Source organism: Mobula hypostoma, chromosome 3 (genome assembly GCF_963921235.1).
Source record: "Mobula hypostoma chromosome 3, sMobHyp1.1, whole genome shotgun sequence".
Taxonomy (NCBI): domain Eukaryota; kingdom Metazoa; phylum Chordata; class Chondrichthyes; order Myliobatiformes; family Myliobatidae; genus Mobula; species Mobula hypostoma.
Window position 1 is genome coordinate 65,830,714 of NC_086099.1, and position 576,716 is coordinate 66,407,429.

Sequence of the window (576,716 nt, forward strand, 5' to 3'; positions counted from 1 at the left end):
CAGACTCTGTGCTCACAATATTTCACTTGCCAAGCATCCCTTTGCCAAAATACGACCTATCCACTATCCAAATCCTTTCTGATGCCGTATTGAGCCTTTCTCAATTAAGAATGTCAACGCAAGGACCAGAATTATCTTTCTCCATAATTATCTTGAAAGTAATAAAATTATGAACACTAGATCCAAAACGTTCCCCTACAAACATATGTCACCTGCCGTGCCTCATTCCGTAACAGAAGATCCAGTATCACACTCTCTCTAGTTAAGAATGTCTATATATTGATTAACAAAACTTACCTAACCACATTTGACAAACTCTATTGCATCTGGTCCTTTTACAGTATGGGAGTCCCAGTCAATATATGGAAAGTTAAAATCACCTACTATCACAAACTTTCTTGCAGCTGTCTGCTATATTTCTACAAATTTGCACCTCAAAATCCTGCTGATTATTGTGTGACTCATAATATAACCCCATTAATGTGGTCATCCCTTTCTTATTCCTCAGTCCCACCCGTATATGTAGCTTCAGTGGACCAGCCTCCCAGTCTGTCTTGTCTGAGCACTGCTATAACACTTTTCCTCATTATTAATGCCACCCCTTCCTCTTTAACACCTCCTGCTCTGTCACTTCTAAAACAATGAAACCCCGGAATAATAAGCAGTCCTATCCCTCATGCAGCCAAGTCTCACTACTGGCTACAATAAACAGTAGCTATAAACTGAGTTGTGCAGGTACAATCCAACCACAATTCTTTGAGAACATATTTTGAATACCTAATATCTTCAACATGAAATTCCATTTGTAATGATGCTATGCATTATAGTCCAAGGAAAGATCAAGACCTAGAGATTTATTTAAGTCAATCTGCAAGTACTATAGTTAACAAGTAAATGGCCTTCAGGTCTTCTATGTACTAATCCTGAGACGCTGGCCCTTGTTCTCACTATGCAGGAAGCTCACCTGACTGAAGAATTGGGTTCTGGTCAACATGCCTTGCCAGGAGTGACACTAATTGAAGTGCAGGTGGGAGGGTAAAATGGAAAAGGAGGAAGGGAGTCAGGCATGGTCAATTTGAGGTCTGGAGAACTTTGAGAACCAATTGTTTGGACTCTGAATCCAGACGAATTTAAGGATAAAATGCCTTTTCGATGGGTAGTGAGAGCTGAGCAGCATCTCAGGGAGACTGAATTTCCAGAAAGGTACCTAAAACAGACTCCTCATTGGAATATGCAAAAAGTTTTACTCACCTGTCGTGGTTATTTCTTACGAATTGTGTGACCCAGATTTTTGCTGTGTCCTTGGATTGTAGAATATAGGTCCCATATGGACCCCCATTTTAATCCCCAGAAATATTGCTTTAATTTTTATTGACTAAAGAGATTTATTCTTCACAAATTCCCCTGGAATTGTACTAAAATAATAAGCATACTGTATAAAGTTCATATGAAACTTGTTTCTAACTACATCAGAGCATCAGATGCAGAACGCGTATTTTCAAAGGGAACTATCGCCATCTAGTGGTACAGCAGAAACTTGTAATTACATAGTGCCTTCAGCACAGAAATCATCACAAAACATTTGGTAGAAATTTATTTTCTTACTCACTTGTAACGGGTTTCTTCTTTTATGTTACTGCTAAGGCTAATAAAATGGCTTCTCTGTGCTGTTAACTGCTGAGACAGTGGTTCTCTATAGCAGCTTGTGTGGGTTATAATTACTGATAATGAGAACTGTATTCATTTGCTGACCAATTGGGGTCGATGTTTTTCTTTCTTGTGTGTCTGTAAGCTATTGTTTTTGTGGGCTTTGGAGAGAAGGTGCGATGGGGACAGAGAAAGGAGACGCGATGCTGTAAGCTGGGCTAGGATCAGACCCATGAGGGAGTCCGAGCCCAGGGCTTTTTGGGAGGAGAACCGAAAAGGAAGGACGTGCTGGACGCGCTCTGGTCGACCACCGTGGTTGGCCCCAGGCAGCGGGTCGAGGAGGTCGGCGGGGATCGAATGATGGAAATAAGACTCCGTTAATTGAACTCCAATAGTTGTGCACGAAGTGGTTGAACTTTGATAAGTCTGGCACCTTTTAATTTCCTTTTTAATTGTATCTCTATTAATTACATAGTTCCAGTAAAATACTTATAAAGTGTAATCATTTAATCATATATGAGGTACGCTCTGTTATTTGGCGTGGTGGGGTACATCACACAGCCTCCACACAAACTCGATTACCCAGTTTGGTGGGGTTGAAGGCTGCTCCCCCTAGACGAAAGCCAGCTGAACGAGCCTGAGGCTTACCAGGGGGCTACGCATTCATTTTGGAAGCTGCAGAAATGGCCAACAAGACCAGAGAAGGTGTGGTGAAGCCTCTGCAGTCTTTCTGGTGAGGCCACCCCTTTATGCTGTTCAGTGAGGAATTCCAGGATTCACAGCAAGTGAGGATGAAAGAGTAGTCTACCCTATTCAAGTGTTCTCAAACCAATAGCAGATCTCATCAGAATGGTGTGCAACTTGCTGAGATAGATGCAAAATCACTGGTATTTGTAAAAAATTGGATAGCAACTTTTGGAGTTTTACTATATTTACAGTATATTAATATATATTTACATTACTGTTCAACAGTAAGTTCCAGAAAATGGACAGTACATATTTTAATAATGGTAGTGCCATTAAATTACAGAACTCTCTTTTTATCAGATATGATAACTTCTTGGCAGCTTTCGTAAGGTAAATGTTTAGTCCATTTCTGAATGTTTATGAGGAATTGTGAATGGAATTGAACAAATGTAATCATCAGCAAACATCTTCTATTCTGACCTTATGATGGAACAAAGCCAAAAGAAGAAGCTGAAGTTAATTAGTCTCCTTGAGGAACTTCAAGTTATATCCTAGGACTGGGATGACTGGCCTGCAATAACAGTCCTCCTTGATCACATTGTCAAGTTCGCCAACGACATGACAGTGGTAAGGCTCATCTCCAACAGCAATAAGACAACCTACAGAGAGTAGGTAAATGAGCTCAAGGTCTGGTGTCAGGAAAATAGTCTCTTCCTTCATGTCAACAAGACAAAAGAAATACTTGTCAACTTCAGAGGAACTCGCACCACTCAGATTGGCAGCACAGCAGTTCAAACTGCACACAGTTTCAATCTCCTGGGAGTACACATCATACACAACCACTTCTGGTCCCACAACACATTCTACGCAGTTAAGAAAACTCACCAACACCTCTGCTTTCTGAGGAGTCTGAACGTAGCTAGACTTTGCATATCCATTTGTCATTCTACAGATATGAAGTAGAGGGCATCCTGACGATCTGCATCTCTGCTTGCTACGGAAACTGGCTCGGAAGGCTTTAAAATGGGTAGTCAAAACTGCCCAACACATCACCCGCACCAGCCTACCTGCCAACAAGGACAAATGTACAGAAAGGTGTCGGAAAAGGGCCAGTAACATCATGAAGGATCCCATTCACCCAGTTCATGGACTGTGTGCCCCACTCCCATCAGGGAGGAGGCTATGTAGCATCCATGCCAACCAGCACACTGAAAAACACTTATCCTAAGCCGTAAGGCTGATCAACACCTCTACCCACTAACTCCACTACTATTTTATTACTTCCTGTACATCACAGCGTCACTTTACGGATAAACAGTCAATCTAACAATATAAGGCCATAAGACCATAAGATATAGGAGCAGAATTAGACTATTTGTCCCATCGAGTCTGCTCTGCCATTTCATCATGGCTGATCCAATTTTCCCCTCAACCCCAATCTCCTGCCTTCTCCCCATATCCTTCAAGCCCTGAACAGACAAGAATCTATCAACCTCTGCCTCAAGTATACATGAAGACTTGGCCTCCGCAGCTGCCTGTGGCAACGAATTCCATAGATTCACCACTCTCTGGCTAAAGGAATTCCTCCTCAGCTTCGTTCCAAAAGGATGCCTCCCTATTCTGAGGCTGTGTCCTCTGGTCTGGCTTTCCCACCAGAGGAAGCATCCTCTCCACATCCACTCTATAAAGGCCTTTCACCATTCGATAGGTTTCAATGAGGTCACCACTCATTCTTCTGAATTCTAGTGGGTACAGGCCCAGAGCCATCAAACATTCTTCATATGACAATCCATTCGATCTTAGAAACATTTTCATGAATCTTCTTTGCACCCTCTCCAGTTTCAGCACATCCATTCTCAGATAAGGGGCTCAAACCTGCTCACAATACTCCATGTGAGGCCTCATCAGCGCTTTATAAAATTTCAACATTACATCCTTGCTTTTATATTCTATTTTATATTCTAACATTGCATTTGCCTTCCTTACCACAGACTCAACCTGTAAATTAACCTTTCGAGAATCCTGCAGAAGCACTCCCAAGTCCATTTTTTTTGTATTTTCTCTCCACTTAGTCAACTCTTTAATTTCTTCTCCCAAAGTGTATGACACTTCCCAACACTCTATTCCATTTGATATTTCTTTGCCCATTCTCCTAATCTAAGTCCATCTGTAGCCTACTTCCTCAAAACTACCTGCCCCTCCACCTATTTCCGTATTGTCTGCAAACTTTGCAACAAAGCCATCAATTCCATCATCCAAATCATTGATATACAGGGTAAAAGAATTGGTCCCAAAACAGACCCCTGTGGGACACCACTAGTCATCAGCGGCAAGCCAGAAAAGGCTCCCTGTATTCCCACTCTTTGGCTCCTGCCATCAGCCACTGCTTTGACTAAGAGAGAATCTTTCCTTTAAACCATGGGTTCATTACTTGTTGTGTGGCTCATGTCTGGCTCCTTGTCAAAGGCCTTCTGAAAATCCAAGTAAATGTAAAAGGCACAATACCACCTCTTTCACCTCAGACGGTTGAGGAAGTTTGCTGTGGGCCCCCAAATCCTAAGAACTTTCTACAGGGGCACAATTGAGAGCATCCTGACTGGCTGCATCACCATCTATGGGAACTGTACCTCCCTAAATCGCAGGACCCTGCAGAGAATGGTGCAGACAGCCCAGTGCATCTGTAGTTGTGAACTTCCCATGATTCAGGACATTTACAAAGACAGGTGTGTAAAAAGGGCCCATAGGATTGTTGGGGACCACGGTCACCCCAACCACAATCTGTTGCAGCTGCTACTATCTGGGAAGCGGTACCACAGCATAAAAGCCAGGACCAATAGGCTCCGGGACAGCTTCTTCCACCAGGCCATCAGACTGATGATCTCCTGCTGATTTGAGTGTATTCTATATTACACTGACTGCTCTATTTATTATAAATTATTATAAATGACTGAACGCATATTTAGATGGAGATATAACTCGTAAATACTTTTACTCCTCACGTAGGTGAAGGATGTGAGAAATAAAGTCAATTCAATTCAATCAACCAATTCTCCTTTGTCTATCCTGCTGTTATTTCTTCAAAGAATTCCAACCAATCTGTCAGGCATGATTTTTCCTTGAGGAAACCACACTGACTGTAGCCTATTTTATCATGTGCCTCCAAGTACGCTGAGACCTCATCCCTAACAATCAATTCTAACATCTTCCCAACCATTAAGGTCAGATTAACTGGCCTATGGTTTCCTTTCTTCTGCCCACACCCTTCTCAAAGAGTGGAGAGACATTTGCAAATTTCCAGTCTTCCAGAACCATTCCAGAATCTAGTGATTCTTGAAAGATCATTACTAATACCTCCATGATGTCTTCAGCCACTTCTTTCTTAACTCTGGGTATACACCATCTGGTCCAGGTGACTTACCTACCTTCAGACCTTTTAGTTTACCAAGAATTTTCTCTCTAGTAATGGCAACTCCACACATTTCATGTCCGCTGACACCTGGAACTTTCACTGTACTATTAGTGCCTTCCACAGTGAAGACTTATGTGAAATACAACTTCATTGTTCCCCATTACTACCTCTCCAGTATCATTCTCCAGTAGTCCAATATCCACTCTCGCCTCTCTTCTGCGCTTGAAGAAACATTTGGTACCCTCTTTAATATTATTGGCTATCTCATGTGATTTGTCAAAAGCCAGTATATTGATGAAGAAGAAGGCTTCTTACAAGGCAAATCCATCTTCAAAATCCAAGCAACTCGGTTCTATTTTTATCTTTATTTTTGATTTGCTGATTTCTCCTGTTTGTGTACAGTCGCCTTGGAGATCTGAAAAGAGCTATTTTTAGTAATGTTGCATATTCACAGATGAAGCCTAAATTAGAATTCCGTGATGTGTTAATGTCACAAATTAGTCATGTAAGGCCCACTATGGAAAAAAAGATTTCATCTGTGTATTCACTGAATACTAACTAACAGTTCAAAGACAATGGTCTAATTCTCAGAATGGCTAAGATTTACCGTTGGATTTCCCACATTTCTACTCGGCTGACCTGTGATTTCTAAACAATGCATGAAGACACAGCAAACATATATCTAAAGAGGCAGAGGTTTATTTTAAAGTCAGCACATTTATTATTTATATGTTGAGTGATAAGTTGTTGATGTAAATGGAATAATTCAGATTCTCTGAAAGAGTTGTATAGTTTAAGAAGATACATCACATGAATCAGTTACACAATATAATGGCAATAGATACGGAGAAAACAGCTGAAAGGTGCATCACACTTTGGTCCGCTTTATATAGCAGCAATGAAACACATTAATATGTACATTTTTATAGCGGGAGATTTACTAGGAGGCAGCCTGGACTCGGGGGCATGCTTTATGAAGGTAGGTTGAGCGTACTAGGGCCTTTCTCTTTGGAATAAAGGAGGATGAGAGTTGGCTTGAAAGAGGTGTACAAACTGATAGAAACACAGAAACAGAGAAAACCTACAGCAGAATACAGGCTCTTCGGCCCACAAAGCTGTGCCGAACATGTCCTAACCTTAGAAATTACGTGGGGTTACCATAGCCCTCTATTTTTCTAAGCTCCATGTACCTATCCAGGAGTCTCTTAAAAGACCCTATAATATCCACACTCCACCACCATCATAGGAAGCCCATCACCACTCTCTGCATAAAAAACTTACCCCTGACATCTCCTCTGTATCTACTTCCAAGCACCTTAAAACTGTCTTCTCGTGTTTGCCATTTCAGCCCTGTGAATAAACCTCTGACTATCCACACGATAATGCCTCTCATTATCTTGTACACCTCTATCAGGTCACCTCTCATCCTCTATTGCTCCAAGGAGAAAAGGCCGAGTTCATTCAACCTATTCTCTTAACACATGCTCCACAATCCAGGCAACATCCTTGTAAATCTCCTCTGCACCCTTTCTATAGTTTCCACATCCCTCCTGTAGTGAGGTGACCAGAAATGAGCACAGTACTCCAAGTGGGGTCTGACCAGTGTCCTATATAGCTGCAACATTACCTCTCGGCTCTTAAATTCAATCCCTTGATTGATGAAGGCCAATGCACCATATGCCTTCTTAACCACAGAGTCAACTTGCATAGCAGCTTTGAGTGTCCTATGGATTCGGACCCCAAGATCCCACTGATCCTCCACACTGCCAAGAGTCTTACCATTAATACTATATTCTGCCGCCATATTTGACCTACCAAAATGAACCACTTCACACTTATCTGGGTTGAAATCCATCTGCCACTTCTCAGCCCAGTTTTGCATCCTATCAATGTCCCACTGTAACTTCTGACAGCCCTCAATACCATCCACAACACCCCGAACCTTTCTGTCATCAGCAAATTTACTAACCTACCCTTCCACTTCCTCATCCAGGTCATTTATAACAACTCATGAAGAGTAAGGGTCCCAAAACAAATCCCTGAGGCACTCCACTGGTGACCGACCTCCATGCAGAATATGACCTGTCTACAGCCACTCTTTGCCTTCTGTGGGCAAGCCAGTTCTGAATCCACCAAGCAATGTCCCTTTGGATCCCATGCCTCATTACATTCTCAATAAGCCGTGCATGCATTACCTTGTCAAATGCCCTGCTGAAATCCATATACACTACATCTACTACTCTATTTTCATCGATGTATTTAATCACATCCTCAAAAAATTCAATCAGGCTCGTAAGGCACGACCTACCTTTGACAAAGCCATGCTGACTATTCCTAATCATATTATGCCTCTCCAAATGTTCATAAATCCTACCTCTCAGGATCTTCTCTATCAATTTACCAACCACTGAAGTATAACTCAGTGGTATATAATTTCCTGGGCTATTTCTGCTCCCTTTCTTGAATAAAGGAGCAACATCCACAACCCTCCAATCCTCCACAACCTCTCCCATCCCCACTGATGATGCAAAGATCATCACCAGAAGCTCAGCAATCTCCTCCCTCGTCTCCCACAGTAGCCTGGGGTACATCTCATCCAGTCTCGGTAACTTATCCAACTTGATGTTTTCCAAAAGCTCCAGCACATCCTCCTCCTTAATATCTACATGCTCAAGCTTTTCAGTCCACTGTAATTCATCCCTACAATCACCAAAATCCTTTTCCACAGTGAATACTGAAGCAAAGTATTCATTAAGTACCTCTGCTATCTCCTCCGGTTCCATACACACTGTTCCACTGTCACACTTGATTGGTCCTATTTTCTCACGTCTTATGCTCTTTCTCTTCACATACTTGTAGTGTAAACTTAAATTCGCCGGACCAATAACCACATCACACAGTTCTTTACTTTATCCTTTCACCAATATTCGTTTGAGCTCAGCCGGCGAGAAGCTCGGAACTGAACATCAAAGAGACAGAAATTCTCTCTCTCTGGCGGCTCGTGACGAGCTTCTGTGTAACACTCAAAAACATGACAATTTATAGAACTGGAGAAACAAAGAACACTCAGTTGAACAGATATTCCTGCCAAGTTAGTTACAGCAAAACTTAATTACTTAGATAAGAGAATCCACTAAATCAAGGTTTTAATTAGACAGATTCTTGCCTTATCAGTGAGTTCTCCCTCAACAAACCAGGGAACTTAGATTAGAGACGTGAAATTGTAAGGCATGATGTATGCAACCTGTGTGAACTCAGCCCCCATGTCATTCTCAAGGGAAGTCGTCAAGCTGTGAGTCGTTAATCTAAACAAGCTACAAGCAGTACTGCAGTGAAGGACACTATCCAGAACAGAGCACACTTAAGTTTGCACAAGTTTAACCCATTATTTACATGAGTGCAAGAATCCTTTCTTAAATCCCCCAATATCCTTAAAACTTCATCATTCCCTCCTTTTTATCATTACATGATAAACTTACACAATAGGTGGTCACTTCTACAACAAGATACAAAACATGGCCAAAGGCATCTTAAAATGCAGACAAGAATCAAAATTAATATAATCAGACTTCCGAAATGCAAATCATCACTATCAACCAATACATTTTCCTTCAGACCAAGAGAGTCCTCCTACTCAGTTCCTTCAATAACACGTTTGCAGTCTGTTCGATTGCCCCTCCACAAATGCACTGCGTGGCTTATGGTACACAGGGGCTGGAGTTCCAATATGGCAGATTAATTCGTCAAGGAGCACTGCTCAATAAGATCAGTTTCTTCTGAAATCAGAGGTTTTTTTACAAATACAACTTCCTTCACTGCCACTGAATCTGTAGAAAGTAGACACCAGCATATATAGCCACGGTCCTTCAAGTTAGGGTTGTCGGAATCCTGTGTCGCCAAGCTTAGAACTTACTGCACCAGCTCCTGTCTCAGTCGTTTTTTTTAAAGAATAGTTTCACAATAGCAGTCAAAAGTTGTAGTTGAACCCATGTGCTCTCATCATGGAATTCTTCCAGGAAGCTCTCTAATAGCTCACCAGCATTGTCAATTCTTTCTGCATACTCTCCAACTATCCATATCATTGCTGCTCTTGCTTCTGGTTCATCCAATGAGTCCAGATTTTCACAAAGTGTTGCAATAACCCTTTCATACTTGTTTGGGTATTTACGGAAAATGTCCTTTATTACTACAATAGCTTCTTGGACGACATGAATTTACTTTTGTCTGAATGATGTCAAGTAGCGTACTCACGCAGCGTTCTGCTGATTGCTCAACTTTAATTGCACATCGTCCAATTGCACGCACAGCTTTTTGCACAAAGTCAACGTCTACTTCAGTGGCATACTCCTTCAATTCTGCCAAAACCTGTGCAATGTTGGCTTGAGAAGCCAATCGAATCATAATATTTTTTCAGTTTCACTTATATTGGATCACTGTATTTTACAAAGAAAACCTTTGTTTCATGCTTAAGAATCTCAGATCTTTTCTGTATAATGAGGTTGATATTTTGGATGGCAACATATTGGAATTCTGGTTCTGCAGACAACAGCGTTACCAGTGGGGGAGCCAGTTTCTTCAATAAAGTGCCATAGTAATCCAAGCCCTTTGAAAACATTTCCATGAATTTCATCAGAACCTTTACAGCCGACAGGACAACAGCTGAGTTGGTGTGAGATAAACGTGGCGTCACACACTCACAGATGCTTTGAGCTTCTCGGTCATCCTTTGGGCTATAATTGGCCAAACAATCAAGAATAAATATCTGGCCCCATAAAGTACATTCATTTAAGGCTGTTAAAAGCTTGTTGATTGTCTGAAAATTGAGGTCTAACAAGTTGCTGTTTGGATGAGATTTTGTAACGACCATTGGATTAGGTTCAGATACCAGATCCTTTAGAGTGTCCAGAGATCCCTGCTCTTCTACCAGCTGTGTATTGATATCATGTAGCTTGGCTACACAGACAGCAGCAGTTTTTCATACACAAAGGTCTTCATCCTTTAGACATTTTCACAGGGGCTCACTCAAATACTCAGTAATTTTATCTACACGGATGCAGCCTATTGTGCTCATGGCCAGCACTCTGATGAGTGGATTGGGATCTTCACAGTCCTTAACAAAAGTGTTGACAGCCATAATTGCCATATCTGGTTGGCTCTTTGCATAATTCATTAGGTAGAGGTACACCAGCTTCTTCAACTCCAAATTGTCTGTCTGCATAGTTTACGACATCAGCAAAGAGGGCACTGACATCTTTGCCAATGGTCATTGACGCAATCACTTTCTTCACTGCTTCTTTCTTTATCTCCTTCTTGTCACTGTTGAGTTCTGCTTTGAGTTCAAAGATTTCTCCTTTCTTGGTTGTTCTGAAATATTTAGAATCAGTCATGGTGAGTGTATTCCTCTCCATCGAGATCAGAGTTTCCCTCAATCCCAGTTCTTGATCAGGCAAAATCTCTAGGTTCAATCGTGGGGTAGTCACCTTTAGGCTGGGTTTTGTCCTCTCGATAGGCCTGTCGTATCTATGAATGCAAGCTTTGGAGAGTTTTAGTTAATTTGTATAAGTATTTTCCCATCTCCTTCCCCAAGGTATGCATATCTAATTATGCAGGTAAGCTCTCAGGGAGGAGCAGCAAACAAGGTCGGGTTCCCCATGGGGTTCTCAAAGGATTCCCGTAGATAATTTCTGCAGGTGATAACCCCGTCTTACTTGATGGCACGATTCTCATGTGGAATAGGGCTAAGGGTAAAATCTTCAACCAGGTCAATCCAGTTTCTTGTGTAAGTTTGGCCAGCTTATCTTTCAAGGTACCATTGGTTCGTTCCACTATGCCAGCTGCTCTCGGATGATGGGTGCAGTGGAACTACTGTTTTATAGCAAGTTCTTTACAGACTTTCTCATTTATTTTGGTCACAAAACATGGCCCATTGTCCGAATTTAGCATTTCTGGAAGTCCATAGCGAGGAAATTTCTTTTAGTAATATCTTTACCACGTCGTAGCAGTATTGTCAGTCATGGAGATAGCTTCAATCCATCTAAAAAATACATTTACTATTACTAAACAATGCTTACAACAATGTACTCTAGGTAATTCTATAAAATCAAGTTGCAGACAAGCAAAAGGCCCACCGGGCAAGGGAGTGGTTCCAGAATCACAGGGCATCTCTTTTCCAGCATTTGTCTTTTTACAAATTAAGCATGCTTTAGCTCATTTTTCAGCTGCTTTCTGGAAATCAGAGAGCCACCAAGTTTGTAATAAAGTATTAACCATTCCCTCCTTGCCCAAGTGTGTACAATTACGTACATAATCTACAAACATATCAAGATAGGTAAGAACACAGAGGGAACACAGACCTGTCCCACAGGGGTCACCCATAAATTGGTCTGAAGTTCAAGGTGGCAACCCATTTGGGACTATAGCTTGCGCTCTCCTTCAGGGGCGTCCCCCTGGAAGTTACGTATTTCCCCCATATCTGGCATACCCATCCTTAGATTTCGTCTAATAGGAGCTTGCTGGGTTCCCAAGGGGACTAAACGCGTGGGGTCCAAGGCTGTCTGTTTTGCTGCTGCACCAGCCCAAGCATTACCCTTAAATATCTCATCAGATTCCCCCGTAGAGTATGGGCTGCACATCTAATAATAGCCAAAACTCGAGGTAGCTGTAGAGCGGTGAGTAAGTTGTTTACAAAGGTAGCATTACTAATGGGGTGGCCAGAGGAAGTCAGGAATCCCCAAAGTTCCGTAGTCAGTGCATAACGGGAGTCTGTGTAAAAGTTCGCACTTTAGTCTGTTGCTAGGATACAGGCATGAGTCAGAGCAAGCAGCTCAGTCTTCTGGGCAGAGACAGCTATTTGAAAAGAGGCTTCCTCAATTACTTCACTGTCCGTCATTATCGTATAGCCAGAATATCATTTCCCTGTTGGATCCACAAAAGAGCTTCCATCTTCATAAAACGTTGCCTCGGGCCTGAGGGGGTATTGCGGAAGGGATGGTAGAGTCTCTCCTTCTTTCACGGTGATCCGGACAGGGGTGGGGCAGTTGGTGCGGCCGTCATCATGGCCTGAAATTGCTCAGGGATGCGGTACAATGTCTTGGGTTCCGTCAATTATTAAGAGTGTCTTACCAGGTGTCTCATCTTCACCTCCGACTCCTTCCAGTATCGGAGTTGGCCCGCGGACAAGTCTTGCCAGTCTCCCTCGGTGCTGGAGGCTTGTTTCGTCAGGCTGTAGGCAAGGAACCCTAGGCTCTTTGGCTTGAACCCAGGGCCAACTCTAACGGTAATATGGGGAACCACCAGTCCTGTCTGTCTGTTCATTCTCATTATGGATTCCCACCTGTAACTCCTGATAGGTTTGGTATCTTAATTCTGCCTTCCATTTCTGCCCCTCATCAGCTGAGAGAATCATGCAGCAGAGACTGAATAAATCTTGTGGGGTCGCATTAAACTGTGCTGGTTTTTCTTTTCTATCTGGGGCCTGATTCATGATCATTATCATTTCTTGAGGCTTCCAGGGTGCATGGTTTTATTGGATTCTTCCCCCCACGCCCCAGCCCCCGTCTCGGAATAATCCTCAGTATTCCCTTCCTGGATCTCAGGGTATACAGAGCCTCCCCTTCCCTGCCGCCGCTGTTTTACCTGAGCGGCCACTGTATCTGAGCACTGGGAGGATTGGGGTTCGGGCGCACTGGGTGCACTCGGCCCCTGATAAGGTGGGGGATACAGTGGATGCTCAATCCTCATCGCGGTCACTGTCCTCAAACAGGGTCGGTATGCCAGATCTAGGTTCACAATCCCATATTGGCTCTGGATCTCACGCGCGGCACTACCAATTTAAAACGTCCTGTCTGTCCATATCTGCCCTTGCCTGTTTTTTTTGCTTTTCTCATTCTCTTTTTCCTTCTCCCATCTACCCATTCACATTCTGCCTTTAATGTTTCCCAACTCTTGGGATTTCCTTCTGACGTACATACCTCTACACCCCTTCCTCCAACTGGCCAGTAAAGTACAATTCCATCTGATATCAGCTTTATCTTTCCATTCTTTATTCAATAATTTCCACTTTTTTACCACAATTCTTTTTCCAAATTAAATTTATTGCTTGTTCACAAGAGGTTATATCACAAGTTCCCCCTGGTGGCCACATACCATTTCCCAGTTTCTTTGTTAGCGCTGCACTTACCATCCAGAGAAACTGCAGGGGAGTTCCTTTACCCTGTTTGGCCAAACGCCTGTCCCATCCTGTGCTGGTCAATTTACCGGGTCAACCGCGTGACACCCAATTAGTTACTTCAATTTACCAGCCCACTGCCACTGGCCCACCGGGTCAATTAGAATAGACCAGGTCAGTTACCCCCTTATCCTGAGCTTGCCCCATTTTGTTGCCGAGGTGAGAAATTTACCGGGCTGCCAGTCTCATATCCTTATCATCAAATTTCACCCGGCCATATCCTGAGGCATGCGCAACCCTTTACCTGATCTGTTCAGCAGCGGCGACCACTTCTCCCGACTGGGGCTCCTAATCCCTTTCCGAGCGTAATACAGAATAGTCAATGTCACCCGCAGCAACCTCACAAAAACAACTGCTAGCCTTATCCTGCGTAAATACTCACAAAAACAACTGCTTACCTTATTCTCCTGGTCCAGGTGGTTCGTTGGATCCCATCAAGGTACAGGTTCCTTGGGGCGTGACCGGACACAAGGAGTGACCAGAGGTAAAAAACCTCGGGGCGCCCTACCACTCAGTTGTGTCTGATTCAAACCCTCGGTCGCTTACTCAGCCCAGAGAAACATTCCCTATGTTGGGATCCAAGTCACGGCACCAAATATAAACTTAAATTTGCCGGACCAATAATCATATCACACAGTTCTTTAATTTATCCTTTCACCAATATTCATTTGAGCTCAGCCGGTGAGAAGCTTGGAACTGAACATCAAAGAGACAGAAATTCTCTCTCTCTGGCGGCTCGTGACGAGCTTCTGTGTAACACTCAAAAACATGACAATTTATAGAACTGGAGAAACAAAGAACACTCAGTTGAACAGATATTCCTGCCAAGTCAGTTACAGCAAAACTTAATTAAGAGAGTCCACCAAATCAAGGCTTTAATTACAGACAGATTCTTGCCTTATCAGTGAGTTCTCCCTAAACAAACGAGGGAACTTAGATCAGTGATGTGAAATCATAAGGCATGATATATGCAACCTGTGTGAATTCAGCCCCCATGTCGTTCTCAAGGGACAGCTGTGAGTCGTTAATCTAAATAAGCTACAAGCAGTGCTGCAGTGAAGGACACCATCCAGAACAGAGCACACCTAAGTTCGCACTTAATTTTAACCTGTTATTTACAAGAGTCCAAGAATCCTTTCTTACATGCCCCAATATCCTTAAAACTTCATCAGTAGAATGTCTTGGGGCTTTCTTTTATCCTGCTCACCAAGGCCTTCTCATGGCCCCTTCTGGCTCTCCTAATTTCATTCTTAAGCTCCTTCCTACTAGCCTTATAATCTTCTGGATCTCTATCATTACCTATTTTTGAACCTTTTGTAAGCTTTTCTTTTCTTCTTGACCAGATTTACAACAGCTTTTGTACACCATGGTTCCTGTACCAGACCATCCTTTCCCTGTCTCATTGGAACTCACCTGTGCAGAACTCCATGCAGATATCCCCTGAACATTTGCCACATTTCTTCCGTACATTTCCCTGAGAACATCTGTACCCAATTTTTATGCTTCCAAGTTCCTGCCTGATAGCCTCATATTTCCCCTTACTCCAATTAAACACTTTCCTAACTTGTCTGTTCCTACCCCTCTCCAATGCTATGGTATAGAAGACAGAATTATGATCATTATCTCCAAAATGCTCTCCCACTGAGAGATCTGACACCTGACCAGGTTCATTTCCCAATACCAGATCAAGTACAGCCTCTCCTCTTGTAGGCTTATCTACATATTGTGTCAAGAAACCTTCCTGAACACACCTAACAAACTCCACCCCATCTAAACCCTTCGTTCTAGGGAGATGCCAATCGATATTTGGGAAATTAAAACATCCCACCACGACAACCCTGTTATTATTACATCTTTCCAGAATCTGTCTCCCTGTCTGCTCCTCAATGTCCCTGTTACTATTGGGCAGCCTATAAAAAACACCCGGTAAAGATATTTGACCTCTTCCTGTTCCTAACCTCCACCCAAAGAGACTCCGTAGATAACCCCTCCATGACATCCACCTTTTCTGCAGCTGTGACACTATCTCTGATCAACAGTGTCACGCTCCCAATGATAAGAGACGTTGATTGAGTCGATAGAGGGAGACTATTTCCCAGGGTGAAAACAGTCAGTATTGGGGGCATAATTTTAAGGTAATTCGAGGGGAGTTTGGGGGGGATGTCAGAGATATGTTCTTTACACAGAAAGTGGTGGGTGTGGGGAATGCCCTGCCGGCTTAGTGGTACATTAAGGGACATTTAAGAAACTCCTAGATAAGTAGATGGATGACAGAAAACTGGAGGGCTATGTAGGGGAGGGGGGAGATTAGATTGATCTTAGAATAGGTTAAAAGGGTGGCATAACATCATGAGCCAATGTGCCTGTACTGTACAGTATTGTTCTATATTCCGTATCTCTCTCTCTCTCACACACACACAGACAGTACTTCACCATCAAAATCCTGGAACTCTCCACCTAACAGGATAGTGGGAATAGCCACAGCTCAAGGACTGCAGCAATTTATGAATGCAGTTCTCCACCATGGACCTACCTGCCTTTTCCCATAACCCTTAATTCCCTGAAGTCTATCTAACCTTGTCTTAAATATACTTACTGAGGTAGCCTCCACTGCTTCATCAGACAGAGAATTCCACAGATTCACCACTCTTTGGAAAAAGCAATTCCTCCTCATTTCCATCCTAAATTTACTCCTTCGAATCTTGAGACTATGAAGAGAAATTATAGGGACATACCTTAAATTAATAAAAACATGACCAACTATAAATTTAGGATTGTAACTGTTTTGGTTTGGAGTCCTCCTGATATCCATAAGGTTTAGGTATCATATCAACTTTTGAACTGTTGCTTCTGAATTTGACCCAAAGGTATTGTTTCTTTGCTTTTATATACTGGATTTCATTCTTCACCTCCTAAAGACAACTCAGATACAACTTTATAATTGTACAGCTCTCCACTAGTCATCTCAGCTTTTGCAGATCTATGAGAACATTTCAGAGCCAGTAAAAAACTCAACCAAGTTTTTCTTGGTTCTACAAATCTTCATAATGGCCCCTCCCTTCTACTTGAGTATGCTCAACTTGCTAAATAGGCTAAAGCACTAACTATATCATATCAAGCTCTTCTCCTTCCATTGAAACCCATCCTACTCCTTTGGCAAGGAATTCTTATATCCCACTGATGATCCCATCTCACATCTTCAATACTCCTCTTCCTCAAACTTTTCATTTCCAGATGCCAATGTGACATCATCTATCCTGATTCTTCCACTCCCCTCACCCACTCGAACCTTACCCCATCTGAACACAAAGACCTGTGCTTACTTAACACCAATCGCAACCTCATTATCCAATCTGTATATAAGTTGTGATTTGGTAGGCTGACCTCTACATTTGCAGAAGCCAAATGGCAACTCTTTCACACTTTTTCATACCTGTCCCTGGAACATCCATCAATGAACACCAGGCCACTGCCTTCCAGACCCTCGTAGCTCTCATCACATCAGATCAACACTCCACAGCTTCCAACATAACACTCCACCAACCTCACACTGCATCCTTCTATCTCTTACCCAAGATGCACAAAAGGACTGTCCTGGTAGGCCCATTGTTTCTGCCTGTTCTTGTCCCACTGAACTGATCTCATTGTCATCTCCATCCTGTCTCTGCTTATCCAGTCCCTTCCCACCTTTGTCTGATACCTCGTATGCTCACCATCATTATGACAACTTTCAATCCCCTGGCCCCCACTGCCTTATCCTCACCACAGACATTCAGTATACCTCTAACCCCAGTTAGAAAAGTCTGCGGACCCTCTGCTCCTTTCTGAAAGAGATGCAAACACCACCTGTCTACTAACACTCTCGTCTGCCTGGCAGACCTTGTTCTTACCCTGAATAACTTCCCTTTTCATTCCTGTCACTCTCTACAAATTAAAGATGCTGCCATGGGCACACACACTGTTCATCTTTTCCTTGACTTAGTCAACAGTCCTCGTTCCAAATCTACTCTGACATCACTCTCCAGTTCTTTCCCTGCCACATTAATGACTGCATTGGTGCTAACCCCTGCACTTGTGTGGAACTCATTAATTTTATCACATTTTCTAAGAACTTCCATACCACCCTCAAGAAAAAGAATCTCAAGGGTTGTATGTGGTGACACATGTACTCTGATAATAAATTTTACTTGGAACTTTTTTGAACTTTGAAGTTCACTTGGATCATTTCTAACAGCTTTCTCCCATTTCTGAATTTCTCTGTCTGCATCTCAGGAGACAAACTATCCACTGCTGTTTTCTGTAAACTCACTGACTCCCAGTTACCTTGACTACACCTTCTCCCACCTATTTTCCTCTAAGAATTTCATTCCTTTCAGTTTCCCCATCTCCGCAGAATCTACTCTCAAGATGAGGCCTTCCATTCCAGTCCTTTTACTCCGAACGTGGCTTCCTTTCTACTGTGGTTGATAGAGTCCTCAATCACATTTCCTCCATTTCATATCTAATCTATTCCTTGGCACCTTTCCCTGCAACCGTAAGAAGTTCAGCACTTGCTCTTTGTTCACTACCATCCAGAAACACAAGCAGCCCTTCCAGGTCAGATTCACATTCTCCTCCTCTAACCTGCATACTGTATTTGCATATCATTGTTTCCAGTCCAAAAGCATAATTCAGATCGGAGTGCTGATGAAAGGTCTCAGCCTAAATCTATGACTGTTAAAAATTCAAAGTTTAAAGTCACTTTATTATAAAAAAATGTATACTATATACAACCTTGAGATTCATCTCCTTATAGGTAGCCACAAAACCCAATAGAACCCATTAAAAAACCTGTCAAACACTCAATGTGCAAAAAAAGAACAAATCGTTAAAACAATAAAATGTTTACAAATAACATTCAGAACAGAAGTGAATTCACAGCCACAAAGCCAGCTACAGCTGATTGATCCAGGAGCCTGTTAGCTGCAGGCAGGCCACAGTCTCAGTTCAGCGCAGAGAAGGGTAAACCTTGCCAAGCAGCGAGATGAATACCAGCCCGTCCCTCGCCTCTGGCCCCAACACCCTGACCTTTTCAATCTGGCCCTGCATTTAAATCGTCTATACCTCAGCTTATTCCTCGCTCTCAGACCCAGCTCCTTCAATGTGCTCTCAAGCCTGGGCCCCACCACCTCAATTTGCCCCATACCCCATCTTTCTAATTAGTCCCAATGCTTAAATCGGTCAAACATCAGTTCATTCCCCGCTCTCGGCCACAGGCCCCGTAGCATCAAATCTGCCTCCCTATGCCTTGGATCCACCGCTTCAAATCGGCTCTAAGTCCGCTTCAGCGTTGGCCATATGTTAGTTTGTTCCTTCCTCTTGGGCCCAGGCCTCACTGGCTCGATTTGGTCTGTACTATGCCACAACTGTCCTGCCCCTTCAAGACTTCAGTCTACACCACAAAAATATCAGGTCCTATAGGTAATTCAAAAGCTCACCCGCAAAAGGGAAGTTATAAGTCAATGTAGGGCGTCAGCAGCGGACCTTGAAGCAAATAGTTCCAAGTTCAGATCTGGCTGGCTCCTTGCAAGTTTTCCTTCCGTGCTGGGTTGTGCTTCGAGGTAGTAATTTGACCTCGTAAAAAACAATCAAATGCTAAGGAAACCACAAAAATGCTGCCTGATGCACCACAAGGCGCGAACAAGAAAAGGGAAGTTATAGGCTATTGATTGCAGTGATCATTTTCCAGAAAAAGTGTGATCAATAAAGAAGTTAGTTTTGTTTGCTGCAAGTCATCGCTGTGATTCACCAGAAATTTCCCTCCATTGATGCTGCCTGACTTGTTGATGGAATTCACATTTTGCATTGCACTTTGCACTCAGTTTGTCTTCATGCCTCTAGAATTTCAGCTAGGTAATCAATTCCTAGAATTGCTCAACATCGAGTAAGGACCTTGAGTCATTGTGAAAGTCTCAGCAGTATTAATTTGTACATCAGTCCATTAGTTCTTACACAATAGCTTGTCTCAGCAGTGTGTCTATTTTCTTCTGTTGCTTAAGCCATTAGCATTGTGATTCTTTCTCATCACGGCCTGAATAAAATGACAAAGTTGTACTTTATATTTCCTTTTTGCATTGCCTTTGATTTTTTCTCTTTTTTTTACTTATTTTACTCTGGATGTGATTGATAATTACTGCAATTGTGAAATTGTATAACACAAAAGGCCTTGATAGAGTGGATGTGAAGAAGGTGTTTCCTACAGTAGGAAAGTCTGGAACTAGCGCTTAGAAAAGAAGGACATCCCTTCAGAATAGAGTCAAGGAGGAATTTCTTTAGCCAGAACGTGGTGAACCTGTGGAATTTATTGAATGGTTCTACACCAGTATACTTCAGATTCAGTTTTATAGCCCAAGTCTATGCTACAGTCTCTGACAGTATGGAGGTTGAATTTCTTCATATACCAGCCCACATAAGACTTATCATACAAGGACTGGCAAAATTAAAGGAGAAATTATGTCCATAAGCCAACTACAGATAACATATCTACCCATAAATGAGACAAAAACAAGCCACCAAATTAATTGTAAAAAATGAGTTTTCAGCACTTGGTAGGGTCACCCATGCCAAACAGGTCAAAGGGTAGAGGCCAGACTGTGTGGTTCACCAGTCCTCGAAGTTTGGGGGTTCAGTTTAGGATTAATTCCAACTGATCAAAAAAAAAACAATTGTTACAGAAACAGCAATGAAGAATCCTTCTATACAAGCTGAGGTGGGGGAACCTTCATTGTTGCCCTAAACACCAGCAGTGTAACAGGCAGTAAGTAATAAGTACTCTTTTCACAGAGGCTGGTCAACAGAGCTTTTTTTAAAGATATTGTAAGCTGTTGCAGCACTTGGAGTCATAGCAAGGCAGGATAGTCCCTACCCTGTGGCAGTAAAATTAATGCTGGTAATCCCTTGCAACTGCCCAAGCAAACACAAAATAGCCCCAGGACCAAATTTGTTCAACTATTTACCCACATAATATACAACTAGGAGCATAGTCAGAGAATAAAGGTTCCAGTATCCAGATTCAGCTTTAAATTTTATTCACAGGGTTAGAGATTCCCAAAAAGAGCAAGAATATAGTCACTTGTTACGTACAGTAGATTAAAATCTCTGACACCAAGAGAAGTCAGTCCAGAAAGTCAATGCTCAGCCATAACCTTCTTCAACATAAGAAGCTGCAATTCGGAGTGCAAATCGGTAACACAGCATGGAAATAGATCTTTCAGGCCAACGTATCCATACCAACCAAGGTGCCCACTAACTAATCATATATACCTCCTCCTATCCGGTACTTACCCCAGTATCTTTTCAATTTTGTTATTATACCTGCCTCGACCACTTTCCCTAGCAGCGTATTCCATACAAGGGCCAAGCTTTGAGTTTAATTCTCCCTCAGGTCCTTTTTATACCTTTTACTAATGAAGTCCAGTTTTTAGTTAAAATTTCCAAGACAGTACTATGCACATTCACCCTATCTAAGCCCCGTATTACAAGTATGCAACCTGAAAAGTCTCTAATTCTTACTTCTCAAGTAGTTATATCAGCGGGGAGAAAAAGCAAAGCTTTGTTCAAAGTGGGGAAAATATATTTCCTTTCCCTTCTGCAAAAACCCACGCACCGCTCAAATCCCGTTCGCGCCAGTTCTAGCCAGGGAATACGCATGCTCACACGGCTCGGCTCCAGTCAGGTGCCGGGTTAGCCCCGCCCCTTTTGCGCCGCCATGCTGAGCCCGTTCGGCCGGCTGCCGGTTCCAGCTGTTGCTCGCCGTATTCTGCACATTAGCTGGAAGCGGCGGCAGTGCGGACTGAGGGCGGCCTCACGGGACAGTGGAGGTGTCGAAGGTCAGACTCCAGAAAGAAATAATCTACAGCGGGAAAAGGTGACTTTGGGACGGCCTGCGGTTTAGAAGCAGCCCGGAACGATGATCGTTGTCCTGCTGCACCCCTAGAGACAGCGCGCGCTCCGGAGCCCCACCATCATCACAGTAACGTCATCCTTTATTGTGACGTCGTCATTCCCGGGGCCCCGTGCTTGTTGGTTCCTCTGCAAGTTTGTTCTCCCGGTTGCAGTTTTCATGAGTAAAATGCCATTCATGACCGTGCATCACTCCGTATTTGAAAATTCATATTTCCTGGGGATTGTTACTATAAGAGCAGATAGTATGGAAAAGTATTTTGGGTGGAGGACGACTTATGATTCTATTAGGCAGAAATTTGGGAGTGTAAACTGGGAACAAATTATCTCAGAGAAGATAAGGAGGAAGAGTGAGTGGACAACAGAGACTTTTTCCCAGGGTGGAAATGGCTAATATGAGGGGGCATAATTTTAAGGTGAGTGTGAGATGTCATAAAGTGCTAGTTGTATGGAATATACTGCAGGGGTGGTTGTAGATGTGATATATTAGGAACATCTAAGAGACTATTAGGGAGGCACATGGATGAAAGAAAAATGGAGGGCTATGGGGCAAGGAAGGGTTAGATCAATCTTGAAGTAAGTTAAAAGATTGGCATAATATTGTGAGCCAAAGAGCCTGTACTTTGCTCTACTGTTCTGTGTGCACAAATTGTTGATTACAATGACAGCTCTCCTCCATTGCAGTTATATTTACAGAATGCAAAAAGAGTGAGATAACAGGAGGGAAACTATGATGCATTACAAAGGGCTCAAGGATGAATATGCAGAGAAAGTAAAAATCCATCACACAAGATGCATTTTGAAAGTTTATGCATATTTTGTGAAATGGAGTACATTTTTGCACCTAGGCCTTACAACTTTAAAGCTGCAGCTTCAAGATCTGGTGCTGAACGTTGTGTTAACAGAATCTCCAAACCTATTTATACAGTTTAAGGTATAGATTAGCTGAAGTTGTTAATAATAAAAGATCAAATGATGCTTTTTAAAAAAATCAATGTACAACAGTTATCCGGATGCAACATTACTCAATGTCTGCTTAAAATTGTGCAGCTTGCATTTACTTTTTCCGTATTGATAGAAAGGCAATGTACATCCATAGTAGTTACACTTCGGCAGCCTGGGCTACAATATAGGCGCTGGAGTAATAAAATTATTTCCTTCAGTTTCCGATCCTCCTTTAAGATTTTCTTTAGACCGAATTAATTATTACCCAAGCGTAAAGAAAGACAACTAAAAGAAATACTGAAAGGTATTGGTCAGGTCACATTTAGAGTATTGTAAGTTGTATTAGGACGCTTCTCTAAGAAAGGATGTGCTGGCATTCCAGAGGAGGTTCATGAGAATGATCCCAGAAATGAAAGGGCTACTGTATGAGGAGTGTTTGATGGCTCAACTTGAGTTTAGCATAATGAAGGGGGAATCTCATTGAAACCCCCCAAACATTGAATAGCCTGGATAGAATGGATGTGGGGAGGATGTTTTCAATAGTGGGAGAGTCTGGGACCAGAGAGCACTGCCTCAGAAGAGCAGAACATTCCTTTAGAACAGATATGAGGAGGAATTTCTTAAGCCAAAGTGTGGTTGATTTGTGGAGTTCATTGCCACTGACTGCTGTGAAAGCCAAATTATCAGGTATATGTAAAGCAGAGGTTGCTGGGTTCTTGGTTAGTTAAAGTGTCAAAGGTTGTGGAGAGAAGGCAGCAGAATAGGACTTAGAGGGATAATAAATCAGCCTTGATTGAATGCTGGAGCAGGCTCGATGGGCCAAATGGTCTAATTGTGTTCTTGCCTTACAGTCTATATCACAAGACTTCACTTTTTACCTTTTGGTTGCATAGTAAATTTGTTATCTTTTTCAGCATGTATTCGTTTTGCTTCACATAGTATTTATTGGATATGTTTTCAAAATTTATTCTTGCAACAGGTTGCTGATTCCTCTCTTGGTTCAGTAAGAGGAGTAACAGTGAGTTTGGGCTGTAGTGTATTTGAACAGCTCAATACAAAATTTTCCATTCCAGCATTATTTTAGTTGAATTTAAATAATCTGAGCCCGTGTAAATAAACGTACTTGTTTTATTAACAATAGAAAACAAGGAACCAACTAATTTTGTATTTTAGGAAGAATGGTTCCCTTTTTAGCTCATACACATAGTCATAATTGCCATAATCTTTTCCAGGAAAACTACGACCTGTCTAAATTTCCAGTAGAAAATATTAGAAATTTCAGCATCATTGCTCATGTAGACCATGGAAAAAGTACACTCGCAGATAGACTCCTGGAAATAACAGGTACTTCTTTTTTAGTAATACATACAGCAGTGAAATCCACTTCATAACCTTTTTTGAAAGCACATGGAATCATGGTGTACATTTCATTTTCCTTTGTTGTTCTCTGATCTTTTATAATTATTTTAACCAATTGTTCCCTGCATTGTGGGCAACAGGTTGCTTTTGCACCTTGTATTTATTGAAAAGTGGCCCTTGCTGTCTGTATGATCTCTAATGATTTCAAGGAGGGGATATGTCCTGTGTAAAGGAGTCCACTACTCCTGTAAGTGAACAAAATAATATAAAAGTAGGTTTAATACTGGAATAAATGCATAGAAAGCAAACATCTTTAAAAGTAAGCATTTTGCGTGTGTTGCTTCTATTTCCAGCACCTGCAAATTTTCTCGTGTTTATCTTTAAAAATAAAATTGACAAAAATAAACTTCAGTATGAGGGCTGGTCACTTTATTGAAATGTTTGAAGCTTTAACCTGAAGTTGAGTCATAGAGCACTTCAGCACAGAAGCAGACCCTGTGACCCTTCTAGTCCATGCAAACTATTAATGTGCCTAGTCAGATTGACCTGTACCTGGACCGTAGCCCTCCGTATCCCTCCCATCCATGTAGCTATGCACTTTTTTTTAATGTGGAAGTCGAACCTGAATCCTCCACTTCCACTGTAGTTCGTTCCACGTTCCCACCACCTTCTGAGTTAAGAAGTTATCCCTCGTTCCTGTTAAATAATTCACCTTTCACCCTTAACTTATGACCTCTAGCTCTTGTCTCACCCAACCTTAGTGGAAAATGTCTGTTTGCATTTACTCTACCTATACCCCTCATAATTTTGTATACCTCTGTCAAATCTCCCTTCATTCTTCTATGCTGTAGGGAATGAAGTCCTAATTTGTTCAACCTTTTCCTTTAACTCAGGTTCTCAAGTCCCAGCAACATCCTTGTAAATTTTCTCTGCACTCTTTCAATCTTATTGGTATCTTTCCTGTAGGTGGGTGACTAAGACTGCACGCAATACTCCAAATTAGGGCTCACCAATATCCTATACAACTTCAACATAACTTCCCAACTCCTGTACTCTTATCAACACACATCAAAGTTGCTGGTGAACGCAGCAGACCAGGCAGCATCTCTAGGAAGAGGTACAGTCGACGTTTCAGGCCGAGACCCTTCGTCAGGTCCTGACAAAGGGTCTCGGCCTGAAACGTCAACTGTACGTCTTCCTAGAGATGCTGTCTGGCCTGCTGCGTTCACTAGCAACTTTGATGTGTGTTGCTTGAATTTCCAGCAGCTGCAGAATTCCTGTTATTTGGTCCTGTACTCGTATGTTCTGTTTTATGAAGGCCAATGTGCCAAAAGCTCTCCTTATGACCCTGTCTACCTGTGATGCCACTTCCAAGGAATTTTGGATCTGCATCCTTCTGTTCCACTGTACGCCTCATTACCCTACTGCTTAGCACTCAAGTCCTACCCTAGTTTGTCCTCCCAAAGTGCAACACCTCACACTTGTCTGAGTTAAATTCTATCTGCCATTTTTTCCCAGCTGGTCTAGATCCCACTTCAAGCTTTGATGGTCTTCCTTGCTGTCCACTATACCTCCAATCTTGGTGTATTCTGCAAATTTGTTGATCCAATAATAAGCACATTTTAGTTGAATAAGTACATTTTGACTCATTTAAGGTATGTTGGCAAAGTTATATATTGAATTGCATTTACTGTGTCTTGAAATGTACTCTATGCTTTTTGTTCGTAAAGATTTTTTCCTTCTCTCTAAAGTAGGCCAAATTGAAAACAGTAGCATTTTTATCTCTTCATTTTCTATAGTATGGTATTTGAAATATGTCTGATTGGGGAAGAACATGTCTTAATATTTTAACTGATATGTTTTCAGGGGCAATTATCAAATCTGGACACAACAAACAAGTACTAGATAAACTGCAGGTGGAGCGTGAACGAGGTATTACAGTGAAAGCGCAGACAGCAACTCTGTTTTATAGTCATGCAGGAAGGACCTACCTCTTAAACCTGATTGACACACCAGTAAGTTCAGAACAATTCCCTTTGTTATTACCTTCTTCTTGAGGCCTGGAAGTTAACTGACCTTAAGCTGATAATATATGAGCACTTTTGATGAAAACTGTCCTGTTGTTTAAAAGTGTTCAGAAAGTTACCCATAATCCTGATTTTCCATTGCTCTGTTATTGTTGGAATCTCAGATGCTTCAAATCAGTTGAAGTCTTTTGCTATATTCCCAGTTCAGGGAAAGATACTGTGAGCTTTGGTAGATTTTTATTTTTCAAGTGGGACATATTGGCAATAATGTACATTGACTTGGGTTTACCATATCTTGAAATTGTGCTTTATGTTACTCTTTGTTCGTAAATATAAACTATACTGTATATTTACACTCTAAAGTGAGTCTGGTGTTGGCGCGTGGCCAAGTGGTTAAGGCGTTCGTCTAGTGATTTGAAGGCTGCTAGTTCGAGCCTTGGCTGAGGCAGCGCGTGTGTCCTTGAGCAAGGCACTTAACCACACATTGCTCTGCAGCGACACCGGTGCCAAGCTGTATAAGTCCTAATGCCCTTCCCTTCGCCAACATCGATGGTGTGGAGGGGGGAGACTTGCAGCATGGGCAACTGCTGGTTTTCCATACAACCTTGCCCAGGCCTGCGCCCTGGAAACCTTCCAAGGAGCAAATCCATGGTCTCATGAGACTAACGGATACCTATTTTTAAAAAAATTTTTAAATGTTTTGAAAGTGAGTCTTTACTCAAAAAGAAGTTTTTCATCTCTGCATTTTTCACAGGGTCATGTGGATTTCAGCTATGAAGTTTCTCGTTCATTGTCTGCTTGTCAGGGTGTGCTGTTGATTGTCGATGCCAATGAGGTAAATTAACCTGGTGGACCTTTGATATTTATTACTCTCTTATTGGTGCAGAATAATTTTAAAAAATCTAATATGCAAATATTGTACAATGGGAATGAAGTGACCTGGCCTCCACAACCTTCTAGGGTAGGGAACTTGAGAGCGGATAGTGAGGTCAGCTGAGAAGATCATCAGGGTCTCTCTTCCTGCCATTACAGACATTTACACCACACGCTGCATCTGTAAAGCAAACAGCATTATGAAGGACCCCACGCACCCCTCATACAAACTCTTCTCTCTCCTGCCATCTGGCAAAAGACACCGAAGCATTCGAGCTGTCACGACCAGACTATGTAACAATTTCTTCCCCCAAGCCATCAGACTCCTCAATACCCAGAGCCTGGACTGACAACAACCTACTGCCCTCTACTTGCATATTGTCTTGTTTATATTTATTGTAATGCCTGCACTGTTTTGCGTACTTCATGCAGTCCTGGCTAGGTCTGTAGTCTAGTGTAGTTTTGTATTGTTTTATGTAGTTCAGTGTAGTTTTTGTATTGTTTCATGTAGCACCATGGTCCTAAAAAACATCTCGTTTTTACTGTGTACTGTACCAGCAGTTATGGTCAAAATGACAATAAAAAATGACTTGACTTGACTTGAAATTCATCAGCCTGTGTGAGAACAACTTTGTGTGCACCTCGGTTCAGTGACTACCCCACAATCTTATGGCCATTAATCCTGGTTCGAGATTCAAGTGCTACTGGAAATATCTCAATATGAACTCTGTCATCCTCTTGTATATTTGTTTTAAATGTATTTTTATCCCCCTTAGGGCATTCAAGCGCAGACTGTGGCAAACTTCTTCCTTGCCTTTGAAGCTCAGCTCATGATAATTCCAGTGATAAACAAGGAAAGTGTTTATTTTTCTCTTTGTGTTTGTTTTGTTGTATTGTCCCTTAATAATTTCAAATGCAGCTTGCTTTTGTTCTCAACACAGTGCCAATTAAAATCATTGCAAAATATTCGTCTGATTACCTCTATAGATTGATCTCAAGCATGCAGAACCTGACAGGGTTGAAAAACAGATTGAAAAGATCTTTGATATTCCCAAAGAAGAATGTATCAGGGTACGAATCTTGCTTATATTCTTTTGTGTAGTTGTTCAATTACCCTACTTGGTGAGAAACTGCAGTTTACCTACATTAATCTCATCACAACATGTCTATTAATGTTTCTCCCCAAGGTGTCTGAGTGTTTCAATACATATTATAACTGTTTAGTAGCTGTTCCATTAATCAATTGTTCATATTTTACAGACCAAGGATGTTTATATAAAAACAGATGCATTCAAAATTTATAGTAAAGTAACATTTATTTGTTCCTCATGTTACCGAAGTAAACTTCTAAGGTATGCTGATATTGATCATAATAAACATTTTCACATTTAAAATGTTATTTTATTTAAGTGTTCCAAAATAGAATTCAATTTATGCTACAACCCTGTGACAATATAATAATTGTTGATATTGAAAGTCAACACCATTGCTCACATAAGCTAAAATAGAGATCAGAATTTGTCTTGATCTATGAACTGTACCGTAATCTACGTTACACAAAAAGTAGCTATACACTCCAGTTGATTGCATTTAAAACTAAGAGTTTGATTCGACTGTGAGAAGCACAGAGTTCAGGAACTCTGAAAGTGGTTTGTAATATCTTTAGTAAATATTGCAACTTTTTTTTTACAGATTTCAGCCAAACTTGGAACAAATGTTGATCAGATTTTGAAAGCAGTTGTTGAAAAAATTCCGCCGTAAGTATGGCTTAAGCCATTTCATTTATAATAGTTCACTTTCCGTGTCCTTATTGCTGAAGTGAAAATGGGACTCTCATCATGATAATAAACCCGATGTGGATTCTCAGCAACAGGATTGCTTTCAGAATGTCTCCACATTGAAATCTCGAATCTGAATCTGCTGTGACCATATTTTAATAGCATTGTACTATTTGATACTGATTTGATATTTCAGCAGACTGTGTTCCTTGTAATCAGTATGACTACACCAATTTTCATAAATGTAGCAAAACTATCAGTGAGAGCAGCAATGTGCTCCTCCCAGAAGCTATAATGATGTATTGTAAACTTCATGTACTCGCAACACTATTCTTGCATGAAATAGCTTAGTTCAATTAAGAAAAGGTTCAGCTGTTACTGTCATAATTATCATTGGACAATCTCATTGGAAAACTACTTAGAGCAGGGTTTCCCAACCTGGGGTCCATGGATCCCTCGGCTAATGGTAGGGGCCCATGGCATAACAGAGATTGGGAACCTTTCAGCCTTAAAGTCTCATACCCACAATAGGAAAAAAAATTAAATGGTAGAACTTTAATAAAACTAAAAAAATTCTTATTCTGATATTTTTGCTTTTAACTTTAGGATTTAAAAGATCTGTATTCCCTTCTCTGTATGCTTTGCCTCAGTAATATTTTTTTAATTTGATTGGCTGATTAGCATGTCTTTCTTGTTACTGAATGTCACAGGTTATTTCTAGAAAGCTGCACTTGAAAACATTGGAAAAGATCTATGCACCCAGCACCCAACAATATTTTGTGTATACCTTCGATCAAGGTTTGCAGCAAGCCTCATTCCTATACTGCTGATAATAAAACTTAGATTTTTCTTTGTCAAGTGATCTGATGCATTGTGTGGTTTAACAACAGGAAAACCTCATTCAACAGCTCTGAGTCTGTGGCTATCCTAGTTTTGTATATCTATGATTGTTATAAATATGTTTCTTATTTTAGCATTTGAATCAAAATTGTCTGAATAAAATAACTAAAAAGTTTGTTCTTTTTTGCATTTCAGGCCACGTGCAAACGTTTCAGATCCAATGAGGGCGTTGGTGTTCGACTCTACCTATGACCATTACAGAGGAGTCATAGCCAACATTGCACTCTTTGATGGATGGGTGCAAAAGGGAGACAAAATTATGTCGTCTTACACAAAGAAAGTGTATGAAGTCAATGAAGTTGGAATTCTGAGGCCTGATCAATACCCAGTAGAAAAGCTGTAAGTAATTTACTGTATCAGTTTCATGTTTATAAATATTGGTAATTTTATAATTAGGACTAGATGGGGTGGATGTGGAGAGGGTGTTTCCTATGGTGGGGGTATCAAGAACTAGGGGACATTGCCTCACAGTTGAAGGGTGACCTTTCAGGATAGAGGTAAGGAGAAATTTTTTTAGTCAGTGAGTAGTGAATCTGTGGAATGCTTTCCCACAGACTGCAGTGGAGGCCAAGTCCATGGGTATATTTAAGGCAGAAGTTGATCGTTTTCTGATCGATCAGGGCATCAAAGGATACGACAAGAAGGTCAGTGTTCAGTGTTGAGTAGGATCACTGTACACTGCGTAGGAGCAGGTACACTTCTCCTATGTCTTATGATCGTATAAAAAGATTAGCTTTATGTTGTGCCTGTTACAACCTTGAGGTGTTGTAATGTAGGGGTTGAAGTCCCTTCAATGGTAGTAAAGTGATCATTGTCAGCTGATGACTTGTAATGAAGTTAACTACGGTATTAATGTTGGCTGGGGCATGGAGGGTATCCCTTGCCCTTTTTTGTAATGCTGCCACTGGATCAGATTTGCCTGAAGGAGCAAAAATCTTTAAAGTCACATCTAAAAGTCTTTCTGAAATAAAGGTTCACCTGAGTAACTATACTGGAATGTGACTTTGATAAACTTTGCAACTCAGTTGCCAGAATGCTACCAACAGATCCACGGTTCTGTAATCATGCTTTATTGTAACTTGAAGGTGTGCTGGACAAGTGGGCTATTTGGTAGCTGGAATGAAAGAGGTAAAGGAGGCAGAGATCGGAGATACCCTTCACTTACAGAAACAACCTGTGGAGCCACTAGCAGGGTTCAAACCTGCCAAACCAATGGTCTTTGCAGGTATGAAAAGTGATATTTCTGCATCATAGCCAAGAAAGTTTAAATGCAACAAATGCATAAACTTCCATTGTAGAATCTCTTATTAGAATCAATAGCTCTTCTTGCTCATTAAAAGAGTCAGTTGTACTATGCATTTAATTATATTTTTTTAAAACATTAAAACAAAAAACATGAAGTTGTGGTGGTAGGGGATTTTAATTTTCCATACATTGATTGGGACTCCCATACTGTTAGGGGTCTAGATGGGTTAGAGTTTGTAAAATGTGTTCAGGATAGTTTTCTAAATCAGTATATAGAGCGACCAACTAGAGGGGATGCAATATTGGATCTCCTGTTAGGAAACGAATTAGGGCAAGTGACAGAAGTCTGTGCAGGGGAGCACTTTGGTTCCTGTGATCATAACGCCATTAGTTTCAATTTGATCATGGACAAGGATAGATCTGGTCCTAGGGTTGAGGTTCTGAACTGGAAGAAGGCCAAATTTGAAGAAATGAGAAAGGATCTAAAAAGCGTGGATTGGGACAGGTTGTTTTCTGGCAAAGATGTGATTGGTAGGTGGGAAGCCTTCAAAGGGGAAATTTTGAGAGTGCAGAGTTTGTATGTTCCTGTCAGGATTAAAGGCAAATTTAATAGGAATAAGGAACCTTGGTTCTCAAGGGATATTGCAACTCTGATAAAGAAGAAGAGGGAGTTGTATGAGATGTATAGGAAACGGGGTAAATCAGGTGCTTGAGGAGTATAAGAAGTGCAAGAAAATACTTAAGAAAGAAATCAGGAGGGCAAAAAGAAGACATGAGGTTGCCTTGGCAGTCAAAGTGAAGGATAATCCAAAGAGCTTTTACAAGTATATTAAGAGCAAAAGGATTGTAAGGGATAAAATTGGTCCTCTTGAAGATCAGAGTGGTCGGCTTTGTGCGGAACCAAAGGAAGTGGGGGAGATCTTAAATAGGTTTTTTGCGTCTGTGTTTACTAAGGAAGCTGGCATGAAATCTATGGAATTGAGGAAATCAAGTAGTGAGACCATGGAAACTGTACAGATTGAAAAGGAGGAGGTGCTTGCTGTCTTGAGGAAAATTAAAGTGGATAAATCCCCGGGACCTGACAGAGTGTTCCCTCGGACCTTGAAGGAGACTAGTGTTGAAATTGCGGGGGCCCTGGCAGAAATATTTAAAATGTCGCTGTCTACGGGTGAAGTGCCGGAGGATTGGAGAGTGGCTCATGTTGTTCCGTTGTTTAAAAAAGGATCGAAAAGTAATCCGGGAAATTATAGGCCAGTGAGTTTAACGTCAGTAGTAGGTAAGTTATTGGAGGGAGTACTAAGAGACAGAATCTACAAGCATTTGGATAGATAGGGGCTTATTAGGGAGAGTCAACATGGCTTTGTGCGTGGTAGGTCATGTTTGACCAATCTGTTGGAGTTTTTCGAGGAGGTTACCAGGAAAGTGGATGAAGGGAAGGCAGTAGATATTGTCTACATGGACTTCAGTAAGGCCTTTGACAAGGTCCTGCATGGGAGGTTAATTAGGAAAATTCATTCGCTAGGTATACATGGAGAGGTGGTAAATTGGATTAGACATTGGCTCGATGGAAGAAGCCGGAGAGTGGTGGTAGCGAATTGCTTCTCTGAGTGGAGGCCTGTGACTAGTGGTGTGCCACAGGGATCAGTGCTGGGTCCATTGTTATTTGTCATCTATATCAATGATCTGGATGATAATGTGGTAAATTGGATCAGCAAGTTTGCTGATGATACAAAGATTGGAGGTGTAGTAGACAGTGAGGAAGGTTTTCAGAGCCTGCAGAGGGACTTGGACCAGCTGGAAAAATGGGCTGAAAAATGGCAGATGGAGTTTAATACTGACAAGTGTGAGGTATTGCACGTTGGAAGGACAAACCAACGTAGAACATACAGGGTTAATGGTAAGGCACTGAGGAGTGCAGTGGAACAGAGGGATCTGGGAATACAGATACAAAATTCCCTAAAAGTGTTGTCACAGGTAGATAGGGTTGTAAAGAGAGCTTTTGGTACATTGGCCTTTATTAATCGAAGTATTGAGTATAAGAGCTGGAATGTTATGATGAGGTTGTATAAGGCATTGGTGAGGCCGAATCTGGAGTATTGTGTTCAGTTTTGGTCACCAAATTACAGGAAGGATATAAATAAGGTTGAAAGAGTGCAGAGAAGGTTTACAAGGATGTTGCCGGGACTTGAGAAACTCAGTTACAGAGAAAGGTTGAATAGGTTAGGACTTTATTCCCTGGAGCGTAGAAGAATGAGGGGAGATTTGATAGAGGTATATAAAATTATGATGGGTATAGATAGAGTGGATGCAAGCAGGCTTTTTCCACTGAGGCAAGGGGAGAAAAAAACCAGAGGACATGGGTTAAGGGTGAGGGGGGAAAAGTTTAAAGGGAACATTAGGGGGGGCTTCTTCACTCAGAGAGTGGTGGGAGTATGGAATGAGCTGCCAGATGAGGTGGTAAATGCGGGTTTTTTAACATTTAAGAATAAATTGGACAGATACATGGATGGGAGGTGTATGGAGGGATATGGTCCGTGTGCAGGTCAGTGGGACTAGGCAGAAAATGGTTCAGCACAGCCAAGAAGGGCCAAAGGGCCTGTTTCTGTGCTGTGGTTTCTGTGGTTCTATGGTTAATATTTTCAAACTACTTTAACTAGTCACTGAGTGTAAATGTTAAGCACAATAACTGATATCTTGAAAGCCAGTGAACCTTGGGTAATGGACTTCTCCAGCATTCAAACAATTCTGAGAATGCATCAGACTGGCCATGTTGTTCTGGGTAACTGAAGTACTAGAGCCATGCTGAAACAACAACACAGCAATTGACCAACTGTTGTAAACTAATGGAAGTTCTGCTGCAGTATATTTCACCCAGGATTTTGCTTTGATATATGATGGTCAGAAATAATGTTCAGGTACTTTGTTCAGCTGGATCTCCCAATTAACAGACACTAAGATCATTTTAAAGAAACAAAATAGTATACGACACTTGTGTTTGGACTTCTGAATGTATTAATTAAAAGTTACCAAATGCTATATGTTGGTCAGCAACTGATTCTCTAAAGCACAACAAAACCTACATTTTTGTACCAAACATTGGTTGGGCCACATTTAGAGTATTATGTATAGTTCTGGTTGCCATACTACAGGAATGATCTGGTAGTAACAGAGAGGATACAAAAGGGATCCACCGGAATAATACCTGGAATAGAGAGCTCTCATTGTAAGGAAAGACTGATTAGGCTGGGATTATTCTCACTGGTATGTAGGAGGTCGAAGAATGACCTTATAGAGATTTATAAAATTATGAGAGGCATGGATAGGATCAGTACTCCTGATGAAGTGTCTCAGCCTCAAACATAGTCTCTTTATTCCTCTCTGTAGATGCCTAACCTACTGAGTTCCTCCTGCATCTGTAGAATCTTTTGTATGTATCAATAGTCACATTTTTTTGTTTGCAGTGTAGGGGGATTTAGAACTGGAACATACCAGTTTAAAGAGAGGTGAAAATTTAAAGGAGAACTACACCTAAGTCAAAGTTCATTTTATTGTTATATGCACAATAAAGGTCAAGTTCAATTTTCATTCAACTATATATATATATGTTTTCACTTATACATAAATGAAACAGTGTTTCTCCAGGACCAAGGTGCAAACATATTACCAGTAGCACACAGCACACTGCACACTGGACTTGCAGTATTCTATGTTACCAATGTCCAACAAGGTCTTGTGATCACAATAAAAATGTCCAAGACAATCACTCACACTGCTTACCACCCAATGTGACAGGGTAAGTCCAGGCAACAACACAACAATGCTTTGCAGTATGTCCAGCTCCATCGCTATCAGCAGCTCACTGATGGGACAGTCCTGCAGTACTTGATGTTGTTAGTATCCAGTAGTGACTTGCAACATAATAAAGGCAAACAGGACGAGCAAATACACCTTTGTTTGGACCCGGAGTGCTCTGTCATTTTACTGTGTAAGCACAGGTGCAATGAAAAACATACCTGCAGCAGCTCACAGGCATACTGTATCATATAAGCAACATTCACAAGAGACAGTCAGAGCTAGTGGGGACTGATACAATCACAAAATTGTAAAATCACTTGGATAGGAAAAGCGTAGACTGTGGAGAGATATAGGTCTATTGTGGGCAAATGGAATTACCATAGATAGGCATCACAGTCGGCAGGGTGAAGCTGGACTTACAGGGCCTGTTACTGTGCTGTATGTTTCAGTAATTATATTGAGAAACATTAGTATGTGATTCAGCTTTATGCATTTGTTCTTTTTTCCTTTACCTGTAGATGGAAGTGGTATTCTGTTCCAAGAGAATGATGCAAATCTTTATCAAGTGTCTATGCTTTAGTATCTGATTTTTGCTGCTGTAGAGAGAAGTTATGGGATTTAATAGCACTTTTTTTTCCGAATTACTGTGTTGACTGTTGAGGTGACATTTATTACAAAAAATGTGTACCTACTGTACCTCTTAAATAAATTCAAGTCATTTGAGTGCAGAATTGAGTTAAGTATTTTTACCCTGTAACGGTTTAATTTCCAAGGCATGTACCCTACTGACCAATCTGAGTATACCAACTTAAGGAAAGCTGTAGAGAAATTGACACTGAATGATTCCAGTGTGACAGTTCACCGGGACAGCAGTCCAGCCCTGGGTGCTGGCTGGAGGTAAGTGACAAGACTATATGCCAATCATTAGTTTTCATAATTTTCAGTTCAGTGGTGTTCTCTTCATTTTTTTGTGTATGAGTTCCAGTATTTACTTAGGCAGAAAGTGCTTATCAATACTAAGAAATGAAGAACTCATTTTGGGTAAATTGAAAATGAACAGATTTTGCACTAAAGCATTTAGGATTTTTAGGATTTTTGTTTTCAAAACATCCTCTTAATATTCCATTGATTGGACAGTCTCTTTCTCATTCATTAAGAACAGTAATTATGATTTGAAGAAAAAATGACTTAGTATTGTGGTTCTTATTCAAATTTTATAGAATGAGCAGTTTCTCCCAGGCCCAAATCATTATTTTATTTCAATTGAATTGCGGGACCGGATGGCATCCCAGGGCAAGTACTCAGGATGCACACGGCACAACTGGCAGGTGTGTTTACATTTTTAATCTCTCCCCCACCCAGTATAGAGTGCCCTCCTGCTTCAAAGCATCCACTATTGTCCCTGTACTTAAAAAGAAAAAGGTAAAATCTCTGAACAACTGGCGTCCTGTTGCACTCACTTCAATAATAAGCAAATGCTTTGAGAGGCTGGTTAAGGACTACACCTGCAACATGCTGCCATCCACACTGGACCCCCTATAATTCCCCTACCGACACAACCGAACGACAGAAGACACAATAGCTACAGCTCTACACACCGTCCTTACACACCTGGAGAAGAGGGATGCTTATGTGAGAATGCTGTTCTTGGACTACAGTTCAGCATTCAACACCATAATCCCGTCCAGGCTCGACAAGAAGCTCAGAGACCTCAGCCATCACCCTACCTTGTGTAGCTGGATCCTGGACTTCCTGTCAGATCGCCGGCAGGTGGTAAGAGTGGGCACCCTCACCTCTGCCCCTTTGACCCTCAAAACAGGTGCCCATCAGGGCTGTGTCCTAACCTCCTCCTTGACTCTCTGTACACCTATGACTGTGTCGCCACCCACAGCTCCATCTACTAATTTGCTGTTGACACTACACTGATTGGCCCAATCTCTAATAATAATGAGGCAGCCTACAGAGAGGGAGTCATCACCCTGACACTGTGGTGTCAAGAAAACAACCTCTCCCTCAACGTCGCAAAAACAAAGGAGCTGGTTGTGGAGTACAGGAGGAATGGAGACAGGTTAAACCCTATAGACATAAATGGATCTGGGATTGAGAGGGTGAACAGCTTTAAGTTCCTTGGCATAAACATCACGGAGGATCTCATATGGTCTCTGCATACCGGCTATGTGGTGAAAAGGGCACAACAGTGCCTCTTTCACCTTAGACGGTTGAAGCAGTTTGGTGTGGCCCCCCAAATTCTAAGAACATTCTATAGGGGCACAATTGAGAGCATCCTGACTGGCTGCATCACTGCCTGGTATGGGAACTGTACTTCTCCCAATCGCAGGACTCTGCAGAGAGTGGTGCAGACAGCCCAGCGCATCTATAGATGTGAACTTCCCACTATTCAGGACATTTCCAGAGACAGGTGTGTAAAACAGGCCCGAAGGATCATTGGAGGCCCAAGTCACCCCAACCACAAACCGTCCCAGCTGCTACCATCCGGGAAACGGTTCTGCAGCATAAAAGCCAGGACCAGCAGGCTCCTGGACAGCTTCTTCCACCAAGCCATCAGACTGCTTAATTCATGCTGACACAACTGTATTTCTGTTACATTGACTAGCCTGTTGTACATAATATTTATAAATTACTATAATTGCACATTGCACATTTGAATGGAGACATAACGTGACAATTTCTACTCCTCATGTATATGAAGGATGTAAGTAATAAAGTCAATTCAATTCAGTTCTACAAATAGCAAAACTAGTTTCCACTCGCTATTTAGTACCTGTTCTTTCTGATGAGTTATTTTTTTTTAGTTGTCATTAATTATAATACTGTGGAGATATGGTTGCCATATTGATCTATTTTTGTTTGTTTTCTGGCTCATGTACAAAGTCAACTTAAGGATGTTTGTAAAAAGAGCAGGGAAAGGCCTGTATTACCGAAGCAGTGAGACATTGTAAATTATTGTTGCTCAGAGGGATCTGAGTGTTCTTGCATACATAAATCACTAAAAACCAACACATAGGTACAGCATGCATATAGAATGGTGGCCTTTATTACAAATTGATTTCAGTACAAAAGTAAAGATTTGTTACTATAATTACCTAGTATGTTTTTTTACAGTTTTGTCTCCATACCTAAAATACTATATACTTGTTATAAAGAAGAATAGCAAAGATTCAACAGACTGGTTCTGGGGTTTTTGGGGTGGTACATAGAGCAGAGACAGAGTAGGCTCAGCTTCTTTAGAGTTTAGAATAGGGAGAGATGATCATATTGAAATGTGTTTGTTACAGATAGGACTGGAATGATGTTACCCTGGCTGAGAAGTATAGAACTTGGGCCTTTGTCTCAAAATTAGTATTTAGGACAGAAATGAGAACATTCTTTCGGTGGTGAATCCTAGCAATTTTCTAGCACACGGAAATTTGCTGATTATATTCATAACTGAGATCAATAGATTTTGAAATATTAGGTGAATCATGAGATACAGAGATAGAACAAGATTGCTTTTTCCTTCATTATGGAAAAGGTACAATTTCTTCACAGTCATTAAATGTCAGAAATGTTAAATGTCTTATGGCAAGCATGGAACAGAAGGATTACCTCTTTTCTAGTGTCTATGACCATTGAAGTAACTTGCTGGTGCAAAACTACCATCAAATTTATATTTCCACACTGCTCAAAAAACTTAATGAGAATTATTATATATTTTCCTGTATTTTGGAGAATAAAAATGTTTTGTTTCCCTTTATAACTTCTAAGTAAGCTACAACATACTGATCTGATCTTGTTGTTACTTAGGTCAACATTAAACCAGTTATAGTTATTGTGGAATTCATTTAGCATCAATAGCACTGCATGTATGAAGCTGGATAGCCACATATTAGTAATATGTGGCAGGATAAGGCAGGAACTGGATACTGATTGTGGATGATCAGCCATGATCACAGTGAATGGCGGTGCTGGCTCTAAGGGCCGAATGGCCTACTCCTGCACCTATTGTCTATTGTCTATTGTTATATGTGACCATTCATTTGCTTAAGTGTTTTTTCATGGAAACATTGCTGGGAAAAAACCATGGATTAAAGCACAGAGTTCATACCCATAGGATCCTACCAGTTCAATGGTTTATTTAGTTAAAAACTAAATGTAAAGTGCCTTGATTCATGGCTATCTTTTTTTTCTAGATAATTAGCTAAAGGTCATACAAATCCTAATATTTATATTTTGCAAATATGGTTATATCAATAGATATTACACTAAAGTTAAAGGTAAATTAATGTTCTAATTGCCAGGTTAGGTTTTCTGGGACTTCTGCACATGGAGGTATTCAATCAACGTTTGGAACAAGAATATAATGCATCAGTCATTCTCACTGCCCCTACTGTTCCATATAAGGCGATTCTATTATCCAGCAAATTAATTAAGGTAGTGTGTCTATAAATCATTTTTCACATTGAATACTTTGAAGTTTGAGACCACTGTGAAATTATCTATGACTGGTTTGCTTTTATTAATAACATTTCTGAAAAGCAAAAGCAATTGATGCAATATTGTTTCCATTTTAGCAACATGGAAAAGAAGAAATTACAATTTTAAATCCATGCCAATTTCCTGATAAGCACCAAGTTAAAGAATATTTGGAACCAATAGTCATCGGCACTATCCTCAGTCCTGATGATTACATTGGGGAAATAATGTCCCTTTGTCAGGTACAATCAATCTTTTGGAAAACAATAATCTTTTTTTTATTTAATATAACATAATATATTTGTAATCAACACATTGTTCAGAACTGTTATCAGTTGTTTATGTCATCATAATAGGCCCAAAAAAGAAAATACTGGCTTTGAGAAATTGCAAATGGTAGTAATGTTGAAACGTAGAATAAACTTAAATTTGTATGCTCATTGTGAGGTCCTTTCTACTGAGTTACATAGAAACATAGAAAATAGGTGCAGGAGTAGGCCATTCGGCCCTTCGAGCCTGCACCGCCATTTATTATGATCATGGCTGATCATCCAACTCAGAACCCAGCCTTCCCTCCATACCCCCTGACCCCTGTAGCCACAAGGGCCATATCTAACTTCCTTTTAAACATAGCTAATGAACTGGCCTCAACAGTTTGCTGTGGCAGAGAATTCCACAGATTCACCACTCTCTGTGTGAAGAAGTTTTTCCTAACCTCGGTCCTAAAAGGCTTCCCCTCTATCCTCAAACTGTGACCCCTCGTTCTAGACCTCCCCAACATCGGGAATAATCTTCCTGCATCTAGCCTGTCCAATCCCTTTAGGATCTTATACGTTTCAATCAGATCCCCCCTCAATCTTCTAAATTCCAACGAGTACAAGCCCAGTTCATCCAGTCTTTCTTCATATGAAAGACCTGCCATCCCAGGAATCAATCTGGTGAACCTTCTTTGTACTCCCTCTATGGCAAAGATGTCTTTCCTCAGATTAGGGGACCAAAACTGCACACAATACTCCAGGTGTGGTCTCACCAAGGCCTTGTACAACTGCAGTAGTACCTCCCTGCTCCTGTACTCGAATCCTCTCGCTATAAATGCCAGCATACCATTCGCCTTTTTCACCGCCTGCTGTACCTGCATGCCCACTTTCAATGACTGGTGTATAATGACACCCAGGTCTCGTTGCACCTCCCCTTTTCCTAATCGGCCACCATTCAGATAATAATCTGTTTTCCTATTTTTGCCACCAAAGTGGATAACTTCACATTTATCCACATTAAATTGCATCTGCCATGAGTTTGCCCACTCACCCAACCTATCCAAGTCACCCTGCATCCTCTTAGCATCCTCCTCACTGCTAACACTGCCACCCAGCTTTGTGTCATCCGCAAACTTGGAGATGCTGCATTTAATTCCCTCATCCAAGTCATTAATATATATTGTAAACAACTGGGGTCCCAGCACTGAGCCTTGCGGTACCCCACTAGTCACCGCCTGCCATTCTGAAAAGGTCCCGTTTATTCCCACTCTTTGCTTCCTGTCTGCTAACCAATTCTCCACCCACACCAATACCTTACCCCCAATACCGTGTGCTTTAAGTTTGCACACTAATCTCCTATGTGGGACCTTGTCAAAAGCCTTTTGAAAATCCAAATATACCACATCCACTGGTTCTCCCCTATCCACTCTACTAGTTACATCCTCAAAAAATTCTATGAGATTCGTCAGACATGATTTTCCTTTCACAAATCCATGCTGACTTTGTCCGATCATTTCACCGCTTTCCAAATGTGCTGTTATCACATCCTTGATAACTGACTCCAGCAGTTTCCCCACCACCGACGTTAGGCTAACCGGCCTATAATTCCCCGGTTTCTCTCTCCCTCCTTTTTTAAAAAGTGGGGTTACATTAGCCACCCTCCAATCCTCAGGAACTAGTCCAGAATCTAACGAGTTTTGAAAAATTATCACTAATGCATCCACTATTTCTTGGGCCACTTCCTTAAGCACTCTGGGATGCAGACCATCTGGCCCTGGGGATTTATCTGCCTTCAATCCCTTCAATTTACCTAACACCACTTCCCTACTAACATGTATTTCGCTCAGTTCCTCCATCTCACTGTTCTAATTATTCTGTGGTGAACTGGTGAATGCCAGTGGAATTCACAGCTGAAATTTTTGTACTCTGATAGCAGCTTGCTCTTGTAATTTTCCACATCTAAGGTCATCTGTAGTTTTTTTCCACTTCTTCCACAGAAGTATCTCAAGCACTGTTTTGTGCCCTCCTTTGGATCTGTGCCTTCAGATCAGCTCAGTTTATTGGTATAAATGAAGTCTCAAGATGTCTACAGAGTCCACTGCAGGCACAAGTAGAATGAGATTAAAGAGGTTAAACTTAGTGCAGTTAGAAAATCAATCAACAGGAATCTGGTGAAATAGCAGCAATAGGCATAGAAAGAAGCTTGGAATGTAGAAAAATAAGGATGTTATGGGAAAAATTATGAATCCTAATAGGGAGAAAAATGATAAGTTAATTGTAAAAATGTTGGACAGGAAATTTGTGAGACACAATCGCTGATATGTGAATGATTTGCAGAAGAAGGATGGAAGGCTACAGTTTGCTACAAAAATGAAAAGTTTGTTGCTAGGGCAGACCTGAGAATTTTTCATATCACTGGGTAAACAGGATTAAGAGACAATGCCTCATCCAGATACATGTTCATTTTCGATATCAGCAACTGGTTTCACTACTCTTCATTAGCAAGGGGCCCAGAGGTTAGACAGTAATATCCCTCCAAAAAATCCTGGAACAACTACAATTGTTCCCTTCCTTCTGCATGTGAATATAAGACCATAAGATATAGGAGCAGAAGTAGGCCATTTGGCCCATCGAGTCTGCTCTGCCATTCAATCATGGGCTGATCCAATTCTTCCAGTCATCCCAGCTCCCCTGTCTTCTCCCCATATCATTTGATGCCCTGGCTAATCAAGAACCTATCTATCTCTGCCTTAAATGCACCCAATGACTTGGCCTCCACAACTGTTCGTGGCAACAAATTTCACAGATCCAACACCCTCTGACTAAAGTAATTTCTCTGCATCTCTGTTCTAAACGGACATTCTTCAATCCTGAAATCATGCGCTCTTATCCTAAATTCCCCTACCATGGGAAATAACTTTGCCATATCTAATCTGTTCAGGCCTTTTAACATTCAGAATGTTTCTATCAGATCCCCCCTCATTCTTCTGAACTCCAGGGAATACAGCCCAAGAGCTGCCAGACGTTCCTCATACCGTAACCCTTTCATTCCTGGAATCATTCTCATGAATCTTCTCTGAACCCTCTCCAATGTAAGTATATCCTTTCTAAAATAAGGAGCCCAAAACTGCACACAATACACCAAGTGTGGTCTCATGAGTGCCTTATAGAGCCTCAACATTGCATTCACCTTCTTCACCACCATCTCAACCTGGAGGTTAACCTTTAGGTTATCCTGCACAAGGACTCTCAAGTCCCTTTGCATCTCTGCATTTTGAATTCTCTCCCCATCTAAATAATAGTCTGCCTGTTTATTTCTTCTACCGAAGTGCATGACCATACACTTTCCAACATTGTATTTCATTTGCCACTTCTTTGCCCACTCCTCTAAACTATCTAAGTCTGCAGGCTCTCTGTTTCCTCAACACTACCCGCTCCTCCCCCTATCTTTGTATCATTGGCAAATTTAGCCACAAATCCATTACTTCCATAGTCCAAATCATTGACATACATCGTAAAAAGCAGCAGTCCCAACACCGCCCCTGTGGAACTCCACTGGTAACCATGGCCAGACAGAATAGGATCCCTTTATTCCCACTCTCTTGTTTTCAGCTGATCAGCCAATGCTCCACCAAGGCTATTAACTCCCCTGTAATTCCATGGGCTCTTATCTTGCCAAGCAGCCTCATGTGCAGCACCTTGTCAAAGGCTTTATGAAAATCCAAGTACACCACATCTATTTCATCTCCTTTGTCTACCCTGCTTGTAATTTTCTCGGAGAATTGCAGTAGGTTTGTCAGGCAGGATCTTCCTTTCAGGAAACCGTGCTGGCTTTGGCCCATCTTGTCATGTGCCTCCAGGTGCTCCATAATCACATCCCTAACAATCAATTCCAACAACTTTCCAACCACTGATGTCAAGCTAACAGGTCTATAGTTTCGTCTCTGCTGCCTCCCACCCTTCTTAAATAGTGGAGTAACATTTGCAATTTTCCAGTCATCCGATACAATGCCGGAATCTATCAATTCTTGAAAGATCATTGTTAATGCCTCCGCAATCTCTCCAGCTACAGGTACTTCCTTCAGAACCTGATGGTGTATTCCTTCAGGTCCAGATGATTTATCCACCCTCGGACCATTAAGCTTCCTGAGCACCTTCTCAGTCGTTATTTTCACTGCAGACGTCTTCCACTGTGAAGACTGATGCAAAATACGCATTCAGTTTCTCTACCATCCCTGCATCTCTCATTACAATATCTCCAGCATCATTTTCTATTGGTCCTATATCTACCCTCAACTCTCTGTTACCCTTTATATACTTAAAAAAGCTTTTAGTATCTTTGATATTAGTTGCTAGCTTCCTTTCATAATTCATCTTTCCCTTCCTAATGACCTTCTTAGTTTCCTTCTGCAAGTTTTTGAAAGCTTCCCAATCCTCTATCTTCCCACTAGCTTTGGCTTCCTTGTGTGTCCTCTCTGTTGCTTTTACTTTAGCTCTGACTTCACTGGTCAGCCACGGTAGTGTTCTTCTTCCATTCGAAAATTTCTTCTTATTTGGAATATATCTGTCTTGCACCTTCCTCATTTTTCACAGAAACTACAGCCATTGCTGCTCTGCTGTCCTTCCTGCTAGTGTCCCTTTCCAGTCAACCTTGGCCAGTTCCCCTCTCATGCCATTGTAATTTCCTTTATTCCACTGAAGTAACAACATTGGATTTAATTTTTTCCCTCTCAAATTTCAATGTGAACTCAATCATATTGTGATCACTGTTTCCTAAGGGTTCCTTAACTTTAAGCTCTCTTATCACCTCCGGATCATTTCACAATACCCAATCCAGCACAGCCGATCCCCAAGTGGGCTCAACAACAAGCTGTTCTAAAAAGCCATCCCTTAGACATTCAACAAATTCTTTCTCTTGAGGTCCATTACTGGCCTGGTTTTGCCAATCCACTTTCATGTTAAAATCCCCAACGATCATCATGACATTGCCTTCTGAGACGTCTTTTCTATCTCCTGCTGTAAATTGTAATCCACATCCCGGCTGCTGTTTGGAGGCCTGTATACAACTGTATACGACTATATAACAGTCCCCTGACCTAAACATCATGGAGAAGCTGTGGATAGACCTCAAAGGAGCAGTGCATGCAAGGCAGCCCAAGAATCTCACAGAGTTAGAAGCCCTTTGCAAGGAAGAATGGGCGAAGATCCCCCAAACAAGAATTGAAAGACTCTTAGCTGGCTACAAATAGCGTTTACAAGCTGTAATACTTGCCGAATGGGGTGTTACTAAGTACTGCCATGCAGGGTTCCCAAACTTTTGCTTTGGGCCTTTTTCCTTTTTTGCTATTTTGAAACTGTAAAAGATGGAAATAAAGAAGTTTTCTTGCTTAAAATATTAAAGAAATGTGTCACCTTTAACTTTATGCCTTTTGGAAATCAGTTCATCTTTTACTCGCTTAACTATTCACAGTAACAGAAATTTTGACCAGGGGTGCCCAAACTTTTGCATGCCATTGTATAAAACCATAAAAACATTAAATGTTTATTGGATTTTACCTATACATGGCAAAAGTTGAATTATGTGGCATATAAATTAAGTTTGTGATTTCCAAATAATGGTGACCCCGCACTCCATCACAAAGGCACTTCTGATTTAGTATTGTTACTCACACAGGAAATGTTCCTTTAGGATTCATTGAGTGAAATTTGGTTTTCCAGGCGTCTTTTGTATTTAGTACATGAGTATTTTAAAACTCCAATTTAAATGTATTGCAATATGGCAGATGGTAGCATCAAGCAATGTATTCTAGATTTTTCAAATTTATTGCACTGCAACAATTCTTCTATGTGATAATGTGGTTCCATAAATATTATTTTTAAAATGTGAATTATTCTTTATAATTAGTAAAAATGAATGCCGACATTTTAAACTAAACTTTCTTTGAGGGTATTTCAGATCCAATTCATGAGCTTTGAAATGTAATGCTTGCTTACTGATCACTGATTTGTTTTAGGGTCGAAGAGGTGTTCAGAAGAATATGACTTACATTGATGATCAGAGAGTTATGATGCAATACCAATTTCCATTAAATGAAATTGTGGTAGACTTTTACGACACTCTAAAATCTCTTTCTTCAGGATATGCCAGGTAAGACTATATAATACTCATTTTCTCTCTACGAAGTAGAAACAAAAATCTAAGGAGGAATTATTAGTTAAGTGGAAAGGACGTGTGCGTATCAGTTGAAGGCAATGCTGGGAGAATGAGGAATAGAATGCAGATATGACTGATTTCTCAGCAAATTGAAGACATTGCTGAGCAATCATGAGTAAAACAGATGTAGTAAAAGTTTAAACTGAGCTAAAAAGTGAATTAATTATGAAATTCCATTCATCTCTTCATATACATGCCCACTAGATTTTAATGAGTATTGGATTAAAGTCCAAAATTGTTGTTCTCATCCACATCCCATAACCTCTTGCAGTTCAGAAAATAATCTTAAGTTTTTTTTATTAGTTCACCAATACACAGTCTCACAGTTTCCTATATTCCACTGCCAGATTTTCCTGTTCACTTATTTTTTGCTGCTTTCTGTTCCCAACTTCATTTACTGCAGCGGTAAATTTGGTACTTAAAGAACAGTGCAATATGTCGAGCTTTGTTGAATGCCTCTTGGAAATAGATACAATATCGATTGGCATTCCTTTATTTATAAAATCTATCAGCTTCTCAAGTATCCAATTGTTCCCGCTGCTGCCTGTAAGGAGATTATACGTTCTTCCCACGAACGCATGGGTATCCTCTGGGTGCTCTGGTTTCCTCCCACAGTTCAAAGCCATACTGGTTAGTAGGTCATTGTAAATTCTGCCATGGTTAGGCTCAGATTAAATCATGGGATTGCTGGGTGGCACAGCTCGAAGAGCTGGAAGGGCCTATTCTGCACTGTATCTCAATAAATAAATGTCTGTTCAACGTGCCCTTTAGAAATCCATGCCAGCTCTTTCTGATTGGATTATTTGGAGCAATACGTAAATTAAGTTTGTTCTCCGTGAATATCATTTGATCACAGTTTTAAAATTAGAAAGTACCTAGTTAATGTAAACCACTGGAAACTACTTTTGAAAAAATGAGAACCAGAGTACACTGCTTGAAAATAGCAAATTAAAAATGTATCTATAGAAGTAATATTTCACTCTGTGAAGTGGGGCAGGTGGAGTTGCTCTGATAGGAGGTGGCCTGGACCCATTAGGCTGAATGACTTGCTTTTGTACTGTAATAAATAAACAAATACTTAGAGGATCTCCCCATGGAGATCCTGGGAAGAAATTGCGTTGAATTATTTGAATGGAATTATAAACACAAGAGATTCTGCAGATGCTGGAAATCCAAAGCAACACACACAAAATGCTGGAGGGACTCAGCAGATCAGCAGGTCAGGCAACGTCTACGGAAATGAATAAACAGTCGACATTTTGGACCAGCAACCTTGATGTGTGTTGCTTGAATTCCCAGCATCTGCAGAACCAGCAACTTTGATGTGTGTTGCTTGAATTTCCAGCATCTGCAGAATTCCTGTTGTTTGCATTTTTAAATTCACTACTGCGAAGCCTCTTCCGGTGATGCTTACACCGAAGAAGTTTGGATCCTCTCTTCGACGGGAGTTTAGTGAAACCATCTCTCACTGCTCCCCATCTGAATTTCTTCGGCTCTTCAACTTTTCGACCACATTTTGACTCAGACTCGCTATCACAGCCATATATCCTTTCTTGGAACGTGCCTCCGTCGCCAACTTACTCCAGTCGGCTTTAGGATTCGTTTCCAAGCCTCTCAATTTGGACCTTCTGAGGATCCCAGGTACTCACGTTTTATTGACTCTGCCTCTCGCCGCTTCTCCCGTCAAGCTCTGAAGGCGACTCTCTCCGCCATGAGGAGGTACTTGGTGTCCCTATCCCAGACCCTTCCACACCTTCGGGACACTTTCTTTGCCGTCTGTAATGGTCCTACCCGTTATTTCATCCTCCGTCGGATTCACGCCTGCAATCGCCGTTTTTTTGGCTTTGTCATGTTAGGTAAAGATCGCAAGATCCTACATCTACGGACTCCAGAGCCTGCTGGCCATGAAACTAGCAGGCATGAACTTCAGATTGCAGCCTCTGCCATTGATCTCGCCGGCTCCAACACCTCAGGGCATATTCAAAACCCGGACTCCAGCAACGACCATGGACACATTCAAAGTGATTACGCAACCACCAACTGCAACTCCAGCCTTGAACTCCAGGCCGGGTCTTTATGTGCTGCTATTGTGACTCCCGTCTCCCCTTCCCCCACCAATACTCTGCAATCCCGTCTCCCTCAGATCCCATAGTCAGCTCCTGGGTACTCAGAGGCTCCATCTTCCTCTCACCCCAAACATCCCCTCTCCACTGACACCCCCAGCCTCCCCCCTCCCCCCTCTGATCCCAGCTCTTATCCGTGCCGGGTCTTTACCATCCCCTCCGACCTTCAACTGTCGGAGGCAGAACGCTCTGTCCTCAGTAAGGGCCTCACCTTTGTCCCCCTTCGCCCACACCTCAGCGAGTTCCGCATTCGCCATGATGCAGAACTCTTCTTCTGCTGTCTCCGAGCCTACTTCTTCGGCAAGGACTCTTCCACCCCCACCGATGACCCCTTCTCCCGTCTTCAACCCCCCTCCTCTTCATGGACACCCCGCTCTGGTCTTCTGCCTGCTCTGGATCTCTTTATTGCTAACTGCCAACGGGACATCAACCGTCTCGACTTCACCGCACCTTGTCCCCATTCCAACCTCACTACTTCTGAACGCTCTGCTCTCCACTCCCTCCGCACTAACCCTAACCTTATTATTAAACCCGCCGATAAGGGGGGTGCTGTTATAGTCTGGCGTACTGACCTCTACCTTGCCAAGGCACAGCGACAACTCACGGATACCTCCTCTTATTTACCCCTTGATCGTGACCCCACTAAGGAGCACCAGGCCATTGTCTCCCACATCATCACCGACCTTATCCGCTCAGGGGATCTCCCATCCACTGCTACCAACCTTATAGTTCCTACACCTCGCACTTCCTGTTTCTACCTCCTACCCAAGATCCACAAACCTGCCTGTCCTGGCCGACCTATTGTCTCAGCTTGCTCCTGCCCCACTGAACTCGTTTCTGCATACCTCGACACGGTTTTATCCCCGGCTTTCCGCAGGGATCGCTCCCTACGCGACTCCCTTGTCCATTCGTCCCCCCCATCCCTCCCCACTGATCTCCCTCCTGGCACTTATCCTTGTAAGTGGAACAAGTGCTACACATGCCCTTACACTTCCTCCCTTACCACCATTCACGGCCCCAAACAGTCCTTCCAGGTGAGACGACACTTGACCTGTGAGTCGACTGGGGTGATATACTGCGTCCGGTGCTCCCGATGTGGCCTTTTATATATTGGCGAGACCCGACGCAGACTGGGAGACCGCTTTGCTGAACACCTACGCTCCGTCCGCCAGAGAAAGCAGGATCTCCCAGTGGCCACACATTTTAACTCCACATCCCATTCCCATTCTGACATGTCTGTCCACGGCCTCCTCTACTGTAAAGATGAAGCCACACTCAGATTGGAGGAACAACACCTTATATTCCGTCTGGGTAGCCTCCAACCTGATGGCATGAACATTGACTTCTCTAACTTCCGCTAATGCCCCACCTCCCCCTCGTACCCCATCTGTTACTTATTTTTATGCACACATTCTTTCTCTCACTCTCCTTTTTCTCCCTCTGTCCCTCTGAATATACCCCTTGCCCATCCTCTGGGTTCCCCCCCCTTGTCTTTTTTCCCCAGACCTCCTGTCCCATGATCCTCTCGTATCCCTTTTGCCAATCACCTGTCCAGCTCTTGGCTCTATCCCTCCCCCTCCTGTCTTCTCCTATCATTTTGGATCTCCCCCTCCCCCTCCAACTTTCAAATCTCTTACTCACTCTTCCTTCAGTTAGTCCTGACGAAGGGTCTCAGCCTGAAACGTCGACTGCACCTCTTCCTAGAGATGCTGCCTGGCCTGCTGCGTTCACCGGCAACTTTGATGTGTGTTGCTTGAATTTCCAGCATCTGCAGAATTCCTGTTGTTGACATTTTGGACCTAGAGCCTTCATCAGGACTGGAAAGTAAGGGTGAAGATGGCAGGATAAAATGTGTTGGGAGGGAAAGGAGAACAAGCTGGAGGTGATGGGTGAAGCCAGGTTGATGGGGGAGAGGGGGATGAAGTAAGAAGCTGGGAGATGGTAGGTAGAGAAGGCAAAATACTGGTGAAGAAATCTTATAGGAGAGGAGTGTGAACCATGGGAGGGAGGGAGGAGAAAGAGAAGCAGGGGATAACCCCTTGAGGTAAAACACATGCATTTGTGATAAGATGCAGCATGCATGCTGGGGCGTGTAAATCCCTGTATACACATGCTGTGTTTTATCATCATGTTTTCCTCTAAATTATTAATCTCTGTTGTTTCCCCTTTCATAGTATACAAGCCTTTTGTATGCTAATTGATCTGGATTTGATAGCTCTTTCACTGTGTTATACCAGTTCCACAAAGTAGGCATTGTTTTACACATTTAAACAGACCAGTTTAGGGGAAGTTAAACTATTTTTTCCTTACAACCCTTCTATTCTTACACCTATCTATGATTTCCTCTCATTCCTGCTGATGGTTGGGACATTTATAAGTATTCACCTTTTTTTTTGTTTCTAAATTCCACACATATGGCCTGAGATTACAACTCAAAGGGCCCACACTTAGCTATCTGCTTTAATACCTACTGTATGTTCACTTTGCAGGAGCTCATCTTTCATCCTGCTTAAGGATAATGATCTCTGGCTGCACCCACACCATCTTGGAGCCTCGTTCATACCCACAGAAACTGTTTCCCTGGCTACCGAGTTTCCTATTGCTACCGGCCATCAAGACTTTTTCCCTCCCTGTTCGTGCCACTGATCTGGCTGTTGCTGGTGCTTTCTTCTGCAGCGAACTCCTGTAGTATCTGCCTGCCTTCAGCCCTCCCCCATAGTCATGTATAATTTTGCTGAATTTGCACTTTTAACTCCTGCTGAGCTTCCTATCTAATCATCTAATGCCTCCCTTGACATTGAGTCCAGCTGCCACAATACGGTGCATTGGACTTCATCAGTCATAGGATTGAGTTTAGGAACCGAGAGGTAATGTTGCAGCTATATAAGACCCCGGACAGACCCCACGTACTGTGCTCAGTTCTGGTCGCCTCACTACAGGAAGGATGTGGAAACCATAGAAAGGGTGCAGAGGAGATTTACAAGGATGTTGCCTGGATTGGGGAGCATGCCTTATGAGAATAGGTTGAGTGAACTTAGCCTTTTCTCCTTGGAGCAACGGAGGATGAGAGGTGACCTGATAGAGGTGTATAAGCTGACGAAATGTATTGATCATGTGGATAGTCAGAGGTTTTTCCCAGGGCTGGAATGGCTTAGCACCATTAGAGTATAGTTTTAAGGTGCTTGGAAGTAGTTACAGAGGAGATGTCAGGGGTAAGTTTTCTATGCAGAGAGTGGTGAGTGCGTGGAATGGGCTGCTGGCGACGGTGGTGGAGGCAGATAACGATAAGGTGTCTTAAGAGACTCCTGGATAGGTACACAGAGCTTAGAAAAATAGAGGGCTATTGGTAACCTTAGGTAATTAGGTAAGGACATGTTCAGCACAGCTTTGTGGGCCGAAGGGCCTGTATTGTGCTGTAGGTTTTCTATGTTTCTATGTTTCACTTCAATTGATCTTTGTGATCTGGGTGAAGCTATGGCTGGACTCAGTTCACCAGAGATAACTGACTTCTCAATGAACATTTCATATCATGAATAAAATATTTGGTTTTCAGCTGTGAATAAAAGTACTGTTTTGCAAGACGGGTTTATTTAAACCACCTCTTTAAATTTTGTTTTATGCTGTAGCTTTGACTATGAAGATGCAGGATACCAGGCTGCTGACCTAACTAAGTTGGATATTTATTTAAATGGAAAATGTGTGGAGGAGCTCACAACAGTTGTGCACAGGTTTGTCATTGTTTGTAGATGTTGTAATGCATGCATTTTTCTCTGTAAAATGAGATTTCTAGATCTATAAATTTATAGATAGGAATAACAGAAAATAAGTTGAATAGCTTTTCACTTTTTCAGATCATAGGCCTAAAGTGTGGTGGATGGACCATTATTTTTAAGTTGCAAAGCATCAGGGTACAAAGTCAGCAGAAAATAAGAGGCTTCATACATGGAAATATCAATAAACCATCACATTTTACAATTGCAATGCAAATCAAAGCAGCAATTCAATTAAGATTTCATAACACCTCTCGAGATTTGTGAAAGGAAAATCATGTCTGACGAATCTCATAGAATTTTTTGGGGATGTAACTAGTAGTGTGGATAGGGGAGAATCAGTGGATGTGGTATACTTGGATTTTCAAAAGGCTTTTGACAAGGTCCCACACAGGAGATTAGTGTGCAAACTTAAAGCACACGGTATTGGGGGTAAGGTATTGGTGTGGGTGGAGAATTGGTTAGCAGACAGGAAGCAAAGAGTGGGAATAAACGGGACCTTTTCAGAATGGCAGGCGGTGACTAGTGGGGTACCGCAAGGCTCAGTGCTGGGACCCCAGTTGTTTACAATATATATTAATGACTTGGATGAGGGAATTAAATGCAGCATCTCCAAGTTTGCGGATGACACGAAGCTGGGTGGCAGTGTTAGCAGTGAGGAGGATGCAGGGTGACTTGGATAGGTTGGGTGAGTGGGCAAATTCATGGCAGATGCAATTTAATGTAGATAAATGTGAAGTTATCCACTTTGGTGGCAAAAATAGGAAAACAGATTATTATCTGAATGGTGGCCGATTAGGAAAAGGGGAGGTGCAACGAGACCTGGGTGTCATTATACACCAGTCATTGAAAGTGGGCATGCAGGTACAGCAGGCGGTGAAAAAGGCGAATGGTATGCTGGCATTTATAGCGAGAGGATTCGAGTACAGGAGCAGGGAGGTACGACTGCAGTTGTACAAGGCCTTGGTGAGACCACACCTGGAGTATTGTGTGCAGTTTTGGTCCCCTAATCTGAGGAAAGACATCTTTGCCATAGAGGGAGTACAAAGAAGGTTCACCAGATTGATTCCTGGGATGGCAGGACTTTCATATGAAGAAAGACTGGATGAACTGGGCTTGTACTCGTTGGAATTTAGAAGATTGAGGGGGGATCTGATTGAAACGTATAAGATCCTAAAGGGATTGGACAGGCTAGATGCAGGAAGATTGTTCCCGATGTTGGGGAAGTCCAGAACGAGGGGCCACAGTTTGAGGATAGAGGGGAAGCCTTTTAGGACCGAGATTAGGAAAAACTTCTTCACACAGAGAGTGGTGAATCTGTGGAATTCTCTGCCACAGGAAACTGTTGAGGCCAGTTCATTGGCTATATTTAAGAGGGAGTTAGATATGGCCCTTGTGGCTACAGGGGTCAGGGGGTATGGAGGGAAGGCTGGGGCGGGGTTCTGAGTTGGATGATCAGCCATGATCATAATAAATGGTGGTGCAGGCTCGAAGGGCCGAATGGCCTACTCCTGCACCTATTTTCTATGTTTCTATATTTCTATGAGATAGAAAATTATCCAGAATCACAGATTAGTAAACTAATAAACTGCATTTCCTAAAGCTAAAAAAAGTTCAAAAGTAAAATTCATTATCAGTGTACATACATGTCACCACGTACTACTCTGAGATTCCTTTTCCTGTGGGCATAGTTAGCAAATCTATAGAACAGTAACTAAACAGGATCAATGAACAACAAACTTTGTAAATGCAAATATAAATAAATATCAATAAATAATGAATATGAAATAACATGAAATGAAAGAGCTTGAGATAACAAGAGTCCTTAAAGAGAAACCATCGGTTGTGGGAACACCAGAAATAGAATGAGTGTAGTTATTCCCCTTTTTTCACAAGCCTGATGGTTGAGGGGTAGTAACTGTTCTTAAACCTGGTAGTACGAGTCCTGAGGCACTTGTACCTTCTACCTGATGGCAGCAGTGAGAAAAGAGCACGGCCTGGGGGGTGAGGATCTTTTGGTGATGGATACTGCTTTTTTTAAAGCAGCATTTCACGTAGATGTGCTCAATGGTTTGGAGGTTTTAACCCATGATGTATGGGACTGAATCCACTACCTTTTGTAGGATTTTTCGCTCAAAGACATTGGTGATCCCGTAACAGGCCATAATGCAGACAGTCGGCACACTTTCCACCACACATCTATAGAAGTTTGTCAAGGTTGTTGATGACATGCCAAATCTTTGCAGACTCCTGAGGAAGTAGATGCGCTGTTGTGCTTTCTTTGCAATAATATTTATGTGAAGATATCAGTGAATGCACCAGCGATTTGGTCGGCACAGGTCTTCAGTACTCGGTCATGTTCGCCATCCAGACTGGATGCTTTCCTTGGATTGACTCTTGAAGGCAGCTCGCAATCATCATCAGATACTGAGACCAAAGGATAATGGGGAAACATGGGAGTGCGTGATGGTTCCTCCCTGTTCTGATGGTCAAAGTGAGCATAGAAGACGCTGAGCTCATCTGGAAGTGAAGCTCTGCTGTCCCCTATGTCACAAGGTTTAACTTCATAGGAGATTATGGCATTCAAACCCTGCCTCAGCTGTCAAGCATCCTTCATTGATTCCACTCTAGTCTACTTCACCCTTGAGATGGCTTTCCGGAGATCATACCTGCAGTTCTTGTAGCATTCTTGATCTCCAGACTTGAATTCCTGAAATTGGGCTTTCAGCAAATTCCAGATTTCATGATTCACGCAGGGCTTCTGATTGGAGTAAACCATGAATGATTTTGTGGGGACACACTCATCCACGGGTGTTTTAATAAAGTCTGTTATGGCCCTGGTGTAGTCATTCAGGTCCTTCAACTCGGTCCAGTTCACTAACTCTAGGTAATCTTGTAACCGTTCCTCTGCCTCCCACAGAGTTGTCTTGATCTCTGCAGCCTTGCTTTTCAAGCTGTGTATGCAGATAGTAGGAGTACAGCCAGATGGTCCAATTTGCCAACATGTGGTCTCGAAAAGGAAAGATAGGCATTCCTTATCATAGTGTAGCAGTGATCTAGTATGTTAGGACCTCTGGTGCAAGAGGTTATGGGGTGGTGAGATTGGGCAGGGTTTGCTTCAAACCAGCCTGGTTAAAGTCACCGACTATAATTTAAAATGCGTCAGGATGGGCTGTTTCTTGCCTGCAGATGACATCGTGCAGTTTCACAAGTATTTGCTTATAATCGCCTGCTGGTGGTACATAAACTGTGGTCAGAATCATGTATGAGAACTCCCGAGGCAAACAAAATGGTCTACATTTAATTGTTAGGTGTTTTAGGTCAGGGGAGTATGTAAATGGTTGACATAACCCCAATTCCATATACCAGTGAGAATTCGCTAAAAATTGCATGTGACCGCCTTTTTCCTTACCAGAGCTCGCAGTTCAATCCATTCTGAAAATCATAAAACCTTCCAGTCGGATGACTCCATATGGCATATTCACTTTTAACTAAGTTTCAGTGCAACAAACTATTGAGATCTGCCTCTGCTACAGCAGCCTTGCCCTGAGATCATCAGTCTTATTTTCCAGCAACTGCACATTTACCAACAAGATGTTGGGTAGAGGAGGCCTCGTCCCTCTCTGCTTCAGCCTGATTTGAATACCGCCTCTCCTGACACATTTTTGACCGTGGCATTGACTCTTAAAGGAGTCGTGCTTAACTACTCTACTGGAGCTCATGGCTTCTGTACCACATTCAATCGATCATGAGATTTGAAAATCACTGATGTAATTTTGTAATCTGTTTTTAAGTGGAAGTTTACGTGCTACAAGTTGTAGCGAAAGTAATTCAAAGGAAATATATTTAAGAGGAAAACTGGTACAATTTTCTGCAGCCCACAGTGAGGCACTGATGTACACTGGTGCTATCTTAAGAACTGGTTGATCTGTAATGTGTTAAACATTAAGTAGCTTTCCTATGTAAGTTCAAAGTAAAGTTGATTACCGGAGTACATACATGTCACCTTATAGAACCGCAAGTCTTATTAGCCATGCAAGCAAAGTGATGTTGAAAGTCATCTGGAACAGAATGAAACCACAGGCAGAAAAAATAATCGCCAAAGAGCAGGCTGGATTCAGAAATGGAAGAAGTACAACAGAACAGGTATTCAACCTCTTGAATACTGTGCGAGAAATACAGCCAACATCAAGAGTACATCTTCATGTTCATAGACTTCAAGAAGGCATTCAATGGCGTGAGCCACAATGAAGAGTCGCAACCTGGGCCAGCAGCTGAAACAAGCCATCAAGCAGCTCTACACCAAATCTAGCAGTGTGGTACTTGTTGAAGGCACAGATGGAGGATGGTTCCACACATCAGTTGGAGTCCGACAAGGCTGCCTCCTTTCACCCACACTGTTCAACATTTTCCTGGAGCAAATAATGACAGATGCCCTGGAAGACAACATCGCCGCAGTCAGTGTCGGAGGGCAGATCATAACCAACCTCAGGTTCACCGATGACATTGGCAGGAAGTGAGGTGAACTGGCCTGCCTTGTGAACCATCTGGACAGTACATCTACCAGATATAGCAAGGAGATCAGCACAGAGAAAACTAAGCTGATGAGAAGCAGTGAGGAGCCAATCACAACAAAAAATCACAGTCAGTGGATAAGAAAAAGAGACTGTCTTTTTGCTGTTTTAGCACTGGACTGGATTCATCTTTGTATCCCTGTGGGTCTTTACTTAATATAACAGGCAAAAGAAGATCATTTCTAGAAACATTACAAGATGCTCCTTTCTAAACTCTGAAAAGTAAATAGCCGAACGCAAGTGAAAATGTTGAAATCTCCAAAACACATTGTCCAGTTTTGTCTCAGTCTGGTACAATGAAAGAAAATAACAGTAGAGAAGGTTTTTCATCCGACTGAAATGACTAAGTTCCTCTATGGCCTTAACCAAATTCCTGAGGCTTTATTTTAATAGTTAAACATTGGACCCAATTTTGCTGAGCAGTCATAACATGTGAATGGCACCTGCCATTCTTATTGGTACAAATTGCTCAGCCACTTTCATTGAGGAAGTAGCAACCTATTTTATTGCAATTCACTGCAGGTTGCTGGTCAAATTCTAGCAGTTCACTGTGCAAAATCAGCACCTTGTGATGTTCACAAAGCTACTGCATTTACCACTTTACTGCCCTTTAAAATAATACTAGCAAAAGAAGTTTAATTGTCAGCATAACTGTACTTAAGTAATATTTGTAATTGTCTGGTGGTTAGCTTCTCTTCGAAAGGATACCACTATAGTTATAGCGATACAGCCCTTCAAGTTATGTATTCTTTTAGGATATTGTTTCAGCCAGTGAATTGGACCCAGGATGGAAGTGACTGACTGCACAACTGTACAGTAACCTAAACCAACTTACTCAGAAAACAATGTTTATTTAAAGAGCTTAGGAAACAGAATATATGGTAGCAAATTTTCCTACTGAAAGTAGAGAGATGTCCCCAGTAAAATGTAATGAGTGTCATATCATTGCATATAGATTATGCACATAAAATCATTTCACTAGTTTGATGGATAAAGGAATTGTCCAATCATCTTACTGACATCTGGGAATAGTATTATCACAATGTGTCCTTTATAAATGCAGAGTTATTAATATTTACACATTTTCTTACTTTACCTTTGTTTCCTCATTTTTGCACTTGGTTTGACATTCAATTCATTCGCTCTAATCCAAGGATCCCCAACCTTTTTTGCATCACGGACCGGTTTAATATTGACAATATTCTTGCAGACCGTCCGAGGGGGTGGGGGGGGTGGGGGGTGTTAAACACAACCAGAATATAGGTGATAAGTCAGCTATAAGTCACTTATTGAGTGGCTAATACACTCAATTTCGTTTCTAAAGGGGTTTATGTAACGAATTTAATATTAAACACACAGTGCATATTTTCCTCGCGTGAATATGGTGATAAATCAATTATAACAGTGGTCCTAAATCTCTGGGCTGCGGACCGATACGTTGCCACAAAGAATGCAGCGGTACAGCGGTAGCTGGAACGCACCCAGCACATATTTAAGAAAAAAGCCAAAATAAACAAGCTAATTGATTAGGTGCTGCCCGGCACGTAAATGTGGGCCCAGATAAGAGGCGACACAATTGGCAATCACCTCTGATCTGGGCCGACATTTACGTGCCGGGTGGCACGTAATCAATTAGCTTGTTTATTTTGGCTTTTCTCTTAAAGATGTGCTGGGTGCGTTCCGGGTACTGCTGCATTCTTCGCGGCCCGGAGGTTGGGGACCACTGAATTATAAGTAATTTATAAGTCAATAGCATCATAACATTTTAAGTAACGTTTGGATATTAAACACACAGCGCATATTTTCCTCGTATGAACATATAAAATCATTGCAACACACCAATATCGCTGGATCAGTGGGAGCCCTGGGCTTGTTTCCCTGCAACAAGACAGTCCCATCAAGGGGTCATGGGAGACAGCAATACTCAGAGGGAGTTTCTTATGTCCTGTCTATTCCGCAATTTAGTTTTCATTGCATTCATTGCAGAAAAATCCGCTTCGCAGCAATATGATGTTGGAAATGGAAGCAACGTTTTCAGTGCTTTCGTAGCTATCTCAGGATATTCAGCCTTGACTTCGATGCAGAATGCCGGCAGAGATGTTATGTCAAACATACTTTTCAGTCCGCCGTCATTTGGAAGCTCGAGGAGTTGATCTTCTTCCCACACTGACATGGGAGATTCACTGGAAACACTCACAACTGGGTCACAGACCCATTCCTTTGCCCGTCTTGGGTCACTGATGACCTCGCGTGCATTAAAGTTGAACAGTGGGCGTGGCAGGGAATGAGGAAAGGTGCAGCTGACTTATATCATTTCATATCGCCAAATCATATCGTTTCTTCGTGGCCCGGTAGCACATGCTTTGCGGCCCGGTACCAATCCACAGCCCAGTGGTTGGGGACCGCTGCTCTAATCCATCCTCCTCAGTCCATTGTTTATTTCTCAGACTACTGATTCAGGTGATAGATATTCCCATAGTTCACCAATATGATGCTTTGTCAATCGCATTGTTATCAGGTACCACTTCCAGCAAATTTTTCTGTAAAAAATTTTATGGTATGAATGTACTCAAAACTCTAATGCCTCAAAACAAGGCATTGCTTCAGATATAATCATTCTAAAAAAAATCCTGGCCTAGTTTTCTCATTTTATTCTTTAATTAGTCATTGCAAAGCTTAAAACTTTGAATTGGATGCATGAAATATGCACCTGATTTAATATCTTTTGTACATTAATTGTAAGACTACTGGTGGTGCAATTAACAATGTGAACCCTACAGATTAGACCAAAGAAAATTTAGTTTGAATCCAAATTTGACTCATTCTGACAGTTGTTTCTTTAATAAAAGCACCCTATGTCTTCGTTGAAAGTTCATTAATCTGACCTCTCTGCCTATCCCTCCACCCAGATGCCTTCTGACCTTCTGAGTATTTCCAGTATTTTCTATTTTTATTCTCAATATTATTTAAATTTTGCATTTTATGAATTACTTAATTGTTTATTTCAGGGAGAAAGCTTATTCTTCTGGAAAAGCAATAGCTGAACGTTTAAAAGAAACAATACCACAGCAACTTTTTGAAATCGCCATTCAGGCAGCTGTAGGTAGTAAAGTTATAGCAAGAGAAACGTGAGTATCAAAATCATTTGCTGCGGTGGTCCTTTTTGTCAAATGATGATAAATTAGAGGATCATTCATTATGTTATTCTTTCATGAAGTAAAGAATGAGAAGTTTCACTCTTTAAAAAAAAATCCTTTAACCTGTTAACTAGTCACAATATGCTTTACGGTAATTCTTCAGCACTTTATATTGTTCACTAATACCAATACAAAGTAAAACCAGTTATTTTGGAATTGGCTTTCCAAAGTAGTGAGTTTCTTTAGATTTATTATAATTTTAAAGAACCGATATTTGTTTTAAATTGGCTTTTCTTGGAATCCCTGTAGCTAAAGTAAAGAAAGAAATAAAAAAAATATAAAATGAAAAAAACACTCACCAGGGCAGACAGCATTTGTTTAAAGAGAAACGGAGTGAAATGTTTTGGGTCAGAACATTCAAATGACAAAGGGTCATTCATGTGAAACATCAAATTTGTTTCTCTTTACACCAACATTGCATAACCTGCTGAGTTTGTATATCATTTTCTGTTTTTGATTCAGACTTTCAACATCGGTAGTTTATTGATTTCCATTTACTAAAGCAACAAAAGATCTTTTATAAGTTGCATTTATATTTTACTTTTGTGCAATGTAAATTTTAGTCATTAAGCATTCTGGAGTAGGTAATTTTCATAAGTTTTACGTGATGAATTCTAGATAGCAATAAATCAGCAAGCTGCTGTGAGTGAAACAATTATAACTGTTCATAAAAAGCTCTTTTTTCAGATGCAAATTCATAGTCTTACTACTTTCAAACACATCATTGGCTCAGATTCCCAATGTATATCTAGGATGTCTTTGCCAGACATTTGTTAATTGATAATGTAACTACTTGAAGTTGATCTGTAGTTTTTAATCCATTTTTTGTATTCTGTTATCGTTCACGTTGACTGAATTAACACAGATTCTCAAGTATTTCTGTTACTTTACATCATATATTTATGCAAAAACATTTTTCCTCTTACAGAATTAAAGCAGTGAGAAAAAATGTATTGGCAAAGTGTGTAAGTAATTACAATTTTCGTATTTAAGAAAATCATTTTTATGCAATTGAACTCTTCTTGTCTATCCTATTTCTCTGAAATATTTGTTGATACGTACATTTCAGAATTGTGTAATACACTGTGGTGATGATGTGAGAGAAGCTGCGTTCTTGGCACATGGTAATTCCTTCAGCAGAATCAAAATGGCTATGATGGGAATGATCAAATAATCCCATTCAGATCTACTACAGCTGAAATTCACAGTCACAGCCATGGGTATATCAGTAATCCACATTGTTTAAAGACATTTTAAAAACTCTATTGATTAAAAAGGATGACATTTGACTGCTAGATGTTCTAGGTCGGGTGAGCAAGACTAAGACATCATGGCAGTCAAATGTCGTCCTTTTTATCTGCCGAGGGAATTTTCCATCATCATCCTGGTAGCTAAGCTCTGTAATCAGCAGGTACAAAATAGCGCACTCTGATGCCTTTCCCTATTATTGGTGGGGAGGATGGGGATTTCAACCAGGCCAGCTTGAAGAAGTCTCTGAACAACTACCACCAACATATCTATGGAACCAGAGGAACCAACACATTTGACCACTGTTATACCACCATCAAGAATGCTTACTGTGCTATCCCACGCCCAGAAGTCCAGTCACCTGTCCCAGCATACAGGCAGAAACAAAAGACCTTAGCACGAGTAGTGAGGACCAAGAAGGTATGGGCAAGGGAGGCCGAGAAGTGCTTTGAGTCAGTGGATTGGACAATACGTAGGGATTCATCTTTGAATCTGAATGAAAATGTCACAGTTGGCATCAATTTTATCATGACTGTGTGGATGAGTGTGTACCTTTGAGAACATACCGGACAACCCCAAACCAGAACCCTGGATGAACCACGAGATTCATAGTCTGCTGAGTACTACATCTGTGGCATTCAGAACTGGTTATACAAGAAATTAAGATACTATTTTAACAGCAAAAAAGAATAATTCCAATTGAGGTTAGAGATGGAGTGGGTGCATGTCAGCTCTAGCAGGGTCTGCAGGTCATTACTTCCTACAAAGCAAAACCTAACGTCATGAATGGTTGTGATATTTCACTCCCAGATGAGCTCAATGCCTTTTATGCATGCTTTGAAAGGAAGAACAAAACTACACCTGTGCAAATCCCTGTAGCATCTGGTGACCCTGTGATGTCTGTCTTGGATGCCAATGTCAGAACACCTTTCAGAAGGGTGAATCCTCACAAGGTGTCAGGCCCTGATGGTGTACAGGTAGGGTTCTGAAAACCTGTGGCAACCAACTGGCGGGAATGTTCAATGACATCTTCAATTTCTCACTGCTGCATTCGGAGGTTCCCACCCTCTTCAAAAGGATGACAATCATACCATTGCCCAAGAAGAGCAGGGTGAGTTGCTTCAATAACTATCACCCAATGGCACTCATATCTACTATGATGAAGTACTTTGAGAGGTTGGTCATGGCTAGAATCCACTCCTACCTAAGCAGGGATCTGGACCCACTGCAATTTGCCCACGTTACAACTGGTCCACAGCAGATGCCATCTCACTGGCTCTTCACTCAGCCTTGGATTGCCTGGAGAATAGCAATACTTATGTCAAGCTGCTGTATGTTGATTACAGCTCTGTTGTAATCAACAAGCTCCAAAACCTGGGTCTCTCTACCTCCCTCTGCAACAGGATCTTTGACTTCCTCACCGGGAAACCACAGTCAGTGCAGATCGGAAATAACATCTCCTCACTGGCGCACTTCAAGGATTCATGCTTTGCCCACTGCTCTACTCTCTTTACACCCGCAGCTATGTGGCTAGGCACAGCAGAAACATCAGCTATAAATTTACTGATGATAACTATTGTTGGCCGAATTTCAGATGAGATGGTGTACAGGAGTGAGTTTGATCTTGAACAGTCTTGCACTCAACATCAGTAAGACCAATGAATTGATAGTGAACTTCAGAAAGGGGAAGTCGAGGGAACAATCACCAGTCCTCATCAAGGGATCAGTAGTGGAAAGGCTGAGCAGTTTCGGGTTCCTGGAAGTCAGCACCTCTGAAGATGTATCCTGATCCCAACATATTGATGCTATATTTCATTAGGAGTTTAAGGAGACTTGGTACATCAACAATGACACTTGCAAATTTCTACAAATGTACCATGGAGAGCCTTCTAACTGGTTGCAACACTGGTATGGAGGGGCCAGTGCAGAGTATCTGAAAAAGCTGCAGAAATTTGTAAACGCAGCCTGCTTCATCGTGGGCACTAGTCTCCTCCAGTACTGAGGACCTTCAAAAGGCGATACCTCAAAAAGGCGGCATCCATCATTAAAGACCTCATCACCCAGGATGTGCCCTCTTCTCATTGCTACCATAACAAAGGAAATAGAGGAGCCTGAAGGCACACACTGAGCATGTCAGGAACAGCTTCTTCCCCTCCGCCATCTCACTATTTTTTTCTCTATTTTTGTACTATATATTTAATTAAATTTTTATCTATATATACAATGGATTTTGGTTAATTGGGACACATCAGGACCACATAGGGCACATTTTGGACCAATTATCCGAAGTTTTTTGGAAATAGTTAAAAGGTATAAAAGAGACAAGCTACCATTTAACTGAGTCACAAATAATGTATTAAATGAAATACAGAACAAATTAGAATACTACCAATATTAGCACTACAGTGCTGTAAAACTATGTATTAGTTTATAATGGTTACCGATGAAGAAATTCGTTGAGTGTACGCTAGCATGTTCTTTTCATTGACTGTAAACGAACAAAATCAGGGCAGACACCTTGAGCAGATAATGGACTGCCTTCGTTGCCTTACTGCATGAAGTAATATCGTAATCCAACAATACATTCCCTGATTCCATATCCATTGGCTGCACCACGGATGTTGTACTGGCAGACAGGAATTCCAGCTGGATATTTCTCATCAACATTAGGGTGTGCTGCACAAATGTCAGCAAGCTGAAGAGTTTTGTCTGATTTCTGCTGTAGCTCCATATCCCAGTTCATCAGCCATTTCTTAAAAATTTCAGAAGTCGTCCACATATTCTTATTAGCATATTGCTCGATTGGTAAACTATCCATTCTTAGCCCCTTCATGTATCGAGGTTTAATGCTTTTCTTAATAACCAACAATTTCTTTTTATCAGTTCCTGATGTACTTGGACAACATAACAGTTACGCTATTCATTGCTGTCTTTGAACCCGATAGTGTTTAGTGTTTGTCGCAAAGGAAATCATCTGACATGTCATGATTTTTTTAAAAAGCGCTGTTTCATTGGCATTGTCCTTGTAGATGTTATCTGCACAAAATTTTGTAGCAAGTCCAAACTGTGTTGATTTACATGTTTCTGCACTTACAGCATCAGCATTACCTTTCATGCCATGTGCTTTCTTGAATTTAATGTGCTACCCACATTTCCACTGAGCAACCATCTGTTGCTTTCTTTGTGACCCAACTTCTCAGTTAGCTCCTCTGACTTGTCTTAATCAATTTTCCACTGGCACGCACATTTCATCCAGTTACAATGGAAAACCATTGATTGAGGGCCTCTTCAACAGCTGGATCCTTACCTTAACGCTTTTGTTTATTGAATGTTTCCTGTTGACCCTTACATAATGCCCACTCTTATCACAGTTAATCTTGCTGATCTATTAAGCATGCAATTGTAGATTTCAGCACTCCAGTCATCTCTACCAGTTGACAATGTGTGGTGTTAGGTGGATGACTTTTGATTTGGTCCATTAGGATAATTTTTTGTGGCTAGCATCAAAGCTTCCCATGACATCTTGGCAAGGGTCTCAAAAAAAATTTAAGCCAAAATAAAAAAAGAAAACTATCAAAAATCACTGCCTTTTGAATTGGCATCTGTCAGCCGAAAAAAATATAGCACAAGCACACACGACTGATACAACTGTTCACTCTATGCATGGGGTAGTGTCTAACAGCCACACAAGTGCACATGTTGACCAACTGTCTCCTGTCCCAATTAAGCAGTATTGTGTACTAAATAAACAAAGGGAATCCCAGGTATTTTCTCGGTTTTTGTTCTTCAAGAGTTGTCCCAAATAATTTATTGTAATTTATAGTTTTTTAATTATGTATTGTAATATACTGCTGCAAAAATAAAGGTTTATGACATATGGCAATGATATTAAACCTGATTTTAATACTGTTTCTGCTCCGCATCTCTACATTGTGGCACAGAAACCATTGCTTAATATGGCACAATTAGTTTAACATACTGCAAAAGTTTAGATGAAAGTTTCAAATATATCATTTGAAAAATAGAATTAGAGCAGTAAATTTATAGGGTTATGCATTCAAAAATACTTTGGTTTAACTCCTGCAAATGTATTTTGAAGATTGCAATTCATAAAAATTCCACAAGGAGACACCTGTGCTATTTAAATAATTTTTAATCAAACTGGCTCACTTCCACAGAGGGACTGTGAATAAATACTAGTGAAATACCAACCTCAGTTATCAGTGCATGCATGCAGTTCTATATGGAAATGTAAGCATTCACCCTTGTAAGTTGCAGTTAGTATAACGTTCCCATGAGAATGAGGAGTTTAGAGTTTATTAGCTGATCTCCACCAGTAATTTCTTGGCCATGCTTTGCCAGTAAATTCATAAAGAGTTTAGCTTTGGAGAAGAAACTTGCTGGAACACCCCAAAATTTCCCCTGGGAAACCTGTACACAAGTTCTATACTGATTTCGAATAAGCAAGTTCATTCAGGTCATTGGAGATTTTATGTCTGCCAAAAAAATTAACTTTTTTTCCTATATTTTGCAGTAAGATTTTTATATATGTAAGTACGTCTCAAGGTTATTATTTTTATTTTAAAGTTGTAATGTTTTAAAAATTATTTTTTAAAATTCTGCTTATGTCAATTCAGAGAATTTGAAAGATATTGGAAGTTTTAAAGGAATTTCCAAACGTTAACATAGCTAGAAATTCTTTCATGTGTTTTTTTTCCTTGAATTTTCATTGTTATGAAAACAATGAATATTCTGTCCAAAGTATTGCTTTTGAATGTGTTAAAATATTTTGGGTTTTTTTATTTGCATTTAGCATTTCTTACAAACTATACTGAAACAATAAGGATCATTCCGCAAACAAACAAATGAGTCCTGACGAAGGGTCTTGGCCTGAAACGTCGACTGCACCTCTTCCTAGAGATGCTGCCTGGCCTGCTGCGTTCACCAGCAACTTTTATGTGTGTTGCGAGGATCATTCCGCATTCTTTTTTGCTGAAAGGGAAATTATTATGTTGAATTTGTGTATAGACATCATAGTTACATGTACAAATGCTGTTATTTCTCCATCTTGCCTTGTTTTTTTTTGTGTTTGGAGACTGTTGACTGGCATACAAGCAAAAAACAGGTTCTTCGGTTTATCTCTGCAGATATAAATGGAAAGAATGCACTGTTCATTCCATTACACTTAGGAAAGCACATTTTCCTATTATGGGAAGTTTACAGCCCAAGGAGCACAACTTATCTGTGCCAATTGAAAAGAGATCCCCAGCTTAATCACACATTTCATTGCTATATCTGTAGCCCTAGTAATCATGGCTCATCAAAAGCACATCTATGTGCTGATTGGGTACACTGGAGGTGTTTGCCTCCAACTTCCTTTCTGGCAGAAAGCTAATTCTTCTACCAGTTAATTTAAATCTGCTTCTTCCACCCTTCTTTTCAGTGGAATAGGTGCTTCTTATTTTTTCTATCTGAAGTTTCATATTATTATGTATTATTGCTTTTTATGCATCAAAATTAACACTCAGCTCAGACTACTGAAACAAAAAAAACTAAGGAAAACAATTCCGATAAATGTAGTGTCTCCTCAGCACCCTGTCAGTGCAGTAACATGTTTGCCGTAAAATGGTGACCAGAATTATATGCATTACTCTCACTAGTGTTGTATAGAGTTCTAACATAACCTACCTGCAGTTATACTTTCTCTTGGCCACTGAAGGAGAACTGCTACATGTCCCTAGAATTATTTAGTTGATTGGTCCTATGTCCTTTAAGGATCTGTGGATTTGCATTTCAATGTACTACCTCTCCTTTGCACCTCTCAGCATCCTCCCCTCAACTTTCATTTGCCCCTGATCAGTCCATTGATGTCTTGCAGCCTAAAACTTGTCTCCTATTGTCAGCCATATTTCTTTGCTTCATGTATGCTCAAAATCCTTCTTGTTTTCAGTATGGTGGAGACATTACCCGTAAAATGAAGCTTCTGAAGAGACAAGCTGAAGGTAAGAGAAGAATGAGAAAGATCGGCAACGTGGAAGTACCAAAGGATGCATTCATAAATGTACTAAAAAGACAAAAGGACAAATAAAGTAGTTAAGATGTTTTTCGGCACATGCAGCGAAAAGTTAAAAAGCCAAGCTTGTCAAGTGAGGTGGATTCTCTACGTATTTCTTACCAGTCTCTGTGCTTCAAAATCAACATAATTTTGATACATAGGTATAATGGTATGCATAATCACTGATGTTGTAATTTGAAATATACTTAGTTAAAAGCAGTAAAAGCATTATTTATTTGGAATTTTCCTATTGTTAATATCTTCTGGGACTCACTGAAGTATTTGAAATCATTGTCAATAATTAACACCATTCAGAAAAAATATTATGATGTATAACTCTCAATGTCAATTCTGTAATAAGGATGAATTTTTCAAAAATATTTATTTATTGTAAATACATTTGTTACATGGAATTAAATATGCTTTGTTACATAAATCGAGTTTTAATGATTTGATTGGGGATGACTTGCTTCCACTCCAGTTCTAAGCTGCCTGATGAAGCCAGTGTCGGACCTAAGTGTTTTGTTACAACTGGGATAGGAGGTGCTGAATGAGATGGGCAGTAATTTGGGAGGTAGGCTGCTGCTTCTGCAGATAAGGCTGGTCTACTTGTGTTCCTAGCGCGTGGACATAAGGTTCTCAATGCCATCCTAAAATGTTTTCTCCACATTGAATGGTTATGGGCCAGGGATTTTCAAGAGTCAGTGGGGACCTGGTATTTTTAATGGAAGCTTTGAAAGCATCCTTCAAGCTTGCGGTTCTATATGAAGTACATGATTGATGTGGCCTGCTCAAAAGAGCTTACTGAGTCCACTTAAGACCTCAGTCGTGCAGATGTTGCTCCATTTGTCCTGCCAATGGATTTTAAGATTTTCCAGGAGATGGATCAGTGTTATCTCTCCTATGAGAGCTCTGCTGGAGGCAGTCCAGGTCTTAGAAACGTAGGAGAGCAGGATTCAGTGCCAAGTAGATCATGATTTCCATGCTAAGGTTGATGATGATTTTTGAACAGCCTTTTTCAAGGCTACTTACATGATGAAGATGATGGTGAATTTCATTGATGACACCTGCCTTCTCTGAGAAATGAATAGTGGTCCACGGTTTTCTAAGTCCGTCGAAGCCCTTTGGAGGAAAGTGTATACTGGGGTAGAATACTTCTGATCTATGAATGTTAAATTTAAAACCACCAAGACCATGTAAGGTGATTGGTGCCATTCCCTCAATTTCTCTTAGAGATGTTGCACAGTGATCAAGTCCAAATTGATCCCAATAGACAGAATCCAAACTTTGTTTCAGTTACTGGAGGAAGGCAATGAGGACTGCTCTGGTGATGATTTTGTCTGTAGGAACAGTAGGGAGACTCCTCCATAAACACTGCAGTTGGATTTGCCTTTTTTATGAGCTCTGCTGCTGCATTCTTCCTCAGCCCAGAAGTGGGGTGGTGTGGATTGTGGCTCAATTTTATCATCATGAAGTTTTGAAGCTTATCCCTGGATACCACCTGCATTTGCAGTCTTGTTTCCTTTCAGTTGGAATGACTATTTTGACTTGTAAAGACACTCCACCTCTGATGGTCCAGATAGGCTGCTATGGGATGAACTTAATGTCAGAGAGAGAGTCACGGTTGAGTGTTCCTGCCACTGAGTATTGATTGCTGTCTGTCTTCAGTATCGTGTTAGCACAGGAGTGGCAGAAGAAAAGTTATGAAAACTCTAGAAATTAGTAAAATATCCTGCTGAATGAAAAAGGGTACACAGGGGCTCAAAGATTGAGAGAACAGGGAGTAGTTAGGCCAATTAGGCTTTTTAATTTGTATTTGTTATATTTTTAAAGCCATCATGAACATTTGAACAAATATAACTCAATATAAGCAGAGGACAGGGAAATAGCTCTTAATATATTGCTGTTTTTAAGGGAAATAGTAAAAATGTAATCATATGATTCTGTTGCATGGCAATGTATCAGTTATGCAAACATACTTGCCATATTTTGCATGACTCTGAAAATAATTTGCAATAGACATAAGGCTTTCAACTGAGGAGGTTGAAAACAAATTCAAAAAATAGCTGATCTTTTGGAGATTTACATCCACTGCTATAACTGAATTTCAAAAAAATGTTCAAACAAATAACTTTTCGTTTGAATTCTTCAGACTAAAACTATCCTGGTCTTGCTGCACACCATTTCTTCCATTGATGGAATATTTAATAAGCAACTTTTGTTAATTAAATCCCAGAATCAACACTTAAAATTGCAAAGAAATTTTGGCTTGTAACTCAAAAGTTTTAATTTCAGATAAGTTAGGGTACAGCTGATGTGTTGGCAAATCAGCCATGATGGTATCCATGCCCAACTCACTTTGAGACTCGAAGGATGGTATTTTAAAAATAATTCATCTTATGTAGTTAAATTAATTGAATCATATACTTCAAAACCCAAGATACAGTAATTGTCCCATTCTTTGCAGTTGGGAATGAAAGCACACTCCTTTCCACAAACAAAGATACACATGAAAATTTACAATCCCATTGAGAGACTGCTAACGTATGCCAGTAAAGTGCAGTGATGGTCGGTTATTAACCTAAGATTAATTTCTTTATATGCATTGGGTATAAATAGCAGTCCTGGAGGAGATCACTCGACAAAAAATTTTGTCTGAGAATATTTAAACAAATAGTTAAGAAACTGAACAGCCTTGCAGTTGAGGGGATTATGAACAGAAGCTTCGCACTTCTTTAACGATTCAATATTCTTTCTTGAAATAAATTCTTATGAGTCCTCCCCAATGTCTAGATCATCCCTCTTCTTACTGCTGCCGTCAAGAAGGTAGTAAAGGAGCCTCAGGAATCACACCAGGTTCAAGAACAGTTATTAACCACCCCCCCCCCACTCAAGTCACTCAACTTTTCTTACCCCATCACTAAACTGTTCTATGGACTCACTTTCAAGGACTCTTCGTCTCATGTTCTCAATATTTATTGCTTATTTATTTATTTACATTTTTTTTTTGCATAGTTTGTTGTCTTTTACACATTGGTTGTCTGTTGGTCTTGCATTAATTCCATTATGGTTATTCAGTTTACTGAGTATGATCGCAAGGAAACGAATCTCAAGGCTGTATGTGGTGTGACATGCACTTTGAACTTGAATTTTGATTTGTTCCATTTTTGTAATTTTTCAAAGAATATTTTTAAAAATAGCAAATGCAACCAAGTTAAAACAAGGTAATATACCTTAATGACTACTGCTTGGTGGCTCTGACATCCACCGTCATGAAGTGCTTTGAGAGGTTGGTCATAACACACATTTCCTTCAGCCTCCCATATAACCACTGCAATTCACTTAATGCAGTAATAGGTGGCTGCCATTTCCTTGGTCCTGCAATCATTTCTGGAGCATTTGGACTATAAAGACAGATACATTAGGCCATTGACTACAGCGCCACACCTTCAGAACTAGAATTCCAAGCAAATTCATCTCCAAACTCTTAGACCTGGTATCCAACACCTCCCTTTGCAACTGGATCCTAGACTTGCTGACTAACAGACAAATCAGTAAGGATAGGCAGCAACATGTCTGACATTATTCTTAACACTGCTGCCCCACACAGCTGTATCTTCAGCTCCTCACTCTTATTTGTATACACTCACAACAATGTGGCCAGATTCTGTTCTAATTGTATCCACATGTTTACAGATGATTCCACCACAGTGGGCCATATCTCAAATAACAGTAAGTCAGAGTACAGGAAGGTGATAGCCTAGTGACAAAGTGTCATGAAAACAATTCCCTCATTTTCAGCAAAACAGAAGAGCTGGTCATTGACTCCAGGAAGGAGGATGGTACCTATGTTCCTATTTACATCAATGATGCCGAGTTGAGAGGGTTTAGAGCTTCAAGATCCTGAGAGTGAACATTACCAATAGCCTCTCCTGCTCTGACTATGCAGTTGCCACAGCCAAGAAAGTTCACCAGTGCCCCTACTACCTCAGGAGGCTGAAGAAATTTGCCATGTACGCTTTGACCCTCTCCCTTTTTTATGGATGCACCATAGAAAGTACTCTATCCATTATATAATGGCTTGGTATGGCAATTGTTCTACCTATGACTCCAAGAAGCTGCAGAGAGCTGTAGACACAGCACATGATGAAAACCATCCTTCTCTCTGTGAGCTCGCTACACTTCTTAGTGCCTCAGTAGAGCAGCCTGCATAATCAAAAAACCCATTCACGCCAGATATTTTTCCAAACCCAAGGTGCAGAAGATAAAAAAGGTCTGAAAACACATACCATCAGGCCCAAGGACAGCCTCTATCCCACTGTTATAGGACTATTGAGTAAGTCCCTAGTATGATAAGATGGACTCGTCTTCACACTCTACCTCACTGTGGCATTGTATTGCTCTTACTCTGCAATTAACCCCTCATTCTGCATTTTGATATTGTTTTACTTTGTACTACCTCAAAGCACTGTTGTTATGAAATTATCTGTAGAGAAAATATGCAGGATGTGTTCTTCACTGCATCTAAGTACATGTGACAATATTAAACCAATTTTTCTATTTAGCCTTTGATTAACCAAGTTAGCTAAGGTGATTCATGGTAGTGGTTTAAAGTTTTTTCAAGTTCATACAATTCACTACACACATAATAAGCTGGTAATGGGTTATATTCAGATTGTGGTGCCTGAATAGGTTTCTCAATAATGCACTGTATTTGAAAATGATCTACTTAAGCATAAAGCCAAGTATATGAAAAATAGTGCTGGTATTAAAAAAATGTAGATAAAAGCATAATATTATAAACATTGACATGTTAAATGACTGGGCAGAAGAATTGCAGCATGTAAAACTTAGGCCACTGCCTCTTCAGATGGATAATTAGCTTGGAAGGAATTCAGTACCTTTTAGCAAGATCAATTTTGCTGTCTTTTGAATATGTAAGGTTCAGAGAAATGACTTCACTTAAAGAACTGCAGTGGTTCAAGGTGTACCTGTGCCATCTTCATCAATTAGGAAAGGACAATGAATGTTAGGCGTGTCTGTAATTCCCAAATTGTGAAAATTAATTTAAAAGGTTTAGAGTTTTAACTGTAAGGCATCCATATGTTTGTTGGAAATGTTTCTGTTACAGGTACTACCAGAATGTGGTTATAGAAAAGTTTCTGCAAGAGAAGACGTAAAACCAAAGGCATAACATTCACAATGTTCAGAAGCACGAAGGATAATGTTCTGATTGTATTTTCTCCTACAAAGCAATAGATCATGTGTAAAATAAAAATATGAGAGGAATAGACTTTTACTATATAAGGGCATTGGGAGATATGGGTCTAGGCTTGCTGATAAAGCTAGAACTATCAGCCAATTCCTCCAAATTTGCTGAGCCCCCAAACTAACCTGTTTGGAACATTAATACAGCAGTTGGCTTTTAAGTCCTTTTCAGTAGAATAGACACAAGCAATTATATCCTATCCCAGTGTCTTTCCAATGTAAATTTATTAGAGGTGTTTTAAGAAGAAATTGACAAATCTTTATCCAATAAAAACCAGTCTTGGATTGCTACTGTGTCTATAATTATGTGGAGTTGGCAGATTGCAGCTTCATTTTAACTAGAATGACTTCTGATAATACATAATTCCACTGCATTGCCCACTAGTTACTTAGAATTAAATTAATATCACAACATGAAGTAGTCATCTGGCCAAATCACTGCACTAACATGTGCTGTTGTCTTGTCCGAGCAGACGGATGGCTCCATGACGTGCCATCTTCCATCAATTTACAGCCAATGAAACTAGGGACTTAGGCCACTTTTTTGTGATTTTTTTTCCAGCTCTCACAATTATGTGTTCCGTGCATTGTGTGTGACTATTAATACTGTGTTTTGCACCTTGGACCCAGAGGAATTCTGTTTCATTGTGCTGTATTCATACGTATGGTCGAATGACAACTGAACTTGGAATTGATATTCATACAGGAGTCCCTAACCCTTATTTTGGATTGCAACTCATGTCCAACTCGTTCTTTTCTGTTCAGAGCCCTAAGTGATTTTTGTCCCACTATCATGAGTTAGACTTTGTTTAATAAAACAGTTCCTGATGACCTTTCACATCCCTGCAGAAAACAGAAATTTAATTACCTTTAATAAAAACATAGAATTTTATAGGATCACTGTGGGGTAAGAGACAAATCTAATGAAAAACCTAAATAAATCAGATTGCGTGATGGTGATAATGTCTTTATTTTGATTTTGTATCCTGGGTAAAAATCACACGCAGGACAACAAATACTTTTCTGTCTTAACTTATTTTATCTGTTTTAGATGTTCTATTGCAGAAAAGGGGTATATTGCTTCTTATATCATAAGTCTTTCATTCCAGGAATCATTCATGTGAACATCCTTTGAACCCTCCCCAATGTTAGTACAACCCTTCTTAAATAAGGGACCCTAAACTGCTCACAATACTCCAAGTGAGGCCTTATAAATCCCTATATCCTTGTTCTTTTTTTTAATATTCTAGGTCTCTTGAAATGAAAGCTAACATTGCATTTGCCTTCCTCACCATTAACTCAATCTGCAAGTTAACCTTTAGGGAAACTGCTTGAGGACTGCCAAGTCATTTTTACCTCACATTTATGATTTTTTACCCCTTTTAGAAACTAGTCTGTTTTTATTCCTTCTATCAAAGTGCATGAGTGTGCACTTGCTGTCACTGTATTCCATCTGCCACTTCTTTGCCCAATCTAAGTCCTTCTGTAGCCTCCCTGCTTTCTCAAAACTACTTGCCCCTCCACCTATAGAACCATAGAACCATAGAAATTACAGCACAGAAACAGGCCCTTTGGCCCTTCTTGGCTGTGCCGAACCATTTTCTGCCTAGTCCCACTGACCTGCACACGGACCATATCCTTCCATACACCTCCCATCCATGTATCTGTCCAATTTATTCTTAAATGTTACAAAAGAACCTGCATTTACCACCTCGTATGGCAGCTCATTCCATACTCCCACCACTCTCTGTGTGAAGAAGCCCCCGCTAATGTTCCCTTTAAACTTTTCCCCCCTCACCCTTAACCCATGTCCTCTGGTTTTCTTCTCCCCTTGCCTCAGTGGAAAAAGCCTGCTTGCATTCACTCTATCTATACCCATCATAATTTTATATACCTCTATCAAATCTCCCCTCATCCTTCTACGCTCCAGGGAATAAAGTCCTAACCTAGTCAACCTTTCTCTGTAACTGAGTTTCTCAAGTCCCGGCAACATCCTTGTAAACCTTCTCTGCACTCTTTCAACCTTATTTATATCCTTCCTGTAATTTGGTGACCAAAACTGAACACAATACTCCAGATTCGGCCTCAGCAATGCCTTATACAACCTCATCATAACATTCCAGCTGAATGTACCAAAAGCTCTCTTTACGACCCTATCTACCTGTGACAACACTTTTAGGGAATTTTGTATCTGTATTCCCAGATCCCTCTGTTCCACTGCACTCCTCAGTGCCTTACCATTAACCCTGTATATTCTACGTTGGTTTGTCCTTCCAACGTGCAATACCTCACACTTGTCTGCATTAAACTCCATCTGTCATTTTTCAGCCCATTTTTCCAGATGGTCCAAGTCCCTCTGCAGGCTCTGAAAACCTTCCTCACTGTCTACTACACCTCCAATCTTTGTATCATCAGCAAACTTGCTGATCCAATTTACCACATTATCATCCAGATCATTGATATAGATGACAAATAACAATGGACCCAGCACTGATCCCTGTGGCACACCACTAGTCACAGGCCTCCACTCAGAGAAACAATTCTCTACCACCACTCTCTGGCTTCTTCCATCGAGCCAATGTCTAATCCAATTTACCACCTCTCCATGTATACCTAGCGACTGAATTTTCCTAACTAACCTCCCATGCGGGACCTTGTCAAAGGCCTTACTGAAGTCCATGTAGACAATATCTACTGCCTTCCCTTCATCCACTTTCCTGGTAACCTCCTCGAAAAACTCCAACAGATTGGTCAAACATGACCTACCACGCACAAAGCCATGTTGACTCTCCCTAATAAGCCCCTGTCTATCCAAATGCTTGTAGATTCTGTCTCTTTGTACTCCCTCCAATAACTTACCTACTACTGACGTTAAACTCACTGGCCTATAATTTCCCGGATTACTTTTCGATCCTTTTTTAAACAACAGAACAACATGAACCACTCTCCAATCCTCCGGCACTTCACCCGTAGACAGCGACATTTTAAATATTTCTGCCAGGGCCCCCGCAATTTCAACACTAGTCTCCTTCAAGGTCCGAGGGAACACTCTGTCAGGTCCCAGGGATTTATCCACTTTAATTTTCCTCAAGACAGTAAGCACCTCCTCCTTTTCAATCTGTACAGTTTCCATGGTCTCACTACTTGATTCCCTCAATTCCATAGATTTCATGCCAGCTTCCTTAGTAAATACAGACGCAAAAAACCTATTTAAGATCTCCCCCATTTCCTTTGGTTCCGCACAAAGCCGACCACTCTGATCTTCAAGAGGACCAATTTTATCCCTTAATCCTTTTGCTCTTAATATACTTGTAAAAGCTCTTTGGATTATCCTTCACTTTGACTGCCAAGGCCTCATGTCTTCTTTTCGCCCTCCTGATTTCTTTCTTAAGTATTTTCTTGCACTTCTTATACTCCTCAAGCACCTGATTTACCCCTTTTCCTATACATTTCATACAACTCACTCTTCTTTATCAGAGTTGCAATATCCCTTGAGAACCAAGGTTCCTTATTCCTATTCAATTTGCCTTTAATCCTGACAGGAACATACAAACTCTGCACTCTCAAAATTTCCCCTTTGAAGGCCATCTTCATATCGTCTACAAACCTGGCCAGAAAGCCATCAATTCTATCATCTAAATCATTGACATACATCGTAAAAAGAACCAAACCCTGCAGAACACCACTACTACTCACTGGCAGTCAATCAGAAAAGGCTGCCTTTCCGCGCCCCCCCCCCACCCCGCCCTTTGCCTCCTGTCAATCAGTCAATGTTCTATCCATGCTAGTATCTTTCTTGTAATGCCACAGGCTCTTACCCTTCTAAGCAGCCTCATGTGCAGCACCTTGTCAAAGGCCTCCTGACAATCCAAGTACACAACATCCACCAATTCTTCTTTGTCTATTCTGTCTGTTACTACCTCAAAGAATTCCAGCAAATTTGTCAGCCAAGATTTTCCCTTGAGGAAACCTGCCTTTGGACTATTTTATCAAGTGCCTCCAAACTCATCCTTTATAATGGATTCCAACATCTTCCCAACCACTGAGGTCAGGGTAACTGGTCTATAATTTGCTTACTGCTTCCCTCCCTTCTTCAAGAGTGGAATGGCATTCACAGTTTTCCAGTCCTTCAGAACCATGCCAGAACCTATTGATTATTGAAAGATCATTACTAATGCCTCCACAATCTCCTCAGCTACCTCTTTAAGAACTCTGGGGTGTAGTCCATCTGGTCTAGTTGACTTATCTATCTCTAGACCTTTCAGATTCCCAAGTACCTTCTTGCTAGTAATAGCAACAACACTCACTTTCTGCCCCCTGATACTCTCAAACTTCCAGCATACAGCTAGTGTCTTCCACAGTGAAGACTAATGCAAAATACTTTATCCATTTGCCCACCATTTCCAAGTCCCCCATTATCAGCTAGTTTGATATCTACTGTCACTGGTCTTTTACCCTTTGGTATCCTAGTAGTATAGTCATAGTCATACTTTATTGATCCTGGGGGAAATTGGTTTTCATTACAGTTGCACCATTTGATATTATTGGTTAGTTTACCTTCATATTTTATTTTTTCCCTCCTTATGGCTTTTTTAGTTGCCATCTGTTGATTTCCAACTTCCCACTAATTTTTGCTCTATCATTTGCCCTCTCTTCTGCTTTTATATTGGCTTTGACTTCCTTAATCAGCTACGGTTGTGTAATCCTGCCTTTAGAATACTTACTTGGGATGCACCTGCACTGTGCCTTCCAAATTTCTCCCAGAAACCTCAGCCATTGCTGCTCTGCTATCATCCCTGCTAATGTCCCCTTCCAAACAACTTTGGCCAATTCCTGTCTCATACCTCTGTAATTCCCTTTGCTCCACTGTAATACTTTATTGGAGATTTGTCTTTGGATTCTCCCTCTCAAATTGCAGCTTGAATTCTGTCATATTATAATCACTGCCTCCTAAGGATTCCTTTACCTTAAGCTTCCTAATCAAATGTGGTTCATTAAACAACACCCAATCTGGAATGTATGATCCCCTAGATGGCTCAACTGCAAGCTACTCTAAAAAGCCATCTCATAGGTATTCTACAAGTTACCTCTCTTGAGATACAGCACCAACTTGATTTTGCCAATCTATCTGCATATTGAAATCCCCCATGACTATCATAACATTGCCCTTTTGATATGTCTTTTCTATCTCCCATTGTAATTTGTAGCCCACATCCTGGCTACTGTTTAGATCACAAGACCATAAGACATAGGAGCAGAATTAGGCTATTTGACCCATCGAATCTGCTCCACCACTCAATCACAGCTGATCCTTTTTTTCCCCTCCTCAACCCCATTCCTCAGCCTTCTCTCCATAACCTTTGATACCATATCTAATCAAGAACCTATCAATCTCTGCCTTAAATACGACTAATGGCCTGGCCCCCACAGCTGCCTGTGGTAACAAATTCCACAAATTCACTACCCTCTGGCTAAAGAAAGTACTCCTTATTTCTGTTTTAAATGGACACCCTATATCCTGAGGCCGTGCTCCCTTGTCCTAGACTCCCCCACCTTGGGAAACATCCTTTCCACATCTAGGCCTTTCAACATTCAAAAGCTTTCAATGAGATCCCCCTTCATCCTTCTAAATTCCAGCAAGTACAGATCCAGAGCAATCGAATATTCCACGTATGATAACCCTTTCATTCCTGGAACCGTCCTTGTGAATCACCTCTGGACGCTCTCCAATGCCAGCACATCTTTTCTCAGATGAGGAGCCCATAACTGTTCACAATACTCAAGGAGAGGTCTCACCAGTGCCTTATAAAGCCTCAGCATTACATCCCTGCTCTTGAATTCAAGACCTCTTGAAATGAATGCCAACACTGTATTTGCCTTCCTCACTGCTGATTCAATCTGAAAGTTAACCTTTAGGGTGTTCTGCCAAGTCCTTTGCACCTCAGATTTTTAGATTTTCTCCCCGTTTAGAAAATTGTTAGCACATTCATTTCTACTACCACAGTGCATAACCATGTTTAATGCTCTGTAAGGATTCAGTGCTAATATAATGGTTTCTCTGTAAGATTTCACTGCTAATGTAATGTTTTCTCTGCAGCAGCAGTGTTTGGGTTAAGATAACGAGGGCTTTGGAATGTGTGCCATCCAATGAAGGAGGAGTTGTTTCTTTCTTGTGTGTCTGAGAGGAGGTATTAGCGATCTTTTGCTGGCGAGAGATGAAGAGAGAAGACACAAGAGAAGCGAGCTGGTAAACTACAGGGTGGAGTGGACTTGGAGTGAGGGTCCGGGAGTTGACGACGCTTGGAGGAGGTCAATGGGGAACTAATGGACGGATAACTGTGAGGTCCAACATGCACAATAGACTGTTTCATTAAACTGGGCCCCTTTTCTTTTTGTTTTCTTTATTAACCCTATAGTCAAATTAAGAATTATAAAGCTCAATCTTTTAATTGCATATGGTGTACTATCTGATATTTCATGGTACTGAGTTGTAAGAGGGGAACACATCACACAGCATCCACACAAATGAGATTTCACCAGTTTGGCGGGGTGGAGACTGTCTTCCACTAGACTAACACTGCAGGCTGAACCTGAGGGTTACACTTGTGGGGGCTCAACTGGGATTGATTTCGTTGGATGCTGTGTGATTGCCCTGAGCATTGAACCAGTGGGTTGTGTGGTTAAACCTATGCTGGTATGGATTCTGCTGGGGTGGAGCAGTGGTGTGCCTCCATGGGGTTACTGGTAACTAATTGCATGCATGTTGAGTGGGGTAGATATTCGTACTCTGGATGAATTGTTAATTCAACTTAAGTACTGTTAAAGTTGTTGACAAAGTTACAATTGCGGGTTGGATGTTGATAAAATGGCGGGCACAGACCTCGTTTTACTGCAGACTAGTGCTGATGTAATGGCAGTGGAGATGCCGGTACTATCGGTGCCCCAGGTGAGGCGGGACCTTGGACTGGCCATACTGTCAGGGAGGTGGAGAGTGTAGCAGAGTCACAAGTCGGGTTTCCCATAGCTGGGGGCAGAGACTTCAAAGAGAGGGTTCTGTCGTTTCTGAGGAGTGAGAGGAAGGAGTGGTCGGATTTGGAATGTCTAATTAGTCCCCATCCCCCAGTGAAGAGTGAGAGTTCTGAGTTGGCATGAGCCTTTACCTCTCTGGAAAACAAGAGGCCCAATGCACAGGCAAAGGGTCCCCACCAGAAGCTAAGAAAATTCTCTGGAATAACGCCCACCCCCGAGGTGAATCTTGTCCATTCTCCTAATCTAAGACCTTCTGCAGCTTACCCATTTCTTCAACTCTACCTGCCCCTCCACCAATCTCCATATCATCTGAAAACTTGGCAACAAAGCCATCTATTCCATCATCTAAATAATTTATATGCAGCATGAAATGAAATGGTTCCAACACCAACCCCTACGGAACACCACTAGTCACTGGCAGCCAATCAGACAAGGAGCCTTTTATTTCCACTTGCTGCCTCCTACCAATTAGCGAATGCTCTAACCATGCCAGTAACTTTCCTGAAATACCATGGGCTCTTAACTTGTCAAAGGCCTGCTGGAAGTCCACATATATAACATCCACTGCATCCTTTTTATCGATCTTTCTTGTAATCTCAAGGAATTCCAACAGTTTTGTCTGGCAAGATTTTCCCTTAAGGAAACCATGTTGACTTTGTCCTATCTTGCCCTGTATCATCATGTACTTCATAACCTCATCCTTAACAATTGACTCCAATATCTTCCCAACCACTGAGGTCAGGCTAACTGGTCTACAATTTCCTTTCTGTTGCCTTCCTCCTATCTTAAAGATACAATTTTCCAATACTCTAGCATCATACCAGAGTCCAATGATTTTTGAAAATTACCTCCACAACCTCTAACGCTAGCTCTTTCAAAATCCTAAGGCGCAGTTCATGTGGACCGGGTGACTTATGTACCTTCAGGTCTTCAGATTTTTAAGCACTTTCTCCCTTGTTATAGCAATTATACTCAATTCTTTTCCTTCACACATTACAACATCTGGCACACTGCTGGTGTCTCTCACAGTGAAGACTGATGCAAAATACTCACTTAGTTCATCTGCTATCTCCTTGTCCCCATTATTATTTCTTCAGCCTCATTTTCTAGCGGTCCTATACTTACTGTCATCTCTTTTATTCTTTTTATATAGTTGAAAAAGTTTTTACTATCCCCTTTGATATTGTTTGCTAGCTTGCTTTCATATTTCATCTTTTCCCTTCTAATGATTCTTTTGGTTGCTCTCTGTACATTTTTAAAAGCTTCCCAATCCTCTGTATACCCACTAATTTTTGCTTTGTTGTATTCCCTTTCTTTTGTTTTTACATTAGTTTTGACTTCCCTTGTCAGCCATGGTTGTACTATTTTGCTATTTGAGTATTTCTTTATTTTTGGAATACATCTGCCCTGCAACTTCATCACTTTTCCTAGAAACTCGCACCATTGCTGCTCTTCTGATATCCCTGCCAGCAGCTCCTTCCAATTTACTTTAGTCAACTCCTCTCATACCACTGTAATTATTTCCTTTACTCTGCTGAAATACTGCTATGTCAGACTTTACTTTCTCCCTATCAAATTTCAAGTTGATCTCAATCATATTGTGCTCACTGGCTCCTAAGAGCTCTTTTACTTTAAGGTCTCTAAGCGTCTCCAGTTCATTACTTAACACCCAATCCAGTAGAGCTGATCCCCTGGTAGGCTCATTGACAAACTGCTCAAAAAATCTATCTCCTAGGCATTCAACAAACTCAATCTCTTGAAATCTAATTTGCTGAATCTAATTTTCCCAATCGACCAGCATGTTAAAATCTCCCATGACTACCATAACATTGCCCTTTTCTCTTTCTGGTTATAATCTGTGGTCCACATATCAGCTACTGTTGGGAGGCCTGCATATAATTACCATCAAAGTCCTGTTACCCCTGCAGTTCCTTAACTCAAGGATTCAACACCTTCCAATCCTGTCACATCTTTCCATGGATTTGATGCCATTCTTTACCAACTGAGACATGCCACCCCCTCTGCCTACCTTCCTATCCCTCCGATACAACGTGTAATCTTGGACATTTAGCTCCCAACTACAATCATCCTTCAGCCATGACTCAGTGATGGCCACATCATACCTGGCCATCTGTAATAGTACAATCTTATTTCTTATACACCATGCACTGAGATAGAAACATAGAAAACCTAGAGCACAATACAGCCCCTTTGGCCCACAAAGTTGTGCTGAACATGTCCCTTTACTAGACTTCCCCATAGCCCTCTATTTTTCTAAGCTCCATGTACCTATCTAAATGTCTCTTAACAGACCCTATCATATCCGCCTCCACCACCATTGCCGGCAGCCCATTCCATGTACACACCACTCTCTGAGTAAAAAACTTACCCCTGACATCTCTTCTGTATCTACTCCTCAGAACCTTAAACCTATGTCGTCTTGTGGCAACCATTTCAGCCCTGGGAAAAAGCCTCTGACTATCCACACAATCAATACCTCTCACCATTTTATACACCTCTATCAGGTCACCTCTCATCCTCCATCGCTCCAAGGAGAAAAGGCCAAGTTCACTCAACCTGTTTCCATAGGGTATGCTCCCCAATCCAGGCAACATCCTTGTAAACATACATCAAAGTTGCTGGTGAACGCAGCAGGCCAGGCAGCATCTCTAGGAAGAGGTATAGTCGACGTTTCAGGCCGAGAACGAAGGGTCTCGGCCTGAAACATCGACTATACCTCTTCCTAGAGATGCTGCCTGGCCTGCTGCGTTCACCAGCAACTTTGATGTATGTTGCTTGAATTTCCAGCATCTGCAGAATTCCTGTTGTTAACATCCTTGTAAATCTCCTCTGCACCCTTTCTATGCCTTCCACATCCTTCCTGTAGTGAAGTGACCAGAACTGAGTACAGTACTCCAAGTGGGGTCTGACCAGGGTCCTATATAGCTGCAACATTACCTCTCAGCTAATAAATTCAATTCCACAATTAATGAAGGCCAATACACTGTATGCCTTCTTAACCACAGCATCAACATGCACACCTGCTTTGAGCGTCCAATGGACTCGGACCCCAAAGTCCCTCTGATCCTCCATGCAGCCAAGAGTCTTACCATTAATACTGTAATCTGCTATCATATTTGACCTACCAAAATTTTAGATTAGATTCAACTTTATTGTCATTGTGCCAAGTACAGATACAAAGCCGATGAAATGCAGTTAGCATCTGATCAGAAATGCAAAGAATAGTGTTATTTACAAAATAACTGTGAATAAAAATTAGGTGCTACAGCACACAAATATAAAAGTACAGTACTGAGACAGTTCAATATGAGTGCAATACTGCTTAGCGCTGTGATGTGAGGTTCAGCAGGGTCACAGCCTCAGGAAAGAAGCTCTTCCTGTGCCTGCTGGTGTGGGAGCGGAGGCTCCTGTAGCACCTACCAGATGGGAGGAGAGTAAAAAGTCTATGGTTAGTGTAAGATGCATCCTTGATAATGCTTTTTGCCCTGCCCAGGCAGCATTTATGGTAGATGTTCTCAATGGTGAACAATTGGGTGCCGATAATCTGCTGGGCAGTTTTCACCACACGTTGTTTGCGGTCCGATACAGGACAATTGCCATACCACATTTCACATTTATCTGGGTTGAACTCCATCTGCCACTTCTCAGCCCAGTTTTGCATCCTATCAATGTCCCGCTGTAACCTCTGACAGCCCTCCACACTATCAACAACACCTCCAACCTTTGTGTCATCAGCAAACTTACTAACCCATCCCTCCACTTCCTCATCCAGGTCATTTATAAAAATCATGAAGAGTAAGGGTCCCAGAACAGATCCCTGAGGCACACCACTGGTCACCAACCTCCATGCAGAATATGACCCATCTACAACCACTCTTTACCTCCCGTGGCCAAGCCAGTTCTGGATCCACAAAGCAATGTCCCCTTGGATCCCACGCCTCCTTACTTTCTCAATAAACCTTGCATGGGGTACCTTATCAAATACCTTGCTGAAATTCATATACACTACATCTACTGCTCTTCCTTCATCAATGCGTTTAGTCACATCCTCAGAAAATTCAATCAAGCTCGTAAGGCACGACCTGCCCTTGAGAAAACCATGCTGACTATTCCCAATCATATTATACCTCTCCAAACGTTCATAACTCCTGCCTCTCAGGATCTTCTCCATCAACTTACCAACCTCTGAAGTAAGACTCACTGGTCTATAATTTCCTGGGCTATCTCCACTCCCTTTCTTGAACAAAGGAACAACATCCACAACCTTCCAATCCTCTGGACCCACTCCAGTCCCCACTGATGATTCAAAGTTCATTGCCAGAGGCTCAGCAATCTGGCAATGTAACACTTTGAGTGTTGTAATTGCTACCCTTTTTGATTCTGCATCCCTAATACACTGATACTCACCCTGCTGGCTGCAATTTTGTCCTATCATTTGCCTGCCCTTCCTGACAGTCTGACTGCAAACTATCTTTGCTTTTTTTTTACCATCCATCCTATCCTAAGTCGGTTCATTATGGTTCCCAACCCCCTGCCAAATTAGTTTAAGTCCTCCCCAACAGCTCTAACAAACCTACCCACAAGAATATAAGTTACCCTTCAGTTCAGGTGCAACCCGTTCTTTTTGTACAGGTCCTATCTCCCCCAGAAGAGATCCCAATTATCCAAGAACCAGAAGCCCTGCTCTCTGCACCAACTTCTCAGCCATGCATTTATCTGCCGAATCATCCTATTTCTACCTCCACTAGCACGACAGAGGTAGCAATCCAGAAATTACTATCCTGGAGGTCTTGCTTCTCAGCTTTCTGCCCAGCTCTCTAAAGAGAGGCCGATATACAATTCCCATCAGGGTCTTTTTACCCTTGCAGTTCCTTAACTGTATCCACAAGATTCTACATCTTCCGATGCCGTCACCTCTTTCTCAAGATTTGTTGCTACCCCCTCTGCCCACCTGTCTGTCCTTTTGATACAATATGTATCCTAGCCTAATCACAGGACAAATTACAATGACCACTTAACCTATTAACCGGTATGGGGGAAGAAACTGGAGAACCCAGAGGTAACCCACAGGGAATAATATACAAACTCCTCAGATGACATCAGAATTTAACTCCAAACTCCAACACCCCAAGCTGTAATAATGTCACACTAACTATAAATGCTATCACTGCACCCTTACCTTTCTCAGGGAGTTACCGACAGGCTACACATAGAATTAAGGAAAGAGGTTAAGGTAGGTAATAGTGAAGGGTGAAAATAGGCATTAGGGGTGGAGAAAGCTGACTGTGGAAGGGATGGGGTTTGTGTGAGGGAAAGTAGCCAAGAATGTGGTCAGAATATATCCAAATGTACTTGGAAGAGAGCCAAGCTGTATTTTTTTAATGTATGAGCAGTTATGGGTGCAGCTTCGTATGCTGTATTTGTGTGTGCAGCAGACTCTGGTCTCCAATCATCTTGCCCCATGATGGCTGGTGTGCAGCAGCCACTCCACTTTTAAAGTAAAATTCGGTACCTGCAGTCTCCTCAGGAGGACAGGAATTAACATGAAGACAAAAATAAAACAGACTTGTTATCATTTGCTGAATGGAAAACATTAAAAGAGTTTACTAGTGTGCATAGTTTTGATTTTTCAGATAAAATTTTATTAATGTTTTGGTTGGAAGAGAAAAGTGCTCGAAAAATCAAATTAATCAAGTGGTACAGTATGTAGTTTTGTTTATATTTTTAAATCATGATCTTTGGATCCGTAACAAACATTGTTATTAACTCAAACTCATAACCAGGTCTTGACACTGTCCAAATAAAAATGGCAAAGACAAGGAAAACTCTGCTATGGACGCTCCTAAGCCCAGATGCAAAAGGAGGAGGGTTGGGCATGGGGATAGCAGCTCCATCTCATAAAAACCCAGTGCTATAGAAACGCCAACAAAAGCTCCAAAGACATCTCTGGGAGAAGAAGGACCTTAGCCTAGAAAACTTATGATGTCATATGGTGAAAGCGGAAGCCATAGGATTGATCAACCTTCGGCCCAGGACAGATGACTCCGGAGAGCTATTGGCAGCCTATGCCCCAATGTGGTGTGAAGGGCTTAAGAAGAAGAAAGACAAAGAATGGTTAGTGAATAATAAAAACTTGAAGAGTAACGTGGAACAGAAAAAAGAAGTAATTTCAGAGAGGAACAGTTCACATATATAAAGTGGAATATTATAGTTATTTATAGTGATAATTATGTTGTCACTGAAGCTCATTAAATTGTCATTATAAAATAATGCATGGGAGTTATCCAAAACCTCCCATATCAAAAGAACAGTGCATTGTATTAAGTGTCCATTGACTTTAAAGCTCATGGTCTCAGCAATCTTAGACTGATTTTTTTTTTCTGGTGATTAATTTTAGTACTCGGTACAATGAACCACTTCCTTGAAATGCAGGCAATATTTGTCAGATTGCTTCATTAATGAAGAATGTCACTTGATTTTTAAGTTTTGAGAAGGCTCATTATTAATCATGAATGAATGTACAAAGTACTTTATGGACAAAATATAAGACTGCCATTAGCCTATGAAATCATTCAGTTACTTGCATTGAATAACTGATATCACTGTATAAAGCGTCAACAAGAGCATTTACTAATGGACTTAGCTATGTGAGCACAATTAGAATCAAAATTGCAATTTTGAACTAGTCTAATTGCCACTGAATACACCTTAGATTTGAAATAACATTGTAATTTGAGTGCAATATACATATTTAAAAAAATAAGTTACAATGATTGCAGAAACTTAGTGCTTGAACTAATCATTGCCTCAATACAACTGCAAGTATGACAACCCCCAGAAATGGAAAATTCGAATGCTGCATCCTCAAAAAGTAGATTAAGTCCAATTCACTCAACTTCATCTTTACATCATTGGACTTTTTCAGTCTATCATAAACATCAGGGAAATGATAGAAAATGCCAATGATGCTCAAGCTGGTTTCCTTTCAGAACCTATTAGTTCTAAACCTTATCAGAACCTGCATACAAGCATTCAAAGAACTGAATTCCAGAAGGAAAGCAAGATGATTGTTTTTGATATCAAGGTAGTACTTAATGTAAGACAAGTGTAACTCATTCCACTGGTCGAAATGAGGAAGCTGATTCTGTTTATTACCCATTTCTAATTGCTCAACTGAATGGTTTACTGGGCCATTATGAGTCAACCACATTACTACACATGGGGTCAAAGGCCAGATCTTATAAAGATGGCAGATTTCCTCCCTGAAGAATGCTAGTGAACTAAAGAGGTGTTTGGTAACAACCCAGTAGTCTTCTGATCCACAGACTAGATGTTTGGATTACTCGTCCAGCCACTTAACAGTTGCACCATCATATCAATATTTCCTTTCAAACTGATGTGTCCATTTTGTAGTTAAACAATTCTGAAAGGCTAACTTTTTTCTGTTACTACATTTTTCTTCAATTACTTTTTCTCCCATGTCTGTCCTGGATCCCCTTTTACATCAGTGAAGTTATACCATTTACAGGAGGGCAATTCTACTTTTCATAGTGGAGATAATTCAACTTGATGTCTGGTTCTTGTCAAGGTAACTGTTCGGTACAACTTCTGTTGTAAAACCATTTGCTGTACTTTATTTCCCAGAACCAGATCCATAACTACCTTCTTTGTGAGATTAGAAATATATTGGTTAGGTAATTTCCCTGCAGCCAGATAAAAGTCATCTCATATTTTTCCTGCCCACATTAAAATCACCAGAGTCTAACATTATAAATATAATATTGTTACACATCCTGTTTAGTATTAGAAAGAATCAAAATCCATATGAATAGGTCAGAAAAATAATCTTCCATACAAAAACAAGTTGGCAAATGAATCTTTAGCAGCTACTAATATCCAAATGGAATGAGTAAGTTATGGGGAACCCAAGAAACAAAAAACATAATGTCGCAGAGTATAATTCTACACAAACCATGAGGCAGCCACAAAATATCGGCCAATAGATCTTTCAGATAAACTATTCTTCTAACAGCAATCCAAATACAACAACAATGTTCAGGAGAAGCTAAACAAGTTCAGAATTGATAATCAGCAAAATCATTTTAATTACTTTTGCCCACACTCAAAGCCACTGTATTTGTGCTGCTCAGGCAACCATGTTATCATGACATTTGGCAGTTTTGCATACACAACTTACCACAAAGTGGTCAAAATACTCATATCGCTTAAAGATAATCTTTCCATATTTCTGCACTTTTCTATACACCACAAATAGCATGTCCCATATTTTAACCAACTGTGTAATTAATTTGTGAGATTCTTAAATTTGTCTCTCATTTATTTAAATCACTATTTGCATTGCCGTAATTGCTCATAATCTCTAGTATTTATAAAACTTCAGTTCATCCCAATCCTACGGACATCCTGCCCCACCTCCAGATGCTGCTCAACCCGAGTCCTTCCAGCAGATTATTTGATACCATAATTACTAATGGCTGCCAAAACCTGTGACCAAATAAAAACATTTCTGATAAAATTAATATTGCTACTATTAATAATGGCATTAATAATTCTGTTTGCTAATAAGCAAGCCTTCCGCTAGCAACTGAGAATTGCCAAGCAGTCACCCTATTAATGTTTCATTTCAAAGAGGGTTCAGCTAGAGGCCTCATCTTCCCTTTCAGGCAATGAAAGCGCAGCAGCAATGAAAATGTCCTAACATGAAGTGTGGCCCCCATACATGGTCTACTCCAATGTCACAAACAACACTTAGTGTTCAACTCAACATACCATTTACGCTGGTAGATCTTGGCAAAACCTTATGACTGTTGAGTTTCTAAAGTATCCAACGTTCGTCACATTTTCCCAAATTCTTTACAGCCAGAGTGCAAAGAGCAAGATCAATACAAAATTCATTCCAGCAAGAATTTAATGTAAGAGTACAGAACAAATGTTATTGAAAGGTCTTTGAAATCATACATAAATCAGTTAAGGTCATTTAGATTAAGGCATAAAGCTAATGTGTTTTAATACACAACTTTTGACATCCAGGTAAAGCTGCTAATACAAATGAAAGTTTAACATGCAGATCTACAATGTCATGAAGCAGCAATTAGTGCAGCATTTGTATTCTGTACAATTTATGCACCTTTCAGGAATCAAATAGTCATAAAATTTAATTAAATGGTTAAATGTGTGAAATGTTCTAAATTAGGATTTTTGCAATGATACTTTCACAAGTGATCACTTAAGCTAATACTTCTGATGACATTTTCGTATAAACAATAGAAATAGAAACAGGATAACTTTTTTTCCCTACAATTCCCATGATTAAAACAATGCAATGTGATCTCATTAATTGCACTTTAGAATACTACAAATACACAGAGGAAAGCAAAATACTGATTAATACCATGGCACGGAGACAAATGGAGTAGTGAAACAATAAACATTAAAAGCGCAACAGGATATTCATACCAGAAACTGCTAAGTTTAAAATCCCAGCAGTATAGTTCTCCAGTTGCTTTGCAAAATAGATATATTCTATGATCCACTTAGCTACACATGAAATTTGTGACTTTGTTATTAATTTCAATGCTTAATATTGTGCAAGCAATGTGCCACTGTTTAATAGGTGAGAGGCATAAGCAAAATTGTATTTCTTGGGTTGGTTAGATTGTGAAATAATCAGAACAATTGAAATGGCTTTGAAGTTTGATTACATTCTTTCTAAAACTCAGCAGATGAAGATGAAAACATTACTTATTTAATATTTCCACAGATGCTAATGAAGCTTACAATAACAGAAACTTTTATATTTCAGCATATTGGTCCTTTGTGTGCACATTTTAATTCCTAAGTACTGAATGGAAGCAAAAAAAATTGAGGTAATTGAAATTTGGAATCTTTTATGTAGTATTCTGTAAACATAATTATACTTTACAAGTACAGGAGTTACCCAGGTAATGGATAACATGACTTTCAGAAAACCAACTGCAAGCAAATTTTCCCAGGTATAGTTTTAACAAAAATAAACATAGGACAGTTATAAAATTGAAAACTAGTGCAATGTAAATGAATACAAAAGTAGGAAGCAGTGTCTATATATGCAGTCACATTAGTAGCACAATGCAGGCATCAGCTACACTGACTCATAATACTGAGAATAATCAACCTTAATTGCACTGTAATAATGAGATGAAAGTGATAAAGTAGTAGCAAGAGTAATGGTCCTTCACACAAGAGTAAAGTGATCAATTTAAAGCAGTTTAAGTATGAAGGAGACAAAACTTCATTTCATCTCATCTCAATACTTAAAGCTATTTAAAGATAAGGAATGTAGAAAAGGAACATGTAAAAGTTTTGGCATCTTTAAAGTCAATTGTGATAACAAAGCAACGATCAGGTGCTGTGAGATGAAGAAGTTACTTTATAGCTAGAAGATCATATTTAAGAGAGCATTCCACTTTGCCCAAAGCTGATTCAAGATAAAGCCAGAAGTTCTTCCTAAGACATTGATGATGCTGATCCCATCTGTTGACTAGACAATACTTGTGCTGATTCACATAATATGAAAATGTGTAGCAAGACTGTCAATACTGATAGAAAAGCAGAATTGTTTCCTGAAATGTCTAAAAAATACATTGGAGGCTACATGGCACAGCAAATCTTTAATCTGGGATAGAACTTCACTTTTCCAAAGAGGGAGAAAAATGCCTAGTTTTAAGGATGCAAAAGATCAGCTCATCCTTTTGCTTGGAGGTAATACAGCTTGCATATAATTTGGAATACCCACAATTATTTAACCATATCAGCAAGGTGACCTTACCAATGAACTTCCATGCAAATACAAAGGGTTGAGTCACATTAGCAATTGGGAGGCTGGTCCATAAATCGATTATTCTTGAAATAGCAAACACTGTAGAGGCTAGGACATTCCATTCAAGATTTTGCTGTGGTTAATAATGCTCCTGGACACCAGCACATTCACAAAATTATCACAGGAATGTAAAAGATACATTTCCTCCATTAAACACAACTTCACTTGTCCAAGCTATGATCTGGGTGTGGGGGAGGAGGTGGTGGGAGAGGTGTTCACTGCAAATTTTCCAAATCTTTATCTTCTTGGTAGGATCTTTGCTATGAGAAAGACTGACTGGAAAATCTTTGATATTTACAAATCATAGAACATTTATCAAGGCATCTAGAACACTGATGAGGCCTGGGAAGAGGTTACTGAATTTTTATTGAATAAGGTATGGAATAAGCTGTGCCTCCAGTTTGTACACAGCTTTAAGGGGCTTCCAGAAAGATGAAACTTACAAGATGATGATAGATTGAAGCTTGCCAAACAGCCTGAAGTGGAAATTGATGTTCAGGGTGTCATAAAGTTGAACTTTCAAAAGACGATCTGGTGGAGTGCGAAGCACGAAAGGTGGCAAAGTTGAGCCACAAGACGAAACAGATGTAAAAAATCACAATGTTCCAACAATAAGGAAATGACAATGCATTCTGTGAGATTGTGTTGGCAATGACTTGATTTGAGAAAACGGACCCCTTTTTTATGATTCTTTAAAGGCATGAACGAGACACTGGCACATTATGGAAGTGGTGGCCATATTCCATCCAGTCATCCTAAGGAAAACTGAACAACCAGCACCTTCCTCATTTCCACCATCTTCCACCTCCTCAGCTCCCTGTTCACTTCATTACTGTATCTACTGTATTATTCTGTGTCCATTGAAATGAAATTAGAGGAAATATGTGCAGACTTATATAATACAGGTAGCTAGAGTAAACAAGTTCTCAGAAATATAACCTTGGGACTGCCTGTGGATGATTCCCATCATTCCTTTTTTTTTTAAGCAGTTAATCTTGAGCAGCTAAGCATTCATAGGTAATGGCCTTCCAAGTACTAAGAACACTGTCATAAAACAAAAGAATTTTGAATACCCAAGAGCAGTTTCTAAATTAAGTCACAATCACTTTGCGTAGTTTACATTAATTCTTCAATATATAAAAAGAGGTTGCATAGAATCCAACTTAGCAATGTCCTTTTCAGGTTCCGGTCAGCTGAATTATGGGAAGTTTTCTCTCGTTTTCTTCAATCATTGTAACTTTTCATACTGTGCAATGGTTCCACAAGTTTATTATGAACATGCATTAAACCTAACAAGAAAGAACAACCTCATTAGTACGCAGGACTCCAAAACTACATTAAACCATAAACTATATGTAATATCTTCTATTAAGGCACAAGTTAAAATTAAAATCAGAGCACACTGCAATACAAAGTACTATCATTCACAGAATAAAAAGCAAATCAGAACAAATGGTCTGGAAGAACACCAAATAAGCTTCTTAAATAAATGAAAACAAGATACAGTCAAATTGAGGGAGTATTATTTCAATGAGTGGATTATTTAAATTGAGAGGATTATGTTAATGATGATGTGGTCAATGCTTACAAGAGTCAGCAAAATCACAAACAATAATAAACAAAGTAGGATTCCATGATGACTACTGTTCTTGGTCTGCATTAGGGCAGATAAAACAAATGATAATGAATATAACACTGCTCACTTCAATTAAAAGATAGTGTATAATATCTTTTATAATATGTCTGTTTACACAAGAACAGCACGATTTCCAGTTTAAAACACAATGGTCACTCAACTAGACTTAACATATTTCTGCACTTGAAGAGTTAAAGGATCAAGCTTCATAAAAACAATTGTGTTTACCTGGAATAATTATTTCATGAAATATACAGAGTTGTACTCAAGTTATTAAAAACAGAAATAGCTTAAATAAGAGGTGCACTTCATTAACATCCAACCCAAATAGAACACAGGATTTTTGTAATGTGGTTTGAGAGCATGCATCAAGCACTAAATTCTTTCAAATGAAAACTGCAGATGAATCTGGCTGAGGTGGGCATCATTTTTTTAAATTAACAATGGTATTTTGAAGAACTAGTCTGGATTAGTTTTAAATGACATACAAGGATTGAAGAAAAAAACATTTTGTGTTTTCCTCCAATTGTCCCAAGATATTTTGACTTTGTTCTTGCCTCTTGCAATGACTGCACTGTGAGATGGAGAGGGCTCAGTGAATATAGACATGTGACACACTGACCATAAACGAATGAAGGCTGTTAATAGCCTTAAAAATGGTCAATAGCCAGATAACATGTAGCACAGTAACAAAATAGAGTAATTCCTTGAAATATATATTCAAATTACAGGCATAAGAGCGCACTATTAAAGAATGACTGCCATCTACATAAAAACATGCAAAATCATTTATAACAGTTAAAAAGGCTGAGAAACTGCATTTTATACATCTTGATTTGGAAAAAAATGGCAACTGCCAATATAATTAAATTCACTCTATTACACCTAATGTATTAAACATAGGCAGCATACAAAAGGAAAAACATGCAACATGTAAAAAAAAACAAAGAATTCTGGAAACCCCAACAGGTCAGGCAATGTCTTTGAAACAGAACTGGGAAAGAGGAGACAAAAGTGTTTTCAACCAGAAACATTATCTGTACAGGTTTCCCCTGCCATCCGAAGGTAGAGCGTTCCTATGAAACAGTTCGTAAGCCAAAATGTCGTAAAGCGAAGAAGCAATTACCATTTATTTATATGGGAAAATTTTGTGAGCATTCGCAGACCCAAAAGTAACCTACCAACTCATGCCAAATAACACATAAAACCTAAAATAACAGTAACATATAGTAAAAGCAGGAATGATATGATAAATACACAGCCTATATAAAGTAGAAATACCTTTCCACAATCATTAATGAACTGTTCTCTGTAGCGAAAATCTCACGCAAGTGCCGTCGGCAGAAAATCTCACGCAAGCGCTGTTGGCAAGAACACTCTCTCCAGTAACCTTTAAGCTATGAAGCTGCCAAATCATACCAAATAACACGTAAAAATACACAGCCAATATAAAGTAGAAATAATGTATGTACAGTGTAGTATCACTTACCGGAATCGGGAAGATAGCTTGCCGAGCACACTGATGATGGTGTGTTAGACTGAGTCGATGCAGGTTGGGGTGGTGCAGTGACCCCCACCCTCCAGGCCGCCGAGCGATACATTGCCGCGAGGCACACAGAGGTCCAGCGGTAGCTGGGAGGCACACAGCACATCTTTAAGAAAAAAGCCAAAATAAATAAGCTAATTAATTAGGTGCCACCCGACACGTAATTGTCGGCCCAGATCAGAGGGGATTGCCAAGTGCGTCGCCTCTGATCTGGGCCGACATGTACGTGCCGGGCAGCACTTAATTAATTAGCATGTTTATTTCGGCTCTTTTCTTAAAGATGTGCTGTGTGCCTCCTGGCTACCACTGGACCCCTGCATGCTTCACGGATCGGATCTTCGCGGAAGAGCCTGATGGTTGAGAGGTAATAACTGTTCCTGAACCTGTTGGTGTGGGTCCTGAGGCTCCTTGATGATGGATGCTGCTTTTCTGCGGCAGTGCTCCATGGTGGTGAAGGTATTACCTGTGATGGACAGGGCTATATCCACTACTTTTTGTAGGCTTTTCCTTACCAGGCCAGATGCAATCAGAAAGTATACTCTCCACCACACATCTACAGAAGTCTGCCAAAGTTTTAGATGCTATCCGACCTGGTGAATGCTTCAGCATTGTAATTTCAGATTTCCAATTTCCACTTTTTTTTGATTTAGCAATCTAATTTAGTTTTATTTTTGAAACAATCAAAACTGCAAACCTCTCCAATCAGGAGTAGATGGACATCCAGCTCCCACAGAGAAGAACACAGATTTGTTTAGCTATTGGTAACATCAATTCATCAGCCTCAAATGCCAATACTGGAACTCGCTGTGTTGCCCTTAAGGCATTTATTTGACTTTGTTGGGTCTACGCTTCAAATGATTTGTTTGTAACTATTTTCTAGTTAAAGTTAAAGGCTGATAATTATGTTACAGTATAACAAAGGTAAATTCATTGTCTATGGTATATCACGGCATGTGATGACGTCACCTCTGGTTTCATCGCGTCTTATGTGTAACCTCCGGTTCGGAGAAGGTGTGAAGGTGGATGCCACGCGTGCAGCGTGATCGTGAAGAGCTCCGCTTCTACCCACAAAGAAACATTATAGAAGCAACGCCGTAAGTTCATAAGAATGTATTTGAAGTAAAAATATTAACGCGGTTTCTGATAAGGAAGCGGCAGTTAAGGCAGCTTTTTAATTTCAAACGTGGGGTCGGCTCGAGCCTGATGGCGATTTGACGCGACCCTCTCGCCCGCTACTCGGGGTGGCTGGAGACCCTCGCTAAAAAAAAGAGTGCACGTGGTCTCCAGAATGAAACAGACGCTGTATATGTTTGTATTTTTTTATCAACAGTTTTCACCAAACGATGTTAGTGTGGAAGAGTGAACAGTAAGTGGTTAACCTTACTACGACTCTGTCTTTATTGGTTCTGGTTTAACTTGGTGTTTAGTCAGAGTTTCAACACACTGCACGAGAACACTACAGTGCAAAGGCGAGATCATTAGATGTTTCGACAAGTGGTACGATGGCTTCGCGATCAAGCACCAAGTCGCTTGCACTCAGCGCCAAGAGCAGTAGGACGTCGACAAATGTGGCTGCCCTCGCAAGAGCTAAAGCAGAAGCCGCCAAGGTGCGAGCGACATACGCTAACCAAGAAGCAAAACTGAAATTGGAAAAACCTGCCAGAGAAGCGGAAAACCAGTTGGAAAAGGCAAGGATAGATTCAGAGTTAGAAGTGCTGACGCTACAATGAGAAGCTGATGCGGCCGCGGTGGAAGCACAAGTGTTGGAAAACGCTGAAGAAATGCACATTCTAGATGAAGCAGGAAAATCTATGTCAGAAAGGGCCGAACTGGGACACACCAGAGAATATGTCCAATCTCAAATTGACCTGCAGATTCATTCTCCCTCTCGGTACTTGCCTGTTGGCGTCACATCTCATGTGAAATCACAGGGAATCTTCGTTGCATCGCGTCCACCTGGGGAAGACAACTCACAATTCAAGTATGAAAGGGCTGACTACGAATACTTCCTGACACCAAACTTACCAGATCCGGCGAGATCAGAGACAAAGGCTGAAGTCAGAACATCAAATCACATCATGAACGTACACGCTCAGTCATATGTTCCCCAACATATTCCCTCAGCTAGCACGCCACCTGCAGCAGAACCCTTGGCACAGTATTTAGTGTGACGAGACCTCATCATTTCAGGACTGTACCAGTCTGACGATAAGCCTGAAAATTACCGTGCGTGGTACTCCTCATTCACCAATGCTACTGGCGGAGTCCAGCTCACAGCAACCCTTATGACTAAATGGCTGGGAAAGGAATCAAGTGAACAGGTGAAACGCATATGCTCAGTGTACGTCAACAACCCCAAGTTAGCCTTACACAAAGCATGGGAGAGACTTCAGGACTGCTATGCGGCTCCTGAAATTATTGAGAGGGCGCTATTTCACGGCTGCACAATTTTCCTAGGGTGTCAGCCAAGAACCACACTAAATTAGGAGAACTCGGAGATTTACTCATGGAGATTCAAGGTGCTAAAGAAGACGGCTATTTAACTGGCCTGTCGTACCTGGATACCTCACGTGGAGTTGGACGAATTGTGGCTGCAGGAAAGATGGGTGCTTATTGGCTCAGAGTACAAGGAAGAGAACGGTGGTCGATTCCCTCCCTTTGAGTATTTTAGTAGGTTTGTGTGCAAGAAGGCGAAGAGGCGAAACGACCCTAGCTTCATGAATCAAGGCAGCACCAGAACTCACACCAACCCAGTCAAACCCATTTCAAACAATTTTGTCATCAATAAACCCGTCTCAGTGCATAAAACCGAAGTCTCCGCAATCAATGATGACCCTAGCAAGAATTGTCCATTGCACAAACCCCACCCCCTCAAAAAAGCAAAACGTTTCGAAACAAACTCTTTGACGAAAGAAAGGCCCTTCTCAAGGAAAGAAGAATATGTTTTAAATGCTGTTCCTTACCTCCCACCTCGCTAAAGAGTGTACGTTCCCTGTAAAGTGCTCGGAATGTAACAGCACTAATCACGATGCAGCCATGCATCCCGGCCCGTCACCGCAAACTGCCAAGGCTCCTCCACTCCCACAAGAGGATGGCGGGGAGGGAGAGCATCACTCTGATACAACTATTGTCAGCTCGAACTGCACAGAAGTTTGCCGTCCAGGTCAGTCGAGCCGTTCATGCTCAAAGATCTGCCTCACTAAGGTATACCCTAAGGGAGCCAAAGACAAGGCCATCAAAGCTTATGTAATTCTGGACGACCAGAGCAACCGCTCACTAGTGTTCTTCGAGTTGTTCAGCGTAAAAGGTAATCCATCCCCATACTACCTCAGAACTTCCTCTGGCATCGCAGAAACCTATGGCAGGAAGGCAGAAGGTTTCCAGCTCGAGTCGCTGGATGGCAAAGTCATCATCAGTCTCCCTCCACTCTTAGAGTGCAATGAGATCTTCAATAACCGATCCGAGATTCCGACGCCAAGCGCAGTGCTACACCAGCACCATCTCCACCACATTGCCAAGCACATCCCAGAACTGGATCCAGAAGCAGAAATACTCCTGCTACTCGGAAGAGACGTTCTTAGGGTGCACAAAGTCAGGCAGCAAGTCAACGGACCACTCAACGCCCCCTTCGCCCAACATCTGGATCTGGGCTGGGTGGTGATAGGAGAGGTGTGCCCTGGGAATGTACACAAACCGATATTAACACACTCAAGACTAACGTGCTAGAAAGAGGTCGCCATTCAATTTCTCAGCCCTCCACAAGTGTGGCGTGTATCAAGGAAGCACAACAAAGGCACGAGCATAGTAAAGTAACTGAGAAGACACTGGGACAGTCAGTCTTTGCTCAAACTAAGCACAATAATAAACTTGCTCCATCGGTGAAAGACGCCACCTTCTTAAAAATAATGGACAAAGGTTTTTAGAGATGAAGCAAACAACTGGGTTGCCCCACTACCATTCAGAGTACAGGTGTCCCCCGCTTTTCGAACATTCGCCTTATGAAACCTCACTGTTACGAAAAACCTACATTAGTTCCATTTTCACTAACAGAAGGGGTTTTCACTGTTATGAAAAAAATCAGCGCGTGATAAAAGGCAGTGCGCGCCCCAAGCAGCCGCTCTCCCCGGATTCGGAACGGCATTCTCGCCAGCATTGCTTAAACACGTGCCTGTGAGCAGCCGTTTGCAAGATGAGTTCTGAGGTTTCGGAAAAGCCTAAATGAGCTTGTAAGAGTGTTACACTTAGCGTAAAACTAGAAATAATTAAGCGTTTCGATCGTGGTGAACAAAGTAAGGACAAAGTGAGTTTGGCTTGTGGAAGTTGACAACATGATGTTGAAGAGGTTTTGGCATCCCATGACCAAGAACTGACAGATGAACAGCTGATGCAATTGGAAGAGGAAAGGATAACAATCGAAACCGAATGCAGTAGCGAACTGGCCGCGGACAGATACCGATTCGCGGAGTATGCAGCGGTAGCCAGGAGGCACACAGCACAACTTTAAGAAAAAAGCTGAAATAAACAAGCTAATTAATTAGGTGCCGCCCGGCATGTAATTGTCGGCCCAGATCAGAGGCGATTGCCGAGTGTGTCGCCTCTGATCTGGGCCGACATGTACGTGCCGGGCGGCACTTAATTAATTAGCATGTTTATTTCAGCTCTTTTCTTAAAGATGTGCTGTGTGCCTCCTGGCTACCACTGGACCCCTGCATGCTCCGCGGATCGGTATCGGTTTGCTGCCCAGAGGGTGGGGGCCACTGCACCACCCAAACTCCCCGACGACCCGACTCAGTCTAACACATCATCATCAGTGTGCTCGACGTCTTCCCGATTCCCGTGATACTACACTGTACATACATTATTTCTACTTCATATAGGCTGTGTATTTTTACGTGTTATTTGGTATGATTTGGCAGCTTCATAGCTTAAAGGTTACTGGAGAGCTCTTGCACCGTGTTTCTGCCTACAGCGCTCGCGTGAGATTTTTGTTATGGAGAACAGTTCAGGCAATGATTGTGGAAAAGTATTTCTACTTTATATAGGCTGTGTATTTATCATATCATTCCTGCTTTTACTATATGTTACTGTTATTTTAGGTTTTATGTGTTATTTGGCATGATTTGGTAGGTTTTTTTGGGTCTGCGAACGCTCACAAAATTTTCCCATATAAATAAATGGGAATTGCTTCTTATGAGATTACAGCTTACGAACCATTTCATAGGAACGCTCTACCTTCAGATGGCGGGGGAAACCTGTACCGCACCAGCGCTTACCAAACAACTAAGAGCAGGCAGTCAACCGGTTCACATCTTTACAACGAACCCTGAAAAGGAAACCTGAGGTTGTTCTACTTCTACCTAAAGACTGAGCTAGAGACTAAAGTTCTATACCATGTTTATAGTGACCTTACAAAGGTCAGGCGGGGAGTGTGTTGCCCTTAAGGCATTTATTTGACTTTGTTGGGTCTACGCTTTAAATGATTTGTTTGTAACAATTTTCCAGTTAAAGTTAAAGGTTGATAATTATGTTACTGTTAACAAAGATAAGTTCATTGTTTATGGTATATCGCAGCATGTAATGATGTCACCTCCGGTTTTGCCGCATCTTATGTATAACCTCCGGTTCGGAGAAGGTGTAAAGGTGGGTGCCAGGCAGGAAAAGATAGCTGAAGCGATTGCGGAGAAATCAGTAGTGATCTTTCAAGAATCACTAGAGTCAGGAATGGTTCCAGAGAACTAGAATATCACAGCTGTCTCTTTACCCTTTAAGAAGGGGGGAAGACAAAAAAAATAGTAAATTATCAGCTAGTTAGTCTCACTTCAGTGGTATGTAAGATTTCAGAGTCCATTATAAAGGATGAGGTTTCAGGGTACTTGGAAACATGTGATGAGCAAAGTTTCCTTAAGTAGAGATCTAACCTGACAGATCTGTTGGAATTCCTTGAGAAAGTAAAGAGTAAGATAAATCCTTTACCATAGCATTAGAGAGGGATAGGAACAGACAAGTTAGGAACGCGTTTAATTGGAGTAAGGGGAAATATGAAGCTATCAGGCAGGAAGTTGGAAGCATAAATTGGAAACAGATGTTCTCAGGCAAATGTGCAGAAGAAATGTGGCAAACGTTCAGGGGTTATTTGTGAGGAGCTCTGCATAGGTACTGTGTTGCCTTTAAGACATTTGGCATTTATTTGACTTTCTTGGGTCTGCGCTTTAAATAATTGTTGATAACTATTTTCTAGTTAAAGTTAAAGGTTGATAAGTACAGTTTAACGAAGGTAAATTCATTGTTAATGGTATATTGCGGCATGTGATTACGTCACCTCCAGTTTTGCCGCATCTTATGTGTAACCTCTGGTTCGGAGAAGGTTTGAAGGTGGGTGCCATGCGTGCAGCGTGATCGTGAAAAGCTCCGTTTCTACCCACAAAGAAACATTATAGAAGCAACGCCGTAAGTTCATAAGAATGTATTTGAAGTAAAAATATTAACACGGTTTCTGTTAAGGAAGCGGCGGTTGGGGCGGCGCACGTGCCGTCTTTTCAATTTCAAATGCGGGGTCAGCTCGAGCCCGATGGTGGTTTGACGCGATCCCCTCGCCTGCTACTCGGGGCAGCTGGCGACTCTCGCTCAAAGAAGAGAGCGCGCGTGGTCTCCAGGATGAAACAGATGCTGTATATGTTTGTATTTTTTTTAATCAGCAGTTTTCACCATACGATGTTAATGTGGAACAGTGAACAGTAAATGGTTAACCTCACTACGACTGTCTTCATTGGCTCCGGTTTAACTTGGTGTTTAGTCAGAGTTTCAACACGCTGCACGAGAACCCTACACTCGCACTTAAGACTTTGATCAGTTATGACATCAAGGAATTTATTTTCAACTTGAGCAAACTCTAAATTTCCAATGTGCATTCTTGATATATAGAACTCAATGCCAAGGGCCCACAGCTGAATGTGACTTTCACCTCACTGCCCTCAGCTTCAATCACTACTAGCTGTTATTTTTTCCCAAATCAAATTGAATTTACGACTTTAAAGAAAAAAACAACTTACCTTGGAAATATTTCACAGTTTTAACCTTAAGCTCCAAAGTAGCATCCTCATCACAAACAAAGATTGTTCGTGGGTGCTGCTGGAAGGCAGAAACGGTCCACATATGATTGACACCCTCCTCTATTGCCTTGTACAATGCAAATGCTTTGTGCGCTCCTGTGATGAGAATCATTACCTATAAAAATAAATGTCAAAGCTAATTTAGTGAGTTTAATCTTATACATTTTCACCCTGAAGCAACTGATAGTAACAATATCTGATCAATAAATGCGGACTGAAAATTTTCAAATTTAAATTTAAACTAGTTTCCTCTTTCTTTTTAAATCTTTTTATTGAATAAGTATACAAAAAGGTAAGCCATATAGACACTAATACACTGTTAGAATATAATAAAATTACAGAAGATATTAATACAAAAAAAATACTACAATGTAATTTAAACATAACATACCAAGGTAACATAATAGTATACTAATTTTTATATATATATCAATAGAGAAAAGGAAACCCCCCCCCCAAAAAAACCCACCGTGCAACTAACTAAAAGCAAAGCAAAGCAATGGGCTAACTTGAAACCAAACAGAGTTAAAAAACTTAAAATCACGTCCTCAATCCCGACCTCCATTAAAAACAGTAAAAAAAACAAGAAGGGTATATATTGCATTAAATGAAAATATTGAATAAAAGATCTCCAAGTCTGTTCAAATTTAAATGAGGAGTCATAAAGACTGCTTTTAATTTTCTCCAAATTCAAGCATAATATCGTCTGAGAAAACCAAAAAAAGGTAGTTGGAGCATTAAGCTCTTTCCAATGTTGTAAGATACATCTTTTCGCCATTAAAGTAAGAAATGCAATCATTCTACGGGCTGAAGGGGAAAGATTACTGGAAATTTTAGGTAGTCCAAAGATAGCAGTAATAGGGTGAGGAGAGATATCTATATTCAATACCTTGGAGATAATATTAAAAATGTCTCTCCAAAAAGTTTCCAGAGTAGGGCAAGACCAAAACATATGAGTTAAAGAGGCTATCTGCCCCGGACATCTATCACAGAAAGGATTAATATGAGAATAAAAGCGCGCTAATTTATCTTTGGACATATGTGCTCTATGAACAACTTTAAATTGAATTAGGGAATGTTTAGCACAGATAGAGGAAGTATTGACTAATTGTAAAATCTGCCCCCAATCATCCACGGAAATGATAAACCCCAATCCCTGTTCCCAATCTACCCTAATCTTATCAAATGGAGCTTTCCTAAGTTTCATAATAATATTATAAATCATAGCCGATGCACCTTTCTGACATGGATTAAGGTTAATTATAGTATCTAAAAGGTATGTAGGAGGAAGCATTGGAAAGGAAGAAAGTATAGTACTTAGGAAATTTCTAACTTGTAGATATCTAAAAAAAGGTATTCTTGATAAGTTATATTTATTAGATAATTGTCCAAAAGACATAAGGGAACCATCTAAAAATAAATCCAAAAACCGTGAAATACCCTTAGTCTTCCAAATTTGAAAAGCACGATCCGTAAAAGAGGGAGGAAAAAATGTTACCTAAAATAGGAATCGCTAACCCAAATTGATTAAGATCAAAAAATATTCTGAATTGAAACCAAATACGTAAGGTATATTTAACTATCGGGTTAGACACCTGTTTAAGGCGTTTCAAATCAAAAGGAAGAGAGGAATCTAAAATAGAGCCAAGTGTAAAACCCTAAACAGATTGTAATTCCAATGCTATCCATTTAGGAATGGATAGTATATCCTGGTCAAGTAACCAGAATTTCATATGTCGAATATTAATTGCCCAATAATAAAATCTAAAGTTAGGTAATGCTAAGCCTCCATCTCTCTTAGCTTTCTGTAAATGTATTTTACCCAGTCTCGGGTTTTTATTCTGCCAAATAAATGAAGAAATTTTAGAGTCGACTTTGTCAAAAAAAGATTTTGGAACAAAGATTGGTAATGCCTGAAATATATATAAAAATTTTGGCAAAAAAAACATCTTAACTGCATTAATACGACCAATCAAAGTTAAATATAAAGGAAACCACTTAGATGAAAGTTGAATAATATGGTCTATTAATGGTAAAAAGTTAGTCTTAAATAAATCTTTGTATTTACAAGTAATTTTAATCCCAAGATATGAAAAATAATTATTAATCAATTTAAATGGAAATTTATAATATAAGGGAAGTTGTTTATTAATCGGAAAGAGTTCACTCTTACTAAGATTTAATTTATAACCTGAAAAAAGACCAAATTGTGCTAATAGCTCTAAAACAGCCGGGATGGATTTTTGGGGATTAGAAATATATAAAAGTAAATCATCAGCATAGAGTGATATTTTATGGGACTTTAAGCCCCGAGTTATCCCAGTAACATTTGGAGATTCTCGAATGGCAATTGCAAGAGGTTCTAATGCAATATCAAATAATAAGGGACTAAGAGGACAACCTTGTTGAGTACCTCGAAAAAGAGGGAAAAAAGGTGAACTTAAAGAGTTAGTACGGACCGAGGCCACAGGAGAATGATATAACAGTTTAATCCAGGATATAAATTTCGAGCTAAAATTAAACATTTCAAGCACCTTAAATAAATACCATTCTACTCTATCAAAAGCTTTCTCAGCATCTAAAGAGATAACACACTCAGGAACATTTTGTGAGGGAGTATAAACAATATTTAACAGTGTGCGAATATTATAAAAAGAGTAACGACCTTTAATAAAACCCGTTTGGTCTTCCGAAATAATAGAAGGAAGTACTTTTTCTAATCTATTTGCTAATAACTTAGAAAAAACTTTAGAATCAACATTTAATAAAGATATTGGTCTATAAGATGCACATTGAGCAGGATCTTTATCCTTCTTTAATATTAGAGAAATTGACGCTCTATTGAAAGATTCAGGAAGTTTACCAAGTTTTAATGAAGCCTCAAAAACCCTACAGAACCAAGGGATTAATGAAGGAGCAAAACATTTATAAAATTCTACGGTAAACCCATCAGGGCCAGGAGCTTTCCCCAAATTCATAGAGAACATTCTTAATCGTGGTAATGGGAGTATCTAACATAGAAGACATATCCTGTGAAATCTCAGGGAAGTCTAAATTATCTAAAAAATCATTCATATATTTAGAATCTCAAGGAGACTCTGATTGATATAAGGAAGAGTAAAAATCACAGAAGGTTTGATTAATCCCCACATGATCAAGTATCAGTCGATCATTTTGGTTATAAATCTGATTAATTTGAGATTTAGCATAATTAGACTTCAGTTGATTAGCCAACAGTTTGCCAATTTTGTCACTGTGTACATAAAATTCACTCCTTGTTTTCTTTAATTGGTTTACAATCGAGGACGAGAGTAATAAACTGTGTTCCATTTGAAGTTCAGTTCTTTGTTTATATAACTCCTCAGAAGGAGCTATAACATATTTCTTATCAATTTCCTTAATCTTGTCCACAATTACCAACTCCTCCTGCTTCAGCTTCTTCCTCAAAGCAGCAGAATACGAGATAATCTGACCACGAATATAAGCTTTAAAAGTGTCCCAAAGAATGTTGACAGAAATATCCTCTGTATAGTTAATTGTAAAAAAAAGATCAATCTGTTCATTCATAAAGTTAACAAAGTCCGAGTCCTGAAGCAACAGCGAATTAAAACGTCATTGTCTATTATTTTGTATATTGGCCTGAATTTTAATAGAAAGCTTAAGTGGAGCATGATCCGAAATGGTTATAGAGTCATAATCACATTTAATTACTGAGGAAATAAGACGAGAATCAATAAAGAAATAATCAATTCTTGAATAGGAATGGTGAACATGTGAAAAAAAAGAAAAATCTTTTTCCTGAGGATGCAAAAAAACGCCAAATGTCCGTCGACCCAGAATCAGAAAGGAATGAATTAATCAAAGTTGCAGATTTATTAGGTAAGGTCCGTAGAGGAGCCGAACGGTCCAAAGCTGGAGACAAACAGGTATTAAGATCTCCGCCCCAGATCAATGAAAACTCATTCAAATTCGGAAACTGATTAAATAATGATTTATAAAATTCCGGACAGTCCATATTAGGAGCATAAACATTAACCAAAACTACTTTTTTATTAAATAGTAAACCACTAACCAATAGAAATCTACCATTCAGATCAGAAATAATATCATGTTGTATAAAAGTTACTGAGGAGTCTATAAAAATAGAGACGCCTCGAATCTTAGCATTGGAGTTCGAATGAAACTGTTGTCCCTTCCAGAATTTAAAAAAACGTAGTCTGTCCCCCCTCCGCACATGGGTCTCTTGTAAAAATAAAATTTGTGCTTTAAGTCTCCGGAACACTTTAAAAACTTTTTTCCTTTTAATAGGATGATTAAGACCATTAGTATTCCAGGAGACAAAATTAATAATAGACTCCATAAACCCTAAAGTCAACCCGCAACAAGGAGGATTGACGATAGGCTCGACCCACGAACCCGGAAAGGGAACAGAACATACAAGAGATACCGGGAAGAAGAACGCAACCAATACTTCAATAATGTATATAGCCCAAGAAGAAAGAAACTAAAACGTGAAGCCCCTCCCACCAACCCCCACCCCATGACCCCAAGGCTAAATCTAACGCAGACCAGCCCGAAAGAAGCAAGCACTAAAACTACCCCCATGACTTCCGGTATATGCTCCCTAAAAAAAGTGTAAATATAAAAAAGATCAGCTGACTATAAAACAGTAAAAGAATAAAAAAAAGATAACTCAATTAATATAAACACATAACAGAATAAAAGCCAGAAAATATTAAAAAAACCGCAACAAACCCCAGATCCATGAGTAAACAAAACAAAAAAAATGAGACTATTAACATAAACTAGTTATAAAAACCTACAAAACAAAATAGATCTTAAAAAAACTACAAAATTTAAGGCCACAAAGGAAATACGTAAAATGACGATGAGGAAGTAACCACCCAGAATCCCCTGGGAAAAAGAAAGAAATGACACAGTTAAAAAGAAAGTTTAGCAACCATATTAAATAATCAAAAATAAACTTTTCTGCCCAAATAGGGCAAAAAAAAATTAAGACCGACAAATTCACAGCCTCCGATCAACGGAGATAGTTAAAATATTACGATTAAGATGTTGAAGGTGAAAATTGATCCAGATAGCTCTGGGCATCCGATGGAGATTCAAAAAAATGGAGGCCTCCATCCAACGTACGAATCCTTAAACGTGCAGGGTAAAGCAGCGCTTGTTTTAAATCCATCTTGTAGAGTTCCGACATCACAGATCTATAACAAACCCGTTGATCCCCGATTGGTTTACTGAAATCCTCCACAAATCGGAACTTAAGATCCAGAAAATCAATGTAACCTTTAGATCGAACGAAACGAAAGTTTCTCCTTGTCTTGAAAGTAATGAAAACGTAAAATGACATGTCTAGATTTATCTGACCTAGGCGAGTATGATGGAACTCTGTGAACACGATCCAATAACGGTGGTTGGTCAGGAAATACAGTAGGAAATGCATCTTTTAAAAGTTGAGAAAAATACTTCATAGGGTTATCGGATTCAACAGCTTCACGCGCCCCAATCATTCGAAGATTCTGCCGTCGCATTCTAGATTCTAAGTCAGAGTTTTTAAAGGTCAGAAAGTCGAGTTTCTTCTTCATTACATTAATTGTTTCTTCGATTTTCTCCATCTTGAGCTCACTTTGTTGCGTGGATTTTTGAAGATCAGATATAGCCGACCGATGTTCCGTAATAGATATCTGTATCTTCTCGATTGAATCGGCAACTTTCTGGAAACTAGTTGAAATTTCCGCACGAATCAGCTCCGTAACAGAGGTTGAAATTTCCCTTTGAATTAGCTCCGATATAGCTTTCAAAGTCACCGGTGGTTCAGTCGGAGGGAAATCAGTACCTTTCGGTCTAACCGGAGGTTTGCCATCCTTCCCGTTTTTTCCATTCTTAGACATAGCAGACCTTCAACGCATCCATTATCGGAGAGCCCAATTTGTTTCAAAGTATTGTAAAAGTTGATGCCTTAATGGTTAATTAAAATATAGCTGATCATAAGAAGAAAAACTCAGAGGTAATGGAGCGAGTCAAGAATGCGACTTCACTCCATGAGCGCTACCGGAAGTACCTAGTTTCCTCTTTCCAAATAAAAAATGTGTAAATCTTAAAACCTCATCTCTAATTCCAAAATAAATTGAATTAGAATTTGAAAAGGAAACTTAACAGAGAGCCAACACCTTCACAAGGTTAGAGCAACAGAATACTGTATCGCTCTACAAAGAGCTTGCATGGACTCAATAGGTCAAATCGCCGCCACCTCGTTTTAAAAAGACTCAACACAACGTTTTCAACTCTTCGCTCATTTTATCCGTCCCTACCAACAGATACCCATCCTCAGTTTGCTGTAATACAGCACGTAGCTGACCTCACAAGTAACTGTTCCACAAAGCATAGTCTGGTATGCATGCAATTATTCTGAAAGAGGAGAATCAGCTGGGAATGGCATGAGTGCAACCTGCACTGCTGCTAAATCTAGTGCAAAAGACCCAGGGAGACAGGCTTAGCCCTTCTATCAGCTGCAAGTAAGCCTATATATGCATAGCAATTACACATTACTATCACAGGGGGAACGACCTACAGCAGAGAAGCAGCAGCGATCAGGTCTCTGGCACTAAGGCTCAGAAAGGAAGAGGGAAGAGAGAACTGCAGTAGTGAGAGAGGATTCCATAGACACGGGATTCCGTAGATGCAAGAAGAGACACACAGATGGGACGTTGCCTCCCAGGTGCCAGGGTCAGGGGGCTTCTTGCGTCAGGTCCACAGTGTTCTAAAGGGGGAGGATGGGCAACCAGAAATATTGGTATATATTGGCACCAATGACAGATAGGAAAAGGGAAGAGGTCCTGGAGAGAGAATTTAGGACCTAAATTCTCCCTAACTTTAGGGAGCTAGGTAGAAAACTGAAAAGCAGGACCTTCGAGGTCCCTGTACTATGCGCCAGTGAGTGTAAAAATGGGATGATTTGACAGATGAATGTGCAGCTGAGGAAATGGTGCAGGAGGCAGGGTTTCAGATCTCTGGATCATTGTGAGAGGCCTGACCTGTGGGAGATACGACCTGTACAAAGGAGATGGATTACACCTGAGCCTGAGGGGACCAATATCCTTGTGAGCAAGTTTGGTAGAACTATTGGGAAGGGTTTAAACTAATTTGGCAGGGGACTGGGAAACGAAGTGGTAGGGCGGAAAATGGGGCAGTTGGAATGAATACAAATTAGATGCAGTGTGTACTGAGGTTGTGAAGGAGGACAGGCAGATGATAGGGCAAAATTGCAGTCAGTGGATTGAATTGCAGTGTAATGGGGACAAAACAAAAAGGGTGATGAATACAGTACTGAAGGTGTAATATCTGAATGCACACAGTATACAAAATAAGGCAGGTGAACTTGTAGTGCATTTAGAAATTGGCAGCTATGACATTGTGGGTATCACTGAGTCTAGGCTGAAAAAAGATTACAGTTGGGAGCTTAACATCCAAGGATACACATTGCATCGAAAGGACAAGCGGGTATGCAGGCGGGGTATGGTGCCTCTGTTAATAAAAAATGAAATCAAACCCTTAGAAGGAGGTGACATAGTACCAAAAGCATGCATTTACAATGCAAACAGCATTATAAAAGTGATTTAAAGTGTTAACAGTGCAGTGACTGAGAAAATAGATGGGGGGGGGGGAGCTCAGGTCACTTGCTTACTAGAATGGTTGATCAGATTAACTGCTGAGGGGAAGAAATTCTTCAGATGGCATTAAGTTTTTGTTTTAAAAGTCCTATTGTGTTTCCAAAAGGGAACTTTTGGAGAAGGCAGTTTGCTAAGTGGCTAGCGCCCACAATAATTTTACCCGCCCACTTCTTTGTCGTGGACACATACGAGTCCCGCAGTGATGGTAAAGTGCAGTAATGACCCTTTCAGCTGACAATGTAAAAGACTGTGAACCTTTAAAATACTCTGAAGAACAAAGGACAACCAAACTTTTGAATTTTTTTTTGAACACAGAATTTTATGTTCTGGTCTTTTAATGTCATGTGCCACTCCTCTGAGTGTGACCCACTACTATGCCTCCACTGAAACTTAACAATTGAATGTTTGGACTAAATCTAGTACACATTCAAAAAAATGACAAGCATCCTGCAATTCCAAATCTGCATTCTTTCAGATTCAGAAATATTACCTCTTTAGCATCCATCACTGTTCCGACACCAACAGTTAATGCCATGGTAGGTACTTTGGACAGATCACCATCAAAAAATCTGGCATTAGCAAGAATGGTCTCTTTGGCTAATGTTTTCACCCTTGTTCTTGACACCAGGCTAGACCCGGGTTCATTGAAAGCGATATGTCCATCAGGACCAATACCTACAAGGAAAATGTGAACAAATGTTACAAATTTTACACTGAATTATAAAACTAAAACAATATTTACTTCCAGTTGATGATTAAAGTATATACAAAATTAACCAGAACTTTAAAGCTATAAATCGTGCATCAATAAGCTTCTTAGGTATATAATGATAATCTTTACTCTTTTATGAAAATGCAAGACTAATTAATATTCACCTAATTACCATATAGAAAAGTAACAGGTGAGGGAAAAAAGTTATGAACATGATAGCTAAGAGAAGCTATTTGGGTCAATGTATTCCGACAAATACTTGAGATATTGACCTGGTTTAGAAAACTGTAATTTAGGTTTGTTTGTAGGCTTAATTCAAGACTAAACTGGCTCAAACAAAATCTCTCTCACTAAGGAAACCTTAATGCAGGCTGTCCCCAAGTAAAAAAAAAATAATCAGGTTCCTAATTTACAGTAGGCCATAAGTTGATTTCTGTCTTCAAGTCAGAAGAAAAGTAAAACCAAAAATAATTTGACACAGTAGGTATATCTCCACAGCACTCCAATGAATGGCGCCAAAAGCACACAAGACTGATAAAAAAAACAAATCTGGCTGGTGGCTAGAGATAGGAACTATTATTGGTCAGACTTTTGAATTTTATATTATGGACACTTGCTCATAGGTGTCAATTAGTTGGGCATCTGAAATCCAGGGATGACATATAATTTTTAACCTGAAGCTAAAATTAGAATGAACATTAGTAATGAAAATATCACTAAAGGTAATTTGCAACTAAAGTGCAAAAATTGTCAGTTTTCATGATTTAAATAACACCAAGTTTACAAACATTAAGTATCAATTCACTGTTGTATACTTTATTTTCAAAAAAGCATTAATACTTTAGACATAGATAATTAATTGGAAACAACCAAACACTGCTTTCTCTCTTTTTTACTTAAAATAACATTAGAAGCTGGTTTTTAGAAATATCACTTCCAATTGCTAAGTTTACCAATTGAGGCATGGTGCAGAGAAAAATGTGTTTTCCACATGCTCACCAAGCCCATATCATTCACATCTGAATCATTTCCTAAACTACAGTGAAACTTCTGCTCAACTACAAAAGCACAAATACCACCTTAGTCAACAGCACATTTCTAGAAAAATTGGTGTCCTTTTACATCATGCTGTAATACTTCAAATTATTACAGACAATGCAATAAACATTATGTAGTTTTGTTTCCGAATAAAATGCCTGCCTCCAAAAGGTTTGACTGAATTTGAGTATCCTGTAAAAGCTTTGCTCACTGTTTCTCAGCAGCATGGTTTTAGTATCTTTTTACTTTATAGTATCTAGGTATAATGCTTTATCTTAAATGAACACGAAATATACCTCCGACAAAGAGCTGAATTCCTCCGGCATCAGCGATTTTCTGTTCAAATACATCACACTCTGCTTGCAGATCTGGTGCATTACCGTCAAGAATATGAGCATTTTTCGGATCTATGTCGATGTGCTTAAAAAAGGAATTCCACATATAGGAATGGTAACTTTCTGGATGATCCCTTGGAAGTGCTGAACAGCAAAATTAAAAACAGATTTTAAATTCAAATAGAATATTGATTTTCAAATGACTGCAAGTAAATTGTTGCAGATAAATACAATAGGTCACCATTGTTGGCAGAATTTCAGATGGAGATGAGAGGGTGTAGAGGAGTGAGCTATACCAGTTAGTTGAGTGGCGTCGCAGCAACGATCTTGCACTCAACATCAGCAAGACCAAAGAGCTCACTGTGGACTTCAATAAGGGTAAGACAAGGGAACACAAACCAATCTTCAGAGGGATCAGAAGTGGAGCGAGAGAGTAATTTCAAGTTCTTGGGTTTCAATATCTCTGAGGACCTAACCTGGATGCAATATATTGATGCAGCTATAAAGGCGGCATAACAGCAGCTATATTTCATTAGAAGTTTGAGGAGATTTGGTTTGTCATCTGAAACACTTGCAAACTTCTACAAAAGTACCATGGAGAGCTTTCTGATTGGCTGCATATCCGTCTGGTATGGGGGGGGGTTACTGTACAAGAATGAAGTTGCAAAAACTGATAAAACTAGTCAGCTTCATCATGGGTATTAGCTTCAATAGTATCTAAGGCATCTTCAAGGAGATGCCTTAGGAAGATGACATTCATTATTAAGGATCCCCACCACCCAAGACTTGCCCCCTTCTCATTGCTACCTTTGAGACGGAGGTATAGAAGCCTGAAAGCACACACTCGGTGATTCAGGAACAGCTTCTTCCCATCTGCCGTCCAATTTCTAAATGAACATTGAACCCATGAACACCACCTCACTGCTTTTTTTAGGTTTTTATGCACTACTTATTTTAACTATTTACTATACACACACACATACATACACTTGCTGTAATTCAGTTTTTCCTCTATATTTTCATATATTTTATTGTACTGCTATCGTAAAGATAACAAATTTCATAACATATGCCAGTGATATTAAACCCGATTTTGATACAATTCACTCAAGCTTTTATCTGCATCAGCCCCAAACTTCAGAATTATACTCTACATACATAGTGCATGTATTTTAACATCAGCTATCAGGAAGAAAATGATATTTGTACTAATGCAATGCATATTTCAAATACTTTATAGGTCACATTTAATATCTTAAACTTAAATTCAAATGATCCCAAAAATAATTTTCTTTACCCTGCAGTCTGTTTTGACAGATGGATACACAGTAGGTTCCTGAAAGTAAATTGAAACTTCAATATGCAGAAGTTACGTAAAACTTGTTTTTCTCTAATACTGTTCCTCTCAGTTTAAAATATACAAAAATATTAACCAATTCCTTCTCCCCAAAACACATCTTGCAACAAACTTTGTTGGAAAAGACAGTTTGCAAACACTGGGAGAAAAGGAAGAGAATGCATTGATTCAGAGTTTTAAAAGGGAGAAAAAGGTAATTACACACTTTACATTCAAGCTGAGTACCCCCAAAGATAACCAACTTACTCTGGGCCAGCTGCATTACTCAAGTTTTTCATCAGCTAATAAATAGCTACTTTTATCCATTTAACAGCTTCAGCCAACATCCTGAAACATGGCAGGATTGAAAATTCACGCTGAAACAAGTGCATCACACTTCAAGCAGCATTTCCAAATACAATTAAATGCAGCTGTTTTTTTTTTAAATCAATGTTTTGCATGCAATTCTGTATATATAAATGAGCTGCTTGAGATACAATTGCCTTTAAATCTCTAGTCCTTTGCAGAATTTCTGAAAGGAATTGGGTTTGGGTAGTGTTGGGGACAGGACGGAAGGTATTTTATTATTTTAAATAGTAGTGGACAAGCTTTGGATGGTAATGTATTAGAAGGTCACATGGTTCATCTGGTCTGTCTCATCCCTCCTCTTCTCTTTGTATTTTCCCTCTCCTCAGTCAATCCTGATGCAGGATCTACACTCAAAAAGTTTGGGATGAACAACTTAAAACAAATTCAATCTGCAGCAGTTTTGATCTCAACCTTTTATTCTGCTGAAATGCCGACAAACATTTCACGTTGTGAATCTCACTCTAAGCGACTCACCAACATATTCGTCCATGTTGAACGTCTTCACATATTTAAATGAGAGATGGCCACTTTTATGATATTCAATCAGCTTTTTGTAACATCCAAAAGGCGTGCTCCCTGAATAAAAAAAAATTACAGTCTAATTTATATGTAAACAGCAAGTCATGCAACATCTATATAGCCACATGGCTTATTATAGCAAATTTTCACAAAACTGACAACAGTTAACATACAGTGCAGCTGCATTTAATTCTGATCGTATAATAGAAGGGAAGGAACCATTCAACTGAAATCATACAATTCAAGTGAAATCTAGGAGGAGGCGTACTTCAGACTTTTGAAGTACCTCTAGGGGTCAGGACTATCACACAGAATCCAAATCCCAAAAATATGTCGCCTTCTGAAACACACCCTATCCTCGTTATATGCGGGGGATACGGTCCTCGAAGTCGACACATAATGTGAATAATTATTTAAATGGAGAAAATAGGGATGCGTTCTGGAGGGCTTCCTAAATATGTTTTATCTGTAATTTATTCACATTTTCATACCAATATGACACAAAAGCAGTACCACAAGACAACATTTGTATTATATTTCATCAATTTAAGGTAATATTCAATGTAATAAATCATAGAAAGTTAACATCCTCGGGTGTACAGTACTCACCAACAGAGGCAGGTGTGTTCGCTCCGGGAGATAAGTGGTTGTGTGGTGTCAGACAGCTTTACATGGGTAGGGTGGATAGTTGTGGTCGTCAGGATCATATCAAGCACACACAGAAGGAAGACTCACAGAACTCTTAGAACTGCCAGCAGCAGAAGATAACACCGATTTGAAGAAAGTGGTGAGGGTTGTTTGCTTGGCAGCATTTTGTTTTTCAGCATAAATTTGCTTGTAGGGAAGAAGGGTTGACAGCAGGGAATGACTGAAATGCTGACTCCGATCTAAACTTGGGTTCATATCCATCGCCATTTGTGCCAAGTGTTCCGACTTCCACCATTCCCCACACCGTTGGTAAACTCCTGGGATTTTCAAAATCGTCTGTTGCTTGCAGTATCTGAGAGATAGTTCACCGTAAAAAAAAATGTGGATCACACCTTGATCAAGTGGTTGAATCAGTGATGTTGTGTTAGGCAGCAGGAAACGCACCGTTATGTTAGGATGAATGCTGTCCAAATGTTTAGGATGGGCTGGCGCATTGTCAAGCAACAAAAGAACTTTAAAGGCAAGATTCTGTTCTGGGCAGTAGCGTCCCAGAGCTGTGTTACCTTCAGCTGATGCTGCGCTGTTTATAATTTCCAACTTTTTTTCAAGTGTTAAAGTGGTTCTCTGCCACTCGGCTGATGGCCCAGGACGTGACATCGGACGCTTAGGAGGCATAGTTAAATATTTCAAGCACAAAATCACTGCACCTTAGGTGAAACCAACAAAAGTTTAAGAGCGCAAGATCGCGCATCCGCACCTTGCCAAAACCAATGCAAGACTGGCAGGAGTGAGACTGTGAGGAGTGCGCACCTGACTTGTATTGGTGGGAAAGCAGTGCTCCTCGCATAACTGTGAGTTTTGGACGCATATAAGGAGACGTTGGTAGAAATAGGTTCCTCGTGTAACTGTGAATCCGCATTGTCTGAAGATGCATATAATGAGGATAGGGTGTAATAAAGCATAGGTTCTAAATCAGACACTTACAGCTGGTCAGTTCATGCAGTGTCATTTGTCTGACAGCTACCTGATCTATAACTAGCGATTATAAATGTAAATAGGAGCTTGGCAACAAAGTGCAGGTAACAGCAAAATGAAAGTACAGAACATTCCGATTCAATCAAATTAGAACACTTGTTATTAATTTCTATTAATCTGATTAAGGATCCCCAATTCAAAAATTCACACACGGGGTAGGGGAGTGATAGCTATTTGACCCAATGCATTAATCTTTATCAACAATAGTAAAGGGAATTTTTTCAAAGATGGATCCCGAAAACCTTGCAAATGAAAGAGGAAGACCGATCAATTGAAATTGAGCGGGTACATAGAGCTCTAAGACCAAAACCACAAGATGACCAATATCCACGATCAATTTTAATCAAATTCTTAAGATTTCAAGACAAAGAAAGGATTTTACAGGCGGCTGCCCAAGCTGCCAAGAAGAGAAAAGGGCCACTGATGATAGAAGGGAAGAAAATTTTTTTCTATCCTGACATAAGTTATGAACTTTTGAAAAGAAGGAAGAAGTTTAATCCAGTGAAAAAAGCCCTATGGGATCACGGTTATCAATTTATATTGCGTTATCCTGCAACCTTGAAGATTTTTTTGGCTGGTGGAGAAAAAAGATTTTTTGACGATTACCGGAAAGCGGAGGAGTTTGTGCGAGATTCTTTGAATATTCACCAAATACAAGAATAAACCCAGGGGAGCGAGATGGATTGAAGATGAAGACTGGATCAAGGATTAGGCCTGTTGAATTTTTAGGCGGATGAATATATAAATATATTATTAATTATACGAGGGAGGGGAAGAAAGGTTAAAATTTGAGGAATACTAGCTGGGAATAATGACATTAATTTTTTTATATATATATACCATTTTTTGTTACGGGGGAGCTGGAAGAAATACTGACCAATCGCTACGTTATTCATGTGTGCAAGCATGGCAATAGCCACGACCCGCACAATGGAGAGGGGTAGTGTTGTGTATCTTTTCATTCACAACATTAGTGGGGGGGGGTATTTTGTTTTTTTCTTTTTTTGTATCTTATCTATCTTTTTGTTTTCTTTTTGCCTGGATAATTGGGAGGGAAACACATAGCAACATGGTGAAGTTCAAAAAGATTCCCCAGGGAACTATGAGAGTTGAGAAGCTAAGTAATGTTTTAGATTTTAAGAGATAAATATGAAACATTTTTGACTATTTGGAGCCCTTATTTACAGCTCCGATGATAAAGATCTTGGTTCCTTGGGGAAAGTAACAAATTTATATTAAATTTATTTTTAATCCCATGGAGCATGTGCAAACCTTTCAATCTTCAGGCAGTTCTTTTTTTCTGCTTTTTTTCTTTTCTCTTTAGGTAGGATTATATATCGGGGGGAAGGTTCAGGGGAGGTGGAGGGTAGGTATCATTTTCTCATGTATTCACTTTGAAAACTCAATAAAAATTATATATATATAAAAAAAACAATAATAAAGGGAGAAAGATTTTCAAGCCTTGTAGACTGGGATTCAAATACTTCAAAACCCAATTAAGATATGTGCTGCTATGCCTCTTAATTTCCATGCCCTTTTGTCCTCCAAGTGGCAATTTTCCAATGCTCTAATTCTCTGCAAAATACCTTGAATCTACAGTATGCCCTCTGCCTTTAGACTTCCTCACCAAGGCAGAGTTTTTTTTTGGAAAAACTCAGCTTTGTACTCAACTAAACCTTCCCTCAGGCACCCCTGTTCTAAATCCAATATACTCAATTAAAATTCCCATCTGGAAATGTTCTCAATTCTATACTACCTGCAATTCAATCAAGAGAAACCACAAGTTAGCACAGATATATTATGAGAGAACTTAAGTCAATAGAGAGGTTTATGATATGAAACCCACTACTCTGCTCTCTCTCTCTCTATATACGTGGCTGTGTGGCTAGGTACAGCTCAAATGCCATCTATATATTTGTCCATGACACCACAGTTGTTGGCAGAATCTCAGACAGCAATGAGGTGCGTACAGGAGGTGAGACAGATCAGCTGTTGCAACAAAACATTGCACTCAATGCCATCAAGACCAGGAACTGATTGTGGACTGAAGGAAGGGAAATCTGGGGAGCATACACAATCCTGCTTGAGCGATCAGCAGTAGAATGGATAAGCAGCTGCAGGTTTCTGGGACACAACATCCAGAACCAACACATTAGTGCAATGACGAAGGCATGCCAGTAGCTACAGTATACTTCATTAGGTGTTTGAGGAGACTTGGTATGTCACAAAAGAGAATATTCTGACTGGTTGCATAACTATCTGATATGGAAGTTCCAATGTGCTAGAATGAAAGTAACTGCAAAAGGCTGTAGATTTAGCCAGTGCCATCATGGACACAACATTCCGCATTATTGAAAACATCTTCAAGATGTGGTGCCTCCAGAAAGTGGCATCCATTATTAAGGACCCTCACCACCTGGGATAAATCCTTTTCCCATTACCACCATCAAGGAGGAGGTACAGAAGCCTGAAGACCACACAATGCTTTAGGAACAGTTTTACCCCTCTGCCATCAGATTTATAAATGGTCCATGAACACTATCTCATTATTCCATGTTTGCACTATTTATTTTTTGTAACTTATAATTCTTGTCTTGCACCATACTGCTGCCACAAAACAAATTTCATGACATATCAGTAATAATGAACCCAAATATGATTCCAAGACAGGGAGCCTTAATGTTGGAAGGAAGGGCAAGACGAATGAAATTATAAAAAATACCACAAACACACAACACCTCTGGAAAGAGGAACAGATACTGTTCAGGCCCTAGCCTTTCTCTTAGCTGTTTTTCTTACCACAGATGCTTTCAGACTTGCTGGGTATTTGCAGCATTTTAAGTTCTTATTTCAAATAGCCAGCATCTACAGTTATCTCGATTTATACTGAATGTAATTACAGAGCAGAATAAGTAGTAGATCTCGGAGGGATGAGGGCACGAGTTATTTGTCAATTTTAAACAGTCATAAGATGACCATCCCAGGACAACAAAGAACAGAGAAAGGTTGGCGAGGATTCAGTGGGGAAATGGATATGTATGCTTGTAACATCATTCGATAGTATTACCACTTTTGACTGCATGATTCCCAATAGTGGTACACTTATATTTATCCACCACAAAATGTCTTCCTTTAGAATACAGGTGTCCCCGCTTTCTGAACGTTCTCTTTATGACATTTCGCTTTTACAAAGGACCTATATTAGTACCCATTTTTGTTAACCAAAAGAGGATTTTTGCTTTTACGAAAAAAGATGCTCGCTTCAAACTTGTGTTTACCCCGAGAAAGACTACCATGACCATGAAGCCTTGCGCGGGCAGGTGTGTGTGCATGTGTGACGTATGAATGTGTGTACGTCTGCATGCGTGACGTGCAAATGCCTGTACATGTGCATGCGTGTACGTGCCGATTTTTTTTGACAAATCGATTTTGGCTCAAACTTCCCGATTCTGTGAAGTGAAACAACACTGTACATACATTATTTCTACTTTATATAGGCTGTGTATTTATCACATCATTGCTGCTTTCACTATATGTTAATGTTATTTTAGGTTTTATGTGCTATTTGGTATGATTTGGTAGGTTATTTTTTGGGTCTGGGGACGCTCAAAAAATTTTCCCATCTAAATTAATGGTAATTGCTTCGCTTTACACAATTTCGGCTTACAAACGGTTTCATAGGAACGCTCTACATTCAGCTAGTGGGGGAAACCTGTACAATAAACTATAGAAATGCTATTTAAAACATATCAAAACGGTTACAAATTTGAATAAAATAATCTCATTTGAGCTGAGCAGAAATGCATACCTGTAGGCAAACCCAAAGTAAAGTAACGATCTGGGCCTGGCCTGAATTGAACAATGGAATTGCAGATGTAACTGGCTGCCCATTCACTGGCCTTGTCATAGTCATCCAGAATAACCAACCGCATTGTAGTGAATAATCTCTCTCTCCCTCTCCAAGGAAAGATTGTCAGTCTCAGTTTGATCTGAAAACAAACCAATTCTACGGTCAATGTGATAGCTAATCTTTCAGCAGTTAAGATGTTTCAAGCATCTATTATACATTAATAACTTAAAATGAAAATTTTCAAGTACAAGTAAAAACAAATTGGTTATGGAATTAGGTTTTTCTTGCTACAGGTTAAATTCTATCTTTAGTTCTCTATTCAATGCCTGAACAAAAAAATCACGCTAAAAAAACTTAGCTTTTTAGTGTTCCGGATCCAATTTTTAATCCTCAATAAACCTTTCAACATTATGTACATGCAAAATCTTTTTTAGGATTTACATCATTTTCCTTAGGATCACCAAATTCAGACAACATGACCATAAATTACACATTTGCCACAATTTGTAGATGGTGGTTGGCATCTGTCTGTCTCAAAGGACAGTGGGCGATGATCAGCATCATAAGCTTGGGTGGAAAAAATTAGTAAATACACATTGGCAAAAACAGGATACATCTAAGATATTCATTGTCAACTACTAGGTACAATCATTAGGTGACAGAGTCAGGTATAAAACGCAGAGGCCTCAAAAATCAGTCCAAGTGGAAGAGCAAGAATTACAACTGAATTGTACTTGAACAATTCTATCAAGTAGAAGAATGCTCAAAGATAAAGACAATATACCATAAGATTATAGGGAAAATGTGAAAAAATTACCTTGGCAGGCATTAAAACTTAGATAACATAGATAAAATAAAATAGAGCTGGAGATATTCAACAGATCAGGTAGCATACAAGAGAGGAACTTCTCTCTCCATATATGCTGTCTGACCTACTGCACTTAGTGTTTTCACTTTTCTTTCTGTTTTTCATATTCTGGCCCAGTATCAGCATACCTCACTTTAACGAAGGGAACTGGCAATGTCATTTGACTCAAATGTAAGTCAGAATGAAACAATGGAAATCCCTGGTAGGCCAGGTTGCAGTACAGTTGAGAGCATTTGGAAAAAAAAATTGCCTCCAATGTGATACTGCCATGGCCACAAGGAAGTACAGTAGATCTGAGTAAGGTTTAATATCATTGATATAGGTCATGAAATTTGTTAACTTTATGGCTGCAGTACAATGAAATACACAATTAATATCAAGAAAACTGAAAGAAGTATAAGCCACACACACAAAATGCTGGAGGAACTCAGTAGGCCAAGCAGCATCTAGGAAGAGTACAGTCGACATTTCAGGTCAACACCCATTTAAAACCTTGACAAACTTCTACAGATGTGCAGTGGAGAGTATACTGACTAGTTGCATCATGGGCTGATATGGAAACACCAAAGCCCTTGAGTGGAAAATAAGTAGTAATTTAGCCCAATCCATCACGGGAAAGCAGCATCCATCAAGGACCCCCACCCCACCATCCGGGCTATGCTTTCTTCTCATTGCTGCCATCAGGTCGGGGGTACAGGAGCCTCAGGATCCACACTACAAGTTATTACCCCTCAACCATCAGGCTTCTGAAGCAGAGGGGATAACTTCACTCACTCCAACATCGAACTGTTCCCTCAACTAATGGACTCATTCCCAAGGACTCTTCATCTCATGGTCTCAATATTTATTATTCTTATTTTGTTTTGTACTGCACAATTTGTTGCTTTTTGCACATTGGTTGTTGTCTATCTTATATGCAGTTTTCATTGATTCTGTAGTGTTTCATTGTACTGTGAATACCCGCAAGAAAATAAATCTCAGGGTTGTACATGTACTTTACTCTTGCTTCATTAAACAAACTTTTTAGAACCTATTAATGACAATAATTATGAAACTAAATTTTAATTACATGCACATAAAAGGATCTCTGGTATTTTGAACTTTTGCTTCACCCAGGATATCTTTCTGAACTCTTTATCTAATCACTTTTGAAAATTTTCAAAGGAGCAAAAAAAATTAACAAGCTTAACAAGTAGACCTATTGTTTCAGCTTGTACCTGCCCCACTGAACTCGTATTTGCATACCTCAGCTCAGTTTTATCTCCCCAGTTCAGTCCCTTCCTACCTACATCAGTGACATGTGGCATGCTCTTGATCTTTTCAATGAGTTCAAGTTCTCTTATTTTCACCATGGATGTCCAGTCCCTATACACCTCCATCCCCACCAAGGCGGCCTCAGTGCTCTCAATTTCTCTCTGGACAACAGGACCGACCAGTTCCCCTCCACTACCACTCTCCTTTGTCTAGCAAACTAGTCCTCACTTTCAATAATTTCTGCTTTGGCTCCTCCCACGTCCTTCAAACAAAAGGTGTAGGCTTGGCCAGTTGCATGGGTCCCAGCTGTGCCTGCCCTTTTGTCGGCTACGGGGAACAGTCTATGCTCCAATGACTGCACTGGTGCTGCTTTCTGCACCCATACAGTGCTCGTCGACTTCATCAACTTTGCCTCCAACTTCCACCCTGCCCTCAAATTTACCAGGTCCATTTCCGACACCTCCCTCCCCTTTCTCCATCTCTCTGTCTGCTTCTCCTGACATCGCTTATCTGTTATAAACCCACTGACTCTTACAGCTACCTGGGCCATACTTCTTCCCACCCTGTTACTTGTAAAAATGCCATCCCCTTCTCTCAATTCCTGTCTCCACCACATCTGCTCTCAGGATGAGGCCTTTCATTCCAGAATGAAGGTGATGTCCTCCTCTTTCAAAGGAAGGGTCTTTCCTTCCTCCACCATCACCGCGGCCCTCAACCGCATCTCTTCTTTTTCACGCACATCTGCCCTCACTCCCCTCCCGCCACCTCACCAGGGATAGGGTTCCTCTTGTCCTCAGCTATCACCCCACATGCCTTCGCGTCTAGCACATAATTAACTCTCCATCATCTCCAATGGGATCCCACCACCAAGCACATCTTTCCCCACCATTTTCTGCTTTCCGCAGGGATCGTTCCCTACGCAACTCCCTTGTACATTCATCCCTCTCCACCGATTATCCTTGCAAGCAGAACAAGTGCTACACCTCCTCCCTCACTACCAATCAGGACCCCAAAAAGTCCTTCCAGGTGAAGTAATACTTCATCTGTGAGTCTGCTGGGGTCATAAACTGTGTCTGGTGCTCCCGGTGTGGCCTCCTGTATATCGGTGAGACTTGACGTAGATTGCGAGACCACTTCGCTGAGTAGCTAGGCGCTGTCCGCCAGAAAAAGCAGGATCTCCCATTTTAATTCCACTTCCCATTCTGACATATCGTTCCATGGCCTCCTCTACAATTGTCTAGAGGCCACACCCAGGTTGGAGGAGCAACACTTTATATTCTGTCTAGGTAGCCTCCAACCTGATGGAATTAACATCAATTTCTCAAACTTCCAGTAATGCCCCCCCCTCTCTATTTCCTATCCCCCTTTTCCTCTCACCTTGTCTCCTTGCCTATCCATCACCTCCCTCTGGTGCTCCTCCCACTTTCTCACTCTTCCATGGCCTTCTGTCCTCTCCTATTAGATTCCCCCTTCTCCAGCTGAGTATCTCTTTCATGAATCAACTTCCCAACTGCTCCTGGTTTCATCTATTACCTTGTGTTTCTCCCTCCCCTCCCCCCGCATCTAACCCTGACTCATCTTTATTGCTCCAATCCTGCTGAAGGGCCTCGGCCCAAAACGTCGACTATACCTGCTGAGTTCCTCCTGCATTTTGTGTGTGTCACTTGGATTTCCAGCATCAGCAGATTTTCTCGTTTGCAAACAAGTCAGTATAGTTATTCTTGCTGCAAGTTACACAATCTGAGATACAGGAACTGGGGATGGGATCCTGTCAAACTGGGCACCTCCTCTAAAACTATAATATCTATTTATTGAGATAAGCCATTCGAGCCATGCTGCCCAGCAACTCCTGACTGAACCCTAGACTAATCACAGGACAATTTACAATGACCAATTAACCTACCAACGAGCAAGCCTTTGGACTGCGGGAGGAATGCCATGCGGTCACAGGGAGAACATACTCCATACAGCACAGGCGGCGGTTGGAAATTAACCCTGGTCGCTGGTACTGTAAAGCGCTGTGCTAACCACTACACTACCATGCCACTCATTACAGTTAGATGTCAAATGAGACTTTTCAAATACACAAAGTTGTGATTTGCTCAGGACAGCTGCATCCCTATCTGCAGATTTTCTCTTGTTGCATCCCCGTATTATTTTGGGAGAACAGCTACCTACAGTTTCAGATTTATTTATCACATGTATATCAAAATATTCAATGAAATGCACCCCAACCCTGAACTGTTCCCACAACTAATGAATGGACTCACTTCCAAGGACTCTTCATCTCATGGGCTCAATATTTATTATGTTTTGTTTTGTACTGCACAGTTTGTCTTTTGCACATTGCTTGTTGTGCAAAACCAGTGTGAACAACCAGTACACCAAAGTACGTGCTAGGAGCAGCCTGCAAGTGTCACCATGCTTCCAGCGCCAACATGGCAAGCCCACAATGCTCCATAGAACAACCGGAGCAGTAACAGCCCCTTACCCCAAATAGCCATGGAGGCCAGCAGCCCCTTTCCCATCACTCTCACTCACACACCCAGACAGGTCTCCAAGCCCAGTAAAGGCCACCTCCTGGCTTCCAGTCTTTGTCCCCAGTTTCTCAGGCAATGGGTCTCTAGATTCGGACTTCAGACCAGGACACCGATCAGGGGTTTCACCTGGCCTCGATTTCCGGACTTGCATGGAACATGATGCACTTTCACACACGATTGACAGTCACACAGGAAGTGTTCCAAGAACTCCAGGGGTTTAAGGTACAAGGCTTTCAGATTACATAGCTTCTGATTACACACCAAGGATGATGCAAAGTTCAACAAGAACACTAGAAATAGCAGACTAACTGAAATCATGTTTGTTCTTTTATCTCAGGACCACGCACCTAAATTACGAACATTTGAATTTGAAGAACTAGGCCATTATTTTACTTCAGTGCCATTTTCAGACACTAACCCCACATCTTGATTCCCCTAAAAATCTCCATATTGAATATACTCAGTAAGTGATATTCTATTATCTTGTACAATAGGTGGACTGCTGACCTAACAATCTATCTCATCATGATCTTCCAGTTTACTGCTTACCTGGACTGCAACTTTCTTTACAGCTCTCACACTTTAATCTGCATTGTGATTGTTTTATCTCTTCTTCCTCAGTGCACAGTGTAATGATTTGATCTGAATGAACAGTATGCAAGGCAAGCTTTTCATTGCATCTCAGTACATGTGGCACTGATACACTGATAGCAATACCCATGCACTAAGTATAGACAGTCAGAGGGGAGGCTGGTTTTGATGATGTGCTCCACTATACCTACAACTCTGTCGTTTCTTGTGGACAAGGGCAGATCAGTTGCCATACCAAACCATTTTGCATCAATAAATATTGGCAAAGACCTGGCAGATGCATTGTGGGGAAAATTGTGTTCTTTTATCTCAGGATCACTCTCCTGAATGATGAACATTTGAATCTGGAGGGTTACGACGAGACAGAATCTATCCTTGAGAGGAAAGCTTTACTGGCCTCCGTCCAATAAAATAGTAGCACAATAAGACCATAAGACATAAAAACAGAACAAGGCTGTTTGGCCCATCATGTCTACTCCACCATTTGATTATGACTTATTCTCCCTCTCAACTCCATTCTCTTACCTTCTCCCCGAAACCTCTGACACCTTTACTAGTCAACAGCTCGTCATCCTCTGTTTTAAATACACCCAACAACTTGGCCTCCACGGCTGTTTGTGGTAATGATTAACCACCCTCTGGCTAAATTTGCTGTTCTTAAAGTATGTTGCTTTGTTCTGAGGCTCTGTCCTTTGATCACAGACTTTCACACTATGTGAAATATTCTTTCCACATCCACTATATCTAGGCCCAGTAGGCTTCAATGAGAATTATAGTTCATTCATAATGAAGGACCTCATCCACCCTGGATATTCTCTGTTCATCCTCCTATATCAGGTAAGCCTGAAAATATGTACCACCCTTTTCAAGGCCAGCTTCTACCCTACTGATACAAGACTATTAAATACTACCCAGCATGATAAACTGGTCTCAGCCTCACAATTTACATGGTTATGATCTTGCACCTTATTGTTCACCTGCACCGCACTTTCTCAGTATTATTAATATTTTACCTTGGATTACTTGAATGTACTATCTATTGAACTGATCTGTATGAACAGTACGCAAGGCAATTATTCTCAGTATTATGATAACAACCCAATTCTTATCTATTTACTAGCCTGTCCACATTCCCATTTCTTGCCCAAGCGGGTCTGCGACCTGCTGATAATACAAACCAACCACTAACTAGGACACACTAGGATGCGAGGTCAGGAGCCAGACATTACCCCCTTTAGTCTCAGGTGGCAAACCCGCTCGCTGGGTAGGAACAACTCGATGACAATCCTCCGACCTGACACTCCCGCCACCACCCACACCACCAATCTCGGGGGAAAGGGGGCCACGATCCCAACAGCCTTTCCCACACCTTCGGGGCTGCAATCAACCTCACCCGCGCCATCTCAACCAACCGCTGCCACCCCCAATTCCAGTGCTGTCCTCCCACCGCAGCGGCACCACCCTTTCCCCCCGGTCACACAGCTCACCGTCCGCTCGGTACACCTGGATCACGAGACTCCGCGATCACATGATCACACTTCCACAAATGACAACCACGCGGCTCAGCTGACGTCACCTCCGGCCGGAATACGCGGAACATTTGAAATTTAGTTTGCGTTCTCGCTATTTCTGAAAGGGGAATTAATTTAAAAAAAAAACTGCAGCAGCGGTAATTTGGGCAGACGGTGCAAAGTACTGTCTGCTGTGTAGAGAGTTAGTGGCAAAATCGCACTTAATCGTAATATTGTTATAAAGCAGCCAATGGGAATTTAGTTCAGATTCGTTGTAAAGATCGTTCCATGGGAGGTGTGGTTCTTGTTGTAATGTTGCTCCTCCCTTCTGTCAAACTTCCGTGAAGGTGGCGTTAAAATTCTCAGAACTGCGACTGCACTGTCACTGAATGCAAAGTAATTGAACAGACGAGACGATGGGCACAAGAGATCCTGCAAATGCTGGAAATAAGACCGGAGGACCAGGATCAGAATTAGGGTATTTGGCCCATTGAGAGGGCTCCACCATTCCTTCATGGCTGATTTATCATCCCTCCCAACCGCATTCTCCTGCTTTCTTCCCTGACTAATCGAGAACCTATCAAACATTTATTATCGAAGTATATATGCAGTATACAACCAACAAACATCACAGTTGCTGGTGAACGCAGCAGGCCAGGCAGCATCTCTACGAAGAGGTACAGTCGACGTTTCGGGCCGAGACCCTTCGTCAGGACTAACTGAAGGAAGAGCTAGTAAGAGATTTGAAAGTGGGAGGGGGAGATCCAAAATGATAGGAGAAGACAGGAGGGGGAGGGATGGAGCCAAGAGCTGGACAGGTGATAGGCAAAAGGGGATACGAGAGGATCATGGGACAGGAGGTCCGGGAAGAAAGACGTGGCGGGGGGGGGGGAACCCAGAGGATGGGCAAGGGGTATATTCAGAGGGACAGAGGGAGAAAAAGGAGAGTGAGAGAAAGAATGTGTGTATAAAAATAAGTAACAGATGGGGTACGAGGGGGAGGTGGGGCATCAGCGGAAGTTTGAGAAGTCAATGTTCATGCCATCAGGTTGGAGGCTACCCAGACGGAATATAAGGTGTTGTTCCTCCAACCTGAGTGTGGCTTCATCTTTACAGTAGAAGAGGCCGTGGTTAGACATGTCAGAATGGGAATGGGACATGGAATTAAAATTTGTGGCCTCTGGGAGATCCTGCTTTCTCTGGCGGACAGAGCGTAGGTGTTCAGCAAGGCGATCTCCCAGTCTGCGTTGGGTCTCGCCAATATATAGAAGGCCACATCGGGAGCACCGGACGCAGTATATCACCCCAGCCGACTCACAGGTGAAGTGTCGCCTCACCTGGAAGGACTGTCTGGGGCCCTGAATGGTAGTAAGGGAGGAAGTGTAAGGGCATGTGTAGCACTTGTTCCGCTTACAAGGATAAGTGCCAGGAGGAAGATCAGTGGGGAGGGATGGTGGGATGAATGGACAAGGGAGTCGCGTAGGGAGCGATCCCTGCGGAAAGCGGGGGGGGGAGGGAAAGATGTGCTTAGTGGTTGGATCCCTTTGGAGGTGGCGGAAGTTACGGAGAATAATATATTGGACCTGGAGGGTGGTAGGTGAGGACCAGGGGAACCCTATTCCTAGAGGGGTGGCGGGAGGATGGAGTGAGAGCAGATGTGCGTGAAATGGGGGAGGTGCGTTTGAGAGCAGAGTTGATGGTGGAGGAAGGGAAGCCCCTTTCTTTAAAAAAGGAGGACATCTCCCTCATCTTGGACACATGCCCTTACACCTCCACCCTTACCACCATTCAGGGCCCCAAACAGTCCTTCCAGGTGAAGCAACACTTCACCTGTGAGTCGGCCGGGGTGATATACTGCGTCCGGTGGTCCCTATGTGGCCTTCTATATATTGGCGAGACCCAACGCAGACTGGGAGATCGCCTTGCTGAACACCTACGCTCTGTCCGCCAGAGAAAGCAGGATCTCCCAGTGGCCACACATTTTAATTCCACATCCCATTCCCATTCTGAAATGTCTATCCACGGCCTCCTCTACTGTAAAGATGAAGGCACACTCAGGTTGGTGGAACAACACCTTATATTCCGTCTGGGTAGCCTCCAACCTGATGTCACGAACATTGACTTCTCAAACTTCCGCTAATGCCCCACCTCCCCCTCGTTCCCCATCCGTTATTTATTTATATACACACATTCTTTCTCTCACTCTCCTTTTTCTCCCTCTGTCCCTCTGACTATACCCCTTGCCCATCCTCTGGGTTTTTCCCCCCATCCACCTTTTCCTTCTCCCTGGGCCTCCTGTCCCATGGTCCTCTCATATCCCCTTTGCCAATCACATGTCCAGCTCTTGGCTCCATCCCTCCCCCTCCTGTCTTCTCCTATCATTTTCAATCTCCCCCTCCCCCTCCCACTTTCAAATCTCTTACTAGCTCTTCCTTCAGTTAGTCCTGACGAAGGGTCTCGGCCCAAAACGTCGACTGTGCCTCTTCCTAGAGATGCTGCCTGGCCTGCTGTGTTCACCAGCAACTCTGATGTGTGTTGCTTGAATTTCCAGCATCTGCAGATTTCCTCGTGTTTGCAGTATACATCCCTGGGATTCTTCTTCCATCTGCTTTAAATATACTCAATGACTTGGTCTCCATAGCTATCCTTGCCAGTAAATTACAGATTCACCACCCTCTGGCTAAAGAAATTCCAACTCACCTCTGATGGGACGTCCTTGCATTCTAAGGCTGTGCCCTCTGGTCCGAGACTTACCTTCTATTGGAAACATTCTCTCTACATCCACTCTTTCTAGGCCTTTCAATATTCCATAGATTTCAATATCTTCCCTCATTCTTTTAAACTCCAGAGAGAACAAGCCCAGAGAACCAAACACTCCTCAGACATTAACCCTTTCACTACTGGAAGCATTCTCGTGAACCTCCTCTGGACCTTTTCTAATGCCAGTACACCCTTTGTTAGGTATGGAGCCTAAAACTGCGCACAATACTCCATGTGTGGTCTGAGCAATGCCTTATAGCCTCAGCATCACATCCTTGCTCTTATATTCTTGTCCTCTTGAAATGAATGCTAATATTGCTTTTGTACTGTTGCTCAAATCTTGAGCAACTCCCACAAGATGCTGAAGGATCTCAGCATGACAGGAAGCTTCTATGAAGAAAGACAAAGATGCCCACAAATTGCTAACTGCACCACATGTGTTTGGAGTGTGGAAGGAATCCAGAGTACCTCTTGGAAATCCACGCGGTCACAGGGAGAGCACATAAACTCATTTTAGACAGCAGCGGGAATTGAACCCAGTTTACCGATCGCTGGTATTGTAGAGCTATGCGACTGTGTCACCGCAATGTGATCATGGCTGATCTATCTAAAGAGCAATGTATTGAGGGCCAAGAACCAATCCCTGGAGTACTCCAGTAGTTACATACCTTCAGCCTAAAATAAACCCATTTAATCCAACTCTCTTTTCTATGTCCATGCTTACACACTTTCTTCAATATTCTCAGTGAAAGCAGATATTGATGATGAAATTTGCTATGTCAGCATGGCGTGGTATTGATTGAGGAAAAGTGCATTGGGAGATCAAGAACTTGTGCCTGGACTGTTGTCTCCCAGGCAACAGTGCTCTCCTGCTCTCCTTTATGCTTCTGAGATGTGTACTGCCTGGTGCATGCACCTCAAGGCATTTAAAAGGTTCAAGCAGTTCTTTCTTTGCAAAAATCATCAAAATTGCAGGAAAGGTCAATGACCCAATATTAGTGGCCTCTCTGGCATCTTCAGCAATGATGCTCAAATTGCTCCCAGTCTGCTCCGTTGGAGAGGTACAGGATTTGTATATCCAACTCCAGAATTTCAAAATAGACACTATTCTAAGCTCTATCGTTGACTAAGATTACCTGGCAGACAGAAGAAAAGATTCAAGGGTGTCTTCAAACCTCATTGGAAATACCCCAAAGAGGAGGAGGAGTTTTGTGTTGAGAATCTTAAGTTGCACTAGGACTATACATAGACTGTATACAGCGGAAGTAATTTATCAAGAGAAATTCTGCAGATGCTGGAAATCCATGTAACACACACAAAATGTTGGAGGAACTCAGCAGGTCAGGCAGCATCTATGGTAGTGATTCCCAAAGGGAGTGGTACCGCTATTCAAGGGGGTGGGTACGTGTCCTAAAGGGGTGTTAGGGGAAATAGAAGTCATCGGGGGTGTTGAAGAATCTTGGGGGGCGGGGTGTTGGTAAGTGGCACCCTAACTTGAGGCATGAGACCTGACTGACTTAGTAGAGCAGGCATTTGCAAAACAACAGGATTAGGCACTGAAGACAGGAACAACCATAGCTCTGCTGGTGGCGAGCACTCGTCATCATAACGCATTGGAAACTTGACAATTTCATCTGACCGCACCAACCAAACAGACATTATTGGGGATGCATAAATATAGCAACCAGGGTGCCCAACGGTTCCCTTTGACTCATGGCACGGATCAAGTTCATGCAATTTAACTGTTGGAAGGTCAAGTAAACCCTCTTAACTTCCTCTACAGAACTATGGAAAACAGGTTGCACAATAATATAGTGCCAACTGGAATCAAACGGTGAAATAGAACCAATCAGTGAACCTGCCAACCCCGAGGATTCCTCTTGAGGTGTTCCAAAGCGACCTCGGTTTCATATGGGTGGTCAACACCACCTTTCGGGATTATGAGACCTTACATGATTGGTCAATCACGCTAACTGGAATAGTATAAAGGTAGCTTGCCGAACACCAGCTGTATCCTGACTAACATTCAAATGCCAATCTGAACCCTTGTCAACATAATTTTCGCTGTTGTGATCTTCTTCATCTTTGCCTGGCCTTTCCTATGCATGCCACTACCATTGTTCCAACCTTGTCAACTCACTGCTGTCATCAACATCTGATAGGCGTTCTCAGTTTGTGTTCATTATTGATGGATAAATACGTATGGTTTGATCTCTATGAGTCTGAGGGTGGTGAAGCCTTGAATTTTAATCCTACAAAGAAACAGAAAGTGCATCAATACAATGTTACGTACTTGGAGTATGGTTTTATTCCATTCCCATCAGCTCAGCAATGCCCCATGTGTCTTATTCGTAATACTGTACTGTCTAATGAAACCATCAAGATTGCAGGGAGCATTTGAAAAGTATTGCACACTCAAGTCATTGGCCAAGTTAACTAAAAGTTACATTGATAGTGATCTTGTTGCTTCTTATAACATTTCCCAAATGATAGCAAAGTGTGGAAAATCTCATACAATTGGTGAAAGATTAATAATGCCTGCTATATCAGAAGTGCTCACCACTGTTCTTAAAATAGATACCAGTATTTTAAAATCAATTCCCCCGAGTAATAACTCTGTAGCTCGTATTGACAAAAATCAGTGAAGACATTGAGTATCACCTATGCACAGAGCTACATTAAACAGAATTTGGGATACAACTGGATGAGTCAACTGTGCAAGACAACAAGGCATTGCTAACGGCATATGTACAGTTTATCAAAAATGGAAAAGTTTATGAAGAGATTCTCTAGTAAGAAGTTAAAAGCAAATATCAACAGAGAATCAATCTACAATGAGCTTAAAACGTATATTGAGGATAAAAGTATTTTGATTACGAACATGATTTCTTGTGCAACAGGTGGAGAACCATATATGACAGGTCAGCATGCTGGTTTAGTGGCATTTATGAAAAAAGAAATTCCAAGTCTATTTGCATTCCACTGTGTAATTCATCATCAACATCTCATAGCCAAAAACTTCAGCCAGCGACTTCTCAAGCATGATTCTTGTAATATCTGCTATCAACAAAATTAAAGCTCATCCATTAAGTAGCAGAATATTTCACCAGTTATGCCAAGATAACAATGAAGAGTTTGAACGCTTGTTTCTTCACATTGAGGTGTACTGGCTGTCAAAAGGCTGCTGCTTAAAACAATACTTTGACCTTTTCGATGTTGTGATTGAATTTTTGCTCAAAGTCGACAAGAGCTTGGGAAACATAATTGAACTACGTGGAGTTGTGGCATACCTCGCCGAACTACATGACAAAATGAACATTCAAAATATGAAACTGCAGGGTGAGAATTTCCATTTTATCCAGGCAAAAAGTGCAGTGACTACTTTTAATGGAAAACTGGACATTTATAAGCAAAACAAGAGGAGAAGAATGTTCTCAGTTTCCCTGCATGGAAAGTATGGCACTCTCAGTCACAGACAGTGATTTGTAAGAGTACTGCTTACACCTGCAGACATTGAAGAAGGATTGATTCAAGGATATGAACAATGTGGAAATTCTGGACTGGGTAAATAAGCCATTCCTTTGCAAGGTGGAAGAACAGGAAGAAAGCTTGCAAGGAGGAATTATCAAAGTTCAGAATGATGAAAAAGGAAAAATGCTTTTCAAAAATATTGGCTTTTGTGGTATGTGGCTGCACTGTCATATGAAGTTTCCTGGTCTTTGGAGAAGAGCCAAACTGTTCTTCATTGCACTTCCATCCTCCTACCTACCTTGTGGAGAGAAGCTTCAGTGCAGTGAGCCACATACTCACAAAAAACAGAAACCACTTGGCCATTGTTATGCATGGGGACTTAAGGCTTTTACTGTCACAAGTTGAAGCAGATATTTCAAACCTTGCTAAAAACCATCAAGCTCAAGGATCACATTGATATCAAAGTTGCTGTACAGGGCACAGGTACTGTGTAAGCTAGGTTTAAAGACAAATAAAAATTCAAAGCAGAATAATTTTTCTCATGTTAGCTTATGGTGGACAAGTTTTTACACTATGGGGGTGCCGGAAGTATATTATGCCCAAGAAGGGTGTTGGCAAGAATGAAAGTGCTTTAGTTGGATGTTGGGCTAAAAAAGGTTGGGAATCACCGATCTATGGAAAAGAGTAAACAGTCAATGTTTCAGGCTGAGACCTTTCATCATGACAGAAGTGATGAAATGATAAGAATGGCCGTGGGGTATTCAGGGGTTCATTTAATGGGTGGAGGTGTTCATCAGCTTATTGCTTGGGGAAGGTAACGGTTTTTGAGTCTGGTGGTCCTGGGGTGGATGCTATGTAGTTTCCTCCTTGACGGAAGTGGGACAAACAGTCCATAAGCAGAGTAGGTGGGACCCTTCATTATGTTACTGGCCCTTTTTCGGCATCTTTCTATATATGTGTGTGTGTGTATATATATCCTTATTGGCCGTTGATGTGTTGGGCAGTGTTAACTACCTGTCGCAGAGCTTTCCTGTCTGTCGCAGTGTAGTTTCTATACCACGCAGCTATGCAGCAATTTAGGATGCTCTCTACAGCATATCTGTAGAATGATGTGAGAATAGATGTGCATAGTCCAGCTCTCTTCAGCATCCTCAGAAAGTAGTGGCATTGGTGAGCTTTTCTAATTGTGCAGGATGTGTTCTGGGACCATGAGAGGTTGTGTGTGATGTGCACTCCCAGGAAAGTGGTGAAGAAGAAGCTGAAACCATATTGCTGAAATGTAATTGCTATATATTTACTAAACTTGGCAGTATGGGTGCTATGCATTCTATGAATTTCGTAATATGTTTACCATAATTATGTATAAAGCTTCTCGCTTGAAAGGAGGACCACTGACTTTATACTTTGCCTGAACTCTAATTACCACAAGTGCAGCATCAAAGTTGTTCCAATTATTGTCACATCAGGTGATTACATTCCTTTTTAATTAATAGTAGAACTGGTAAAATATAGGCTGTTAATATTTTTTTGCCTCACCTCCATGAAATAAAATCTTTTGTACTTTCTATGTTTGCCATATTCCCACCACCACCCTCTGTACACTGGTAGAGTCACGTTTTTTTTTTAAGAAAACGTGACTATACCACCGTGCAAGAGTTTGGTAATTCCTCACCTGATATGTAGTATTGCACCCCATCTCATACCACTCTCCCCTCCAAACACAACCAGTGGCCATCAGCCATCCCCAACCAGAGCTCTAAACGAGCAGCAAGAAAACTTCCTGAGATTGTCATCAACACCATGGTGTTGTGCCTATTGTCTGTAACCGCAAAAGTGCACTGAAGCCTCTAAGCATAGACTTGCAGTGTTCAAATTGAGGTTGATAAGGTGATGAAGGAAAAGGATCTACATGACAATTTGTTCACATTAAACAGTAGTGAGGATCAAGAGCGTGATGATTTTTAAATTTTATAAGGCAAGATCTGGGTTATAGAAACATAGAAACATAGAAAATAGGTGCAGGAGTAGGCCATTCGGCCCTTCGAGCCTGCACCGCCATTTATTATGATCATGGCTGATCATCCAACTCAGAACCCCGCCCCAGCCTTCCCTCCATACCCCCTGACCCCTGTAGCCACAAGGGCCATATCTAACTCCCTCTTAAACATAGCCGATGAACTGGCCTCAACAGATTGCTGTGGCAGAGAATTCCACAGATTCACCACTCTCTGTGTGAAGAAGTTTTTCCTAATCTCGGTCCTAAAAGGCTTCCCCTCTATCCTCAAACTGTGACCCCTCGTTCTGGACCTCCCCAACATCGGGAACAATCTTCCCGCATCTAGCCTGTCCAATCCCTTTAGGATCTTATACGTTTCAATCAGATCCCCCCTCAATCTTCTAAATTCCAACGAGTACAAGCCCAGTTCATCCAGTCTTTCTTCATATGAAAGTCCTGCCATCCCAGGAATCAATCTGGTGAACCTTCTTTGTACTCCCTCTATGGCAAAGATGTCTTTCCTCAGATTAGGGGACCAAAACTGCACACAATACTCCAGGTGTGGTCTCACCAAGGCCTTGTACAACTGCAGTAGTACCTCCCTGCTCCTGTACTCGAATCCTCTCGCTATAAATGCCAGCATACCGTTCGCCTTTTTCACCGCTAGCTGTACCTGCATGCCCACTTTCAATGACTGGTGTATAATGACACCCAGGTCTCGTTGCACCTCCCCTTTTCCTAATCAGCCACCATTCAGATAATAATCTGTTTTCCTATTTTTGCCACCAAAGTGGATAACTTCACATTTATCCACATTAAATTGCATCTGCCATGAGTTTGCCCACTCACCCAACCTATCCAAGTCACCCTGCATCCTCTTAGCATCCTCCTCACTGCTAACACTGCCACCCAGCTTCGTGTCATCCGCAAACTTGGAGATGCTGCATTTAATTCCCTCATCCAAGTCATTAATATATATTGTAAACAACTGGGGTCCCAGCACTGAGCCTTGCGGTACCCCACTAGTTACCGCCTGCCATTCTGAAAAGGTCCTGTTTATTCCCACTCTTTGCTTCCTGTCTGCTAACCAATTCTCTATCCACATCGATACCTTACCCCCAATACCATGTGCTTTAAGTTTGCACACTAATCTCCTGTGTGGGACCTTGTCAAAAGCCTTTTGAAAATCCAAATATACCACATCCACTGGTTCTCCCCTATCCACTCTACTAGTTACATCCTCAAAAAATTCTATGAGATTCGTCAGACATGATTTTCCTTTCACAAATCCATGCTGACTTTGTCCGATCATTTCACCGCTTTCCAAATGTGCTGTTATCACATCCTTGATAACTGACTCCAGCAGTTTCCCCACCACCAACGTTAGGCTAACCGGCCTATAATTCCCCGGTTTCTCTCTCCCTCCTTTTTTAAAAAGTGGGGTTACATTAGCCACCCTCCAATCCTCAGGAACTAGTCCAGAATCTAACGAGTTTTGAAAAATTATCACTAATGCATCCACTATTTCTTGGGCTACTTCCTTAAGCACTCTAGGATGCAGATCATCTGGCCCTGGGGATTTATCTGCCTTCAATCCCTTCAATTTACCTAACACCACTTCCCTACTAACATTTATTTCACTCAGTTCCTCCATCTCACTGGACCCTCTGTCCCTTACTATTTCTGGAAGATTATTTATGTCCTCCTTAGTGAAGACAGAACCAAAGTAATTATTCAATTGGTCTGCCATGTCCTTGCTCCCCATAATCAATTCACCTGTTTCTGTCTGCAGGGGACCTACATTTGTCTTTACCAGTCTTTTCCTTTTTACATATCTATAAAAGCTTTTACAGTCCATTTTTATGTTCTCTGCCAGTTTTCTCTCATAATCTTTTTTCCCCTTCCTAATTAAGCCCTTTGTCCTCCTCTGCTGAACTCTGAATTTCTCCCAGTCCTCAGGTGAGCCACTTTCTCTGGCTAATTTGTATGCTACTTCTTTGGAATTGATACTATCCCTAATTTCTCTTGTCAGCCACGGGTGCACTACCTTCCTTGATTTATTCTTTTGCCAAACTGGGATGAACAATTGTAGTTCATCCATGCAACCGTTAAATGCTTGCCATTGCATATCCACCATCAATCCTTTAAGTGTCATTTGCCAGTCTATCTTAGCTAATTCACGTCTCATACCTTCAAAGTTACCCCTCTTTAAGTTCAGAACCTTTGTTTCTGAATTAACTATGTCACTCTCCATGTTAATGAAGAATTCCACCATATTATGGTCACTCTTACCCAAGGGGCCTCTCACGACAAGATCGCTAATTAACCCTTCCTCATTGCTCAAAACCCAGTCCAGAATAGCCTGCTCTCTAGTTAGTTCCTCGACATGTTGGTTCAAAAAACCATCCCGCATACATTCCAAGAAATTCTCTTCCTCAGCACCTTTACCAATTTGGTTCACCCAGTCTACATGTAGATTGAAGTCACCCATTATAACTGCTGTTCCTTTATTGCACACATTTCTAATTTCCTGTTTAATACCATCTCCGACCTCACTACTACTGTTAGGTGGCCTGTACACAACTCCCACCAGCGTCTTCTGCCCCTTAGTGTTACGCAGCTCTACCCATATCGATTCCACATCTTCCCGGCTTATGTCCTTCCTTTCTATTGCGTTAATCTCTTTTTTAACCAGCAACGCCACCCCACCTCCCCTTCCTTCATGTCTATCCCTCCTGAATATTGAATATCCCTGAACGTTGAGCTCCCATCCCTGGTCACCCTGGAGCCATATCTCTGTGATCCCAACTATATCATAATCACTAATAACAATCTGCACTTTCAATTCATCCACCTTATTACGAATGCTCCTTGCATTGACACACAAAGCCTTCAGGCGCTCTTTTACAACTCTCTTAGCCCTTGTACAATTATGAAAGAGTTAGATTTTGAAACAAAAATATTTCTATCAAGACCATGCTGGACCAGTTTCTAAACACAAGAGGTTTCGCTGACCCTGAAAATCCAGAGCAACACACACACACAATGCTGGAGAACCTCAGCGGGTTGGGTAGCATCTATGGAAATGAATAAGTAGTTGGCATTTTGGGCGAAGCCCCTTCCTCAGAATGTAGAGGCTCATGGAGTGGAAGGTGAGAACAAGAGGAACTGTATCATTGTTAAGGTGGTTCGAAGATGGGATGAGCGCAAATATCAGCAAAATGGAGGAATGCAAGTGAGGACAGCGTCAATGGTGGAGGAAGGAAACCCTGTTCTTAGAAGAATGAGGATATCTCTGAAGTCCTTGAAAGGAAAGCCTCATTCTGGGAACTGATGTGGTAGAAACGCAACTGAGAAAAGGGAACGGCATCTTTATGGGAGACGGGGTGGGAAGAGATATAGTCAAGATAACCATGGGAATCAGTAGGTTATAAAAGCTGTCAGAAGAGAGTTTGTCTTCAGAGATGGAGACAGAGAGATTGAGGAAAGGGAGGGAGGTGTTAGAAACAGACCAATTGGATTTAAGGGCGGGGTGGAAGTTGGAGGCAAAGTTGATGAAATTGTTGTGCATGGCATGGGTGCATGAAGCAGCACCAATACAGTTGTCAATGTAGCACAGGATGAGTTGTGGAGCACTACATAGCCAATGAAAGGGCAGGTATCTCTGGGCTCCATTCAGTGTCCATGGCTACCTCTTGAGTCTGGAGAAAGTGTGAGGAGCCAAAGGAGAAATTGTTGAGGGTGAGGACCAGTTCTGTCAGATGGAGGAGGGTAGTAGTGGCGGGGGGACGAACTGGTTGAGTCTTTTAGTGGAGAGCTTCTTGATGGGGGATAGAAATGTATAGGGACTGGACATCTATAGTGAATATAAGGTGGTCAGGGCCAGGGAACTGAAAGGTGTTGAGATCGAGAGCATGTGAAGTGTCATGGATGGTGGTGGGATGGGACTGAACCAAGGGGGAAAGAATGGAGTCGAGGTATGTGGACACAGGTTCAGTGGGATAGTAGCAAGCAGAGAAAACAGGGCAACCCAGTCAATCAGGTTTGTGGATCTCTCAAAGGCTGTGCATGGGAGTGCTCTAGAGTTGATGAGGTTAGTGATGGTGTCAGAAACAATTTTCTGATGGTCCGGAGTGGGGTCCTTTTCAAGGGGTAGGTAGGAAGAGATGTCTGAGAGTTGTCACCTGGCCTCAACAAGGTACAGGCCAGTTTGCCACACTACAACAGCACCAATGTTGCTTGTGGGGTTGATGGTAAGGTTGGGATTGGTACAGAACGAGTAGAGGGCAGTACATTCAGAAGGGGTAAGGTTTGAGGAGTGAGGATTGCTGAAGTTGACCTGGTTGATGACTCATCAGCAATTAGAAATGAAAAAATCCAGAGCAGGCAAAGAACCAGAATGGGGTTTCCGAGAAGAGGAGGAGGGTTGGAGATGGGTAAAGGTGTGGGGTAGGGAATTCTTGCCAAAGCAGTGGGCTCAGAGACAGAGGTGATGGAAGAAGAGCACGGCGTCATGGCGGGTGTGGAACTCACTGAGATGCAGGCGAAGAGGGACAAAGATAAGGGCCTTATGAGAACAAAATTTTCCACCTCGTTGGGGGGTGCGGTGGGGGAAGGTCAGAAGGAGTGGTGAAGGCATGGCTATTGGATCAGTTTCTGTTTGGAGTGGATATCAGGCACGGACTTCACAAAATCTAGGCTAGAGTGATTGCTAGGATTTGCTTCAATCATCTAGAATTTTACCAAATAATTTCCCTCTTCGACTGCATGAATAAAGTACATAATATTGGATTCCTTGCTGAGTTGAGCAGGATCTGCAGAGTTGAACAGAGATACTGCATCATTGCAACTGCTGATAAAGAGAAAGGTGGAAGCAAGAAAGAAACAGTCAGCATGTTTTGTGATAGGATGGTACTGTGGGAAATTAAATGAGCAAAGTTGTGATAATACAAAGTAACAGAAATCTGAAAAAGATGAAAATGTACAATTATCTGAATTCAATTTGATGCACCTGTGTTGTACTCTCGTTATCACAACTCAAATATGGAGACTGAACTTATGTGCAATATTCCTGGTGTTGCCTCACCAAGACTTGATTAATTGCAATGCCACATACTTAATCATGTACTCAAATCATCTTGTAATTAAGGCCAACATGTTATTTGTTTTCTAATTGCTTGAGTGTCTGCACACTATTTTACAATGATTTGTGTACAGGGACACCCACATTCCTCTGAACGCCAACACTTAATAATGACTCACCATTAAGTAAAAAAAAACTCCTTTCTTTTTTGCCGAAGTGTATGGGCTCTTATTTTTGCACTTTATGTTCCATCTGGCAAGCCCCTAGCTGTTCACGTATAGTCCCCACATTTTACTCCCTACATCTTACTCCCACATCTACATTGTCATTCAGGTTAATATTGTTTGCATACTTGGATATATAATGCTCAGTTTCCTCATCTGTGTCATTGATATGGATTGCAAATAGTTTACTTTCACGTTTGATTAAATGATCAATGAACATAATCCACCAATTTGACTTCAGTGGAACCACATGTTGGAAGCATGTGACACCATCTATTTTCTTTCAAATGTAATTTATTTTCTACCTTTGCCTCATATTTTCCTTGTACTGTCCCATTTCTTCAAATTACATATGAATTAAGCAGAAGTAGGCAACTTGCCCTCTCAAGAGTAATATGAAATTTAGCAAGATCTGATTATAACCTTACTGTATGTTTACATTCATATCTACCTACAGAAATCTTTCCATACCCACGCCTCTTGTTTGTGAAGCACTTATTTACCTCTACCTTAACGTGTTGAAAGACTGCTTGCTTCATCCCATCAGGAATAGCGTTCCAATGACTCAAAGCCCCTTGAGAGAAAACAAAATCCTGAACTCTCTTTTAAAGGGGTGACTCAACAGTGTCCCCTATTCTCCCACAAGAGTAAAAAAATCTTCTGCACACCTATCCTAATTAAGATCCTTCAGGATCTTAATTAATTTCAATTGTTCACATTCATTCTTCTCAACTCCATCAGAAACAAGCCATAGCTGTCCAACCCTTCCTCATAAGGTAATCTCTCTATTCCAGATGACAGTCTACTAGATTTTCTCTGAACTGCTTCCACATTAATCCTCATTCTTATCCATTGTTCTTCTGATGTGTGGCTGAACTGATGTATGACTTTCAATTCCACTTGCAATAAATAATAACATTCCATTAGCTTTCCTATTGTAATGTTCTGTTTACCGTTTTTATTTTAGCAGTTTTCTGCAAAAGCAGCATGTGTTGCTGGGAAGAGTGTTTTGGCTTCAGCTAAAGATAAGGAGCCAAGCTGACCATCTTAGGAATGTTGTATCAACCAAGGTGGATTGTCTTGGCACGTGTTGTAATTTTCTGCCCAGTGGGATGCCGTGAAACATTTGAGAGAACTGGGTGGGATCTGATTTCTGAAGGACAGTAGTCTCGTTTGGGTTATTTTGGCGGGAGCTGCGGAGTGGGGCACAAAGGAAGATGCCTGCAGAATGCCGCTTGAAGGAGAGACTTTATCTTCAACAATAACCCAAACAGGCTGAAAGCAGAACAAACAGCTGTCTGAGTGTGTTTGTAGGGTTGAAAAGCCTTGAAAGCTGTGGTTACTCTGACTGGGCCTTCATCAAGACAGCAACAAAAACATCAGTCCATCAGACAGAGGTAAGGAGCAGAGCAGAAAGAAAAAACATAGTCATGCCATATGTAGCTGGAGTTCCAGAGAAACTCAGAAGGATTTTCAACAAGCACCAAATCCCTGTATATTTCAAACCTACAAACACACTCTGACAGAAACTCGTCCATCCCAAGGATCCTACTATGTCCCGCTTGGCACAATAATATCAGCGCTGGACTCCGGAGCGAAGGTTCCCGAGTTCAAATCGAAGTTGGGTTGAGTGTCAAGCTAGCAACTCGGCCTCGTAAAAACAAGAACAGCTTGCTACAGAAACACCATCAAAAGATGGTGCCCCGATAACTCCACTGCCGAGTTAAGCGCTATTCTTCTCCTTCCAAGGATCTTACACCCAAACATAAACAGTACAATAACGTATATACTATCCAATGTAATGAAAACTGCACAGATCTGTATATCGGTGTGACAAAACAGCCACTTCACAAATGGATGGCCCAACATAGGAGGGCTAACCTTAGATTAAGACTCGTCTGTATATCTACACCTAAAGGACAAGAGACACTCCTTTGATGATAACAATGTGCATATTTTGGACAGGGAGGGCAGGTGGTTTGAAAGAGGGGCTGAAGAAGCCATCTTTGTCAAACTAGAAAACCCATCCCTGAACAGAGGGAGTGGGGTATGTCACCACCTATCAGCTACTGACAACGTAGTCCTAAGATCTTTACCCTGGCGTTCCCACAACAGTTCACACCTACGTTCATGCAAAGATAAAACTAATGACCCTCTCATTACCTCTACCACTCTTAACATTAATATACCTTTTTAACAACTCAGAATTTATAAGCCAAAAACCTACCTACCATGGATTATAACGGAATAAGCCTCTCAGATGAGTGGTGAAATGTCTTCTAAACAACACAGCAAGTCCACTTGCCTTGATTTACGTGTATAATTTATACAAGTAAAAGCAAGTGAGTGATATAATAGAAATTTGAAACAATCATCTAAGTGATTTAAGTGTAATAATATATTAATGGTGCTAAAGCTGCAAATAACATTCCATGTTAGATTTGGATGCCAGTTTGTCTACAGCCTAAAATTAGAACTTATATATATAGGTCTTGTGTTGCACTCAGCCATTCGTCATATTTAGGCACTGTTTGTTCACTGTCCTTCCTTGATACTGCCAAGAAAAGGATTCATTCGTGCTAGGTGTAGTCTTCTGCCTTATTTAAGGTTTGTCTTATTAACAATTTCACAACTAACAGCAGAAATGACACTTTTTTTATTTAGCTTTTGATCTAACATTGACAATTAAAGTGGGCATGGTTACTGTTAATGGAAAATATCAACGTCACTAACAATCTCTACTTATAGTAGATAGCAAACAACTGTTAGATGCCTTCTTCTGAATTAGTTTACCACCAAATTGTACTTCTGAAGACTTAAAAAGTGAAAGGAAAATACGTTAGTGAATATAAAGCATCTTTTAATAGACTTCTATGCATCAAGATTTTCATTATCTGTTAAGTAGTTAATATTTGGCTTTAAGCATTTGTTTGAGTATGGCTCCGTTACATTAATTAGGCCTATGACCTGTGCTGGCCTTGTTGGTAAAATCAGATGTTCCAGTTTAAGGAGTAACTTGTTTCTCCAAAACAGATAGTCCCTTATGTTGACAAAGATAGGCTTATTATTGAAACAAGAATTATTTCAAATCTCATCTGACCAAGGTTAATTCGAGGTAAGTGTCAGTAAGGAAGAATCTAATGACACAAAGCAGAAGAACTAGACAGTTTCCGTTCCAGCATTTAAAAGGAGTTAGCTAAGAATATTGCCGGGCCATTAATTTTACCACACTGCTGTTATTTCAAATCATTAACTTATTCTGAAAATTTCTGTTTATTGATTATCTACCTATGAATGTAAGGAAGGAGAACCAGCAAATTATCACGCTGAGCCGAACTTCATTAAGCCTGAAACCCAAATTTACCACTCAAAATGGAGAGGGCTGACTGAACTAACCCCATCCCTTGCACCCAAAAGACATCCAGCCATGTGTAATATGGCCCTTTTCACCACTTATGCCCTGGACAACCCACTGATGAAGCTGTGTCTCTGGAGTACATCGCCATCCTTCAGATGAAAGAGAAACTGAGGTCAGAGCTTCACTTTGTATCAAAGTCTGTAATGCTTAGGAACAGTTTCAAATTGCACCCGATGTAAGAGCTATTCAGATTGATTATAATAATTAAGTTCAAAGTGAATGTTATTATCACAGTACATATACGTCATCATATACAACCCGGAGATCCGTTTTCCTGTGGGCATACTGAGCAAATCCATAGAATAGTAACTATAACAGGATCAATGAAAGGCCAAGTGGAGTGCAGAAAACAACAAACTGCAAATGCAAATATAAATAAATAACAATAAATAACAAGAACATAAATTAACAGGATAAAGAGTCCTTAAGGTGGGATCATTGGTTGTGTGAATGTTTTGATGGATGGGCAAATGAATGTAGTTATCCCCTTTTGTTCAAGAGCCTGATGGTTGAGGAGTAGTAACTGTTGGGCCATTAAATGTAAGAATGAACCGTTTGAACACTTAGAAATTAAAATATTTGAAACAAAATAAAATAAGTACAAATAAAATGAACTTTCTCCAACCACCTGTTTAAAAAAAAATTAACCTACAGGGCCAGAAATCTTCATTCAAATTAATAGAGTCATAGCTTAATGCAATGATTTTCTGGGCAAAGCCAACACAACTGAGTTTTGTTTTTCAGCCCTGTGATAACCACAACAAAGCATGCTGGCACAGTGATTAGTGCTGTTGTCTAATAGATGCATGAACCTGGATTTGAGCCTGATCTCAGGTGTTGTCTCTATGGAATTGCACATTCCCCCCATAACCACACTGGTTTTGAGGGCTTCTGTTTCCATCTGTGATACAGATCCCAAATGTTATCTAGTAGGTTAATTGGCTTCTGTAGGATACTCCTCAATACAGGTTGGTGGGAAAAAAGGAACTGTGGGGAATTGGGAGAGAGAATAAATTGGAGCGCACCAGGAATTGAGAACGGGATGAGACAAATAGGACTGACCTTCTAGAAGCTGTCATGGACACAAAGAACTGGATAGCCACTACCATTGCTGTAAGCATAAGGTTGAATGGAGTGACATATTGTGCCCACATCTGGCACGCAGTACACTCTGGATATATGGCTGCACTGTGCAATTCAATGGTTTAATTACTAGTGAGCAGCTCAGTTCAACCCATTAGTTGCAGAACATCTGTTGTTGGGATTTTGCTGGGATTTGTTTTGTTGAGTTAATCTAGAAATAGTACAAGACCAAAGAAGCATTTGAGTACATATGCATGATCATTAACATGGTGGTCAAATATAAAAAGTAATTTAAAAAGCCAATGGAATGCAGCCCTCTAATACAAGAGGGAGCAGGACTGCAAGGGCTATAATACAAAGGGATGCAAGTTATGCAACCATACAAGCCGTAAGCTGCAGTATTGAAAGCAGTTCTGGGCACCACAACTTAGGAAGGGTATGTTAGCCTTGGAGAAGGTGATAGTTGGAATAAAAGAGTTCGTTTGTAAGGAGCTACTACACACACTAAGACTGAATTTAGAAATTAAGAGGTAAAATGATCAAGGTATATAACATTAATGAGAAATGATAAGGTGGATAATGGACAGCAAATTGCACAGTTTGGCGAGTCTAGGACTAGCGGGCACAGTCTAAAGGTTGGACTCAATCCTCTCTCAAAATACAAAGGTATAATCCTACACAGAAATGGTGCTATAAGTCTTTAAAATCATTAATTTTAAATGAGATTGAGCTACAGGACAAAAGGAGACAGACAATTAATTCATGTATACAGAAACGTTTCACCAAAAAAATTCCGGGATGAGGGACAATAATTATAATTAGTTTGGAAAACCTGGGTTGTCCTCCTGGAAATAAGAAGCTGGGAGGAAATCTGACAGAGATATTTAAAATTCTGAGTAGTCTTGGCAGAGTATAGAGATGAACATGATTCTATTTGGCAAGAACAAGGAAAGTTACAATGAAAAAGATTTAGATGATATAATAATGGTTGGGCTGCAGCCTACTGGGTACTTGTGAAAATGAATTCAATTGCAGTGTTCAAAAGGGACCTGGATAAATACAGTGTATAAATGGAAAGAATTTTCAGAATGGTGGGGAGAGGGCAGGAAAGAGAGGTACTAGCTGGATTGATCTTGCAGAGAAAAGATAAAGAATGGACAGGCTGAGTGACCTTCTTGTGTGCTGTAACCATTCTGTGATTTAGATATAATCTCAGTGAATAACAAGGCATAATCAAAAGGCTCTCTACTGCCCCTCTGCTCTATTTGTGTATTGCCTGTATTTCTCTCCTAGAACATAGAACATTGAACAGTACAGCAAAGGAACAGCCCTTCAGCCCACAATGTTGTGCCAAACCAATTAAATTAGTGATCAAATGGGTAACTAAACTAATCTCTTCTGCCTATACAATGTTCGTATCCTTCTATTTTTCTCACATTCATGTGCCTATCAATACGACTCTTAAAAGTCTCCAATGCCTCTGCCTCTACCACCACCACAGGCAGTGCATTCAGGCATTCACCACTCTGTGTAAAACACTTGCCATTCCCATCTCCTTTGAAATGACCTCCTCTCACCTTAAATGCATGCCCTCTGGTTTTAGACATTTTAACCCTGGGGGAAAAGATACTGTCCATCTACTCTATCTCTGTCTCTCATAATCTTATAAACTTCTATCAGATCTCCCCTCAGCCTTCACCGCTCCAGAGAAAACAACCCAAGTTTGTCCAACCTCTCATGCCCTGTAATCCAGGCGTCATCCCAGTAAACCTCTTCCGCATCCTCTCAAAAGCTTTGACATCCCTCCTCTAATGGGGTGACCAGAAATGTACGCAATACTCCACATGTAGCCTAATTAGAGTTTTATAAAGCTGCAACATAACTTCCTGACTTTTGAACTGAATGCCTCAACTATAAAGACAAGCATGCTATATGCCTTCTTAACCACCCTATCAAACTGTGTAGGTATGAACATGGACTCTAAAATCCCTCTGCTCAGAATCAGATTCAGGTTTAATATCACTGGCATGTATTGTGAAATTTGCTGTTTTGTTGAATAATAATAAAAGCTATAAATTACAATAAATATATTTAAAAAATTAACTTAAATAAGTAGTGCGAAAAGAGAGCGGAAAAAATACCGAGACAGACGTTGTTAAGATCTTGCCCTTAACAGTGCACTGTCTCTTGGCATTTGACCTACCAAGGTGCAACACTTCACATTCAGCCAGGTAAAACTCCATCTGCCATTCCTCCGCCAATATCTGCAACTGATCTATATCCCATTGTGCTCTTTGCCAGTTTTCTTTTGCTATCCACAACAACACCAATCTTTGTATCATCTTCAAACTTATAAACCCACCAGTCTACACTTTCATCAAGGTCATTTATGTATAAGCAACACAAACAGCAAAGTCCCAATACAGATAACTGTCCCAGTACACCAGTAATGACAGATACCTAGGTAGAATAAGTCCCTTTGACCACTACCCTCTGACTTCTATGGGCAAGCCAGTTCTGCATCTAAATGGACAAATCACTATGGGTCCCATGCATTTTAATCTTCTGGATGAGCCTCCCATGAGGGACCTTGTAAAATGCCTTACTAAAATCCATATAGGCAACATCCACAGCTCTACCTTCATCAATCACCCCCATCTCCTTGTCAAAAATCTCAATCAGGTTAGTAAGAAATGACTTGCCCCACACAAAGCTATGCTAGGTCTCCCTAAATAGGCCATGGTTTTCCAAATGCTTATAAATCCTATCCCCAAGAATTCTCTCCAGTAATTTTCCTGCCACTGATGTGAGACTCACCAGTCTATAGTTTCTAGAATTATCCCTTGTTTCCTTTTTGAACAGTGGGACAGCATTAGCTACTTGCCAGTCCTCTGGGACCTCACCTGCAACTAGGGTGGATACAAAGATATTGGTCAAGGGCCCAGCAATCTCTTCCCTTTGCTCTCTCAATAACCTGGGATAGATCCCATTGGGCCCTGGGGACTTACCCACCTTTATGCTCTTTAAGAGACTCAGCACAAGAAACCCAACACAAAGGACGTCCTTTACCTCAAGATGTCCTAGCATATCAATACTGATCTCCCTATCCTCCATGTCCTTCTCCTTGATAAATACTGATGTAAAGTACTCATTATGGACTTCACTCACATCCTCTGCAACCTAGCAAATGTTCCTCCCTTTATTCTTGAGTGGCCCCACCCTCTCCCTGGTTATCTTCTTGTTCTTGATGGATGTATGGAATGCCTCGGGATTCTCTTTAAACCTACTTGTCAAGAACTTCTCATGTCCTGTCCTGGTTATCTTATATTCCCCTCCTGATAATCCTCAAGGGGTCTGTTTGATTCTAGCTTCCTTAATTTGACATACTGTACTTTTTCTTTTCTTCTTGACTAAATTCATCTCCTCCCTTGACATCCAAGGTTTTCTTAGAAATAATTCAGAAAATGTGTAGCTCGGGTGATCGATGAATGCATTCAGAGGACACACCACAATTAACAGTACATTGTTGATGTCTCATCGTATGGTGACAAGTAAATTGCCAAGATTGGAGAACAACTCAACCAACCAAAGTTCTCTTACCTTGCCATCCTAGTCCTTCTTTCTGACTGAAGCATACCTGTCCTGTACTCTGTGCAGTTGGTCTTTAAACATCTTCCACACATGAACATGCCAAAAACAGCTGTTCCCAATCAACTCTCCCTTGTTCCTGCCTAATCTCTCATAATTTGCCCTTCTCTCCTGCCAGGTCAATTCTTATCCTTACCTATAGCAATCTTAAAACTTAAAGAATTGTTGTCGCTGGTTCCTAACTGTTCACCTACTGAAAGATCAGTCACCTGGACAGGCTCATTACCCAACACCAGGTCCAGTACAGCCCCTCTTCTTGTTAGACTATCTACATATTAATTTACAAAACCCTCCAGGATGCACCAAACACATTCTACCCCATCCAAACCTCTTAAATTCTACCAACATAGATTCAATGAATAAGCCCTCCATTATGTCCCCTCTGCGTGCAGTTGTGATATTGTTCCTGATTAGTAAAGTAACTCTCCCACCTCTTACCTTCCTCTCTATCTTTACTGGGACATTAAGCACCCATTCCTGTTCCTCTCTCAACCAGGTCTCTGTGATGGCCACAGCACCACAGTTCCATATGCTGAACTATGCTCTAAGTTAATCAACTTAACCCATAATACTCCTAGCATTAAAATACATACACTTCGAACTATCTGTCCCATTGTATCTATTACTTTGCTCCTACCTGTTTTTACTGGCCCTGACATCTGCCTTCTTCTCCATGTCTCCACTTTCTGAGTTGGTGCTCTGGTTCCCATCCCCCTGCCAAACTCATTTAAATCCTCCCAAATAGCACTAGTGAACCTCTGGCCAGGATATTCATTCCCTTCCAGTTTAAGTGCGATCTGTCCCTCTTGTTCAGGTCACCTCTGCCCCAGAAAAGGTTCCAATTATCCAGGAACCTGAAACACTACCCCTCTGCACCAGCTCCTCAGCCACTCATTCATCTGTACTATCATCGTAATCCTGCCCTGACTAGCATGTGGCGCTGGGAGCAATTCGGTGATTACTACATTGGAGGTCCTGCTCTTCAGTCTATTTTCTATCTCCCTAATCTCACTGTACAGGACCCCTTCCTCCTTTCTACCTGTGCAATTGGCACCAATGTGTATCACAACCTCTGCATGAGGAAATTTGCAGATGCTGGATTTTCAAGCAACACACATAAAAGTTGCTGGTGAATGCAGCAGGTCAGGCAGCTCTTCTTTCAGTTAGTCCTGACGAAGGGTCTCGGCCCAAAACGTCGACTGTACCTCTTCCTAGAGATACTGCCTGACCTGCTGCGTTCACCAGCAACTTTTATGTGTGTTGCTCACAACCTCTGGCTGCTCACCCTCCCTCTTCAGAATATTCCGCAGCCGCTCTGTGGAATCCTTGACCCCAGCATCTGGGAGGCAACTCACCATAATAGCGTCTCTTTTGCAGCTACATAATCCCCTGTCCATCCCCCTAACTATTGAGTCTCCTATCACTGTCACTCTACCTAACTTTACTGTTCCCTGCTGTGCCTCAGAGCTGGTAACTGTGTCGTTAGCCTGGCTGCTGTTGCTGTGCCCTGATACATCATCTTCCCCAGCAGTATCCAAGAGAGTCTACTTGTTGCTGAGGGGAATGGCCACTAACTGCTTACTTCCCTTACTTCTCCTGGTGCTTACCCATCTGCTATATGAAGCCTGCACTCTGGATGTGAGCACATCAGTAAAAGGCTCATCTTCTTTGCAGCTGTTTTAGTATGTTTCAACCAATTTCTTACAAATTAACTATGATTTATTGGATAATCATTTCTTATATTGTACAGCTCTATCTTCAGAGGAATTTGGACAGTTTAAAGGTGACTTCAATAGCAATTACAAAATATTAAGGAAAATTGATCAGTTAGATAGTGCAATATTATTTTCACAGTTTGGAGAGTCTGTGACGAGAGGGCTAAAGAAATGTCATATTGGATATTTTTCTTCTTTCGAAGTAAATCCGTTATTTGACCTTGAGACAATTGGTGAAAATTGTCGATACTGTGGATGCTGTTGATTTAAAGTAACAACGGAAAATACAGGGAATGCTTGCTCAGTCAGACAGTATTTATGGAAACAGGAACACTTAATGGCCATAAATTTTCATTCCTCCCCCACCAAAAGGTGCTATGGCCATGTCAGACCCACTTAATAAAGTATAAAGGTAAAAACAATAAGAGAACCAGCTATTATTATTTTGTCCACTTAGTAAAAGCCTCATCCCTCTCGCCCACTGCCAGCAATCTAGGCAGGTGGTCCAGGTCACCTAAAAAGTTAATTGTTTCTCTCTCTACAGACATAGCCCTGCTTTGTTTTTTACCCTTTATTATATTTTGTGACATAAGTGAAATTGAATAAGACAGGCATAGTTTTTTTTAGATTATGAGAACACTCAGTCCTCATTTGTTGTCATTTAGAAATGCATGCATGCATTAAGAAATGATACAATGTTCCTCCAGAGTGATGTCACAAAAAAAAACAGGACAAACCAAAGACTAACACTGACAAGACCACATAATTATAACATATAGTTACAGCAGTGTAAAGCAATATCATAGTTTGATAAAGAACAGACCATGGGAATGGTAAAAAAAAGTCTCAAAGTTCCGATCGACTCCCGATAGTCCCCGATAGCAGGTGGCAGAAGAGAGAAACTCTCTCGGCCAGAAACCTCCAGGCACCGACAACTGTCCATGCATTGGAAGCACCTGACCCCAGCCGACTCTGAGTCCGTCCGAAAACTTAGAGCCTCCGACCAGCCCTTCAACACCGAACACCGAGCACCATCTCTGCCAAGCGCTTCGACCCCATCCTGGCCGCCGAGCAATAAGCAAAGCCGAGGATTCCGGGCCTTCCCCTCCAGAGATTCAGGATCATTTTTATTCAGGTTCCCCTTGAGCCCTGGACTCCCATATTCGGGACTCCAGAAGTAGGATTATATCTCATCTTAATGGTTTGTCCATTGGAATGATGACAAGCCTATGTAGCACAACCTGCTTTAACACCTTTCAGGTATGACATATAGTGGTCAACCCAGAATATTTATGCTGAGTGGTTTATTGGCGTAAGGGGAAGTGAAGGGTTAAGTACATTGTTATTCCTGTAGTTTACCATCCAGTACTTTTAGAGCATAAGCTTGTTCCAGTCAAACTCAGTGAAGTTACGCCAATGGAAGCTGACTTTTTAAAAATATTAGGAGAATATCCAAAGCAGTAACAAGTTTTAGTAACACAAAAAGTTCTGCAGAGGCTGGAAATCCAAAGCAACACACACACAAAGTGCTGGAGGAACTCAGCAGATCAGGTAGTAGCCATGTAAATGAACACAGTCAACATCTCGGGCCGAGATATTTCTTCAGGACTGGAAAAGGAAGGGGAAGATGCCAGAATAAAAAGGTGAGGGTAGGGGAAGAAGGAAAGCTCAAAGGTGAGAGGTGAAGCCAAGTGTGTGGGAAAGGTAAAAGACTGGAGATGAAGGTATCTGATAAGAGAGGAGAGTGAACCATGGACCAAAGGGAAGAATGAGGAGCACAAGGAGGGGCGGGGTGATAGGAGGTGAGGAGAAGAGGTAAGAGGCCAGAGTGGGGAATAGAAGGGAGAAGGGGTGGGAAAAATTACCAGAAGAAGAAATCAATGTTCATGCCATCAGGTTGGAGGCTACCTACACAGAGTATGAAGTATTGCCCTTCCACCCTGAAAGTGGCTTCAATGTGGCAAAAGAGGAGGCCATAGACCGACATGTCAGAATGGGAATGGGAATTGGAATTAAAATGTCGGATCACCAGGAAGTTCGGGTTTTGGCAGATGGAGCAGAGGCGCTCGACGAAGCAGTCCCCCAATTTACAGTGGGTTTCATCAACATAGAGGAGGCTGCATTGGAAACACTGGATACAATAGACGACTACAGCAGATTCACAGGTGAAGTGTTGCCTCGCTTAGGACTGTTTGGGGCCCTGAATACAGGTGAGGGAGGAGGTGAATGGGAAAGTGTAGCACTTTGGCCACTTGCAGGGATAAGTGCCGGGAGGGAGATCAATGGGGATGGATGAATTGACGAGAGAATCATGGAGGGAGCAACCTCTGCAGTAAACGGAGAGAGGGAGGAGAAAGGTAAAGATGTGTTTGGTGATAGCATTTTATTAACAGTTCCCATCTCCATTACCATGAATGCTGCATCTGCCAAGAATTCTATATTTTACTTCATCCGGAGATCTTGCAGTTGATTCTTGAATTTGCTGTGGAAAATTAATTATATTATTGTTTTCTAGCATTTTTCTAGGATGTCTGCTTTTGATCAATTTAATCCAGAGTTTTATCAATCAAATTATGATATTAATGGCCAAGAAAACACATCTAATGACTACGGAGGCAGCAATAGTCAAGCATCAAGGGGGTAAGCCATTTTATACAGACTACCATATGTTAATGGTGTTTGACCCTTGATGTTAATACATTTACCACACAAGTGTAAGTGAAAATAAAATGGTAACAATTTGTCTTTGTTTGCAAGACTGAGCATCAAGCCCAGTTGTCAGCTCCTGACAGTCAGTGGCACTACCATCACTGAATTTCCCGCTATCAATATCCTGGGGGCTACCATTAACCAGAAACTGGAGTAGTCACATAAACAATAACAGGTCAGGAGTATGAGAGAAAACTCTCACTTGCCTGGATGAGTGCAGCTTCAACAAGACTCAAGAACCTCGACATGATACAGCAGCCTACTTGATAAGCATCCCAACCACAATCGTTCACTTACTCCACCATCAATGTACTGTACTGTCACAGCCGTTAGTAGCATCCGCAGGAAGCACTGCTACAATTCACTAAGACGCCTTGTACAGTACAGTATCTTCCAAATCCATGACTTCTACCAGTTAGAAGTTCAAGGGGCAACGAAAGTATAAAAACACCACTGCATGGAGGTTGCCCTCCAAGTCACAGACCATCCTGATTTGGAAATAGATTGTTGTTCCTTCACTGTTGTTGGGTCAAAATCTTGGAGTCTTCTCCCTGACAACATTGTGGGTAAAACCACACCTCAGTGACTGCAGCAGTTCAAGAAGGCTGTTCACTACCACCTTCTGAAGGACATCTTGGGAATGGGCAATTAAATGCTGGCTCTGCCTGCAAAGCACTCATCCCATAGATGAATAACAAAAGTGATAGTGTGTGAAGTTAATGAATTAAACTTTAGTGCAGATTTTGATGTACGTACATCACTATATCATGTGTCTAACATCTTTCCACATTTTGCCGATCAGTTCTGTTAGAACCTTAAGGGAATTTTTATAATGTTTCCAAAAGAACCTCTATCAGATCACCTTCAGGGCTCTATTTTCTACTCCCTCATGAAGTCTGCAATCATTTTAAGCACTCCACATGGCCTAATACAAGTTATACAAAAGCTTAAGATAAGATCACCATTTTAAGTTTAATCCCTGCAGTGGCTTGATTGCTTTATGGCCCAGTGAACTTTGCTCATCTTGATTAGAAAGCTGCAATGCAGCAGTAAATTGCCATCCTGGTCTCCAATGTTATTTCAGTGATGGGTGCCAAATATACTTCAGAGATACTGCTGTATAGTAATGTATGTGACATAACAAATTAATACACTGCTGATTCTGTGCAAACATCTAATATGTTCCTTGATATTAAGCAATAAAATTAGTGTCAATGTCTGCTTTGAAACATGTAAAAATCAATCTTTGAATAATTCACTATCAATAAATTCTAAGCTGAGTTTTCAGTTTGTTTTGTCCATGGATATTAAATCCTGTTTATTTGCTCCTGTGTTTAAAAAAAAACAGTCACATCATCACAGAGGATTTTTTTCTCCCACAGATCCGTTAAGTTTATTAATACTTTGCAATACTATTATGATTTTGTTTCAACCTACACAGTAAAGAAAAAATGTAGCATTTGAATAGACAAAAAGATAATGTTCACACTATGATTCTGCATAGGTTAGGCAAAGTGGGCGCTTACTTCACAGGTTTAGTTGGCAATTAGGCTGAATAGGTAGAACTCTGAGCAGCAGGTTTAGAGGTGGCAGAAAAGAATGCGTTAGTATGGTGTGATACCATCTAGTTTTAAAATGGCAGTAATTATAGTTGGAATTGAATTAGGATCTGTGCTGATGTAGAGCACAAAAATAAAACAGGAAGAGAGCAGAGGAACAATGGCAGACACCGGAAATAGTGGTAGAATTAAATCCAAGGAGATATATATGTTGGCCAGAAAATCAACAAACTTGAGAAGATTTTATGATTCCAAAGGAGGACAAATGAATTAATATTAAGGGGGAAAATAGAATGTGAGAGTAAGCTTGCAAGGAACATAAAAACTGACTAATAAATTTTCTATACATATGTGAAGAGAAAAATCTTAGATAAAGATCAAAGTAGGCCCCAAGAGTTAGAAAGAGGGGAATTCATAGTGGGTAACAAAGAAACAACAAATAGAAGAAATACTTTGTTTCTACCTTCATAACAGAGGACACAAGTAAACTTCCTGAAATTATAGGGAACCTAGGATCCAGTAGAGGGAGGAAATTAGTATCAATTTGGTAATTGGAACCTCGTAAATCCCCCGGATCTGAGAGTTTGCATCCTGAAGTATTAAAGGAAATGGCTCCAAAAATAGTACACACATTGGTGGTCAATTTCCAACATTCTACAGACCCTAGATAACTTTCAGTGGATTGAACTGTGGCTAATGTAACGGCAGGATTTTTTTTCTAGAAATAAGAGGGAAAAAGAAAAAAAGATATTATTATTGGGGAAAATGATAGAATTCATAATTAGAGATATAATATGGAAAACAGTGACAAGATCAAAGAAAATATCAATTTATATAAAGGAAATCCTGCTTGACAAATTTAATTAGGTATATAATTAGATAGGTTGTTGGAGAAAAAACACTAGGTGTGGTGTATTTAGATTTTTAGGAAGCCTTTCATGAAGTGTCGTATTAGACCTTAGACTGGTGACAATTTAGTGACATGAATATCAAACTGATTTTAGCCAGGAAGTGATCAGTACGAATAAAGAGGAACTTTTCCAAGTAGAAGGCAGAGATTAGTGGGGTACAACAGAGTTTAGTGCTTGGACCACAGACCACATATATCAAAGTCAAGTTTATTGTCATGCAGAGGTAAATGAATGTGCAAGTATTATATAAACTTACTTGTGACAATATTACAGGCACATAACATCAGATATGCAACATTCACAAGGAAATCATAAATTAGACCATAAGTCCATAAGACATAGGAGCAAAATTAGGTCATCTGGCCCATGGAGTCTGCTCCACTATTCAATCAAGGCTGATTCTTTTTTTTTTCTCCTCCTCAACCCCAGTTCTTGGCATTCTCCCCACAACTTTTGATGCCATGTCCAATCAAGAACCTATTAATCTCTACCTTAAAAACACCCAATGATCTGGCCTCCACAATCGCATGTGGCAACAAATTCCACAAATTCACCACCCCTTGGCTAAAGAAATTTCTCTGCGTCTCTGGTTTGAAAGGGCGTCCATCTATCTTGAGGCTGTGCCCTATTGTCCTAGACTCTGCCACCATGGGAAACATCCTTTCCACATTTACTCTGTCTAGGCCTTTCAACATTTGAAAGGTTTCAGTGAGATCCCCCACCCCACTCCCCCCATCCTTCTGAATTCCAGCAAGTACAGACCCAGAGCCATCAAATGTTCCTCGTATGATAACCCTTTCATTCCTGAAATCATCCTTGTGAACCTCCTCTGTACTCTCTCCAATGCCAGCACATCTTTTCTAAGATGAGGGACCCAAAACTGTTCACAATACTCAAAGGTGAGGCCTCACCAGTGCCTTAGAAAGCCTCAGCATCACATCCTTGCTCTTGTATTCTAGACCTCTTGAAATGAATGCTAACATGGCATTTGTCTTCCTCACCACTGACTCTACCTGCAAGTTAACTTTCAGGGTGTTCGACACAAGGACTCCCAAATCCCTCTGTATCTGGATTCCTGGATTTTCTCCCAGTTTAGAAAATAGTCCACACATTTATTTCTACTACTAAAGTGCATGACCATGCATTTTACGACATTGTATTTCATTCGCCACTTTCTTGCCCATTTTCCTAATCTGTCTAAGTCTTTCTGCATCCTACCTGTTTCCTCAACACTACCTGCCTCTCCACCAATCTTCATATCATCTTCAAACTTGGCAACAAGTATCATCTAGATCATTTATATACACCATAAAAAGAAGTGGTCCCAACACCGACCCTTGCAGTACACCACTAGTCACTGGCATCCAACCAAAAAAGGATCCTTTTATTCTCACTCACTGCCTCCTACCGATCAGCCAATGTTCTAACCATGTTAGTAACTTTCCTGTAATACCATGGGCTCTTAGCTTGGTAAACAGTCTCATGTGTGGCACCTTGTCAAAGGCCTTCTGAAAGTCCAAATGTACAACTTCCACTGCACCTCCTTTATCTATCCTACTTGTAATCTCCTCAAAGAATTCCAACAGGTTCATCAGGCAGGATTTTCCCTGAAGGAAACAATGCTGACTTTGTACTATCTGGTCCTGTGTCACCAAGTACTCAGCCTTAACAATTGACTCTAACATCTTCCCAACCACTGAGTTCAGGCTAACTGGTCTATAATTTCCTTTCTGCCGTCTTCTTCCTTTCGTAAAGAGTGGAGTGACATTTGCAATTTTCCAGTCCTCTGGCACCATGCCAGAGTCCAATGATTTTTGAAAGATTATTTCTAATGCCACTACAATCTCTAACACCACCTCTTTCAGAACCCTAGGGTGCAGTTCATCTGGTCTGGGTGGCTTACATGCCTTTAGGTCTTTCAGCTTTTTGAGCACCTTCTCTCTTGTAATAGTAACTGCACCCGTTTCTCTTCCTTCACACGCTACAACATCAGTCATACTGCTGGTATCATCCACAGTGAAGACTGATGCAAAATACTCAGTTTATTTCACCAGCCATCTCCTTGTCCCCTGTTATTATTTCTTCTGCCTCATTTTCTAGTAGTCCCCTGCTGGGAGACCATCAATGTCCTTTTACCCTTGCAGTTTCTTAACTAACCCACAAGGATTCAACATCTTCTGATCCTATGCACGTTTTTCTACTGATTATATGCCTTTCTTTACCAGTAGTGCCACACCAGCTCCTCTGTCTACCTTCCTATCCCTCCGATATAATGTGTAACATTGGACATTCAGCTCCCAACTACAACCATCCTTCAGTCACAATTCAGTGATGGCCACAACATCATACATACCTGGCAATCTGCAATATTGCAACAAGATCATCCACCACATTTCTTATACTGCGTGCGTTTAGATACAACACCTTGAGTACCATATTTGCTATCCTTTCTGATTCTGCATCCCTAATGATTTGATACTCATCCTGTCAGCAGAAACTGTCCCATCACCTGCCTGCCCTTCCTGACAGTCTGACTGCACGCTATCTTTACTTTTTTACATCTGTCCTATCCTGAGTCCCTTCACACCGATTCCCACCCCCCACCCCCGCCAAATTAGTTTAAACCCTCCCCAACAGTTCTAACAAACCTACCTGTGAGAATATTGGTCCTCCTTGGGTTCAGGTGCAACCAGTCACTTTTGAACAGGTCATACCTCCCCCAGAAGAGATCCCAATGATCCAAGAACATGAAGCTCTGTCCCCTGCACCAGCTTCTCACCCATGCATTTATCTGCCAAGTCTACCTTACCTGCTTCTACCCTCAATGGCGTGTGGCACAGGCAGCAATCCAGAAGTTACTACCCTGGAGGTCCTGCTACCCTGCTTTCTACCCTAGCTCTCTAAATTCTCTTTTCAGGACCTCATTGTTTTTCCTTCCTATGTCATTGATACCAATATGTACCAAAGCATCTGGCTGCTCCCCCTCCCTCTCCAAAATGTTGTGGATGCGATATGAGACATCCCTGACCCTGGCACCTGGGAGGCAACATACCTTCTGGGTGTCCCATTCTTGTCCACAGAATCTCCTGTCTGTTCCCCTCACTATTGGGTTCCCTATCACTACTGCGCCCTTCTTCTCTCTTTTTCCCTTCTGCACCATGGACCCATGGTCAGTGCCTGTAACCTGGTCGCCATAGCATTCTCCTGGGAGGTTATTCCCCACAAAAGGATCCAAAGCGATATACTTATTTTTGAGTGGAATGGCCACAGGGATGCTCTGCTCTAACTGCCTATTTCCATTTCTCCTGACAGTCACCCAGCTATTCACCTCCTGCAACTTTGGGGTGACTACGTCCCTGTAACTTTGATCAATTATATCCTCGCTCTCCTGTACAAGTCGAAGGTCATCCAGTTGCTGCTCCAGATCCCTAACACGGTCTTCAAGGAGCTGCAGCTGGATACACTTCATGCAGATGTAGTTCCCCGGGAGACTCTGTGTCTCCCAGTTCTCCAACATACAGCATGAAGAGCACACCACAGTCATTTAAATGGTACAGTAAGAGAGGGAAAAAAACAAAAAAGGAAGCCTTAACAGACACTTTACACATAGCCGACGTCTCTTCTGAGCCAAAGCCTCTTTTGAGCCAAAGCCAGTCTCTTCTACTCTCACCACTGGCCTATTCCCAACAATGGCCACTCTGCTTATCCCTTCTGTACTTTTATTTAGTTTGTAGAGCTCTGTTGATGCCGTTGATAGGCCCTATACAATGGACAAATGCCTGTGAAGCGCTCGTTTTAAATAACCACCACCGACCTGCGAGAAACACCTCGTCATAGAGCTCTGTATTATACACAATCATTACAAGAAAAAACACAAGTAAGACAAAAGAAAATCAAAAACAAGAGAATCTGCAGATGGTGGAAATCAAAGTAATAGATACAAAACGCTGGAGGAACTCAGCAGATCAGGCAGCATCTATGGAAAAGAGTAAACAGTTGATGATTCGGGCCAAAACCCTTCATCAGGACTGGAGAAAAGAAATTAGATCAGAGTAAGAAGGTCAGGAGAGGAAAAGAAAAGGTACAAGGTAATAGGTTATAGGTGAAACCATGAGGGGGAAGGGGTGAAGTGAAGAGCTGGGAAGTTGATCGGTGAAAGGAAGGGGGAATCTGATAGGAAATGACAGAAGGCCTTGGGAAAAAGGGAAAGAGAGAGGTGATGGGCAGGTAAGGAGAAAAGGAGAAAGAGGGAAGAGGGAATGGTGAAGGGGGAGGGACAATTATAAGAAGTTCAAGAAATCAATGTTCACACCATCAGGTTGGAGGCTACCCAGATGGAATATAAGGTGTGGCTCTTCCAACCCGAGTGTGGCCTTGTCGCGGCAGTAGAGGAGGTCATGGACTGACATGTCAAAATCAAAGTACATTGTAGTGCAGAGTAATCAGGTTGTCATGTGGTGGCTGTATTGAGGTACTGATTGGGGCTCCGCAGGTTGGTTCAAAATCCAATTAGTTAAGGATCATAAGACCATAGAACATAGGAGCAAAGTTAGACCGTTCAGCTCATTGAGTCTGCTCTGCCATTACATCATGACTGTCAAACCCATTCTCCTGCCTTTTTCCCTAACCTTTCATGCCTTTAATAATCAAGAAATTATCAACTCTACTTTAGATATAACCAATGACTTAGCCCCCATAGCCATCAGTGGTAATGTATTTCATTGATTCACCATCCTCTGGTGAAAGAAACTCTAGTTTTAAGGTGACATACTTCTATTCTGAGGCTGTGCCCTCTGGTCCTACACTCTCCCACTATCAGAGTGAATAAATTCATGCCAGATGCAGAACAATGCTGAGAAATGTGTGGTCACTGACTTTGGTGGCAAAAGCAGGATGGCAGGTCATTATCTGAATGGCAATTGATTAGGAAAGGGGTGGTGCAATGAGAGTTGGGAGGGTTGGTATACCACTCAGTGAAGTTAATCATGCAGCTGCAAAAGACGAGTGGTATTTTGCCCTTCATATGGAAAGGAATTGAGTACAGGGGATAGTGAGACCACACCTTCAGCATCATGTGCAGTGTTAGTCTCCGTATCTTTTTGTTTTGGAGGAAGTGTAGCAAAGAATCATTGGACTGATTTATGAAGAGAGAATGGAGCATTGGACGAGTAACCAGTGGAGTTTAAGAGAATATGAGCAGACCTCACTGTGTTTATAAAAACAAGATGGGACAGAACAGACATTACAGGAAGGATTATTTCAGTGATGGCGTAATATGGGGTTACAGACAAAGATAAAAGGGTCATTACACCTGAGATTAGAAGAAATGTCTTTACTCAAAAAGTTTTGAATCTCTGGAGTACTTTACTAGAAGAGCAGCTGAGGCCAAATCATTAAAATTTATTCAAAAAAAATTTAGATATTCATCCAAACGCTAAAGAAATCATTGGAGATTTGGAGAAAGCATGAATAGGGTACCAATTTGGATGATCAACAGGATTGTACTGAATGATGGAGTAGGATAAAGGGCTGGATAGATTATTCTTGCACCTGTTTCCTATGTTTCAATGTTTCTAACAATGTCTGTCCTCACCAGAAAGCTCACCTTTTAAAAATTAGACAGTGCAGTGTGACTTAAGGGTGGTAATTTAACAGCTGTTCAGCTGTTTTCCTCCCTTTTAAACATGTGTGGTAGAAACATAGAAACATAGAAAATAGGTGCAGGAGTAGGCCATTCGGCCCTTCGAGCCTGCACCGCCATTTATTATGATCATGGCTGATCATCCAACTCAGAACCCTGCACCAGCCTTCCCTCCATACCCCCTGATCCCCATAGCCACAAGGGCCATATCTAACTCCCTCTTAAATATAGCCAATGAACTGGCCTCAACTGTTTCCTGTGGCAGAGAATTCCACAGATTCACCACTCTCTGTGTGAAGAAGTTTTTCCTAATCTCAGTCCTAAAAGGCTTCCCCCTTATCCTCAAACTGTGACCCCTCGTTCTGGACTTCCCCAACATCGGGAACAATCTTCCTGCATCTAGCCTGTCCAATCCCTTCAGGATTTTATACGTTTCAATCAGATCCCCCCTCAATCTTCTAAATTCCAATGAGTACAAGCCTAGTTCATCCAGTCTTTCTTCATATGAAAGTCCTGCCATCCCAGGAATCAATCTGGTGAACCTTCTTTGTACTCCCTCTATGGCAAGGATGTCTTTCCTCAGATTAGGGGACCAAAACTGCACACAATACTCCAGGTGTGGTCTCACCAAGGCCTTGTACAACTGCAGTAGTACCTCCCTGCTCCTGTACTCGAATCCTCTCGCTATAAATGCCAGCATACCATTCGCCTTTTTCACCGCCTGCTGTACCTGCATGCCCACTTTCAATGACTGGTGTATAATGACACCCAGGTCTCGTTGCACCTCCCCTTTTCCTAATCGGCCACCATTCAGATAATAATCTGTTTTCCTATTTTTGCCACCAAAGTGGATAACTTCACATTTATCCACATTAAATTGCATCTGCCATGAATTTGCCCACTCACCCAACCTATCCAAGTCACCCTGCATCCTCTTAGCATCCTCCTCACAGCTAACACTGCCGCCCTGCTTCGTGTCATCCGCAAACTTGGAGATGCTGCATTTAATTCCCTCATCCAAGTCATTAATATATATTGTAAACAACTGGGGTCCCAGCACTGAGCCTTGCGGTACCCCACTAGTCACTGCCTGCCATTCTGAAAAGGTCCCGTTTATTCCCACTCTTTGCTTCCTGTCTGCTAACCAATTCTCTATCCACATCGATACCTTACCCCCAATACCATGTGCTTTAAGTTTGCACACTAATCTCCTGTGTGGGACCTTGTCAAAAGCCTTTTGAAAATCCAAATATACCACATCCACTGGTTCTCCCCTATCCACTCTACTAGTTACATCCTCAAAAAATTCTATGAGATTCGTCAGACATGATTTTCCTTTCACAAATCCATGCTGACTTTGTCCGATGATTTCACCGCTTTCCAAATGTGCTGTTATCACATCTTTGATAACTGACTCCAGCAGTTTCCCCACCACCGACGTTAGGCTAACCGGTCTATAATTCCCCGGTTTCTCTCTCCCTCCTTTTTTAAAAAGTGGGGTTACATTAGCCACCCTCCAATCCTCAGGAACCAGTCCAGAATCTAACGAGTTTTGAAAAATTATCCCTAATGCATCCACTATTTCTTGGGCTACTTCCTTAAGCACTCTGGGATGCAGACCATCTGGCCCTGGGGATTTATCTGCCTTTAATCCCTTCAATTTACCTAACACCACTTCCCTACTAACATGTATTTCACTCAGTTCCTCCATCTCACTGGACCCTCTGTCCCCTACTATTTCTGAAAGATTATTTATGTCCTCCTTAGTGAAGACAGAACCAAAGTAATTATTCAATTGGTCTGCCATGTCCTTGCTCCCCATAATCAATTCACCTGTTTCTGTCTGTAGGGGACCTACATTTGTCTTTACCAGTCTTTTCCTTTTCACATATCTATAAAAGCTTTTACAGTCAGTTTTTATGTTCCCTGCCAGATTTCTCTCATAATCTTTTTTCCCCTTCCTAATTAAGCCCTTTGTCCTCCTCTGCTGAACTCTGAATTTCTCCCAGTCCTCAGGTGAGCCACTTTTTCTGGCTAATTTGTATGCTTCTTCTTTGGAATTGATACTATCCCTAATTTCTCTTGTCAGCCACGGGTGCACTACCTTCCTTGATTTATTCTTTTGCCAAACTGGGATGAACAATTGTTGTAGTTCATCCATGCAATCTTTAAATGCTTGCAATTGCATATCCACCGTCAATCCTTTAAGTGTCATTTGCCAGTCTATCTTAGCTAATTCATGTCTCACACCTTCAAAGTTACCTCTCTTTAAGTTCAGAACCTTTGTTTCTGAATTAACTATGTCACTCTCCATCTTAATGAAGAATTCCACCATATTATGGTCACTCTTACCCAAGGGGCCTCTCACAACAAGATCGCTAATTAACCCTTCCTCATTGCTCAAAACCCAGTCCAGAATAGCCTGCTCTCTAGCTGGTTCCTCGACATGTTGGTTCAAAAAACCATCCCGCATACATTCCAAGAAATCCTCTTCCTCAGCACCTTTACCAATTTGGTTCACCCAGTCTACATGTAGATTGAAGTCACCCATTATAACTGCTGTTCCTTTATTGCACACATTTCTAATTTCCTGTTTAATACCATCTCCGACCTCACTACTACTGTTAGGTGGCCTGTACACAACTCCCACCAGCGTTTTCTGCCCCTTAGTGTTATGCAGCTCTACCCATATCGATTCCACATCTTTCCGGCTTATGTCCTTCCTTTCTATTGCGTTAATCTCATCTTTAACCAGCAACGCCACCCCACCTCCTTTTCTTTCATGTCTATCCCTCCTGAATATTGAATATCCCTGAACGTTGAGCTCCCATCCTTGGTCACCCTGGAGCCATGTCTCTGTGATCCCAACTATATCATAATCATTAGTAACAATCTGCACCTTCAATTCATCCACCTTGTTACAAATGCTCCTTGCTTTGACACACAAAGCCTTCAGGTGCTCTTTTATAACTCTCTTAGCCCTTATACAATTATATTGAAAAGTGGCCCTTTTTGATGCTTGCCCTGGATTTGTTGGCCTGCCACTTTTACTTTTCTCCTTACTACTTTTTGCTTCTACCCTCACTTTACACCCCTCTGTCACTCTGCACTGGTTCCCATCCCCCTGTTGTGAACTAACCTCCTCTCGCCTAGCCTCTTTAATTTGATTCCCACCCCCCAACCATTCTAGTTTAAAGTCACCTCAGTAGCCCTCGCTAATCTCCCTGCCAGGATATTGGTCCCCCTAGGATTCAAGTGTAACCCGTCCTTTTTGTACAGGTCACGCCTGCGCCAAAAGAGGTCCCAATGATCCAAAATCTTGAATCCCTGCCTCCTGCTCCAATCCCTCAGCCACGCATTTATCCTCCACCTCATTGCATTCCTACTCTCACTGTCGCGTGGCACAGGCAGTAATCCCGAGATTACTACCTTTGCAGTCCTTTTTCTCAACTCCCTTCCTAGCTCCCTATATTCTCTTTTCAGGACCTCTTCCCTTTTCCTACCTATGTCATTGGTACCTATATGTACCACGACCTCTGGCTCCTCACCCTCCCACTTCAGGATATCTTGAACACGATCAGAAATATCCCGGACCCTGGCACCAGGGAGGCAAACTACCATCCGGGTCTCTGGACTGCGTCCACAGAATCGCCTATCTGACCCCCTTACTATCGAGTCCCCTATCACAACTGCCCTCCTCTTCCTTTCCCTACCCTTCTGAGCTACGGGGTACGGGGCCAGACTCTGTGCCGGAGGCACGGCCACTGTTGCTTCCCCCGGGTAAGCTGTCTCCCCCAACAGTACTGCGAAGACTTTCAGCATTTTCTGGTTTTATTTTGGATTTTATTTAACAGGTTAAGGAGATGTTTACAAACCATCAATCCGTTTTAGTGTTTTAGATGACATCAAAATATTTCTCTCAAAACTTATAAATGCATTCCTCTAAAAATTTATTTTCTCATAATGTAGCCTTACATTTTCTGTCCATTTTTCTAAGGTATTGTCCTTAAACTATACTTCACCAATAAACCAGATTTATTTTGGTATATCCTTTTAAATCTATTTATTTTAATAAATTATAATAAATGCTTAAAATTTAATAAATTTAATAAATTTTAATAAATTATTAAAGGTGTTTGAAATTTTGTCCTAATTTGAAATGCTTATCCCTTACTTTACCTTGCAGTGAATTTGGGGATGGTCATCCACAGCCCAAAATATTTGTTCCTTCAGCAATGTCACAGACTTCACAACTGTATGCTGGACAGATCTTTCAGCCATCTGAAACCTACAATCAATTTGGCCAATCTTCTGCAATATTTGGAGGCACTGATGATGAGCCACCACTTCTAGAGGGTAATTATTTGAAAATATGGCATTTGGAATTGGATCATGACATCTGTACAGGTGATGAAGGGTTCCTAGTGTATTTCCCCAGACACAGTCACTGATTTCATACTTGGCATTGTCTCCATCTCCACCATTATCTGAGGGGATGATAGTCAGATAAAGGTTATCACAGGGAACCTTTCCATTAGTGGTTGTTTGTGCAATCAGAACTGTTGATGTGAGAAACTCCTGATACAGTACTGTTTCTGCTTCCTTTAAAGAATTTCACAAGTTTGATGTCTGGGCTTCTTCATTGACTAAACTGCCCATTGATGGGGATATTAAATGGGGTAAATCATATTGGATGTTGGTCAAACATTCAACATCTAAATATTTTATATCTACAAGAGCTTGAATTGGAATCAGGCCATGAAGGAGTAGACATAGAAAAAACAATCTGGTTTCCATCATTACCTATTTAAGTGTGCCTAATCCTTCATCAGATTAATTTCCAATGGAGGGCACAAGCAAATTACTTTACAAGGCCCACAGACATATAATTTACATTCTGCTAGTCGTGCAGTTGCAGATGTAATTTTTGCCTTTATATTGTCCAGGTTCTGTCATTTATTAATATAAATCATATTCATGATATATCTTCCAATTTAGTGCTATAGGGAAGAGCATTATAGCTCAAACCACTTTTCATGAATAGTATATTTGGTCTAAACAACTTTTCGTGAATGATCTCTTTATCCTGCAAGAAGCATTCACATATATTTTAAATCAAATCATGGAACTGGCAGCTCTGTCATTGCTATTTTCCTTATATTACAACTCTGATATCCAGTAAGAGCACAAGGAAAGGAATTGTGTTATAAATTTAAACTCAGGGTTCCAATAAAGCATCTATTTGGGTGGTAGCTCCATTATGATTTACTTTATTAAACTCTGACAGAGGGTGCATTGTGCTCTGAATATATATTTAAAAACTTTGACATTGAGAGCCTTGTAGTTTCACTCACCACTGTAACATGCATGGTTACAAACAGAAGAATCTAGGCTGTCAGCTCTATTTTAATTCAAAATAAGATTAAAATGTGAAGGCAAAAGTTATTCACTGAAGTTTTTCCTCAAAGGGTCTGAAACCTTGTCGACAGTTATTTTTAGACCAATATATGGAGTTTCAGACAACACTTGACTTGAGTAGTTTGAAAATATCTTTTCTAAGTTTTTCATAAATATTGGAGAAGTTAAACTCAGAAGCGATTAGACCATAAGGCATAAAAGCAGAATTAGTCCATTCAGTCCTTTGAAACCTGCTGATTTATTTTGATTTTATTTGGCTTTGATTATGGCTGATTTATTTTCCCTCTCAACCACATTCTCCCGCCTTCTTCCTGTAACTTTTGACACCCCCTACTATTCAAGTTCAAGTTCAAATTTATTATCACCTGACTGTATGCCAAATTAAACAGCATTCCTCTGGACCACGCTGCACCCAAAATACATGTCACACACAGGACATAAAACAAAATACTACCACAAATAAATTAATAAAATATAATTCAAAATATATGTGAAGTGCACAGCACAACTAAGCAGTAAACGGTCAACAGCTCACTGTCCTAGTGACAAGACATCGGTGGTATTCATTAATATCACAGCCTGGGGGAAGAAGTTGTTGCCCAGTTTGACAGTCCAAGCTCTAGTACTTCTTTCCTGATGATAGTGGGTCAAAGAGATTGTGGGATGGGTGGTAGGGATCCTCAACAATACTTTGTACACAATGTTACCTGTAAATGTCACAAATAAGGGGAAAGGTGACTCCCAGTGAACCTCTCAGCGGTCTTTACCATCCTCTGTAGTGTCTTGTGGCCAGCTACCTTGCAGCTTCTGTCCCACACAATGATGCAGCCAGACAGGACACTCTCAAGGGTGCATGAAACAGAAAATGTTTGCATTCAAATAGAGCAACCAGTTTGGAAAACAAATGGCACTTTGAACTTTATTGCAAGGTGCTGGAGTTTAGAAAGTGAAGAGTTGTTACAAGTGTACATATGTTGGCCATACTGGGAATACTATATGCAGTTTAAATTCCATTATTTAGGAAAGGATTCACTAACATTGGAAGCAATCTACAAGAGATTCATTCATCTTATTCCTAGGTTGAGCGGGTTGTCCTATTAAGAACACAATAGAAAGATCCATATTTTCCTTGTGTTTAGAATAATGAGGAGTGATCTTACTGACTACAAAATCCAAAGGGAGATGACAGAAGCAGAGAATTGATGTATTTACTCTATTTTTTGTGAATCCTAAATCACACTCTTTTTCCCACAGAGATTGGGATCAATTTTGATCACATCTGGCAAAAAACATTAACAGTTTTGAATCCGATGAAACCAGCAGATGGCAGCATTATGAATGAGACTGATCTGGCAGGACCAGTAGTCTTCTGTTTGGCATTTGGAGCCACCTTATTGCTGGTGCGTGAAAATGAGAATATAAAGGACATCAGAAAAAATATTTAATTTAGCTCTAGAACTTGCTTCCTCTTTCGAGTTTTATCATATATATTATGAATTTAATTGGCCACACCATGAAAATCACCAGAATAATTTTCCTTTATTTACACAGGAAAGTCACTGTATGCTCAAGGTTACTTATCACAGAAAAGATTATTGACTTGATAGCTCATGTTATTCATGATGACTGACTAAACTTTTTTTAAAATTGCTCAAGTCAAGTTTTGGACTAATTCACTTTCAATTCTTTTTCAAAGAGAGAAAGACAAAGGCAAAGAAAATTCAATAAAATGCCAGTTAGTTTTCTAATGCACCATTACATAAAAACAGTTTGTATTTTATTAGGGTATCCCAGTTCCTCCCATTTCCCAAAGATGTGTGGGTTGGTGGGTTAATTGGCCACTATAAGTTTCTCAGAGTGTGTAGGTGAGTCATCGAATGTGAAGGAAGTTGATGAAAATGTGGGAAGGATTCGAGGAGGATTAGTGTGAATGGGTGTTAAATGATAGTAAAGACTCAGAGGGCTGAAAGGCCTTCTTCCACACTGTTATTCCATTACAAGTGTAGGTGATTCACTCTTGACAAAATTTTCATAAGGCCTTTAGTAAAATATTTTATATTGATTCCCCAATAAAATGAGTGTGTGGAGTAAAGGACAAAGTATCAGAACGGAGAGGGCACCAGCCATAAAATGGGAAGCAGCAATGGGATTGGAACTGGTAACTCACAGCTGGCATAAACTTGATGGGCCAAATGGCCTCCCATAGTAATATGAAATATGGAGATGAGAACAGTGTGTGTGATCATTTTGGGAGGACCCAGTTGTCACCATTTACATAAACAGTCTGAATTTAAAATTCCAAAGTATAATTTCAAAATTTACAGGTGGAAAAATTAAATACGGTATATTTGATGTAGAGGAGGGATGTGACGAAAGGAAAGACTAGATAGATATCCTTAAGTTTACTCAACAGTTCTATGTACATAGAGAAGATATTTAAGATTCTAGATTCAAGATTGTTAAATGTCATTTCCAGTGCACATGGGTAAAGGAGAACAAAACAATTCTTACTACAGATCTGATGGAGCACAAAAAAACACAATTAGATAAAGAAAACAATAATAAAAAACATAATAAGTATAAATACATAGGCTGGCTTATGCACATCAATTGATTGTATGTCCATAAAGTGATGCTAAGTACAGGAGCTTCTGTACATAAGGTGACTCTGATAGTGCTTGTACCAGACTTGTACCAGAAATGTGATTTCATCAAGGTGAGCATAATTTTCTGTATTTTATTTGTCATTGTTCAAGCCAGTTAGTATTTACTGTCCACTGTTTCTCAAATGAATTTGTCATTATGAGAAATACATCACTTGGAAGTAGAAGCGTCAGGTACTTTTTAAAAAAGCAATTGCACATAAAGTTGAAAGAAAATCAATGTCAGGGTAATGAGGAAATAGCAGGGGAGTGGGATTAATTGAATAGTTCTTGCACATCAGGCACATTGAGTTCAAAGACATCCTTCTCTGCCCTATACTTCTGTAACATATTGAGTACTTGTAACTTCCTTCCTAAGGCAAAAAGCAGATGAAAGGAAAAGAAAATTTGGAACAGTACAAAAGAGATGAAATCCTCAGCATCCTCTTTTGTTGCTTAGAGACAAGTGTATAAATTATTGTAGTGATCAATCCAGGGAGTCTCTTCAATCATCAATTATTTGGGGACTAGACAAGATGTACCCAATTTAGTCTTTGCATGTGTAGCATGTTTAAATTCTCACTGAAGCTCATCTCGGATTGTCCATTTCATTTGCTTAGTTTGCTGAACAAATAAAAGAGAGCTTCATGCCATCAATCCAGTCTGGATAGAGAAGAGTAATTATCTAACTCTCTGAACTGTGCAATGTCTTTGTACAATTTTAAAAATATTTCTGTTAGTCACCATTCAATTCAATTTTAATATCCTCCAGGTCAACAGATTCACCGCAGTGAATCTCAGGTTAGCTGGACGAATAATTTATCTCTAATTATTTCTGTTACAGGCCGGTAAAGTACATTTTGGCTATGTTTATGGAATCAGTGTCTTTGGGTGTCTGGCAATTCACACACTGCTGAACTTGATGAGTGTCACAGGAGTTTCATATGGCTGTGTCGCTAGTGTCCTGGGATATTGTCTCCTTCCAATGATCATTCTTGCTGGCATTGCCGTTCTCTTTTCACTCCAGTAAGTATGCCAATTAGTAACTGTAGATATTTATATGAGGCTGTTATAAACCTCTGTCAAACTAGTTCTTGAGATCAAAATGCAAGGTGCTAAAATTTCCCTGCAGTTTCACTAGATGGTGCTTTTATCTGCTTTGTCAGTCTTGTAAACTGCAAGAATATATCATTTATCCTGATCCATTCTAAAAATATACTTTATAGGTTAGCAATAAATCTCCTTTCAGCCCCATCTTTTCAAATGGAGACTGTCGCAATATATTAAGTCTCTCTTCGTAGATATTATTTTCCATCTTGGACATGATCTCTGTGAATCTACATACATCATTCATTGGGGTGGAGTGGGTGGCGGGAAATAAAAGAGCAATTTATGCAATTCTAGTTATGGAATTGAGTTGAATTTCTGTTCCTAGTGACTGAACTACAAAACTAAAGAACCCCATTAAAATAAAGTTTTCAAAGCTTCGTGGAAGTTCAATTATTCCATGACTTTGCAAGGCATAGCAGGTTTGTCAGCATTTTCCCACAAACCTTAGACAGGATGGCTTTAAAATAATTCACAATTCACAATCTTGTAAACTGAAGGAAAGGTGGAAAACACCCAAAATGCAGGCACAGCATGTGGAACATAAAACAGTATTCACTTTCTTATATTACCCTTTTGTAGATCAAAAGAAAAATCTACAACTATCAGAACACATTTATCGTGTAGGGACTCTACATTTTCGTCAAAACTAAGAGACATCTGTTGAGGAGGGCATTGATTGAAAATGTTTTCTCTGTTTGATATGAGTATTATCCAAGGTGGGCATTTGGAATTTGCATAATTTGGTTATGATCTGCTTGAGTAATGTAATAGCATGGGGATTTGAATGATTTGTTCCCATTGTTATTACAAAATTCTGTTCTTTTTTATGTCAAAATAAACATAACGATCTTCTGAAAGTAGCAACATTGGAGGCCATTTTTCATTAGCTCACAAGTTTCCCTTAAAAATAAATGCTGCTTCAGATTTAAAACCATTCAAAATTTTTGACTTAATTTCTGGTATGCATTAGAATAAAAACAGTTTTCATTAGGACAGCGATCAAGGAAGCAAAAGGTCCATCTTCCCACATACATTACATATATAGTCTGTGTAGTCCATTTGCCTGGTCTGCTGTAGAGTTAGCCTGTTCTGTATTTTAGGTACCGAATCGTAAAATGCTTCTAACAGTGTAATGTGTCGCACAACATACTTGGTTATTAAGAGAGCTCCTGCTGAATCCATTCTGTGGTATTTTATACATAACATTTGAAATATTTATCATCAAGATAGCAGAGAGAGAAACAGTGTTCTCCTAAAATCTTAGCCAGATTTCTTTCGTATTAACAAATTAAGCTGTTCTCATGCATGGAACTTCATTGTATTAAATCGTAGGGAATTAATAATAAGTCAGTAGGTGATTATTTATTTCTCTAAGTATGTCCTAATAAAATTCAAGATCGCTCAATTAATCATTGAGTCAATGTAAAATGCTGAGAGAAAAACATGAGGAAAAAACTAATGAGATTTGTTGCAGCACATTTGAAAATGAAATCAGCATTGTTTCCTGTAGGTGCTAAAGATGAAGTAATCTACTTTATAACTATTTTGTGGTCTTTAGTACATTGTCATGTTGAGTATGTAGACCCCTGTACTCAGGTTAACAGCAATAAAATTTTGACAAGCACAGTTCCTTCGGTTATCTGGATTATATCTCTTCCCACCCTATTTCCTGTAAAAATGCTGTTTCCTTTTCTCAGTTTCTTCGCCTCTGCCACATCTGTTCCCAGGACACGGCTTTCCATTCCAGGAGAGATGTCCTCCTTCTGTAAAGACTGGGGTTTCCCTCCCTCTACTATTGATGTTACCCTCATTCGCATTTCCTCCATTTCCTGTACACCCGCACTCACCCCATCTTCTTGCTGCCTTAGACGTGATAGAGTTCCTCTTGTCCTTACCAACCATCCCATCAGCCTCCACATTCAATGCATTATCCTCTGCAACTTCCACCATCTCCAAAGGGATCCTACCACTAAACATATCTTTAACTTCACACCCACCCCCCCACTTTCCACAGGGATCGCTCCCTCCATGATTTTCTGGATCCATTCGTCCCTCCTCACTAATTTCCCTCTAGGCATTTCCAGACATCCCACCTCTCCCAGAAGTTCCGGGAGTCTCCCGGATATTAATAGTGGCTCCCTGATGCCCGCAAATGATATACAATATCACGGAAATCAATTTTTTTGAGAACGAGCGAGAGAAAGCAAGAGAGAGCGTGAGAGCGACCACGAGAGACAGCGAGAGCAAGCAAGAGAGCGAGGGACAGTGAGCGAGGGAGAAAGCAAGCGAGAGCGCTTGAGTGCGCACAAGCGACCACGAGAGAGTGAGAGCGTGCCATGGCAGAGTGTTCCAAAAAATATATAAAATGTACGTCACCCCAGACTAACCTAAAGTGTACCCCTGCCTGATAGGGGTCAAAATAATGACAGTGTTGCTTGCTGCACTGTTTGCAACAGTGACTTTTCTATTGCCCATGGTGGGTTAAGACTGTAAAAGACATGTTGAGATGAGTTTAACAGGTGTCATTCGTTCATTAGCATAGCTAACGTTATTTAAACTAGCTGGCTAGCTGCTAAGGAGCTACTCTATTGCAGACAACCCACCTCTCCTGGAAGTCTCCTGCAAATTGATGGTGCTACCTCCCTGAAATGAGTTTTTGGAGGGTGGGATGTCTGCATTTCACTTTGCTTGCGGCCTAAGGGCTACACAAGCCCATACACCTCCTCCATCACATCCATTCAGGGCCCCAAACAGTTCTTTCAGGTGAGGCAACACTTCAGCTGCATATCTGCTGTGCTGGTCTATTGTATCTGTTGCTCCCAATGCGGCCTCCTCCTCATTGGTGAGACCCATCATAAATTGAAGGCCTGCTTCGTCGAGCACCTCCACGTCATCTGCCACAAGTGGGACTTCTCAGTGGCGAAAAATTTTAATTCCAATTCCCATTCATGTTCTGACGTGTCGCTCCGTGTCCTCCTCTTGTGCCAAGATGAGGCCACCTTCAGGGTGGAGGAGCAACAGTTTATATTCCATCTAGGTACCTTCCAATCTCCATGAATATCAATTTCTCCTGCCGGTCAACGAATTCCACCCCCGCCCCCATGCTTCTTTTATTCCCAACTCTGAGCTTTTACTTCTTCTCTCCTGCCCATTACTTCGGCATGGGTCCCTTCCTCATTCCCTTTCTCCTACAGTCCACTCTCCTTTCCCATCAGATTCCTTCTTCTCCAGCCCTTGACCTATCACCTTCCAGCTAATCTCCTTCCCCTCCCTCCCCCCCTCCCCCCCCCACCTTTATATTCTGGAATCTTCCCCCTTCCTTCTCAGTGCTGGTGGAGGGCCTCAGCCCAAAACAACGCCTATCTATACATTTCATCACCTATCTATTCATTAGCTGGCCTGTTGAGCTCCTCCAGCGTTTTGTGTGCATTGCTTTAGACAAGCAACAGTCTTTTGCTGTTAATGAATTCAAGATGAACTTACACTTAAATGGTCACTTCTTTCTGCATTCTGTGATGTACAAAATCAGAAAAGTAACTATCTTTGATCAGTATCCATACATTTAGTGTTTCGTCAGCTTGATTCATTAGTGTACAGCATAGAAAGGACCATTTGGCATAAAGTGTGTATGCTGGCTATTTGCTCGAGCAAAGCAAAGCCAAGTTTACTGCCCTGTTCTTTCCCCATAGACTTGTATTTTCCACGGTTTAATGTATATGTCCTGTTTTCCCTTCGGAGATAAAATGGTGTCTGAAACACAGAAACATAGAAAACCTACAGCACAATACAGGCCCTTCGGCCCACAAAGCTGTGCCGAACATGTACTTACTTTAGAAATTACCTAGGGTTACCCATAGCCCTCTATTTTCTAAGCTCCATGTACCTATCCAGGTGTCTCTTAAAAGACCCTATCATATCCACTTCCACCACTGTCGCTAGCAACCCATTCCACACACTCACCACTCTCTGTGTTAAAAAAAACTTATCCCTGACATCTCCTCTGTACCTATTTCCAAGCACCTTAAAACTGTGCCCTCTCGTGCTAGCAATTATTCTGCGTCATCATTTCTGTGGTAAAGTTTTCCATATTCTAGCAGCCACTTAGCTCGAGAGACATTCTCATAATCTTCCTTAACATTCTTCCAGTACCAATTTAAAATTGATGACTTTTCATTTCTGTATCCCTGCCAGGTGGTTTTATTTATCCTGATTCACAATGAACATCTTTTATTTGATAAGGTAGTAATAAATCCCCTTTAAGCCTTGTCTTCTCAAATTAATCCTCCCTTTCTATCTATAACTTCCATCTTGAACATCATCTTTGCGAATCTACATTATTCACTGGGGGGAAGTAAAACGAACAATTTTGATGATTTCTGGAAGTTCAATTGTTCCATGGACTTGCAAGGCCTGGCAGGATTTATCAGCTTCTCTCTTACAAAGGTTATTTTAAGAAAATTAAACTACTTCCCAGTATCTTTATATGCTCAATATCAGAACAGCAATTGCAGAAGAAAAAGAGCTTCTATCCAATGGGAGTGTTTTGGAAATGTTGCAGCCCAACCTTCATATATTCCAAATCTTTCCAAATTAGTGAAAAACTCCAAGCTATAAAGATATAGCTTGTGTTTTTTTGTTAAAAAAATTGTATTGGAGTATAACTTTGCTAATACCATTTGGAGAGAAGTTTCCAGAAAAATCAGTCAGTCTGTCAGAGTATGGTAGGCATTTAGCAGATAATTGATCTAAATCTCCTGTAAATTCTTTTATGTAATACAGCACTTTGTTAGGTTAAATTTCTGGCTGTCCTCCAGTATCTTAGGAGAGAGGAAGAGGGAGAGAGGGAGAGAGAGATACTGAGACAATACTTGAATTGGTGTCAATGCACCTTATATATTTTTTGAATTAGCTGATTCAGGAAGTAGGAATATTGTGTAAGGAATACACACAAAATGCTGGAGGAACTCAGCGGGCCAGGCAGCATCTATGGAAAAGGGAAAGCAGTCGATGATTTGGGCCGAGACATTTCATCAAGACTGGAAAAAAAAGGTGGGAAGTGAGAATCGGAAGGCAGGGGTGGGGAGGAAGGAGTACAAGGAAGTAGACGATAGGTGAAACCGGAAGAGGTGAAGGGGTGAAGTAAGGAACTGGGAAGTTGATTGGTGAAAGAGACTAAGGACTGAAGAAGGAACCTGATTGGAGAGGACAGAAGGCCATATAAGAAAGGGAAGGTGGAGGAGCACCAGAGAGAAGTGATGGGCAGGTAAGAAGATAAGGTGAGATAGAAATATGGGAATGGGGAATGGAGAAGGGGTGGGGCAATTACCGGAAGTTCAAGAAATCGATGTTTGTGCCATCAGGATGGAGGCTGCCCAGACAGAATATAAGATGTTGTACAATACGGTATTCAAGTTTCTCGATTTGGACGAAACCTTCTATTCTGTCTGGGTAGCCTCCAACCTGATGGCATGAACATCGATTTCTCAAAGTTCCAGTAATTGCAGCCCCCCCCCACCCCCCATGATAACGTGTATAAAATTAAATTAATTGGTAGAACAGTAACATGGTTGGTTAAAAAGTAATGGGAGTTCTGGATCTCACTGCAGGAAAGGATTATATAACTAGAAACTGTTACCACATTGTAAAACTAGCTGGATGGAACCTATAAGAGCCGTAACCTGCAGGACACAGGGAAATGTAATTAACGAAGTCCATCCGTTGTTGGCCCAGACATGAACTGAAGAGCCCCCTTCTCCTTCATAAACTCATATGATTCTATGAGGAGATTTTTTAATTTGCAGAGTTGAAACCTTTGGAATTCTCTCCCAGATAGGGCTGAGAATCCTTACTCGTTGAGTGTTTTCAGGATAGAAAATAGTAAGTTTTGAGGCATCCAAGGGAACTGGAGGACTTGGGAGTGATTAGGAAAGTGGAACTGCAGCCTAAGATCAGCCATCATCTTACTGAGTGGCAAAGTACACTTGAGGAGCCATATGGCATCCTATTTACACACTTCCGATAACTCAGCTCAAAATATATTCTAATTAATCCTCATCAATACCTGAAAAATGTTTTCCATTAGCTGAAATATCAAGAATTCTCCATGGTAATTTTAATGAATCTCAGTCAATACATGCTGGTGTCACCTGAAATGTAGGCTCTGCATAATTAATCTAATGAATCTGAGAAAACCTTCCAACTTATTCCCTGATTTGGCCAACTTGTGGCACAAGACTGTCAGTTAAGTTCAGTTTCCAGGCTTGAGATGAGCCTTGAATATTTGTTGTATTTCTATAAAGAAAGTAGAAAGTGTAGGAATAATATTAACAGGACGTATCAGTGAAATTGCTGGTATTCTTGTTTGAAAGTCTTCAGATAACAGTTTCTAATAAGAAGTTGCACTTGCACTTTCAAATGTCTGGTGTAATAGCTACTGCTAAGAATTATTGGGCAGGTTGATACACCCCAAGGATGTGTATCAACTTTCTCCATCACTTCAATAAAACCTACCTCTTTCAAAATTTGTTAGCAAAGGCTCTCCTACATTTCAAGAAATATTGTGCATTTAATTTCCTCTCCTGAGTGGAAAAAAATTGGCCTTGATCTCAAAGGACTGCCAAAGAAGAGGACAAAAGTCCTCTTTTCTCCATCTGTTATGGAGACACCAATGATCAGGATCACAAGAGGCCTCCGAGGGTTGTAGACTCAGTCAGCTGCATCATGAGCTCAAGCCTTCTCACCATCAAGGACACCTCAAGAAACTAGCGTTCATCATAAAGGACCCTCACCATCGAGGACATGCCTTCTTCTCATTACATCAGGGAGGGGGTACAGGAGCCTGAAGACACACACTCAATATTTCAGGAACAGTTTCTTCCCCTCTGTCATCAGACATCTGAACGGTTCACGAACACTACCTTGCTATCCCTCTTTTGCACTATTTATTAATTTTTTAAATATTTTAACTTATAGTAATTTGTTATTCCTGCATTGTACTGCTGCTACAAAACAACAAGTATCATGAATTTTGTCAATGACAAAAACCTGATTTTGAAAAGTCAAACCAACTATTTTGGTTCAAAGCAAACATTTGTTTTTAGGTGAAAGCCCTAATTTCAGTGACGGTGAAGAAAAGGACGATCTTTTCTTGTGCTTTCCAACATATTTTCTGACAATTTCTAATTAATTTCTGATACCTCTAATATGATACCATAACCAGCTACACCTCCTTTCTTCCTACCCTTTCAGCATTCCCAAGGGATCATTCCATCCTGGATGCTCAGTTACTTCTTTCATGTCTGCCAATACCCATTCCTCTTCCACTGGCTCTGTCCTAGGCAACTGCAGGAGATGCAATACCTGTCTTGTTAGTTCCTCCCTTTTTTGTTGTCCAGCTTCCTAAATAACTTTTACAGTTGAAGCAATTATATACTTGCACTCATTCCAATTGAGTGTAATGTATTCAGTACTCACAATATTATCTCCTTAACATTGGATAAATCCAACAAAGATGAGTAACATCTTAGAAGAACAACTTCATTTAGGCTTTACCTGAAAGTTCTTGGTTGATAGCATGAAGATTATCAAGTATTTGCAGTACAGAAAATGTCCTCACATTATTTTGGTACTGGAGATCTCCAAACTCAAGTGTATATTGTAGTTGGATTATGACCTGTTGTTCATGAGCACTGCATGGAGGCACTACTTCTCAAAGCTGTCTGAGCCTGTATGCTGGCTCTCCCATCGGTCTGCCTCCAAACATTGGATCGCAAGAAAATAAACTAGATTAACGATGCCTACGACTGAATAGGCGTGAGATGAAGGACTGCTGCACACTCATCCTGCTGGAAATGTGGGTCCAGGCTACCACCAGCAACCATTCAACAAGAGGGTTTTGTCCCTTTTTAGGCCAATGGAAATTCTGCAATCTCCGGTAAGACCCATAGAGGAGGACTCCATATCTACATTAATAGGAACTGGTGAATGAAGGTTTCAGTAATGATGATTTACTGTTCAGCTCTGATAGAGCTTTCAATGGTGAAGTGCAGGCCCTTCTATTTACTTAGGGAACTCACTGCCATTGTGATTGTGGCTGTATACATCCCCCGTGCTGTCGCTGGGGAAGTGCTGCCTGATCTCTACAGCACCATCAGTGATCCCCAAGCCACAAACCCTGATCACTTCTTTATCGCTGCTGACAATTTCAACCATGCTGCCTTAAAAACAGGCTTGCCTAAATTCTATCAACGTGTTGACTTTGCTACCAGAGGTGAGAACACATTCGACCTGGTTTATATCAACATGTGCGGTGTTTACAAAGCTGCTGCCCATCCCCACCTTGCATAATCTGACCATTTATCTATTATCCTAATTCCTGAACACAGACCACTGATTAAATGAGAAAAAACAGTTCAAAGGGATATAATGATAACGACCTGGCCAAAAGGAAGAACCTCAGCATTACAGGACTGTTTTGAAAATGCGGACTGGAACTGTTCAGGAAGACGGCTACATATGGCCATCACATTAGCATCTATGAATATGATCGACCTGTAACTGGCTGTATAGAGAATTGCATTGAGGATGTCACCATTATTAAACACGTCTCTGAGAGAAAAAAATCAGACCCCATGGTTGACAGCAGAGGTCCGCTGAGAGCTTGCTGTGGCTGCTGAGTGATCAGGATGCTGCCTTCAGATCAGGGACTAAGATGGCTCTTGGATCAACAACAGCTGTGCTTCTCCAGGCCGTCAGGAAGACAAATTGGGATTATTCACAGAGAATTTACAGTAATTTCCATGACACTAGAGGCACGAGGCGTAACAGACCATAACTCCACCCTGTGCACCAATGACAGTGATGCCTCTCTTCCAGATAAGCAGAACGTCTTTCAAGATTGAAGGCTCGAGGTATATTTATTATCAAGGTATGTATGCAGTACACAACTCTGCAATTCATCTTCTCTGGAAACAAGGAAACCCATGGGAGCCATTCAAAGAAAAACATCAACCCCCATCCCACCCCGCACATATGCAAAAAAAAACAAATAGTGTAAATGGCGAGAAATGGAATTGATCATGTCTGTGCCTCATCTCTAAGCTTCCAGGCCTCATGACCGCTTACCCTCTGGAATCTTCTAGGAGACATCAGAGCTCCAGTTTGCTCAATTGATCTTCAAACTGTAAATCACAGGCTCTAACAGTGCCAGAAACATATCTCAAATAAAAAGAAGATGCAAAAGAAGTGAAAGAAACAGTTTTGTGGACTATCTGAAAGATGTCGTCTGGCGAGGGAAGCCCTCTTCTCCCCTCGAGGAGCAGGCACTCCATTTGGCCACAGCTGATGTGAGGGGGACCCTTGCTGGAATCAGCCCCTGTCAAGCTGCGGGTCCTGATGGCACACCTGGTTGGCTGCAGAGAGACTGTGGAGCACTGTTAACAGAGGCTTTAACAGATATCTTCAACATCTCTCTGGTACGGTCCACTGTTTGCTCAGGCGTCAAGGCAGTCACCATCATCCCAGTGCCCAAGAGGGAAATGGTAACCTGCCTTAATGATGCTGATCTCAACAATATTGAAATGCTTTAAGCGGCTGGTTATGGACCACATTAAACCCTCCTGCTACATTGGACCTTTTCCAGTTCACCTATCGCTCAATCGTCCACCTTTTTTGGCTGATGAATTTTCATTTGTAGATATTTTCTTATTCATTGTTACATTATCCACAAAATAGGTAATTGTTAATCATTACTCAAGGCCGGTGACCCGCAAAAGAAGAAATTGGACGATAGCAATATGATTTACCGACATAGCATATGACATAGGTAATCTTGAAACTGCTGCATTTAGGAATGGCAGATTAATACAGTAGATCAGTATGCTTTCCTTTAAACTCAAGGCTCTTCACCGAAAAAGAAAAATCATCCCACTCATTGATAGGCTCAAAAGATTCCAAATGAAATAAGTGGAAGTAGTTTTTGAAAAATGTGGGCCCAGAGCAGAATACTACTACAACTTGCACAAATCAGCACAAGGGTGGCTCTCCTTGGCACTTCTGTCTTCCATTTCACAAAATGGATGCAGTCAACTACTGGTGACTTCACAAACCAATAATCCTTTATGTTTTTTTCACTTTAGTGCAATATTCAGAATGAAAATGAGCAGCATGCTTTTTTTTTAGAAATTAATAACAACAGGAAAGTGATTATGTTTTAAAAACAGTCGTTGAATTGTTATTAAAATTGTATGATGAATTAGGTATCAGTGATTTGAACAACAAGGTCACCTTGCTACTTTAATGCTAATATCAGACCATTGTACCCACAATTTGGATGGAAGTGGCAAGATATTTAAAACAATGATGTTGTAATGTCCATATATTGTGTTAGATATTCACACAATAACACCTTTCCAGTTTTAAAATGGAAACCGCTAATCAAGTTTTATTGATAGAACAGTCTTCTATTTTGAGTGAACTTATTTTGATTTGTGTACAATTGACCAAAGACTAAAAACAGAACTCAACATCCTTATCATCCCTCCAGTCTAAATTAGACAAACGTATACTCATCTCCTTCAGATGAATTGGAGATAAATTCCCAAGAAATCATGTAATTTTGGAGGATTTATTAAATATTTGACATTGTATTGGTAGAAATATTTTGCAGTATAATGTACTCTTGTTCTCAACCCTAGGGGAGTACTTGGAGTTCTGCTTACTTTGATTGTCATTGGATGGTGCAGTCTGTCAGCCTCAAAGATGTTCACTTCGACTTTGGCAATGGAAGGACAACAACTTCTTGTCGCTTATCCTTGTGCTTTTCTATATGGGATCTTTACACTTCTGACGATTTTTTAAGTGTTTGCTTTCAAAATAAAATGGGTACCTCAAATGTATTTTAATTGGACCTTACAATTTTCTTAATGTGATTTGGGATTCAGCAAACAATAAAAGAATGGCCACATGTGATAACTGCTATAGATGCTGTTTTATTTTGTACTGACTGTATAAACTGACATCCATCACCAAAGACTTCCACTTCACAATACTAAGAAATCTGCAGAGTTCTTGTTTGCCTGTTATATAGTGAGTAGCTTCTATTAATAAAATCTCTCTTCACTCTCCTGAATCCAAGCAATTTAGGCATAGTTTGACATAAGCTTTCTCATGAAATGAGTATAGTGGCCTACTGCATTCTAATTAAAGTTACCAGCAAATGTCACTTCCTGCTACTTGTTTATCCAATATATCTCTATTCCTCATATAAGGTTTTCAAAATGGGGCATGATTTGCTGTACCAAATTGTCTGCCATTCATTAGATTGTCTCTATACTCTTCAGCTCCTAACATTGTTGACTTCTCAGATGCTGGAAGGGATTTCAGTGAACAGGACAATCAACAAAATTTGGCGTCAGTGGTAAGCAGATTCACCCGTTACAGGCCATCCTGAAAGGAGTAACCAACCTGGTGCCTGTCTCCCAGCGCGGAATCGCAGCTTGAACCGACATTGATTTCGCATGGCAGTACCCACCCTTTAACAGGGCCTCTACAAAGTAATGGGAATATGCGGTGGTTGTGGCTAAGTAAAGTTCTATTGAAAATAAAACAATCATAGCTTTAACAACTAGCCAGGAGTCATGACTGTCACTTACAAGAATGTTGTATGCAAGAACCTTTCTGACATTCACAGAAACGTTACCTATGTTTTTTTTTTAAAAAAGTGTCTGATAAAAATAAAGAATAACCATGAAAAAAAATTAAAATTTATCATTTCTAAAATCCAAAACTTTCAAAAGATAAAGCCAAGTTAATTTAGCATAAGAGTTAAATTTTGGTTCAGTGGAAATTGGTGCTCGGTAATATATATCTGCCCAGAGCTTTGGATTAATTAATGTCAGTATTTTACACACAAATCATGCACAAAGCACCTTAACTGAGGTGAGATTGCATTCACAATCATTTGTAGGTTAAATTACACTCATCCGTAATGAGGCCTGCCCTTCTCAGGTGTACTTACAAAAAGGTTATTTCATCCACATTGATTTCAGTGACAATCAGATGCCATTCAAGCTCTGGGATTTGCCAGCATTGATGGCTTCCCACGAGCAAAGGCAGCCATTAGCTGTTTTCATCTGTCCAGAGGACCTCCTATTAATAAACTACAATTTATCATCAATGTCCCTCTATGTCCAGATGGTTACTGAATATCATAACAGTTGTCTGATGATCCAGGTCATGTTCTTAGGAAGAGTACATGCAAAGTTCATGCTCTAGGAGTCTGAGCTGCAAGACATTTTACAGGACTAGCACTGCCCAGAGGTATGGATCCTGGTGGACAAGAACTCTCTTTTACTTCCCTGGTTCCTGACACCAGTTTGCAACCCTGCCTCAGATACTGACCATAGGCGTGAGAGATACGACAGGATCAGAATCGTCATGAGGAACACCAGTGGTCTTCTGAAAATATGGTTCCTATTCCTTCACCTATCTAGGACACCAAGCTTTACACGCCGGCCCAGCCAGTGTCAGGACTTCAGGGTTGTAAGCCATACACTGTGCAACCTAGCAATACGAGACAGGAGCTAGTGCTGGCGAAAGAGCGGGACAAAGATGCTAGGTGCAGGTTGAAGAGTAGCAGGAACAAAAGGAACATGGGGATGAGTCCCAAGCAATGTGTGGAATTGGATTGGTTTATTATTGACATACGTCGCAAAATGCAATGAAAAGCTTCTTTTGCATGCTATACACACGGATCAAAACATTACATAGTACATTGAGGTAGAGCAAGTGTGTTGCCCTTAAGGCTTTTATTTGACTTTGTTGGGTCTACGCCTTGAATGATTTGTTTGTAACTATTTTCTAGTTAAAGTTAAAGGTTGATAATTAAGTTACAGAATAACAAAGGTAAATTCATTGTCTATGGTATATCACGGCATGTGATGACGTCACCTCTGGTTTCACCGCGTCTTATGTGTAACCTCTGGGTTGGGAAGGTGTGAAGGTGGGTGCCATGCGTGCGGCGTGATCCTGAAGAGCTCCGTTTCTACCCACAAAGAAACATTATAGAAGTAACGCCATAAGTTCCTATGGAAGTATTTGAAGTAAAAATATTAACGCGGTTTCTGTTAAGGAAGTGGCGGTTCGGGTGGTGCACGTGCCGTCTTTTCAATTTCAAATGCTGGGTGGGCTCGAGCCCAATGGTGGTTTGACGGGACCCCCTCACCCCCTACTCGGGGCGGCTGGAGACACTCGCTAAAAGAAGAGAGCGCGCGTGGTCTCCAGAATGAAACAGACGCTGTATATGTTTGTATTTTTTTATCAAGAGTTTTCACCATATGATGTTAATGTGGAAGAGTGAACAGTAAATGGTTAACCTTACTACGACTCTGTCTTCATTGGCTCCGGTTTAACTTGGTGTTTAGTCAGAGTTTCAACACACTGCATGAGAACACTACAGCAAGACAAAACAAAAACAATACACTATAAAGTGTCACACATCAAAGTTGCTGGTGAACGCAGCAGGCCAGGCAGCATCTCTAGGAAGAGGTACAGTCGACGTTTCAGGTCGAGACCTGACGAGTCCTGACGAAGGGTCTCGGCCTGAAACGTCGACTGTACCTCTTCCTAGAGATGCTACCTGGCCTGCTGCGTTCACCAGCAACATTGATGTGTGTTGCTTGAATTTCCAGCATCTGCAGAATTCCTGTTGTTTGCACTATAAAGTGTAATAGCTGCAGAGAAAGTGCATTGTAGGTAAACAATAACATGCAAGTTCATATCAAGGTACAAGGCGAAGTCAAGAGTCCATCTTATCATACTAGGGAGCCATTTATTAGTCTTAGAACAGAGGGTAGAAGCTGTCCTTGAGCCTGGTGCTTGTGCTTTCAGACTTTTGCATTTTTACCCAATGGAAGGTGGCAGAAGAGAGAATTTCTAGATCAAAGAGAAGCTAACAACAGAGTGGGAAAGCTCAAAAACTGATGATTAGAAACCCATTTTTATTTGTAACTTACTCCTTCTCTGAGGTTGCATGCACGTAGTATACAGAATAAGGCAGATGATCTTGTAGTGCAGTTAGTGACTGGCAGGTATGATGTTGTGGCCATCACTGAGTGAAAGAAGATCATAGTTGGGAGTTTAACATGCAAGGATACACATTGTTTTAAAAAGGCAGGCAGATAGTCAGATGGGGTGGAGTGGCTGTGTTTGTAGAAAATGAAATTACTGTTGAGTGGGAAAACTAGTCAATAATATAAAGCAGGATACTAAAAGTTCTTCTTTTCAGTTATATAAAGAGTAAAAAGGAGGTGAGAGTTGAACCACTGGAAAAGGATGCTGGAGAGATAGCAAAAGAGGACAAAGAAATGCCGGATGAACGCAGTAAGTAGTTTGCATCAGTCTTCACTGTGGATGACACTAACAGTATGCTAAAGGTCTGAGAGTGTTGAGGGCAGAAGTGATTGTAGTTGCTATTACTAAGAAAAAGGTGCTTGGGAAACTGGAAGTTCTGAAGTCAACTGGACCAGATGGACTACACCCCAGGGTTCTGAAAGGGGTACCTGAAGTGATTGCTGAGGCATTAGTAAGGATCCTTGAATAATCACTAAATTCTGGAATGGTTCTGGAGGACTGGCAAATTGCAAATGTCACTCCACTTTTTAAGAAGGGAGGGATGCAGAAGAAAGGAACTTATAGGCCATTTAACCCCGACCTCAATGGTTAGCAAGATGTCAGGGTCAGTATCAAAATCAGGTTTATTAACACCGGCATGAGTCGTGAAATTTGTTAACTTAGCAGTAGCAGTTCAATGCAGTACATAATCTAGAAGAAAAATAATTAAATAAATTACAGTATATGTATATTGAATAGATTAAAAATTGTGCAAAAACAGAAATAGTATATACTTATAAAGTGAGGTAATGATCACAGGTTCAATGTCCATTTAGGAATCAGATGGCAGATGGGAAGAAGCTGTTCTTGAATTGCTGAGTGTTTACCTTCACGCTTCTGTACCTCCTTTTTGATGGTAACAATGAGAAAAGGGCATGCCCTGGGTGCTGGGGGCCCTTAATCATGGACACTGCCTTTCTGAGACACCATTCCTTGAAGATGTCCTGGGTATATTGTAGTCCATTGTTAAGAATGAGGTTTCAGGATACTTGGAGGCACATGATAAAATAGGCCAAAGTCAGCATGGTTTCCTTCTGCGCAAATCTTACCTGACAAATCTGTTGTAATCTTTGATGAAGTAACAAGCAGGATAGGCAAAGGAGAGTCAATGGATGTTGTATATTTGAATTTTATGAAAGCCTTTCACAAGGTGCTGCACATGAGGCAGCTTAACAAGATAAGAGTCCATGGTATTACAGGAAAAATACTATCATGGATAGAGCGTAGGATGATTGCCAGGAGGTAAAGAGAAGGAACAAAGGAGGCCTTTTCTGATTGGCTGCTGGTGTTCCGCAGGGGTCAGTGTTCCGATCGTTACTTTTTACATTGTATGTCAATGATTTGGATAATGGAATTGATGGCTTTGTGGCTATATTTGCGGATGGTGTGAAGATAGGTGGAGGATCATGTAGTGTTGAGGAAACAGGAAGTCTGCAGAAGGACTTAGACAGACTGGGACAATGGCACTGCCAGATGGAATATAGTGTAGGGAAGCATATGGTCATTGCCCTTGATAGAAAGAATAAAGGAGTAGACTATTTTCTGACCAGAGAGAAATTTCAAAAATCGGAGGTGCAAAGGGACTTGGGAGTCCTTGTGCAGGATTCCCTAAAGGTTAACTTGCAGGTTGAGTCTGTGGTAAGGAAGGCAAATACAATGTTAGCATTCATTTTAAGAGGGCTTGAATATAAAAATAAGGATGTAATGCTGAGGCTTTATAAAACATTGGTCAGACCACAGCTAGAGTATTGTAAACCATTTTGGGCCCCTTATCTGAGAAAAGATGAGCTGGCATTGGAAAGGGTCTAAGAATGTTCACGTGAATTATTCTGGGAATAAAAGTGTTCACCCATTAGGAGCATTTGATGGCTCTGGGCCTGTACTCACTGGAATTTAGAAGAATGAAGAGGGATTTCATTGAAACCTTTTGAATATTGAAAGGTCTAAACTGAGTGGATATGGAGAGTATGTTTCCTATAATGGGTGAGCCTAGGACCAGAGGGCACAGCCTCAGAATAGAAGCTCATCCATTTAGAACAGAGATGAGGAGGAATTTCTTTAGACAGAGGGTAGTGAATCTGTGAAATTCATTACCACAGACAACTGTGGAGACTAAGTGACTGGATATACTTAAAGTGGAGGTTGATAGGTTCTTGATTAATCATGGAGAAAGCAAGAGAATGGAGTTGAGAGGGATAATAAATCAACCATGATAGAATGGTGGGCTGAATTCTGAATTCTTCTGTCATGAGGGTGATGCAAGTGTGGGACAAACTGAGAGTGGAAGTGGGGTATGCGGGTTCAATTAAAGCAGTTAAGAGAAGTTTGGATAGGTACATGGATGAGAGTGATATGGGGTGCTATGGTCCAGGTGCAGGTAAATGCGACTAGGCAGAAAAACAGGTCGGCATGGACCCGATGGGCTGAAGGGCCCATTTCTGAGCTTTAGTGCTCTATGACTCTATGATAGCATTAATAGGAACTCAGTTAGGTAGTCAAGGAAAAGTTGGAATTATTTTCCTTCAAGCAAACAAAAGATTTCAGAAGTGATGAAGAGTTTTCTTACAGCATAAGTTAATCAACAAAATTACCAGGGAAGATGAGTGTTTTAAAATTTAAGAGGAGTGTGGAATCAGAGTCTATGGTATCTGTCAAGGAGAAATGACACAATTGTCTGAAAAGCAACGCAGTGCGAGACTGAAGGTAAAGTCGAAGGGAATTGGTTTGATAACCTAACGCTTTCAAACAGCTGCTGAAAGGAGATGAAATCTATGATTTCAGATTAGGTGTTTCTATGATCAGGAAGCATTAATATCAGAGAAGCATATTATATAAAACTCCCATAATCTGGTATCAATTTTTCAGAAATGCTTTTGTCTAAAATCTGTCTCATTCATTAGCCTGGAATCCGATGTGTGGATGTGGCTGGTGATGGGATCTAGACTGTGGGCTGCAAGAACCAGGGTTAGGATTACCTGCCATAAGGAATGTGGGTAGTTTTGCTGCAGCAGCTGGGGTCCACAGTGCTTCTATATTTCCAGCTCCCTTTACCTTCATGAGAACATTTATTATACTGCTGTGTGACTGGTGAAAATTGGGAAATAAACATGTGTTTTGTATTAATAGATGAAATTATTAATACCAGTCTGCCAGTCTGGTACCACCAAAGTCCCATGATAGCTGGATTATTGAGCATTACTGTAACATCAAAATAGAAAATAATCCTTAAAAATGCACGTCAATAATGCACTCAAAAGAATGCTCTTCATGACTTTCCTCATGCTTCGGCTATTGATTGAACCCAGTGCCAGATGCTATGGGTCATGAAATCAACAATAAACCAAAGTCATTTCATTCCATGTTGTTTAATTTTACATTAGGTGATTTGGACACTAGATTATTTGTGGAAATAATGTCATGAATACTCATTAGCCATTTTATTAGAAATAGGCTAAATTCTCAATGCATGTTTCATGTGTTTCTTACATTAGCATTTTAAACTTTCTCATTCTCATTGACAATTTGTAGTAGTCAATATTACCGATCACGTGATCTTCTGGTCTCTGGGACTGAACTAGCATGACTCTATTCTGTTCTATCTCTTAGTCCATATAATGAGTACTTTTCTTCCTGTGCCTAGATTACAAATTCTGAAGTCTTTCAAAGATCATTCTTGAAAGCCTCTGCTTCTTCTCAACTTATTCCTTCCACACCCCTGCCAAGATCATCTACAAAAGGCAACTAGTATCCATATGCACAATAATGGCAGGCACATCTGCCACTCCACCCATTCTTGGATCATCAGATACTTCTCCAATGTCATTTTGCAAGCCTACAATAAAATTACTTGAGGATTCACAGTGAATACTGACATAGATTCCTCCTTTGGCCACAATGCTGTGTGATTTTCTTGTCACTTGTGCAATATCTGAGATTTTGCATTGAGCCTCTATATTTGTTTAGATGATAACAGTAATTATTCTTCAAAAATAACACATTAGTTTTAAAGCTTTTATATCTATGCAGACAAGCAAACTACTACCTCCCTGCAACAGAAATAAGCATTTGCTTCTTGTAAAGATAATATGTCATTCCCTGACATAAATATTTAAACTGGAAATTTAAACTTATGCCTAAATTGCAAAAACAGACTCATAAGCAAATGAAATAAACAGATAAATAAAAGTGTATTAAGAGAATCAAACCTCACAGTTAATGTCCATGATTACTCCAGTAGAACCCTAAACGCATCCTGCAGTAAGTCAGGCTAAATAAAATGGTGACACGCAATAAGGAGAGACTGGACCCGAGGGTGGTCAATATTGCATCTGGGTCTCATGAAGTCTTACAGCTTGATGGACCAGTTAGTTTCTACCATCCATCCTTTGCTAACATACCAGTAATTCTACATGGTAAATCCCTTGGATTGACAGTAGTTAGGACATAGAAAATGAGTGAGAAACTTCAATATTTCTATCATCAACTATGGATAAGTAGCAATCACCACTGAATGAAATGAGACACTTTGGCCCATAATATCAACTGTTTAGTTCCCTCCATTGACGCAGCCTGACCTGCTGAGATCCTTCAACACTTTGTGAATGAAATAGTCATAGTCATATTTTATTGATCCCAGGGGAAATTGGTTTTCGTTACAGTTGCACCATAAATAATAAATAGTAATAGAACCAGAAATGGTTAAATAGTAATACGTAAATGAAGCATTTAAGGATATATAGTAATTGGAAGATTACGTGAACAAAGCAACAGGAGAGGGAAACCTACTTGATTTAGAGCTCCTTCTAAGTTGTTGCAGATACCTATCTCCGTAATAGCTTTAGTTTGTGTGACCACCACACTCTCACTCTGGAGACAAAGACCTGCTTCATCCAGATCTACCAACTCAGTAATGGGCCTTGAATCATGCTGCAGCCGTGAGTCCTGTAACCTCCTGCCCAGATATCCCACATGTAGCCATTTTACTCAAATCAGGAGACCAGCCCTGTCTGAGGAAGAATTAGGAACGCACATTAAGGGCAGCACAAGCTGACCCTGGAAGTCATAGTGTCAAAGGGTCATAAAGCACTACATTACAGAAATGCCCTTAGATGCCCTTTGGCCCATCTAGTCAATGCTGAACTGTCATTTTGCCTAATTCCACCAATCCACACCTGGACCATAGCCCTCCATACCTTTCCCATTTACATATCCAAACATCTTCTAAGTGTTGCAATCAAACCCACATCCATTAGTTATCCTCTAGTCCTCTGGCATCTCACCCCCGCTTAAGGACATTTTAAGTAACTTTGCCAAGGCCCCTGTAATCTCCGCATTAGCCGTACCCAATGTCCGAGGGGCACCTTGTTAGGCCATGGGGACTTATCCACCCTAATTTTCCTCAAGACAGCAAGCATCTCCTCTTCTGTAATCTGGATAGAGTCCATGACCTCCCTACAGTTTGCCTCAGTTCTATAGACTCTTTGACCATCTCCTGAGTCAATACAAATGCAAAAAAAAATCAGTTTAAAATCCTGCCACCTCTTTCGGCTCCATGCATAGATGACCCCACTGATTCTCAAGCGGACCAATTTTAGCCCTTGTTATCCTTTTGCTCTTAATACAGTTGTAGAAACCCTTGGGATTCTCCTTCACTTTGTCTGCCAGAGTAACCTCATACCTTCTTTTAGCTCTCCTGATTTACCTCATAAGTGTTCTCTTGCATTTCTTATACTCCTCAAACACTTCATTTGTTCCTTGCTGCTTATCCCTGCTATACATGTCCTTCTTCTTAACCAGGGCCTTGATATCCCCTGAGAAACAAGGCTCCCTAAACTTGTCAGACTTCCCTTCTATTTGAAGGGGAATATATAAACTCTGTACTCTCAATATTTCACTTTTGATGGCCTCCCATTTACTAAGCATGCCTTTGTCAGAAACAACCCATTCCAATCCACACCTGGCAGATCCTTTCTGATGCTATCAAACTTGGTCTTTGTTCAGTTTGGAATCCCAGCCCGAAGACCAATCTTCTCCTTCTCCATAATTATATTGAAAATAGCGGAATTATGATTTCTAGGTCCAGAGTGTTTCCCTACAAATGTTTCTGTGTCCTCCCCTGTCTTGTTCCCTAATAGAAGATCCACTATTGCATTCTTTCTAGTTGGGACCTCCATATATTGTTAATATTAAAATTAAGAAATCTTTTCTAAACCCATTTGACAAGCTCTATCTCACACAATCCCTTTACATTATGGGAGTCCGAGACAATATGTGGAAAGTTAAAATCACATACTCTCACAACCTTATTCTTCTTGCAACTCTGTTATCTCTCTTCAAGTTTCATCCTCCAAATTCCGTGGACTGTTGGGTAGTCTATAATATATCCCATTAACATGGACATCCCTTTCTTATTCCTCAGTTCTACCCATGTAGCCCCAGTAGATGAGTTCTGTAGTCTGTCCTGTTTGAGCACCATTGTGACATTTTCTCTGACTAGTAATGCCAGCTCTCCCAATTTAATACCTTTCCCTCTATGATAGCTAAAACAATGGAATCTCAAAACATTGAGCTGCCAGTTTTGCCCTTCCTGCAACAACTAGCTACAATATCATAATTCTACATGCTGAGACATGTTCTAAGCTCATCTCCCTTTCCCACAATACTCCTTGCGTTGAAGTAAACACTACTCAGAACATTAGTTGCACCATGCCCAAATTTTTGGTTCCTGTCTTTGTTTGCAGGTTTAACACCCACTTTGCTCCAATGACTCCTCTATCTGCCCTGGCACTCTGGTTTCCATCTTTCTTCAATGCTAGTCCTAACACCACCCCCGCCCCCCGCCTCTCCAGAAGAGCAGGAGCAAACCGTACTGCACAGATATTAGACCCCTCCAGTTCAGATGCAAACCACCCCATTTGTACAGGCCCCACATTCCATGGAAGAGAGCCCAAAGATCAAAAAATCTGAAGCCCTCTCTCCACTACCATCTCCTTATCTATGCATAAAATGTATTATCTTCCTATTTCTACCCTCATTAACACATGGCACAAGTAGCAATCCCGAGATCACTACCCTGTCCTTTAACTTAACTCGTAACTCCCCGAATTCACTTTGCAGGGCCTCCTCATCTTTCCTGCCTTGTCATTGTTACCAAGGTGGACCACAACTTCTGGCTCCCATCCTCTCCCATATGAATGTGTTGGAGTCAATCTGAGCTGTCCCTGGAAGGCAACATACCATCTGGGAATCTCATTCTCATTCATAGGATCAGTAGTCTGTTCTCCTAACCAATGAATCCTGTATTACTACAGCTCACCTCTTCTCTCCATTTCCCTTCTGAGTCACAGAGCAGACGGTGCTGGAGACTTGACTGCTGTGGCTTTCCTCAGCTTGGTTGTCCCCCCAGTGGAATCCAAAACAATATGCTTGTTATTGAGGGGTATAACCTCAGGGGTACCCTACTCCTTTCTCTTTCATGATGATCACCCAGTTATCTGTGTCCTGCACCTCTGGTATAACTAACTCCCTGTTTCTACTTTCAATAACACACACAAAATGCTGGAGGAACTCAGCAGGTCAAGTAGCATCTATGGAAATGAATGAATAGTTGACGTTTCCCGATGAAAGGTTTTGTCCAAAATGTCAACTGTTTATTCATTTCCATAGGTGCTGCCTGACCTGTTGAGCTCCCCCAGCATTCTATGTGAGTTGCTCTGGATTTCCAGTATCCTCTTGTATTTGTGATCTATTGTCAATAAACCTCTCATCCAATCCAGTTCCCTAAAGCAGTCCATAAGAAGCTGCAGCTGTATGTACTTCTTACAGGTGTAGTAATCACGGACACTGGAGTTCTCTCTGTCTCACCAAATCATTCAGGAGAAGCTTTCCACTGCCTGGATTGTTACTCCCACTGTTCCAGATATTCAATAAAAAAGAAAGAATAAACTTATCAGAAACTTAGCTTAGCCTCTTCCCACCAAAGTCTTTTGAGCCAAAGCCTCAGCTCCCCGTTCTAACCCCTGACCTACTACACAATATTCATACCAACAATGGCTGATCCACTTAAATCTAACATCTTTTTATTGGGAGGAGCTAAGGATGGCATCAGAGGTTTTTGCAGACCTGGGCGATTTCTTTAAGTTCATCCACAAAACACTTCAAACTCTTCTGTTCTCATGGCTTGTTGTTCCTTTTCAAGGTAGCTGGGGCCCTGTCAGAGTCCATGATCTACAGCTGCACTCAAGCTAAGTTCTTCAAGGGCAATGGGCTCTTGCTCTTTGGAACTCACTGAGCAGTGTGCATTTCGGTGTCCCTGGAGTGGCTTGGAAGATGCACGCCTTTGGGAAGAACTGATTGCTCACGGATGTTGCCGACTGAAGCGTTGTGTGTGAAGAGCAAGGATTTCAAGTCGTATGCTGTATACATTCTCTGACATTAAATTGAACAATTGGCTCTTGCCAAGTGCTTAATAAACCATGCAATCTCAAGTTCATGGACGCCCCAACAGGCTCTGTTCAAAGTCTTTTTCCACAGTGTAAAAATTGTAAACACTGGAGGCTTTTAAAGTGGTTGGTGGTGAGGGGGATGGGGGAAGAGTTTGAAAGTAATGTCAGAGGCAAGTTTTTAAGCCGAGAGTAATAGGTAGAGGTAGTTGTGGAAGCAAGCAGTTTGGTGGATTTTAAGGAGGTTTTAGAAAGGCAGATGAATATGAAGGGAATGAAAGGACATGGATAATACACAGGAGGAAGTTACTTAGTATGAATTGCCATCAGCATTGGCACAAAATTGTGGGCCAAACGGTTTGCCCAGTGCAGTATTGCTCTGTGTTCTGTGTTTTAAGTAGCTTGACATTTTTTCATACAAGTTTCATAACTCATAATTTACAATGAGCTGAGAACAGATTATATCTTACATTTTTGCTCTTCAGGATAATGCTATATTAATTAATTAATGCATTTTCAATTTAAAAAGAAAGTTAATAATAAAGCAGTGTGCTGAAGTATACTCTTGCAATAGTACAGTTTGGCTAATATGCCTGGTAATGACCTTAAACCAAAATGTGGGCTTGAATATTTATTGCATCATACTCTGCTCTATGGCAGAAACTCCTAGCTCTATAAATTATTTCCCTGGTGATCATACTATTTCACTGCTGTAACATTCAACGATTCTATAAAGGGAGCATGAATAACATTACGGTACAAAACGATAAATGAAGGCAGCCTTTGGAGTCCAATTTCCTCTCCATTATTTAATAATGCAGGGCTTTAATTTCCTCTGTTGATGTTATACATGTTTTTATTTTGTGCTCTTTACAAAAATCGGTTAAACAATTGAACTGCACTAAGAACTAAATTCCATTGTTAAAACTTGCTGAATTGATTTGGTTAGGTTTTCCATAAGTGATCAAATAGTAATTAACGTGCAATTATGGAGATCTTATTTGATGCAGGCAATAACTAGAAATTATTTAAAATCATTGTATATTTCAAATAACCATTATATCTGAGGATGTGAAATTACCTCTCCAACTTCAACTCCCTGGATCCTTTCCCTCTTCAGCTTTTGTTACTCTTGGCTCCTACACATGCTGATATCAGTTAAAGTGTTTACCAGCACCAGTTTTTAATTTAGAGACTGCTACATCTTAATAATTTACCCTTAAGTTTCTGCCCTCTCAGTTATCTCATCAATACCCTTTATTGTTGGTACAGGTGGTCTTCTTATCTCACCTTAGTTGTTCCAAGAACTTTTAATGGGCTGTTTTCTGAACCATCAAATAATGGTTTGGTAGTACTGAGTGGATTTATTTTTCAATGGTGGATAGTGCTTCTAAAGCAACTTCAGTACAGCAATGCAGTGAAATAAAGCCCAAATGGAAAAAAAGCAATAAGATTTCTTCCATGATACATGATTGTATCCGGAAATAGTAGGGGACCGAGGGTCTAGTAAGATGGAGGAACTAAGGGAAATACATGTTAGTAGGAAAGTGGTGTTAGGTAAATTGAAGGGATTAAAGGCAGATAAATCCCCAGGGCCAGATGGTCTGCATCCCAGAGTACTTAAGGAAGTAGCCCAAGAAATAGTGGATGCATTAGTGATAATTTTTCAAAACTCTTTAGATTCTGGACTAGTTCCTGAGGATTAGAGGGTGGCTATTTTAACCCCGCTTTCTAAAAAAGGAGAGAGAGAGAAACTGGGGAATTATAGACCGGTTAGCTTAATATTGGTGGTGGGGAAACTGCTAGAGTCAGTTATCAAAGATGTGATAACAGCACAGTTGGAAAGCAGTGAAATCATCGGACAAAGTCAGCATGGATTTGTGAAAAGAAAATCATGTCTGACGAATCTCATAGGATTTTTTGAGTATACTACTAGTAGAGTGGCCAGTGGATGTGGTGTATTTGGATTTTCAAAAGGCTTTTGACAAGGTCCCACATGGGAGACTAGTGTGCAAACTTAAAGCACACAGTATTGGGGATATGGTATTGATGTGGATAGAGAATTGGTTGGCAGACAGGAAGCAAAGAGTGGGAATAAACGGGACTTTTTCAGAATGGCAGGCAGTGACTAGTGGGGTACCGCAAGGCTCAGTGCTGGGACCCCAGTTGTTTACAATATATATTAATGACTTAGATGAGGGAATTAAATGCAGCATCTCCAAATTTGCGGATGACACGAAGCAGGGCGGCAGTGTTAGCTGTGAGGAGGATGCTAAGAGGATGCAGGGTGACTTGGATAGGTTAGGTGAGTGGGCAAATTCATGGCAGATGCAATTTAACATGGATAAATGTGAGGTTATCCACTTTGGTGGCAAAAACAGGAAAACAGATTATTATCTGGATGGTGGCCGATTAGGAAAAGAGGAGGTGCAACGAGACCTGGGTGTCATTATACACCAGTCATTGAAAGTGGGCATGCAGGTACAGCAGGCGGTGAAAAAGGCAAATGGTATGCTGGAATTCATAGCAAGAGGATTCGAGTACAGGAGCAGGGAGGTACTACTGCAGTTGTACAAGGCGTTGGTGAGACCACACCTGGAGTATTGTGTGCAGTTTTGGTCCCCTAAACTGAGGAAAGACATTCTTGCCATAGAGGGAGTACAAAGAAGGTTCACCAGATTGATTCCCAGGATGGCAGGACTTTCATATGATGAAAGACTGGATCGACTATGCTTATACTCTCTGGAATTTAGAAGATTGAGGGGGGATCTTATTGAAACGTATAAAATCCCAAAGGGATTGGATAGGCTAGATGCAGGAAGATTGTTCCCGATGTTGGGGAAGTCCAGAACGAGGGGCCATAGTTTAAGGATAAAGGGGAAGCCTTTTAGGACTGAGATGAGGAAAAACTTCTTCACACAGAGAGTGGTGAATCTGTGGAATTCTCTGCCACAGAAAACAGTTGAGGCCAGTTCATTGGCTATATTTAAGAGGGAGTTAGATATGGCCCTTATGGCTAAAGGGATCAGGGGTATGGAGAGAAGGCAGGTACAGGGTTCTGAGTTGGATGATCAGCCATGATCATACTGAATGGCGGTGCAGGCTCGAAGGGCCGAATGGGCCACTCGTGCACCTATTTTCTATGTTTTTATGTTTCTATGATTTTCCACCAGTTTTTTGTCACATCTATTAGCACCAATATCGGTTCTTCCCCAAATTTAAATTAACCTGAATTTTAATTCCCTGACTGCCATTATTTCTATTTGAACACACGTTCACTTCCACACACCCTACACCTAGGAGTTACTGTCAGTCTTCTGTTCCCCATTTTACCCAGCCTCTCAGTTGATGTCACCATTTTCCTCTCCATGACTCCTTGCCGTCAGAATGGACAAATTTTCTGCTGACCATTAGGAAAACTGACACTGTAGTTTGCAGTAATAAAAGTAAATTCCACACTCTTTATATTGGCCTGAAATTCCATAGTGTTCTCTAAATATCCTTTTGCAATCCTGGGATAAACTGCTGTATCTTACTAAGTAAATAGACGAAACCTGGAACAATTTGTTTGATGATCTACTTGAGGTTTTCTCCAGTCTCTTACTGGAGTTTTGATGAGAGACCGGCAACTTTCTCAGATTTTTAGGACCTCCACCTTCATCCCTTGCTTTGCTTTCTTACTCAGTTTTAACAGGACATAGGTAATGCCCCAGAACTGATCTTCAGGGATCCTGCCTGATCCCCATCATCAAGACCAGAACATTATTGTTGTAAGTTATTTAATTGTTTTCACTAACCATCAATAGATTCTTACTTGCCCAAAATGCTCTGACGAAGCATCATTCTTCAATTATCTCTGCTTTTCTTTTCAGGTTTATTTTCTCATCCCCTGTTTCATTCACAGCAGTGTTAGGAGACACTAAAACAGCACGTTTATTGAAGTCTTCTGACTGGACAGGCCTTTATAAAGGTAACGGTCACCAGTAGATTCTGTACTTCAAAGAACCAAAGTAGGGAAATTTTTACAACTAACATCTTCTAATAATCTATAATCGATGAGGTTGATTCTGTCATTTAGAATTAGATCTTTCATCTTTTATATAGCATGCCAAGAAGAAGCAATTGGTCTGGAAAGCTAAGCATGTAAACTATGTCATATCTGATCTTGAAAATGTTGATGCTGAAAGTGAAAACTTTCCACCTTAAAAAGCATGTCAGTGAAGTATTTTTTCTTTTAAATTGCTTCATTTGATGCCTGTTCCTTGCCTTCAATGTGGAAGGTAGTTGAATTGTGTAAGGTGAGATAAGACCATAAGACCATAAGACATAGAAGCAGAATTAGGCCATCTGGCCCATCAGGTCTGCTCCGCCATTCAATCATAGCTGATTCTTTCTTCCCTTTCCTCAGCCCCACTCCTCAGCCTTCTCCTTGTGACCTTTGATGCCATGTCCAATCAAGAACCTATCAACCTCTGCCTTAAATACACCCAACGACCTGGCCTCCACAGCTGCCTGTGATAACAAATTCCGCACATTCACCACCCTCTGGCTAAAGAAATTTCTCCATATCTCTGTTTTAAATGGACACCCCTCTATCCTGAGGCTGTGCCCTCTTGTCCTAGACTCCCCCACCATGGGAAACATCCTTTCCACATCTACTCTGTCTAGGCCTTTCAACATTCAAAAGGTTTCAATTAGATCCCCCCTCATCCTTCTAAATTCCAGAGAGTACAGACCCAGAGCTATCTAATGTTCCTCGTGTGATAACCCTTTCATTCCTGGAATCATCCCTGTGAACCTCCTCTGAACCCTTTCCAATGCCAGCACACCTTTTCTCAGATGAAGAGCTCAAAACTGTTCACAATACATAAGGTGAGGCCTCAACAGCACATTATAAAGCCTCAGCTTCCCTGCTCTTGTATTTTAGGTCACTTGAAATGAATGCTAACATTGCATTTGCCTTCCTCACCACTGACTCAACCTGCAAGTTAACCTTCAGGGTGTTCTGCACAAGCTCTCACAGATCTCCTTGCATTTCAGATTTTTGGATTTTCTCCCTGTTTAGAAAATAGTCTGCACATTTATTTCTACTACCGCAGTGCATGACCATGCATTAACCAATATTGTCTTTCATTTGCCACTTTCTTGTCCATCCCCCTAATCTGTCTAAGTCCTTCTGCAGCCTACGTACTTCTTCAACATTACCTGCCCCTCCACTAATCTTTGTATCATCTGCAAATGTGGCCACAAAGCCATCTACTCCATCATCTAAATCACTGATATACAGCATAAAAAAGTAGTCCCAGTACTGACCCCTGCGGAACACCTCTAGTCATTGGCAGCCAAACAGAGAAGAATCCTCTTATTCCCACTCACTGCCTCCTATCAATAAGCCAATGTTCTCACCATGCCAGTAACTTTCCTGTAATAATGTTCCCGATGTTTTGTGGTCATACTTTATCATATTACTGAAACCTCATTGTTAGGAGTAAACAGAATTATTGTTTACTGGTCTGAATTATAACTGGATGTTTTGGCCAATCACAAAATAAATTTGTCTGTTTTTTCTTGTATGAAATATCTTGAACTCATCATTAGAATATGATAGCTTTATTCTTCAGTCCAACTACTTATGATAATTTTTCCTACCAGAAGAGCAAAACTTAACAATTGAAAACTTAGTACTACATGAAATTGAACTGAACTATCTAAGGGGAAACAGAAAAATGCAACACAAAGCACGGCATGTATTTTTACTTTGTTACTTATTGAGTATTTGTCAGCTTTAGAGGAGACAGAAAGCTAATGGACATGTCCAGATTGTTTACACATTTCATTGTTCCTTTCTTCTGAAGTCATTGAAGGTGTTATGCTCCCACTGAAGATCAAAGTTAACTCCTAGATTTTACTCTGATCTGAATCAATATATTTAATATCTACTTGCACTGTCATATACACTTTGTTATGCCATCATGATGTTGGCAGCTTTTACAGTAGGCAGCAAAGTCAATGCTGCCATACCTTTTCAGACAGATGCTTTACAATGATTTCATAATTAACTCACCTTATCCAATCACATTCCACATTATTATGTCAATACTGTGGTTATCTTTAGACTAATAGTTGCCTTGCTGGTTTACTTTGACCATTCAAATGCAGCAGGAAAGAAGATTTTCCTGTTACATTAGTAAGTGATTCCAATTTGGATATATTGATCTGAGTTAAATTCAAACCATTTCACATTTATGCAGCACTTTGTCCTGGAACCATGTTGCAATGGATGGTATCAAATTGCAAGTTCAATTCACAAATACTGTATTGCTTGATAGCAGATGTTTACCTGCAAATGGATTTGAATCAATTGTGCACGTTTCTCTGTTATACTTGGTCTGTTGATCTTTCTCATTGATCATTAATTGTTCATCCTGTTTAGCTTGTCATGTGGCACAGGCAAGGACACTTGATTCCAAACAATTGGTTTATTGATCATTACAGAATGTCTCTTTGGTGCTTCCCATATCCTTCCCCCCTTCCTTCCCCTTTTCCCAACAATGATTCTCATCTCCCTGCTCCCTTCCCACTCTCAGTACACAATACATAATACATCTATATCTGCATACATATCTACTGTAAAATATACTGTATATAGTCTCCAGTTAAGTAAAAGTCCTGGATTCTCATCAGCATTTAGGGAAGTGGCTGGGTGGGGAGAACAGCTAGAAAAGGGTTTGATTCTGCGCTTCCATGATTGTGTAGCCAAGTTTCCATCAAACTCATATATGTTTGCTGATGACACAAAAATTGTAGGCCGTATCTTGGGTAATGATGAGTTTGAGTACAGAGAGGAAATTAAGAACCTGGTGGCATGGTGCGAAGACAATAACCTATCCCTCAACGTCAGCAAGACGGAGGAATTGGTTGTTGACTTCAGAAGGAGTAGCGGACCGCACGACCCAATTTACATCAGTGGTGCGCAAGTGGAACAGGTCAAAAGCTTTAAGTTCCTCGGGGTCAATATCACAAATGACCTGACTTGGACCAACCAAACAGAGTCCACTGCCAAGAAGGCCCACCAGTGCCTTTTACTTCCTGAGAAAACTAAAGAAATTTGGCTTGTCCCCGAAAACCCTCACTAATTTTTATAGATGCACCGTAGAAAGCGTTCTTCTAGGGTGCATCACAACCTGGTATGGAAATTGTCCTGCTCCAGACCGAAAGAAGCTGCAGAAGATCGTGAACACGGCGCAGCACATCACACAAACCAATCTTCCGTCCTTGGACTCATTTACACCGCATGCTGTCGGAGCAGTACTGCCAGGATAATCAAGGACACGACCTACCCAGCCAACACACTTTTCGTCCCTCTTCTCTCTGAGAGAAGGCTCAGGAGCTCGAAGACTCGTACGGCCAGATTTGGGAACAACTTCTTTCCAACTGTGATAAGACTGCTGAACGGATCCTGACCTGGATCTGGGCCGTACCCTACAAATATCCAGACCTGCCTCTCGGTTTTTTTGCACTACCTTACTTTCCATTTTCTATTTCCTATTTATGATTTATAATTTAAATTTTTAATATTTACTATCGATTTGTAACCCAGGGAGCGTGAAGCGCAGAATCAAGTATCACTGTGATGATTGTACATTCTAGTATCAATTGTTTGGCGACAATAAAGTCTGAAGTATAAAGGGGGTGAGCATCAATGAGTGAGATTAATTGAGTAACCTCAGTGTAACATACTAAATCCTTATGGAACCTGGCAGGATAGATGCAAAAATGATCTTTCCCTGTCTCACAGGGATTGATTATTCAGGACTGAGATCAGTAAATGTTTTTTCACACCATAGACTAAGTATGTTAAAGATAGAAATGGGAAGAACAGTACAGCAGTATGAGTCCTTTAGTCCATGATGTTGCATTGACCTACTCTGTGATCAATCTAACCCTTCCCTCCTATACAGCCCATAACCTTTCTTTTTTCATACATCCTTCTGCAAATTTAAGAGTATTTTTAATTACCCTATTGTATTTGCCTCTATCACTTATCCTAGCAGTGCATTCTAGGCACCCACCACTCTGTGTAAAAAAAAGCTACCTGTATCATCCTCCCTAAACTTTCCTCCACTCGTCTTAAATGGATGTCCTGTGATATTGGATATTTCCACCCTTAAGGAAAAGGTGCTGACTGTCCACTCTATCTATGCATCTCATAATCTTATAGATCTCTGTCAAGTCATCACTCATCCTCCGCTGCTCCAATCAGAAAAGCCCTAGATTGTTCAGCCTTTCCTTACAGGACATTCTCTAATCTAGGCCACATCCTAGTAAATGTCCTCAGCACCACCCTTATGCTTCCACATCCATTTTATAAGGAGGCAATCAGAAATGAACAATATACTGCATGTGGTCTAACCAGAGTTTTATAGAGCTGCAACTCTACCTTGTGGCTCTTAAACTCAATCCCCTGATAAGTGAACACTAGCACACCCTTCTTAACCACGCTCTCAACTTGTGAGTAACTTTGACCTATCTATGAACTTGGACCCCAAGATCCTTCTGTTCATCCACACTGCTAGGAATTCTGGCATTAACCTTGTACCTGTTCCCAATTCACATTCCCATGTTCCTATCTAATACCATAGTAATTAGCCCTTCCCAATTAGCTTTCCCATATCATCTGTTTCTAACCCTGTCCGTGGCTATGGTAAAAGTCACGGAGTAGTGGTCACTATCTCCAAGTTGCTCACCTACTGACTAGGTTCTTACCAAGTACCAGATCTGGTATGGCCTCTCCTCTAGTCAGCCTGTCCACATACTGTGTCAGGAACAGATTGTGGACTTCAGGAAGAGGAAATCAGGAGAAAACACACTAGTCCACATCAAGGAATCAGAATCAGAATTGGGTTTATTATCACTGACATATGGTGTGACATTTGTTGTTTTGTACCAGCAGTAATAATTACTATAAGTTAGTAAAATAAAGTGAAAAAGATGAATAACAAATAGCGGTGGAAAGAACGAGCAGCTTCAAGATTCGGACCGTCAATAGCTGACAGGATCTGGCCTGAGCTCGACACGTCAATGTAATCACAGAGAAGGATGCCAGTGGCTTTGTTTCACAGCAGTGTAACTGTCAGGTTCAGTCGCCGGCGTTTGTCTAGGGGAGGACCCTCTTGTGAAATCTCATTTGCATGGATGCTGCGTACACCATATGCAATTAAAAGATTTAGCTTAATTTAACAAGAGGGTTAGTAAAAAAAAAACAAAAAGAGAAGGGCCCATTTTAATGGAACAGTCTAATGCGCATGTTGGAGCTCACGATTTTCCCGTCCGTTTGTTCCCCATCGATTTACCCTGGGCCTCATCGACTCCCAACCCCATTCCTCATCCACTCAGTCTTGCAGTCTATGACCTCTCCGTTCTGGCATCTTCTCTCTCCATCTTCCACGGAACAGAAGCCCGCGGATACCTCCCTCTGGGGTATATGAGAAAGGAAATCACTCCCCTCGTTGGATGGTGCACATTCCAAAGCCCCCGTTACCTCTAGTCATAACCTAAACACTGCTGCTACAGAGAAACCATTACATGAGCAGTGAAACCTTTCCCAGGGCGTTACACTCTTCCCCCCACCAAATTTAGTCATATCCTCATGACGTTGAGATAATTCGCTAACCTAACCTGCAAAGCACAAAGTCCAACCCAGCTGTAAAAAGGCAGTGACATAGCTCCCCAAAGCGGTAGGGGGGCACACTCTGTTCCCCTGGTGCTACATAGGCTAGCCTATCCGGTCGTCTCCTGATTCTTTGCAACCTCCATACCCCCTCATCTACTTCTTCATGTTCCGACACAACTGGGGATACTTCTGGTCCACGTGGTGAAGCCTCCCCCAGTCTATCACTCATGCCCACCTAGACTTCTCTGTCCCTTGGCTAAGCCTCGCTTCATCCCTTGCGGGGTCCCGCTGAAACCCAGGCTGTCCACAGATTGACCCCCCCCCCACCCCGTGTATGCCTAATTCAGCATGATTAGGGTTGGGAGTCTCTTCCTCAGTCAGTGGGGAGTTAGCAAAAGGCAGCATATACCACACCCCCATGTCCTCATTGTCTGAATCAGTATCCCACCTGGGGGTGAGTACTGGTAGCTTCATTTCGGGTACAGTTGTAGCAATGGACCAGATGTCCAATATGTTGACTCCACCTGCTCTTCTTGCTGTTCTCCAAGGTTCCGAGCATGTCGAGCAAGGTCCAATTAAACCTCTCAGGTGCAGATCACCCTGCGAGTGATAAGGAGTAGTCCTCGACTTCCCGACTCCGCGCGTGCTCACGAAATCCCATCCATGATCACTATGTATTCAATGGGCCACAATAAATGAAATACTTCTCCTATAACACTTTGGCCACTGTGGACATCCTCTGGTCCTTGGTAGGGAAAGCCTGAGCATATCTGGTGTAGTGATCCGTGATGACTACGACATTCGCCATGTTGTTGGCATCTGGCTCTGCTGACAGGAAATCCATACACACCAGGTCAAAGGGCTCCACACTCTGCAAGTGGCATGACTTGCAGTATTCTTCGACCTCCAGCTTCATCTGGGGCCGGTTAAACCGGTCTCTGAGCAACCCATAGGTCTTTTCAATCCCCAAATGTCCAGAATCATCATGAAGTGACTTCAACACCATCCTCTGATACATCTCAGGCAGAACCAGCAGGGAATGCCGAGGTCGTTCCAGAGGTGACGTGACCTGATATAGGATCTGGTTACTCAACTTCAACCTGGGCCATTCTCTCAGTAATAGAGGCACCACAGTGTGTTTCATCTTCTCCGTTTGGGCCAGGTCTCTCTTTTTGACTGCTGACCAAATGGTACCGATGCCTGGGTCATCTCACTGAGCAGCTGCCACTTCCCCAGGACTCAATTCCGGTAGCTGGTTTGTCTTCAGAGCAGTCAGGTTACAGTAGACTTGTGGAATGGCATCATCAAAACCTTCCAATTGATCTGCAGCTCGATCCTGCCCTTGCCTTCCCTCTGCCTTCACCACAATGGCAAACTGACACAGGGCCTTCACCCCCAGGGCAGGAACGCTCTCCCACTCCTCGTCCCTGATCAGTCCCTTGTGTGCCCGTTGGGACAAAGCATCAGCGTCAATGTTCCTGCTTCCCAGCCGGTACTTCAGGCTGAAATCAGGCAGACAACACCGTCAACCACCGATGGGCTGTGGCATCCAATTTCGCCAAGGTCAAGATATAAGTTAGGGGGTTGTTGACCGTCCTCACCTCAAACTTGGCACCGTAGAGGTAGTCACTCAGCTTATCCACCACCGCCCATTTCAACACCAAAAACTCCAACTTTTACGTGGGATAATTTTTCTCAGAGGGTGACAGACTCCAGCTTACAAATGCAACAGGTCTCAACCCGGTGCCCTGATCCTGATACAGGACACCCCCTAAGCCCTCTCTGCTGGCATTTGTATGCAGTGCATACGGCAATCGGGGGTCTGCAAAAGCCAGCACAGGCACCTGTGTCAGCAGCTCCTTCAGCGACTGAAAGGCCTCTTCACATTTCACATCCCACCTCGGCCCAAAAGTCTCCGAAGGGCTAAGATACTCTTTACTCTCCTCTCCTTTTGTCCTCCTCCCTTTCTTCCCCAAGGGAAGTTAACTGCACAGAAGCTGATTTAAAGGGTGACTCACTTTCCCATAGCCCCTCATGAACCTCAGATATTAACCACAGAACTGAAGGAACAAGTGCAAAGCGCTCACAGTCTGGGGCCATGGCCAGGTGGTTACCGCCTCTATCTAGCTACTCCATCCCATGAGACTATGTGACCAACATAGCTGACAGACATCTTTCAGAACTGGCACTTGTCCAGGGAAAGTTTTAACCCTTCAGCTTTCGGGCGGCCCAGCAGCTTCAGTGGCCTTTCTTCATGCTCTCCCAAGGTCGACCCAAACACTATGAGCTCATCCAGATACACCAATACCTCAAGCAAGTTCATGTCCCCCACTGTTTTCTCCATGACCCACTGGATGTTTGCAGGAGCTCCTGATACGCCCTGGGGCATCTTTTCGAACTGGAAGAATCCCAGTGGACATATAAATGACATCTTCTTTTTGTCGGCCTCACTCATAGGGATCTGGTAATATCCACTCCTCAAATCCAGCACATTGAACCACTTCATACCACTCAGACAGACCAACGCATCTTCGACCCTTGGGACCGTATACTGGTCAGGGATGGTGCGCCTGTTCAGAGTCCTACAGTCCACACACATCCATTCCTTCCCATTCTTCTTTCTGGCCACTACTATTGGGGACACAAAGGGGCTTCGGGACTCAGTGATGATCCCAGCTTCCCTCAACTTACACAAGTGCTGTGGCATGTCTTCCATGTCTGCAGGGGCCAGTCACCACGACCTTTCTCTGTCCTTAGCCACCCAGAACGTGTGACGAGTGCTCTTGGTACAACCCACATCAAACTCATCAGTGGAAAAGACATCTTCCAGCTTCAACATCTTCTCTACCAGCCTCCTTTCCCAGCCCAGTGGCACCGGGGAGTCCCCGAAGTTGAATGACTCAGCGGTCAACTTTCCCCCTTTTTCCACTAGTTTCTCCCCCGGCTTGTCACAGGGACACTAGATATTACCGTCACCAGGAAAAGATGCACCAGGGCATCTACCGCTTGAAGGTGACCTTCCTCTTCATAGTGTTCCTGACAACCACTGCCATCCTGTTCACCTGTACAACCGAGGGCTTCTGCAGTTCTGGCCTCATCAGTACCCCAGCCGGAAATTCTGACTCCCCCTCGTGGTCTTCCAGATCATCCACCAAGAGGGCCTCGCCCTCGGGCATTCTGGGAAATTTGGGGTTTCCCATTACTCTCGCTACTCCCCCGGGCCATAACACAATTGGCTTGGACTGGGTGAACCACACAGTCCCTCGTCTAAACTTGTTATCCGGCCTAATGCAGCCATGCACTTCCTCAAAAGCAGCTCGAAACACCAGGTGAATGGACAATGTTCTCAGGAAGCTCTCTCTAGCTTTCTGCTTGCAGGCTCCCATGAGCCTCCTCACAATAGGAGTGTTGGTACCTACAAGAATTGAACCGCCACCCTTCTGAATGGGGTCCAGAGAAACTACCGCTAATGTATCAAGGTCCTCAGCCACTCCCACATCGGCCTCCAAAAACTCTAGTTTCACTGACAACTATCCATCGTATGGATAATCACCTGCACTAAGACCCCAGATCTCTAGTGCACTGAATAGCGTCAATGGTAAATTTGTCTGTACGGGGTCTTTCTTTTTTTATGTTAAATTTAAAATGGCTTCTTTGTTATGTTATACTGGGGAATGCTTCTTTGTTATGTTAAATGCTGAGAAAGTCTCTAGCTAGACAGTTGCTTGGGTTAATACAGACAGCAGGGTGCTATTAGCCAATGGGTGGTCATGTATCGTTTTGTTTTCGGATGATAATGCTGTCTCATATGACTTGGGACAGGGTTTTGGCGGGGAATCGGAGGAGAGACGAGGAGGATGGTGGATGTGCGGAGAGGTTCCGGTTGATCACTTTGGGTGGTCCTGAGCTGTGAGTCGACAGGATTCGGGTGGTCATTAGGAATCAACTGAGCTCCAACGGTTGCGCACAAAGAACTTGGACTTTGATAAGTCTTGGTGCCTTTTTTTCATTACTTCCTTTTCTGTATCGAATTTATATTAATGTCATAGAATTAGTAATATCTATAAAGTGTACTTGGTAAAACGTACTGGGTGTGCTGGCTGATGATTGAAGTTTGGGATTGATTCGGGCGGCAACCGACTCCGTGGGAAGCGTTGAGGCAGGTGCTGGGTGGGATTTCCCCTAGACATTTACGAGCCAATATAACTGAGCGTTACATGTCAAATACTGATTGTAAAATGAATGGTACAGGAACGACACCTGTGACCCTGTGTCAAATATCGCTCTAGCATAAATACCCTCTATCTGTAGCGATACACTCGAACTTGGCCCAAATAGGTCTTCAGAAATACGGTTCTTTGCTTTAGGGTGTTCCTTGATATATTGCTGGGAATATGTCCCCCCAATACGCCAGGCCATTCCTTCACTGGGTCTCTTTTAGGTTTTCCCAACAACTCTTTCTGCTTAAATACCTGGGAGCTCACTCTCCAAAGGGTTTCCCATTGTTCACACTCCCGCCTGAAGTGTCCCTCTTCACCAGAATTATAACAGACAATACCGGCCACTCCCCTTTTCACGTGACACCGGCTGCGAGCAGCCCTCCACGTGGGGGGGGGGGGGTCACGCCGGCTGATAACAACCAGAGTTCTCAACTCTGTCACAATCTCCTCTACCACTCCCCGGGTCAGGCTATTCGTGGTCACCTCACCGCAGAGGACCACTACCGAGGACTGTACCCTGCTGACAGAGGCCTCCCGTGCCTCCAATGCGTTCTCCTCCTCTCATACTTCTCTGATCAGCTCAACAAACGAGGGAGGGGGGTGCATCTTACGAGACTGTCAGAGACCCCAAGTGATCAGGTCCTGGGACAAGGCACCCTTTGCTATCTGGTCCATTCTTAACTGATCCACCTCAACCGTCTGAATGACTCCTCTGCGCTGCAAGCAATTTAGCTGCCTGTCTAGCTGAAAGATATAGGCAGAAAGCTTCTCCCCCTTCTCCTGACACATGTTCTAAAACCCTGCCATGATCTCCATTGGGCTCCCTATTGTGCCAAATGCATTTTCCAGTGCTCCCATGTGATCGACAGCTTTAGCTAGGAGATACCGGAACTTCACAGCTCTCACCACGCCAGCGGCCTGCCCACTCAAACTTTCAACCAATCTCTTTCGCTTTACATCATCAGAGCACTGCCACTCATCTAACAACAGATGAGTGCTCTGCCCAAGTCCCCTACTCCTCTTCCCCTTTAGGGGTGGGCGTTATTCCAGAGAATAGGCAGAGCCTTCCATAGCTGGGACTTTGGACCTGGGCATTTTTCCATCTATTCACCAGAGAGGTAAAAGCGAATACTAACTCAGAATTCTTACTCTTCCCTGGGGGACGAAGACTCATTAGACATTCCAGATACGATCACTCCTTCCCCTCACTCCTCAGAAACGATGGAACCCTGTCCTTGAAGTCTCTGTCCCCAGCTACAGGAAATTTGACTTGTGATTTGGCCTGTTACATCAGCACTAGTCTGCAGTAAAACGAGGTCTGTACCCGCCATTTTATCAAATCTCCGCCCCACAGTAGTAAATTTGCCGACAACTTTAACAGTAGTTAACAGGCGAATTAACAATTCATCTGGAGTACAAATATCTACCCCACTCAACACACACGCATTAGTTACCGGTAACCCCCGTGGATGCACACTACCATTCAACCCCAGCAGCATCCATACTAGCACAGATTTAAAACGCACAATCCATTGGTTCAATGCTCAGAGCAATCACACAGCATCAAATGAAATCAATCCCGAACGATACCCCCACAATTGTAACCCCCAGGTTCCGCTGGCAGCTTTAGTCTCGGGGAAGACACTCTCCAGCCAGCCAAACTTGTGAAATCTCATTTGCGTGGACGCTGCAAGATGTTTTCCCCGTTTCAAATTAGTACCACGAAATAACAAACCTCACACCATATGCAATTAAATGATTTAGCTTTATAATTCTTAATTTGACTGGAGGATTAGCAAAAAAAACAAAAAGAGAAGGGCCCATTTTAATGAAACAGACTAATAAGCACGTTGGAGCTCACGATTTTCCCGTCCATTCGTTCCCTATCGATTTTCTCCGGGCTTAGTTGACTCCCGACCCCATTTCACGTCCACTCAGTCCTGCAGTCTATGACCTCTCCATTCTGGCATCTTCTCTCTCCATCTTCCACCAAACAAAAGCCTGCGAATACCTTCTCTCAGGCACACAAGAAAGAAAAATACTCCTCTTATTGAATGTCGCAATTTCCAAAGTCCCACGTTATCTTTAGTCATAACCCAAACATTGCTGCTACGAAGAGACCATTACATTAGCAGTGAAACCTTTCGCAGGGCATTACAGGAGTTGAAGGGGATCTGATCACCAAAATCTCTTGCAAATTTCTACAGACCTACGATGGAGAGCATTCTGACAGGCTGCATCATTGCCTGGAATGGAGACTCCAATGCACGGGATTGCGAGAGGCTGCAGGCGATTCTAGATTCAGCCAACTCCATCGTGGACACAACCATCCTTATTACTGAGGACATCTTCCTGAGGTGACATCCATTATTAAGGACACTCACCATCCAGAACATGCCCTCTTTTTGTTATTACAAAGTGTACATCAGGGAACAGGTACAGGAGACTGAAGACTCATATTCAAAGATTTAGGAATAGCTTGTTTCCCCCAGTCATCAGATTTCTGAATAGTCGATGAACCTATGAACACTACCTTTCATACGTATTGTTTTGCACTATGTTTTTCGTTTTGTAATTTATAGATTTTATGTCTTTGCACTGAACTGCTCCCACAAAATGACAAATTTCATGTGATATATCAGTAATATCTGATTCTGTTTCTGTGATTAATAGATTTTAAAGAAAGCAAAATCTGATTTATAAACACAAGAGATGCAGATGCTGAAAACCATGAGCAGTACACACAAAATGTAGCAGGATCTAAAGCAAGTGAGGTAGCATCTATGGAATGGAATAAAAAGTCAATGTTTCAAGCCAACATTCTTCATCAGGACTGGAAAAGAAGGGGGTAGAATCAAGAATGTACATTTATCAAAGGTTACTAATTAACCTTATTTAGCTTGCCTGATGCATTTTTTATAACTTGGGAGAAGGCAAAGTCATGCATATCTGAGAAGGTAATCACGAGGAAATCTTCAGATGCTGGAAATTCAAGCAACACATACAAAATGCTGGTGAATGCAGCAGGCCAGACAGCAACCATAGGAAGAAGCACAGTCGATGTTTCAGGCCAAGACCCTTCGTCGGGACTAACTGAAAGAAGAGATAGTAAGAGGTTTGAAAGTGGGAGGGGGAAGGGGAGATCCTAAATGATAGGAGAGGACAGGAGGGTGAGGGATAGATCTAAGAGCTGGAAAGCTGATTAGCAAAAAGGATACAAGGCTGGAGAAGGGAGAGGATCATGGGACGGGAGGCCTAGGGAGAAAGAAAGTGGGGGGGGGAGCCCAAAGGAAGATGGAGAGCACTTTCAAATCTCTTACTATCCCTATCTCTTCTTTCAGTTAGTCCTGACGAAGGGTCTCGGCCTGAAATGTCGACTGTGCTTCTTCCTAGGGATGCTGTCTGGCATTCTGCTTGCCACCAGCATTTTGTGTGCGTTATCTGAGAGGGTAATACTCACTTTAAATTTCAAAGATATTTTTGAGTTACAATTTGACGGAAGCTACCATAACGAGAGTGTCTGAGAAGGAAGATGGTAAGCTTGAGATGGGGTATGAAATTGCAGGGAGCAGGGATACTCTCTGCAAGCTCCGCTCAGCACCAAAGAGATTGCTCTATATATCATGTGATGGGCCTATTAGCATAAATCATTCCAATATATTTGTCATGGCAAATGCATTTCCAAAATGTGTATTGTCGTAAAATGAATTAATTATTATTGTGTGATTTGGAAAGTAATAGTAATGTATTTGACCAAAGGAGAATAGAATTACGCAGGCAATTTTAAATTCTACACAGGGGAAGATCATTTCACTATCTTTATGTAAATGTTTTTGCAGCTACATAGATTTTCACTGAATTAATGGAAAATCCATAACTGCTGGAAACTTAACGGAGAAAGGAAGTAGCATATGCAATGCAAATGGAATATTAATTGCACATTGATGGTGTTCAAATGAACACATTGATAAGCTTAAGGTTTCCATGTTTGTAGGAAAATCCTTTTGAATATGTGGTGAAGTGAAAATGGTTCATCTGCAGTATCTAATTAACATCATATTATACATATTTATAAAAAATAAAACAAATGAATGTACTATATAATTTCAATATTACTGCATTATTTCACAATATGTGAACAATTCAGATATTCAGATCCTTTCGGAAAAGACAAGGATTTTCAAGTCTGAATCATCCTTATAAATATTGCCATTCGGTTATTGCTCCATTTTCAAAACACTCAGAAAATGAAATGCATTGAATCTGTTGAATGCAACAAAAACAATCCACTGAACTATCTTTCATATAAAACCACTATTCCAGGACTCCAGGAAAGAAAAGTTAGCGGCTACTTAGAACAAGATAAATCTGAGTATATTCAAATTCATCTTTGAATACAAACTAATAAACTAAATGAGTTTAATATTATTCACATGGTTCTTTGATAGTTCATTTTCTGTTGTGCACAGGCACCTAATATTGTCTAAATTCTCTCAGAATAAATTCACTGTGCCATAGAGCTCAACAACTCCAAAACCAGCCTGTTTCAGTGGTAGGAACAACATAATCAGGCCCACTATCTCAAAAGATAAAAATCGACAAGGATACCTATTCTTATTGAAGCAACCGGCATCTAGAAATACTCCATTGGCTTTAAGACACTCTGCATCCTGAGATTGTGAAAGTTGTTATATCAATGCATCCATCTTACTACTAGAACAATTCTAACAGTCCTGCTGTATGTGTTCATGTGTGGAACTTGGCTGATTTATTTTCTGATGCAGATAAAGAAGATTATTGGCATGAAATACTGGGCTCTGTCAGGTAGAATTCCTGCATAACAGTTAAAGCTTGAAGAAGAGAGGACATGAAAAGAGTAGTGAAATTTTTAATCATTCAATTAATTATAATTCCTTCTATTATATTATTGTTAAGCTTGATTTTAGAGATAGTAAGGTGTAACGCTCAATTATATTGGCTCGTATACGTCTAGGGGAAATCCCACCCAGCACCTGCCTCAATGCTTCCCACGGAGTCGGTTACTGCACCACTGCCCCCCCCCGAATCAATCCCAAACATTAATCATCAGCCAGCACACCCAGTATATTTTACCAAGTACACTTTATAGATATTACTAAGTCTATGACATTAATATAAATTCGATACAGAAAAGGAAGTAATGAAAAAAAAGTGGCGCCAAGAGTTATCAAAGTCCAAGTTCTTCATGCGCAACTGTTGGAGCTCAATCAATTCCTGACGGCCACCCGGATCCGGTCGACTCACGGCTTAGGACCACTCGAAGTGATCATCGGGAGCCTTTCCGCACGTCCGCCGTCCTCTCTATCTCTCCTCTGACTCCCCACCAAAAACCCCGTCCCCAGTCATATGATACAGTATAATCATCCGAAAAAAAACGATACATGAACACCCACTGGCTAATAGCACCCTGCCGTCCGTATTAACCCAAGCAAATGTCTAGCTAGAGACTTTCTTAGGAGTTAACATAACAAGAAGCATTCTCAAGTATAACATAACAAAGAAGCCATTTTAAATTTAACATACAAAAAAAAGGAAGACCCCGTACAAAGGTAATAAAGAAATGCATGATGTGCCCCTGTAATTTGTTTTGATATTCTACATTCTTGTTCTGTTTTGTGACTTGCACCCCTAGTTACAGAAGGAATATTATTTTTTCTCTCTCTGAACTTTTTAAAATATTGTTTACACAAACACGAGAGATTATGCAGATACTAGATATCCAGATAAACACACACAGCGAAACATCCAGAGGAACCCAGCAAGTCAGGCACCATCTATGGAAGGGAATAAACAGTTGATGTTTTACGGCTGAGAAACTTCATCAGTTTCCTTTATTATCAGTCAAATAGCTAGAATCCATGGCGATTGCCAAAGTATGCATTCATAGGTAAAAAAAATGAATTACATATCCTACAGTTTTATTTTATTTTAATGATGAATGAAGGTATTCTTCATTGTTAAAGACAAAGAATCTTGAAAACTTCTAAGTCAAGTCTTTCTCAAAAGTTAGTGAAACCTTATTGTTACCCATCATTAGGTATATTTTGTTTGGGGTGTCTGCTAAAGTTTTTGTGCATTTAAATAAAATTGGAAAACTATTATTTCTGATCTTAAAATGGCATTTAATTCAGTAATGGTTGGATAGTACTGAAAATGTTATATCTGTTTCTCTTTCTACTGAGGCTGTTTGAATAGTTGAATATTTTAAACAGTTTCTTTCAAAATCTCAAAATGTTAGAAAGTCTTAGGTCAGACTGTGAAAAGAAAAATGATTAATGCTTCTCTTTCTCTCAACTGTCCCTCCCTCTGCCAGACGTCATCACCAATGTTCGCTCTCCTCGCCTCCAGGTTCCATCCACCCAGAACACACGGTTCACCCAGAGGCTTCTCCCTGCCCTTCGTGGCTCTGGTTCCATTTGTCACTCACCACCAACCTAATCATTTACTTATCAGATTCCAGCACTGATAGCCATTTGTCTAAACACAAAGGATTCCTCAGGCGTTGGATATCTTGAGCAAAATTCTGGAGGAATTCAACAGACTTTATAGAGTGGAATAAACAGAGGACATTTTAAACCAAGATCCTTCACCAGGGCAGAAAAGGAAGGAGGTGGAAGACAGAATATGAGGTGTGGAGGGGAAGGAGTATGAACCAGTAGACGATAGGTGAGATCAGACGAGAAGGAAGGTGAGTAGGTGAGGAGAAAGGTTGTGATAGGGAAGTAAGAAGCGGATCAGATAGGTGGAAGAGATAAAGAAGTAAAGGAGAAGGAATCTGATAGGAAAGTTCAGTGGACTATGGCAGAAAGGGAAGGAGGAAAGGAACCGCAGAGAGGTGATGGGCAGGTGAGGAGAAGGGATGAAAGGGTAACCAAGATGAATGGAGAATGTAAAAAGAGAGAAAGTGGGGGGGGGGGTGGAAATGAAATTACTAAAAGATAGAGAAATCAGTTCATAGAGGCTCCCCAGATGATCAATGAGGTGTTACTCCTCCAATCTGAGTTTGGCTTAATCACAGCAGTACAGAAGGCCATGAACAGACATGTCAGAATAATTAGGGGAAACTGAATTGAAGTAAGATTTTTAGATATAGGAGCAGAATTAAGCCATTTTACCCATCAAATCTGCTCTGCCATTTCACTATGGCTGATCCATTTCACTCTTATCCCCAATCTCCTGCCTTCTCCCAGTATCCCTTCATGCCCTGACCAATAAAGAATCTGTCAACCTCTGTCTGAAACTAATGAAACAGGGACACCTCTTTTTCCCTCATTAGAGAGAAAGAGAGCCTGTGGTATGTCGAATTACAGGGTGAATTAGTAGCCTTTGGGGTACTGCAAGTCTGTGTCTTTATTGATGCTTTGCTGCATGCTTGAGTGCTCAGTGGAGGGTGCAGATACCTTTTTGCTGGTGGGGGAGGTGGTGTCATTACTTTGCTGCTCTTTATGTGTGGGAGGAGGGAGCTGTGGGGGGGCTTTGGGGTTCTAATGTTTAACTGTCATTCATTCTTTGGGGCACTCCTCTGTTTTCATGAGTGTTTGCAAAGAAAAAGAATTTCAGAATGTATATTGTATACATTTCTCTGACATTAAATGTACCTTTGAAACCTATTGAAATATACTCAATGACTTAACCTCCACAGCCGCCTGTGGCAATGAATTCCACAAATTCGTCACTCTCTGGCTAAAGAAATGCCTCCTCATCTCGGTTCTAAATGCATATCCTTCCATTCTGCTGTCTACTCTGGTCTTAGACTCTCCCACCATAGGAAACAGCCTCTTCACCTCCACACTATCGAGGTCTTCTAACATTCGAAAGGTTTCAATGAGATCCCCCCCTCATTCTTCTGACTTCCAGCGACTACAGCCCAGAGCCATCAAATGCTCCCCATATGATAAGCCTTACAATCCCAGAATCATTTTCATGAACCTCCTTTGAACCCTCAATAATGACGGTAAATCCTCCCTTCAATAAGGGGGCACAAAACTTCTCACAACACTCCAAGTGAAGCCTCACCAGCACCTTATAAAACTTCAACATTAAATCCTCGCTTTTACTGTATATTCTAGTCTTCTCAAAATGAATGGTAATATCGCATTTGCCTTCCTAACCATTGTCTCAACCTGCAATGTAACCTTTAGAGAATTCTGCACGAGGACTCCCAAGTCCCTTTGCACCTCAGATTTTTGAATTTTCTCTCCATTTAGAAAGTAGTCTATGCTTTTATTTCTTCTACCAAAGTATATAACCATACACTTCCCACTACTGTATTCCATCTGCCACTTCTTTGTCCATTCTCCAAATCTAAGTCCTCCTGTTTCCTCAACACTACCAGCCCCTCCACCTATCTTTGTATCATCTGTAAACCTGGCCACAATTCTGTCATCCAAATCAATGACATTTAATGTAAAAAGCAGTCCCAACACAGACCCCTGTGGAATACTTCTAGTCACTGGCAGCCAGCCAAAAAAGACTCCCTCTATTCCCACTCCTTGCCTCCTGTCAATCAGCCAGTGCTCAATCCATGTTATGTTCTTTCCTGTAATACCATGGGCTCTTAACTTGTTAAGCAGCCTCATGTATGGCAACTTGTCAAGGGTCTTCTGAAATTCCAAGTAAACAACATCCACCAATTTTCCTTTATCTATTCTGCTTGCTTTTTCTTCCAATAATCCCAACAGATTTGTCAGGCAAGATTTTTCCTGAAGGAAACAATGTTGACTTCAGCCTATCTGATCATGTGCCCCCAAGTACCCTGAAATCACACCCTTAACAATCAGCTCCAATATCTTCCCAACCACGGAGGTCAAGCCTAACTGGCCTATAATTTCCTTCCTTCTTGAAGAGTCGAGTGACATTTGCAATTCTCCAAAATCCATGTGAGAACACACAAATTCAGAATCTGAATCACGTTTACTATCACCGGCATGTGTTGTGAAATTTGTTAACTTAGCAGCAGCAGTTCAATGCAATGCATGATATAGAAAGTGAGGAAAAAACATAATAATAAATAAATAAATAAATAAATTACAGTATATATATATATATATATATAATAGAACAAAAATCATGCAAAAAGCAGAAATAATAGATATTTAAAAAGTGAGGTAGTGTTCATGGGTTTAATGTCCATTGAGGAATCAGATGGCAGAGGGAATAAGCTGTTCCTGAATCACAGTGTGTGCCTTCAGGCTTCTGTGCTTTCTACATGATGGTAACAGTGAGAAGAGGACATGGCCTGGGTGCTGGAGGCAGATTATTACTAATATCTCCACAATCTCTTCAGCCACCTCTTTCAGAACACTGGAGTGTAGTCTATCTGCACCAGGTAACTTATCTACATTCAGACCTTTCAGTTTCCCAAGAACCTTCTCCCTAGTAATGGCAAATTCACTCACTTCTGCCCTCTGACCCTCTTGAAATTCTGGCATACTGCTAGGGTCTTCCACAATGAAAACTAATGCAAAATACATTCAGTTCATCTGCCATTTCCTTGATCCCCATTACCACTTTTCTAGTGTCATTTTCCAGCACCTCAATGTTTACTCTCCCCTTTCTTTTCACTTTACATATCTGAAGAAATGTTTGGTATCCTCTTCAATATTACTGGTTAGCTTACATTTGTATTCTAACTTTTCCTTCCTTATGACTTTTTTTAAATTGCCTTCTGTTTGTTTTTAAAAGCTTCCCAATTTCTAACTTTCCACAAATGTATGCTTTATTATAATCCATCCCTTTGGCTTTTATGTTGGCTTTGACTCCTCTTGTCAGGCATAGTTGTGCCATTTCGCATTTAGAGTACTTCTAATTTGGGATGTATCTACCTTGCGCCTTCCAAATTGCTCCCAAAAACTCCAGCCATTGCTGCTCCGCCATCATCCTTGCTGATGTTCCCTTCCAATCAATTGTGGCCAACTCCTTCCTCATGCCTCTGTAATTCATTTTCCTCCACTGTAATACTGATACACCTGACTTTGACCTTCTCAAATTGCAGGGTGAATTTTATCATATTATGATCACCGTCTCCTAAGGAGTCCTTTACCTTAAGCTCTCTAATCAATTCCAGTTCATTGCATAACACTCAATCCAGATCCTCTATTGGGCTCAACCATGAGCTGCTCTACAAAACCATCTCATAGGCATTCTAGAAATAACCACCAACCCTTGGAATTCAGCACCAACCTGATTTTCCAAATCTACCTGCATAATGAAATCCCTCACTGTTTGTAACATTGTCCTTTCGGCATGCATTTTCTATCTCTCGTTGTAATTTGTAGACCACATCTTTGCCACTATTCAGAGGCCTGTATATAACTTCAATCAGGGTCTTTTTTACCCTTGCAGTTTCTTAGCTCTACCTACAACAATTCTACACCTTCTAATCCTATATCACTTCCTTCTATGATTTGATTTCTTTTTGCTTCAAACAAAGCCACCCCACCTCTTCTTCCTCCCTGCCTGTCTTTTCGCTACAATGTGTCTCCTCAGACATTCAGTTTCCAACTATAATTGTCTTTCAGCCACGATTCAGTGATGCCACAATGTCATGCAGTGGCTAGGTGCTGGGAAATTTTGCCTTTGGTGCTCAACCTTTTGTCTTCCTGTGAAACACTAGCAGCTGTCTTCTCATAATTAGCTCCATTTGCCGCTCATTTTTTTTCTCTCAGTCTGCCATCATTTATCATTCAGCTGCCACTGTCTTCCAAATCTACTTCCCTACTTTGTGCAACATGTCTGTCATTTTATATGAGTCCTCAGTCCACCAACCACATTTGGCTCCTGTCTCACCAGCCCCTTCTATTTATACAAGCCTTCTCACTCATGGTGCTGATGCAAGGTCTCACTCTCGGTGCTGAACCGAAATGTTGACGAATACTTTGCTCTCACAGATGCTAAGTTCCTTGTTTGCCCAACATTTTGTTTCAGTATTTTTTCATGTTGTAATATTTGCTTAAATTATAACATCTTAAGTAATATGGACAGCAGTAAAATCGAAGCGAAAGAACCCAGTTTTAAATAATCAGGGTGAAAAAAGTGACACTGCAAAGTAAACAAAACAAGGATTAAATATGAGTCCTGTGTCACCCACAGATCAAAATGACAGATGTTTTCCATGTAGTATACTTAAACAAAATTTGCCTTATAAATTTTAGTGTGCATATTTGTGTTTCGAAATATCACCATGAAAATATATTATTTCTTTCATCCCCACTTTTTGGTTTTCCAAATCACATAACACTGGACAACAAATTTTTTCAAAAGTATTGCTTCCTCAGAATTTTTTTTTTGTTTATGATAGACTGCTTGAAGATGAACACAAATATAATTTCAGACTACTTGTATCACTTAGGAATTAACTTTTATTGAAAATAATGTGTTTAATTGCATAGTGGTGATGATGCTTTGCAATAGTTCAACTAAGTAAAAGATATTTTGTTAGTGATTTTCATTTGTACTCAGTGTCTGAGACTTCCCGCTTAAGTGTCCAACAATAATTCGCCAGCATTGATGGATTCCAGTTGCCCTGGTATCTTTTCTCCATGATCGCAATGTCCTGGTGAAACCTTTCACCATGCTCGTCACTAACAGCACCAAGATTTGCAGGGAAGAAGTCTAAATGGGAATGCAGAAAATGAATCTTTAGTGACATGTTGCATTTCATGGTTTTATATGCTTGAAGCATGCTTTCAACCAGCTGCATGTAGTTTGGTGCTCTGTAGATGCCAAGAAAAATTTCAACAACTTCCTTGAATGCCTTCCATGTGATTTTCTCCGGTCCCACTAGAAATTCTTCAAATTGCCTGTCATTGAGGACCTGTTCGATTTGTGGACCAACAAAAATGCTTTCCTTAATCTTGGCATCAGTTATTCTGGGAAGCATCTGTCTCAAATATCAAAATACTTCATAGCAATTTTTGTAACACACATCAAAGTTGCTGGTGAACGCAGCAGGCCAGGCAGCATCTCTAGGAAGAGGTACAGTCGACGTTTCAGGCTGAGACCCTTCGTCAGGACTAACTGAAGGAAGAGTGAGTAAGAGATTTGAAAGTTGGAGGGGGAGGGGGAGATCCAAAATGATAGGAGAAGACAGGAGGGGGAGGGATGGAGCCAAGAGCTGGACAGGTGATTGGCAAAAGGGATACGAGAGGATCATGGGACAGGAGGTCCGGGAAGAAAGACAAGGGGGGGGAACCCAGAGGATGGGCAAGGGGTATATTCAGAGGGACAGAGGGAGAAAAAGGAGAGTGAGAGAAAGAATGTGTGTATAAAAATAAATAACAGATGGGGTACGAGGGGGAGGTGGGGCATTAGTGGAAGTTAGAGAAGTCGATGTTCATGCCATCAGGTTGGAGGCTGCCCAGACGGAACATAAGGTGTTGTTCCTCCAACCTGAGTGTGGCTTCATCTTTACAGTAGAGGAGGCCGTGGATAGACATGTCAGAATGGGAATGGGATGTGGAATTAAAATGTGTGGTCACTGGGAGATCCTGCTTTCTCTGGTGGACAGAGCGTAGGTGTTCAGCAAAGCGGTCTCCCAGTCTGCGTCGGGTCTCGCCAATATATAAAAGGCATTCAGGGCCCCCAACAGTCCTTCCACGTGAGGCGACACTTCACCTGTGAGTCGGCTGGGGTGATATACTGCGTCCGGTGCTCCCGATGTGGCCTTTTATATATTGGCGAGACCCGACGCAGACTGGGAGACCGCTTTGCTGAACACCTATGCTCTGTCCGCCAGAGAAAGCAGGATCTCCCAGTGACCACACATTTTAATTCCACATCCCATTCCCATTCTGACATGTCTATCCACGGCCTCCTCTACTGTAAAGATGAAGCCACACTCAGGTTGGAGGAACAATACCTTGTGTTCCGTCTGGGTAGCCTCCAACCTGATGGCATGAACATCGACTTCTCTAACTTCCGCTAATGCCCCACCTCCCCCTCGTACCCCATCTGTTATTTATTCTTATACACACATTCTTTCTCTCACTCTCCTTTTTCTCCCTCTGTCCCTCTGAATATACCCCTTGCCCATCCTCTGGGTTTCCCCCCCTTGTCTTTCTTCCCGGACCTCCTGTCCCATGATCCTCTCGTATCCCTTTTGCCTATCACCTGTCCAGCTCTTGGCTCCATCCCTCCCCCTCCTGTCTTCTCCTATCATTTTGGATCTCCCCTCCCCCTCCAACTTTCAAATCTCTTACTCACTCTTTCTTCCGTTAGTCCTGACGAAGGGTCTCGGCCTGAAACATCGACTGCACCTCTTCCTACAGATGCTGCCTGGCCTGCTGCGTTCACCAGCAACTTGTGTGTTGCTTGAATTTCCAGCACCTGCAGAATTCCTGTTGATAGCAATTTTTGTGCCTGGTAATAGCAAATTCCATCCTTACCCAATAATTATTACTAAAACAATGTCCTGCCATGCAGCAGCCGCGCCACCTAAGCATGCCTGGACAAGATAGGAAACTTTCCAGCTTACATTGTAAGCAACATTTTAACTGACTTGAATTATGAATTGAAATCATAAGCATACCTTTATTAAAAATGGTGCGTGATAGGGAAATTTCATGGTGATTTTCATGATCAGTAGCCCAAAATTCATTAAGATATTCAGGAAGCAAAAGCTTTATTATCCAGTGTAATCTGTCAATTAGGCAGTTCCAATTGGTGTTGTTCTAAAACCGGACGCTAGGAAGCGCTCCAGTGCAGCTTCATGTGAATTACACGCTGTTTTTTTGCTCTCTCCTCTGGAATCGACTATGCGTTTATCCACAGACATTCCGATGGAGAAGAGTGACTAAAACCATGTAAAACCAAGAACTATTAACTCAAGGGATAACCTGCTCGTGGTGCAGCATGTTAATTAGTTGATATGATTCCTTTGGTGGATTACTTCTGAATTGGCAATGACTCCGACGGATTATGCTGATTGACCCACCTCATGTCTTCAATTTCACTGTTTCTCAATATTTGTAAATTATTTAGCATATTAAGCAAATCTTTTATTTTGGACTTTAATAAACGCAATAACGTGAAGTATTTGGGTTTAAAATTTATTGAACAATGTATTGACAAATTTCCTTATCCATACATATAAACATGTTACCAATACTGCTGAAATTTGAAGGTTACATAAATCCAAATTGCGATAGTAATTTGGACAATAGTATTCACAAAATTTAAGCTTACAATAATATCCTCAAGGCTTCGATCTTTAAAAAAACTTAATTTTTCTATTGTTTTTTATCTATTAAATTTCAATGGGAATGACAGAATATGATATTCAATGCAATAAATGTGTACAATTCTGCATTAAAAACACTGCATTACAACCTGCAGTGAAAATCGACTCCGAAAATTGTGGCTACAGTTGAAGTGATCGAGATATTTTAAAATCGGGTGCAGTCACGTTGCAGTCTCTAAATGGAACCTGGGTGATAAACCGTAACTTTGCAAAGTTGTTTTAAAATATCTGCAAACTTAAGTCCGCAGGAGAGGCCCTGTCTGGTTACTGGTCTGTCAGTGCGGACCAGAAGAGGTTGTCTCGGCTTGGAGTCCGTTCTAGGAAAGGGGCGCTGCTTGTAGTTGACGTGACGTCAGGGTGCTTTCCCAGACTCTTGTATACTGTTGCCGGGAGTTGGTCGACGCCGCTCTGCGAGGTTGTCTTTCTCCAGTACACACACATACACACTCACACTCACATGCCCCCGTTCTCCGCCGCCTTGCCGTCGCCTTGGGCTGGTGCCGCCGCGCCGCGTTGCAAGTGAGCGATGTGCAGAGCGGTACCTCAGGGCTGAGCCCAGCGTGCTACTCCCAGACCCAAAGGGGTCTCGCACGGAAAGGATTTTGTCCGAACCATGGCTGTCCGCGACAGCATCCTCCCCATCAGCGAGATGCCGGGCTCCTCATTCCCCGAGGTAGTGGAGCTGAACGTGGGAGGACAGGTGTATGTGACCAAGCACCACACCCTGGTCAGCGTGTCCGACTCCCTCCTGGCCAACCTCTTCTCCAGCAGCAACGTCAAGGTCCTTCCCCGGGACAACAGGGGCCGGTATTTCCTGGACCGGGACGGTTTCCTCTTCAGGTACATCCTGGATTATCTGAGGGATAAACAGCTGGTGCTGCCCGAGCACTTCCCGGAGAAGGAGAGGTTGCTCCGGGAAGCTGAGCACTTCCAGCTGGGCGAGCTGATCAGAGCCCTGGCGCCCAAGGTCACGGTCAAGCAGGGCTCGGTGGCAGACGAGGCAGTACACAGCGACGCCGAGGAGAACTCGCAGGGCAGCGAGCTGGTGGCCAAGGGTGCCCCGTACTCCGGCGGGGCGGACAAGAAGGCTGGCTTCATCACCCTCGGCTACCGCGGCTCCTACACCCTAGTCCGGGACAGTCAGGCGGACGCCAAGTTCCGCAGGGTGGCCAGGATCATGGTGTGTGGACGCATCGCCCTGGCCAAGGAGGTGTTCGGGGATACCCTGAACGAGAGCCGGGACCCCGACCGTCCCCCTGAAAAATATACGTCGAGGTTTTACTTGAAGTTCACATATCTGGAGCAAGCGTTCGACCGGCTGTCCGAAGCGGGCTTCCACATGGTGGCTTGTAACTCCACGGGCACGGCCACCTTCATCAATCAGTACAGGGACGACAAGATGTGGAGCAGCTACACAGAGTACATTTTCTACCGTGAGTTACAACCTCTGCGTTGCAGTTTTTCATTTACTTAACCGCGGGACCTTATTGAACAGCCGTAGGTCGAAACACGCAGCTTCTCACCGAGTGATACCGCACCGAAACGAACCCTTCACCCCATCTCTTCAATGCTGACCAAGTTGCCCACATAAACGAGTCCTTCTTGCCCCCGTTTGCCCCATATCCCTCTATGCTTTTCCTATCCGTGTATTTATCCAAATATCTCAGCTTCCTTCTCTGGCAATGTGTTCCATTCATCCTTTGCATGAAGTTGTTGCCTTAGGTTCCTTTTAAATCTATCTCCTCTTGTCTTAAACTCGTGCGCTCTAGTTTTTTGTTTCCTTTCCCTGAGAAAAAGGCTATGTGCTTTCAACTTAGTTAACTCCCCCTCCCCTCTCATAATTGTGTACACCTCAGTCTCCCATGTTTCAAAGAATAAAGTCCCAACCTTATATAAACGGACCCCCCATTCCTGCTCACAGTCTCGTGCATCTTATTTGCACTCTTTCTAGCTTATTGATGCCTTCTCTAAAACTGTACGCAGTGCTCCAAGTGCAGCCTCACTAACGACATGTACAGTACGAATATAGAACATGTTCTCACCAAGCCACATTATCTGCGGGAGCGCAGTCATTGATAGTTATTCTATAACCACTACCCGCCCCCACCCCGCGCAGTTGTAGCACCCGAAATTCATTTCCGACGCTTGAGCGGTTCGATCCATAGTAAATCACAGACAGCAGTTCTCGCTTCCTTAGGGTTTTAAGTTCATTCATTCATTCGGCCAAAAAGCTCAGCAGCGCATCGCTCCGCAAGAGTTCACTGTAGAATTAAATTATACTGTACTTCCTTATCTTCCGCTTCAGCTGAGGCGTGATAAGCAAAAGAAAAAACTTTGCAAATGGGCACATCCCTCGGTTGATGCAGAAAGGGGCCACGCATTGGCAAGCAAGGGCGGAACACTCAGCATTAGTACTTTTTAATTAGTTGGAGAACAGTTCGTTACATTTTTCTAAACAGTAATCGCGTTGTTATTGTATGTAGAAACCTATTTACCACCAGTTCGCCTCAAAACAATATGGTTTTAAACATTCTGCTCCTGAAGCATGGAGTTTACCTCTGCAGAAACTGGCGGCTGTTGATACCAAACAATTCTGGACTTCATACACTGATTTGATTTGTTTCATTGTAAGTCGAATTTTCAGCTGATGAAGGGCCTCGGACCGAATCATCCCCCACGAGACGCTGCCTAACTTTTGTCAGTGTAACTAGTAGAGATCAGAGGGTGCGAAATCTTTGGAGGAGTTTAGACACAGATTTACTGGCAGGTTTAGAGACAGGTTAAATAAGTTGGGACAGAAATGTTCCTCTTGAGTGTTTCGCCTTAGATTGGACAAGAGAATAGAGCACAACCTCTGGGGACGTCGGTACAAGCATTAAGGGAGTGTCTTGCGAATGAATCACTTATCTTTGCCAGGAAATTTCATTCTAATCAGCGACTAATATTAAGAAAAACAAATACTTAAAATACTAAATACATCAGTGTATTTATAGAATCGGAAGACCCTCTTGCAATGAGACAGGTTATCTCACCAGCCGGTTTTTGAGAGTAGCAGCTGTCGCGGCCCTTTATTTATTTCTTATTCAATTCAATCGTAGGTTTTGTTTTAAACGAGGCGACACTAGGTGATTTTTTCATGCGGTCCTCAAAAGGCGCACGATGAATGCGCTCCTAATAACGTCGAATTCCTTGCTGCCGGCAATAAGCAGTTGCCAAATTAATTACAGTCATACAGGCAATTGCAAATAAGCAAATCAGTCAAGTATGCAATCCGATAAACTTCCTGTTTGTTAAGTACGTATGTGTATACCCAACATATGAGGGTAGCTGGCGGGCCTCATACCTAGGTGAGATAGGGTCATGCCTGTTCTAGCATGCGAAGTCAGTTCCCGTGGACTGGGCGGGTGAGATCCAACTGCCAGGAAGGCGGTTCTACATCGCTTTGTGGAGAGCGAAGGGCTTGGCGAGGCACAGAGGCAGTCGTGGTCATCCAGTGCACCCAAGGAAGACCCCAGTTGTGACAACCACACGAACCACTGGACAAGGACTTCCGAGGTCGAGAGAGTGGGACTACCCCCCGACTTTTCCACTAAAAAGTCTCCTGTTCTGGTTTCCTGCCTTGGTCGGATGCCTCGGACAACCATCATACCCAATATATGAGAGAACAAGGGGCAGGACTCGATATAGGTACAGAAGTGGGAAATCGCAAATCTGAGATGAAGCGATACCGTGACTTTGCCTCACCACCTGTATTTAAGTTAGCTCTAGGAAATTTTAAGGTAATAATAATAACCGAAAATGATGCAGTTGATAATAAATCGGAAATAAAATCAGAACAATCAGGAAGGAGTTACAGTAGCCACAGGACCCACACCACCAGGTTCAGGAACAGTTATTACCCCTGAACCAGACGGGATAACTTCTCTCACCTTCGTTCACCCCAACACTGAAGTGTTCCAGGAACCTATGGACTCACTTTCAAGGACTTTCAACTCATGTTCTCGATGTTTGTTGCTTATTTATTATTACTAATTTTGTTTTTTTTATTTGCAGTTAGTTGCCTTTGTATATAACTTGACTGTCCGTCTTGTGTGCATTTTTTTCATTGATTCTATGGTGTTTATCTGCATTTACTGTGAATGTCCACAAGAAAATAAATTTCAGGGTTGTATGTGGTGACTTTGATAATAAATTTATTTTGAATTTGACTTTGAATTCAATAGGTTGATCAGTATCAGAAATGAAAGAAGTTTGAATCTAACAATTTCAGGCATAAATTTAATCATCAGTTACAGAGGGAGCCCTATCAACCGATCTGATCATCAACCCTAACTTTTTTTACCATTTTATCATATAGTCAGTGTTCCATAGAATCATCTGTGCTGTACTCCAGTTGCCTTTTGAAGATATTGCCCCACACTTTCTATATTTTTGTTGTCGTGTTTTATTGCATTCATCCTAGATTTAAAAAAAAATCAAACTGCTTCGGATTTTTATTTTTATTTATCCAGCTATTTGATCTTTGGAGAAGTCTTTTACAATCAGCTTTACTTTTCACCTTTAGTTGTTTTAAAGTAAGTTGGTTTTAAGGGAAGAAATTGTTGTGAGCTTGGGGAAATTATTCTGCTTTGTTAGTAACTTTATATTCATTTGGAACTTTGTTCCAGGAAGCCTCTTACCTAGACATGCACTGGAGGGACCAATGAGCTCTCTTCTTTTATTTACATCTCAGAACAGATCATGATATAAAATTTCAAATGTTACTGTTTATTACCCTCTGTAATGCAGGCTAGTTACTCTACTAGATATTCATATTCAGGTTGTAATTATTGTGATCATGACTTTCATGTTAAAACCCCTTCTGAACTCCAAACAATATCCTTTTTGCTATTATAATTAATGTAAATTAGAACTGCTAAGAAACTCTTTTCTAGAGATGATTGCTCATGTAAAGCCTATTGCAGTGGTAGGACATTCCCTTACCCACTTCTAAAGTAGCAGTAAGGGTAATAGGTTTAAATATCTTTATGCTAATATCAGAAACATTGATTCTAACAAGTCTGGTACTAGATTGAATTGAAAGAAATGCAAAATTTTGTGCATAATTTTGCATATCAGGGACAATGTAAATCAAGAGGTAGAGAAGATATCAGAAGAAATTCCAAACATGAAGAGGGGAAAGAGAATAAGGAAAAGGAGGACACAATTCAATACTAAAACAACATGCAACCACTCATTCATCTTCCCTTACTGTCTTTCTGCCAAGACTTTCCTTGGGATCATGCAACAGATAATCAAAATAAGTTAATTGCATATATAATCCAGCACGGATGGAAAGCGTGCAAGGGAACCCCCTACATTTGAACTCCAAAGCCCATCGCTGATGCCACTAAGCCACCAGCTGGCTTAAAACAATAAGGAACTATATGAGAAATCTTAATGCTGAATGCTTGTTTTGGGATTTAGTTGGAACCAATAAAATCCAGCTACAAAACTTCTAACTTGCAAAGTAATACACCAACATTTTACATTGAACATTGTATTTTAAGAAAATGTACTTTGATTGCATATTTATACAATCATTAACTCATGAGAAACCATCCAGCTAACCTCAATTATGAAAAAAAATACCCTGAAATTTAAAACAACTCATTACAAATTAATTATGATAAAAGTTATTGTTCTGGTCAAATTTGCAAACCTAACTAACAATATTTTCTATCAATTATCCATAGTTTTAACTTCAAAACTTTGTTTATGTTTATATGTACCTTTGATAATCTACCAAAAAATTCATGTATCTTATTTCTTTGGAAACCACTTGTCCCACCTCTGTTGGAGTGTGAGACTGGGGCAGACCTGATAGGCCCAGCAGTATGTTTATCATACCTCATCCTTGATTTAAATTTACAAGTTTTGGCAATTAAAGGGCTACTCTTTCACTTACTCTTCCAATTCAGTCTTAGCAATGCAAAGGATGTTACTGATGAATCCAACTGTTTCCTTGTCAGTGTCCTGTGAGCTAATATTCATTGCACAGAAAGTTTCATTAATTAACATACATTTTTCTTTCAATTTACCACACTGCACTGTTTCCATTGGAGAGCTTTTCTGTGGATTGAGATGTCTCCAGAAGAGTTGTTTAGGATTCAGTAAACATGAGAACTTGCTAAGTGCCACCATAGTATCCATTTCCTCATGATAGCATGTTGGTGATGTAAGCTTCTTCACTGTCTCATCTATCTCCTCAGTCAAGCCACAATGATAAATCATATTAAGGTGACAATGGAATTAATTTTGATAATTAACAGAAGTATAGCAGGGCTTTGTGTGAAATGCCATTGTCAGCAAAATCTCAGCAATGGTGACAAAATGAGTAGGATGCCATTGTAGCTTTTCTTCCCGATTTATGCTTACATTTGCTGAGGCTAAATAGGAATAGTGGAACCTCAAGATAATTTCCTTTTGTTTTATTATCTTTCCATTCTGGTAGGACTTGTTTGTTTCCTGTCTTGTGTTCTGGGCAATATTTATACCCTAAACAACCACTAAAACCAGTATATATGGCCATTATTTTGTTTCTAATTGTGAGACTTCAATAAGCACTTCTCTGTTTGACTTTCTTAACTATACTTAAGACGCATATGATTACATGTAAAACGCATTAGCATGTTTGGTGGACAAAATTAGCACTATTTCATTGAAAATGTGTTCTATTTTCAGGAACAATTTAATGAAACAGTGTTTTAAATAGCATTTTGATCATTCATGTATGTTGAAATCCAACATTATTCAAAGAGGAACATAATAAATAAGAACAAGAGTGGCCAAGAGGGCCGTAAGTCCTCTGCCATTCAATAAATCATGGCTGATCTAATCTTTAGCATTAGTTTCATTTTCGTCCTGCTCGTGTAATCTTGGATTGCCTTGGAGTCTAAAGCATATCTATTTCAGCTTTGAAAATATTCATTGACAGATCCTCATACTTCACTAGTAAAGAATTCAGAATCAGAATCAAATCAGAATTAGAATCAGGTATATCTCCACTGATATAAGCCATGAAATTTGTTGTTTAAAGACCAGAAAATCTGCAGATGCTGGAAATCCAAGCAACACACAGAAGATGCTGGAGGAACTCAGCAGGCCAGGCAGCATCTATAGAAAAGAGTAAACAGTTGACGTTCCGGGCTGAGACCCTTCATCAGGACTGGAAAAAAAGGATGAAAAGTTAGAGCAAGAAGGTGGGGGGGGGGGGGAAGGGGAAGAAGAAGTGCAAGATGGTAGGTGATAGGTGTAACTGGGAAAGGAAGAGGTGTGAAATAAAGAGCTGGGAAGCTGCTAGGTGAAAGGGCTGGAGAAGGGGAATTCTGATAGGAGAGGGTAGAAAACCATTGTAGGAAGTGAAGGGGGAGGAACACCAGAGGGAAGTGATGGGCAGCTAAGGAGATAAGGCAATAGAGGGAAACAGGAATAGGGGAATGGTGAAAGTGAGGTGGGGGGCAATTACCAGAAGTTTGAGATACTGATGTTCCTGCCATCAGGTTGGAGGCTACCCAGATGGAACTTAAGGTGTTGCTTCTCAAACTTGAGTGTGGCCTCATCACGGCAGTAGAGGGGGTGCAATTGAAGTGCAATTGAAATGATCGACCTCCAGGAGATCCCACTTTTTCTGGCAGGTGCTTGGTGAAGCGGTCTCCCAATCTACATCAGGTCTCACCGATGTGCAGAAGGTCACACCAGGAGCACTGGCTACAGTAGATGATCTCAATACAGTAGACTCACAGTTGAAGTGTTGCCTCACCTGGAAGGACTATTTAGGGCCCTGAATGGTAGTGAGGGAGAAGGCGTAGGGACAGGTATTGGCAGCAGTACAATGCAGGCATAACAAATTACTCTAAGTTACAAATATTCATTCCAAATATTTACAGCAGAAGTTATCCCTCATCTCACTCATAAGTGGTTAATCAACAGACAAAGCATTAACCACACACCTACTCTGTCAAATCACTACAGAATCATCTGAGCTTCCAGGAGGCCATCTTCATTCTTTTATACAGGTTCATTCCACTCGTTCCTTCATTTCAAGAAATGAGTGAACCTTTGCCACACTTTCACTCAGTTTGTCAATATAATGCTATAAAATTTCTAACACAATAATATTAAATATTATCCTCATATTAAAATGTCATTCAGTAGCATTGATTATGACAGATTGCAATGTTTCTCTGTGCTGCCATGCAACGTGGCTTCCCACAAACTTTTCATCTCTGTTTGACAGTAAGAATGGAACCAAGCCAACTCTCCAAGGACAATCCTTTAGCCAATGTTCTTGCCTCCTGTATATAAAAACAAATGGTAAAGAACTGAAATAAGAGAGACTGCAATATAGGCGGCTATTGAAGCATTTTGAAGTGCATTATTGCTATCATGTAAGGAACACAGCAGTAAATCTGTACACAGCAAGGTTCCTGAAACAACAATATCCTGTCAGATAAAATACATGGCATTACTCACAAGAACATAAGTGCCATAACGGCTTTCACTGAGACCCTTGCGTAACAAAATCTGTATGTACAAAATCTGATTATGATTTATTACACATTGTAAAGAAAACTTCCAGAATTATTCAGTTAATATTCTAATAGCAATACACAACATATTATGAGAATTATAGAAATTTAGTAATTGAGGGGAAACAAATTAAAAATTTTATTTTATATGTATTTAAACATGAATGGATGAAAAGAGACTTGTATGTATTCAGCATTTTACATGATCACTGAATTTCATGTGTACATATGTTTTACAACAACTTTACAGTGAAAGATATGAAAATAATGCCGAAAAATCGAGGGAAGAGGAGAATTCTACCATTATCAACAAGTTATTAATGGGAAAATATAGGCTAATAAATGAAAATCTATAGGACCTGATGGTTTTCATCCTAGGATCCTCAAACAAGCAGCTATAGAAAAAGTGGATTAACCTTCTAGAAATCCTTAGCTTATTGAGAAACAAGGATTTTTGGAAAAGTGCCAATACGATAGTTTGATTCACGAAGGGTGGAGGACATAAATCAAGCAATTAAAGGCTCGTTAGCTATAATCGGAAAGATGGTCAATTATTGAGAATTAATAATGGAAATGTTTGGAATGTTAGAATCTGATTAATCATGGTTAGTATGGCTTCATAAAGTGAATACCATGTTCCATAAAGTTGTTAGAGTCGCTGCTTGAGGAGCTACCAGAAATGAGAGAGATTAACCAGTAGTTGTAAAATACTTGGACATTCAGATGATATGCAGTAAGGTGCCACACAAGGGTTACTTTGCAGGATAAAACCATGTAGTGTGGAAGGTAATATATTAACAAGGATAGATAATTGACCAACTAGAAGGAAGCAGCAAGTAAGGGTGAGGGCTTCACTTTCAGATTGATAACTGCAACCAACAGAGCGCTACAGGGATTAGTGCAGGGCCCACTCTTGCTTACAATAGATATTCATGATTTAGAGGAAGGAATTGAATGCAAGTGAATCTAAATGCACAAAGCACTAATGAAGACACTGTGTATAGTAGAAAAAAAAACAGGAATTCTGCAGATGCTGGAAATTCAAGCAACACACATCAAAGTTGCTGGTGAACGCAGCAGGCCAGGCAGCATCTATAGGAAGAGGTGCAGTCGACGTTTCAGGCCGAGACCCTTCGTCAGGACTAACTGAAGGAAGAGTGAGTAAGGGATTTGAAAGCTGGAGGGGGAGGGGGAGATGCAAAATGATAGGAGAAGACAGGAGGGGGAGGGATGGAGCCGAGAGCTGGACAGGTGATAGGCAGAAGGGGATACGAGAGGATCATGGGACAGGAGGTCCGGGAAGAAAGACGGGGGGGGGGGTTGACCCAGAGGATGGGCAAGAGGTATATTCAGAGGGACAGAGGGAGAAAAAGGAGAGTGAGAGAAAGAATGTGTGCATAAAAAAGAGTAACAGATGGGGTACGAGGGGGAGGTGGGGCCTAGCGGAAGTTAGAGAAGTCAATGTTCATGCCATCAGGTTGGAGGCTACCCAGACGGAATATAAGGTGTTGTTCCTCCAACCTGAGTGTGGCTTCATCTTTACAGTAGAGGAGGCCGTGGATAGACATGTCAGAATGGGAATGGGATGTGGAATTAAAATGTGTGGCCACTGGGAGATCCTGCTTTCTCTGGCGGACAGAGCGTAGATGTTCAGCAAAGCGGTCTCCCAGTCTGCGTCGGGTCTCACCAGTATATAAAAGGCCACATCGGGAGCACCGGACGCAGTATATCACCCCAGTTGACTCACAGGTGAAGTGATGCCTCACCTGGAAGGACTGTTTGGGGCCCTGAATGGTGGTAAGGGAGGAAGTGTAAGGGCATGTGTAGCACTTGTTCCGCTTACACGGATAAGTGCCAGGAGGGAGATCAGTGGGGAGGGATGGGGGGGACGAATGGACAAGGGAGTTGTGTAGGGAGCGATCCCTGCGGAATGCAGAGAGAGGGGGGAGGGAAAGATATGCTTAGTGGTGGGATCCCGTTGGAGGTGGCGGAAGTTACGGAGAATAATATGTTGGACCCGGAGGCTGGTGGGGTGGTAGGTGAGGACCAGGGGAACCCTATTCCTAGTGGGGTGGTGGGAGGATGGAGTGAGAGCAGATGTACGTGAAATGGGGGAGATGCGTTTATGAGCAGAGTTGATAGTGGAGGAAGGGAAGCCCCTTTCTTTAAAAAATGAAGACATCTCCCTCGTCCTAGAATGAAAAGCCTCATCCTGAGAGCAGATGCGGCGGAGACGGAGGAATTGCGAGAAGGGGATGGCGTTTTTGCAAGAGACAGGGTGAGAAGAGGAATAGTCCAGATAGCTGTGAGAGTCAGTAGGCTTATAGTAGACATCAGTGGATAAGCTGTCTCCAGAGACAGAGACAGAAAGATCTAGAAAGGGGAGGGAGGTGTCGGAAATGGACCAGGTAAACTTGAGGGCAGGGTGAAAGTTGGAGGCAAAGTTAATAAAGTCAACGAGTTCTGCATGCGTGCAGGAAGCAGCGCCAATGCAGTCGTCGATGTAGCGAAGGAAAAGTGGGGGACAGATACCAGAATAGGCACGGAACATAGATTGTTCCACAAACCCAACAAAAAGGCAGGCATAGCTAGGACCCATACGGGTGCCCATAGCTACACCTTTAGTTTGGAGGAAATGGGAGGAGCAAAAGGAGAAATTATTAAGAGTAAGGACTAATTCTGCTAGACGGAGCAGAGTGGTGGTAGAGGGGAACTGATTAGTTCTGGAATCCAAAAAGAAGCGTAGAGCTTTGAGACCTTCCTGATGGGGGATGGAAGTATATAGGGACTGGACATCCATGGTGAAAATAAAGCGGTGGGGGCCAGGGAACTTAAAATCATTGAAAAGTTTAAGAGCGTGAGAAGTGTCACGAACATAGGTCGGAAGGGATTGAACAAGGGGTGATAAAACAGTGTCGAAGTATGCAGAAATGAGTTCGGTGGGGCAGGAGCAAGCTGAGACAATAGGTCGGCCAGGACAGGCAGGTTTGTGGATCTTGGGTAGGAGGTAGAAACGGGAAGTGCGGGGTGTGGGAACTATAGGGTTGAAGCCACACTCAAGTTGGAGGAACAACACCTTATATTCCGTCTGGGTAGCCTCCAACCTGATGGCATGAACATTGACTTCTCTAACTTCCGCTAGGCCCCACCTCCCCCTCGTACCCCATCTGTTACTTTTTTTTATGCACACATTCTTTCTCTCACTCTCCTTTTTCTCCCTCTGTCCCTCTGAATATACCTCTTGCCCATCCTCTGGGTCAACACCCCCCCCCCATCTTTCTTCCCGGACCTCCTGTCCCATGATCCTCTCGTATCCCCTTCTGCCTATCACCTGTCCAGCTCTCGGCTCCATCCCTCCCCCTCCTGTCTTCTCCTATCATTTTGCATCTCCCCCTCCCCCTCCAGCTTTCAAATCCCTTACTCACTCTTCCTTCAGTTAGTCCTGACGAAGGGTCTCGGCCTGAAACGTCGACTGCACCTCTTCCTATAGATGCTGCCTGGCCTGCTGCGTTCACCAGCAACTTTGATGTGTGTATAGTAGAAATATATTTTTTTAAAGAAAGATGTGTTTTCATTGGAGTCAGTTCAGAGAAAGTTCATCAGGATGATCTCGGGTAAGTGGGATTGTCTTATGAAGAAAAGTTGAAAAAAGGTGGATTTTTATTCATTGTGGGATTCAATGGCTATGTGGAGATGACAGAAAAGTGAGAATTTCAGGAAGGTTAGGTCAACCATGTTTTCGGAGGTTTGAGGAACAAAATAATCAATCCTTTTTTTAATGTCTTAACATGAGGTCTGCACAACCTCAGAGCAGACTGTGAGCAGTGTCTAAACTGGAGGACCTGTGATACAGCAGTCATACATCCTCTTAGTCTTTTTGAGGTTCATCACAAGCAAGCAGAAGCCTGTGTACTTTGTATGCTAGCCTCTGTAATGTAGGGATAGAATCATTGCATGTCATATAAAGCATAGATTTGTTACTTTTCTGACCTTGATTGTGTTGTAAATATGGCCACCCATTCCTATTAAAGGCCAAACTCATTTTTTTCTGTGTTCCTTATTTGAATTATATGATTGTCGGTGATATGTGCTTGGCACCATGCAACAGACTAGCTTTGTAATGCTCTGCTGCTGTCTCCAGACTGTTATTAATTACTGAAAAAGCACTAAAATATAAAAACAGTTGTGATCCACAGTGAAAACCAGAGTAACAGTGAATCTAGTTCAAACAGTCAGGCTGGGTTGCTGGGGTAGCCTGGTTCATCAACCCAAAACATTGACTGCTTATTCATTCCCAAGCATGCTGCCTGACCTGCAGAGTTCCTCCAGCACTTTATGCATGTTGCTCTAAAACTAGCTTGTTTGGGTAGGAAATAATCACTTCAGAATGTTCTGGAATGTTATCCAAGTTTCTTCATGGTTTAAAAAAGGACAGAAAAAGCTGATATGGTACATAGTAAAATTTTCACCTTATGATCTCTTATTATTATAATAAAATATTAAAGGGTGTGGGGAGAAGGCAGGGGAGTGGAGATGACTGGAAGAATTGGATCAGCCCTTGACTGAATGGCAAAGAGAGACTCAATGGGCCAGATGGCCTACATCTGCTTGTATATCTTATGGCCTTAGGAGAACATCTTACTCCTTGGCTTGAGTAATTGCACATTAACTACATTAACTGATATCCTTATCCTGCTCCAGAGCAATATTGATGGTATAGGGGGCTTTATTTCTCAGACTTTTGCAATTTATGAAAAATACTGTTATAAAAAAATCTGCAATTCTATAACCGGGGTGTTTACTTTTGAGTATCTTCTTTGAGGTTAACTTCAGATTAATTTCTTCACTTTTTTATAGGTATAGTTAAATAGGTCTGTGAAAAAAAGACATTAACTTATAATGAAAGTACAGGTTACAAAGGTGAAGTTGGAAATGGCTATACAACTAGTATTTATGACCTTAAAATTTTCAATCAATGTCCCAATAATTTCTCTTCCCACACACAGATTTAAATGCTTTTATTTAATTATTTTTGTATTTCTTACTCAAGATTTCATTCATCTTTCCTCAGAGCTTGATTTAATTTTCTTGTATTCCCTCCTTTCTGGTTTGGTCTTCTACCTTGTCATGGAATTAATCCCTGCTGGTCAAACTTGTGTCTCATAGTCATAACACAGAAAACTTTACTGGTTTAGTTTGACTTTTGATGGCATGAACATATCTGAATAAATGGAAAGTGCAAATCTAATAGCTGATTATGTAATCTGATGACTGATCCAGACAGCCTGCAGTGCCCTGGGCTGGTGTAGATCATTAACTAATCAGGCTGATTACTAGCTCAACACGGAGGGGGAATCTATCAGTAGGGAAGTTTGAAATGTTCTCATTTTACTGCAGGTTATAGATAAACTTTCAGGCAGTGTATTGACAATGGAGTAAAGAAAAAAAATACCAGTAGTCTGTGCTGCCTAACTGCACGTTTCAGTTCAGTTTTTGATCATCATATTTATTATGCGATATGCAAAAGTATATTTAGGTCAAAGATTGGCTAAAATCTCACTGAAAGGCAGAACAGACTTCAGGGGCTAAATACCCTCCTCCTGTTCCTTGTCCCTTTGCTCTTTTATTAAACTCAAGCAATATCACTAGTGGATACTGTCAGAAACTTGGCTATTATTAATCTGTGACCAGCCTCTGGGTAAGTGGCCCAATTTGAGTAAATTGGCGTATCCTTATGAGGGAGTGAGAATTACACACTATGGTAGATAAATAACCTGAATCTGAATTTGAAGTATATGAAATGCAAGATTAGTTATCTGCAGGTGTGAGCCATCTGCTAAAAGGAATACTTAGCCGGAGGATTTAGTTACAATAACAGCACTACTCCCGTAAACAGTGCTATGGGGTTTACTGGATATTAATTAGCCAAGATCTTCCAGATAGGAGAGTGCTACTCCACTTTACTCAACAGTGCTATAATTGCTGCCATTATTTTTCTACCACAGCATCGAACCTTGTAGTTGGATAGTATGCAAGTCGAATAATGAGGATGAGTAAAGAACAAGCAAGCACAAGAGAGATCATATATCTTTTTCTTCTTTGTATAGAGTATTCAGAATTCAATATTTGATTATATTCTTTTCCTTACCGGCATTAGTATTCCCCACTCTCCTATTCAGGTACCATTAAGAGGCCATCCAACTTAGTAGCATTATTCATACTTCTGAGTCTTTGTTGGAAGAAATGTATTCTACTTCTATTATAAAGATGAATTAAAGTACCCCTGAATGTGTTTGTATCGGTAAGTCATCACAGTATAGCTGAGAACAGATTGGATTTTCTTTCACTGCTTTTCACTGTTCCTTGCACTGCTGCTACACAGTAAGAGAGCTGAGGTGTTAGAATCTGTGACCAGAGCTGGATTTAGTGAAGTCAAACGACCACTTCTGTGCTAATTTCTGAAACTGTATGGAAGCATGTTTTCTGATTCTCCAGGACTTAATGCATCTGTTTTTGTCATATCATAAGATTGAAACTGAAGGGATTTTATAGGTGAAAGTTTTCTCTGAGGCCCTTTACTTCATATAGTTATGAAGCAGTGCACCTGAGAAATGACTTCTCCTGTCTCCCTTAGTTTGGGCCTCAGAGAAAATAAATGAGGTAAGCTAGAACTGCGAGGAGGTGATAATGTGGTTTTTATAAAATAATCCTGTTATCACCCATACTGGTGATGAATCTTATATTGTTAAATAAATGACCAGACAAGGATAAAACTCACTCAATTGTGTATTTACAGTGAGGAATATTTCTATAAATACACATATAAAAATACATACTAAACTCTGTGGGGTTGATTCATAACCTGTTATTTCAATAGTGTTAAGTTGAACCTCAGGTGCCCCATCTAAATCACAACCAATAAAAATGACTAAAATATCTATAAATAGCATATCCAGACTATCTTTTCACTTTCTAATAGTGCACTTTCATATTTCTTCATACCTAAATCACAGAATTTAATCCAAATACTTTGGAGGAAACATGACAGGATGTTTCTACCATTTTGTACGCTGAGCATGCTCCTGTAAATTTTGGCCAACATATTTATTTATTCTCCATCCTTTCTGTCTCCTGCTGATGTTCTTATATTTCAGTCCAGATAAACTCTTCTCTATGGCTAGTTACCACCCTATACCACACAATCTGGTATCCCGCCACATCAGCATGCTTCCCTCCGCTAGCAAGGCTAGTTTGCTGTGCTAGTGTTAGCTGTCTTAAGCTATTACAATATTTTGTCAATTTCATTATGCCCACTTTGCTGGTTCCCAATATTTAATGTGATTTCTGCTGCTTCCATATCTTCCTCCAGGAGCTTCCCCACTACAAGCGTACTTATCCAATGTGCGATAACCACCCCACGTTTGAAGGTATCACAATAGGCATTTCCACTCTTCACTTTAATAGAAACAAGTGATCCTCCATTCCAAGGTACTGCCTAAGATGAGAGGAAAGTCTACAATGTAATGGAAATTGGTGGAGGAAGGATTTTTAAAAATTTATTTATTCAGGTGATATGGGCAATCAATGACAGGATTGGTATTTATTTCCCATCTTGAGTTAGCCTGACTTGCCGGACCATTTAAGCTGGCAGCTCAAAATCATTCACATGGATCTGGAGGCATCTGTAGACCAGACACTTTAAGGATGGCAGTCTTCCTTCCTTGAAGTGCCCATCAAAACATGTTTTAACATTGTACTTGAATCTGCCTTCACCAACTCCTCTGGTAATGCTTTTTAAATAGAGCCATATGCACCATAGGAATTGGCCCTTCAACTAGTCCATGCTGACCAAGTTGTCTTGAAAATATTTCAAACCTGGAATGAAATTCACTTAACAAATAATTTCTGGGAAATTCTGCATCACTCAGGAAATTCACTTCAGCATTGAGAGTCAAGCTTGTGGCTCTCATTCACGTTCAGTGTCAGATATGTAAGATATGATGATGCCATTTCCTGTTCAATATTCTCTTTGGAGGTGTGCCTATGAGGTGCTTATGGAGTATATGAAATGCAAAAGAGCACTTAAAGAAATCAGGAGAGGGAAAAGAAGGCATAAAGTTGCTCTGGCAGACAAGGTCAAGGGGGATCCTAAGGAATTCTACAGATATGTTAAGACCAAAAGGATTTCAAGCGACAAAATTGGTCCTCTGGAAGACAGAATGGCAATCCATCCGTGGAGCCAAAACAGTTGGGGGAAATCTTAAATAAATTTTTTGCACCTATATTTACCAGGAGTTGGACACAGAGTCTATAGAAGTGAGGCAGAGCAGCATGAACTTCGTAGTGTTTGCTACCCTGAGGCAAATCAGAGTGGATAAATCCCCAGAGCTGATAACATGTTACCTTGGACTCTACGGGAGGCAAGTGCAGAAATTGCTGAGGCTCTAGCAGAGATATTTAAATCATTCTTAGAGACAGAAGAGGTATCAGAGGATTGGAGGATAGCCAATGTTGTTCTGCTGTTTAAAAAGCTTCTAAACATGAACTAGGAGATTACAGGCTTTTGAGTCTGACATCAGTTGTGGGAAAGTTATTGGAAGGCATACTAAGGGACCAAATAATAAGTATTTGGGACAACATGGACTGATTAAGGATAGTCAGCATGGCTTCATGTGTGGTAGGTCATGTCTAACCAATCTTAGTATTTTTTTAAACAATTTATGAGGAAAGTGAATGAAGGCAAGGTTGTGGATGCTGTCTACATAGACTTTGACAAGGCCCTGCATGGGAATTTGTTCAAAAAGGTTCAATAGCTCAGCATTCAAGGTGAGGTGGTAAATTGAATTGGACATAGACTTTGTGGGAAAAGCGAGAAGTGGTAGTAGATGGTTGCCTCTCTGAAAGGAGGCCTGTGACTAGTGGAGCGCTGTAGGGATCGGTGCTGGGTCCATTGTTGTTTGCAATCTATATTAATGACCTAGATGATAATGCAGTGAACTGGATCAGCAAATTTTAGTGACACCAAGATTTGAAGTGTAGTGGATGTTATGGAAGGCTATTAAGGCTTGCAGTGGCATATGCATCAGCTGGAAAAATGGGCTGAAAAATGACAGATGGAACAATGCAGACAAATGTGAAGTTTTGCATTTTGGTAGGACCAACCAGGGTAGGTCTTTTACAGTGAACAGTAGGGCACTCAGGAGTGTGGTAGAACAAAAGGATCTGGGAATACCGGTCCATAATTTGTTGAATGTGAAGTCATGGGTAGATAGGGTTGTAAAGAAAGCTTTTAGCACCTTGGTCTTCGTAAATCAATGTATTGAGTACAGGAGATGGGATGTTATGTTGAAGTTGTATAAGAAGTTGGTGAGGCCTAATTTGGAACATTGTGTGCAGTTTTGGTCACCTACCTAAAGGATGTAAACGAGTTTGAAAGAGTACAGAGAAAATTTACAAGAATGTTGCTGGGTCAGGGGGACCTGAGTTATAGTGAAAGAAGGTAACAGATTGAGAGGAGATTTGATAAAGGTATACAAAATTATGAGGGGTATAAATAGGTTTAACACAAGCAGGCTTTTTCCACTGGAAGGTCCCACTGTTTGTCATCTATATCAATGATCTGGACGATAATGTGGTTAAGTGGATCAGCAAATTTGTGGATGAGACCAAGATTGGGGGTGTAGTGGAGAGTGAGGAAGGCTATCATGGCTTGCAGAGGGATCTGCATCAGCTAGAAAAATGGGCTGGAAAATGGCAGATGGAATTTAATGCAGATGTGCAACTTTGTCGCACTTTGGTAGGACCAACCAGGGTAGGACTTACACAGTGAATGATCAGGCACTGAGGAGTGTGGTAGAACAAAGGGATCTGGGAATACAGGTACATAATTCGTTGAAAGTGATATCACAGGTAAATAAGGTTGTAAAGAAAGCTTTTGGCACATTGGCCTTCACAAATCAAAGTACTGAGTACAGGACATGGGATGTTATGTGGAAGTGGTATAAGACATTGGTGAGGCCTAATTTGGAGTATTGTGTGTAGTTTTGGTCACCTACCCACAGAAAAGATGTAAATAAGGGTGAAAGAGTACAGATAAAATTTACAAGGATGTTGCTGGGTCTGGAGAACCTGAGTCACAAGGAAAGATTGAATAGGTTAGGTCTGTGTTCTTTAGAATGTAGAATATTGAGTGAAGAGTTGATAGAGGTATACAAAATTATGAGGGGCATTGGTAGGGTAAAGGCAAGCAGGCTTTTTCCACTGAGGTTGGGTGGGACTACAACCAGAGGTCATGGGTTAAGGGAGAAAGGTGAAATGTTTAAGGGGAATATGAGGGACAACCTCTTCACTCAGATGGTTGTGAGAGTGTGGAATGAGCTGCCAGCAGAAGTGGTGTGTGTTAGCTCGATTTCAACACATAAGAGAAGCTTGGATCAGTACATGGATGGTAGGGGTATGGAGGGCTATGGTCCAGGTGCAGTTCGGTGGGAGTAGGCAGTTTACATGGTTTCAGCATGGACTAGATGGGTCGAAGGACCTGTTTCAATGCTGTACTTCTCTGTGACTATGGCTCTCTATAATGGTTAAATTAGCAGGATGTCACTCCTAATGTATGTAACCTAGGTCGTTATCTGACCACCCACCCTTCTTCTGTTTGGCTAGAACGATTAAAACCATCCTACCATTTTATTATCTGTTCAGATATATTCATCTTTTTCATTAAAGTAACGAATTATATTCAGTTATTTTGGAAAAGGAATCTATTTGAACAAGAATACTGATCTGTAGACAAATACGCTTTGTTCTAGATCAGCGGTCCCCAACCACCGGGCCACAAAGCATGTGCTACCGGTCCGTGAGGAAACGATATGAGTCAGCTGCACCTTTCCTCATTCCCTGTCACGCACTGTTGAACTTGAACATAGGGTTGCCAACTGTCCCGTATTTGCCAGGACATCCCGTATACTGGGCTAAATTGGTTTGTCCCATACGGGACCGCCCTTGTCCCGTATTTCCCCCGCTAAGGTAGAGCATTCCATGAAACCTCTCGTGCTGAAATGGCGTGAAGCGAAGAAGCAATTACCATTAATTTATATGGGAAAATTTTTGAGCATTCCCAGACCCAAAAAATAACCTACCAAATCATACCAAATAACACATAAACCTAAAATAACACTAATATATAGTAAAAGCAGGAATAATATGATAAATACACAGCCTATATAAAGAAGAAATAATGTATGTACAGTATAGTCGGGAAGATTAAGCCGAGACCGATTTGTGGGAAAAGAATCGGCACAAATGCGCATGCGCACATCGCACATCCGCACATCACGCATGTGCACACAGGTGCCCATGTAAGGCTTCATGGTCATGGTAGTTTTTCCTGGGGTAAACACAAGTGTCCCGGGATTTGACTGTTACTTTTGTCCCTTATTTGAGAGTGAGAAAGTCGGCAACCCTAACTATAAAAGACATGTTGCAGTGAGTTTCACCCTACTTGGACAACACTCCCCCGGTCGGCCGGGCCGCAAGAATATTGTCAATATTAAACCGGTAGGCGGTGCAAAAAAGGTTGGGGACCCCTGTTCTAGATTAGCGAAATATTCTAGGATTAGTGCTTACTTACAAATGAAATCCATTTTTATGGTGAGCAGAAAATCTAATATAACTGCTCATCCTGAAATTTAAAGACAAGTAGTGATTATTGAAAAAAAGGAGCATAGTTTTGTTGCTGACATTATGAAAAAGGAAAGTTTTACAATAATCAGCGACAAATGAATTGCACAATTATTTTTAATGTAAAACAGACTAGCCCAATGCTTTCAAAAGCAAAGCTGATATTGCTTCAAGATAAGATACTTTGATGAGAAAAAGTGCTGCAAGTCTTACATTTGATAAAGTTCTAACTGGATAATATTATAGAGAGCCATAGTCATACAGATTGTGATAAAATACAGATTTATTATAATTCTTCATGTAAACTGGCTCTATTTAATCCTCTTTTATTGCTACATGAATAAGATCTTGATATGAGGGACTAAGATCTTCTTCCGGTCCTTGGATGGATACTATTGTTTCTTCGGACCCCATCTGAAAGTTGTAATATTGCTAACCACGTCATAATAAGTGGCTGCCAATTTAACATCTGTGGCTACCTTTGCTGCTCAATTGAAAATCGAACCCTACGTTAGGTAACTGTGCAAGCTATTCAGCTGTTTATGATGGAGACCACACACGTTGTTGCAGGATCACATTATGATGCTTTGCCAGTTTGTACCTGCTATGAATCAGAATAACCAGAAGTCAAAAACCAAACACAAGTATTTAGGTGGCACCACAGAGCAAAGATGGGATACTCAGATTTTAAGAATACTTTGTTAAGATTAAAGGAAGGGAAACTAGAATGGGATAAAAAATAACTTTTTATTTACATATAAATCATGATTGAAATAGAACATTTTGTGTATATTGCTTGGATTTCCAGCATCTGCAGATTTTCTCTTGTTTGTTATTTTGTTAAAAACGGTTGATTTTGAATCATGAAAACTCAAACAATTCACTAACATTTTGCCCAAAATAGTGCACTGGATTGATCATAACACTTTGGAAAAATTCTGAGGAAGTATATGGTGCAAAAATAAAGGAACCGATTTCTAATATTGCAAAAAGCTTATCAAAAATAAATAGAATCGTTATTTACCAGGAAAAAAAACACATGCATGTATTTTAGCTGAAAGTATTAAAATCTATATCTCTTCAAGATCTTAATTAAGACATTAGGTAAGAGAAATATATTTTCTTAATATTGTTAATAATTGTTTTTAAAATTGCAATTACATCAGATGCTATGCACGGTATTATGAGAGAGCTGAAGTAACTTTTCCTGCAGGGCATCAGCAGATAGATATGAGATTCTTAAGGTTTGCATGGATATATCTCAGGAATTTTACTTTATATATTGCAAAGGTACCTCAATAATTAATCTTTTTTATATTCTCATAGTTATATATTACTTACAGAAATAATTCTAGTGCAATAAGTAGAAATCATGGCTCAAACTTAACTGAATGGAAATAGCTAATAAAACATCATTTTGAAGCGTTATTATCAGAATTTTCATAAAAACAATTCTAAATTCTAAGTACATAGGAAAGGGTAAACTACTAATATTTCGTCATTCTAACACGGTATTTAATTTAGCTTTCTTTTGATAAAAAGTCACAAGCTATATTTTGATCTTAGGGATTTCAGTTTGTGGCTTTTTCATAAATTGCTAATGATAATAATGCTCAGGATAAAACACTTAGAATTGTTTTTATAAAATCCTGCCTAATGTCTAAATGAGTGCTTCCTAATGCTGGAAATAGAATACCTGGCCAACTCTTGGATTTTATTCAATATACTTAATCTAACTCTGAAATAAAAGCCTCAATGCATTAAATAATTCATTCCCCTCTGCACTTATATTATAATATTAATATTGTCCCTGCTGTGTTGCAGGGGTGGGATTTGGGGAGTCGGTAGCATAACAATGCTTACTGGGATTTACATAGAAACATAGAAACATAGAAAATAGGTGCAGGAGTAGGCCATTCGGCCCTTCGAGCCTGCACCGCCATTTATTATGATCATGGCTGATCATCCAACTCAGAACCCCACCCCAGCCTTCCCTCCATACCCCCTGACCCCTGTAGCCACAAGGGCCATATCTAACTCCCTCTTAAACATAGCCAATGAACTGGCCTCAACAGTTTGCTGTGGCAGAGAATTCCACAGATTCACCACTCTCTGTGTGAAGAAGTTTTTCCTAATCGCGGTCCTAAAAGGCTTCCCCTCTATCCTCAAACTGTGACCCCTCGTTCTGGACTTCCCCAACATCGGGAACAATCTTCCTGCATCTAGCCTGTCCAATCCCTTTAGGATCTTATACGTTTCAATCAGATCCCCCCTCAATCTTCTAAATTCCAATGAGTACAAGCCCAGTTCATCCAGTCTTTCTTCATATGAAAGTCCTGCCATCCCAGGAATCAATCTGGTGAACCTTCTTTGTACTCCCTCTATGGCAAAGATGTCTTTCCTCAGATTAGGGGACCAAAACTGCACACAATACTCCAGGTGTGGTCTCACCAAGGCCTTGTACAACTGCAGTAGTACCTCCCTGCTCCTGTACTCAAATCCTCTCGCTATAAATGCCAGCATACCATTCGCCTTTTTCACCGCCTGCTGTACCTGCATGCCCACTTTCAATGACTGGTGTATAATGACACCCAGGTCTCGTTGCACCTCCCCTTTTCCTAATCGGCCGCCATTCAGATAATAATCTGTTTTCCTATTTTTGCCACCAAAGTGGATAACTTCACATTTATCCACATTAAATTGCATCTGCCATGAGTTTGCCCACTCACCCAACCTATCCAAGTCACCCTGCATCCTCTTAGCATCCTCCTCACTGCTAACACTGCCGCCCAGCTTCGTGTCATCCGCAAACTTGGAGATGCTGCATTTAATTCCCTCATCCAAGTCATTAATATATATTGTAAACAACTGGGGTCCCAGCACTGAGCCTTGCGGTACCCCACTAGTCACCGCCTGCCATTCTGAAAAGGTCCCGTTTATTCCCACTCTTTGCTTCCTGTCTGCTAACCAATTCTCCACCCACACCAGTACCTTACCCCCAATACCGTGTGCTTTAAGTTTGCACACTAATCTCCTGTGTGGGACCTTGTCAAAAGCCTTTTGAAAATCCAAATATACCACATCCACTGGTTCTCCCCTATCCACTCTACTAGTTACATCCTCAAAAAATTCTATGAGATTCGTCAGACATGATTTTCCTTTCACAAATCCATGCTGACTTTGTCCGATCATTTCTCCGCTTTCCAAATGTGCTGTTATCACATCCTTGATAACTGACTCCAGCAGTTTCCCCACCACCGACGTTAGGCTAACCAGTCTATAATTCCCCGGTTTCTCTCTCCCTCCTTTTTTAAAAATTGGGGTTACATTAGCCACCCTCCAATCCTCAGGAACTAGTCCAGAATCTAACGAGTTTTGAAAAATTATCACTAATGCATCCACTATTTCTTGGGCTACTTCCTTAAGCACTCTAGGATGCAGACCATCTGGCCCTGGGGATTTATCTGCCTTCAATCCCTTCAATTTACCTAACACCACTTCCCTACTAACATGTATTTCACTCAGTTCCTCCATCTCACTGGACCCTCTGTCCCTTACTATTTCTGGAAGATTATTTATGTCCTCCTTAGTGAAGACAGAACCAAAGTAATTATTCAATTGGTCTGCCATGTCCTTGCTCCCCATAATCAATTCACCTGTTTCTGTCTGCAGGGGATCTACATTTGTCTTTACCAGTCTTTTCCTTTTTACATATCTATAAAAGCTTTTACAGTCCGTTTTTATGTTCTCTGCCAGTTTTCTCTCATAATCTTTTTTCCCCTTCCTAATTAAGCCCTTTGTCCTCCTCTGCTGAACTCTGAATTTCTCCCAGTCCTCAGGTGAGCCACTTTCTCTGGCTAATTTGTATGCTACTTCTTTGGAATTGATACTATCCCTAATTTCTCTTGTCAGCCACGGGTGCACTACCTTCCTTGATTTACTCTTTTGCCAAACTGGGATGAACAATTGTTGTAGTTCATCCATGCAACCTATAAATGCTTGCCATTGCGTATCCACCGTCAATCCTTTAAGTGTCATTTGCCAGTCTATCTTAGCTAATTCACGTCTCATACCTTCAAAGTTACCCCTCTTTAAGTTCAGAACCTTTGTTTCTGAATTAACTATGTCACTCTCCATATTAATGAAGAATTCCACCATATTATGGTCACTCTTACCCAAGGGGCCTCTCACGACAAGATTGCTAATTAACCCTTCCTCATTGCTCAAAACCCAGTCCAGAATAGCCTGCTCTCTAGTTGGTTCCTCGACATGTTGGTTCAAAAAACCATCCCGCATACATTCCAAGAAATCCTCTTCCTCAGCACCTTTACCAATTTGGTTCACCCAGTCTACATGTAGATTGAAGTCACCCATTATAACTGCTGTTCCATTATTGCACACATTTCTAATTTCCTGTCTAATACCATCTCCGACCTCACTACTACTGTTAGGTGGCCTGTACACAACTCCCACCAGCGTCTTCTGCCCCTTAGTGTTACGCAGCTCTACCCACATCGATTCCACATCTTCCCGGCTTATGTCCTTCCTTTCTATTGTGTTAATCTCTTCTTTAACCAGCAACGCCACCCCACCTCCCCTTCCTTCATGTCTATCCCTCCTGAATATTGAATATCCCTGAACGTTGAGCTCCCATCCCTGGTCACCCTGGAGCCCTTATAATAGAAAGGTAGTGGGAAAGTAGAGGAAGCATGATAATGATGAAATAAACAACTTTTTATGATTTGGAGAAGAAAGAAGAAACATATTAGATTAACATTAACTTTATTTGTTACATGTACATCGAAATGTACAGAGAAATGCAATGATTGTGTTAAATCAAATCAGCGAGGATTGTGCAAGTACTGCTTCATTTCCAGTGTCAACGTAACATTTGCACAGTTTGCTCAGTTGAATGTTGGAGCATCTTGGAGTGCCCGCAAGCAAGTGTAATGCCAACATTTTAAAAAAATTGGCTCATCACTTTGAGCAAGTGCTACAATGCTCCTGATTTGCTGCAGACATGTCCATTCTGAACTATTAATGAGCATTTGAAGCAGTTTGTGTAATTTAGCAAGAGGACACTAAATCCACTGATTGATTGGTAAAATTTAACTCTGTGAATATGATAATAATCAGAAGCAGAATCAGATTTGTTATCTTTGGAATATGTCGTGAAATTTGTTGTTTTCTCGGAGTGATGTAGTGCAAGGCATAAAAACATAGAACATAGAACAGTACAGCACAGTACAGGCCCTTCGGCCCACAATGTTGTGCCGACCCTCAAACCCTGCCTCCCATATAACCCCCCCACCTTAAATTCCTCCATATACCTGATTAAATAGTTCAGAAGCAGAATAGTGAGGTAGCGTTTATGAGTTCATGGGCCATTCAGAAATCTGATGGTGGAGGGGGAAAAGCTGTTCTTAAGACATTGAGTGTGGATCTTGAAGCTGTTGTATCTCCTTCCAATGGCAGTAATGAGCAAAGGGCATGTCCCAGAAATGGGAGTCATCTCCTGCACTTCAGCTTAGCAATTGCCCTTCACATTATTGGATCCTGTGCCTTGTAAAATAGAAATGATGACAAGTTGTCCATTCCCACTTCTTCTGTTGGTGTATTTTGGCACTATGCTCTAACTGGACGAAGTTTCCAGTGTTGGAAGGATCGTACTTGAACCAGTCTGCTGCCTATTTCCCACCTCCCCCAGTGAATGCATATTTCTCAATCATTGCACTTCTTTGCGTCCCCACTGCAAATCGTGTTAGAGGCCTTGCTGCTACATGTTACAGCTGTTCCTTGAGGCAGAGCAGGTCATGAGCTAGGCTTCAGATGGTGATCTTGAGGCATATACCCAGACCGCTCTGGTAGCATGTTGACAGCCTACTGCCCCAACAGGCCTTTGAATTGCTTTTAAATGATAATAAAAGTTCAAAAGTAGTTGAGAAGGATATGCATAGTTTACCAAAAGCCATAAAAATATATTCCCATGCTAAAAATAATTTAAAATATTAATATTAATAGGAGAAAAAAGCATACCACTTACTTTGACCTACATTTTCAGTTAAGTTCAATGATCTTATTCAAATGAGGTCATAGAACATCACTGAAACACAATTTTTTCCCCCCAGGGTTGGGGAATCAAAAACTAGAGGGCATAGATTTAATGTGAGAGGGGAAAGATTTGATAGGAACTTGAGGGTTGACATTTTTCACCCAGAAGATGTTCTGTATATGGAATGAACTATGTGAGGAAGTGGTTGAGGGGACAATAGCACCATTTAAAAGGCTCTCGGACAGGTACATGGATAAGAAAGGTTCAGAGTGAACTAGTCTAACAATCGGACTGCACAAATACAAGTTGTTTCTACTGTTTTTTGTTCAAACTAGAGACAACTGGAATTGGCATAGATATATACAGTATTTGTTCATAATGGGTGACAAGATTAATCCAAGTTCAGATCGGAACATACAAGTAGAACAATTTAGGAATGAGAATTGGGTATTTAACCCTTTGAGCCTGTTTAACTGGTCTCTGAGAACATGGTTGATCTATCACCTAACTCCACATTAGCTTCATTGCTCCATGTCCTCTGACGACTCTGGTTAACCAAATCTACTCATTCCAAAATTAACTTTGGATGTTGAATCAACTACCACTTAGGGAAGAGTTCCAAACCTGTCCTAGACTTTGTATGTGCCATTGTTCCCTGATTTTGCCCCTGAAAGGTCGGGATCTCACTTTCAGACAATACCTGCTGTCCTAAACTCCCCAGTCTGGGGAAGTAGTCCCTCTGCATCTACTCTATCAATTCTGTTTAATTCCTTGAAAACCTAAATTTCAGGAAGTGGAACATAGAACAGTACAGCACAGGAAACGGTCCTTCGGCCTACAATGTTGTGCCAATCCAAATAAATTAGTAATCAAATGGACAACTAAACTAATCCCTTATGCCTACACAATGTACATAATCTTCCACTTTCCTCACATTCATGCGGCTATCGAAACACCTCTTAAACGTCCCCATTTATCTGCCTCTACCACCAGCCCAGGCAGTGCGTTCTAGACACCTATCAACCTTTATGTGAAAATCGTGCCCCTCACATCTCCTTTGAAACTACCCTCTCTGACCTTAAATGCATGCCCTCCAAACCCCCTCAGTGGACTTGGTTGCTTCATCACTAATCAGCACCACTCTCCAGGCCCAGCTCAAGTATCAAATTACCCAAATATTCAGGAATATAACCCAAATTTGTATAATCTTGTAATTTAACCCTTGGAGTCGAGATAAATTTGAATAGGTCTCTGTCAAGCACCATTATGTCCTTCTTAATGTGTGATGCACATAAGTGACTTCATTATTCTGGATGAAATCTAACTAAAGCGTTGTGTAATTGCAACTGAAACAAATATACTGAGCAAAACAGACAAAAGACAAACTAAATATAATGCAATTCTTCTTGACAAATAATTATGAGTGCATGGAATGGGCTATAAACAAAATTACTGTTATCGTTCGTGAAACAGATGGCTGCTGCAATATGAAGATCATCCTCTTTTTTTGAGAAGTGATAACTTGCCTTGTTCATCTGTATCTATCCTTGACCATCTTGTGATCAATAACACGTCAGATAGGATTATAAGAGATGCCCCACAGCTGATATTGGAAGCAATATTTTAAAGAATTGCTACTCTTTGAAGAAGGCTTTATTTGGAGTTTTCTGACAGTGGTATAGTGCAAAACATATAAAAAAATAGAAGTTACAAAAAAAATACTGCAGAAGCAGAATAGTGAGTTAGTTTTCATGGGTTGATGGACTGTTCAGAAATCTGATAGCTGTGGGAAGAAGCTGTTCCTAAAGTACGGAGCGTGGGTCATCTGGCTCCCTAACCTCCATCTTGATGGTAATAATGAGAAGAGTCATCTTCTTGATCTGTAGACTAAGTACTGAGATATACTGATTGGAAATTAGGAAAAACAGTATTATGGACTTTGACATTCAGTCTTATTACAGTACTGGGAGAATATAAGGGTATCAGATTCGTAAATGCTCTGTTTCAATTCCTAACGATCTAGTTGTGTTAGTTTTAGCTAGGGCAAACTCTTCTAGAACTTCTCGCAGAACTTGTGCAGAGCCAACCATGACCTTTCCTGTCTTTCTTTAGTGATATGAAAGTCCTAGTTCAGGATCAATTCATGGTGTACTAAATCTCAGAAACAATTTGCATTCACATAGTATCTTTAAAGTTGAAATGTTCTTTGGCTCTCCCCAGAGGCAGGTGCTGAACAATAATATGAAATCAATTGCAAGATGTGCAAATGAATGCTGGATGTTCCACCTTTAGAGTATTGATCCAAGACTGAAGATGGAATGGAGGCATGAAACACTGGAAAGAATGCCAGAGCAGAGTTTTTTTTGGCTCATGTGCAAATTCCATGGCCAAGCTGTGAAGTGAATTTATGGCAGCTACAAAGAAAATGTTTCCAGTGAGATAATGGCTTGTTCAGTTTCCAGACAGAGGATTCAGCTTCTGCCTTTATCTAAGGTCACAGTGAGGCAGGAACCGAGCAGCTTGTATATCTAACAACCAGTTATTGGAGCTAGATATGTGTTAACTCACTGTCAGGATGAAGCTTTCATGTTACTTGTGCATTTGTCATGATGCTTCCTATCTGCAGATTAATGACTAGTCTTCCTGGGGAAGAAGGGAGATGAATTACATTTTCTTGAGTCAAGATGATTTCAATGAGGTACCACTAGCAATAACTGATAGCAAAAACATTAATTCCCTCTAGACTTGGGTAACTTGATACTTGAGCTGGGCCTGGAGAGTGGTGCTGATTACTGGTGAAGCAATCAAGTCCACTGAGGGGGTTTGGAGCAGTAACCTCACCATGAAAACATGGCTATTTCTCATTATAAAAGTCAATGCTTCCACAGAACATCCTATTATTATTGTTGTGTGTTCTATGTTGAAATGTTCGGTTAAACTCCACCAGTGCCCTACTTTAGATTTGGGATATCTGTTAAATTCAGAGATTGTCTATCTTTTGTATGGCATAGATAGCCTCAGCCTCTGATGTCCAGTCTGTCAATCCAGCCAAGATGTCTTGAGATAAATGAGTTTGCTGTTTCAGGTGAACTTAATGTGCAGCTGGATGTAATGTTTGACTCATCACTGAAGTTGCTCTTCAGGTTATCTGCTATCTTCTGTTTGTGAAGCACCTGCCACATAGTCCATGCCATGTGTGGATTATTTTGAGAACTGAACATTGTCTTCAGAGTAAGTCAAAGTTGGGGACCTCTAATGTGTGATCAGTAATGAGGTATTTGTTCCCTGCAATGCACCTATCTCACATTTCTTTCCATCGGTTTTGAGGGCTGTATCCGTAAGCACACACATTGATTGGAGTTTCCCAAAATTATTTAAAATGTTTTTGTATAGACTTAAAGGTGAGAAGATTGATTTTGCCCATTATGTTTTCCATCTTGTAGAGGACATTGGAGTCATTGTGACTTGCAGGCAGAACAAAGTGAGTGAGCACCAGGATATACTCAGCTAGAGTAGACTTATGTGTTCCTGTCACCATCTAGATGATGGCTTGTCACTAACATAAGAAATTCTGCAGATGCTGGAAGTCTAGAGCAACACTCACAAATGCTGGAACAACTCAGCAGGTCAGGCGGCATCGATGAAGGGGAATAAATGACGAAGGGTCTCTGCCCAACATGTTGCCTGTTTAATCCTATACATAGATGCTGCCTGACCCACTGAGTTCTCCGGCATTTTGTGTGTATTAGCAGCATCACTAGGCATTTATGATCTTTGCATTGAAGGCTGCAGGGCTAAGAGTGATGTTATGGAACAGTCTGTTCAAGGGCCAGTGTGGTGTGGCACAGTACTCTGTTTCAGCCCGTCCATGAGGCTCCAGTATTTTCCAGAGCAGGTTTAGCTTTAAATTTACACTTGCCTGATACTCAGTTACATAAGTTAGGTCTTAGTATAATGAGTGAAGGAATATGTCTAAGAAAAACAAAGGACTTTTTCTTGTCAGTGTTGCATGGAGTGACTGAGGAAAACCCAAGTGCAGGACACAGGCACAGAGACTTGACACGGAGATGGATTTGGACATGACTTGGACTTGGAGCCTGGAACTTAACCTGGACTCAGAGCCTGGAACTTGACTTGACTTGGACTCAGAAACAAAGACAGACAATTCATATCTTGGCTCGGAGGAGCGGCAAACCACCAGCAATCCTCAGCTAGACACGAAGAGACAGAATTCTCAACTCGGAGTAGCAGCAAATGGCCGGACCTACTCAGCTGGGAATGAGACAACTAAACCAACCAACGACTGACAAATGAATCAACATGGAGTAGCTCATGAAGAGGCAAATGGCCGGCAGTCACTTAGCTGGAAATGAAGAGACAGAATTCCTAACTCGGAGTAGCGGCAAATGGCTGGACCTACTCAGCTGGAAACGAGACAACAGAAGCCAAACAATCGCAGTCCATTTGTATCTAGACATGGAGAAGCTCCTGAAGACGGTCCCTTATTCTTGGCGGCTCAGAAGACGGTCTCTTATTCTTGGTGGCTCAGAGTGGTGACAATTGGCCTGCAAATCTCAGCTGAACATGAAAACAACAGAATTTGCATCTTAGCTCAGAGTAGCGGCAAAACGGTCAGCAACTCAGCTGAACACAAAAACAACTGAATTCACTAAGCAGCCACAGGCACCGAAGCAACTTAGAGTCCACGATTCTTGGCTGCCCCGGGACGAGCATAGCCGCACTGGCTATGGTGATGGACCAGCAGCGAGTAGATGAAAGCTGGAGTCTTTATGCTGCTGGTTCAAATGAGGATCAGGTGCCCTCATCAAGGAGCCCAGTGGAACATGGGGAAAAGGAAATTAACTGAAATGAGTAATCAACGGACCGGACTGTGACAGTCAGATGATCTGCTTGCTTCAATGTAGAATCAACTGATTGGAAGCGTGGAAGGTGTTTGCACTACACTCTGCTAATATTTGTATGCTATGCTGTGGGAGAACCTGTGTGGTTTAGGAATTCCTTGCTGGTTATTGCTTCACCGCATTATAGCTGGATGGGGATCGTGAAACCTTATTTCAAATTGTTTGCATAAGCACACTCTTGTGTTGAGTGAATGCCTAATTTTAGCATAGGGGTTAACCCATTTGAAACAAATAAGCTGCTATTTCAGCAAAGATACTAGATGGAAGTATATTATGGAAAACATCTTCATGCTTATCCACTAACAAAATCAATATTTATTTACATGATAGACAGAAGAAAGATTTGTCCCACATCTCAAAGTTGTCACTAAAATCTGGTGTGGGAAACTAATGCTATTTTCTCATTTATCCTGTTGAAATTTTATTTTTGTCAAATTTTGCTTTCTTAGTGAACAAACTTTTAATTATTTTATTTGATAGAAGGACTCTTATGAAGGTACTGGTGTTACGTACCCCGTAACTGGGTTGCCAAACCAGCAGAAATGGATCACTCAGTTGGAGTCTGGAGTACTAGAACTAAGAAAGTTTTATTAAAGAAACAAGCAACACAGTAATCGAAAGGATAATAAATGCAACAATTCAACAATGATAACCACACATGTGCACAGAATTAAGATAACAGCATCAATCAAGCTCTATCGTTGTCTAGGGGTAAATGACCAATTTCAAAATGACTCAAAGTTCAGTCCAGTTAGTAGTTCAGTTCGCAGTAATCGTTGCCATGGCGATGGACAAGGTGGGGGAAGAGAGACAGAGAGAACAGGAACAACTGATCATTCAGAACGGCTTCACTCACAGACCAGCAAGATGGCTCACAGACCCCCAAGATGGCTCACAGACCAGCGAGATGGCTCACAAACAGCATTTGGGCGGGTCCTTGGTGATGTCACCTGAGGTCACCGACTGTGACCCCTCCTCCAGATGCGGTCGATCCTCTGCAGTGAACCCGGCACCCAGGCAAGGGCGGACACACACCGGGTTCCCGCTGATCGTACCTTTCCACCCTTGTGGTTGTCTGATGCTTCTCACCCACTCGTGAGAGGCGCACCGCTTCCAGGGTCTCGTTACCTCGGGTGGCGTGTGTGTCGCCTTAGCGAACCTGTCCCTTTTTATCCCCCTGCTGGGGTATCGCCTGTCCATCACTTCAAACAGTTCAGGGTTCAAAGGGGGGAGCCGCTCCAGACAGCTCCCTCTCCCACGTCCCTCCATTACACATCTCCAGACGCTGCTCCATTGTTCCTTATCTCTCCTTCCCCTGAGGGCAGGTGGCAGACCAACTGCTGATGCCACTGATGCTAGCTCAGGCCAGCAAACATCTTAATTTTATGTGTATTCTCGTAACACTGGTTACTGTTACTGGTCTATTAGTTTGAAGAGTCCATCATCCTAGCCCTAGGACTGAGCTTGCAAATATTTAAGTAAATACTAAACTTAAATACGTAAGTAAATTATAAACTTGAGAAAAAATGTGAACAAATGTGAGCATTTATTTTTACCTTGCTTCCAACACTAGATATCCCGATGGAAATCTCTAATTGGAACAGACAATTTTAACATGAAAATATGGTTCCAGTAGTATCTCTTTGCAGAATACAAAATAGGAGCAGAAAACTGATGCAGTTAATTGTAAAAAGGTAAATTTGTGTTGGAGACAAAGTAATCAATTGTTCACAGTGCACAGCTTGTTGGAACAGGACTGCTACTTGAATGTTGAAGACTTGAAGGCCTAGCTGGCACAAGGAGATTTGATGAAAGGTGGCCCTGCTTGTTATAGAGGCTAATGGAGTCTGGCTAAGGAGGTGGCAGAGGCTGATACAATTACAGTAATTAAAAGGCATTTGGGCATATACTTACTGGGAAAGATATAAAGGGGTCCTGGCCTAATGAAGGCAAGTAGGTTGGGTGTAGATAGGCATTACTAGTGGCAAGAATGAACTGGGCTGAAATGGCACGTCGCTGTTCTTTATGAGTCAAGGAACCTTTGTCACTGAAAACAGAGGTGCATGCTATATGGTAGGAACTTGCAAATCAGATTGATCCAGGTCTCTGGAACATGTCAGTCTTGGCAAATCAGAATCAGGATCACATTTGATATCACTGGCATATACCGTGAAATTTGTTAACTTTATGGCAGCATTACAATGCAATACATGATGAATATAGAAGAAAATCACAATTACTGTAAGTATATATATGTATATTAAATAGCTAAATTAAAATACGTAGTACAAAAACAGAAATAAATAAAAGTAGTGAGGTAATGTTCATGGGTTAAGTGTCCATTTAGAAAGCGGATAGCAGAGGAGAACAAACTGTTCCTGAATCCTGAAGGTGTACCTTCAGGCTTCTGTACCTCCTTCCTGATGGTAACAATGAGAAGAGGGCATGTCTTGGGTGGTGGGGGACATTACTGATAGACGCCGCGTTTCTGAGCACCACTCCTTGAAGGTGACTTGGATACTGTGGAGGCTTGGTACCATTGATGGAGCTGACTAACTTTACCACTCTCTGCAATTTACTTCGATCCTGTGCAGAAGCCCTCCCATACCAGACGGTGATGCAGCCAGTCAGAATGCCCTCCACGGTACATCTGTAGAAGTTTTCAAGGATATTTGGTGATGAAACAAATCTCCTCAAACTCCTAATGAAATATAACTGCTTCTTGCATTCTTTGTAGTTGCATCGATATATTGGGGCCAGATTAGATCATCAGAGGTATTGACACCCAGGAACTTGTAATTGCTCACTCTCTCCACTTCTGATCCCTCTATGAGAACTGGTTTGTGTTCCCTCATCCCACCCTTTCTGAAATCCACAATCAGCTCTGTGGTCTTACTGATGTTGAGTGCAAAGTTGTTACTGCAACACCACTCAACAGCTGGTATATCTTGCTCCTGTACACCATCTCATCACCATCTGAGGTTCGGCCAACAATGGTTGTATCATCAGAAAATTTATTGATGGCATTTGAGCTATGCCTGGCCACACAGTCATGGGTGTAGAGAGAGTAGAGTAGTGGGCTAAGCACACATCCCTGGGTTGCGCCAGTGTTGATTGTCGGTGAGGTGGAGATGTCATTACCAATCAGCACAGATTATGGTCTTCTGATTAGGAAGTCAAGGATCCAGTTGCAGAGAGAGGTACAGAGGCCCAGGTTCTATAACTACTCTGAAAGATTTTATTTTATTTTTTATTTTAGTAATACAACACAGTAACAGGCCTTCTGGCCCAATGATCCCAAGCCGCAGAATTACACTCGATTAACCTAATAATCCATATGTTTTTGGAATGTGAGAGGAAACCAGAGCATTCTAAAGAAACCCACATGGTCAGGGGGAGAACATGCAAAATCTTTACAGAGAGTGGCAGGAATTAGACCCTTGTCGCTGGTACTGCAATGGCATTACGCTACTGTGCCATCGCTAGTATCTTTCTTCCTGCAGGAGAAGAGATAATCAGGTTTGAAGTGAATTTCTAAAGAACCAAGAGTCCTTTCCTCTTCTAATAGCCTATAAAAGCTGCATAGTTTTGTGTATCTCTTAAATCTCCTTGAAGGTGAACAATCCCAGCCTACCTGCTCCCCAACTGAAGTCTTGTCTGGTGATGCCATCCCGAATCTGTGTAAGCAGGTCAATTTTGATTTTGATCAGAGAATTGAGTTTTTTTCTGAACAAAGTTGGTGATCTAGAATGCTCTCCCTGAAAGGACACATAATCTGATTCAATAGCGATTTTCAAAAGGGAAATCAATATATATTTTGGAAGGATACATTTGTTGGGCCATGGGAAGGAGCAGGGAAGTATAATTTCAAAACATCAAAAGAGGCACACAAGCCTAAACAGCCTCCCTTTGATAAGTGTTGTATGTAACTAAAGGACAATTAAATTCCTCCTCCCCCAAAGCAATATCACAGAGAGAAACCGTAACCTTACATTCACTTACAAAGAACAAATCACATTTGACAGAGATTAGCCGAGCAGCCCATGTGCTTGGCTTTTGTTGACAATGTTGCTATGTCCTACCAAGAGAATCCAAATAACTTACATCAAAAATTCCAGGCACTCTTCATTATTTTGCTGCAGTAGTTAGTTGACAGCTTCAAGTTAAGAGAACATGGAGGGTATCCCCTTTCTTAGCCAGATGTTAAGGTGCAGTGAACAACTACATTGAATGCAAAAGACAATGGCAACATAAACTGATAGACAAGTTACCTTGTGATCTACAGTCTAAAACCAGTTTAACTTTAATAACAAACAGAAAATCAGCAGATGCTGGAAATCCGAGTAACACACACAAAGTGCTGGAGGAACTCAGCAAGCCAGGCAGCATTTTGTGTGTGTTGCTTAACTTTAATAATACCATTGCAATCACATACATGTAGTAAGACTGAATATGGTGCAAAAATGTCACAGTTATGATTGGTAAATAAGCTAAAGTATTGATAATGCATCCAAAAAATACTGCAAGAAATTCAATCATAGGTATCTGACAATGTCAAGCATCCACATAATAGTTCACAGTGGTGCAATAGTCTTCCTAAAATCTAAGCTTTGAAATGTTAAACTCCAAGTTGCATCATTCACTGCACGTTAATACAACTTGCTACTTTTTTTCAAAAATGTATCAGTAACATTCTCTAAAACACTTTTAGGAAAATACAAATGGTTGGACTTCTGTGGGACTCTGTAAGCCATTAAGAATACTGATAGTCAGAACCCTTGCGGGAGGTTGGTGAGTTTGCATGAGAACAGTGTGACTTCACTTGACTGTGGAAGCAGAGTCAACTGCATCTTGGCCATGTCTCCTCATTGGCTGTGATTTGGCTACCATTTCTATGCCATAGAGGATGAGCTCCGAGCTGTATGCGACGGCCCGTGCAAAATTGATACCGCTTTGTGACAGTGCATACAGATTTACAATTTCCTATTGTCCATACCTTTATTTTGGCGGCCAATGCCCTAATTAAAATCATCTGCAGCTGAACATGACTGACCTTACTCGATGGGGAATTTGCATCCGTGCTCTCCTTTATCACTGTTTAGCAACATGACCCTCAAGACTGGTGACTCATCACATACAGATCCTGTCTCTTGGTCGCCCTCTAAGTTGCAGGCAGTGTATGTTTAGAATTTCTTCTTCTTCTTCTTCTTGTGTTGTTTTATGACGGTTGGCAAACTAGCTTTAAGGTACATTACCGCCACCTGCTAGACTGGAGTGTGGATCATTGGATAAACAGGAGAAGGGAAAAGAATTGCATTCCCTAAATTCTATATAATAAACCTGAGTCTTTTAGATACTTCATGATACAGATCTGTATTTCTCTTGAATTTTCATTTAAAATATCTTCTATACACACATCAGTTTTTTTGTTTATCTTAAGCACTCCTATCATCTTCACTCTTTCTTTTTGATACTTCTTACATTTTATCAATACATGTTCAACTGTTTCTGGTTGATTACAGTATTCATACAACCCAGTTGGATGTTTCCCTATTTTGTGTAATGTATAATTAAGATTAGTATGTCCAATTCTCAAACGACTGATGATCACTTCTGTCTTTCTACATCCACTTGACAATCTTTTGTATCTGACTTGCCTCTGTATTTTGTACAGTTGTCTCCCTGTTTCACTCTTATCCCAGTGCTTCTGCCATGTCTCCTCCATACATGTTTTAATAATGCTCTTGACTTCCACTTTGCCAAGAGGGATCTGGACCTCTATAATAGACAATTTGAGCGATTGTTCAGCTATATTATCCACTTTTTCATTACCCTCCACTCCACAATGAGCAGGAACCCAAAGAAAGCTTACTTCTACCCCATTTTTGGTCAGTGTATATAACTTGCACAGAATCTCTAATAAAATATCCTGTCTACTTTCTGATTTTCTTGATTTGATCGAAGTTAATGCGGATAAACTGTCTGAACAGGTTACAGCCTTTCTGATATTATTTTCTTCTATCCAGGATAATGCACTCAATATTGCCATTAATTCTGTTGTATACACTGATAAATGGTTTGTTGTTCTTTTCCTGATACTAGTTTTGCACTGAGGAATGTAGACTGCAATGCCCGTGTGGCCAGATCTGGGGTTTTTTGATCCATCGGTAAATATTACAAGTTCATTTCTAAAATGCAGGTCTATATATTATTGTACTATCAATTTGATTCCATAGTTAGACTTCTTTTTTAAAAGTTATTGCAGGTTTATATCTACTGTATGCATTGTAAAGAGCCATGGAGCTACATCAGATATTGGAACTGTAGGGCTATATTCCATTTCGTGTAGACCGTATTTTTGTGCTCCTGCATCCCCGATTCATCCAAAGGTATTATAACTTGACTTATTATGTTCCCAGCAGTCTTTCAATATAGCTTTAGCTTGATGTGGGTAGTTATGTCCCATGAGGTTAACCCAGTAATTTAGCATTAGCTTTATTCTTCTACGTCTTAATGGCATTTCCCCCATTTGGACTTTAAGAGCTGATATAGGTGATGTTCTGAATGCACCACTACATATCCTGAGGGCCTGAGTTTACTCAACATCCAGCATCTTTAAATTACTTTCTGCAGCTGACATGTATGCTACACTTCCATAATCCAATTTAGCCCTCATTAGAGCTTGATAAATGTTTAATAGCGATATCCTGCTCGCACCCCAGTCCTGTCCGGTAAGACCCCTCAGTAAGTTATTTATTTTTTACATTTGTTTGTAATTTTCTCAATTTGCTTTTTCCATGTAAGTTTCTCATCAAATAACAAACCAGGGAACCGAATTACCCTGCTCTAATTTTTATTCATGCAATTTCACGGAAACTGGTTTGTGACTTCTTGAGAAACATATCAGTTGCGACTTACTTGAAGACAATTTGAAACCCCATTTATTTGCCCACTCCTCCAATTTATTTATTGCATCTTGCATTTTTCTTTGTATATAAATTAAATTTCTTCCCCTCACCCATAAAGCCCTGTCATCTGCATATAAGGATTTCCCCAAACTATGTTCAATTTGCGCAAATATGTCATTTATCACTATGAAAAATAGTAATGGACTGCAGACACTACCTTGTGGTGTTCCATTTTCAACCAAGTGTATCCTGGAGTACTCTGTTTCCACCTTGACTTGAATTGTTTGACCAAAGTCAAGGGATAGAGTTTAAGAGTTGCGATGTAATGATGCAGCTCTATAAAACTCTGGTTAGGCCACACTTGGAGTACTGTGTCCATTTCTGGTCGCCTCACTATAGGAAGGATGTGGAAGCATTGGAAAGGGTACAGAGGAGATTTACCAGGATGCTGCCTGGTTTAGAGAGTATGCATTATGATCAGAGGTTAAGGGAGCTAGGGCTTTACTCTTTGGAGAGAAGGAGGATGAGAGGAGACATGATAGAGGTGTACAAGATACTAAGAGGAATAGATAGAGTGGATAGCCAGCGCCTTTTCCCCAGGGCACCACTGCTCAATGCAAGAGGACATGGCTTTAAGGTAAGGGGTGTGAAGTTCAAGGGAGATAATAGAGGAAGGTATTTTACTCAGAGAGCGGTTGGTGCGTAGAATGCATTGCCTGAGTCAGTGGTGCAGGCAGATGCACTCGTGAAGTTTAAGAGACTACTAGACAGGTATATGGAGGAATTTAAGGTGGGAGGTTATATGGGAGGTAGGGTTTGAGGGTCGGCACAACATTGTGGGCTGAAGGGCCTGTAAAGTGCTGTACTATTCTATGTTCTATGTTCAAAAGGAAAGTCTAGAACCCAATTATATAATTTTTCTTCCACCCCTAGTTCTTTAAATTTAATGAACACTCTCTCTTTCCAATGCACATCATATGCCTTTTCTATGTCAAAAAATACCACCAGGACCATTTCTTTATTTGTTTGAGCCTTCCCAATTTCAGATTCCAAGCTAAGTATTGAATCTACTGTAGTTCTTCCTTTACGAAAACCGCTTTGGTAGGGAGAAATAAGATTTCTTTTTTCCAGAAAGTATGTAAGCCTGTCAGTTATTATTCACTCCATAAGTTTACCTAGCTGTGAAGTTAATGCAATTGGTCTATAATTTGTTGGGTCTGATGAATCTTTACCAGGTTTTAATACTGGAACAATAACAGAATGTTTCCACGCAGTTGCTATTTTAACTATTTCCCATATTTTATTAAACAGTCTCTGCAGAGCTAGAAGTGCACTTCTTGATAAATGCTTCAGCATTATACCCCATACTTGATCCTTCCCAGGAGAAGTTGGCCGCCCATTCATAATGGCTCTTTCTATTTCTGTTATGCTAATAGGTGTATCCAGCAATTCTTCTGATGTTGCTCTTTTGTCCGTAATTCCTGAATTTTGCTTAAGCCTCTCCTCCCTTTGCTGTCTAGCCTCAACCGTCAAATTCTCCAAGCTATGTATATTTACAGAAGTTTTTGCCAATATTGCTGCTTTTTCTACATTGTTGATTGCCATTTTGTCCTTTACTTTTTAGCACAGGAATCTCTTTACTACTTATACCATTCATTTTCCTTATCATGCCCTATATTTTGGACAGTTGAGTTTCTCTTCCAATTTTGTTACAATACTGTCTCCAAAATGCTCGCTTTGCCTGTCTGATTATTTTCTGAAGTTCTGCTTGTGCTCTTTTATATTAATGTTTCTACCGAATGTTGTCTTTTTAATATCTTAAATGCTTTATTTCTTGCTTTTATACTTCTACTACATTCACAATTCCACCATGGAACATTTTTCCTCTTTCCTGTACCTTTACTTTTCGGAATTGTTTCTTCTGCCGAATTTGTAATTGCTGTGACGGATTTATCATTCACTTCTTCTATATCTGATATATTTTCATCTAAAATCTTTGTGCATCTTACTTCACTTATTTTTTGAAATATCTCCCACCCTGCCTTATTTAGTTTCCACTTTGACACACTAGATCCTATATTTTGTTCTATTTTAATCTGAATCCTTGTGAGTAAGGGATTGTGATCACTTCCCACCGTAGTTTGTTTTAATACGTTCCAAGTACTGATTCCTGCTAATTCTCTACTTACAAATGCTAAGTCTATTGCAGTTTCTGTGTTTTGGGATATATTATATCTCGTACCTTCTCCATTATTTATACACACTAGTTTTTCATCATCTAGAAATTCTTCTATCACTAATCCGTTTAGAAATTAGAATTTATTTAAAATCTTACATCCATTCCACAATGTGAGGGAGTAAAAATCTTTGCATTATGACTCCATTGCAACGTACAGACTTGTGAATTTAAAAGTCTAATGGGTTGTAGAAAGAAGCTGAAGCGTAGCCTGTTGGTCCTGGCTTTAATGCTGTGGTAGTGTTTGCCAGACGGAAGCAGCTGAAGCAGTTTATGATTGGGGTGACTGGTGTCCCTGATGATCTTCCAAGCCCTCTTTCTGCACCTGCTGCTATAAATATCCTCAGTGGAGGGAAGTTCACATCAGATGCACTGTGCTATCCGTACCACTCTCTAAAGTGCCCAGTGATCAATGTTGGTGCAGTTCCTGTACCTGGCGGTGATGCAGCCAGTCAAGATGCTCTCAATGATGCCCCTGTAGAAGGTCTTGAGGATTTGGGGGCCTATGCTGAACCTCTTAAGTCACTTGAGATGCGAGAGATGCTGTTGTGCTTTTTTTGGCGCAAAGCCTGTATGTACAGTCCAGGTGAGATCATCAGTGATGTGTATACCGAGGGAACTGAACCTACTCACCCTCTCAACTGCAGACCCATTGACCTTGATTGGGCCAAACCTGTCTCCATTCTTCTTGTAATCCACAATCAGCTCTTTTGTTTTTTGGACTTTGAGAGAGAGGTTGTTATCCTGGCACCACCCTCCTCTGTAGGCTGCCTCATTACCGCTAGAATGATGCTTAGTCTGAGGATCTTGTGTTCTGTAACGTGCAATGTTTGCATACCTTGTGGAGTCAAGCAATATAGCTTTGTTCTCAGTGGTCCTGATTGCCTGCTAAAGGAATGAAAAGCAGGGTTGTCCCTGTGATCTGTAAATGAAGAGAGGCAGTGGAGTGAGAATACTGCCTGCATCGGAAGCAATGGATATGGGTCAATCACTTAATGTCCGTGTCAATTACTGAGAGCCATCCAACTTATCCTCCCAAAACTCAACAATTCTAGTGCAAGTTTCTGAGGAAGCGCAACAATGAGAGAGCTCTTAAATAAAACAAAAACTACTGGGAATACACAGCAGGTCAGGCAGCATCTGGAGTAAAAGAGAAAAAAATAACGTTTCATGTCAATGATGTTTCATTGGAGGATTTTGGTAGGGTAGCTTCTTGTGAACAGAAAGAAAGTAGCTGAATCATTTTGAGTTGATTATCATCTGTACTCTGAAGAAAGTTAGCTGGGTGATTAAATTGTCAAGTCATTATCTTGGTCCCATTTTTCATACAATTACTAACCATTAAGGATCTGGATCCTATATCATAGAAAGAGAGGGCTGGGGAAAAGGCACTAAATTGCAATCGAGTTAAATAGTGGGGAAATTAATGACAATAAATTCTTTGACTGATTGAAATCAGTTTAGAAACTGTTTTTCCATTACTGTCTTGTTTTTATCTACCGCTTTATTTAATTGCCTGAGAGGAAGCCAAACAGAGTTTCATAGTACCTAAGTATAATGACGATAAAGATCATTCAATTCATTTCAATTCAATTCAATTCAAATAAGGAGCAGAAATGAGAAGAATCATCAAAAATGAAGTAACTTGATTTAGAATGGTAGATGCTGATGCGCTACATGAATGGCATCACAACCGAGTGCCTACATATTCTTCAAGTGAATATCACTGTATGTACTATAGCCTTTTGTAAAATTGATAATCGGTGTAAGCTGCCTTATTATACAATAGATTTTTTTAAATTACACTGGAACACTTAATGTAGTTATTGAATAACAAGCATCAAAAAGCCGCTATAGGATGCCTTGGCAGTAAAATTATTACTGGCAATTATTCCCTGCAATTACATGATGTAGAGTATTTAAAATAATTGCTAGGCTTTAGCTAAAAAGTGAAATTAATTGACTTCAGATATCATATCACCAAAGCTCAGGGTCTTCTAGAAGGTAAACTAACTTAGTTATAAACAATTGAAATATCAAATGAATAAAAAAATTCAATGAAATGAATGTATTAAGCAGGAAATTTTACATTTTTTGTTGTGCGTATATGACTTTGTGGAGCCCAGCAACTACAATTGTGAATATGGGTAAATCTTGAAGAATTTCAGCCTAAATGTTGAGCTAGACCTTAAAGTGCAGACATTATGTGCCATTAGAGAGAGAGAGAGAGAGAGAAAGGAAGAAAAAAGCTGGATATTTTGATACAATTGGTGGTAAGTCAGATATTGACTGAGATAATGGTAATGGCGAGGGACAGAAAAATGTGACTTTGATGGAAATGTAGGCTGTAGTTTTGCAAAAGCCTCATCTTTTCTCATCTATTAAGTAGATGCTACCAACATGGAAGTAAACAAAGTCTACAGGCAAGGAGGGGAATCTGACCATGGCATGTTGGAGAGTGAAAAATAATGTTCGACTGATATGCCGTAGCATATATGGATGATTGAAAATACCAAAGCACACTTACTATATATCAAGTAAATCAGTATTACTGCTCCAAGACATTTCCCAATTTTTGCCACTTCACCTTGCTTTCCAACAAGCTTCCTGCTAGAGTAGAACTAATCCACAGAACAAATAGGAAACTATTCAACATCGGTCACCTCCACTCCAGAATCAAAGTCATCCCAGCTCAGCTGAGCTGCTGCATGCAATTAACACTTGTGAATGTACCCATTTGGAAGCCAAGCTCCAAGTCATCCTTGACTAGTTGCTGAACTATGTGAAAGGGTGGGCTTACATTTAACACACATTAAGTGTTAAACTGCCCACAGTGCACAACAGCATAACCAACTGTAAAGGTCCACCACAAGACCTCAGAAAACATGCACTGCATTTCATATCATCAGAGTTATCTCTCAACAACTCAACATTGATGATGTAATTCATCATTGCCTTCAGTGTTGTCACTTGAGGAAAAAAAATATGTTTTTAAGTTCAAGATCAAGCTCAATCCCAGGGTAAAATTCAGGGATCTGCTGGGCATTAGTGATCCCATCTGCCCTATATGTTTCTGAATCATGAACCACCTTCAGCAGATACATTGAAAGCAATGGAGAGATATCACCTGTGTAGCAACTGGAAAATCTTCCAAATCCATTGATAGGATAAGCAAAACAAGTTTGGACTCCTCTCTTCGGCTGAAATTGCCTTTCACAGGAAGGATTGTATGTTCCTTTAAGTTTCCTTTTTTAGTAATAAACATTAAGCACAGTGTGCCATATTCAGTCTGCAATCTTATTTAACAGTTGAGATAAAAGGTTGACAGCCATTTGCTGCAGTTTTCTGATGAACACGAATTGAAGTGGATAGGTAGCCAGATATTTTTAACAATGACTGATGCTGCTCTGACATTGTTTCTGCAGTGTGTAATCATAGAATAGCAGTCTCTCTACCCTCTCAAAGTGCTGTGCAGTATTGGATGTAGTGCTCCTTATGTGCACTTAAGAAAGTCCTATTCACTGACTCCCTGTGGTGTGCAAGTTTTACTGATTGATAAGAATTTACTTGCCATTCTGCTGGTTGAATTGAAAAGCAGTTATTTGTGTTGCTAGCTGTCTGTCTGAAATCAAGTGCATTATATGGCAAATGTTGTTCCCCAGCAGTGGTCTGATGACTGCCAATGGAAAACAAAAATTAAATAAAGACTAATTCTTGATGCTGTTTTGGTAGGTAGTAGTACATGCTGGAGACTCAGTAATATCTTTTGAAATTTGTGCATTAAAATTCTCAGTATGGTTTGAGCTACAAAGATACAGCAAGAAGGTAGTTTTGTGTTCGTAGAAAATTAATCTTACAGTCCAGTGATGCAAAGCCATCACTTTTAGTTTTAGTGATTACTAAACAATCAGAAATTAAGGTTAACGTTGCCAGTGTTGAGAAATAGAATAAAGAAAATCATTTAGTTTTTGCATCTATCACTTGAACTTGCACAGCATTTCACACTAACAGCTGCACAATATATCTTTGATTTGGTTGCCCACTTGTTCTTGAATTCAGTTTTAGTTTTGAATCGGAGTCACTGGGAATATTTTATCTGATATTGAAACCTCCACTTGCAGTCCCCAAGGTTATGGAGTATTAATATTTGCTTTCTTACCCCTACCCATTTTATAATGATTTCTGCATGGTTCCAGCAGAATTTATTAAGCAGCGACAAAGTCCAATGTAGAATTTTCTCCAGAAAACTAATACATATCTGGAAAAGTTATATTCAAATCTCTAATTACAATCTGAAAGTAGATTTACGGGTTAAGAATTGGTGATTACCTTAATGAATAATGGGAGAAGATCCGAGAGACTGAATCACTCACTCCTGTTATTTTTATGATAACAGTGATGGAACTTGATACTTTTGGGAAGATTAAAAGAAAAAAGCAGAAAAAGTTACAAGGGTACAAGGCAAAATATGTGCTTTTGCCCTTTCATTGGTTCTTTGTGCATTCTTGACGCCTGGAAGAGCTGTTTCTGCTTGTTGTGCCTTTGCAAGAGCCAACCATAATATGACCTCTTTGACTCTTATCCCGTTTCCCTGCTTTTAGCCCATTATTTGTTCTTGTACTGTTATTTGTATTTAATATTACAGCTTGCGATATCAGAGTTTGAAGTTCAACACTGACGTCATCTCCTCCCCGTGGAATGCATGAGTTTTCTCTGGGTCCTCCGATTTCCATCCACAGTTCCAAGATGTGCCAGTTAGTAGGTTAATTGGTAATTGTAAATTGTCCCGTGATTAGGCTAGGGTTAAATCAGGGGTAAATCAAGGGTTGTTTGTCGGTGTGGCTTGAAGGGCTGGAAGGGCCAATTCCACACTGTATCTCTAAATAAAATATTTATTCTAGTTATTAAATAGTAGCCCAGAAATTAAATCACCTTAAATTAAATCACCTAACCGGGTGACCGTCGGATCTTATTCAGTATCGTTAAAAGTGTACTTAGGCATCCAGCCGGGTAATGCTAGAATAGTTATCTGTGCCTTTAAGGGAGACGGTGATGTCATTACGCATGTGCAGGATAGTGGGGAGACTATTGTGTTTTCTGCTGAAGATGCTGGTGGGGCGTTGGAATTGAGTTCCTCCCCGAGACTGGGCATGGTGAGGAAAGGTGAGCATTAATTGACGACATCCATGTGAATTCGTTTATGCTTGTTGGTGAATCGAGAATATCGGTAATTTGACATGTTTTGCATGTGGATGCTTTAGATTTTCACGAGTAAAGGCATTGACGCTGGATCGACTGGCTTATGCAAAGTTCCTCACCATCCAAGTAGGTTAGTCTTCCTGTAATTTAACTACCAGGCAATACCTTGTAAAAGTTGTGCCAAAGTCTACCTTCCATCTAACTTTATTGTATTAGGACTGATGGTGCATGTAACCGCGTAACATGAATGTTTAGTCTCTGTTCGGAAGTTCAGCACGTGTGTACGTCTTAGATGAGATGTATTTGCTTACATTTTTCACTATTATGTGTAAGATGCAGGGTGGGTGGGATTCTAATGTTGTTTGTATTGTGTTCCTTCAGGATTGTCACTACCGTATTAGTTCTGGTATTTTTTATGCTGCAGGCTCAATCCTGTCCATACACAAGGGTGTGAATCGAAAGTTAAACTGAGATTGCAACGGCAAGAACTGGCTGTAAATTCGTTTGTTTTGTCTTGCGACCCTCTTCTGGCACTTAAACATCTAAAACAGATAAAGGAATTAACACCCGACAAGTATTTGTTGACCTGAGTGTGTATTTCTCCCCAGGCTACACACAATATATTTGTACAATATGTATTCCAATTTCTGTACAGAATCAGAAAGGAAAATTGTGGACTTAGTGTGAGCTCTACGGAGCTTGTTACTCTCCCTCCTGATCCTGTGTGCCTCTGATGTGCTATTGTTTGGTAGAACTAACTGATGCATTTGCATCATGTGACTTAAAGGTAGGCAACACCTCTGTGTTTTAACCTGATGAGAGTCCATGCCCCATGGACAATGCATTTATTTATGTTGATACTAGTCTTGTGAGACCTTCTGGCTTGGCAGGAACTAAGCCACTGGAATGAACCTCTAATAGTTCGCTAACACTCGTCCCAACCTCCCCTCAATATCTTTTTGCCCGATCCTTTGTGGTGACACCATAACTGATCTATTGTCCCAATCTTTGGCAGCAATGGTTCTTGCATTTATCCACAATTACTGTATAATGTGGAAAATATGATGCTATATTTGCTATACGACTGGTAAGTAATGCAAGTTTGTTTCATTCCTGCCCATCTCACACCCCTATGATATGGATTCAGGCTTGTCTAATTTCCTTTGTGCATCCCAGTGGAGATAAGGGAACAAAGGAAGATCTTCTAATGTGTAGTCTTGGCCTGCATGTACTACAAAATTTTGTAGCAATAAGCTGTAAGTCTGTTTTGATGCACATCCTCGGCGTACGATGGAGTAGCATCACACTTGATCAAATGCTCCCATGTGCTGTGATCCATCAATATGCACTCCATATCCATACCAGCCACTGTCCTCAGAGGTAGACCAGTGGTCTTAACAGTGAGCTCCTGATCACTGTGAGCAGCAGATCTGCATCACTGCTACTAAGATATAAATATTTTTTGAGGCAACACACACAAAATGCTGGAGGGATTCATCATGCCAGGCAGCATCTACGGGAAAGAGTAAACAGTCGACGTTTCGGATAGAGACCCTTCAATGGGACTGGGAAAAAGATGGGAAATGCAGTTTTGATGAAGAGTCTTGGCCCGAAACATCGACTGTATGCTCTCTTCCATAGACTCTGGCTGCCTTGCTGAGCTCTTCCAGCATTTTTTTTTTGTGTGTTGCTTTGGATTTCCAGCATCTGCAGATTTTCTCGTGTTTGAAAATAATTTTCGAGTCTGCCGTGGTGTTTGTGGCTGCCTGATCTGTGGAACACCCTTATCCTTACCTGTTTTCACTATTGTCAGCCAGTCTTTACTGTCTTTCAGGCTTAGGAGTTCATGCCAAAGACATTCTGGGACCACTGACGTGATACCGTGGACAAAGAAGGCAGCTCTGTTGTTACTTCTCTCTTTCACGTGGCTAACACCCACACTCCAGACACACACTTCTCATGAATCAGAATTCGGGTTGTTCTCACTACCTCATCTGGCATGAAATTTGCTGTTTTGCAGCTCAGTATAGAGTGAAGATATACAGTTGCTATAAATTACAAAGTAAATAGTGCAAAAGAAAGGAAAAATGAAGTAGCATTCATGGGTTCACAGACAAGCAGAAAACTGATGGAAAAGGGCGAGAAGCTGCTTCTGAATCATTGAGCTTGGGACGTAAGGCTCCTGTACCTCCTGCTGAATGGTAGTAATGAGACAAGCATACGTTTCCTATGGTGAGGGTCTTTCGTGATGGATGCTGCCTTCTCAGGGCACCATCTCTTGAAGGTGTCCTCGATAGTGGGAAGCATTGTTCTTGTGATGAAGCTGGTTCTGTTCTCCCATTGCTGAACATTATTTTCATGGTGGGGATCAGCTCACACAACCACCATTGTTATCTCTTTACTTAGACAACTCCAGGCTCTTCTCCTGCACATTACAATCACTCCTTTATTCCATCCCGAGGTGCAATATCCTAAAATCACTACCCTTGTAACACTGTAGGTTCTTCATGAGCACTACTGTGCAAGGCAAGTAACAAGTTTGTCTTTTATTGAAGGTGAACAATATCCAACTAGTTTTCATGGTTGATTCAACACTGCATCAGATTCATACCACATGGTGCATATATTTCTTGAAGATGTATAAACACAACATTTGATGTACTAGCTAGCCTTTGAATTATACATTCATTTGAAGAAAGAGTCACTGTAATACAAGGCTAAAGAAAGCAACAGAAAAATGAGAGAAATCAAGGAGAAAACCTGGGTTATAACTCACCATAATTGTTAACAATATAACAGGGAGGGAATGCTGAAAGTGAGAGATACTTCTGTGGCTTTGAGAGTTTGGAGGCAATATTATACAGGTTGGGTACCCCTTACCCAAAATTCCAAAATCCAAAAATATTTAGAGTAATCACATGATGTCACAAATGGAAAATTTTGCATGGTGCTGTGAAGGTTCCCAAATGATGTGCAGGTTTCTGTAAATTATAGACGGCTCTAAGAAGTATTCTCACATATGTAATGAACAAAAGTTAATGAAAAATAAAAAAACTGCATAAAGCGAAAAGTGAAGATCTTGTTCATGTATTGAAAGAGTCAATTTGTCTGCATGGGAGTGAACATATGCTGCTTAACAGTGTGCTGATCATGAAATAAGCAAAGATCTATCATGATGAACTGAAAATTGAAGATAATTGTGAATATTCATCAGGCTGCTTGTAGAAATTTAAGAAAAAGGCACAGCATTAAATTTTTTAAGCGTCTGCTGATCATGAAACAGCTGAGAGATTCACTGAGGAATTTGCTAAGATTGTTGCTGATGAAAAACTAACACCAGAACAAGTCTACAATGCTGATTCTATTTATATCTTACATTAAACCAAAAAGAAGTAAAATTCAAATACAATGCACTGTAACCTTTTAATCAAAACATGACATTATAGATGGAGACTGAAAGCCTTTCGTTGTTTGTTGTTGCTCAGCAGCTGATTCAGGTATTCTCTGATGCTGCTATACTGTTTTTGTTACTCTGCACGCATTATAGTCTCATTATATTAATGGTATGTAAGAATGTTTACTGTTATGTACATACCTGTGATGAACATGTGTAAGACAAAAACTGCTTACCAGTAGCACATAAATTCAGAGTCAGAAATTATGGTGATCCCAAGCTATCTCATTATATATTCCCAAATCTGAAAAAAAAATCAAAAGCCAAGAACAAAGTGTTAGAATCAGCTAAGTCATTAAGAAGTGAATTTGGGAATGATTAGCTTGTCTTACAGAAGAAATTTTAACTTCTTTCTGCTACATGGCAATGAATGCTGGATTAGGAGAAGCCATTAAGATGAAGGTGGAAAATATTGATTTGTAAAGATATCGAAGAATATAAACAAAAATCTTTTCAGTGATAACCTGATGGGATGGGCATGTAGAATTGGATGATATGCTCTTGCAACAAGATGGGATTTCACAAGTACTGAAGCTATGTGTCATTGGCAGTAAGTAGTCTAAAATAAAACCAACAGATAACTAATCTGTTCATGATACTGTCCATAAAAGACAACCACAGGATAACTCAGCTGAGTGACTGTTGAGTTTTGTAGAATTTGATCATCACTGACCCTAACATATAGTGTTTGATTTGCTTCAATGTTTAGCTTGCATCTGTGTTAAATTGTTCAGAATTGTTTCCTGCTGACTCAGTACTATGGTTTATTTGGGCCTTTTATTGATTTACAGACAGTATGATAGTGGCTATATCTGATGAAAATTGAACAAATGAATGAAACTGTACACGTAGTCAATATGGTTCTTCAGTCAACAGATCATTTTAGATAAGATATAGTACATACAAGTTATCTCATGGACATAATGAATTTATCAGGTTTTTAAACCAGCTTTTTAATTAGATAGAAGTAACAAGAGTGAAGAAGGATGTGGAAATTCATCCCTGGCGGAGGCAAAATGTTGGGCTCCACTTTTGAAATCATTTCTGTAACATTCATCGGAGACAGAGTGCAGTGTGTACAGTGTTGTCTATTTAGCACTTTCAGCCAAGGAGTGATATCTAGACATTTTGATTGTTGAGCTTAATCTATATATAAACGAAACTGAGATAAGACTTGCATCTACATGAGAACTCTAAAAGTAAATAACAAAAGCATCAGCATTGAACTAAATATGAACCATGTGAAAAATTCTCTGCTGACTACAATAATACCAAACCGTAAGGAAGACATCTGTGGTAGTTGAAGGCTGGCGTCCCATTTCCGGCCGGCCTCTTCTGGAATTATGCTGGACTGTGTCCTAGGCCAGGCAGGAGGAGGTACAGAAGCCAAGCACCAGGTTTAAAAAAAAGCTACTCTGCTTCAACCAACCCACACAACCCTCATCACTACCTCAGTATAGCAACACAATGGTGACTTAGGTCACTTTGCACTGCAGTAGACTGTTTTTTGTTTATTCTAATTTTTAGTGTTGTATAATTTGTATAATTTATGTTTTCCTTATGAATATTGCATAGTTGATGCTATATGCCCGTGATGCTACTTCAATTTAGTCTTTCATTGTATCTGTGCATACAGGTCCAGGACACCAAGCTTGACTTTGACTATGATGTCACTACAGACTGAAAAACTTACTTGAATGATATCCCATCCATCACTTTTGCTTGCTCCACCATCAATACTCTCTTGTTACCATATTTACTATCCACAGGTTTCTTCAACAGTACCTTCTGACCTAAAGATTTCATCACCAAAAAAGAAAAAACATCACCAGCTAATTGTTTTCTTTTAAGTCACACTCCATCTTAAACTTGGAAGCCTATAATGATTGGATTATAATTATGGCACTCCCTGAGGTGTGGTGAGCACCTTCGCCACGAGTCTGTAGTAAATCAAAAAGGCACTCCCTCCTTCAAAGAACATTTGGGAATGTATAACAAATGCTGTCCTTCTTAATGGTGTGCAAATTCCATGCATGAAGAAAAAAGTGAGTTATAATACTAAAATTATCTGAATTCATAATCTGACTTTATTTTAAAATTATTATTCATCGAATTTAAACTATATCAGTCAGTTAGCACTGATTTTCAAAACAAAATACAGGAGCCAACTGCCTCACCTCAAAACGCTGAAGGAACACAACAGGTCCAGTGGCAAGTCTGGAAGGAAATGACCATTTTGGGCCAAGACCCTTCTTCAGGTCTCACAGCAGAAGCATCACCTATTCATTTCCCTCCATAGAAGCTGTCTGGCCTGAAGTTTCTCCAGCACTTTGTGTGTATTACTTTAGATTTCTAGCACCGGCAGAATTGTGGACCCAACTATGCTTGCCCAGATGAAAATATCATAATCATATTCTGAGAAAGGCTGGCAAATATCTCTGCTGGAAAGTTTACCCAGCCTTGTTGTAATCGGCCCTCAAACAAACAATATGCACAGACAAATTTCAGGTACCACTCCCTAACTTCTTCAATGTAATAGTACTATCTAAGCCTAGCCCAAAAGTATGCAAAAACCCCAAATGTCCATAACCATTGTTTCCTGAAATATAGTAACTGGAGCATACGACATACTGTGGAAATCTGGTTGAACAGCAGATTATTTTCCTTGAGAAGCTGTATTCCTAGAAAGTATCAGGAGGAATTTTGCAAGGCATCCATACTTGTTGTCAGGCAATCCAATCACAAACAGGAGAAAATCTGCGGATGCTGGAAATCCAAGTAATGCACACGAAATACTGGAGGAAGTCACCAGGCCAGGCAGCATCCTGGCTGGCTGCATCATTGCCTGGTATGGAAACTGTACCTCCCTTAATCGCAGGACTCTGCAGAGACTGGTGTGGACAGCCCAGCGTATCTGTAGTTGTGAACTTTCCATGACTTAGGGCAGTTAAAGGACAGGTGTGTAAAAAGAGCCTGTAGGATCACTGGGGACCCAAGTCATCCCGACCACAATCTATTCCAGCTGCTGCCATCTGGAAAGCAGTACCGCAGCATAAAATCCAGGTCCAACAGGCTCCGGGACAGCTTCTTCCACCAGTCCATCAGACTGATGAACACATGTTGATTTGAGTGTACTCTATATTACACTGTCTGCTCTATTTATTATAAATTATTATAAATGACTATAATTGCACATTGCACATTTAGATGGAGACTTAACATAAAGATTTTCATTCCTCATGTATGTGAAGGATGTAAGAAATAAAGTCAATTCAATTCAGCACCTTTGCAAAAGAGTACGGTCGATGTTTCGAGCCGAGACCCTTCAGCAGGACTGGAGAAAAAAAAGATCTCGAACTGAAGACCTGTGACCCCAAACTACGTTCACTTCTAGTCAAGCTGTTCGAGCAAATTTACAGTACAAGTACATAAACAGCAATGTAGAACATTGCACAGGTACTTCCTGGATGCACAAAGCTGGCTACCTGGCTAACGACCGTCGAATCAATGAACTCTCAATAATCAGGAAGCAGTTATTAAGCAACAAGTATTCACCAATAACCTACTTGTAGATGCCAAATTTGGGTTTTGTTCCATTTTCTATAATACAGTCAGAAGGTGGAACAATTGCTGATGTTCACATCATGTTCAACTCTATATTCAAAACTCCTCAGCAAATGAAGCAGTCCATATCTCCAGGAAAAAAATGCACATGGGCTGATAATGTCAAGTAACGCTTGCATAATCAAATTGCCAGGAAATGATCTCCTCCAGTGGGAGAGTTTAACCAACTACACTTGATGTTCAGTGCAATTATTACCACCTTGCCAGACATGCTGACAGTTTATTCTGTACAAATTGGCTTCCATATTCCCCACTTGCCAACACTTGAAAGGCTGCTCTATTGTCTACAAAATACTTTGGAATGTTTTGAGTTAGTAAAAAGTCCTACATAAAGCTTTGTTTTTAATCATCAGTATTTAAATGTTTCAGTTAGGATCTTTAGACAGGAGGACATACAATTGAAGTGAATTGCACATTTGAGGATTAAATTGAACTTGCCTTTATATGTGTCTGCGATAATCTCTGCAAGTCTCAAGTGCCCAGCAGCCAATGAAGCAGTTTAATACTATGTGGAAAATATAGCAGGTTGTCTGCACGCATAATGGTTCGGTAGTTATAAAATTAAAGAGCATCTATTGTTAGCTGTTTATGGATAACCATTGGCTAAAACTTAGGGACAATTGGTTCCTTTGAATAAAACCAGCAAACATTATTTTTTCTGGTGGTGCATATGTGGTTTTGCTTTAACTTAAAACCAGCTGATACTGCTTAGATGGTTTGATAATCCCATCTCACCTTGTGCCCCATTCCCTTGAAATATTGCACACTGATCAATATGTTGATCCTTAACATTAACTTTTAAGAATTTTGTCATCTAAATTTCAGGTTCACAGGCCATGTGAAAAGTGAATGCATGTGTATGAAATGGTGAGTGCTGGGGTTTGGGGTGTGTGCATGTGGATAGTGTGCTTGTAGGTCTGTGTTTTGTGTGTGTGTGTGTGTGTGTGTGTCTGTGTGTGTTTGAGTGAGTTGTGTGTCTAGGTGAGTCTGTGTGTGCATGGGTTGTGTATGTGCACAGGTTGTATAGAGTGTGTGCGTTTGCATGGGGGTTGTGTGTCTACGCATGCTTAGGTTGTAAGTGTGTTTCAATCAGCTACAATTTATCATTCACTGATATGCAGATGTTGATTTTTTGCTGTTTCAAGGTTGATATTGTCCTTGGAATCCACAGTGGTTCAGATGATTCCAAGATCCATGTTGTTTCTCTCAGTTTTGTACACATTTTGAATAATGTCAGGTGATTTTGCAGGCTGCAGATACATTACTGCTGCTCTGCCAGTCTATCTTTTGGTTCAATGGAATATTACAATGCTCTGGTGGTGTTATTGTAACTGGAACCCTGACAGCTGAGGTGTTTCACAAGGTGCCATGTATTTAAGGACTGCATAGTTTTGATTGAAATTCCTTGAAGCAGCAGACGTTGAGGGGTGACCTGAAAGGTATCTAGTAAGTTATTAAGGGTTGATAGTAGGTAAGTTTTCCCTATAGCACAGGTGTCTGAAACTCAAGAACTTCGGTCAAGAATAGGGGTAAGAGATTCAGAAGGGATCGATCGAAGAATTTTTTTTAACCAGACGGTAGTTGAAATTTGACTGAGTGGGTGCTGACACAGGTACTTGCACAACATTTAAGATGTATCTAGATGAGCACTTGAATTGCCAAGCAGAGTAAGCCACAGACCAGTAGGATCAATGTTGATGAACACTTGATGTCAGTATTGATTTTGTGGATCAAAGGCCCTATATCTGTGCTGTATGACTCTTACTTAATAGCAATAACTCGACAAGAGTGTAGGGCAAGTTACAATTTGCTTAAGTGTTTTAATTACCTAGAATTATTTCACTTACTTTCTTAATTTTCTGATTTTCAGCATTTGTTTAATTGACTTTTTAAAAGTGTTTTGAATGTTTTCATAACATTACAGCCATTAAAGTCTCTGAGCACTACTTTGCTCTTCACTATATTTTGTAACTAGTTTGTGAGTGACACTTGCTCTGGTCAAGATTCAGTTTTTATTTCAGCAAGTCACCATCAAGAAATCCACAAAAGGTTGTCAGTAAATTAGTGGTAAGCACGAGTGGCTTAATGACATCACAGAGTTCCCTGCATCCCATTTATGTTCCTTTTATCTTCTTTTAAGGATAAAAGCTTGCATTAACTTAGAATCTTATATATTCCTTTCAAAGAATCCTAATTCTGCTCCTATGACTGTTGCACAGTACTGTATATTGGTTAAAATAGAATGGTAGCTGGGAAACAGAAATAAGAGTACTTACCTTTGTATTAGCTCAGTAGTATTAAGTGTTATTTGGTAGCTGGAAATCATAATATACAGTGCTGTGCAAAGGTCTTGGGAACTCGAACTATATATATATGTGCTTAAGACTTTTGCACAGCACTGTCAGTCTAATGGTCTTAAAAGCAGTTGTAAGGTACAGCTCTTGTTCTAAGCTAAAGTGAGCAGTGGCCAAGTAAACAAGTCAAGTTTCACATTCAATGAGTTTATTGGCATAAACACAAGTACCAGGTAAACGTATAATGAAGGCTTGATTACAACAACGTCATTGACATGTAAGTTCCGACAATACACAGAACGTAAATATAGTTAAATTGTCATTACTTTATACCGTTAAATTGTCATTACTTTATACCAGATAACGATGTCATGTAATACTCTGAGATAAGTGAGCTTGTTTGAGGAATTAATGTTGGCCACGGCACTTGGAATCACTTCCCTGCACTTTTTAAAATTGCATCTTGAAATCCTTTGTGTCTTGAGAGAGCAGAGAGGATCCAGCTCATCTACAAGATGTTACTACTGACTGTGTAGCATTTCCTCAGTGGCACACTGAAGACTCACACTGGAATTCCCTGCTCCAATTGAAAACATAGCACAGGAAAACTACAATGAATCAGTGTGGCTGAGAATATTTGAACAGTTAATGAAAGCAATTAAACGTGAATTTTTAATTTTAAATTATCTTTATATATCATTCCAACTGTGCATTCATTAACGGACTTGATTAATAAACAGAAGATTTTTCATAATACAGTTTTGTGAGCTATACAATTATATTGCCATAATGAAGTGAAAATGTAGCCGAATCAAATCAATATGTACAATAATTATTTGTTAGGCAGGTGTTAAGCAAACACGTAATGGAAATGTCTTATCTGTAGAAACTGTCAAAGCTATTAACTTTAATCTGAATGCCAATGCACTCTATTCCCAATCAAGAAGGCCTCAAAGCTCTCCACTTCTTTCTTGACACCAGAACCAAACAATTCTCACACCCTGCTTCCATCTGGCAGAACTGGTCCTCAACGTCAACAATTTTTTCTTGCTGCTTTCTCCAAACTCAAGGGATAGCCATAGGCACCCACATGTGCCAGTTAGGGCCTGCCTCTTCATTGGCAACATAGTACAGTCCATATTTGAAGCATTCCCCTGTAATACTCCCCAACTCTTCCTTCACTACATTGACAAATGAATTGGTGCTGTTTCATGCACCCATGCTGAGCTCATCAACACACATAAAAGTTGCTGGTGAACGCAGCAGGCCAGGCAGCATCTCTAGGAAGAGCTGCAGTCGACGTTTCAGGCCGAGACCCTTCGTCAGGTTCAGTTAGTCCTGACGAAGGGTCTCGGCCTGAAACGTCGACTGCACCTCTTCCTAGAGATGCTGCCTGGCCTGCTGCGTTCACCAGCAACTTTTATGTGTGTTGCTTGAATTTCCAGCATCTGCAGAATTCCTGTTGTTTGTTGTCTGAGCTCATTAATTTCATCAACTTTGTCTCTAACTTCCACCCTGCTCTTAAATTCACCTGATCCACCTCTGACACCTCCCTCCCCTTTCTCGATCTCTGTGATCTCTGGAGACAAATTATCCATGAACATCTTTTATAAACCTACTGATTCCCACAATTATCTTGACTATATCTCTTCCCACCCTACCTCCTGTAAAAATGCTATTCCCTTTTCTCAGATCCTTCACCTCTGCTGCAACTGTACCCAGGACACAGCTTTCCATTCCAGGACATCAGATGTGTCCTCCTTCTTCAAAGAATGGGGTTCCCTCCCTCCACTATTGATATTTCCCTCACCAGCATCTCCTCCATTTCTGTGCTAATCCCATCTTCCTGCCACCTTAATTGTGATAGAGTTCCTCTTGTGCTTACCTACCACCCCATCAATCTTCACATCCAACACATCATCCTCTGCAAATTCTACCATCTCCAAAGGGATCCTACCACTAAACATACTTTTCCCTCCGCCTTACTCTGTACTTTCCACAGGGATTGCTCCCTCCATGATTCCTTTGCCTAATCATCCCTCCCCACTAATTTCCCTCCCAGCACTTTTCTTTACAAGCAGCCTGAGTGCTACACCTGCCCATGTACCTCCTCTCTCACCTCCATTCAGGGCCCCAGACAGTCCTTCCAGGTGAGACAACACTTCACCTGTGAGTCTGCTATGGTCATCTATTGTGTCTAGTGCTCCTGATGTGGCCTCCTCTACATTGGTATGCCCCAACTTAAATTGGGAGACCACTTTGTCGACCACCTCCGCTCCATCCACAACAAGCGGAACTTCCCAATGGCCAAAACTTTTAATTTTGATTCCCATTCCCATTCTGACATGTCAGTCCATGGCCTCGTCCTGTCCCAAGATGAGGCCACCTTATATTCTGACCGGGAGCAGTCTCCAACCTGATGGCATGAATAGCAATTTCTCCTTACGGTAAAAAAAAAATACCCCCCTTGCTCTATTCCCCATTCTGAGCTTTTACCTCTCCTCACCTACCTATCACTTACCCTGGGTCTCCTCCCCTTTTTCCTATGGTCCACTCTCTTCTCCCATCAAATTCCTTCTTCTTCAGCCCTTGACCTTTCCCACCCAGCTGACTTCACCCATCACCTTCCAGCTAGCTTCCTTCCCTTCCCCCCACCTTTCTATTCTGGCAACTTCCCCCTTCCTTCTTAGTCCCGAAGAAGGACCTTGCCCTGAAATGCTGACTGTTTATTAATTTCCATAGATGCTGCCGGACCTGCTGAGTTTCTCTAGCATTTTGTGTGTGTTGTTTCAGTTGGAAGTTTACTTTCAACTGTTTGAGCTTGGCACAACATAAGCCTTCCACCCCAGCCCAGGAAGCGAATATCTATCCCAGACTCCACCTGCTAAGCAAAGATTTCAAACTCAGTTTCTTCCTATAAATATCAGCTTTGAGATTAAGACTCCTCTTGGGAACAGACTATCACTCCTCCATCCGTTTCAGTAGGTTACCGTTGCTAGAAAAGGCTCTCTTCCCTCCCATGCTCAAAGAACTCATTGAGTACTTCTCACTGTAGGGGTTCCTGTGTGATTTTCTCTTTAGAGTGTTCACCTCCCCAACCTCTGCTGCACACGTTTCCAATTTCTCAAAGGAATCTCACCATTATAAACAATTGACAACATATCAAGTCCATATTCGTTCATCTTCAAGATTTTCTTCCCCACAAATAGTTCTTGCCATTACCTTGATGCAAGATGAATCACTGCCTCTTCTGCCATTAGCTCATTAGGTCAGCTGGCAATGTCTCACTAAGCTGAGGATAGTTCATTTCTTTCACAGGGTGTTTGCATTGCTTTTGATGCGGTGCACGACTTTACTCAGGTTTACTGAAAACAAGTCTTGTGAACTGATATAAAAATTGCTGGTGAATGCAGCAGTCTAGGCAGCATCTATAGGAAGAGGTACAGTTGACATTTCGGGCCGAGACCCTTTGTCAGGACTAACTGAAAGAAGAGATAGTAGGAGATTTGAGATTTTTCAAATTTCTATCTCTTCTTTCGGTTAGTCCTGACAAAGGGTCTCAGTCTGAAACATCGACTGTACCTCTTCCTATAGATGCTGCCTGACCTGCTGCGTTCACCAGCAATTTTTATGTGTGTTGCTTGAAATTCTAGCATCTGCAGATTTCCGCTTGTCTTGTGAACTGATTGTGTATTTTTCTCTTCTTTTGTCTAAGGATTGGTTATCTCATATTTTAGTTTTAGAAAATTATATCCATCATGATTTTGCAGTTATAATAGTATACATAAAAGATGAAACATTTACAGAGTGCAGTTCTACTGTTGTGGTTTCTGTCTATACCTTTAATTCTAGACTCCCAGAAGGAAAAAAAGATGTCGGAGCATAGGGGTTGGTTATGTCCCTCCCACAGGAGTGAACTCCCATTGGTGTGCTGTAATGTAACATTCTGATACCAACCATATCATTTGCATACATTTCTTCCCATGTTGGTGATTCAGGACTCTGGGCATAATTGTTCAGACCTTCACCCTTTGTTTTGATAAGGGTTGGGTCTAACTGGGAAGGATTGGCACATCATCTCAATTTTTGTGTTTCCCAGAAAGTTTTAACTGAGCAAGTCTACTCAGTCTGTTCTGTCAACCCATGGGATTTTATCAACCAAATATACAAACTGTTTGAGTAACATTAAATATAACACTCATATCATGGGAATTAGCTTGTTCCCATGAGTGCAATTATTCAATGATATAACAGTGTCTACACTTCTCTTCAAGTGTAGGGGTGTGCATATCAAGGGATTCCTCAATTAGTTTATCTTCAGTATCTGGGCTGGAATCTTTCAGCTTTGTTAGGATGTTATTAATCATTTCTGCAAATGATTCTTTGCCTTTCCAGGTACTGTATCTATGTTTATTTCATCTGCAATGTGGTTGGAGTGAACGTTAAAGGGGACAGAAGCAATCACTTTGCCAGAGGCAAGGATTAAGGGTTCCAGTATATTAGTTCACATATGACCAAGAGATCAGGGCCATTTAGTGGTTTTAAATTGGAATCATCAATAATCATTAAGTTTTAAGGGGGGGGTGCGAGATAGATGAGACAGTTTCTGTACTAAATACAACTTTGTCTGCGATGAAACAAATGGAGAGTGAGGCAGCACTGAACGATATTATTACAAACATAAATAATAAAAGTAAAATACAGTGAAAGCAACATTTCTTCCTGGAGTTTGAGTTTGAAGCAATGCATTCTGGATGTATTTCCACTGGGGAATGGACCAATGAGATCTTTCTCAAGTAAACGGGAATTTTTTTTCTCACTTTTCAGATCTAAATATGTGTTTTATCTGTTCATTACATTTCACCCCACTTCCCGTCAGGACGTAGGGTTCCATGGTGGACACATATACTGGTTTAATATAAGGGTTTCACTCATTCTGGGTGTAAATCCTGCTGGGGCAGTTTTGATGTTATCTATGGAGACAGGTTTACTGACAGTCTTGTTTCCCCTCCCAGCCCCATTGACTACAGCCCTATCATTGATAACCTGGGTAGTGAGACAAGGAGATTTCTACCTAGGATGAAAACTAGGGTCAGAATTATTGTTCTGAAATTTCTTTTCTTCGATCCAGTCCCCCTTTTATGGTCTCTAAGCTTCCTTGTCAGGTTCCTTTGCTTTCTCTTGAATTCCCATAAACTCTCCTGAGAAGAGTTGTATTGAGTGTAGGCAATGGTTGGCTGAAGATAGTGAGCGAGGTGCCTTTAGGTGGACATTGACATTAAGAAATAAAGTGTAACATTCTTGTGTACTCCTATTTTCATAATTAGCACTTTGCTTACAGGCGTTTGCACTTCAGGGACAAGTATAGCCTAATTCATCTCTAGAATTGACCGGTTTTGTCAGGGGTCCTTAATCTCTTGATTCATTCACTCCACCATGCTAGTTGATTGCAGCTGGAATGGAGTGCTGTACTCCACTTGTGCACCTCTTTGTTCACACATGGCTTGAAAGCCTTTGTCATTGAAGGAAGAACCTTGGTTGACGTCTGTACAGATGGAGGTGCCAGCAGCAGGAATATGGAGTGCTGTGATGGTTGTGGTCTCACTACAAGAAGTCATAGAGTATTTCTTGTACAAACATCAGTTATCACAAGAATATATTTATTAGCTTTCTGTTAAAGTGGGCTGCCTTGGGATGCCAGAAATAGGGCAAAATAATCAATTTGCCTTACCTGCATTGCCGTAGTTGGCTTTCTTTGTCTTTTAAGAGGCAGTGTTGTGATTACTCCTTTATTATAGGCCAACCATTCTTTACAATTTGCAATGAATTGCTTACAGTCACTCAACATGTAAGGCCACCAGTGTCATATGGCTAATTTTGCATGAGCGGCTTGTCCACCACCATGGCTGTATCTGGATCCTTGATGAACATATTTGCTATTCCGCATACACAGTTATGGTAATTCTCTGTTCCTTTGTTGATAATTTACTAATATTTTTTAAAGCTGTAAATTCTGTTTGTATAATAATTAGTTTGTCCCCTTGCAATGGTCTAACTGTAATAAATATATAGAATACCATGGTATGACATCTAAGGCAGCAAGTTTCTGTTCTGTTGGGGTGAAATTATATGAGGCAGTATAGGGGGGTCTTGTATTTCTTCTCCCTCATTATAGCAGATAGCTACAGGCGATTTTGGAGAAACATGGACTGGCAGAACAAGACATTTTGTTAGGTCTCTTGTCTACTGCTTGCTGAACTGCATTCATCAATTTCTCCAGCGCCTCATAATCTCCTAAGGTGAAAATAAGTGTTCTTTTATTTTTTGGTTCACATCTGTTGTAGAACGGTTTTGATAATTGAGTATAGTCAGGCATGAAAGCTCTAGCATAATTCAATAGGTCTAGGATTGATGGTAAAGCGTTTAAGGTCTTTGGATATCCTACTGAAGTGACTTTCTGTCTAAATTCGGGGGGCCTGATTGGTAATTGTCAAATTTAGGAAATTTACTTTTGTACAACAGAGTTGAGATTTTTCAGTGTTGATCATATAGCCTCTGTCTGTGACTTTCAAGAAGTGGGTGTGACCAGAAGCTACTAGCCAGATCTATGCAAGATTTATATTTTTTTACAGGTAACAGGAGACAACTCAGATAGAATAATAAGAACATAAGAAATAGGAGCAGGAGTAGGCCATCTGGCCTGTCGAGCCTATTCCGTCATTCAATAAGATCATGGCTGATCTGACCATGGACTCGTCTCCACCTACCTGCCTTTTCCCCGTAACCCTTAATGCCCCTACAATGCAAAAATCTCTTCCAACCTGAGAGTGGCTTCATCGTGGCAGTAGAGGAGTCCATGGACCATCAACAGCTCCTCCTGAAACTCAGGAACAGTTGTTTCTTAGCAGCTGCTCCTGAAACTCTGATCCCTCAGTGTCAGCACTAGTCCTTACCTTGCTGGTGCTCCTGGTTTAGGGATTCTCAATTTCATGGATCGTTGATACTAGTTGATCTATCATCAACTACATACAAGTACAATGCGAAGAGGCACCTTTGTAATCGCTTTGTAATCGGTGATGTAAAATCACATTATTGAATATTGTCTTCTTACCAGACTGTAGTGGCTTTTGATTGAATCTTGACTGTTGCTATGGCACAGCTCCAGGATTGCCCTGCCATGGCTAATCAATTGATGATAAATTGCCAGATTCTGTTATATCAGCAGTGAGATAAGTAGGATATTAATGTTGCAGTCAAAGTGCACTCAGGAAAATGCTAACAGCATAATCGTTGTCCATTAACAATTTATTTTGGAAGTTGAGGGCTTGTGAAGATTTGGGCAATCAGAAACCCCAGAGGACATTCTGTTTATTGTAAAAATAAACCAGAAGTTTAAAGAAAGTAAGAACCTCAGAAGGTCTTAAAACACTTTACAGAAAACACTGCTAACAAGCAATTGCTGCTGTATGTAAGAAGCATAGAAGCTGATTTGCCAACAATGTGCTCCTACAGATTGCTATAATCAAGTGATCTGTTTCAGTTATTTATTTGAGTGATTAATACTGGCCAGAACACCAGACAGAACCCATCCCCTCCTCCCCACCCCTCATACCATAATTTCAGTTAATTTATTTTCTCTGATTATTTTAGAACTGACTAGTTTTATTGTAAATTACACAGTAAATGGAAGAACATGGAGAGTGCTGTAGAACAGAGAGACCTAGAGGTACAGGTGCATAGTTCCCTGAAAGTGGCAACCAAGGTAGACAGGGTGGTGAAGAATGCATTTGGCACAATTGCCTTCATTGGTCAATGCAGTTAGTAGAGGAGTTGGGACATCATTTTGCAAGTGTACAAGTTGTTGGCAAGACCACATTTGGAGCATTCTGCACAGTTCTGGTCACCCAGCTATAAGTAGGATATCATTTAGCTGGAAAGGGTGTAGAAAACATTCACAAGAATGTTACTGGGACTGGAGAGATTGAGTTATAAGGAGAAGCTGGATAGGCTGGGACCTTTTTTCATGGAGCATAGAAGGCAGAGGGATGGCCATAAAGAGGCATGTAGAATCATCAGGGCTGTAGATTTGATGTTTTGCCAAAGTAGGGGAATCTAAGTGTATTGATTGAAAGTGGTAGAGGAAAGGTTTAAAAGGGCCCTGAGGGGTTACTTTTCACAGAGTGATAGATATATGGAACAAGCTTCCAGAGGAAGCTGTAGAAGTGGGTGTAATTATAATATTTGAAAGACATTTAGACAAGTAGATGAACAGAAAAGGTTTGGAAGGATGTGGGCCAAAAGAAGGACAATGGGACTAGCTCAGGATAGCTATCTTAGGCAGTGTGAGTGTTGGTCCGAACAGCTTGTGGCTGTGCTTTCTAATTTCATGACTCTAAATATGCACTATCTCTGTGTGAAAAAAATTGTTATGGCTGTATGACTCTACCACTGAGTAACATTAACCTAATTTTTTGCTCTTAAGTGATCCTGCATGATTTGCTGGGATTTTCGTATAGCTCTGTCTTACATTTCATGCTTTTTGCATATATTTTGTCTGTTTACTTTCTTGATGCCTAATCTCCTGATTGACCTATCAACCAGTCAAACTAATGAGGTAGCTGTGGTGTGTGACTTTAATTTCCCTTAGATTTGAAGGCTCCAATGGGTTGTTTTCTCTGGAGTGGTGGAATCTGAAGGTGAAAGGAGTGAACAATATGTAAATTGTTCAAAATGTAAAGGGGACAGATGAGACTTCTTTTGGGGAAGTGAGCTTTGCTAGTTGATTGGATTTTCAGTGGGAGAGCAGTTTGGACATAACTGCATAATTTTTATTATGGATAAGAGTAAAGGCTGGACCTCGGGAAAGATGTTAAATAGGGGAAAGACTAAATGAAACAGTGTTAGGCAGGAGCTGGGAAAGTACGTTGGGAGAAACTGTTCTTGGGTATGTCCACATATGGCATCTGGAAGGTGTTTAATGTTCAGCTAGTCAGAACTCAGAACTGACAATTTTATGTGAGGAAGAAAGACAGTGATGGCAAGACCATGGATGTTGAAATACTGCAGTATTAGTCACAAAGAAAAAGGAATCATGTGCAAGTTAAGGAAGCTGTAAATGGGTAGGACCTTGGGGAATATAAATGAAGCAGGAAGTTCAACAATTAAAATGGCTAAAAGGAAGTCATGAAATGCTCTTGGTGAGTACGATTAAGGAGAGTCACAGAGCATTTCATGCATACATTAAAAATAAGACAGTAGTTGGGGAGAGGGTAGGTAACTCAAGGGAAAAGGAGAAATTTACACCTGGAGGTAGGGGATGTGGGTGAGGTAGCAAAATGGTATTTCGCATTAATATTTAACAAGGAGAAGGAGAAGGATGATAGGGTTGTTTAGGGTGGGGGGTTAAGATATATTGATATTCAAAGGCATGTTGATATCAAGAAGAGAGTTGTGTTGGGATTCTTGAAGAACGTTAAGGTAATTAAGTCCCCGGGCGTTGATGGTATCTATTCCTTTATACTGAGGGAAGCTGGAGAGGAGATGGCTAGGTCCTCAACAGAGACCTTTAAAATGGTACCTGTGTACATCGGCAACTCTCTGCTGGCTGCAGGAATTTGTACCAGCTTTCCTCTTAAATATACTCCATTTGAACTACTTTCGCTGCAATCTGCAGCATGTAATTTTCCTCATAACATGGACTACGAATCAGAAGCCTTGATAAACAATGAAATCCAAAACCTGGTGAGAGCCAGATCAGAGGCATACAAGTCTGGAGAACAAGAATGCTCCAAGAGGTGCAGGTATGATCTCCGGAAAGCAATCTGTCGGGCGAAGTGGAGATTCCAGACTAGACTGGAATCAACAAGGGATGCTTAACAGCTGTAGCAGGTATTCAATACCCTAACCTCCTACAAAGCTAAATCTTGTGATATGGGGGGACTGCAGAGCTGCACGTCCAGATGAGGTTAATGCTCTCTATGCTCACTTTGACCACCAGAACAGGGAGGAACTTTTGTGCACCTTCATGTCTCTTGATGATCCTTTGGTCTCAGTAACTGAGGATGACATACAGGCTGCCTTCAAGTGAGTGAATCGAAGGAAAGCATCTGGTCCAGATGCAGTACCTGACTGAGTAGTGAAGACTTGTGCTGATGGTGCATTCATGGATATCTTCAACATCTCGCTCCAGCGGTGTGTGGTATCGAACCGCTTCAAGCAGGCTTCAGTCATACTGGTGCCCAAAAGGAGTGTGGTAACCTGTCTAAATGACTTTTGCCCAGCGGCACCTACATCCACAGTGATGAAGTGTTTTGAGAGGCTGATGTTGAAGCATATCAGCTCCCATCTGAATGATGATTTGGATCTGCTCCAATTCGCCTACTGAAGCAACAGGTCTACAGCAGATGCTAACTTGTTGGCTCCTAACATAATCCTGGTACATCTGGACAGTTAAGAATCATACATCAGGATGCTGTTTATCAATTACAGCTCGGCATCTCAAAACTAATCAGTAAACTCCAAGACCTGGGCTTCTCCAAGACCACTTGTGCAATTGGATCCTGGATTTCCTCACTTGTAGACCCCAGTCAGTCTGGATTGGCAAAAAAAAAATCTCTTCCACAATCTCCATCAGCACAGGAGCACCACAGGGTTGTCACTGCTCCTGCTCTACTCACTTTACACCTATGACTGTGTAGCTAAGTACATCTCCAGTACCTTATACAAGTTTGCTGACAATACAAGTGTTGTGCGGTGTATCAAAGATGGTGATGAATCAACAAACAGGAGGGAGATTGAAAACTTCGCTGAGTGGTGTCATCACAACAACCTCTCACTCAATGTCAATAGACCAAAGAACTGATTGTAGAATTCCGAAGAGGGAAACCAGAGGCCCATGAGCCAGTATTCATCAGAGGATCAGAGGTGGACAGCATCGGTGACTTTAAATTTCTGAGTGTCACTATCTCAGAGGACCTGTCCCAGACCCATCATATAGATATTATTGTAAAGAAAACACAACAGCACCTCTACTTCCACTGGAGTCTGCGGAGGTTTGGCATGTCATCGAAAACTTCTATAGATATGTGGTGGAAAGTGTGCTGACTGGCTGCATTATGGCTTGGTGTGGGGTCACCAATGCCTTTGAGTGGAAAATCCTACAAAAGGTAGTGGATTAATCCCAGTACATCAGGGTAAAACCCTCCAAACCATTGAGCACATCTACATGAAATGTTGCTGTAGATAAGCAGCATCCATTATCAAAGATCCTCACCACCCAGGTCATGGTTTTTTCTCACTGCTGCCATCAGGTAAAAGTTACAAGTGCCTCAGGACTTGCACAACTAGGTTCAAGAACTGTTACTACCCCTCAACCATCAGTCCCTTGAACAGAAGGGGATAGCTACGCTCATTTAAGGACTCTGTTATATTGTTTTTTCATGCTTGTTATTTATTGCTATTTATTTATATCAGTATTTGCGCAGTTTGTTTACAGTTAGTTAACAGCACCTGATGCCTATAGTTTGCAGTCACTGTTCCATAGATTTGCTAAGTATGCCCGCAGAAAAAGAACCTCAGGGTTGTATGTGGTGACATGTATGTATTCTGATAATAAATTTTACTTTGTACTTTGTACTTTCAATCTTCTTTTGTTACAGGCAAGATCCCAGTGGACTTTAGAATAGCTAGTGTTGTCCATCTGTTTAAGAAAGGCGCTATCATCATTGGTAAGGAAATAACTGGGGAGGATTCTTAAAAATATGACCTACTCACATCTGGAGGTGCATAGATATATTAGGGATAGTCAGCATGGCATTGTTTGTGGGAGATTATGTCTTACAAACTTGATGAATTTCTAGAGGAGATGATGGGGATGATTGATAATATGGGGCAGTAGATGTTGTTTACATGCATTGTAGCAAAGCTTTTGATAAGGTCCCTTGTGGTAGGCCTGTCTAGAAGATTAAATCACTGTGGGGTCCAAGGATATTTAGTAAATTAAATTCAAATTGGCTTGGCCATAGATACCAGATGGAAGTGGTGGCGAGGTGTTATTCTGTCTGGGGGTCTGTGACCAGTGGTGTTTTGCAAGTATCAGTGCTGGCATCTCTGTTGTTCATGATGTATAGAAATGAAAATGTAGGTGGGCTACGTGGCAAGTTTGCTGATGATCCAAACATTGGCAGAGTTGTGGATAGTGGGGAATGTTGCCAAGGTTGCAGCAGGATGTAAGTCAGTTAGGAATACGGTCAAAGAAATGGCAGATGGAGTTTAAATAATTTGGGGATTTCAAATGCAATAGGAAAATACAGAATAACTGGCAGGACCCTGGAGAGAATTGATATATGGAGGATTCTTAGATGCAAAGCTACAGCTTTCTCAAAGCAGCAACACAAGTAGGTAGGATCATAAAATTGGGGCGTGGCTTACTTGTCTTCATTGGTTAGAGTACAGAGTACAAAGGTTGAGAAGTAATTTTGCAGTAGTGTAGAACTTTGGACCAGCCTCTTGTGCTGTGTCATCAGCACTGGACTTCAAGGTGGATGGTCCCGAGTTTGATTCTGGCCAGGTCCCAACCTAGGCAGCAGCAGTATCTGTGCAGAAAAAAGGCCTGACAACCTACTTCTGTATCTTGCCACGAGAACCCTATGGGCAGCAAGACTATCCACAGGGTCGCTGTGTGCCAACGTACTCAACACCAACAACATAGTACTGTGGTCAGGTCATGTTTGGAATTCTGGTCTTCACTTTACAGGAAGGACATGGAGGCTTTGGAGAAAGTGAAGAAGAGGTTCACTAGGATGCTGCCCAGAGGAGCGTGTATTAGCCATAGAGACACTGGAATAACTTGGATTGTTTTTTCTGGAGTGTCAAATGGTTGAGGGGAGACCCACTTGAACTGGAGAACATTATCTCTCTTTAGGTTAGAAACACAACCCAATGCTCAGTAGGAAGCAGTTAACGAGGAAAAGTTTTAGGCTGAAAAATTCCAGCAACATAAGTGTACAATTGAATTTTAGCAATTTATATGTCGATGTCAGGAAAATGGATATAACCCATCTTTTGTCATTCTAAATTATTGTTATGTATTGCCATTTTGCTGGATTGGTTAATCATCAAAATACCTTAAATTTGGTTCTTCTTATTTTCAAAAATCAACTTTGTGAATTTCACTTAGAAACAGATCTACACGTTCACAGGTACCAAGAGAATGGAGGGAATATGTTTACATGTGCAACTGGAGAAGGTCCATCAAGCTAAAAAAAACAGGGATAAAGAATTGAAGTAAACACCCTTCAGGAAAGGATGCAGGTTAAATTAAACAAAGGCAGGGATGCAGGAAATAGAAGATATCTAAAAGTGCTTGGGTTTCATTTTGAGGCTTTTGACCTTCCTGAGTTAATTTTCAGTTTTGATACTTAATCTATTTATAACATTAGGTTCTAATTAGAATCAGGGCTGCCTAATTTATTATTTGGAATGAAAGAGAGTTAAAGTTTTCAGATAATTGTCCAAACATGCTCTTCCCTCAAAGGGCACCAGAGAAATTACCATTTATTAAAGAAAGTTTTACAGCATAGATTCAAAAGAGCACAAAATGTTCATAATTTTTCCATCTAAGAGTGAACAAATAGGAGTTATTACGTGGTACAATTATGTTTATGAAATTCCACTGATTTAAGAAGTCACTAACCCATTTAAAATAATTAATAAACACATTTATTTATAATTATTGTGAAATGATTGGAGTTTACTAGCTATAAGGAAAAGTTGGACAAACTCGGATAATTTTCACTAGAGTGTTGGAGGCCGACGGATGAACTGGTAACTCGATATAAAGTTATAGAAGACATGGATTTGGTACACTTGTCAGCATCATCCTACGTTGGAAGTATCAAACATGAGAGGGCGAGAGAGAGAAAGTTTGAGGAAATTGTGCAAGGCATTTTTTTTACCAGAGAGTGGGAGGTGCTCGTAATGTGCTCTCAGAGAGAAGTGGTAGAAGCAGTTATGAGACAGACACATGAATAGGCAAGGAATAGAGCGATACAGACCATGTGCAGGCAGACGTGACCCATTCAACTGGCGCAGGCACGGTGGGTTGAAGGACCCATTTCTGCACTGTATTATTCCATTTTCTACTTTCTATTGTTACGAGAATACACATAAAATTAAGATGTTTGCTGGCCTGGGCTAGCATCAGTGGCATCAGCAGTTGGTCTGCCACCTGCCCTCAGGGGAAGGAGAGATAAGGAACAATGGAGCAGCGTCTGGGGATGTGTAATGAGGGGATGTGGGAGGAAGAGCTGTCTGGAGCGGCTCCCCCCTTTGAACCCTGAACTGTTTGAAGTGATGGACAGGCGATACCCCAGCAGGGGGATAAAAAGGGACAGGTTCGCTAAGACGACACACACGCCACCCGAGGTAACGAGACCCTGGAAGCGGTGCGCCTCTCACGAGTGGTGAGAAGTACCGGACAACGCACAGGGTGGAAAGGTACGATCAGCGGGAACCCGGTGTGTGTCCGCCCTTGCCTGGGTGCCGGGTTCACTGCAGAGGATCGACCGCATCTGGAGGAGGGGTCACAGTCGCTGACCTCAGGTGACATCACCAAGGACCCGCCCAAAAGTTGCTCGTGAGCAATCTCGCTGGTCTGTGAGTGAAGCCGTGCTGAATGATGAGTTGTTCTCTCTGTCTCTCTTCCCCCACCTTGTCCATCGCCATGGCAACGATTACTGCGAACTGAACTTTGAGTCATTTTGAAATTGGTCATTTACCCCTAGACAACGATAGAGCTTGATTGATGCTGTTATCTTAATTCTGTGCACATGTGTGGTTATCATTGTTGAATTGTTGCATTTATTATCCTTTCGATTACTGTGTTGCTTGTTTCTTTAATAAAACTTTCTTAGTTCTAGTACTCCAGACTCCAACTGAGTGATCCATTTCTGCTGGTTTGGCAACCCAGTTACGGGGTACGTAACACTATGTATTAACATGAACATGACTAGGATCATATAATGCAATCTTGAATAAGAAAACGAACATGAAATATGAGCGACACACATAAAATGCTGGAGGAACTCAGCAGGCCAGGCAGCATCTATGAAAAAAAGCACAGTTGACGTTTCAGGCCAAATCCTTGGAGAAAAAAGCTGAGGAGTAGGTTTGAATGGTGGGTGGAGGGGATAGAGAAATGCCAGATGATTGGTGAAACTAGGAGGGGGAGGGATGAAGCAAAGAGCTAGGAAGTTGATTGGTGAAAGAGACAGAGGCTATGGAAAAAAGAAAACGGGGGAGGGTAGGAGCACTGGAGGGAGGCGATGGGCAGGCAAGGAGATAACATGAAAGAGGGACAAGGGGATGGCAAATGGGGAAGTGGGGGTCATTACTGGGTTTGAGAAATCAATGTTTATGCCATCAGATTGGAGGCTACCCAAACAGCCTAAGTGTGGCCTTATCCCGACAGTGGAGGAGGACATGGATGGACATACGTATCGGAATGGGAATGAGAAGTGGAATTAAAATGGGTGGCCACTGGGAGATCCCACTTGTTTTGGTGGACAGAGTGTAGATGCTCGGCAAAGTGGTCTCCCAATCTACGCTGGGTCTCACCAATATTCAAGAGGCCATACCAGGAGCATCGAACACAGTATATGACCCCAACAGGCTCACAGGTTAAGTGTCACCTGACCTGGAAGGACTGTTTGGGGTCCCGAACGGTAGTGAGGGAGGAAGTGTAGGGGCAGGCATAGCACTTCTTCCGCTTGCAAGGATAAGTGCCAGGAGGGAGATCAGTGGGGATGAATGAATGGACAAAGGGGTCGCGTGGGGAGCGATCCCTGCAAAAGGCAGAAAGTGAGAGGGGATGGAAAGATGTGTTTGGTGGTGGGATATGAAATACGAAATGGATTCTGGTAAGGTTAATTGACTGACATTTATGAAATCAAAATTGGCTTTCGTTATGTTATTTGCAAGGGAAATGGTGTGACTTTGATTTCTCCAGAGGGTGTATGTTTCAAACCCTGATAAAAGATTTGGAGATCATATTTTTCGCACTATGTGCATGGGGTTTCGAAGTGATAATGGGCCTGATATTTAGATGCAAATGGTCACATTCCATTTTATTGTCAAGAGCACAACTTCTGACATACTGCTGTTTAACTGGTTGAAATGATCGAGAAATGGTACAACCCTCACGACCACGAGTCCGTTTGTAATCAGGTTTTCCATATAGTAACTTTGCACCATTATTCACAACTGTGCCAGTGTAGTGAACATATACAATAAGAGTCGAAGATATTGTTTGTCTGTGTAAGCTGAGAAGAAACAGGTAATTAAAAGGAAGTGTATGATGGAGGCAAACTTTCTTACTGCCTGTGGAAGGCTGAAAGGTCATCTTAATCACACAAGATTAAACCGGAAACAAATAAGGGGAAAATGACAATGAGGGAGCAGGATGAAACATCTCAGCATTTGACCCCATGTAAGTTGATGGCTGATGTTTAGGGAGTGTTCCCTTTCTTGTCATTAAACTACAGCAACAAAAAAGATAGAACTTGCATGAATATTTCATTTTTCATGAACTGAAGAAATCTCTTTTTTAAATTTTTTTTTAAATTTTATTTTTATTTGGATAAGGAATTCACAAATATCAAGTACTTTTTCACACATATAACCTTTTCCATTTTTTTATATGTATAAAACTATAATTATTTATGCATTCTTAAGTACACATTGAGATGATATAAAAGGAAATTAGACACTTAAATAGATAATTATGTACTGTGGTAATTCTAATCTATTAGGCTAAGTAATGGTATTAGTTGTTAAGAAAAATGGTAATAATAGTTTCCATATAACTCTTCTGGACCATTTGCACTGGTCCAAAATGTTGTATATAAGCCTATGTAACAACCATTGTAGGTGTTTATATCCTAATTTGTTCATGCTTGCTCCTGCCCGCAGACATAATTATCCAATCCCTATGTAATTATTTACTTAATTGTTTCATTTTTTATCCCTTTCCCAAATCTTTCCCTTTACTTGTGTTAATTCTCTATTTTCCAAAAGGAAACAAAAAAAAAAGACATTTAGACTAGAGGTGCTTACGTTAGCAATATTACTGTGTTGATGAGAAGAGCAGTATAAATCATTAGGAGAGTCATCTAAAGTCTGCTCGCATTGGGGTTATATATACAATCCATTTATTCCAGATTTGATAAAATTTTTTTTTTTTGAATTCTCAGGGAATAAGTCAACTTTTCCATTTTAAATATTTCCAAGATAATTTTGTGCCAATCTTCTAATGTAGGTGATATTGGATTTAGCCACTTTCTAGTGATTGATTTTTTACTTGCCGCTAAGAGGGCCTGCAGCAACTTTATATCTTCCTTCTGTTCAAGAAACAATACATGCCCCAAATAGAGCGTCTCAAAGTTCAGAGGTATCTGGGACCTAAGTACCTTAACTAATGTTCTATGAATACCTTCCCAATATAGACTTAATTTAGGGCAATCCCAGAAAATATGAAAATGATTTGCCTCCTTGGAGCCGCACCTTCTCCAACACATCACGTTTGTATCTTTATATCTTTCCTGATATGGGGTCTTGAAGTATCTTATAATGTTTTTCCAACAATGTTCTTTCCAAGTCAAAGAATTAGTCGAGGACCATTGAAAGCTGCAGATTTTCCCCCAAGCCTCCTCTGAAAGTACCAACCCCGCTTCTTTCTCCCACTTCTCTTTAATATACAGTGTATTTACATTTTTAGCATGGGAGAGTGCATTATATACTCGAGAAACTGATTTACTAGGTATTGAACTGCAAGCCGAATTCAGAATCTTGAAAAATTCTAATTCTACTGTTGATAGGTCTGTATATCTACAACTCTGGTTAACATAGTTTCGTACTTGAAGGTACCTAAAAAAGTCATTATGTTCGAGGCCATGTTTGTCCTGCAGGATTTGGAAACTTTGTAATACTCTTTTATCTATAAATGAGAGGTAGGTTGTAAGACCTTTCTTTATCCATAACTCAAATCTTTTATCTCCTCTGTTGGGAAGGAATTCGGTATCATATGCACACCATCTAAAGAGTTTTAACATGTTATTAATTCCACATGAATTAACCACCTTCTGCCATACTTTTAATGTAAGATTTATCCAACTGTTTTTAAATTTTTCCAACTGGGCCATCAATCCTTTGTCAGCTATTGAGGCCTGTAGAGGAAAACTGTCAACTAATCCAAATTCTATTTCCTTCCATCTAGCCTTATATTCCCTATTACAGCAATATAACAGAGGGGTAAAAATAATTTCTCAGGCAAGGAAGAACCATACCTCCTCCTTCCTTCCCTAACTGTAAGGTGTTATATCGAATTCTAGGTTTCTTTCCTTGCCAAATGAAGCGGGAAATCCATTTGTCCCATTCCCTGAATTGATTATCATCCACCTCCACCGGTAAAGTACGGAAAAGATACAATAACTGAGGAAGAATATTCATTTTTATAGTATTTATCCTTGAATTTAAACTTAAAAAGGGAATAAGATTCCACCTATGCATATCTGCTTTTATCTCTGAGATTAATGGCCCATAATTTACCTGTGACAGTGTTGAAAGATCCTTCGGCAGGGTTATTCCTAAATATTTTAATGATTTAGCTTCCCACTTAAGATCGTATGTATCCTGCAATTTTTTGGATGGTGTATAATTTAGGGACATACCCTGCGTTTTCTTTACATTTATTTTATAACCTGATATTTTCCCAAAGTCATCCAACAGCGTAAACAATGCTATAAATGATTTTTCTGGTTCACTCAGATAGACCAAAACATCATCTGCGAATAACGCCACTTTCTGTTCAATCCCTGCCACCTTGATACCTTTTACGATTTCGCTCTGTCTTATTAATTGGGCAAGCGGTTCAATATATAGCGCAAAAAGGAGAGGAGAAATTGGGCATCCCTGTCTAGTGCCTCTCTCTAAGATGAAGGAGTCAGAGAGGTCCCCATTTATCTTAATTCGGGCTGTAGGGCTGTCATATAGAGTCTGAATTACTTTAATAAACTTTTCTTGAAAGCCGAATCTTCCTAACACTCTGTATAGGAATGCCCAACTAACCGAATCAAAAGCTTTCTCAGCGTCCAATCCTACTACCATTGTCTCTGTCTCGTTCTTATTAACCTTTTCTAATATGTGCAGAGTTCTCCTTATGTTGTCCTGTGTTTGTCTTTGTTGAATAAATTCAGTCTGGTCTAAGTGGACTAGGCCAGTTAAAAGCTTTTCCAATCTGCGCGCTAATATAGATGTAAATAGTTTGTAATCTAAATTAAGAACACTAATTGGCCGATAATTGCCACATTCTAGTTTATCTTTACCCTCTTTAGGAATAACTGAAATAATCGCTTCTCTCCAGGAAGGTGGAGTTTCTCCTCTTTGCAAGATCCAATTAAAGGTGTTAAGTAGTAATGGGGCTAACTGTGTCTTCAGGGACTTGTACCACTCTGAGGTAAACCCATCAGAACCCGGGGACTTTCCAGCCTTTAACCTAGAGATGGCCACGTTCAGTTCTTTGACAGTTACTGGTTCTAATAAACTTTCATTTTGTAAATCTGTAAGTTTAGGTAGATCTAAAAAATTCAATACACTGTCTATATAGGGCTCATTGGGGGCCCGGGGTTGGGAGTACAGCTCTCAATAATATATTTCAAAACTCTCTTGAATTTTCCCTATTGCACTCTCCACAAGCTTTGTCTTTGGATTCTTTATTTTATGAATTGTATTGTCTGCTTGTTGTTTTCATAATTTATATGCTAATAATCTAGCTGATTTACCTCCTACTTCATAATTCTTTTGTCTCAGGTAAAGAAAATTTCTTTGAGTTTCCAACGTATAAATATCGTCAATTTCACTTGGCAATTTCCTAATTTCCTGTTTTCGATTTGAATTACTTTTGTTGCTACCTACAACTTGAAGTTGTTTTAATTTTCCTTGAAGGTCTGCTAATTTTTGTGCATTGATTTTTTTCATGTGAGTGGTAATGGAAATAATTTTCCCTCTCAGTACAGCTTTCAATGTATCCCATAAGATCACTGGTGATGTTTCTCCCGTGTCATTAAGGTCTAGATATTCTTTGATTTCTCCCTTTAATCTCTCCATTACTTTTAGGTTATTGAGTATATGTGAGTTTAGCCTCCATAGTGTTTTCCTCATTTTCCTTTCCAGGATTAGAGACATAGAGACTGGGCTATGATCCGACAGATCAATTGTTGCAATATTACAGTTTTTTATCCTGTGTCTATCTGTCTTAAAGATAAAGAAATAGTCTATCCTTGAATAGGCTGAATGAGGGAAAGAGTAATATGTATAATCTTTACTAGTAGGGTGTAATTCCCTCCAGACATCTATAATTCCCAACTCCTCCATCAATGAATTCATTTTCCGAGTCAGAGGTTTATTCTGAGTAACTATTCTTGAAGAATCTAATACAGGATTTAATCTAATATTAAAATCCCCTCCACAAATTACTACCCCTTGAGAACTGACCATTAGGTCAAAAATGTGTCTATAAAATGACCATTCACAACCTGGAGGAGCATAAACATTCAGCAATGTTATTTCTGTACCTTCTATTCTTCCTGTGATTTTTACAAACCGTCCTTCTTTGTCTTTAGTCTCTGAAATATGTTCATAATTAAGAGTACTTGATATTAATGTAGCTACCCCTCTTTTGTGACTCAAGTTATATGATGAATAAAATACATGCTTAAAGCCCATTCTTTTTAATTTTCCATGTTCAGATTGGCTCATATGTGTTTTCTGGAGGAAAGCTATTTGTGCCCTCTCTTTTTTCAATTTAGACATAATCTTATTTCTTTTAATTGGATTCAAAACCCCATTAACATTATAGGAAATTATTTTTACCAATTCAGTTTGCATTTTTCTCTAGTAAAAAAAACACTCTTCTTTTCTAGCCAAACAGTAAGCAATCCCTTCTCAACAGTAAACCAAGACATATAACCACACCCTAGACATTTTTGAACGTGTTACATATGAAAATTTTTCCCGACTTCCCACAGTGAGGCCTGAGCACTGACCCGCCTCAGTTCAGAGGGATAACCTCTATCTTCACCCTGTGTTAGAGGGCCCTCAGCAGCTTGAATAATCATAGAGAATTTTCTCCTATTTATATCTCGACCAAATTGCTATCATTCAAGTTATTCCGCCTAGTTTATTTTCAGTTACCAGTTTTCATTTTACCTTTAAGTCCAATTTACTCTTTTCAGTCATTTCTCTTAATTAATCTGTATTCTCTGTACATTCGCGTCTGAATATTTGCAGCTTTTCCTTGTAGTTTGACACTCTGGTTCGAGTGGAGCGTCCTCACCCCACTAACTGCCACGACTTCTGCCAAATCCTCTCCAGTAGCGACTCCGGTTGGGTGATAACTTTAATAGGTAGTCCCCGGTCCACCAGGTCCGACGTTGCCTCCTCCACCGTAGCGTAAGTTTTTGTCCCTTCGTCGTAAAAGACTCTCAGCCGAGCTGGATACAGGGTCTGGAATCTGATGTTGTTTTCCTTCAGGACTCTCCGTGTTTCCGTATATTCCTTCCGTCTGGCAAGAATCCCCGGTGCGTAATCGTGGTCTAAACTGATTTTGCAGTTGTTCCACATGAAACCTTTCTTTTGCCATGCCCGTTTAAGCACCTCTTCCTTCATTCTGTAACTGAGAAATCTGACCAGAATCGATCTGGGCTGGGCGCCTGCCGGAGGCTGTGGTGCCAATGTGCGGTGAGCTCTTTCTATCTGTAGATCTTTTGCGGCCGATATATCAAGGTTCTCTCTAAGCAGCTTCTCTATGAAGGGAATCATCAATCCGGGTTTACCTTCGGTTCCTTCGGGAACTCCGTAGATCCTCACAATTTCCCTTCTCGAGCGGCCTTCTTGATCTATTAGTTTCCACTGGAGCTGGTCTTGTAACTTCAGCATTTCTGCTATCACTTCCTCGGCGTTTTGTAGCTTCTCTTCAATTCCAACAATCCTCGCTTCGGCTTCTTCTATCCGTGAGTTAGTTTTTACTATTTCTCCTTTAATATCTTCCAACTGTTTGCTGTTATCTTGTCGGAACTCGCGAATCTCTCCGAGAATCAAAGACAGAGTCACCGATTTCCCCTCATTATCTCCGTCCTGGCTTGCTGTGGGGGAGCTAGGCCCGTCGCCTTGCTGCGTCTCTTTATGTTTATCAGCCTTTGAAGCGGACTTTTTAATCTTGTTCTTAGACATCATCCTTGCCCCTTTTATTAATATAGTTATGCAATATTAAGTATTTGTCTAAATTCGATTTTGGGGCAGTTTACCTTCTTTTTTGTCGAGAGACCTTTTCCTTACGCCGCCATTCCCTTGATGACCCGGAAGTCCGGAAAATCGAACTGAAGAAATCTCAAGGGACTTTGCAAGTAGTTTTTCTTTGAAGTGTTCCCATTGTTATAATGTAGAAAAGATGGAAAAGAGGGACTAGACACCCCCCACACTCCCAACCTTCCTGTTGTTATTTAATATGAAACCATTGATCTTTACATCCATCTGAGACATCAGGGTGACTTTTTCTTCCCTCAAGTGACAGCACTTCCAACCTCTAGTATCCACTCACTCCCTGGAGGGAAAGACTCAGTTTCATGCTACAAGGGCTAGATCATGACTGGTCTCTTAGCAGTGATGCTATAGCTACCTACTGAATGTTGAAATGACTAGATGGGGTGGATGTGGAGAGGGTGTTTCGAATGGTGGAGTTATCCAGAACTAAAGGGCACAGCCTCAAAATTGAAGGATGACCTTTTAGAACAGAGGTAAGGAGGATTTTTTTTTAACCAGCAAGTAGTGAATCTGTGGCATGCTCTGCCACGGACTGCGGTAGAGGCCAAGTCCGTGGGTATATTTAAGGCAGAAGTTGGTTGTTTCCTGATCGGTCAGGGCATCAAAGGATATGGTGAGAAGACAGGTGTATGGGGTTGACTGGGACCAGGATTAGCCAAGATGGAATGGGGGAGCAGACTTGATGGGCTGAATGGCCTAAATCTGCTGCTACGTCATAAGGTCTTATGGTCTACAGCTGAGCCCCCATTTAACAGGTTGCTTTGAATGGAGCTCCTCGTGTTATGGATTTGTGAAAATCCTTTAACTCCCAATGGTTAAGAATGGAGCTGAAGTGACTGATGATGGACTGCTTTTGATCCAATAATGCATAGTCTTGCAATCATGATTTATTGTGACTGGGGTCGTTCTTTACTTTTATTCGTTTACAAGAGTTGAGCATCAGTAGCAAGGTGAATTTTTAAAGCTCATTCCCAAAAGACCTAGAACCAAATCATTGTTTTGATAAAGATAGAGTACTTCCACGGTACTGTTGGCTGGGGAGTTCCAGGAGTTAGATCAAGACCTCAGGAGAACAATGGTAGTCCAAGTCAGTATGGTGTGTGGTGTAGATTGAGCCTGTCAGTTGTGGTCAATGCAATTGCTGTCCTTAATCTTTGAAGTGATTAAGTGAAGAGTTGTTGAAGAACCTTTGGTGTGTTGGTGCAGTGCATTTTGTACATTGCAAACACTGAAGCTACACTGCTCCAGCAGGGGAGGCAATCGATATTCAGGGTGGTGAATGAGTACCAGACAAATACATTTCTTTGTCTCGGATGAAGTTGCGCTTCAGTTGCTGTTAGAGCTACACTCATATATAAATGCAGAAAGTATTCCACCACATCTCAGTGGGCCTAGTAACTTGTGTAAAAGGCTTGGGGAGTTAAGAGGTGAATCATTCTCTCCAGGATCACTATCTTTTATTATTATATCATCACAACAGAGCTGACTGACTCTGTCCTTACCATTAAATACCCATTGCATTAATCCTATCCTAATCCCATTTTACTATTCAGTTATAGACCCTTTGGCCTATCTAGTCCATGCCAAATTGTTATTCTGCCTGGTCCATCTGACCCACACCCAGACCATAGTCTCCATACCCCTCCGATCCACGTACTTATCCAAACTTCTAAAGAATCGTACCTGCATCCATAACTTCCCACTGGCAGCTCATTCCACCTTTGTACAAGCCTCTGAGTGAAGAAGTTCCACCTCAGGGTTCCCTTAAGTATTTGACCTTTCACTCTTAACCTATGACCTCCAGTTCCAATTTCACCCAACCTCAGCATTTACCTTATCTATACTCCAGATTATTTTGTGTACAGTATCTCTGTCAAATCTCCCATCATTTTTCTACTTCATAGGGAAAAAAGTCCTAAATCTGAAATTTCATATTTCACCAAACATGCCGTTCACCTCAAATGTTACTCAATACTGTATACCATACCCCTATCACTTGTCCTCAGGCTGCACCTATTAAACAGGATTCACACACTTAATAATGTTGCAAACACTATTCACAACTTGCACAACTTGGCAGCTCATTCTCCCCACATTCTCATCAACTCCTGTTTACCACTCATCTTAAAGCTGCCTTCATTTCAACTACATTAGAAAATCAGTGCTCTCTTCCATGTTCAGACCAAGACTGTAATGTGCCTGTGAGAATAAAGGTTCTGGCAAAATCAGAAGTGACCACGGTTGAGGACATCGGAAAGCAAGTTCCACATAACTGCTCTGTCAACAGATCAATAACCTTCCTGTCCTAACAGAAGGTCACCAACCTGAAATATAATCTCAACAGTACCTTTCATCACTTTTGCTGTTAATTGAGAGTATGTTGTGTGGGTGATAGATCAGTCCTGTTTTCTGGAAAGAAGATGTGTTTGATTTGATAGCTTTTGGACTGATGTGATGGGTATTATTTTCTGGGATTTGGATATATAACACCTCTCATATTGTTTGTTTTGCCTCAAACTTTAACCACATCAGGAAGTGCATTCTAGGAAATCCATTGATGCCACAAATTGAGCAAAGGGAAAGAAATCAAATAACATAAGCAAGTGAAAAATCTATAGCGCAAATAGATTTGATATTCTTTCCTTCAACTTCAAAATCTTAAACTCATTTACACATAATTCAGTACAGGTAGTACATCGTTTGATTGTTGCCTGTGGGGCCTGCTGGGTGAAAATGAAGTGGAAGCCGTAATTGCCTTGGGTTGCAATTATTATGTTCAAATAACACACCGTTTAGTTTCATTTAGGCTACATCCACACTAGACCGGATAAATCTGTAACCGACGCTTTTTCTCTTTGTTTTGACTCTCTGTCCACACTGAAATGGCGTTTTCCTCCCCCGAAAATGGAGTTTTTCAAAAATGCTCTCCAGAGTGAATAAATCTGAAAACGCTTAATGGCCGGTGTAGTGCGCACGGGGTAACCGGTTCTTTTTAAAAACGCTTTCATGACGTGCCGGAACAGATGGTGGCGGCAGCACGACATTTCATTGTTTTCTTGAACGCAACCTCCAACACCACAACACCAATGGCGGACGGCTTCATGTGTGTGTTTACTTTATTGTCTACGTTAATTTCAACCCCCCACACAACCTAACAATTTCAGAACAGACGGCAATGAGACTGAAGCGAGAAGAGTTAGAAATGTACTCACCAAATACTTTGACCCATAATTTACTGAATACTGAATAAATAAGTATACTCACTTTGCCCTGTTTTCTGTCCTTGCTTGTATGGAGGTGATTTACCTATTTATGCAAGTACTTCTCTGACAATAGATGCGTAACAGCCTGATATAACATTGTATGGAAATACAAGACAACACTGATGCAGACATGTTTTATACATTTAACAAGGTGCTTTCTTAATGTATTGCTTGTGCAAACACTCAATAGATGCAATTGTCACTACTTCCAAAATGTCATTTTTAAGAAGTAGCTTATGTTTGACATAGACGTGAAAATGTTAAGGCCAAAAAAGGAAAATTGTAAGCTTCACTTTTACTCAGGTAAACATAAAATCACTTTTGCCCAGTAACTCGTTTTATTGCACATGTTAAGTACAGCAAAATAATACAGAAAGACATGGCAAAAGTAAAGGCAAGAAAACGAAGTAACAACAAATCTCACTTTTGCCCAGTAACAAGCCTTATTGCATTTAGTTGTAGCTGTCATCCCTTTCATCGGTGAAGAGACTATGGCTGTAGGAAATGTTTCCAGGGTGACCCCTCTGTGGGAGAGGGGAAGATGTTGATGGGGCCACCCGGGAGTCTGTGTGTCTGTATGTGTAGCTGTTGTAGTGGCTGTGAGGCTGGTATTGTGGCGGTGAAAAGTACTGGGGGGAGCCATCATATTCCTCATCATTGCAAATCCCTCTGCAACAGAGTTAGTCAGTTTTTCAATGTTCTTCGTCAGCCGGGTCATACTGTCCATGAACTCCCTGTCGGTTGCCTCCATACGCTCCAGTATTTGTTTTTTAGTTTTAAGTCCTCATGCATGAGAGCCAACAGCTGTCCATTGTTTGGCAATTTCCTTTGAAGTTTTTCTAGTCTGTAACTGGACAAACGCGCACCAAGTCTTTCGCAGCGAGATTCCACACCAAACATGTCGCAGCCATCACCTGTTGCTTGGTCCAAACTGTCGGAGTTGGCGTTCTTGTCGAAGCGGGTGAATTTTGTGGATGTGTCCTACGCATGCCCAGTAGGAGGAGATTCACCCAAATACCCGTTTTAATGTGGACGGAGGTATTTTCAAAAACGCCTGTTGTGAACACCTATCGTTTTTACGCGAAATCAGCGTTTTCAAAATAATCTGGTCTAGCGTGGACGTAGCCTTAGGAATCTTTTGTACCCATCCTTTCACATTAGAAATGCATCCCATTTGCACTAAGTGCAAACACCTGACAGTACACATCTGAATCACTCCTCTGCAATTATCGTCAAAGAAATAATAAAGCAGAGGAGTGAGAGGTGAGAACCGATCCTTCGGGTCATTGGATTGAAAAGAAAAAAAAATCTGCAGATGCTGGAAATCTGAAATAAGAATTGAAAACGTTGGAAACACTTGGCAGGTCAGGCAGAGTCTGTGGAGGCCTGAACAGGGTAAACAACCTTACCTTCTAACAAAGGTCACCAACATGAAGTAAGATGCCGTCTGACCTGCTACTTCCAGCATTTTCTGTTTTTGAATCCATTAGAGAATTGACCTATGTGTAATGTTTTGTCGTGATTGCACTGTGGGGGGGGGGGGTGGAGAAGAAGAGGCATGTGCAAGCAGTTCCAGCTTTTCATCTGACAGTAATCGTAGCTGCTCCCTCAGAAGTAATACGATTTTCTGAGGATACTAACAATTCTCCTGCTTTTTCTGATTAAACTGGAAATTCTGATGAACTTCCATGAGGAACCCAAATGGAATTAATTGTTCAATTCTTGCAAGTATGCACTGCCTTTCACACTAGGAACATTAACAGATGAACAAAGGAAAGAATGCTTCCATTCACTATACTTTTCTAATTAAACAAAAATACTGTTGTCTGGAAAAGGAATTGTCAGCTTCGCATTTTTGAAGTCAGATATACACATACGGTACATACTCTGAATGTAATTCCAAACACTCTGAAAACATGTCTAAAATCTAATTCTATTTTGATAAAAGCAACTTTGAATACAACAATGTCTTTTCCAAACCTTTTGTACACCTTTGAATTTTGTTTAATTTGTCTGGAATAATACTGATAATTCATAATGCACAACCAAGGTTAATATTTACTGTGAGCGCCAATTTTCAGATATCGAAATGAAAATTAGGCATTAGAGTGTAGATTAGTTGTAGCAATACAGAGTATCTTGTATCTGGAGGTTATTATTAACTATAAAAACATATTTTTCCAAATAAACTTTTCAACTCAGTGTGCATTTCATTTCACTTTTTTATACATCATATTCTTTGAAATACTCAGCAAATATGAAGGGCAAGGACTGAACAATCAGCCTGCAATTCAAGGATGTTATGGAAAGCCAGTAAAAACAAATTTAATGGATTCTTGCTGATAATTGTTATGCTGAGGTTTTCAAAGCAGAACCCCTGCTTGGATCTAATTTAGCATTTGTTTTCATTACCTGTATGTTCAGCATCATCTGACTGTTTCACATAATTAACATATTCTATTCATTCAAATTTCTGCAAGAAAAGCATACTTAAAGTTAATCTGATTGTTGACTGAAGGCAGAGTTCATCGCACTGAAATCCAAGATAGCAATCTACTGTCCTCATAGAAGTACAGGGGCTCTTTAGGTTACAAATAACCTGATTTACGAATATCTGACTTCATGCAAATTTCCCCATACATTTTTAAAGGATTTTTCAAACTAGTAATAAAATGTTTCATGGTATTGGTTAATGACTGAATACAATATGTACTCCATTGGTTTAATTATGGCTCATATTAGGGTGATTAATAAATGATGAGTAAGGTATAGAGGTTTCAGTATGTTCCAATCGTTTTATGTTGTCACCGAACCCACACATAAACTGCATTCAACCAATTCTGTTCATATCAAGTTTATTGTCATTCAGCCATAAGCATTTATACCACCCAATAAATTAAAGTCAATTTATTATCAAAGTACATGTATGCCATCATATACAACCCTAAGATTTGCTCTCCATATTGTACTGCCAGGCTTGCATATTGAGACAGCTAAGATGCAAATATCAATGGTCAACTCTGATTGATGGGGGCCCTTACCACACTATACCTATGGTCATATGCCCATATTCCATTCTGAAGGACACCAGTGGAAACTTTAACCTATCCCATTCCACCTTTTCATAATTTCAAAGAAAGACTTAATATCATCTCATAATCTATTGTGCCAGAATGCACTTGTGTCAAAGTGAGGGTATATTTGAGTTAATATTCTCCCCTTTTAATGCTCCCATCTATTCAGAGGAATGGTGTATCTCCTTTAAGGTCTTCCATTTTGGAAGGAAATTGCAACCGCAGTGGAAGGAACTGACAAATTTGAACTGCTGTGAGGTAGGATCTGGTCTGTGAGTGTCAGCTGTCATGGGTGGAAGTGGAGGGTGATGTTGGGGAAATAGTGTTGGTTCAGGGAGGAGGGAGTATCCGGAAAAGGAACTGGAGATGGAGGGTTTGGGAGGTTGGAATGAAGTTGAATCTAGATCTGAAAAATAGAAAAAGAAACATAATATTGGAATAATTTCAAGTGATGAGAGGCAGGGTGGGATATTTTGAAAAAGAAAAGAAGAATTCAGGGTGTTGCTTAAATTTCACCTGGAACAGCCTACTATCAATCCCATTAAATTAACTACAAGGTTAAAGCTGGCCATAGGGAATATAGATGGCGCTTGTACTTTAAGATGAGGTAATGTGTTAATTGTTTGTAAGGATAAGAAACCATGTAAGAAGGTATTATGTTTGAAGACTTTATTTATGTTGCCTAATGAAAATAGAGGTATTGGGGGTGTTATAATGGGTGTTCAGGTGGAGATTTTATTAGAAGAGGTTAAATCTCATTTATTGGGAGGCAAGGTTAAGGAGATAAAAAGACTGTAAGTTGTCTGAAATGAAGAATGGGTAGATTGTTTATCTATATTGGCATATTTTGAAGAGGTGAAGCTACCTGATAAAGTTAGTTTGGGGTATGTTAGTTATAATGTATGAGCTTGTGTTTCACCTCTGCGTAGATGTTACAGATGTCAGTGATTTGGACATATTCTAGCAATATGTCATGGGAAGCAAAGGTGTAGTAAGTGTGGTGAGGAACATAAGTAAGAAGATTGTGAATGCATAAGATTTAATTGTTGCAGGTGCAGAGGAGAACATAGTGCAGCATATAGAGAATATGAAGTGCTTAAGAAGTCAGCTAACGTTCAACAGGTTACAGTTAGGAACATCTCATGCAGAGGCCATGCAAAAAGTTAAACTGGAGGTTGATAAAGTATTGCCAGTCAGAGAACAGTATGCAAAGTCAGTGGCTATATGTCGGCATCATCGTTCTCTTACTAAAGATATTTTATCAGTTGATAAAATGAAGTTTGTGATATTTATAATGGATCTGGTGAATTGTACTGCTCAGAGAGCTAATCATACTGAGCAAGTTAAAATTATTGTGAACACTGCTGAAAAGTACCTAGGTATAACTGGTGATTTGTGGGAAGCTATAAATGAAGCTCTGATGGTGGGATATCTGTATTTCAGTCTCTTTGTGAAGGTACATAATGGGTATAAAAATATTGCAGTGGAATGCGAGAAGCCTGATTTTTAATGGTCAAAAGTTTATGAAGTTTATTTCTGATGTATGAAATCCACCCAATATCATATGTATTCAGGAAGCCTGGTTGTTCCCACATTTAAGTTTTTCACTGCAGGATTATATTGTAATTAGGTGTGATAGCTTAGTTGGTAGATGGGGCGGTGTTGCAAGTTTTATAAGGAAAGGGTTAGGATATAGAGTTGTGCATGTGTATGAAGTATATGAGGCACTTGTAGAAGTATTTGATTCAACAGGTAGGGGTATTAAAGTGGTAAATTTTTACAACACTTGTGGAAAGCTTTTGACTGATTTGTTAGAAAATATATTTAGCTCTAGCTCACTAGGGGTTGTATGGTGCGGGGATTTTAACATAGTTCACTGTTGGGTTGTTTGTTGAATGATGATAATGGTTTGATTGTAGAAGAATTTTTAGGTATTTCCCATCCTGTGCGTCCTAATGATGGGAAAGGTATGAGATATAATGTTCCTAATAGTTCAGAAACTGCTATAGACTTAACTTTAGTTTTGAACATTCAGGCTGGAGTGAGTGAGTGGGATGTCATGGGAGATGAAACATTGGGGAGTGATCATTTTCCTTTATTTATAAGCTTAGGTTTGGATTTATATAGGTGACAGGAGGCCACTTTTAGGTGGTGGAATTTTGGTAAAGCAAATTGGGAGAAGTTTAAGGTTTTATGTGATGAACGTCTGTCAGGGCTGAATGTTGAGGATGACGTGGATTTCTGCGGTGAAAGGTTAAGTCACGTTATTCATCAAACTGCGTGGAAGTGATTCCAATTTAAAAAGGCATTAATAGGAGGAAGGCTGTACCATGGTGGACAGAGGAGTGTGCAGAGGCTTTCAGGGAGAGAAACAAGGTGTTTAGGAAAATTGAGATGTATCACTCCCTGAGTGACCTTATTAAGTATAAAAAGCACAGGCTATGGTGAGAAGAGTGGTGAAGGTTGCGAAAAAGGTTTACTGGAGGTCATATTGTGGTAATATTAGAAGGGATATTAAAGTTGGAGATGTTTGGGGAATGACTAAGAAAATAGGGGAGGGATGGATTCATAGAGGTAATAACATTCCAGTATTGATTAATATTGGAATTGATTTAATTCCAGCATTGAATAAAGAACATTTCAGTATTGATGATTGTTACTGAAATAAAGAAGGTTAAGTTACTGGCTCGGTCATTTGCTGCAATTCATAATCAGATAATTTAAGTAAAGAAGCTGAACAATGTAGGGGTAAGGTTCTGAGTGAACACCCTGATGTGTTGGAAGCCAGCTGTAGCAATGATAGGATTAGTGATGTAGAGTTTTCTTTGTGTGAATTTAAGAAGGTCAGACAGCTGCAGGAAAGGATGATGTATGTTATTGTATGTTTAAGCATATGGCTGACAACTCTATTGGGGTAATAGTAAAATTTTTGAATCATATTTGGAGCTTAGGCTATCTTCCCTCCTCATGGAAAATGGCAGAAATAGTACCTATTCTAAAACCTGGAAAACCCCTGTCGGATATGTCTAGTTATAGACCAATATCACTAACATCCCATTTGTGTAAACTTGTGGAACATAAGGTAATAGAGTGGTTGAATTACATTTTGGAAAAGAGAGGTGATATAGTGTTTTATTAGAGCAGATTTCGGAAGGGTAGAATAACATTGGATTCAGTTTTATATTTGGAAGATGATATTAGGAAAACACAGGTTAATAAAGAAGTTGTAATAGCAGTATTTTTGATGTAGGAAAAGCATATGGTATCTTAAGGAGGGAAGGACTTTTAATTAAGTTATGGAAATTAGGAATAAGAGGAAGGAGAAATAACTTCCTACTGAGTTTTTTATTTAGAAGTCTATGTGGGTAAAGATGGGCAAGGTATATTCGGAGTTCTATGAGATGGAGGGTGGGATGCCACAGTTAGTATTTGTAACCCTTTATTGTTTAACCTTCTGATAGTTTCTCTGCAAGGTGTGGGTAAATCACTTTTTGCAGATGATGGAGCTTTATTGATTAGAGGTAGAAATTTCAATTTAACTGTATATAGGATGCAATTAGCGATTAATAAAGTCAAACAGTGGGCAACTAGATGGAACTTTACACTTTCAGTAGCTAAAACACAAGTTGTGTGTTTTACAATGAGGATCAATAGATCTACACTTGATTTGAAATTATATGGTCAAACTCTTGAAGTGTCATTGGTAAGATTTCTCAGCATGTAGCTGGATAATAAGCTGGCATGGAAGCACCACATCAGTAAAATAATTAATAAATGTAAAGGGGCATTAGATATCCTTGGGTGTCTATGTGGGTATCCTTGGGGTGCTACATGGAAGGCTTTATTGATCATTTATATTTATTTACTTAAATCTGTACTTGATTATAGTTGTGTGGTTTATAGTGTGGTGATATCACATGCAATGATGTGCCATACATGACTGGACAGAGCACTGAGCATGTGCGGGATTGCCAGACTGTTCCAGCACGTGGCTGGGTTAAGGTGTTTGTTTATTACTGTAAATAAAAGTTCTGTAATTCTTCCAGAATATGATTCTTTACTGTTAACCCATGGTATGTTTAAACAGAAGTGGTTCTGGAAGAATAATATGGGAGAATTGAGAATCGAGAATCGAAGTTAATCGAAAAAAAAGAGAAGAAAAAAGTTCGAACTGGAAACGTTAAAATGGAAGGTTTACAACCCCCACAAAAATTTCAGCTGACTGGCAATGTAGCTGAGGATTGGAGTATATTCAAGCAGCAGTTTGAACTGTACTAATCAGCGATCAATTATGAAGAAAAATTGGAAAAAAACAAAGCTGTGCTTTTGCTCCATGTAATCGGGAATGACGCAGTAGAGGTATACAGGTTTCCCCCACCATCTGAAGGTAGGGCGTTCCTATGAAACGGTTCGTAAGCCGAAATGTCGTAAAGCGAAGAAGCAATTACCATTTATTTATATGGGAAAATTTTGTGAGCGTTCACAGACCCAAAAATAACCTACCAAATCATGCCAAATAACACATAAAACCTAAAATAACAGTAACATATAGTAAAAGCAGGAATGATATGATAAATACACAGCCTATATAAAGTAGAAATACTTTTCCACAATCATTACTCAACTGTTCTCCGTAGCAAAAATCTCACGCAAGCGCCATCAGCAGAAAATCTCACGCAAGCGCTGTTGGCAAAAACACTCTCTCCAGTGACCTTTAAGCTATGAAGCTGCCAAATCATACCAAATAACACGTAAAAATACACAGCCAATATAAAGTAGAAATAATGTATGTACAGTGTAGGATCACTTACGGGAATCGGGACAGTGCAGAGCACACTGATGATGGTGTGTTAGACTGAGTCATCACAGGTTGGGTGGTGCAGTGGCCCCCACCCTCCAGGCCGCTGAGCGATACATTGCTGCAAAGCATGCAGGAATGCAGCGGTAGCCGGGAGGCACACAGCAGATCTTTAAGATGTTACCTAACCGGCAACAATGAATATCAATCGAGAGAGATTATATAAAAACAACCAAACATTTATTAAGCATGTGTAAACGATAAGGAAAAAAAAACAAAGGAAAACTTTGGATGTCCTGACGAAGGGTCTCGGCCTGAAACGTCGACTGCACCTCTTCCTACAGATGCTGCCTGGGCTGCTGCATTCACCAGCAACTTTGATGTGTGTTGCTTGAATTTCCAGCATCTGCAGAATTCCTGTTGTATGTTTTTTTTTAAAGGAAAACTTTAACCGGAGGTTAACAGGTACACAGCCGTTCACCCACTCCACTCGGCTCTGGTTCTCAAAGCGTAAAATGCGAAAACAGTTCTTAAAGCGATACAGTCAGATATAGTTCTTAAAGCGATAACTTCGAAAGTCCAACAGCTTACACATTCAATTGGGAGAGACTTCTCTGGAGAAAGATTTCTTCACCGACGCACCTTTACTGCCGGTTCTGTCCACAGGATTCCCGATGCCGAAAATAAACAGTTTAAATCAACTGACCTTAAATTCCTTTAGAGAGAGAGAGCACCTTTTTGCATGAACTCATCGCCCTATTGCAAGAGTTATCTCAATGCAGGTTCTCTCCTACAAAGATTCAATAAGGTCGATTCTTTATTAAACTACCAAACGATGCCGACTTCTCTTGATCCTTCACTTCGATGGATTCTTCACTCTCCCTTCAAAACTGTCAGAATTGTGTGAATTGGCACTTCCAGCCACAAATTTCCAGTCCAAGTAATATGGAATCTTTCAACAGAACGTACAACCGTTTTAAAAATGAAACTGCGTCACAAAAACGAACACGCAACAGAAACGGAGATACAGCACGTTCTACCTGGAAATCTACAAACTCAAAAACTAACTGCGTCACCTGGGTCGACCCTTATATAGTCACGGGGGCACATGTCATCATGTGACCTCACATCGGCGGGAAAATCACATCAGGTGACCTCCAAAAGACCATTACATCATTCTCACAAAAAAAAACAGATCTCCTTGAGCATGTAACAAAGAAAAAAGCTGAAATAAACATGTTAATTAATTAGGTGTCACCCGGCACGTAATTGTCTGCCCAGATCAGTGCCGACTTCCGATTGCGTTGTCTCTGATCTGGGCCGACAATTACGTGTCAGCGGCACCTAATTCACTAGCATGTTTATTTCGGCTTTTTTCTTAAAAATGTGCTGTGTACCTCCCGGCTACTGTTGCATTCTCCGCGAATCGGTATCTGTCCGTGGCCTGGAGGTCGGGGTGGTAGGACACTGGGGTGTCATCTCGTCATTGTCTGTTTCCATTAGAGCAGGCAGCTCATCTTCTCCTGTGACTGCCTGCCTTGATGTCGAAGGTCGAGGTTCGTCATCTGCTGTGGCTGATGTGGAAGGCTTGCTTGACTGCTGAGCCTCGCGTATTTTTCTATCACACAGTTCTTTGTAAGGACTCAAACCATCCTGCAAACATCCCCTAAACCGACGTACCCCTTCAAAATTAAAGTCGTACTTTATTATTACTCATTCGGTTTCAATTGTTATCCTTTTTTCTTTGTTACGTACCCTGTAACTGGGTTGCCAAACCAGCAGAAATGGATCACTCAGTTGGAGTCTGGATTACTAGAACTAAGAAAATTTTATTAAAGAAACAAGCAACACAGTAATCGAAAGGATAATAAATACAACAGTTCAGCAATGATAAACACACATGTGCACAGAATTAAGATAACAGGATCAATCAAGCTCTATCGTTGCCTAGGGGTAAATGACCAATTTCAAAGTGACACAAAGTCCAGTTCAATTTAGTTCAGTTCGCAGTAATCGTTGCCGTGGCGATGGACAACGTGGGGGGAGGGAGAGAGAGAACGGGAACGACTGATCATTCAAAACGACTTCCACTCACAGACCTGCGATATTGCTCACAAGCAGCTTTCGGGCGAGTCCTTTGTGATGTCACCTGGGGTCACCGACTGTGACCCCTCCTCCAGATGCGGTTGATCCTCTGCAGTGAACCCGGCACCCAAGCGAGGGTGGACACACACCGGGTTCCCGCTGATCGTACCTTTCCACCCTGTGCGTTTGTGGCCCGGTACTTCCCACCGACTCGTGAGAAGCGCACTGCTTCCAGGGTCTCGTTACCTCGAGTGTCGTGTGTCTTGCCTTAGCGAACCTGTCCCTTTTTATCCCCCTGCTGGGGTATCGCCTGTACATCACTTCAAACATTTCAGGGTTCAAAGGGGGAGCCGCTCTAGACAGCTCTCTCTCCCGTCCCTTCATTACACATCTCCAGATCGCCTGTCCAACACTTCAAACAGTTCAGGGTTCAAAGGGGGAGCCGATCTTGACAATACCCAGACTGATGGCTCCTTCATTAACATCTCCAAGCTGCTTCATTGTGTGCCTTATCTCTCCCTCCCCTGAGGACAGGTGGCAGACCAACTGCTGATGCCTCTGGTGCTAGCCCAGGCCAGCAAACATCTTAATTTATGTGTATTCTCGTCACACTTCCCCCCTTTAAGGATTTTTACCGGGGTAAAAATTACAAACATGAGTACATTATTTGATACACACAAATATACATCTTTATCAGCTATTTGGCTAATACAGAGAATTTGAAGTTGTCAGCACCTTGACAGACAGTCAGCAATCACATTTTCCGTGCCTTTTATATGTCTAATTTTTATATCAAATTCCTGTAGCACCAGACTCCAACTTAGCAATCTTTTGTTTTTATCTTTCATAGTGGCCAAAAACACTAATGGGTTGTGGTCAGTGTAAACTACCAGTGGTTTCCATGCCGGGCAAATATAAACTTCAAAATGTTGTAATGCTAATATGATGGCCAGTAGCTCCTTTTCCACAGTGGAATAGTTCCTCTGATCGATATTAAATTTCTTAGAAAAGTAAGCAACTGGGTGCTCAACCCCCTCTTTGTCTGTGCAACAGCACCGCCCCAGCAGCTTCGTCGCTAGCATCTGTTGCTAGGGAGAAGGGTTTTGAAAAATCAGGGGCATTTAGCACAGGATGGTGACACAGAATCGCCTTCAGACTCTCGAAGGCTTGTTGACAAAGGTCGTCCCACACAAACTTCGCATTCTTTGGCAAAAGCTTAGTGAGAGGGAGAGTAATATCCGCAAAGTTTTTGCAGTACTTCCTGTAGTACCCCACCATCCTCAAGAACCTTCTCAGGGCTCTCTTGTCTGTCGGGGTGGGGACCTCCAAGATAGCCCGCACCTTAGCCTGCATCGGAGCCAGCTGCCCCCGTCCTACCACAAATCCCAGATAAGTGACCTTTGCGTGGCCGAACTCACTTTTCGCGAGGTTCACTGTCAGGCTGGCTTCAGACAGCCGTTTAAATAGCTCCCCCACCGCCACAATATGCTCCTCCCACGTGTCACTCCAGACCACTAAATCATCAATATATGCTTCTGTGTTCCTGAGTCCCTTTATTACTGAATTAATCATCCTCTGGAAGGTCCCTGGGGCGTTTTTCATGCCAAAAGGTAGAACATTATACTCGTACAAACCGAAGGGGGTGACAAATGTCGAGATTTCTCTAGCCCGGTCGGTTAAAGGGACACACCAGTATCCTTTCAGCAAATCGACCTTGGTGATGTACGTAGCTCTCCCCACTTTATCGATGCAATCGTCTACCCTTGGGATGGGGTAAGCATCAGTTTTTGTGATGGCGTTCACCTTTCTGTAATCTGTACAGAATCGGATGCCCCCATCGGCTTTCGGGACAACCACGCAGGGGGACGCCATTCCGACTTGGATGGCCTAATAATATCTGTGGCTAGCATGTACTCAATCTCTTTCTCCACTAGTTTGCCCTTCTCCAAGTTCATCCTATAGGTGTTTTGTTTAATAGGCTGGTCTGAGGTGACCACAACATCATGCACCGTCCCTTTGCATCGCCTCGGGACATTGGGACATACATCTGTGTGCCATTTAATTAGCTTTATCAATGGCCCGCTTTGTTCGGGGGTTAGGTGAGAGACCTTGTCAGCAAGATTAGCCAAAATAATAGAGTTCTCCAGTTGGGTTGGCACCATATTCATCTTTTCAAGATGGGTTTTTCCCGTCTCATTCGACACCCCAGTCTCAGTAATTTCCGTGATAACACCAACCGGGTTTTCTTTCTGATCGTGATAGGCTTTTAACATGTTAATGTGTACCAACTGTGTGGGTTTACGCCTGTCTGGCGTTTCGATAACATAGTTCAAAGGGTCTATCTTCTTAGTTACCTTGTACGGACCGTGGAATCTCGCCTGAAGGGGGCTGGCTACCACTGGGAACAGAACTAAGACCCGATCGCCCACTTGGAACTCTTTTTCGCGGGCACGCCTATCATACCATTTTTTCATTTTAGTCTGGGAGTGTCGCAGATTTTCTTTGGCAAGGTCACAGATCCTTTCCAGCCTCTCACGAAATTTTAAAACATAATCAATCACATTAACTTGAACTGCCGGGCTGGACCATTGCTCTTTTAGTAAGGTCAGGGGTCCTCTGGGCCGATGACCAAAGACGAGCTCGAATGGGCTGAACCCCAATGACTCTTGAACCGTGTCCCTCACGGCAAATAGCAGGAGGGGCAAAGCATCATCCCAGCTCCTAGCGTTTTCTTGACAGTAAATTTTAATCATTGTCTTTAAGGTGGTGTGGAATCGTTCCAACGCCCCTTGTGACTCAGGGTGGTACGCGGAGGCCAAAATCTGCTGTGCTCCCATCTCATCCAACATCCGTCGGAAGGTGTGAGATGTGAAGACACTCCCCTGATCCGACTGGATTTCCCTGGGCAGCCCCACCGTAGTGAAAAATTTCACAAGCGCCTTTACCACGGCGGGCGCCTTGATGCTTGCCAGGGGCACAGCATCTGGAAACCTGGTGGCGGCGCACATCATGGTCATCACATACTCTCGCCCACTTGCAGTTCTGGGCAGGGGACCGACAAAATCCACAATGACTTGGGAAAAAGGTTCCCCGAAAGCGGGTATCAGTCGAAGGGGCGCTTTAGGCAGGACCTGATTTGGCTTCCGTACTACCTGACATAAATGACATCGCCTACAATATTTAACAATATCTTTCCTCATGCTCGGCCAGTAAAATTCTTTCATAATTCTGTCAACTGTCTTCCTCACCCCAAAATGTCTAACGAGGGGTACCTTGTGGGCCAGGTTAAAAATCTCGCCCCTATAAATCTTTGGCACTACCACCTGGTGTACAACTCCCCATTCCTCATCTGCGGGCACAGTAGGTGGTCTCCATTTCCACATTAGTACTCCCTCCTTTACATAATAGCCTACTGGCTCCTTTTTTAATTCTGCCTCGGAGAGAGCTGTCTCTGCCAAATCCATCAGCTCCTCGTCCTGCTCCTGTGCCTGTATAAAGTCCCCCCTGGCTAATGCTAAGTCTGCCTCAGCTCCCTCACTTCCTCTTGTTTCATTTCGTTCCGTCTTTTCACTTTCTACCCCCTCCTCGTACAAGGCTGGCAGAAACGTTTCAGCTAACTTTATGTCGGCCTCTGCAGCTTTTCTCGCCATCCGCCGAGTTACTGCGCAAATGGGATAAACCTGCGAGTCCACGGGTGGGGCCTCCATACTGGCAGGCTGACTTGTCAGCCTCACGGCGGGGAACACAATTCCCCCCGCGAGGTCATTTCCGAGCAAGACTTCCACGTCTTTCATCGGTAATTCGGATCTCACCCTGATCGTGACTAGTCCAGAGACCAAGTTGCTTTGTAGGTGTATATGGTGCAAAGGCACGGCTTCAGTCCCTTTTCCAATGCCTTTTATCACACTGACCTCCCCAGTCTCGGTCTCTGAGCTAAAGTCTAAAACACTCTTCAGTATTAGTGACTGACACGCTCCTGTGTCTCTCCAGATCCGCACTGGAACTGGTTTTAACCCCTCCTTCACTGACACCAATCCGGCCGAGATAAACTTCTCGCGCCCTTCCCGAACTTTATCAGACCTCCTCTCCCTTGGGGGTGGGTTTGCCGGCTCAATACAGCCAGTCGGAACCCCCGTTTTTCCTTTCCCCGTCTCCTTCCTTGGGGCAAAGCACCTGGACGCAAAGTGTCCGACTTTCCCACAATTATAACAGACGACCCCAGGGGACTTCCTACCAGACTGCTCCCGGTCTACCTTATCCTTTTCACTAGTCCCCGGCTTACTTACTGACTTTTCTGGCGGACTCTCCCCGCCGTCCTGATGACCCTTTTGGTAGCCTTTACTCGGGGCAAACTTCATTTTATGCGTCAACGCATACTCATCCGCTAACTTAGCAGTTGCGGCTAACGTGGCTGCCTCCTTCTCATCTAGGTAGGGTCTCATACCCTCAGGGACACAACCTTTAAACTGCTCAATCAGGATCAGTTGTAGCAGTCTGTCATAATCCCCCTCTACCCCCTTTGAGGCGCACCAACGCTCACAATATGTCTGCATCTCACGGGCAAACTCCAAATACGTGCTTCCTCGCATTCCGGAACCTCTGCCAGTATGCCTCCGGGACCAACTCATAAATCCTGAGGATGGCCTCTTTCACCACCTCATACCTCTGGGCATCTTCCGCGGACAAAGCTGAGTAAGCTTCTTGGGCTTTCCCTTTCAGTACACTCTGAAGTAAAACAGCCCACTTATCCCTCGGCCAGTCCTGACTTATAGCCACTTTTTCGAAATGGAGGAAGTACCGATCCACGTCGGTATCATCAAATGGGGGAACCAGCCTAACCTCTTGGGTCGCCCGGAACCCTCCACCTTGGTTCGGCACGAGCCACTGCTCGGCCCTTATCTTTAACTTCTCCAACTCGAATTCCCTTTCCCTCTGTTTCTCCTCTCGCTGCAACTGTCTCTCTCTCTTCTCTTTCCAACTGTCTCTCTCTCTCTTGCCTTTCTACCTCTCTCTCCTTCTCTTCTCGCTCCAACTGCCATACCCGGAACTCGTGCTCGAGTCTCAGTTTTTCAAGCTGCACTTGTACTGCGTCTCCAGCAGGTTTTTCAATAGACACCACCTCCAGCTCGCCTTGGGGAAACACACCTTTAGATACATTGTGCTCTACGATAGCTCTGTATATCTCCTCTCTCCTCATTGTCGACTTCCCCTTAGCAAGATTCAACCATTTGGCCACAGCTACCAATTCCGATTTCCTGGCATCCTCTAATGCCTCCAAGGTCGGCCCTTTATAAATTCCTCAGCCTCCATTTCCGCTGTTTGTCTTTTCTTTCTTTCGGGAATTTTGACCCAATCAATTTACTCCGTCCCAAATTTAGCGTTCAAAATCGCGGACGAGAACCCCACTTATGTTAGGTACCCTGTAACTGAGTTGCCAAACCAGCAGAAATGGATCACTCAGTTGGAGTCTGGATTACTAGAACTAAGAAAGTTTTATTAAAGAAACAAAAAACACAGTAATTGAAAGGATAATAAATGCAACAGTTCAGTAATGATAAACACACATGTGCACAGAATTAAGATAACAGGATCAATCAAGCTCTATCATTGTCTAGGGGTAAATGACCAATTTCAAAGTGACACAAAGTCCAGTTCAATTTAGTTCAGTTTGCAGTAATCGTTGCCATGGCGATGGACAACGTGGGGGGAGGGAGAGAGAGAATGAGAACAACTGATCATTCAGAACGACTTCCACTCACAGACCTGCGATATTGTTCATAAGCAGCTTTCGGGCGAGTCCTTTGTGATGTCACCTGGGGTCACCAACTGTGACCCCTCCTCCAGATGCGGTCGATCCTCTGCAGTGAACCCGGCACCCAAGCAAAGGCGGACACACACCGGGTTCCTGCTGATCGTACCTTTCCACCCTGTGCGTTTGTGGCCCGGTACTTCCCACCGACTCGTGAGAGGCGCACCGCTTCCAGGGTCTCGTTACCTCGAGTGTCATGTGTCTTGCCTTAGCGAACCTGTCCCTTTTTATCTCCTTGCTGGGGTATCGCCTGTCCATCACTTCAATCAGTTCAGGGTTCAAAGGGGGAGCCGCTCTAGACAGCTCTCTCTCCTGTCCCTTCATTACACATCTCCAGATCGCCTGTCCATCACTTCAAACAGTTCAGGGTTCAAAGGGGGAGCCGATCTTGACAATACCCAGACTGATGGCTCCTTCATTAACACCTCCAAATGCTGCTTCATTGTGTGCCTTATCTCTCCCTCCCCTAAGGACAGGTGGCAGACCAACTGCTGATGCCTCTGGTGCTAGCCCAGGCCAGCAAACATCTTAATTTATGTGTATTCTCGTCACATCTTCCAATTGCATCAGCTCTTCATCTGTCAGTTCTTGGTCATGGGATGCCAAAACCTCTTCAGCATCATCTTTGTCAGCTTCCACAAGCCAAACTCACGTTGTCCTTACTTCGTTCACCATGATCGAAATGCTTAATTATGTCTAGTTTTACACTAAGTGCAACACCCTTACGAGCTCTTTCAGGCTTTTCCGATACCTTAGAACTCATTTTGCAAACAGCTGCTCACAGGCACGTGTTTAAGCAATACCGGCAAGAATCCAGGGGAGAGCGGCTGCTCAGGGCGCGTGCTGCCTTTTATCATGTGATCGCTGTGAGTGGGAACATCATCCAAATCAGTGTCCCGCATATGGCAAAATTTGCAATGGCTGCGGTAAGATTAATCAGTTTTCACGCTGTTGTAAAAGTAGATGAAGGAAAATAAACTGAAACAAGTAAATGCTGTACTTGAAGATAAACGTGAGGAATTTTATATAGATGTGCTTTGTGAAAATAAACAAAGTAAGAATGACTGGACTATTTCATTGCAAGTGAATCAAAACAATATTCTGTTTAAACTTGATACTGGAGCACAAGTAAATGTTCTTGCAGAATCTAAGTTTAATGCTTTAAGGCCAAGACCAAAGTTACATCAAGCAAATATAAAAGTGACTGGGTATTCAGGTGCAAACATTCCAGTTAAAGGAACATGCGTGGCAAAGGCATCACACAAAAATATTGTGCATACGCTTTCATTTGTGGTTGTTCCAAAAAATGTACAGTCAATTCTGGGTTTATCTGCCTGTGAAAAACTTAATTTGGTGAAAAGAATTTTTGTTCTGGATAGCAACACAGAGTCAGAATACAGTGACTTGATGAAAGAGTATGAAGACTTGTTTAAAGGCTTGGTTGTCTTCCAGGAGAGCACTCAATTAAAATTGACAATAGAGTGCAACCCGTAGTACATCCGTGTAGAAAAGTGCCTTTTGCATTACGCCATCAACTGAAAGCAGAGCTAGACAGAATGGAACGGCTAGGAGTTATAAATAAAATTGATGAACCAACTGAATGGGTCAATTTGCTTGTCATTGTTGATAAGAAAAATGGAAAACTGAGGACTTGTTTAGATCCAAGAGACTTGAATCCGGCCATTAAAAGAAAGCATTTCAAATTGCCCACTCCTGAAGAAATTACGTCATAGTTTGCTAAAGCAAAGTATTTTAGTAAATTAGATACATCCTCCGGATTCTGGCAACCCAAATTAGATGAACCGAGTTCAAGATTGTGTACCTTTAACACTCCTTTTGCCAGATATCGTTTTCTTAGGCTTCCTTTTGGAATTGCATCAGCTGCTGAAGTGTACCATAAAGCCATTCCCATGTTATATGAGCACATTGAGGGTGTAGATAAATCCATGGATGATATTATTATTTGGGGATCATCTAAACAAGAGCATGACGTCAGACTCAGACAAGTCTTTGAGGCAACATGCAAGGCAAACCTGAAGTTGAATAAAGACAAATGTCAGCTAGGAGTGACCGACCTTACAGTTGTGGGTGATATCATCAGCAAAGAGGGTACGTGTCCTGATCCATTGAAGGTTTCTGCTATTGAGAACATGCCAAGACTGCAATGTAAAAAGGATGTTCAGAGGTTTATGGGAACGGTTAACTTTATGGGAAAATTCATACCCAATCTCTCAGAACAGCTTGCTCCACTGAGGCAGCTAACAGAAAAGAAAAATGAATGGAGCTGGAACCATGAACAGGAGAAGGCATAGCAAAATCTCAAGAAAGTACTCACAAAAGAACCTGTGGTGAAATTTTATGATGCTGAGAGACCCATCAAAATCTCATGTGATGTATCTCAAGCAGGCTTAGGGGCAGTATTACTCCAGAAACATGACCAGTGGCCTATGCATCTTGTTCATTATCTGATCCAGAAACAAGGTATGCCCAAATTGAAAAAGAATTGCTCAGCATTATGTTTGCTTGTAAGAGATTTCATCAGTTTGTGTCAGGACAATCTATTGATGTTGAAACCGATCATAAGTCATTGATTGCATTGTTTCACAAACCTTTAAGTGACTGTCCTTTGCGAATTCAGCGAGTGATGATCAAATTGCAAAGATATGTATTGAATGTGTCATACACACCTGGAAAATTCATGTACACGGCTGACAGACTTTCCAGAGCTGTGGATCCAACAACAAAAGACAGTCACAGGGACGCTGTTGATGTTCAGGCTTTTGTTGATATGGTCATGTAGCTGTTGCCCCCGAAAAGTTGGAACTGCTGCATCTTGAGACAGAGAAGGACAAAATTCTCAGTCAGGTAATACAAGTGGTGTTGGATGGATGGCCAGACAAAAGGCATGTATCTCAGTAGTACAAGATTATTGGAACCACAGATCAGAACTGTCTGTTGTGGATGGGATATTGTACAAAGGTAGTAGAATTGTTATACCTAAAAGTCTCCGTAAAGAAAAGCTTGATTAAATTCATGAAGGCCACCTAGGCATTGAAAAATGTAAGAGAAAGGCATGGGAAGTGATGTTTTGGTTCAGGATGAATCAAGAGATTGCAGAATTGCTGTCTTCTCGTCAAATATGCCTTAAATACCAACCTAGCAACCCTAAGGAGCCACTGCATCCACATCCGAATCCTCATAGACCTTATCAGAAGGTAGGCGTTGATCTTTTTGTAACTGACAACAAAGATTATCTATTAATAACAGATTACTACTCGCTGTATCCTGAAGTGTGTTGTCTGGGCAGAACGACTGCAGAAAATGTAAATACATGCATGAAATCAGTTTTTTCAAGACATGGTGTACCTGATGAAGTTTTCACAGACAATGGTCCACAATTCAGTAGTGAATGCATGAAACATTTTGCTCGTGAATGGGGCTTTGTTCATGCAACATCTAGTCCATTTTTTCCTCAGTCTAATGGATTAGTTGAGAAATCGGTAGGAATTGTCAAGAAACTGATGCACTAAGCAAAAGATAGTGTAAGTGACTTTTATAAAGTCTTGTTAGCCTACCAAAGTACTCCACTTGAATGTGGATTTTCGCCTGCTCAGGTCTTGATGGGACAACGTTTGAGATCTAATCTGCCAATGGATGAGAGCCTTCTGAGAACAGAGGGAGGCGAACAAGTGAAAAGATGGAAAGATGAACACAAAGCAAAGCAGAAAACATTTGACAGATGTTCTCCTGCATTACCTGAACTGCATCAGGGAGATGAAGTAAGAATACAAGACAAAATGAACACATGGACACAGAAAGCTACAGTACTTGAAGAAGTACAACCCAGATCATACATGGTCCAAACAGACCTCAAGAAAGATCCAACTTCAGAGATTCAGTTAACGGATGCAAACGAGACAAAACATGTAAATAATAACAAGGAAACACAAGATCTGTGTGTACCACTTAGGAGCTCTACCTGTGTTCGTAAACCCACAGAGAGACTGATAGAGACTTGTTGAATTATGTATTTGCTTTGATTAACATTGTTAATTGTTTTTCTTTTTAAGAAAAGGAAGATGTGGTGATATCACATGCAATGATATGCCAGTATATGATTGGACAAAGCACTAAGCATGCGCGGGATTGCCAGAATGTTCCAGCATGTGGCTGGGTTAAGATGTGTTTGTTTATTACTGTAAATAAAAGTTATCTAATTCTTCCAAAATATGATTCTTTACTGTTAATCCATGGTACGTTTAAACAAATGTAACATAACATATAGATCAATTAACCAATTTCCCTCGGGATCAATAAAGTATGACTATGACTATGAGATCAGCTTCATCTTTAAATTTAAACTGTTTGGATATGCTACAAGCACAGGCTTTAAGATCATGTTGTGGAGCAGTAAGGTCAGCTCCGGTTTTGGCTTTACTGGTTGAAATGGGACAATTATCTTTAAAATTGTTGAGGTTGAAGTTGTTGTTAACATACTGGATTAATTTGATGGGGGCAGAGGAATGATCACTGTGTTAAAAATGTGTTGGAAGACTTGGGAACATCATAAGAAGAGTGGTTTTAGTTTTGGATGGCTGGGTTCTTACATGCTAGGAATATGGGTTTGCTGAATTATAAAACATGTTCCACTGTAGCTATCTCAGTAACCCCACGTTGTTTTTTCCAATGACCTTAGATGATTTAATGAAGTCCAAGGATTCTGATATGCCTGAGAATCTGTTGATAATCTAACTGGGAATGTTGGTGTGGCTGTTTTGTGCCTGAGTTACAGGTAACAATAAAGAAACATCTTGCTAACCACCTATCAGTATATGCAGCAGAATTGGTTGCCATCATTTTGGGCTACTGTGGGTGGAGGAAATTTGTCCTTGCAAAGTTTTAATTTGTTCATATTCTTTTTCAGTTTTGACTAGTCTTAAAACAGGTCATTCTAGCGGTAGGACAGATTTACTGCTGGAAGCCCTTCAAACCTTATTTCATATTCAATTATTGATTACATATCCCCTTCTTATGGATCTCTGCACTGAGGTGTTGAGGGAAATGAGCAAGTTGATTGTTTGGCCAAAACAGCTGTTGAAAGCTCTGTTGAGAATATTGACCTTCCATTTAACAAATCAGAAGTGAAGGGCTAAGAATGAGGAGATTATGGCAAGGCGTGTGGGAAATTGGACAGAAGGGGAGACCCCTTTACAGAATACATAAAACTGTTGGGTTGATAGGAGAAGGGGGTAAAACACAAAGGGAAGGAACTATATTGACTCGACATAATATGCTTAACTATACCTTGTTGGAAAACATCATTCTGGGGTCTGTAGATTTTGTCATCATTATGACACAGTTGAACACATTCTATTACAATGTGAAGCATATAAAGTTGAAATAAATCATGCTGGCTTCACAACTATCTTTGGGGTTGATAGTTCTAATTTAACAATTATTGGAAGTGATTTTAATTTAATTCACAATATTGTATTTCATTATTTACAATCTATAGGGCTTTTGGGGGCAATTTAGTTTTCATTTGATAAAGGACTAGCAGGGGTTTATTTCCAAATCTCCACACCACACTCCAGTCCAGTTGGTGGTGGTAAGGCACATTTAAGTTGAGCTGCCAACCACCATTAAAAGTCAGACCAAGAGGAAGATGTGAGGCAGTTATACTTTTGTGGCAGGGGTCCACTGCTGATCAAGAAGGCTGAGGTGCCAGGGTGAGGCTATCTCATTGCACTTTGGGTGTGCTGACACCTGCAATATCCCCAAGTACAGGATATTGAGGTTTATGATGTGCTTTGGAAGGAGGGGTTGTTGATATAACTGGATAGTCTTGGGGTTGGTGGATGAATGTATAATTGAATTGAAGATTTTTTGTTTCAGAGCACCATATGCATGGTGTCTGGAGCATAATGGTACCCGACAAGCGAGTGTTTGTTGTCCTGGTCTGTTCATAGTCATAGTCATAGTCATACTTTATTAATCCCAGGGGAAAATGGTTTTCGTTACAGTTGCTCCATAAATAATAAATAGTAATAGAACCATAAATCGTTAAATAGTAATATGTAAATTATGACAGTAAATTATGAACTAAGTCCAGGACCAGCCTATGTCTGACCGTCCAAGGGAGGAGTTGTAAAGTTTGATGGCCACAGGCAGGAATGACTTCCTATGACGCTCTGTGCTACATCTCGGTGGAATGAGTCTCTGGCTGAATGTACTCCTGTGCCCACCCAGTACATTATGTAGTGGATGGGAGACATTGTCCAAGATGGCATGCAACTTGGACAGCATCCTCTTTTCAGACACCACCATGACAGAGTCCAGTTCCATCCCCACAAATCACTGGCCTTACTAATGAGATTGTTGATTCTGTTGGTGTCTGCTACCCTCAGCCTGCTGCCCCAGCACACAACAGCAAACATGATAGCACTGGCCACCACAGACTCGTAGAACATCCTCAGCATCGTCTGGCAGATGTTAAAGGGCCTCAGTCTCCTCAGGAAATAGAGACGGCTCTGACCCTTCTTGTAGACAGCCTCAGTGTTCTTTGACCAGTCCAGTTTATTGTCAATTCGTATCCCCAGGTATTTGTAATCCTTCACCATGTCCACACTGACCCCCTGGCTGGAAACAGGGATCATCAGTACCTTAGCTCTCCTCAGGTCTACCACCAGCTCCTTAGTCTTTTTCACATTAAGCTGCAGATAATTCTGCTCACACCATGTGACAAAGTTTCCTACCATAGCCCTGTACTCATCCTCATCTCCCTTGCTGATGCATCCAACTATGGCAGAGTCATCCGAAAACTTCTGAAAATGACAAGACTCCGTGCGGTAGTTGAAGTCCGAGGTGTAAATGGTGAAGAGAAAGGGAGACAAGACAGTCCCCTGTGGAGCCCCAGTGCTGCTGATCACTCTGTCAGACACACAGTGTTGCAAGCACACGTACTGTGGTCTGCCAGTCAGGTAATCAAGAATCAATATTATGATAAATTATCTTTTCTAAAACTGATTCGGATAGATCTAAGTCCTTGTATGCTGATGATGGGGCTCTATGGAAAAACAGCAGGAATTTTGTAAATCTTCTAAATTTTGTTATATGGTTCAACCTGCTGTTCAGGAAGTGGAGAAATGTTGTGAGCAGTGGGGGTTTAATTTTTTCAGCGGCAAAAAAAGCATATTTGTTTTAGTAAATGGATCAATAGGCCTAATTGTTGGCCTTAGACTGTATGGACAGATGTCAGTAATTGAGTTCCTCAGTATGTGGGTGGATGTGAAATTAACATGGACACATCATGTCATTAAAGTACTTGCAGGATGTAAGACTGTCCTAAATGTGCTTTAGTGTTTGGTGGGGTGGCTAATAGGGTATCTATGATTACTTTGTATTATGCATTGATTAGTGCAGTCTTAGATTATTGCTGTATTACATATGGGTCTGCTGACCCCTCACTTCTGAAATTGCTAGATGTTATTCAAGCCCTGTCTTTGTCTGTGTCACGGTGTTAAGTCTTCTCCTGTCTCTGCTCTGCAGTTGGAAGTGGGTCAGATGCTCTTGTGTTTGTGACAATTGCAGATGCCTATGAATTATTGGGTATACCTCAGTGGACATGAGGATGATCATTCAACTAGGAATATATTGAAAGATTGTTGGGCGCATGAGGATTGCAAGATTTGCAGTTTTGGGTAGGAATGAAATGATGAGGCAGAGAACATGTCTGTCTAATATGACCTAAGCTCCTAGTGTGGCTTTATCCATTACTCCTCCCTTGTTATATCCTTTACCTAGGGTAGATTTGACTCTTTGGGAGAGTCTGTGAGACCTTACCCGGTGTGCACCTGAAGTGGTAGTGGTGATGCTATTAATGCATCATGGATATTATGGAATGGTTCCAGTGCTTACAGATGGCTCTAAAGACCCAATGTTTCATAACATCAGTGCAGCAGTCTGTGTCCCAGAAATTCAGGTGTCAATTAGAAAATAGTAATCTAATAAACATTCAGTTTATATTATTGAAATGGTGGTAATCCTTTTTGCATTGCCGTGGAAAGAGGATGTACAGGCTAACTGTGTTGTTCTCTGTTTGATTCCTTCTGTGTATTGTGTAGTCTTAAGGTGGGTGTGTTCGATAGTAGTCCAGATGTTTTGTTGGGAGTTAGACAAACATTATTAAGGCTGCAGTATTTAGGCGTGCATGTTTGCTTTTAGTGGATCCCAGCTCGTGTAGGGGTGGAAGGTCGCCTGGCAAAACAATCTAGGAATGTTAGTGCTATTGATATTGATATTCCACTAACTGAGAGGGAGGCAAAGTTTTTAATTAAGGACCATGTTCTCTCAATCCAACAGGGACTGTAGGACACACAGTTGAAGGAGAGACATTTGTATGGAATTCAGGAAAAGGTTACTTCACTTTGGAGGAGAGGGGGGCCCAGATGGGAGGAAGTTATAATTACCTGGCTTAGACTTGGCCATACTAGTTTAATTGGCAGATTGTTTAGACTTGGTAAACACACTTCAGGTGAATGTGAACAGTGTCAACTTGCAGAGACCGTTTCACATGTGTTATTGGAATTAGGGCATATGAGTGGAGAGAAAACAGACCCTGGGATACAATATTGTTACTCTGGATGGTTTGGTGGGGTATGGGCAGGAAGCACGCGAGAAGCATAAGCAAGTATTTAAATTCTTGAAACTTGGTGGGTTGTTTAATGCAATTTAAGTTTATAGCATTGGGTGTTTATAGATTTATACTTATTATTATCCTTTCTATTAGTATTATTTCTTCTTGGTGGTGGTGATGGTAGGTGTAGGGATTGCTGCTCTGAATCCTCCTCACACTCCAGTTCAGTAGCTGGCAGTAACACACATTTTTTTCGTTGGTCTGCCAACCACCAATAAAGAGCAAAAGATGATGTGAGGCAGTTAACACTTGTGAAAGGCTTACACCTGATACATTGGAAAGTGTGGGTGGCAATAGGAAAAATCAGGTCATATGGTGTGGGTATTCTTATGCTCATAGTATTATGTGCAGATTATGACATAAATGTGAATGGGACTGCGATAGAAGTCTTTCAGGAAGAAAAGTGTTCAGTGTGGTTGAATGATGGTAAGAGGACAAGGATAAATCCATTTCACAACATGGTTTTTGCTATAGACCTTATGCTAGTATTTGAGGAGAGAGCAAGGGTGTGCAGCTAGGGAGTGTATAATGATACAACAGTGGGGAATGATCATTTTCCCATTATCTGTGCGTTGGGAATAGATGTGCGTCAGAGGAAAGGTTCTCATATCTCCAGATGGAATTTTAAAAAGGCAAATCGGGATGTATTTGATTTATGTGAAAGTAGGTTTCCTGATCAAATGGTTTTGGAGGATATCAAGTTGAGTAATAGTACCTTGTGCTCTGTACTCAACAACTAAAGAAGCAATTCTCAGATTGTTGGGAGATAATAAAAAGAAATCTGTTCCCTGGTGGATGGATGAATGTAAAAGAGCTGTGAAGGAGTGGAATAGGATTTAAGGAAGTTAGGCAGTGTTACTCCTATTCATCTTTCATACAATATAAAACAGCTCAAGCTGTAGTTAGAAAAGTAGTGAGAAGGGCAAAGAAAACGTATTGGAGAATGTACTGTGATAGCATTGGGAAAGACATTCAGGTAGGGAAGTTTGCGGTATGATAAGGAAAGTTAAAAACCCCCGGCTGGCCATGGACTTACTCGCCTCTGACTCCGACCTCAGTTCTGGGGCCCTGCAGGCTACAGGCTCCGCCACCCCCAGCTCCGGGTCCAACTCGGACCAAGATCCCGACACTCTCCAGACCGGAACTGCTCTTACTGCAGCTAGGTCCTACCGCCCGTCTTATTCCCCCACTACCCTCTTTCCTCCCCGCGACTCCCAACCTTCCCTCTACCCCTCATCGCCCCTCCATTCCCCTGATCCCTCATCCTCCCCTAACCCCACTCTCCCAGAATATCCCAACCCCCCCCGAGACCTCCCACTCTTCACCCTCCTCCGACCCCAGCCCCAACCCTTGCTGTGTCTTCACCATCCCCTCTGACCTTCCCCTCTCTGAGGCAGAACGTTCTGTCCTCAGCAAGGGCCTCACTTCTGTCCCCCTCCGTCCACACCTCAGTGAGTTCCGTGCCCGCCATGACGCTGAACTCTTCTTCCATCACCTACATCTCCGAGCCTACTTCTTTGGCAAGGATTCCCCTCCCCCTACTGATGGCGCCTTCTTCTGTCTCCAACCCTCCTCCTCCTCCCGGACACCCCGCCTGGGCCTTCTACCTGCACTCGATCTTTTAATCTCCAACTGTCTCCGAGACATCAACCCTCTCAACTTCACCACTCCTCTCTCCTGTTCCAACCTCACTCCCTCTTAACCCACTGCCCTCCACTCTCTCCGCACTAATCCTAACCTCACCATCAAACCCGCTGACAAAGGTGGTCTTGTAGTAGTCTGGCGGACGGACCTCTACCTCACTGAGGCCAAATGGCAGCTCTCTGACACTACCTCTTACTTACCCCTGGAACAGGACCTCACCAAAAAACATCAAACCATTGCCTCCCGTACCATCACCTCCCCCGCATCAACTCCGGAGACCTTCCATCCTCAGCCACTAAACTCATAATTCCCACACCCCATACCGCTCAGTTTTACCTCCTCCCCAAGATCCACAAGCCTGGCTGTCCCGGTAGACCCATAGTTTCTGCCTGCTCCTGTCCCACTGAACTTGTATCTGCCTACCTGGACTCCATTTTGTCACCCATAGTTCAGTCCCTCCCCACCTACATCCGGGATACATCCCATGCCCTCCACTTCTTCAATAACTTCCAGTTCCCCGGTCCCAGCTGCTTCATTTTCACTATGGATGCCCAATCCCTATACAGCTCCATTCTCCATCAAGAAGGCCTCAAGGCCTCAGCCACTTTCTGGATAATAGACCTCACCAGTTCCCCACCACCACTACCCTCCTCCGGTTGGTGAAACTGGTTCTCACACTCAATAACTTCTCTTTTGGCTCTTGCCACTTTCTTTAGACTAACGGTGTAGCTATGGGAACTCGCATGGGCCGTAGCTATGCCTGCCTCTTCATTGGTTATGTGGAACAATCTGTGCTCCAAACCTATTCTGGTACCGCTCCCCAACTTTTCCTTCGGTACATTGAGGACTATATTGCTGCTGCTTCCTGCACCCATGCTGAGCTCGTCAATTTCATCGACTTTACTTCCAACTTCCACCCAGCCCTCAAATTCACTTGGTCTATCTCGGACACTTCTCTCCCCTTTCTCGATGTCTCGGTCTCCATCTCTGGAGACATACTGTCCACTGACATCTTCTACAAACCCACTGACTTTCATAACTACCTCAACTATACCTCTTCCCACCCCGCCACATGCAAAAATGCCATTCCCTATTCCCAGTTCCTCTGTCTCCGCCACATCTGCTCCGAGGATGAGGTTTCCCGTTCCAGGACATCTCAAATGTCCTCTTTCTTTAAGGATCGTGGTTTCCCTTCTGCTGTCATCAATGATGCCCTCACCCGCATCTCCCCCATTTCCCGCACTTTGGCTCTCACCCCATCCTCCCGCCACCACAACAGGGACAGAGTTCCCCTTGTCCTCACCTACCACCCCACCAGCACATTATCCTCCGCAACTTCTGCCACCTTCAACAGGACCCCACCACTAAGCACATCTTTCCCTCTCCACCCCTCTCCGCTTTCCGTAGGGATCGGTCCCTCCACGACTCCCTGGTCCACAAGTCCCTCCCCATGGATCTCTCACCTGGCACTTATCCCTGAAAGCGCAAGTGCTACACCTGTCCCGACACCTCCTCTCTTGCCACCATTCAGAGCCCCAAACAGTCCTTCCAAGTGAGGCAACACTTCACTTGTGAGTCTGTTGGGGTCATCTATTGCAGCGGTCCCCAGCCACCAGGCCACGGACCGGTACCAGGCCACAGAGCATGCGCTACAGGGCTCCGAGGAAATGATAGGAGTCAGCTGCACCTTTCCTCATTCCCTGTCACGCATTGTTGAGCTTGAACGCGCATGCGGTCATTACGCGCACGTCATCCATGTCAGCGCGGGAAGGAGATCAACTCCTCGAGCTTGCAAATGACGGCGGGCTGAAACGTATGTTTGACGTAACATCTCTGCCGGCATTCCGGATCAAAGTCAAGGCTGAATATCCTGAGGTAGCCACAAAAGCACTGAAAATGTTACTTCCATTTCCAACATATCTCTGCAATGAATGCAACGAAAACTAAGTTGCAGAATAGACTGGACATAGGGAACCCCCTTCGAGAATCGCTGTCTCCCATCACCCCTCAATAGGACCGTCTTGTTGCAGGAAAACAAGCCCAGGGCTCCCACTGATTCAGCGATATTGGTGTATTACAATGATTTTATATGTTCATACGGGGAAAATATGTGCTGTGTGTTTAATATTCAAACGTTACTTAAAATGTTATGATGCTATTGACTTACTTATATAACCATATAACAATTACAGCATGGAAACAGGCCATCTCTGCCCTTCTAGCCCGTGCCGAACGCTACTCTCACCTAGTCCCAGCAACCTGCACTCAGCCCATAACCCTCCATTCCTTTCCTGTCCCTATACCTATCCAATTTTTCTTTAAATGATAATATCGAACCTGCCTCTACCACTTCTACTGGAAGTTCATTCAACACTTACTTCAAGCTCCCTTGTCCTCCCCTGATATTTGACTTATCACTATATTCATGCGAGGAAAATATGCGCTGTGTGTTTAATATTAAACTCGTTAGATAAACCCTTTTAGAAAGGAAATTGAGTGTATTAGCCACTTATCTATATTCCGGTCATGATTAACACCCCCCACCCCCCTCCTGAACAGAATCGCGAAAAACAATTTGTAGAAAAAAAATCGGGCACGTACACGAATGCACACTGGTGCCCGTGCAAGGCATCATGGTCATTGTAGTCTTTCTCTGGATAAATACAACGTATTTGACTGCTACTCTTGTCTGTTGGCAACCCTAGCCCCCGCCCCCCCCCCCCGGGTCGGCCAGTCCGCAAGAATATTGTAAATATTAAACCGGTCCGCAGTGCAAAAAAGGTTGTGGACCCCTGATCTATTGCATCTGGTGCTCCCAGTGCGACCTCCTCTACATTGGTGAAACCCGACGCAGATTGGGGGACCGCTTCGTTGAGCACCTCCGCTCCGTCCGCCAAAACGGACAGGATCTCCCAGTAGCCATCCACTTCAACTCTGCTTCCTACTCCCATTCAGATATGTCCATACATGGCCTCCTCTACTGCCATGATGAGGCTAAACTCAGTTTGGAGGAGCAACACCTCATATACCGTCTAGGTAGTCTCCAGCCCCTTGGTATGAGCATAGATTTCTCCAACTTCCGGTAATTCCCTCCCCCTCCCTTCCCCTATCCCTATGTCACTCTGCCCCCTCCCCCAGCTGCCTATCACCTCCCTCTTGGTTCCACCTCCTTCTACCACCCATTGTGTTTTCCCCTATTCCTTCTTCACCTTTCCTGCCTATCACCTCCCTGCTTCCCCTCCCCCACCCCTTTATCTTTCCCCTTACTGGTTTTTCACCTGGAACCTACCAGCCTTCTCCTTCCCACCCTCCCCCCACCTTCTTTATAGGGCCTCTACCCCTTCCCTCTTCAGTCCTGACGAAGGGTTCCGGCCTGAAATGTTGACCGATCTTTTCCATGGATGCTGCCTGACCTGCTGAGTTCCTCCAGTGTGTTGTGAGTGAAGTTAAAAATCTTGATGTATTGCTGGTTTTGTATGGTGGGGTGAAGATTAGTTACTGACTTAAAAAAAGCAGAATTATTAACACAAACATATGTCAGTATACTGTACATAATTTGGCTAATTTAAGTAAAGAAGAGGGCTCTTGTAGAGAAATAGTTTTGGTAAGCAGTCCTCGGAATACTGAGGACAAAATGTTCTAGTTCCTGCATAGATGATAAATTTATTTTGTTTGAACATGAAAGAGCTATTAATAGTGCTGGTCAGACCTCATCTTGGAAAGATGATATTTGTTATAATGTTTACCTGGTTATTAGATTCAAAATTTGTGTTGGTTTTGGAGTTCTTTAATATAATATGGATAGAAGGGAGACTTCCTGCTTTCTGGAAGTTAACTGTTGTTATCCCTATACTGAAACCTGGTAAGGATTAATCAGACCCTTCTGGTTATAGACCTATTTAGCTAACTTCTCACATACGTAAGATAATGGAATGAATGGTTATAGCTAGGCTTCCTTGTATTGTGGAAAGTGGTAGAAAATTAGTTGTATACCAGTCTGGATTTCATAAAAGGAATGATAACAATGGACTCAGTATTAGATTTAAAACCTGAAATTTGTAAGGCCCAAGATGACAAAGAATTAGTGGTTGCAGTCTTCTCTGATGTAGAGAAAGCTTATGATATGTTATGAGTACAAGGGTTGCTACTTGAACTTGAAAAGATGGGAATACGTGAATAGGTAAAAGTTGGAGTGGGAACAACATTCTCTAAGGAGTACGAGATAGAGAATGGGACTCCACAGGGTGAGTGTGTGTGGCCCACTCCTTTTTAATATTATAATTAATAAAGTTTCCTTAAATGTTGGCTCAGACGTTTCCAAATTGTAATATACTGATGGTGCAGTGTGGAAGAAGCAGAAACATAACTTATATATTTACGAAAATGCAGGCAGTTATTAATGAATTAGAGGAATGGGAACATTGGTGAGGGTTTAAATTGTCTGATGCAAAGACCTGAGTTATTTGCTTTACTAAAAGGAGCATTACACCCACAATTGATCTCAAGTTGTATTGCAAATCTCTTAAACAAGATTCAGTAATAAAGTCTCTAGGTATGTGGATGGACAAAAGGCTAACATGCAAGGAACCTGTGAATAAAATTTTAGAGATGTGTAAAAAAAATGACTTTAATGTGCTCAGTTGCGCATTATAGGGGTGCAAGTAAGAGGTCACTTAAACAAATGCATATTGCTTTAATCAGATCTGTCTTTGATTACGGATGTGCTGCTTATGGGTGAGCCTTACCAGATGTCTTAAAGCCCTTAGATAAAGTTCAAGCTCAACCATTAAGATTATGTTTTGGTGCTATTAAATCATCCCCAATTTCAATATTACTGGCAGAAATAGGTGAACTACCTTTACATCTGTGCGGGTTACAGCTAGAAATGGCTTACTGGGATAATGGAAGCGGATATAAAGTTCGTTGGCAAAATTTGTAGTGTCGGGGGCAGTGCATTCATAAGCTCTTCAGTTTTGGGTGGATGGAAGATGAATGGGCACAAAATCTTGTGTTGCTTCATGAGGAATATAGTGCCATTGTACGTCTTACTGTCACTCCTCCATGGTTTTCTCCTTTGCCTGTGTTGGAATCAAAAAGATCACGATGCAGAATGATTGTATATCAGTGGCACAGGTAGTTCAGCAATATATGCAAGGCAGATATTATGGCTTCTTAACCATCTGTTAAGACATTTCAAAAGATCCAGTGACAGGTAATTCAGGTGTTTGTTCCAACGTCTCAGGTGACCATCAAGAAAAGATCATCAGACAAAGTGTCAGTATTCATATCTGAGATTGTTGCTATCATTTTAGCTTTGGAATGGGTCAGAAAAGTGCGCCTTGATTATGCACTCTTGTGCTCTGATTCATGATGTTTTGACACCTATTAAAACAGGTATTTTAAATTGTAGGCCTTAAACTCTTCTTGAGATTGGACAACATCTGTTGAAGCTTCATATGGGTTCCTGCCCATGTTGGAGTTGAAGGAAATAAGGTGACAGACATTCTAGTTAAGCAATCACTTAAATTTAAGGATGTAAATGTAGTGGTGACTTTGCATAAAGGGGAGGCGAAAGCCGAAATTTAATAAGTTTATTTGATCACTGAGGAAACAACATTTGGGTAAGGAAAAGAAAGGACAACATTTATATAGAATTCAATGGACAGTGGGAACTCAACTGGGAGATGGGTATCAAAGGAGGGAAGAAGTCATACTTGTACATTTATGTATTGGACATACTAAGATGAACAATTCCTTGTTCAGAATTAATATGCATAATAAGGGCATTTGTAGGAAGTATACTTGTCAAGAAACAGTGCAGCATATATTGCTTGAATGCAGTTCTTAGGTGCAAAGGGAACAACCTATTTGCTAAATTAAAATTAGACACCATTTAACATGAAAAGTTTGCTAGATTATCACTGCCATCATAATATATACAAGTGCATTTCTTACTTTCTGAAAAGCATTAGGCTTCTGATATTATTTGAGGTTTTTATTTGGGGGGTGGGGTATTTAGTAGGTATACTTCCTGTCTCTTTGCTCTACACTCCAACTCAGTAGGTGGTGGCGTTGTACCTTATGTTAGTCTAACAACTGTCATTAAACTTTATAAGTGTGGCAGTTGAAAATATGTTTGTATTAAGGTAAAGCTGCTTGTAGCGTGGGTTGTAGAGGAGTATGGTTTGAAGTGGAAAGGTGGTTGTGAGATGATATAAGTGTGTGATGCACGATGTTTGGGGAAGGCTGGGGTGCCATCTCCAAATGCAAAGAAGAGGCCATTGGAGGAAAATGTTCAGGAATTGGAGTTGCACAGAGACTGCACAAAAGGGCATTGCCCAGTGATTTAATGGATGCTTAAACATAGAAAATGCTGGAAATACTCAGTAGGTCAGACAGTATTTGTGAAACGAGAAGCAGTTAACATCAGTCCTGAGTCTGTTTGTCAGATCTGAGTTGGACGGTTGAATTAAGAGGCAGGATTAGAGTTGGGGCTCTTCCAGCCAATAATCTGTTTGTCTTGTGCTACAGGGGAAAAGAAAAGAATCAGCCTCCAGAGGAGGATATGGAGGTGCTGCATTGCTGGTAACCTTCCCCTATGGGCAAAGCTCAAAGGACTTTGTTCTGGAGCTATAGGACAAAGCTATCTTCCCACATTGATTCCGCAGGTCCTTGCTGATGCAGGTACCTTGAAGAACTGACAAGAAAGCCAAGGCACCATATGTAAATGTTTGGTAATACATCTCGTTAAGCAGTTGCTTCACTATAACTATAATTCTCTGGAAGATATTTCATTAAGGAAACAAATGCTAAAATCCTGCAAGTGTGTTCATAAAATAAATTCTCCATAATAGGGATTCCAAACAAGGTCTTAACGGAGTCAAAGTCCCCAGTGGATCTGATGATATATCTTGCCATGTCTCTAAATCATAAAAGACTAGTCATTTTTGTTGCATACTTGTACTGACGACCTTGAGGTTTAATAGAGTAGTTGATTTTTCAAAATGAAAAAAGGTAATGAACAAGGATAGAAAAGTTAGTTTTGAATCATTTAGTCAAGAACATACCACTAAAATGTTTTGGGATTTAACATGTTGTGAAAGGCCTCTATGTAAATGTAAATCATTTGAAGGAAGAGCAAAATAATGTTGATGGGGAAAGAGAACAGAAAATGCTTCAGTTTAGATTTAAGTTTAGACTTAAGTTTAGATTTAGATTTAGATTTAGATTATGAGGATACACAGTCCTCTTTTATTGTCATTTAGTAATGCATGCATTAGGAAATGATAAAATGTTCCTCCAGAATGATATCACAGAAACACAAGATAAACCAAGACTAAAAAACTGACAAAAACCACATAATTATAACATATAGTTACAACAGTGCAAAGCAATACCGTAATTTGATAAAGAACAGACCATGGGCACAGTAAAAAGTCTTAAAGTCTCTCGAAAGTCCCATCATCTCACGCAGATGGTAGAAGGAAGAAAAACTCTTCCTGCCATGAGCTTCCAGCGCCGCAAACTTGCCGATGCAGCACCCTGGAAGCACCCGACCACAGCCGACTCTTGAGTCCGTCCGAAAACTTCGAGCCTCCGACCAGCTCGCCGACACCGATCACCGAGCACCATCTCTGCCGAGCGCTTCGACACCGGCCTCGGCAACAGGTAATAGGCAAAGCCGAGGATTTGGGGCCTTCCCCTCCGGAGATTCTCAATCGCGTAGTAGCAGCGGCAGCAAAGCGGGCATTTCAGAAGTTTCTCCAGATGTTCCTCCGTGCTTCTCACGGCTGTCTCCATCAAATCAGGATTGCGCACGGTACCTGCTTCACAAATACGATATCATTATCATTTAATTCCCAAAGCCGGATCCACCAGTGATCCTTTCTTTTGTTGGATCCATTGATGTAATAATTCAGGATGTTTCCTGTGCACGTTTACATGTTTGACTTCCCCATTGACCCTTGCCTCACTGCTTTTACACATTTTATATCAGTGGAAATTAAAACTGACTCCCCTATTTTTGGAATGCACCTTGATGGATGGATTTCGGGATCATTGGAAATTTATTATATAAATCTACTTAGTTTGTAAATGATAGTGGCTGAGTAGCAGATGTTCAAACCTGCATGATGTTCACCCGTTCATTTTTGCAGAAGATCACTGATACATTATCTCATTGGTTGCACCAGTTACTGGTGGAACAAGATACTGTTGGAAAGCAATTTATCACCAGTGTATTGATGCAAATCAGCAATATGATAAATGAATCCATCAGTCTAAAGGGGCGAAGTTATGGATAAACTGCTCGGTAATTTTTATATATTTTTTCTCTGTACGGAAGGTAAGAGCTTATCCATGCTTTAGTATGTAAAATAACTTAGAAGCACAACTTTTGTTTCACCAAATGACTGCATGTCTGAGATATTCTTTTAAAGATCTGGTATGGATGAAATCCAGACATAGTTCAGGGATGTAAACCATTTCCTATTCAGTCTTGAGTTATTTTTATTCCTGCAAATAAGGTCTAATATCATGGAATACTTCGGTTAATTGCCCCCGGACAATGAGACTGAAAGCCAATACTCTTTAGATCAGTGATTCCCAACAAGGGCAGTATTGCCTGCAGTTATGTCTCCTAAGGGGGTGTTAGGGGAAATTGAAATCGTCGGGGGGCGTTCAAGATCCTTGGGGAGTGCGAGGGTACGCGGCACCCTAACTTGAGCCATAAGACCTGCCTGACTGTTAGTAAAGCAGGCAGTTCCAAAAAAGAGGATGAGGCATTGGAACTCAGGAAGAACTGTAGCTCTGCAGGCGGTGAGCCCTCAGCTGAAACGCGGCAATCTCCTCTGACCTTACCAACAAAACAGACATTATTGGGGATGCATAAATTAGCAACCAGGGTGCCGAACAGTTCCCCTTGACTCATGGAACAGAACCAGTTCACGCTTTGTAACAGCTGATAAGTCAAGTACTCTTGACTTTCTTTACAATCTCCAGAAAACAGATCGCGCAACGATACAGCGCTGGCCGGAACCAAACTGTGAAATAGAGCCATTCGGTAAATCTGCCGTCCCCGAGGATTCCTCAGCATGCGGTGCGATTTCTGTGAGTCTGAACGCTGTGAAGCCTTGATTTCTAATCTTGCTAATTAACAGAGATGATTGAAAGTGCGTCAAAACAATATTATATACCTGGAGCAACATACATCAAAGTTGCTGGTGAACGCAGCAGGCCAAGCAGCATCTGTAGGAAGAGGTGCAGTCGACGTTTCAGGCCGAGACCCTTACTCACTCTTCCTTCAGTTAGTCCTGACGAAGGGTCTCGGCCTGAAACGTCGACTGCACCTCTTCCTACAGATGCTGCTTGGCCTGCTGCGTTCACCAGCAACTTTGATGTATGTTGCTTGAATTTCCAGCATCTGCAGAATTCCTGTTGTTTGCGTTTATATACCTGGAGTATGGTTTTATTCTGTTCCTGTCAGATCAGCGATGGCCCATGTGTCTGTCTTATTTGTAATACTGTACTGTCTGATGAAGCCACATAACCATCAAGATTACAGAAACACTTCCATAAAAGACACCCTGAAGAGGCTACTTAAGGTATTACTCAGTTCCAGAAGATAAAAAAAGCTTTTGAAAAGTGTTGCATACTCGGGTCATTTGCCAAGAAAGCCAAAAATGACTTTGATAGTGGTCTCATTGCTGCTTCAAACATTTCCAAATGATAGCGAGGTATAGAAATTTTCATTCCATAGGTGAAAGATTAATAAAGCCTACTGTATTAGAAGTGCTCACCACTGTTCTTAAAATGGATACCAGTATTTTAAAATCAATTCCCCTGACTAATAACTCTGTAGCTCCTCTTATTGATGAAATGATTGAAGACATTGAGTATCAACTATGCACAGAGCTATGAAAACAGAATTTAGGATACAACCTCATGAGCCAACTGTGCGAGATAACGAGGCATTGCTAATGGCGTACGTATGTATGGTTTATCAAAAATGGAAAAAGTTATGAAGAGATTCTCTTTAGTAAAAAGTTTAAAAACAAATATTAAGAGAGAATCATGTTATAAGCAAAACATTGGGAGAAACATTTTCTCAGTTTCCCTGCATGGAAAATATTGCACTCTTTCAGAGAAGGTGATTTGCAAGAGTACTGCTTGCACCTGCAGTCACTGAAGAAGGATTTTCAGAATCGATTCAAGGATTTGAACAATCTGGAAATTCCAAACTGGGTAATTAACCCATTTCTTTGCAAGGTGGAAGAACAGGAAGAAAGCTTGCAAGAAGAAATTATTGAAATTCAGAATGATGAAGAAGCAAAAATGCTTTTCAAAAATGTCGGTTTTTGCGGTACGTGGCTAGACTGTCATATCAAATTTTCTGGTCTTGGGAGAAGAGGCAAATTGCTCTCCATTGCATTTCCATCCTCCTTCCTTGTTGAAAGAGGCTTCAGTGCAGTGAACCACATACCCAGAAAAATCAGAAACCACTTGGACCTTGTTACGTAGGTCCACTTGGACCTTGTTATGGTATTGATGTGGATAGAGAATTGGTTGGCAGACAGGAGAATTGGTTGGCAAAGAGTGGGAATAAACAGGACCTTTACAGAATTGCAGGCAGTGGCTAATGGGGTACCGCAAGGCTCAGTGCTGGGACCCCAGTTGTTTACAATATATATTAATGACTTAGATGAGGGAATTAAATGCAGCATCTCCAAGTTTGCGGATGACACGAAGCTGGGCGGCAGTGTTAGCTGTGAGGAGGATGCTAAGAGGATGCAGGGTGACTTGGATAGGTTAGGTGAGTAGGCAAATTCATGGCAGATGCAATTTAATGTGGATAAATGTGAGGTTATCCACTTTGGTGGCAAGAACAGGAAAACAGATTATTATCTGAATGGTGGCCTATTAGGAAAAGGGGAGGTGCAACGGGACCTGGGTGTCATTATACACCAGTCATTGAAAGTGGGCATGCAGGTACAGCAGGCGGTGAAAAAGGCGAATGGTATGCTGGCATTTATAGCGAGAGGATTTGAGTACAGTAGCAGGGAGGTACTACTGCAGTTGTACAAGGCCTTGGTGAGACCACACCTGGAGTATTGTGTGCAGTTTTGGTCCTCTAATCTGAGGAAAGACATCCTTGCCATAGAGGGAGTACAAAGAAGGTTCACCAGATTGATTCCTGGAATGGCAGGACTTTCATATGATGAAAGACTGGATCGACTAGGCTTATACTCTCTGGAATTTAGAAGATTGAGGGGGGAACATATTGAAACGTATAAAATTCTAAAGGGATTGGACAGGCTAGTTGCAGGAAGATTGTCCCCGATGTTGGGGAAGTCCAGAACGAGGGGTCACGGTTTGAGGATAAAAGGGAAGCCTTTTAGGACCGAGATGAGGAAAAACTTCTTCACTCAGAGAGTGGTGAATCTGATTGAATTCTCTGCCACAGGAAACAGTTGAGGCCAGTTCATTGGCTATATTTAAGAGGGAGTTAGATATGGCCCTTGTGGCTAAAGGGATCAGGGGGTATGGAGGGAAGGCTGGTGCAGGGCTCTGAGTTGGATGATCAGCCATGATCATACTGAATGGCGGTGCAGGCTCGAAGGACCGAATAGCCTACTCCTGTACCTATTTTCTATGTTTCTATGTTACGCGTGGAGACGTAAGGCTTTTGCTGTCACAACTGGAACCAGATATTTCAGCTCTTACTAAAAACCATCAAGCTCAAGCATCGCTTTGATATTGAAGCTGCTGTACAGCGCACAGGTACTGTGTAAGCTAGGTTTAAAGACAAATAAAAAATGTAAAGCAGAATCACTTTTCTCATGTTAGTATATGGAAGACATGTTTTACACTTTGGGAGTCTCGCCAATATATAAAAGGCCACATCGGGAGCACCGGACGCAGTATATCACTCCAGCCGACTCACAGGTGAAGTGTCACCTCAGCTGGAAGGACTGTCTGGGACCCTGAATGGTGGTAAGGGAGGAAGTGTAAGGGCATGTGTAGCACTTGTTCCGCTTACAAAGTTAAGTGCCAGGAGGGAGATCAGTGGGGAGGGATTGCAGGGGGACGAATGGACAAGGGAGTCGCGTAGGGAGTGATCCCTGCGGAATGCAGGGGGGGGGGAGGGAAAGATGTGCTTAGTGGTGGGATCCCGTTGGAGGTGGCGGAAGTTACGGAGAATAATATGTTGGACCCGGAGGCTGGTGGGGTGGTAGGTGAGGACCAGGGGAACTCTATTCCTAGTGGGGTGGCGGGAGGATGGAGTGAGAGCAGATGTGCGTGAAATGGGGGAGATGCGTTTGAGAGCAGAGTTGATGGTGGAGGAAGGGAAGCCCCTTTCTTTAAAAAAGGAGGACATCTCCCTCGTCCTAGAATGAAAATCCTCATCCTGAGAGCAGATGCGGTGGAGACGGAGGAATTGCGAGAAGGGGATGTCATTTTTGCAAGAGACAGGGTGAGAAGAGGAATGGTCCAGATAGCAGTGAGAGTCAGTCGGCTTATAGTAGACATCAGTGGATAAGCTGTCTCCAGAGACAGAGACAGAAAGATCTAGAAAGGGGAGGGAGGTATTGGAAATGGACCAGGTAAACTTGAGGGCAGGGTGAAAGTTGGAGGCAAGGTTATTAAAGTCAACGAGCTCAGCATGCGTGCAGGAAGCAGCACCAATGCAGTCGTCGATGTAGCGAAGGAAAAGTGGGGAACAGATACCAGAAGAGGCACGGAACATAGATTGTTCCACAAAGCCAACAAAAAGGCAGGCATAGTTAGGACCCATACTGATACCCATAGCTGCACCTTTAGTTTGGAGGAAGTGGGAGGAGCCAAAGGAGAAATTAGTAAGAGTAAGGACTAATTCCGCTAGACGGAGCAGAGTGGTGGTAGAGGGGAACTGATTAGGTCTGGATGCTGCCTGGCCTGCTGCGCTCACCAGCAACTTTGATGTGTGTTGCTTGAATTTCCAGCATCTGCAGAATTCCTGTTGTTTGCATTTTAAAAAGTACTGCAACGACTGTGCAGTACCTCAAATAGGGTGTAGAGTTTTGGCTTTGTTTTTAAGAGACGTTTGTGAAATGGAGGCAGTTCAGAGAAGGTTTGCAAGGTTTATTCCTGGGATGAAATGTCTTCTGAAGAAAAATAGCTGTTGTATACAATACTGATTGAAATTTTGGAAAAATGAAGACAAGAAATCTGATGCTCAACATTTTAGGGACAGCTTCTTCACCTCCACCATCGGATTTCAGGACAATCCATGAACACCCCCTCATTATTCATCTTTAGTGGTATTTCTATATTTTGTAATTTATAGGAATTCCTATGCGTTGCACTGTACTGCTGACACAAAACAACAAATTTCATGACATATGTCAGTGGTGATAATTCTGATTATGAAAGCTGTAAGATTCTGAGGGGTAAGGGCATGACTGATACCGAGAGAATATTTTCTCTTTTGAAGAATCCCGAACTTCAGAATAAGGATCATTCCTCTAAGGTGGTAAAGAATTTTTGTTCGCAGGGCATGTGGATCATTGAAGTTCTCAATTCTGGAGAGCTGTGGAGGCTGAACCATGTTCAAGGCCAGGATAGGCAGAGTTTAGGACTAGAAGGTTAGGAGCTATAATGAACCATCATGATTTTATTGAGTGGTGAAGCAGCATCAAGAAGCTAAATGGTCTACACTTTCTCATGTTCTTAAATAAGCTGAATTATCACAGCAAACCATAAGCACATAAAAACCCTAATCTATTTTGACATTTAGTTGTATTCTTTCTATTGTGTTATAGTTTTATTTTCATAATATTTAGGTTTCTATCTTCCATTTTAATACTAATGTAATATTCTTCAACTTTTCTATTTCATGCATGTTTTAAGAGTTGAGTGATTTCAAAAGCACGGCATCTCAAAATGACAATTTGAATGTAGTGTTACATAACTAGTAGCTTAGACTGGAACTGCAAATAAAGGTATGTGGCAGCAACTTACTTAACACCAAGAAATTGTACAATAAATAGTTTTTTAAAAATCAGAATGTATTTGGTAATAAAACATTTTATTCAATTAACCCCACATAAATATATCTTCAATAGAAGAAGCCTATAACTCAAAAGTACCAGAGGCAATTGATGCAGAAGTACACATGGTTTTGGAATACAAACACTTATAATTTTTTTTGAATTTCAGAATATGTATTTATCTATACCTTATACTTATACTCACCAAACAATTGATACTAGAACGTACAATCATCACAGCGATATTTGATTCTGCGCTTCCCGCTCCCTGGGTTACAAATCGATAGTAAATATTAAAAATTTAAATTATAAATCATAAATAGAAAACAGAAAAATGGAAAGTAAGGTAGTGCAAAAAAACCGAGAGGCAGGTCCGGATATTTGGAGAGTACGGCCCAGATCCGGGTCAGGATCCGTTCAGCAGTCTTATCACAGTTGGAAAGAAGCTGTTCCCAAATCTGGCCATATGAGTCTTCAAGCTCCTGAGCCTTCTTCCGGAGGGAAGAGGGACGAAAAGTGTGTTGGCTGGGTGGGTCGTGTCCTTGATTATCCTGGCAGCACTGCTCCGACAACATGCTGTGTAAAGTGAGTCCAAGGACAGAAGATTGGTTTGTGTGATGTGCTGCGCCATGCTCACGATCTTCTGCAGCTTCTTCCAGTCTTGGACATGACAACTTCCATACCAGGTTGTGATGCACCCTAGAAGAATGCTTTCTACAGTGCATCTATAAAAATTAATGAGGGTTTTAGGGGACAGGCCAAATTTCTTCAGTTTCCTCAGGAAGTAAAGGCGCTGGTGGGCCTTCTTGGCGGTGGACTCTGCTTGGTTGGACCAAGTCAGGTCATTTATGATATTGACCCCGAGGAACTTAAAGTTTTTGACCTGTTCCACTTGTGCACCACCGATGTAAATTGGGTCGTGTGGTCCGCTACTTCTTCTGAAGTCAACAACCAATTCCTTTGTCTTGCTGACGTTGAGGTATAGGTTATTGTCTTCGCACCATGCCACCAGGTTCTTAATTTCCTCTCAGTACTCAAATTACCTGATAGTTGGTTTTGGAAAACAGTTTCTCAATTTAAACAGAACAGTTTCAATGAATTAATTTATTGAATCTTTTACGTTTCTTACTGTGACTGCCAACAAGAACATGAATCTTTGGGCTGTATATTGTGTCATATATGTACTTTGATAATAAATTGACTTTGAACTTTGAAACCTAATGTGGTTTCAGAAATCAGGCATAGTTTTAGAGTTTCAAGGAAGTGTTAAATGCAGAAATGACGTCAAAACATAGCTTGGCTATCAACTCTTTACGTGAACAAATTGGATTTTAATTTAGTAGAAAAGCTTCAGTTATGAACCATTGGATGATACTTACGAAATGAACCTTAAAGCTCCAATTATACTAATAATTCTTCTTTTTGAACACAGCTAAGGATTCCTGTGTTAAATAATCTTCTGTAATCCCATAAATTTCAAACTGAATTAATGAAATAGATCTTTCCTGTAATACCATGGGCTCATAGCTTGTTAAATAACCTCGTGTAGCACCTTGTCAAAAGTCTTCTGAAAATCCAAGTATTTCACCTCAACCGAATCTCCTTTGTCTATCCTGTTTGCTACTACTTCAATGAATTCCAGCAGATTTGTCAGGCAAGATTTTCCCTTGAGGAAACCATGCTGACTACGGCCTATTTTATCAAGTGCCTCCAAATACCCTGAGACCTCATCCTTAATAATCGACTCCAACAGCTTCCCAAACACTGAGGTCAAACTAATTGGCCTATAGTTTCCTTTCTTCTGCCTCCTTCCCTTCTTAAAGAGTGGATTGACATTTGCAATTTTCCAATCTTCCGGAACCATTCCAGAATCTGGTGATTCTTGAACAATTATTAATAATGCCTGCACAATCTCTTCAGTCAGCTCTTTCAGAACTCTGGACTGCACACAATCTGCCCCAGGTGACTTACCTACTTTCAGACCTTTCAGTTTCCCAAGAACCTTTTCTCAAGTTATGACAACTTCACATACTTCATGCCCCCTGACACCACACCGCTAGTGTCTTCTACAGTGAAGACTGATTCAAGATGGTTAATCAGTTCGTCCGCTATTTTGTTGGCCCCTATTACTACCTCTCCAGCATTGTACTGCTGCTGCAAAGTTAACAAATTTCATGTCATATGCTGGTGATATTAAACCTGATTGTGATTCTGATAATGTGTGGCAGCTGTAATACAGATATATGGTTGTGGGTCTTAATAATCATCAACGGCAAGGCCATCTTGCTCTTTGTGGCTTTGCAGTAGATACAGGTAATACAGGAGATTAATAATCTTTATCATACGGAACTGGAATCTCAACAGTAATCTTTTGCATTGTAATTGTTTTGAACACCAGCGGAAAATAAGTTCTGTCTTCTGCTCATGCTGCTGAAGTTTCTGTTTCTGTACAGGGGAATGATAAATTAACTCACCAATCTTCCTTGATTGAAGTATGGATAAAAGGCAGACCAAAGGTTTCACTGAGAATTCCGGAAGACTGACTTAAAATGGAAATAATTTAGCAAAAGCTAGCCAACAGTTTTATAGAGCTGACAAAGTCACAGTTGAATGCTCAACAAGCCCATGGGTACAGTTCTCATAACACATGAAGATGTATGATAACACTGGAGGATAAAGACAATGAGAAGAGAATATTAAAATTTATTCTGAAGATGTACACAAATTGTTAATATATTGCCACTGAAGGGAATGTGAATTTATGAGATTTATTTTCTGAGGAGATGTAGTGGTATATAGCCTCTGAGGAGCTTGAATTTTTCCCGGGGATTTTTTTTTCTATTTTGAAGCTTATATAGGTTGTCTTTCACCTTGAAGATCTGGTGATATAATATACTAAAAAAAGTAGCTGAAAATTGACCTAAAGGGATTAATGACCTCTGATTGAAATAACTGAGAAATGAATGTCGTGCTGGCGTATTAATGTTTCTTTTACCATCATTTCAAACAGTTATTTATTTAAAATCTTCTTCCAACTTGTCAAAATTGCTTTTGACAAGTCAAAAGAAACAACTTTCTATTGGAGATAAAAGGCATCACATTTTGCAATCATTAAAAAAAAATGGTATACCGAAGATTGTCGTTTCCAAGAGCAGGTATGGAGAGTAGACTGTTGTCTTTTCAGTTGCAGCTGACAGATTGCTCCAGCCAAGCTATGTAATCTGTTAAATTCTTATTGATTATTGATGTCACTACTCTAATTGCCTTTGTGTGCTGATTGATATTCCAGCTCTTCTCACTTGTCACTTCACAGACACAGAAGAGCCTCAATCAGGTGATTGATATAGATTGATATTGATATGGATTAAATATAGACATAGAAACATAGAAAACCTACAGCAAAATACGGGCCCTTCTGCCCACAAAGCTGTGCTGAACATGCCCTTACATTTGAAATCACCTAGGGTTAGCCAAAGCCCTCTATTTTTTCTGAGCTCCATGTACCTGTCCAGGAGTCTCTTAAAAGACCCTATCATATCCACCTCCACCACTGTCGCCGGCAGCCCATCACTCTCTGCATTAGAAAAAAACTTACCCCTGACATCTCCTCTGTACCTACTTCCAAGCACCTTAAAACTGTGCCCTCTTGTGCTAGCCATTTCAGCCCTGGGAAAAAGCCTCTGACTATCCACAAGATCAATGCCTCTTATCATCTTATACACCTCTATGAGGTCACCTCTCATCCTCCGTCGCTCCAAGGACAAAAGGCCGAGTTCACTCAACCTATTCTCATAAGGCATGCTCCCCAATCCAGGCAACATCCTTGTAAATCTCCTCTGCACTCTTCCTATGGTTTCCACATTCTTGAACAAATGGCAGGCGACAAAATCACAGAACATGTTTGGGCACCGTGACTCTTGTACAAACAGACTTAATTACTCAAAAAATTTGGGATACCTGATTTTTTAATAATCAAACTGAGATCATTGCTATTTTAAACTGTCGTTTAAATCCAAACTCCAATTCCATCATTGCGAAAAATATTCATTTACAGTCAGTGCATTATTCATGAAAGGAAGCATTTTGCACTGACAAATTGTAATTAATTTTGAAGAAAACTATCTTTTGTATAGACTAACTCACACAATTATTCTGGTAAAAGAACTAGGTTATAGTGTAGTAAATTATTTTTCACATGCAGCATTGTTGGGGGCCAATGTATCCAACATAGTGGCCAGGTTTTAACTTTAAGATCGTATGTTGGCTGAGAGTCACAAAGTGGATAGTAAACCTGCACATTTCAGGGATTTACAGGCCCTTCAAACTTTACTTCTTCCTGTACTCTTGCCTGAACCCAATCAGGTCCATTGGACTGGATTATGCTAGTGTCTTGCTGGAGGTGCTGCAGAGAATTGTTGGCTGGCATAGTGCGCGGATCTATATTTTGTGGGCTTTTGTACCAACACAGTGCAGCAAGGGATCATGGACACAGTGGACGTCAGGTATTCCATCTGACCTCCAGCCTCTGCACTAAGCTGAGGGGCTGGACACTCTTCAGGTCTGGCCTGAATTATTCAACCATAATTAGCATATCTAATACAGCAACTTTCACTTGAATGGTTTTCTTTATAGTCAAGAAGTTTTCTTTCAAACTTTATTAAAGCATTAATATGAATTAAAAATAAACTTACATTTTGGGTATGGTTTCAAGTTAATTATATTCATTCTTTTCAATGATTTAATTGTTTTTAAATGTTTATGATCATCAGATATTTAGAAATAGTGTAAAGATTTTCTGTCAGGCAAACTGTCAGAAGGCCAGCAGAATGAGCTATTGTCACAGCTCCAGGAACCAGGGCTGGAATCTGACTTCCTTTGTACTCTGTGTGGAGTTTGCAGTTGACTCTGGGTTGCTCAGCTTCGTCTCACATCCCTGCTTGGAAGGTTAATTGAATCCTGTGGGTGGCTGACAGGAGAGTCAGAGACAACTGTTGGGCATGGGAGAGGGAAATTACCCTGAGAGCTTGCATAGGCTGGATAGGCAGAGTTGCCTTCTATATAATGACAGGCATGAAAAAGAGAAGAGTTCATAAGAAGCAGACCAGGCTAAGACTGAAATGTAAGAGCCAGTTTGACACTGCCACTCAACAGAACCTTCAGGGCTCATTTGGGAAAAACCTGCAATGGAAGTATCCAGAGGATATTGAAAAACACTGGGGTCTGCTTAAATCCACCATCCTTGATACCTGCAAAATCATCCTTGGATACACATCCAGAAGACATCAGGATTGGTTGATGATAATGACCTGGAGATAGTACAACATCTCCAACAAAAGGAAAACCTTCTGTGCCTGGCAGAATGTAATCGACAACAAGGCTAAAAGAGAAGTTTAGTTGCAAGCCAAGACAAATGTCCAGGGCTATCAAGGAAGATAAAGAATTCTTGGTGGACTGAGAAAGCCCTGGAAATCCAGAGACTTGCAGATTCTGGTGACATGAGAGGGTTCTTCGCTGCCTTCAAAGCAGCCAATTGTCCAATTTATTTGAACCCTCTGTGCTCAAAGGATGGGCAGAAGTTGCTAAAGGATCAGAAGAATATCAATAATTGATGCAGAAAGCACTTTCCTGAACTTAACCATAACAGTGCTGTTGAACTAGAGGTTACCAACCAAATGTCCAAAGACCTGCGAGAGAAGACATGAGGGAGCCTCCCAATATGAAGGAGGTTTATGATGCTATAAGAAACTTGAAGCACAACAAAGCCGCTGTTCCTGATGGGATCCCAACAGAGGTCCTCACGGAAGGTGGACCATCACTTCTGCACCATGTACGCTCCTGCTCCTGAAGATCTGAGGAAGGAACAAAGAGTTCAGGGATGCTCTTTGTGATTATATTCAAGAAGGGAGACAAGGCAGATTGTGGCAATTACAGAAGCATCTCGCTTTTGTCAACAACATGCAAAGTGCTTGCATGTGTCCTTATCAAGTGATGGCGTGTGGCCAAGTGGTTAAGGCATTGGACTAGAGATCTGAAGGTCGCGAGTTCATGCCTCAGCTAAGGCAGCATGTTGTGTCCTTGAGCAAGGCACTGAACCACACATTGCTCCTGCACGTCTATAGCCCAGCAGCAGTGGTTGGACAAGACAAGACAAGAACCAATTCCTTCCTCCATCTGAATTACAGTGTGGTTTCCACCCATCTTGAGGTACTGTAGATATGATCTTCACAGCGCACCAATTCCAGAAAAAATGCACCTGGCTGCATCGAATCATGGTCCCGCACCGGGTCATCATCATCATAGCTTGTCACACCAGACACCCAGCCACTCTAGTGTTGTTTGGTTGCTGTTGAGCAGGTCAGTGTCAGCTAAATCAGGTGAGAGTGGGCAGTTGTGTAGAACGTGTTCAATGTTCTGCACCTTTTTGTCGCACTTACAGGATTTGCTGGTCTTTAAACCCCACTTCACCATATTGTCTCCCGTCCTACAAACTCCCGTTTTTGCTCTGTTGAGAGTGCACCTCTTCTGTCTGTCAAGCAGTGCCCCGTCTGGTAACATTTCTGTGTGGTGAACATTGGTGAAGCGTTGAGCTCCAACTTGTGCACATTTGACTGTTTAATTAAAACAAGCCCTTTTTTTGTTTTTCTTTACTAACCCTTTCGTTAAGTGAAGATTCATAAATATAATTCCTTTAATCATATGCAGTGTACTTTAGGTATTTTGTCACACTAATTTGTAACATGATAGCAAATTACACAGCATCCACATGAACCGTGGTTTGGGGTGGGACCGGAACGTGTCTCCCTTAGACTTGCGCAGCAAGGAAACCAGGGGCTTCACTAATAATAAATAAATGACCAATTAACAGTGAGAATATGAGTTGCAGCATTCCTTGAAATTGAGCCCCTAGGTTGTGAAATCAGTTCCGTGTCGGGTTGAATTAAGCTGAGTGAAGTTATCCACTCTGGTTCAAGAGCCTGATTGGCAATCAAGTCATGGTTACCTGACGAGTGCTTACAAATACTGAGGCTATTGCATGATGACATGTCAGCCACAGCGCTCAGCGCCAGTGGTGTTGAATCAGAACCCTTCTTTGTCTGGACAGGAGTCAAACAGAGCTATATCGTTCCACCCATCCTATTTTCCATCTTTATTGTTATCATCCTTCAACTCATTGGGCAACACCAGCCACAGGTCACCATATACAACCTTGAGATTCATTTACTTGTGGGCATGCCCAAGAAGTCCATATAGAATCACCACCTTGGGCATTCAGCCAGTGTACAAAGCACAACAAACTCTGCAAATATTCTGGTGGGCAAAGAAAATGCTTCAAAAATAACATCAAATTCAGCCTGAAGAAATTCAACATAGCATCCAGAAACTGGGAAGGCATTGCACTTGAAAGAAACCTGATCAAGAGGGACCTGCACTATGCTGCAGAGAACACATGGCAGCTGTGAAAGGAGGGAATGAACAACCAAAAGACCCCAGCCACCACTTACCCATGGCCACACTGCACCAGAGTATGTGGACCCCAGATCAGTCTCTACAAACATCTGAGGTCCCACTGATAGGAGAACATATTACCGGACTGAAGTGATCACACACTACTACTACGTATAATGACAAAACAATGTTAAGATTAGGGGAACAGCCAGAGGGTAGTAGTGAATGATCTATTTTAATTTTTCCCTCCCTGTTTTCAATGAGTGGTTTGTAGTTGATGAAGGATTAAAATCCCAGATGAGATAAAACTTTATTTTTTTTAGATTATGAAGACACGCAGTCCTCTTTTATTGTCATTTAGTAATGCCTGCATTAAGAAATGATACAATAGTTCCTCTGGCGTGATATCACAAAACACAGGACAGACCAAGACTGGGAAAAAACTAACAAAACCACATAATTATAACATATAGTTACAACTGTGCAACAATACCATAACTTGAAGAAGTCCATGAGCACAGTAAAAGTTCAAAGTCTCTCAAATGTCCCACATCTCACGCAGACGGGAAAAGGAAGAAAAACTCTCCCTGCCATACCCGACCATGGTCCGACTCTGAGTCATCCGAAAACTTCGAGCTCTGATCAGCTGTCCGACACCGAGTACTGAGCGCCATCTATATCCGAATGATTTGACCTCCATCTCGGTCGCCAACAGCAGGCAAAGCCGTGGATTTTGAGGCCTTCCCTCCGAAAGATTCCTGACCGCGCAGTAACGACAGCAGCGAACGAGCATTTCAGAAATTTTTCCAGATGTTCCTCTGTGCTTTCACGTCTGTCTCCATCAAATCAGAATTGTCCACGGCCCCTATTTAACGGATGCGATAATCGTTTTTCACCAGAGGGCTGCGCACGCGCGACACGCTGCTCTCTCTCCTCCCGCCGAAGGAAATTATTGTTGCAAGTTTGCTCAGTCATAAATATATACACTAAAATACAAAATGTAAGCACTGAGCTACAGAAAATACAGAATATGCATTAAAAAGTAATAGTGCAATATACAGATGTGCAATGAAACCATATGCTTATATACTCAGGAAGAAGGAGTTGTAGAGCCTTGAACCACAGGGAGGAAGGATCTCCTGTGGAGTTCAGAGTGCACCTTGGTGGAATCAGTCTGTAAGATAAAGTCACGCCTCTCTTTGTCCAGTATGTCACGGAGGGGGTGAGAAGGATTGTTCAAAATGCTGTGTAGCTTCTGCAGCAGCCTCCTCTCAGACACAACCACCAGGAAATCCAGTTTCATCCCCAGAACAGAACCAGCCTTCCTGACGAGCTTATCGATCTTCTTGGCATCAGCTGCTCTCACCCTGTAGCCCCAGCAGACTACAGCGCAGATTAGAATGCTGGCCACCACTGAGTCGTATAACATTTGCAGCAGAGTACTGCAGACATTTAATGACCAGAGCAGCTTCAGGAAGTTACAGTCGGCTCTGTCCCTTCTTGTACAGAGCCCCTGTACTTTTAGTCCAATCCAGTTTATTGTCCAGGTGAGTTCCAGGTATTTGTAGTTCCGGATGACTGCCACATCCATTCCCTTGATGGAGATGGAAATGCAGGGTGTTTTCACCTTCCTGAGGTCCACCACCAGCTGCTTTGTCTTGGTGATGTTGAGCTGCAGGTGATTCAGCCCACACCACCCAACAGCCTTTACCCATCAAAGGCATGCTGACCTTCCTTCAACTGGGGGCTAGGTAAGATGAAACTTTGATACATCAAACTTGAGCATAACCTTCAGTGAGAGGAAAACGCTGTTAGTCCCTTGCGACTAATCTGGTCGGTCCAGCCAATTGTCATTTGTCACTTCTAACTGAACTAATTAATAGCCTCCAATTCTTGTGGGGAAAGCGAGAAAAGATTTCTGGTTTAAAAAAACCTGATGAACTGGCAAAAGGGATAAAACTGCTGACCATCAGCTTTGGAGGCTTTTCTTTCTTCTATGGCCTTCCGTCTCTTTCACCAATCAACTTCCCAGCTCCTTACTTCATCCTTCCCCCTTCAGATTTCACCTAAGACCTTGTGTTTCTCTTTCCCCTCCCCCCACCTTTAAATCTACTCTCCAGCCTTTTTCTCCAGTCCTGCCGAAGGGTTTCAGCCCGAAACATCGACTGTACTCTTCTTCTAGATGCTGCCTGGCCTGCTAAGTTCCTCCAGCATTTTGTGCGTGTTGACTAAGAATATAAGGATGTGTCGAGAGATGCTGGGCATGGAAATAATAGCATCATCATCTCAGAAATTGTTAGACTAAGGATTCCTCCAATGTACCTGTTGATAAATGGCATTTTCACATTTCTCACTTTAACTTACAAACTAAATATTTGCACTTAATACTTTCAAAGCTGGAGCTATTGTAGCAGCTTGATTGGGGGGAAAGAAGTTCAGGTTCTGTAATTGAAAATCTAAGTAGATACCTAAGTGAAAAGGAGATTGAGAGAATACCAAGCTATCCCAGTGAACAAATGCTCCAGACGTTTCAGCTATTCACTGTGGTTATTTGTGCACATCAAGAGTATTGTTAATGTTGCTTTGATTAAAGTTTTACACAGTAGGGTTGAATATGTCCAATGGATTTTGTTAAAATATGATATTGCTTTGGAAATCATTATGATATGAACACAAATAATGAAATTGACATGCATTCATATAAGTGGCAATTTTCTCTTGTCAGAAAGCATTTTTTTTTCTTGCTGGGATTGTAAATGTGAAAAATTGCTTTTGTTCTATCAGGAATATTGGAAGCAATCCAAAGCATTCCTCAGATGTGCAGAGAAATGGACAGTACAGTATGCCTTTACAGATGGATTGTGAGAAGTGACTGAAGCATTGTTGAAGGGATGAGTGTTAAGATATAAAGGTAGAAAGATGGAAGGATTTCAGAGGCAGTTACAGGAATTTTTTGAAGTGTATACCAGTACATTAGATGCACTAAAGTGGATAGGGTATGAGTGAATTATTATGCTGAATTGTAGAAGATACATTTTGGTTGTTTGGCTGAAACTCATGAAAGAAAATGTGGTAAACAAGATGTTTTCAGAAGAGAAGTAAACTGAAGTCTAATTCTGCTTCTCCAATTTGATCGTTAAAGAAGTACATTAATGAATCCGATGATTTTGAAAAGAAAAATGTAATGCTTGGCATGATTGTCTCCTCTGTGTTGGCCCTGAAAGAGAATCAATCCCAGTAAAGTGCTGAAACCTAAATATTTCTGACTTCATAACATATCCTGTCTGAATAAATAATGGCAAGACATTTGAAATAAGATGAATAATATGATTTGCGGATGCATTTTTAACACACTTTGGCAGATACGAACATATGGTTGGACGTGATTTTTGGAATCTCTTCTGAGGTATTTTAGGAAATGCTTCTTGAAATTTATGGACATTAAGAAAGATTAGAGTGAAGTTTTATTGTGTTAAACACAGGAATAAGGTTGTGATTGAGATGAGAAATCCCACAAACAAAATAAAAACATGCAGCTGAACAGATACAGGAAGCAAGCTTCAAGGAATAAGATGTCACATTGAACTAAAGCCCATTCAAAGTTGAAGATTCTTGTTTCTCTTAACAAAGAAAGTGAGCAGGGAATTCTGGAATGTCCACCTACAACAGTTGACTTCAAAACAGTCGGACGCTATTCACTCTTCACCTACTTTCCTCCCATATGCTTGCTGCTTCTGAGATCATTTACATAAACTCCTGTTAACTGAGTTCTAATATCTGACTCAATGGTGCAGTTAATTATGGTGGTCATTATATCTTTCAGTTTAAGAATGCATTGCTGTACAAAATTTGGCCAATATTAATTGCACAGGTTTAGATTCCTATGATTCTTGACATAAACAGATCTTTTCTGTTTTCCTGCTCTACTCTAACAAGTAATATCGTCAGCAATTTTTGCAAATATACCAATTTCCTTCTGATAAAAAAAGTGATCTTTAAATAATTACCTTCTCAAAATCTTTTATAATCTTGAAAAACTCTGTGTTCTTCTATAATTCTCTGTTTCATGAATAAGATCAGAGTTTTTCATAACTGCATCTGGTCATTCCTCATGCCATTTTAATGACTCTTTGTTTTACTCTTGTTGTAACACATCCAATGTAGAATAATGATACAGAGGTATACACACAATGCCTTGCTTACAGTGTGTAAAATCATAATATTGACAGATTGCTGTCAAGTTCTATCTAATGTTTTTATCTGTGGTGTTTTAACTGGACATAAATATCCTACAAATGGTTAGTTCAGTAACACAACAGAGCAATAGTAGCTCAAAAATTTGGAAGTGGTAGCTTAACTGACGGGCGTGTACAAGGTCATTTTCAATCTCTCGCCTCTGCAGTCGGAGATTCCCGTCTGCTTCAAAAGAGCGAGAATCATACCAGTGCCCAAGAAGAACAGGATGAGCAACCTCAACAACTATCGCCTGATTGCATTCATGTCTACTGTAATGGAGCACTTTGAGATGTTGGTCATGGCCAGAATGAACTCCTACTTAAGCAAAGACCTGGATCTGCTGCAGTTTGCCTGTTGCCACAATAGATCTGCACTGGCTCTCCTTTCGGCCTTGGATCTCCTGGACAAGAGCAATACCTACATCAAGCTGCTGGTTATTGATTGCAGCTCAGTGTTCAACACCATCATACCCTCAGTACTGGTCAACAAGTCCAAATCTGAGCCTTTGTACCTGCCTCTGCAACTGGATTATTGACTTCCTCACTGAGAGACCACAGTCAGCGTGGATCAGAAATAATGTCGCTGGCAGTCAACGCTAGCACATCCTAAGGATGGGTGCTTAGTCTACTGTTCAACTTTTTCTACACCCACGACTGTGTGGTTAGGCACAGTTCAAACATCTTCTACAAATTTGCCAATGACAGGAGGAGGTATAGAGGAGTGAGATAGATCAGCTGGTTTAGTGGTGTTGCAACACCAACCTTGCACTCGACGTCAGTAAGACCACGGATTTGATTGTGGACTTCAGGAAGGGGAAGTCAGGGGAGCACACACTGATCCTCGTCAAGGGATCAGCAGTAGAAAAGGTAAGCAGTTTCAGGTTCTTGCGTGTCAGCATCACTGAAGATCTATCTTGGACCCAACATATTGGTGCAATTACAAAGAAGGCATGGAGTTTGAGGAGAATTGGTTTGTCACTAAAGACTTTTGTAAATGTACAGTGGAGAACTCCTAAATGTACAGTGGAGGCAGTAGATAGGGCAGTCCAGTGCTTCGATTGTAAGATGTGGGAAGTCAGGGACAGCACAATTGTCTCTGATGACTACACCTGCAAAAGGTGCATCCAGCTGCAGCTCCTGACAAACCGAGTTAGGGAACTGGAGCTGGAGCTGGATGAACTTCAGATCATTCGGGAGGCAGAGGCAGAAATAGACAGGAGTTTCAGGGAGACAGTCACCCCTAAAAGTCAGGAGACAGGTAACTGAGTGATTGTCAGGAGAGAGAAGGGGAATAGACAGAAAGAGCAGAGCACCCTTGTGGCCGTTCCCATCAACAATAAATATACTGTTTCGGATACTGTTGGTGGGGAGGACCTACCAGGGACAAGTTGTAGTGGTCGCGTCTCTGGCACCGAGACTAGACCCTCAGCTCAGAAAGGAAAAGAGGAGAACAGTCGTGATAGGGGGTTCAATAATTAGGGGGACAAATAAGAGGTTCTGTGGAAGAGATCGAGAATCCCGGATGGTCTGTTGCCTCCCTGGTGCCAGGGTCCGCGATATCTCAGATCGAGTTCTTGGTATTCTCAGGAGAGAGGGTGAACAGCCTGATGTCGTGGTCCACGTGGGGACTAATGACTTAGCTAGGAGTAGGGATGAGGTCCTGAAGAAGGAATATAGGGGGTTAGGAAAGAAGTTAAAAAGCAGGACCTCAAGGGTGGTAATCTCAGGATTGCTGCCTGTGCCACGAGACAGAGAGGGTAGGAACAGGAAGGAATGGCAGATGAATGCATGGCTGAAGAGTTGGTGCAGGGGGCAGGGGTTCAGATTTCTGGATCATTGGGATCTCTTCTGGGTAAGGTCTGACCTGTACAAAAAGGACGGACTGCACCTGAACTGGAAAGGGACCAATATCCTGGCGGGCAGGTTTGCTAGAGCTGTTGGGGAGGGTTTAAACTAGTTTGGCAGGGGGGTGGGAATCAGAAGGTGAGTGCAGAGATTAGGGTAGAAGGACAAAGGCATTGTGCTATGTGTTCTGAGTTGGTGAGGAAGGACAGGCAGGGGACAAAACATAAATGTAGCCAGACAGAGGGGTTGAAAGGTGTCTATTTCAACGCTAGGAGTATTAGGAATAAAGGGGATGAACTTGGAGCATGGATCAGTACGTGGAACTAGAATGTTGTGGCCGTTACTGAAACTTGGCTGGAGGAAGGGCAGGATTGGCTGATGCAGGTACCGGGGTTTAGGTGTTTTAAAAGGAATAGGATGGGTGGTAGAAAAAGGGGGGGGGGAGTATCATTACTGGTCAGGGATAGTATCACGGCTATAGAAAGGGAGGACGCTGCAGAGGGAGTGTCCACTGAGTCTGTGTGGGTGGAAGTCAGAAATAGGAAGGGATCAATCACTGTGCTGGGAGTAGTCTATAGGCCCCCAAATAGCCCTCAGGACACCGAGGAGCAGATAAGCAGGCAGAATTTAGAATGGTGCAGGAAATACAGGGTTGTAGTTATGGGTGATTTCAACTTCCCTCATATTGACTGGCACCACCTGACTGCAAGGGGGATAGATGGGGTTGAGTTTGTCAGGTGTGTTCAAGAACGATTCCTGACACAGTATGTGGACTGGCCAACGAGAGGAGAGGCCATACTGGATCTAGTTCTGGGTAATGAACCTGGTCAAGTGGCAGACCCCTTGGGAGCATTTTGGTGAGAGGGAGCATTTTGGTGAGAGTGAGCACAACTCCCTTAGCTTCAGCATAGCTATGGAAAAGGATAAAAACAGACAAAATGGGAAAGTGCTTAACTGGGGAAGGGCTAACTATGAAGGGATGAGGCAGGAACTAGGTAAACTAGGAACAGGTAAATTGGAAACAAATGTTCAAGGGTGAAAGCACAGAAGTAATGTGGAGGAAGTTTAGGTACCATTTGTGCTGGGTTCAGGATAGGTTTGTCCCACTGAGACAGGGGAAAAAATGGTAGGAAAAGGGAACCATGGCTGACAAAACACGTAAGGAAACTCGTCAAGAGGAAGAAGGAAGCATATGTTAGATATAAGAAGCAGGAAGCAGGAGGGGCTCGTGAGAAATATAGGGTAGCTTGGAAGGAGCTTAAGAAAGGACTTAGGAGGGCTCGAAGAAGGCATGAGAAGGCCTTGGCATGTAGGATTAAGGAGAACCCCAAGGCGTTCTATGTGTATGTGAAGAACAGAAGGATGACAAGAATGAAGGAGGGGCCGCTAAAGGATAAAGAGGGCAACATGTACCTGGAGACGGAGGAAGTTGGGGAGGTTCTAAATGAATACTTTGCTTCAGTATTCACAAGTGAAAAGGACCTTGATCAGGGCGAGTTCAAAATAGAACAGGCCTGTGTGCTGGACAATGTGGAGATTAAGGAAGAAGAAGTGTTGGATCTTCTTAAAAACATCAAGATTGATAAATCCCCAGGGCCAGACATGATATACCCCAGGTTGCTGTGAGAAGTGAGAGAAGAGATCGCTGGAGCAGTAGCTATTATCTTTGAATCCTCTTTGACTGCAGGCGAGGTGCCAGAAGATCGGAGAATGGCAAATGTAGTTCCCTTGTTTAAAAAAAGGTAATAGGGAGAATCCTGGCAACTATAGACCGGTGAGTCTTACGTTGGTGGTCTGCAAACTGTTGGAAAGGATTCTTAAGGATAGGATCTACGAGCACTTGGAGAAGTACAGTCTACTGAAGGATAGTCAACATGGCTTTGTGAAGGGAAGGTCGTGCCTCACGAGCCTAATTGAGTTTTTTGAAGAGGTAACAAAAGAAATTGATGAGGGTAGGGCAGTAGATGTGGTCTACATGGATTTTAGCAAGGCATTTGACAAGATCCCCCATGAGAGACTCATCCAGAAAGTCATGAGGCATGGGATCAAAAATTGGCTTAAAGGAAGAAAGCAGAGGGTAGTAGTGGAAGGAAAGTATTCTGCCTGGAGGTCGGTAACTAGTGGAGTGCCGCAAGGATCTGTCCTGGGACCCCTGCTCTTTGTGATTTGTATAAATGACCTGGATGAAGAGGTGGAAGGATGGGTGAGTAAGTTCGCGGGTGACACGAAGATTGGAGGAGTTGTGGATGGAGCTGTAGGTTGTCGAAGGTTGCAAGAGGATATAGACAGGATGCAGAGTTGGGCAGAAAAGTGACAGATGGAGTTCAATCTGGATAAGTGTGAGGTGATGCATTTTGGAAGGACAAACCAGAAGGCTGAGTACAAGGTTAATGGTCGGTTATTTAAGAGTGTGGATGAACAGAGGGACCTTGGGGTTCAAATCCATACATCACTCAAGGTCGCTGCACAGGTTGATAGGATAGTTCAGAAGGCCTATGGGATGCTAGGCTTCATTAATAGGGGGATTGAGTTCAAGAGTAGAGAGGTCATGTTGCAACTCTACAAATCTCTGGTGAGATCACACTTAGAATATTGTCTTCAGTTCTGGTCACCTCATTATAGGGAGGATGTGGAAGCTATGGAGAGGGTGCAGAGGAGATTTACCAGGATGTTGCCTGGATTGGAAAACAGGTCTTATGAAGCAAGGTTAGCAGAGCTTGGACTTTTCTCTTTGGAGCGTAGAAGGATGAGAGGGGACTTGATAGAGGATTATGAGATTATGAGAGGCATAGATAGGGTGGATAGCCACTACCTGTTTCCCAGGGCAGGAATAGCAAACACTAGAGGGCATATGTACAAAGTTAAGGGAGGGAAGTTTAGGGGAGACATCAGGGGTAAGTTTTTTACACAGAGGGTTGTGGGTGCCTGGAATGACTTGCCAGGGATGGTGGTGGAACATTAGGGGTATTTAAGAGACTCTTGGACAGGCACATGGATGAAAGAAAAATAGAGGGTTACGGGGTAGTGTGGGTTTAGTAATTTTTTTAAGGAATATATGGGTCGACACAACATCGAGGGCCGAAGGGCCTGTACTATGCTATAGTATTCTAGTGTTCTAACATTAGTACTGGTTGTATCACTGTCTGGTATGGAGGGGCAGGATTGGAAAAAGCCGCAGCAAGCTGCAAACTCAACCAGCTCCATCATGGCCACTGGCCTCCCCAGCACTGTGGACACCTTCAAAAGGCAATGCATCATAAATGTGGCATCCGTCATTAAGGACCCCCATCTTCCAGGACATGTCTCTTCACATTGTTATCATCAAGGAGGAGGTACAGGAGCCTGAAGACACACAGTCAATGTTTTAGAAACAGTTTCTTCCCCTCTGCCATCAATGAATGCTCAGACAATGAACTCATGCACACTGCTTCACTATATTTTTAATTTCTTTTGGCACTATGTATTTATTTATATATACAGTAGATAGATTAAATGAGTGGGCAAAGTTCTTGCAATTGAAGTACAAAAGAGTATAATCCGCATGAAAAATAACAAGAATTGTGAGAAATCGCAGTGCTGTGAGTGATTTGAGTGCACTAAAAGTCTCCAAACTGTTGTTCTGACACCGAATACGATCCTGAGTTTGGAACAGCAATATCTTCTGTGCAGCAAATCGTAAGCAAAAGATTCTGGTCATCCAGAGAAAACATACAAAATGCTGGAGGAACTCAGCTGGTCAGGCAACATCTATGGAAAGGAATAAAGAGTTGACATTTTGGGCTGAGACCCTTCATCAGGACTGGAAAAGAACAGAGAAGAAGCCAAAATAAGAAGGTGATGGGGGTGGGGGTGAGGGGGGCGGGATGGAGACAAGCTCGAAGGTGATAGGTGAAGCCAAGTTGAATGGAGACAGGTGAAGAAGTGAGAAACTAGGAGGTGATAGGTGGAAATGATAAAGGACTGAAGAAGAAGGAATCTGATAGAGGAGAGTGGATCAGGATGAATCTTTCCCTCCCAGAACATCAGAGGTACTGTATCCTCCTTCTTTAATAACTGGGTTTCCCTTCCTCCACCATTGATGCTGCCTTCACATGCATCTCCTCCATTTCCCATTCATTTGCCCTCACCCCATCTTCCTACTGCCTTAACAGGGATAGGGTTCCTCTGGTCCTTACCAACCATTCCATGAGCCTTTGACTCCAGCCCATCATTCTCCACAGTTCTGCCACCTTCAATGGAATCCGACTACCAAACACATCTTTGCCTCCCGGCACTGCACTCTCCACTTTCCACAGGAAATACTCCCTCTGTGATTTCCTTGTCTATTCATCCTTCCCCACTAATATTCCTTTTGGCACTTATCCCTACAAGGAGAAGAAGTGCAGCACTTGTCCATTCCTCTCCATTCAGAGCTCTAAATAGTCCTTCCAGGTGAGGTAACACTTCATCTGTAAATTTGTTGGTATCATCTACTATATCTAGCGCTTTCGATGTGTCTCCTCTACACTGGTGAGACCCGACATAGATTGGGGAACCTCTTTGTTGAACACCTTTGCTCCATCCATAATAAGCAGGATTTCTTGGCGGCCAAACTTTTTAATTCCAATCCCAACTCCCAATCTGACATGTCTGTTCATAACTTCCAGTACTGCCACGATGAGGCCACTCTAAGGTTGGGGGAACAGCACCTCATATTCTGTCTGGGTAGCTTTAACCTGATGATATAAATGTCAATTTCATTAACTTCTGGTAATTTTCCCACTCCCCCTCTCTCTTTTTCTATTCCCTATTCTGGCTCCCTTCTTACCTCTTCTCTTCTCCTCACTTACCTATCACCTCCCTCCGGTGCCTCTCCTCCTCCCCAAGGTCTACTCTCCTCTCCTATCAGATTCCTTCTTCTTTGGCCCTTAATCTTTTCCACCTGTCATCTCCCAGCTTCTCACTTCATCACCCCTTACTCAAGCACCTAGCTTCACCTATCACCTTCTAGATAGTACTCATTCCCCTCCCCTACCTCCTTATTCTGGTTTCCATCCACTTCCTTTCCAGTCCTGATGAAGGTCTCAGCCGGAAACGTTGACTGTTTATTCCTTTCTGTAGATGCTGCCTGACCTGCTTGTTCCAGCAGTGTGTATGTGATCTTCCATATAGAAACTTAGTTCATAATGAAAATAATAGCTATTTAAATTGCTTGCATGAGCACCACATCATGATGAGTCAGGACTCTGTAGCATTTTTTATGCACATTTGGAACAATTCCAAGCTGCTGTTACGATGAATGGTGATGGGGAATAAGAATGAGAATACTTAGAGGTTTGCGTTTGTTCAACCTTTTGTGAGATTTTGTTGCAGGTACACTAGGGTTGCATCAGGGCAGTGGTTAGACCATATGACATAGGAGCAGAATTAAGCTATCTGGCCCATCAAGTCTGCCCTGCCTTTTTGTCATGGCTGATTTATTTGCCTGCTCAATCCATGCTCCCTGTATCCTTTGACACCCTTACTAATCACGAATCTATCAAGCTCTGCTTTAAATTTAGCCAATAACTTATCCTCCACAGCTGTCTATGGCAAAGAATTCCATACATTCACCATCCTCTGGCTAAAGGAAATCATCCTCATTCTATTCTAAAGGGACATACTTGTATTTTGGGGCTGTGCTCTCGGGTCCTAGGACCCTCCCTTCCCCCCCATATAGGAAACGTCCTCTCTACGTCCACTCCATCTCGGCCATTCAGTAACTGGTAAGTTTCAATGAGATCGTTCTCAATCTTTTAAACTCCAGAGAGTACAGACCCAGAGCTATCAAATGATCCTCATACATTAACGGTTTCATTACAATGCTCATTCTTGTAAACCTGCTTGGAATCTCTCTAGTGCCAGCATATCCTTCCTTAGATTTGGGGTTCAAAACGGCTCGCAATACACTAAATGTGCTCTGACCAACAACTTACATCTTTTCTTATATATTCTAGTCCTCTCAAGATGAATGCTAACAATGCTTTTGTCTTCCTTACTACTGACTAAAACTGCAAGTTAACCTTTAGGGAATCCTGTACTAAGACTCTCAAGTCCCTTTGCACCTCCAATTTCAGAATGTGCTCCCATTTAGAATATAATCTCTGTCAGATAGTATTCTGGTTGTGGCCTACTTGTGGTTGGCATTATAATTGAAGCTAACCCAAGGCACTGAAGCATCAAAACAGTCTGACAGCCTGAAATTAGACCCCAGTCTAAGTTAGCACAACAACAGAGTTTTGTGGCATTTATTCAATGAGGCTTTGAAAGCATCCCGAAAGATTTTTGTTTGTCCATTGATTGTTTTGTCCCTTCACACAGCTTAGAATGGAGTCTATTTCAGGATCTATTGAATGGCATGGACATGCAAAAGAAAAGAGCAGCACTGGAGATTAAAAGCGGTACTGCAACATCATTGATGTAAGCACAGGACTTTAAGTGATACTGATGAGGCACTAGATTAAAGCTCAAAGGGTGATCTGCCTTTTCTTACAACAACATAGAATAAGAGTGGTGAAATTGATTTGTGTTGGGACATTGATCATATTCGATTGGTTGCAGCTCATGGTAACCTTTTGTAATTTAACCTGCAAACTTGTTGAGACTTGGCAGGGTAAATGTGCGGATGATATTTACCCCATGACTAGGATATCCAGATCTTCAGGAAATGGCCTCAAAATTAGGTGTTTGTCATTCAGGACTGAAATGAGAAGAACTTTCTTCACTCAGAAGGCTGTGAATCTTTGAAATTCTCTATCGAAGAGTTATGGTGCCTCACTTACTGAGTATATTCAGATATTTGGATAGTAAGGGTCTCATGAACTATGGGATTAGTGCATTAAGTTATATTAGGGTGACCCTGACCTGGAGTTACATGCTGACTTCAGTTCTTTGTGTGGATGGGATCCACTTTCAGGGTCTCACAACTGGCCGTTATTCAATAAACCAAAGAATCAGCCTGGAAGATTAGCTTGCCTTTAGAGTTTCGGGATTTCATGGCCCTGGAGGCAGGCGGACTCGTGGTTGGTGCTTCTGCAGGGATTCAGTGTGTTGTGGGAGACGAAAGATTGAAGGCAGCGAGCTGGCTGCTGGCTATGTGCCCAGAGACCCGAGTTCTTTGGGCACAGAGCTCGGAAAAAAAATGATGCAATGGGCTTTTAACATCGTAAAACAGTGAGTTGTTTGTTATGTCTCTCTTCTCGCTGTGAAATGGGGACACCTCTTTTTCCCTTATTAGGGAAAGTGGGAGAGCCTGTGGTATGTCGAATACAGGGTGAATGAGTAGTCTTTGGGGTACTGCAAGTCTGTGTCTTTATTGATGCTCTGCTGCACGCTTGAGTGCTCAGTGGGGGGTGATGCTGCATTTTTTGCTGGTGGGGAGGGGGTCATTGCTTTGCTGCTGCTTACACGTGGGAGGGGGGATCTGGGGGTGGCTTTGGGGTTCTCATATTTAACTTCATTTATTCTTTGGGGCACTCCTCTATTTTCGTGGATGTTTGCGAAGAGAAAGCATTTCAAGATGTATATTGTATACATTTCTCTGACATTAAATGTACATTTGAAACCTTTGAAACAATCCACAATATGTATGTGATGGTCGAATTTTTGGGGAATTGATTGGAATGTGTGGGAATAATTACTGAGGGAATAGAACTGCTTGTGAGTGAGTTGGCAGATCCCATGGTTGATTAAAAAAGAAACTATGCTTCGATTCTAAGTAGCATAAGGACAGTGTTTGCTGCCTTGGAAATAGAAGGAATATTAATTGTTACAGCCCAGTTAAGGAGAAAGTTTATGTAATGTTGGATGCAGCTTATGTGAACCAACATGACAGGGTTGAAGATCTGCTTCGAATTATTGAATTATTGTGGACTTTTCCTTCCATGTTTAAGCATCACACTGGACCCTGAATTACAAGGCAGCTTGGAAGTGGACTAAGTGAAAAGAAACAGTGTTCTGTGTTCATCACTGAATCCACAAAATTATAAAGTTTTGCTGCTGTTTGTAAAGCATCTGCTTACAGCACTGGTATAGTTTAGATATGTCACATGATGAATAGAAAGGAGTGCCTCATTGACTTTTATCAAGAGACAACCAGACAAAGAAGCCTTCAGTACCAGACAAATTAATGGCAAAGTACAATAAGAACTTCCCGATCTTTGTGGACCATCGTTTGCAAGGTGCATTAGGTGAATCAAAGGGAATAGCTCCAATGGCATCAACTTATGGCCCTGACCAAGTAAACTTTATTCAGGGATTTTGACAATTCATTAATAGGAAAAATGATCTTTATCAGAATAGGTGCATGATCAAAGTCAATTGAATAGCTGTCAAGGATATGTCTACAACTCCAGCAAAGATTTCATATTTGAAAAATTATCTTAGCTAGACAAGTTTGTAAATGAGTGGAATCAACTTCAGAAGCTAAACATATTGGACCCCTCCGCAGGACTGGAGTCCTGTATTTGTACTCCACATAACCCAGCAGGTAAAGGGGTTCATGCTTTGAAACTCAAACTGACAACAATGAATGTGGGTGAATTTAAGACATAAGTTGCTCCTGTTTATGCTGAGAAACAGCAATCTTGGCAGACCTACTGAGTTACTGATAGAGTCCAAGAGTCAATACTGAACATAGATTCAGAGTCACTGAGCAATACAGCACAGATACAGGCATTCAGCCCAGCAAGTCTAAGCCAGCCATAGTGCCCACACAACGAGTCACAATTTCTTACATTTAGCCATAGCCTTCTCAGACTCGCCCTCTATCGATGACATGTTGGAATGCATGTGACCAGAGCTTAATCCTACTATGTGATTCTAACAGATGAAGCAGATGGGTTATTATCATGCCAGACTCTGTCCACCACGTTAACATGAATGATCCTGCGTTTGTACAGAATACACATGAGGATTTCATTGGGCTAGACTATCTGAATTGTAGTTCCTCTGGATGATGGTCACGATTAATGTGTCATACATGTCAGCTAACTCATCGTACCCCTCAATCATCAGCACACAGATGTTTCTTCAGCTATGCCGATCTGACATAGTGAAGGAGATGCTACCATCTACCAGTGATATTCCAGCATGTTCTGACCCACAGAACTCAAAGAAGCTATCAAATTAAAAATTTAAACATGAAACATATTCATTATGAAAGTATAATAGTTCCTGTTGAGTGATGATGATTAAGTTGTGAGATTAGTTTACCTTGAGTTTACAATTGCTGTTTTAATGGTTCACCTGTCAAGTGTGTTTTGACTATTATATTTTGACGACTGTATGATATTAATCAAGTTAATAGAAGGAAACCTCAGTGCATTTGGACTTTGCTTATCGCTATATTACTAAACAATATGGAATTGTACTTGGATTAGCACTAACTAGTTTGTGATGGACTACTCAGTAATAAAACTGACAGCTTACACACAGTATGTTGGACCACATCATGATGAATCAGGACTTTATTGTTTCTATAGTTGTTGGATCAGTTGAATGATCCCACTTTGGGTACTGGCTACATGATTAAATTACATATTTTCAAACAAGTAATTAGCATGGTGGTTGTGAACTATGACCAGCTAATTTAGTGATAATGGGCCTTCTAGTGCTTTGTGAACTCATAGATTGTTTCTTGCATTGAGTCCCAGATATCTATTACTGTCTGCTGAAATACCATTCACAGACAGCTATTTTGTAGTTTGTGTTACAATGAAACAATATTTTTGCAATATTACCAGTTACTTCAATATCCACAAACCCAGAGAACAGAAATCAATTTGAGGTCAAAATCACTCTTCAATACAAGGAATACAGCTTTGCACTAGTATAGTTTTAGTAGTGGTTCATTAGCAAACCCAAGGGGATATGGAGTCTATTATGTTAGAAATAGCCAGATTAATGTATGGCTCCTTAGCAGGTCATCTCAATCAAGGATTCATTAAAAATATTACTGCTTTAGAGATGCATACTGCATCACCCACAGGAACTGAAAGTCTATTTTTTGTAGTGTTTAAATTCCCTTTATGTCTGAAGAAGTCGAATGATTTCCTTTTAGCGCATCTGCTGATAATATATTATTTGCTGAGAAGTTGCATCAGAATCTCTTTAGTGGACTGTATTACACTCTTAAGACTTTGACATTTTATCAACAAATAGGATGTGATGATAATTTGATGTGGTAATCTTAAATATACCTTGCTTTTTAGAGGATTGTAATTGACTTTTAATCTGAGCCGGTTTTACATTTAATGGAGTTCTTTGAGGATGTGGGGGAACTAATGGATATAGTGTATTTGGATTTACAAAAGGCTTTGATTAGGTCCAGGAAGGAATCTGTCAACTAACACACAACATTGTAGGTAGTAGGATTTGGGAACTGGTTATCAGACAGAAAGCAAAGAGTAGGAATAAACAAATCTTTTTTAGGTTCATGTTAACCATCCAGATTGGTGCTTAGTTCCACTGTTCCCATCCTATATGACTGTTTGGCTAAAGGGAACAAATACCACATATGAAAGTTTGCTAGTAATACAAAACCAGGTGGATTTATCAGTAAGAAAGAGGAAATAAAGCAGTTATGGATAAGTTGGGTGAGGATGCAAGAACATGGTGGATGCAATAGAATGTGGAATAATGTGAGAAAATTTACTTTGGTTAACAAAACTGAAAAACAGCATATATTTTAAAAGGTGTAATATTAATATTCAAAGAGACATTGTGTCCTTGTATACAGGCCTCCAAAGGCTAGCATGCAGGAACCACAAGCTATTAGGAAGACAAAATTTTTTTAACCTTGTTTACAAGAGTTTTGGAGTACATGAGTAAAGATGCATTTATAGGACTTTGGTATGATGCCACCTGAAATGCAGAATTTATGTTTCAGACCCATGAAACATTCGCCTCATGAAACATTGACATTGTTTCTCCTCCATAGATGCTACCTGGCCATTGAGTATTCCAGCAATTTATTGTTCTTTTTTTAAGTTTAAATTTAATCAAAGACCATTTTTAGACTGTAAATGCCATAGCAAGAAAATGCAGAATGTAAATAGTTACATACTTACAAAGCAACAGTGCTGGAACTGCACAGTTTTTAGGCATTTGAAAGAAGAAGAACACGTTCAAATAGAAACAAAGTTATGTACATTGAGTGGTAAATAAATGCTATTATTTCCTTTTTTTGAACATGACCTCGTGGAGCTCCAGTTTGTAAAAGTATTATTGAAACATTGTCAGAGATGGCTATTGTTTGCCATCTTCAAAGGATAATGGTTCCCAGGCTTCGAGAAGTAAAGAAAGTTTAAGGGTTCCCTATTTAAATGCATCCTCCTCATCCTTGTTTTGAAATGGTAGATGTCATGGGATTAGTTGTCTCATTAGGTTGTATCCCAACAGCCTAACGCTCTGCAGGCAAATTTGGTTCTTTCTGTTGTTTCATTAAGGTGAACATAAGAACATAAGAAATAGGAGCAGGGGTAGGCCATCTGGCCCATTGAGCCTGCCCCGCCATTCAATAAGATCATGGCTGATCTGTCCGTAAACTCAGCTCCATCTACCTGCCTTTTCCCCATAGCCCTTAATTCCCCAACTATGTAAAAACCTATCTCACTGTTTCTTATATATATTTAGTGAGGAAGCCTCAACTGCTTCCCTGGGCAGAGAATTCCACAGATTCACCACTCTCTGGGAAAAACAGTTTCTCCTCATCTCCGTCCTAAATCTTCTCCCCTGAATCTTGAGGCAATGTTCCCTAGTTCTAGTCTCACCTACCAATGGAAACAACTTTCCTACTTCTATCTTATCTATCCCTTTCAAAATTTTGTATGTTTCTATAAGATCCTATCTCATTATTCTGAACTCCAGAGAGTATAGTCCACTTGAAAATCGTGAAGATTTCCACTTCAAACAGCAGTTGAGTTGTTAGCATTATCATAAACGTAAAAGATTCTGTAGATATCCAAGTCTGTAGAACATAGAAACTCCTAACATTCAGTGACTAGTATTGAACCCGGAATGCTGATTGCTGCTGCTGCTTACTGCTACGTTACGATGCCACCCTTCTACGCTACCTTGCACTCCCCCCCCACCCCCAGAAATCAATGTCCAGCGTTTTTGTTTAGCTGTTATTGAGGGAAAGGTTGTCATGACACCACACCACTGGGCTCTCTAACCTCCTCCTGCATTCTAACTCATCATTATTTGATTTTTAGCACATGGCAAAGGTATCATCTACAAACCTGGAAACAGAGTTAGAGCAGAATCTGGCCACGTAGTCATGAATGTACTGTGAGTAGATAAGGGGGCTGAGGACACAGACTTGTGGCGAACCAGTGTTGAGGATAATCATGACAGAAGTCTGTTGCTGCCAATCTTTACTATCGGTTGGCCAGTAAAGGATTCACTTACAAAGAGAAGTGTTGAATCCCAGGACTAGGAGTTTGGAAATGAGTTTGAAATTATAATATTGAAAGGAGAGCTGCAGTCAATACATAATAATCTAATGTAGGTTGTTTTACTGTCCAGATGGCCCAAGGTGAGTGTAGGGCCAGGATATGGTGTTTATCATAGATCTGTTTTGGTGGTAGGCACATTGCAATGGGTCAAGGTTGTCCTGGAGCTTGGAGTTGATGTGTGCCATGAGCACTAGCTTCTGATAAGTCAAGGTGGGTGAACTAGTACAATGGCAACTCACCAGAATCATTTCACAGAGCTTCCAGTTATCATACTACCTGAAGATTTGTATAGAAGAGACTAAACAAAAAATGGCCTATACAAAACCTACACTGACAGATCAAAAAATTCATGCAGGAATTCTACAGGAATGATATAAAGAATCCTATGAAAATTATGCCCTTTTAAATTGTTTTGCAATTTGTTCTCAGTAAGTGTCATCTTTTAAATAATCTGCTTTTACAGGTATTAGTTGCTACATTTCTTCAAAATGCATTCTTATTATCTATGGTTGAAGTAAAGATTTTCCAGATTTTAGGCAATAATGGTGGACAGTAATAGTAGACCTGTGGGGGATTACAGACAGGCTAAATAATATTTTAAATCACTGTGCTGTGATGGGTGAACATTTTTGAATATTTACTATAAATTTTAGCTCTGTGTAGGAAAAAAAATCCAGTTTTTGTTATTGGTTTTATTATTTTCCAGTATTGTTTTATGCTTAGTCTTAATGAAATTCATTAGATTATCTTTTTTATCCCTTTTATACCACCCATATCCAACAACCTTGCAGTTATATTAACCTTTATCAAAATCCTACTGGAAATCTTTATATTGACTTCCATGAATTTTTGCATCAAGTTACTTTCATGGCAGCTTTGGCAGATCTGATTTACAGACCATGCATTGTCCATTAGAAGTTCTTTAAGCTATCCTTTCTACTTGTAGCTTGGGAAAAAGTATATGCACAGGACAACAAAGACTTTTTTGGGTTTTAATTCCTTTATCGGTTTTCGATGTTTAAGTGCCAGAAGAGGGTTGCGAAACAAAACAAACAAATTTACAATCAGTTCTTGCCGTTACAATCTCAGTTCAACTTTTGATTCACACCCTTGTGTAAGAACAGAATTGCGTATGCAGTATAAAAATACCAGAACTAATACGGTACAAATACGGTAGTGGCAATCTTGGCTGGTGAGGAACTTTGCCCAAGCCACGCAATCCAGCGTTGAGTCACTTACTCGAGAAAATCTTTCCTCACCACGCCCAGCATACTCTGGGGAAACCAATTCCAACACCTTACCATGTCGTCAGCAGAAAGCAAAATGGTCCTCCCACTATCCCGTGCGTGCGTAATGACATCACCGTCTCCCTTAAAGGCACAGACAACTATTCTAGCATTACCCGGATGGGTGCCTAAGTACACTTTTAACGATACTGAATAAGATCCGATGGTCACCCGGTTACATACTGTTTGCTTGTTTATTTTTGCTCTATTATCTGATAATTCGTTTTTGCAATATTCCAATAGTTATTAAGATTATATTATCCTCTGATACAGGCCTTGTAGCTTTATTTCTTGTTGCAAAATTTGCTTCCTTGCACTGGCCATTAATCTATTTCCTGCATCACTTGGTTTTAGTAATCCAGAAGTAAATACAAGCACAGCAGTGTGTTTAAGAGAGAGAGAGATTTGCAATATCAGAAGAAAAATGACTGGAGAGGCATTTTTTAACTATTTTTCTCCAGCTAACCTATTTTATTAGGTTCTGCATACAGGAATCTCTTTTTTTCTGTTTACAGTAATTGATTTCCATTTTGTTGTAACTTTATTGTGTTTACTTGTGTTGCATTTGGGATCCAATATTTAACCTGCAGTTCATATATCTCAATTTTTGTGATATTGTATTGTTCTTCTCCAACTATTTTTTTCTTCTATTGCAGACACACACACACACACACACACTCAGCTTTCATGTTATATCCCCTGGAAATAGGTCTACCATAATCCTGTCACCTCTTATGAAAACTGCTACTTCAGGATACTTGTCTTGTAGCAATGGTTTAGCATCAATGGTCAGTGATGGTGCTCATCATTACGTGGCCTATACATTATAAGTAATGCCCTTTCTCACTCTGTTACTGTGGCTCTGAATGGACCACATCAATAGACATCAGTAGATTACGGTACTATCTGTGGGTTGATAGTCAGCTCTTACCGCCCAGGAAAACCCACAGATATCCAGAACACATTCATAGTGCCTCTCATTTCTTTGAATAAATTTCATAGCCATCTTCTCATTCCCTTGCACCAAACAAAATTGGTTGTAAGTGTTTCTCCTGGGAGTGTATTTTGGACACCCACTGAAATAGAATGTCAGATATAGACCATAAAATACTGTAAAGAAGCAGGGTGAGGCCATTCAGCCCACCATTCAATCATTGCTGATTTATTTTTCCTCTCATCTCCATTCTCCTGCCTTCTGCCTTTTACCTGTGATACCCTAAGACAGATAGAGAGAGGAAGAGAAGTGGACTTTTTGCTACTGGCTGTATTTTCTTCAGGAACAGACCTGAAATGCTAGTTACATGACATTATTGAATTGGTATTGAGTACTGAGCATTTTAAATGCATAGTTCAAAGATGTGGTGCTGTCCTTTGAGCTTAAAACTTTTATTTTGAAATGGTGGAAGAGAACAAAAATGGAGAGGTCAGAGTGGAAGTGGGTAGAGAATTAACGTGACATACCACAAGATGACTCAACGAGGCCAGGTACACACACATTTCTGATTCTAGGATGAAGGCAGGATCATAACATCTGTTAAGTACAGTGTTTGGGGGAACATGTAAACCATTTTTGTTTAAATCACTCATTTCAGCTTTTAGTTTTCCTTTATACGTTTTATTAGCCCTGGAGCTGATAAGAATTAAAGTCATCCACTTAACTGAAATCTCATTTATGGATATGTAGAACAGTATTCTGCTTCAATATACTGTATGTGCCCTAAATCTTTTCTTAGCGGCATGCAACCTGAGCCACCAGTTATCTCATTAAATTCACTTATCAGGAGCAGAAAAGCTTTGAACACTTGTTAAATTCAGCTCCCAGGCTGAGCTGGCTGCCAACTGGCTTTGAATCTCTCTGATGTCCACAAATATACAAAATATTCAAAACGTATTAATAATAAAACAAAAGCTGCTGGAAACACTCAGCCAGTCAAACAGCATGTATATGGAGAAAACAGGGTGAATGTTCTCAGTCATTGATCCTTTATCAGAATATAAACGTCAGAATTGATTGAGATGGTAACTCTGCTTCCCTGCCATACTGTGAACATTTTTAACAATTTCTGTTGATTTTTCAATCTCACCAGTATCCAAAATAATTGTGTTTTTCATTTTGGAGACATGGACATGTGCAGTATAAATGCAGGTCCTTCTGACAACTGTCTCTGTGCCAACATCATGCTTACACATAATGCTTTCATTTGCCTGCATTAATTCTATATTTCTCTAGGCCCTGCTCAGCCAAGTATCTATCCAGATAATTCTTAAATGTTGTAACTGTTCTTGACTCCACTCGTAACTCTGGTAGTTCATCCCAAGTCCAATTACTTTCTGTGTGAAAATTTTACCCTTCAAATCCTTTTTAAACTCTCTTTCTGACCTTATATCTAGGCCTGCTGATCCTTACTTTGTCAGCTTATTTAGGTGAATGACCATACAAATCATTCAGTCAAACTTTCAACTTTATCATATCAACTTCATTGTATTAATGCAAATATCCACAGAAGTTATTATCATCCTGTTATGTTTGTTCTTTAACAAAGACAAACTTGCGTGAGTAAAAATGCTAGAAATGTTTTATTTACAAAATGGCCACATTTTACTTGGGAACTTCAGCCCACCAAAAGCATGTGTGATCCCCAGATGATGATGTCATCCATCATGGTCTCGATACCAGGTATACCCTCAAAGATCATGTGGATGGTTTTATGGTAGACTTCTGGAGTGGACAGGATCCTATATGGTAACTGAAGAAAGTGATATCTTCTTTCTGATGTGTTAAAACTGCACAGTCTAGAACTTGCCTCATCAGAATTCATCTGCCAAAGCCCAGACGATGCACCGAGTTTGCTAAACCACTTGGCAGCTGCCAACCAAGTCATGATCTCCTCCCACGTTGGCAATTAAAAACGCTCTCTCTTGATGGCTTTATTGAGATCTCTAGGGTCTAGACATTTCCACAATGCTTCATCTTCTCTTGTACATTAGCCATTGAGCTCACCCAACCTGTCGGTTCTTCAATTTCCTGGATGATATTTATCCATTCTATGCATGCTAGTTCTTGTTTAAGTTTGTCTCCAAATACAAACGGAATTTCCCTGCATGCATGGACAACAGAAGCTACTGTCTCATCTATGTGAATTTTGCGTATGTGTGTACATAATAAAGAACTTCATTTCCCAGTGTGCAATGCAGATGGTACGCCTGGAACAGGAAGTGACGTTGATGAATGGGTCGCACGTGCATTCAGTGGGCTGGAGGTCCCGAGTAAAATGTGATCGAGCTGAAGCCATTCTGTAAATCTTTAAATGAAATAGTTCGAGTGCTTCTACCCATGCAAGATTGTCCTCGTTAAGGAACAAACATATATGGTGTCAGATGTCAGCGTGAGATCTAAATATAAATCAGAGCTGAATACTGGGAGTGACAATGAAAGAGACACTTGTTCCGACAGGGGAAAAAATGTTGCGGCAAAGTGAGGGCCAGCGAGGTGACAGAGCACATTGTTCAAAGTTCACCGGATTCACCAAGGGAATACCAGGCGAGAGAGTACAAAAAGACCTATTGTGTATAAGCTGAGTCCTCCCACACCTATGCAACTTACCGGATAACTGGAAACGCTTCAAACAGCGTTTCAATATCTGTTTAGTGGCAAGTAGAGCCGGGGGAGGCGAGATGAAAAATTGAAGCATCTATCTTTCTACACGTAATTGGCAAAGATGCTTTGGACATCAATAACAGCTTTCACATTGATGAGACAGACTTTAAGTTGGATATTCTGATAACAAAATTTGAGGAGTATTTTGTCCCAAGTAAAAACATCAGGTTTGAGAGATATAAGTGACCAGAAACAGTGTCAGTTTTGACCAATTCTTAACTGAGCTTCACACACTGAGTAAATCCCGTGAGTCTGCAAATTTGAGAGACTCACTAGTCAGAGACAAATAGATTGTGGAATCCCAGATAATGTTCTCAGAGAAAGATTGTTCTGTGAAAAGGATTTAATGCTAGACAATAGACAATAGGTGCAGGAGTAGGCCATTCGGCCCTTCGAGCCAGCACTGCCATTCACTGGGCTGTGAATATGTGTAGGGCAGCAGACACCACATGAGCATAAGCTAACGAATTGTACAGGGCAGAAACAACTGCCCATACTGAGAAAACGGGAGCAGAGCGCAAGGTGTTTCACAAAGCAACCGCAAACCAAAGAGAGAAGCTCAAACAGTAAATTCAACAAATGTTGAATTAGGCATATTTTAAAGATATGTCCTGCTTATGAAAAGTCCTGCAATAATGTTAGGAAGAAGAATAATTTTGCAAGGTGCTGCAAAGTTGAGACTACCAAGAGAAAAGTGCATATGATTGCTAAGAAAATGGAGAAAGATTTTGTAGATTCTCTACAGACTGCTGGTTCTAGTAAGACAGAATAAATTATTCCAGTGACTGAATAAGACAATAATTCCATTCAAGCTTGACACCAGAGCCCAGGTAAATTTGTTATTTGTGGATAATTATAAGACTCTGAAAATAAAAAGCAAGATTTACCCAGTGAATTTAAAAGTGACTAGCTATACTGGAGAGAACATTCCAGTAAAAGGAGGCCGTATAGTGACCTTGAAGCACAAGGGACAGTACCCAAAGGCACAGTTACTGACTGTAGATAAGTGAGTGCAGCCAATATTAGGTCCCCCTGCATGTGAAAGGCTCAATCTGGTGGAAAGAGTTTTTGTAGTGGCTTCACAGACCCATAGTGACTAGGCAACACACAATAAAAAGTATGCAGATGTCTTTGAGGGGCTGGGATGCTTACCCAATATAACTTGATAAACTCATATAAGCATCATAAGAGATCCAGAGAGGTTATACAAGAGAAGCACAAGAACTCCATCTTCCATCGACATCCATACTATCTACACTGGCATGACTAGGTGCCAGTGCAGAACAGAGTGATCATGATGAAGAAGTCACAGTCTGGCTTCCACATCATGCAGCTATGTTTCAAAATCTGTCTCTCATCAACTTCCAGTTAGAGACTAGAAATCAAAAGTATCTCCAGGATCCTCTCCAAAGTTGAAGAGGAAAAACAAAAAGGAAGATGAGGAGACCACGCAATCCCCAAATTCAGACCAACAGCAAACCAACAAGGGGAGTTGTTATATATGATACACGGCCAACAGGTGGAGCTCTGCAAACTGAGACAGACTCAGTTGGAACTTGTGCAAAGACTCTGTGAGCACATGGATGTATTTCAGGGCTCCATTATGAGGCATATGAAGCAAATTAGGATCACACAGCAAGAACAAGAACAAGAACAAAGACAAACAGATAGGTCCTGGCAGAAAGATGTGAAAAATTTGAACATGAAAATCAGAATTCTCTAAAGGACACTGCTATTAACACAGCAAATGAAAACAAGACATTTGTGGAAACAAATAGCAGTCAAAAAAGGATCATTAAGCCATCACGGAGTCAGATTGAGAGTGGCTGAGTGTATGGCAGATTGTATTTACCCATTACAATTGAAGTTAATGTTGGAAAGCATTATTGTCTTTTGCAGGCTTATGAGGACAAACTATTGTGTGCTTTCTTTAAAGGGGGAAGATGTGTTATTATGTGTGCATATAATAAAGAACTTCAGTTCCTAGTATGCAATGTGGATGCTCCACCCAGAACTGGAAGTGACGTTGGTGAATGGTTCACACATGCTTTTGGCAGACTGAAGTTCCTGAGTAAAATGTGATCGAACTGGAGACTTTCTGCAATCTGTAAAAAAATATTCTAAAGCTTTACCCACACAAGTTTGGCTTTGTTACAAACATAACATGTCAACTAACTTAGGTGAATGACCACACAATCCCTAGTTAATTCATACTTTCAAATTTATTGTATCAATGCTTATATCCACAAAAGTTATGTTCTCCCTGGGTTAATGACATAGTACTGTGCAAAAGTCTTAGGTACATATATATAGCAAGGGTGCCTAAGACTTTTGTGCAGTACTGCATTTGTCAGTGTGGAGTGGAGAGCAAGTTTGTAAATCTGACAGCAGTAAAGAATGTTGGAAATAGCTAGGGTAGAGCGCCATGGGAGGTATGGGACAGGTGGCAGAGAAGGAGTGCCAGAGCAGGAGCCGAGGTGGGGGTGGGGGGGGGGATGCTTGGTGCGGGCACCCAGCCCTGATACACCAGACAAAGTTATTTGATTCCAAACAATTGGTTTATTGATCATTACAGAATGCCTCTCTAGTGTTTCCCGCTCCCTGCCCTCTCCCTTCCCGTTTTCCCAACCATGTCAACCCTCTCTGTGCTCTCTTTTCATTCTCAACCCACAATGGAGACCCATATCAGAATCAGGTTTATCATCACTCACAGATGTCATGAAATTTGTTTTTATTTGTGGCAGCAGTACAGGGCAATACATAACAGTACTATGCAAAAGTATTAGGCACCTTAGTCATATACTGTGTATATGAATCTGCCTAAGACCTCTGCACGGTACTGAATGCTATTGTTACTTCTGTAGCAATACTCACCCAGACCCTTGCTACAATTTCTCCAACCTGTAACACAGAAGTAGGGGATCTCCTGTTGGCCAAATAATTCCTTTCCCTGCACCAGGCATGGGAGTCTTCCTTGCAAGTTAATCTTCAGAGTTCTTTCTCATTACACATCCAAAATCCTTCACTTTTATTCTCTTTTCTTATCAGTTATGAACTGCCATACTTTAATTCTGTTGGTTCTGACTAATCAAACCAGTCTGTGTCCAGTTTTCTCTAGCCCAAAAGTACAGTTAGCATTACCTCCAATACAGTTAAGCCTTTGATGTCACTTTTATGCTTTTCCCTGAATTGGGCCATTTCAAACCATTTGCAGCTACCTCACGTCAGATACTGGACTCGGGTTATTTCAGTTCATGGACACTTACTATTCTTGTAAGCCTGTGTTGATTCTGCTACATAATCAAAGTACATCTCACGAATAACTTACTTGGAAATGATGTTGAGGAAAAGTTTGTTCAGAATACCAGAACACAAGATTCTCAAGAATCGTCTCACCAAATAATAGCCAGCACTTCTTCCACTACATAGCAAAAATAAAGACATTGTCCACTGTCCTAGTCTTGTTCCAGCTAGCTGTTTCAAAGACTTTTAATTTCTTCAATTCAATGACCCATTAGTTTTAGATACCTTTGCCATGGGAAGCAGAATGTGGCTCTCTACCCTATCTATTATTATATTTAATATACCTCTATCATGTTGCTCCATGGAAAATAATTCTGTCTATCCAACCTCTCCTTAAAGCTGAGCCTTCCAATCCAAAAAATATGTTTGTGAATTCTTTCTTATACCTCTCCAATTTAATTACATTCTTCCTATCATGTAATGACCAGATCTGCGCATAATGCGCAGGATCCCCTTTTGAGTCAGTATGGGTGGAAGTCAGGAACAGGAAGGGAGCAGTTACTCCATTGGGAGTATTCTATAGGCCCCCTGGTAGCAACAGAGGTACAGAGGAGCAGATTGGGAGGCAGATTTTGGAAAGGTGCAAAAATAACAGGGTTGTTATCATGGGTGACTTTAACTTCCCTAATATTGATTGGCACCTGATTAGTTCGAAGGGTTTAGATGGGGCAGAATTTGTTAAGTGTGTCCAGGATGGATTCCTGTCACAGTATGTTGACAGGCTGACTAGGGGGAATGCCATACTAGATCTAGTATCAGGTAACGAACCGGGTCAGGTCACAGATCTCTCAGTGGGTGAGCATCTGGGGGACAGTGACCAACGCTCCCTGGCCTTTAACATTATCATGGAAAAGAATGGAATCAGAGAGGACAGGAAAATCTTTAATTGGGGAAGGGCAAATTATGAGGCTATAAGGCTAGAACTTGCGGGTATGAATTGGGATGATGTTTTTGCAGGGAAATGCACTATGGACATGTGGTCGATGTTTAGGGATCTCTTGCAGGATGTTAGGGATAAATTTGTCCCGGTGAGGAAGATAAAGAATGGTAGGGTGATGGAACCATGGGTGACAAGTGAGGTGGAGAATCTAGTCAGGTGGAAGAAGGCAGCATTCATGAGGTTTAGGAAGCAAAGATCAGATGGATCTATTGAGGAATATAGGGAAGCAAGAAAGGAGCTTAAGAAGGCGCTGAGGAGAGCAAGAAGGGGACATGAGAAGGCTTTGGTGGGTAGGATAAAGGAAGACCCCAAGGCATTCTTCAATTATGTGAAGAACAAAAGGATGACAGGAGTGAAGGTAGGACCGATTGAAGATAAAGGTGGGAAGATATGCCTGGAGGCTATGGAGGTGAGCGAGGTCCTCAATGAGTACTTCTCTTCGGTATTCACCAATGAGAGGGAACTTGATGATGGTGAGGACAATATGAGTGAGGTTGATGCTCTGGAGCATGTTGATATTAAGGGAAAAGAGGTGTTGGAATTATTAAAATACAATAGGATGGATAATGTATCCTGGGGCCTGACGGAATATTCCCCAGGCTGCTCCACAAGGTGAGGGAAGAGATTGCTGAGCCTCTGGCTAGGATCTTTATGTCCTCGTTGTCCACGGGAATAGTACTGGAGGATTGGAGGGAGGCAAATGTTGTCCCCTTGTTCAAAAAAGATAGTAGGGATAGTCCGGGTAATTATAGACCAGTGAGCCTTACGTATGTGGTGGGAAAACTGTTGGAAAAGATTCTTAGAGATAGGATCTATGGGCATTTGGAGAATCGTGGTCTGATCAGGAACAGTCAGCATAACTTTGTGAAGGGCAGATCATGTCTAACAAACCCGATGGAGTTCTTTGAGGAGGTGACCAGGCATATAGATGAGGGTAGTGCAGTGGATGTGATCTAAATGGATTTTAGTAAGGCATTTGACAAGGTTCCACACAGTAGGCTTATTCAGAAAGTCAGAAGGCATGGGATCCAGGGAAGTTTGACCAGATGGATTCAGAATTGGCTTGTCTGCAGAAAGCAGAGGGTCATGGTGGAGGGAGTACATTTAGATTGGAGGGTTATGACTAGTGGTGTCCCACAAGGATCAGTTCTGGGACCTCTACATTTTGGGATTTTTATTAACGACCTGGATGTCGGGGTAGAAGGGTGGGTTGGCAAGTTTGCAGACGACACAAAGGTTGGGGGTGTTGTGGATTGCGTAGAGGATTGTCGAAGATTGCTGAAAGACATTGAGAGGATGTAGAAGTGGGCTGAGAAGTAGCAGATGGAGTTCAACCCGGAGAAGTGTGAGGTGGTACACCTTGGAAGGACAAACTCCAAGGCAGAGTACAAAGTAAATGGCAGGATACTTGGTAGTGTAGAGGAGCAGAGGGATCTGGGGGTACATGTCCACAGAGCCCTGAAAGCTGCCTCAGAGGTAGATAGGGTAGTTAAGAAAGCTCATGGAGTGTCAGCTTTCATAAGTCGAGGGATAGAGTTTAAGAGTCGTGGGGTAATGATGCAGCTCTATAAAACTCTGGTTAGGCCACACTTGGAGTACTGTGTCCAGTTCTGGTCGCCTCACTATATGAAGGATGTGGAAGCATTGGAAAGGGTACAGAGGGGATTTACCAGGATGCTGCCTGGCTTAGAGAGTATGCATTATGATCAGAGATTAAGGGAGCTAGGGCTTTACTCTTTGGAGAGAAGGAGGATGAGAGGACACATGATGGAGGTATACAAGATATTAAGAGGAATAGATAGAGTGGACAGCCAGCGCCTCTTCCCCAGGGCACCAATGCTCAATACAAGAGGACATGGCTTTAAGGTCAGGGGTGGGAAGTTCAAGGGGGATATTAGAGGAAGGTTTTTTACTCAGAGAGTGGTTGGTGCATGGAATGCACTGCCTGAGTCTGTGGTGGAGGCAGATACACTAGTGAAGTTTAAGAGACTACTAGACAGGTATATGGAGGAATTCAAGGTGGGGGGTTATATGGGAGGCAGGGTTTAAGGGTCGGCACAACATTGTGGGCTGAAGGGCCTGTACTGTGCTGTACTGTTCTATGTTCTATACTCCAAGTGCAAATAAATAAGGTTTTGTTCAGCCGTAACATGACAAACTAAATCTTGTTCTTGGCACCTTGGCACCCTGTCTACCCGTGTTCTCCTTTTCAGAGAACCATGTACATATACCCCAATATTGCTCTGTTCAACATCAGCAGTTCCCAGGGCTTCGACATTCATTGTGAATATTCTGCCCTGATTTAACTTCTGAATATGCATCACTTTGCACTTGTCAGTTTTCAATTCCATCCTGCTGTAACCTTAGACAGTCTAAAGTTTGGGTTTATTTGTTACATGTACATCAAAAAAATTGAAGCATACAGTGAAATGTGTCATTTGCATCAAATCAAATCATGGAGCATTTTACTGGACAGTCTGCAAGTACCCCCCACAATTTTGATGCCAATGTAGCGTGTCCACAACTGACTAACCCTAACTTGTACATCTTTAGCATGTGGGAGGAAACCAGAGCATCTGGAAAAAACCCACATGGTCAAGGGGAGAATGTGTTAGTTTCTACAGAGAGCAGCAGGAATTGAAAAATTCATTCAACTTAGTAAAAAATGCATAAATTACCTTCTGCATTTGCTATGGCCACGGGACTGACTTTGATAGCACAAAACAACTGTGCCACGTCAAAGGCTTTTGAGACCACCTGGTAAAGGAAGCCATTGAAATAAAACTAGAGGAAAAGAATTTTAATGAAGATGATGGTCTTGCTCTAAGTAAGAACTGGAATTCGATTGTAAACAAGGAGGGAGAGTGGAAACCTGATTGGATAAGGACTAATCAATCAGGAGGGACAGACGACAGGGTATAAGTACCATCACACTAGACATGCCCAGGTATCATCCCTGATGAAGATGGCTGAGTTTGTCACTGTAACGTTCATTGTAGTTGACACCTGTACCCAGCTGGAAGCCTGGGAAGAGTTTATTCATCTTAAATGCTGGGAAAACCCTTTTTTTTTTACCCTTTCCTACTTTTTTCTGAGGTATTCTTCTTTTTAGGCAGATTTCCCAGAGTGAGTACTGAAAACCTTCAGAGGCTATATGGAGATTTGGGGCTTGTTTGGGAGTCCCACACTTCCACGCCATTGGTACAGCTAAGAGCTAGGATTTCCATGTGAAACTGCTGTTGATAGGAAGTTCAGGCTGATATGTAGTGAGTGTAGGTGTGAGTATTTGATCAGATGTTAACTTTTGAATGAAACATTCTGCTGTTCTTGTAAATGAATATCAGAGATCTAGTCTGCTATATCTATAAAATATTTCCATTATGATTAAGCCTCATTTGTTGCATTCTAACTATGTGCGTCTAACTGAGTAGTACTTAATTACAATACTGAATTCCCTTGGAATGATGCAAAAATCTGGTGATCCACTGAGTATATTCGGTTTGTCATGTCATATGGTGGGTGGTGGACAGGTTAATTTTCCAGACTTTTGAATGTTATTCCAATACCCTAAAATTTAATTATCTTTAATTCATGGTAGTATAATTAATTTTCCAGTGAAGACAGTGAATTTAAAGGGAGTACAGGAAACAGGGCCCAGGTTAGTTGGAGGACCTGTTTCCATGTGGTTTCTTTATACGACTACGACTTCACGGATACACATTGGAGCCTCAACTTTATGTCATAGCTGACATAATTACAGCAGCCTTATTCAATTTGAATGTTTCACTGGGGTTGCCTAACTTCACTATAATGGTAAATTAAGTTAAATGGTTTGTTTTTAATTTAGTTTCATTAGTACTTCATTAGTTTACTTATCGACAAGTTTGAGCTATTATATTTAAATTTTTACTTTTGTTGTAATATAAAATTTTGTTTTTTCTATGGTTTCTAAATGTCAGAGATATGAGAAAAAATGAAAAAGGTTCTTGACAGATGGCCATTTGACTAGCCTATGAACAAGGCCTTAACTTCCATTACCCATGGCCTAATTGCTGTTGGCGGCCCACTCTGCTTTGTGAAAGGGCCATGACAATATTACTGACAGCAGTGAAAGATAAATGAGGCAATGGGTCCAGCGTGAAAGTATGACTAGAAAGATTACAATGCACAAGTACAATCTAGCATGATCCTGTGTGGAATTGAGCTACATGTAAGTCATATTATGCTGGGGGTGGTTCTACAAACTGATCTGATTCTCTGAATGATATGGACAAATTTTATGCATATTGTCACAAATCTATCCTGATGGAATTTAAGTTCCATTTTTAGGTTACAAGTGCATAGCTTAACATAGTGAACATGAAGTATTTTTATAATCATCATTCTCGCAGTGCTAATCAACAGGCTTCAAAACATGGGCTGCTGTACCTCCCCCCAAAACTAGATACTTGACTTCGTCATCAGGAGACCACAGTCAGTGTGGATCGGAATAACATCTCCTGCTTGCTTACTGGTGCACCTCAAGGATGCATGCTTAGCCCACTGCTCTCCTCTCTCTACGCTCATGACTATGTGGCTAGGCACAGCTCAAACACCATTTATAAATTTACCGATGACACAACAGCTATCCGAATTTCAGATGACGATCAGGAGGCATGCAGAAGTGAGATAGGCTAGCTGGTTGTGCGGTGTCACAACAACAACCTTGCACTCAATGTCAGTAAGACCATGGAACTGATTGATAATGGATTTCAGGAAGGAGAAATTGTGAGAACACACAGCAGTTCTCATTGAGGGGGTCAGCGATGGAAAGGGTGAGCAGCTTCAAGATCATGCGTGTCGACATCTCATAAAATCTATCCTGGGCCCAGCATATTGAAGCAGTTACAAAGATGGCATGCAAGCGGCTATACTTCATATGGAGTTTGAAGAAATTTGATATGTCACAAAAGACTCTAGAAAATTTCTACAGATGTAGCATGGAGAATATTCTGACTGGTTGCATCACTCTCTTGTATGGAGGCACCAATGTACAGGATCAGAAAGAGCTTCAAAGGGTTGTAGGTTCAGCCAAATCCATCATTGCCATTTGCCTTCCCACGCTCAAAGACATCTTCGAAAGGCAATGGCCTCAAGACAGTGGCATCCATCATGAAGGGCCTTCACCATCCAGGACATGCCTTCTTCTCATTATTAACGTCAGGGAGAAGGTACAAGAGCCTGAAGGTGCGTATCAACATTTTAGGAACAGCTTCCTCCCCATCGCCAATATATTTCTGAATTGTCCATGAACACGCCCTCACTATTTTTCTGTCTTTTTGCACTATTTGTTTATTTGTTATGTAATGTTTGTATTTGACTGTGTTTCACATTCCTGCTGCTGCAAAACAGCAGATTTTATGAAGTATGTCAGTTACAATCAATCTGAATCTGATTCTCATTTTAATGTTAGATTTTCATTTTGGCATTTTTTTCATGATTTGAATTAGCTGCAAGAATTTCATGCAAATTTGGATTATCATTTGTGGTTTTAGCACAATATCTTCTTTTAGAAATAGGAGGCAATGGATGTGCTGTTTAAAGTGAAGGTGTATTAAGAAGGCTAAATAGATATATTTTTTTACCTATAAGTTAAGCCTATTTCACAGATGTAATTGGTGAGTTGTGTCCATCACTAGTAATATGATTTATAGTATAGATTTGTTTACAGTTTGAGATTCACAACCTCAGTTTGATTTGATGATATTTGGCACAAACAAATATTGTAATGTTTATCTCTGTTATAAACCCAATTGTAATCAAGATGCAACAACCGAAGACAGTGGATTAGTAAAAATTATGCATTTAAATATCTGGTGAATTGAATCGGTTAATATTGCAATACATGCTGGACACAATGTTGTGAATTTTACCCAAATTTTCTGTTTACACCCTGAGGAGAATTGGAAAGTCTGGTGTAGAAGACAGAAATGGCATCCTTAATTTATGATGTTTGCTGCATATGCATACAAAACAGATTGAGCGATGGGACCATACGGCAGAAGCATGTGCCAGATGCAAAAGATAATCATGACTTTTTCTGCTTGTTGTGCTCAGCAGTCCCAGCCATACTTTGAATAGCAGAGTCTGGGCTGGCCATATGGGAAATAATATTTCCACATGACAAATTTTGTACTGAAGAATGCCCCAGTCACAAAAGACTTCCAAAGGCTTATTTTGATGGCAAGGACATTTTTTTTAAAGACATGTAGAAATAGATATCATCAAAGGGAGAATTGAACTTCTCTAAAAAATAAACATAGTGAGGTCTTAGATAATGAGATTCAGTTTCTGGGTAGCTGTTTCACTTCAGTGTTTAGTGAGAAGCATTAAAGAAGCTTGAAAAATTGATAGATGCTTTTCAATATCACTATCTGTACAGTGCAATTGGCCATCTATAGTAAAATCTTTGATTTTCATTTCCAAGTTTCACTCGCTTCTTGAGTTTCTCACTATCTTTTTGCTGTGATATTATATGGCTGTCATCCCATTTTGGATGATTTACTATTTCCCCCTAGCTAACTATCAGAAAGATCAAAGTCATTGTTTTCGAGCCACTGAATCCCTTTTTGGTGTTTGCCTCATGCTGAACTAGCTATATGTAATTACCATGTTAGTTTTTTAATGGAATTTTTGATGGAAAAGATATGGTTCCTGAACATTGCTCCCTACTGCTGCTACACCATCTCCGCTGACATTTTTCAACATCAACTCTCTCATCTCTAGATATGACAGACACAGTTGCTTCTTGAAAGGTGTCCTGTTAAGCAAATAACTTAAATGGAGTATCCAAAGATCTATTGGTTGTAATTTGAAGCACCCTACCAACTGTTCTCCTTATTCACACACATGGGCATTTAACTCTCTTATGTAACGAGTTTACAATTCATGTATTTGTGTTTAAATCAATAACCTCCAATTGTGACTTCCTCCAACTCACTGTCCGTCACTGGCCCACACTACAGTAAGGTACAGAGTAATCAGTGAAGCAAACATTGCACCTAGTACCTCAGATGTGCAGAGTGTACACAGGCTGCAGTCAGTCAAGGAACAATCAGAGAAGATGCTTCAAATACCCTAAACATTATGTATGATTTTAATTGACTTCCGAATACAATATGCTCCTAGTGAGTTTTAGGGCTGTTCAGTCAAGATTATACCAAAAAGCTCCAGTTTGTGTCAGTAAAGGAGAAAATATATGATTTATGGCATGTGATATGTTATAAGGTACCAGTTGATGCAAAAATTGGTCAGACATGCTGAGATAAATTGTGTTCTAGTTTTCGGACAGGTGTGATATAATCTAGAAGTGCTCATCAGCATAAATGTGGTTTGTGGTTTATATCTGAGATTTGCATGTGAAAAATAGGCACTAATGAGCCTACTTCCTAAACCATTAAAACTTCTGCATTTGGAATTTCCCTTTCTCGTTTTGAAATCTACATTCTTTCCTCAAACTACTGACCATGCTGATAATAGCATCATAAATCTCCCATGAAGCATCAAAAAATCTTGGGACCCTCACTCTGATATTGTGCCATCATTCTGTAGGTCAAAATAATCTCACAGTGGCTGCAACCATATTGTGTCTTGTCTCAGGCTGAGATCACGTAACAGGGAATACTTTAAGTGATATACTGCTCTCTTTAGTGTCTTCCCATTGAGGCAGGCAGCCATCTGAAGCACAGTCGTTGCTGGCTGCACACAATGATCAGGAAAATCTGAACCCAGCATGAAGTTGGTCTGATCCTGGCATCAAATGTAATGGTTGAGAGTTAATCCTGCATTGCAATTCCAATATCCATTTTCAAGGACAGGTTAATTTAGTTCCTGGAAGCTTTTGTTATTTCAGCCAGAAATTGTTACCGTCATTTTATTTTTGCTTACCATGCTGGAAATGTGTGAACTGGGCAGAATGACAAGAGAAATGGTGTAACTTCCCTCAACTCATTACCTCATCTGACTTTTATAATTTGCATTTGATGGAAAAATGATCCTGCATCCCTCCAATAGTAGATAAATGACAGACAAACAATAAAATGAAATACAGACATGACGTAGGAGAAATTGTTGGCCATATGACCCCTCAAGCATGCTCCCCCATTCAATAAGGTCTTGGTTGACCTAATCTTGACCCCATGCGCATTAACTGTCTGCTCTCTATAACCCTTGACTCCCCTTTAGTCCAACAATCTATCAAGTTTGCATCGATCAGCTTCTACAAAAAGATCTTACAAAGATTCACAACCTTACCTATCGTAAAAGGGTAACCTATTAAAATGAAATAGTGCCCATGAGTCCTAAATTCCCTCACCAGAAGGCGTTGAACCTAACAAGGCCTGTTTGAAGTATTATCGAGGATCAGCTTCTCATCTCCAATGAAGGGAAGTTTAGAAGCAGGATATTTTAATGAAGAGCACAACTAATATGCGGAAAGTCATTTTATGGAGTAATCCATTCATTGCAGTTTTCACAAAAGGTGTTATGCATAATTCCTTTAGAATGTATATGCATAGAGATAGGGATATAAATAAGGAGAAAGGATTATATTGGAATTAGTGTGAAGTAGTAATGAACATTGGTAAAGAAGCAGGTAAATGCCACTAACAAAAGAGAATAATATTACATGGGGAATGACCTAAAAGTATTTCTTTGATTGCAGTGCTTTTTTATAAAAATTGCAAAATAACCTCTCAAGAGGAACATAAATTCAACTAAAGCTGATTGGCCTCCTTCTGTGTTAAGGTTCTGTGAATGCATTTCTATTGCTACTAGATTATACGCTCTGCTATAAAAGAAGATTGTATAAACACATTCCCTGTTGTTCATGCAAGGATGCAATTTTTATAAAGAAGCACTGCAATCAAAGAAATACTTTTAGGTCATTCCCCATGTAATGTTATTCTCTTTTGTTAGTGGCATGGATGATAGCTACCAGATATTGTGCTTAGGGGTAATCACTACAGTGTTCTTTATTTACCCTCAGGTACTGTTGAAGAAGTATTCTGAAATGCACAGACAAATCAAGAGAATAGAGAAGAGAATAATCTTACCGATATTATTTCCTTTCCTTCAGCTGTTAGCTCCCACATCAGATTGACCCTATTCTATCTTTTTTTTCCAGTCATTTGTATTGTTTAGTCATCTGTTTTCAGAACTGGTCGATTAAAATGATGTTTTTATCTAACACTAATCCTTTACAGAGTTCCTCTCTCTCTCTCTCTCTCATTTTGATATCAAAAGCATAGGTAACTTAGTGTCAGTGAAGTAAAAAGATCATCATTGTTGAGTGTTGCAGAAATGAAACTAAGTAGTGTCTGTGGTGAATATGATAGTGGTTTAAAATCCAGATCACTTTCCGTTGTGGTGCATTCAGACACAGCACCCTCTCAGGGGCCAACCAAAGATTCTTTTTTTCATTATTAAATGTGTTTCTTTATGATTGCAAAACTATACTGGACTCCACAAACTTCGGGTACAGCTGGTCTACTGTTTCAGTGATCTGCTCATTGATCAGAGTAGCTGGCCCAGGGGTTAGAGCAGCTGACCTGGGTGCACACCATGTTGCTGCCTGCTACTCAAAGGCATCATAGTTGGTGCACAAAGGCTATGTCCAATGTAACAGTAGGTGATTGTCTTGATCGTTTCTCTTACAATCGTAAGACCCAGTTGGACTGTGACAATGTAAGTTGCCGCAGGCCTATTTCCCTTGCTTGATGGCGATTCAGGTGGAGTGGGAGCTGTGTAGCCTCAGCTGAAGGGAAGATTAGGCCTCAAGCCACGGGGTTGCCTGCTGCTGCAGTCCAGTTGAGGAGACGCTGGATACGGAGCAGTGTGGCACACTTGTTTGGTTGGGGACTGACCTCGCCCATTGGTGCTGCCCTCCAGTGCTCAGTCAGTAGAAAGACAGGCTGATTTGATGGGAATTGTAGCATCAATTTGTGAGACATGTCATTCAGGGTCTTGAACTATATATAATTTTTCTGTGTGACTATGTCTTTTTTTATTGCTATTTTCAACGTGCTTGCATGTTTTGCATCTTGGCCTCAGATGAATGCTGTTTCGTTCAGCTGTATCCATATATGGTTGAATAATAATTAAACTCAATTTGATTAATTTGATTTGATCACCTGGTTAGCCTTGTACTGGTTAGTAACGGGATTATCTTTGCAACAGGTGATTTCCTTTGTTGAGCAAATAAAATGACCTTTAAAGTAATTGCCCAGTCTTTATGTCAGGACCTACAGCTGATGGAATCTCGTTGATTGAAGCAGTACGGGCTATTGCATATTGGAGACTTAACAGGAGCTCAGCCACTCAACTGCTTGAGCTGATACTGTTATTTAGTTAAATCACGGTTGATTGAAATCCATCCAACTTTGATTCGCTTAAAAAACCTTGCCAACAAATGTACATCATTTGCAGTTTGATAGGTTAATTTGACCTAGTCTCAATAATTTTTATGGGCCAGAGCATTATACATAACTTTATTTCATTTAACTTTTAATTGGCTTAGTTCTGGCTTTAGGGTTACGGACCTTGTTCTATATTCTTCACAATGGTTTTTCCCATTCTAGCATGCTAATGTATGCCTTCTTTCATGAAAACTTGGCATAATCTGAGGATACACTGAGATGGCATCCATCTTGCCGGGTCCTTAAACTTCCTTGATAATCCTTCTGCTTCCATTGGCAAAACCCAATTCTGTATGTAACATTTGTCTTCAAGCTGTTTTGTGTTGCTCTTGATCTTGTTTTATATCCAAATTGCATCAGCAGTTTATTAAGATATTTTTGATTACACAACACTTTCGTTTTTCTTATGCATTTGTGCATCTGCCTTAAGGCATCATTCAATTGGAATTCATACTCTGTTGATTTGCCACTGTTTCCTAACTAAGAAACCATTCCTCTGAATTCCTAATATGCAGTACCATCAGGCAAAATTTGGCCCAGATCTTATTGAAATGATCGACATGTTACCTTCCCAACAATGGCTGCTAAAATAACTACAACAATATATGAACATTGTTAAACTGAGTTGTTTCATTCCTAGGCACAATTTTAATTCCATTTGATGTAATCTAGATTGAAAACAAGTAATATCAACCAGGCTTACTCACCAGCTAGACCAGAGCTGATTAGCTGTGATCATTCCCCCAAAATCAGTGGGACATTCGTAACATTAGGTTGTAAAGTTGGTATCAGAACTAGGGGTGGCTTTACATTGTGTTGTAATGAATTCCCTCTGGAATAGGGGTTCCCACCTTTTTTATGTCATCTACTCATACTGAGGGGTCCATGGACCACAGGTTTGGAAACTCTGTCCTAGACCCACGTTGGAATTGAAGCATTTCCAAAAGTGGACCAGAACAATAATTTCTAAGTGTTTTTTTTCCTTCTTAATCTTTTGTTTGATCTGGAGAAGTAGGAAGCACTTAATCACAAGGAACTCTAAGGCAACCCCTGATATACGTGTGACAGTAGATCATTCTTCAGAATCAGAATCAGGTTTACTATCACTGACACATTTAATGAAATGTGTTGTTTTGTGGCAACAGTATAATGCAAAACATAAAAATTACTATAATTTACAATAAATAAATAAATAGTGCAAAAGGCAAATAGAAAGTAGTGTTCATGGAACATTCAGAAATCTGATGTTGGAGGGGTAGAAGCTGTTTCATACCTTTTGAGTGTGGGTCTTCAGGCTTCTGTACCTCCTCTCTGATAGTAATAATGAGGAGATCACATGTCTTGGGTGGTGTAGGTCCTCAGTGATGGATTTTGCCTTCTTGAGGCACCATATTTTGAATATGACCTTGAGAGGGAGGAAAGTTGTGCCCGTGATGGATCTGGCTCAGTCTACAGCCCTATGCAGCCTCATCTGATTCTGCACATTGGAGCTTCAGTACTAGCCTGGTGACGCAACCAGTCAGAATGCTCTCCTCAGTACATCTGTGGAAAGTCGCTACAGTATTTGGTGATATATCACATCTCCTCAGACTCCCAATGAAGTAAAGCTGCTGTGCGTCTTTGTAATTCAGTTCATGTGTCAGGCCCAGGACAGCTCCCTTGAGATGCTGACACCCAAGAACTTGAAGTTGCTCACCTATTCCACCACAGACCCTTTAACGAGGACTGGTATGTGTTCATCAGACTTCCCCTTCCTGAAGTCCACAATCAATTACTTGAATGTACAGCCATTCAGTACAAAGATGTTGTTGAGACACCACCCAACCAGCCAATCAATCTCGCTCCTAAACGTCCCCTCGTCTCCATCTGAAATTCTGCCAACGACAGTAGTATCAACGGTGAAGTTATAGATGGCACTGGGTGCCATGGTAGCATAGCAGTTAGTGCCACACTGTTACAGCTCAGGGACTGTTCCAGAGTTCGAAGTTCAATTCCAGCACCATGCTGTAAGGAGTCTCTGTACGTCCTCCCTGTAGAATGCATGGGTTTTCTCCGGCTTCCTCTCACAGTCCAAAGATGTACTGAGTAGACTAATTGGTCGTTGTAAGTTGTTCTGTGATTAGGTTAGGGCTAATTGAGTTTGTCAGCAGTTGCTGGGGCAGCATGCCAGAGGGGCTGGAAGGGTCCACTCAATTGTGAATCACTAAATAAATCAATTTGAGATGTGCCTAGCCAGACAGTCGTGAATGTAGAGACCGTAGAGCAGCGGGCTGAGCACTCATCCCTGAGGAGGTCAGAGGGGAGGAGATATTATTTCGAATCCAGACTGACTCTGGAAGTTAAGGATCCAGTTTTGGAGGGAGGACAGAGGCCTAGGGTTTGAGGTTTATTGATTGGTACTGAGGGGATTATGATTGTAAAGATGTTTCACTTTCTCTATGTAACCACCATGATAAGGTATGGACTTGTAACCTAGAGACTGAACGTAAAACTCATCATGATAAATTTGTAAAAAACACTCAGCGTAATTTCATTTACCTACATGTGGGTCAATTGCACGCAGGATCTTGCCAGATTGTACTTGTGCCTTGTATTCTTTCTAGTCATACTTTCACACTGGACCCATTGCCCCCTTTATCTTTCACTGCTGTCACTAATATTGTCATGGCCCTTTCACAAAGCAGAGGGGCTGCCAGCAGCAATTAGGCCATGGGTAATGGAAGTTACGGCCCTGCCCATAGATCAGACAGATGGCCATCTGTCAAAAACCTTTTTCATTTATTTCTCATATCTCTGATAAACAAAGCTATTTAGAAACATTAAGGAAAAAACAAAATATAAAATTAAAGCAGAAGTAGAAAAAATAACAACTGATAAGTAAATCTATGAAATAATTTTAAAATATTAATATTAATTAAATTTAAATTAAATTAAAATATTGAACTAGTGAAGTTAGCTAACCCTAGTGAAACATTCATCTTAAATCAGGATGCTTAACTATGTTAGCCATGGCAGAAAGCTGAGGGTCCAATGGGTATCCATGGAGTCAGGTCAGACAGAGAAACAACATGGAAACAGGGCTTTCAACTAACCTGGGCCCTATTTCCTGTACTCCCATTGAATACACTGGCTTCACTGGAAAATTTATAAGAGGAGGAGGAGATGTTATTACCGATTTGTACTGACTGTGGTGTCTCAGTTAGGAAGTTAAGGATCTATTACACATGACACTTTAACCGTTTCTCTGAGGTGAATGGCTGAATTGATGAGATGGTGTGTCAGGAAAAGACTGTAAGACAGAGGAGCAGAATGGGATTCATCATGCAAGACTCCCAGAAGGTTAATTCACAGGTTGAATCCATGGTAAAGAGAGCAAATGCAATGTTGGCATGTACAATATAAAAGCAAGGAGATAATGCAGACACTTTGTAAGACACTCGTCAGGCCGCACTTGGAATATTGTCAACAGTCTTGGCCCCTTACCTCAGAAAGGATGTGTTGTCATTGGAGAGATTCCAGAGGAGGTTCACAAGGATGATTCTGGGAATGGAGGATTAACGCGTGAGGAGCGTTTGGCAGCATTGGGCCTGTACTCATTGGAATTTAAAACAATGCAGGGGGAATTCATTGAAAGTTACCGAATATTGAAAGGATTAGATAAGGTGGATGTGGAGAGGATGTTTTGTCTCGTGGGGGTATCCAGAACTAGAGGGCACAGCCTCAAAATTGAAAGATGACCTTTTAGAGCAGGAGTAAGGAGGAAATTTTTTAAGCCAAAGATTAGTGAATCTGTGGAGTGCTCATCTCAGACTGTGGTTGAGACCAAGACCGTGGGTGTATTCAAAGCAGAAATTGATAGATTTCTGATCAGTCGGGGCATCAAGGGATATGGTGAAAGGGCAGGTGTATGGGGTTGAATGAGATCTGGGATCAGCCATGATGAAATTGCGAAGCGGATTCAATGGGCTGAATGGCCTAATTCTGCTCCTATGTCCTATGGTCTTATGGTGTTATGGTTTCAATGAGAGCCCCTCCCTCTGATTCTTCTAAATGCCAGCGAGTGTAGCCTCAGAGCTACCAAATGCTCCTCATACACAAACCCTTTCATTCCTGGGATCATTCTTGTGAATGTCCTCTGGACCATCTCCAATGCCAGCATATCTTTTCATAGATGAAGTGCCCAAAACTGCTCACTATACTCCAAGTGAAGCCTCACCAGTGCCTTATAAAACCTCAACATTAATTGCTTGTATATTCTAGTCCTATTGAAATGAATTCTAACACTGTATTTGCCTTCCTTACCAACAACTCAACCTGCAAGTTATCCTTTAGGGCATCCTGCACCTGGTCTCCCAAATCCCTTTGCACCTCTGATTTTTGAATTATCTTCTCGTTTAGAAAATTGTCAATTTATTCCTTCTACCATACGCTTCCCTACACTATGTTTCATCTGCCACTTCTTTGCCCCTTCTCCCAATCTATCTAAGCCCTTCTGTAGACACCCTGCATCCTCAACACTACCTGCTCCTCTGCCTATCTTTGTATCTTCTTCAAACTTGGCCATAAAGCTATCAATTCCAAATCATTGATCAATGATGTGAAAAGAAACAGTCCCAACATTGGACTCCTGCGGAACACCACTAGTCACAGCAGCCAACGAGACTAGACCCACTTTATCCCACTCCTTATCTCCTGCAAGTCAACCAATCTTCTATCCATGTTTGTACTTTTTGTGTAATACCACAGGCTCTTGTTAAGCAGCCTCATGTGTGGCACCTTGTCAAAGGCTTCTGAAAATCCAAGTAAACAACATCCACTGATTCTCCTTTGTCTATCCTTCCCGTTATTTCCTCAAAGAATTCTAACAGATTTGTCAGGCAAGATTTCCCATTAAGAAAACCATGCTGACTTTGGCCTACTTTATCATGTGCCTCGAGTACCCCAAACCCTCATCCTTAGTAATGGACTTCAACATTGTTCCAACCACTGAAGTCGAGTTAAATGGCCTATAATTTCCTTTCTTTTGCCTCCGTCCCTTCTTAAAGGGTGGAGTGACATTTGCAATTTTCCAGTCCTCTGGAACCATTCCAGAATCTATTGATTCCTGAAAGATAATTACTAATGCCTCCATAATCTCTTCAGCTACCTCTTCCAGTGGGTGTAGTCCATCTGATCGAGGTGATTTATCTACCTTCAGACCTTTCAGCTTCCCAAGCACCTTCTCCTTAGTAATAGTAACCATACTCACTTCAGTCCCCTGAAACACTCAAATTTCTGACATATTGCTAGCATCTTCCACAGTGAAGACTGACACAAAATAATTATTCAGATTAAGTTTGTCCGCCATTCCTTTGTCCCCCGTTAATTCCTCTCCGGTGTCATTCTCCAGTGATCCAATATCCACTTTTGCCGCTTATTTACTCTGTGATATATTTAAAATAAAACATTTGGTATCATCTTTTATGTTATTGGCTAGCTTACCTTTATATTTCATCTTTATTTCCTTGTGGATTCATCAGTTGCCCTCTGGTGGATTTTTAAAAATTTCCCTATCCTCTGACTTCCAATTAACTCTTACTAAGTTATATGCAGTCTCTCTCGTTTTTATGCTGTTTTTGACTTCCCCTGTCAGCCAGGGTTACTTCATCATCCCTTTAAATTTCTTCATCTTTAGGATGTATTTATCCTGTGCCATCCAAATTGCTGTCTGAAACTCTAGCTGTTGCTATTCTGCCGTCATCCCTGCTGTGTGTCCCCTCCCAATCAATTTTGGCCAGAAACTCTGTCAGACATCTGTAATCCCCTTTACTTCACTGTAGTACTGATACATCTAACTTTATTTTCTCTCTATCAAGCTGCAGTATGAATTCAATCATATTATTTAATCACTGCCTCATAAGGGTTCTTTCACCTTAACCTCCCAAATCAAATCTAATTCATTACACTCCAGAATTGCCTTTCCCCTGGTGATCTCAACCACAAGCTGCTCTAAAAAAAGACGTCTTGTAGGCATTCTGCAAATTCTGCTCTCTTGTGATCCTCCATCAACCTTGCTTTTCCAATCTACTTGCATATTGAAATCCCCCATGACTATCGTAACATTGCCCTTATTACATTCCTTTTTTTATCCACCATTGTAATTTATATCCTACATTCTAGCTACTGTTCAGGAGTCTGTATATAACTCCCATCAGAGTATTTGTATCCTGTGTGTTGCTTTTTTTACTTATGTGGTTTGATAACTCTACCCACAAGGATTCTACATCTTCCGATCATATGTCACCTCTTTCTAAGGATTTGCTTTCAGTTTTTAACAAACAGAGCCATCCCACCTCCTCTACCTATCTACCTGTCCTTTTGATACCAAGTGTATCCTTAGACGTTAAGCTCCCAATCATGATCTTCATTCAGCCACGACTCAGTGATGACCACAATGACCTGCCAATTTTTAACTGCGCTACAAGATCATCTACCTTATTCTGTATACTGCTTGCATTCAAGTATGATACCTTCACTCCTGTATTCATCACCCTTTTTGATTTTGCCCCCATGTTACACTTCAACTCATCCCACTGTCTGCCTGTCCTTCCTCACAGTCTCACACAATACATCAACTGGCAAACCAATTGCCCTTTTATATTATTGACCCCTGCCAAGTGCCTGAAAAATCATTATGATTGTAGCACACCAACTAGTTCTGAAATGCCCTAACCTCTTTTTAAACCTCAGACAGCCTCATCAAAAACAAGCTTTTGTGAAGATTACAGCCTGTTAAGATGAAGTGTTAACATTTATATTGAGTTTCCTAGCACACCTCTGAGTTAGGACTTGGTAAAAGAGAGACAGATAGACAGAAATAGGCTCTTTGGGTCAATTGAGTCCAAATCAGCCATCAACTACCCATTTAAACTATCCCTACTATAATTCCATGTTTTATACTTGCTTCCCTGCATGCTTGTTAACTATCCCAGATTGTACCACTCACCTGCACATGAGGTGTCATGGTCCGGTCTGTTAACTACTCATTTCAGTTAATTTCCTTTTCCCCGTGTTCCTCTGGGCTCCTTGATTAAGGCACCTGATCCTCATTCAAACCGCAGCATAAAAACTCTGGCTTTAATTTACTCACTGCTGGTTCGACAGTGTAGCCAGTGCGGCTATGCTCGTCCTGGGGCTGCCAAGAATCGTGGACTCTAAGTTGCTTCGGTGCCTGTGGCTGCTTAGTGAATTCAGTCATTTCCGAGTCCAGCTGAGTTGCTGAACGTTTTGCCGCTACTCCAAGTTAAGATGCAATTTCTGTCGTTTTCATGTTTGGCTGAGATTTGCTGGCCAATTGTCGCCACTCCGAGCCACCAGGAATAATGGACCGTCTTCATGAGCTTCTCCATGTCCAGATACAAATGGACTATCATTATTTGGTTTCTGTCGTCTTGTTTCCAGCTGAGTAGGTCCAGCCGTTTGCCACTACTCTGAGTTGGGAATTCTGTCTCTTCGTTTCCAGCTAAGTAATTGTTGGTCATTTTCCGCTTCATGAGCTACTTCGTGTCAATATTCATATAGTCAGTCGCTGGTTAGTTTAGTTGTCTCGTTCCCAGCTGAGTAGGTCGGGCTGTTTGCCGCTACTCCGAGTTGGGAATTCTGTCTCTTCGTGTCTAGCTGAGGATTGCCGGCTGTTTGCCACTCTTCCGAGCCAAGATATAAATCGTCTGTCTTTGTTTGGTGTTGTCGTCTCCGTGTTCCAGTTCCAGGCTCCGTGTTCAAGTTCCAGGCTCCGAGTTCCCGTTCAGTCCAGGTCCTGGCTCCGAGTCCAAGTCTATCTCCATGCCTGTGTCCTGCACTTGGGTCCACCTCCAGTCGCTCCAGCCGCCCAGTGTAACACAAGGTTCAGTTAAGAAGTGAACAAGTAACCTGACAAGGAAACAGACTTGAAATGATTTGTCATATATTCTCTGCACACTCCCATCAACTTCTGAAAAATTCTATGTTTCACCTATACACTAGGAGGCAAATTAAAGTGGTCAACTAATCTCATCAACCAAGTAATTGCTGTATGCTCTATCAATCCTCTCCATAATCTCCCACATCCTCTCTAATCTCTGCCTCAGCCTCTCTTCCCACTCCTTGTCAGCTCCCAATCTGCTCTCCAACTGATTTTGAAATTGATGAAGCTTGAGCTAAAAGGCAAATACTGGCCTTTAGGCTTACAGGATTTATTCTATGGAGCCTTAGCCCTCCTGCGGGATGGAATTATACTGCCAGCACACAGAGTCGTAGGACATTATAGCACAGAAACAGGCCTTTCAGTCCAAGCAGTACTGTTATTCTGCCAAATTACATCAATCTGCAGCTAGGCCATAGCCTGCCATACTCCTCCCATCTATGGATTTATCCAAACTTCTATTAAATGTTTCAGATGAACAAACATTCACCACTTCTGCTGGCAGCTCGTTCTACAGTTGCATCATCCTCTGAATGAAGACGTCCCTACTCAGGCTAGCCTTAAATATTTTACCTGTCACCCTTAAACTATGAGACCTCCACTTGTAGCCTCAACCAACTCCAGGGGAAAAAACTTGCTAGCAGTTACCCTATTTATATCGTCATAATTTTGTATATCTCTATCAAATCTCCCTTTATTCTCCTATGCTCCAGGGAATAAAGACTTAACTTATTCAACCTTTCCTAATATCTCAGGTCCTCAAATTATATCCTTGTAAATTTCTCTGCACTTTTTCAATCTTATTGACATTTTTCTTGTAGGTAGGTGACCAAAACTGCACACAATACTCCAAATTAGACCTCACCAATGTCTTATACAACTTTAATATAACATCCCATCTCCTGTATTCAATACTTTAACTTATGAAGGCCAATGTGCCAAAAGATTTCTACCTGTGATGCCACTTTCATGGAGTTATAGATCTGTATTTCAAGATCCCTCTGTTCTACCGCACTCCTCAGTACCCTATTGTTCACCATGCAAGTCCTACTCTGGTTTCTCTTTCCAGAGCATCACCTCACACTTGTCAGCATTAAATTCCATCTGTCATTTTCCAGCCTACTTTTCCAGCTGGTCCAGATCCTGTTGCAAGCTTAGATATTCTTCCTCAGTATCGACTACACCCCAAATCTTGGTGTCATATGCAAATTTGCTGTTCTATATTACCGCATTATCAACCGGGTTATTGATATAGATGACAAACAACAAGGAACCCAGCATGATCCCAACACTGCTAGTCAGATACTTCCAGTCACAGAAGCAACTATCTACTACCACTGAATGCCTTCTCCTACTATGCCAATGTTGAATCCATTTTACCACCTCATCCTGAATGCCAAGCGACTAAACCTTTTGGACCAGCGTCCCATCAGCAACTTTGTCAAGGGCCTTTCTAAAGTCCTTGTAGGCAATGGCCACTTCCTTTCCTTCATCACCTTCCCTGGAAACCTCCTTGACAAACCCTGTAAGATTCTTTAGACATGATCTATTACATACAAAGCCATGCTGACTATAGCAAATCCATCCCAGTCTATCCAGTGTCACAATAGCGGGGGCATTGGGAGCAAGGGTGGACCCAAATGCAAGACACATCTTGTGAGGTTACTTAAATTTAGATTATTGTTCGAAACCAGGAGAGCAAGGCAGGAGCAGGAAATAGCGAACTGGAAAAGGACTCAGGACTACGACTTGGCTGGGACCAAGGGTCTGGGCTTGGACTCGGAATCAGCTCCCAGAACTAGAGGAGACATGAAGAGGCTAGGGTATGGACTCCGAGCCAGAGACTGGGCAAGGACCCAGTACCTGGGTCTTGCCTTGGGCTCGGACCCCAGAACCAGGCAAGGACATGACATGGGCTAGGGAGAGGAGGAAAATGGGAACATAGAGCCTCGGTCTCGGGAGAGCAGGTACATGGAACCATGGACACATACACAGAACACAGAGTCGGGACCCCTCCTTGGGTACAGGACATAGGGCCGGGACTCATGACCCTCTGCGGGGCAACGGCAAGACGGCCTGACTTACCCCACAGAGACGAAGACAAGACAAGACAGAACATGACCCCCCGCGGGGCACGGCAAGATGGCCTGACCTACCCCACGGAGGCGAGGACAAGACATGACAAGACATGACCCCCCGTGGGGCAACGGCAAGACGGCCTGACCTACCCCACGGAAGCGAGGACAAGACAAGACAAGACATGACTCCCCACGGGGCAACGGCAAGACAGCCTGACTTACCCCACGAAGGCGAGAACAAGACAAGACAAGACCAACACGAATGAACACCGGACAGTACCTATCTATCTCCGGCGATGGAACTAGACCGAAGTGCAGGCGGGGGCTGCAGACAAGGTTCTAGAGGTGAGAGGGGCAGAGAAGGGATTCAGACAAGGGGGTAGGACAGGAATCATAGACCACCAGGGCCAGGACTTGACTCAGAACTGGGAAGCCGCCAGGGCCAGGACTTGACTTGGTGCTAGAATGCCGCCAGGTCCAGGACTTAACGTGGTACTTGAATGCCGCCAGGACAAGGACTTGACTTGGTGCTTGAATGGCCCCAGAGCCAGGACTTGACTTGGAGCCTCCAGGTAGTGGTGAGCTCTCGACTTGGCCCAGGAACAGTAGACAGTGGTTCTTGATTCTCTCCGGCGGGTTAACTGACGGACCCACCTCGGTGAGGAAACTTTGCAAGTTCGCTTCGGCGAGGTAACTGGACAGGGTTGCTCCAGTGATGAACGGCGAATTACCGGCACTCGCTTCGACAGAGACTAGGCTTGCTCCGGCCAGATGACATCGGCACATCGTACCTTAGATGACTTTGCAGACGCTCCCGCGCCGAACGGCTAAAAGCTGGAGACTGTAAACTACCGATTCAACCGAGTGTTAATTGCCTCTAATCACCAATGTCGAGGGACACGGGAAAACAGGGAATCAACAGTCCGGATTGTAACATAAACAAGGTAAATTTAAAGGGACCCCGATCCGGACTATGACAGTATCCCTCTCCCAGTGGGAGCCTCCAGGCGACCAACAGATTTGCCTGTATCATCGATGACCCGGGTGGGTGGGGGGAATTCGGCCGGTGGGCAAAACAGAACAACAACACCTTAACTTTCAGGCTGACAGGAGTTTGGAAAAACAGTTTGGGTCTGCTGGGTCCATGTTTGTCCAAAGTGTATCTGTCACCGTGGCGGGGGCTTCTGGAGCAAGGGTGGACCCAAATGCAAGACACATCTTGTGAGGTTACTTATATTTAATTTATTGTTCGAAATCAGGAGAGCAAGGCAGGAGCAGGAAATAGCGAACTGGACAAGGACTGTGGACTACGAATAGGCTGGGACCAAGGGTCTGGGCTAGGACTCGGAATCAGCTCCCAGAACTAGAGGAGACATGAAGAGGCTAGGGTATGGACTCCGAGCCAGAGACTGGGCAAGGACCCAGTACCTGGGTCTTGCCTCGGGCTCGGACCCCAGAACCAAGCAAGGATATGACATGGGCTAGGGAGAGGAGGAACATGGGAACACAGAGCCTCGGTCTCGGGAGAGCAGGTACATGGAACCATGTACACATACACAGAACACAGAGTCGGGCCCCCTCCTTGGGTACAGGACATAGGGCTGGGACTCACACACAGAACAGAGAGCCGGGACCCCTCCTTGGGTACAGGACATAGGGCCGGGACTTGTGACCGTTCGTGAGGCAACGGCAAGACGGCCTGACTTACCCTACGGAGACGAGGACAAGACAAGACAAGACTAACACGAATGAACACCGGACAGTACCTATCTAGCTCCGGCGATGGAACTAGACCGAAGTGCAGGCGGGGGCTGCTGACGAGGACTATAGGCGAGAGGGGCAGAGAAGGGATTCAGACAAGGGAGTAGGACAGGAATCACAGACCACCAGGGCCAGGACTTGACTCAGAACTGGGAAGCCGCCAGGGCCAGGACTTGACTTGGTGCTAGAATGCCCCTGGAGCCAGGACTTAACTTGGAACCTCCGGGTAGTGGCGCGCTCTGGACTTGGCCCGGGAACAGTAGACAACGGTTCTTGATTCTCTCCGGCGGGTTAACTGATGGACCCACCTCGGTGAGGAAACTTTACAAGTTCGCTTCAGCGAGGTAACCGGACAGGGTTGCTCCGGTGAGGAAAAGGCGAATTACTGGCACTCGCTTCGACAGAGACTAGGCTTGCTCCGGCCAGATGACATCGGCACACCGTACCTTAGATGACTTTGCAGATGCTCCTGCGCCGAACGGCTGAAAGCCGGAGACTATAAACTACCGGTTTAACCGAGTGTTAATTGCCTCTAATCACCAATGTCGAGGGACACGGGAAAACAGGGAATCAATGGTCCGGATCGTAACGTAAACAAGGTAAATTTAAAGGGACCCCGATCCAGACCATGACAGTATCCCCCTCCCAATGGGAGCCTCGAGGCGACCAACAGATTTGCCTGTATCATCGATGACCCGGGTGGGTGGGGGGGATTCGGCCGGCAGGTAAAACAGAACAACAACACCTTGACTTTCAGGCTGACAGGAGTTTGGAAAAACAGTTTGTGTCTGCTGGGTCCATGTTTGGCGAGAGCGTTCTGTCTCAATGGCGGGGGCATTGGGAGCAAGGGTGGACCCAAATGCAGAACACATCTTGTGAGGTTACTTAGATTTAGTTTATTGTTCAATACCAGGAGAGCAAGGCAGGAGCAGGAGTAGCGAACTGGACAAGGACTCAGGACTACGACTAGGCTGGGACAAAGGGTCTGGGCTTGGACTCGGAATCGGCTCCCAGATCTAGAGGAGACATGAAGAGGCTGGGGTATGGACTCCGAGCCAGAGACTGGGCAAGGACCCAGTACCTGGGTCTTGCCTCTGGCTCGGACCCCAGAACCGAGCAAGGACATGACATGGGCTAGGGAGAGGAAGAACATGGAAACACAGAGCCTCGGTCTCGGGAGAGCAGGTACATGGAACCATCGACACATACACAGAACACAGAGTTGGGCCCCCTCCTTGGGTACAGGACATAGGGCCGGGACTCACACACAGAACAGAGAGCTGGGAGCCCTCCTTGGGTACAGGACATAGGCCCGGGACTCATGACCCTCCGTAGGGCAACGGCAAGACGGCCTGACCTACCCCACGTAGGCGAGGACAGGACAAGACAAAACATGACCCCCCGCAGAGCAACAGCAAGATGGCCTGACTTACGCCACGGAGACGAGGACAAGACAAGACAAGACATGACTCCCCGTGGGGGAACGGCAAGACGGCCAGACTTACCCCCACGGAGGTGAGGACCAGACAAGACAAAATATGACCCGCCGCAGAGCAATGGCATGACGGCCTGACTTACCCCATGGAGGCGAGGACAAGACAAGACAGGACCAACACGAATGAACACCAGACAGTACCTATCTAGTTCCGGCGATGGAACTAGACCGAAGTGCAGGTGGGGGCTGCAGATGAGGGCTAGAGGTGAGAGGGGCAGAGAAAGGATTCAAACAAGGGGGTAGGACAGGAATCATAGACCACCAGGGCCAGGACTTGACTCAGAACTGGGAAGCCGCCAGGGCCAGGACTTGACTTGGTGCTAGAATGCCCCCGGAGCCAGGACTTGACTTGGAGCCTCCGGGTAATGGCGCGCTCTCGACTCGGCCCGGGAACAGTAGACAGCGGTTCTTGATTCTCTCCGGCAGGTTAACTGATGGACCCACCTCAGTGAGGAAACTTCGCTTCGGCGAGGTAACTGGACAGGGTTGCTCTGGTGAGGAAGGGCGAATTACCTGCCCTCGCTTCGGCAGAGCCTAGGCTTGCTCCGGCCAGATGACATCGGTACACCGTACCTTAGATGACTTTGCAGACGCTCCCGCGCCGAATGGCTGAAAGCCGGAGACTATAAACTACCGATTCAGCCGAGTGTTAATTGCCTCTATTCACCAATGTCGAGGGACACGGGAAAACAGGGAATCAATGGTCCGGATCGTAACATAAACAAGGTAAATTTAAAGGGACCTCGATCTGGACCATGACATCCAGATACTTATATTCCTGTCCTTAGAATGCCATCCAATAGTTTACCCACTGCTGACATCAGGATCACTGGCCTATAATTTCCTAGCTTATCCTAAGAGCCTTTTTTGATCAACAGAATAACATTAGCTACTCTCCAGTCCTTCAGCGTCTCAACCATGGTTAAGGACATATTAAACACCCTTACCAAGGCCCCTGAAACTTCTGCACTAGCCTGCCATGAGGTCTGAGGGGACAACTTACCAGACCCTGGGGACTTATCTATCCTAATTTGCTCCAAGACAGCGAGAACCTCCTCTGTTAGTTTCACCTTAGTTCTACAGACACTGTGTCCATCTCTTAAGTAAATACAGATGCAAAAGTTCCATTTAACATCTTCCCCATCTCTTTCAGCTCCATGCTTAGATCACCGCACTGATCTTCAAGAATACCAATTTTCTCTCTTTTGTCTTTAATATATCTGTAGAAGTCCTTGGGATTCTCCTTCACATGGTCTGCTACAGCAATCTCATGCTTTCTTTCAACCCTTCAGATTTCTCTCTTAAGGGCTTATTTGCATTTCTTATACTCCTTAAGCACCTCATTTGTTCCTTCTAGCATCACCTTCTAGTTGTCCTCCTTCACCTCCCTGCACCTTTTTATTCTGGCCACCTCCCCGTTCCTTTCTAATCCCGAAGAAGGATCTCAGCCCAAAACATTGTCTGTTTATCATTTCCATGGAGGCTGCCTGACCCGCTGAAATCCTCCAGCATTTTATGTGTGTTGCTTTGGATTTCCAGCATCTGTGGATTTTCTTGTTTGTTCCTTGCTGCTTTACCTTTTTCTTAAGCAAGGCCTTACTATCCCTCAAAAAGTTCTATACGTTGCACCAAACTGACATCTATCCCAATAAAGCACACTTCAGAGCATATTTTTTGGCATGGTTCACTTTTTAGATCAAAACTTTCCTTGATACGTTTTCAGGTGTACTGACATTTTGACCTAGAACTTGGGCTGGGCCTGTGGAATGATGACAGTTTGATGCAGCGTTGAGAACATTGCCACCAAGGCATAACCAGCAGCTTTATCAATTATGTTCTCCATTGTATACATCCACAAAGGACTGTGTAACCAATAGTCCACATTAATTGAATTATTTACATACCAATTTGGCAGTGAAAATATAACATAGAATAGGAACAGATTTTCACAATCTTTATCTATAATTTTATTCACAGTATGCTCAAAAATTAACTCCAGCTGCTTTTAAAAAGGACCAAAAATATTTATGGAAAGTAAATTGAGTTCTATATGCTTGAGTGAACTGTTCATAGGTATTCACACCATTTTGTTTACTTGATTGTAATCTATTATTTTAAAGGAGTTTTGCCAACCAGCTGCTTTCCTTGTTACAATTTTTCAAACCCTTCCATCGTCATTACATGGGGATATGAAGATACTTAAAGCCTTCAGTCATGGAACAGCTTTGATGAATAGATTTCCAGGAAGGAAATCATTTTAGTTGCTCGATATGCATTTCTGGTGTCAGGTAATGGTGGTGCTAGCAGATGGTAAAAAAAAATGAGAGAATCTCAAAGAGGATGTGTAGCGCCAGATGGTTTAAGAGCTGGCAGAGAGACATGGTGCACAATATGCAACTGGTCAGTGGCCAATGGAAGAATGAAGGATTGAAGTGGAAAATGCTACAGCACAGCCCAGTGAGGATCAGGTGTTTTACTCTCATTTTCATTCTGTGCTCATTATTAGTGGCATCAGATAATCACATGCAGGTTATGAGAGCAGGCTAACTAAGGCGAACTTCATCAAGACATATTGCTTGATATCCTTATGGTAATCACTTTCAAAACTATCAGAGCTCATTAAACGGTAACGTTCTGAAAGACACAACTATAGAATATTCACTTTAGAATGAAACATGGTTTCAATTCATTAATAGATATTTTTCATGTGAATAATAGCAATATGACTGGCAATATTTAAACATCCAATCTGGGAAGTGGTTCATAAATGTTTTAACTGATTTACTGCTATTTTCCTTTTTAAATTTAAAATAAAAGCAGTAATAATAACTGATTTATTCTGAAATCAAATGAACTCTTTGGATAAAATATCCATTGGAAATATTTCTAAAACAGATTTCCAGACATAATGTATAGAAACACATGGCTTATTAGACAATGCAAATGATTGCTGCTGAGTTACTCAGGCCATGACAGTGTTTTGCTATCTGAATTATTCAGACGTTGCCAGTCTGACCCTGCTCAACAATGGGAAAGCATTGGCATCAATGCTTCCTACCCCAGGGAAGTAAAAAGTTTGATCAAAAGCACAATAATTAATAAACTATGGATCCTGCAGTCACTACAATTATAACTCCAGATAATATACTTTGTAGTTCATTTTGCGGTTTTCTCAAATATGGAGTGATTTTTGTCACACCTATTATAATAATCATGAGGCAGATGGACTTTTGATCCTTTTGAAATAATGAAATGTATGCTACATTTTAGTACAATTGTATTTTTGATTAAAGCTTGCTGGTCAATTTATTGTGACACTTAAAAGCCAAAATCACATAAAACTTTGCAACTGCTTGCTTTAATCTTCTTAAAGCAACAGTTATTGGTCCTGAGTGTTAATAATTTGTATTGAAAATATAAATAAAATAATTCATTGTTTGGAATGAAGCTAGTTTGATTTTCTCTATCTTCAATTAGCTTTTCCATTGTGCTTCAAGACAGTTGATGAAAACCTGTTCTGTGCTCTGCACTGGGGAACACTAAGTAGGAACCTGTAATGGTATTTATTTGAAGAAACTTCATTAAATTTTACTTTCTCCTGTTACGTACCCCATAACTGGGTTGCCAAACCAGCAGAAATGGATCACTCAGCTGGAGTCTGGATTACTAGAACTAAGAAAGTTTTATTAAAGAAACAAGCAACACAGTACTCTAATCAAAAGGATAATAAATGCAACAGTTCAGCAATGATAAACACACAGGTACACAGAATTAGGATAACAGGATCAATCAAGCTCTATCGTCGTCCAGGGGTAAATGACCAGTTTCAAAGTGACGCAAAGTTCAGTTCAATTGAGTTCAGTTCAGTTCACCGTGGGAGATGGACAGTGGGGGGAAGGAGAGAGAGAGCAAAAACGAATGAATATTCAAACGGCTTCCACACAGACCTTCGATATTCTTCGCAGCCAGCTTTCGGGCGAGCCCTTTGTGATGTCTTCTGAGGTCACCGACCGTGACCCCTCCGTTTCCAGATATGATCGTTTCTCTGCGGTGAACCTGGCACCCAGGCAAGGGCGGACACACACCAGGTTCCCGCCGATCGTGCCTTTCCACCCTGTGCGTCTATGGCTTGGTCCCGCGACCAGCCCTCCAAAACTTCCCACCGACTTATGGGAGGTGCACCGCTTCCAGGGTCTCGTTACCTCGGGGTGTCGTGTGTCTTGCCTTAGCAAACCTGTCCCTTTTTATCCCCCTGCTGGGGTATCGCCTGTCTATCACTTCAAACAGTTCAGGGTTCAAAGGGGGAGCCGATCTTGACAGCTCTCCTTCCGTTAAACTCTCCCGTCCCTTCACTAACATCTCCAAATGCTGCTCCATTGTTTTCCTTATCTCTCTTTCTCCTGAAGACAGGTGGCAGACCAACTGCTGATCCCACTGGTGCCAGCACAGGACAGCTAACATCTTAATCTATGTGTATTCTCGTCACACTCCACAAATGAACTAATATGTTTGTTCTATAAAATGTTATACTGTCTTTACTAATATGTTTATCCACAAGCTTGGGCTACAAAATAATGCTAGGGAATAGTAACATAAAAAAATTGTTCTATCTTAGACTGTAGCTCCACTCCCACTATTAAATGGAGGTGTTTAAAATGAGAGAGTATCTCCAAACAAGGTACCAATTTGAGAAATTCAAAGTAAAGCAGCTAGAACCTGTCTTGAACTTGCTTGGAAAACTATCTACCAAGAGAAAGTTGTTGAAATTAAGGGATTTGTTTTTGGGGTTTCAACTGAACTCTTGTTCAAGGGCTATAAGGAAATAGTTCTTGTGAATGAAGTTTCTGTGACCAAAACACAACTACCATGATGATGTTGGATAAATAAATCATGCAAGCTCAGTCAGGAAGGGGTAGGAAGGAGCTGTGATACTAAAACAGATGCCAAAGATGAGACAGAGGACAAAGGAAGGGGTTGAACTCAAAAAAAGGGTAGATACAAGACATTAAAAATAAGCATGGAAATTGCAGTAGGTCACATGGCACCTCTGGAGAGAGAAACAGAGTGAGTGTTACAAGTCAAACTTACAACAGAATTTCAGCTCAACAGAACTTCAGGTCAATGACCTTTCAACTGATCAAAAGGTCATCAAACTGGAATGTCAACTCTGTTGAGGAATGCAGATACTATTCCTGGAGAGCTAGCATAAAGCTGATATGCTCAACAGCCTCCAGTGTTTTAAGTATAATATATAAAATAGCACATAGAAACATAGAAACATAGAAAATAGGTGCAGGAGTAGGCCATTCGGCCCTTCGAGCCTGCACCGCCATTTATTATGATCATGGCTGATCATCCAACTCAGAACCCCGCCCCAGCCTTCCCTCCATACCCCCTCACCCCCGTAGCCACAAGGGCCATATCTAACTCCCTCTTAAATATAGCCAATGAACTGGCCTCAACAGTTTCCTGTGGCAGAGAATTCCACAGATTCACCACTCTCTGTGTGAAGAAGTTCTCCTAATCTCGGTCCTAAAAGGCTTCCCCTTTATCCTCAAACTGTGACCCCTCGTTCTGGACTTCCCCAACATCAGGAACAATCTTCCTGCATCTAGCCTGTCCAATCCCTTTAGGATCTTATACGTTTCAATCAGATCCCCCCTCAATCTTCTAAATTCCAATGAGTACAAGCCCAATTCATCCAGTCTTTCTTCATATGAAAGTCCTGCCATCCCAGGAATCAATCTGGTGAACCTTCTTTGTACTCCCTCTATGGCAAAGATGTCTTTCCTCAGATTACGGGACCAAAACTGCACACAATACTCCAGGTGTGGTCTCACCAAGGCCTTGTACAACTGCAGTAGTACCTCCCTGCTCCTGTACTCGAATCCTCTCGCTATAAATGCCAGCATACCATTCGCCTTTTTCACCGCCTGCTGTACCTGCATGCCCACTTTCAATGACTGGTGTATAATGACACCCAGGTCTCGTTGCACCTCCCCTTTTCCTAATCGGCCACCATTCAGATAATAATCTGTTTTCCTATTTTTGCCACCAAAGTGGATAATTTCACATTTATCCACATTAAATTGCATCTGCCATGAATTTGCCCACTCACCCAACCTATCCAAGTCACCCTGCATCCTCTTAGCATCCTCCTCACTGCTAACACTGCCACCCAGCTTCGTGTCATCCGCAAACTTGGAGATGCTGCATTTAATTCCCTCATCCAAGTCATTAATATATATTGTAAACAACTGGGGTCCCAGCACTGAGCCTTGCGGTACCCCACTAGTCACCGCCTGCCATTCTGAAAAGGTCCCGTTTATTCCCACTCTTTGCTTCCTGTCTGCTAACCAATTCTCCACCCACACCAATACCTTACCCCCAATACCGTGTGCTTTAAGTTTGCACACTAATCTCCTGTGTGGGACCTTGTCAAAAGCCTTTTGAAAATCCAAATATACCACATCCACTGGTTCTCCCCTATCCACTCTACTAGTTACATCCTCAAAAAATTCTATGAGATTCGTCAGACATGATTTTCCTTTCACAAATCCATGCTGACTTTGTCCGATCATTTCTCCGCTTTCCAAATGTGCTGTTATCACATCCTTGATAACTGACTCCAGCAGTTTCCCCACCACCGACGTTAGGCTAACCAGTCTATAATTCCCCGGTTTCTCTCTCCCTCCTTTTTTAAAAATTGGGGTTACATTAGCCACCCTCCAATCCTCAGGAACTAGTCCAGAATCTAACGAGTTTTGAAAAATTATCACTAATGCATCCACTATTTCTTGGGCTACTTCCTTAAGCACTCTAGGATGCAGACCATCTGGCCCTGGGGATTTATCTGCCTTCAATCCCTTCAATTTACCTAACACCACTTCCCTACTAACATGTATTTCACTCAGTTCCTCCATCTCACTGGACCCTCTGTCCCTTACTATTTCTGGAAGATTATTTATGTCCTCCTTAGTGAAGACAGAACCAAAGTAATTATTCAATTGGTCTGCCATGTCCTTGCTCCCCATAATCAATTCACCTGTTTCTGTCTGCAGGGGACCTACATTTGTCTTTACCAGTCTTTTCCTTTTTACATATCTATAAAAGCTTTTACAGTCCGTTTTTATGTTCTCTGCCAGTTTTCTCTCATAATCTTTTTTCCCCTTCCTAATTAAGCCCTTTGTCCTCCTCTGCTGAACTCTGAATTTCTCCCAGTCCTCAGGTGAGCCACTTTCTCTGGTTAATTTGTATGCATGGATCTATTAGTTCAAATATTAGTTAGTTGAAGCTGAGGCTTAGGAGGGCAAAGGTAATTAATAAGAAACCAGCCATTTCTTAGCCATGACTGAAGCACCAAAGGGACTGGAGGATAGCTAATGTTGTTACATTATTCAAGAAAGTTGCGGGGGGGGCGGGGGGGGGTTAATATTGCTTTTTTACAGCTATTCTTGTTAGCTAATATTATAATGGTAATGCTACTTGAGTTTCACCCAAAGTGTGTGCTACAGAGAATTGCAAATTCAGTGAGCTATCTTTTCTTTAGACTTTTATTTTATTTAGGAATATAGCATGGAATAGGCCCTCTGGCCCTTCGAGGTGCTCCAATCAGCAACCCCCGGCTTAATCTTGAATCAATTTGCAATAACCAATTAACCGTCTAACCGGTATGTCCTCGTACTGTGGGTGGAAACTGGAGGAAGCCCACACATTTCATGAAGAGGATGTACAGACTCCAGCAGATGATGTCAGAACTGAACTCCGAACTCGGATACCCCGATCTGTGATAGCATTGCAGTAACTGCTACACTGCTGTGATGCCCTTACTTACTTGGCAATCAAGGTGTTAATGGAGACCCATTGTAATTTTCTGTTTACAAGACTAATGAGTGTTGGCAGGAAGTGAAACAATAGTTAATTGTTAAGATCAGTTGGTTATTTTGCCCTACATGGATGAATAAATAGCAGGGTAGATTTTATAATGCTACACTCCCAGCTGAAACATGAATTCCTGAATTTAACTGTTTCACACTGAAATAATTAAGCAATTTGTCTTGGAGTCAAGGGTAGGATCATTCTCAGACAAAGAGCTGCTGTGCAAATTCCAGATAGACTGTCTCTGATTTATTGTACCTCATTCCAAATCAAACTCTTGGGGACAATAGACTGCTCACTCATACACATTCTCATTTTCTTTCTCTTTCTCTCTCTCTCCCTCACAGTCTCACACTCTCGCACTCTCTTATTCTCATCTCTCCCCCCCCCCCCCCACCGTTTTAACAGCTAGCAGACCTCATTTGATATTCCATTTCAGGTGGTTTCAATGCTAAAACTTAGTAGTGTGGCAGAGTTTCTCTCAGGAAACGCACAGTATTTCTGAGCTTTATTGTCACTTTGCACTAATATGGTGAGATCACTGTACCTTTAAGAAGAATACAGTAGTTGTAAATGTGAAAAAGGGATCAGATCTTAGAACAGCTCTATTGTCAGCACGCAGGATTTTTAAAAATTTATTCTACTGTATTGGTTTTTTCAATGCACATGGGAATGGAATGGTAACTGTTCTCTCTTCCTGCGGATTATAAATTCAAAGATCTGCAGATCATTTAGACAATCGACAGAAATTGAACACAAGGAGATTGACTACTGCTTGCAGTAAAACCAGTCAATATGCAACATACATTGTAGCACAGTGGTTAACTTACTGAACTCGTGTCCAGAAGCTTGGACTAATGGTCCAAGTCACAAGTTCAAATCCTATCAAGCCAGCTGGTGAATTTAAATTAGCTTAATTAAATAAATCTGGAACAAATAGCCAGTCTGGGTTGTTGTAACATGAAACTACAGGATTGTCATAAAAAGACATCTGGTTCACTCACACTGACCTACGGGGAAGATGGTCCCTCCATCCTCACCTAATCAAACCTGTTTGTGACTTCAGATTGTTTGATTCTTAATTGACCTCTGAAGTGTCCTTCCCAGAGAGAGTTTGAGAAGTCCAGCACATACTGGCAAAGCTTGTGGCATCTATATCCCAGGGACAAATAAAAAAAGAATGAATCCTGATTGACATGTGGTATATTGCATTTTCAAGATTCCCTTCCTCTGCCACTATAAAAAGATAGAAATTTGTAAAAGCTTTGTTTTTGGTGGCCCCCTGAGGTGATGGATGACTTAATCTGTAAAACGCTGCAATGAATCCTGAAAGTCTTTTCAACAGCACTTTATAAATACAGGGAACAAATGCCATAAGTGAGAGATACAGCGGAAGGACAAAGACAGAAGGCACGATATTTACCGATGCCTCTTTTTCAGCCAATACCTCCAAATAGAGAGGCTGGCACTCAGTCTTGCGCAAGCAATAGCAGAGAGTTCCAAGGACCCCTCAGGGATTTTATTCCATGGCCCCATTAACAAAGCGGGTGACCTGTGAGGCAGTGTATGTAGGACCACTGCTCCACGTGCCCCCACAGATACAATCCCCAGCCTCTCTGATGAGCCTCATTTCCCCTGTCATCAATGGATATAACCAAAGTCATGGGTGCCATTTCTGACTGCCCCCAGTTTAACATTACACTGGGGCTCATGTTTTAAAGCCAACACGCATTTTATTTGTATGTAATGGTTAATTGTAGTTAAAAACAACTTGTGAAGATTTATGGATCCTAAAATTAAATTTTCAGCGGATCATTGCATTTGACTATCAGAATCAGATTTAATATCACCGGCATGAATCGGGAAATTTGTTAACTTTACGTCAGCAGTACAATGAAATAAGTAATAAACAAATATAGTGAAAAAACTTGAATTACATTAAATATATATATGTCTATTAAATAGTTAAGTTAAAATAAGCCATGCAAAATAACAGAAATAATAAAGTAGTGAGGAAGTGTTTGTGGGTTCAATGTCTATTTAGAAATCAGATGGCAGAGGGGAAGAAGCCATTCCAGAATCACTGAGTGTGTGCCTTCAGTCTTCTGTACCTCCTTCCCAACGGCAACAGTGTGAAGAGGTCATGTCCTGAATAATGGACACCGCCTTCCTAATGCACCACTCTTTAAAGGTGTCTTGGATACTATGGAGGCTGGTACCCATGACAGAGCTGGCAAGTTTCTGCAATTTATGCAGGATTCCCAACCTTTCATGCATCACTGAACTCTGGAAATCTACTTTTTATCCCTACCCCAAAACATCTGGCCACTCATGCGGTGCCTTTCTGTTCCTTTCTAGAAATATCAGTTTGAGCAAAGGCAAACTGATAACTGCTTTATTTATGTAAGATGGAGTCTACGAAGTGTAATATTGACCACCACCTCATTATTTTGCTTTCTTCTTACACTACATATTTAATTGATTTTTATATTTACTGTATATATTTCTCATGTCATTTAGAGTATATTTCATGTATTGCAATGTTCTGCTGTCACAAGATAACAAATTTCATGACGTATGTCAGTGAAAATGAACCTGATTCTGATTCTTTTCTGATATTTCAGCTTGGTCATTCCTTGACTTTGAAAACAAGATTGCAAATAATATTTTGACATATGAAATCAGACAAAAGAATTATGATTCAGACACTATTTGAGAAAGAAACTTTAATCCAATTGCATTCCAATCGTTCTTCATGTATCCATGTGAAACATACACAGTGTGGATGGAATTGGTCTTGGCAGAGGGCAAAAAAGTGGCAGGAAATTAATAGCCTATTTTATACCTCTCCATTACAGTATTAAATGAAGATCACTTTCAATGTTGCTTGTCTACCTTGCTCATTTCAGAACAAAAAATGATTTATCGAAAAAAGGCAGTGAAGAACAAAGGGTTGTCCTTTACCACAGCCTTCACTTATCCCTCTCATTAGAGGTTAGATTTGCCTTTCTGTCTTCTAACTTTTGCTTAACTATAATGGAACAGTACAAAACTTTAATATCATGACTTTAGTTTCAACACCTGTAAATTCAATATTACCTTCAACACCCTTGTAAAGAATGGGATATTATCATGTAAAAAGCTACAATCGTTATTTGACAAAACTCATTTATATTGTCAGTATTCCATACTTAGGCTATCAAACTAGCCAGGTATCAACTAACACACACAAAATGCTGGAGGAACTCAGCAGGCCAAGCAGCATTTATGGAAAAAAGTGAACAGTGTGTGTTGCTTGGATTTCCAGCATCTGCAGATTTTCTCATCCAGGTATCGACTAACGTTTGTTTTACCTGAAGCAAAACCCAACAATGAAGGGAAGAGAACTAGAAGTTAACTCTTAGATTTTAACATGTTATAGCGGCAGTTCAAAAATTCCATTACTTCAACATTTAGTGGACATCTTTGGGAACATAAATTCTGATGCAGTTCATTCATATAGTTTTTTTTAAAGATCCGTTTTTTACATATCAAGTACAGAATTGTGGAAAATGGTTAATCCATGTTTACTCTATGACTGTTCCTGTAAATTGATCTAATCTCTTTAGTTATTAATCACCAGACAAATACATACACATACTGAAATAGGCTTTAGTTATTTGTTGTTTTATTTCAGTTTGGTTTCTTAGTCCAACTCATAGATTTGTATATTTTACATTTATTTTCCTTACTCCTTACCCTTATCTGTTTCTATGTATTCTATACTTTGTAGCAAATATTAAGGATATTAAGAATATAAAAGACTAGAAAGTAACAAGAGCTGTTCATGACAATCGGGCACTTCCCTGAGGGGAAATATCCATCCAGATGAATTTTATTTTCTTTCCAAGTTTCCAAAGTTTCTTTTCACATTGCGTATAGGACATTAGCTTGCCCTTTTGTAGATTATTTGCTGACATTTCTTTTTTTTTACTTTTGTTCTAGTTGCAGGAAAATCAGAACAAATTTGAGAATAATACTCAGGAGACAGAAAAGCTTAGGTTGTGCAAAGCAAAAATGATGATGAATGAGATTAAAATTGATTATACTGAGGAGTAATGCTTAGAATATAGTAGGATTAGTATAGATTGGTACTTAAAGGCCACAAGGACATGGTAGGATGAAGTGCTAGTTGCTATGCTGTATGGCTCTGTCTATGACTCTAGCACTCCATGATAATATGACTAGAGTCACACCCATGGTAGCTAAAATTTTTATAGTAATTTTAACATAGTGCTTAACAGGGCATTACAAAAATCTTATTAAAGTTCATATATGTATGCTCCCATAGTGTGTGGCTAGACATAACTCAAATGCCACTTATAAACCAAACTCTAATCTATCAATTTGCTGATGACGCATCTATTGTTGGCAGAATATCAAATGGTGGCCAAAAGGCATATGGGAGTGAGATATATTAGCTAGTTGACTGGTGTTACAGCAACAAATTGCACTCAGCATCAGCAAGACCAAAGGGTTGATTGTGGACTTCAGAAAGGGTAAGACAAGGTAACACAAACCAATCCTCTTAGAGGGATCGGAAGTGGAAAGAGTGAACAATTTCAAGTTCCTGGGTGTCATTAACTCTGAGGACCTAACCTGGACACAACATATTGATACACCTATAAAGAAGACAAGACAGCTGCTGTATTTCATTGGAAGTTTGAGGAGATTTGGTTTGTCAACTAAAGCACTTGAAATCTTCTTAAAATGCATCATGGAGAGCATTCTGACTGGCCGCGTCACTGTCTGGTATTGGGGATTACTGCACAAGTTCAAAGTAAGTTGCAGAAACTTGTAAAATTAGTCAGCTCAATCATGGGTACCAGCCTCTGTAGTATCCAAGACACCTTCAAGGAGCAATGCCTTAGGAAGGCAGCATCCAACATTAAGGATCCCTGCTACCCAGGACATGCCCTCTTCTCATTGTTACCGTCAGGAAGGTGGTACTGTAGCCTGAAGGCACACACTCAGCAATTTAGGAACAGCTTCTTCCTCTCTGCCATCCAACTTGTAATTGGATATTGAACTCATGAACACAACCTCATTAGCTTTTTATTTGTCTTTTTTGCACTACTTATTTTAATTTAACTAGTTAATAGACGCACATGTACTTAATATAACTCATTTCTTCTCTATATACTTATTTATCATGTATTTCATTGCACTGCTGCCATACAGTTGACACATTTCACGACATGTGCCGGTGATATTAAACCTGATTCAGATTCTGATTCTGAAGTTTCACTAGTGAATGGAAAATATTTATCCAAATAGTTTCTTTAGTGGAGCGGTGGAGGTACGTCTCTGCCATAGGAGATGTAAGGCGCTGCTTCGCTCCACTAGCTTGCAGGTCACCCTTGGGCAGGGTGTAGCACCTACTTAGTCCTCTGATCAGGGCCCTTTGAGGCCATGGGAGCGGGTGCTGCATATCGCACGTCCTGGTTGTGCGACCATTGATGCCAGGCAGATAATCTCTGAGGAGTATTAATAATGGCTGGGGTCCCCTGTATGTAAAGATACTGCCCAGAAGAAGGCAAGGGCAAATCAGTTCTGTAGAAAACAAATTGCCAAGAGCAATCATGGTCTTGGAAAGCCAATGATCACCTGCATCATATAACACGCGCTTAATGCTGACGAGTCTCTTTTGAGACTGAATGCACCATGTGGTCTGACTCTTGACACATTCTTACACTTAACACCGCCATTAGTTGAGAGTTTACTACATCAATAGGGAACATTCTGTTGGTAGCTCCTCCCCTAGTGTTTTCCTTTGCGGATGACAACACTGTGGCTTTGCACAATGCAATGCCAAATTCTTTCTTCATATGCTTTTGGCTGACCAGATTTTGTTGCGGCCATTAGAGTCTCTTCCTGCTCGAGCAGTTTGGACGAATGAATAGAAGGAAGGCCTTTGTATTGTACATCCTCATCTATTTTGTCTTTGTCACTCATTCAGATGTGCCATTGCTTTACTTCTGTGCATTTCCAATGGTTGGAGTATGATACAAGTGAAGTTGTGTTGGGCTCAGTTGTCTAGAGCCTTGGTCTAGACCATAGCTAAACTTGCGAATATTTTTTATCTGTTCCAGCATATCTGACTAGATCTTACCCCTAAAACGAAGATAAAATATCTGAGAGATTAGTCCAAAGAGAATATAAATGCAAAAATATTTTTAATATAAATCACCCTAAAAATAAGAAATGTTTTGAAATCATAAATCATTTTATGGTAGACTAATGGAATTCCAGAAATGTTGTGTTGTCATCGCAAGCTGTGAAATTATTCTGTGTAGTCAGCTTATAATTGTGTGGCAATGGTAAAGAATGACAGATTTTCTTATGTATCTCAAGATTGTTAAGTTCCGCATCAGACAGAATAAGCACAGGTGAATGTGTAATCCCCAAATGAAATCTCATTTCTTCTGCAAAGTGGTTGATTCACTTGAATACAGCAGCTACTGTATTTTTAATATTCCAAACTTACATGGGCTACCGCTCCAATGATAACATCTCACTCATCTTGAGTACCTGTTACTGTCCCAGCTGCAGAGGACTGTAAACTCAGCCAGCTCCATCATGGGCATAAGCCACCATCAGAGACATCTTCAAAAGGTGATGCGTCAAGAACCAGACATTGTTAGGGCTCCTGACCATCCAGGGCATTTCCTCTTCTTATTTCTACCATCAAGGAGGAGGTACAGAAGCCTGAAGACACACAACTCAGAGTTTTAGGAATAGTTTCTTTCCCTCTGCCATCAGATTTCTGAACAGTCCGTGAATCCATGAACATTACCTCACTATCCTGTTCTCACTTTGCACTACATATTGGGCTTATTTTTATATTAATTATTATAACTTACAATATTTTTATGTATTGTAATGTACTACTGCCGCAAAACAGCAAAGTTAACAGCAGGTCAGTGGTAATAAACCAGAATTTGACTACTAAAGGTGTGGAGATTCAATTACATTGTCCAGCATTTCCACAAGCTTATCAGTATAAATATTTTTACCAGTTTAGGGTGTCAATCCAAGAGATCAATTCTTTTCTGCTATTTGAAAGAATTGGAGAAATTCTTAGAAGTCTCAGTGTAAGGTTAGTGAGCCTCAACAACAGCCTTTCTCTCTGTCAAGGAAAGACAATTTACCTCTGAAATTTTACTATTAAATCGTAATATCATATTGTGATTAGAACCTGAAGACCCATTCTCAATGATTCAAGAATAGCTTCTTCCCCTCTGCCATCAGATTTCTGAACAGTCCATAAATTCATGTACACGACATTATTTTTCTTTGAACTATTTATTAATTTTTGTAATGTATGATAATTTTATGCCTTTGCAAAACAACAAATCTTGTGTCATAAGGTTTGTGATCATATTAAGTGATAATGAATCTGACAAAAGGGGAGAAAGGTTGTTACACAGAAGGACAGAAAGTGGAACTGGAGAGCAGGATGTCCCCTGCCAGAGTTGGGAATATCCAATTAACAACCAAAGTAAATAAATATCAGTCTTTAGCTCAGCCACTTTCCATGACTTTTGTCAAGATCACAGCCACATTCTGCTGATTCCTAACTTATTCCCATGTGCAAAATTAGGAGATGTAAATTGAGCTGAAACATGTCTTGAGTTTACTTTCACAAGAGGTGATTATCATGAAAACAATACATACCCTTTCTCTGTCCTCCCCCCACTCCACCTTTGGGCCTTTTATAAATGTTGGTTCTGTCTTTAGAAATCGAGCTTCATTGTTTTCCACAGCCATGATCAGCTGTTTATATTTTACTGTGAATGTTAATCGAGTTCATAGCCGATCCAGTAGCATAGAAAGAATATGACCCTTTAGCTTTAGGTATATCTCTGTTAGTCTATTGAAGAAGATGGGGGTGAGGGGTCACTCCCTCCAACAAGCAATCAAGTTCTTGTCAAACGCAGCAGAAGAAAGCAGCAATTAGATTTGGATTAAAAGGAAAGACAACAACTGGGCTGCAAGATGAAGACAGGAGGGTATGGAACTGAGGGGGGTGTATCTGGGATGCCAGGTAGCACCGTTGAGCCCTCTGGAGAAGTCATGGGCTTATCAACGCAACGTCAAAGAAGGAAGGTGCCCAAAGAAGGAGGGTGCCGAACTGATGACCCCGAAGACGTACCTACCCTCCCTCCCTGTCACCACTCCAAGCCCACTGCCAACATCGAGAGTGGCGACTTACCATAGGGATTGAAACATCAAGTCGTAGTAGCTCTACTGAAATGAATCCTTTTGAGATATTTCATTGCTTTTCACTCTGGGTTTTTATACAATAACTTGGAGGAAATACAAATACTTTAACATTTGGATGCCCAGTTGCATTTTATCCCTTTCTTTGTCAAATACTTGAACTCTTAACCTTAGGCAAATCTTAAAATTTAACAGAATGTCATTACCATTGGCACATCTTCTAAATTTCCCTCCATTTCCATTAAGCAGTACTTACAAAGAAATGTCAACTATTCGTCTAATGGCAATAAAGATTACTGCTGATGAAAAGTTATGTCCTATTCCATAATGCCCAGCTTGTTCTTGGTGTCTTATGATGAATTTAGCATGTTGTTGGATATGATTGTTCAATTCTTCTCTTAAACTATTTAATTGTTATTTTCTTTACCGTTTAACAATTAGTTATCGGCTTGTGTTTTATATAATTACTTATATAGAAGTTAATGCTTATAATGATTCCTAGTGGCTGTAGTATGCACATAACAGTTTAATATGCCTGTAGTAGCTATACAAAATATAATTCTGGAAAGTTCTGTAAGTTTCTTTGTTCTGCATTCAATGTATACACATTTTCTCATTGGTTAACATAGTACTATAGTACTGAGTAAATGTTTTCTAACTAGTTTATTCTTATTTATAGATTTGAATAGGATTTTCCTTATTTCTATGGTTATGAAATTGCTAAACAGAAAGCAGTACCATCTTAAACTTCTTCAGTTTCTCTCGCTTCCCCAAGTAGTAAACCACTATCATTGTTTGCTTCAATTTCCCTTGTTCTATCAACTCTTAATAAAATGATTGTGAAGCAACAAGTTTTATGCCTTGCTCATGACTTCTAAAAGATCATTGGATTAGACCACAAGACCAGAAGATAATAGGAGCAGTATTAGGCCATTTGGCCCATTGAGACTGTTCTGCCATTTCTTCATGGCTGATCCAATTTTCCTCTCAGCTCCGATCTCATGCCTTCTCCCCATATCCCTTCATGCTCTGACCAATCAAGACTCTTATCAACCTCTGCCTGCAAAATACATAAAGTCTTGGCCTCCACAGCTGCCCGTGGCAAAGGATTCCACAGATTCACCACTCTCTGGCTAAAGAAATTCTTCCTCATCTCCATTCTAAAAGGATACCCCTCTATTCTGAGGCTTTGTCCTCCGGTCTTAGGCTCTCTCACCATAGGAAACATTCTCTCCACATCCGCTATCAAGGCCTTTCACCATTCGATCGGTTTCTATGAGCTTACCCCTCATTCTTCTGAATTCCAGTGAATACTGGCCCAGAGACATCGAATGCTTTAAACATCAAAGCTAAATGTAACAAAAAATCTTCCTAAAATTGTCAAGAAAATATGTACCCGCATTTCCTGTCCAAAAGGTTACCATTTCATGTAAGGCCTGTCAGAAGCTTACCCCATCACATTTAAATAGGATTCAGGGATATGATTAATTATTTTATTCCTCCCCTTCCTGTCCTATCAAAATCAATTCCAACTTATTACCACCACTAATAGCTGTGGAAAATTCCTAAGGATATCTGTGCACCAATTGTTTTGTGTGCAGCTTTCAAATTTGAATGTCATCTTCCCAGTATATAATTAATTTTCTGAATTTTGATGATTTCCAATATGCTAGATAAGAAATTGCTTTGCATTCTGAATATATGGACTCATTAGGCCAAAGAGCCTGGTCCATTCTATTTTGCTTCATGACTCTAGACACCTCTCAATGCAAGTAGGTTCTATAATTGTTTTGGGAAGCTAGATGAAGATGTGAGGATCCTTATATAAGTGTATCTGCAGAGTTAGCAATCTCTTTCCCATGAACAGATCCTTGGTTTGCTGGGTCAACAGACACAGAAGGACTTACTTAAGCATTTCCCCCATAGCACAAGAAGAGTGCAGAAGGAGGAGAGAAAGTGGAATTCAAGAGTCAGACATCATCTGCCAGTGTTACAAATGCCCGGCCAGTAATAAAATATGACTCACCAATCCATTCTCCTCTTTCACCTCTTTCAGAGTCTTTTCCCTCTGATGACTTCTGCCAAGGTCATTCATAGGACAGCTTCAAAGGCTGAGAGTATGCGGAGAAATGAATTTTGAACACAGTGCAGTACATAAATCACCTCCTTTTCATACAGTCATATCAGAATATGTGTTACATTATGATTGAGTTCTCGTCATCCTCCCAGTTTACAGCCATTCCTTCATCTGTGTATCCTGTATGACAAGGTTCTTCATTGAATTTCTCTCCTCTTCCATTCCATTGTGAATTAATTATTGTTTACATTGCATCGTTTATTTGTCTGTTGAGTTATCCATATGATCAATAATTAATGGTTCTGAATATGCTAATTTTTATTGTTCTATACCATAACATATTGAATACATTTTTATAAATTACTTGTTAACAACCCACAGTGTTGCTGTGCTAAAATAAGGGAGAAGTTTTCTTGCACAGTAAGTTCTCTGCTTCTACATCAGCATTAAATTCTTTCTGCATGCTTTTCTATGCTTATCCTGCCTTCAATCATTTTATTCCTCTTACTTTTTTCTCCTACATATTTTTGTAGCTGGAGGTTAGTCTCTTCAATAATAACTCTTCATACATGCTTTTCCTGGTCTAATTTGTACTTTTCTCTGTATATTCATGTATCTTTCCTGCATTCTGCATATTACATTCAAAAAAGAAGTTATTCTGTCTGTCCTGCTCAATCCTTGTATAGAAGACTATGATCAAATTTTCTTGCAGAATTTTGGCTTCTAGCACTCTATCATTTTAGATACTGATCAGTCTGTGTAAAGAAGTTCATCCCAGCTTAAATCCTGACTTTGCCTTTGCCAGTCAATAGTGAGATAGCAGATGTACGAGTCCACAGCTGGGAAGATGAGGAGCCGAGAAGCCCTGAAGGTCTAAAGACCGCAGCAGTAATAAATGGATAAACAAATAGGCACATCATGAGTTAGTGCATATTGCTGTTTTTATTTCATTTTTAAGCATTATTTGTAAAACAAGCTGAAATAACTCTGCAGCAATATGCATTCACTATTGCCACATGTGAATCAGTATATTGCCTGAGCTGCTGAGTGTTTATAGTTGTATCCAAAATCATTTCAGTCATAGAGATAGATAGTAGTTGTATTAATACACACTCAGTGGCACTTTATTGGTACACCTTGGAACCCAGTGTGGGCCGCTGCTGTTGTAGCTCATCCATATCGTTTCAAAGTGTTGTGCATTCAGAGATGCTCTTCTGAACACCACTCAAACTCAAACGTGGTTATTTGAGTTAAAGTTGCCTTCCTGTCAGCTAGGACCAATCTGGCTATTCTCGTCTGACCTCGCCCATTAACAAGGTGTTTTCACTCATAGACGTGCAACTCACTGAAGTTTTTATTTTGCTTTTTGCACCATTCTCTGTAAACTAAAGAGACTTCTGTGGTTAAAAATCCGAGGAGATTAGCAGTCTCTGAGATACTTAAATCACTCTATCTGACACCAACAATTATTCCAGTCAGTCACTTAGATCACATTGTTACCCCATTTTGATGTTTGGTCTGAACAAGAACCACCTCTTATCATCTTCTTCTTGTAACTTTTATCAGTGGTTGGCAGACCATCATCAGATGCATTACCACCATCTACTGATCTGAAGTGTGGAGCCAAGAGACAGGAATATTACCCAGTAAATTCTCCCTCCCTATAAAGTCTCAAATAATTTCAAGAAGTCTAATGCTTTACAGAAAGTCAAAGACACAGTTATATATTACGACAGCAGAAACTTTCCATGATAAACTGTCTGTCCTAAAGATCCCATTGCAGCAGTTAGATGTTTTCTTTGCACCTCATAGGAACTGCATTCAAACAGTATATGCTGCACCAGTTCTTGACATGTACGCTCCATAGCACTGCCAATATCATGCATATTAATTCTGAAGAGGGAATTATTCAACCTAAAATGTGCAATATATAAATGTGCAAGTTTAACTTCTCTCCTTTTACATTCATCTCCCAGTTGAGCTCCCACCTCCCTCTGAATTTTATATAAATTCCATCCTTTCCTTATCCCAACTTTGTTGCCACAGTGCTTGGATAGACGTTTTACTAATGGCTTTCACCTTCCCCTTATGCAAAGGCACCACTACATTTATATCCTTAATTTTGTGATTGCTTGGCAAGCACCTTGGGGCGACTCGAGTAGCAGCAGAACTCTCAATAGATATGATTAAATATTCTCCTTTCAGACTAAGACAGCTAAAAAGCACAACTGCTTCCAAGGTCAGTACAGTCAACACAGATGTCTTAATGCATTTAAACGAACTATCGCTGCTTAAAACTGATGGAAACAATGCCGATTTGGGACGGATTTGTCTTCATAGGATTCCATGCAGGAAACATGGCTGCAGTGCATTTAAGGAAATGGGGTTTTAAGCTCCCAATACTGACTATTTTGCTGGCAAACAGGCGGTCTCTGGTGAATAAAATCGATGATCTCAGAGCCAGGGTGCTGAATGAGGGGGGGACATTAGGTCTGCATGTGTTCTTTGTTTCACGGAATCCTGGTTAACACCTTCCGTACTGGATGCAGTGATTCAAATCGACAGGTTTACTCTACACTGTCAGGATAGAGTCTTTCAGAAGTAGAGGTGGAGGAGTATGCCTTGTGCACAACTATATCAGTGCCGTCCCAAATCTGCTCACCAGACCTGGAATATCTAACAGTTAAGTGCCGTCATTTTTACCCACTGCGGGAGATTTCTGGGGTCATTTTGGTAGCAGTATGCATTCGACCTCAGGGCAATGTCAATCAGGCTTTAGATGATCTGAGCAATGGGATCAACATGCAAGAAACAGCACATCCTCATGTCTTCACCATTGTTTTGGGGGATTTTAACCATGCCAGTCTGAAAAAATCACTGAGCAATTACCATCAACAGATCACTTGCATTACTGGAAGAAACAACACACTGGACCATTGCTACACCACCATCAAGAATGCCTACCGTGCTATTCGGAAAGTCTGATCACCTGACTGTACTTGTACTACCTGAGTACAGGCAGAGACTGAAGACCGCAGCACCAGTAGTGAGGACCAAGAAGGTATGGACAAGGGAAGCACAGGAGCGCCTACAGGACTGCTTTGAATCAGTGGACTGGACTGTATTCAGGAATTCACCATCAAACCTGGATGAGTAAACTGCAGTCATTACCGACTTCATTAAAACCTGTGTGGATGAGTGTGTGCCCACAAAGACTTACTGTACATTCCCAAACCAAAAGCCGTGGATGAACCAGGAAGTACGTTCTCTGCTGAAGGCTAGATCTGTGGCATTCAAGTCTGGCGACCCAGGCCTGTACCAGAAAACCAGGTATGATTTGTGGAGGGCTTTTTCAAGGGTAAAGAGACAATTTTGAATGAGGTTGGAGGCAACATCTGATGCATGACAACTCTGGCAGGGTTTGTAAGACATTACTTCCTACAAAGCCAAACCCAATAGCATGAATGGAGGCAATGCTTCACTACCAGATGAACTCAAAGCCTTTTATGCCCACTTTGAAAGGGAAAACACAACTACAACTGTGAAGATCCCTGCTGCACCTGATGACCCTGTGATCTCTGTCTCAGAGGCTGATATTAGGCTGTCTTTAAAGAGAGAGAACCTTCGCAAGGCAGAAGGTCCCAATGGAGTACCTGGTAAGACTCTGAAAACCTGTGCCAACCAACTGACAGGTGTATTCAAGGACAGTTTCAACCTTTCACTGCTACGGGTAGAAATTCCCACTTGCTGCAAAAAGACAACAATTATACCAGTTCCTTAGAAGAATAATGTGAGCTGCTTTAATGACTATCACCCGGTAGCACTCACATCTACATTTGAGAAGTTGGTCATGACTAGACTGAACTCCTACCTTAGCAAGGACCTGGGCCCATTGCAATTTGTCTGTTGAAACAATAGGTCAATGGCAGATGCAATCTCAATGGCTCTTCACACGGCTTTAGACCACCTGGACCACACAAACACCTATGTCAGGATGCTGTTCATCGACTATAGCTCAGCATTTAATACCATCATTCCCACAATTCTGATTGAGAAGTTACAGAACCTAGGCTTCTGTATCCCTCTCTGCATTTGGATCCTCATCTTCCTAACTGGAAGGCCACAATTTGTGCAGATTGGTGATAACATCTCCTCCTTGCTGACAATCAACACTGGTGCACCTCAGGGGTGTGTGCTTAGCCCACTGCTCTACTCTCTATATACATGACTGTGTGGCTAGGCATAGCTCAAATACCATCTATAAATTTGCTGATGATACAACAATTGTTGGTAGAATCCCAGATGGTGATGAGAGAGCGTACAGGAGCGAAATATGCCAACTAGTAGAGTGGTGTCACAGCAACAACCTGGCACTTAACGTCAGTAAGACGAAAGAGCTGATGGTGGACTTCAGGAAGGGTAAGACGAAAGAACACATAGCAATCCTCATAGAGGGATCAGAAGTAGGGCGAGTGAGCAGTTTCAAGTTCCTGGGTGTCAAGATCTCTGAGGACCTAACCTGGTCCCAACATATCAATGCAGTAATAAAGAAGGCAAGACAGCGACTATACTTCATTAGGAGTTTGAAGAGATTTGATATGTCAACAAATACACTCAAACCCTTCTATAGGTGTACCGTGGAGAGCATTCTGACAGGATGCATCACTGTCTGGTATGGGGGGAGGGAGCTACTGCACAGGACTGAAAGAATCTGCAAAGGGTTGTAAATTTAGTCAGCACCATCTTGGGTACTAGCCTACAAAATACCTAGGGCATCTTCAGAGAGTGGTGTCTCAGAAAGGCAGCATCCATTATTAAGGACCTCCAGCACCCAGGGCATGCCCTTTTCTCACTGTTACCATCAGGTAGGAGGTACAGAAGCCTGAAGGCACACACTCAGTGGTTCAGGAACAGCTTCTTCCTCTCTGCCATCCGATTGGTCATCGAACCCATGAACACTCCCTCATTTTTAAAAATATATTATTTCTGTTTTTGCACGATTTTGAATCTATTCAATATATGTATACTGTAATTTATTTATTATTTTATTTTATTTTTTCCTTCTTCTATATTCTGTATTGCATTGAACTGCTGCTGCTAAGTTAACCAGTTTCACAACACATGTCGGTGATAATAAACCTGATTCTGATTCTGAATGTCTGCCACCTGATTTGCTTCAACCCCAGCAGGGACCCATAAGGAGTGGATGCACAAGCCTAGACCCTGAAGCCTCAACAAATGTTGTCCAATCCCTAGAAGAAGGTGAGGCCTAAAATTTGGAATACCTGTTGTTACGTAACTGGCAACAATGAATATCAATTGAGTCAGGTTACATAAAAACAACCAAACATTTATTAAACATTGATAAACAATTAAAAAAAAACGAAAACCTTAACCTCAAAATTCGCATCCCAAGTTGAACATTCATGGATAACAACCTCATCCTGTACATCAGTCTTTTTAGCCATAGCTCTTGTTACAACACAGGAAGAATCTGTGTCAGAATCCCTCTGTGGTTCCTCAGAATTTGAATTTATTGTCAAATGCACTTCAGGAAAATTTTGTCCACCTGCTAAGTCATTCCCTAACAAAAGAGAAACATCATTCACAGGTAAACTGGGTTGTAGTCCTTCTTTAACAACCCCTGTAACTAAACCTGACCTGAAATTTACTCTATGTAAAATGTACTGGCATGAGGGCACTCCCAATTCCTCTTATATAGTTTACCTCACCAACATCAGACTCATCACTAAACCTTAGCACACTGTCTAATATTAAAGCTCCAGTATCTCTAAGTATTCTTATTGGTACTGAATTGGATCCTTCTTTCAAGGATACAAATCCTTCTGTTATAAAAGTTTCATATCCCGTCTTAACTTGGTCAGACTCTGTCAAATCTTCATTAGTATTTATCAAACTCTGTGGATTTACAGGTGTTTCAATATGCTGCACACAAGCATCTGGGACTGCTTCCTTCTCTTTCTTTTTCAATCGAAAGCAATTAGCTACTACTTGTCCAGGTTTCTTACAATAATTACAAATAATACCAAAATGTCTTTCCTTCACATGTCTCCCTTCATCCTTACTTTTCTCACTAACTTCAGATTTAATTTCTGGTTTACCTTGACTCTCTGTGCTATTTTTCCTTTTAAAAGTTCTACCCGGAAAAAATTTATTCTTATGAATTAAAGCATACTCATCAGCTAATTTAGCAGTCTCCTGCAATGTAGCAGTGTCCCTTTCATTTAAGTATGTTCTCACTTCAGCAGGAATGCTTCTTTTAAATTCCCCCAGTAAAATCAACTCTTTTAATTTATTATACTCCCCATTCACATTTTTAGAGGAAACCCATCTTTCAAAACACACTCATTTCTCATAGGCAAATTCCACATAAGTTTTTTCCATCGATTTCTTCAAATCTCTAAATCTTTCTCCATATGCTTCCGGAACCAACTCATATGCCTTTAATATTTGCTGTTTAACAATATCATAATCCAGTACTTGATCAGCATTTAAAGCTGTATAAACTTGTTGTGCCTTGTCTTTAATTACACTTTGTAACACCACCGGCCATTGCTCTTTTGGCCACCCTAAACTTAGAGCAACAATTTTGAAATGCTGGAAATATTTGTCCACTTCAGCTTCATTAAATGGAGGAGCCAAAATAACCTCACGACTAGCAATAAACTGTTTCTTAGAACCAGAAGACTGATTTCACATCCTTAATTTCTCCATCTGTAGCTCAAATTTCCTCCGGTTTTCAGCTTCTCTTTCTTTAAATTCCCTTAATTTACTTTCCTCTCTTTCTTCAAATTCCCTTTTTTTATTTGCCTCTCTTTCGGCCATTTCTGCTTTAAATCGTTCAAACTTTATCTGTTCAAGATGTAACTGCATTTCCAAATTACTCATTTGAAACCTATCTAACACCTCATCATCAAACTTTTCCAACCTTATTTAATGCTCAGCGATTTTTCTTTGAATTAAGGCCTTTGTTGTACCCTTCATAATTCCCTTAAGGTTCAATCTCTTAGCAATCTCCGATACAACAGGTATTCTCGCATTCGCTAAAGACTCCGGGTCAGGCGAATCCATAAAGTCGTCAATATTCATTACTGCTGAATACCACTCACACACCAATCAACTAAAAAAAAATTGGGTATTTCCTTTTCTAATTCAGAGTGGCAATTAAACAAGCACTTAAGCTCAAAAATTTGGAACAAAATCTGGACGAGCCCCCACAATATATAATACGTAACCGTCAACAATGAATATGAATTGAGTCAGGTTATATAAAAACAACCAAACATTTATTAAACACTGATAAACAATTAAAAAAATGAAAACCTTAACCAGAAGTTAACCTCTGTGCGGCCGTTCAACAAATCGCCACTCGGTACTGGTTCTTAAAGAGTTAAATGCAAAAACAGTTCTTAAAGCAGTAACGTCAAATACATTTCTTAAAATGGTAAATTCGAAAGTCCAACAGATTTATACATTCAATCGGAAGAGACTTCTCTGGAGAAGGATTTCTTCATAGACGCGACTTTCCTGCTGGTTCTGTCCAAAGGATTCACGATGAAGGAAATAAACGGCTTAAAACAACTGACCTTTATTTCTAGAGAGAAAACCTTGCATGAACTTCCCTTCTCTTTTGGCAGGAGTTATCTTCGATGCAGGTCACTACTTCTTCGACGAAGACTCAATAAGGTCGATCCTTTGTTAAACTGCTGAACGATACAAACTTCTCTTAATCCTTCAGGTCCTGTACTTCGATAAATTCTTCACTCTCCAATACTACTGAAAAGGTACATCAACAAATCTGGCAGAAATGGGTAAACTGCCAGTCCAGCACTATTGTACTTTACAATAGAACGTAAAACTTCATTTTAAAAATGAAACTGCGTCATAGATAAAAACACTCAACGGAGCGGAGCCTCAGGCTAACGCTCTAGCTGGAAAGCTAACTGCGTCTGTCTGTCTGTATCTTGTTTTACGGCGGTTGGCATCCAGCTTAATGGTGCATTACCGCCACCCTCTGCTCCAGAATGTGCACTAGACATACATTCTAAATCCCTTCACCCAATCACACACACACACACACACACACACACACACACACACACACACGCACACACACACACAAACCTACACTTCACCCTCCCATCTTTGACCATCCTAGTATCCTATTCCTGTTTATTCATCATATTCTATAAAAAACCCCTGTACCCCTTAAAAACGCTAAAAATACCCGGACTTGTGCTCTCTCACCCATGCCCAGCAACCCTTTTAATGTGAATTCCTGCATCCCCAACTCCCTTAATTTATTTCTCATCATCTCTCTCTGTATCCCATACTTCCTGCAACACAAAACTACATGTTCTACTGACTCCTCTTCCTGACATTCCTCACACAATCCTGTCTGGTGTTTCCCTATCATTTTCAATGTTTTGTTTAATGCACAATGCCCCAGCCTTAACCTAGTCCACACAATTTCCTCTCTTCTGTTTTCATTACCTACTCTAGTAACTGCAACACTCTTTTGTATTTGATATAAATGCCTCCCTTTCCCCTCCCTGTCCCATCTTTCTTGCCACATTCGGTTGACTTTTTCCCAGATTACACACTTAACCTCTGCTTTACTGATACTAATGTGCATTTCCACATTTTCTTTCTTTAACGCCCTCTTTGCCAACTCATCCACCCTCTCATTCCCTTTCACCCCTACATGTGCTGGAACCCATAGAAATTTTACCTGACCTCCCTGATTTGCAATTCTTGTAACTAACTGAAGGACTTCATAAAGTACATCTTGCCGACTGTTTGTGTGAAAAGACCTTAAACTTGCTAGAACTGAGGATGAATCTGAACATATCAATGCTTTGGCTTGTCTGGCTTTCTGCACCCATTGCAACGCAACCAATACTGCCAGCATCTCCACTGTAAACACCCCTAACTTATTAGATGTTCTTCTGCTGATTCCAATTTCTTTTACTGGTATTACCACCCCAAACCCTGTCACTCCTGTTTCAGGTTCCTTCGCACCATCTGTATAAATGTGAGTATAATCACTATACTTTTCCATCACATGACAGTTAAATGCATTTACCAAATCTGTTTTATATCTTTCTTTCCTTTTTACTTCTAACAAATGCCAGTCTATGTCAGGCCATACAAGCTTCCATGGAGCTACAACCGGATAAACTACTGAAGGAATTATCCTCAGATCAAATACTCCACATTCTTTCGCTATATCATTCCCTACCCGACTAAAGGTATCCCTCTGAAACCACCCATTTTCCCAGCACTCCTGCAACACTCCTTTAGTAGGGTGAGAATCATTGTGCCCCTGCAAGTTAGCCCAGTAGTTTGCCATCAGTTGCACCCTTCTTAGTTCCAAAGGCATTATTCCCATTTCTACCTGTAGGGTTGACAGTGGTGACGTTTTAAAAGCCCCACTGCACACTCTCAAGGCCTGAGCCTGAATCACATCCAGTTTCCTTATAAGAGACCTAGCTGCTGATCCATATACTATATTTCCATAATCCAATACAGACCTTACTAAAGCCACATACATTCTCTTCAAAGCTGAACAAATTGCTCCCCATTCCCTACCAGTCAAACATCTCATCACATTTATTACTTTTTTACATTTCTTCTCAACTTTCCTGATATGGTCTGCCCATGTTAATCATGAATCAAATATAACTGCGTCACCAGGGGTCTTCCCTTTTATACCCATGGTGAACATGTCATCATGTGACCTCACATCGGCGGGAAAATTACATCAGGTGACCTCCAAAAGACCAGTACATCATTCTTACAAGAAAGTCACAAGATCTCCTTGACGTATGTAACATGTCTTAATAGGCATCAAAACAGAATGAATCCAGCACAGAAGTACATAACTAAGGCATACTTCTTCGACCCATTGCAAGGCCAAAATGATAGCAACCATCTCAGATATGAAAACTGATACTTTTCCAATGATGATTTCTGAAACTCTGGAACAAACAATCAACTATGCAACTTTTCACTGGATCTTTTGACCATCTGTGTAGATATGCAAGAATCCATAATATCTGCCTTGCATTTATTGCTGAACTTCTTGTGCCACTGATAAACAATCACTCACCTTGATCTTTTCCTGAAGGCCAAATCTACCATAGGCAAAAGGAAAAACCATGGAGGAGTGAGATGGGGTACACTGGGACCATAATCCACATTAAGCAACCCCAAGATTTGGTGCCCATTCATTTCTCATCCATTTAAATCTGTAGATCTTATGATTACAGTGCTCCCAACACTATACTAATGTTGTCAATATTGGATGACCGACCTTATGTCCTCTTACATTATCCAAGAAGCCAAAGCTAACTGTAACCTTCGTAAACGTAAATGTACTTCATTCATTTCTACCAGTAATGCCAAAATTTGTGATGAATTAATAGGACCATAATATAATCTCAACATTTGAGCTTGAACTTTATCTTGGGGCTTTAACAACACTAGTGATGCTGACTTAGAACATCCATAATCAAAGACAGATCAAACAGATTGGATTAAAGCAATATACGTTTGTTTAAGTGACCTCCTACTCGCACCCCAATCACACCCAACTATGCACCTGAGCATATTAAGGGCTTTTTTACACTTCTCTAGAATTTGATTCACATGCACCTTCTTCATTAGCCTTGTGTACATCCAGATACCTAGAAACTGTACCATTGCGTCTTGTTTCAGAGATTTATGACACAACTTGAGATCAATTGTGGGGGTAATATTTTTTAACTTCAGTAAAATCAAATCACTTGCGTCTTTGCCACAGAAAATTAAAAATCCTACTGACATCCCCATTTTCTACTTCATTAATAGCTGCCTGAATTTTCTGAACTATATAATTTATATTTTTGCTCTCTTCCATGCTGCATCATCATCAGCATATTACAATTTGGAATTGTGTGAGCCCTTTGAGAAAATTTCATAAATTATAATATTAAAAAGGATAGGCTACACACACTTCCCCCTGTGGAGTCTCATTCTCCTTCTCAAACTCCTTAGAGACTGTTATTCCCACCCTAACTTGTATCTTCTTGTGGCATAAAAAAAACTTGAGTCCTGTTGAACATTCTACCGCCTATTCCCATCTTTTCCAGTTTAAGCAGCAATTCTTGTCACCATAACATATCATAAGCTTTCTCCACTTCAAAAAAAAACTGTGGCTACTGATTCTTTATTAACTTGGGCTTTATGAATATCAGATTCCAAATTTAACCCCAAGTACAGATTGGTCTGCAGCTAATTTCCACTTCTTTCCATGAAATAAGTGTGCCTTCTTATAACCATTCATTGCAATATCTTACATACATGTAAAGTTAGCAAACAGGTCTATAACTGGAAGGATCAGATTGATCCTTACCAAGCTTAAGTATAGGGGTAACAACCGCTAGTTTTCAGGAAGTATGAAGTTGCCCTTCAATCCATATTTTATTAAAGAATTCCAAAACCAACATAAGTTTCAAATCCAATTACTGTGTAAGCATATTATAACAATTTCTTTTCCCAGGTGATGTCTGACCAGCGCCATTAATAGACCTTTTAAGTTCAGACAATGTAAGTTTGACATCCAAGCAGGCAATGGAACGTTCTATTTCCTCAGCAATCTGAGGTAGCTTTCCAAAACTGTTTCTCTACAAGACCCCTCTTTACTTAAATTGTTTGAACTATCTACACTTTTTTTTTTGCTAATAGCTTTTATGAATCAGTAGATATGACCTTCTCCCAACCATTGGTGGTTGTCTGTTGGGGTCCGAGGAGGACTAAACATTGTGCAGTTATCTGTGGATATGCGTGTGGCTTCGGAGGCCGAAGGCCGAAGCACACATGTGGTTGCAGGTTGGACATGGAATGGCAGTTGTTACAACAGGTGCATACACAGCTTTGTGGCGTCGGTCTCGTACTGCTGCAAGGCGCTGATTTCGGACATCCTCAAAGTCAGATGCAGCTTTTCTGGTCAGGGCACACCACGCAGCCCTGTTGGCTGCGGACTCCTCAAGTTGTCGAGGCTGGAGGTACGATTTCAGATTGTCTTTGAATCTTTTTTTGGGGTGGCCCTGATTGCGACTGCCATGCTCAAGCTCACCGTAGAGCAGCTGCCTGGGGATTCTTGTTTCACCCATGCGGATTACATGGCCAGTCCAGTGTAGCTGGGCCTGGAGGATCCTTGCCTCAATGCTTGAACCTCCTGATTGGTGATTCGGTCCTGCCATCAAATCCTCATGATCGACCGCAGAGAGCGCATGTGAAACTGCTCCAGCTGTTTGATGTGGCTGCGGTACAGGGTCCAGGTTTCGCAGCCGTACAAGAGAGGGGTAAGGACTGCAGCCTTGTACACCTTCAGCTTGGTTGAAAGCTGAATGTCCTTGTGATCCAGAACTTTGACACTGATTTTCCCGAGTGCCTGGCTGGCTTTCTGGATCCGTGATATGATCTCTTTGTCAAGGGATCCATCACTGGAGATGGTGCTTCCTAGATACTTGAAGCTCTCCACATTCTTCAGGACAGTGCCATCAATGGTGATGCATGGCTGAGGAGGGTGACTGTTTGGTGCAGGTTGTAGGAGAACTTCTGTCTTACTGAGGCTGATTGTCAGGCCGAACAGCTTTGAGGCTGCAGAGAACTTGTCGACAATCGTCTGCAGGTGGTTCTTCTGGTGGGCCACGAGGGCACAGTCATCAGCAAACAGGGCTTCAGCGATGAGCCTTCTCAACATTTTGGTCTTTGCAGCAAGGTCTCAGGTCAAACATCGATCCGTTTAGGTGATATCTTATGTAAATACCCAGGTCTAGGTCCTGAACAGCATGCTTCCACATTCGGGTGAAGAAGAGGTTGAAGAGCACTGGTGCTAGAATGCACCCTTGTTTCATACTATTTGAGATGTTGAAAGTCTCAGATGGGGAACCATTTGAGAACGCTTTTCCTGTCATACCATCGTGGAGCAGGCAGATGAGTGTAGTGAATTTCTGCGGGCAGCCAAGCTTTCTAAGGATGATCCACAGCACGTTTCTGCTGACCGTGTCAAACGCCTTCGTCAGATCAATGAAGACAGAGTATAATGTCATGTTCTGTTCCAGGCACTTCTCCTGTATCTGTCTCACTGCAAAGATCATGTCGACAGTGCTGCGTTCAGGACAAAAGCCACATTGCGAGTCGGGAAGGTTCTCTTCTGACACTGTTGGAATCAGTCTGTTGAGAATGATGCGGGCGAGGATTTTTCTGGCAATAGAAAGTAGTGAGATGCCTCCGTAGTTCCTGCTGTCAGTCCTTGAACCTTTATTTTTGTGGAGGGCAATTATCGTTGTGTCTCTCAGGTTAAGGAGCATCTCTTCTTTTTCCCAAATGCTAGTCAGGGTGCTGTGGAAAGCCTCAAGTGATTCCTTGCTGAATGCCTTGTACAGTTCAGCAGGTATTCCATCCTTGCCACTGCCTATCTGCGTGACAGCCTTCTTGACTTCATCTATCGAGGGAGCATCATCTAGTTCCTCGTGAATAGGCTGTTGGGGGATTTGGTCCAGTGCTGACTGGACCAAATCTAACTAGCTTCAGTTCTTATATTGTATGAAAGATGAATAGGAGTAACACTGCTTAACTTTCTTAACAGTTTTATTCAGCTAGTTCACAGCTCTTCTCCATTCATGCATTCACCACAGAACCATAGAAACTACAGCACAGAAACAGGCCCTTTGGCCCTTCTTGGCTGTGCCGAACCATTTTCTGCCTAGTCCCACTGACCTGCACACGGACCATATCCCTCCATACACCTCCCATCCATGTATCTGTCCGATTTATTCTTAAATGTTAAAAAAGAACCCACATTTACCACCTCGTCTGGCAGCTCATTCCATACTCCCACCACTCTCTGTGTGAAGAAGCCCCCCCAATGTTCCCTTTAAACTTTCCCCCCCTCACCCTTAACCCATGTCCTCTGGTTTTTTTCTCCCCTTGCCTCAGTGGAAAAAGCCTGCTTGCATTCATTCTATCTATACCCATCATAATTTTATATACCTCTATCAAATCTCCCCTCATTCTTCTACGCTCCAGGGAATAAAGTCCTAACCTATTCAACCTTTCACTGTAACTGAGTTTCTCAAGTCCTGGCAACATCCTTGTAAACCTTCTCTGCACTCTTTCAACCTTATTTATATCCTTCCTGTAATTTGGTGACCAAAACTGAACACAATACTCCAGATTCGGCCTCACCAATGCCTTATACAACCTCATCATAACATTCCAGCTCTTATACTCAATACTTCGATTAATAAAGGCCAATGTACCAAAAGCTCTCTTTACGACCCTATCTACCTGTGACGACACTTTTAGGGAATTTTGTATCTGTATTCCCAGATCCCTCTGTTCCACTGCACTCCTCAGTGCCTTACCATTAACCCTGTATGTTCTACGTTGGTTTGTCCTTCCAACGTGCAATATCTCACACTTGTCAGTATTAAACTCCATCTGCCATTTCTCAGCCCATTTTTTCCAGCTGGTCCAAGTCCCTCTGCAGGCTCTGAAAACCTTCCTCACTGTCTACTACACCTCCAATCTTTGTATCATCAGCAAACTTGCTGATCCAATTTACCACATTATCATCCAGATCATTGATATAGATGACAATAACAATGGACCCAGCACTGATCCCTGTGGCACACCACCAGTCACAGGCCTCCACTCAGAGAAGCAATTCTCTACCACCATTCTCTGGCTTCTTCCATCGAGCGAATGTCTAATCCAATTTACCACCTCTCCATGTATACCTAGCGACTGAATTTTCCTAACTAACCTCCCATGCGGGACCTTGTCAAAGGCCTTACTGAAGTCCATGTAGACAATATCCACTGCCTTCCCTTCATCCACTTTCCTGGTAACCTCCTCGAAAAACTCCAACAGATTGGTCAAACATGACCTACCACGCACAAAGCCATGTTGACTCTCCCTAATAAGCCCCTGCCAATCCAAATGCTTGTAGATTCTGTCTCTTAGTACTCCCTCCAATAACTTACCTACTACTGACGTTAAACTCACCGGCCTATAATTTCCCGGATTACTTTTCGATCCTTTTTTAAACAACGGAACAACATGAGCCACTCTCCAATCCTCCGGCACTTCACCCGTAGACAGCGACATTTTAAATATTTCTGCCAGGGCCCCCGCAATTTCAACACTAGTCTCCTTCAAGGTCCGAGGGAACATTCTGTCAGGTCCCGGGGATTTATCCACTTTAATTTTCCTCAAGACAGCAAGCACCTCCTCCCTTTCAATCTGTACAGTTTCCATGGTCTCACTACTTGATTCCCTCAATTCCATAGATTTCATGCCAGCTTCCTTAGTAAATACAGACGCAAAAAACCTATTTAAGATCTCCCCCATTTCCTTGGGTTCCGCACAAAGCCGACCACTCTGATCTTCAAGAGGACCAATTTTATCCCTTCCAATCCTTTTGCTCTTAATATACTTGTAAAAGCTCTTTGGATTATCCTTCACTTTGACTGCCAAGGCAACCTCATGTCTTCTTTTAGCCCTCCTGATTTCTTTCTTAAGTATTTTCTTGCACTTCTTATACTCCTCAAGCACCTGATTTACCCCCTGTTTCCTATACATTTCATACAACTCCCTCTTCTTTATCAGAGTTGCAATATCCCTTGAGAATCAAGGTTCCTTATTCCTATTCACTTTGCCTTTAATCCTGACAGGAACATACAAACTCTGCACTCTCAAAATTTCCCCTTTGAAGGCTTCCCACCTACCAATCACATCTTTGCCAGAGAACAACCCGTCCCAATCCAGGCTTTTTAGATCCTTTCTCATTTCTTCAAATTTGGCCTTCTTCCAGTTCAGAACCTCAACCCTAGGACCAGATCTATCCTTGTTCATGATCAAATTGAAACTAATGGTGTTATGATCACAGGAACCAAAGTGCTCCCCTACACAGACTTCTGTCACTTGCCCTAATTCGTTTCCTAACAGGAGATCCAATATTGTATCCCCTCTAGTTGGTCCCTCTATATATTCATTTAGAAAACTTTCCTGAACATATTTTGCAAACTCTAAACCATGTAGACCCCTAACAGTATGGGAGTCCCAATCAATGTATGGAAAATTAAAATCCCCTACCACCACAACTTTATGTTTCCTGCAGTTGCCTGCTATCTCTCTGCAGATTTGCTCTTCCAAGTCTCGTTGACTATTGGGTGGTCTGTAATACAATCCCACTAATGTGGCCATACCTTTCCTGTTTCTCAGCTCCACCCATAAGGACTCAGTGGACAAGCCCTCTAATCTGTCCTGCCTTAGCACTGCTGTAATATTTTCCCTAACAAGCAATGCTACTCCCCCACCTTTCATTCCTCTGCCTCGATCACATCTGAAACATCGGAACCCTGGAATATTAAGCTGCCAGTCCTGCCCCTCCTGTAGCCAAGTTTCACTAATTGCTACAACATCATAATTCCACGTGTCAATCCACGCCCTCAACTCATCCGCCTTCCCCGCAATACTCCTAGCATTGAAATATATACACCTCAGAAGATTTTTACCACCACTCACAACCTTTCTATCAGCGGATTTGCTTAAACTTTCAACCTCATTTATTTTCACCAGGGAAAAGATTTCCTTTTATCATCTCCAAACAATCTGGGAATTGATTCCTTAGCTATTGAGTTGAGTACAGAGCACAAGCTATTATTACTCAGCTCAATATCCCCTCAAACCAAATGATCAGGAAATCTACCTTCACACATAAATCATCAACTACATCCCAATTTGCCTTTTTAAAATTCCATCTGGAGATAATGAGACTCTTTCCTCGGAAACACATCTATTCCCATTGTACAGATAACGGGGAAATGATCACTCCCCACTGTTGCATCATTATACAGTCCCTAGTTACAGACCTTTGCTGTATCTTCAGATACTAACACAATGTCTATAGCAGAAATAGTGTTGTTAAATTCAAGATTTATTCTTGAATTCCCACCATCATTCAAGCCCATCAAACTTAGAGAAAGTCTTTTACCACTGTCCCATTCACATTTGTGTAAATACAACCTCACAGTTTTGTCACTAACCCCATATAATACTATTAGCATTAAAATTCCCACACCATATGACCTAATTTTTCTTAGTTCCACGCACATTTTCCAGTATATCAGGTTTTAACCTTTCACAAGGATCATAAAAAATTATTATCTGTATTTTACTATTCTTTGCCCAAGTTTCAACCCAATCTCCAAAACTGCTATCTCATTTTTGACAAAAGTAGCCGCTCTTTATTGTTCTCTCTTATATCAACATAACCTTGCATCTTAAATTTCAACCAGGTTTCTTGTACACATACAGGGGTGATTGATATGTTCATGGCCTAAGGTAGAAGTAGTCAATTTTAGAAAACCTAACACATTTATTTTTCCTACATCTACACACTTAGTCCAGCGGTCGAGGATCATACGGATCCCTTTTTTTGTAGAAGTCAGCATCTTGGACCTCCAGAAGTGGTCCACAGCAGGGGTGATTGATAATCTTGTGGCCTAAGGTAGAAACAGATGAGGAGAAACTTCAAATTTTCTGCATTTTCACTTGAAGAGTTGAACTGCATGTGCATGTAACAAGAGCTGTATAACTCATCTCCTTCTACCTTGGACCACGAACTTATCAATCACCCCTGCTGTGGACCACTTCTACAAAGAAGTGATCCGTATGCTCCACGACCGCTGGACTAAGTGTGTACATGTAGCAGGGGACTATATTGAAAAATAAATATGCTAGGTTTTCTAAAATTGACTCCTACTATCTTGGGCCACGAACCTATCAATCACCTCACGTAAGATAAGGTTTATTTGTTAAATCCTTAATAGATAAAGCCTTGACCATCAGCTAACAGGCTTGCAGCATCCCATTGTAAGTTTAGAAATATCATTAACAACTCTTCTTTGCAGTCAGATCATTTACTCCTCCTTGTCAGGCAACATAATTAACTTCTAGAGTTACTGCAAGTCTTTTATCTCTAGATGTCTTTATACAGCTTTTAAAATAATTTTAGCTTTTATGTCCTGCTTTTAGTTTGTGTTGCACAATTTTCCACATCTGCCATTTAACTTTAGTGTATCAACAATTAGAGAATCCTTTGTCATACAATTATGCACTTCACACACTGTCTTTAAACTATCAGTATTCGGGATGTTAATAGATCCCATTGACACTGTCTTCTGTACTTTTTACAGAGCCTCTGGATATGATATGCTTTCTTATCTACAGGACACCCTACATAGGCAGCGCTATGTTCTCCTCCACAGTTGCTACAGTTTAGCCTAATGCCATCTCCACAATTGCCATAATCATGTTCTCCACCACATTTACCACACCATTTTTTACCCTTACACACAGCTGCTACATGATCAAACCTCTGGCATTGAAAACATCTTAGAGGGGACAGCACACAGAATCAATCCGTACAACTCTTATAAGCTAAATTACTCCTATCTAGCAACTTTTTTTTCCATCAAATTTAATCAACACTGATAAGCCATCTGTTCTAATTCCAACACAAATCCTTTTTAAATGTTTGGCATCCAGAAATTTTCCCCCAATTATATTTTAACTTGTCGATGGATACACCTAGACAGAGGCACTCCAGAGATTACTCCCCAAAGCCACTAGCAAATTATGAGAGCACAGAAACTTCTGTACAATTTCCTCTTTTGTTGTGTTTGATTTGTTACATAGGGCCAGATAACACAAGCACAGGCGCTTCATCCCATGATGTGTGCGCTGACCATGATGCCAATCTGAACTGCATATCTGACTACACATGCATACACATGCTTCATAAACATTCCTTGTATAGCCTCCCATGACAGCATGTTCCAGACACCTCCCACTCTCTATATGGGGTAAAACAGAACTTGTCCTGAAAACATCTATTAGATTTTTCTTCTCTCACCTTGAAAGTATCAGAACTGTGCTCATTAATTGGACCACTGGTCCTTTTAAATGAAGACTCTTGAAATTCAGGTGACTGATTTTAATTGTGTGGCGGTGATCAAGAGAATTTAATAAGTTGGTCCTTGGAAGCAGATCTCTTTGGAAATACCTCCCTTTGGAACCTGTGGAAGTCAACTGTTTGATTAATTCAAATATGAATCGGATTATTTTCAGTGTTAAAATATGCTGGGATGCAGTATATAAGTTAGTTGAGGTAAAATGATGGGGAAGTGTATTAATCTTGGGAGAAATATGTGCCCTTGACCCATATACATTATAACTTTTCACTATTGAGGTTTGCTTTTGCATCCATACACTGGATCTATTATACAACAGTTGAGAGCAATGTCCAGTTAGAAATTCCAGAGCTTTCATGAGAAGACAATCAAATTATAGATTTGTCCTGCAGTCCTTTTGTTTCCACTGTTACATAACCGGCATCAATGAATATCAATCGAGACAGGTTATATAAAAACAACCAAACGTTTATTAAACACAAATAAACAATAAAAAAACCAAACAAAAACCTTAACCGGAAGTTAACCGCTATGCAGCTGTTCAACAAATCGTCACTTGACAATGGTTCTTAAAGCGTTAAATGCGAAAACAGTTCTTAAAGCGGTAAAGTCAAATATAGTTCTTAAAATGGTAAATTCCAAAGTCCAACACATTTATACATTCAATTGGGAGAGACTTCGCTGGAGAAGGATTTCTTCCTAGACGCGACTTTCCTGCTGGTTCTGTCCAAAGGTTTCACGATGCCGGAAATAAACAGTTTAAAACAACTGACCTTAAATTCCAGAGAGCAAACCTTGCATGAACTCTTTGCTCTTTTGGCAAGAGTTATCTACGATGCAGGCCACTACTCGTTCAACGAAGACTCAATAAGTTCGATACTTTGTTAAACTGTCAAACAAAACGAACTCCTCTCAATCCTTCAGGTCCTGTACTTTGATAAAGTCTTCACTCTCCCGTACTACGGCTGGAATAAGGTACATCAACACATCTAGCAAAAATTGCCAATCCAGCACTATTGTACCTTGCAACAGAACGCAACACCCCATTTTAAAACTGAAACTGCATCATAAAAACAAATATGCAACAGAAACGGAGACACAGTAGCATTCTAGCTGGAAAACTAAAAACTAAAAACTAACTGCATCATCTGGGGTCTTCCCTTATATACCCATGTGCACATGTCATCATGTGATGTCACATTGGCGGGAAAATTACATCAGGTGACCTCCAAAAGACCATTACATCATTCTCACAAAGGAAATCACAGATCTCCTTGAGGTATGTAACACCACAGACAGGAAGCTTTGCCAGCCATTACTTGCTTCCTGCTCTGTATGTTAACTTGTGCAATCACCTCAATCTATCTAGATTTTCCTCATTTTTGCTATGAAAGGGGTATTGAAATATTGAACATCCTTCTTGAGCACAGTTGAGAATATGCTTGGTAAATTCCTACAACGGCAGAATATTGGATTTTGGCTGCAAGCCACCAGTTTGATCTGTTTTATTTGTATAAGAGTGGATAAATTGGTGCTGTGTAAGAATTGATAAATGTGACTGACAACATGAAGAGAGCAGGCAAGAGAAAGCCATTATATCACCCTAGATCTGCAAGACGACCTTAGTTTCCCTGTAATGATGGAAAAATCTTTAATAATTCTCAGTGTAATGCTTTTCATTTGTAAGAGACTTTCAAAGTTGAATCACGCAAACTGTGAGATTTGGGTGTCTGTCTTTGCGACTCTCTAATTAATGAAACATTCATGATTGGTATGGGTTTTGTTAGAAGTTTGCAATGCGGTCTTATCTTTTCAAATATTAATGTAACAAAACTGGCATCCTGAAGTTGCAGCTATTATGTGAGTCCTTCTGCAGGTTGGGATACTTGGGAGGTTGGATAAAGACAATTTCTTTAAAATTTGCGAGCTAAACTATTAATTTTATTAGCTGTAAAACAGTTTTAAAGATGCTGTGGTACTGGAAGGAACTGCATCTAGCAAGTCTTTTTTTGTGGTTTAATGGATACAATTCCTCCAAGCACAATTTCCAATTTGTCTACCGCACCAGCTAGAATTACACTGGCTTCTTGTTCACCTTATGTCAAGCGGAATGCATTTGCTACTTTGGGAATGGCAGTTTTTGGCATTAGAGACCCAAAGTACTCTTCAACTTTCTCGAATCAAACCAAAGCAATTCTGTAAAATAGCATTTCCAGCCAAGCAGTTTTGCAAAATTTTCTTGTTTAAACTGCCAACAAAGTCTGATTTGCATGACCTGCTTGTTTGCTGCTTGTATTTAATGAAGCCAGTGCAATGTTACCATGTGGTCCAATGCACCAAATTTCGGTAGCATGGAGATCAAGATATCATAAAATGTTGCTTAAATATAGAAAATAAAATGAAGCTGTCTCTGGTAAAATAACGTGGCGCATGGCCAAGTGGTTAGGGCATTGGGCTCACGATCTGAAGGTCGTGGGTTTGAGTCTCAGCCAAGGCAGCGTGTTGTGTCACTTAACCACACACTGCTCCAGTCCACCAAGCTGAAAATGGGTACTGGCGAAATGCTGGGGGTTAACCTTGCGATAGACTGGTGTCCTATCTGGGGGGGGGGGGGGGTAAGGGAGTCTTGTACTCTCAGTCACTTCACGCCACAGAAACCGGCATAAGCACCGGCCTGATGGGCCACAAGGCTCGGGACAGACTTTAAAATTTAACTGGTAAAATAATGAACTGGGATAGCCTTTGATCAGGCACAGTAATGTGGAAGTGAAAGTTAGCAGGCAAAACTGCAAGAGACCATTTGTCTTTAACAAAGAGATAGTTCAGGCACAGATGAGGCATAATCTCAGTATGGACAAAGGAAAAACAAGCAATTGCAGAACTACTTGAATGGCAAAAGAGGTATTGAGAAAGATAAAGCAAAAGAAAAGTCTATAGGCAATATATCAAGTGATGAGTGCCAGTGAGAACCATGCTAATCATGAAAGAACCAGAGGGTAATTGCAAATAATTAGGAAAGATAAAGCAAATATGTAAGAAAAAATCTGATGCCCACATAAATGTGAATCCATAGGCATATAAACTGTGAAAGATCAGTACATTGAAGACTGGGGCACTTTAAGAACAAAAATGGGAAACCTGCACATGGATGCTAGGGCCTCTTTTAAGTTGCTAAATGTACTTTGCATCTGTCTTCTTCAGGGAGGGGGGTACTTACAAAGTACAATCGACCTTCACTAATCCGACGACCTGAAATCTGGTTCCTTCGATAATCCAGCACTGATTTCAAATTTTCTGCACAACTGTGATTTCAAATTTCCCAGGCCACAGTCCAAATCTGCTGCGCATTGTTTTGGTTGCGCTAGATCTGTTCACGTGTTGGCGCACTCTTGTAAGCACAGACAGGAGATATGAAGGAACAAGCAAAAGTGTTTCATGAAGAACTAGGACTAGATTATGAGTGTAACTATAGTGAAGGCTGGCTTCATCGATTCAAGCAGCATCATAGCTTACAGTTTTGTGCAGTGTGTGGTGAAAAACGTTCAGCAGACAAGGAAGCAGCAGCAGAGTTTGTTGACGAGTTCGCCAAGTTTTGAAGAAACTGTTGTGCCAGTTTCAGCACCAGTTCCTGATGCTTCACTCATTTTTCGAGATGTAAGGTGTTGATGATCCTGACAACCCCACACTTGCAGACATGTAACTTTGCCTGAAGGTATATTAAACATCTCACTTTAGAAGCGAAAGTGCTCAACTTTTCTGTATAAGTTAATTCCTGTACATTTACCTGTACCCTTTATTTTATCTGTGTCTGTACAGTATATTACTTTACAGGTTTCCCCTGCCATCCGAAGGGAGAGCGTTCCTAAGAAACAGTTCGTAAGCCAAAATGTCGTAAAGCGAAGAAGCAATTACCATTTATTTATATGGGAAAATTTTGTGAGCGTTCGCAGACCCAAAAATAACCTGCCAAATCATGCCAAATAGTACATAAGACCTAAAATAACAGTAACATATAGTAAAAGCAAGAATGATATGATAAATACACAGCATATATAAAGTAGAAATACTTCTCTACAATGATTGCCTGCACAGATCACCGTAGCGAAAATCTCACGCAAGCGCTGTTGTCATAAACTCAGTCTCCAGTATCCTTTAAACTATGAAGCTGCCAAATCTACCAAATAACACGTAAAAATACACAGCCTATATAAAGTAGAAATAATGTATATACAGTGTAGTATCACTTACCGGAATTGGGAAGACATCGAGCACACTGATGATGGCGTGTTAGACTGAGTCATCGCAGGCTGGGTGGTGCAGTGGCCCCCACCGTCCTGGCCACCAACTGATACATTGCCGCGAAGTACTCAGGGGTAGCCGGGAGGCACACAGCACATCTTTAAGAAAAAAGTCGAAATAAACATGCTAATTAATTAGGTGCTGCCCGGCATGTAAATGTTGGCGTAGATCAGAGGCAATTGCTGATTGCATCGGCACTGATCTGGGCCGACAATTATGTGCTATGTGGCACCTACTTAATTAGCATGTTTATTTCGGCTTTTTTCTTAAAGATGTGCCGTGTGCCTCCCGGCTACTGCTGCATTCTCCACGAATCGGTACAGTATCTGTCCGGGGCCCAGGGGTTGGGGTGCTGGGACACGGGGGTGTCATCTCATCGTCGAGAAGGGCAGGCAGCTCATCTTCTCCTATGACTGCCTGCCTCAATGTCAAAGGTCGAGGTTCGTCATCTGCTGTGGCTGATGTGGAAGGCTTGCTTGACTGCTAAGCCTCGAGCATTTTTCTATCACACAGTTCTTTGTAAGGACTGAAAGCATCCTATAAATATCCCCTAATCCTACGTACCCTTTCAAAATTAAAGTCGTACTTTATCATTGCAGCAAAAATCTCACGCAATTGCTTCACGTTCAGTTCCTGGACGACTTCACTTTCTACTGCATTCGGTTTTGATTGTTATCCTTTCCTCTTCCAATTGTATCAGCTCTTCATCTATCAGTTCCTGGTCATGGGATGCCAAAACCTCTTCAACATCATCTTCGTCAGCTTCCACAAGCCAAACTCACTTTGTCCTTGCTTTGTTCACCACGATCGAAATGCTTAATTATGTCTAGTTTTACGCTAAGTGTAACACCCTTACGAGCTTTTTCAGGCTTTTCCGACACCATAGAACTCATCTTGCCAATGGCTGCTCAATGCAACGTGTTTAAGCAGTGCCGTTCCGAATCCGGGGAGAGTGGCTGCTCGGGGTGTGCGCTGCCTTTTATCGCAAGCTGATTTTTTATCGCGCGCTGCCTTTCTTCGTAACAGTGAAAACACCTTCTGAAAGCGAAAACAGGGTACTAATGTAGGTCTTTCATAACAGTGAGGTTTCGTAAAGCGAACGTTCGAAAAGCGGGGGACACGTGTATTAAAATTTCACTTGCCACTCATTTATTTACATGATATTTTAAAGGTACGATGAGGCGGTTAGCTATTGCTTAATGTGATCCTTCTGTAATTCGGCATTTTCACTACTCCAGCACTCCTCAGGTCCCAATGGTGCCGGATTAGTGAAGGGCAACCTGCAATAGAAACTAGATATGTTGATTTTTCACAGCATGGAGATACCAGAAAAGTTGGCTGAACTTAAAAGTCAACCAGGCCAGGTGACATATAACCCAGACGTTGCAGGAAATTTGTAAGGAAATTGGGGGGACTGAAGATTAACCAATATTCCTTCTGTGTTCATAAAGGTGGTAGGTTATGTTCATTAACCACTGGGTAATCAGCGAAATAATGGTGGGACAGCCTTTAGAAACACAATTAGTGGTCAAATGGAGGAACACAAAATAATTAAGGAAAGCCAGCACAGATTTGTTGTATTAATGGCAAAGACAGATTAACTGTGGTGGAAGGCTGTTGCAACAGGCAGACATATGCCAGGTGAAGTTTAATGTGGAGAAATTTGAGGTGATGAGCTTTGGCAAGAAGAAGAAGAAAGACCATACAGAACAAAGGATACTGTTCTAAAACGAATGCAGGAACAAAAGGATTTGTGCATGTGTGCACAGATTGAAAATGGCAATGCAGGTTGAGAAAATAGTAAAAAGGCGTACAAAACTCTAGGTTGTATCAATAGAGGTATGAGCTATAACACATGTTATATTTCGTGCCCCGGGACAAATCTTAATAACACTCTGGCCCAGCCTTAAAAGGAGAATTGTACTTAATTCTTGACACCCTGTTATGGGAAGGATGTCAAGACATTAGAGGGGGTGCAGAAGAGATTTAGGAGAATGCATCTAGGAGAAGGAGTCTACAGTTACAATAGACAATAGACAATAGGTGCAGGAGTAGGCCATTCAGCCCTTTGAGCCAGCAGCGCCATTCACTGTGATCATGGCTGATCATCCACAATCAGTATCCAGTGCCTGCCTTCTCCCCATATCCCTTGACTCCACTATCTTTAAGAGCTCTATCTAACTCTTCCTTGAAAGAATCCAGAGAATTGGCCTCCACTGCCTTCTGAGGCAGAGTATTCCACAGAACCACAACCCTCTGTGTGAAAAAGTTTTTCCTCAACTCTGTTCTAAATGGTCTACCCCTTATTCTTAAACCGTGGCCTCTGGTTCTGGACTCCCCCAACATCGGGAACATGTTTCTTGCCTCTAGTGTGTCCAATCCCTTAATAATCTTATATGTTTCAATCAGATCCCCTCTCATCCTTTTAAATTCCAGTGTATACAAGCCCAGTCGCTCCAATATTTCAACATATGACAGTCCCGCTATCCCAGGAATTAACCTCGTGAACCTACGCTGCACTCCCTCAATAGCTAGTATGTCCTTCCTCAAATTTGGAGACCAAAACTGTACACAATACTCCAGGTGTGGCCTCACCAGGGCCCTGTACAACTGCAGAAGGACCTCTTTGCTCCTATACTCAACTCCCCTTGTAATGAAGGCCAATATGCCATTAGCTTTCTTCACAGCCTGCTGTACCTGCATGCTTACTTTCGGTGACTGATGAACAAGGACACCTAGATCTCGTTGTACTTCCCCTTTTCCTAACTTGACACCATTCAGATAGTAATCTGCCTTCCTGTTCTTGCCACAAAAGTGGATAACCTCACATTTATTCACATTAAACTGCATCTGCCATGCATCTGCCCCTTACCCAACCTGTCCAAGTCACCCTGCATTCTCATAACATCCTCCTCATATTTCACACTGCTACCCAGCTTCGTGTCATCTGCAAATTTCCTAATGTTAATTTTAATCCCTTCATCTAAATCATTAATGTATATTGTAAATAGCTGCGGTCCCAGCACCGAGCCTTGCAGTACCCCACTAGTCACTGCCTGCCATTCCGAAAAGGACCCATTAATCCCTACTCTTTGTTTCCTGTCTGCCAGCCAATTTTCTATCCATGTCTGTACCCTACCCCCAATACTATTTGCTCTAATCTTGCCCACTAACCTCCTATGTGGGACCTTATCAAAGGCTTTCTGAAAGTCCAGGTACACTACATCCACTGGCTTTCCCATGTCCACTTTCATAGTTACATTCTCAAAAAATTCCAGAAGATTAGTCAAGCATGATTTCCCCTTCATAAATCCATGCTGACTCGGACCTATCCTGCTACTGCTATCCAAATATGCCACTATTTAATCTTTTATAATTGATTCCAGCATCTTCCCCACCACTGATGTCAGACTAACTGGTCCTGACGAAGGGTTTCGGCCTGAAACGTCGACTGTACCTCTTCCTAGAGATGCTGCCTGTCCTGCTGCGTTCACCAGCAACTTTTATGTGTGTTGCTTGAATTTCCAGCATCTGCAGAATTCCTGTTGTTTGCTCTATAATTGCCTGTTTTCTCTCTCCCTCCTTTCTTAAACAGTGGGATAACATTAGCTACCCGCCAATCCACAGGAACTGATCCTGAATCTATAGAACATTGGAAAATGATTACCAATGCGTTCACGATTTCTAGAGCCACCTCCTTAAGTACCCTGGGATGCAGACCATCAGGCCCTGGGGATTTATCAGCCTTCAGTCCCATGAGTTTACCCAACACCATTTTCTGCCTGATGTGAATTTCCTTCAGTTCCTCTGTTATCCTAGGTCCTCTGGCCACTATTACATCTGGGAGATTGTTTGTATCTTCCCTAGTGAAGACAGATCCAAAGTACCTGTTCAACTCGTCTGCCATTTCCTTGTTCCCCATAATAATTTCACCTGTTTCTGTCTTCAAGAGCCCAACTTTGGTCTTAACGATTTTTTTTCCTCTTCACATACCTGAAGAAGCTTTTACTATCCTCCTTTATATTCTTGGCTAGCTTACCTTCGTACCTAATCTTTTCCCCCCGTATTGCCCTTTTAGTTTCTTCTGTTACAAGATTAATTAGGCTTCTTTAGAGAAGGCCGATGGGATATCTAATGACTTTATGTTTTCTGCATCAACCGACAGAGATGATTGAGTTAGAGAAGGCTGAGGGAAGCTGATTTATATATGAACGGACAGAGGTGTTACAGAGCAATGAATGGTCTTAAAGGATGAGTTTATATTCATTAATAGCACCTTTCCAGAAAAGAGAACAGAACTAGGAAACACAAGAGACTGCAGATGCTAGAATCGGCAGCAAAAATCAAGCGGTTGGAGGAACAGCTGGAGAACTCTGCAGGTCAGGCAGCATCTGTGGAACAGAGCTTCATGATTATGTTAGAAATAGATGTTGGAGCAGATGGATTTTAAAAGGGAACTATAATTGGTTTGATGTTGATTCATAACAGGAATTAGAGTATTGACTCATGGGGGACAAATAAAACATGATGACTTTGTAAAAGATGAATAAGAGGAGATGTTATCAAAACTCATGCCTCTCAGAGGACTTGACAAAGTAGATGCTCAGTGACGTTCCTGGCTAGAGTCTCGAGCATAGTTTCAAGAAAAGTTTTCAGTTGCTTACAATTGAGATGAGAAAGCATTTTGTCTCTAAGGGTAGTGACTTTTTAGAATGCTACCTTGACAGGTCTGTAGGTGAATTGTCATAGTCAAGGTTGAGATCGATGGATTTGTGCACTCCAAGGAAATCAAGGGATTTGGGGACTTGGCAGGAAGGTGCACTGAAGTAATCAACCATGATTTAAATGAACAATGGAGCAGGCTGGAGGGACTAGGTGGCCTACTCTTACTCCTGTTTCTATTTTATTATGCATAACAGATGTACAGTGGAAAATGAAACAAGAGCTTGTTTAATAATAAAGCACTGAGAGGAGAAGGGCAAAGACTGAGAACAGAGGACAAATATGGTAGCAAACCTAAAATGGATTTTCGTGGTCCATTTCAAATATATTGACAGCAACAGCATTGTCAGGTAAGGAGCTGATTAATGCCAAGGAGAAATATTGGTAGATGCAGAAAGCACAACAGTTAATAGACGTGAATTGTAACAGAGTTTGCCAATGAAGGAGATGTTATCAAAGTGATTATATCAAAAAGGATTTTAGGAAACAATGAATATATCAGAACTAGCAGCATTACAGTGGTTAAATCTCTGGCTCTGTGTGGGAAGCATTCTATATTGATGAGTAAAATAATATTTCAAATTGTTGAGGAGCCCTGATCTCCCTCTGACTTGGAAACATCCAAAACTTCAACTTCTGCTAGTAGTTACCTTTCAGCTGATGGCCAACGGCTAACACAATGAATTGTCTTTCTGATCAAAACTGGTGGTTGTTGTGACTGTGAGCAAAGTAATCAGAAAAACACTGAAGCCGGTGAGATATATATATGTATGTATGTATGTGTATGTGTATTTCTATATATATATATATATATATATATATATATATATATATATATATATATGCCTTTATTCATCACGATAAGGAGGCATTCTTCTGGAGAACCTCTAGATAGAGTCTCACAAACTCAAAGTACATCACATACATACACTTAAGATCAAAGGTAATAGTAGGTAATTCAGAATCAGAATCAGGTTTATTGTCAACAGCATGTGCCATGAAATTTGTTAACTTAGCAGCGGCAGTTCAACGCAATACATAATATAAAAGAAGAAGGGAAAAAATAATTATAAAATAATAATAATTAAATAAGTAAATCAATTACAGTATACATGTATTGAATAGATTAAAAATTGTGCAAAAACAGAATATATATTTAAAAAGTGAGGTAGTGTTCATAGGTTCAATGTCCACTTAGAAATCAGATGGCAGAGGGGAAGAAGCTGTTCCTGAATCGCTGAGTGTGTGCCTTCAGGCTTCTGTACCTGCTACCTGATGGTTACAGTGAGAAAAGGGCATGCCTTGGGTGCTGGAGGTCCTTAATAATGGAATAATTCAATACAATTTCAATAGTTACAAGGACATTGTTGACTTCAGTACTGTGGGTTGAGTATACTTTCCTTTGAATTACATATATACCATGGGAGCTACCTTTGAATATTCAAAGACCTTTGTTGTGACAAAGTAGTTCACTCATATAGTCTAAAAAACTTCTGGGGACAGGGATCTCAGACACCCAGAACTATTGATATTTCAGCTATTTGATGTGCTAAGTGATAGTATCAGTCTGGTCTGGAAACTTCTTTGAACTTATTTACAATGGTGCAGATAACTTAGCTATGTTGCCTGGTTTGATGCAAGCAAATTAACATATCCCCATTTGTTTTACATTACATCTCTTGAGCCCCATGCTGGGGTCCACCTGTGCTCCACTGACAATGTTGCTTATTTGCAATGAAGTGCTTTTAACTTCAAACTATTGCTTACAATTTGCAAATTACATCAAGAACTGAAGACCAGTTCTCATTTGAATTGCTGTCTGCTATATTCACATAACTCCAGAATATTCCTTAACACTGGGCTCTATCTATATTTGCACCGAAAACTTACAAAACCATACTCTGTCTAGCCAGCCACCAAGGATACAAGTGCCAAGTTGTTACACCACTGGCCATAATTCTTTGGCCTCAAACCATTGGGATAAGGTAACAGATCCGTTTACAAGAAAAATATCTGACGAGAGAAGAAGCAGACTTTGGTGAACTGAAGAGCAAAATGTTTTCAGTAAATCAGCATTAAAGATCAGTAGACAGACCTGGGATAAAACAAAATACAGCCTTTAAAGAAGAGGTGCTTTGGGTTCATCCATTGTTATTAAATCAATCACAAACATTCAAAAATGTGCAAAAAAATATTGAAAATTAGTAATATTTAAGTTAAAAAAAATTAGAAATTCTGGGAGACAATTAAAACCAAATAAATACATTTAAATCAACACATTTTTTGAATAGTTTGTATTTGGCTTTCTCTGTCTAACTGAATTTCTCTATTAGAATCAATGTGTCTGCTGGATATCTGTCAAATTCAGTTAGCACAAATCCAGTGGGAACATCTCCCAGCTTAAGTGCTGAGAAAGAAGTCTGGACATTTGTGCTTTCACCATTAGATTTCATAATATGTACAACCATGTAATTGGCAGAACTGCCATTTTTAAGCAAAAGATCTGTGCTAACATTACAGACCTCCTCGGATATGAGGCTCGTTCTTCTGGTAAGATGATGTTGTGCTCAGACGCAGTGGCCTTAGATACAGTGCTTCCATTAAGATTGCAGTACGCTTGGATGCAACAATCACTCTGGGTCCAAACAAGGGTGTAACTGATGCCCCTTTACTTCTCGTTAATGATCGCAAGGCACTGCTGTATAATAAGAACATGAGGTACTGCAGGATTATCCCATCAGCGAGTTACTTGATGGCGATGGAGCTGGACTTGTTGCATACCGCTATTGTGATATCTGGAATTGTTGTGTATCACTGTTGCGCTGAGGCAGTGTACGGTGTGATTAACTGCCTTGGACATTTTTATTGTGATGGCAAGACCCAGTTGGACATAAGTAATGAAGAATACTGCAGGTCTATTTCACTGGTTCATTGGAGAGACTGATGTCTCTCCAATATGTCCTGTTAATCACATTAACAATCTAGACCAAGAAAACTGACCATCAATCTCCTGGCCATGTCAGCAGGGACTTGGGCTACATTGCACAGTCTTTGTGATTGTATGTTTTTTCTGTTTTCATAACCATATGTGCTATTTGTGCTATGTGCTGTTGGTAATGTGTTTTGCACCTTGGCTTGAGGACTGCTGTTTATTTGGTCATATTTATGTATGATTGAATGATAATTGAACTTGAACTTGGGGCCCAAGGACTCAGCTGTTACACATTGCTTAAAAGAAGGGCAATTATATTCCTGCCAGATTAACATCAAGAATGTTTGGTGAGTTGGAAGGCGGCACAAAGCTTTACAGACAAACTCAGAAGAAAATTGACAACCTCTTTAACAAGACTGTACATTAAACTGTAGGTGTTATTTGAGGAAAGTTATTTTTGACTAAGATTTTTTAAAACAGTCATGGAGTGGGCAGAGATGTTAATATTAAAAATTCTGATATTCAAAATGAAATTGATAAAGTGTCATATTATAAACCACTTAGCAGAAATGAATCCCTAGGAATCACAGTATTGATACAATGGAGTTATGGTGACTGGCTATTTTTGACCATGTCTAGTAATGAGAACAGGGTGTAATTTCTTCATGCTATAGGTGTCACAAATTAATAAATGATGGGAAATTCAGTGATGCACAGAGGAGACAATAACCGGTGAAATACATACGTTCATGGCAAACAAAATTCAGTGCAGGCTGGTGTGAGGTGGTTGACTTCAATGGCAAAAATTGAAACTGGGTAAAAGAAGTTTCACAGTCTAATTTTGAACAAGGTGCAAGAAAATTTGAGGATGTTTCTGTAATGTTTTAAGGTGATAGAAATGGATAACAAAGCAATTAATAGTGATTTGGTATCCTGGGATTTATGACTGGAAGCAATAGATGATAAAGACAGAACTTTATGCTGAATCCATATAAGACTTTAGTTTGTTCCTAGTCTAATGAAAATATCATGTATGGAAGATGAAAGGAATCAAGGGACTCTGAGTAACACTGCAATCAGCAGTAGTAGGAGCATCAGACATTGGGACATTGGTATCCATTTCTGTACGCCTCATTGCAGTGAAAACATTGAAGTCTTGGGGGGAGTACAGTAGAGATTGAATAATATCAATCAGTAAATTGAAATTATAGGTATGTTGATGCACTGGAGAAATGAAGCAGGGTAGGCTAAAATGAAAATTGATATAGTATTTAAAATTGTAAGGGGTTAGATAAAAAGACAAAGAGAAAATACTTACAGCACTTGAAGTGTTAATAAGCAGGGGACACAAATTTGAAGCTGACCAGCTCAAGGAGTAAAAATACGAGAAGGTGCTTTCTTCTATGCAGTGTGATTTGAACTTGGAATAGACTGCCATAGGAAGTGATGAAACAAGTTCAATTAAAATGGAATTGGATGAATAAATGAAGGAGAAAGTACATTGCAAATAAATTGCATGCAAGATCAACTGCTACTGTATGCACTTCTGGTCACCTTGCTATAAGAAGAATGTGTGCAGAAAAGGTTCATCAGCATGTTGCCTGCACTGGAGGGCTTGAGTTAAATGAGATTGGATAAGCGGGGATTGTTTTTTCAGGAGTGAAGAAGGTTGAGAGTGACCTTACAGAGATTTAGAAAAAAACATAAATAGAGTGTGATGGTATTTGATTTGCTGTCCATAATGATTTGAACTCAAATAAAGATCTTAAGCCCTATTTACCCCCATTAAAGGGAGATTATAGCGTAGCCACCTACTCTTCAAAGGCTAGATCACTTTTCTGTTTATCCTTCCACTTCCCACCAAGGAGGAGATACTTACAGCAAGCAATGTAGTTTGAAAGTTCATTTATTTTTAGTGATACACATTTCAATTCAGATAAAAACACATTTAAAGCTCACAGAGGATTTCCAAATTACAAACTATTTCTAAGACACTGAGGATTTCCAAAACACAGGTACAATTCCTGTAAGCTAAATAGTCATATCAACAGGTTACAGATGAACAAATCACCATCACAGAAATCAAAGGCAGTGATATGAACTTTAATCACTCTAGATTCTAGTCTTCCTATTATTCCTCTCATCATTTCTTAACTATTCCTAACAAGCCTGACTGCTGTTTTACATTTATACTGTTTCTTTTTCACTACTTTGTGACATCATAATCATGTTAGTTTTTTTCCAGATACCTTTATTGAGAAATTTACACATATGGTCTAAAAGCTTCTGGGGGGCAGAGATCCCAGACACCCAAAATTGATTCATGAGGGCCGACTCACTAAGTACACAAATCTCCCAATAGATCAGCTATTTGATGTGCTAAGTGATAGTATCAGTCTAGTCCATAAGCTTCCTTGAACTAATTAACTTAGCCAGTGTTGTCTGGTTTGATGCAAGTCAAATTAAAATAACCCCATTGTTTTACAACTGCATCTCCTTACCAGTCAGCCCTGTGCTGTTTGTTTGCAAAGTTGTCCTTTTAACTTCAAGCTGGTTATTGCTTGCTATTTACATTAAGAACTAAAGACTGGCTCATGCTTCCCAAAGAAATATTGATTACGAATTTAACTCACTCAAAATCAACCCTTTGATCTCTGGAAGTATCAGCTGCTGTGTTAGAAAGCTGAGCTCTGCAAAAAAGGCACCCCAAGCCCTGGACAATGAATATCCATAACAGGAATGGATAGTTGCAATTTTTTCCCAGAGATGGGGAGTCAGAAAGCAGAGGACATAGGTTTAAGGTGAGAGGAAGTAGATTTAAAGGGGATGTGAAGGACAAGATTTTCCTACAGAGGATGGTGGGTATATGGAATGAGCTGACAGAAGAGGTAGTAGATGCAGGTACATTTAAAATGTTTAGAAAATATCAGATGCATGGATAGGAAACATTTAGAGGGAAGAAGGTAGACAAATAGGATTAGCTTAGACAGGTTTCTTGGTTGGCATGAACACGCTGAGCAAGAGGACCTGTTCCCATTCTGTATAATTCTATGAATCTATAGACTTGATGGGCAGAATTAGGTTCCTTCTATATTGTCCAGTTCCATAATTCAAAATCATGAATTCGGACATCATTGTCTCTGAAGAAAAATGGCAAGCAGTATACTTTTAAATTACATTTACATCAGCAACCTCTATTATCCTTACATTAGTGACTACTGAACAATTTTTCTTGTCATTCTAATTCCCTTCCCATTTAAGTTAAATTTAACATGGTACAAAATGTTCAAAACCTGTCCTGAGGTGCTGCAGAGAGGATGTTGTTGCCTCACTATTGGCCCTAATAATTACCATGGAAGTCAGAATCTATTAGCTGTGAGTGAGTACGACATGCTGTGCATTGTCCTATTTTTGAAATGCTTCCAAATAATAATCACATAAATTACGTTCAGAATTCCTATTGGTCTGTCACCCAAATGTATAGTGAGCAAACAACTTGCTTTCATATACAGTAGCAAAAACTTTAAATATAGCAGAACTTCCCAAGATACTTCATAAGTGCAGAGGCAATACCTTGAAGATATTTAACACAAAAATGATAATCCTACTCTATATCTGATGCTTCTGCAAGTTAATGAAGGAGAGCAAGTAAAAGGATATTGGTGACAGAAAAATTAAGTACATCAAGGTTAAAAGATGAAAGACTGGATGAGGTGGGAATGGATTAGCTGAGACTGGCGTTAACAGTGGGGGAGTTGGATACCATATAAACAAAAAGGTCACTGTATTCTATGCAGAGGATATGTGGACAGAAGCTCAGCTAAGTAGAATATGAGGTTTCAAACAATTACAATTACTTTAATCTATCAGCTTAATATTTAATTTGTCTCAATATTTGATGCTTCTTGTTCACTGATATGACTGCTGAGTCCCGCAGGATCCTATGATTCCTTCCTTGTAGTTGACAATTTTTTTGCCTATATCACCCATTATCTGTCTGCCTAACTTCTGAGTAGATTCACTTAAAGATTTTTTAGATGATATGAAACAAGAAATCACAATGTTGGTTGCAGTGGGACCACCAGCTCACCAGATAATTGTTTATGATGCACAGTTCATTTATCAATTAATTATGTACAGCAGCTGTTTATCAAATATTTTCCAGATTCACACTTCATAATCAATATTTGGGGAAGTTTTTTTGATATATGTGACCTTTACATTGATCATACAAGTTTAACTAAGTGTTATGTTAATGCCACTTCAAAAAATTGCTATAAGTTTCCATTTTGTTAATGTTAGACAACAGGTGGACAATCAATGCTCACTGATATGTTTTACCATCTACCCATTTTACACATTGTTCATTGGACTTAATTGACTCCACGTTAAGAAATTTGTCCATTAACTACTTGTGATAGATCAAATCTTGCACCATTCTCACACAGTTAACCAAAAACATAGTCTATAAAGTAACATTAGTATGGTTTGTCTATGCATGGCAATATTTTCAAATCAGCAAGAGAACTGCAGTAGTTAACCTCAATAAATAAATTAGTGCTTGTAATAAGTTATTCATAATGCAGTACTTTATCCCGAACAGCTTTATTTCAAGTCCCCATTAACAGAACTGAAAAGAAACAAGTATACAGGAACACATCAAGGAAAGTATTAAAGGTTGTTTTGCATATGTGAAGTATGTAGAACAATATTGAAGATAACTATCGGTCAGTGAGCTTGCAATTAGCAGGGAAGGCCCTGGTCTCTGCAGGCTCACAAGTACAATCCTTCAACTGAGAACTATTCTGGGCTTACACCAAGGGCCAAACACCTTTATCAGACTTGATCCCTGCAAGTCTGTACCAATATAATTGTTATTATGTTGTGTAATGTAAGGTGCATCTGCATAAAACCTGGCATATTAAACACCCATCTTGTACTAATGAGAAGGGTACAGTATCAGTAAAGTTTTAAACCAGTGTCCACTAAAGGAAGTCAGGCTGAAAAGTGAAGTTATCAGCCATCAATAGGACTGGGAGGTGAGAGTATCCTGTCTCCCAACCCACGTTAGAACTTCTAATTCTTCATTCCAGATATGCAGTGCTCAGCAAGGATTGTTTCTGTTCATTTCTGTCCAATTTACCGAGGAAGTAAAAATCAATGTAGTGGATCGAATTGATGTAAAATGTCCACTCAACTTTTAAGACTTTTATTGATTGGATGGACCCTAATCAAGAAGTTTGTAGCTTTCATCCTCAGTCTATGATGAGTTGGTGAAGGGAGTTAAAGGATATTCCTTGTACCTGGATACCACATCTCAATTAGGTTAATGTCTGTTTTGGGATTCCAAAGACACATTTGACATAACTGGTCTTGATCAGATATCTATGAGGGGGACTTGGTAGATCATCTAAAGGACAGGTGATTTTCTGCTCCAGTGATCTTTATCTGAAGCCAGCAGGAGGCAGGATTGGCACTCCAACCTTTGGAGGATCAAGAGGACACACTGCTCAACAGGCAGTATTATATCATTCACTGATTGCAACTATTGAAATTGAAACCTAAATCTGAGTTTAAAGCAGGTCTTACCCCTTTCAGATGAGCCAACCATAGAGTCATAGGGTCATGGAGCACTACAGCACAGAAACAGTCCTCCCGGTGCATCTAGTCCATGATAGTTAGTTAGATTATGAAGGCACGCAGTCCTCTTTTATTGTCATTTAGTAATGCATGCATTAAGAAATGATACAATATTTCCTCCGGTGTGATATCACAAAACACAGGACAGACCAAGACTGAAAAAACTAACAACACCACATAATTATAATATATAGTTACAACAGTACAACAATACCATAACTTGATGAAGAAGTCCATGAGCACAGTAAAAAGTTCAAAGTCCCTCAAATGTCCCACATCTCACGCAGACAGGAGAAGGAAGAAAAACTCTCCCTGCCATGCCAACCACAGTCCGACTCTGAGTCATCTGAAAACTTCAAGCCTCCGATCAGCTCTCCGACACCAAGTACTGAGCGCCATCTCTGTCCGAGCGATTCGACCTCAATCTCAGTCGCCAACAGCAGGCAAAGCCAGGGATTTTGAGGCCTTCCCTCCAGAAGATTCCCGGCCGCGCGGTAACAACAGCAGCGAACTGGCATTTCAGAAATTTCTCCAGATGTTCCTCTGTGCTTTCACGTATGCCTCCATCTAATCAGAATTATCCATGGCCCCTATTTAATGGATATGATATCATTTTTCACCAGAGGGCTGTGCACGTGCAGCACGCTGCTCTGTCTCCTCCCGCCCAGTTAAACTGTCATATTCCATACTTCCATCAACCTACCCCCAGACCAAACCCCTCCATACATCACCCATCCATATACTTAACCAAACTTCTCTTAAATCTTGTAATCAAACCCACATCCTGGCAGCTCGTTCCAGTCTCACCCCTCCTTCTAAGAAGTGAAGGTCCCCCTCAAGTTCCCTTTAACCATCTCACCTTTTACCCTTAACCTATGGCCTCATTCTCCTACAGTCCAGGGATAAAAAGACCTCACCCATTCAAGCTTTCCCTGTAACTCAGGTTCTCAAGGCCCAGCAACATCCTTGTAAATTTTCTCTGTGCTAACTCCTTTAATCTTATTGATATCTTTCTAGTAGATAGGTGACCAGAACTGCACACAATACTCTAAATTTGGCCTCACCAAAGTTTTATACAATGTCAACATAACATCCTAAGTTCTATGCTTGATACTCTGACTTATGAAGGCCAGTGTGCCAAAAGCTCTCTTTGCAACCCTATCTACTACCTGGGAACCACTCTGAAGGAATTATGGATCTGTATTCCCAGATCCCTCTATTCTACAATGCTCCTCAGTACAATACTGTGTAAATCATACCCTGGTTTGGCCTCCCAAAGTGCAACATCTCATTATTGCCTGTATTAAATCCATTGGCTGTTTTTCAGCATATTTCATGCACAAAACTGGTCTTTTTTCCCAAGGCTATCTATCTTTGTATTTCCAGTGGTTTATGTGCCACCTCTGTGATTCACACTAATAGAACAGATGAGGAACAATGTATTGCTCAAACATTTTCACTGTGATATTTTTCTTTTTAATTGAGCCTTGAATCTACTGTTGAATTGAAATACAATATATCAGAGTTGCAAACAGATACTGGAGTGAAATACATTGAATATACTCTGACCAAATTTCATGATCTTTTAAAATGGTTCTTATATTTCCAGTACTGTTTGGCCATAGAGATTTGAAAAATAAAAGCCATTTTACTTCAGCAAGTACAACAGATTTGCTAAATGGATTTTCCACTTGAGCCATTCTACAGAAATTGGCTTGCAGGAATGTTTTCTGGAACTATGGAAGAGCAGTTGACTTAGAACATTACCAAAGAGAGCTCAGAAACCCAGAAATGTTTGCTGCAATTACACATGTTGCAATTTAAGGATCAACACAGGCATCATCAATACTGTTTCAAAGGTTGAAGCAAATTCAAAGAGCAAACCAGTTCAATTTTACATTTATAAATATTGCTAAATTTTATTATTATTTTCTTTTAAAGTGTACTATATATGAAAATAACAGTTGCTGCACTACATTTTTGATCATGTGTCTATCATTTTCAACATGTGCGAACATATTTCTAGAGCTCTCCATCTCCAGCATCGTTGATTATGCCCTGAGCTTCCTGATGCACTTACAGTACCAGACTTAATCTGATAAACTAGTCCTGAAGCACAACACATCTACCTTTGTCAGTGAGTCCTGCTTATTGTTCACAGCCTTCAATTCCTTGTCGCACTTGTATTACTACATTGCTATGGCTGTCTCTTAGAGTCATAGAGTTATAGAACACCACAGAACAGAAGCTGGCCCTTGTCCGTGCTAAACTATAAATCTACCTAATCCCATCGACCTACACCTGGAACATAGCCCCCCATACACCTTTCATCCATGTGCATATACAAATTTCTCATAAATGTTGAAAACGAACACGCATCCATCACTTCCACTGGCAGCTCGTTCCACACTCTCACCACCCTCTGAGTGAAGATGTTCCCCTCAAATTCCCCTTAAACATTTCAATTTTCTCCCTTAACCTGTGACCTCTAGTTCTAGTCTCACCCAACCTCAGTGAAAAATGCCTGCTTACACCTACTGTATCTTTATCCCTCATAATTTTGTATCCCTCTATCAAATCTCCCCTCATTCTTCTACACTCCAGGGAAAAAAGTCTTAATCTATTCAACCATCCTCTATAACTTAGGTCCTTAAGTCCTGGCAACATCCTCGTAAATTTTCTCTGTACTCTTTCAATCTTATTGATATTTTTCCTGTAGGTAGATGGAAGAACTGCACACAATGCACCAAATTAGGCTTCACCAACATCTTATACAACTTCAACATAACATCCCAATTCCTGTACTCAGTGCTTTGATTTATGATGGCCAATGTGCTAAAAGCCTTCTTTAAGATCTTATCTACCTGTGGCAGTACTTGCAATGAATTATTGATCAGTATTCCCAGATCCCTCTGTTTTACCACTCTCCTCAGTGCCCTTTCCCTCACCATGTAAGTCCTACCCTGGTTTGTCCTCCCAAAGTGCAACTCCTCACACCTCTCTGCATTAAATTCAATATACCATTTTTCAGCCCATTTTTCCAACTGGTCCAGATTATCCTTCAAGCTTTGATAGTCTTTCTCACTGTCTACTACCACCCAAATCTTGGTGTTATTTGCAAATTTGTTGAAGCAGTTTACCACATTATCAACCAGACTGTTGATATAGATGACAAACAACAGATCACTATGGCATACTACTGATCACAGGCTGCCAGTCAGAGAAGCAACTATATATTAGTACTATCTGGTCCCTTCCAAGAAGCCAAAGTCTAATCCAATTTATTACCTTATTTTGAATACCATGTGACTGAACCTTCTTGCCCAAACTTTCATGTGGAACCTTGTCAAAGACCTTGCTAAGGTCCATGTAGACAAAATCTACTGCCATGCCTTCATTAACTTACTGGTAACTTCCTCAAAAACCTCTAAGTTTGATTGAACATGACCTACCTTGATGACTATCTCTAATAGTCGCTATCTGTCCAATACTTATATATCCAGATCCATAGAATACATTCCAATGACTTTTCCACAACTGTTGTCAGGCTCACCAGCCTATAATTTCCTGGCTTATTTTTAGAGCATTTTCAAAACAACGGAACAACATTAGGCATCCGCCAATCCTCCAGTATCCCACCCATGGCAGTGGACGTTTTAAATATCTATGATAGGGCCCCTACAATTTCAGTACTAGCCTCCCACTGGGTCTGAGAGACCACCTCATTAGGCCCTAGGGATTTGTCCATCTTATTTGCCTCAAGGCAGCAAACAGCTCCTCTTCTGTAATCTGTGTATGGTCCATGACCTCATTGCTGTTTTGCCTGAATTCTATAGACTCTCCATCCATCTCCTGAATAAGTACAGATGCAAAAACTCCATTTCAGATCTCCCCCATTTCTTTTGTCTCTATGCAGAGATGGCCACTCTGATCTATCAGAGGACCAGTTTTGTCCCTTACTGTCCTTTCGCTCTTAATATATTTGTAGAAGTCCTTGGGATTCTCCTTCACCTTGTCTGCTAGAGCAAACTCATGCCTCTTTCAGCCCTCCTGATTTTCTTCTTAAATGTTCTCTTACATTTTTTAGACTCCTCAAATACCTTATTTGCTCCTTCCTGCCTCTATGTGCTAAGAACCTCCTTTTCTTAACCAGAGCCTCAATATCCCTCAAAAATCAAGCTTCCCTAAACATGTCATACTTGCCTTTTATTCTGACAGGAGCATACAAACTCTATAATCTTGAATTTCACTGTTGAAGGCCTCATGCTTACCAAGTACACCTTTGCTAGAAAACAACCTGTCCCAATCCACACTTACCAGATCCTATCAGATACCATTAAAATTGGCCTTTCTCCGATTTAGAATCTCAACCAGAGGACTAGACCTATCCTTTTCCATAGCTACATTGAAAATAATGACATTATGATTACTAGATGCAAAGCGTTCCCCTACACAAACTTTTGTCACCTTCCCTGTCTCATTCCCAAATAAGAGATCTAGTATCACAATCTTGCCAGTTGGTATCTTAATGTACTGATTAAACAAACTTTCCTGAACACACTTGACAAACTATATCCTATCCAGCACTTCTACATTATGGGGATTGCACTCACATGTGGAAATTAAAATCATCTATTATCATAACCTTATGCTTCTTGCAACAGTCCGCAAACTCTCTACAAATTTGCTCCGCTAAATGCTATGGATTGTTGGATGATCTTATTAACATGGCCATTTCTTTTTTATTCCTCAGCTCCATCCCATATGGCCTCAGTAGGCGAGATCTCCACTCTGACTTGTCAAAGCACTGCCGTGACATTTTCGCTGACGTGTAAGGCTGCACCTCCTTTTTTAATCCATCCCTCTCTATCACAACAAAAACAACGGAAGCCTGGAACACTAAGTTACCATTCCTGCCTTTCCTGCAACCAAGTCTCACTAATAGCTACAATGTCATAATTCCATGTGCTGATCCACACTCTGAGCTCATCTGCCTTTCTTACAATACTCCTTGCATTGAAATATACACAGCTTAGAACTTCAGTCTCACCATGCTCAATCTTTCTATTCCTGACTTGGTATGTAGGCTTAACACTATCTTTCCTCACAACAATTCCACTACCTGTTCTGGCACTCTGGTACCCATTCCCCTGCAACTCTGGTTTAATGACCCCCTCTTCCTCATGCAGCTCAAGCAAATCTTCCCATAAGTATATTAGTCCCCATCAGGTACAGGTGCAAGCCATCTCTTCAGTACAGGTTCCACCTTTCCTGGAAGAGAGCCCAATCATCAAAATTTCTGGAGCCCTCCCTCCTGCACCAACTCCTTAGCCATGTGCTAAACTGTATGGCCTTACGAGCACATGGCACAGAGATTAAAATCATGAATGTTCTGCCATTTAACTTAGCTCCCAACCCACTGAATGCATTTGGCAGGGCCTCATCATCTTTCTTACCCGCGTCATTGGTACCGACATGGACCATGACCTCTGGCTGCTCACCCTCCCATCTAAGAATGCTGTGGACTCACTCTGAGATATATTCATTTTAAAAATATATATTTTTATATAGAGATACAGCGCGGAGTAGGCCTTTCCGGCCCTTTGAGCCAGGCCGCCCCAGCAACCCCCGACAAACCCGATTACTTCCAACCTAATCACAGGACAACCTGCAATGACAAATTAAGCTACCCAGTACATGGTTGGATTGTGGGAGGAAGCTAGAAGACACAAAGGAAACCCATGCATTCCTCGGGGACTCCGTATAGAGTGGTACAGAGACTGGTTACAGATTGGCACTGGAACTGTATTACAAACTCGGGAAGGCATCGAGCTGTAATAGTACTGCACTAACTGCTAATCAATCGTGACGCACTGACCCTGACCCTAGCACCCAGGAGACCACATACCACCTGGGATTCTTGCTCTCATCCACAGAATTTCCTGTCTGTTCCGCTAACCAATGAATCTCCTATCACTACAACTAACCTTTTATTCCACCCGCTTCCCTTCTGAGTCACACAGCTAGACTCAATGCCAGAGGTCACTTGATCACTGTGGCTTTCCTCTGCTAGGTCCGCCCTAAACAGTATCCAAAGTGGTATACTTGCTAATGGAGGTGGGGGTGGGGATGGCCACAGGGGTACTCTGCATTGGCTGCCTATCTCCTTTCCCCCTCCTGACCGTCACCTAGTTACATGTGACCTGCACCTTGAGTCTAACTAGTTCCCCGCTAACTAGCTAACTAGCTAAATAGCTTCCTGTTGATCAACTCTTCAGTGACTTGGAGTTCGTTCAGCTCCAGCTCCAGTACCTTAACACAGTCTGAAAGAAGCTGTAGCTAAGTGCACTTCTTGTAGGTGTAGTCACCAAGTGCCTAACTATACACAATCTAACATCTCCAAATGAACTGTGGCATGAAGAATATCCCAACTGCCCCCACCTCACTTCCTTTGAACTTTCTATCCAAAGTTTCAAAGTTCAAAGTAATTCATTATCAAAGTAAATATGTGCACCATATTCAACCCTGAGATTCATTTTCTTGTGGACAGTCACAGTAAGTACAAGAAACACAATAGAATCAGTGAAAGACCGCACCTAACAGGACAGACAAACAAGTCAAAGTGAAAACGACAGCAAACTGTGTAAATACAAAAAGAAAGAGAAAAAAGAAATAATAATAATAATAATAATAAAAAATAACTAAGCAACAAATATCAAGAACATGAGATGGAGAGTCTTTGAAAGTGAGTCCATAGTTTATGAGAATATTTCAATGTTGGGGTAAGTGAAGTTATTCCCACTGAATGGTTGAGAGGTAATAATTATTCCTGAATTTGGTGCTGTGGGTCCTGAGGCTCCTGTACCTTCTTCCTGATGGCAGCACTGAGAAGAGAGCATTGCTAGAATGGTGGACGTCCTTGATGATGGATGCTGCTTTCCTGCCTGTATACAGGGAGGAGGGCAGCCATATAGTCTGATTTCCTGAAATGCACTTTAGGCATGGCACAGTAAGCATTCTTAATTGTAATGTAGCAGTGGTTGAGTGTGTTGGGGCCCCTTGTGCTGCAGGTTATACGTTGATGATAATTGCACAGTGATTTCTTCAAACAATCCCAATTGAAGTCCCTGACAATGATTTGAAAGGCATTGTGCTGGACTGTTTCGTGTTTGCTGATGGCAGCACTCAGTACCTCAAGTACCTGCTTAACATGGCCTTTGCTGGTATGTAAATTGTGGTCAGGATCATGGAGGAGAACTCTCTTGGTACGTAGAATGGTTGGACTTAATCATTAGATGTTCCAGGTCAAGGGAACAAGAGTATGACAAGACCACCGCACCACAATGAGAAGTCCTTGGGTCTCAATGATGTATCTGGTATTTCCGGAGTGAGCCATGTTTCTGTGAAGCATAAAACACAGCAATTCCTCATTTCCCTCTGATACAGCAGTCTTGCATTTAATTCATCAATCTTCTTCTCTACTGATTATGCATTTGCTAACAAAACACTGAGTAGAGGAAGTTTCATAACCCCTCATTTTAGTCTGGCGTGGAGTCCACCCCGTCTTCTCATTTGGCCATGAAGATGTAGCTTTGTCTACTTAAAGGGTGCTATATCTGCATGCTTGAGAGTTAAGTCTGCTGAGTCCCTCAGAAGATCGTGAAATTGCTAGTTCATTAAGACGTTTCAAAAGTAGGTCACTTCAAGTGAAAATACAGGCTTCAGTTTGCAGTGAGAGTTGTTCAGAAGTATATTTAGAAGTTTTGTAAGCTGCCCTCAATGTGTCTCTCTGTTTCACTGTGCTATCTTGCTAGCTTTCCCACTCATCCTTTGCACAATCCAATATCTTCGAGGGAACCTGGATTGACATTCTTCAAGAATGTCCTGACTGCCCACTTGCTTCTTTTGATATCTTTCTGCTGTTATGCAATCCAACGTCTCCAAGGGAACTATGGCACACCGTCTCTTTGCGCCATTAATTTTCTGGTTCAACCTAAGCTGCTTCATGACCTGCTGTGGACTTCCAGCACATTGCCCTAGATTTCTAGCATCTGAAGTCTCTCTTACCTTTCCTGCAACCACAATCCACTTCTCTGACCTTGCCTTCGTCATCATCCAACCCCTTACCAAGCAACTTATTCCTAATCCCCAACAGTAGCACAAATCAGGAATTTAACACATACAATAGGTGTATTGACATTGTGTTTCTTTTGATAGCTCCTCACAGAGTGGTTTACAAGTCTGGAGATGGCTACTTGTAGGTAGTACCTCTTCCTTCTCTGACCTGGCTCTTTCTTGTAAACCTGAAGGGACTTTGAGCCAATTGCATTTGATGAGTCAGTACCTGACAATGTTAATATCTGTGGGAGAATCAGAATCAGGTTTATTATCACTGGAATGTGACGTGAAATTTGTTAACTTAGCAGCAGTTCAATGCAATACAGAATCTAGCAGAGAAAAAAAAATCAATAAACAAGTAAATCAATTACATATATTGAATAGATTAAAAACGTGCAAAAACAGAAATACTGTATATTAAAAAAAATGTGAAGTCGTGTCCAAAGATTCAATGTCCATTTAAGAATCGGATGGCAGAGTGGAAGAAGCTGTTCCTGAATTGCTGAGTGTGTGCCTTCAGGCTTCTGTACCTCCTACCTGACGGTAGCAGTGAGAAAAGGGCATGCCCTGGATGCTGGAGTTCTTTAATAATAGACGCTGCCTTTCTGAGACACCACTCCCTAAAGATGTCCTGGGTACTTTGTAGGCTAGTACCCAAGATGGAGCTGACTAGAATAACAACACTCTGCAGCTTCTTTCAGTCTTGTGCAGTAGCCCCTCCATACCAGACAGTGATGCAGTCTGTCAGAATGCTCTCCTCAGTACAAATATAGAAGTTTTTGAGTGTATTTGTTGACGTGCCAAATCTCTTTAAATTTCTAATAAAGTATAGCCGCTGTCTTGCCTTCGTTATAACCGCATCGATATGTTGGGACCAAGTTAGATCCTCAAAGATCTTGACACCCAGGAACTTGAAGCTGCTCACTCTCTCCACTTCTGGTCCCTCTATGAGGATTGGTATGTGTCAATTCATCTTACCCCTCCTGGACTCTTTCTGTACTTTTTTCTATTTTCTGACATTATTGTGAAATGAGAATATCCTTGAAGCACCATCAGGAAGCATGCTCCTCTGATCTTGTGCAGTTTATTCTGAGGATTCTGAAACCCATTGTCTGTAAATTAACATTTTATGTTCACGCTACATAGCTCTGCTCAAAGTCATCTGCTCTCTCGTGTGTCCACTCCATCTGCCTTTCTTTCCCCTTCTGCCTTGCTCTTCCCCAGCATCAATCCACCATCATCCATTGCACACTTCATTCTAAGATTCAGACACTGAGTGCTGCCTGAGGATTTGATCTAGCATTCTGGCATCCATTGTTCCCCACAATCACTCTCACCTCCTTGCAATGAAGCTGGCAGGTGGCACAAGCAGATCATTTTTCTTGAAAATTTATTGAGAACAGTTTAGAAAGGAGGACCATGATGTATAAAAAGCAGTTTTAAATCCATCTCTAAGCATTTGAGGCAAAAAATGTTTGAACAGTGGATGTTAAATATCATGTCAAGGGAATATAGCCTTAGATGCTGGCTGGTGTGATTTCCAGGATCTTTGCTGAATTGAAGTAGGGCAGCTTTTCTGCGGGTGGTTTGGGTTAGGCCACTGCTGGATAGATTTACTTCAAGAGTTGGTGGATGTCAGAGAGCAAGGCCCTGAGCTGGCCTTCAATTTAATGTAAGACATGAGAGGGAATGATAAAATAGATCCAATATATCTGGAGTGCAAGGTGTTACAATGGACAGAACATTACATACACAAGAGGAGTTTAAAGAGGAACTAGAGATGTAGAGAAAATGGGTTAAGAGACTCCTCTGTAAAAAAAACAAAACATAGGTGACAGCAAAAGGCAAGTGTGTAATAATCATACAAAAAATAGAATGAAATTATAGTTGGAATAAACACAGGGTCAGTATTATATTTTGGATGATAGTTCAACACTTAATATAAGTTATTTGACATTGCCCTAAAATGGTGCAATCATTGTCAAACACACCACCACACCTTGAACAGTGATTAAAAGGATAATAATCAGAACTTCATGCAGGCAATCCCTCCTATCATCTGCACAAAGCAATGCCTATGCCCTTGGCATTCACTTAGACTGACAGGTGTGTCTCATGCGGTTCTTCCACCAGTCTATCCCTTGTTGATTGGCCTGTAGTTGCTGCTAATTCTAAAGCCCTGGATTAAACAGTTCCGATTGTGTTTGACTCAAGAGATTCCACAGATGCTGGAAATCCAGAGTAACATATACAGAATGTTGGAGAAACGCAGCAAGTCAGGCTAGAGGGATAAAACATCAACACTTTGGGCCAAGACCCTTCATCAGGTCCTGTTGAAGTATGATGAATCCTGATGAAGGGTCTTGACCCAAAACATCAACTGCCCATTCACCTCCATAGATGCCGTCTAACCTGCTGAGTTACTCCAGCATTTTGTGTGTCAATTATGTTTGAACTGTATTCCTTATGGTTTGATAGCCTGTGGTTTGTTCATCAGACAGGAACTTGTTAGTTACAAGCTTCTTGACCAAATAGTTCACAATTTACTTACACTGCAATGTGTCTGTAGACTTCGACCACTTACAAAATTTACCTTTCAATTTTATGGTCCAATTACAGATGAGGCTAGGTAGTTATCATTTTCTCATCCAGAAAGTATTAGAGTTTTAATAAAAGATTATCTTCCACCCTTGTGTTATTGAGCAGACCTTTATCAACTCAGCAAAGGCCATTAGTACTCATAGTTATTATCACTCAAAAGGTAAATTGACAGGACTGATACTATGGTGTCATATTTATTGGGTTTTGCACATGATTTAAAAAAGAATCTTCAAGCAAATTTTCCAGGGCTGGTGTGAACACACAATAAGGTTCTTGTCTTCCTCCTTCGTTAAGAGACAGGCTGCATCATATCGCAAGGGATGGTTGATCAGTTACTCACCCAGACCTGAGAAATCCTTCAATAACCAGGTGTTGGACCTCAAACAATTATAATTATTGAATGTATTTTCTCAGGTTGATGGTTGTTTCACTCAATCAGAGATCTTGACATTAGTATGTCTCAGAGGTGTTCATGTAGATGCAGCAATGCTGGAAGCAAGGCCGAGAAGCTGGCCTTGCTAACAATTTGACCCCAGAGGTTGAGCACAATATTCTCTTCAGTTTCCTTTCATCTTAATGAGACAAAGTTGGTATTAGAAAGATCTTATTTCCTGATGGGAGATCTTATAGAGATATACAAAATTATGAAAAGTATAGGTTGTTTGAGTGCATGCAAATTTCTTCCCCTCAGGTTGGGTGAGATTAGAACTACAGGTCATAGTTTAGAGTGAAAGGTGAAATATTCAAAGTATAAGCAGCCAGCAGAAGTGGTAGATGCAGGTTCAATTGTAATATTCAAGAGAAACTTGGATAGCTACATGGATGAGAGTGGTTTGGAGGGATATGGTCAGGGAACATGTAGATGGGACTAGACTGAAGATTGGGTCAGCATGGACTGGATAGGCCAAAGGGCCTATTTCTGCGCTGTAGTACTCTATGACCCTGTATGTGTCTGTAAGGCCCTATGACTCTGATGTTATGAAAGTTACAGTTGTAGCAAAAGAAAATATGACTTCAAATGTTAAACAAAAGAGACCATGAAAATAAACATGTTGCAAGTGTAGTTTTAAAGAAAAACACTACATTAAAGATACCCCAAAGTAATTTGGGGTACAAGTTTGACTCCGGATTGTTGCGCAAGCGTTTATTTTATATATTAACAACCTTACAGAAGACGATAGAAGCAGAGTTCATGTCCTATTCCTTCACTGAAAGAACTTCTACACTTAATGCCATGGCATGATTGAATAGTTCCTCATCATTTTCCTAAACCCAGGTCTGAGAATTTCTTGTGTAACTGGGTGTTAGGCTTTGAAAGTGATTGTAATTCATGCACATTTTTTCTCAGGTGGTTGTGAACTATTTATTAGGGTGTCGTGCCACAGATCTTCCACATCTTGCCTTAGTGACTCCAAAAGGAAGGTATAGTTATGTTGTCTTGTACCTGTGCATGATGCAGTGAAACAAAAGTAATGGGAATGTCTGTGAATAATATTTTGTTTTATCAGCCCTGTTCTGAATTTGACAGGAGGATTTCAAAGGCCAGCCTCGCCGAAGTCTGAGTGTGACAGCAGAAAACATGACAAGGCCGAGAAAGGGACGGAAAGTGGAACCTCCTGCAACGAGCTCTCTACCTCCAGTTGTGAAAGCCAGTCAGAAGCCAGTACTCCACAGGAGAATGGTGCTGCCACATCGCAGCCCCCACCATCTCAGCCTAATACCTTGACACTGGATCGGCCTTCCAAGAAAGCCCCCATTCAGTGGTTACAACAGCCTGACAAACGCAGAAACAGTGAACTTTTTCAAACGCTGATGAACAATTCCCGCGAATCAAGCCTCTGCAAAAAGAAAATTAATGAGAAGTTGAGTGTCGAAGATGAAATGAAGAAATGTATCCAGGATTTTAGGAATATCAAAATTCCCGTGGAGTTTCCCGAGCGCAAGCGCCCATGGCAGTCTGAACTCTTACAGAAATATGGACTTTAAAATTTAAAAGGACTTGCTGCAGCTTTGAGTTATGTTTGAAATTAAGGATTTGTGATTTTTATTCACCTGCTATCTGTCTAATAATATCTGTCTTACTGCGATAAACTGCAATAAGGTTGCAAACAAAATGTTGGGAAGAGCTGGTCATAAGGAATTACGGTTTATAGTCCACACCTGGTTGTGCATAAAAAAATAATACATGGATTAACTTATAAATTTGCTGCGGCACAATAGTGTCTGATAAATAACAGTTGCAAAACTAATGGATTCTCCACTAGTGTATTGATGTGTCAGAAATGGTTATTCATGGGTTTTTGATTGGATATGAATCATTTCTGGAAAAACTCAAAGGTTATGTTCCGTGTCACCTCTAGGATCAGATGAGCCCGTGCCAATCAACTACTTCCCATAAAAAATCAAGTAATTAGAGCTGTCAATCCTTTTTAAAGCTGAAATCCTCAACTTAACTGCATAATTTTTTGAATAATCATACTTTAGTAATCGATTGTGCAGTTTGAAGAATGATAGACAAAAGGCCAACTTTTAGATTTAAAATACATTTGAAGAAATCAGAAGATTTATTTTAAGCTTTAGCAGTAACGAAGTTAAAATAATTAATATTTGTGGTTCTTTTTAACTATATTTAATTCCTTAGTTGTTCACAGTGAAAAGTAGCAGAATTCAAAAATGGCTTATTTTGAATTTTGGTGCCTTGTTTTGTAAGCATCGATATGTTAGGGGAAAAATTTACCAAATCTGATTCCACATGCAGTGGATTCCCTTCAAGTATAAAAAAAATTGTCATTTTCAAAATCGTCCGTGATGAAGCCCATGAGACTTCCCGTGTATTGCAGCGCAATCCAGAAAGTTTGTTTACAAGTGCATTCCAACCTGCGCAAGCCCTGTTTCCTTGTATTCCTACAAAAGCAAAGTACTGCAGATAATGGCAATGCGTGTTTAAAACCAGAAAATTCTCCTAATATTCAGCAGGCTTGGCTGTGTCAGTGGAGATAGAAACAGTTAATATTTAATGTTGATGTCTGTTAGCCTTCCCTGCCTTCTATTGTAACACATCCCTTCATTCCTGCCCTCTCCATTATCTCTGGATTTTGAAATTTCTTTATCTCAAACTTTTCCCAGTTCTGATGGAGATTCATTGTACTGTGTATGTGTAAGTATGCCTTTGAGAACTGACTGTACCATGTGGAATGACCTTTTAATACATTGTTGTGCCAGATGCTGCTGTTTAGTGCTGTCTTTAATAAAGGATGTTATTTGTAACTCCACTACCGCTTAATTACTAATGCCTACAAAAACATCACAGTCCACAGACACCACCTCTGCACTTTGTGATATGTTTGATTGAGGGTGCAACAGAACAATGATCTAGTGTGTGGAAAATGGAGAACAGTGTGGTTAAAATAGAGCAGCGTTATTGGCAGCATTTGGATTGGGGATTACATCAGCAAACTCAAGTGGTACAAACAGATTTTTCATTCACCCATATAAGAACTGAATGTGAACACCACTATTATATGCTAGGATGATGTAGGGAAACTTGGTGTAATGTCAGAAGAGGAAGGCAAAGTGACAAGGCCAGAGACATATGAGATGGTCATGAGTCCAGTAGTACCATAATCTGCTAATGAGATTGCTCACAAAGGTCTGGTGAAAGCCTTCAAGGGACATTCAATCCAGCACAGTCAGATACCTTGAAAAGCGACAAATTTGGCAAATGCAGTAGGAGCCCAGAGGAGAGGGTTACTGACGAAGAAAGGAGTGATAAAACATACAATTTCCTGACCTTTTTTACTTCAGAGGGAAAGGACAGTGCCAGCAACTAGCCTTCCTGGTTCACTATGTAAGAGGATGGGAAAAGAAGTGGCAGTTGGAATATAGTGTAGGGAAGAGTATGGCCATGCACTCTGGTAAAAGAAATAAAGGCATAGACTATTTTCTAAACAGGGGGCAAATTCAGAAATCAGAGGTGCATAGGGGACTTGGGAGCCCCTAAATCTCTAAAAGTTAACTTGCAGGCTGAGTCAGTGGTAAGAAAGACAAATGCAATGTTAACATTCATTTCAAGAGGACTAATGTCTAAAAATAAGGATGTAATGCCGAGGCTTTATAAGGCATTGTTCACATCAGACTGGGAGTATTGTGAGCAACTTTGAGCAATTATCTAAGAATGTATGTGCTGGCATTGGAATGGGTCTAGTGAAGGTTCATGAGAATGATCCTCGGAATGAAAGGGTTAACATGTAGGGAGAATTTGATGGCTCTGGGCCTGTACTCGCTGGAGATTAGACGAATGAGGGGGGATATCATTGAAAACTATTAAATATTGGAAGGCCTAGATGGTGTAGATATCGAGAGGCTGTTTCCTTTAGTGGCAGAGTCTAGGATCAGAGGCCACAGCCTCTAGTAGAAGGACATCCCTTTAGAACAGAGGTGAGCTGGGATATTTTCAGCCAGTGGGTAGCGAATCTGTGGAATTCATTGACACACAGAGCTGTAAGGCCAGGTCATTGGGTATACTTAAAGCACAGATTGATAGGTTCATGCTTAGTAAGGGCATCAAAGTTTATGAGGAGCAGGCAGAAGAACGGGTTTGAGAGCAATAATAAATCAGCCATGAATGAATGGTGAAACCATAGAAAACCATAGAAAAACTACAGCACAGAAACAGGCCTTTTGGCCCTTCTTGGCTGTGCCGAACCATTTTCTGCCTAGTCCCACTGACCTGCACACGGACCATATCCCTCCATACACCTCCCATCCATGTATCTGTCCAATTTATTCTTAAATGTTAAAAAAGAACCCGCATTTACCACCTCGTCTGGCAGCTCATTCCACACTCCCACCACTCTCTGTTTGAAGAAGCTCCCCCCCCCAATGTTCCCTTTAAATTTTTCCCCCTTCACCCTTAACCCATGTCCTCTGGTTTTTTTCTTCCCTTGCCTCAGTGGAAAAAGCCTGCTTGCATTCACTCTATCTATACCCATCATAATTTTATATGCCTCTATCAAATCTCCCCTCATTCTTCTACGCTCCAGGGAATAAAGTCCTAACCTATTCAACCTTTCTCTGTAACTGAGTTTCTCAAGTCCCGGCAACATCCTTGTAAACCTTCTCTGCCCTCTTTCAACCTTATTATTATCCTTCCTGTAATTTGGTGACCAAAACTGAACACAATACTCCAGATTTGGCCTCACCAATGTCTTATACAACCTCATCATAACATTGCAACTCTTATATTCAATACTTTGATTAATAAAGGCCAATGTACCAAAAGCTCTCTTTACGACCCTATCTACCTGTGGTGGAGTAGATTCAATGGGCTGAATGGCCTAATTCTAATCCTATGTCTTATGGTCTTATAGTCCGAAAATTGACTTTGACAGGAAATTCCTGTGTCACAAGGAACTGATGGACAAGAAGGTATAAAATGACAGTGGAGAGGTGTTCCTTGGGTTCAAATACTATCAGAGCACCAGGAGGCCCTGAGAATTAAGGATAGATTCAGCACCATGGTTGTGAGCTAACAGCAACTTGGAGATTAAAATATCATGGTTGTTATCGGTTGTTCGCTGAAGATGACAAATGTTACAGCTGTGTGGATCATTGTTAATAGGTCGTGAAAATGTGAGCAAAATTCAGTTCAACTGTATCAGGGAACTGCTGAGCTGTTACATAGGCATACCCCAGAGAATCCTGCAGATTCCTAGGGAGCTGTCATGTGTGGTCAAGTTCAAAGGCTTGGAGAGAGCTGCCAGTGATTATGATCATGTTAGTACGAGATGACTGATACTGATGGAGAAGGATAGCAAAGGACACTGGACTTCACCAGTGCCATAACTCATAGTGTCACTACAGCGCCTGAGGGTCTGTACAAGTTGTTAGCTCAGTATAAACATTTATTCACTGGCTTGTCTAGCAGCATTGTCCACATTCACATTTATCTGGAAGATAGATCCAATAATTTTTACCATGACTGATTAATTTTGTCCTTAATTTGCAGCTGGAGGAGGAATTGTAAGAGACAGAAAATAGTTGGATATTGGGGAAGATGCAACGCTTCAGTGATATTCACCCAAACCGATAAAACTGAAAAATTTACATGAGGACTGCAAGGAATGTTAAACAGAACTCTTTGATGATGGAGTGTTCAATGGCAAGGTCACAAGTTTTAGTTTTATTCACAGTACTTTCTGCACCCTCAATACTTGGGCAAGCTTGATCGATATTATGCCTTAGCACAGTTAAGTATTGACTCGGGGCATCAGAGCTACTTGATGATGCACGAGGATTTTATGCTTACAAGTGACTGTATGTCAACCACAGGAGTATTGCAGTTAGTGACAGAGAAAATGCTGCTCAGTATCCTCCACGCTACAAGGACCTGAATGTGCTCAGGAAGGTCAATTGTTCTGTTGAGATGGAATGCGCTTACATAATCAAAAAGTCATCTGCCTAGGTCCGTAATTAACAAGTATGGGCAGACACCTATTTGGAAATAGTGGTCGTGTTGAGTTCAAAGGGAGCTGACTAATGTTACTAAGCTTCCTTAGGGTAGAGACGTAAAGTTGTAGCATACTACAGCACAGAAACAGACCCTTCAGCCCATCTAGTCTGTGCTGACCTGGTCTTCTGCCTAGTTCCATCTACCTGCAGCTGGACCACAGCCCTCCAATACCCCTCTCATCCATGTACCTATCCAAGTTTCTCAAATACTTCAGTATGACTCAAAACCTACTGCGGTTGGCTAAGACATTGACTGCCCTTCAAGTTACTGCACACATTAGAGCCCTGGTTAAGATAATTGACTGCTGCCGTGATGGTTGTTTCTGATCATTCCTGGTGTATGGTGGCTGACATTATTTGCCACATAATGGAATTAGGAGACACAATAGATTCTGCAGTCTATAAGACCATTAGACATAGGAGAAGAATTAGGCCATTTAGTCCTTCAAGTCTGTATGGCCATTGGATCATGGTTGGTCCCAGGAAGGAAAGGTTTAATGAATGAAGGGTGTTTGATGCTCATTCTCCTGCCTTCTCCCTGGCCCTTACTAATCAAAGAACCTATCAGCATCTGTTTTAAATATACCCAATTACTTGGCCACAATAGGCATAGAAATACATTCTACAGATTCGCCACCCTCGGGCTAAAGAAACTCCTCCTCGTTTCTATTATAAAGGGACAGCATCCATGGTCACTGCCGGTTGCTGAATTCCTCTAGTATTTTGCATATGCTGCTGATGGAATCAGGTGGTGAACTGCGATTTCCTTATGCTACCCAGATTCTCAGTTTGAATGAGGAAAATACATGCAGGTTGATAAAGAGGCTTCAATGCACATTGAGTTCTTTCATTTGGGGTGGAACATTTCAAACCACTCCCCCCCCCACCCGACTGATGATAAGTGTTGCTCCCTGAGATATGCATCTCTAAAGAGCACATTTCAGAGCTCTGTGGTTAGTTCCTTTATAATGAAGGTCTAATGTAGATCAACATGATGTTTATTCGACTATTGTACATAGTTCATATCAATGCAGTTTAGTAAATTCTTTACTTCAAAATAGGATTTGCTTTAGATTAGGGGAAGCTTACAATTTGTCAGTAGGTTGTGGGGGAAACAATGAAAAATATTTGCTGGACAAGAGGTCCTACAGTCATTGACAGCCATTGTAGTTTCTTATTCACATGATTATTCCTGACTCCACCACAAGGTCAGCCCCAGCCAGTCTGCTGGTTGTGGACCCAACTGAGCTCATTGTTGTCTGACTGGAAGGACAGGTAGAGGAGAGGAAAAGAAAAGGAGAAGGTGAGGTTAGCAAACATAAGAGAGATTCAAATGGAAGAGACTGTAAATGTGCACCAGCCATCAGACCAGGTAGGAATTTTGAGGTGGAGGCACCAGGAGAAAATACCTAGAGTCGTGAGGTGAAAAAGGACAAGAAAATGTTCTTGGAGATTAAATAGTATTAATTGGTGTGTCTGTGTGTTGTTTGTAAAGATGAAGTGCAGGACAAGCCAAGATTTGGATTCTTGGGTAGTTTGTAGGAGGCAGCCATCATTGGACAGGGCATGTGTCAGGAGATACAGAAGACTGAGAGCAAAGTGAATTACACCTGGCCCACAGATAGAGGTAACTCACCTGAATTACAGTCACCTGGTGTACACATCTCATCCATAATACACGTCTTTGCAGCTGAGCTAATCCCAGAGATTAAAAAAAGATAATTGTTGAAACTATAACCGTGTGCATGTGTAAATATTTAACCTATTGTACAACTTAATGTGTGTAAAAATTGATGGTTTATATGGATTTTTAAAAATAACAATCTTTATTATAGCATTAGAGTCATACGGCATGGAAGCAGACCTGTGTTGTGAATATGTGTAAGGACTGAGTGTACATGATACTGCTGTTCGATGAAACTTACCACATTCAATAAAGATTGTTCTGTTTAAAACTCTGCCTGTCTAACTGCCTATGCTTGCAACTAGAGAGCAGGCTATTCTGGACTGGGTTTTGAGCAATGAGGAAGGGTTAATTAGCGATCTTGTCGTGAGAGGCCCCTTGGGTAAGAGTGACCATAATATGGTGGAATTCTTCATTAACATGGAGAGTGACGTAGTTAATTCAGAAACAAAGGTTCTGAACTTAAAGAGGGGTAACTTTGAAGGTATGAGTCGTGAATTAGCTAAGATAGACTGGCAAATGACACTTAAAGGATTGACGGTGGATATGCAATGGCAGGCATTTATAGGTTGCATGGATGAAATACAACAATTGTTCATCCCAGTTTGGCAAAAGAATAAATCAAGGAAGGTAGTGCACCCGTGGCTGACAAGAGAAATTAGGGATAGTATCAATTCCAAAGAAGTAGCATACAAATTAGCCAGAGAAAGTGGCTCACCTGAGGACTGGGAGGAATTCAGAGTTCAGCAGAGGAGGACAAAGGGCTTAATTAGGAAGGGGAAAAAAGATTATGAGAGAAAACTGGCAGAGAACATAAAAACGGACTGTAAAAGCTTTTATAGATATGTAAAAAGGAAAAGACTGGTAAAGACAAATGTAGGTCCCCTGCAGACAGAAACAGGTGAATTGATTATGGGGAGCAAGGACATGGCAGACCAATTGAATAATTACTTTGGTTCTGTCTTCACTAAGGAGGACATAAATAATCTTCCAGAAATAGTAAGGGACAGAGGGTCCAGTGAGATGGAGGAACTGAGTGAAATACATGTTAGTAGGGAAGTGGTGTTAGGTAAATTGAAGGGATTGAAGGCAGATAAATCCCCAGGGCCAGATGGTCTGCATCCTAGAGTGCTTAAGGAAGTAGCCCAAGAAATAGTGGATGCATTAGTGATAATTTTTCAAAACTCGTTAGATGCTGGACTAGTTCCTGAGGATTGGAGGGTGGCTAATGTAACCCCACTTTTTAAAAAAGGAGGGAGAGAGAAACCGGGGAATTATAGACCGGTTAGCCTAACGTCGGTGGTGGGGAAACTGCTGGAGTCAGTTATCAAGGATGTGATAACAGCACATTTGGAAAGCGGTGAAATGATCGGACAAAGTCAGCATGGATTTGTGAAAGGAAAATCATGTCTGACGAATCTCATTGAATTTTTTGAGGATGTAACTAGTAGAGTGGATAGGGGAGAACCAGTGGATGTGGTATATTTGGATTTTCAAAAGGCTTTTGACAAGGTCCCACACAGGAGATTAGTGTGCAAACTTAAAGCACACGGTATTGGGGGTAAGGTATTGGTGTGGGTGGAGAATTGGCTAGCAGACAGGAAGCAAAGAGTGGGAGTAAACGGGACCTTTTCAGAATGGCAGGCGGTGACTAGTGGGGTACCGCAAGGCTCAGTGCTGGGACCCCAGTTGTTTACAATATATATTAATGACTTGGATGAGGGAATTAAATGCAGCATCTCCAAGTTTGCGGATGACACGAAGCTTGGCGGCAGTGTTAGCAGTGAGGAGGATGCTAAGAGGATGCAGGGTGACTTGGATAGGTTGGGTGAGTGGGCAAACTCATGGCAGATGCAATTTAATGTGGATAAATGTGAAGTTATCCACTTTGGTGACAAAAATAGGAAAACAGATTATTATCTGAATGGTGGCCGATTAGGAAAAGGGGAGGTGCAACGAGACCTGGGTGTCATTATACACCAGTCATTGAAAGTGGGCATGCAGGTACAGCAGGCGGTGAAAAAGGCGAATGGTATGCTGGCATTTATAGCGAGAGGATTCGAGTACAGGAGCAGGGAGTACTACTGCAGTTGTACAAGGCCTTGGTGAGACCACACCTGGAGTATTGTGTGCAGTTTTGGTCCCCTAATCTGAGGAAAGACATCCTTGCCATAGAGGGAGTACAAAGAAGGTTCACTAGATTGATTCCTGGGATGGCAGGACTTTCATATGAAGAAAGACTGGATGAACTGGGCTTGTACTCGTTGGAATTTAGAAGATTGAGGGGGGATCTGATTGAAACGTATAAGATCCTAAAGGGATTGGACAGGCTAGATGCAGGAAGATTGTTCCCGATGTTGGGGAAGTCCAGAACGAGGGGTCACAGTTTGAGGATAGAGGGGAAGCCTTTTAGGACCGAGATTAGGAAAAACTTCTTCACACAGAGAGTGGTGAATCTGTGGAATTCTCTGCCACAGCAAACTGTTGAGGCCAGTTCATTGGCTATGTTTAGGAGGGAGTTAGATATGGCCCTTGTGGCTACAGGGGTCAGGGGGTATGGAGGGAAGGCTGGGGCGGGGTTCTGAGTTGGATGATCAGCCATGATCATAATAAATGGCGGTGCAGGCTCGAAGGACCGAATGGCCTACTCCTGCACCTATTTTCTATGTTTCTATGTTTCTATTATAAAGAAATACACAGATTCTACATCCATCAACTTGAAATGTTACTTCAGTATCCTTCACCACAGATATTGCCTGACATGCTGAGTATTTCCAGCACTTACTTTTTAAATTTCCTTTTATGTTCTTCATGAAGATGTTGGCAAATTTGTTTCAATTGGGAAATAATCTCCTGGAGGCCAGGCAGGCAGCATCTGCGGAAAGAAAAGCAGAGGTGATATTTCCAATGACAACGCAGGACTTCACTGACGGCAATGAGCTGCCTGCTTTCTTCAGGAATGTAGCAAAAGCAAAAACAATGTGAAATATAATCGTCGTTTTAACCGCAATACCATTGCTAATGTTTTCCTTTCCCAAGTTCAAAAAGCTGCACCTTGAATTTTCAGTACTATTAAGGTGCAGCACAATGAAAGCTCTAAGATTTTATTTTTGCCAGAATCACAGACTGAACTGTCAATGGAAATAGGACAGTACAAAGCATAGAGTTATGAGCCCCATTTAAAGTTGCAAGACTGGGATCTCCATCTTGTTCTGAGGGATTGGTGGCAGCCTGTCTGGTATCAGCTTGCTCAGGCATATCAGAAATAGCTGCTCCCATTGGCTGTCAGTCAGTGAGAGGTTTGCTTCCAACTTCCACCCGGCCCCCAAATTTACATGGTCCATTTCTAACCCTTCCCTCCCTTTTCTCAATCTCTCTGTCTCCATCTCTGGAGACAGTCTTATCTATTGATATCTTTTATGAACCATTGATTCTCACAGCTACCTAGAATATACCTCTTCCCACATTGTCACTTGTAAAAATTCCATCTCCTTCTCTCAGTTTCTCTGTCTCCACCGCACCTGCTTTCAGGATGAGGCTTTTCATTCTAAAGCTAATGAGATGTCCTCCTTCTTTAAAGAAAGGGGCTTCCCTTCCTCCACCATCAACACTGCCCTCACCCACATCTCTTCCATTTCATGCACGTCTGCCCTCACCGCTTCCTTGCACCACCACAGCAGGGATAGGGTTTCTCTTGTCCTTACCTATCACCCCACCAGCCTCCATGTCAAGCACATAACTCCCTGCAACTTCCGCCATCTCCAACGGGATCCAAGCACTAAGCACATCTTTCCCTCCCCCAACTTTCCGCTTTCTACAGGGATCGCTCCCTACGTAACTCCCTTATCCACTCATCCCTCCCTGCTGATCTCCTCCTGATACGTATCCTTGCAAGCAGAATAAGAACCATGCCAACCCCTACACCTTCTCCCTCACTACCATTCATGGCCTCAAATAGTCCTTCCAGGTGAGGTGACACTTCACTTGCTAATCTGTTGGGGTCACCTACTGTATCTAGCGCTCCCGTTGTGGCCTCCTATACATTGGTGAGACCTGACGTAGATTAGGAGACTGTTTCGCTGAGCACCTATGCTTTGTCCACCAGAAAATGTGGGATCTCCCTGTCGCCACCCATTTGAATTCCATTTCCCATTCCTATTCTGACATGTCAGTCCATAGCCTCCTTTACTGCCACAATGAGGCCGCAGTCAGGTTGGAGGAGAAACACCTTATATTCAGTCTGGATACCTTCCAACCTGATGGCATGAACATCAATTTCTCGAACCTCCGGTAATTGCCCCCCTTCACCATTCTCCATTCCTGTTTCCCTCTCTCACCTTATCTCCTTACCTGCTCATCACCTCCCAATGGCACTCCCTAACGTTCTCTTTCTTTAATGGTCTTCTATCCCTTCCTATCAGATACCCCCTCCTCCAGCCCTTTACCTCTTTCATCAATCAATATCCTAGCTCTTTGCTTCACCCCCTCCTCCCAGTTTCACCTATCACCTGCTACCTTGTACTTCTTCCTCCCCTCCCCCCACCTTCTTACTCTGACATCTCCCCTTCCCTTCCAATCCTGGTGTAGGGTCTCGGCCCAAAACGTCGACTGTTTACTCTTTTCCATAGATGCTGCCTGGCCTGCTGAGTTCCTCCAGCATTTTTAGTGTGGCAGTATTTCCCTCAGGTCATTTAAAGGAAACTTATATAATATCCCCTTGAACTCTATCCTCATGAAAAGAGCTTTGGAAAACAATGGCCCAAAGATACAGGTTGGAATCCAGGTGCAGGCTGCTGCTGTCCTATCTCTTGTTCCAAGCTGCAATTGTATTTATGTGCATAATGGTTTAAATGATAGTGAAAAAATATGCAGTTGGAATTTCTAGGCTTTCTAATTTTCCTCCCATTACAGCCCTGGTAGAAATTCAGCAAGAACTTTCAGGAACAAGCAAGTTAGGCAATGCTATTACCCATCACCTGTTAAAGCTCCATTATCACATTTGGAGTTCCCTCATGGAAATTCTAGCCCCTGATGTTCTTTTCAGAAACTGGCTTCAGAAGAAACACGACTACAAGTTTAATCTTTTAGGCAAACATTAGCATCGTTAACAAATGTTCCTATTGCTCTGTGTATGTAATAACCAATATCACTAAAAAACATAGCAATTGGATTTTTTTTTACATTGCTGTTTGTGGAGGCTTGCTGTGCTTTACTGGCTCTGACAACAGTTAGTACACTCAGAAAATTGTTTATTAGCTGACAGTTCTTTAGAATGTCCTGAGATCACGAAAGAAGTTCATAAATGCCAATCTTTCTTCCTTGTACAGATTATTATCATCTTTAAGTCAAGCTTAACGATTCTCAAATAGTGATATTATTTACAATTACCTAATTTATTTACTGTACAGTAGCAGTGTGAAGTCAGGTGTGATTCATCGGGACATTTCATGCTTAACTGCAGTATTGTGAAAGATATAAAATGGAACTTATCCAGAAGTTAGCAGGAATTCTGGAGGCAAGCTGGGAATTATTTTTGAGTATGAATTGGGAAAGCTAAACATGAAACAGGATTTTATACTGGCTATCAGTGTCATCAAAATCTGGGCTACAACTAACTTTCACTTTACAAGAAAGAATTGGATTGGTCTCCAATGGATTTTTGAGGAAATGGAAGAACATTGTAATTTACAATGAAGACAAATTTGCCAGTCAGGATGCAAAATATATAGCCATTATCTCTGTTGCTGTGTTTGTCGTCTGTTATGTTCCTAATATTTGGCTCTGTTTGATGCTACTTTTAACTTCAACAATTTGAAAATGGTTATTTTATTTTAAAGGAAGTTGGATGTGTTCTGCCTAAAATGGAATTATATAATTTTAAACATTAAAAAAGTATTTCAACCATTTATGTTTTTATTTGTTTTTTTAACCTTTGAACTTCCAAAACAAAAATAAATTGCATCTTTTAGTTGAATTGGAGGAGTCAGTAAAGTGGGGGAGGTGTATTATTCAGTAATAATCCAGTTTGTTGAGGTCTCTTCAAATAGCATAATAGCTCTGATAATGAAATAGCCTAATTATGTTCAGTTGAATAGATTTCCTACAGGTCGTAAGCAACAATGAAAAAAAACCTGCCATAAAAGGAGAAACTATCCAGTAACTCCTGGTTACAGAGAAGTTTTACCCATAGGATTTCATATTTGTGTGATCTGTTGATAAAATCATAAATATCTGGAATATCAAAGTCCAGTTCTTATGTCTCAAAGCACTTTGAAATACAAAATCTTCTCAAAGGTCAAGTTTAACAGCTCCTTCAAAAAACAAAATTCCTTCAGCATCATGAACATTTGAGTAAAACAGAGCTAGATTAAACTGGGTTCCATAATGATTTAGCTTGTCAGGCAAATTGTGAGATAAAATTCATTAAACACTTATTATGCTCATCTGAAATGATTTTGATAACAATTTCTTTTTAATGGCCCTGAAAGGGTGACACAGTGGTGTAGCAATCAGTGCTGCTGTTGTACAGCTCTGATTACCTGGGTTCAATCCCAACATCCAGCACTGTCTGCGGGGAGTTTGAATGTTCTCAAAAATCTACCAGATGAGCCAACTATATTAAAACACATCTTCAATCTCTCTGGAAAAAGTTGTTGTATAAAATCTGTTTTCTTATTTAAGTTTCATACTTTTTGGACACCATCCTTTTTTCATTTGATGCCTCTAAGATTCCAACTGAATTTCTAATTAACAAATGGAATTGTCTTTTAAAACTTAATGTAAGTATTTTGCTGAGTTTTATGGCAATGTGGTGATTATTTTATGTCATTCTCAGGGTAATATCCAGTTTCAGTTGAATAATTTCATTGACAGATTAAAGTTGGACATGTTGATAGGAGGAACTCACAGCCAATGAAGTTGTTGCACAAATTTATTCCTTTACAGTCCGGTGAATAATTGAATGCATGTTAATAAGAACATTTTATTTTTAAAAAATGACCACTGAATATAGAAAACTGTGACACCTTAGATGGGGAGCTTTTTGAGTTTTAGGATAAAATTTGTGCCTACATCAGTGGTCCCCAACCACCAGGCCGCGGACCGGTACCAGGCCGTACCAGCATGTGCTACCGGGCCGCGAGGAAACCTTTCCTCATTCCCTGTCATTACGCATGTGAGGTCATTACCCACACATCATCCATGTCAGCGTGGGAAGGAGATCAACTCCTCGAGCTTGCAAACGACGGTGGGATGAAAAGTATGTGTGACATAACATCTCTGGATCACAGTCAAGGCTAAATATCCTGCGATATCCATGAAAGCACTGAAAACGTTGCTTCCATTTCCAACATTTTTCTGCGAAGCGGTGTTTTCTGCAATGAATGCAACAAAAACTAAATTGCGGAATACATTGGACATAAGGAACCCCTTTCGAGTATCGCTGCTCCCATCACCCCTTGATAGGACCATGTTGTTGCGGGAAAACAAGCCCAGGAGTCCCACTGATTCAGCGATATTGGTGTGTTGCAATGATTTCATATATTCATACGGGGAAAATACGTGCTGTGTGTTTAATATCCAAACGTTACTTAAAATGTTATGATGCTATTGACTTATAAGTGACTTATATAACCATATAACATTTACAGCACAGAAACAGGCCATCTCAGCCCTTCTAGTCTGTGCCAAACGCTACTCTCACCTAGTCCCACCGACCTGCACTCAGTCCATAACCCTCCATTCCTTTCCTGCCATATACTTATCCAATTTTTCTTTAAATGATAATATCGAACCTGCCTCTACCACTTCTACTGGAAGTTCGTTCAACACTTACTTCAAGCTCCCCTGTCCTCCCCTGATAATTGACATATCACTCTTTTCATGCGAGGAAAATATGCGCTGTGTGTTTATATTAAATTTGTTAGATAAACCCTTTTAGAAACAAAATTGAGTGTATTAGCCACTTATCACCTATATTCCGGTCGTGATTAACAACCCCCCCCCACCGCCGAATGGAATTGCCAAAAACGATTTGCAGGGAGAAAAATCAGCACGTACACGCATGCGCACCGGTGCCCACGCAAGGCTTCGTGGTCATTGTAGTCTTTCTCTGGGTAAACACAACGTATTTGACTGCTACTCTTGTCCGTTGGCAACCCTCCCCACCACCCACTCCCCCCCACCGCTGGGTCGGCTGGTCTGCAAGAATATTGTCAATATTAAATCGGTCCACAATGCAAAAAAGGTTGGGGACCCCTGGCCTACATGACTAAGCTGATAACCTGGCAAAGTAGATCATATCTTAGCTGTAGATCCCAACTAATTTTCATTGAACTAACTATATCAAGCATACGTAGGAAATAAACATGATATTGTAACGAACCATCAGATAAGTTGCTACCTGAAGCCCATTTGAACTGTCTGCAGAATAAGCTACACTACTGCATAGTTTGCTGAGGTATGAGCCGCTCTATCAGTAGCACAACAAAGATACATTTATGAAATGCTTGTATTGAATATGTCGGCATTTTACTCAGGAGACAAAAATATCGGATGCTCTTGCATTAAATATCCAATGGCATTATATTGAAGAAGAGATGGTCAGTCATTCCTTGTACTCTACAACAATTTGTTTTATAATCAACATCATTTAAAATCTGATTATTTGTTCATTATCTCATTAATATTTGCAAGACCTTGTTGGGCTCAAGTTGACTGGTATGTTTTCTTCCTTCCAGATGTGTAACCACATGACTAAACTACTTGATTATATGGTATATCCTGTGAAATCCAAAAGGCACTATACAAGTTAAGTTTCCTTTAGCCTTGTGAAAAGAGAAGAGCATTTCACCCCGATTGAATTATTACACGCATGAGTGGAATTATAAAATAATAATTGACTTAAGCTTGAACGAAGTATATCACCAATGCTGTGATTTGTTTTGTCAGTTAGTTGTTATTTTGCTTCCTTCCTCAGTTGCTACATGCTTACAAACTAAAATGTAAAACACCAAACCTGGCCAACGTCAAAAACTGAGTTTTTACTTCCAGCCTTCCCAATAATTATTCAAACTTAAAGTGCTTTCTCCATATTACTAACTATCCTAGCAGAGGAAACTATCAACTAATTGTCTGCAATGAATTGCCCTGTAATTTCTCTAATTTTTCTGTTATCTGCAGGATGAACTGCTAGAATTTGTCTTTGCCACTGCTCTGTATGCATATAGACATTTCTGATCTCACTTTCAGAAGGATTTGTCATGGGTTTGTAATACAACAGCTGAGAGCAATGTAGTACCTATATCAAGCAATTTAGGGAACACCTTGGAAATGACAATTAATGAGGTTGTTTCCAATCCCAAAAGACACCTCAGTAGTAAACTAAAAGCAACAAGAGTAAAAAACATGGAGGCAATGTAGGGGCTCCATGATGTAGAAAAGGATAGGGATAAGACTTATTCAGGTTTTTATTATGAAATATAGTCCTCATTATTCTGATTGCTCTGCTGACTTTCATTCTAATGGCACTGCCACCTTTAGATTTGAAATTCTAGTTGGATCATGTGAAGAGAGCAGCTATTTTGTTTGGTGGGGGTTTTCAGTCAGACTGAAGCAAAATTACACACTTCTGCATTGTTTGCCCTTTGGTTGTGCATCATAAATCACTGACTTTTTCATTCCTACTCAATTATATGTATGTGTCCTGCACGAATAAAGTACCTGGAGCTTGTACGCTATTTCCTGACTACCATGGTCAAGTAAGTGGAGTTTAGTTTACTGCTGAATTGTGTACTTCCTACTTCACATACAAGCAGAGCAGTACAACACTTGGAAGCAGTGGGCAAATCAGAAGGCAGTAGAAATAGACATGGTATTGCAGGGGCTAGGAGCTTTAGTGATTGAGCCAGAAGGGTGACCTGCTATCTCAGTATTGATGAGTCTTAATCATTATATGTGTGAGTCCAGTAGAATTTCAAAACCATCCCCAAAGAAAGGTATTCTGGAATGAAGGACAGAGAAATGTGTGGATGGGTATGGAATGAGAACACAATGAACCATTAGACAATTATATTTCTTGAAAGGCTTGCTTGGTTTCTTTTTTTTCACACTTCACCCATAGAATGTCATGCATTTTGATTGAGAAAGTTAATACAGTTGAAAGCAGATGTGTATGGAGAATTACAAATTCTTTGTTCACATTGTTCCAGGTAGCATGTTGAATCTGTAGTAGGGTATTGTCACAACAATTCAGACTTGCACACACTTTGTTTAGAGGGCCAGAAAATGGGCGCATCTGGCACCACTTGCAGACAGTGAGCAACTTTTCAAGAGGAACTGCAAACAAAAAGAAACATTTCTGAACACATGACAGATGTGCAAACTGGACCTTTAAATTTGAAGCTGCTATCACGGAGGCCGTTATTTTGTTCCCTTTAGGTGCTGAACATTCAGGGGTCCCTCTTACATTTTCTGTGGATTTATGCTCTCGATAGCTTTAAATGATTGTGGTCCAATGTACAGCCTGCAAGGATGGTGAAGCAGGTTCATTCGGAACTTTCAGAATTGAATGGATACCTGAAAAGAAATTTTAAAAATAGTACCAATGTGAAAATATGAGTGGAATTGTAACATTTGGGTCCTTAAACCAACCAACAACTTTCAGATCAAGTGGTCTCCTAATTCGTCTACCTTCCAAAGCAGCCACATTTGAAAATGGGCATAGGTGTTTGAATCCAATATCCTTTGAGCAGACTGATGAAGCATAGCTGTTTGTGTAAGCTTAACCCTCGACTTCTCTTTGCTCCCATCTCCCATTTTGACCAATTTGGTATCAATTTTGCTCCTATAAGTGATAGGTTCATCAAATTCTAGGCTTGTATGTTTTTAATAATTTGGATATACTTGGGTTATTTGCTCTTCTCATTATCTTGTGGCTTTGATTATTTTTTATTTTTTACTTAAGGTAGGTTTAATTGTTTTTTAGACTTAAATAAATTTAAGCTAACTTTTAAAAAGTATAAGATATCAAAAGCTAATGAAAACAACATACAAAGTACATTGGTCTCATCTGTTCAATTATCCCTACAAATCAAGCAGAATTCAGTCTAGAACATTAAAGGATTTCATAAAATTGGTTGTGTGGTCTACAAATTTTCCAAAGCCTTTTCATCCCATCCAGTCTTAATTTTCAAGCAATGATAACAAGCTTGTGTTGCCATGGTTGCAGAGATCCAAGAGCACCGTGGCCCAAATACCAAGACATCTACAACAATCAGGTAACAAAAATAACTCCAAGAATCCAATTCTTTCCTTCAAAATATCCTTTTACATGTTCTTACTGTTTTATTTGTGGTGTTCCCCTTAGGGAAAAAATGTGTTTTTGATCCTTGTGTCACAATGGACGTCAAAAGGAAAACACACCAGTGGTTGGAGTTATACAGTATCTCACATAAAGAAAGGTCGATCTGGTTGCTGGATACCAATTGTATTAGACCTGTTGCTTTCTTCAGTGACCACCTTTCCATCATAAGGTCGGAAGTGTTGACATTGACTGACAATCGCAGATTTCAATTCCACTGGCAACTCCTAGAAGATCAAAGCATGCATAGGTTGCTGGATTTCACCATTCATACAAGAATTAATCAGTAACAATGGGATGAAGTAGGACAAGTCATACTGAAACCATTTGCAGTTTCTCAGTCAGAGGAGACCATTGCCAAGAAACTCACCCCAGCTCAATAGTGCTAAACATGCTGCATCATTGCAACAGTGATTCACATGTTCCATAGGACAAGTACAAAGGACTGATGTATCACATAGTCTGAAAATGAATTTCCTGGACCCAGGGATAAATCAGAAGAACCTCTCAAAGTCAAAATTAGGTCAAATTTGAGTTTATTGTCGGACGCATAAGTACATGTATGTACAGGTGCAATGAAAAAGTTACTTTTGGCAGCATCATAGGCATATAGCATCATATAAGCAGTATTCACAAGAAGGACATAAATTAACCATAAATTCTTTGCAGTTTTTACAAAGAAGAACTCAACTAGAACACAAAGAAAAACAAAGTCTGTCTTAGTGCTAATTGGTCATAATGTTGCTAAAATATAATGATTAGGACTGTGCCAGTTAGTTCAAGAACCGAAATAGTTGAACGATGGGAGAAGATTGATAGTCGGTCCATACATCGACTATCTTCACAGCCACCTCTTTTTAGAACATAAGACCATAAGACACCAGAGCAGAATTAGGCCATTTAGCCCATCGAGTCTACTCTGCCGTTCCATCATGGCTGATCCCAGATCCCACTCAAACCCATAAATTGCCTTTCGCCATATCCTTCGATGCCCTGACCAGTCAGGAAATAATCCACTTCTGCCTTCAATATACCCACAAACCTAGCCTCCACTGTAGTTTGTGGCGCAGCATTCCACAGGTTAACTACTCTCTGGTAGAAAAATTTCTCCCTACCTCTGTTCTAAAAGGAAACCCCTCAATTTTGAGGCTGTGCCCTTTAGTTCTGGATACCCCCACCATAGGAAACATCATTCCACATCTACCCTATCTAGCCCTTTCAACATTCGCTAGGTTTCAATGAGATCCCTATGCATTCTCCTAAATTCCAGTGAGTACATGTCCAAAACTGCCAAATGCTCCTCATATGTTAACTCCTTCAATCCTGAAACCATCCTCATGAATTTCCACGGGAATTTCTCCAATGACAACACATCTTTTCTGAGATAGGGGGCTCAAAACTGCTGACAATACTCCAAGTGCAGCCTGACTAGTGTCTTACAAAGACTCAGCATTATCCCCTTTCTTTTATATTATATTCCCTTTGAAATAAATGCCAACAATGCCAACATTCTTTACAACAGACTCAACCTGTAAATTAGTCTTCTGTGAGTCTTGCATGAGGACTCCATTGTAAGTTAGAAATGTGTGCAATAAAGGAACAGCAGTTATAATGGGTGACTTCAATCTACATATAGATTGGGTGAACCAAATTGGTAAACGTGCTGAGGAAGAGGATTTCTTGGAATGTATGCGGGATGGTTTTTTGAACCAACATGTCGAGGAACCAACTAGAGAGCAGGCTATTCTGGACTGGGTTTTGAGCAATGAGGAAGGGTTAATTAGCGATATTGTCGTGAGAGGTCCCTTGGGTAAGAGTGACCATAACATGGTGGAATTCTTCATTAAGATGGAAAGTGACATAGTTAATTCAGAAACAAAGGTTCTGAACTTAAAGAGGGGTAACTTTGAAGGTATGAGACGTGAATTAGCTAAGATAGACTGGCAAATGACACTTAAAGGATTGACGGTGGATATGCAATGGCAAGCATTTAAAGGTTGCATGGATGAACTATTTTCTATGTTTCTATGTTTCTATGTTATAATTAAATTGGTCCTGGAAGAAAAAGGATCATTTCCTTGACTGTGCAGATCTGACTTGTGTTGGGATACTATAGCAGGGAAAGTCAAAGGGTCCTTTGTTGAGAATGAGTTTGTGCCGGAATCAGAGTAGCATTCTTAATTCTTACACACCTCATGGTAAAGCAGGCAGCTGACTGCCTGTATTTATCTTTAAAAAATTGTAATTTGCCAAAGACTGGCAGAAATTATACCCTCAGCCCCCAAATAACCAAGTTCTATTCCCTCTAGTAAATGAAAAGGTTTACAAGAGAGAACAATGAGGAAAAGTTCGTCAAATAGATACAGTATAGGCCTGGAAATTCCTGTTTCTCCCCTAATTACCTTCCATAACCGATGAAAACAATCTGAACCTGAAATATTGGTGTAACCGTAGCCGCTACATTATTGGCTATTTCGATTATGATAAAAGAATAAAGTTTATGCTTTCAATATTTCATATTGAAATAAGGTAAGATCATGCTAACTATTTATTCCATGAAATACAGTAAATATACAATCTACAGTTACAAAATATAACAGTGTCATTCAGCAGAGAAAGCTGAAATGCATCAGGCATCCTAGGTCTCTGTTAACTTCAACATTACCCAATGTATACCATATAAAAATACTCGGCTTTACTGTTTTGTACACCAGATTGAAGTACTTCACATGGTCTATAGTCTACTCCATCTGCCATGTACTTGCCCATTTGCTCCGCTTGACGACGTCCTTTTCTAGCTTCTTTGCATCCTTCTCCCTGCGCATGTGCTGAAATTCAACAGTGAGAGGGAACTTGATTGAAGCATTTATTAATAATAACATTTAGAAAGAACTTTCCATATGAAGTTCAAAGTTAAAATTAAATTTTTATGTATAAATTATACAACCTTGAGACTCATCTGCTTACAGGCAGCCACAAAACAAGAAATCTGAAAGGACCAATTTTAAAATAATAGGTCAACGCCCTATGTGCAGAGAGAGAAAAAAAAACACAAATCATGCAAACAGTAAAAGCAAGCAACAGCATTTAGAATGAAATTGAATCCATAGACCCGGAGCTGGAGCAGCCAGTGTAGACCCATTGTCTCACTCTGACTCACGAACAGCGGGGCAAGTTGCCGCGAAGTTTGCAGATACGAAACCTGGAAGAACTGCAGCAGTTTCACAGCCTCAGCACAGCAGAGAGAGGAGTAAACCTCACAGAAGAGCGAGAAGAATCAGCCCCACCCTATGCTTCGATCCTGACACCCTGGCTTTTCAGTCTATTTGAGCCGATGATGTCATTACAGTGGGATATAGTGTAAACATTAATAAATAAATAAATAAATAAATGGAAATAAAAGACAAAAGACATCGGTTAAAAGCAATAGGTTTTGAGTAGGCACTTAAGTGTCCAAGATTCTGTGGATTTTTGGCAATGTGGATACAGAGAGGATGCATGCAGGAGAATCTAGAAGTAGGTGGTCACTGATTAAAATTAAGGAGCCTTCCATTGATGACAGAAAAGTTGTGAAAGCTTTTCAAAGTTGAGTTTATTGTCATATGCATAAGTACAGGTATGTATGGGGGCAATGGAAAATCTACTTGCAGCACATGACAGGCACATAGTGAAGAATCAGAGGAATTGAATCTGCTGTTGACCTGCTGTGGCAATAACAAATTGGAGCAGATCCAGGGAGCAAGGAACTGATTGATGTCGTAACCAGCCTCTGAGGCAGGAGTTAATTTGTGCCATAACCAATTGCTTGAAGTACTTCATTATGGTTGATGTAAGTGTTGGTGTATTGTAGTCTTGGAGGCCACATTCTTGGGCACTCATGCCTTTTTGAAGCAGGTGGGAATCTCAGACTGCAGAAGCAAGAGGTTAAATATGTCTGTAAATACATCAGCCCGTTGTTCTGCACTGATGTTTTGTACACAGCCACATACACTGTCCCAACTGGAAGCTTTTCATGGATTCACCCTCTTAAAGGATGCCCGGATGTCAGCTTCAGAGACTGAAATTAGAGGGCCGTTTGGAAATGTGGAGGCTCTTGTGGGTGTATCATTGGTCTCCCAGTCAAAGCATGTATAAAAGGCATTGAGTTCATCCAGGAGTGATGGGCATTTTCCAATATGCTACTCAAACTCACCTTGTAGGAAGCTATACTGTGCAAGCCCTGCCACAACTGTCAAACATCTATCTGTTATTTAAATTTAGTGCAGAACCACCTCTCTGCACTTGCAATGACTTTCTGGAAACTGTATCGGGACTTCTTATATGATTCTGGATCACCAGCATTGAGTGCCACAAATCCACCCTGCAACAGATTACGAATCTTCTGGGTCATCCAGTGGTACACAGTTGTCCACACATGTCCTTATGAAGTCCGTGATGATTGTAACATGTTCATTTAGGACTGCTAATGTGTTGTTGAATATGGTCCTGTCCACTAACACAAAGCAATTCCAAATTTGTTCATCTGACTCTGCCTTACAGTTTTTTGTAGTCCTCTTCACCAGTGCTCTTGTGCACGCAGACAGAAGAAGCAGTCTGGCTGTCGGCTTTACCGCAGTGCAGGCAAGGGATGGAGCGGTAGGTGTTTATGCGGGCGGTGTAATGGTGGCTGAGTGTGTTGAGTCCTCTAGTATTTCAGGGTCACTTTAGAGAGTTATGTCTCAATTGGAACTCATTGTCAAGGGCAGTGGGAGCAGAATCCTTGAATATGTTCAAGCATGAGGTAGGTAGATGGATAGATAGGTAAAGATCTTGATATGCAAGGAAGTAAAAGGCTGATGATTCTGGAAAGGAATACAGAGTCAGGGCTACAATCAGATCTGTTATGGTCTTATTAAATGATGGAGCAGGTTTGAGAGGCTGAATGGCCAACTTCAGTTCCTAATTTGTATGTTCATATGCCTGATCTTAGGTCCAGAGTAATCATACAGGACAGGATATGCTTGGCGGGGCATTTTAATATATATTTGTAAGATGATGACAGTAGTTGAACATTTTGCAATAACACACCTGTTATTTGAAGATCATAGATTTATCTCCTTGATAATAAGACTGAAGAATTGAAAAAGGTTAGACTATAAAGGAGAATGAATTGTGGGTGGAAGTGTGGGCTTGAATGTCATAACAAGAGCAGAAAGAGAAGTAACACAAAGGGAAGAAAAAAAGTGAGACAAGAGAGCAGAATGGATAAAGTAAGAAGAGAAATTAAATTCCATATGTTTAATTATCCAGAGAAATTTAAAAAAATAAATCGAAGTAGGAGTAGGACATTAATTGTCTTATGCTCTTCCATAAATCATAACTGAACATTTATCTTAGCAGTATTTTCTCATATCCCTTGACTCCTTAATATCTAAATCTCTATAGACCTCTGCCAAGAATATATCCAATGACAAACCTGTTATCCCAGGAAACAATCTGTTGGACCTTATCTATATTTTTTTCCTTAAATAGCGATTAAGATGTAGTCACAATATTCCACATGCAGTCTCATTAAAGCGATATATATTGGAAGTGCACTTACATAAAGAACTTCAGTTCCCAGTGTGCGATGTGGGTGGTTCACCGGGTACCAGGAGTGAACATGGGTGAGCTGGGAGCACATGCTAAGGTGTGGAGCTAGAAGCCCATCACTGGAGTTTCTTGTTAATAAATGTGTTAGCATTTAAATCCACTCAAAGTTTGTCTTTTATCAAGAATAAGCATAACAATCTCTAATCTTGCACTCAGATCCATTTCCAATAAGGGCCCATGAAGTTGATTAGGAAACAATAACAATTATTCTTCTTTGTAAAGGTTTTTAGTCCATGAGCCAGAATCCCAAATTTGGGCCACCGGTACCATCTGGGGGGAATAATTCTTATAGTGATTTTTGGCAAGGTATACACCCCTAGTGCTAGAAAATATGTGATGGCCTTGCAGCGGTGGTAGCTTTCTGCGTGTGACATCCTGCCAATCCATCCATCTGATGTGAAAGATAGTGCTCATACCTCCATACCGGATCAACTAGAGCGGCTTCTTGGTGGACTGCTCACTGGAAATCCTGACACCAAGACTCAGACACAGAGGGTCACTGCTCTGGTTTAGTCATTTAGTCAGGACATAATATATGCTGTGACATGCGGTCAACATAAACCACCAAAGCACCTTCTACTTCCTTACGCAGTAAAAACACTGAGCGGTAACACTGAGCTCATCCAAACATTGAACAGGCTTGAGCATGGGGTGTCTTCGACCATAAGACCATAAGACAGAAGTCAGCCATTCGGCCCATCGAGTCTGCTCCGCCATTTTATCATGAGCTGATCCATTCTCCCATTTAGTCCCACTCCCCCGCCTTCTCACCATAACCTTTCATGCCCTGGCTACACAGATACCTATCAATCTCTGCCTTAAATACACCCAATGACTTGGCCTCCACTGCTGCCTGTGGCAACAAATTCCATAGATTCACCACTCTCTGGCTCAAAAAAATTTATTCGCATCTCTGTTCTGAATGGGTGCCCTTCAATCCTTAAGTCATACCCTCTCGTACCAGACTCCCCCATCATGGGAAACAACTTTGCCACATCCACTCTGTCCATGCCTTTCAACATTTAAAATGTTTCTATGAGGTCCGCCCCTCATTCTTCTAAACTCCAAGGAATACAGTCCAAGAGCAGACAAAAGTTCCTCATATGTTAACCCTCTCATTCCCGGAATCATTCCAGTGAATCTTCACTGTACCCTCTCCAACGTCAGCACATCCTTTCTTAAATAAGTAGACCAAAACTGCCCACAGTACTCCAAGTGAGGTCTCACCAGCGCCTTATAGAGGCTCAACATCACATCCCTGCTCCTATACTCTATTCCTCTAGAAACGAATGCCAACGTTGCATTCGCCTTCTTCACTACCAACTCAACCTGGAGGTTAACCTTAAGGGTATCCTGCACGAGGACTCCCAAGTCCCATTGCAGCTCAGAACTTTGAATTCTTTCCCCATTTAAATAATAGTCTGCCCATTTATCTCTTCTGCCAAAGTGCATAACCATACACTTTCCAACATTGTATTTCATTTGCCACTTCTTTGCCCATTCTTCCAATCTATCCAAGTCTCTCTGCAGACTCTCCGTGTCCTCAGCACTATCGGCCCTGCCACATATCTTCATATCATCAGCAAACTTAGCCACAAAGCCATCTATCCCATAATCCAAATCGTTGATGTACAATGTAAAAAGAAGCGGCCCCACCATGGACCCCTGTGGAACACCACTGGTAACCGGCAGCCAACCAGAATAGGATCCCTTTATTCCCACTTTCTGTTTCCTGTCAATCAGCCAATGCTCTATCCACGTATGTAACTTTCCCGTAATTCCATGGGCTCTTATCTTCTTAAGTAGCCTCATGTGTGGCACCTTGTCAAAGACCTTCTGAAAATCCAAATATACAACATCCACTGCATCTCCCTTGTCTAGCCTACTTGTAATTTCCTCAAAAAATTGTAATAGGTTTGTCAGGCAGGATTTTCCTTTAAGGAAACCATGCTGAGTTCTGCCTATCTTGTCATATGCCTCCAGGTACACCGTAACCTCATCCTTGACAATCGACTCCAACAACTTCCCAACCACCGATGTCAAGCTAACAGGTCTATAACTTCCTTTTTGCTTCTTTACCCCCTTCTTAAATAGCGGAGTGACATTTGTCTTACTCCCAACTTGAAGAGATGACACTGCTCTGTGTCTCCAAAAGCTAGCAACAGCCTCCAACCAGAGAGTTGTACTTCCAGCCTCCATCAAGCCTCATGTCTTCACCAGTCTTGCATGGGTCAGTATCGATAGACTTGAGGAAACTCTCACTGGAAACGGTACATCACATAGAGTCAATGGCATAGTGGTACAGGCTAATGTCTATGGACCACATCTGCCAAGAACTGAGCTTGCACACATATGAGAAACTGAAGCAGAGATCAGCCACCATTGAGGACCAAGAACTGGAAGTATATGTAGCAGGTGCACGTGTGGGCCCACAGCCTCTCCCAACCAGGGAACACTGCATCCAGGAAACCAAGGAAGCTGCTCTTCTTGCCTGCAAGAAGAACCTGGTGTGGACACTTGCAAGGCAAACAGATCCAGAGAATCAGACAATCCCAAGGTGGACTGGTTTTAATATCAGCACCAGAGACCAAGAACCAATCTCACAAGATATTGTTGGGTATCTGCCAACCATCAATACACCAGCCACAGAGTTGACCACAGTATTTGAAATCCTGAACCAATCAGAGCTAATCAGGAAGGAACTTCATCTAGAAGCAATTGTGGTAGTCATGGATCAAGCACTCTCTGCAAAAGCCACTGAAATTGCCTGGAAGCATAAAGAGCGCTTCTCCAACATTCTTCTCAGGATGGGGACGTTCCATACCATGTGTAATGCCTTAGCCATCCTAGGAAAGTGATTTCCAGATGCTGGTTTAAGGGATGTATGCATAGAGGCGGAATTGTCGCAGAGGGGTCCATCAATGGAGTCCTTGATGGTAAACGCTACTGGATCAACTGGCCTGTAACTGTCCAAAAAAATGTTCACTCCCAAGTTGTATGTGTATTGCAAATGGCCTCAGATGTACTGACGTGTGTAGACTGGCAGACTGTGAGAACCAGGCATCCACCTCAGAGAGTGTGGAAAGTTCAGATGAAGATGTGGAAGACGTGGAAGTCTTGGAAAATTGTTATGATTATTAATAGGTTATGAAAGTATAGAAAACAAAGTATGGAAATCAGTCTTTGATTAAGTATATTCATTTTACAACCAAATGGGGCCTAGATTATGGTCATGTGGGACCCCACATTCTGAATTATTGTACTGTAATTCTATATGCTATGACAAAAGCTTAAGATTGGTTTGATTTGATACAACAATATGGAAAATATCATGACATTGATAAGACTCCAGAAATCTCTCCAAATGAAGTTTTTTACCTTTTGGGGGGGGGGGGGTAACATTTTCTGCTGTACTAATGTTAATATGGAATATATACAAAAAGTGATTACTTATTTGAAATAATAAAGCCACTGGTGCAATGCTATCACGTATTTTCTAACTCTAGAGATGTATACCTTGCCAAAAATCACTATGAGCATTATTCATCTCAGATGGTACCGAGCAGCCCTACTGGCTCATGGACTATTTGATAAATGGAAGAAATACCGTTGAGAATAATTGTGAAATGCTTAAGTAACATTAGCATAAAGGGCTTCATAAAAATGCAAAAAGAATAATGACAAAAGAAACATCAACGTTACATGTAAAAATACTTTGTCTCAAATAAATCAAAAATCTTCTGAGCTATTTCAAGTTATTGAAAATGCAATAATAAATGAGTTGTGTGGGAATGTTCCAGACAAGGGAAAAAAAGATTTTACTCAAACGCTTAAGCAACAAGAACTTTCTCACGATGCTCTAAGATTCTGCTTTTCACTCCTATCATGCAAAATGGTATTTTCTTCACCTGCCACACATATTATAGCTTGTAATAATATTACATTCAAACCATTCGCTATTGTCTTCAAAATTAGTCATGAAAGCTACTCTAAATCTCACATTATACTATTCAATATAATTTGATTCTTCACCTATTATCTCAAAAATCATAAATTAATGCAACTAAAGTAATTGTCTAATATAATACATTTTTGACTAAGAATCAAGACCTTTGATTTTTCTTACAGCGCACTTCAAAAAGTTAATACTCCTAAAGATAGAGGGGAAGTAACCTTTAATTCCCAAACTTTAACTTACCAAGTCACAGGGATACAAGCTATGGCAAAATTCACTTGACGCTGTCAAGAGGTAATTCAGTACAACAGTTAATTTTAGTTATTTTCCTTTAATATTTCCCTTACTTTTCCTTTAGCTCATTATGGATTGTGATGTAGAATTTAATGTCATATATATGCCATTGTAATAATTACGTATTTTTCACATTTCTTTGCAGAGCAAACTACCTCTCTACCTGCTGAACTTCAAACTTGGAAGTTAAAGCTAATTTTAACTATGGTAATGAAGAGAGAGAGCTGAATTAGCAGTGTTATTAGACTAGCAAAGTTTCAAAGTTTCAATATCTGTAGCAGTCTCTAAGTCTTTTATGGCATACCTTCAGTCTAATCAATGATTCCTCTACCTAGCCTGAATGATCCTCATGAAGGAGCTTGGATCAGAGCACGAGCAGAAATCTAAACATTAAAATCTGTCTGCTGAATTTAATTCACTTTTTTTCAGAGAGGAAAGAAACAAAATGCTCTTTAACTAAATCCCCAAAGATATTCTACTGTGTACCTGGGACGTTCTCATCCCCAAAAGTAAGGGGACATTTGGAAATCAAGTAAAACTCCAAAATAAACATTGCCATCACTTGCCACAGTAAAGTGGGAAGCTTGAGCAATTAGAAAGCTTAAAATAAGTTTATCAGTGCCTTTATAAAATACCTGATAGATTAGATATTCGACCAGATTTAAATTAATTTGCATAAAGGCACTATATTCAGTTTGAATCAAGGTGACATAACATGACTTGTGTACTTGCTAGAATGTTTCATTAAGTAAACCAGCATAAATAGTTTTGCTCACATGGATATTAAATTAAGGATTTGGGAAGCAGACGAATTAGAACTTCGTAAAAATCAATGTTGAAATCTAAGTATTTCACTTTAATCTCATAATTATATAAAATTACTTAATATCATAATTATATAAAATAAGAACACAGAACATTCTGCCACTGTCTGGCATAGATCAAGATTCATGCCCTCTGAAATGAAACATACCAGACTCCACAGGGAAGATGAGCATTGATCGGTGCAAAGTGTTTCCTGTTTTTCTAGTCTGAGAACAGGTTGAGTTGTCAAAGTGCATTTAATAAATTTAACTTGACAATCTATTTATCATTTGCAAGCATACTTCCCAACAGTAAACAATGTGCCAATAAATTCTTCGTAACAATAACAAGACTATACTTGCTGCAGTTGATGCAGTGTAATTACTTAGTGATATTTCAGTGAAACATCATATATATTTTGGAGGCTAAAAGAAGTTCAATTTACCTCGCTAATGCTTCTTTAACATTCCAGATTATTTACTTTTTAATGGAGTAGTTCTTCTTAAAGCGAAACAGCACCTGAATATGTAACACAAACAGGAGAAAATCTGCAGATGCTGGAAATCCAAGCTACACACGCAAAATGCTGGAGGAACTCAGCAGGCCGGGCAGCATCAGGACTATTGAAGGGTTTTGGCCCGAAACGTTGACTGTTTACTCTTTTCCATCATTGCTGCCTGGCCCCCTGGGTTCCTCCAGCACTTTGTGCCTGAACATGTAAATATTTTTAGATGTTGGGTATCACTTTAAATAAAGATTTAACATTTTGGATGTACAGTAGATAAAAATATAAATGTAATACTCCAGCCAGAACTAAACAGAAGCAAACGAGTTTTGTTTTGGCCTGTCTGCTTATTTTTCCACATCCCATGAAGACTGAGATCTGTAAGGGACTTAACAGCCATCTCACATCACAAAGGGAGGCTCTGCCTCCCAAGGAAAGGACAACTCAATATAATATTATCAAATGGGTTATTTTTAGCTTGATATTTTCCTAGCTTGGCAGCCTAAAAATTATTGTAATTTCTTTACAAAGGAACCGACACCTTGAAATTGCCTGGCATCTTTCACAAGTCCTGGAGATTGTACAGTACTTTACAGACATTGGAATGGCTTTGAAATATATGAGCTGATATAATGTAAGAAAAACAGTGCCAATGTGCAAGAATCAGCAATGAGATTAACTTGATTCAACTGAGATGATCTATTCAATCATTCTGCAGTGCTCAGTTCCATTAACAACCAAAGTCAACCTACAGGAGGAACAGGATGACATCCAGACTATTTAAGTGATCTTTTTTTCCGAATCAGTAAATTGTGTTCACTATTCATAATGTGGCCTTTTCTACATTAGGGAGATCAAATTTAGATTGAATCACTTCTTTGCAGATCACCTCCATTCAATCTTTAAGGCCTTGTCTGATTATCACTTTATTTCTCCATCCCATTTTGACCTTCCTGTCCTTGGCCCCACATAAGCCTGATGTTTATTGATTACAGCTCAGCATTCAATACCATCATACCCTCAGTACTAATCAAAAGACTCCAAAACCTGGACCTTTGGACTGCCCTCTGCAACCGGATTATTGACTTCTTCATTGGGAGACCACAATCAGTGCATATAGGAAATATCATCTCCTCCTCGATGATAATCAACTCTGGCACATCTCAAGGATGCATGCTTAGCCCACTTCTCTACTCTCTTGACACCCATAACTGGCTAGGCACAGCTCAAACACCATCTATAAATTTACCAAAGACACAAGTATTGTTGACAGAATTTAATTTGGTGACAAGGAGATGTATAAGAATGAGATAGATCAGCTGGTTGAGTGATGTCTCAACAACTACTTTGTACTCAACATCAGTAAGACCATGGAATTGATTGGGAATTTCAGGAAGGGTAAGTCAAGGGAACACATCCCAGTCCCCATCAAGAGATCAACAGTGGGAAGGGTGAGCAGTTTCAAGTTCTTGGGTGTAAGCATCTCTGATGATCTATCCTGGACTCAACATATTGATGCAATTATAAAGAAGGTACGACAGTAGCTATATTCCATTAGGAGCTTGAGAAAACATGGTATGTCACCAAATTTTTACAGAGCATTCTAACTGGTTGCATCAATGTCTGGTGGGCGGGGGGGGCATATACTGCTAGGATCAGAAGAAGTTGCAGAAAGTTGCAAACTCAGCCAATTCATCTTGGGCACTAGCCACCTCAGCCTCATGGACGTTTCCTAAAGGTGGTGCCTTAGAAAGGTGAAATCCATAACTAAGAACCCCCATCACACAGGACATGTCCTCTTCTCATTGCTACCATCAAGGAGGAAGTACAGGAGTCTGAAGACACACACTCAAGGATTTAGAAACAGCTTCTTCCCCACTGCCATCAGATTTCCAATGGACAGTGAATCCTGCTACACTACCTCACCATTTTTTTCTCTTTTTGCTCTCTTTTTTCACAACTTATTTATATATTTTTAAATATTTTTTATCGTAACTTATAGTTTTGTTTATTACGAATTGCATTGTACTGCTGCTACAAAATAACACATTTCACGACACCAGTGGTATTAACGAGGATTCTGATTCTGATTCTTGGTTGCTTACGTTGTTCCGGAGAAGCTCAAACCATGTTAAGGGTACACAATCTTAGCTTCCAAATAAGCCTGTTATGGCCTTCCAGACTCAACATTGATATTAACAATTCCAAACAACAATTCTCCCAAAACCCATGCAAATCTTTTATTTTCTTTGCATTTGCCTTATCCATGTTCTATTCTGTTAGCTCTTCCATTATTACTCTTGTCACTTAATCTCTCTCATTTTTTATCCAACAAGGAAGGACCTCACTTACCTTCCTCCTCCACCATTTACTGGTTCTGTACTGGTTAGTAATAGCTTCAGTTTTTTCTTCATTCTGATGAAGTATCTTTAAATGTTTCTCATTTGATGCCACTAATGCTGCTGATTATTTGTGATGTTTCTTTATTTTAACTTTCTCATTAAAGCTAGAGGTACAATAAATGAAACTTTACGATCATCATTCTCAACCAAGATGTAAAACGAATTATAATTGTTTACATCTATTTTCTAACCCATAAATTCCCCTTGTGTTGGGAAACAATGCAGCATTGACTTAATAACTATTGTGAAATGAAACACACAAGCGGATTTGATGGACCTTACCCAATACTGCTTGTATAAAAGTCAGTTCACAGCATTTAAGGGCATTCACTATCACAAATAAAATAAAGCTGAAAATCTCCACAAATAACTTTTATTTTCCAATTAATTATTACGAAACCTATTTTATCTAATGACCTATTCAATTCTGCAAATTGTGAGTAGCTATGAGTGGGCAGTGCAAAGGACACTTTCTGGTATCAGAATGCCAGGTTCTTAGTAAATACTTGATTTATAATATTAGCTTTACAGTCACAATCAAATTTGATAACAGCTTTTCAAGTTAGCATTGCACAAGGATTGATGTCACAGTCTCACAACTCACATACACTTGATAGAAACATAGAAAACCTACAGCACAATACAGGCCCTTCGGCCCACCAAGTTGTGCCAAATATGTCCCTACCTTAGAAATTACTAGGCTTACCCATAGCCCTCTATCTTTCTAAGCTCCATGTACCTATCCAAAAGTCTCTTAAAAGACCCTATCATGTCCGCCTTCACCACCGTAAGTGGCAGCCATTCCACTCACTACTCTCTGCGTAAAAAACTTACCCCTGACATCTCCTATGTACCTACTCCCCAGCACCTTAAACCTGTGTCCTCTTGTGGCAACCATTTCAGCCCTGGGAAAAAGCCTCTGACTATCAACATGATCAATGCCTCTCATCATCTTATACACCTCTATCAAGTCACCTCTCATCCTCCATCGCTCCAAGGAGAAAAGGCCGAGTTCACTCAACCTGTTTTCATAAGGCATTTCATGATGTTTCTGGTCTTCTGAATTTAGTACATCGGGTGAGTTGTTTTCAATATGTGAATGTATACATAAATATAGGTCCAGAAAAGCACCTATATTATTCAAATAACTAATGCTACAGAATCCATTTTCATTTCACCTTATTAAATGCACTGGGTCTCTCTAATAGCTACTGCGATCCAATTTCTTATCAATAGTTCATATTGTAACATTCCTGTTACATATTTACTCAACAGCAAATTAACATTTGGAATCATTAAGATTTTAGCTGCAACTTAGGGAAAATTGTGATGCAATTAAGCAAATCATTATAACCATCTTTCAGGTTTCATTAACAGCTTAAGATTTAATGTTATAATAGTTCAATTGATTTGTTGAGCATTAAGGTATGTAATTCATGCACAGTTTGTTGCATGGTTCTTGAAGAATCATGCATATATTTATAAATAAGCTTCCTTTTTAAAAAAACTCTATCTAAACAACAGTTGCTTCAGCACATAACAAAGGCCTAACAATCAGCTATGCTTAATGATGTATGTAATAATCAGGATTGTGGTGTATGTGGCCTGGTTACACAACAATGCTATTAATAAAAACGCTGGAGATGGGAGCTAAGGTTCATGGTTCTTTACTGGCAGAAACCAAACTCAGCATACACGTACAGATCAATACGCGCCAATAGCGCATGCTCAATATGTGCCTAATAGCGCATGCAACGATGTGTCCCTACAACATAAAGTAGTCCCTTATTATACTGTAGGCCATACAGTACACGCCTCCCCTTTTTTTCTTTTGGTCTAACACCCATTTATAACTCAAGTCTCTGGGAAGGTCTCCTCTGCCTCTCCGGGTAATGTCTGACTTGAAACATTTGCTTTGGGGAATGAGTCTCCACAGGTACCTCAGGTGGGTCCTCAGCACTGTGGAGGAGGTTGATGTGGTCATAGCAGGAGTATTTGCTTCTATGCCAAGGGAGTCCGAGAAAGGTGTTGTTGTGTTTTCACCTGGGCATCCAGGATTTGATTCACAAGATGTGCTTCTATGTCATGAGAGTCCGGGCAAGGTGTTGTTGTGTTTTTCACCCAAGCATCCAGGATTTGGTCCACATGCCATCTCCATACGTTCTCTCCCACCTGTACCCTATACATCAGTGGTCCATTTATGGTGGACGTTATACCCCGCTGCCACTTTTCAGTCCAGTAATCAGATGCAAAAACTGGCTGTCCCACACTGAAGCTCCGTGTTGACTTAGTATTCAAGTGTTTGAACTGTCTGTTCTCCACATCACGCCATACATTTGGTTTGAGAAGGACCTCAGGTTCCTGTTCAGAAACATCATTGCTGGAATCTGGTTAGTGGTTACATGTACTGCATTATGATAGGCAAGGAGAAAGCTATCTATCTTGTGTTGTAGTGGTCAATTTTCGCTCCTCGTGCCTTGAGGGCTTTCTTGAATGTCTGCACAAATCTTTCTGCCAAACCATTTGTGGATGGATGGTAAGGGGGCCAATGTAAAGTGCTTGATTCCATTGTTTTTCACAAAACTTTGGAATTCTTCAGAGACAAATTGTCATCCATTGTCTGTGCAGATTTGTTCAGGTATGCCATTCCTGCCGAACATAGTCCTCAACACTGTAATGGTCTTTTCCAATGTGGTTGTCTTCATTTTGATGACCTCTGGCCATTTGAAATGTGCATCAACAGCGATTAAAGAGATAGAGTCCATGAATTATCCAGCAAAGTCGACGTGCACTCGTTGCCATGGTGATGAGGGCCACTCCCAATATGAAGAGGGGCTTGCGGTGGTGTGTTCTGGATCTTTTGACATCCAGAGCAATTCTTGGTCACGTCCTCAATCTGTTTATTGATTCCTGACCACCACACATAGGCACGGGCAAGACCTTTCATCTTCATGGTACCCAGGTGCCCCTCGTGCAGTTCTCTAGCGCTCTGGTGCGTAGTTTGGGAGGAATCACAACTCGTGAGCCACACATTAGTGTTCCCCGACACACTGACAACTGCTCTTTCCTTGCTGAGAAGGCTGGAAACAGTGTGTTACCCTGCGCTGGCCATCCCTTTACTGTGATGTCATACACTTTTGACAACGTAGGGTCATTGCGTGTTTCCCTTTCAATAAGGCTATTTGTCACTGATAATTGTTCAACTATTGTTTTGTGAAAGACCTCTGCTGAAACCATTTGCATAGTTACCTCGGAAGTGGGCAGTGGTAAGCGTGACAACCCATCTGCATTGCCATGTTGCTTGGTCCCCTTGTGTTCAATGTCATACATGTGATCTCCAAAGAAAAGAGACCATTGCTGCAACCTTTGTGCTGTCATCACTGGAACGCCTTTTCTTGGGTTGAAGATTGACATAAGAGGCTGATGATCAGTCAACAGGGTAAACTTTTGGCCATACAGGTAGTGACTGAATTTCTTGACTCCCCACACGAGGCTTAGGGCCTCTCTGTCAATTTGCGTATAGTTGCGTTTACCTGAAGTTAGCGTCCTTGAGGCAAAGGCTGTTGGTCTTTCTGAGCCATCTGGAAACTTGTGCGATGACACAGCTCCTACCCCGTGGGGTGAGGCATCACAAGCCAGTCGGATTGGTAAGGAGGGGTCAAAGTACGCGAGTAACTCTTCTGAAGTTATGAGTCTTTTAGTTTCTTGAAATGCTTTCTAACAGCTCTCAGTCCATTTCCATTGTGTTTCTGTCTGTAATAGTGCATTTAGTGCAGCGATCCCCAACCACCGGGCCGCGGACCGGCACCGGGCCGCAAAGCATGTGCTACCAGACAATGAGGAAACGATATGATTTGGCGATATGAGTCAGCTGCACCTTTCCTCATTCCCTATCACGCACTGTTGAGCTTGAACACACGCGAGGTCATTACCCGCGCGTCATCCATGTCAGCGCGGGAAGAAGATCAACTCCTCCAGCTTGCAAATGACGGCGGGCTGAAAAGTATGTTTGACATAACATCTCTGCCGGCATTCTGGATCAAAGTCAAGGCTGAATATCCTGAGATAGCCACGAAAGCACTGAAAACGTTGCTTCCATTTCCAATGTATCTCTGCAATGAATGCAACGAAAACTAAATTGAGGAATAGACTGGACATAAGGAACCCTCTTCGAGTATCGCTGTCTCCCGTCACCCCTCGATAAGACCATCTTGTTGCAGGGAAACAAGCCCAGGGCTCCCACTGATTCAGCGATATTTGTGTGTTGCAATGATTTTATATGTTCATATGGGGAAAATATGTGCTGTGTGTTTAATATCCAAACGTTACTTAAAATGTTACGATGCAATTGACTTACTTATCTAACCATAGACAATTACAGCACGGAAACAGGCCATCTCTGCCCTTCTAGTCCGTGCCGAACGCTACTCTCACCTAGTCCTACCGACCTGCACTCAGCTCATAACTCTCCATTCCTTTCCTGTCCATATAGCTATCCAATTTTGCGTTAAATGATAATATCGAACCTGCCTCTACCACTTCTAATGGAAGTTCGTTCAACACTTACTTCAAGCTCCCCTGTCCTCCCCTGATAATTGACTTATCGTTATATTCATGCGAGGAAAATATGCGCTATGTGTTTAATATTAAGTTCGTTAGATAAACCGTTATAGAAACGAAATTGATTGTATTAGCAATTTATCACCTATATTCCGGTCGTGATTAACAACCCCCCCCCCCCATCAGAATCGCCAAAAATGACTTGTAGAGAAAATTCGGCATGTTACATGTACGCACATGTGCACTGGTGCCCACACAAGGCTTCATGGTCATTGTAGTCTTTCTCGGGGTAAACCCAATGTATTTGACTGCTACTCTTGTCCGTCGGCAACCCTACCCCTCCCCCCCACCCTGGGTCGGCCAGTCCGCAAGAATATTGTCAATATTAAACCGGTCTGCAGTGCGAAAAAGTTTGGGGTCCCCTGATTTAGTGGGTGTAGGACTGTGGATATGTTAGGCAAGAACTTGTGTTAATAGTTCACTAATCCAAGATATACTTTCAGCTGAGATACATTTTTGGGTGGTGGTGCCTTAAATACCACTTCTATCTTGTCTTCAGACATGTGTAAGCCATCCTTGTTGATCACATACCCACAGTATGAAATTTCCTTTTTGAAAAGCTCACATTTATGTCAATTAGCTCTGAGCCCATATTCTCGTAACCTGGTGAGCACCTGTTCAAGGTTAGAAAGATGTTTGTTGTCATCTTTGCTGGTGACAATGATGTCATCCAGGTAACACTGAGTCCCCGGAATCCCCTGCAGGACCTGGTCCATTGCCCTTTGCCAGAGTGCAGGAGCTGATGCTATCCAAAACACCAACCTGTTGTACTGGTAAAGTCCTTTGTGTGTATCTATTGTCAGGTATTTCTTGAATGCTTCATCGATTTCCATTTGGAGGTAGGTCTGGATCAAATCAATTTCTGTGAAATGTTTCCCTCCTGACAGGGAAGCAAAGATGTCCTCAGTACGAGGGAGCGGATACCGTACTGTGCGGCGAACTGGGTTAACAGTCACTTTAAAATCACCACATATGTGCACCTTGCTTGGTTTTCCTGGTTTTGTGCTGGAGGTTTTCTTCATCACTGGAACAATAGGCATGGCCCATTCACTCCAATTCATCTTTGACAGGACCCCAGCCTGCTCCAGATTTTTCAGCTCTGCCTCTACTGTAGAATGGATTTCATGTGGCACTGGCCTTGCTTTATGAAATTCTGGACATGCATTTTCCTCAATCTCAATCCATGCCTTCATGCCCTGAAGTGTTCCTATTCCTTTCATGAACACTTCCTCAGAGTCAGCAAGTATTTGTGACAGTCTCTCAGATGTAAGACGCTGCCCTCCTTTGCTGACACACCTAGTGCCTTGATGGTGTGCCAATCCAACTGGATTTTCCTGAGCCATTCACGTCCCAGCAACGGTGGTCCTCCATTTTTCAGTACATAGAGGTTCAGTTGCTGTGTTTTATCTCCCTAGGTCACTGTCACTTTCTGTCCTGTGTAAGTCTTTAGTAGAGATTTAGTTCATTTCAAAGGTATATGCAAAAACAGTCATTTGTAGTCGTGTACAGAGATCACTGGTAAAGCTGAGCCTGTGTCCAACTCCATTTTCAGTCTCACGCCCGCCACTTGTGGAGTGATCCATATTACTCTTCAATCATCTGTCTCTTTCATGCTGTGAAGTTGCCTACAAGACAATTCACTTTCGTCGGCGTCATTTTCATCAAAACTGCCTTCTTTCATTTTGTGTACCTTGTTGTATTTTCCTTTCTGGGGTTTCCTTTTTCTCTGTATTTTGCCCTTTTTCTGCTGTTGACTAGCTTTGCATACTCTGCCAATGTGGCCCTATTTGCCACAGTTTCTCATTCTTTGTCTTTAAGCCATCTGTCATCCTGGTCATGTGACTTGTTCCCACAAGGGTAACATTTCTTTCCTTCATTTTTGTTCAGTAACATTTTATTTGTGGCATATTCCAGAGATTTTTGTTGTATCTTGGAAGCACCCCGTGCCGCTGTTTCTGTTGATATTGCAATGTTTAGCGCTTTCTCGAATGTAAGGTCTCTTTCACACAGAAGCTTCTTCTGTGTGGTTTCACAGTGCATGCCACACACAAACCTGTCCCTCAATGTGTCCGATAGACCAGCTCCAAATTGACAATGTTCTTATAATTTGCGCAATTCAGCACAATATTCAGAAATGCTTTCATTTTTGCTCTGATTCCAATTGTGAAATTTAAATCTTTCAGCAATGACCAGTGGTTTGGGGTTTAATTGCCGTTGGAAAGTGTCTACTATTTGCTTGAACGTTTTGTCAGCTGGCTTTTCAGGGGTTAACAAACTCTGTAGCAGGCTCCCATAATACTGAGTAAGATGCTGGCTTTCTTTTCATCCTTAACACCATTAGCCTCACAATATAACTCTACTCTTTCAATGTAAGTTGCCCAGTCTTCAGTGCCACTATCAAATGCTGTAATGGTTCCAATCATCGCCATCTTTGTAATGTTAATTTATCCCTGTTCTTGCCTTTTTTCCCTTTTTTGACTCACGTGTCCTTTTTGCTAGCGCCACGAGCGCACTCCGTCTAGATGTGTGTGTGTCGCTCCTTTTTGTCTTCCTTCTGGGGCAGGCAGACCCTCAGCCCCTGGGGGTCAGCGCCGGCTGTGGTCTCGCCAGGACGTGCTGCAGCTCCGACTGTGTCTCTTGGTCTCCCGACGTTCCCGACCCCAGCTATGCTCCCACTTCCTTTCAGATTTGCGGCCTCGCTCTGCCTCTTCTCCTACTCCTTGACTCGTTCCTTGCGCTCTTCTTCTGAGTGTCGTTATCAACTAAAACACTGCGTTCCGATACAATGTAGGTTCAATAACCTCATTGCCAATTTGTTGTGTTTGTGGCCTGGCTACACAACAATGCTATTAATAAAAACACTGGAGACAGGAGCTAAGGTTCATGGTTCTTTTCTGGCAGAAACCGATCTCGGCACAAACGTACAGATCAATACGCGCCTAATTGTGCATGCTCAATAAGTGCCTAATAGCGCATGCAATGACGTGTCCTTACAACATAATGTAGTCCCTTATTATACTGTAGGCCATACAATACAAGGATGATATCTGTGTGATAGATGGCAGGATCTTGGAGCCAAGAAACATTGTGGTTAACTTTGTATATATGCAGTTGTTACAAGTGCTTCTATTTTGCAGCAGGGTTACCACATTACAATATAGAATCAGAATTTTGCAGTATTGAGGGAAGCCATTTAACTTGTCTGTACCAAATCTTTGAAAAAAATGGTAACCAATTCCTCAAACACTTATGTACATTTTTCTTATTCAAATATTGATTCACTTCACTTGTAGTAAGTGGTTACGAACTCTCCTTCTCCTACTATATCTAACAGCATCCCAGGAGCATTTGTAGGCTAACCATTTTCTAATCTGTCTGCCAGAAATTGTAGAAGAGGCTTGACCCAAAAGCAGAACAGTGGGCACAATTTAGCAGTAAATGTTACTTTATTAATAAACTCCAAAATAACAAGCCACAAGGGTCCACAAAATAAGAGAGAATGGATAGTAAGCACAACATACAACAAGGTAACTGAAACCTGGGTAGTTCAATGGGTGAATAAAGGACCGTAGATGAGAGCTGGGTTTAAATAGGCTGCAGGTGATGAGTTGGAAACGAGTGGCAGGTGACTCCTGCAGGTGGTTGGAGACTGGGAGGTGCCTGCCTGTGCAAGACTGACAGCACCCCCAGCCCCCCCAGTGGCCCAGGATGATCTGGATGGGTCCAGTGGAACACCTTGATGAACAAAAGATCCATGGTGGACACATCAAGAGCACTGAATGCAATAGGTTAGGTGGGATGATGTCCACGCGAATCTCTGGTTCACCTGGAAGCTTTCTTTACATAGAACGTAGTATAGGACAGAATAAGAAGAGGGCCTTCAGCCCATGATGTTGTACCAAACTAATTGAGTTAGTCACCAAATGCCCAACTAAACTTCTCCATTCTAAACTTCCTTCCCCATTCTTATGTTCGGTCTGTACAACAACTGAGCCTCTTGATCACCTCTGCATGCTTCTATGCATTGAGTTGCTGTCACATGACTGGCTGATTAGATATTTGCATTAACAAGCAGGTGTACAAGAATACTTAATAAAGTGGCTACAGAGTGAATATCACAAACAGCAGAAGTCTCAGAATGGATCCTTACAGATCACCACTCGCCACAGACTCCCAGCCAGAATAGACAACTGTTTAGGCCTCTGGACGGTGCTAAAGGAGGAGATGAAGCTATGGGTGTTACACCCCTTTGGGTTGCAGGGGAAAGTGCTTGGAGAGGGGGACCATTGTGTAGAGACAGATGAGCGAAACAGGGAGTGATTCCTGAGGAAAGCAGATAAGGATGAGAAGGGAAAGATGTGATTGGTGGGAACAAGTTACAGAAGCAGAAATATCAAAGAACGTGAGAAATAGAAACAAGGGTAAGCCATCTGACCAATCGAGCCTGCTCATCAAAGAATGATGTGCTTGATATGGATGGGTGGGTGAAAGTTAAGAATCAAGAAACTCTTTCTTTATTCTGTCTGGGGAGAGGAGGCTGCAGTTTGCTGGAAATCTGAAACAAAAACAGAAAATGCTGGAAATAAAAGTGTGCCAGGCAGAAGCAATTCAGAAACAACTTCTTCCCCTCCGACATCAGATCTCTGAAAGGACAGTGAACCCATGAACAGTACTTCAGTATTTCCCCTCTCTTTTGGCGCTACTTATTTAAGTTACTTTGTAATTTATAGGTTTTAGCATTGTTTATTTTAACGTACTGCTGCCGCAAAGCAACAGATTTCCTGACATATGCTGGTGATATTAAACCTGATTCAGATTCTGACGATCAGCATTTCAGATGAAGGATCCTTCATCAAACCGGAGAAAGGGGAAAAATAATATTAACTAAGGTAGCAACAAAAAGGGCATGAAACCAGGAGAACGTCTCTGTTAGAACAAAGACTTAGCAGGTGGGATATGGTTGGGTAATCTGTTTCCAATTTTACTCTGGCACACTGCGACATACACAGAGAGCAAAAGGAAAAAGGATGGCAGGCAGAAATAATTTCCTTATACAGACAGGAGGAAATAACATGCTTTCTAAATGTTATTAAATTATGTGTTGAGTCTGGATGGTTGCAAAGCTTCCTAGCAGAAGATGAGGTGTTGACCTTCAAGCTCGCATTAGGTCCTGTTGCAGCAGTTCAGGGAGACCTGGCAGACTGGGAGTTGGACGATGAATTAAAGTGACAGACAACTGGAAGTTCATGAGCAAGGCTCTAACCTGAGTACAGGTGCTCCACAAAGTGAACATTCAATCTGTGCTGGGTTTCTTTAACGTTAGGGGCAGCCCAGTAGCGCAGTGGTTTGCGCAACATTTAAAGTGCCAACAGTAAAATCAGGGTTCAATTTCCACCAGTCTGTAAGGAGTTTGTGCATTCTCCCTGTGACTGTGCAGGTTTCCTTCAGGCATTCTGGTTTTCTCACTTATCCCAAAAGATGTACGGTTAGGGTTCATGAGTTGTAGGCATGCTATGTTGGCACTGGCAGTGTAGCAAAACTTGCGGGCTGCCCCCAACACAACCTTGCAGATTTAATTTGATGCAAATGATACATTTCTCTGTATGTTTCAACGTACATGTGACAAATAAATCTAAGCTTTAATTTAGAGGAAGTCATATTGTGAACACTGAATACAGTACAAAATAGTTCAAATGAATTGCCACTTCATTTGGAAAACTGTGTGGATGTTGTTGTTTGTTGATTGTCCATTGTCATTGATGAAGACCTCGACACCATTAGTGATGATGATGGTGTCAAGACTAGAGCTTGATTTGGATTTAAGCGAGGGAGAGTTGCGCAGTGTCAGCCTCACTTTCTCTTCCAATTCCCATCTGGTTCCAGTGGCAAGACAAGAGTCGAGATGGCTGGAGATGGGACTAGGCACAGTGGATGATCTCTGTCTTGTCGTGCTCTACACATTCCACAACGCTTGCAGGGACCGCCTTCTTGACCGTTGGACCTTCCATTGGTCTCGTTCGCTCAATCCACTGGAGTCTGTCTTCACATGCTGGGATAGACAACTCCCTATCTCACCGAGGGTTTGAGACCCGTCGGCTACCCTCACCTGGTTTAGCCGGCTTGTTGAAGCCATTGCGCCGGGTGTGGCCGCTGTCGCATGCAAACAGCTACGGGGAGTCACAGGTGAGAGCTGAGTGCCAGGTGGGGACCAAAGGTGGACTAACTGCCTGAAAAGGACGCAACATGTTACTCCACCAGAGGTACTACCCCTCCCTGACACCCCATACACCCCAACTATGTGGATAATTTAGGAGGGAAGAGGGAAAATCACATGGATTGTGTGGGAGAGATAAGCAGGGATGAGAAAGCAAACAGGTGGTTGTGAAGGGAGCAATCCCTACACAATGCTGTAAGGGTAAGAAAGGGAAAATGTATGTAGTGGCAGAATGTTGATGTAGCTGGCAGGATGATATAGTGATGTGAAGATTGGTGAGATGGGAAGTGAGGATCAGAGAAACTCTGTTCTTGTTCTGTCCAGGCCAGAGGGGAGAGAGCAGAGACAAAGGAAAAAGATGAAATGCTACTATGATAGAGGAACTGCCATAGAAGAAGAAAGGCAGTTTGTAGGCACTCTTGCAGAATGGCTTAATATTGGAACAAATGCAATGGAAAAAGAGGAACAGAATGAAGGCTAGAGAGGAGGTAGGGGGGAGGAATTACAATTAAGATAGCTGTGCGAGTTGGCTTGTAGTAGATGTTGGTGTATAAGAAAGAATCAACGATGGATCTTGTGAAATTGACTGTTAAAGTGATGAAATTTTGAAGTTCTATATAAATGCTGCGCCAATGGAGTTTTTGATGGACTGGAAGAAGGATAGAGGTCGTGGGCTAGAGTGGGACTGAAAATAAAACAGTCTTCAACATACCCTGCAAAAGCACTTGAACCCATAGCTACACCTGATCTGGATAAGGTGAGTGGTGAATAAGTTAATATTTTTAACATTTGTTGGTTACATTATGTTTTAATTCATTTTGTCTGTTTAAGTTAAAGAGCTATATGGGAAATTAGTGGAACTGAGATATTTGAAAATTAAGCTCTGAGTGGAACAGGTGGAAGAAATGGTTAAGAATACAAGAAAATACAACAGGAGTATGGCCTCTCAAGTCTATCTTACCTTTCAAAATGACCATGGTTAATATATGCTGGCCTGAACTGTTCTGTGCCAGTTTTCCATAACTGTCAATTCCCCAATTATTCAAAATAGAATCTGCACCTTAAGTACTTCTAATGATCCAGCTGTCCCAAATCCTGAGGGGTAGACAATTCCAGGGATTCATCACTTATTGTGAAAAAATTTCTCTGCACCTTGCTCCTTATCCTGTAACAATGTCTCCTCATTTGAGAAATTCCCATTAGTGAAAATATCTCAGCATTTTCCCTCAGGATCTTACAGTATATCTTATATCTATACAGTCAAACCTTGCTTAATCTCTCTTGAAAGGGCAATCCTCTCTTCCTGATGAATCTCCTTCAGATTAATTTAAATTTTACTGAATCCTTTGTTAGCTAAAACAGGGCACCGTATTCACCTGCACCGTGTATAATTGTAACAAAACAGATTTGGTCTTCCAAGATGTGATCTCCATGATTTGTGCAGGAAGAATGTCAGAAATATAACTGTCTTACAATTGTCAGAATGAACAACATACAGCAAATAGCCAAGTGTCTGAAGTTCTTCTCTCTCACCTTTCCATCTTCTGCCAGTTATTTCAAATTTATGGAATATAGGCATAACTAGCACAGCTGAAACTTTGTCCTTTTCCACAAACTTGTGATCAATGAAAACACCTTGGCTGGTCATTTTGTAGGTGGGGCAGTCTGCAGCCACTGTACGCTGGTGGTCCACTGACAGAAACTGTGGTGTGAATCAAGTGGGCTGTCTTATCTTGGCTGGTGTGCTTCATGACAGCTGTCAGAGCAGCACTCTTCAGGCAACTGCAGAATATCCCATCACGCTTTTGACACGAAAGAGGTCAGGAAGTGTCATTCAACACTTGATACATGGTCCGGTTAAGTTTTGTTTCAATGATAAAGTCTAAGTTAATAATGCAATCTTGGGAATAGTAATACGGCTGAAGATCAAGAGGATTTGAACAAGTAAACTACAATGGTAATTGATTTATTCTTGTCACACATATGGTGAAAAACCCTGCTATGCATGCCATCTATACAGATAATTTCAAAACGTAACTACACCAAAGTAGTAGAAAGGGAAGAGCAATTGATCATTGTCTTTAGATGAAATCACAGAAAATTTGCAGAATAAGGTTTGACAGAAGACTTGACTATGTATCCAGGAAAATCTCTATGCCACAAAACATCCTATTCAAATGGAGCGCATCAGACAATCTCCAACAACATGTAAACAGTAAAGCAGACGTGACATCAGTAATACTTACTCCTCTTCAGCTGGTTGTTGTTGGTTACTAATTGCGGCATCAGCTAGAAAAATAGTGTGGATTCTCCTTTAATGAGTGTTTGGTGCCAATTAAATTATTCAACGATTTAATGATTCTCAAAGTGTTTGTTACAACAATGAGCTTCAAATCATTTGCTAAAATAATAGCTTGCATTAAAAGCCAGCTAACCAGAAAATGCAGTTCATGACCTTATCTTAATCACCATTGGAATCTTTTAATATCTAATTTACCAGAAGAACATCATCACTTCCAGATTTTAATTTCATTATGTTGTGTTTACTTGCTAATTTAAAATTGTTGTGCTGTTTTTATTACTGGACCATAAGATCATAAGACCATAACACGCAGCAGATTTAGGCCATTTTACCCAACAAGAATTCTCCACCACTCCACCATGACTAATTTATTATTCTTCTCAAACTCATTTTCTTGCCTTCTCCACGTAAACTTTGACGTCATTAATCGATCAGAATCGATTAATGAATCGATCAGACTCTGCTTTAAATATATCCAATGACTTGGCCTCCACAGCCGCCTGTGTCAATGAATTCCACAGGTTCACCACTCTCTGGCTAAAGCGAATCTTCCTCATTTCTATACTGACGCCGTGCCCTCTGGTCCTAGACTCCCCCACCATAGGAAACACCCACTCCACATTCACTCTATCTCGGTCGATAGGTTTCAATGAAGCAACGTTTTCAGGTTTTTCAGTCATTTTTATTGTTCTCCCATCAATTATAACAGGGGAACTATGCCAGAAATTCAGATCTAGCATCTTATTTAAATCAGTTCACCAGTGTTTATGAATTTGACTCAGGTATTCAATAAAACATTGAATGGAGACTGCAATGACACTGTGCAGGATGTCCATCCTAGTTATTTGCATGAGTTGACATGGATAGGCTTTTTCCATTCAGAATGGGGGAGATTCAAACAAGAGGACATGAGTTGAGAGTTAAAGGGAAAAAGTTTAGGGGTAACATGAGGGGGAACTTCTTTACTCAGAGAGTGGTAACTGTGTGGAACGAGCTTCCAGCAGAAGTGGTTAAGGCAAGTTTGATGTTGTCGTTTAAAGTTAAATTAGATAGGTATGTGGACAGGAAAGAAATAGAGGGTCATGGGCTGAGTGCAGATCAGTGGGACTAGGTGAGAGTAAGAGTTTGGCATGGACTAGAAGGGCCGAGATGGCCTGTTTCTGTACTGTAATTGTTATATGTTTATATAGTTATATGGCTGTGAGGGCAGATTTCATTGTGTGCATAATTGGCTTTGAGTTATCTAAGAGTTGTGCAACAATAATGCAATATGTGGCAAGAAGCACGTTTACAAGTAAGCAACAGAGACAAGAATTAACCATTCAGCTCTTGTTCAAGTAGAACTTCCCTCCATTAAATCCTGCTTTTCCACTCATGCACAAGTATTTCCTTCAGTGGATATGTATACATATATATCTCGGAGACCTGAACAGTGACATCAACGTATATCACATGGTGATTGACCTCACTGCTGCATATTCTTTGTGTGAAAGTAAAATGTCACACATGCAAGGATGCATGAATTTTTGTGATCAATGTTCAACTTCAAATCAACCACGTTTACATGACAAGGTTTGTCTAGTGTCTAATCCTTCAAAAGCTTGCTCAATTTTCTTCATCTCTGTCAGACCAAAGACCATAGGAGCAGGATTTTGCCATTTGGTCCAGTGAGTCTGCTCAGCCATTCCATCATGGTTGATTTATTACCCCTCTCAGCCCCATTCTCCTGCCTTCTTCCCACAACATTTGACACCCTGACCAATCAAGAACCTATCAACTTCCATTTTAAATATACCCAATGACTTAGCCAGCACAAATATCTGTGGCAATAAGTTCCACAGATTCATGACCCTCTGACAAAAGAAATTTTTCCTCATCTCTGTTCAAAATGGACATCCCTCTGATCCTACGCTCCCTCACTATAGGAAACATCATCTCCATATCCATTCTATCTAGGCCTTTCAATATTCCCTCTCTGCCTCCTGCCAGTCAGCCAACCTTCTATCCATGCTAGTAACACCACAGGCTTTTATCCTGTTAAGCAGTCTTATGTGCAGCACCTTGTCTAAAACCTTCTGAAAATCCAAGTAAGATTTCCACTGAGACTCTCCTTTGTCAATCCTGCTTGCTATTTCCTCAAAGAATTGCAACAGATTTCTCAGGCAAGATTTCTCCTTAAGAAAACCATGCTGACTTTGGCCTATTTTATCATGTGCCTCCTGTACCCCAAAACCTCATCCTTAATAATGGACTCCAACATCTTCCCAACCACTGAAGTCAGATTAACTAGCCTATAGTTTCCCTCCTTCTTGAATTGAACTGTGATGCCCTGAGCTGTAACAGCACTAGATACTACACTACCACAGCACCCCAACTTTTCTACCTTCATACCTTTAAGCTTCTCCTGATAATAGCAACTACACCCACTCTGACAATCTGGTATGCTGCTAATTTCTTCCATAGTGAAGATGACGCAAAATACTTATTAAATTCATCCGCCATTTATTTGCCTCCCGTTACTACTTCTCCAGCATCATTCTCCAGCAGTCTGAAATGCACTCTCGCCTTGATTTTATTCATTATATATCCAAAAAAAACTTTTGGTATGCTCTTTTATATTATAGGTGTGTTATAGTATCAACCCATCTATCCCTAGACACATCTCAGTCGTTGCAGTCTGAGCATCTATCTCTGATACTGACATCAGTCTGTAATATGTGTGACATGTTATCAGACTCATTATATATAAAGCTATCATAGCCTCCTCATACCTCCTCAGAGGATTATTGGAACCCTACTTAGGTATAGAAGGATCCCTGCCAGACACATCCCTGATCCTGATAACTTTCCTGTGTCTAGGCCACCTGAGTAATATTTTGAGTAATATATTTAGGTTTCCATAGTGGAAACAACTGAAGTGGAGCAACAATTGACTGCAGCAACCTGCCCAATCAGCTGACTGTCTATTGGCCTCTATTTCCAGTAGAAATGTGACATAAATTGTAAGTACTGTTATCAATTGCATTATTGATTGCTCAATTTTGATTGCACAGGCTTTTGGGCCATTTAAATTTAAAATGAGCCATACACCAATAACATAACGAATTCAGTGTCAGGGACAAACAATCATCACCGCTGCCTGGAGAAATTATGGCACAACTAATGATATATATGATGGATAGTCAGTTTGAAACTATTTACATATTTTCTCAGTATGTCTGCCTATATATGGGCATCTGTGTTGCAGGCACTCCATCATTTCTGGGTAAGTAATCCTAGAAGAGGTCGGGGTCTGTGTAAATGAAGCTCTGTAGCAATTTCTTAATCATATTGATGAAAGCTTTGCTGCTTTCCAGTGTATTTTCAGCTCAAAACTATCCCATTACATCTAATTAGAGCCAAGGAATAAAAACATACATCAATCATTCTGTCATATCAATATACTGATATGGTATAAACATAAAAGGAGACTTGATGCAGTTTGCATCCAATTTATTTATTAATTGCTAGTTGCTTTTTCCCTCCCTCAGAATACTTCACATTTTTCCAATTTGTTATTGCTCACCTGAGTGAATTTTGTGAAGGGATGTGGCTTCAGGGAAACTAAAAACTTTCTGGGACCTTACACAAGAGACAATTCATCATATCTTAGCCTTGGGTGGGAATGTTAATGAGCTAATTAGCAGAATGGGGGAAAATAACATCTTGATCCTGCAATTGTAAGACAGAAATTTATATATTTTTTCTTATAAGTTCACAGTACGGCAAATATAAGCAGGCAATATAGCTTGCTTTACTCCCTAACATTATTGTATTCTACTTGTCTTAAGTGTACCCTGTTCTCCACTCCACTCCACTCTAGTTCTATGGCTTGTGAGGTGATTAATGACATCCTGTTTGGTTTACAAACAGAGACAATGTGTAGTGAGACTCCTAGCAAGGAGAGGCTGATGTTAGAGCAAACTTGCAGTCAGCAGGATGAGTTGCAATGTAAAAGACAGACAAAACCGAAAAGAGCGTATACAGGATTGAAGGTGTTATATTTGAATGCACGCAGTATACAGAACAAAGTAGATGAACTTGTAGCACAGTTACAGATTGGCATGAATGATCATATAGGCATCACTGAATCATAGCTGAAAGAAGATTATAGCTGGGAGCCTAACGTCCACATTGTATCAAAAGGACAGGCAGGAAGGCAAAGACTAATGGGGGACAAGGAAGTGGTGGACAAACTGAATAAGTATTTGCAACATTCTTCACTGTGGAAGACACTAGCAGTATGGTGGAAGTTCTAGATGTCAGGGTTCATGAAGTGTGTGAAGTTACCATAACTAAAGAGAAAGTTCTGGGGAAACTGAAAGGTCTGAAAGTAGATAAATCACCTGGACTACTCCATGGTTCTGAAAGGGATGGCTGAAGAGATTATGGATGCATTAGTAATAATCTCTCAAGAATCTTTTTAATACCATTAATTTGACCTATTAATGATAACGTCATTGGTGACCATTTAGAAAGCATTTGTTGGGTGTAATCAATTAATGGGAGAAAATTATACTTATACAGGTCTTTAAAATTTTTAGTAATTTTAATACCATACTAAAATGTACTTGATGATGTTGATCTGAGTAATTATTAATAGGAAATAACTCAATTTTATATAAATTTAATTTATATCTAGAAAAGCTACTGAATTCAGAAAATATAGATAGCATAGAAGGAATAGATTTCCTAGGATCTGAAATATAAACTAACAGGTCATCTGCATACAACGAAATCTTGTGTATTTTGTCCCTTCTCTTAATACCCTGAACAGTATTGGAATCTCTAAGAGCAATAGCAAGGGGTTCTAAAGCCACGTTAAATAATAAAGGGTTAAGAGGACATCCCTGCTGAGTACCTCTGTATAATCTAAAGTAAGGAGATTTTTGATTATTAGTTATAACTGCAGCCATAGGGGCTTGATAGATCAATTTGATCCAGGAAGTGAATCCTGGACCAAAATTAAATCTTTCCAAAACCTCAAATACGTTTGTAAGTAAAACCACTCCCCCCTATCAAAAGTTTTCTCCGCATCAAGAGAAACAACACATTCAGATTTTTTAGATGGAGAGGAGTGAATAATGTTTAATAATCTTCGAATGTTAAAATGTGAATACCTATTTTTAACAAATCCAGTTTGATCATTGGAAATAACACTAGGTAAAATACTCTCAAGCCTATTAACCAAACTCTTAGAAAAAATTTTAAAATCCACATTCAGTAAAGAGATTGGTCTATTGGAAGCGCATTCAGATAAATCTTGTTTTTTTTAGGAATTAGTGAGATTGATGCTTCATAAAATGTTTTCAGGAGGTTCCCAGAGGATATAGAATCAGTAAAAAATTGACATAAATAAGGTGTAAGTATTTCAGTGAAAGTCTTATAAAATTCCATTGTATATCCATTCGGTCCCAGAGCCTTACCTGGTTGGGAAGAGGATATAGACCTTGTCATTTCTTCTTGTTTAATAGGTGCATCTAATGTATTCATATCTTGGACAGAAATTTTAGGTATATTCAATTTTTGCAAAAATCTATTCATAAAAGTAATATTGTCTCAAAATTCAGATTTATAAAGGTTAGAGTAGAAATCCATAAATACCTTATTAATTTCATAAGGATCTACCGTTTCGGTTCTATCAGGTCTTTGAATTTCAGGATCTGTCTTCTAGCCATAGTTGCTTTTAACAGACCAGCCAATAATTTGCCTGACTTGTCCCAATGTATATAATATTGACTTTTAGATTTAAGTAGTTGCTGCTCAATGGGAAAAGTCAAAAGCAAATCATGCTGTAGGAACTCAGCAGGTCGGGCAGCATCCGTGGAAAAGATCGGTCGACGTTTCGGGCCGGAACCCTTCGTCAGGACTGTAGAGGGAAGGGGCAGAGGCCCTATAAAGAAGGTGGGGGGAGGGTGGGAAGGAGAAGGCTGGTAGGTTCCAGGTGAAAAATCAATAAGAGGAAAGATAAAGGGGTGGGGGAGAGGAAGCAGGGAGGTGATAGGCAGGAAAGGTGAAGAAGGAATAGGGGGAAAACACAATAAAAACAGAAGGAGGTGGAACCATGAGGGAGGTGATAGGCAGCTGGGGGAGGGGGCAGAGTGACATAGGGATAGAGGAAGGGAGGGGGAGAGACTTACCGGAAGTTGGAGAATTCAATGTTCATACCAAGGGGCTGGAGACTGCCCAGATGGTATATGAGGTGTTGCTCCTCCAACCTGAGTTTAGCCTCATCATGGCAGGTTGGGGGACCGCTTCGTCGAGCACCTCTGCTCCATCCGCCACAACAGACAGGATCACCCAGTAGCCACCCACTTCGAGTCTGCTTCCCATTCCCATTCAGATATGTCCATACATGGCCTCCTCTACTGCCAATTAACGTGATCCATAATGTGAAGTGTCCTTCGTATATTGTCTTGTGTTTGGCGTTGTTGTATAAAACCTGTCTGATCATTATGTATCAGTGTGGGTAGAAACTCTTCTAATCGTTTGGCCATGATGGAAGTAAATATTCTATAATCTACATTAAGAACAGATATTGGTTTAAGTGACCCACATTCCATTTTATCCTTGCCTTCTTTCGGTATAGCTGAGATTATAGAAACATAGAAACATAGAAAATAGGTGCAGGAGTAGGCCATTCGGCCCTTCAAGCCTGCACCGCCATTTATTATGATCATGGCTGATCATCCAACTCAGAATCCCGCCCCAGCCTTCCCTCCATACCCCCTGATCCCCGTAGCCACAAGGGCCATATCTAACTCCCTCTTAAACACAGCCAATGAACTGGCCTCAACAGTTTCCTGTGGCAGAGAATTCCACAGATTCACCACTCTCTGTGTGAAGAAGTTTTTCCTAATCTCGGTCCTAAAAGGCTTCCCCTCTATCCTCAAACTGTGACCCCTCGTTCTGGACTTCCCCAACATTGGGAACAATCTTCCTGCATCTAGCCTGTCCAATCCCTTTAGGATCTTATACGTTTCAATCAGATCCCCCCTCAATCTTCTAAATTCCAACGAGTACAAGCCCAGTTCATCCAGTCTTTCTTCATATGTAAGTCCTGCCATCCCAGGAATCAATCTGGTGAACCTTCTTTATACTCCCTCTATGGCAAAGATGTCTTTCCTCAGATTAGGGGATAAAACTGCACACAATACTCCAGATGTGGTCTCACCAAGGCCTTGTACAACTGCAGTAGTACCTCCCTGCTCCTGTACTCGAATCCTCTCGCTATAAATGCCAGCATACCATTCGCCTTTTTCACCGCCTGCTGTACCTGCATGCCCACTTTCAATGACTGGTGTATAATGACACCCAGATCTCATTGCACCTCCCCTTTTCCTAATCGGCCACCATTCAGATAATAATCTGTTTTCCTATTTTTGCCACCAAAGTGGATAACTTCACATTTATCCACATTAAATTGCATCTGCCATGAGTTTGCCCACTCACCCAACCTATCCAAGTCACCCTGCATCCTCTTAGCATCCTCCTCACTGCTAACACTGCCACCCAGCTTCGTGTCATCCGCAAACTTGGAGATGCTGCATTTAATTCCCTCATCCAAGTCATTAATATATATTGTAAACAACTGGGGTCCCAGCACTGAGCCTTGCGGTACCCCACTAGTCACCGCCTGCCATTCTGAAAAGGTCCCGTTTTTTCCCACTCTTTGCTTCCTGTCTGCTAACCAATTCTCCACCCACACCAATACCTTACCCCCAATACCGTGTGCTTTAAGTTTGCACACTAATCTCCTGTGTGGGACCTTGTCAAAAGCCTTTTGAAAATCCAAATATACCACATCCACTGGTTCTCCCCTATCCACACTACTAGTTACATCCTCAAAAAATTCTATGAGATTCGTCAGACATGATTTTCCTTTCACAAATCCATGCTGACTTTGTCCGATCATTTCACTGCTTTCCAAATGTGCTGTTATCACATCCTTGATAACCGACTCCAGCAGTTTCCCCACCACCGACGTTAGGCTAACCAGTCTATAATTCCCCGGTTTCTCTCTCCCTCCTTTTTTAAAAAGTGGGGTTACATTAGCCACCCTCCAATCCTCAGGAACTAGTCCAGAATCTAACGAGTTTTGAAAAATTATCACTAATGCATCCACTATTTCTTGGGCTACTTCCTTAAGCACTCTAGGATGCAGACCATCTGGCCCTGGGGATTTATCTGCCTTCAATCCCTTCAATTTACCTAACACCACTTCCCTACTAACATGTATTTCACTCAGTTCCTCCATCTCACTGGACCCTCTGTCCCTTACTATTTCTGGAAGATTATTTATGTCCTCCTCAGTGAAGACAGAACCAAAGTAATTATTCAGTTGGTCTGCCATGTCCTTGCTCCCCATAATCAATTCACCTGTTTCTGTCTGCAGGGGACCTACATTTGTCTTTCCCAGTCTTTTCCTTTTTACATATCTATAAAAGCTTTTACAGTCCATTTTTATGTTCCCCGCCAGTTTTCTCTCATAATCTTTTTTCCCCTTCCTAATTAAGCACTTTGTCCTCCTCTGCTGAACTCTGAATTTCTCCCAGTCCTCAGGTGAGCCACTTTCTCTGGCTAATTTGTATGCTACTTCTTTGGAATTGATACTATCCCTAATTTCTCTCGTCAGCCACGGGTGCACTACCTTCCTTGATTTATTCTTTTGCCAAACTGGGATGAACAATTGTTGTAGTTCATCCATGCAACCTTTAAATGCTTGCCATTGCATATCCACCGTCAATCCTTTAAGTGTCATTTGCCAGTCTATCCTAGCTAATTCACGTCTCATACCTTCAAAGTTACCCCAAAGTTATTATCGCCTCCTTCCAGCTGGGTGGCATTTGCGCCTTTCTTAGGGCCCAGTTCAGTGTGGGGAGTAAAATAGGAATTAACTCACTTCTAAACTCTTTATACCATCTGCCGTATATCCATCTGATCCTGGTGACTTGCTTAATTTAAGCCTACTAATTGCAGTTTTTAGTTCAGCTTCAGTTATGTCAGCAGACATCGTACTATTTTGTTCTTTGCTTAAAGTGGGTAACTCTAAAGAATTCAGGAAGGTGTCAATTTGGGTTATGCTTCCCCCTGGAACTTTGGAATACAGAGTTTTGTAAAACATTTCAAAAGCTTCTTGAATTTTACTTAGCTTATTTTTTATCACTTATCTTCTTGGATCCCTTATTCTATGAATTGTATTTTCTGCTATTTTTTTTTCAGTTTCCACGCCAGTATTTTCATAGATTTAGATCCACTTTCATAGTGTCTCTGTTTCAGAAACATTAATTTTTTTCTAATTTCTTGTGTAGCCAAACTATTAATTTCATTCCTAATTTTTAAAATTTCCTCTAGTGTATCCTGTGCCAAACTCAATTTGTGATTTTTTTTCTAGTTCTTTCAGCTTATTTTGTAATTCCTCTAATGTTCTATTCCTTATTTTTTTCTTATATGAAGATATCGCTATAATTTTCCCTCTTAAGACAGCCTTCAGAATATCCCATAGAATGGGAGGTGAAACCTCTCCATTATCATTGAATTCTAAGTAAAGACCAATTTCTTTTTTAATTTGTTCCTTAAAATAGGGATCATTGTGTAGACTTGAATTTAGTTTCCAAATAGTATTCTTTGGTTGGAGGTCAAAATCAACAGATAAATATATAGGTGCATGGTCACTTACATCTATTGTCCCAATTCCACAGGTGATTATGTTGTCTCTATGTCTTCTAAATGTTATGAAATAGTCTACTCTTGTTTATACGGCGGGCAGAATAATGAGTGTAATCCCTTCTGTCAGAGAAAATGTCAGAAGACCAACATCCTCAAAAAGAGTGTTAACTTCCTTCTGTAAGGACTTTGTTTCATAAGTTTTTCTATTGGAAGAGTCTAACTTTGGTTGTAATTGTAAATTTAAGTCTCCCCCACATATCAAGAGATCTTCTGTTTCCGTTACCATAATATTAGTAATTTTCTGGAAGAAACTACTATCACTTCCTGGGGGTGCGTATATATTCAATAAAATAACTGGATTTCCATCTATATTCCCCCTTACCAGAATATATCTGCCCTCCTTATCTCCCATTTAGCTTACTTGAGATGAGAATAGCAACTCCTCTTCTATGTCCTGATTTATATGAGGAGAAAAACAAATTAGTGAAGCCCATTCTCTTTAATTTTCCATGCTCATTATCACTTAAGTGTGTTTCCTGTAAATATACTACATGGGCTTGTTCTTTTTTCATTTTTGATAGAATTTTACTGCGCTTGACTGGATTCAACAGCCCATTGACATTAAAAGAGATGAATTTTACTTTGTCCTTATCCATGTGTATTTATCTGTTAGTATATCATTGAAATTTGCAGAATATAACTTAATCGATCTACTCCCTGAACAAATAAGAGCCAAGAAATGCAAATAATAAAAAAAAGGTAATGAAGGTGTGATTCCAAGGCTGGGGTCTCTAGATGACCCTGGGTTGGACTAGAAGTAAAGTCTAGCCGTGGGGGATAGCCCCTCCTACCTGTGGGTTGAAGGCCCCCGTTGCAGTACCTATAAAGGTAAGTTAAAAAAACTATGTCCATTACACAGAAATGATTTCCCTGTGTATTCCTCCCAAGTATGTATTCTCATTTAGGTGGGGAAAAAGGAATGAATAAATGAATTTTTAAATACTGAGTAATATAAAATCCACATTATTAGATTAGATTATGGGGACAATCAGTCCTCATTTATTGTCATTTAGAAATGCATGCATTAGAAAGCACAAGACAAACCAAGACAAACTGACAATACCACATAATTATAACATATAGTTACAACAGTGCAAAGCAATACCATAATTTGATAAAGGGCAGACCATGAGCACAGTAAAAAAAAGTCTCAAAGTCCGGATAGACTCATCGTCTCACGCAGGCAGCAGAAGGGAGGAACTCTCCCCGCCATGAACCTCCAAGTGCCGCCAGCTTGCTGATGCAGCACCATTGGAAGCACCCGACCGCAGCGGACTCTGAGTCCGTCCGAAAACTTCGAACCTCCGACCAGCCCCTCCAACACATCCTCTGCCAAGCGCTTTGACTCCGCCCCAGCTGCCGAGCAGCAAGCAAAGCTGAGGACTCGGGGCCTTCTCCTCCGGAGATTCTGGACCACACAGTAGCAGCGGCAGTGGAACAGGCATTTCAGAAGTTTCACCAGATGTTCCTCCGTGCTCTTACATCCGTCTCCATCAAACCAGGATTGTACATGGCACCCTACTTGACAAATAACAGACAGCATCACCGGAGTGGCCGCTGCGAGCTGCGTTGCACCGCCATCTTCTCTTCCTGCCTAACACGTATTTCCCGAGATAAGTATATCACCGTCTACTTTTGCTTCCATTTAGTTTATCAGCACTTTTAAAGTTAGCCAAACTTTATGGCTCTTCTGGAGGAGGTAAGGGCTTCCCTCGGAGAACTGACAGTCTCTTCCTAATATCCTTCTCTCGTCCCGCTCCCGTCCCCTGCTTTCTAGGTTATCTTACTATTTCCCGTGCAGCTTGGGACAACTGCTCAGCCAGACTTTCCCTTGGTTTGACCACGCTAATGGACAGTATTCCCTCCATTTCTGTAGGACCACCGGGGGGGGGGGAGTCATGATCAAAGTATATTAACTTCCTGTTCCAAAAACCCTTCTTCTTACCCCAGGCCCTTCGTAGAATCTCCGCCTTGCTCTTGAATTGAAGGAATTTAAGTACTATTGAGCGCTGTTTACTTTGTCTGTCTCTGGGAGGCTGCTGGACGAGCGCATGATGTGCCCTCTCAATTTCAATCTCCATAGTCTAGGGAATCTCCAGCGCTTCCCGCAGCAGCTTGTCTACAAAGTCCATCATCCACAATCCCTCCGCTCCTTCGGGAACATCATAAATCCTGATATTTTTCTGTCGCGATTTTCCCTCCTGGTCAAGCAATTTACTCTCCTGTTGATTTAATATTTTTATCGTCTTACTTAGTATCTGTTCCACGTTTTGCACGTGATCTTCCACCTTCTCAATTTGAGTCTCTGCCACTGCTATTTTCTGATTGACATTGGCAGCTCTGACTTTATATCATTGAGTTGCTCCTTTATATCGTTTTGGACTTCCCTTATCTCTTCCAGAATCCTTATCATATTTGCCGCTCCGCCTGCATGAGGCTCATTGTCAGCTTCGCCGCCACGCGCACGTGTAGGAGAGCCGCGCCCTGTACCTCTCTCTTCCATAGGCTCCACAGTGGTGCTTTTTTATCTCCATTCTTTCTCCCCATTTTTGCCCCACTTATCAATTCAGATATTTTCGAAAGATCTTATACTTGATGGATTAACGGGACAAAATATGCGTTTTTCCAGAGGAGCTGTTGATTTAAGCTGCCATTCTGCCGATGATGTCACCAGAACCATGGTTACGTATTTTAAATGAATCTAAGATGGCCGTCGTTAGTTCGGTGTTAACTATTGTTAGACATAGTATGAAAATATTTGGAATTTGTTATTTATGTACCCTTTTTTATGTCTCTTTGGTGGTGGCAACGTGTTACTTTGTAAGCAGGGGCTGCTAACTGGAGACAGGGATCAAGGGTTATTAGTGTAGCATGCCGTCTGTCTATTGGATGGTTTCCAGGCTTTTGGGGGAGGGAGGTAAATTTATTAGATTAGTTTTTTTGTGACTGAGCAGTCCTGAGAGGTTTTTTTTTTGTCAATTATCTTGTTTTTCTTTCTGATAGAGTCATGCTTTGTTTTTTTCTTCGAATTTAGTTTGCACCTGTGCATTAGCTTACTTCATAAAATTTTTAAATTAAATGTTAAATATGGATTTTAATAAAATTAATATAATATCTTGAAATCTGAACAGTATGAACCAACCTACTAAGCGCAGAAAGATTTTTAAGAAATTAAAAACACTTCATGCGGGTGTTATTTTTGCGCAGGAGACTGATATCCGTAGGCAGAATGTGCTCCTTGCTATTAACTACTTCTCTCCATCCTTGATGAGTTCATCTACTTCTTGTTTTCCAGTGCCATGAATGCTTTGGTTTTTGGACCCTAGACTGAAGAATATCCTCATATCATGGTTATTATCTAGTTATTAAGCCTCTTGTGGTCTCTCCACCCACCCGTTCTTGAGGTTATATGTTTTCTGCTTGGCCTCAGACTTTAGGTGCCTGTAGTACTGGTTCTTTTCACTTTGAGACATAGCAGAGCTTGGTGACATGGAGCCAGTCTCACTGCTAGCTAATATCAATGTAAGTTACAGTAGTAAATGCCATCATGAATCTATACCACTTTGGATAGGCATTGAAATTCAGACATATAGCACTACACTAAACAATTAAAATGATTTATTTGAAACAGGACATGATTGTGACTATTTCTGTGCCAAATTCTGTTTAACAGAAATGCTGTAGACAAGCATATTGGAACATTCGAAGCTCAAAGTTCTAAGTAAATTTTAATACCAAAGTACATATATGTCACCATATACAATCCTGAGATTCATTTTCTTGTATGCATACTCAATAAATCTATAGAACAATAATCATAACAAAATCAATGAAAGATCACCCAACTATGGTGTTTAACCAGAGTGCAGAAGACAATAAACTATGCAAATAAAAAAAGAAAAAATAATAATGATAAATAAATAAATAATAATTAGCAAGAACATGGGATGAAGGGTCCTTGAAAATTAGTCCACTGGTTGTGGGAACAATTCAATGATGGGGCAAGTGAAGTTATGCCCTTGGGTTCAAGAGCCTGATGGTTGAGTGGTAGTAACTGTTTCTGAATCTGATGGAGTGAATCCTGAGACTCTGTACCTTCTTCCTCGTGGCTGCAGTGAGAAGAGAGCATGTCCTGTTTGCTGGGGGTCCCTGATAATTGCTACTGCTTTCCTGCGACAGCACTTCATGTAGATGTGCTCAATGGTTGGGAGGGATTTTCCTGTGATAGGTTGGGCCGTATCCACTACTTTTTGTAGCATTTTCCATTCAAGAGCATTGGTGTTTCCATACCAGGCTGTGATGCAACCAGTCAATATACTTTCCACTACATATCAATGAAAGTTTGTCAGAGTTTTAGATGTCATGCTGAATCTCTGCGATGTCTGAAGGAAGTAGAGGTGCTGTCGTGCTTTCTTTGTAAGTGCTGAGCTCAGGATAGGTCCTCTGAAATAATAATACCAAGGAATTTACAGTTGCTAACCCTCTCCACCTCTGATCCTCTAAGGAGGGCTGGCTCATGGATCTCTGGTTTTCTTCTCCAAAGTCTATAACCGACTCCTCGGTCTTGCTGACATTGAGTAAAAGTTTGCTCCATTCAGCAAGATTCTCAATCTCTCTCCTACACACTGATTCATCACCACTTTTGATTTGAACTATGACAGTGGTATTGAAGCAAACTTAAATATGGCATTGGAGCTGTGCTTAGCCACACAGTCATCAGTATAAAGCGAGTAGAACAGGGGGCTAAGCTCACAGCCTTGTGGTGTACCTGTGCGATGGAAATCATGGAGGAGATGTTGTTGCCAATCTGAACTGACTAAGGTCTGCAAGTGAGTAAATCCAGGATTCAATTGCACAAGGAGGTACTCAGGCTAAGGTCTTGGAGCGTACAGATTAGTTTTAAGGGGATGGTGGTATTGAATGCTGAGCTGTAGTCGATAAAGATCATCCTGATATACTTATCTTTGCTGTCCAGATGTTCCAGAAGTGAACAAAGAGCCAATGAAATGTTAAAGATCTCAGTGAATACTCCAGCCAGTTGATCAGCTTTAGTACTTCATCAGGTACCCCTTCTGGGCTGGATGCAGCTGTTTTAATAAAGTCCAGTACAACCATAGTGTATTCATTCAGATCCCTAGATGAGTCCTTGGACACGGCCCCATCCACTTGAAGCAATCCCATCACCACTCCTCTGCCTCCCACGATCTCCTCTTTGTTGTCCTAATTTCTGGAGTTCGGTTCTTTAGTCTCGTCTAATTGCAGATAGGAGAAGGACAGCAAAGTGATCAGATTTTCCAAGATGTGATATGAGCATGGAATGCGAGCCATTCCTTATCAAAATTGGTCTTTCTCCAATTTAGAATTTCAACCAAAGGACTAGACCTGTTTTTCCATAGTTACTCTGAAACTAATGGCATTATGATCACTAGAAGGTAGTGCACCCGTGGCTGACAAGAGAAATTAGGGATAGTATCAATTCCAAAGAAGTAGCATACAAATTAGCCAGAGAAAGTGGCTCACCTGAGGACTGGGAGAAATTCAGAGTTCAGCAGAGGAGGACAAAGGGCTTAATTAGGAAGGGGAAAAAAGATTATGAGAGAAAACTGGCAGAGAACATAAAAACGGACTGTAAAAGCTTTTATAGATATGTAAAAAGGAAAAGACTGGTAAAGACAAATGTAGGTCCCCTGCAGACAGAAACAGGTGAATTGATTATGGGGAGCAAGGACATGGCAGACCAATTGAATAATTACTTTGGTTCTGTCTTCACTAAGGAGGACATAAATAATCTTCCAGAAATAGTAAGGGACAGAGGGTCCAGTGAGATGGAGGAACTGAGTGAAATACATGTTAGTAGGGAAGTGGTGTTAGGTAAATTGAAGGGATTGAAGGCAGATAAATCCCCAGGGCCAGATGGTCTGCATCTTAGAGTGCTTAAGGAAGTAGCCCAAGAAATAGTGGATGCATTAGTGATAATTTTTCAAAACTCGTTAGATTCTGGACTAGTTCCTGAGGATTGGAGGGTGGCTAATGTAACCCCACTTTTTAAAAAAGGAGGGAGAGAGAAACCGGGGAATTATAGGCCGGTTAGCCTAACGTCGGTGGTGGGGAAACTGCTGGAGTCAGTTATCAAGGATGTGATAACAGCACATTTGGAAAGCGGTGAAATGATCGGACAAAGTCAGCATGGATTTGTGAAAGGAAAATCATGTCTGACGAATCTCATAGAATTTTTTGAGGATGTAACTAGTAGAATGGATAGGGGAGAACCAGTGGATGTGGTATATTTGGATTTTCAAAAGGCTTTTGACAAGGTCCCACACAGGAGATTAGTGTGCAAACTTAAAGCACACGGTATTGGGGGTAAGGTGTTGGTGTGGGTGGAGAATTGGTTAGCAGACAGGAAGCAAAGAGTGGGAATAAACGGGACCTTTTCAGAATGGCAGGCGGTGACTAGTGGGGTACCGCAAGGCTCAGTGCTGGGACCCCAATTGTTTACAATATATATTAATGACTTGGATGAGGGAATTAAATGCAGCATCTCCACGTTTGCGGATGACACGAAGCTGGGTGGCAGTGTTAGCAGTGAGGAGGATGCAGGGTGACTTGGATAGGTTGGGTGAGTGGGCAAACTCATGGCAGATGCAATTTAATGTGGATAAATGTGAAGTTATCCACTTTGGTGGCAAAAATAGGAAAACAGATTATTATCTGAATGGTGGCCAATTAGGAAAAGGGGAGGTGAAACGAGACCTGGGTGTCATTATACACCAGTCATTGAAAGTGGGCATGCAGGTACAGCAGGCGGTGAAAAAGGCGAACGGTATGCTGGCATTTATAGCGAGAGGATTCGAGTACAGGAGCAGGGAGGTACTACTGCAGTTGTACAAGGCCTTGGTGAGACCACACCTGGAGTATTGTGTGCAGTTTTGGTCCCCTAATCTGAGGAAAGACATCTTTGCCATAGAGGGAGTACAAAGAAGGTTCACCAGATTGATTCCTGGAATGGCAGGTCTTTCATATGAAGAAAGACTGGATGAACTGGGCTTGTACTCGTTGGAATTTAGAAGATTGAGGGGGGATCTGATTGAAACGTATAAGATCCTAAAGGGATTGGACAGGCTAGATGCGGGAAGATTGTTCCCGATGTTGGGGAGGTCCAGAACGAGGGGTCACAGTTTGAGGATAGAGGGGAAGCCTTTTAGGACCGAGATTAGGAAAAACTTCTTCACACAGAGAGTGGTGAATCTGTGGAATTCTCTGCCACAGCAAACTGTTGAGGCCAGTTCATTGGCTATGTTTAAGAGGGAGTTAGATATGGCCCTTGTGGCTACAGGGGTCAGGGGGTATGGAGGGAAGGCTGGGTTCTGAGTTGGATGATCAGCCATGATCATAATAAATGGCGGTGCAGGCTCGAAGGGCCGAATGGCCTACTCCTGCACCTATTTTCTATGTTTCTATGTTTCTATGTAGATGCAAAGTGTTCCCCTACCCAAACTTCTGTCACCTGCCCTATCTCAATTCCTAATAGGAGATCACACACTCTCTCATTGGGATTTCTAGGTACTGACTAAGGAAACCTTTCTGAACAGATTTGATAAACCTTTTCGCATCCAGCCCTTTTACAGTATGGCAGACCCAGTCAAAATATGAAAAATTAATATCACCCGCTTTCACTGTTCCTTGAACAATCTGCGATCCCTCTATAAAATTATTCTTCTAAATCCCATAGACTGTTAGGTGGTCTGCAATAAAATCCCATTAATGTGGTCATATCTTTTTTATTCTTCTGTTTTATCCATAAAGCCTCACTAGGTGAGCTCTCTGGTCTGTCCTGACTGAGTACTGCCATGACATTTTCTCTTAATATTAATGCCATCTCTCCTCCTTTAATCCCTTCTGCTCTAAAACAATGGAACCTCTGAAAATTGAGCTGTCCATCCTGTTTCTCCCCAGTACCAAGACTCTCTAATGGCTACAATGCCATAATTCTACATGCTAATCATGCCCTAAGCACATCCACATTTCTACCATACTCCTTGCATTGAAATATATGCAGCTCAGAACATTAATTTTACCATGCTCAACTTTTTGATTCCTGACTTTGCATAGAGGCTTATCAGCATCTTTCTCTACATTTCCGCTATCTGTTCTGGCACTTTGGTTCCCATCCCACTGCACCACCCACTCCCCTCATGCAGCACTAGCAAACCTACACACGAGGATATTAGTCCCTCTCCAGTTCAGATGCAAAATGTCCCTTCTGTACATGTCCCATGTTACCTGGAAGAGAGCCTAAAGGTCCAAAAATGTGAAGCCCTCTCTCCTGAACCAACTCCTTAGGCAAGTGTTAAACTGTATGGTCCTCCTCATCTGGTCTCACTAGCATGAGGCATGGGTAGCAGTCCTGAGATTACATCCCTGAACATCCATTGAAAACTCCAAGGCATTCTTCAATTATGTGAAGAACAAAAGGATGACAGGAGTGAAGGTAGGACCGATTAGAGATAAAGGTGGGAAGATGTGCCTGGAGGCTGTGGAAGTGAGCGAGGTCCTTAATGAATACTTCTCTTCGGTATACACCAATGAGAGGAAACTTGATGATGGTGAGGACAATATGAGTGAGGTTGATGTTCTGGAGCATGTTGATATTAAAGGAGAGGAGGTATTGGAGTTGTTAAAATACATTAGGACGGATAAATCCCGGGGCCTGACGGAATATGCCCCAGGCTGCTCCACGAGGTGACGGAAGAGATTACTGAGCCTCTGGCTAGGATCTTTGTCCTCGTTGTCCACGGGAATGGTACCGGAGGATTGGAGGGAGGCAAATGTTGTCCCATTGTTCAAAAAAGGTAGCAGGGATAGTCCGGGTAATTATAGGCTAGTGAGCCTCACGTCTGTGGTGGGAAAGCTGTTTGAAAAGATTCTTAGAGATAGGATCTCTGGGCATTTAGAGAATCATGGTCTGATCAGGGACTGTCAGCATGGCTTTGTGAAGGGCAGATCGTGTCTAACAAGCCTGATAGAGTTCTTTGAGGATGTGACCAGGCATATAGATGGGGGTAGTGCAGTGGATGTGATCTATATGGATTTTAGTAAGGCATTTGACAAGGTTCCACACGGTAGGCTTATTCAGAAAGTCAGTAGGCATGGGATCCAGGGAAGTTTGACCAGGTGGATTCAGAATCGGCTTGCCTGCAGAAGGCAGAGGGTTGTGGTGGAGGGAGTACATTCAGATTGGAGGAGTGTGACTAGTGGTGTCCCACAAGGATCTGTTCTGGGACCTCCACTTTTCATCATTTTTATTAACGACCTGGATGTGGGGATAGAAGGGTGGGTTGGCAAGTTTGCAGACGACACAAAGGTTGGTGGTGTTGTAGATAGTGTACAGGATTGTCAAAGATTGCAGAGAGACGTTGATAGGATGCAGAAGTGGGCTGAGAAGTGGCAGATGGAGTTCGACCCGGAGAAGTGTGAGGTGGTACACTTTGGAAGGACAAACCCCAAGTCAGAGTACAAAGTAAATGGCAGGATACTTGGTAGTGTGGAGGAGCAATGGGATCTGGGGGTACATGTCCACAGAACCCTGAAAGTTGCCTCACAGGTGGATAGGGTAGTTCAGAAAGCTTATGGGGTGTTAGCTTTCATAAGTCGAGGGATAGAGTTTAAGAGTCGCGATGTAATGATACAGCTCTATAAAACTCTGGTTAGGTCACACTTGGAGTACTGTGTCCAGTTCTGGTCACCTCACTACAGGAAGGATGTGGAAACATTGGAAAGGGTGCAGAGGACATTTACCAGGATGCTGCCTGGTTTAGAGAGTATGCATTATGATCAGAGATTAAGGGAGCTAGGGCTTTACTCTTTGGAGAGAAGGAGGATAAGAGGAGACATGATAGAGGTGTACAAGATAATAAGAGGAATAAATAGAGTGGATAGCCGGCGCCTCTTCCCCAGGGCACCACTGCTCAATACAAGAGGACATGGCTTTAAGGTCAGGGGTGGGAAGTTCAAGGGGGCTATTAGAGGAAGGTTTTTCACTCAGAGAGTGGTTGGTGCGTGGAACGCACTGCCTGAGTCAGTGGTGGAGGCAGATACACTCGTGAAGTTTAAGAGACTAGTAGACAGGTATATGGAGGAATTTAAGGTGGGGGGTTATATGGGAGGCAGGGTTTGAGGGTATTGGAAAATGTAAACGCATACATTGTATTTTCTATGTATTACAGTATTTACAATATTTACTCAACAGTATTTCAGTATTCACTCAAATGCACACATTATATTTTCTATATTTACTATGTAACCACTGCTATCTGAATAGAGGGTATTCACTATGTAGGCATGACTTTTGACCTAATCACTATTAATTCATGAAGAGAACTAGAATGAAACCAAGTAGGAAGATAACGGTGGCCAGTAAGGTAATGAAATATGTGGCAGTATGTCAAAACAAGACCAATTAAGAAATAACTATGGTTAGGGATGAGGGGACACCTGGTCTAAAAAGTAAACTAGGACATAATTAAATTGGGGAGTAAAACAATAGTGGAAGGTCGAGAGTGGATGTATTGATGATATGTGATCACAGGCCGTCTGGATATGATAATGTAGCTAAGATAGGAGATTGCTATAAAAAATGCTGTGTACAAGCCTCGATGGGCAGTCAGCTACTAGCTTTCTGATTGTCTCAGCTTTGATTTGCAAATTAAAGGTTAAAACGTCTTGAAGGATTTTCTGCGTATCCTTGTTGTTTGTAAGAAACGAGAAACCACGACAAGGGTCGGCACAACATTGTGGGCCGAAGGGCCTGTACTTTGCTGTACTATTCTATGTTCTATGTTCTATGTTTAAATTAGCGCCTGACTCCCTGAACTCACTTTGCCGGACCTCATCACTGCTCGTACCCATGTAACTGGTACCAGTGTGGGCCACAACCTCTGGCTGTTTTCCCTCCCACTTAAGAATGTTGTGGACTCAATTTGAGATGTCCCCGACCCTGGCACCCAGGAGGCAACAAAACATCCAGGAATCTTGTTCTCGAATTTTCTCTCTCCTGATGGTCACCCAGTTACCTGTTGTGAATTTAATAATTCAATGATTTTAATAATATTGTATATATGTTGCTTGATTCAGCTTTCTTTGTTGCCTACATAATTCATTTTGGCTTATATGTAAGAGCACATGAATGGCATGTCATTACGTCACATTGTCATATGTGCGTGTCTCACAAAAGTGAAAACTAAAAGGCTTCATGCTATTCCCCAGCTCAGTCTTTTTCTTTCAATTAGTCTTATGCTTTGGAGTTACAAAACATAACACCTGTGTCCTGCACCTTGGTTTAGCTACCTCTCTGTATGTCCTGTCTACCAACTCCTCTGCCTCCCGAATGATCTGGAGTTCATCCAGTTCCAGTTCCAACTCCTTAACGCAGAGTGGTAGGAGCTACAGATGGACGGTGTAGTCATCAGGGGCACTGGTGGTCCCCCTTCCTTCTCACTTTCCAGTACCCTGTCTAGCACTCTCACTGCTTTACATGTGCAATGAGAAAGAAAGAAAGAATAAAGAATGAATTTTAAAATTTACCTACAGCCTATGCCTCTCCTCGATGAACCAAAGCCTCAACTCGCCACTCCAACATTGGCCCATTCATGCAATGGCCATTACCCACAATGGCCACTCCACGTAAACCTAACTTTTTATTGGGTATTGCCTAGTGCCTAATTATATGCATGTAACCCTCTCACCGTAGGTTTGTAGTGAGTTAGGTAGCATTGTGAATATAAGCTAACATAACTCGATAATGCTTGGGAAATAACAATGAAAACGCCATTTCTAATAAATAAACACATCTAGGATAATTATGATTCAGGTAAACATAAAACATAAAAATTTGAATGTTCCTTTAAGGGAAAGTAGGACTGTTATTTGGATGAATACAGACACACCGATGTAAATTTACTGTTCACCAGGAAGCAATAATTTAACTCACACCAGTATAAGCTTAGATTAAACCTGTATGGACAAATTATTTTGAAGTATAACAAATACAAAAAAGAAAAAGGCCCATTACACATATATATTAGCCTACTGTGAGCGCATAATCATTGCATTATCAATTCAGTTTGCTTCACTTCATTTACTAATGGTACTGAACAAGTCTGCCTAAAGCACAGTCCAAATGAAATATAAATAAATATCAAAGGAATATCTAAGGGCAAGTGTCAAACTGTCTCCAAAGTTGTGTGATATCTAGCTAACTAGAAGTTATCTGCACATTCTCTGTGAGACCACTGTCTGCATGAGGATATTTCGACAGTGGTATCTGCCCTTCCAAATGAGTTCATATTCTTCTGCCATGTTTGTTGTTCATTTCCACTTCCATTTTCCCTCTTTTTCCGTCTTCCTCCAAAACTCTTATATTCTCTCCAGAAAAATGGTTACCCCCGAATCCCACTAAAATGTTCTGGGACATCTTATTGGCCAAAATGTCAGCAAGACAAAACCTATTGACTATTTCAACAAACCTAACTTAATCAACTGAATTATTATTTAAAACAGCAAAAAAAAGAAATACTCAATTGTTCAATGTAATGAAAGGAACAAATTGTATTTTGAGAAAATCTGCAGAAAATAAAATGTCCAACAGCGTAACTGTATTGATGCAATAAAGTATGGTCTTAAACCAGGGTATTACACGCAATCCAATGTCTCCTCAGGAACTGTGATGCACAAAATGTGCTGACTGCTCCTGCTCGCTTCTCTTAAACTCTTTTTTCCTCTACGCAGTCTAGTGTGTCCTTGGGTCTGTGGCATGCAGAATGTCCCTCAGGACTGTGGCGCACAAAATATATTTACATTCAAGTGCAACAAATTTCACTAGAGGCCTTTCTGTGTCTTCAGCAACTGTTTCACAAGCAAAATGGTCAATGACATGTCACCATTTATCACAGACCATTTTTTCATGCTTTCACCATCTTGATGTTTTGTATATTCAACGTATTAGCATTTCAAAGTGTTAATCTGAAATTCTATTGCTGATTAATTTACTGAAGGTTCTAACATGTTTAATAGATGCCATTTCTAACCACTTTCATTATACTAATTACATCTTCAAGGAAATGTTTCTTTTACACACAGTCTGCCAATGTGTAAATACCCAAAGTGACAGAAGCATAGGGACCCAAAATCTACAACTTTAATGATCTATTCCAACTACAAATGCTAGCAGACTAACTACAGTAAACCTCAGATATTCCAGCACATTTGGTAATTTAGTGCTGCCAGACAGACCTGGAGATTTTCCATACCATTGGATGCTAATTTTAATTCTCTTTGTTTATCAATATTATCTAGTACAATAGGTTAATAAATATTCCTGTGAACTCAGTAAGTCTTAAAAGGAAATGGGGAACAGAACCATGTGATTTTCAAGGAAGGGCAAGATCCAGGGCTTGGAGTGTGGTAATCAGGACCCATTGATTTGGGCATGATAACATTGGGGTTTTGAACATTCAGAGAGCAGAATATTGCAGCTTTACTCTGTTATGTGACAGGCCTGTCCAATAACTGCTGTGATATCCACCTTCAAAGCTCATGACTGGACCTCTGAAAATAGCTGCAGCTTTGGTGTCACTTTCTTCTCTCAGCTTGGCATGATCTCAAGTCAATGAAATGCCTGTAATCTATCTTCCTCATGATGTGTGTGTCAACTATTTCATTCCTACTAAATAAGCTAACTCAACCCTGGGACCTTTGATGGGAGCAGAGATCAAGTTTACAGATGAGAACAGCTTGCTATTCATCATCAGCTCTTCATGTTTTCCAGGATGATAAAGAGGAATAGGACATCAGGAGACCTTCATTTGGGCTGTGCCATCAGTGGAAGAACTGCTCATTTAATGTCCTTCCACTGCACTTTTGCCAGATAACCTTAATGTTTTATTACACAAGCCATTCTCTGTATTAACAAAGCCTAAAGCCACTGGCTCGGATGACCCATGCAATTTCTTCCTTCACCTCTCCGCAGGGGGCAAGGCTGCCTCAGCCTCTATTCCTGTAGCACCCTTCTGAGTCTCTCAGCTTGTATTCTCCTGACTCCAACTTTAAAATGTTTAGTTTTTCCACCCCATGGCATTTTTCAAGGGGTAAAACTCTACAGAGATGCATATGATTTCTGGAAGATGTTTAAATATAATATTTCTATAGAATCTATATACCACCCTGAAGCCATTGAGAGACACAGCTCATAATCGATCTTCACTTGCCATCTGTCTTGGCTATCAAGCACCTAACCCAACTCCCACTTTTATTCTCCCTACTTTTGCATCAACTCCCTCCTCCCGCTCCCCAGATTTTAACACTCACTTGCACACTAGGGGAAATTTACAATGACCAATACCACACAGTTTTGGGATTTACGACGGTGGTTTTGGGGGAACAGAAGAAACCCACACAGTCACAGGGAGAATACACAAGCATCAGAAGTGAACCCAGGTCTCTGACAGTCAGAGGCCGCAGCTCGACCGGCTGTACCACTCTGCCACCCTCAGTAAAGAAAGACAGACTGAAATGTTAGCTGTATTTGTCACCTGTCCATCACAGCAGACAGTGAAATGCATTGTTCGCATCCAATTAAAATAGTGAAGAATGTGCTGGGCAGCTCACAAGTGTCACCATGTTTCTGGTGCCAACCTCACGTGCCCTAGCTCACTAACTCTAACCATACGTCTTTGGAATGTGGAGGAAACCAGAGCACCCAGAGGAAACACACACACACTCACCTAGAGCATATTTCACTGCTCTACTTTAACTGTACCAAATTGAAAGCCAAAACATGTTTTAACTCGTAGATAGGAAATGTTTTGTATTTAATATTTCAGTAAAACTTTAAATATATTGCTTGATTAATCATCCTTTATTTGTTTAAATGGCTCTATGCTCTCCATTCTCCATTGCATCCCCTCACCACCCCTCCCATGGCCTTTCCGTAATCTCCAGCCCCATGTGTGGTCACTGATCAGTATTCCATCAGTAAGAGAGAGGAAGCTGATGGTGACTGCCTTGGGCTGGTGAGTGACTGGCACTGTGACAGCCCAGGGGTGTGGAGACTGAGATCTACAGAGGGAGACACAGCCACGGCGTTCCCTTTTCCTCTGAACTCTTTCCCTCTTTACCCATCCTATCCCTTTATAGATTGGCTTCCCTCCATCCTCAAGCTGCTAGTTACTCTGACTGTAAGAACACAAGAAAGAGAAGCAGGAAGGGACCACATGACCCTCTTACATGCTCTTCCATTCAATAAAATCATATCTGACTGTTCACTTCTGAGCCACTTTCTTCAATACCTTCATATCCTTTGACATGGATTTAGCCCAGGTCCTTGTCTTTTCCCAAAAAAATCCTTAAGAGAATCCTCAACCCCTACTCGGAGCTGCCTCATGTTCCTGGTGCTCTGCAGCCTGGACGGGTGATTGACGGGCACCTGTGTGCTGTTTCCTAGACAATTGACATGCTTCATCCTGTGACAATGGGAACACCATCACCATCTTTAACTAATGATATTACCAGTCAGCTTAGACTCACATTATACTTAAATAAATAGGGTTTATGCTTGAAGCATTTTGATGATGGTGTCTTTCTTCAGTGAATTGCTGTAAGTTGCATATTTCCTTTGATGTTGCACGAGGACAGTAAAAGTGTAAATGCTTTTTTTCATCTATATTTACCTTTCAGTTTACAAAAATGCCAACATGCAAAATGAATTAGCTTTGAAAATAAAGTTTTACAAAATATATTTAATCTATAAAGCATTGTTGGTATTGTTTTAATGAAAAGGAATACAAAATGTGATCTGAATTTCTCATTCTAAAAAAAGTATTTTTTATATAACAAGAAACTAGAAACTGATTATTTGCAACCAAGGTAGACTGTTTCAACTCAATGGCTTGTCAAAAGGCTAACATTCGTCTCCAGATCTCTGATATTAAGCTATTAATCTCTTTTCTCAAACAAGGACTGTTTACTGAAGAAAATTTCTTTTTGATTGGTGCTGACAGTTTGTCTCTGCTGATGAGCAGCTGCTGCCAGGCACACAGTGAACTCCTTATAGTGGAGGTATTTATACAAATTGTGACCGTATCACACAGAACCTGATCTTTTTCTGATGGATTTGAAATGAATGTTCACTCCCCACATACATGTACTGAAAAGGGCAAAGTTTTGAAGCCATTACTGCAGTTAAAATCATCTTATTAACTGCAATATTGAACAAATCTCAAAATTTGAAAGTGCTGCCATTTTCACTTTCGACCATCTGCCATTTTACGTTACAATTTTCATATTTTGAAATAAACATACTTCAGAAAGGTTTCTAGCTTTTAATTCTAATCTGCATTCATCAGTTTGTTCTGCAATCCAAAGGAAAATAGGAAGCTGATTGCTGAAGTTCATATGTAGGAAGATAGCAGAGCTATAATAAGTGTAAAGAAAAGATGCACAAGGATTATGTCATTAAAACAAGGCAATCAAAACCAAATTAACACAATTTTTAAAGGTTAACACATTTAACCTCTTAAGGTTAAATGAAAAACTGATTGCTGTATACAGAGTAATTTAATAAGATGACCAAGAGGAAAATTCATTCCTATTAATCATGTATTCAGGAGCTAAAACGCAGGATTTTCAAATATTGACCCAAAAAGGGAAAGCAAAATTAAGAGAACTATGTTAACAGCAGCAAATACTGATGCTATAAGCCTCTGGTTAAAAGTCAAGTATTGATCCTGTCAGTGAGTTTGTAAGTTATTACTTGGATTAACTTATGGAATTGCTATAAATTATTTAAGAATCCTGTTAATATAGTTTTGTTTGTGAAATTAATCTGCTTTTACTGTGAAATGTTGTTGTTTTAGAAATTAGTTCCATTTGGTGCAGAGACATTGACATTTACATTCAATTACAGAGCAGATGAATTTTTATATGAAAAATAATTTCTTGCCTAGCACAGAATAGATCATACCACTGAAAACATTCATGCCTATGAACTATTGTTTGTTACAATGCATTATTGAAACAGATTTGACTGGATGACTGATCCCAATTAGACTTCGTTTGCTATAAAACAGGTTGTTTTTATGAAGATGCACCACAATTTCAATCCTTTCTCATAGATTTGCAAAGTGATGTCAGTATCGCTTAATAATATCGGTAAGGCAGAGATACATAGGTTCTTGATTGGACATGGCATCAAAGGTTACTGGGAAAAAGCTGGGAAATGGGGTTGAGGAGGAGAAAAAAAACGATCAACCATGATTAAATGGCAGTGCAGACTTGAAGGGCTAAATGACTTAATTCTGCACCTATGTCTTATGATCTTGTGGCCTTATATTGCTAGTGCATAATGCATTAGTCATTAAAATGGAATAAATAAACACCTAGTTCTCAGAGTATGGTGTAAGAGTCAAATTGCTATGGTTTAACAACACTGTGACCATTTGGGTACTTTTCCCTAAAATTGTCTTTACTTTTGTTCTAATTATTTTCTTGCAGAATTTGTATTTGTGGTATATGATGCCACGAGCCTCTGACACTGCTGAAAGTAAGTTTTTTATTGCACCTGTGCACAGGACAATAAACTTGACTTTATTTTCAGAGGAAGTTTGAAAGTAAAACTGTATAGTGCATAATACCATAAGTATCTTACTGCGATTATTATGTCCATGATGGGCATTTGATGAGATCAGCCATTTTCCAAAAGGAGATTTTTAAAAAATTATTTGGAATTTTCATGTTGAAACCTTTGCAGACTTAAGATTGAAATTATCCAAACCATTATATAAAAACTTTACTACAAAAAAAATTAAGTATTTGGATTTCAAGTCATCAGTATCAAGAAGTTTTCAGCTTAGAGAAGATGTTCAAGCCAACTGTGGAGGCAGCCCAGCTGACGAGGATGAGGTCACGAGCTGGCTGCTTGAAGTTATGGCTTGTGTAGCACAGAAGGGAATGGTGAATAAAGAGGAACAGACTGTGATGCTTCTCTGTGAAGCCATTTCTGAAGCTGACCGCTCTACAAAGCATGCTATCTAAATGTTGCACTCACATTTACTGTTAATCTTAAAGATTAAATATTGGTTTTATTTCTCACATGTTCATCAAAACATTCAAACATATGGGGAAATCCATTGTTTGCGTCAATGACAGACACAGTCTGAGGATGTGCTGAGGGCAGACCATAAGTGTGACCATGCTTCTGGCACCAATATACCACAACTTACTAACACTAACCATATGTCTTTGAAATGTGGAGGGAAACCGGAGCACCCATAGGAAACCCATGTAGTCACAGGGGAAACATATAAACTCCTTACAGCAGCGGGAATTAAATCCTACTGTTCTGATCACTAGCACTGTAAAACACTGTGCTAATATGCTAACCACTATATTAATGTGCCACCTCACAAATTAGAGATCCAGGTTCAATCCTGAACTTGAGTTCTGTTCGTATGTGTTGTGTACTTGATGTTTCAATAATATTTGAGTAATCTTTTGTATATATTGTTTGATTAAGCATTTTGTTCATTTAAATAATTAGTTATATTAGTAAAGGTTATATGTAAAAATACATTATTTGCATACGTCATCACGCTATCATGTTCGTGCCTCACTGTAAGTAAAGACAAAGTTAGACCTGCATTTTAAACTCCCTGCATCTTCCTTTGAATTAATTTAATGTTTAGAAGTTACATAACATAACAATGGTGAAGAGGTATTTTTTTTAAATGAACCCAAGGTGGCTACCGACCTGCTAAAGCACAGTGAGACATTCAACTGAAATTAGCAAGCTCCGTACATGCAGAGAGGGGTCGAGTTTTAAAAGCAAATGGTGTTTTTTGGAAGGGAAGACAAGATTGAGATTTTTTTTAAAAGAAAACTCAGAAACTTGAAGAATTCAGCATTCATAAACTATGAGTATAGGGTGATCATAATCATTAGAACTTCAGAAATGGCTGGCTACATCAGAAAAATTGATAAACTTGATTATAAACTGGTTCCTGTAAACTGAGCTGTTGGAACAATATTTTGAGGCAAATGAAATAGACAATGAAAAGCGAGTGCCAATTTTGTTGAGTAAATTGAATTTAAAGGCATACAGTTTGCTTCGAAGTTTGACTGCTCCAACCAAATCAGCAGAAATGAGCTTTGCAGATATTGTAAAAGTAACGCAGGGACACTGAGAACCAAAGTCGCTGTTGATTGCGGAACACTTTAGGTTTCGTAAGTGCAATCAAAAAGGAGAGAGTCCATTTCAGCATACATAGCTAAATTGAAGAGATTGTCTGAGCTTTGTCAGTTTGTAAGGGTCATAATAATGCAATGAGAGGTCATTTGGCTTGGGGACCTTAAAAGAAAGCATTCAAAAGTGGTTCCTAACTGAAGTACAACTTACATTTAAAAGAGCAGTCAAAATCACTGCTTCAATGGAAACCACAGACAGAGACGCAATTGAGTTGCAGTCAGGAAGGAACATGAGTTTGAACAAAATTGCAGCATCCATACAGAAACCAATCTGGCTGAACAAATTGTGTTACTGTTGTGGCAGGGGCTCACATACATCAAATGCAGATATAAAGGCTTACTTGCAGGAAATTCAACAAAATGGGACATATACAAAGAGCATGTCATGAAACTTACAGTGTGAAAATTAATAATAGAGAAACAATATAGCTTATGTCAGAGAAGTGAACGACAAACTAATTAAAGTAGATTTGGACAGTTGCTCAGCTGTTTCAGTCATTCCACGAAATTAGTTTGAATGTCATTTCAAAGATACCAAACTGAAGCCTGCAGAAATCCAACTAAGTAGTTATACTGGAGAAAAGATAACTCCTGTGGGAATCACATTTGTAACAATGAAATACAACAACCAGCAAGCCACATTGAGCTTGTATGTGATAAAAACAGGAGGACCAGCATTGTGGGTGTATGATTGGCTGAGACCACTACAACTTGTTTGGAGATCCATCCAAAATTTGCATGACAATGAAGCCATATGAAAGCAAATTAAGGAAGGTATTGGATGATATCACAATTGTCTCCTTGACGGAGACCATGAAACGTTGCCCAACAGAGAACAAACAGGTGTTGGAGCCATCCTCTGTGCCTCTAGCTGGAAAGCTTACTGGACCAAGGAAGGACCATGCTGCTCAGAGGAATCATGAAAGTGACAAAAGCAGTGGTCCGACTACAACAGTTTTTGCAGTTAACATATCTGAGAAAGCCTCTTGTGAAATTGTGAAATGTGGTTATGTTTTAAGCTGGAAGATAGTTCAAGGAGCTGGACGATAGTTCAAGCAAGTTGCAAGCTTTTGGCTTTTGTGAGTATAAAGAACCAGAATCTACACTGCATCCATTAAGGTTGCTGCATGAACTTCAAGTAGGAGAGAAAAAGCTGCTTGTGAAAGTAGATGCAAAGACCAAAGCCCAGCTGGTTGAATGGAAGGCCAAGAAGAAAGGAGTCAATGGAGATATGAAAACAATGAATTCATCAGATGATGTTGTGGATGAGGAAACCAAGAGGAAAGAACAGATAGCAAAGGGAGCATTAGAAGGATTAGTAAGAGAATACTCCAGTGAACTAAATGCACCTTCCCAGGATAAAGACACACAAACTAGAAGAAATAGGAGAGAAGAGATGGAGAGAAACAAAGCAAATGAAAAAGTAAATGGTGTGAAGGAGCAAACATGAGAGAATCTACAGATGCTCGGGGAGAAGGCTCAGGAGCTTGAAGACTCGTATGGCCAGATTTGGGAACAGCTTCTTTCCAACTGTGATAAGACTGCTGAACGGATCCTGACCCAGATCCGGGCCGTACCCTCCAAATATCCGGGCCTGCCTCTCAGTTTTTTTTGCACTACCTTACTTTCCCTTTTCTATTTTTCTATTTATGATTTATAATTTAAATTTTTAATATTTACTATCAATTTGTAATCCAGGGAGCGGGAAGCGCAGAATCAAATATCGCTGTGATGATTGTATGCTCCAGTATCAATTGTTTGGCAACAGTAAAGTAAAGTAAAGATGCTGAAAATCCAAAACAACAGACTAATTGCTGGAGGAACTCAGCAGGGCAGGCAGCATCTATGGAAAAGAGTAAGACCCTTCATGTGGAAGAGAGAAGAAGCATGAGAAAGAAAAGGAAATAGATTGAAGTAGATTCAGAGCAGGGAAAGGAGAAGAAGAGGTGCACAGAGCCATCAGAACCACTTCCTGCAGTCTCAGAGTCAACTCCTGGTTGAACTAGATACAGGGGAGATGTCAGGGGGCAAGTTTTTCAAACAGAGGCTGGTGAGTGCGTGGAATGGGCTGCCTTTGACGGTGGTGGAGGCCGATACAATAGGGTGTTTTAAGGGACCCCTGGATAGATACATGGAGCTTAGAAAAATAGAGGGCTATGGGTAACCCTAGGTAATTTCTAAAGTAAGTACATGCTCGGCATGGCATCGTGGGCCGAAGGGCCTATATGGTGCTATAGGTTTTCTATGTTTCTATGTTTCCTACAACCACCATAGAGGAGGCCCAAGAACCTGAGATTGTTTCACAGCCACAAGTCTCACCTGCCAAGCAGAGTGATTCCCCTTGTTAAGAAAGACATTGCCGCACAAGAGTAAGAAATCCTCCACAGCAGTTAAATCTTTAAGCCTGGATGGGACAATTTAAAATTTTCTATGCTGTGGATATCTGTACATAGCAGTTGCATTATGTAATATACTGTATATATGGTTGAGATACATTCTGTAATGAGTTGGAGTTTATAGCTAAGTAGGGAAGGGTGTTATGTATTTAATATTGCAATAATATTTGAGTAATCTTGCAGATATATTGTTTGACTAAACATTCTTTTTCATTTAAGTAATTAATTACAGGTTATATATCGAAAAAGTACACTATCATCACTATCATGATGTGTGTGCGCCTCGCTGAAAATAAAGACGAAGTTAGACCCACATTTCCGACTCCCTAAGTCTTCCTTCGAATTAACTTAATGTTTTGAAGTTATAAAACACAACAGTATGGAATTTGTATGTTCTCATCTGACCATGTGTACTTCCTTTTACATCCAAATCCATGCGGGAAGGATAATTGACGACTGTGTATTGCTCCTAAAGGTAAGTAAGTGATAAGTGGGCCATGGAAACTGAAAGACATGTGAGAAACCTTCTGCAAAGCTGCCTTAGAAAGGGACCGATAGGATTTCTCTGCACGATGGTACGAAGTCAGTTGACTGAGTGACCTCTATCTTTAAGTGAGCAACTAATAGATGAGTAGACAAGGGAGGGAACATTGTGCAGCCGTGTAGCAAGGTAAGAAACAGTTCAAATGCCAGAAAGTGCATAAGTAGGATTGATTTAGAATGATTGACAGACAATATAAAGATGCACAACGGTTGGATTTTACCTCTGTTAGAGGCTTGTGTTTAAAATAAAATTCTATAACATCACTTTGGGAAAAAGAATGAGAAAAGAGAGAGAAGTTAAAAAAGAGAGTAATCAAATCTATTGAATCCTGCCGTAAGCAGTGCTATCAGCTTTTCAGATGCTAACCTCAGATCTGGCATTACTAAAAAGCGATTTAGTTATCTCTATGAAATATTGAAAAGCAGTGCATGATCAATCACATGTTCCAAATTGCATTAATTGCTAGCAGCTATTTCTGCTAATTGCTCAGAGTTTTGCCAAAAATGTTCCATTAATGGCTGGCTATATTTTGGATTGCTTTCTCAAATCAGTCATGTTAATACTTGAAGAAGTTATCTTTCTTCCTTCTGTTAAATAATTAAAGTAAGCTGGAAGTTATTTCTCTTTGCAAGTGGCATTTGTAAGAAGATACATGAAGTCACAGCATTAATAGTAACATAAGAGTTTGATCTAATCGGTGTAACATGGACCTGCTTTCCGGATGATGAGGACAGGGAATTTAAGATCCTGGGTTGTCTGTGATTCTAAATTAATGGCAAAAAGGAAAAGGGGAGGGAGGAAGTAGCTTTGTTAATCAAGGTGGATATCAGCGTAGTGCTAAGCAGTAATATAGATGCAAGAGATAGTGTTATGGAATCATTTTGGGCCCCATATCTAAGAAATGGTGTGCTGGCATTGAAGAGGGACCAGAGGAGGTTTATGAGAATTATTCTGGGAATGAAAGGATTAATGTATGAAGAGCATTTGATGGCTCTGGCCCTGTACTCGCTGGAGTTTAAAAGAATGAGGGGAGGAGGGATCTTATTGAAACTTATTGAATATTAACAGGCTTAGAGTGGATGTGGAGAGGGTGTTTCCAATAGTGGGGGGAGTCTATGACCAGAGGGCATAATCTCAGACTAAAGGGATTTTGCTTTAGAACAGAGATGAGGAATTTCTGTAGCAAGAGCAGAGTGAATCTGTGGAATTCATTGACACAGATGGCTGAGGAAACCCAGTGATTGGGTATATTAAAGCAGAGGTTGACAGGTTCCTGGTTCATAAGGACTCAAGAGTTACAGGGAGAAGGCAGGAGAACTGAGTTGAGAGGGATAATATATCAGCCATGATGGAATGGAAAAGCAGACATTATGGGCCGAATGGCCTAATTCTGCTCCTATGTCTAAGCTCTTATTGCTTTTATTAGCAAAAGGGTGGGGTCAGTGGATGAGCAGTGACAGATATTTAAAAAAAACTATTCTTAATGCTCAGCAGAATTTTATCCCAACCAGAAAAATAGATTTGGGTGTAAAAATGAAGTATCAGTGGTTAACACTGTGTGTCAGGAAAAATATTAAATCAAGGATAAAGATTGATTCAAAGTAGTAAAGGCTAGTGGTGGAGCAGAAGACTGGGAGTTTTACTAGAACTACCAGAGAGGCTTAATGTAAATAAGGAAAGAGAAAATTAATTATGAGAGAAAACAGGCAAATAATCAAATAGCAAGGGCTTATGTATTATTATGTATATCATATGCACACCGAGGAAAAAGACATCTAGGGTGAAAGTGGGATCACTGGAGATTGAGATGTGGAAGGTAATAACAGGAAATGACAGATAAGTTAAATTATTACTGTTTTAGGATCCTCGGTATAGTCCCTGAGAACTGGGAATTTTCCCTTCAATCTGTGAAACAGTCTAATGCATGATATTACTTCTCTGCCAACCCATTCTGTACTGACAAATGTACACAGTAATATTAGTAGATAGCACTCTGCTACTGAGGCCCTGCAACCCAAGTTTGATTGTAACTGTTACTGTCTGTATGGAGTTTGCCTATTTCTCCTGTGACTGCATGGGTTTCTTCTGCATGCTCTTGTTTCTTCCCTCATACTGGTTGGTAGATTCATTGGTCACTGCAAATTGCCCTGAGTGTAGGTGGTGGCATGGTAATCTGGGATCAGGTGGGGATGGGAGGGAATTAATTAAAGGAATGTTAATGGGATGGAAATGGAAAAATTGAATTAATAAAGATAAGCACTTGAAGGCTGAGAGTTGGCTATTGCCATGCTGAATGCCTTTATCACTATGACAATGTAATACTTCGGAAACCATGAAATGGAAACCTGTGGTGCATTTGCTTCTTGAATATCCAGGTAATAATCGCTTTTACAGTTCTCCCTTTTTCAAGAATTATTCTTTCAACGCTTTAATCTTAGAACAGCAATTAGTATAATGCCTAATCCTTTCAGGTGCATTCGATTCATTCATCTATATTACCACTGTAAGATTCTTCAGATGCTGGAAATCTGGGGCAACACACAAAACGCTGGAGGGACTCAGCTGTTCAGGCAACATCTATGGACAGAAATAAACAGTGAACATTTCAGGCTGAAAACCTTCATCAGGTCTGAATGGCTGTTGGAATTTAACTCAGACAGTGCATAGTAATGCATTTATGAAGTTAACCCAGGGCTGGATATACACAGTTGAACAACAGGGCCTTGGGTGAGTGTTGTTGAGCAGAAAGATCTTGGGCTACAAGTATATAGTTCCCTGAAAGCAGTAATACAGGCAGACAAAGCAGTAAAGAAGGTATATGGTGTTCTGGCCTTCATCATGGGACATCATGTTGTAGTTGTATACTGAATATCACACTATATTTTGGAATATAGTGGAATATTTTGGAATATTTTGTGCAGTCCCTTCACCATGCCATAGGAAAAATGAGATAGAGTTAAGGGACAGTTTAGATTCACAGGATTGTTATAAAGATTATAAGTTATAAAGAGATTGGATTGGCATGGATTGTTTTCCCTGGAGTCTGATGTATAACCTTATAGAAGCTTTTTTTATTGTTATGAGTGGCATAGATAGGGTAGATAATCACAGTTTTTTCCCCTCAGGGTAGAGGAGTCTAAAGCTTGAGAGCATAGGTTTAAGGTGAAGGGGGAAAGATTCAAATGGGATGGAAGGGAAAGAATTTCACACAGCAAAGGATGCGTATGTGAAGAAGGTGAGGGAGGCAGGTACAATTATAATGTTTAAATGACATTTTCACAGTTTATGGATCAGAAAGGTTGAGAAGGATATGGAAAAAATGCAGGCACATGGGATAACTCCGATAGTTATTTTGGTTGGAATGAACAAGTTGGGCCAGAAGGCCTGTTTTGATGCTGTTGAATTTTATGCAACTGTGAAAATGGTTCTTCTCATAGTTCTTGGCCTTGAGATCCCGCAGAACCTTGAGAAAGTCATCAAACCATGAAGTAATTGCAGTAACTTGGAACAACTGGTGTATAGTAGGGCTTGGTCCCACCCTCCCTCCAGAGTATGAATACTGCATACAATTCTGGATCCTTAACCTCAACAAGACCACTGAAGTCCCAAAGTAGCTAAACCCACACAGAGTTAGTGATTTTGATATCCTAAGTAGATCTGGTCACCTCCAAATTAAATCTAATGTACATTATAGGCTGATGGTCAACTAGTATACAAATGGAGATGAAGGACCTTCTCCCAGAAAGTGATGGTGGTGATCAGGAGCAGACCATGGAATACAGAGCTGGGTGTGCAATCTTGAAAGTAATATCAAAGTGGACACTCTCCTACCCTAGATGTAATTCCTGGGCTTTACCATCTATGATTATGAGGACACACAGTCCCCTTTTATTGTCATTTAGTAATCCATGCATTAAGAAATGATAAAAATGTTTTTCCAGAATGATATCACGAAACACACATGACAAACCGACTTAAAAACTAACAAAAACCATATAATTATAACTGTGACAAGAATACACATAGATTAAGATGTTAGCTGTCCTGTGCTGGCACCAGTGGGATCAGCAGTTGGTCTGCCACCTGTTCTCAGGAGAAAGAGAGATAAGGAAAACAATGGAGCAGCATTTGGAGATGTTGATGAAGGGACGGGAGAGATTAACGGAAGGAGAGCTGTCAAGATCGGCTCCCCCTTTGAACCCTGAACTGTTTGAAGTGATGGACAGGCGATACCCCAGCAGGGGGATAAAAAGGGACAGGTTCGCTAAGGCAAGACACACACGACACCCCGAGGTAACGAGACCCTGGAAGCGGTGCATCTTCCACAAGTCGGTGGGAAGTTTTGGAAGGCTGATCACGGAACCAAGCCATAGACGCACAGGGTGGAAAGGCACGATCAGCGGGAACCTGGTGTGTGTCCGCCCTTGCCTGGGTGCCCGGTTCACCGCAGAGAAACGATCGTATCTGGAAACGGAGGGGTCACGGTCGGTGACCTCAGAAGACATCACAAAGGGCTCGCCCGAAAGCTGACTGCGAAGAATATCGAAGGTCTGTGTGGAAGCCGTTTGAATATTCATTCATTTTTGCTCTCTCTCTCCTTCCCCCCACCGTCCATCTCCCACGGCAGTGATTACTGCGAACTGAACTGAATTCAATTGAACTGAACTTTGCATCACTTTGAAACTGGTCATATACCCCTAGATGACGATAGAGCTTGATTGATCCTGTTATCCTAATTCTGTGTACATGTGTGCTTATCATTGCTGAACTGTTGCATTTATTATCCTTTCGATTAGAGTACTGTGTTGCTTGTTTCTTTAATAAAACTTTCTTAGTTCTAGTAATCCAGACTCCAACTGAGTGATCCATTTCTGCTGGTTTGGCAACCCAGTTACAGGGTACGTAACATAACATATAGTCACAACAGTGCAAGGCAATACTGCAATTTGATAAGAACAGACCAATGGCACAGTAAAAATCTCAGAGTCTCTCAAGTCCCATCATCTCACGCAGACGGTAAACCTCCAGCGCCGCAAACTTGCCGATGCTGCATTCGACCACAGTCCGACTCCGAGTCTGTCCGAAAAACTCCGAGCCTCCAACCAGCTCTCTGACTCCGATGCACCGAGGCCATCTCTGCCAAGTATTTCGACCCCGGCCCTGGCAACAGGCAATATGTAAAGCCGAGGATTTCGGGCCTTCCCCTCTGGAGATTCTCAATCGCACAGTAGCAACGGAAGCGAAGCAGACATTTCAGAAGTTTCTCCAGATGTTCCTCTGTGCTTCACGCTGTCCCCCATCAAATCTGGATTGATGCACGGCCCCTAGTTACACATATCAATATTAATTCGGAATGGCCGCGCGCGCCACCATCTTCTCCTCCTTCCGTTTTGTGTTAAGTTGTAATTAATGCTCAATAAAATAAAAAAAGAGAGAGGCCATGGGGCATATCCCTGATCTTCTACTGCGTTTCAACGGAATGCCCAATAGAATTTCAGGCTTCATATCTTCCTTTAAATTGTGCTTCTTAAACAAATCTGTTTTCCTTAGCATTCTTATTTTAATTACATTATGCGTCAGTTTTGTATATTTTAAGAAAATGCTTCCCATCTTGCTTTTAAACGTGATCTTTTTCTGAAAGAACATGCCTCTTTTCACTTCTTGATAATAACTTACATGGTGAATCGATGTGCCCAAGTTTGCAGATGATAGGTGGAAGGACAGGTAGTGTTGAGAAAGCACAAATCTGCAGAAGAACTGAAACAGATTAGGAGAATGGGCAAAGAAGTGGCAGGTGGAATAACCTTGCAAAGAAATGTAGGGTCATCCACTTCGATAGAAAGAATGAAGGCATAGACTTTCATAAATGGAGAGTAAATTCAGAAATTGGAGGCGGAAAGGGAGCAGGATTCTTTAAAGGTTAACTTGCAAATTCAGTTGGAGGTAAGGAAGGTAAATGAAATGTTAGCATTTATTTTGAAATGACTAGAATATAAAAGCAAGGATGTAATGCTCAGGTTTTATAAGGCGTTGGTCAGAGTACATTTGGAGTTTTGTAGGCAGTTTTGGGAACCATATCAAAGAAGGAATGTGCTGCATTGAAGAGAGTCCAGGGAAACTTCACAAGAATAATCTTGGGAATGAAAGGGTTAGCGTTTGCGGAACATTAGGTGTACTTGGTAGATTTTGAAAAAATGAGGTGTGGGGGTGGGTCACCATTGAAATCTACCAAACAGTGAAAGGTCTGGATGGAGTGCATGTGGAAAGGGTTTTTCCAATAGTGAGAGAGTCTAGGATTAGAAGGCACAATCTCTGAATAGAAGGATGTCCCTTTAGAACAGAGACGAGGAGGAATCTCTTTAGCCCGAGAGTTGTGAATCTGTGGAATTCATTGCCACAGATGGCTGTGGTGTTCAAGTTATTGGGTATATTATGAGTGGAGGTTGATAGAGTCTTGATTAGTAAAGGTGTCAAAGGTTATGGGGAGGACACATTAACATGGATACGTCTCCGGGACCTGATGGGATATACCCTATGTTATTAAGAGTGGCAAGAGAAGAGACTGCTGGGGGCTTGACCAATAACTTTGTGCCTTCTCTAGCCACAGGTGAGGGCCCAGAGGACTGATGAGTTGTTCCATTATTCAAGAAGGGAACAAGGGATAATCCTGGAAACTACAACCAGTAAGTCTCACATCAGTGGTGGGAAAGTGAATGGAGAGAATTCTAAGGGATAGATTTATAAGCATTTGGAAACTCCTTAGCCTAATTAAGGAGAGGCAGCATGGCTTTGTGCAGGACAAGTTGTGTCTTAATAACAGGATAGAGTTTTTTTGACAGGGTGACCAGGATAATTGATGAAGGTAGAGTTGTGGATGTTGTCTACATTGATTTTAGCAAGGCTTTTGACAAGGTCCTTCATGGGAAACTCATCCAGAAGATTAAGATGCATGGGATCCTTGGCAAATTGGCCATTTGGATTCAGAACTGGCTTGACCATAGTGGTCAAAGGGACTTATTCTAGCTGGAAGTCTGTCATTAGTGGTGTTCTGCAGGGATCTGGACTGCGACCTCTGCTGTTGATAATGTACAGTATATAAATGACCTGGATGAAAATGTAGATGAATGGGTTAGTAAGTTTGCAGATGGTGTGCTGATTGGTAGCTTGCGGATAGCATTGAAGACTGGTAATGAATACAGTGGGATAAAGATCAGTTGCAGATATGGGTGAAGAAATAGCAGATAGAGGTTAACCAGGTCAAATGTAAGAATTGCCCCATGTCAGGCCAAATGCAAAGAGACAGTACACTGTTAAGGGCAAGATTATTAAGACTGTCGATGAGTAGAGGAATCTTGGGGTCCATGGTCATAGCTCCCTAAAAGTAGCTGCACGGGTTGATAGCATGCTTCAGAAGGGAGACTGCATGCTTGCCTTTGTTAGTCAAGGAATGGAGTTCAAATGTCAGGAAGTTATATTGCAGCTTTATAAAACACTAATTAGGCCACAACTGGAGTATTGCATACAATTCTGTTTGCTTCATTATAGGAAGGATGTCAAAGCTTTTGAGAGGGTGAAGAAGAAGTTTACCAGGATGCTGCCTGGATTAGAGGGCATGCGCTATAATGAGAGGTTGGACAAACTTGGGTTGTTTTCTCCGGTGCTGGAAGCTGAGATGAGATCCGATAGAGGTTTATAAGATTATGAGAGGCATCAATAGAGTCGAGGGGAGACTTGCAGCATGGGCAACTGCCGGTCTTCCATACAACCTTGCCCAGGCCTGCACCCTGGAGAGTGAAGACTTTCCAGGCATAGATCCATGGTCTTGCAAGACTAACAGATGCCTTATCAATAGAGTAGACAAACAATATCCTTTTCCCAGAGTTGAAATGTTGAATACCAAAGGGGTCACATTTAAAGTGAGGGGGGTAACTTCAGAGGCAATGTGAGGGATTTTTTTTTACACAGAGCAGGGGTGCCTGGAATTTTCTGCCTGGGGTGGTAGTAGAGTCGGAAGCATTATGGCCTCTTAAAGGACATTTAGATAGGTACATGAATATAAGGACAATCGAGGAACATGGACATTGTGTAGGTAGAAAATATTAGTTTAGTTAGCCATTTGATTACTAAATTAATTGGTTCAGCACAGCATGGTGGGCCAAAGGGCATGTTGTTGTGCTGTACTGTTCTATGTTCTATGTTCTAACGCAGGAGAATGACAGAGCAGATACGATGGGCCCAATGGCCTAACTCTGCTCCTATGTCTTATGGTCTTATGAATCCTCCAAGCTTCAAGTTCAAATTCAAGTTTAATTGACATTCAACCATAACTGAATATCTATGAATACAGACAAACAAAGCAGCAGTACTCCAGGGCCAAGTTGCAAAACACAGTGCTAACAGTTATACACAACATATAGTACATTTAAGATAGCAGTAAATATACACTCATGCAGAAAAAAAAATTAGTTAATAGTAATTGACTTAATGCTTAGTAATATATATTTCCTATAAAATATTTGAATGCAAGATGTCATCAATTAATACCAAGCTTACATGCAGCTAATGCAAATAATATACTATAGATGCATTTAGGCTTTCACATGATTTAAAATGTTGATTAATCAGAAAATATATGTCACCTGTGCAAGCAGAGACACCAAACTTTAGCTTCAGAGGTGAGTGGAGTATAACATATTCTCACTAAGAATTTCTAAACTAATCTCAGGCATCTGGCATAGATTCAGCAAGTCAAAGCAATTTAACATAATTTCAAGACGAATAGCTCATTGTAAACTTGAAGATTTTGAGTTCATGTCCTGAGCTTGTTCTTTTTTATGTCCTCAGCCAAAGCAATGTGGCGAAATTTCCAATCCTTCCCAGGGGCATGGATAAAAGAGAAATTAAGTAAGTTTTTTCAGGCCTGAATGATCCAAACTGTACAGGTTCAAACTACCAGCATTCAACTGCTATTAGGGAAGTAAGCCCCACTTTGTCTGTGATGAGCTGAGTGATGGATGCAAGTGCACTGGTTATCTCTCCATCTCTAGACTCTACATGGAATACCACGACAGAGCCTGGATGTCTAAGGACGTTCCAGCATTACATTCCGCATTCCTATACCAGAACAACCCCGATTGTTTTCTGCTTTGTTTCATTTATATTGTTTCAATCATTTTATCACTTCTTAGTATGTTCATGATTTCTTTTATTTTTAAAAATATTTATCAATATATCAAAGTTATTTGCAGCAATTTGAATGGTCTTTAAATATCTCTGAGTTTCAGCTTGGACGGGAGGTGATACTCCACTCCCAACTTTGGCACTTGTCAAAGGTTGTACAGAATCTCTGGGGGCAGGATTTCAGAGGTGCATGCCTGAGGTCAGGTTGCTACTGAGGCCTCGCTGCCTAATTTCCTGGGACAGAGAATCAACTAATTTAGTCCTTTGCATATGGATGCACTGGCAGAAGGCAAGTGGGCTGAACCCAGTTTGATTTGACCTGATATGTTCCTGGCTGTTGTCGAGGTGATACATGGGACCTGCTGGACCAAACGGGAAAATGCTTCAGGTATGTGCGTGGGGCTCTCAGCAGTTTGCTGCCACCCCTCTCCCATTCTAGGATATCTGAAGTGTATCAAACCACAAGGCTTCCACCAATTTTGTGGAATGCTCTTGCATGCTTGCCCTCAATGGTATCTCCCATAAGAAAAAGTCTCGGGTTGACAGGTGGACCCACTCAACATCGCTATCATTAACTGAAATTCATCTTTTGCAAGAAGTTACAAATTTTCTTTGTATTTCCTGTTTGCGTTCATCGCTAAACATAAGGGAAGGAAATATATATTGATAATATAAGGAAATAAAGCAGCCTCTTTTTGGATAATAAATGTTTCTTTGGCTGTTCGAACTTAAACTGGCAAGGATAACTTTCTCCCTATGACTGGGTAACCAGAATATGAAGTGTTAGCAAGGAGAAACTTCGAGAATAGAAGTCTACCAATATAACGTGCTTCACGAACATCTACAATCAAACTTCCAGAAACAACAGAATTATTTCACGTAACAACCAATGTAATAATTGACCATCATCTGTTTCTTTGTGATTTTTTGCTTTTAGTGACCATAGCAACGCCAACTACCAAGCCTAAGGCAGCCAATTATGGAATGCTCAGTTGTCTAGTCTTCTGGAAGCAAGAATAAATTGCAGGGTGAGCCACCGAGAAGTGTTTCCAAGCTGGATTCAGAGCACTTAGTGACCTTTTTTTGGTTTGCCAGTAAGGTACATCAAAGGGTGAAAAACAGCATTAAGGTGTGTGCCAAAATAACTTGAAGCAGGATCTGTGTCTCAGACGTGAATATCGTAAAGCATTAACAGATGAATATAAAGACCTTTCTTTTCTAATTTTCTATCCAGCTAATGATTGTTCGTTAACGATGACTCTGCTCCCCACATACCAGCATTAAATGTGCAAATCCAGAAGATGCTGTCAGATATATTCTGCTCTACCTGAGGATACTGCCACATAATCTGGCCCTACTAATAGACAGGGCTCTGAACTCACTACACTGACATGAACTTGAATTGTCTACCTCCTAGTTCCCCATTAATTTTGCCAGAAAAGTTTAGGGCTATTCAGTCGAGATGGATATTTAATACTATGATAAATGATAACAGCTTCATGTATGAATTCACATGTGTGGAGTTTCAGTTCTTAAAAAATTAACCAGTGTTAGATCTTTTAAACAATTAAACCTGCCCTGTCTATTTTAGTTCCGCCTGTCTTTGTTTCTTTGAACCTTTGTCTCAATTGTGGTACATGATTACAAGCTAAAACTGCACACTTTCAACTGAGAGCTCCTTCTGAGTTTTGTATTCCAAGTGTGACAGCTCTCACCTTGAATTAACTTTGCCATTACTCATGTACAATGTGTCCCTGCAAGCGGACGGTTCTGTGGCTTTCTCCTGCAACTATCCTTCCTTTCTGTGTTCCACCACAACGTGTAGGTCATTGTCTAAAAATAGAGGGGCCATGCTCCCTCTCTTCCATAACCTCTCTCCCTCTGCTTGTATACTCCTAAAATAAACACTAGCACACAGAGCTTGTTGCAGTGTGGTGACTTGGGAAAGACGGTCATTTCAGAGCAGTAATCTCAAGGTGATTTTCTATAGCAAAATGATGGAAAGTGCATTCATTTCAATGCTTAAGTACTCAGAGTACTTGTTTTATATTGGAAGCTCTGACCAGTTAGATTGTAACTGTGTTCTTACACAAGAATAGCAATGGAAAACTGTGACTCCCCTAGACTGGCATGAATTGGCATGGTTGAACTAAAAAGCACTAGACTCAGCTCCAAGTCAGAAATTGTTAGATTCCTGGCCTGTAACCTACTACCAACATCAAGTTTTTTGAGACACCCAAAGCAAAAACAGTGACACAGAGATGGCAGAAAGTTACCCCACATTAATCGATTGCTCCTTTTGAGAATCACCACTTTTGAGAATGCTCCTGTATTGGGGCAGATTTTGCTTTAAATTTGTGGTTCATGGTAGATTGTGCAGCTAATTCTTGGGTGTATGCCCATAATTGGGCAAAAGTCTCATGAGTTGCAAAATGATGCACAATGAGAAAATTGTTCTCCTATAGCTCACAGTGAAACTGGAGTGGGTATCCCAAAAACGAGAAGATCTGCAAATGTTGGAAATCCAAGACAACACACATAAAATACTGGAGGAACTCAGCAGTTCAAGCAGCGTCTATGGAAAAGAATGAACAGCTGACATTTTGGGCCAAGATCCTTCATCTGGACTTAGTAATGGATATTTCTTCATTTTTACATGCATTCTCCAGGGTTGGTAAAGAGTAAACAGTCGACACTTTGGCCGAGACCCTTTATTAGGACTGGAGAAAAATGGTGAGAAGTCTGAGTAAGAAGGTTGGGGGTGGGTGGGGGCAGGAGGAAAAGATACAAGGCAATAGGTGATAGGTGAAACTGGGAGAGGGGGAGGGGTGAAGTAAAGAGCTAGGAAGTACATTGGTGAAAGAGATAAAAGGCTGGAGAAAGGGGAATCTGATAGGTGAGGACAGAAGGCCAAGGAAGAAAGGGAAGATGGGAGAAAAGGAAGGAGGAGGGGCACCAGGGTTAGATGATAGGCACCTGAGGGGAAGAAAAGAGGTAAGAGAGGAGCCAATGTGGGGAATGGAAGAAGACGGAAGGAGAGGAGGAAAATTACAAGAAGAAAGAGAAAATGATGTTCATGCCTTCAGGTTGGAGGATACTGAGATGGAATATGAGTTGTTGCTCTTCTAACCTGAGAGTAGACTCATTGTGCCAGGAGAGGAGTACATTGACTGACAAAAGACCAATTAGTACAAAGAAATTCCTCCTCATCTCTGTACTGAATGAACGTCCCTCCATTCTGAGACTAGACTTCCCCACTATAGGAAACATCCTCTCTACATCCACTCTATCTAGGCCTTTCAATGTTTGCTCAGTTTCAATGGGAAACCAAGATTCCCCTCGCACTTTTCTAAACTTCAGCAAGTACAGGCCTAGAGCCAAAAATTGACTGAATCTAAAATAAATCAACCTGTAATACTGGCATTTGGAAAACTATCGAATGAAAATGTCATCACAGATAATTGGATACATTTAGAATGTAACATTTTTCTGGGACCCCACTCCAATGAAAACTGATGTGCAAACCACTCCCTTCCTAATGCTCACTCTTGCCATTTTTAAGCCAGCTGCCACTGGATGTATGGAGAAATAAGAGGTTGCAGATGCCGAAATCTTGAATAACTCACAAAATGCTAGAGTCAGGCAGCATCTATGGAGGGGAATGGATGGTCAATGTTTCAATTAAGACTCTTCTCCTGGACTAATCATAGAAGGGAGACGTAAGGAGGAGTGAAGGGTAGAGCAAGAGCTTCGGCATTAGACGGATACAGGTGAGGATGTGTGATAAGCAGGTGGGGCAGGGAGAATGGAAAATCACCAAAACCTATAATCTAAAAGAAAAATGGAAAGGACAAAAAGCTGACAATGGTGGATTCTGACAGGAGAGGAAGGTGGAGCATGGATTCAAGGGAGGAAGGTGAAGGAGGGGAACCAGTGGGAGGAACATGTGGGTGATGGGGAATTGAAGAGTGTGGAGGAAGGAAAAGAGACATGGCGATGGGCTAGGTAGATCAGGTGGAGAGAGAAAAGAGACATGGCGATGGGCTAGGTAGATCAGGTGGAGAGAGAAAAGGAACAGAAGGGGAGCAGTTTACTGGAAGTTGGAGAATTTGATATTCATGCCATTGGGTTGAACATAAGGTCCTGTTTACCTAGTCTGCATTTAGCCTTGTATTTGTTGGCAGTGAGACTGAGGACCGAAATGTCAGTGTGGAAATGGAGAGGTGAACCAAAATGGCTGGAAACCAAGGGGGTTAGAGAACCACAGTGGATGGAGTGCAGGTGCTTGATGAAGCAGTTGCCCAGACTGTGTCTGCATTCACTGATGTAGAGAAGCTACATTCAGAGCAATGGGTGCAATAAGTATTGCCAGGGGATATGCCTGAGAAAGACTGCCTCAGCTGGAAGGGGTGACAGGGCCTCGACAGTGGTAAGGGGAGAGTTGTGGGGACTGGTGTTCTCCCTCGTACAGTTGCAAAGTGAGTGATTGCAGAGAGAGGCTTATGAAAGTATCGCTGCAACCAATGAATTGCTCTTAGATTCTTGACTGGAGATACACGTGACCTTTTTTGTGGAGTAATACTTCTTGGTAAAATAATTGAGACAGGACCTATACAATTTCTGAGTTCAATTTCTGAACTCTAGACTGTCTTACTATGAGTGACAGTAGTCTTCCACCTCAATGTGCTCTGGAACATAGAATTTTATTGGGTGTGGAACTTTTGTCAGGCAGCAGAGAAATGTGTAACTATCTCTCATTCCTGTTACCTTTCAAATGACACAAATTTTACATTATACAATTATGTAAAATTTACAATGTAGATTCAAATGATTCACTTTCAATGACTCTTTATCTCATGTTCTTAATATTTATTGCTTACTTGTTTATTATTGTTGTTCTTTTTTTTTATTTGCACAGTTTGTTGTCTTTTGCCCATGGATTGTTCGTCCATTCTGTTAGGTGTGCTCTTACATTGATCCTGTTGTGTTTCTTGTATTTACTCTGAATGCCATCAAGAAAATGAATCTCAGGGTTGTATATAGTAACATGAATGCACTTTGATAATTGCTTAATCTTTGAACCTTGTATTAAAAGAATTTTTAATGTGGCTGCTTAAAGACTTGGATTTGTAAATGTATTATATTCACATAAAATATTCCTTTCTCAATACTGCATGCACTCATTAAAAATAGATGGAAGTTATTAATGTGTGATATGTTTCATTATAGCTCATTGCTAGCATTTCAAAATACTGTTGCAGTGAAAAATAAACACTTTCCTTTTTAATTGTAAGTGTTAATATAAATATAAATGTATACATTTATCTGTTAAGAAAATCCATCACATTCCCTCATTTGTGTGAGGGCTAACTGTAATTAGTCACCATAAAACTGTTTGTGGTAGTTACAATAATTCATCAGTTGTGGAAACATTTTTCCAAGACTGAACATTACAATAAAACGACTATTGAGGGTTTAATGTCCGAAATAGATACTCCCACAATTATGAGTGGGGTCTGTACAAAAATAGAAAAAAATACATTCAGTAACTTGAATTTCTTCCATTCATATTCTGTTTTAACAAAAGAATGTTCGCTATTTGCCCAAGCTACTTTACCCTACCATTGGGTAAGAATTGTATTTTCACACCTTTATTATGCTGTACATCCTGAAACTAAATTAACCATGCATATGTTACAGGATGTAAATTTCAATTATTACCAAAATACTGGGGGACATTTTTTGGCTGAGAACAATGCACGTTATTATTGTATTAACTTCATGGAAGTGACAGTTTAAAAATGTAAATTTTAAAATGTTTACATTCTTTAGTTTGTTTCCTTTGTTTATCATTTCCTCTCTATGTGAATCCAATATTTTATTTTTCTTTTTTGTACCTACTTTGACACTGAATATACCCTTTCTGACTCTATCTGAACTCACTTCAGTTCACAGATCTTTATTCTCATTAAGGAGGTGAACTTTTGGTCCCATCAATACCCAAATGTCCCACAACTCCCACTCTGCTGTCATCAGCCTTCACTTCGAGTAATTTACTTTGCAGGAAATGGTGGCAGTGCAAAGTTCATGAAAAAGACACACCAACTGGGCAAAATGTCCTACTCCAGCAAAACCTGCTCTCTGTTTAAAATAGTCTAATTTTAGTGCATTACTTTTCACTTTGATGACAGTCAGGTAACCAAATGTCTCAGCTTAATGATAGCCCACATTAAACATTACAGTCTCCTTTGCATTTCATTTAATGACTTTTGCAATCAGTTAGAATTTGATGTTGTGTGGTCATATAAATCAGCGATTAAAGGATACTGTCTAATTTTTCCTCTCTTCAATAACTTCCTAAGGATTTAAGTTTAGAGAGAAATAAAATGGGCCCCACACAAAATGCTGGAAGAACTCAGCAAGTCAGGCAGCATCTATAGCAGAGGTTCCCAAACTTTCTTATGCCATGGGCCAATACCATTAACCAAGGGGTCCATGGACCCCACATTGAGAACCCCTGATCTATAAAGAGAAACAGTCGATGTTTCCAGGATTGAAAAGGAAGCGGAAGAAGACGGATTAAGAAGGTGGGGTTAGGGGAAGGAGTATGGGCTGGCAGGTGATAAGGTGAGCCAGGTGAGGGGTAAGTTGGGTGGGTGGGGGAGAGCAATGAAGTGAAAAGTTAGAAGGTGATAGGTGGATGAAGAAGAAGGAATCTGATAGAAGAGGTGAGTGGACTATGGAAGAAAGCAAAGGAGATGGGACACCAGGGAGATTTGATGGGCAGGGGAGAAGAAAGGAAGGGGTAAGAGGGGAGCCAGAATGGGGAATGGAAAAGAGAGAAAGGAGAAGGGGAAAAATTAAGGGAAGTTCAAGAAATGGGCAGCTAACTTGCTATGACCTTATGCAATGGCCTTACATGCACCTAGAAATTAGAATGTTCTTGCTGTTCATTTTTTGTTCTTTACATGGTTCAAATTCAATTAAAAAAACAAATCAATTGTTAATGAAAATCTTGGGACTTCCTGCATGTTGTCAGAAAGCCATCTGGTTTCTCCATGCATCTGACTTGTGGAGGCACAAGAGAAGCTTGACAAGCATAATGACAGCCAACAAGTGTGACACATGCCTGGACAACACTTCTGAGAATTCCCTTTGTGCATGAACAGCCTGCGAGCAGCATTCAGACTGCACGATCAGAAATAGATCTTGGCATGCCTGAGACACTTGCTTCAGCATTGTATATACTCATGGAGTCATAGAGCAATGCAGCACCCTATGGCTCAACAAGTCCATAGCAACCAAGGTGCCTACCCAGAGAGTCTCAACTTCCTGCATCTGACCCATAGCTCCCTAAGCCCCAACCCTCCATGTATCTATCCAAGTGCTTTGTAATTGATACGATTGTAATTCTATCAACCTCTTCCTCTGGCTGTTTGTTCCATAAATTCACAACCTTCAGGTCCCTTTGAAACCTTTCCCCCCTCACCCTAAATCTATGCCCCCCCCCCATTGTTCACTCCCCTACCCTGGGGAAATGACTGATATTGATATATAAGCGCTTCTAGTTCTTACTTAGAACGAGACCTTCAATTTTGTTAAAATTCTTTTTGTCTAGTTTTATTTCAATGGCATTTTTTTTTTAACAAAGATGAAGGTCTCACTCTAAGAACCGGAATTCGATTATAAACAGGGTGAGAGAGCAGAAACCTGATTGGATGAGGACTAACCAATCAGGAGGGGCGGACGACAGGGGTACAAATACCACTGGACTAGACATAGCCAAGCATCGTTCCTGATGAAGGTGTCATCGAAATGTTGGTTATAATCGATACCTGTACCCAGCTGGAAACCCACGAAGTGTTTATTTGTCATATACACTGGGAAAGCACTAGATCCTTTTTCAAGAATGTGAATGTCCAACTTATCAATACCTCTCAGGATTTTAAATATTTCTGTAAAGTTGCACTCATTTTCCTATATTCCAAAGGATAAAGGTCTATCCTGGCCAACCTCTCCCTAAAACTCAAGCACTCAAGTCCTGGAAATATTCTCGTAAATCTTTCTGCTCTCTTTCCATTGTAATCACATTTTTCCTATAACAAGGTGAGCAAAATTGTACACAGTACTCCGTGAACAGCCTCAGCAGAAACATATGCAGCAGCAACCTAATGCCCCAACTCCTAAACTCAGTGCCCTGACTGAGGAAGACCAACATGCTAATCACTTTTTCATCACCCTGTTTATTAGTGACACCATTTTCAATTAATTATGAACTTGTACTTTTAAGTCCCTCTATTCTATTACATTCCCTAGTGCAAGTCCCACACTGCTTTGACTTTCTAAAATGCATCACCTCACCCTTTCCTGTTTGAAATCCATTTGCCACTCTTCTGCCCACTCACTGAACAAGATCCCTTTGTAATCAACACCTCCTTTCATGTAATCCAGAAACGTACTGATCAAGCCTTGTTTATATTATATCAGATTATTTATATCAGACGGGGTTCTTGAGAGTTGGAAAGTAACCCCAGGAAGGTACTTAAGAATGGATTCAGAAGAGGTAGAAGGGGACATGAGGATACCTTGGCAGGTAGGATTCTACACAAATGTGAAGAACAGGAGGATACCTAGAGTGAGGGTAGGACCACTAAGGGGAGAAAAGGAAACATGTACCTGGAGTTGGAGAAGATAGGGGAGGTCCTTGATGAATACCTTACTTCAGAATTCACCAGTGACAGGGATATTTGATGAATATGAGTTCAGTGTAGAAAAACTAATACGCTGAAACATGTCAAAGTTAAAAAAGAGGATGTGTTTGAACTTTTGAAAAACATTAGGATAGATCAATCCAAGGGGACAAGATAGGATGCACTGCAGTTTACAACGGGAAGCAAAGGAAGAGATTACTTCACCTTTGGTGATGATCTTCACATCCTCACTGGGGACAGGAGTAGTACCAGAGGATTGGAAGGTGGCAAATGTTATTAATTTCTTCAAGAACGTTAATACTGTAAAGGTAATAATAATGGAAATTGTCAACAAGTCTCTTATCAGTAGGAGGCAAACTACTGGAGAATATTCTTTGAGACTGGATTTACAAGCCTTTGGAAAAGCATAGTCTGATGAGGGATAGCCAGCATGGCTTTGCAAGGGGCAGGTCATGCCTCATGAGCTGATTGACTTATTTGTGGAAGTGACGAAACAAGTTGATAAAGATAGAGTAGTGGACATAGTGTCTCCTCGACCACACCACTACCGCAACCCCCCCACCCCCACCCCAACCATCGGGCAGGTGGTTAGTACTAGAACACAAACTGTTAGGAAGGAAAACAGTTTCTTCTCCCAGCTGTGAGATTACTGAACTCCCCGACACCACCCAGGTCTCATCACATTTGAAGTGCTAATTATGCTATACTATTTGCTTTTTAGCATGTGTTGTAAATGCACCTTATGCTGAATGTCAATCTTCTGGAATATTTGTTAACTTATTTGTGGTAATGTTACTTTATGTATTTTGTGTGAGTTACATGTACTGTGTTGTCCACCTTGGTCCAGAGGAACGTTGTTTCATTTGGTGGATACATGTATACGGTTGAACGACAATTAACTTGAACTTGAACAACAGGACATTGATGGATGCAGAGCTGGGCTGAGTAGTAGCAAATGGATTTCAGTCTGGAAAGGTGTGAAATGATACTGTCATGGTCCGGATCGGGGACCCTTTAAATTTACCTTGTTTATGTTACGATCCGGACCATTGATTCCCTGTTTTCCCCTTTCCCTCGACTTTGGTGTTTAGAGGCAATTAACGCTCGGCTCAACCAGTAGTTTATAGTCTCCAGCTTTCAGCCGTTCGGCGCGGGAGCGTCTGCAAAGTCTGCAAAGTCACAGCGTGCCGATGTCATCTGGCCGGAACAAGCCTAGTCTCTGCCGAAGCGAGTGCCGGTAATTCGCCCTTCCTCACCGGAGCAACCCAGTCCAGTTACCTCGACGAAGTGAGCCTGGAAAGTTTCCTCATCAAGGTGGGTCCGTCAGTTAACCCGCCGGAGAGAATCAAGAGCCGCTGTCTACTAATCCCGGGCCGAGTCGACAGCGCGCCACTACCCGGAGCTTCCAAGCACCGCGTCCTGGCTCCGGCGGCATCCAAGTACCACGTCCACATCCTGGCTCTGGCGGCATCCAAGTACCACGTCCACGTCCTGGCCCTGGCGGTCTGTGATTCCTGTCCTACCCCCTTGTCTGAATCCCTTCTCTGCCCCTCTCGCCTCTAGCCCTCGTCTGCAGCCCTCGCCTGCACTTCAGTCTAGTTCCATCACCGGAGCTAGATAGGTACTGTCCGGTGTTCATTCGTGTTGGTCTTGTCTCGTCCTGATCTCGCCTCCGTGGGGTAAGTCAGGCCGTCTTGCCATTGCCCCGCGGGGAGTCGTGTCTTGTCTTGTCTTGTCCTTGCCTCCGTGAGGTAAGTCAGGCCAACTTGCCGTTGCCTCGCAGGAGGTCATGTCTTATCGTGTCTTCTCCTCGCCTCCGTGGGGTAAGTCAGGCCGTCTTGCCATTGCCCCGCGGAGGTTCATGAGTCCCAGCCCTATGTCCTGTACCCAAGGAGGCGTCCCAGCTCTCTGTTCTGTGTGCGAGTCCCGGCCCTATGTCCTGTACCCAAGGAGGGGTCCCGGCTCTCTGTTCCGTGTGCGAGTCCCGGCCCTATGTCCTGAACCCAAGGAGGGGTCCCGGCTCTGTGTTCTGTGTATGTGTCCATGGTTCCATGTACCTGCTCTCCCGAGACCGAGGCTCTATGTTCCCATTTTCCTCCTCTCCCTAGCCCATATCATGTCCATGCCTGGTTTTGGGGTCCGAGCCTGAGGCAAGACCCAGGTACTGGGTCCTTGCCCAGTCTCAAGCTTGGAGTCCATACCCTAGCCTCTTCATGTCTCCTCCAGTTCTGGGAGCTGATTCCAAGTCCTAGCCCAGACCCTTGGTCCCAACCTAGTCGTAGTCCACCGTCCTTGTCCAGTTCGCTACTCCTGCTCCTGCCTTGCTCTCCTGATATCAAACAATAAACTAAATTTAATTAACCTCACAAGATGTGTCTTGCATTTGGGTCCACCCTTGCTCCAGAAGCCCCCGCCACGGTGACAGATACACTTTGGACAAACATGGACCCAGCAGACACAAACTGTTTTTCCAAACTCCTGTCAGCCTGAAAGTTAAGGTGTTGTTGTTCTGTTTTGCCCGCCGGCCAAATCCCCCCCACCCACCCGGGTCATCGATGATACAGGCAAATCTGTTGTTCGCCTGGAGGCTCCCATTGGGAGGGGGATACTGCCATGGTCCAGATCGGGGTCCCTTTAAATTTACCTTGTTTATGTTACTATCTGGACCGTTGATTCCCTGTTTTCCCGTGTCCCTCAACTTTGGTGATTAGAGGCAATTAACGCTTGGCTGAACCGGTAGTTTATAGTCTCCAGCTTTCAGCCGTTCGGTGTGGAAGCGTCTGCAAAGTCTGCAAAGTCATGGCGTGCCAATGTCATCTGGCCGGAGCAAGCCTTGTCTCCGCCCAAAGCGAGTGCTGGTGATTCGCCTTTCCTCACCGGAGCAACCCTGTCCAGTTACCTCGCCGAAGTGAGCCTGCAAAGTTTCTTCGTCAAGGTGGGTCAGTCAGTTAACCCGCCAGAGAGAATCAAGAGCCGCTGTCTACTATTCCCGGGCCGAGGCGAGAGCTCGGCACTACCCAGAGATTCCAAGCACCGCGTCCTGGCTCTGGCGACATCCAAGTACCATGTCAAGTTCTGTCCCTGGCGGCATTCAAGTACCATGTCAAGTCCTGGCCCTGGCGGCTTCCCAGTTCTGAGTCTAGTCCTAGCCCTGGCGGTCTGTGATTCCTGTCCTACCCTCTTGTCTGAATCCCTTCTCTGCCCCTCTTGCCTCTAGCCCTCGTCTGCAGCCCTCGCCTGCACTTCGGTCTAGTTCCATCACCGGAGCTAGATAGGTACTGTCTGGTGTTCATTCGTGATGGTCTTGTCTTGTCTTGTCCTCGCCTCCGTGGGGTAAGTCAGGCCACCTTGCCGTTGCCCGGCGGGGAGTCATGTCTCGTCCTGTCCTCGCTTCTGTGGGGTAAGTCAGGCCGTCTTGCCATTGCCCCGCAGGGAGTCATGTCTTGTCTTGTCTTGTCCTTGCCTCGGTGGGGTAAGTCAGGCCGTCTTGCCATTGCCCCGCGGGGGGTCATGTCTTTTCGTGTCTTGTCCTCGCCTCCGTGGGGTAAGTCAGGCCTTCTTGCCGTTGCCCCGCGGGGAGTTGTGTCTTGTCTTGTCTTGTCCACGCCTCCGTGGGGTAAGTCAGGCCGTCTTGCCATTGCCCCGCGGGGGGTCATGAGTCCCGGCCTTATGTCCTGCACCCAAGGAGGGGTCCCGGCTCTCTGTTCTGTGTGCGAGTCCCGGCCCTATGTCCTGTACCCAAGGAGGGGTCCCAGCTCTCTGTTCTGTGTGTGAGTCCCGGCCCTATGTCCTGTACCCAAGGAGGGGTCCCGACTCTGTGTTCTGTGTATGTGTCCATGGTTCCATGTAACTGCTCTCCCGAGACCGAGGCTCTGTGTTCCCATGTTCCTCCTCTCCCTAGCCCATGTCATGTCCAAGCCTGGTTCTGGGGTCCGAGCCCAAGGTAAGACCCAGGTACTGGGTCCTTGCCCAGTCTCAAGCTCAGAGTCCGTACCCTAGCCTCTTCATGTCTCCTCTAGTTCTGGCAGCCGATTCCGAGTCCTAGCCCAGACCCTTGGTCCCAGCCTAGTCGTAGTCCTCAGTCCTTGTCCAGTTCGCTACTCCTGCTCCTACCTAGCTCTCCTGATATCAAACATTAAACTAAATTTAATTAACCTCACAAGATGTATCTTGCATTTGGGTCCACCCTTGCTCCCAAAGCCCCCGCCACTGTGACAGATACACTTTGGAAGGTCAAACGTGAAGGCAGACTACAAAGTTAATGGGAGGATTCTTGGTAGCCTAGAGTATTAGAGGAATCTCGAGGTGCATGTCCATTGATCCCTGCAAGTTGATAGGGCGGTTAAGAAGGTGTATGTTATTTTTGCCTTCATTAGCTGAGGGAATTGAGTTAAATGGCCACAAAGTAATGTTGCAGTTCTATAAAACTCTGGTTAGACCACACAGAGTATTATATTTATTTCTGGTCACCTCATTATAGGAAGGATGTGGAAGCTTTAGAGCGGGTGCGGAAGAGATTTACCAGGATGCTGCCTGGATTCGAGAACATGCTTTATGAGGATAGGTTGAGCTAGTTGGGGCTTTTCTCTTTGGCATGGAAGAGAATGAGCGGTGATTTGACAGAGGTGTATAAAAATGATAAGTGGACAGTCAGCATCTTTTCCCTAGGGCAACAATGGCTAATAAAAAAGGGCATCATTTTAAGATGACTGGAAGAAAGGATGGGGGGAGGTGTCAGAGGTAAGTTTCTTTACAGAGAGTGTGGTAAGTGAATGGAACACACTACCATGGACGTCAGTAGGGGCAGGAATACCTTAGGGGTATTTAAGTGACTCTTAGATAGGCACATTGGTGAGTGAAAAATGAAGGGTTCTATAGGAGGGAAGGGTTAGATTGATTTTGGAGTAAAGTAAGAGATCAGCACAACATCATGGGCTGAGGAACCCACACTATTCTGTATCCTTCTAGGTTCTATGTTCTATATTCTATATTAATAACAAATAACAAAGCTTCCAACATTATCCTGTGATATACCACTAGTGACAAACCTCCATTAAAACTAACAGCCTTCAGCCATCACTTACAGCTGCCTACTTCCAAGCCAATTTTGAATCCAATTAAATAGTTCTCCATACAATGCAGAACCTTGTTGAAGGTCTTACAAAAGTCCAAATAGACAACATTCACAGTCCTACCTTCTTCTATCTTTTTGGTCACCTCTTCATAAAACTCCAAAAGGTTCATCAAGCATGACTTCCCATGCTCAAACCATGCTGATTCCTCCTAGTCAGACTCAATCTATCCAATTCAATTCCCTCAGAATTCCCTCCAGTAACTTCCCCACTACTGATGTCAGGCCAACAGGCCTGTAGCTCCCTCGTTTGTCCTTGCCACTCTTTTTGAACAACAGAACAACATTAGCTAACTTCTAGTCTTCTGAAGCGTCACTGGTGGTTAATGATGAAATATATATGTACGTTAGGGCCTCTGCAGTCCCTCTCTAGCCTCCCACAACATCCTAGGATGTATCCAGTCAGGCCCTGGGGAATTGTACTACCTTAAGTACTGCAAATATCTCCTCCCAGATAATATAAATGCCTTCCGAATTATCTCCATTTGTTTCCCTTATCTCTTGAGTAACTATGATTTTATCCTCCATAAACCTCACCCATCTCCTTTGGCTCAAGACTAAGGCAGCCCTGCTGATTTCTAAGGGAACCTACCCTCTCCCTAGCCACCCTTTTACACTTTTATTTATAGAACCTCTTGGGATTTTCCTTGACCTTATCTGCCAGATCCAGCTCATATTTCTCTTTACCGTCCCAATTTCCTTGTTAAAAGTATTCCTAATTTTTTGATAGTCATCAAGGGACCGAATCATTGCCAACCTCCTAAATACAATGCATGTTGCCTACTTTCTCTTGACCAGCGTCAAAATATTTTGCATCAGCTAAGGTTCTCCCAACTTGCCATGGTTAACTTTTACCCTAACAAGAGCATGCTGCTCCTGGACACTTGATATTACAATCTTAAAACCCTCCAACTTGCTATTTGTTCCTTTCCCTTCAAAAGCTTCACCTAATCAACCACTGTTAGATCCTCTCCAATATCCCCAAAATTAGCATTGCTCCAGTTTAGGATCCTAATCTGTGGACCTGTCCTATCCTTTTACATCACGATCTCAAAACTAATCGAATTATGGTCCTTGGAATTAAAGTATTCCCTGACTGCCACTCCATTACTTATCATGCCTCATTCCCAAAGGGAAGGCGCAGTATTGCACCCACCTGAGTAGGACACTTTACTTATTGACTCAGGATTTATTCCTGGGCAAATCAGCACTAGAAAATTTCCTTGCAAGGATATTGCTCCCTCTCTGATTCAAGTCCAACCTTTCCCTCCTGTATAGGTTGCTTCTACCCCAGAAGAGATCGCAATGGTCCAAGTATCTGAATCCCTGCCACCCTGCATCAGCTCCTCGGCCACAAATTCATTTGGCCTATCCTTCTCTTTCTGGCCTCACTAGTTCATCAGGGTTTCTCTCCCCATTCATTCAACTCATATATCGGAAGCCCTGACTACACAGTGCCTCCAGCATTGTCAAAGACCCCTCCCAAACTTCCCACAATCACTTTGACCTCCCTCCGTCAGGCAGAAGGTATCATAACACAAGAACCAGAACTGTCAGGCCGGGTAACAGCTTCTTCCCCTGGTAACACCCTGCTGTCACTCAGCACACATGTACACCCTGCCGAAAGATGCTCTGCTGCCTCCCGTTCCCCTGACTCCGAAACTCAGACATGCACTAGTCGCTTTCCATCTTTTATTGCTGCCGTTCACGTATTTACACTACCAGTCATTTATTATAAGAGTGGCAGTAACATTATCCTGTCTCACATAAACATGCACCTCGCACTTCTTGTCAGCCTGTCAACCTTCAGGCCATGCCCCTCAGGGACCTGTGTCAATATTATTTTGTGAGTGTGTGTGTCATGGTCCGGATCGGGTTCCCTTTAAATTTACTTTGTTTGTGTTACGATCTGGACCGTTGACTCCCTGTTTCCCTTTGGTTCCCTTTTTTCCCATGTCCTTTGGGCTTGGTGATTGGAGGCAATTTACTCTCGGCTGAACCGGCAGATTATAGTCTCCAGCTTTCAGCCGTTCAGCGTGAGAACATTTACAAAGTCACCGAAGGTAGTGCAAGCCAATGTCATCTGGCTGGAGCCAACTAAGTTCTTGCCGGAGCAAGCCTAGTCTTCTCCTGAAGTAAGTGCCAGCAAGCCGCCTTCCCTTGCCAGAGCAGGTCAGTCAAAGTTAACCCGCCGGGATGAGTCAAGAGCTCACTGCTGCTTGGAGCGCACTTGTGCCCAGTTATAGTACTGTCCATCATTGTGTGGTCTCCGTATCCATGTCCTGCATCTAAAAGGGGTCCCAGCCCCGTACCCTGGAAGGGTCCTGACCCTGTGTCAAGAAGAGTCCCTGGCTCCATCCTGTGTCTAAGGAGGATTCCCGGCTCAGTGTTTTATGTCCTGTGTCTGAGTCTGTCCAATGAATAAGAACAGTCCCGGCTCTGGAGGTTTCAAGTATCAAGTCCTGGCTCCGAGGTCCAAGTTCTGAGTCCTGGCTCCGAGGTCCGTGTTCCGAGTCCTAGCCCAGACCCTTAGTCCCAGCCTAGTCCAAGGCCTGAGTCCTTGTCCATTATGTTATTCCCGCTTCTGCTTTGCTCTCCTTGTAATGAGCAATAAACTCAATTTAGTTAAACTCACAAGACGTGTTTGTGTCATGCATTTGGGTTCACTCCCAGCGCCCCCATGTGACAGAGTGTGCTGGATTGTAACTAAGTGTGCCGTGGGTGACTGTATGTGCGGGGTTATGCACGTTGGCCCCAGAGGAATGACGTTTCATTTAGCTGTATACATGTGAATGGTTGAACGACAATAAAGTTGAACTTGAACATGAGTGAGTCAGGGCCTTGTCAGATCTCACTCTAGCTTCAGGTGGTCCCTTGCAAAATTTCCAGGCAGATGAGGGAACTAGTTATTTTCACCTCTACTCCAAAGTGTCTTTTGATTTCTTGCCAGGGACATATTGGAAGATTAGTAGATTTCCTCCTTCCTCATGGAATTGCAAGCATATTTCTTGAACATGCTGCACTGCAATATTTTTCTGATTGCTTTGTTAATGCATTTATATGGTGATGTTAGGACTGATGAGTCCCTATTAGATAACCATGCTCACAAAGAACATGAGTCAGAGCACTGGAGTTTCAATGGAATCCATTCAAGTAGAGCCGTTGTGCTATTTAATGTGCCACATCAGGCTAATATCTTCTCACCGGAAGCACCAGCATTCCATTCAGGCCAGCCTTCATTTAAAGGTCTGTATATAAGTTCATCAATGTAGTTCACCATTAATTGTCATAATGCTGCTGTTCAACTGTACTAATTGTAGATAGGCAGATACTTTATTGATCCCAAAGAAAATTACAGTGCAACAGTAGCATTACAGGTCCACAGATATACAAATATTAGAAGAGTAATAAAAAATAAGTTACATCAAGCTGTCTAACAAGAGGGGGTCATCACTTCTCCGGCTAAAGGTTGGCTCATTATAGAGTCTAATGGCCGAGAGTAAGAATGACCTCACAGTGACTCTTTGAAGCAGTGCAGTTGTCCCGGTCTATCACTAAAAGTACTCCTCTGTTCAGTCACGGTTGCATACAGAGGGTGAGAAATATTGTCCAGAATTGCCAGGATTTTCCATGGGGTTCTTTGTTCCACCACAGCATCCAGTGTTTCCAGTTTGGCTTCTGTAACAGAGTCAGCCTTTTTAATCATGTTGATGCCATTGCCCCAGCAGACCACCGCATAGAAGATTGTACTGGCAACAACAGGCTGGTAAGGCACAAGAAGGAGAGGCCTGCATACTCCAAAGGACCTCAGTCACCTCAGGAGGTAGAGGTGACTCTCACTCCTCTTGTGCACAACCTCACTCAAGTCTGTCATCCAGGTGCATACCTAGGTACTTGTAGATCCTCACCACATCCACATCCTCACCATCAATAGTAACAGAGAGCAGTGCAGGCTTAGTCCTCCTAAAGTCCATCAACATCTTCGTTGTCTTACTGATGTTGAGCAGATGATTCAGCTTGCACCATTTGACAAAGTCCTCCACTAGGGACCTGTATTCATCCTTCTGTCCTCCCTTTATACAACCAACTATTGCCAAGTCATCAGAGATTTCTGTAGATGACATGACTCAGTGTTGTATCTGAAGTCTGAGGTATACAGGGTAAACAGGAAGGGAACCAATACAGTCCCCTGTGGGGCCCCAGTGCTGCTTATAGCCATACAGCTCAGAAGCTGCACAGACTGTGGTCTACCACTCAGGTAGTTCATTATGCAGGATACAATGGAAGCACCAACGGCATTGAACGGAGTTTTGCCACTTGTAATGAGGGCTGCATGGTATTGAAGACACTTGAGAAATCAAGAAACATGATCCTCATAGTGCTGCCCTGCATATCCAAATGGGAGTAGGCTCTGTTCAGCAGGTAGATGACAGCATCGTCAACATCAATGTGCTCCTGGTGGGCAAACTGCAGGGGATTGAGGGCTAATCTGACCAGAATCGGAATCAGGTTTATTATCACTGGCATGTGTCGTGAAATTTGTTAACTTAGCAGCAGCAGTTCAATGCAATACATAATATAGAAGAAGAAAATAAAACAATAATAATAAAGAAGTCAATCAATTACAATATACATATATTGAAAGGATTAAAAATTGTGAAAAAAAACCAGAAATTATATATATTAGAGAAGTGAGTTAGTGTCCAAGGTTTCAATGTCCATTTAGGAATCGGATGGTAGAGGGGAAGAAGCAGTTCCTGAATCACTGAGTGTGTGTCTTCAGGCTTCTGTACCTCCTACCTGATGATAACAGTGAGAAAAGGGCATGCCCTGGGTGCTGGAGGTCCTTAATAATGGATGCTGCCTTTCTGAGATACTGCTCCCTGAAGATGTCCTGGGTATTTTGTAGGCTAGTACCCAAGATGGAGCTGACTAGATTTATGACTCTCCAGCTTCTTTCGGTCCTGTGCAATGCTCCCCCACCCCCCATAACAGACAGTGATGCAGCCTGTCAGAATGCTCTCCAGGGTACATCTATAGAAGTTTTTGTGTGTATTTGTTGACACGCCAAATCACTTCAAACTCCTAAGGAAGTATAGTCGCTGTCTTGCCTTCTTTATAACTGCATTGATATGTTGGGACCAGGTTGGATCCTTAGAGATCTTGACATCCAGGAATTTGAAACTGCTCACTCTCTCCGCTTCTGATCCCTCAATGAGGATTGGTATGTGTTCCTTCATCTTACCCTTCCTGAAGTCCACAGTCAGCTCTTTTGTCTTACTGATGTTGAGTCCCAAGTTGTTGCTGCGACACTACTCCACTAGTTGGCAAATCTTGCTCCTGTACGCCCTCTTGTCACCATCTGAGATTCTACCAATGGTTGTATCATTAGCAAACTGGTATTTGAGTTATGCCTAGCTACACAGTCATGGGTATATAGAGAATAGAGCAGTGGGATAAGCACACACCCCTGAGGTGCACCAGTGTTGATCGTCAGTGAGGAGGAGGTGTTATCACCAATCCGCACAGATTGTGGTCTTCTGGTTAGGAAGTTTAGGATCCAATTGCAGCAGGAGGTACAGAGGCCAAGTTCTGCAACTTCTAAATCAGGATTGGGAATGATGGTATTAACTGCTGAGCTACAGTTCAGGGGTCAGAGGTAGAACACAACCAGCCTCTGTAGGATCTTCATGATGTATGAGGTCATGGCCACTGGACGGTAGTTATTCAAGCTCTCTGGTTGGCCCTTCTTGGGTACTGGGACCACACATGGTTTTTTCCACCCAGTCGAATCCCTGGTATAGGCTGGTAGATGGAATTGTTGACGCCTTGGTAGCTCATGTTTATTTCTTGGTTCTGAAGTCTATAAATGATCATTTGGTTAATCATCAAAGTGTTATATCTACACATTGTGCTAAGTAGCCCAACACTCTCTCTTCAACAACCAACCTACAATTGCAACACTTAAAAGGTGTTTCAATAGGTACATGGAGAGGAAGCGCCTGGAGAGTGATGAGCTGAATGCAGGCAACAGGGACTAGCAGGGAAGATGCAGTGATTGGCAACGGCCAGTGTGTCAAAGGGCTTGTTTTCATACTCTATGACTCTATAGCTCTACATCATTTAAAGACTAATATTCTACATTTTAAAAATGCATATTTGTTTGTAACACAATTAATAATTCACTTATTATATACAATTTTTATTTAGGCAATGCAAAAATAACAGCCAATCATATCTGCAATAAAAGCAATAATCCATTAATGTTTCAATCAATTATCAACACATTGATTAGCTGAACTGATGGACTTTTGATTTTGCCAAAAGAACATAAGTACCTGAGTAATACCAGCAAAATAAGTTCCTACGCGTATGGCCCCTGCAATGTGGCACAGAGATAACACGGATGGAAGCGGCGAGCTACATGAATAAAGAGAAGCATCAACCATGCAAATGAGTTACTCACAGATCCTAGCCAAGTTCAGCCACTCAGACAGTTCCAGCAGGATCCATGTAACATTACCCGAGTTTGAGAGAGCCACAAAGTCCAGACATGAGTGCGACTGTAATTTAGCAGCACAGGACTGTAACTGATCCTGCAGTAAGTGCACATTGAGCTACAGATTAGATTAGATTAGATTCAACTTTATTGTCATTGCGCTGAGTACAGATACGAAGCCAATGAAATGCATTTAGCATCTGACCAGAAATGCAAAGAATAGTGTTATTTACAAAATAACTGTGAATAAAAAAAGTGCTACAGCACACAAATATAAAAGTACTGAGACAGTGCAATATGGATGCAATACTGCTTCGCGCTGAGATGAGAGGTTCAGCAGTGTCACAGCCTCAGGGAAGAAGCTCTTCCTGTGCCTACTGGTGTGGGAATGGAGGCTCCTGCAGTGCCTACCGGATGGGAGGAGAGTAAGAAGTCCATGGTTAGGGTGAGATGCATCCCTGATAATGCTTCCCACCCTGGCCAGGCAGCATTTATGGTAGATGTTCTCAATGGTGGGCAATTGGGTGCTGATAATCCGCTGGGCAGTTTTCACCACACGCTGGAGTGCTTTGCAGTCCGATATGGGACAATTGCCATACCACACTGAGATGCATTTGGTGAGTATGCTCTCAATGGTACAGCGGTAAAAATCCGGCAGTATCCTGGAACAGAGGTGAGCTTTTTTCATGCTCCGCAGGAAATAAAGGCGCTGTTGTGCCTTTTTGATCAGGATGGAGGAGTTCAGGGACCAGGTGAGATCCTCGGAAATGTGGATACCAAGGAATTTGAAGCTTGATACACGCTCCACCACAGTTCCGTTGATGTAGATGGGGACGTGAGTGTGACTCCTGGCATGCCTGAAGTCCACAATGATCTCCTTGGTCTTCTGGATGTTAAGTATAACAACATTAAAAGAGCTTGGCAACTGTGTGCTAAAGGCAGTGTTGCAGTCTACTTATACAAAAATGGGTGAAGCTGAATATGCCAGCATTATGTGAGAAAACAGAGGGTTCTGCCATGAACCTCAGGAGAGCAAGTTGTGAGCAAAAGGAAATGTGTGATGAGCTGACAAGTTTAGCAATTTGTGTCCCTCTCTGAAATGATGTTGTCTGGCTATCAACGAGTCAATGCATAAACAGCAAACATGGTTCCTTGGAGTTGGGATTTGTTCTTATATTTTGAAGCATGGGTTAACTCCTGGACTTATGTGTGTGATGGTCAAGATGGCACCAACATACAATGCTCCCCGGGTCAACATCTTCCAGATAGCACACAAAAATCACTTTTTTTACTTCTTTTACATCTCTTTTTCACCTTGAATGTGTTTCTGAGAATGCTAGATCCTGCAATTTACAGTTTAGAGATTGTTTGAGTGATCCAGAGCTTCAATCGTTTCTGAGAAGTGAGCATGTACTCAGATGACTTGATGTGAAGAAACTTTGAGACAGGGTGTGAGCCACCTTTCGACTCCATTTCACCGGTTAAAGTGTCCATTGATCACCGATTGAGACATCGAGGCAAACTGTGGAAGGCGAGTGAGAGTTCAGTGCCAACTGCCTTCCTTTTGATCGCTGCTGAGAAGGATTCTGTGAGCGGCCTATCGCTGTGTGGCTCACTGTGGTACACGGGTAGGCCTTTCTGCCTCATGTGGTGTCCCTCTCTTTCAATGAATGTCAGTGATGTCGGAGGATGCTATCATGGTTCTGCATTTATGGATTAGACTATTGCGTTTATGGACTGTGGACTTTTTCAGACTTATGGTTTTTATGTTTGATGTTTTTATTGCCCATTCCTTTTCTATTTTCTTTGTGCGAGGTGAGGGTGTTTGGGGGTTGATATTCCATTGTGTCTGTTAGTTTTTTTATTGTGCGGAGGAGTTATTTTTGGGGGTCTTATTCGGTTTTGCGTGGGGGAAGGGAGGCTTCGGGGATTAACGATCAGGATGCCATTCTTTTTTGTGCAAGGGGTGGGTTTGATGTTTTTCTCTGAATGACTTTGATGTCCTTTCTTTGTTTCGCGGCTATCCAGAGAAGACAAATTTCAGAGTTGTTAAGGATACATGCTTTGATAATAAAGGAACCTTTGAACAAACAGGATGAACATGGTACCAGCAAAGGAGAGGTGGGGGGTGTTAGCAAAGTTAGTTGTGTACAGACAGACATGGCGTGTCACCCAATATATTTTCACATATGGAGTGTAGCAATTACAAATCTGTTATCTGATGAAATTATATGAGGGCAAGTATAAGGATAACACAAAATACAAGAACATAGAATCATTGACAGATACAGGACATTTGGATTATGAAGTCTACAGTGACCATCAACCTTCCATTTGCTCTCATCCATACCCAGAGTCAAGGAGGGAGCTGCTGAGAACATTATTCAGAGATCAATAATGAAGCTAGAAAGAACAGGCAATAATAGCTTTCAGAGTTTGGAATTAAATCAACAGTACTCAGCTATGAACTATGAATAGAAAAACCCATAAAATGCGGTGGACACAGTGCAATCCATCATCAGAAAAACCCTCCTCACCACTGAGGGGCGCTGCCACAAGTAAGTAGCCTCCATTGTCAAGGACCCTTATCATCCAGGTATGCTCTCTTCTTGCTGCTCCCCACTACCAGGTTTAGAATCAGTTATTACCCTTCAACCATCAGGGTCCTGAACCAGTATAGATAACTCAATACAACCACCTATGGACTCACTTTCAAGGACTCCATAACTCAAGCTCTCTGTATTATTTATTAGTTGTTTATGTATAGCTTATCATTGATTTTATTGCACTTTTCTGTTCTACAATGAATGCTTGCAAGAAAATGGATCTCAAGGTAGTATATGGTGACATATATCACACACTTTGATCATAAATTGCTTTGACTTTGACTTTAATTATGCAGACAACTGGGTGAGAGAATGCTGATTGACCATGAGACTGACTCTCAAGATGGCCCTGAGTATGTAGAGTAATGCTTGTAATCTCGAGAGTGAGAGTGACAGAGGGTGCAGTTTCATTCATTCTGTTAAATTATTGTAAATTCTCAACACACTTGCTGCTCAGAGCCAAATGATTTCTAAGATTGGGGCATGTGAGTGAAAAAAATGTTGGAGCATCTGCATTGTGTTAGGTTTTGGGAAATCCTTGACATCTATCTCTAAATAACTTAAATTAATCATTGAATGTAGCACTGGATCTTCACAGAATTTATACTGTCAGTTCATTGCTATATTTTTTTTAACATGGCATTTAACAAGAGTTGACACCATATTAGAAACAAACTTCTACAACTCAGTACTCAATAATAATTCTAATTACTCAACTTCAAATCATGTTTTTTTATTTGCAATTTGAATTGTTGATAGGAAAAGACTAGGATAGATATTACCTTTTGTTAGGTGAGGGCACTTTTGCTGACTTTGGTCTTACTGTGCATTGTGGACATATTGATAGGGAAAGAGAGAGACAATCAAAGTAACTGAACTGGACTTCTCATTAAAGTGTGTGGAGGTTAGATCCTGTTAGATGAGAAAATCTGATGAAAAGAAGACATAAAATTTGATGTTGTACTTTTATCTTCTGTTACCAAGCTTGAGATGGAATAATATAATCCCCACAGTTCAGCAAAAGGAAAGATACAAATCCAAGGTGAGTTTATCTCACTTTCAGAAAAGCAATACTTGGGGCCAACCACTAGTAAATCACCTGTGGGTAGGGCCATGCTGCACCATGCAACAGAAAGCAAGTTTGCAATGAAGCACCAAAATGTGGTTTGATCAAGGATGCTTCCCAGAGCAACCCCAGCGTTTACATCCCAGGGCTGTGATGACAGTCCTTCTGAAACATCTCTGTGCCAGCCTGAGCCCAAGCATTAGAATTCCATTTAATTCCAACTGACTTGGGTTTTCAGAGGATCTGAAAGGTGAATACCTACATGGTATCAACTGCAGCTGTCTCTCTCTAACTCTTTATCATTCCCTTCTTTTCTTCATTGCGCTCTTTCTCTCTCTTTTTGTCTCCCTCTATTTCCCTTTTTTCCAGCCTGTTTCTTTTTTGTCCCAGGGCTACAGTTCTGCTCAGATTTAGGAAGCTGAGAAGCTGCCTGATGAAGTGGTAATGTAGACGTAAAATACATCAACACTGAATAGGAAAAGGAAGTGAAATGAAAAAATAGTTCACAATGATTGAGGGCAGGAGAGATGATCTAGTTCCCTGGCCAATAGTTAGCCCTCCATCATCATTACTAAAATAAATGATTTAATTATTTGAATAAGTGATTACATGATGTATGTGGGCATATCTTATATGTAAATTGCTTGTTGTATTTTTGGCACTAGAATAGGGATTACACAATGGAAGTATTTTGTTAAGAGTGAAAGTTAAATAGAACTGCAAGTGTATACATACATCCAGTAGGACACAGGCAAAAGGTAGACAATCAGCTTAGGTTTATTATTTCCATTTTATATCATAAGAATTGTTTTGTTCTGTGGCAGCAGGACAGTGCAAAGACATAAAATTACTCAGAATTGCAAAATAAATAGTGCAAAAATAATGAATGGTGAGGTGTGTGTGGACCATACCGAAATCTGACAGTGAAGGGGAAGAAACTGTTTCTGAATCAGTGAGTGTGGTTCTTCAAGCTCCTGTAACTCCTCCCCAATAGTAGTAACAAGAAGAGGCCTTGTTTTGGATGGTGAAGGTCTTTAGTGATGGATGCTGCCTTCTTGAGCTGCTGGCTCTTAGAGATGTCCTCAGTGGTGTCGAGGGTTGTGTGTGTGATTGAGCGAGCAGTCAACAACCTTCTGCAGCCTTTTTAAATCCCGTGCATTGCAGCCTCCACATCAGGCTGTGATGCAACCTGTCAGAATGCTCTCCACCATACATCTATAGAAATTTTCAAAAGTCTCTGGTGACATACCAAATCTTCTCAAAAACCTTACAAAGTAGAGGAGCCAGCATACCTGCTTCATGATTACATCAATGTGCTGGGCCCAGGATGGAGGTTGATA

General features: G+C 41.2%; 4 protein-coding genes and 1 pseudogene across 9 annotated transcripts; 3 read left to right on the forward strand and 2 right to left on the reverse strand.

The window, feature by feature from the left end:
• Positions 1–6,467: 6,467 nt before the first annotated feature.
• Positions 6,468–21,656, reverse strand: LOC134344056 (AP-1 complex subunit beta-1-like; annotated as a pseudogene).
• Positions 21,657–21,679: 23 nt separating this feature from the next.
• guf1 (GTP binding elongation factor GUF1) lies at positions 21,680–67,164 on the forward strand. 2 transcript variants are annotated; one of them, XM_063043212.1, is made up of 17 exons: positions 21,684–21,876; positions 24,089–24,200; positions 26,082–26,230; positions 26,997–27,077; positions 27,892–27,967; positions 28,101–28,186; positions 28,808–28,872; positions 29,929–30,132; positions 30,879–31,018; positions 35,607–35,730; positions 39,132–39,264; positions 39,405–39,548; positions 45,578–45,711; positions 51,527–51,628; positions 59,253–59,372; positions 60,370–60,406; positions 66,640–67,164. In XM_063043212.1, the coding sequence occupies exons 1-17, from the start codon at positions 21,718–21,720 to the stop codon at positions 66,775–66,777; spliced, it is 2,004 nt and encodes a 667-aa protein (XP_062899282.1). In that variant the 5' UTR covers positions 21,684–21,717; the 3' UTR covers positions 66,778–67,164. The 2 variants fall into 2 exon arrangements, with proteins under 2 accessions (XP_062899283.1, XP_062899282.1); XM_063043213.1 differs by lacking the exons at positions 30,879–31,018; positions 35,607–35,730 and having other exon boundaries at positions 21,680–21,876.
• Positions 67,165–88,815: 21,651 nt separating this feature from the next.
• gnpda2 (glucosamine-6-phosphate deaminase 2) lies at positions 88,816–124,602 on the reverse strand. Its single transcript, XM_063043219.1, has 7 exons — positions 124,506–124,602; positions 117,724–117,904; positions 112,188–112,289; positions 109,970–110,152; positions 108,414–108,598; positions 100,173–100,347; positions 88,816–91,230 (listed from the first exon to the last, which is right to left on the reverse strand). Exons 2-7 carry the CDS (start codon positions 117,845–117,847, stop codon positions 91,166–91,168), a joined length of 834 nt encoding a protein of 277 aa, XP_062899289.1. The 5' UTR covers positions 117,848–117,904; positions 124,506–124,602; the 3' UTR covers positions 88,816–91,165.
• Positions 123,737–179,131, forward strand: LOC134344057 (protein YIPF5-like). Of its 4 annotated transcripts, XM_063043216.1 has the most exons (7): positions 140,583–140,670; positions 141,365–141,593; positions 150,443–150,567; positions 162,934–163,103; positions 165,420–165,565; positions 167,652–167,833; positions 178,612–179,126. In XM_063043216.1, exons 3-7 carry the CDS (start codon positions 150,455–150,457, stop codon positions 178,772–178,774), a joined length of 774 nt encoding a protein of 257 aa, XP_062899286.1. In that variant the 5' UTR covers positions 140,583–140,670; positions 141,365–141,593; positions 150,443–150,454; the 3' UTR covers positions 178,775–179,126. The 4 variants fall into 4 exon arrangements, with proteins under 4 accessions (XP_062899285.1, XP_062899288.1, XP_062899287.1 ...); XM_063043215.1 differs by lacking the exons at positions 140,583–140,670; positions 141,365–141,593 and adding an exon at positions 123,737–123,855 and having other exon boundaries at positions 178,612–179,131; XM_063043218.1 differs by lacking the exons at positions 140,583–140,670; positions 141,365–141,593 and adding an exon at positions 139,330–139,460 and having other exon boundaries at positions 178,612–179,127.
• Positions 179,132–219,016: 39,885 nt separating this feature from the next.
• Positions 219,017–468,124, forward strand: LOC134343434 (BTB/POZ domain-containing protein KCTD8-like). 2 transcript variants are annotated; one of them, XM_063042135.1, is made up of 3 exons: positions 219,017–220,131; positions 465,248–465,321; positions 465,428–465,775. In XM_063042135.1, the coding sequence occupies exons 1-3, from the start codon at positions 219,312–219,314 to the stop codon at positions 465,623–465,625; spliced, it is 1,092 nt and encodes a 363-aa protein (XP_062898205.1). In that variant the 5' UTR covers positions 219,017–219,311; the 3' UTR covers positions 465,626–465,775. The 2 variants fall into 2 exon arrangements, with proteins under 2 accessions (XP_062898205.1, XP_062898203.1); XM_063042133.1 differs by lacking the exon at positions 465,248–465,321 and having other exon boundaries at positions 465,428–468,124.
• The last annotated feature ends 108,592 nt before the right edge of the window (positions 468,125–576,716 follow it).

Bases quoted from the DNA above. Each gene is read 5' to 3' on its own strand.
- guf1 (XM_063043212.1), top strand. From the start codon at position 21,718: ATGCTGAGCCCGTTCGGCCGGCTGCCGGTTCCAGCTGTTGCTCGCCGT. The intron at 26,231-26,996 runs GTAAGTTCAGAA...CATTTTTCACAG, and splicing joins TAAACCTGATTGACACACCA to GGTCATGTGGATTTCAGCTA. The intron at 51,629-59,252 runs GTTTGTCATTGT...TGTTTATTTCAG, and splicing joins CTCACAACAGTTGTGCACAG to GGAGAAAGCTTATTCTTCTG.
- LOC134343434 (XM_063042133.1), top strand. From the start codon at position 219,312: ATGGCTGTCCGCGACAGCATCCTCCCCATCAGCGAGATGCCGGGCTCC. The intron at 220,132-465,427 runs GTGAGTTACAAC...TGAATTTGACAG, and splicing joins CACAGAGTACATTTTCTACC to GAGGATTTCAAAGGCCAGCC.
- gnpda2 (XM_063043219.1), bottom strand. From the start codon at position 117,847: ATGCGGTTGGTTATTCTGGATGACTATGACAAGGCCAGTGAATGGGCA. The intron at 110,153-112,187 runs GTGAGTCGCTTA...TTTGCTGTTCAG, and splicing joins CAACATGGACGAATATGTTG to CACTTCCAAGGGATCATCCA. The intron at 91,231-100,172 runs GTAAGTTGTTTT...CTTTCTTGTTAG, and splicing joins AACTGTGAAATATTTCCAAG to GTTTAATGCATGTTCATAAT.
- LOC134344057 (XM_063043215.1), top strand. From the start codon at position 123,805: ATGAAGGACCTCATCCACCCTGGATATTCTCTGTTCATCCTCCTATAT. The intron at 123,856-150,442 runs GTAAGCCTGAAA...ATTGTTTTCTAG, and splicing joins TGTTCATCCTCCTATATCAG to CATTTTTCTAGGATGTCTGC. The intron at 150,568-162,933 runs GTAAGCCATTTT...TTTACCTTGCAG, and splicing joins AATAGTCAAGCATCAAGGGG to TGAATTTGGGGATGGTCATC.